Source organism: Anabrus simplex, chromosome 1 (assembly GCF_040414725.1).
Source record: "Anabrus simplex isolate iqAnaSimp1 chromosome 1, ASM4041472v1, whole genome shotgun sequence".
Taxonomy (NCBI): Eukaryota; Metazoa; Arthropoda; class Insecta; order Orthoptera; family Tettigoniidae; genus Anabrus; species Anabrus simplex.
In genome coordinates, this window is record NC_090265.1 from 792,518,753 (window position 1) to 792,931,298 (window position 412,546).

Below are 412,546 nucleotides of genomic sequence, written 5' to 3' on the forward strand. Positions count from 1 at the left end.
GTTTATTGGGGCTTCCCGAAAGTAGATATCTTGTTTGAGTAAAATGCATGTACCTCCAGAGATGGGTGCATCATGCCGTAGGACCTTAAAACCTTTCATACGAAAATGAAAATGAGATTTCAACCATGTTTCACTCAATAACATTACCGCAGGATCAAGAGAATTTAACAAACTCACTAATTCATGTTTCTTATTTAGTATGCTCCTACAATTCCATTGCAATAACAGCATGTTTTACTTGGAATTAGTGGAATGTCCCAATAAAAGAAGAACCTCATCATGTAATGACTTTAACAGATGCTTCCATTGGACGTTTTGTCCCATGTGTTCCATTAAGTCTTCAAATTTTTTAGAGACGTTTCGACATTTTTCATTAGAATTAACATTTGAATTACAATATAAAGCCATGACAGAGGGAGATGCTGATATTTGTGCGTGGGGATCCGAAGGTTGCCCTTGGTGACTTGACTTCCGTGATGTAGATGCAGGCTCGTTAGGAGTAGCAGGTATCAAACGCACTACTGGAGTGCCAGAATGTTCTGGAACCGTCTTCGGAATACTTATCAAATTCAGATATGATGCCCTGCCATAACCTGGTTTAACGGGTGGGTGGGGAGGGTTACTAACCACCATAGTAAATTTACGCTTTCGAGGAACGGTTTCTTCCGATTGGGAAGGTCTATTGGGTAAAGGAGGGAAATGTTGTGGCATCATAAGGGGGTTGGATATGGACTCTAATGGGGCAAAATAGTTGTTTTACTTCTAAATATTATTTGTTTTCAACACTCAAAATGCGTTTGATTTCTTTCTTTTGTTTGTGGATTTCACAACGTTCAGCCCCTGCGGGATTATTTTCTGCACAATTAGCGCATTTAACTAGTTGGTGAGTGCAATCTTCGGTAGAGTGATTAAGGGAACATTTGCCACATCTCGGCTCCCTGGAACGACAATTAGTAGCGGTATGTCCATACCGCTGACATCGTTTGCATAATAAAGGAGAGAATATAGGTAAAGGCCTGAACCTCTAAAATGACCTTAAAAATGGACACACTTTTCGGAAGTTGTTGACTTTCAAATACTACCTTCACAGTACCTGTAGGGATATATTAAGTTTTTCTCTCTTTGGATGATCGTCTATTTAGACGTTGTACTTTCACTACAGGATATGGCGATTCTAAATAGGTGAGAATGTCGGATTCGGAAATAGTAGTATTTACTCCCCGGACTACCCCTACTCGATGAATATTCGAAGACGGAATAAAAGCTTTCAATTTCTTTTCCTTAAGAATGGGATGAGAAAGAAAGGCGTTTGCAGCCTTACTAGACATAAAAGTAATTTGGATCCTATTTCTTCCCTTCCTATGGATGGCCTTGACTTCACCAATTTGCCTCTCATAGAAAATCCGACCCAGAGTCATAGGGTGAATATGTCCTATTTTATTTTTAGATTCGGTCGATTCTACATATACTATGTAAGGGCGAAGATTAGTGTTAGAATATGTAGATACAGGAACGTGCTGGCGCTGATCCATGTCACGTATTGTATCTTGAGAACTGTCTCGTTGGGTATCAGTATTACTAGCGTCCATGTGTAAGTCCTCACTCATGGCATCATTGCCAATATCAGGAGGTCTTCCTAAAGGGCCACCGCCACTATCTACAGACATAGTACTCCGAAAGGTGATTACACTATACTAGCACCTAAACAACTACAAGAGAAGAATTACTAGGATACAAACACAAACACAAAACACTCTACTTATCTACAGACGTAAAAAAGCCGCTGCACCAGTGACCGGAGAGAGACGTGTGCACTGCACAACAGCCGAACACCGAATGTGAACGCTGAAGCAGAGTAGCATAGCTCTACAAGAAGTAAGGTGGACCGAAATTGGAATTCTAGAAAAGCGAGAAGCTAGTATATTATATAGCTGTAGCGAGAAGAAGCACGAGTTCGGCACAGGATTTGTGGTATATCACCAGCTAAAGCACGTTGTAATTGGGTTTACACCTATTAGTCCAAGAATGTCAGTACTCAGGGTAAAGGGTGAGTTCTTTAATTACTCTATAATTAACGCCCATGCACCAACAGAAGAATCTGAGGAAGAAGAGAAAGAAATTTTCTATGAACTTTTGGAAAGAACATATGATGGTTGCCCAGGCCATGACATTAAAATAGTTGCTGGTGATCTAAATGCCCAGGTGGGAAGGGAACAGATATATAAGCCAACAATTGGTTCCCACAGCCATCGCCCTCTAGTATACATCAGTCTCCCTACTTTAAGAATACATGCGAACTTCAAGTACTCACTTTCTCTACCGGAGCGCTGCAAGCGTGGCCAGTCCCAGTCAGAACGAGCGACACGCAGTTTCCCACAGCTGTTAGGCCTACATTCTGATGATTTTCCTGTTGATCGGCTTACTGTTTAAGTATTTCACCCTCTCAAAACGTTCAGTCACTTCATGTCCAAAGTTTTTCTAAGATACTCGGGATAAGAGTTTCGCAGATTACCTGACCTTATTTCTCAGCATGATTAGAACTGTCATTTGAGTCGCACTTTAAAACCTCCGGACTCTACAAACCAGGCAGAACTACGGTAGTTATAGTCGTACAAGCTCCTGTATTAACAAATTTTGCAGCTTCACACACGAAATCATTAACAATGTTCATAATCCACACTAACCGTTCTGATGGATAGAGAAGACATTACACCGATCTTGCTTAAAAATTATGTCCATTAGTGGAGAACTGCATTTTTGTTGTTGAATTAGGCTACGGCGTGATTCACAAGTTACTTCTTTTCTTATCTTTCACAGCGAAACCACTAAGGAAAGCAAGCGATGCAAGTTTAATAGATACTACCTCCAGACTTGTAAAAGAAATAAGGGTACCGGTATTAAGTTTACTGCATAATAACAGCATGGTTACTATTTAGAATACTGTTATCTAATAACCAACTGTAAATAAATTTTGTAAAAGTGGGTATGCGTACAATGCGGCTTGTGAAGATTTTGCAGGATTTCTATCACTGTTCCTGGAATGTTAGGGATCACTTCCGATGGGACCGATTGAGATGATTTGACACAGCTAATAACATTCATCTCACGAGTATGGTGATTTCGCCGTTTCAAAGAAATTCCTATCTTCAAAATTTTGTTGAGGGCAAGTACTACAGCCCTTGAATCCAGCATGTCATCGTTGCCTGAAGTTCTCCTCAAAATGCTAAAGAACATTTCTAGGGAATCGCTGTTAAATATTCTAGTTAGCACAAAATGAAAGCCAGACGGCACTAAGTATCGGATACAGAGAACTGTAGAACACATAGTTAGCCGAATAGCCTCGTAAGTTTCATTGCTGAGAAAACTCGCTCCTTGCTCATGGCATGCTTCCTTCACATCCTCAAGATATACCATAAACTCACTCTCCAGCCAGTAAAACCTGTCATCATCTGTGTTGAAAAAAATGGACCTTGTCAGGGCAAAATTTAGCGTTGTTGTGACTGCTAACATCATGGATATTGAACCATTTCTGAATCATCTTCGTGAAGTATATAGTCGCTGTGCAGTCTTGGAACAAGCTTTTGGATGTCCAGAATGTTTTTGGAGATATTCCATAGCTGTTATTACTGGTGTAGAAAATATGTCCTTCGATCGATTCACATTCATTTTTTCTATGTTGTTTGGGCTTACATGTTTTCGGGTCAGAAAGCGAACAGGTTTTACCACTTGACTTGCTTGCAATTCATATAAATTCTTCACGTGAGAGCCACTTATTGTGTCTTCTCCATCAAACATGGTCTTCTCTAAAATTGTGTTTCTTACGTTCTTAAAAATGTGACATTGGTCAAATGCAAGAAATATATGGTCGGTTCGGGTCATTTGGGTGAGTAATTTGTGGCTTCAAAATCTTGCTATTGGAAAGTCGTCTCATCATATTAACATTGGTCTTATGATTATCGGAAACTAGACGTATTACAAGAAATCCATAAGCTTCAATCTCTCTGATAACAGACAGTGTCAAATTATACAGTTCCTTGCCTGAGGTTCATCTGGTAAAGAAGTACGAGGCTGGAAGTCCGTACTTAGTGCATAACCTCGCTATCATAAAACAAAGCAAATTATTGGCGAGAATTTCAGATTCCCTCACATTCTTGACGTTATTAATTTCGGATATAGTATTATCTGGAACAGATGTGGTTTTGTGACCAAAGAAAGTATCTAGCTTTTTGTCATATTGCAATTGTTGTTTTATTGCCATTTCATCCAAGGAACATACTCTATCAGCCTCATTTAAACGTTCAGATTCTAAGGTTAATATCTCTTTCACAAGGTTCGTAACTCCTGTGTCGCATGAAGTCTCACCCAAATACCTGGATAATGTGCTCTTAGAAGGCAACTTTAGTATATTTTTCCTAGCATACCTATAACCTTTGGGCGATATTCATTCCCAAACTATACTGTGTTTCACCGTGGATTCTGTCCATCTCGGAGAGCATTTCTCAAAATTCGCTATTTGATCAAGAAGGATTGAAAACTTGGCATTTGAGGGATCATGCCCGAATGTTTTAATTATTCGCGACAAGGCTTTATGATAATTATTGTTATAAATCTCCAACTCCTGATTAGTTTTATTCAGTTCGTTTTCAAGTCGTGAAAGTTTAGTCCGCGCTCTCCACAGTTTTAGTCGCAATTTATTTGTTTCTATTTCAAGTAGTTTCTCGTCTAAAATGTCGCGCTGGACATCAAATCAAATCAAATCAAATCAAATCAAATCAAATCAAATCAAATCAAATCAAATCAAATCAAATCAAATCAAATCAAATCAAATCAAATCAAATCAAATCAAATCAAATCAAATCAAATCAAATCAAATCAAATCAAATCAAATCAAATCAAATCAAATCAAATCAAATCAAATCAAATCAAATCAAATCAAATCAGATCAAATCAAATCAAATCAAATCAAATCAAATCAAATCAAATCAAATCAAATCAAATCAAATCAAATCAAATCAAATCAAAATCTCTTTGTTTGCAAATGAGATGTCTACCTCGGTGGCAAATGGTACACTAAAATACATTATTGTCAAGCACTAAATATTAAATATCAACGGAACGATGAAAGTCATGATTTGCGGGACACTCGTGCAGGTTAACACCTGAAGTATTACTTTCGTCACAACTTGGCTCAGTTGATTCATATTTTCGTTTCTTACCTTTGGCAATGACTGAATGTTTTATAATAGGTCTACGTTCTGCCTTGATCTGTTGGACTTTGTAAGATGGATAAGTTGGGAAAACAGAGGGAACAGCAGCATCCTGCAGTCTTTCTTAATTTTCAATCCAGGTCGATAGTCAGACTCACGAAAATGAAGGCTACATACCACAGGAGATCTAGAATTTAAATTGGGCCTGAAGTCTGCTCTGGATATATCTTTAAGCCATTGTTCTCTGAGGTCAGTTTGGTTGGGAAATTTGTGAAATGATACTCCTCTCACTTTACTACTCCGGCTTGTGCAGCAAGGCACGAAGAAATATACCATTGCTATTGATAGACAGAAACCTACAGTAGGACATTAATATGCCAAGTTAATGTAGACTATGGCAAGATCGTAAGCAATAACTAATTAAAGCAAATATGTTACGATAGCCTTCAGTGAAGTAAGAAATTAGATTAAAAGGGTATGAGAAACTCGAACGGTGCGCTAGATTTAAACATACCTTGTAATTACTTCTTTTAATAAATTACTACCATTACATACCTTCTTATGATGAAATAAATAGTCTGTACTTCCACTAATATTACAACTCGACACAATCTCAGTAAACTACATAAAGAAACGACACTCAACACACTGTTTACTCCCCCCTTCCTTGTTGCTCCTAACGTGCCTTTAGAGAGGGGGGCGCGTCCACGCTTCTAGCGCCACAGCGGCCAAAGTAGTCCCTACGTGATGTTCATAAAGAAGCACGCAAGCCGAGCGAAGTGGGAAGGCTGAGAGATATACTAGAGGGCGATGCCACAGCAAACACACTGTAAGTAATGATAATGGAACGAGACTTATATTATTTGCAGCATCTAGAAATACGGTTGTGGGCTCCTCATTGTTCCCACACAAAGACGTACATAAAGGAACGTGGACATTGCCGGATGGAAACATAGTTAACCAGATTGATCATGTGTTGATGATGCAAGGCACAAATCAGATCTCTTGGATGTGAGGAGTCTCAGTTAACCAAATGTAGACTCAGACCACTTCCTGGTACGTGCGAGAATTAGGGCTAGGATCTCTAGTGCATTCAAAGGAACCCGAACCAACATACCAAAATACAATATAACAGCTCCAGAATCATCTGAAGTTAAAAAGCAATACCAGGATAGGATAATACAGATCCTTGAAAATACTGAAGAATGCAACGACATTGAGTATCATCAGTGGTAAAGGATTAAAATTGCAGTGGAGACGTCAGCAAATGAAACACTGGGAATTGAAACAAGATATAAAAGATCTCCTTGGTTTGACACTGAGTGCGAAATAGCAACAGAAGGACATTACAATCATATTGTGCAGGTAGAATGAAGTCTATAAAGAAAAACGGAGGATTGAAAACAAGACCCATCAGAGGAAAAAGACAGAGTGGATGAATGCAAATACCAAAGAAATGGAGCTTCTGAGAAATCAGAATGAGGCGAGGAAATTTTACAGAGAGATAAATGCTTCACGGAAACCCTTCTGTGGCAAAACTAGCCTGATAAAGGATGAAACAGGAAAAAATGTTGGTGAGGGAAAAGAGATATGTGAAAGATGGCGGCGACATTGTGATAGACTCCTGAATTCCAGAATGATAACAAGACACTTAATTGATGCGCAAGGAGGAAATGACCCTGACGAAAATATAGGTCCGCTAACTTTAGAAGAGGTGATAACTGCCATGAAGAAATTGAAGAATAAGAAGGCAACAGGAACAGATTATATTCCAGCGGAACTGCTCAAGCAAGGTGGCAGTGAAATAGAATGGACTTTCCTAAAAGTAGCTACTTCAGTATGGGATGAAGAGAAAATGCCTCAGCAATTTATTTATTTATCGTATGATGTGCACAGATAGATTATATAAATAAGTATACAATATATACAAGCAGAAGCCTATAGTTCCAAATCAAGTCCATTGATCCATTTCAAGGCCTCCTCAGTTGCGTTATGAATGTCCTCCAAAGGACCTTGAAATGCTCTCCGTGGACACTCGGCAATTACGTGGTGGATGGTCTGTGAGGTAGCTCCACAATCACACCCAGAAGACTTCTGCCAGCCCCATTTATAAAGCGTATAGCCGCATCTTCCTTGATTGACTCTTATCCTGTTTAGAGTCCTCCATTGACGTCTGGGTAGATGGAATCCGGGAGGTTGAACATGAGGTAGAGTCACAAGATGTTGATTGGGAACAGAAGACTGCTGCCATTGGTGTAACCAGGCGTTCGTGATGGAGAACCCAGATTCTTCCAGTGTAAGTGCAGTGCGCCAGGGTGGAGATCTAGACTTAAGTCGAGGAGGGGCAGGTTGAGTAATATCCTGGTGAACGGGGAGGTTGGAGTCCTGGCTGGTCTTCTTCCACAGTTTTAGAAGAGCTTCAGACCTTCTTAAGCAAGGCGGAGGAATATTACTGAGTGTAGGCAGCCAGGCCACGTTTGTAGAACGAATAGAACCGGTTATGATGCGCATTGTTTGATTTAGTTGAGCATCAATCTTCGCAGTATGAGCACTGTTCAGCCAAATTGAAGCGCAGTATTCAGCAACTGAATAGCAAAGAGCTAGAGCAGTAGATCTCAACACTTGGTTGTTTGCGCCCCAAGATGTGCCGGCTAATTTTTGAAGAATATTATTCCGACTTTTAATCTTGGCGGCTGTGTTGTTAATATGATGTTTATATGTTAGGGATCTGTCTAATGTGACACCTAAATATTTTGGGAAGGGACAGTGTTGTAAGGATTGATTTCTGAATGTTATTGAAGGCTTGTAGTTGGCAAATTTATTTCTGAGATGAAACACAGATACAACAGTCTTTTGGAGATTTGGACGGAGACACCACTTTTGGAAGTATGTATCTAGCTTTTCTAGATCTGCTGTAAGAATTTGTTCAGCTTCTGGAAAACTTGGTGTTTGGCTAACCAGTAGTATATCATCTGCGTAAATAAATTTCCTGGACTTAGTTGCTGGTAAGAAGGAATTATATGTCCTATATATCAGAAAGGGGATCAGCTTGAGTGTGATAGTTATAGAGGAATTACGCTACTTAACTTGGGATATGAAGTATCTCCAACATTCTATTTGACCGTCTTCTCCCAATTGTACAGAGAGAGACTGGGATTTATCAGTGTGGATTTATCTCAGGAAAGTCCACCATAGATCAGATTTTCACCTTAAGGCAAATTTTAGAGCAGACAATCGAATTTGCGATTGGCACGCATCACCTCTTCATTGATTACAAAGGAGCGTATGACAATATAGACAGAGAGCTATTGTACCATGCTGTGACTGAACTGGGAATTCTTGGAAAATTGGTAAGGCTGGTGAGAATGACAATGTGTGGGATACGAAGTAGTATAAGAACGGGAGGAATGATGTCTGAGACATTAAATAGTCAAAATGGGGTACGGCAGGGAGACGCGCTGGCATGTCTCCTCTTTAATGTTGCCTTGGAAAAGGTGATGAGAGATGCAAACCTCCTGAATAGCGGAACGATTTTCTATAGATCAGTGCAGATACTTGCTTATGCCGATGATGCAGATATAGTGGAAAGAACTCGAAAGGCAATGGAAGAGATATTCATCGCCCTTGAACAGACCAGTGGGAAAATAGGACTGTACGTCCAGCAATAGAATACTAAATATATGGCTGCTGGGAAAGCACGTAAGGAGAGCATGCCACCCTCAATAACCGTGGGCAATTACACCTTTGAGAGAGTTGAGCATTTCTTGACCCGTACGACTAAATTAACCACCTATAAAACAAAGACCTGTGCTTACATATGCCTCGGAAACTAGGCCATTAACAGGAAAAGATACTGGAATGCTGGATGCCTTCGAAAGAAAGATACTTCGAAGAAACATCAACTTTTGCTTCACAGAGAAATGTTTCATGAGTCGTTGTTGTATGAAGGAAACATAATTAATGAAATTAAACAGAGATTAATAGCAGCCAACAGAGCCTATTTTGCTCTAACAAGGCTTCTCTCCTCAAGGCTCTTGACCCGTACGACTAAATTAACCACCTATAAAACAAAGACCTGTGCTTACATATGCCTCGGAAACTAGGCCGTTAACAGGAAAAGATACTGGAATGCTGGATGCCTTCGAAAGAAAGATACTTCGAAGAAACATCGGCCCAGTCTGTGAAACAGGAACATGGAGGAGGAGGTAAAATAATGAATTGTACATTTATAAAGCCCAGCTATTAGAATAGTGAAATCAGCCAGGTTGAGGTGGGCCGGGCATGTAGCACGGATGAGTGATACGGAAGTACCTAATAACATATTAAAAATAGAAATCCAGGGGAACAGAGAGGACGAGGTCGACCGAGAACCAGATGGATGAATGGAGTTACTGAAGATCTTCGGGAAATGGGCTATAGGAATTGGAAAGTTTTAGCGTTGGATCGCGATAAATGATGGAAGATTGTTGAAGAGGCCAAGGTTCACAATTAACTTTAGAGCCATAGAAGAAAAAGAAGAAGAAACTGGGAATCGAACCCGGGCCTCCACATATGGCAGCTAATCACACTAACCATTACACCACAGAAGCGGATTGCATTCATGGATACCAATGTTAATGTTTGGTTCCCTCTCCTTCACATATCATATTGCGAATTCTTACTTGAATTCGAACAGTTTCTTGTTGGGAATGATGCAAAGACAAAATTTTACAATTTCATGAAGGTGATGAAGACTCTGATCACCTTTTGCTTCACAGAGAAATGTTTCATGAGTCGTTGTTGTATGAAGGAAACATAATTTATAACTTGGAGGATATTACCAATTACTTCAAGTCCGGCTCCATGACTGAACATTTAGCGTGCTGGTCTTTCACTCAGAGAGTCCCGGGCTCGATTCCCGGTCGGATCGGGGATTTTAAACTTCATTGGTTAATTCACAGGGTTCGGGGGATGGGCGTGTGTGCAGTCTTCATAATTAGAAGTCATCACATGTAAGGCCCCTTCCTCATAGATGCCGCAGGTCGCTATACGGCATCAGGCCTCTTCGTAGCCCACACGCCATTATAGGCCTATTACTTCAAGAAAGTAAGCCTATTTCATCTTAAGGATATCCGGATATTTGGCTAAATGCGTACCGTTACGGCCTTTGGTCCAGAGAGTCACGGGTTCGATTTTCGGTCGGATCGGGTATATTAACCTTAATCTGTTAATTCGTCTTGCTCGGGGACTGGGTTGTATGCCGTCTTCATAATTTTATTTCCAGATCATTTCCAACCTTAGGTTGAGCCCCATCCTCACAGACATGCAGGTCGCTTATAGGACGTCTACTCGAAAAATTCATGCACCAGATCTCTCCGGAGGTGACACCCTATCATTATCTTAAGGAGTAACTGTTCATTAAAACAAATAGTAATGAAAATTCCCGTGATAACTTTAACAGCTGAGATGTTTTCACAGGCCCTAAAGGATTTTAGGTTTACTTCCTTACAACTAGAGGGCTGCATAGATTAAATTCATTTAGTCATCTGCATATAGGCCTACGTGAGGAAAGCAACGGGAAACTACCTCACTTCTCATTTCCCCAGTACGCCTCTTCAGTGATGCCTAGGCCATCTATGACAGCTGATGGCAGAGCTCTTGAGGATTCCATCAGCGTTATCGCTGACGGACTGAATATACATACATACATACATACATACATACATACATACATACATACATACATACATACATACATACATACATACATACATACATACATACATACATATAGGCCTATACAAGAAGACTGCTAAGTTTTAAATCTAGAGAAGGTGACAGATGATTGTATACCAAGAAATGAGATTAGAAAGCGGGCATTCCTTCAGAGAACTTCATTTCCCAATGGAGACTTTTCAGGAGTTAAATCTGATGGTAGAGCTTTTCACATTTCATATCATGAAATGAACAATATGCAGTAATGGGGCACTTATTCAGAAAATATATTTATGAAACAGGTTCTACTTGCTTTTTACGTGCGATCATGTTTGATAGCGTCGCGCACAAGACATTTATTCAAAATATTTATGAATCAAGTTCTATTTTTCTGTTTACTTGTGAATATTATTGAAATCTCCGTACATTATTATTATTATTATTATTATTATTATTATTATTATTATTATTATTATTATTATTATTATTATTATTATTATTATTATTATTGACATTTATTATATTTTCATGTAAGGATGCAATAGTTGCAATTAAACATTCTTGGTTTCATACAATGAGTGATAATTTTCCTGAAATATGTTGTAGAAACAGTGTGAGGTACCGGTATCATCATATCGACAAATTAATACACATATTTACTGTATATAATTTTCTTTGTTGTATTTTATGACGAAGAACGAACGTAGACGTTATTTTATTTTATACCTTAATGTCTTTACGATTTATCTTATGCTTAATCGTATAAAATTCAATTATTTCTTCATCTATTTCCTTGTCTCCAGTCAATGGAATGTTTTCGAGGAAGTCTGCTGTTAGTTCTTCATTCTCCTCTCCATCATCACTTCGTTTTACATCTGCTCTAAGATGTACTCCTGGAATATAATAATCATTTTTTGGATCACCTCTCTTCGGAGTTGATGCATTAAGGATGAACCCCTTTGATAGTTCAATTGACTCTTCATTGCTTTGATGTTCACTACAGTATTCATTGCATTTTTCACCAGAAGGTTCATAGACCCCTCTGGAACTACTGAGAAATCCTGTTGTCGTTGTTGTTATAGATATTGTTGTTGATGGTTTCTGTGTGTTTGCATACAGGTGTTCTGATCCGAGTTGAATACCGTTCATTTCCACATTATTTTTGGTTGAAAGAATTTCATCTGTTTTATTGAACGTTATATTACTTTCTTCTTTTGATAATTCTCGTGTGTCAGAGTAATAATAGCCTTCATTCACACGTTTGCCATTAGGTATATACACTTCATTCAGAGCATCATTTGTGAATTCCTTTCCTGGTTCAAATGAAAGTCCAATTTTGTTAAACTGTTTGTTATTTATATCATTAATACATACCGGAATGTACTGCTTCAGTGTTGTATCAGTTTCCTTATTAATTACTCCAAATCGATCGTTTAATTTCATACAGTCGTTGATAAATTTTACATCTTGTCTGTTTTTCGAAGTTTTCTCACCCACAGACAATTGTGTAATATCCGTTTGCGTTTCACATTGCGATTCATAGTTGCTGTCGCAGTTATTTATTTGGTAATTATCACTTTCTTTGTTCTTGAGTGAATTTAAGTCCTCTTGCTTGGTTTTGGAAGTCTCATTTATGTTGTATGATCTTTCTTTCGGCGACGTGAGGTCTTTTAACTTCCCAGAAGTCGTAATTGTTATCATTTGCTCCTTAGAACCTGGTGAGTCGTTGATCAGATTTTCAGGTTGGATATTATTCAAGGCTGTTGGAGCGATAAATATACTTCTGCCCGGTGAGTTATGTGGTATATTTAGTCCCGTCTCCTGTGATGGTGCACTTGTCATAGAAAGTGATGAACTTTCCGATTGCGAAATCGATAAGTCCGTTGAGCTGGTGTCAGATTGTTGATGTGTAGCTGATGCCCACCAGTCTCGGAAACGATTCACCATACGATTTTTTGCTTGTTCTAGACCATGTTTAAGATGATCGGTCTCTGATTTCAGATTCCTTAGCGTAAAGAGGTTGTTTCTGTATTCACGTTGCTCCAATTCTAATTGTTTTTTCAACTCAGGGGATTGGGATCTGTCCTGCTCTAATATTGTTCGCAAAGTGTCTATGTTCTGCTGACATTTTTTGATGTCATTCGCAATTCTCTTGGCCTCGTTAAATTTTTGGTGAAGTTGGGCTTGTAGGCGATCAACTTCAACCGTGCGTCGTGGCTCAATTGTATACATTTTGAATGCTTCCTTCTCTGCATTAGTTAGAAATGCCTCGTGTTTTATAAGGCTCTCTGGAGAAGATATACTGGACGATGTTCTGTTACAGGAGGAAATATCTGCCAGTTTCTTTCTTTCCCTCCGTAATAAACTTATAAGTATCCCTATCTCATTTTCGCGTTGACGCAGCAGGTTTTTGTCGCAGACTCTGCCCTCTTCAGCATCTTTACTTTGAGTACGTAACACAGCATCCCTTAGCAGTTGGTAGCTCAGGCGTATCTTGCGTAAATCTGGTGACAACTCCCCTGCCTGGAAACCATCCTTAAGAAAGTCCTCTACCCATTTTCGGCAGAGGTCTTTTTCCTCCTCTGATAGCTCTTCTGTGAGCTGATTAGCAGACAAGAGGGCTAGCTGTTCCTTCAGCTCTCTAATTTGTGACTTTAATAGCAGTACTTCCTTCAATGGATCTCTCTCTTCATTTACTGTAGCATTATTGGTGACGAGTGCCACTCGCTGAGCAAACCTGCAAGTGGAGATAGTTTCCTGTACATTTGTCTCCTCCAAGGAGAGGGTAGCTAGCATGACAGTAAGGCAATTACCACCTAGGGAATCTCTAAGTATACAGGTGAGTAACGAGTTGCGATAGGGAACATGAACCCTTCCCGTCTCCCCGAGAGCCGCGATTACCTGCTCAAGAAAATGTAGAGATAGGTTGATATGGCGCGCCTCGTTCAGGGTACGGCCTCCGACACCAGTTTTGTGCACTCGCTCCGACCCAGCGAGATCGACGAGGTGAAGTTTGACTCTTCGTACCGTAGCCGACTTCACGTCCTGCAAAGAGAGATGCAATGTAAATATACAATGAGATCGTGAAGAGGAAGGGTTCATGGGGGTTTCAGCGATAGTTCTATTTGTGTCTCCCAGGAATAGTAAATTTAGGGCCTCTTCCTCGCTGGATACAGGATGCATAGTCATGTTTCGCACGTGAATGTTGCCATTATTATCTTCCAACAGAGATATTCGAGGTAGGTCATCAAGTTTAGTAACTTCATGTTTGGGGTCCAAGAGGTCGAATCCGTTTTCGTTATAAATCTCTAGAAATGATATGAAGGCCGTGTAGATTATATCTGGAGATTTCTGAATACTTTTGAAGACGTATTGAATTGTTCGCGGAATAATTCCTCTATCTTCGTAACTATCAGGTCCTCCAGTAATACTAAAAGTTTTACCGCTGCCTGTTTGTCCATATGCGAATACTGTTCCATTATAACCCTGTAATACACTTTCTATCACTGGTTTGGCAACAACATCGAATATTTCAAGTTGTTTGGTATTTTGGTCAAATACTTTCCTGAATTTAAATGCGTATTTTTCTGGTTTGCTATTAAGATAGTTATCTTGGGTTCTAAGTGAGAGAAAAAGTGTCTGGTCCTCTATCTCGTCCTGTATATCACACGCTAATGCTCCTTTCTTAATCGATAAGGGTTTTAGGCGTCCATAAACCTTAACCTTAGCCATATTTCTCCATGTTTCACTAGAGTATTTTAGAGTCGGAACGATTCGTTTTGTTTAACGGCAGAGTTTTGGAATTTTTTAACCTTCTTCATTTATTCTCGGAAAGTAATCGATATATGTTGTTCTTTAAAGTCAACAAGTTAGTTTAGAAAGCAATGGCGTCGTGATTTGTGTGATAGTTTATGCATCCGTGAAGATCGGGAAGAAGTTCTTTTTTGTTGGTAAGTAAAGACGATTAACAATGTAGTTCTGTAAACGTCAGTAAATTCGAGCACTACTTGAGCTGATTGAAGGTAGGTGGACTTGATGTTTCCCATGTTCCAAAGTATTTGTATAGATATATAACTTATACACACGACGAGTGGATTAGTAATTAAGGTAAGTTAGATGATTAATAAACTGCAGGGATCGAGAAAAAAACCTTTTTATTATCCATTTACGATTTATTTTCGTATATTGACGTAACCGCTGGGCTTCGTTCCTCGGTTCATTATTTCGGGGCAAAATTGCTAAACGCGGGCTTGTGACAGTTGTCGTACATCGCTGGATGAAGAAACAAAACCCGGATTTATTTGTGGAACCCTTGAAAATCATCTTTTAACGATAATTTTTTTTTTTTTTCACAAGGACATGATTCTTGAACTACTCTGCGCATTTGATCGTAATAGTTACTTGGATCATTGGTAAATTAACGCGAAATGCGGGCTTCTCAGTTCCGGTAACCTTCAGACGGCAGGTAATATTTCTCTAGGAGTTTTATATCTCCCAAAGTATGAATTCTGTTTATTGAAAAATATAAGCTGCTAAATTTTTCGTTATGCTTACACCTGGGTGCCTCTTGGTAACGTGTAAGTGAGGGTTGTATAATCCTTAAAAACATCTTTTAACTTTAACTGTGACCCTCACACACCTTCACTTGTCCTCCCTTTACGTGAGGTAACAGGTTATTGGAAGTTCGGGTGGAGCTCCTGAAATAATCATTGGAAGTGAAGGTTGTGGCGATGGCCACTGTAAATAATGTGTGGCTAATGAATGGTCCAAGGAATAATACTGCTGTTATCTCAGAAACAAATACTTATATATTGTGTAAAATGTTTTTATTGATCAAGTATTATGCTAAAGTGCTCCTTTAATCTTGCACACTGGGTACCATTTAAACATGTTTCATTTATTTCTGAAATCTTTGTATGGAATTTATTTTGGTTTCCTCTGAGTGGGAATTAGTACATAGTCGAACAGGAGAGAAATATCCTTACCGAAGGTTCTTGAAGATAAGTGTTCATACATTATTTCCAGACTGAGAAGAGTTCTGCAGTAATACTTCTTTTTGTACATTGTATTGTCAGTAGAATAGGGTAGACATTTTTAGAGGATGAACAATTTTACCTTCTGTCACCTGATGGTTTTGGGTATCATGCATACCGGTACGATGTGTAAAGTAGGCTAATGTCTGCGAAATGATTTTGTCAGAAAGTCTAATTACAGTGTCTTCCTCTCATGTGAAATGAAATGGAATGGTCTGTACTGGATGGTATTCATTGTGTGTTGAAAGAGTGATTTGTACAACATGTGCATGTTTCTCACACACAGTTTCTTAGAGAATACCACTCTTATTTTTCATACATAGGCCCTGTTCATTCTTGATAACGATGCTTTTGTCATCCATCGTGCTGGAGTAAAACTTCTCTAATGGCGGAATCATTAGCCAGTTGATTGATCTGGGCCTATAGATTGTAAAAGTGGTAAGAATACTTCCTCTTAGCTTTGACTGTCATATATGTTCCCAGAAGTACCATATATATCAGTATTTTAGTGCTTAGTGTGTGAGTGATAATAATGTAGTGTTTTGAAGTTCATAATAATTTTAACTTCCATCCACTGATTCTTGGTGCTGTTACGGTCAGCAAGTGATTATTGAAGATATTATATAAATTATTTTAGGGTGATATTTGAGTTTTAACCAAGGAATATGGATGCATATTTTTTGTTGACTTTGTGGTTTGGTTATTTATGAAGTGGTAGCCCATTTATTAGTAGGCATACATTGGTTGCCAATTCTGTATCTCTTGATATTATGAGGAGTGTGTTTGAATTTTGTTAGACAACTTAATTCATAAGACTGATTAAATGTTCTTTTCTTTTAAAATTACTGATGTTTCTCCTGTCATTTTTCCTTTCAACCTTGAATCTCCTCTCCTACTTCCAAAGGGTAGGGTCATTGATACCATAATGGTGTCTTGTTAAGTTTGCATAGCAGTATACATTTATTGAAGAGTCTATCTCCACTTGTACACTATTCTGTTGGCAGTACTGTCATTCTGTCTGTCTTTGTCATTGATGAAAATGGTTGAGTAATCCGCACAGTAATGACAGTGATGTTACGCGTTCCCTCTTATGCAAAGTATGGCATGGAGCACTTTCTTTGCTGCCAACACGCTGCAATACTACCAGCCCAAGTGGAGAAGTGAGGACAGCACCACCTCCATCTCAACTCGCTTTACTGTTCTGTGCCGAATGACATCCATCGATTTTTTTAAAATTTTATTTATTTATTTATTTATTTATTTATTTTTAAGGAAAGGAAAGTCTTCAATAAATTAGGCTTGTAGACTGAATGCTGAAAGGAATACTATTCTGTAATGAAGATTTATCTCATTAGGGAAATCAGCAGAAACATAAGAAAAAAAGATAATCAAAGGAAGTACAACACAAGAATAATAAACTTTAGAAAGAACACCCAAAATTCTGTTCCTTCACAGAGGCCCATAAGGTAATGTCTGTCGGAAAAATAGGTCTTCAATATCATAAAATCCAACCAGTCAGGTGATAGAAAGAGACCAAGTCAATTAGGAAACTGTCTTAAGCACACCCATATTACCCGTAACAAGCCCCTCTAATGACCTTAGTAGGGGCAAATCTGCTTGTGTTGAAGAGGATAATATGTGATCAGCACAGCGACCTTGGACTTGATTCGTTCACTCCATAATTTTGTTAAAGGATTTATACGTTTTAATGCAAACAGAAACTTACGAGCCACTATCAGTAATTTTGTCACAAATACTAAATACAAATGCTAACCTAACCATCACTGCCAGTAATTTTGAAACTGACTGTATCGGTAAGAAATATTAAGGTCATTGCATGGCCAACCAAAGTCGGCCTAACCCTGTCGCTAATGGTGCTTTCCTGTTAGCCAGAATCTAACCAGTTGCTAGCAGTGCTTTCTGGTAAACCAGGACCTGTAATGAGTGTTAAGGTCACTGCACAATCTAACCGAACTTTAATCTACCCCTCTCTCGAGCAGTGCTTTCCAGGAAACTAGAACTCGACTAGTTACTAACAGTGACCGTGTTTGGTCATTAGATGGCTCCCGTGGAGGCATTATGACCAACATCATTTTCATTCACACTGCAGTTAGTACACTGTGCACCCTCTCGTTTGGTAGTCATGTAAAACCATCATTATGCCTAGCGGAAGTCAGTGGAGTAAGGATGGAACGAGTGGGAAGGTGATATGACAATGTTGTTAGTGACATTTACCCAATTTTACAGAGCAGCAGTTTTTAAGCTTGGCTGACTGGTTTCGTTATAGTATTTTTCCTGGTTGTAATTATATATCTGACTATTTGAACAATTTCTTGTTGAGAATGAGAGGTTTTATATGCATCTGAAATTCCCCCCCCCCCCCAGGCGTATGCCTGAAAATGAAACCCTAAGTAAAATTAAGAGATTTAAATTCTGCCCTGCTTTATGTAGTTACTATTGTTGTATACTGTTGAAACTACACTGGAATCGTCTGAAAATCACAGCAAGTACGAATTACAACTCCATCTAAATTGGATTGCTTGAATGTACATAATAGCTTGCTCTGATTTTCTTCTTTCCCAATTAAGCTGAGCGGTTTTCTGGACCCCTTGAGTGTTTTGAGATTTTTCATTTAACAGTCATTTTCTTTATTCATTGTATCCTGTACTGTAAATTATCTAAGTAATTTCATTGCATTTGTTGTAACCAGTGTACATTCCTGTTTGTTACTCTTCCTATAATGAGCTAGTTTTCAGACTGTTGGGAAAATTATACCCATGAAAACTACTTAGTAAATACTTATCGTGTCATTACATAATCACAGTATTAGGTTTATCTTCCAAAAGCTTGTTGCGTACCTAATATTTGATATGAATTGAAGACTAAGAAACAGTTGGCGTGCTGAGAAGAAGATTAAGAGGTAAGTTAGAATTTTAATACACAATGAGTAAAAGGAAAAAGTACCTAAATTCAGAAATGACTACATGTCACTGTTTTAAGGTACAGGTAAGCTTTTAGACATGATTCCCATTTTATAAAGTGTGGTCATACATATTATGAAGGTGATGGAGAACAGATTCACTTTGAGATTGTGCTATATTCAGTATCCCAAATTGTAATACTCTTAATATGAAAAACCCTCTGATGTTTGGATCAGTGATTTTCTTTTTAGAACTTCGTGTAGCCTATTAGTAGAAGACTATGTACATCACCGTTTTAAGGTACTGTAATAAAGCATACCTCTCAGTCATTTGTGAGCAAAATAGCGATTCATATTCAAATAATACATAGTGCTGCACCTATTTTAGGATTTATTCGTAGTGTTCATGGAAAGTGCGTGCTAGTGGAACGTTTAGCACTTCTACTTATGGATCCTGGAGTGGCTGGTTCAATCAAGGCCTCTACTTCATGAAAGTTTTGTCTCTGTAAATAAATGTTGATTGTCTTACTACTTGCGGATCCCGGGATGGCTGGTTCAGTCACAGCCTCTAGTTCATGAATGGTTTGTTTCATTAAAAGTAAATTCAGGCAGCTGTATACATCATTTTCACTTGCAAATAATCTAAGATGTAAAGTATCTTTATTTCATGAAGCTTTGTGTTTCAATACAGGACATGACTGAGGAAATGTTGAGATCTGAACATATACACATGTTGTAAGTTTACATCACACTTTATAATTATCAACAATGGTTAACTGGTTTGAGTCATTGGTTGAAAAAAATTCACCACCAGAATGTTACGGGGTAGGGTAGGGTAGGATAGGTGATGGTATAAAATTTCCAATAACTAGATTGCATGCCAAAAGTGTGGATTCAATTGCAAACCTCTTAGCAATGTTCATATGGAGTGAGGACATGACATTCATGGTGGTGATTCGTCTATTCGATGGGATGTTAAGTCTGGAGCAGGTAACATTCATTTCATCTCCTTTAATATTCTGATGGGATTGATGTCAGGAAGGGATTCTGGTTGTGAAAACTTCCTTGCTTACGAGACCGTGTCCCTGCAGAATCTGAATACCTCCAGCTAATGTTGTTTTGTCACATCTGTAGACTTCTGCATTTAAGTGACATTTTTTCTCTGCCATTTGCAAAATGATTAACTTTTTCTTTCAGTTACTATCAGAGACCTACAAGAATGGGCTTCGAGTGCAACTAGTGTGTAAGAGGTCATCTGAATCACTTTTTAAAGCATGGCCTTCTTGAGTTGAAAGATTCAAGTAGAAACATTTTTACCAGAGGAAAATCGCAAAATATGTTAGTAAGAGAGAAGTTGTATCCCGAGCACAGATTTTGGATGCAGCAGATAAATTTTGAACCCAAATAAAGGTTATTGCAAAAAAAATTTGAAAAAAAAAATTTTTTTTTTTGCTAGGGGCTTTACGTCGCACCGACACAGATAGGTCTTATGGCGACGATGGGATAGGAACGGCCTTGGAGTTGGAAGGAATCAGCCGTGGCCTTAATTAAGGTACAGCCTGGTGTGAAAATGGGAAACCATGGAAAACCATCTTCAGGGCTGCCGATAGTGGGATTCGAACCTACTATCTCCTGGATGCAGGCTCACAGCCGCGCGCCTCTACGCGCACGGCCAACTCGCCCGGTAAATTACAGTTTAACCTGTCCTCAGCGGAAACCCAACGGACAGGAACTTTTTTCCGCTGTATACAGGATTCTGATTCATAAAGGTGGTTAAAAATAACATAAAAATTATAAGTACATACCTCTGTCAGATAATCCAGCAGTATATTTACGATTTTGCGCAGTAGTAGATACAATAATAACTAATCGCACACTTATATATACTAGTTCGTCAACTCGAACAAAAAATCTGTTCTTGCTGAGAACTTCCTCAGTGCACAGTAGTACCGGTACAGTATATACACTTATTTAATACACGTTGCAAGTTTTATAGAAACAGTAGCGGCGATTAGAAGGGGTTGAGGGGGGGATCCCCCACTTTGTGAAAGAAACATTACATTTTAATTCCATTTTAGCCGGTTGAAACTATGAATTATAGAAATTATTTTAAAAAATGGTAGAAGTCCTGTTGTCTTATAAGCTAATTCTTTCCTTTATTTTTTAAATTATTAACAAAATGATTAGCAGAAATATGCATACAATGTCGTTTATTATGGCTAACCGATTTGTATAGCGTCACTGCAAATTGTGAGGAAGGGTAGCAGGATGTTTTTTTTTTTTTTCCAAAATCATGGGTGCTGAGGAACGATTCACCGGCTTGCTGCGCGCATTTGTCAGTCGGGCAGTCCCTTTAGTGTCTGTTAGCTTCTTAGTTTGTAGTCAAGTACGGTACTAGGTGATTTTTAATTTTATAATCACGCCGTACTTCTATTTAATTGTAATACCTGTATAATATTCTTCCTTTGGTGAAAATTTTATTGTAAAGTATTGAATCAACATTTAAAAAAAAACTATAATTACTGCTCTTAAATTGGTAAACTATTAACACTTACCTTTCTGTCGGAATACACTTTCTTCTTTTCATTTTTGATGTACACTTAAGAAAATGGAAATTGCAGCACCATGAAGGCATTGTTCGTTTGTGTTGATTTTCAAGATATGGAACGATGCCGTGTAGGTATATAAACGATCAAAGTTTCAGACCCATTGGATTGTTGCTACAGGTCTCCCCACTTAATTGGTCGTGGAGGAATCAACTCCAGTATATGGACTCTGGTGTAGCGTAGTTGACTTGCAGTCTGTGCAGTGAAGTGTTCCCCGTCAAACATGCCTCGATGACAGAGAAGAGCACGCTATCAACAACTGTCGCTGTTTGAGAGGGCTCGGATAATTGGGCTGTGTGAGGCTGGATTATCGCTAAGGACTGTCGCTGCACGTGTTGGCCGACAGACATCTACGGTACAACGTGTATGGCAGCAGTGGTTAAGTGAAGGTACCCACACTCGTAGACCTGGCACAGGCCCAGCGCGACAGACAGCTGTGAAAGAGGATCGACGCATCATTCGGATGGCCCGGATGAAACCCAACGCAACAGCAGCACAAATTCGAGCAGCTGTGGCACCCCACGTTATACAACAAACAGTTGGTAATCGCCTGCGTGCAGCTGGCTTGCGAGCCCGTGTCCCTGCAGAAGGTGTTCCATTGACCCCACAACAGCGACATGTAAGGCTGGCCTGGTGTCGAGAAAGATCGACGTGGGTCGACGAATGGCATCGGGTCGTCTTTGGTGATGAATTGCGCTTCTGTCTTGCCCGCAGTGTTCGCCGGAATCATGTGCGCTGACGTACCGGGCTGAGGGGCCGCCCAGATCTTATTGTCGAGAGGCACACAGGGCCAACACCAAGCATTATGGTCTGGGGAGCTATTGGCTTTAATGTGAAATCACAATTAGGGCTTGTTGAGGGCACTATGACTGCTCGACAGTACGTTGATAGGGTACTCAATCCACTGGTTGTCCCTATGATGGCGAACATTGCTAATGGGATGTTTCAGCAGGACAATGCCCGCGTTCACACTGCACGCATCTCCAGAGAAGCTCTCCACGACATCACAACCTTAGAATGGCCCGCCAGATCCCCGGACCTCAGTCCTATTGAGCATGTGTGGGACATGATGGGTCGACAACTGACCAACCGTCCTCAGCCACCCACAACTCTGGAACAACTGACCCGTGCAGTGCAGCAAGCATGTGCCACAATTCCTCAGGAAGCGATCCAGGGCCTTATTGACTCCATGCCTCGACGAATTCATCAATGTATTACAGCTCGTGGTGGGCACATCCTGTATTGTTGTCCAAACTTGCGGTCAGAGGGACCTGAAAGTTCAATCATCGAATCACAACCGAACACTCGTCCTGCCTGTTGAATTGCAACAATGTAGCACCACTCCTTCTGGGTGTCGCAATTTCCATTTTCTTCAGTGTATATACCTCCCCGCTCCCCCTCGCTTGCTATATCCCATAAAATTGGGTACCTTTTGTTGTCTGAACATTCTTTGCCCCCCCCCCCCCCTCCATTCCACTTCATATTCTCAATCTCTGCTACTGTATAGAAATAACACCTATAGCAATATTGTACTGTACTGTCATTTACTTTTTCCAGTAATCCAGAATTGTGTGCTGCACATAACTATCCATGGTAGCATTAGTTCTAAATTAAAATACAGGCATGGCAAATAATGTCAAACAATTCAGTGTCATTTTTCGTTAGGTAATAGCCTGAATGTTCTTTACGGCTGATAGGGCATGACGGTAGGACTTCACATTACATAAACCATCTTCTTCATTGTCTTTGTTCTCGTCTTAGTCGCCATCAGTTTCTGTTCTTTTTTCTTGGAGGTGATGGGTGGCGTTCGATGTTTTCTAACGCCACCTCTGTCTCAACTTCTAGATCGGTGGCCGTGTAATCTGCACTGACATTACCATAACTATACTGTTTGAGAATTTGTTGTAGCAATCCCTATCTCAGCCATCGTAGATCGATTTGGAATGCACGTGTACTGAAAAGGGTTTGGAAATGTACATATTTTTTCCATTATAGTTACAAAAGTTCCTTTGGTTTCTGTAACAGACTGATTCTGTTAAATACAAGTGAACTTCCATGAATATTAAACCATAATTAACGGGACTGGGAAAATTTTCTGATATCGACAGTTTTCCGCTTCGTAAAGGTTTCGCTAAAGGCAGGTAATACTGTATTAACAAGTTAGGATGAGAGCTCCAGGCTGTATAGAACAGGATACTTGCTGTAAGAGGATCAACAACTATATTCATACAGAAACTAGATGTTAATCGTTTCGCCTATTAATACAGTGTGTAGTTTCAAAAATGGCTTGCATTGCCACAGATCTTAAAATCGTTGAATAGAATCAGATTTTGACTGGTTAGGCTGTGTGCATTTGCAGAGTTTCGCCCAGACGTGCCATATGGGTTCATTAGTTGGATTGGGACGCTCCTCCAAGACTGGCAGTGGCAGACCAGCTGTGTAGTCCTGCCATGTTAGCAAATAGGGATTGCTAACCTGCTAAAGGAGAAGTGAATTCTCAGTTTTCAAAAATATGTACTCCCCATGGAGATACAATTTCAAAAATGGCTTTCATCTTAAAATCACGGGAGGAGCATGCCAATCGAACTGATGAGCCCAGAGGGTATGTCTGGGCGAAACTCTGCAAATGCACACAGCCTAACCACCCAAAAGCTGGTTATATTCCCATGATTTTAACACTGTATAGTATTCTGTAACGTCTGCAGAGTTACTGGAATAGATTCCTGGGAATGACAAACTAAGCCAGTTTTATGACAAAATCCTCCATAATAAAGAAAATGTTGCTACGTGTAGAGTAAAAAAAATATTTCACTGATGTGTATTGCTGTTTGCCAGCTTTGATATGAATTTCCTTTGACGAGTAAAAATATTTAATTAAGAAGATCCAGAACTTGCCGTACTTATTTGAAATGCCGTGTTGTGTGGCTCAGAAGGTTGAGGTGCTGGCCTTCTGACCCCAACGTGGCAGGTTCAGTCCTGGCTCAGTCCGGTGGTATTTGATGGTGCTCAAATACGTTAGCCTCGTGTCGGTAGATTTACTGGCATGTAAAAGAACTCCTGTGGGACTAAATACCAGCACTTCTGCATCTCCAAGAACTGTAAAAATAGTTAGTAGCACTTAAAGCAATTATTATTATTATTATTATTATTATTATTATTATTATTATTATTATTATTATTACTACTTATTTGAAATAAGTGCAGAATAGCACCTCGGCAAGATATAATAAAACTTCATTCCATTATAGAGTATCTTTTATCTGCACTTGATTTTTCTGATGACATGCTGAGGAATGCATGGTTTGCTTGCAAACTTTTGTATGAAAGTATTTCTTTTCTACTTAAATAAAACTTTGTTTTGCTGTGGAAAAGCTGAAGAAACCTTGCATAGTACTATGAGTGTTATAAACTGTAGCAAGTGTCAGTTAAATTTGTAAGTTTGATGACTACCACCCAGTTTCACGATCAGCTGAACATTATGGCGATTGTATATTTTTTATTTTATTCTCCATCATAGATGGGGTTCTTAGCCAAAGATTCTTAATTAGATTTATTTAAGAGGTTACTTTTGTAGCCTATACCTTGTGCAGAATGAAATTTTAAATTCGTACAAAAATGTTAGTTCATTAATCAAGTAGGTCTGTGTTTGAAGTTTCTTGAACTTTCAGTTAACTGTTAAACTCAGTGAACATGTACATACAAAGAAATGAAGGAATTGTAAACAAAAATTTCTTCCACGACTGGGACGCAAGCTCAGTCTAGAAAAACTCCAGGTCTGTAGGCAAGAATGCTGCCAGTAGACTTATGCTAACAAGTTTGCTGTGAGAGTTTATAATAAGAATACAATTGCCTCATACCATTTATTTGGCCAGTTTTAATAGTTATTGTCTTGCGAATGGTAAAGAGATATGCTTTTTGTTAATGCACAAAGAATCAATAAAAGCGGTGACCTGAAAACGTTTGTGGTCTCCCTTGTTGCAGTTAACTAGGCAATTCATGGTTGGTATTTTATTTTCCCCCATCAGTTTCTGTTGAAATACTTGGATAATTTCTGCTGTACAGTGCCTCACAATTAAGGAGGTATTGCAATCAACTGCCCTTTTCTCTCTTTACTCCTTTTATTGTTATACATACTATGATAATATCTGGGAACTTCAGTTAAATGGTAATGTATATAATCTCATTAAATCCAACTATTTTCGTTATTTCAAGATTAACCATGACTACATATTAATGATGCCCATGATGTACATAAATGTGATGATTCTTGGAACATGAAGAATGAAACCCTGTTAAATATATGAAGACTATATTTTCAATAAATGAACATGGGAAAACATTATTAAAAGATAATCAAATTAGATGTGTGTTTGCTGTACTGGAAAATTGCTGTAAAAATCACTGTACTTTGTTACCAGGAAGTCTAGTGTATGCGCAGAATACTTTCTACTCAAACAAGCTCTGAAAATGACTGGGGGTGAAATCTGAAGTTTCCGCTGCACCACCCACTAGCAAATCAAGCGGAAAGATGCACAGCAATTCAGCAGTGTAAAATACATCATGTTCGTAATAAAGCAACCACAATCTTCGGACACCCTGCATGAAGTAAACACGCAATAAAATAAAAAAAATACACTTCCTTTGATTCCTACAATAGCAAGGTGAACGTGAAGTGGTGAGGTGCAGTCAAGTACAAAGTGAGAATTAGGTAGTCATTAATAGAATAATTTGATAACTCACCGGAGGAAAACATTTTGGAGGGGAAGTATATATTGAAAAAGAGCTGAGATTCAATTTGTTGTTCATGCAGGTCTTTTTATTTTATCTTAATGTTTGTAAAAAATCTGGAAATGTGGAGTAAACTGGGCAAGAATTAAAAGTTTATTTGAAAGGATTTTGGTGAATCGTAGACTTTTGACATCTATGACCATCTGCATCCTACAAAATAGGGCAAACAGCCAGGGTAACATCCCAAAGATTCTCTTTGGTTCTTGAGGTTGGGAGAGGCCAGTTTTGTCACACCACCCATTTTGTTCCAAACCTCATCTTTCTGATAGTATTGAGGTCAAGGAAGGAAACAGGCTAGTCAGTAGGACTAATTTCAGTCTGATCTACAGAATATTTATAAACCTGTCTTGACTTTTGTATGGGAGACTGGTCCTGCTGGGTAAGGATTACATCCTCAGAATACTGTTGTTTCATTGATAAGTCCATTGTTTGTGATGGCTCTCCGAGCTAAAGCTAGTAATAATGGTATTGGTTTTCTGTCATGCTCACTATTTTTTGGAGATGTGGAATTGCTGGAGTTTTTACGTAATGGTAAATCTGCCAACACCAGCTGGTATAAGGGTAAATTGTGTCGTGCATATATCCTTTTGAGGCATTCTAATGTTATTAGCCAGCATTCAATCCCATATTGACTTAGGGTACGTTTATGCTGCAGCTTCGCTGCTGGCTCATGGATGCTCGCCCTAGCACCCCGCTGCTGGCTATAGCCTGGCTGCTCGCCATGGAGCTTGTATCCTGCAGCAGCCCCGCGCGCACGCTGCTGACTTGCTCTCAGCTGTAGTCGAAAATTCAAAACAGAGGAACTGATAGTTAAGGTGGTTTGTATTTTGCATAATTTGATTATATAGAGGGCATGAACACTTATACTACGAAGACGTACTTCCAAGAGCTACCCCGTCGAGGAGAAACAACACAGCTCCAGCTGAAGCTTCTGAAGTGCGAAATAAATTCAGATTTTTTTTTTTTAACGAGTCGCAGTTCTGTTGGCGAGTGTATCTTACAATAATTTGGTGTACTGAATGTGAAATAAAAAGTGTAAAATGCTTCGCCTGGATTTTTCAGTGCATTTCTACTGCGGGAGTTGATTGAAGAATGAAGCTAGAAATGCTTCATTTCGTAATTTAATAGTGTACTTTTGAATAATGTAAAATAGCGGGTTATGGAGTATCTCATTTTGACTTTAGTTAGGTCTCCTTAACAAAATGTGTTTACAGTTTGAAAAAATAACTGTCAAATTTTCCATAAAAAACGAGGTACTTCATATAAATCACCTGGTTGTAATGACAGGGACCCCCAAAATGGCAAGAATAAAAGAACAACGTTGACGTAATCGTTCCGCATTCTTTTGCCACATCATTCCATAATTTGATGATGATGATGATGCTTGTTATTTAAAGTGGGCTAACATGTAGGTCATCGGCCCCTGATGGTACGAGATGAGACGAAATGGATTAAAAGTTATAATTGACCCACTGACATGGATTAAAAAATGATGATAAGGAAAATTATTATAAATTTAAAATAAGTAGTGGATCTAATTTGCAATGCCTTATTTTCTGCTAAAGTTAAAACGAGTAAAACGTAATAAAATTGAATAAGGCAATCTCATAGAAGTAAAATAATATATTTAATTCCAATTAAAAATACACAAAGATAAACACATAGTCAATAGAAAAAAATTGTTTTTTTGCTATTTGTTTTACGTCGCACCGACAGAGATAGGTCGTATGGTGACGATGGGATAGGAGAGGCATCTGAATAGGAAGGAAGCGGCCGGGGTCTTAATTAAGGTACAGCCTCAGCATTTTCCTCGTGTGAAAATGGGAAACCACGGAAAAACATCTTCATGGCCGCCGACAGTGGGGTTCGAACCTGCTGTCTCCAGGATGTAAGCTCACAGCTGCACGCCCCAAATCGCACGTCCAACTCACCCAGTAGAGTAAAATAGTAGTTAACAATAAACCAATTAAAACACAAATAGAAACTTCACTCTTAAACACAATAAAACAAGCCACTCTCCCTCATAAAACGTAGGAAAATGACTACTGGCCGCTCGTCATCTCGTCACTCCTTTTATCTCACATGAAACTCTGCGTTGATTGGCATGCCGCTGATTCCGAATCGCATTGTGTTCGAAGACAGGTTCAGGTAGCAAGTGAGCAAGTGATCACTGAATGTGTGTATAGAGTGCGAAGAGAGGAAGAGTGGGAGAGCGAGTGACCTTGAAAGAACCAATCACAGTCCAAGTTACAGGATAGCCAGCGATGGGCCAGGCTCGAAAATCAAATGTGTTTGAGACCACGGATATGGCGAAGATAGCAGCCAGCAGCGCAGCTATGAGCCGGGCTCCAGGGTAAAAGCACTGATTGGGATTCATTGGTTTGTTTCATCATGGCCTAACATTGAGCAGCGAGGCTCGGCGATGTGCCAGCAGCCAGGCTGCAGCATAAACGTACCCTTAGAAACATGACCACTTCAAGAAGCTTCTTGGATATGTCCGTCCGTTGAAACAGTTGAAGGTGGCCCCGAAATCTGAATGGTGCTATTATTACTGAGCCAAATTGGAGAACATGAAATAAATTTCATTTGGGATCTGTATTGACAGTTATGTTATATAAATTGGAAAAAATTAGGATATTGGTTCCACCTAGTCAATACTTATACATTTATTTAAAATTCAAAGTTGTAAAAGCATCTTTGTAAAATTTTAATTATTTGTGATAGTTTTCTGAGCTAAAGCTAATAATAATGGTATTAGTTTTCTGTCTTGCTCAATTATAATTTTTTTGGAGATGTGGAGTTGCTGGAGTTTTTACGTAATGATAGATCTGCCAACACAAGGCTGGCGTAAGGGTAAATTTTCAGGCATTTTTATTTTAATAAGATGTTTTTACAACTTTTAATTGTAAATACACATAAGTATTGACTAGGTGGAACCAGTATACTAATTTTTCAATTTATATAAAATTGGAGAATGTAACATTTCACCAGATATTAGTATTATCCTTGTCAGTTGATAGCCTCCATGCATCATGCTCACGGCAACATGGAACCAGAGGCACGTTTGGTACCCGTGCACTCTCTTCCCTAATGACTGCTTCCAAAGTGTCCAAGTAACGCGGTTTTCTGGCATACACCTTCTCTTTCAAATACCCCCAGAGGAAAAAATCCATTGGGGTCAAGTCTGGACTTCTCGGTGGCCACTCAACATTTCTGCGACTTCCAATAACGCGGCCCAGAAAAGCATTGTCAAGCCATTCTCGCAAAATCAATGCAAAATGGGGAGGTGCCTCATCGTGCATAAAGTGCACATTGTCTACTCCATCCCAGGTTGAAACAATGGGATAAACTCAAGTTTGTAGCATGTTGCAATGGTCTTGTCAGGAACATTGGGCCCCAACTGCAGCGGTGTGCTGCTAATGCTGGTGCGTACGTTGAAATATGAAATGGCAAGGACCATAGTACATAATAGAATTGAAAGCAACCATGTAACATTGTTAATGACAGAATAATAGTGAAATAAAAATAGGGATATAATAGTGGATAACTCTGTATTGTATTGTTTTGACTGCTCTGTGTTTAATAATCTTCACCAGCTTATTATCCTTAGCTGATGTGGAAACACACTAACATTCAATTTGATAATTCATTTTCAGAGTACCATTCAAGCCACTGTCGAGAAATGCAATTGTGGACGTTATGGCATTCTCACGCCTCTGATGCTATTGTCTCTCCTTAGTGAGAATGTAAACAGAATAGAGTACAGGCGGGATGTAAGAGTTATCAGGGCTCCTGTGGCGGTGGCACGGGGATTTGACTTAAAGCATTTACTGTGATTTGTTAACATATTTTGTAGATTAGTCTACATATTCTTCATGGTTTGCCATTCTTAGCACTAGTACAGTCATATCACATATTGTGATACATAAACTTAAAAAAATACAAAAGCATCTTTAATTAAAATCATAATTTCCTGTATTCACTTCCAAATCTCAAATTTCTGTTAGCCAGCACACCCTACTCTTCATACTGTTACAGCATTGCATGGTACGATAGTGGAGTAGGACCTATAGCTTCCATTAAGTAATTCACAATTGGCCAAGTTAGACCATATTGATGAAGTGTTATCAAGTATAGGAATCTAATTGTGTTTGGTCCTGCTGGCCTCATTGATGTGAACATCCTGTGGCTGTGGGCGGTAGAATTTCACGATATCCTCTGCCTGTCGTAAGACGCGACTGAAAGGGTGATGAAATAATCTGAATTTCGGAATGTGGGTTGGCGACCACAGTTCCCCTAGCCGAGCCTGGCATTGCTTCCATTTGTGTCGGGCTCCTTGCTTTCAACTTTTGTATCGGACCTCTCTTGAGTCGACTCTTATTCTCTTCTGACACCAGCAGTCTTGGGTTTTTCATTTTTCAATGCGTCGGACCTCTCCCCGTTTGCCCTCTGATAAAGGGTGGTTGCCCTGTTGTACTTCTTAAAACAATCATCTTCACTACCACCAGTAAGTGATGCAATTTGTTAGTTGTTGGCCTTCTGTTCAAGACTAAGTTTGTCGGCATTTGTAGGTGACAACTGTTGTTGACTCGGAGGCCATTAAAGCTCTCTTACACTTGATGTTTCATAGCAATTGAATGTACAATAAATTTTTTAATTAAATTTATGGCAATTGAAAGGATGTTAAAACAGGTTGTCATTGTTATCATATTGGTCCGTAGTATCAGACAAAAACTGCAAGTCTCCACACAGCTGGATTAAGAGGAGGTTGTATCCAGGTCTGGTCAGAATTCCAACTTTAAATTTTTATTTTATTTTTCATAGTGTAAAGGTACTATACAGTTCTTTCCATAATTAGAATGATCTACATAACTAGAAACGTGATCATCAGCATTGCAGTCTAAAGTGTTTGGATGCCTATGCTGTTTATTGAAATTAAAGATCATATTCGTATGGTTCAGATTGTGTTTGCTATTAGGGGTATATTTGCTTTGAAATGCAAATGAAGTATGCTTTAATGTGAGATATTTACTGTATTGCTGAAGGGAAATGTGTAAGCTTTAAGAGAAAAGAAATAACCGCTAATTGTCTGGCTGCAATCAAGATGTCAACAGCTGCATTAAAGTAAAGATTGATTTAGATTAACTTTAATTACAATGTCAAACTATTTACTTAATAAAATTAAGTGCACACAAATCAGCATAAAGGTTTTCATTTTATGTGTACAAGTATGTATTTTGTTAATACAGTTTGAGCCCGATATAACGTGGTTGTTGGGGACATACATCGCCTCTGCGTTACTGCTGAACATGTTATATTGGAAGGTGGCCTGTACAGTGACAGATGACAGGGCAGGGATGACAAGAAAAAGTACTGCTACATAATACATGTAAATTACTACATCAAATGTAGAAATGAAAAATTTAGAAAACTTTATTTATTTTGACTTTTCCCAACTGGCAATTGCCCCTGAGGACAAGTATACAGAAAGGCAATATGAATATTAAAAGTAATTGTGAGTTGGTTCAGCACATTTGATATACTGTGTATTGTTTGTATGTTTGGGAGATATGGTTCTTCAGAATTTGAACAGAATATTTCAAGGCAGCCAGTGCAATTTCTTTTATTAATGCCTGATTGAGGTTAAATGATTTGCAGAACTGGATAATGCCAACCATTAATCCTATGAATTCCATATCATCCAACTGGTATTGCTGTTGATAGAATGGGATGGTTTTCTTTTTTTCATGTATCTCATTGGGTTGTGTTTCAGAGTTCTCGAATCTGATCATCAAATCTATTAAAAAGCCCTTTCGGTGGTCTTTGAAGGCTATGTCAATTTACGGGTGCTGGTAAAGTACTCTACGCTAGTTACACATTAATAACTTGAATTACCATAGTGCTATTTGACGATTGCCTTAAGAAAAGTCTAACTCTTTGGCAGATTAATGCAAAATGCGTAATATCCACATATTGTTTTATACTTGCGAGGTGCAGGGGGTGAACACGATTTGGTTCACTTCGCCTCTCCATATTTGAAATTACTTTGTGTGTGTTATCACTTCACTAACATTTGGATTATCTTATTTCACATCCACCCAATTCTCATTTCCGTCATTATCATAAACTCCTTTGCCATGTTCATTTTGGACTGCATCAAGGATATCGTAATGTTCTGTACATTCTGAAATAGACTCGCCATTGGCAGCTTCTGCCCGGTCATTCACTTTGAGATGATGTTGCAGTCCACAGCACTACACACTGTATGTCACTATTTATGAATTTGGTGACAGCAGTTTCTGTAATTGATGTTCTGTTCCAGCATTTCTAAATGATAGCTGGACTGATATTTCCCATGCAAGATCTGCTGAATTGGCATCTGTTTTGAGGTTTATTGACTTGATATGAATGTCCATTTCTTCACTCAGCACTGAGAAGTTCACGGCTGTAACATGCTTTAAATGCTTTTGATGTCTTGATCTATTGAGTAGATCAGTGCTATATGAACATGACTCCAATTTTTTTTCATATTTCAACTGTACCGTATCAGCAGGTGGATGTGCTCGACAATCTTCAAGAGTTGGTATGGCTTTTTCTTTGTGGTTAAGTGACCGCAGGTGGATTCTCATGGATGAACCAATGTCTTTGTGGAACTATTTACAGAAAATATCACTTGTCATCGAAGTATTCTTTGTATGATTATATCCGAAAGTTAATGATGTAATGTTAATATGTTTAAAGCACTATGGATTTTGGCTTTTCTCTGTACAGAGATGTTTATGGCTGCCTGACTTAATTGTAACAAAAAAGAGGATAACTTTGTCCTTATTCATTTTTAACCCACATTTATTTACTGAATTACACACATCCAAAGTTCTCATAGGAAGCAGTTAAAAATACTGAGCAGTTTCATCACAGTTATACACTTGATGGTTATTTAAATTACTGTTGATTATTTCTGTTTAATGATTCAGGAAAAAGTACTTCAGCTTCACTGTCACATGAACATCTTCCCCTTCAAGGCTTAGTTGGCTTATGACATCAGATTTCCGCTGTGAAAAACCATCCATCTTATGCATTAAAGTCTTGGTAGCCACGTAAATCATTATGGAATTTCACCGCTTGAGGTCTAGTAAAGTGTCCTTGCAGCAGGACACCTTTACTTCATTTTATTAACGTCAATGTCGAGGTGAACAATTGCTTTTTTATTGGTAAACTGCGGAAATGCAATATACGTACGTATTTCAGATTGTAATGGGCTAGGACTGTGCATATTTTCATTCCAAGATAATAACAGAAGATATAATCTTACCTTCAAATTTACCATTTGTGTTTTCCCCTAGTGGGGTAACATACGGTTATTAGGCTGTCAGTGGGACATGTTTTTAGTTTTTGTTGTGGCATAGTGTCATCTGTGTTGAGTGGTTTGTTTATGCCCCATTCAAAGTTTTTGTTGTAAGGTTGTGTGATAAGAATTGAATTCAAGTTATATGTATTCCTGTGCTGAATGAGCCATGGGCAGTGTAGAACCGTACCGTAGGTCTATTATAATACTTTCTGAAGTGATGTAACAATAGCATGTATCAATAAAGCAATTCACATTATTTTCCTTGTCACTAATAATTGAATTCTGATGGTTGCATAAACAGGGTAAAGTAAACTCATTCTCATCCGAGGTGGTGCAGATCTTTTCAGGCACACCCCTAATGTAAGTTAGTTCCATGTACCATTTTAACCACATACTAGCCCTCCTGCCATTCTTAACTCTCTGGCATTACGGGGAATTGAACCCAGGCCTCCGAGGACAGCAGCTAATAGTGCTAACTGTGAAGGACGGCGGCTAGTAATGCTAACCGTTACGCCCAACATTTACGCTACCGAGGCTGACATAAACGGGATGATAAATATCCGTGAAATTCCATCGCTGTTGTGCAGAGATGTGAATGGGCACCGCGCTGCACTCTATGGATGCGTTTAGAGAACACACAGTACAATGCAGATTCCCTCTTCACACAATCAATTATTTTGAGTTTCACAGAATAAGCTTTCCTTTTCTGCAGTGAAGATAAATTCCAATGCTGTGTGTGACAATACCATGTTATAGCCTACACTTGTTGACAGGAGGGGAAATGTAGTAGGAGCTTTCTTGGCTGGTTCCAAGAATACTGCTGTTTACTTCTTCAAAATGTAAATTCTGTGAATAGGTCAGGAATTGTTTGTTCCCGGTTGCTTCTGTAATAATCCCAGGAACCTACATCCCTAAAATCTAAGACCGTAATACGTACTATACTGTGTTGTATCCTGTTGGCTTGGGCCTTAAAGAATGAAAGAATTGCTGAGCTACAGCATTAGTTTGATTGCCATAGTGAAATTACAACACACCAGAAAGCAGAACACCAGGTGAGTTGGCCATGTGGTTAGGGGCGTGCAGCTGTGAGCTTGCATCCGTTAACGCAGACATTAGCCCTACACTTGGAAGCCATATGAAATATTACTAGTAACTTTGTTCGCCATTTGTAATTCTACTTGGAAATACTTGCCGTAAAAAGCATTATTAAAATACAAATTAAAAAAAAACTGAAATGTCTAATTCTACTTGGAAATACAGCCCTGCTAGCACTGAGAGAGACCAAGAAAGAGGAGGAGACTAGCCAGATGATGATCAAAACAAGATTCAAACCCACAAACAGGCCCTATAGTGCATTTGTAACATAAAGGAATTTGTCATTGCATCTAACTTTTCCATGCTTCTTGAACTAATGTTAATGTACTCAGCTCAGGAATGCATTCAGAAAGACAACGATTAGGAAAAAAAACAAGGAAAGTTTCTTTGTTGATACATGGAAGAAAGCTGGGTGTTGTGAAGTACTGTATAGTGTGTTGTAATAAAAGTAAGTTTCAGGAGCATATATCCAGTGTTGTGACAGTGTTAAAATGATACACTGTGTATCAATACTGTATGTAATAATACTCAACAAATCAGCATAGTACAGTACTACGTACATCAATCTGAATAGCCAAGTGTCGTGCATAGGCAATACAAGTAAGCTCTAAGTAATATTTAAAAATACTGTATCTGTATCATGTTTTATGTAGAGGTGGTGATTGGTATTTTAAGGCAAAAAAATACAATGTTTTGTGTAATGTGGAATCTTGTCTAATTTGGAAAAAAATTGTTGTCCCTTGAGATTCCACTTTGAGCAAGTTTTACTGTATTTGTCATGAAGTGGACATGTTGAACACATTCTTTACTGTGGTAGCCATGCACTTTCATCAAAGATTTTGAATGCTGCTAAACCTCTTTTTAAGGCTTTCTTCAATGTGGGTCATTTTCTGCATCACTCTGTATGTTTATAAAAGTTGTAATCTTTATCAGTTATCTCCGAAAGGACTTACCCCCACCCATAGCTGGTCTAATATAAATCTGTAAACTTCCGATGTGTCATGTTCGAATTTTATCTTGAATTGGTGCACTTTCTGCTTTTCTTCCTGGAATTGATAAAATCAGTTGATACTATAGTACGCGAACCTTTTCTTGAGCCCTAGTTCCCATTCAGCACTATAGAGTTCAGGGCTCAAGAAAAGGTTCGCGTACTGTACTTGTTCTGTCCAGCCATCTGCTGCCACCTGTTAAGTTATTGTCTGCAGGGTGTGGTAGGTTATATTTTCATGAGCTTGTCACCAAGGCAAGTGTGATCTGAATATAGGTTGTTCATTTTACCAGCATGTTCAAGAACTCCCTATCAGGGCTAAAGTCTGCCACGTTAGGGTCTAACAATTGATAATCCTCTGTTGCTGCTGTAAGAATCGATTGTGGAATGAGGTCTTGGTGCAGAAAAATACAAAGGTTAAGGTTAGGCTGAAAATATAGAAAGCTGTTTCTTATATCGATGACTTGAATTTTATGGCAGACTGTGTTGAAAACCTGTGATCTGATGTTTTGGACCTATGGAAGAAATACAAGCATGATGCGAAAATTAGCATTCCTAAGATATAGGTGTTGTCAGTTTGATAGAAATTCAAGATTGAATACTAGGTAAGAATGTATGTATGTTCAGTCCTCAGCCCTAAGGCATGTTGGATCCTCAACAGCTCCACCATCAGCTGTCATAGATGGCCTAGGCATTACTGAAGAGGCGTATAAGGAAACAACGAGTGAGGTAGTTTATTGTTCCTTATCTCACCAAGCTAGAAGTTGCTATTACATATCAGTCTGCCAAGCCCACTGAAATGCATTCATTAACCGACCCTATGAGCAACATTTTCACAATTCGTAACAAGGACTGGCTGCATAAGGAATGGCATTACTAGCATTGCTCATACCCTGGTCACTTTCATACTGTCAAGGCCAAGGATAAGACAGGTAACAAAATTGCTCTAGCCTATACCAGAAGACTTAGTGCACTGTAAACACTAGGTCCTGCTAGCAAAGGCATCCACAGGAGGTAGAGAGAGAGAATGAAAGAAAAAGAAGGGATCCATCACTTCAAAAAATGAAGTAAGGGATGAATAAAGTCAAAGGCCACGAAGAGCATGAAAATGAGACTCGTAGGCCTTGAATGCTCTTAATACCGTTAGGGTCAGAAAAGAACGAGTTGACCAAGCAATGTTGGACAGGATAGATGAAAGTGAGGAGCCTGGCACAAGTAAGTGGAAGCAAAGCCAGGACTCAGCTAAGGGCCCCACGGTTGCTAACCCATGCTCCCAAGTTGAGAGCCCCTGGGGCCCCTTTGTCTCTTACGACAGGCAGGGGATACCATGGGTGTATTCTTCATCTGCGTCCCCCACCCACAGGGGGTAGGTAAGGAATACAGAACTGAAATTAGTTGTCCATTTCAAGTTTCAAGTACCACCTGCTTGGTTTGCTAGGATTGTAGCATAGTAAGTGAAATCGAATGATGAGATAGCAAAACTAATGCAGTGAGCTCGCAGAGGTATTTTGTGATTTGGCTCTTAGTTACACTGCTCAGATACATGTTGACTCTTGTATGCAGAATTGAAAGCTGACTGGATTGTGGTTATTTTATTCATAAGCTTGAGGTGACAAACAGGAATGTGTATATTACTATTACAGGTTGTTCGTAATTATTACGGATTTCACCTCACGATTACGGTCAAAGGAAAAATTATGGAAAAGTGACATTATCACAAAAGTCAATCTTCTACGGAAAGAAAGGAATAAAGAAGGAAAGATGTTCAATCCTTTCCTGCATTTCTGATCAGTCCTTGTTTCATTGCTTGTGAGTTGGCAGTGGTACTTATTCGATCGTCCTTTTGCTACCTACCAGGTGTATGTATAACTATTTTCCGGTTTGACCAAGAGATGGCACCAGCAAACACTACGCAGCGTATGAATTTGACACATATGTCAGTTTGTTCATCTGACATTAACCTACCAACGTACACAAGTTGAGTCCGCCAAACACTAGCGCCTGTGTTGTATCGTTCAGTGATCATGTAGATGTTTGTGCCTGAAAAAGAACATCTGCAGCATGCATTGCTTTTCCTATTTAATCAAAAGGAAAAAGCTGTGGAAAGTTATAGTTTGCTGGTAGAAACATATGGTGAATACGCTTCATTGATTAGAACATTTGAGACAAGGTTTCAACAATTTAAACGTGGTGATTTCAATGTGAAAGGCAGTGCGTGCTCTAGTGGTGGTGTTGTGTATTATGAACTCTTGAAGCCCGGCACAATCAGTAATGCACAATTTAATCGCCAAGGAACGATTAATTTAAATCACGCATTGATCGAAAGACGACCGGAATGGACCAGAAGACATGGAAAAGTGATTTTTTTTTACACGACATTGCGCCGTCTCACACAGCAAAATCAAGGAAAGGCACCTTGAAATCACTTCGATGGGTCATCCTTCATCACCTGCCATACTGCTCCAACCTGGTGCCATCTATCAAATCAATCAATCACTACTGATCTGCATTTAGGACCGTCGCCCAGGTGGCAGATTCCCTATCTGTTGTTTTCGTAGCCTATGTATGGTTCACCTGAAGATGACCTTGTATATGAGGTCGAAACCGGTCCTGTAATTTAATATATGCAATAAACAAGTATTGATTGGTGGAAATCCTTTCCTATTTTTAATTGTGCAATTCGTCAATATGGAAATGAAGATTATAGATTACGATTTTCTTAAATGATTGCAAAGAATCTCTTTAACATGTGCCAAGCTACCCCATATGGGTACGTACATTTGTTCTAAATCGAGAAGTGTGCGAACCCATTTGGGTGCGCAGTAAGTATGTGTTTCGAAGCTGTATAAAGTCTGTTCATACAGTCTGCTGACCGAGCTCGATAGCTGCAGTCGCTTAATTGCGGCCAGTATCCAGTATTCGGGAGATAGTGGGTTCGAATCCCACTGTGGGCAGCCCGGAAGATGTTTTTCCGTGGTTTCCCATTTTCATACCAGACAAATGTTGGGGCTGTACCTTAATTCAGGCCACGGCCGCTTCCTTCTCAATCCTAGCCCTTTCCTGTCCATCGTCACCGTAAGACCTATCTGTGTCGGTGCGACGTAAAGCAACTTGAAAAAAAAAAAAAAAATACAGTCTGCTGGTTGTCTATTTAAGTACGTGCATAGTCCACCTTCCATTCCTCAATTCCTGTTTTGGCGCGACCCCATATGGGTACGTCAAGAGTGCTTTATAGCGTGACAAAGTCTTTGTCTATCTCGCGCACAGATTGTTTATGTAAGTATGCAGTGCTGTGAGTTTCCTTTCCTTTTTTTAAGACGTTACGAGTAAATCGAGCAGTAAAAGACTTAGTGCAGATAGTCTGGACGATATATTGAACAAGTCGGACAGTTGCAGTGATTTTGAACCCAGTACAGAGCAAATAGCAATCTCGCACGTTCATCCACATTGATGGATTACAGTCTTCAGTATACACTTCCCCACTGTACTTCGGGTTTCTAAGCCATTTGTTGCAACAAATATGACCGTCTTCAACGATATAGTCACTTGTTTCCCATGTTACACAATCATCGCTGCTAGGTTCTCTTACTCAACTTAAATGTTATACAAACAAAATTATATACTTATTCAGTATTCCGTAACTACTAATTCGTCTTATAATATTATTCTGTTACATCCTAATTTACCAATTTTACGTTTTGGCACCAGGGAGTAACTCGATGTTAGTAGCTCACGATACTAGATGGCAATCCTATGAAATTTGGTCTGGCACTCAACGTGTTAAATCGGTGGGGCACACGCTCGCAGAGCAGCACTTCAGAAATTTGAAGGAAGTTGGAAAATGTTTCCATGAATGGTTTGCTGCAAAAGACAAGCAGTTTTCTGGCATGGTATTCATAACTTACCTGAAAGATGGGCAAAAATGTTGAATAAACAAAAAAAATGAATTTCCCTTGATAATTACGTGTTTTTGTTACCACAAAAATTTATGCATGCACCTGGTAAAAGCGTTGTGAAAGTCAATGTGTGAACAAAGGAGTTACTCCAGTACAAATCCTTAAGTAATGTTGTATTTACAGAATTGAGGGCCACATTAAGCACATGTACACTGGAATTGTTTATGGTTCAGGAGACGAAAATGTAATCACAGGAGGAAGGATGTTTGAAGAATACCTACACCGAAAACCATCTGCTGGATGCAAAAAAATGTTACAAAGAGTGTTTTTGTCACTGAATTAATGGATAGTGTGCAAATGTTATTGTGTAATATGATGTACTTTAGAGTAGATTGCAGTCGGGAAGGGAAAAGGGGGTACCATTATCGAGAAGGGAGGACTTACTTCGGACTTGACTCGAAAATTTTCTTCAGGGCGGAGGGTGATTGCTGATAACCCACTTCAGAGGAGGTGGCACCTCTGTATATACATTCAGTTACGGCAAGTCACATCATTCGAGTGTTATGGTATTATCTCCAGTTAAGAATTATTGGTAAATCTAAGACACTGAATGCAGGTTAAACTTCAAAGCTTGAAATTTGTCACCAAACTCAAACTAAAAATAATTCATGCATTAGAGGTTAAAACTGCACTAGTTTCCTGAGCGCTTTGGTGAGCTAGAGAAAGTGTACTGCAGTAGCAACGGTATTTTGTAAATACTGAGAGAATGATTACTTGCACCTAGTCCTCGTCCTGAGGTGGTGCAGCTCTTATCAGGCACATCCCCAATGGAGGTGAGCTACGTGTACCATTTTAACCACATACCAGCCCTCCTGTCATTCTTAAATTTCTGGCAGTACAGTGAAGAGAGAAAGGCCAAGTTAAGAATATGTGCATATAAGCCGGTTTTGTTTGTGGGAATCTTGTGAGATGAATGGACTTGACTGGAGAGTAATGGACTCCAAGATGGGGGTTGTGGGTTAAGGGAACCAGTGGAGGATTTAGGAAGTTAGACTTGGTTTATTGGTTTCACGGCAAGAGTCGTGGAGACAAGAGATAGAAATCTAATTGCTGGTTACAGAGAGTTGTGGAGGTGCTTCAGAACCTAACAGACTGAACAAGGATTGTTTTGTTCACAGGATAGATTAAAACGAAAGACTTTCCCTGGGAGATGTCGTTCAGCTGCAGTAAATGGACTACCCTGAGAAAACTTCAGCCATAGTGTAGCCATGACAAGTGATATTTCTCATCAGGACTGCACCATGCCACAGGCTAAAAGAACAAACACTTCAGATCCATCTAAGCAAGGCACAAGCCTGCAAAATATTGTTTCAGTTTTCATTATTTTTTTAATCAACATTATTTAATGCAAATTGGTCTAATAATGGGAAAATGAAATACAGTGGACGCCGTTTATTGTAATCACGGATGTTATCAACCGTATTATACAATCACTTTTATGAAGTACCGTATGGATAAATACTGAAACATCGAAAATCTTCCGTTTATTATGATCGTGAATTCGGTTTGTTATCACATTAGTTTTCAAGTATCAATATGATTTTCTTACCGGCAAATGCGAGTTCATTAATTCATCCATGCGATCAAGGTATCATTCGCACCATGAAAGCATACACTGAACAAAATGGAAATTGCAACACCCAGGAGTGGTGCTACATTGCTGCAATTGAACATGCAGGACGAGTCTTTGGTTGTGATTCGATGATTAAACTTTCAGGTCCTTCTGACCGCAAGTTTGGACAACAATCAATACAGGATGTGCCAACCACGAGCTGCAATACATTGATGAATTCGTCGAGGCATGGAGTCAATAAGGCCCTGGATCGCTTCCTGAGGAATTGTGGTGCATGCTTGCTGCACTGCACGGGTCAGTTGTTCCAGAGTTGTGGGTGGCTGAGGACGGTTGACCAGTTGTCGACCCATCGTCCCACACATGCTCAATAGGACTGAGGTCCGGGGATCTGGCGGGCCATTCTAAGGTGATGTCGTGGAGAGCTTCTCTGGAGATGCGTGCAGTGTGAACCCGGGCATTGTCCTGCTGAAACATCCCATTAGAAATGTTCGCCATCATAGGGACAACCGCTGGATTGAGTACCCTATCAACGTACTGTCAAGCAGTCATAGTGCCCTCAACAAGCACTAATTGTGATTTCACATTAAAGCCAATAGCTCCTCAGACCATAATGCTTGGTGTTGGCCCTGTGTGCCTCTCGACAATAAGATCTGGGCGGCCCCTCTCCCCGGTACGTCGGCGCACATGATTGCGGCGATCACTGCGGGCAAGACAAAAGCGCGATTCATCACTAAAGATGACCCTATTCCATTCGTCGACCCACGTCGATCTTTCTCGTCACCAGGCCAGCCTTACACGTCGCTGTTGTGGGGTCAATGGAACACCTTCTGCAGGTACACGGGCTCGTAAGCCAGCTGCACGCAGGCGATTACCAACTGTTTGTTGTATAACGTGGGGTGCCACAGCTGCTTGAATTTGCGCTGCTGTTGCATGAGGTTCCATCCAGGTTATCCGAATATTGCGGCGATCCTCTGTCACAGTTGTCTGGCGTGCTGGGCCTGTGCCAGGTCTACGAGTGTGGGTACCTTCATTTGACCACTGTTGCCATACACGTTGTACCATAGATGCCTGTCGGCCAACACGTGCAGCGACAGTCCTTAGTGATAATCCAGCCTCACACAGTCCAATTATCCGAGCCCTCTCAAACGGCGACAGTTGTTGATAGCGTACTCTTCTCTGTCGTCGAGGCATGTTTGACGGGGAACACTTCACTGGACAGACTGCAAGTCAACTACGCTACACCAGAGTCCATATACTGGAGTTGATTCCTCCGCGACCAATCACGTGGGGAGACCTGTAGCAACAATCCAATGGGTCTGAAACTTTGATCGTTTACATACCTACATGGCATCGTTCCATATCTTGAAAATCAACACAAACGACCATTGCCTTCATGGTGTTGCAATTTCCATTTTCTTAAGTGTATTATTGCCATGAAATGTGCACAAGACTCTTAGAAAACATAGAGGACTCGCATAAAACTAGTGCCAATGCCCTTACCAAAACAACCAGCCTTCTTGATGCCTTGAATCTTCTAGCCATGTTGTGGGATAATGTCTCAAATACAATAAGGAACTGTTTCCGGCATGGGGGATTTTTAAGAGTTACCAGAAGTAGAGGAGAATGTTGAACTTTGTACAACAGACTTAATGGAAGATGAATATCAGGAATGGATGAACATTACTGATGCGAAACAGACAGAAGATGACATGTGAGGCAATTACTTCCGCAGAATTAGATATGAGAGGTGAAGAACACGGAGCAGAAGATAGCGATGCTGATGGTGACGATATTGCTGAATCTTCCCAAACACCAACGAATGCTGAAATGCGATGAGGTGTTCAGCGTAGGTCAGTGTATGTATGTGTATGTTTAGTCCTCAGCCCGAAGGCTGGTTGGATCCTCAACAGCTCCACCATCAGCTGTCATAGATGGCCTAGGCATCACTGAAGAGGCGTACTAGGAAAATGAGGAGTGAGGTAGTTTTCCGTTGCTTTCCTCATCCAGCCAGCTGTTGCTATTACATATGTCTGCCAAGCCCACTGAAATGCATGCACCAGCCAATCTTATGAGCAATATTTTCACACCATTCATAGCAGGGACTGGCTGCAGAAGGAATGGCATTACTAGTATCACTCATACCTCAGTCACTTTCATTTTGTCAAAGCCAAGGATAAAGCTGAGACAGATCAATGAAAGTAACAAAATTGTTCTAGCCCATACCAGAAGACATAGTGCACTGTAAACACTAGGTCCCGCCAGCAAAGGCACATACCTAGGTCAGTGGACTTCCAAAAATATTATGAATATGAGATTAATTAATGAACTTTTGAGAGACAACCAGTTGCAAACAACAATTAGAGACTATTTTACTTAGCTGAAAACAGTTAACTGTATTGCAGAGCTGTGTACCGATATGTTTCATTGTAGTGCATGTAGGTTATGAATAGATACAATAAGCTACCTGTAAATTTTTATTTTTTGGCTACTGTTATCAATCGGTTAATGTTATCAAATTATCTGCATCCCAGAGTGATCATAATAAGCGGTCTCCACTGTTTGGTTTATGCTGAACGCTAAACATAATCACCACCCCCATCTATGTGAACTTCTGGCAAGTGAGAATCCAATTTTTCAAGGGTTGTGTAAGAATATCAAAAGTTTGACACTGTAAATTAACTGTAACGCTTGAAACTTTAAATTAAGTGCAATTGCTTGAAACTTTCAAATCTCTGCTTTAATTGATCTACAAGTAGGCCCTAGGCCTAAATTGGCAATGATCGGCTGCTCTACTGATACCGGCTAACATTCAGCATAAAATACTGGACCAGTCTCAACAGACACATCCCCATTGAGTAAGAAATTTTGAAGATGAAAAACATCAGCACTCTCAATATTTAATATTTCTACAGGGAAGAAAAAAAAATAAGAAAGAAAAAAAAACTGGTAACATGACACCCTGAAGATGTCCTGCATCACTGCAGCTGTCAGAGCAGTTCTGGATAGAAGCATTAATGCAAAGCACTGTCACTGCAATGGATGTAGCGAGAATATAGCATTGCGTATTAAACCTATTCTTCTGCTTTCAAATTTTTTTTTCAGGTGAAAACTTTAAGTACAATTTTTGAGGCTTGCTTACTTTAAAATGTGCTCATTTTTGTTCATCTGTTCACAGTAGGTAGGTTTGAAAGCTTGTTGCACTATCAGATTTAACAAACTTTGTCGGATTTACTCAAATCATATTCCTATGTCTGCTCTAGTCTTCCTCCGAGAAGTCCAATATTCCCACCTTGAGTTTTTTTGAAACTTGCTGGCATTTCCTGGTATGGTGTCTATAATAACAAGCCACCATGGAACTGAATTACCGGTTTTCTGAATACCTGTCAGTACTGTATAGTAAGAATATGCCACAAAGTTGGAAGTTTGATTATGAAGAAGTTTGCTTTTGTATTGAAAAATCGGAATGATTTGGAGGTCGAGTCGTATTGAGGAAGGGGATTAATTCTACATTCCATTTTTTACTATTCTGGTGATGTAGTTCCTTTGAATTATTGGGCTGTGATATTGCGTATTAATTTGGGTTCTTCAGTATGCATGGTAAATTTCCATTTGATTCAAAGGAACCCGAGAGTGATTCTCTTCATTTTTAAAGAAGACTTTTATTCGAAAGACGCTAAATGTTTAAGATTCATAATCCATTCATAATTTATTTTCTAGATCAAGAGCGATTATATTTTGTGTTATGAAATAATGTTTCATTATGGTGTAAGTTATTGGATTGATTTGTTGGTTATTGAACGGCGATGTCTTTATCGTCTTGTATTGACACACAAAGTGCGGTAATATCTCTCCCATGGAACTTCTCTAATTTTGTGGACTTGGAAAGAATAACAGGTGTTACTGTGTATGGTAGGTAAGGTTATAGTTAACTTGGCAAATTATATAAAATTGTCTTTCATCGCACTGCGATGAAAGCGGAAGTGCAAAAGATCATACCAAGTACCAAGTTTTGGTATGATGGATATTGTAAATTTTGTTTTAATCGGTTTTAGATTTTAAAATCATCATTAATTGTTTGCAGTTTAAAGCTGAAGAGATCCCAGATTTGAGCAGCGAGTCTCTTGAATTATGGAAGGTTACTCTAACGTTGATAGTAGTCACGAAGATTTTGACGATTTAGATATTGAAGGAAGAAATGCAAGATCTGAGGAACATAGTGGTGAAGAAGATTCTTTGGAAAGAAAGGTATGGAATTAAAACAAAGGGAAGTATAATATTTGTGATATATAGTGAAATGGACTAATTTTGACATTGTTGCTGTGGTCAGAATAATACAGCTTGCTGTAGTTTGACTGCCACTTGATACATTTTGTCATTGAAGAACAGTTCATTTTTATCATTAGTTTTTGAATGATAAAATTACTGTTTTCTTATAGTTCATTTTCTGCTTTATATAAAGGTGTTTTATTATTGGATTACAGTTAATTTAAAGGTCGGAATTACTGGTATGAACTTCATCTAATTAGGCAGAATATGTAATGTTAGTGTTGGTTAACATAAGTGTACTGTTTTCAAACTACTATTAAAATAAAAACACCGAACAAAGATTGTTTGCTTGTTTTCGTTTTTCGTTAGGAATAGATACCTCATTTCCACTTCATTCAGATACATCATATTTTAGAAAAGTAATTTTTAATATAATATCATTGGTATCTCAAGTCAAGCTTGAACAAAATAATTTATAAAAATAATCCTTTTACAAAGTTAAATCATTTATGCTAGTCTTACGGGAGGCACTGGTGCATAGTAACGGAACACTTTTACTGCACTGAATTATTTGTTTCTCCTCTATGTGTAACATCAGGTTAGATGTAAGGAATGTAAAATATATTAAGTCTTACTGAATTTATGTACAGAATGTTGTTATATGCTTCATATATATGTGTTTTTAAGTCAGTCTAGTAATCTTAAATATTATGCTATATTTGGGAACTTCCTCGCTCCGACTCGTGCTGCAGATTCTGTCGCAAACAAATTATAGCCTGTCACGAAAGAGCAAAATGTTAATTGGATATATTTTAATGGATTTTTCTTTTCCACATGTGTATGTTGAGCAGTTCTAGTACAGAATTTGAAGAAAGAGTGAGAATACAGAATAATATAATTTTACTTGCCATAGCTTTATTTTTGCTTGGGCAGTTAGTATTTACAGCTGAACCACACAAGTAGAATAGGAACAAACATGCTAAAATTTTCTGTTGTATTGTGATAGACTAAGCATTCAACGGATTGCTTATGGTGATAAAAGATGCTCCTAAAGCAAGCAGTACTGCTCTCTCTCAAAATTTCTAAATGAAAATGTCTAATAAATTATTATACTTGATGAACAATCCGTTAATTGCATTTAATGACCACAAATGTAAGAGTAAAAGCTGATTTGACACTGTGCTGCTAAGGTGACATTTTCTTCTGATTATCATATTAAATGAAGGTTTTTGTTTTTGTAGGAAGAGGAAATGTTTTTTTGTTACTTTATATATCAGAATGTTCACTGAATATGAGGCTGTTACATTTTTCTGTAACTGCTGATTTTAGCTCTTTAAATGTGTGTATTTATGTCCCTAATTATGCCAAATATTTAAGTTCATTCCCGTTATCATGACGACCATTACTATAACTGTACATGTAAATGAGAGAATGAACAATTTTAGGTAGCAGTTGCGAAGAGATGGCTAATTGCTGTTAATAAATATACCTGTTGCTGTCTTTCATGACTATTGGCAGCGGATGATATTTTGATTTAATTCCATTTTATTACTACAGTCGTAACTTAGATGTTTGGGTGTGTGTTGTAGATGAAGCTATGATTGTAGGACGAAGGCTAAACACACAAAACTGAGGAAAAGGAATATATATATATTTTTTTTGGACTCATCATGATCACCCACGCAACCTGATTTTCAACAGCAGCAGTTACGCAAAAAGAACGCTTCCAGTCACTATGTATTACATTCGGAAGAACAACTCATAACATATGCTGATTGTTTGGCACGCGTTCTACCAGAGCACGGCTTTATTCGGAAGGAGTGGCTTCTGCTACACATACACCAACTGGAATATCAGAGACCATCTCCAGAAACCATTTCGGAATAGATTCTCACTGTTTGGACTCTATAGTCGGAAACAAAACCATTTTTTAAAGTTTCAAAAAAGACGGGACCTTGAATGCTCTCGATCCATGGCTGACAAGATGGCAACTTTGCAACTTCTCACAGACTTTCGTTTTAGGCATATTGAAAGCAGCTGAATGACTGAAGCTCCCTCAGAAACCAAGGTCATTCAGTGTGTTGAAGGAGGAAGAGGGAAGGAAAAAGAGATATGAATAGTGTCAAATTGCAGAATTGTCTCTGCTTCATTGTAAACAATAGCCTGGTTTTCAGGAATTGACCCAACCAGCAAACAATAGTCCTTATCTGCTAGAGACATTCTGTACTCTACTTTTCAATGGATCTTCATTAGAAGTGTATTCCAGTCTGTTGTGAAAAATAATTTCTATAGCTTACCCTGATGTTTATAAAACTAAATTCAAATGAAAATTACAAAAATAGGTCGTTATGAGATTTTGTTCAACATATGCCACAAAACTAAAATAGGTCTAAATATGCATTTATATGCCCAAACCTATTTTATTTGGATTACTATGCTTGGAAATGTGTTGAAAATCCAGGACTACATGATATAATGTAAAGGAAAATAATGACTTGTAGAAATCCATCTCCTAGAAATGACTGTCAAAAGAAAAATTATGTAAACTAGTACGGAACAAAGACTAAACAGACAGAGCATGTTGATAAAGGTGAATCAGTACAAAATATTTGTAATCTTCTTAATGTTGGGAAAAGCACGGTTAATAATCGGTGCTGTAGTAGAAAGTCAGTTGAGAGTTTCTGTGAAGTGGAGAGAGAAAATGTACTTTCAACATGCCACACCTTAAGAAAACCTAAAAATGAATTGGTAGATGAAGCGTTGTGGGTTTGGTTCAAGCAAGAACAACAAAAAGGTGCTCCTATAGGTGGTGCAATTCAAAATTAGAGGACTTTTTGGCTACCGGTACGCTAGAAGAAACGTCATGGTATTCATCTTCTTGGCATTCATGGTGAAAAGTTTTGAGCTGACAACACAGCAGCAAGTGATTTAAAAAAAATGTTTACTGACATTACCCAAGGGAACCTTAACTCCAGAGCAAGTGGATAATATTGATGAAAGGGGCAAAATTTCAAACTTTTTCTTAAAAAAAAAAAAATACTTTTGCTGGTACTAAGGAAATTTTAGCCCCGGGTTTTAAGGCCAGTGAAAAAATAATTACAGTTGCATTTTATTCATATACCTCAAGCACCCATAAGCTGCCCCTTTTTGTGATTGGTAAATCGTCAAAACCAAGGGCTGTTAAGAACTAGAACATGTCATCCCTTCCAGTGTACTATAGGTCACAAAAATTAGCTTGGACGGTCTCTTATCTGTTTAAGGAGTGGTTAATATGTGAATTTGTTTCTGAAGTGAAACACCACTTGATGAATTTGAAGTTGCCAGCAACAGCATTGCTATTGCTAGACAACATGCCCACCCATCCAGAGGAACTTGTATATGAATGTGAGAGTGGTATTAAACTCTTATTTCTGCCACCGAAAGTAACAAGCATTGCACAGTCAGTAGACCAAGGGGTCATGAAATGTTTTAAGAGGAAATGCCATTGAAAACTTCTTTCAGAGATTTTAGTAAAGCTGGATAATTACAATTCAAATTTGATTGAGGGCTTGAAGAAAATCAACATGAAAGATGTGATTTACATGGTGGCTGAGGCATATGATGAAATATGTGCATTCACACTTGTAAACTCTTGGAGAAAAGCCTAACCAAATGTACAAGACATTGTTGAAAAATGTAAAAAAGAAACCCTTAAAGCAGATGACTAGCCTAATCTTCACGTTTCTCATCATGATGGTGCTGCAACCGTCACATGACCTACAACTGCCTTACTTGTATGATCGTGTAGTATGACATTCTAGATTGGATTAATGGTGAACAAGAACTTGACAATGAAATATTAAGTTATATGATGAAGAAATTGTGCAAGATGTTATTTGGCAGGACTTAGAAAGAGAAGTAGAAATAGTCAATTAAAAGAAAATGAAGATGTAAAAAATAAGTCACACCGAGAGAAATGCAGCTTTACAATTGGCAGCGACCTACATCAAGCAGCAGACTGAAGCAACAACAGTTGATGTAATGTTTATAAAGAAGTGGCATGATTTTTTTCTATAGAAGCAGTTGATACAAAAAAACAGAGAAAGAGAATAATTTTTTTTTTTTTATTTCTGCTGAGTTTGTTACAGTACTACGCTGTAATTTGAGTTACTTTCGTTTACAACATTATGTGATTTTTAAGCAAAGTGTTCGGGTGGTTTTAGAAATTAAATCCTTTGTAATATATTTTTCTGCATTTAATTTTTCACTTATTGGGAGAGATACTTAAATAGTGTATGGAGACATAAAGACATCAACTCATTTGGGTGATACTCTTGGTAAAGACATGTTAGTACTACTTACCTTATAATTGATTTTTCATTTATGTACTTATTGGTATTTACAGCATATTGTCGGTTAGTCCAGCCTAGGGTCTGGTTCCAAAGTGGCTGAACTAGAGGGAGTCTACTGTTTCGAGGTATTGCAAAATACAAACTGCATGTGCCTTTCTTCACCTGTCCCAGGGAACAATCACGATGTGCTCTGTAACAGACAAAAGTAATCATTTTCCTGGCTCTTTCTTCAATTTATTGGGGTTGCCACTGCTTCATGGCCAGATGCCCTTCCTGACGCTAACCCTTTGTGGCTGGAAGTATTCACTATTGCGTGTTTCTGTGATGGTGGCAGTGTAGTGTGTTGTATGAAGAGAAGTGTATTAAGACAAATGCAAACACACAATCCCTGAGTGAGAGGAATTAACCATACATAGCTAAAAATCCCCAGCCCATCAGGAATCAAACCCGGGGCCCGCTGACCCGAAGGCTTGTATGCTGGCCATTCAGTTAAGGAGCTGGACCTGTAGCAGATACCAGTATTGTGCATGTGCAGTTAACGGTACTACCAGGTGACTTTATGGCAAAATTTCCGACCGTGTTGTATATAAAGAACAAAATGGTCTGAAAACTTTTTTTTTCAAATTCAAATAAAAATGATAATGCATTCTTTAAAATTGCTCACATTTTCCTGAAAATACAGTTCATCACTGTAATATCCAAACATTAATTCACAGTTATTTTTAATTTTGTGTGACTATTGTTAGCCGAGTGCAGCTCTTGTAAGGCAGACCCCCCGATGAGGATGGGCGGCATTTGACATGAGTAGGTAACTGCATGTTATTGTGGTGGAGGATAGTGTTATGTGTGGTGTGTGAGATGCAGGGATGTTGGGGACAGCACAAACACCCAACCCCCGGGCCACTGGAATTAACCAATGAAGGTGAAAATCTCCGACCCGGCCGGGAGTTGAACCCGGGACCCTCTGAACCGAAGGCCAGCACGCTGACCATTCAGCCAATGAGTCGGACAATTCACAGTAATGGAATTGCCATTGAAGGGTTTCAATCGTGACGGTCTGTGGAGAAAAGAGAAAGAAGGTGCAAAAATGATGCTTTTTACTTTCATTATGTTTATCTTTTTTGCGATGTTTTCATGCCTCTTCTTGTCAGACTCTGCAGTGGTGTGGTGAAGAGAGAAAATATAGAAGAATTTAAATTTGTGTACTGCATATGATACTAATGTTTTATTTATATGATGCCGTAACATGCACAACTGCTCCTTTATTTCTTATGGAGTTCCAGAGTTGGTTCTGAAGCCGAACTTTCAGAGCTCGAGTTGGATCTTGTTCATTTTATATCTTGAATTTAACATGACTCGATTTAGTTCCTGTAAGTTATGGGCCTTGAATTATACACTCTTGCTCATAAAAACTAGAACACCTTGCAAGACTAGAGATAAGAAGTTCATATTCACAGGACATGTGAATTAGTATGTTCTGAGGAAATGATTGGCATTTGAACCATGTCGGCCCTCAGGTTCAAGGGCCACATCGATATCTTGGCGAACCACTACCGACCGGTAAAATGTGCTTGCGGATCTCGTCACTATAAACTGAAGGTAATGGATCAGTTTGACTTGAGCAGACGTGCAGGATGCCTTGCAGACGTATGTGAGAACCATACCGTCAAATGAGTTAGTTTGAAAGAAGGCACGGTATTGGCATGAGAGAACGTGATGCATCCATCTGGGATATTGCTGCTCTTGTGGGACGAAGTGTGTCAGCAGTGCAGCGGGTGTTGTGCAGAATGGTTTACAGAAGGCCGTAGAGCACGAGATGGGTCTGGTCGCACCACCCAGACCCCCTCCCCCAAGAAGATAGATACCACATCCGAATGGCATTGTAGGACAGATCGGCGTTCTCCTCGGCTTGGGCGCAACAATGGAACAGTGTACCACATCATACACTATCAGGAGTGACAGTCCGTCGCCGTTTATTACAGTCTGGGTTATTGGCGTGTCATCTACTTCTCTGCCTACCTTTGACTAATGTGCATAAACATGCTAGACTGCAGTGGTGAATGGAACTACGTCACTGGGGACAGGAATGGCAGCAGAGCATTTTCAGACGAATCCAGATTCTGTTTGTTAGAAAATGATGGCCTCATTTTGGTTCGCCGCAGACGGGGGAGAGGCATCACATTGACTGCATTCACACAAGACATACATTGCCAACTCAAGGCTTTATGGTGTGGGGTGTTATTGGGTACAAATACAAATCACATTTTGTGGGTGTGTGTCCAAGGCACTGTGACCAGTTTGACCTACGTGATTGACATCCTGCGACCTGTAGCCATGCCCTTTCTGCACAACACCCTAGACGCTATATTTCAACAGGACAATGCACGACCACATGTTGCTGCACGAACACGTGCGTTCATTTCACAGGATGTCAGACTGTTGCCCTGCCTCGCCTGATCACTGAACTTGTCGCCAGTCGAAAACATGTGGGATATGGTGAAACGACAGGTGCAGCAATGTGACCCAATGCCAACCACCAAAGATGAACTATGGAACCAGGTGAATGCAGCATGGATGGTTATACCCCAGGACGCCATTCACGCCTTACACGTATCGATGCTATCATGCATGGAACAAATTATCAGTGCCCATTGAGGACCCAGTGCCTACTAGGCAACAGGACTAAAATGCTAATCGTTTCTGCAGAACATACTTACGAACATGTCCTGTGAATATGAAAGATGTTCTGTTTTTTATGAACATGGGTGTAGTTATATCAGTGACTGTTGATAATCATACAGCATGGTAGTGATATTTCCGTATATTTTTGAAAGATTCCAAAACAGAGCGAGTTCATATTTATACTATAACCAACTTATTGCGTGGTTTTCTAGATAGAAACTCAAGAAGGTGCACTGTTGCTGTTATATTAGATATTAGTGAAATGTGTCAGTAATTATAGTAAGATGGTAAACAAATGGAATTATCTCCTCTACATTTACACTGCTGCAGTCTGTCAATATCCACCCGTGATTTTGGCAGAATTTTCAATTTTGTCAGAACGTTCCGCTAGTTTTCTGGACAGTTGTACGGTCCAACAATATTCATTCTTTCAATACATCTATTCTAAAAGTTTAGCATCCACAGCGTAAACATAATTGTAGACTTTAGTTCATTTAATGTAAAATGTATTTAATTTACCTCGAAACTGATGATTTAATTTTGTAACTGTATAACGCTTTTAACTGTACCTTCTGAAGTGGCAGTAAACAGTCCTCAGTCTCCTAAAAATTGGAAAGGAAATGTTTAGTGGGGAATCAACTCCTGTGCTGACCCTTCAGTGTTTTAGAAGCCAACTCCAGGTGTCCTTGAAAGTGGTTTGGAAGCAACTAATAGATTTGGGAAGCAGTTCTAGTCCAGCCATTTCTTAAGAGTACAGTGAAACCTCGATTATCCTTTCTAATGCCCTGGAAGGGGTGAACGGGTAATAAAATAACCGGATAATCCATACTACTGATTTTAATGGACCGAGCTCGATAGCTGCAGTCGCTTAAGTGCGGCCAGTATCCAGTATTCGGGAGATAGTAGGTTCGAACCCCACTGTCGGCAGCCCTGAAAATGGTTTTCCATGGTTTCCCATTTTCACACGAGGCAAATGCTGGGGCTGTACCTTAATTAAGGCCACGGCCGCTTCCTTCCCACTCCTAGCCCTTCCCTGTCCCATCGTCGCCATAAGACCTATCTGTGTCGGTGCGACGTAAAAGCCACTAGCAAAAAGCAAAATGTAATCAAAGGTACAACAATACATACCAAATATTCACCTAAATTACCAGCAGATCATAAATAATTTACCTGTGTCATTTAAGCTGCTTTAAAAAAATCCGTTACTTTTTTTGCACTCTCCTACAACTTATTTTATGTCCATTCTGAGCTTTCTAGTTACAGGAATGTCTGAAAAATCTGTATCATCCTCTTGCTCCAAGATTTCATTAACGTTTCAGCCGACTCCAGAACGGTCTGAAGTGGTACGCGATTCTTTGTGACGCACTCTTCTTCCCCATCCCCGTCACTTTCACTCGTCACTTCGCAGCTGACTGCTGAGTTCCTGTTCACGCTTTTATTTACTATTTCGTCATCAGTTAAAATGTGTTGCCCAGGCATTACATCGTCAGTATGAAGCCACTCCTCAATGTTACTTTCATCTACTTCTCCAAACTGAATGTTATTTTCAATAGTTTTCAGGATATCTTTGATCATCAATCTCTCATTTTCATCTTCATCAGTGAACTCATGAAAATCGTCGGCGAGCTCTTTGAAATCAACATATAATTTTCTCCACGATTGAGTGATGTTCTGAGCTAGATCCCATGATTTTTGGGCAAGATAAAGCACTTCTTTAAGATTTTTTCCCAGAACGCAACCATCGATGTTTCTTCGGAAAGTAAGGGGCCTAGCAATTCCTGCTTATAATGCGCCTTAAAGGTTGCGATGATGCCTTAGTCCATCGGCTGAATTAAGTTTCATTAGGTGGTAGATAGGAAATAAAAATTATTCCATCCTCTGATTTCAACTCTGTATCAACAGGGTGAGAGGGTAGATTATCAAGAAAAAGGACGGCCTTTAATGCCAAGCCTGTGGATGCCAAGAAATCTTGAACCTGCGGAATGAACGTATTATGGAACCAAGTCCTGAAAATATCGCGTCATCCATGCAGATTTGTTATGACAATAATAATCTACTGGGAAATGTTTCATCACTGTTCCTTTGAGAGAACGCGGATTTTTTGCTGTACCAACAACAGCTGATTTTAATTTATGGTCGCTACTAGCGTTCGCACAGCACAGGATGGTAACGCACTCCTTACTAGATTTGTGATCAGGAGCTGATTTCTCTTCAGCAGCTGCTAGTGTTTTACTGGGTAAGCACTTCCACTAAAGTCCAGTTTCATTGGCATTGTACACTTGACTTGGAACGAAATTGTATGTCTCAATTATGCGCTTAAACTTGTATCTGTCCTTAAATCTCTGTAGCCAGCTATTGGACGCTGGTAAGGACCCTGAGAGCCCCATCTTTTCGTGAAAAATTTGTTTCTGCCTTATCATAGGACCACTAATAGGTACACCTTCGCCTCTCTCTTGCTGAAACCACGTAAATAATGCAGCATCCAATTCTTCTAAAGATGTTGCTTTCCTGTTTTTCTTTTAGCGAGTCCATGCAAACTGTCAGAACTTGCCGCAAACTGCAACACTTTGTCTTTATTCTTCATTAGGTCCCGCACTCCTGTCACACCCACACCGAACTCTGATGATAATTTGAGACTAGTTAACCTTTCTTTAACCGTTCGATTATATTAACTTTATTTTGTATGGTTAAAACTACACGTTTCCTTTTTTACTGCAGATTTTGATCTCAACATCTCTCGGCTGTTAGAACGGGAAATAAATGTTCAACTTTCAGTCACTCTCACATTTCCTTACTTAGCACTACAGTACAGAATGTAGCCTACCTGTCTACTAATCTTCTTCTTAATGTGCCATCTTCTAGCGAAGGTTGACGGTCAACATGGCGATCTTGAATTTGGATGCAGCGACACGGAAGAGAGCCTTTGTGTCCAACCCATACCAGTCTACGAGGTTCTTCATCCATAGATTTCGTCGTCTACCAGGACTCCTACGTCCTTCTATTCTTCCTTGTATAACAAGCTGCAGAATTCTGTACTTATCATTCCGCATTATATGGCCGAAGTATTCCAGCTTCCGCCTTTTAATGGTCAGCATGACTTCAGTCTTCTTTCCAAGTCGATCCAATACCTCGGAATTCCAGATTTTGTCTGTCCACGAAATGTGAAGCATCCGTCTGTACACCCACATTTCGAATGCTTCCACTCTTTTACAGTCTTTTCCAGTATTTCTTGGCTGCAGTCCCATTTCCGATTGAGGTAACATCCTAGATACTGGTATTGATGAACCCTAGTAATGGGTACATTGTCGAGATTGAGCTGCATGTGGACGTCTTGCTGTTTACTGATGATCATGAACTGGGTTTTCTTAATGTTTATTTTGTCCCCTGTTGTTGCAAGCAACATTTACTTTGTCTAATAATACTTGAAGGTCTTCTGCGTTGTCTGCTAACAATATCGTGTCGTCAGCATAACGGAGGTTGTTTAGACGTTCCCCGTTGATAACGATGCCTACGGTAGACGGTTCTTCCAGAGCTTCTGCAAGGATAGCCTCTGAGTAAATGTTGAAGAGTAGAGGCGATAATACGCAGCCTTGTCGAACGCCGCGGCGGATGTCTATTTCTTCTGACAGGTTTTCCTCAATCTTGACTGCTGCTTTCTGACCCCAGTACACGTTGGCAATAATCCGAATGTCTCGGTCGTCAAGTTCGATGTTCTGCAGAATTTCCATCAACTTCCCATGCTGCACTTTGTCAAATGCCTTTTCGTAGTCTAGGAAACATGCATAGACATCCTTGTTCATTTCCAAGCAACTCTGGACAAGTACTTGAATACAGAAAAGTGCATCTCTAGTCCCAAGACCATTCCTGAATCTGAACTGTGTTTCAGTTATCACTTTTTCACATTTAGCACGGATTCTGGCAATGAATGATCTTTAAGAATATCTTTAGGATATGGCTCATCAGACTGATGGTTCTGTGCTCTTTGCATCGTCTGGCATTTGCCTTTTTGGGGAGAGTGATAAAAGTGGACCTAAGCCAGTCTTCTGGGATTATTCCAGTTGAGTAGATTTTGTTCAATAGCTCTGTCAGAATACTGATACAATTGTCGTCCAGGAGTGTGAGGAGTTCTGCATGCACTTCATCAGGTCCAGGGGCTTTTCCATTCTTCGTTTGGCAGATGACGCCTCACATCATCCTTCAAAATGGCAGGACCTGTGTGTGTCTCGTTCATACCATGTTCATTAGGTCTATCATTGTTGAACAGTTCTTCTATATACGACTTCCAGACCCTGAGTTTGTCAGTGATGTTAGTCACAATGCAGTTGTTCTTATCCACCAGAACATGGTGCCCTCTATTACCATATAACCCAAGACACTCCTTTATTTTTATATGTAGATTAAAAGTGCCATTCTTTTGCTGCAGGATTTCTACCTCTTGACATCTTTCTGTCATCCACTGCTCTTTTGCAGCCACAATCTTCGTCTTAATTTCTTTGTGCTCTTGGTTGTATTTATTTATCTCTCGGTTTTTCCATTTCCGCGTCTCATCCATGAGTTCCAGTATCTCATTGGTCATCCACGGTTGATTCTTGATCTTTTTATCTCGTGTTAAATGTTGTTTCCCCGTGACTATGAAGGACCGCTAGGCTGGTTTGCGATTCCTGTGCATTGTGAAATATTTACGGTGCAGCAGCCTGTGAAGGAAATTTTTAACCTTGACGAGAATGATATGAAAGATCTGCGTACGGTACTCGGATATGTTACACGCTACCAAATAAGTTGTAGGTATCATTCTGAAGTAGAAATGACCAGCATACCGTACTCTACGCTCGGTGGGCTGGGAGAGGGTACATTACAGTACATTATTCGTCAATAATGGAATAGATAATAAAGCTTGTGACTGTTGAATTTTAATAGTGTCCCTCTTCTTTTCAAAAATTGATGCCTGCCTGGTTATCAGATCATCATCATCATCATTTCCCTTTATCCAGCTGTAGATGATAAAGATGTTAATTCCCGTAGGGAACCTGAAATATTTGTTCAGAATGTGTAAATTTATAATACCAATATAGTTGGTTCGTTATTGGACATAATAAATTTTCCAGCTAACTCATTCCTGGTTGCCAGTGTTTCGCCCCAGTGTGCCAAGTTGGGTTTATCAGCTGGCAAACAGCACACCCACCAAGTTAGTTAATCTTTTCAACTAAGCCACATTTTGGTTTTGTTTTGTTTTTTCTCCTGAATATATATCGTTCAGAATCTTTGTATTTGGCTACGGAATGTCTGGACATCTTAAAAAAATGAGTTTTTAAATTAAAAATGACTTCAATTTTGATGAGATACTTGCTTAATTGTTAAGAGAATAAACTGAATAATTAACTTAAGTTGCCAACAGAGTGATACACATTGTAATTTTGGATTTTAGATGTTTCAATGTTATTTTTATCTGAAGTCAATGCAAACGGGGAAAGAATTCTACAGTTGTATGCCTTGTTAAGTTTTTATCAGGGAGTGGGAGAGGGACTGAATTAAGGGACAGTCCTGTTTAAAAAAAATGGCATGTCTTGTCACTCTACTCTAGGAGTATCTGGTGACACTGCTGAACAGTATGTCCTCTGACACTTTTAATCTAATAAAAAAAAAAAAAAAAAGAAACATTGTGTGAAGATCATACTGACACTACAGTAGACACAGATAGCAAAAAATATGTTAGTCTTATCACTGCACAACTGAATGGAGGGTAGAGTTGAGTTTCTTCATAAGATAAGTAAATTTGCTAACCAATATGTGGCTTAAATGACCTTGTGTTGCACTGCATTCTGTAGCTCTGTTCCAATGATTAAAATTCCAACTCTCATACGTTTCTATTTCGTGTAATATTTGTTAATTTGTACAATAAGAGCTACAGATGTGCCACCGTGGAAATTACAGTTCCGTGGAGGTATACATTCTGGTGCCTCTATGCGTACATGTGGACATAGGCTAGTACAGGGTGTGTCCACACCAAGCTGTAAAACATTGATGAAAACTATACTGTATGGAGTGAAAGATTATCAAGTCTGCAGAATAGCAGTCTGCTGCACTACGAGGGTCAGTCGTCCACAGTTCGGGGTGGCTGAGGAAAGTCGTGCTGGCGTCTGCCCATCGTGTTTCATACATACTCGATAGGGCTTAGCTTCCTTAGACCTGGTAGACCACTGTAAAAACTTAATGTCTTGGAGAGCTTTTTTGGAGATGGCCTGCATTGTGAGGTTGGGCATTGTCCTGCTAAAATATCCAATTTGCAGTGGTAGCTGTCGGAGGGACAGCTGGATTGACAACCCTGTCTATATCCTGTGGAGCAGTCACTGTGCCCTCAACATTCGATAATGGGGATTTTACGTAAAAGTCAATAGCTCCCCAGAGTGTAAAACCTGGGGTTGGCCTCATGTGCCTCTCCACAGTAAGATCGACGCGGCCTCTCTGCCCAGTACGCCACCTATTGTTATGATCTTTGCAGCCGAGACAGCATGGCCATTGATGACACCAGGACTGCCTCTCACATTGCGTTATGGGGTCATTGGAATATTTGCAGATACAGGATCTTGAGCCAACAGCATACAAATAGTTTCCAATTGTTCGTTGCATAATGTAGCTCAAATTTCTGCTGCTGTTGCTTGGAGGTCTGTACTGTACTGTTGTCCAGCGAGTTGAACCTCTCTCGGGTCTCTGAGCTTGTCTCATCTGATCACTACAGCAATACACTTACTATGGATTCATTTTGGCCAACACCTTCAACTACAGCCTACACACATAATTCACTCCCACACAGACCAACTATTATCTGGGCCCTCTCAGCCTGTGGTGGTTGTTGATACACTGCTAGTACCTGTCAGTGAGGCCTGTTTCACAAGGGCCTTTAAAGCGATTGCATTTCTCAGACAATGCGTCCACCAAGCTCAGTTGGCATTGCATAGTGGAATAGGTTCTTCCGTGACAAATCAGGAGGGGTTGACAGTATGAACAATCACATTGGCCTGAAAGTAGTATTGTTTATGGACCATTCCATATTTCTAACACAAATGATCCATTCCTTCATGAGGTTGCAATTCTCATTTTCCTACTATATTATTAATCTAAATGATCTCTTAATGGAGATGTGTAATTTGCTATATCATTCTTGCTTTGTTGAAGAGTATGTGATAATGTGTGGTCAGTTGGATTGTTTCTAGTGATTTACAAGGCTTCATTGTTTCATAAAAGGAGGTATCATAGTTGTATTTGATAGTTCAGTACTGATTATTCTGTGAGGTGAAAAATATATTATCAAAATGATATTTCAAGAAAACTGATGATCACAGAAAACAGTGAGACAAATAAAGGTGGCTAGCAAGGCTGGGGATGGATTTAAAACGAAAGGTAACTGTGTTCGTAAGCCCAAAATGAGCCCGCGAATGACTAGAAAACTTATACACATAGCTAAAGCGAACAGAAGGGCATCCAGTAAGGACATTTCAGACAATCTGAAATCATATGGTGTGGAGATTTTACCGTCTATTGTTCGAAGACGACTTTGTGCTGCTGGTCTCTCAGCACACAGACCGTGTAAGAAGGCAAGAATCGCACATGCAGTGGCCACAAAAAGGCTGATGTGGGCCAAGGAAGTTCAATAGAAATTTGGTAGTGACTGGAGTAGGGTAGGTGAAATTATTTTTAAATACCAGTAGCAGGGAAAGAAGTTAGGAGTTAATGAAGTGAATTTAGTAACTCTCAACAGGATAAATTTTTGTCCTGTTATGGAAAGTTACTGAAGCATGACATTTATGGTTCCCTTTTAATTCTATTTAGGTTGTCTTCTCTGATGTATCAGTATTCTCTATAAGCTAAGAGTAGCCAGTATGTTCGCCGAGCAAAGTATGAGGAGTTCCATCCCCAGTGCATTGAAGAGGCAGTGAAGCATATATCCAGGGGTCGAAAAATACCGGGCGCCCAGTCACCATGGCGCCTGAAATTTTTTATCTGGCGCCCGAATTTTCAAATTCGGTTTTGAACATTTATTTTCCGAAATCTGGAGTTCCTTACATGTACGTCCCCACCACTTTGTAAAGTAACAAGTCGTAACTTACGGTGTTTCGTGTGTTTACTGTAGCTCATGTTCTAATATCTGCAATAAACATTTTCACTGCTTTTGGCAGTCTTGGAATTCTGTAATTGGCGCTTCATACTTTGGAACTTGATGTTTTAGTTCTGTGCAAGAGCTGCCTTGCAATCATGAGAGACATCGTTGTAAGCCGTCAAAAAAGTAGCCTTTCACGTGGACATACGGAGAAATGCAGAGAACTACTACGTTAAATAATTCCACGAACACCACATTACCGCCTTCATTCCCATGACTAGCCGACTTCCGTCTAGCGACTGACACTCGGGAGCCGTCATCGGCTATATTCATTGTTACTTGGCTCATAGAGCCAAACGCATCGTGTTGTCACAAGTTCCGCTCACCTCTGCCTGTCGTAAGAGGTGACTACAAGGGGCGACCAAGCGATGATTGAATTAGAACCATGAAACTACTCTTGATTCGTACCATCATGCGGGGAACACCATGGGTTTCATGTACCTGCGAGTGGTATCACTAAATTGGTACGAAATAGGTTTGTGATTAGTTGCAGTAAAAAGCCTGGCCTGGTGGATTCCAGTACCCGTGCGTTGTACCCATGTGGGCAACACCGCGGGTCTGGGCGTAGCCTGTAAGTTGTACCGCTATATGAGCGGCACCGTGGGTCAGCGTTGCCTGTGATTGGTACCCACTATGTGAGGAACACCACGGGAATACCGGCGCCCGTGACTAGTACACCTAGGTGAGGAACCTTACCGGTATGCGTTGGCTATGAGTGGCACCATTGTGTGAGAAACACCATAGGTCTGCGTTCCTTGTACGAATTGCAATATTTGTGAGTAGTACCATCTTGTGTGGACCACCGTGAGTCTTCGCTACTTTTGATCAGTACCCCAAAATGACACATACCATGGTTCTACTTGACTCGCGACACGTACCATTCTGTGGGGCCTTAGACGTGAATTTAGCACCCCTTCAGACATCAAGCATCATTGTGCTTTATAAATGGTCCTTTAGTCAGTAATACTCTAATCAACTACCTTCTTTTTGAGTCTGATCCACTGTTTTTGTTTGTTTTTATTTTTTTGTAGGGTTCATGTCCATCCATTCATTCTTCATGATATTTTTTATTTTATTTTGGTCAGTGGATGAATTTGAATTTTTTGTTATTTCATTTCGTACCATTGGGGGCCGATGACCTCGATGTTAGGCCCCTTTAAACAACAAACATCATCATCACCTTTCCTTTCTTGTAGTGTATGTTTTATCAAAGATTCCACGCAAAAATATGCTTTCTCTCAGTCTTTAGCTTGCGGTAGTCAGTTTGTTAAAACAAGGACTTCATTTTTGAGAATTCTTGAGTGAAATTATTAATGAAGCTTGTGTATTATTTAATTCTAAAGTAGTTGTAAATAACTTGGTGTGCTCAGCATGTGCTCTACATGCTTTAATCATAGAAAATTGAATCATCATTTTAAGATGAAACATTCAAGTGAAGCAGTGATATTTACAGGGTGGCGCACAAAATGTCATACATCGGAAATGTTTTATAAAATGTGTAAACCTGGGCTCACAACGAATGTTGCTGTTGTGAGAGGGGCTGGCTCGGAGCCCCAACAAATCCACCAGAACTGCATGTGTTCAGCTGCGCATCTCTTGTCGGTCAATTCAGAGAATACTGCAGTCTGACCTTGATGTGTTTCCATATAAAATGACAACAGGTCATAAACTAACGGCACTTGACAAGCATCGGCGAGTGCAGTTTGCTATGTGGGCTATTGCAGAAGGTGATCCCGTATTGCACAACACATGGTTCGGTGATGGGGCACACGTCTTATCTCATTGGTGCAGTGAACAAACGGAATGTCCGGTTTTGGGCGAAAGAGCGGCCTGCTATTGTGCACAAAGTTGAAAGTCATGGTGTGAATGTGTGTGTGTGGGCTGCAATTTCCAGTCATGGAATTATTGGGCCAATCTTTTTCAGTGACAGTCAATAGTGCGCATTACTTGGACATGTTGACAGACCGTTTCCTTCCAGAACTCTTTGCATCACGACTACCAATAGACACAATGGTTCATGCAAGATGGAGCTCGTCTGCACAGAGCAAATGTTATTCTGGACTTCCTGAATGAACATTTCGGGCCTCGTGTAATGTCCCATCGATATCCCGAGCGTTTTCAGAGCGACTCAATCTGACCACCGCATAGCCCCGTTCTCAATCCCTGCGACGTCTTTCTGTGGGGATGTTCGAAGGAGACAATCTACCACCATAAACCAGAAAATGTACAGCAATTGTGACTTTCTTTCGAGGATTGAGTGAGGACTTGTGTCGTAGAGTGATCACGAACATGCGGGTTCGCCTTGAAGCTGTTGTACACCGAGAAGGTGGACATGTTGAACATGTCCTGCACACGGACTAACCATGTGCATGTCAGTTAATGTTGTAATGCCATTTTGTATTCTTTAAGTTGTATATTACATTTTCTATAAACAATTTCCAGTGTATGACATTTTGTGCGCCACCCTGTACATTTAACTTCTGCATCTACAATATTATATGGGCTTCCATCATAACGATATGATAATGTGAATATTTGTAAATAGATGTATGCCTTTTATAATAATATTAGCCATTTATTTTCTGTTTAGGATGTTAGGAATAATGCGTGTGTACGAAGTAGCGTTAGAACTGATTATAAACTGGGCATGCAGTAATATTGTGAGCGTGAGCCTATAATTATGTTCACAATACTCCGCAATACTCTGAGCTTGAGGGAAGTGAAAATCCTTAGTTTCGAAAAGGTCAAGCAGAGCTAGGGTGTGTGTAAATATCCTGCCACGAAGATAATGCGCAATTTTAGTCGATGACGGCTCCTGAATGTCGGGCGCTAGAACAAAAGTGGCTAGAATAGCCAACCTAGCTGTTCCTAAACTATTGCCGTCAAAGCAGTGGTGGTAAATTCCTGTGGAATTCATTCTTTGCATTTAAAACATACGAGATGACGGTTTATCAATTTTTTTATTTTCACTGAACATTATTTGTACCTTTAATTTAGTTACAGCATCTTTGTATTGAATGGGTTGCACTTTAGAAATACCGTTGTTTCAATTCCTGTATGGTGGTGGAAAATTGGCAGCATTGCATCAGGCATCGAAGCCTGCGATCTCGTAAGCCATTTAACGCTGGTGATTTATTGTAGTCTGTTACGTATTTTACATTTCTCTGTTATACCTCAAAAAATTGGCAACAGTGTGAAATTTATGGCGTTCAAGACAATGATAAATCAAACATTAAAAATACGAAAATCCACGAACCTGCTACGCTTGCCGGCTTGCCAGCGGACTTGAGGGAAATAAAATACCTCCCGCGGACCAAAGACACACCTCCTGTGGGTGGGGGAGGCAGGCAAATAATACACCCACGGTATCCCCTGCCTGTCGTGAGAGGCGACTAAAAGGGGCGACAAAGGGATGATTGTATTAGAACCATGAAACTACTTGTGATTAGTACCACCATGCGGAGAACAGCAAGGGTCGCTTTTACTTGTGCGTAGTACCGCTATATTAGGTACGAAATAGGTTTGTGATTAGTAGCAAACAGGAGCATCGTGCGGTTGGCTTTTGCAGTACCTGTGATTAGTACCACCGTATGAGCAGGACCATGGGATGATAGCTACCACGGTTCTGCCTTGCCTATGATTAGTACCCACTATTTGAGGAACACCACGGGATAGGGGAAGGTCCCTGTGGTTAGTACTCTTATGTGATGAACACCATAGGTTTGCGTTGCCTGTAAATGGCGCCGCAAAGTGAGAAAAACATAGGTCTGTATTATGTGTCGAATTTCATAATCTCTGAATAGTACAATAATGTGTGGAATACCACAAGTCTCTGCTACTTTTGATTAGTACCGCAACAGGACAGATACCATGGTTCTACATTACTAGCGATTAGTATCATTCTGAGGGGCCTTTGACCTGTACTTTGGACCCATTTAGACACCAAGCATCCTCGATTCAGGATTGTGCTTTGGAAGTGGTCCCTTGGTCAGTAATACTATTATCTTTGAGTCGGATCCACTGATTGTTTTAAATTCATGTTCATTCATTCATTCATTCATTCATTCTTCATGTCATCTTTTTATTTTGGTCAGTGGATGATTTTGAACTTTTACTTTGTCATTTCATTTCGTACCATTAGGGGCCGATGACCTTGATGTTAGGCCCCTTTAAGCAACAAGCAAAAAAAAAAAAGCGTAAAAATTTCAATTGTCAGGCAAACAGAAATTTCAGCAATCGTGGCTTGAATTACTGCCGTGGCTGCGCTGTGAAGAAGGAATTGCGAAATGTGAATTGTGCAGTGTATTTCCAAGAATTGCCAACCAAAATTCTGAAGTATCTGGATTTTCAGGTCCGTTTACACTGCAAACTTTTAAAGAAAAATCCTATCCTCAGTCCGAAGTGTCAAGAGGCTGAAAGCTTCAAGAAAAATCCCGAATGTGCACCTTTGGCTAAGTGCATAAAGGAAATGGATGTTAATATGTTATAGCACATGAATGCGTTGTTCATGGCATCTTGTCATATAAATTGTTTTAATATGGCTGATGACCCCAAGTAGGGTTGAAACTAGTCCCAAGCAACCCATGTAATTGTACACGCAGTGTAAATAAAACTGTGTTTCGAATAGGTGGAACATTTTATAATTTATATGTAATCTCAGTTCAATACGGACCAATAACATGAAGTTTATAACCCTTTATCTTACCATATTGCAAAAAAAATAACAGATCCTACACTGATTTTTTAGGTTTGGTTGCATTGTTGAACAAGTTGAAGTATGTGAATGATAAACAATGCAGAGAATTTATTTCATACATTGCTGCAGATCTTTGTGAAGATCTGGTATGTGAAATTAATGCAAGTTCATACGTCAGTATCTTACTCGATGGATCATTAGATAAATCTGATGATGAGGAGCACATACTTTACATTTGTTTTTTAAAAGAAAGTAAGGTAAAGGAGACATTTCTTTCTATTGTGTCATTGGAGGATGCAACAAGTGATGGCTATATGGAAGCTCTAGAAACAAAATTGCTTCAGTTATGGCTTGGAGAACTCTTCACAGGCAGTGTTGCCAACTTAGCAGATTTTCCGCTAAATTTGGCAGAATTAGAAGACTGTCAGCGGAGAAATATATAATTTAGCAGACAGCGGATTTTTTGGCAGAATTCTAGATTTATTATAGCGGAATTTAGTGTTTTATCCATTTAACGTTTTTTAAAAAATTTGTACTCCAGTCTGTCTCCGAGCTATTCCGTATTTCTTGGCAGGAGCTAGCAGTCACATGAGGAAAACATGTTATTTGGATTTGATGTTATGAGATCATGGTATCATAAATCTGTAATGCATGGGGAAAGGTTACTTATCTCTTAGTTGACGAATGACGACAGATAATGAAACTGTGAGAGAGTAACATTTATATTATTATGCTATGAAGGAAGACCATTTAATGAACTGGCTACTTCTGTGTGTGAGCCCTTGAGGTAGGGGATTCGCCTAGTTTGCACCCGAAAGTAAAACGCCTACAAGTTTCAGCTCGCCGGCCCGCAGGCAGCGAAACTCGCATATCAGGTGAGGGCAGACATTTATTTTATTATTATTATTATTATTATTATTATTATTATTATTATTATTATTATTATTATTATTATTATTATTATTATTATTATTTCTTTCTTTCTTAATCTGCTTACCCTCCAGGGTTGGTTTTTTACCTCGAACTCAGCGAGGGATCCCACCTCTACTCCCTCAAGGGCAGTGTCGTGGGGCTTCAGACTCTGGGTCGGGGGATACAACAGGGGAGGATGACCACTACCTCGCCCAGGAGGCCTCACCAGCTATGCTGATTAGGGGCCGTGGTGGGGGATGGGAAGATTGGGAGGGATAGACAAGGAAGAGGGAAGAAAGCGGCCGTGGCCTTAAGTTAGGTACCATCCTGGCATTTGCCTGGAGGAGAAGTGGGAAACCACGGAAAAACACTTCCAGGATGGCTGAGGTGGGAATCGAACCCACCTCTACTCAGTTGACCTCCTGAGGCTGAGTGGGCCCCGTTCCAGCCCTCGTACCACTTTTCAAATTTCGTGGCAGAGCTGGGAATCAAACCTGGGCCTCCGGGGGTGGCAGCTAATCACACTAACCACCACACCACAGAGGCGGAGTATTATTATTACTAGTTTTTATTGCTCATTATTTGAGATCGGGTTTCTTGGCGGAATTTTAGCGGATTTTTAGTCATATTTAGCGGATCTTGAAAATATATGTTGGCAACACTGTTCACAGGTACAAACTAATAGGTACAGAGACTGATGGAACACCATTTATGATTCGTATATGTAATGGTTTGGTAACAAAAATATCTGAAAACTTGAGAACTTGGTAAACGTTCATTGTGTTGCACATCAACTCCAACTCGTCGTTCTTCACTCACTGAAAAATGTGAAACTTAAAATCATGGATGTAATTGATTCTATGCTCAGGAAACTATATATAAGTTTTATCGACATTCGCCAAAACGACTTTGCGAACTGAAAAAAATTTCAGAGTTGCCGGAATGTGAAATATGTAAATTGCAGTACTTGACACCAAGTTAGATGGGTAGCAAGCAAATTAAATGCTTTGCTTTCAGTTGTCAAAGACTGGGAATGCCTAGTGGTGCATTTAGAGAATATTTCTGAATTGAAATGGCGTATGGCTTTTAGTGCCGGGAGTGTCTGAGGACAAGTTTGGCTCGCCAGATGCAGGTCTTTTGAGTTGAAGCCCATTGGCGACCTGCGCATCATGATGATGATGATGATGATGATGAAGACGACACATACACCCAGCCCCTGTGCCAGCAAAGTTAACCCATTATGGTTAAAAGTCCCGACCCTGCCGGGAATCGAACCCGGGACCCCTTTGACCAAAGCCCAGCGCGCTAACCATTCAGCCATGGAGCCGGACAATATTTCTGAAAGGAAAGGTGAAGAAGGAATTACGGCTAAAGGTCTTCTAAAGAAGATCAAGGACTTTAAATTTGTCGTCACAATTCACTTCTTGTATATTCAAAAGACTTTCACTTATATTTGAGAGGCATGATCTGATTTTAAGTCAGATAAGAGTGCATGTAAATAATGCAGTTAATTCTTTACAGCAACTTCAGAACACCAAGGGCCCAATGGAAGAAAAGTTTGTTTCTCTACAACACTTTCAGGAGTTTTCAGTGGAATCAGTGGAATACAGTTGTCAGGTGTGTTGGATAAGAATTTCACGAGCGACAAGGAACATATTTTGTCAAGTGGGATTAACTTTCTTAATTTCTTCAAAATGAAGATATTCAAAGTGCCACTGGTGTTTTTGACACATATTCCTGGCCAACAGGAAAACAGTTGGAAAATTATGGCAACAGTGAAATACAGCTTCCTGCCATTCATTTTTCAAAACACCTTCAAATTGAAGAGAACAACATAGAAGACTTACTGAGTGAATGGTACAAGTTCAAAGTAGTGAGGAAAGGTCTTTCACGGGTGATCTACTTGAAAAATTGCGATTATGAAAGGACGATTTCCGATTTTCGGAAAGCTCCTCAGTATAGTGGCAACAATTCCTGTATCGACCTCATCATGTAAGCGAGGGTTCAGCACAATGAATATTATTAAACATAAACTGCGAACCAAGCTTGCTGTGAAGAACCTAAGTGATCTCATGATGATATCTTTGAATGGACCATCTATAAAGGACTTTGATGCAACAAAATGTTTTGATTGTTGGTATTTTGGTGGGAAATCAAACAGGCACATGTAGTATAATTTCAAAAGACGCTGCCCTGAAGGCGACTGGTAACTATTCGGGTTAGTATTTCTCAAAATATAAATTGTTTCTATTCCATTCTTATATGAATTGATAGACTAGACTACTTAGGGACACATTTCAAAAGCAATACGTAGCTTTATCCTAGTCTAACCTGTGGTTTTTATAATGTTTATTTGCTGGCCCCTGATAAAAAGGGGCTGGCTACTGAATTATTTCTACCCGTGTCCATCCTCTGAGATGGTATCGGGCTGCATGTCATACAAAGGAACTGGCAGAAAGTACTATGAGACAGGAACAGTATAAGAAAGTCCTAGAAACTAGGCTTTTTCCACAATTGAAGGAATGGTTTCCGGATGGAGATTTCATCTTCATGCAGGATGAAGCACCCTGTCGTAAAGCCAAATCAGTGCTCAAGTTCCTGAAAGAAAACAATGTAAATGTCCTTCCCTGGCCAATAACAGCCTGGGCGCAAACCCCATAGAGAACCTGTCGGCAATAGTTATAAAAAGGCTGAGGAAGAAGACTATTACTAATAAGATTCAGCTTTTATAGGAGCTTGTGAAGATATGGCACAGGGACCAAGATATCAAGGAAAATTATAAAACCCTTATGAACAGCATGCTAAACCATATAAAAATTATTATAAAGAACAAGGGATACCATTCTAAGTGTTAACTATTATGTAGTGTGTTTCACATAAGGGTTTTACAAAAGAAACTGGGTTGTATGTGGAATTGTTTGTTTGAGACTAATAATTTGCACACCTCTGTAGTAGGTTATGTAGATATGTGTAAAGCATTTAACCACCTTCCTGCTTTTAAAGTGAAGAAGAGGAAGCACATCGCCTCTCATGACTGGTAGCATGTGGAAGATATGAAATCTAGGCCTTTGATTTCAGTTGTTTACTGCAAATTGGGAAACTGCCATGGAACCCTACCACAGTAATAGCTGTCTGCTGCCTACTGTCGCTAACCTACTCGATAAATTTTCTGTTTAAAAGTTCAATAATGTTGTAGAACAGTGGTGTGTAATTCATTTTCAGCTGCTTTTCCTCCTACATTTTAAGTTCATATGTGCTGGAATCATGTACTCTTCAGTTTGCTGTGATTTGTTTTAGTGATATTCATGTCTTTCAGTTGAAAAATCCCTGAGTGCAAGCATCTTCGAAAGGAAGAAACACATTTCAATGGAGATTTCTTGGCTAGTAAATACACTGAGATTTAATCTACTCTGTACCAAAAAATGGGCGCACTTCTATGTTTTTAGAATAAGTTTTCATTACAATTTTAGCCTAAATTTTGTTTGCTTCTTTCTTACTAGAAGGAAACACACAAGTTTATCAAAGTATTTTTTGATTGCAAGGCATTTCCAGGAGCTGATGATCATACTCTATTTGTCACTAAAATGAGGCTCTAGTTGTAATCGTGCAAGCAAAGAGGAAGGTTGTTAAGTGAATGAGTGCTGACATGGGGATCTCGGTACCGGGTGACGATAGGTCGTTGGCACGGTAGAGGCAGGCCCACGAAGCGCAACATGGATTGCAGAGCCGGACAGCAGGTGAGTCTGACTTCAATTTTGATGGTTGCATCAGTGATGGCAGTCCTGTTGGTTATTGGAGGGTTGGAGATGAACCCTGGACCTGACCCTGCTAGTACGGTTGGATGGGAAGAGATGGAGAAAATAAGGGAAATCATTAAGGGTCAAGTAGAACAAACTAGAGAGTTACTACGAGAAAAAGCCAGTGAACTAAGAGAAATAATGAAAGAGGTGATAGTCAAGGTGTCAGAACTGGTGGTCCAAAATAATAATGAAATATCAAGGTTGAGGGATAAGGTGAGAAGAATGGAAGAAGAGACAAAAGAACTGAGGTGGCAGGAGAAAAAGCGCCAGCAGGAAACCGGGAAGAAAAATATTTTTATATATGGGTTACCCAAAGACAGTAAAGAAGATCTAGTATCTAAAGTCCTGGAGTTAATAAACGAGAGGTTGAAGATCAGCTGCAGAGAAGCCGACATAGACGAGATTCAGAGAATGGGGAAGGCAAAAGGCAAGAGACCAGTGAAAGTGTGGTTCGTATCAACCCTATTAGTGAAGAAGATTTTGTGTAATACAAGCTGATTGAAAGGTGAAAAACTATGGATCAAACAGGAGCTGGAGAAAGAAGCCTTTAGGAACCAGAAAATGTTACAGTTCCATCTGGGAAAAGCTAGGCATGCGGGATTAACTGTCTACATAAGGGGCAACAGATTAGTGGTAGGGAACAGCAAGTGGACTAGAACATGGGGGTGGAGCAGTTAAAGAATATATATAACACAGAGTACAATGGCCGATGAGAAATGTGAACGCACAAGGCAGCTGAGATCAGCAGAAGGCGGAGCAGCGAGCGGCGACTAGGAAGTGAATCGAAAAAGGCAGAGAGAGGAAGAAGCTGACGCAGAGACAACCAGTAGCGAGTGTAGTCCTGGTGACCTACGTGGTTGCCCCCGATAGGGAATGTGTTAATACACTAGATCAGTATCCAGTATTCGGGAGATAGTAGGTTCGAACCCCACTGTCGGCAGCCCTGAAAATGGTTTTCCGTGGTTTCCCATTTTCACACCAGGCAAATGCTGGGGCTGTACCTTAATTAAGGCCACGGCCGCTTCCTTCCCATTCCTAGCCCTTCCTTGTCCCATCGTCGCCATAAGACCTATCTGTGTCGGTGCGACGTAAAGCAACTAGCAAAAAAAAAAAAATACACTAGATGAGAACTCTGACGAACTGGGTTTTACTAGGATTAGGAGGTCCAAGATGGGCAGCCAAGGGTGAGGGGCAGGGGAGGAAGAAATAACTAGAGATAACAGTAGGGTGCATCAATATTGAAGGCCTTAGAAGTTACAGAATGAATCTTTTTAAGAGTTGTTACGTAGCTTGCATATCCTTGCGTGTGGAAACCTGGATTCCACCGAAAAGTAAGGTAGAAGTAGAAGAGTTTGCGGTTTACTACAAGGCAAAAGAAAGATGAACTGGCAGGGGCAGATACCTGGGTGGGATAATGGTTATGGTTAGGGAGGATCTGCAAGTTAGAATAGGCCATATTGAATCAGAAATGGATGAGATGATTTGGGTTAAAATAAAGATGTATGATGAGAGTGAGCAAGATTTATGTATTGGTTTTGTCTACAACCCTCCTGAAGCCTCTCCATTTGTGAAAAAGGATTTCTTTGATGAGTTGGCATTAGAAATGAATAGAATTCAAAACATTTTTGAGGATGTAGGTATCCTAATAATGGGGGACTTCAATGCGAGGGTTGCGGATCAGAAGCCGTTGTATGACAAAGAGGTAGAAGTTTATGTACAAAAGAGAGTGAGTCAGGATAAGGGCTGTAATAAAAATGGAGAAAAGTTGTTAGAGCTGCTTGGTACGGTAGAACTATATATTTTGAATGGATGGTGGCATGGCGACGAATTAGGGAACCTGACGTACATAACTGAGACGAGGTAGTATTATAGATTTGGTGCTATGCTCTAGAAATGCATTGCCTGTGATTGAAAGCATGAAGGTTAAGGAAGGGGGAGAGTCACATCACCTACCAATTATTGTCTGAGTAAATGATAGAGAGGGTATGGCATTAACAAGCAACACGATAAAATTCAAGGAAACGTTAGTTACTAAATACAGGTGGAGAGAGGAACTAAAGAAAGAGTTCATGAACTATTATGAGGGAGAAATGGGCCAGATAGTGAATGTTGGAATAGATTCAATGATCGAGAATAACCTTAGGAGTGCAGCAGTAAAACTAATAGAAAACACTGTAAAGATGGCAGGGGAGAAGATGAGGGTAAAGGAAGGGAAGAACATAATAGGAAAGGGTTGGTACAATGATGAATGCAGACATACGCATTGAAGGCGTATAGAAAGTACTGGGGAGTGATCAGCCCAATCTACAATAAGAAAGGAGGTAAATCTAACCCAAATAATTATAGGGGCATAATGTTGTTGGATACATTAAGTAAAATATACACAGGAGTGTTAGCACCAAGGATTATGAAGTGGGCAGAGGAGGGATTGGTTCTGGAGAGACTTCAGTCAGGCTTTAGAGAAAGGATGATAACTGATAATATTTTTGTAGTGAAAACCATAATGGATAAGTATGTAAAAAAGAAAGGTGGAAAATTGTACATTACAGCGATTGACCTGGAGAAGGCATTTGATTCTGTGAGCAGAGGTGCGGTTGTAGCTAAGATGAGAAGGATAGGGGAGTCTCATAAGATAAGAGTGGTCGAGAGCGTATACTCAGAAGTGAAGTGCTCAGTTAAAATTAAGAAGGGAGTAGTAAATGGGGAAATATTCTCTAAAGTAGGGTTGAAACAGGGTTGTAAGTTGTCACCTGTACTGTTTATAAATGATATCTTTCTATCGAAAGGTTTCGAGGCAGGGGTTTACCCAAGTCTTGAGAACCAGGATATTCCGGGTCCCATTTTTGCTGATGTCCTTCTGCTCACATTGACAACCAGTAGTATGCAGGGTAGTATAAATGTAGTGGTAAATTACTATAAAGAGTTGAATTTAAAAATTAATGAACAGAAAACCAAGGTAATGGTGCGTTAAAAAGTATATAAATTGTCAAAGAATGAAAAATGGTGTATGGGCAAGACGAGATTAGAAGTTGTCAAGAAAGTAGAATATTTGGATTTGATAAGTGGAAATGGAAAATGGGCAGAGCAAATAAAACTAGCTAAGCTAAAGGGTATGAGTGCACTGTCGGCCATTAACATACTGGAGAAGATTCCCAACACAGATTACAAAGTGTATAAGAATGTTTTTAATGCATTAGTCAAATCTTGTGTTGTACTGAGCGGAAATCTGGGGAGTTGAAGGGAGGGTTGATTCACTTGATACAATTACGAGCAGATTTGGTAAAATAATTGTATGCCTACCCAGTTGTACAGCTAACTGTGGAGTGAGAATGATGTGCAACGATGTAAGTCTGCAAGTGGATATTATTAAAAAGATAATAAAGTATTGGTTGAGACTGAAGCTGTGAGAAGGTGGCGAAGTTTTACAGATAGCATATCAATACCAAATGAAACATCAGAACCAAGGATACTGTGTGGATGGGGTACGGAACGTTCTGGAAACAGTAGGATTGGGATATTACTTGAAAAGAGACTGTATAGAGAAGACGAGGTTATGTAAACAAAATAGTCCTAAGAGTTACGGATATTGAAAAGCAACGTATTACTGCGCAGTGTAGAAGTAAGAGGTCATTAGAAGAATTTTGTAATGTAAGTGAGAGAATGAGGATAAATGTAGAGATTATAACTAATAAGGAAATGAGGAGTACAATATGGTGGTTAATGGGGATACATAAAAATAAAGCATACAGACAAAACAGATGAAAATAAATGTTTACTATGTTCTGAAGAAATGGGACGGGCACACCTTATGAAAGATTGTTCAGAGATAAAGCAAATACGAGATAAATTTATAGATGAGAATGTAAGAAAAATTAAGAACGAAAATCAGCTGTGTACAGTTGTAAAGTTATTGACCCGAGAATGGATGCACCCGGGAAGAACTGCAAAATTATTTAATACTATTAGGGGAATTTGGAGTAGGAAACTTGAGGGAAGGAAATGTGATACATGTCATCCAGGAACTGAATTGTGCCTAAGGTAATCCAGACAATGTAACTCTCTTGAAGTCTAGAGCCATTAGGTACGCAGATTTAAGGTATAGTATGGAACTACTTTGTCGTCGTACTTCTGTTAGTCTGACGTATTGCCAATAGTCGGAAAAGACAATGCTCATTTTCATTTTTGCGTTTTATATTAATATTCATTGATGTTTAAGTTCTTCTTTTAAAGTTCCATAAATCAACACAATTCCAACATTCAGTGCAGGTTATTCTTTCTCTGTTCAATCATCTGGGTTTATATTAATAATAAATTCATTGAAAGTTTTATTTATTAACACAGTTTCAGTAGTCATTTCAGGTTACTCCTTTTAATTTTTGTATACTGCATGTATCACAAATTATGAAACGATTACAATAAACAATACCCTCTCCCTAATCTATAGTTTTCAAGATTAGGGGAGACGGGTATCTTTGACTTAAAATGAGGATCAAACTGAAATCTGCTGCAGAAGTGGGAAGAAGGGAGCTGACATACTGATGAAAAATTCCTTCAAGAATTTGGCAATGACCCAGACTTACAGACTTCACATTAAATGCAGAAGAATCAGTATCCGAAATATGGAACAGGATCAATGAAATTGTCTCTAAATCATCACCTGCCCCATTTAAGAGACCACAAGGCACAAAATATCTCTGAATATAACCGACCACGCTACTGTTACTTGAAGAGAGTAATAGAGTGAAGAAATATACCAGGATGGAGATATACAATAGTCTCTGTAGGGAAATGCAGCAAAACGGATAGGTCATGGTTTATTAAATGTCTGAGAGAAGATTGAATAACATCTAAACCACACTCAGGCATAAGATCTCTCCAGAAAACTTCCCAGTCTTACATACAAATTTGATTAGTTTGATGGGTGACTAAAATGCTGACCTTGTTGGAGACAAGGAAGAATCAGTTTTGAGATGGAAGCAACACTTTTAAAAGTTGTACACAGCTGATAACACAGTAGAAGATCACAGTCCAATGCAGCAGTTAACATTAGACCCTCCCGGTTATATAAAGAGCAAAAACAAGAACACCATTAAGCATCTTAAAAGTCACAACATCGTCGCCATAAGACCTATCTGTGTCGGTGCGACGTAAAGCCCCTAGCAAAAAAAAAAAAAAAAAAAAAAAAAAGTCTCAACATCCCTGTGTTAATTAAATAACTGGAGAGTTGTTGAAAGGGATTTGTGAAGAAGGTACAGAAGTGCTCCATACCTTATGTTACAGAATGTGGCAGACTGGATTGTCCAGAGGGTTGAAGAATTTCCCCATCTAATTCCAGTGCACAATAAGGGCTCTGTCAGGAATTGTTCTACTGTACCAAATGCTCCTATCCCATGCAAGTAAAGTCTTGTTTTACATTGTGAGCCTGCATCCTAAATTAAGGGTTATAAATTTCATGTTGTTGGTCCGTATTGAACTGAGAATAACATATGAGTAAACAACACAGTAAAGGTTTCCACCTATTCAATACAATATCGAACAAGACATGGACATCCTCGTATTTGCAAACAAGGGCCCTTTACTCGACATAATGGAAAATTACTACATACACCTAGACCAATACTTTAACGCCAGTCACAATCTCAATGAAATCTCAGAGAAATCCAACATACTCTTCGATCTATTTATCACTTTCCTCAGAAACAATAATGCAGCCAACCAAAACTCAATCCTAAATTTAATCAAAGGTACTTTTCCGAGACAATTACCCTTTCTCCCACACCCTCCAACCCCACCTTAAGCCCTCTTCCCCTCCTAAACCACCTCCACTCTTCCTAAGCCATATATAATTTTATGTGTGTCATTTCACATTGCATTCAATATAAGGACGTACTGTTTTCCATGATTATATAATGTTTACAACACTAAGCCCCCTTTTATAATTTGTTCCAAACCTCTTATGTATATTCCTTGTATATTTATTAGCTATTACTCACCTGTCCCATACTAACATCTCTTTTCATTTACCACATTCACTTGTTATTCCATAATAATCTTACTGTTAAAATTAACATGTTGTCAGGATTTCGTCAAGAGTGATCTTTGTTTTGATGTGGCTGATGATGACCCCTAGATGGGTCGAAACTAGTTCCATGTAACTTTAAAATATTGTGAATATATTTTGTATCGAATAGGTGGAAACCTTTACTGTGTTGTTTACTCATATGCATCCTAAACCTTACATATTATTCCACGTATCCACAGAACAAGCAGGATTTGCGGAAGGCCAGGAAACTTAGAATGATTTTAGACATCAGACAAGTTATAGAAAAATCTGTTTGTGCCGAATGCTTCCTTGACTACACAAATGCCTTTAGCGTTGTTAGCTGGAGGTTGTTGTGGCAGGTAACTGCAAAATATGGTGTTGCACCACATTTATTGGAACTACTCGTGAAGCTATATAGATACCACGCTGCCCCTGTCTGGTGTTTCCAAATTTGTCAGTGTTTCTAAGGATGTATTCTGTTTCCTCGTCTGTTTGAATTTTTTGTGCCTTAATGTAATGGCGGCATCTTAATCGTTCATGAAATTGTGAATACCAGTAGTTTGAGATTTATGAATGACACTGCTGTCATTGCCAACAGCAAAGATGAACTTGCTGACTTACTAGCAAGAGTGAAAAATGTGAGCATAGTATATGGACTAATCATGAACCTTAGTCTAAAGTAATGATTACTAGTGGACCCATGCTGCTCCACAGTATTCATTATAAATAGGTCAGATATCTCGTCTTGATATGCCTGTCATAGTCATATTGTTTTGCCTGTCCTTTTCAATAGGTTTATGAACATTTAATACCGGAATGGTTTAGGACAGAGGAGTTCGACAAGGAAGTGTACTTTCACCAGTGCTCTTATAGTGATGGACAACATTGAGGAAAGTTTGCCAAGGGTCAACAGCAAATGATATGAAAGTCATAGCATATGCAGATGATCTAATGATATGGGAAGAAAATGAACAAAAATTGGAAAAACAACTAAATACCTGGCAGAGGGCAATTGAAGAAGCAGGCATGGAAATAAGCTTAACGAAAAGTGAGGTAATGAAAATCAGTAGAGGGGGGGGGGGGGGGAAGGATGTTAGGTGTAATGGAAATATTCTTAAAGAAGTAGATGCTGTTAAATACCTAGGAAGTAAGCTAACTGGGAAAGAAAACATCAGGAAGAAATTTCAGAGAGGATAGGAAATTGCTCAAAATTTTATTACTGTGTATCAGACATAATTAGAAATTGGAAGGTACCTACCAAAGCAAATATCATGGTGTATAAATAGTATTATTTGCCAATATTGACCTATAGAGCAGAATATTGGATTTGGACACAAAAAAATCTGAATAGATTACAAGTGACAAAGATGAGCTTCCTGCAAGGGACCTTGGGTAAAACAAGGAGGGACAAGATAAGAAATGAAACCATACGAAACACGCCACAGACCAACCCTCTAAAAGAAACTATGGAGAGAAATAGGCTGAAATGGTTTTGCCACGTCAAAAGAATGGGACAAAAAAGATTACCAGGAAGAGCTCTGGAATGGACAGAATCTGGAAGAAGACCAGTTGGAAGACGACGAGCAAGATGGGGGGATCAGGTTTAGGATGGCTTAAATCGGAGAGGGCTACAGTAGCAGACAGTGAGTGATGAATGATAGAATGAGAGGAAAAAAAGAGAATGACATGCATAATCAGAAACATATCACAAAGAAGAAGGTATAGTAACTGATTCATTTGTAATGTAGTTTATAACACTTCTTTCCATACAATATTCACTGTGCTTCGACCATTTGGGCGTATCTGGACCTTAACATTTTCAAACGATCTTTCCCGAGATAATGCAACATACAATTGGTAGTGACTGAGTACTGGTTCGGGTAAGTAGGCAGCCGCTTTTTCAAGAGTTTGATTTTCTCTATCTTCGTATACAGTTCTTGGTTCGCTCATCTTCTAAATTGACAGTCCTCTGTTCTTCGTGGTCCCAATCTTTTCCTGAGAATCTTATGTTCCACTATTTCTAATCTCTTAAGTACTCCTCTTCTTACTAGGTTAAGAGTTTCGACTGCGTATAAGGCTTTATGATGGATCATTGTCTGGTAATGACTCAGTTTTGCATTAATTGAAATATTATTCTTATTGCAGATGTTCATAGTTAGTTTGCTAAATTCATTATGTTTATACAAGCTCCCATTGCTTCTTTTTCTGTCAGCCCAGTTTCTATCCATTCTCCTAGGTATTTAAATTCATCCACCTTCTGAATTTTTCCTCCTATTGTCATCCATCTAGGAACTGCTTTGATGTTTGTCATATACTGTGTCTTTTCGATAGAGATCTGTAGGCCTGCTTTATTTGCTTGTCTCTGTGATTTTGTGGTTTGGTTAACCACCTCTGTTAATGAATCCAACAATATCGTCTGCGAATGCTAGACGATTACCCATATTCCTTTCTTCTTGCTCCCCAGTCGTAATTTGCCCACTCCTTTCATTTCTCTTCACCATTCCCATGTCACCTTATCAAGTAGGATATTGCATGATACACAGCACCCCTTACTTAAGAGTGATTAAATATGAGAGACTTATGTCAGATTTACTGACACATCAGTGTTCTGGGCGAGGAGGGTGATGTTTCGTAACAGTGTGTTATTGTAATTACAGTGGTTTTTCTCACCCATGCAGCCCCCACATTGTGAATCCTAGTCAGAGCATGTGTGATTTTTAAAATGTAAATTCATATCCATGTGGTTCAGATTCCACGTACAACTGTAGCAGTCACGTTAAATTTCTAACTTTGCTTTGCTTATTTTGATGAACTCCTTTCCAACTCAAAATTCTGGTATTCCAGTCTCTACCCCGTAAGTAACCATTGATAACAGATTCCATTTGGTACCAGAATGAAGTTCAGCTCAAGAGCAACTATTCACAAGTTGTGAAAAAAATCACTTCTCATAAATGTCACCTGATGTGAAGACATTAATAATTCTCTATAGTTGTCCTGTGTTTAAGTGATCTTCCAAGTTTTTATTCAAAAGTGTAGTTTAGAACTCTGTTAATGTTCTGAAAGAAGAAAAAAGAATCTTGGTAAATAAAACTTATGCAGAGTCAGAGAGGTCAAGAAGTATGGTTTTTGTTCCTGTGAAATTTCAGTACTAGTGTGACGTGGATTTTTATTTTTATAAGGAATGTACATTTCTGTTTATGTTACAGGCAGTAGGTACCAAGTTAATGGAAGACACGATGATACTAGAACTTTCTTAACACTAATGAAACAAGAAGGGACACTAGGCACATTAATAATAATGTTATTATTGTTGTTATTATTTACATTGATATGTGCATGGTGAACCTTTTCTTTATATGTTGAATTATTGTAAGAATTGTTCAATTGAAACATAGACAGTGTAGGTAGGTATTGGGGAACAATTTCTATATCACGACAACAACCTACAAATCACCGCTAGAGTATAGAGATGACCCACACCATTCAGGTATCTGTTACAATGCTGAACAAGTTTCTCTATTCCCTCCACAATGAAAGATGTTCGTTGCTGATTGAACCATTCTTCCACAGCATGATGAACTTCTTGATCGGTGATGGAATGCTTATGCTTCCAGGCTTTCTTCAGCAGATCACAGGAGAACAGATCCTCACTTTAAGATGGGGGATCCATAAGACCCCAGCAAAAAACAGTGCCTCCTGTCCATTGTTGTGTTGACAGTGTGTTGTTGTGCATTACTGTGTAACACAAGCACACTTTGTGACAGTTTTCTTAGTCACATTCTGCGCACTAGAATTTAATCATGCCACACTGTTTGTTCGGATCTAAACATTAAACACAAATGTTGCTACATTTTTCCCCCCCTTCTATTTTGTGGATGCATTTCTCAGACTGACTACATTCTGAGCTGTTACTGCAGCTACAAATGATGCAGTGCTGCCACCTCTTGTTCGTACTGCCACTTATTTGCAGTGTTGCCATTTTTGTCCATGTTTCATTTGAACAACCTTTGCAGAATGTTCTGATGTACTGTGTATTTGTTTAATGTAAAGTTACATGATAAATTTGTCATCTTAATGTATACAGTATTTACTGATGTTACCCTTTTTTAAAGAATGTTCCTGTATAAAATTCAGTCACTGATTATAGTGAGTGATCTTACGCTTTATCTTTTGCAGGATACATATTCATCAAATAAAATACCACTTGCTCTGGAGAATTTTGATTCAGCATTGTTTGCTTTGTTTTTAAAGGAAATGTAGTGAAGATGACTTCTCTAGAATTCTCTCCTCTTATTAAACCATACAAATGTTGGTACTTTTTTGTTTCCCCAGGATACTATAAGAAAACATTTGCAGTATTGTAATGTATTGCAATCTTAGTTCTTTAATTAGTTTTTAAGATAGTTTTATGTATTAAAAATTCAACTTACTTTTGTTATCTTTCCATATCTGGACAACATTATGTTCTAAGTATTAATTCACAATTGTCATTTGTCATCGCAAAATACAACAAATTTAAAAGGAAGTTCCTATCTTTGACTTGTGTCTTTTATAATACAATGTGTGCTTTGTAAGCAAAAAAGTGTAAGTTGATTATGTAATCCCCATTTCCAGTCACCAAATATTAATGTTTATAAAACTATAAAGTTAATATCTGAGAATAGCTGATTTTAAAACTGTGTTTTTGTTTGCTTTTTTTTCCCCCCCTGTCTAGAATGTGGAGCGCCGCTTGTTGTCTCTGAAGGTGAAAGTGGATGATAATACATATGGATATGTATTTTCCCTTAAGACTAGTAATGGTGTGTCGCGATGGAAGTGCCATTTATGCGATGTCCTCATTGTTGGCAAATGGCACGTGGACACTCATATTCAGTCCAAGAAACATCAGCTTAAGCTGGCATTGCCTTTACATCCACGATACATTTTCGGGCGGATAGAAAGCAGCCAACCCGAAAAACATGGAGGTTTGTTTATTTTATACTCGCTATGTCAATTTTGAATAGGAAACGTAAGTTATTTTCTGTTCTTAAAATCTTGAATGCTCATATTGCAGAAGAAATGCCCAAGTTAGCTCCAGGAGAACCTGTACCTCCAGGATTTGAAGATGTTGTGAAACGTGTGGCTCAGATACAGACCATTCTGGATAGTTACAAACGTACACCACTTATTGGTAAGTGATGTAGAAATGACTGTCATGACTCGTATTACTAAGAGAATTGCCATAACCTCTGATTCTTTTTTTTTTTGCAGATAGACTGTCATTCCAAAATGTTTTAACTGTATTTAATACCAAGTGGATATCGTGAGGTGTGATGGAACTGGCATCAAGTTGTGCACAGGGATGCCAGGTGGCGATTCACCTTTGAAATTGGGGCCACTACCCCATGGTGGTGTACGGGTAGTGAATTTTTCAGTCACTACTGACCTACATTTAGGGTTGTCACCCAAGTATCTAACTGAATCCTCTTAGATCTGTGAAATATAAGCATAACTCTATTCCTCTCGTATCATTTTTCAATTACCTGGCGCATACCGAAAATCAGTGAAGGCACTGGTGCATCATACTGTATAGTCGATCTTCACAACACATGCTGCTCTGTGTGTAGAGTTGGGCACCCTGCTTGGCAGTCGAGTGGCTGGGGCGCAGAGATGGATGCTGAGGGGTGCTGGGTTCCAGTTGTGCCAGAGTTATTGTAGATTTGTGTAGCATCATATCTTTAACACATTTAGAAACGGGGAACATCTGTTGTAACAAAAGACCTGTACTGTGATGAATGAGTGTTAGAATCATCATCATCATCGCCCCACTCCAGTCACCTGGGTGTGCTTAACAAGCCTTCTCCACTCCTTTCTGTCCTTCCACTTTTCCTGCTCCATTACTTCCGTCACATCCAATCCAGCTTCTCTACTGTCCTTCCAAATCTGATCCATCCACCTTCTCGGTTTTCCAACTGGTCTCTTTCCCTTAACTTCTCTTTCCAATTCCCTTCTTGCTACCCTTTTTTTTTTTTTTTTTTTTCTTTTTACATGTCCAAACCATCTTCGTCTTGCTTTCTGTATCTTCTCTACTAACGGTTCTATATTTAGCTCTTCTCTGATTTTAATATTGTGAATTCTATCTCTTCTTGTCTTTTTAACCGACATTCTAAGAGATTTCATTTCTACTGCTTGGATCTTACTATCTTGTCTCTTATTAGTTACCAGTGTTTCTAGTCCGTATGTTACAATTGATATGATATACTGTTTATATAATGTTAATTTTGTTCTCTTGGGTACTTTGTCATCCCATAAAAGCTCTCTCATTAGATGATAAAATGTTATTCATTTCAGGGTTGATTTCATTTCTTCCATTAATAATGCTACCCAGATATGTAAACTGTTCTACATTCTCTAACTGTTCTTCATCTGTGTTCACTTGGCTTCTCTTTTTCTCTTTTCCACAGTGCATGACAACAGTTTTCTTTTTACTAATTACCATTCCAAACTCCTTCAGATTTTCATTCCTAATGTCCAGTCTTCTTTGTGCTTCCTTTTCTCCCTTTCCCCAGATCACCACATCATCTGCAAATACCAAAGCATTCACTTCCTCACTACCGATACTCAGTTTTACATGTTTTATGATTTCATCCATCAATATAATAAACAATAATGGCGACAGTGCACTTCCTTGCTTGAGCATTTTTTTTGTTTACGTTATTTCACACAGTAACTGCCAATGATATACTATCTGTATCGAGTTTACAGTCATAGTTACTGGTACGTCGCACAGCTTGCACTACAGGAGGATCAGTCTCGAGATTCTCGCGAGAGTCTTAAGATCTGCGACGTCAGCCTTGAGCGAGAGCGTTGCCCATCACTAGTTGGTAGCCCTTACTTCGAAGGTGACACGTTGTTTGGTGCCATTGTCTGTTTGATGCTGTATTTGTTGAATGTCATGATAACTGTTTGGTGGCTTCCTCTTGTGAATGGAAATAATGTTGCAGTGAATACTGTATTGGTGTTTCCCAAAGTGTGTTTAATAACTTATTTCTTAAAGGAGAGTGTAACTTCGGGCCAGAAGAAGTAAAATTCATGAAGAGTTTATATATTAACGTCAATGATCAGTTTTAGGATCAGCTTCATGTAATTGTTGTGTAATTTGAGTATATAGAAATATGCAAGCAGTTGCTGATTATGTAGATGTCAAGACTGTATCACAAGCCTGCTGTAGAAGACTTAAGATGATAATGTTATTAATGTTACTGGTTTTACATTCCACTAACTACATTAGCAGTTTTCAAAGATACAAAGGTGTCAGAATTTGTCCTGCAGTGGTACTTTTATGTGCCAGTAAATTTACTGATATGAAGTTGTCATATTTGAGCCCCTTTTAATGTCACCAGACTGAACCGGAATTGAGCAGGCCATCTTAGACTCGTAAAGCCATCCCTCCACTGTCTCAGCTACATATCCCAGAAGAAAACATTAGGACATGATCAAAAATTTCATTCCCGGCCATATTTCCCTAAAATACTTTCTTCTTAGACCATTTTTTCCCTATTACATTTCTACCCCCAAGACTTTTCCTGAAATGTTATGTACATTTATTTATCTAATACAGAGCGAGTGGCTGCGTGGTTTGGGTCACTTGACTGACAGGTTGCATTCGAGAGATAGTGGGTTTGAATAAACCCTACTGTCGGCAGCCCTGAAGATGGTTTTCCTTGGTGTCCCAATTTCACACCAGGCAAATGCTGGGGCTGTACCTTAATCAAGGCCACAGTCTGTTTCTTCCTACTCCTAGCCCTTTCCTATCCGCTCATCACCTTAAGACCTATCTGCGTAGGTGCGACATAAAGCCATAGCTCTACTGTCTCAGCTACATAGCCCAGAAGAAAACATCAGGACATGATCGGAAATTTTGCTGTAAAGCAAACTGTAAAAAGAAAAGGTAGTTGTCGCCTGTTTTAGCGCCGAGTGTCCAGTATTGGTTTAGTGCAATATTTTCTACAAAGCTGTTGTCTGTTGTTCTGCTTCCTCAGTCATTGGACATCAATATCATCTGCCTTCATAGCCATTGTCCTTCCACCAGATCCCCATTACCACTTGTTTTTCAGGGTTCCTTTAGGGCCTTTCACAGATGCCATAGAGGTCTCAGGACACACAAAGTCCCTACTGTTCTTCACTTCTATAAGTAGTCCCTTCTTGCTGTTGCTTGCCCCTCTGCAGCGTGGGTGAAGGGTTGGATTTATGGGAGGCCGAAAATAATTTCATAATATGTTAAGATTCACCTTGGAGCACCTGTTTTAATTCAAGGTATATGCCCAAGCGAGACTAAAGAATAAGTAAAGAAAATCACACCAAACTATAAACATCTTGTAAGGGGCACACAGAAGTCCCACACTAGTCAGCCCAAATCTGTGGTCTGGTGGATGAGGAGGAGCCAAGGAAATCTCTGGAAAGCCTTGATTATTGATGATACCCATACTTGCATGTAGTACAAACATATGTTAATGGAACTGGATAAGTGCCTGTATTAGGTTCTGTTTTCCTATTTTCAGTCCATTGTGTTATTTCAGAAATCGTTTAAGAAACACCAACTGTGGAAGGGTAAGTTTATCATAGGATTGGATTTGATATCTTTATGCACTTTTCCATGTTCAGAAAGGTGTTAGCTGGTTATTGCTCGGTAGGCTGGTTGATTGGCTGAAATGCATCTTGTCCAGACATGGCTTGTCAGCATTCTACTAGAGTTGCCATTTCTTCTCTTTGCAAATACTCTTTCCATTTCCTGTACACCAGTAGTACTTCTCAGTTCCAGATTGGTTATGTTGGATCAGGCTTGTACAGTGCCTAACGTGAAAAGGTGTGAATGAATTCTTGAAACTCTTCAACATATGCATTCAATAATTTTCAACTGACAGAAGTTTTTTTTTTTTGTAAATGAGTGTTGAAATCCACACTTCATTTGTGGTATTCTGAGGAAAATAAATATACTGTGCATTCTCATTAATATCCCAAACATGATTTGTGATGTATAGAAAGCTTTTTTTAGAGTGTAAGAGCATATTTAATAGACAGTCGCCTATTGCATCGTGTTATGACGAAGTAAAATCAAGACTTGAATGTGAGGTATTAAGACCTGTCTATGTAAGTAATAATTTGTTTGCCATTCTTAACCTTAATTAACGTGTGCAAACTGTGTATGGATGGTAATGTTAGTTGTGTTTTGCTGAAGGGCAGAAAATCAAGTTCCTTCCAGAATAAAACTGGCCTGAGACAAGGGGATGCACTATCTCCTCTTCTTTTCAACATTGCACTGGAGAAGATTATCAGGAAATTAGCTCTTGTACCTGCTGGCATCATATTGGGGAGACAACATAAAGTCCTTGCATATGCGTATGATATTGTTCTTATTGGCTGCAATGAATTAGAAATTAGACAGTTATTTGTGGAATTAGATGAAATGGCAGCAAAAATTGGGTTACGGGTAAATGATAAAAAGACTTATTACATGGTTGTACAGAGACCGAATCATGAGGAGGTTGACATATTGACTTTGAAGATTGGGAAATATATATTTAAAAGTATAGAGGAGTTTAAATTCCTTGGTTTATTAATCAATGAGCAAAACCGAAGGCAACAGGAACACAAAGCTAGAATTAAGAATGCAAATAAGGCATTTTTTCCGAGTCCTATATTAGGCTCCAGGTTTTTAACAAGGAATGCAAAAATGATTATCTACAATACAATGATTCGACAAATACTTCTGTATGGTTTCGAGACTTGGAGTATAATTAAGAAAGAGCACCAGCAGTTGCAAATCTTTGAGAATTAAGTCTATGGAAAAATATTTGGCCCATGGTTCAGTCCTATTTCTCAAAGCTGGCATAAAAGATCTAATTATGAGATCTACACCCTCTCTCAACAATACACTATAATGGGTATGATAGAATCCAACAGACTGCACTGGGCTGGACATGTACTGAGGATGCAGGATAACAAGAGCACCAGTAGATCTATACAAGGGATCTCTTAATGGAAAAAGACCTTCAGGAAGACCCCAAAGCACCTGAAAGAAGGAGATCAACAAGGTATGCTGGACTCTCCAAATTGATAACTGGGAAGAGCAGGCTCAAGATAAAAAAGGATGGAAGAGGATTGTGAGATCGGCACAGGAACTTCACGTCCATCAGAAGCATGTGGAGTGAGTGTGTGTGTATTCTTAATCCAGTCCAAGAGTGCAAGTTACCAAATATTTCATTTTTCATTTCATAAATTATCTAAATTTCTTAGTAATATTCTTTGTGATTTGAGAATTACTTTAATACTCTACCTCCATCTCTTCATGATATCCATGTTGCCTACTACTTTTAATGGAAAATTGTAATTTTTTTTTCAGGGTCGAAATCTTGTATGTTTTCTAGCTTGCTAGGTAATATGTTTTTGTTAAGCATTTTTTTTTTTTTTGTGTGTGTGTGTTTATGTAGGGCTGGAGTATCTGGTGGAACTGACTCCTGATGAGAGAGGAAAGGAACCTCTCTATGTTTGTATGTTGTGTGATAAGAAAGGAGATCCACGTGTTGCAATGGCCCACATCACTAGCTTCAATCACTGTTCCAAGTATATTGTAAGAAGTTTTTATAGTTGTATATATTTAACTGGAGTTACTGCAAATTGAATTTATACATTTGATCCCTAATGTTTGCACATTATTTTTAACAGGGTATTCAATTCCCAACTGCCAGTAAAATAATAAATACTGAATATCCAAGAACAAAATATGGCAAGAAAATAATCCATATTGCTATGACTCATCTGTGCTCAAAAATCGAAGAACGATATGGTCGGCTCCAGCCTGTGGTTGTTGACAAGGATTTATTTGAACAAAACAAGGATGATATCAGAAAACAAATAGAAGCTGATAAACACTTCAGGTATATCTATAACTGTTAATTTTTTTCACAGCAAGCATGTGATAGTTAATATAGGCTTGTGTACTTAAAGCAATGGAAAATGGCAAAGTTAGCCCTTGAGATATGTTTCTTATTGTGCAGATGTTCTGTTTGACATGTAAAATTCATACATATGTTATTACACCCCTTTTACATTCCCTGTACATTCCAACATTTGTTGTTGGCCTTCCCCCTCCACATTTCTGATGTTCACAATGTATTAAAACCCTCAAATTTATGTTTGCGCCTTTTGCACTTCCTACCATTTGCACCCCATCAGGCTATTTAGTGAGGTGGGGTGGAATCAAAGTAAAGTGGCATCGCAGCTAACCTAAAATTCGAGTAACTTGAATTGATTTGATCATTGTGACAATCGTGTTCTAACTCTTCAGTGTGGAACTGCCTCTTTCCCTCACATTTAGGTGTGCCATGCCGCTTAACCAGCACATGTTCATTCTCTGAGAATCTACATTGGTCTTATAATCTATTGTCTTATTAATGTACAGGACTGGTTTTGACCTAATTTGAGGTCATCCTCAGCTGGCCATATAATCTAATGTTAACGTAACATATAATTATAAAACAACATTAAATTTAATGAAGAATGTCATGTGATATGAATAATGGTGGTGTAGTATTAACCCTTAGCCCTCTTTTTCTTCTGAACACTGCTGCCTCTCCATCTCCATTTAAGAATCTGCTTGCAGAGGGATAACAGAGAGCACAAACATATTGACAGCATATTTATAAAAATCAGCTAAAGCAAACACAAAATAAATATAATACAAGTACAAAACAGTATTCAGGTGCAATTTTCAAACCTAAAATTATCTCAGGCAGTCACTTTTTGTCTGTAATAGTGCATTGTGTGAAACTTCCCAAAACACTCGACGGGATGTAATCCAGGCTTTTTTCTGCAGGTATTGCTGAAGAAACCACTCTTGCATCATAATTTAGGCTTACTGTTCATTGCCATATTTAGGATTACGCCTAAAAATGCTTTGAATTTAGGAAAAGTAACATCTGTCCACGACCCCCTAATAGACTCACGTGTGAGGGGCGTAACCTTTTGAATGTTTACAATAGCATACCGGTTAATCTCGCGCACAATTTCCGACAATAACTTTTTTTCAAAATGGCGCCCGGTAATGGCGACGTAGTGTTTTATCCTCCGAGTAAATTAGCTGTAAAATGTGACAAAAAGTGCGGAAAATGTCGAAGATTAGTGAAAAATGGAATGTTGTGTGATTCGTGTGATTGATGGTGGCATTATAAGTGCATAAATTGCCCTAGAGACGTAAAAACTAATGAAAATGTTGACTGGATTTGTGAGCAGTGTGTTCGGAATGTTGTAGTTGGCGAAGGCGTTGACGATGAAGCACCGAAAACAATCGATGAGGAATACAAAAGTGCATTAGAAATTATAAACATTCTACAAAAGGAAGGGGCATTGCGGGAGTGATGAACGACGAGAATATAGCAGCAACCGGAGAAATATATCCAGGAGCTTCTATCAGCAGTGTCCTGGAAAATGTAGAAGAAGCAACTAGGAACTTCGGGAGCGGCGATGCAGTGCTTATCATCGGTGGGACGAACGACGTAGCTCACGACGACGCCAAGAATGTAAGATCACAACTTTTAAACATACACTAGGGAAGCTGACCCACACTAACATCTTTGTAGTGAACGTGCCCCACAGGCATGATTTGAGTAGAGACACGTGTGTGAACATTGAAGTGGACAAGGTCAATACAGATATTGTTAAAATTTGTAAACATTTTTGGAATACTCAAGTTATTGAATGCAGCAGTTTTGAGAGATACTGTTATGCAAAACATGGCCCCTATCTAAACAATTCAGGTAAACGAAAGATAGCAAATATTGTTCTGGATTTTATGAATCTTAAGATATGTACTGTAAAACAGGCAACTCCCTTGAGTTATAATACTGACCATGAAAACTAGTAGAAAGAGCCAGCTGTACTTCAAGCTGGCTCAGTCAACTAGAAAATGAAACTCAGGAAAGTAAGGAATTTCAAGTTACCCAATTGCAACAGTCAAGTTTTAGGGAGGGCGGGTGTCTGAGATTGCTCATGGTAAACTGTCAAAGTGTGGTAAATAAACAATTAAAATTCGGTACATTGATGGAATCTTATGAGACTTATGTGGTGATAGGAGTGGAATCGTGGTTGAGAGAAGGGGTGGGTAATAGAGAAGTATTTCCAGAAGGGTACACAGTCTATCGTACTATCGTAGAGACCGAGGAGATAAAAAGGGAGGGGGGGGGGTGTTTATTCTGGTGAAGGAAACTTATTGTTCAAATGAATGGTTTACCGATGAGAGGGATAAAATTAGTTTGTGATAATATGAAGGAGGTGGGAATTATAGGAACATACAGGTCTAGAAGAGAGGACAGAGACATGGAAATATTTGAGAAAATAATAGATTATACTCATAAAAACAATAATAATATGGTAATAATTGGGGGAGATGTAAATTTGCCTGAAGTTGAATGAAATGGAGCTGCAAGTGAAGCGCATGAACAGAAACTGGCAAATAAGTTAATTTGGGAGGGAGGATTTACACAAGTAGTACAAGAACTGACTCGTCTCAATAACTTGCTAGATGTATTCTTGGTTAAACCATGGGAAATTGTTGATAAAACTAAGGTAATTGAAGGAATAGGAGACCATAAGGCTGTAATAATGGATGTAGGACTCGTACCAAAAAGGCTTAATAAGAGGGTTACACAAGACAAGAAATTGTACAGAAAAACTGAAGTTGATGAATTTGGGACTTACCTTAAATCACAATTCAGTTGTTGGATAAGTGAAGGGCGTAATGTGGATACACTTTGGGGTAAATTTAAAGGAATCATTTGGGAAGGAGAGAAGAGATTTGTACCTGTTAAGAAGGGTAAAATGACCTCAGACCCTGTTTATTATACAAGGGAAATAAGAAAATTAAAAAGAAAATGTAGAATTGTAAACAGGAAAATCAAAGAGGGTAGGGAGAGTAGAGAAACTAGAAAACAGTGGCATACTTCAAGAGGGTAATGACCACAAAGGGAAATGGAAAAAAGCTGTATTCATATATCAGGAATCAAACAGGAAAAGGAATCCAAATTCCTACAATGGTGGGAGAAGGGGGTGAACACTATTTAACAGATACTGAAAAAGCAAACTTATTTAGTAGGGAATTCAGAGATTCGGTAGATGATTGTCAGAAGTTTGAAACCGAAACAGAAGATAGAGAGGAAGAGACACAGAGGGAAACAAGAAGCTTCTCATTCACAAATGAAGATATTTTCAGAGAAATCCAACTGCTTCAGCAAGGAAAAGCAGCAGGAAGTGATCAGATTACTGGGGAGGTATTAAAGACATTGGGGTGGTACATAGTGCCTTATTTAAAGTTTCTCTTTGACTATGTCATAAATAATAGTGTAATACCAAAGGAATGGAAGGAATCTATAATAATACCAATGTATAAAGGAAAGGGTGATAAAAGGAAACCAGGAACTACAGACCAATCAGCCTGACCAGTATAGTTTGTAAAATACTGGAGAGTTTAATATCAAAGTACATCAGAGGGATATGTGATGATAAAAATTGGTTCATGAGGAGCCAGTATGGATTTAGAAAGAAATTTTCTTGTGAGGCACAACTGGTGGGATTTCAGCAGGGCATATCAGATCAGTTGGATTCAGGAGGTCAGTTAGATTGCATAGCCATAGATCTTTCCAAAGCCTTTGATAGAGTGGATCATGGAATATTATTAAAGAAATTGGAGGGAATAGGATTGGACGTAAGGGTTACACGTTGGATAAAAACATTTCTAAATTCAATGGTTCAGAAAGTCAAAGTAATAAATAATAAATAATGTCAGTATTCGGGAGAGTAGGTTCGAACCCCACTGTCGGCAGCCCTGAAAATGGTTTTCCGTAGTTTCCCATTTTCACACCAGGCAAATGCTGGGGCTGTACCTTAATTAAGGCCATGGCCGCTTCCTTCCCTGTCCCATCGTCGCCATAAGACCTATCTGTGTCGTTGCGACGTAAAACAACTAGCAAAAAAAAAAATTAAAAAATAATCGGTCCGTTACTTTTCTTAATATACGCAAATGATTTAGGGAACAAAATAACCTCAAAAATACGATTGTATGCAGATGACATAATTGTTTACAGGGAAATAAGTAACATTGAGGATTGTTCAGAATTACAAAGGGACCTTGAAAGTATCCAACAATGGGTTGAAGAAAATAATATGAAGGTTAATGGAGGCAAATCAACTGTTACAACTTTTACAAACAGGAGCTTTAAAACTGAATTTGAATATACTTTGGATGAGGTAGTTATCCCAAAAGATGGCAAGTGCAAATACTTAGGTGTGAGATTTGAAAGTAATTTGCACTGGAAGGGTCATGTTGATGACATTGTTTGGAAAGCATACAGATCGTTACATGTCATAATGAGGCTACTTAAAGGATGCAATAAAGAATTAAAAGAAAAAAGTTACCTAAGTATGATTCACCCATTATTGGAATATTATGCAAACAGTGTTTGGGATCCTCACCAAGAATACCTAATAAAAGAAATAGATAGTGTGCAGAGGAAAGGAGCAAGATTTGTAACAGGGGATTTCAGGAGAAAGAGTAGTGTATCAGAAATGTTAAAGGAACTTGGGAGGGAAACTTTAAGAGAAGGGAAAAACTAGACTTATAGGTTTATATAGAGCCTATACAAGAGAAGCAGCATGGGGAGATATCCGTAAGAGGCTTCAGTTGGAAAATAATTATATCGGCAGGACAGACCACAAATATTAGAAGGAATTTTAGCAGAAGCGATTGGGGTAAATTTTCATTCATTGGGAAGGGTGTGAAGGAGTGGAACAGTTTACCAGGGGTAAATCCAAGTCAGTGTCACGGTATTTCCTCCATCAGAAGAGGTACCAGCATTGCCATTCAGCATAATTTTCTCATTATCGGGATTTTTATCACTCAACTCACCAACACAATCTCATTCTGCAATATCTTTCTCACCATTTAATTGAAAATCACTCCCACTATCGCTGAACAGATATTCAAGAAGAGAATAAACAGCAACAGAGAAAATAAATGAAGTGTTAGAGGGTTCGACCAGTGCAGGTTATTGTAAATTAAAAAAATGTGTGTGAATAAATTAATTCCATCCCCTGGTCTAAGGAGTTTGGGCAGCCAAAGTAGGGGACTACTTGTAGGGGTGAAGTACAGTGGGGACTTCGAGGGCCCTGGGACTGCTACGGTAGCTGTGAAGGCCCTTCAGGAACTCTGAAAAGTGGTGGCAAAAGGGGCCTTGGTTAAGACGCAGCAGGTCGTTATGCTACTTAGGTTCCAGAATGGGTAAAAAAAAAGTAAATAAATGCAATGTAAAGTTTAATCTTATACCAGTTGTATAGTATCATTTGAAGTAATTCCACATACTGTATATCAGTTGACTATATTTGTACGTAGTACAGGAGATATTATAAGTAGAATTTTGTAAACAATATAAATTTATTAAGGATGAGCTGTGTGTTTAATAGAAAAAAATTGTTAGCGTAAATTGTATAATATTGTATTATAGGAAAATTTTTTTCTCTTGTTAATTTAATATTTAGTGCTTGACAATAATGTATTTTAGTGTACCATTTGCCACCGAGGTAGACACCTCATTTGCAAATAAAGAGATTTTGATTTGATTTGATTTGATTTGATTTGATTTAATTTGATTTGAAAAGTAATAATTGGAAAAAGTCACGTTCATTCAACGATGCGGTTGTTTATAACCTGACGTACCTGTGAATGAGCTTTTGAAATCCAAGTCAGTGTCACGGTATTTCCTCCATCAGAAGAGGTACCAGCATTGCCATTCAGCATAATTTTCTCATTATCGGGATTTTTATCACTCAACTCACCAACACAATCTCATTCTGCAATATCTTTCTCACCATTTAATTGAAAATCACTCCCACTATCGCTGAAATCGTCACTTTCACCTAAAAGTCTGGTGGCTATTTCTTTCTCATGCTGCTCGAATGACGCCATGTTGCTAAACAATGTTTGTATACAAACTCGCATGGTCTGCAAAGAATCTGCACAAAGCCTGATTTCAAAGAGATTATAGCCATACATGGCTTCAAATTTTCGTCGAAGGTTTGCAGTACCGTACTGTACCTGTAATTCATGCACGCGTAACCCGACAAAGGAGTTATATAGGGAAGAATGTCATGTTGGGCATTGCCCGACGTAGTACCTACGCGGAATATTCTCATTTCCGGGCATGGCCCGCCGCGTGAGTGCTAAGGGTTAATGTGGTGTTTTTGTCATGGTTTTGAAACAATCGTCGAAGTTGACATGACCTGCATTTGAGATTTAAAACTTCACTATTCTACTCATAAATAACATATAATTTGTTAAAATACAATGTTCTTAAACTTGGAAATGTTCATAGCGTTCTTGCAGTCCACCACATTAATGCTTTTGATCTGAGTTGATAAAACGTTATGTAAATACTCACGCGAGTTTATGCTAATGTTCTAGTATTTTCATCAGTGTGGATTGTTGATCTTGAGACATGCAATCCTCAGTTTTTATGCTACTTAATTGCATTAAAATATCATGACGTATTGTCTTCTTCCATTTTATGGCTCACTGTGTGGCATCTAATAAGTGTGAATGCTCCCTCTTCATAGTTGTATTGTTGGACATGTCAATATCTGTGTGAACAGAAAGAAAAAATGAAATGTAAGAATTTTCAATACAGTTATCCCTCCCGTAAAAAACACCACTGGGCGAGTTGGTTGTGCGGTTAGATGCGCGCGGCTGTGAGGTTGCTTCCAGGAGATAGTGGGTTCGAATCCCACTGTCGGTAGCCCTGAAGATGGGTTTCCGTGGTTTCCCATTTTCACATTAGGCAAATGCTGGGGCTGTACCTTAGTTGAGGCCATGGCCGCTTCCTTCCAACTCCTAGGCCTTTCTTATCCCATCGTCGCCATAAGACTTACCTGTGTCGGTGCGACGTAAAGAAAAAAAAACAACACTTACCTAAATAGTCAACAAACAAAATGCAATACACATTAAGGAACCGCCAGAAGACACGCACCGCTCTACCCCACCTCCCGTAACAGCTGGTCCGCTTGCCCCTCCACTCCTCCCCTCCATAGCCACAGGCACTGGCCCCAGATGTACACAGAGCAGTGCACAACGTGCTTCCAAACAGCATACAGCGATAAGCTAACAGCGGCAGTAAGCGCGTGCGCACATTCCACACATTTAGTAGCCATTCTAAATTGGCAAGATGGAAAAATCTTGCACTTTGTTTTTTCTTTCTGTTCACACAGATATTGACATGTCCAGCAACAACTCTATGAAGAGGGAACATTCGCACTTATTAAATGCCACACAGTGAGCCATAAAATGGAACAAGACAATACGTCATGATTAGGGCCCGGATGTTGATGCCGTAAAAAAGTTAAAAATGTGCACTTTAAATTTTCAAAAATGACTTTAATAAATGATCTAAAAATTTTAAAAAAATCCACTGTAAAATGGAGAAAATGACCTTATAATAATAAACTCACCAATATTTCAAAAATGACATATTAAGCTCAAACTGAAAAGTCAATCAAAATAGATTTCTAGCACTTAACAAAAGGCTTATATTCACTTTAGTCTGAATTGCATTGCACTACGAATGTCATTCTGATGTTGTCAAATGTAAATGATCTGCGGTTATCAGCCAACAAGTTTTTATATCTCAAAAAGCTGCGTTCAACATCAACTGATGTGATCGGAGCTTACTTGAAGTGAGGAAGTTCGTTTGCTGCTAAACCCTCCTCAATTCTCGTGCAGTAGTTTTCACCAGAAAGAATGTCTGAGATTTTGCATAATGTTTCATACCCAGTGTTTTTGTCCAGCACTTTTTTCAGTTTTGATATAATACCCGCAGCAATTTCGCCACGATTGTTGCTAAGATTAGTTTCCACCTGGTTGATTAAGGAAATGGAATGAGCATTTCTTTGCCCGTTTTCTCCAATGGTGTGATTGTTGCTGTCAATAAGGCGAAATTTGATCTTATGAATGCCAAACTACTTTCAATGTCCTGGGCAATTTTTATTGCTGCAGCTTCTTCACTGTCAAAACTCTGCACTATTTCCTTCACTGACTTGAAGTTTTTGCAATAATACATACACGCGTTTAACCACATGCCCCAGCCAGTTATGATAGGTTGTGCATGTAATGCAATGTCTGGAGCTTCATCTCTGGAACGTGCATCTTGCGAGGGTGCTTTTAAGAAAACTTTCTTAACGTTCACTATAGGCCTGTCTACCCTTACTTCTTCACAAACTCTGTGCAGTCCATGGGCAAGACATGTAACATGGACCATTTTAGAATTGAGTCCCTTCAGTTAATTAGCTGCTCGTACCATATACGGTGCAGTGTCAGTTAAAAATAAAAGTACATTGTCATGTTTGATGCCCTCAGGCCACAGGAGAAACATAGCATTACCAAACAGTTTTGATATGGTAGAATAATTGGTCTTTTCTAACACTCGGTAGTCAATAAAAGTATTTCACCTGGTGTATGCACATCTAAAGTTCCCATCAAGACATTGATTATGTAACGCTCCATAGCATCTGAAGTTTCGTTGATTGACACTCATATTTTCTTCCCATGAGTTTCAGATATTATTTTGTTTAATGTGTGTTCATAACACTTCGGCAAATAATTCTTACGTAAAGTTGATTAGTCTGATATTTCTTGATTCATATGTTTTTCCTAAAATCCATGTAATTTCGAGCTGTTAAGTTTATACAACGGAATGTTTGCAGATACAAATACATCACACAATTCTTTAATGAACTGTGAGGACTTGCCAGAAGTCAAAGCAAATGAAGGCAGTAAGCGCTGAGTTGCAGGTTTATTTGATACACGCTGAAGAGCACGAATGTGTTAATCGCGACCGATATGTTATGTTACTGTAAATCTTCTTTCAGCAGCTACGTCTATAATAATTTTCTTGTTTAACAGGTGTTAGAACATTCTGTCAATTTAATTTAAATTTAAAGTAATAGGAAGTGTATGAATAATTATATAAATTTCAATTAAAATCAAAGTGATTGTGATACTAAGTTTTAATGAGGTTCATGTTTGCTTACTTATACATACATAATCATTATAGACTGTTATGCCTTTCAGCGTTCAGTCAGCAAGCCTCTGAGAATTTACTAAACGTCGCCACAATCCTCGATTTGCAACTAGTGTTGTGGCCTCATTTAGTTCCATACCTCTTATCTTTAAATCGTTAGAAACTGAGTCTAACCATCGTTGTCTTGGTCTACCTCTACTTCTCTTACCCTCAATGGCAGAGTCCATTATTCTCCTAGGTAACCTATCCTCCTCCATTCTCCTCACATGACCCCACCACCGAAGCCGGTATATGCGGACAGCTTCATCCATCGAATTCATTCCTAAATTAGCCTTTATCTCCTCATTCCGAGTACCATCCTGCCATTGTTCCCACCTGTTTGTACCAGCAATCATTCTTGCTACTTTCATGTCTGTTACTTCTAACTTATGAATAAGATATCCTGAGTCCACCCAGCTTTCACTCCCGTAAAGCAATGTTGGTCTGAAAACAGACCTATGTATAGTTAGTTTCGTCTGGGAGCTGACTTCCTTCTTACAGAATACTGCTGATCGCAACTGCGAGCTCACTGCATTAGCTTTACTACACCTTAATTCAATCTCACTTACTATATTACCATCCTGGGAGAACACACAACCTAAATACTTGAAATTATCGACCTGTTCTAGCTTTGTATCACCAATCTGACATTCGATTCTGTTGAATTTCTTACCTACTGAAATCAATTTAGTCTTCGAGAGGCTAATTTTCATACCATACTCATTGCACCTATTTTCAAGTTCCAAGATATTAGACTGCAGGCTTTCAGCACAGTCTGCCATTAAGACCAAGTCGTCAGCATAGGTCAAACTGCTTACTACATTTCCACCTAACTGAATCCCTCCCTGCCATTTTATACTTTTCAGCAGATGATCCATGTAAATTATGAACAGCAAAGGTGAAAGATTACAGCCTTGTCTAACCCCTGTAAGTACCCTGAACCAAGAACTCATTCTACCATCAATTCTCACAGAAGCCCAATTGTCAACATAAATGCCTTTGATTGATTTTAATGATCTACCTTTAATTTCATAGTCCCCCAGTATAGTGAACATCTTTTCCCTCGGTCCCCTGTCGTATGCTTTCTCTAGATCTACGAAACATAAACACAACTGCCTATTCCTCTCGTAGCATTTTTCAATTACCTGGATCATACTGAAAATCTGATCCTGACAGCCTCTCTGTGGTCTGAAACCACACTGGTTTTCATCCAACTTCCTCTCAACGATTGATCGCACCCTCCCTTCCAAGATGCCAGTGAATACTTTGCCTGGTATAGTAATCGAGATACCTCGATAATTGTTGCAATCCTTCCTGTTCCCTTGCTTATAGATGGGTGCAATTACTGCTTTTGTCCAATCTGAAGGTACCTTGCCAACACTCCATGCTAATTTTACTACTCTATGAAGCCATTTCATCCCCTCCTTCCCACTATACTTCACCATTTCAGGTCTAATTGCATCTATTCTTGCTGCCTTATGACAATGGAGTTTTCTTACCATGCTTTCCACTTCCTCAAGCATAATTTCACCAACATCATTTTCCTCCTCCCCATGAGCTTGGCTGTTTGCAACACCACCAGGATGATTTCCTTTTACATTGAGATGATGTTCAAAATATTTCCTCCACCTCTCCAGTAATTCCCTGGGATCTATTACGAGTTCACCTGAATTACTCAACACATTGTTCATTTCCTTTTTCCCTCCCTTCCTAAGATTCTTTATTACTGTCCAGAAAGGTTTCCCTGCTGCTTGACGTAGCCTTTCCAGGTTATTACTAAAATCTTCCCACGACTTCTTTTTGGATTCAACAACTATTTGTTTCGCTCTGTTTCGTTCATGTACGTACAAATCCCTGTCTGTCTCGGCCCTTGTTTGGAGCCATTTCTGATAAGCCTTCTTTTTACGTTTACAGGCCGCTCCCACTTCATCATTCCACTGAGATGTTCGCCTTTTCCCATCTTTACACACAGTTGTTCCTAGGCATTCCCTTGCTGTTTCTACTACAGCATCCCTGTATGCCATCCATTCACTTTCTATATCCTGAATCTGCTTACTGTCTACTGTTCGAAACTTCTCACTAATCATATCCATGTACTTCTGTCTAATTTCCTCGTCCTGGAGATTTTCTACCCTTATTCGTTTGCAGACAGATTTCACTTTCTCTACCCTAGGCCTAGAGATACTTAGTTCACTACAGATCAGATAGTGGTCTGTATCATCGAAAAATCCCCGGAAAACTCGTACATTCCTAACAGATTTCCTGAATTCAAAGTCTGTTAGGATATAGTCTATTATGGATCTGGTACCCCTAGCCTCCCATGTGTAGCGGTGAATAGCCTTATGCTTGAAGAATGTATTTGTAACAGCTGAACCCATACTAGCACAGAAGTCCAGCAAACGCTTCCCATTCCCATTAGCTTCCATATCTTCTCCACATTTACCAATCACCCTTTCGTATCCTTCAGTTCTATTCCCAACTCTCGCATTGAAATCGCCCATTAGCACTACTCTATCCTTGCTGTTGACCCTGACCACGATGTCACTCAATGCTTCATAAAACTTGTCAACTTCATCCTCATCTGCACCCTCACATGGTGAATACACTGACACAATTCTTGTCCTTATTCCTCCAACTGACAAATCTACCCACATCATTCGCTCATTTACGTGCCTAACAGAAACTATGTTGTGTGCAATGGTATTCCTGATGAGCCCTACCCCAGACTCTGCCCTTCCCTTTCTAAAACCCGTCAAGTACACTTTATAATCTCCTATCTCTTCCTCATTATCTCCCCTTACCCGAATATCACTTACTCCTAGCACATCCAGATGCATCCTCTTTGCTGACTCAGCCAGTTCTACCTTCTTTCTTCCATAAGCCCCATTAATATTGATAGCTCCCCATCGAATTCCATTTCGTTCGCCAAGTTGTTTCCAAGGAGTCCCTCGCCTGTCAAATGAGAGTGGGACTCCATTATTCCCATAGGTCCAAGGCTTGCTTAAAATGTTCTGAGCTCGGTAAATTCATGAAGCAGGATGCTACCCTACTTGCACATAGTCCAAGTGAGGATCTCTCCTCAAACGGGTTATGGACCACCGGTGAATTGTATATTCCTAGCCATGGTTCACGAACTAGGACGTGACTACAGTAACCCACAAACACGAACCACTTACGTATTTCAGTTTTAATTAAAATGATTTAATTTCTTTTCAGATTTTGAACAAGGGCATTTCACTAATTTAACCTAGATCATTTCCAGTAAAATTCATTGTAAATTAATTCAAAACTGATATTAATTGATTAACATTTGTTAGAATTGATGGTTTTATTTATTCCACTTCATTTTCATTCGTTTGTCATAATTTATATACAGTCGGAAATTTTAACGTAGTGGTCATATTCATAAACATAGTTCGTCAGGATGGCTATTGTTTGGTAAATAGCTACATTTTTAATTTTACTGTGCCTTTTATTTATTTTTGACTTGAGTCATGTTCTTCCTTGAATCCACATGATTTTAATTAACCTAGTTCAACTCCAAACTGAGCACCAGTGAGATGACTTGTTCAGTTGCTGTAGTGTAGTCATAACAGGTAGAGTATATCGCAATTAGACAGAAATTATGAAGTACTTTTGAGGAGAGTGTGGAGAACGTTGTTCACTACTTCCTTGTGGACATCAGAATTGTGTTTATTACTGGTGGCTGCTGCCATTTAATATGTCCCCCTTACAACTCGTCCAAAGTTAAAAATGTTCATATAATAATTGACTCTGATGAAAAATGATGTTGCCCAATCTTAGTGCTTTTTACATTTCATTCGTAATGTTTCCATTTTGTGAGTTAATTTCATACATTTGTTTGTAATTGTAATTCTTAGTGTAATATATTTTGCCAGCCATTGTTTCATGTGCAATTTGTTTTTTAGGGAAACTCCCTCTGCACTGTTTGTGGAGCATGTATCAAAGGAAGTCATTGAATCACTTCTTGCTTCTGATGGTAAGTACACTATAGAATTTTCACAACCGTAAGATTTAACACTAGTAGCATTTTATTATTGCTTTTGATCATTACAATAAAGGTAATGAAGATAATTGAAATTTCTCTGATTTGTTACTTAGATGCATTTTGAATTTATAGTGCATGATCTAAACTTGTCCTCAGTGCATGTTAGCCATCTTCCAAAGGTTGTGCTCATCTTATGATTTCTAGTTGATTATAAAACTTTTTCAGTAAATCTTCCTTTATTTCTACTCATATCCATTTCCCTCCTCTACCTTGTATCGAACATAGAACCCCTTAATGCCCTAATTTCAAATTTGATTTTGTGATTTTTATTTAAAGAAAATTGAGTTACTTCGCTGAAAGGGGAAGAGTTGGGCTGTATCTTAACACCACAGTCGCTTCCTTCTCATTTCTGGCCCTTTCCTATCCCATCTTCAACGTAAAATCTGAGTCGCAGTGTAAAGCAAATCGAAGAAGGAAAAAAAACTACCCTGAAGAAGTCTGGCAGAATTGTGTTGTAGTAGTACAGTAGTAGTCTTGGTAGTGGTAGTAACAATGATGCTAATTATTTATATCTGCTAGGTCGTGAGCCCAGAGACTGGTTAAACCTCAGATACTGCCACCATAGGTTTATCTGGTTATATGAAAACTGCTGAAACAAATGGCAACTCTATAATGAGGGATTCTAGGCTATGAGGTAGTTCGCCATTGCTTTCCTTGCTGAGCTGGACGTGCTCTTGTGGGTCAACCAACCCTACAAATAATGTCTTTCATAATGTCCAGAAGCTCTCTGTGTCATTACTCTGCAGCCTTCATACAGTAACTGCCTTAAATGTAACTGCAGCTACAATACACTGCCAAGAGATGGATGCATAGAAATAGCAACAGGCAGAATAGTAATACAGTAGAGTCTCGATTATCCGACTTAAACGGGACTTGGAGTACGTCAGATCACGGAAAATGGCGGATAATACAGAATCACTTTGAAAACGAACTAAAACAAACTGGAAGGCTATACTGTATTACGTACTATGTTTTACGGGACTCTATTTATTGACTTATTAATTCAATTGTACAGTAGATGCAGTACTCTTTTCTTACTACGCCTGTAGCCAGGTGCAGACGTCTTGGCTTGGGGTGCAAGAGTTTTGATGTCATCATCTTGAAATTCAGCCCAGTCTCATCACAATTAAAAATCTGATCAGCGGTTAATCCTTCAGCAAGAATTATTTCTTGAAATTGTCTTTTAAATTTCACAACCTCATCGGATTTAGCTGACAGTTTTTCTCTACAGATATTAAGCTGCCCAATACCGTACCGTTTTTTCCACCGATCAAGCCACCCAGCATTGGCAGTAAAATTAGGGACCCTTTATTAAACTCCTGCTGAATATACACCGCCATTTCTTGCAGAATGGGGCCAGATATTGACAAGCCCTTTTCCCGGTTTTTAGTGAACCAAGGAAATAGTGCTTCACTTACTTTTTCGTACTCACATTTTTTAATTTTATTTTATTTTTTTTTGTCTAATTTTTAGTTCATCACTTGTTGCTCTGGTAGAGCACCACCTTTCAATTCATTCCCTCGTATGTTTCCAGTCTCCCACTGTAACATGTCCAACACCATAATCTGAAGCCATTTTTTGGAAAGTTTCCCCTTTGTTCAGTCTCTTAACCCACTCTACTTGTCTTCCACAGAAACAATCACTTTCTTACGTTTACTCTCCATACTCACAGAGGATATGAAAACTATAACATCCGCACCCAACCAATACTACATTGAACAATCCTACCGCATGACTGCCAGTGCTTGTCCCACAGTCGCACCCTCCACACCCCGTGTCCCAGAATTGCATCCACCTAAAGTTCAAATTAAGCCTACCAGTGTCGGATAACACGGAGTGTCGGATAAGCAAAGGTCGGTTGAGCGAGACTCTACTGTAATTAGACATTGGATCTTTAGGTCTGTCGTCCTCCCCTCCCCCAAAATCAAGTTTTAGGCACCTGTGTAGGTGGGAAAAAAATTATAAAATAGTTTCTTGTTTTAAAATAAGCACAGTGAAACAAATGAAATACATCTGAAGGAATAATGCGCAAAATAATACAGTGTGTTTGTATTATTGAAAAGTGCTGAAAATAGAGCATTTGTGTACAATAGTCCTCAAGCTAGTTGTGGCAAACAGCTTAACACTACAAATTTATTTGCGCATTATTGTCATTCTCGCTGCTGTTTCTTCCATAATTTTGTGAACATTAAATTACTAACATCATTACCAGATGTTGTGGTGTGAGTGTACATTGAAACCTCGATTATCCCTTCCCGGAAGCTACGTTTTCCTGGATTATTCATTCAAATTATGTGTTTCCGCAAGCATCCTAATTGAATCCCATTTTAAAAACCCTGCATTATCCATTCCTTGAAGAAAAAAAAATTCCGCATCATCTGCCTAGAAATTTTGGTCCCGTCAACGCTAAATCCTCAATGAAGCTATTTCAAGACTGGCAGACTTGAATATAATGCATTTGAGAACTTTTGAGAGTCTATTCTCGTGCCTAATGATGGGCATTATTCTCGCTCGAGACTCTTGCGACTGAAGTCGCAGGACCCGAGACCAGTTCTCCTGTGTGCAACGCCCCAGTAATTACGAGCATAAGTTTAATCGCATATCATCAGCAATTATTGTGTGAAATGATGTTCTCTTATGAAAACGTCTGCTGATAAATTTTGTCAAAACCCTGGAAAAGTTCTGCATGTTCAACTATGAGCCCTTTGATACCATTAATGAAAGTGAAACAGAATGTCAGTATCTTAAAACGGCTCACGAGTTATTTGAGATGCACATCTTAGCTGTATAGTAAGTTAATAACTGTAGGTAAATGTACTCCTACCTGGATTCCTCACAATTGTTGTCGACACGGTACGGTAGCTTCTTGTGATGCAGACCGGGGCGGAGGTGTTCTCTGTGATGATTCCTCTTCAGTGATGTGTTTTTAAAATTTTTTTTATTGCAGGATCATCCCAGAATTATTTCTGCTTATGTATTTTTACTTCTTTTCAACAAACAACATAGTGGACTGTGCTATGTTGCATCTCTTCAAAATCCCACGTCCACGAAATGTCTTTCGGACATCGTCATAGACAACCCTGTACTGATCAGAAAAATGGAATGATACCAAAAATGATTATTACATACTTAATTTACCATTAAAACTCAAAACTATCGAAGTTTCACTCAACTTGTTTCTCATGTTTCGAATCACTAGTTAAATGTTATTTACTTAAGTGCGACCAGTATTCGGGAGATAGTAGGTTTGAACCCCACTGTCAGCAGCCCTGAAGATGGTTTTCCGTGGTTTCCCATTTTCACAGGCAAATGCTGGGGCTGTACCTTAATTAAGGCCACGGCCGCTTCCTTCCCACTCCCAGCCCTTTCCGGTCCCATCGTCGCCGTAAGACCTATCTCTGTCGGTGCGACGTAAAGCAACTAGCAAAACAAACAAAAAAGTTATTTATTTATTTGTTCACGAAGCACAAGATACAGCTACACTGAGCAAATTTTACTTGCACTGTCAACAGACTATTCAACAAACATAGACTTTCATAATAAAACATAACAAACATTACAAAATATAACATCAGGTACACAGCCTACTATTAACAAGTGTCCAAATCGAAAACCTTGAGAATGTCCATGTTCATAGTCAAATTGTCGAGGGTGAAGATGACGGTATAATCCCTTCACATCAACTTATCTTTAAGAGACTATTTACACCCCTCTAGAATATGCTTTTATTTGATGCTATATCAAGCTCTTGTCTCCTAAAAATATTGTTAAAGAGTGTTGGGAGGCGGATTAGGAAAGATCGTTGAAGTATTGAGTGCTGAGTGTGGGGAATGTGGAGAAGGTCTTTGGTTCTGGTGGAGCGGGAACGAACACGGAGAGAGAAGAGTGAGACAAGATATTCCAAGCGGTAATGCCCATTTAGGATCCCGTGGAGGAAACTCAGGTCAGCTACCTGTTGCCTGATGTGCAGCGGTGACATATTAATTGCCATTAATACCTGCTGCGTAGACAGATTTCTGAGCTTGGAGTTTCTGTTCCTTACAGTTGCAGCAAAGAAGGACAGTGCTCTGTGTAATTGTTGTCCAAATCGGAGAGCAGTAGTTTAAAGAGAGGTTGAATGATCGTGAGGAAGAAGTGACGAATAGCAATGGGGTCAGAAATTTCTGTGAAGCGATAGAGAATGCCTAGTAATTTCATAGCCTTTGTTGTATATGTTTCTATGTGGGTCTTAAATTGTAATTTTGTATCTAACATTACACCTAGGTCACGCTGTTGCGTAACTACGGTGATGGGCTTGTCGAGATTTACGTAGTGTTATGGTCATGTGGCTGCATTTTTGTGGATTGGGGATAAGTTTCCAAGTACGGCACCAGTTCGAGAGGGCATTAAGTAAGGACTGTAGCAGAGCTGCATCTGCTGGATTCCTGATCTCCCTAAATATCTTGCAGTCGTCAGCAAAGAGTAGGGTATTCGCTGTTTCGTTGAGTTTGGACGGCAGATCGGCCATAAACAAAGAAAACAGCAAGGGGCCAAGAGTACTGCCTTGTGGGACACCGGAGATGACAGGTAAGCATGAGGATAAAGTGCCTGATATTACCACTCTCTGCCAACGTTTATGTAGGAAGCCAGCAAGGAGGGTCAGAAGACTGCCAGTATATTAAATCGTTCAGAGAGTTTATGGTCTACAGAATCAAAAGCTTTTGATATGTCTACGTAGCAGATATCCAGCTGTGATTTAGCTGCAATGGCATGTGATGCAAAGCTATGCAGAGTGGCCAGGTTTGTTAGACAAGAGCCACCCGGTAGAAAACCATGCTGCTTGGTTGAAATATACGGCAAAGTGAATGCGAGGAGACAAAGATAAAGGATAGTGTGGGGAGAATAGAAATTGGTCAGTAAGATGAAACATTAAATTTGTTGCCTGATTTGAGAAGTGGAACAATATTTGCCTGTTTCCAGGTAATAGGAAAATAGCCTGTGGCAAAACATCTGTTAAAGAATTTAGAGAGAGGGATGCAAAGAGTGCTGGCAGTATTTTTTAGGAAAAGAGGACCAATAGTGTCGACACCGGTAGCTTTGTTGGTACGAAGAGTTTGAAGAAGGTTATGAACTTTACTTGGTGTGGTAGTTATACTTGATAGGGTTCTGTTTGAAGCTGTACCTACGGGAGGGAGTGGTATGCTTGATAGGGTTCTGTTTGAAGCTGTACCTACGGGAGGGAGCGACTGGTTTTGTAAGGGAGGGGAGAAGTTGGAAAAGAAATACCTCTTGAACAGTTCATTGAGATTGGCGCCGTCTTTCGTTGCACCGTTGTGGTTCACGTTGACAGGAATCTGCTCCGTCCTTCTCCGTGTGTTGATGAGACTCCAGTAGCGCTTGGGATTGCTGCGGACGTTTTCAGTGACAGTGTCTACGTGTCTTTTGTAGTCTCTTCTGACCATAAACCTCGCGTGGCGGCGGATTTTAACGAAGGTATTGTGAGTGTGTGGGTTAGGAAAGTCTTTCCACAGGCGCCAAGCTCTCTTCTTATTAAATAGTATCAGTCTGGTCTCTTGTGATATCCAGTGTTGATATTTGTTGGTAGTAGACCGTTGTGCAGGTACGAAGTCTTTAATTGCAGCTTGCAGCCAGTCGTACAGCAGGTCTCGAGCCGATTCGATATCAGCTGTTTCGAGCCGACTCCAGGGAAGGCATTCCAAGACACGACACATTGCAGGCCAGTCGGCACAGCGCCAGATGTAGGTAGGGCGGTAGGATGTCCTGCTGTGAGGCTTTGAGGAGGGGTGGGGAAGGAGGAATGTAGCATCAAGAGACTGGTGGTCGCACAGGAAAAGGTTTCTACCTGGGGTTATTGTTTTAAGTTCTAAGGAGGAGAGTATGAGGTCCAGGGTGTGGGTCCACGGGTTGGGTATATATTAAACATATTAATACAGTTACTTCAATTGAAGCAAAGTTTAGACCATGTAATGATGTTTATGGCGGTCTCAAAGCTTCACACATTTTTAAAGATTAAAATATCAAGTTTTCAACTGTAATCTTTTATGATCATTTAAGTTTAAATCAAAGACTTGTAATCCCTAAACTCTGAGAACATTCAAGTCTTTGAATATCCAGTCAATCAAGTCACTACTGATCTGCATTTAGGGCAGTCACCCAGGTGGCAGAGTCCCTCTCTGTTGTTTTCTTAGCCTTTTCTTAAATGATTGCAAAGAAATTGAAAATTTATTGAACATCTCCCTTGGTAAGTTATTCCAATCCCTAACTCCCCTTCCTATAAACGAATATTAGCCCCAATATGTCCTCTTGAATTCCAGCTTTATCTTCATATTGTGATCTTTCCCCTACTTTTAAAGACACCACTTAAACTTAATCGTCTACTGATGTCATTCCACACAATTTCTCCACTGACAGGTCGGAACACACCACTTAGTTGAGCGGCTCGTCTCCTTTCTCCCAAGTGTTCCTGGCCCAAACTTTGCAACATTTTTGTAACGCTGTCGTCGGAAATCACCCAGAACAAATTAAGCTGCTTTTCTTTAGATTTCTTCCCGTTCTTGAATCAGGTAATCCTGGTGAGGGTCCCATACACTGGAACCATACTCTATTAGGGGCCTTACCAGAGACTTATATTCCCTCTCCTTTACATCCTTACTACAACCTGTAAATACCCTCATAACCATGTGCAAGAAGATCTATACCCTTTATTTACAATCATATTTATGCGATTACCCCAATGAAGATCCTTTCTTATATTAACACCTAGGTACTTACAATGATCCACAAAATGAATTTCAACCCATCAACGTACTAATTAAAACTGAGAGGACTTTTCCTATTTGTGAAACTCACCTGATTTTTTAACCCCGTTTATCATACCATTGCCTACTGTCCATCTCAGAACATTATCGAGATCATTTTGCAGTTGCTCACAATCTTGTAACTTATCTATTACTCTGTACAGAATAATATCATTTGCAAATAAAGTCCATGGCTTGTAGAAAATTAATGGAGAGAAGTTAATTTCCTGCATCACTCAGTGTTATTAAATGTTGAACCAGCAGTTTTCTATAATGCACTTTGAAATTTGCAATGATGCTCAAATCAAGCGGTTGTAGAACGCAGGTACAGTTAGGAGGGAAAAATTACATTCTCCAGGACGATTTGAGGTAGATGTGCTGCACGACGATCCATACGAAGAAGGATCTTCTTCTGTTTCTTTTTCATTTTAATGTCGAATTTTTTCGACCACTATTCCATTAGATTCATATTCCGTAGGATTTTTTTTGCACCCTGAAAACACCTTGGATTCTTCGATTTTCCTACCACAAGTGGAGGAAGTTTGTCAGATCCATCTACATTGGTGGCGAGAAGTACTGTTACACGGATTTTACTTTTCTTCCCTCCATAGTATGAATCACCTTTTTCAGCTAATGTTTAATTAGGAAGGAGATTGTAGAATAGGCCGGTCTCATCACAGCTGTAGATGTTTGGAGGCTGATAATCGCTTATGATACCCGGCAGAACCTCTTCTTTCCAGTGTTGCACTGTGACGTCGTCTGCAGATTTTGAGTCACCGCAAATTGTTCTCCTTGTGATTCCATGACGATCTTTAAATCCTTGCAACCATCCTGATGAAGCCTTGAAAGCAGCAGTGATACTCATCATTTAGCTAAATTTATCGCCTTTGCCTTCAGCATGTCTCCACTAATTGGTAGAACTGCATCCTGCTTTTGCTGGAACCGTGTGAAAAGTGCTTTCTCCAAATCTACGTACGTACCTTCTTGCTGATGGCTGTGCTTTCCTGATTTTGAACCCAGTTTTAAGAACTCATCCAAAATAGCGTTTCTTTTACTGCTGACTTTACATAGCGTGGTATAAGCAATCCCTAAGTCTGAAGCGATTTCAGTTTTTGTTTTGTGTGGATTAGTGTCCACTTCTCGTATAAATTTTCCTTTTTCTATTCTCCATGGCTAATCAAAAGCAAGTGAATGACAAAACTACTGTTCGACAGCAAACACCAGATACCGGAATCGTGGACATTTTACTTCTCTGTTGTTCCCACGAAAGAAATTCTCATATTCAAACAAATTTACTGTATTTTCTTTTGTTTCCGCACCGAAACAGCCAACTTTGCTTATAATGTATCTTAATCTTTGGCGGCGTGTCATAAACGACGAAGGTAGAGGAGGAGCGAAGGGACTCGCCTTTGTTAAACCGCCAGTAAGTGTCAACAATGTCACTCTGTGTTCTGTTTCAGCACCGAAACCCGATCACTCTACTTCTGCCTATGCCAACAAAGAGGAAACTTCATAACTTCATAAATTCAGTAGTTTCTTTTTAAAAAGCATATTCTCAGCCCAATTACGCAAATGTTATATTTCACTGGCACTTTATACGTATAACAGCGAATTACGTATAAATGGATTACGTATAAATAAGGTTTAATTAACACGCTTTTAAATTAAATTCTGCCGGGACCTAAAGGAAATTGCGTACAAATACGAATTACGTAGAAAAGAGTTACGTATAAAGCAGGTTCAACTGTATATATAATGTACCATATTATTTTAGAGCCATGGGACCTCGATACCTGTCAAGCAAATGCCCCACGAAAATGCTGCACAAAACAACAAAATGGCCCCACGTAAGGGCAACAAATTATGTACTTTACTGTGTTGGTAACAAATAAATGAATAATTCAAAAGGTGGGTCAGTGAATGAGAAGGCACAAGTTACCAAAATTTCTTGTCCTCTTCTGACCTGGCTAGTTCAGCGGCTGAGCCCGCGGAACGTTCGTCGACTTGATCTCGAAATACACTAGATAAAATCTTGAAGATATAAGTAGGACAAGAGATGCATTTGTGTGAGTGAATGAGGATAAGTATTACATAAAACCAAACTTTAATGATCAGAAACATGAAAATTGGATGAGTAAGAATTAACCATCCCATAACTCTATAAATATATTACAAGTATATCATCAGTGGCCATGAAGTGGCAGCAAAACGAATTAATACTTCGGAGACTGTGGGGGCGTTGTACATGTTGATAAGTTTGAACAGATTCAACTATAATCGTAATTAAACGTCCTGATCCACAAGATAAGGAACAGAACACATCGCACATAAAGAAACTAAAATTTCTGTAATTCCCATAAACCTGGGATACAACATCAGACGAATCCCACTATCGGCAGCTCTGAAAATGGTTTTCCGTGGTTTCCCATTTTCACACCAGGCAAATGCTGGGGCTGTACCTTAATTGAGGCCACAGCCGCTTCCTTCCAACTCCTAAGCCTTTCCTATCCCATCGTCGCCATAAGACCTACCTGTGTCGGTGCGACGTAAAGCCACTAGCAATAAGGCAGTTCTTAGAATGATATCACTTGTTACTGTAGGTGCTGGCCCCACAGTGTAAGGATAGCATGCCTGCCTCTTACCTGGTAGCCCCGGGTACGATTCCCGGCCAGGTCAGGGATTTTTACCTAGTTCCGAGGGCTGGCTGGAGGTCCATTCAGCCTACGTCATTACAATTGAGGAGCTATCTGACGGTGAGTTAGTGGCCCTGGTCTAGAAAGCCAAGAATAACGGCTGAGAGGATTTGTTGTGCTGACCACACACCACCTCGTAATCTGTAGCCTTCGGGCTTACGAGCAGTCGCTTGGCTGGCCAAGGCCTTTCGCATCTGCAGAGCCGTGGGGTTGGTTTGGTTTTTTACTCTAGGTGGAAATCTGCTTCATCTCTCACTAGAACCATTTGATTCTCCAGAACATTCAAAAGAGCATCCCAGCAAGTTTGGCAACATAGCATGTCAGGCAAAAATATTCATCTTCATGTAACACAAGTCATTGTGCGATCAGATCTTTTTAATGTAAGAGCATGCCTGTTTACAGATAGTCGTGGGCTTTTCACTAATGCCTGATTCACACATTGAATGTTTTTAGAAGATCTGGCAATTGATTACCTTCCTAGTAGTTTTCTTTTTGATCAAAGAGGCTGTTCCTTGAAAGTTTACAACCCATAGCTCACAGTATTGTGACTCAGAAAACTGTTCTGTTGAAATTATAACTGCCTGCTGTGAATTATTTGTTGAGTTAGAATAACAGAATCATTGTTTTTGAAATAATTCTTCACAACTAATACTCAATGTGCCTCACTTTTTTCCATTGTCATTGAAAGGCTTTCAGCCTGGCAGTATGTCCAGTCAAGGTCATTCTCTTGCAGTAGTATTGCAAATCATCAGATATTTCAGCCAGCCCCTGTAGTAGTAGTAGTAGTAGTAGTAGTAGTAATAATAATCATATGGCCTCAGCTACAGTGTGCAAGCATTTTAATTTGACACTGTCTGGCTGCTTGCTCGTCAATTTCGACGTTCCGTTTTACTCGTAGGCTTACTAAATGGCAGAGTAAACCGAATCTGTCTTGGGCGTCTGTGGCTGAGTTTTAATTCATTTTGTGGGGTAAACAGCAAATGTGTTGCCAGAGATCATTTACGTGCTGACATTGTATGTTATGGAGTGCTGAATTGACTTTTTTCTGGCCTTGAAGAATCTGACTACAGTACCTCCGCTGGGTTTGAACATGGCTGTTTTGGGATCTGGAGGCCGACACTCCACCACTGATCCACAGAGGGAGCCGGCTGGACCGTGTGTTTGGCTTAGACGGAGAGGGGGAGGAGGATATATGAAACAATTTTGTAAATTAAAGGAGTATCTCACACACCAGGCAAATGCTGGGGCTGTACCTTAATTAAGGCCACGGCCGCTTCCTTCCCACTCCTAGCCCTTTCCTGTCCCATCGTCGCCGTAAGACCTATCTGTGTTGGTGCGACGTAAAACAACTAGCAAAAAAAAAAGGAGTATCTATACCAAGCATGTATCAAGCACAAACTGCTTGGTTGTTAACCCCTCAGCGCCGACCTCTATACGTGGTATAGACCCTCTTTTCTTCCGTAGCCGCCGACCTCTATACGTGGTATAGACTCATACATGGTTTCACATTTACGGCTTTAGCGCAAAGAGTTTTGGAGTTATTGATATGCAAATTGTTTTGTTTCCAAGAAGACATTTTCGGGTTTATCAGCGTTGTAAATAAGAATTGAAAAATCGTTATAATGTAGTTGTTTTTGCAAGGATAATTATTTGTCAAATAAGTCTGAGCACTAATCTCTTGCTTTTTTAAAAGTCTGTTTGCTTTCTTCTTTCCCACAGAATAAAATAAAGAAATGATGATCTGAGAAGTTTGTCTTTTCGTGTGATGTTCTTTGCTCTATTTGTACATTGGGAGTGCAGTTTATTTATTATATTTGTCTTTATTTCTCAGCTTGTAATATTTTTGTAACTCTCCACGAGCGCTCTGTGTAGGCATCAGTTAGTGCTGCTTTCTGTCATACGATATGAGAACCAGTTGTTCATGGTATATATCTCGTTTGAAAGACGTCTCAACCTTTTATCTGAAATATGTATCGAGTTGGTTTGTTTCGTCATAAATGTTATTCCCCTCATTCAGTTTCGTCCTGTTGCTTTCGGTCTCGCTGCAGCTTCATCAGTCCGTGTGACGCGCCGCGCTCAGCCGTGGTATGACTGACAGTAACGTGCTTGAAATATTGTATAATTCAGATGAAAGTTTAGTCGGAAGTAGTAGTGACAGTATAAGCAGCAGTGATAATGAAATAGATGATGTAGCAGTGGTAAATGATGAGTGACGATGAGGAGGAAACAGTACTTGGAAATTTCGTGTAAGAGACTATAGATAATTATACAGGTCAAAGAGAAGTTTTCAACGGTGAATTCTGATTGCTAAATTCTCTAATAATACTCACACAGGTCACAGAGACAAATATTGAGCAATTACCTTATTGGGTTCAGTTGGTGAAAGGTTTGTTTACAAAATACGCTCGGGAGGGGAACGAAATATTCAAGGCCGGCGCGCATCAGATAATACAGATCCAAGGTTGCAGGAAAGACATTTTCTCAGGAAATTAGCACCCAAGGGTTGGAAATCCAAACCTCAGAGACATTGTATCCTGTGTTCAAAACACTGCGAAAAGAAGACGTCAGTGTACTGCTTCCAGGAGTGTGACTTGAGTCCCTGTCTCAAAGAGAGCTTCGAACTCTATCACGCGGAACTAAATTACTAAGGAAATGTGAAACAATTATGTAATTATCTGCATGTACATAGTTCTGTCATAAGGAATTCCAAATTTCGTAAAAATCGGGCTACTCTTATACTTGTAGTAACGCTTTAAGTGAATCGTATTTCAGTCGTGCGTAGTTGAAATCTCATCTGGCCGCGGGGTAGGAAGCTATTTAAATGGCTGCGACGCTGAGGGGTTAAGGAGAGCAAACAATTTTCTCTGTAAGATCTGGGTGTTATGTATGTTTTTTTTTTTTTGTCTTCCTTGTTTTCTCTAGTCACCGACCATCATTTTAACTAGATATGAAATCCTAGTACCTTTGCACTTTTAATATTAATTTGAAATAGACTTATATTCATACGCCCTTTTGTTTCATTACTGTCCTAGATGTACCATTGCCTGCAGATGAAAAGCCCGCAGCAGAAGATCAAGAGAGGTGAGAATTAAGCCCATTTTAAATACGTTTGTACACATCTTACTCCTGTACACTGATCTAGGTTTCTACAAAACCCAGAGATCTTTATTTGTTCAGTTACTATGGCTGAAAAATTTTGTTGAATGTGTTTCTAGCACTAATTGTGGAGTTTCCTTCTTAAGCATGAATGTTTTGATATGAGGTGATATATTTTCATGCTTAGGCTAAATAGCTTTTTGATCCTTAAGCTGTGTTGCATACTGATGTTTTACAACAAAGTATGAAACTAAGGATCTCTTTCATTCGAGTGTTACTCAGTTCATTGAGCTTATATAATTGTGTGTGACTGTTCCTAGCGTGGTACAATCTTTTCTAAGGCCAACCCGTTGATGAAGGTGGGCAGCATCTAACACGTCCAGGGAACTGTATTGGTGTGGTGTAGATAGTAGTGTTGCCTGTGGTGTGTAAAGTGCAGGGATGTTAGTAACAGCACAAACACCCAATGCACAAGCCAAGAGATTTAACTGTTTAAGATTAGAATCCCTTGGCCCAGCCAGAAGTGAAACCCAGAACCAGTAGGACTGAAAGCCAAAGTGCTGATCACTCAGCCCTGAAGTTGTACATTGAGTTAATTTGCCACGCCGTTTTGCTTTATGGGTCCAGTACCTGTAATGGAGACAATTTTTTGTTGTTGTGGTCTTAAAATTGTTTGTTATTATTGAAAGTAAAATGATCACTCCACTTTCATAAAGTTTTGTCTGTTTCAAGAATGTTAAAGATGGAATTTTGTAGTGATGGGTTGTGACTAGAATTGCAAAGAATTGATTTCATATTCCTTGAGAAAGTAACAGATAGGAACTACTAGCACCATCTATGTTCCAGATGCTCAACCATGTGCAGCACAAATGTGTCCTGTAATATGTGTGTTGTTTCACATCCAGATAACTCTCCAGGCCATATCTGCTCTCATTGTGGTGTTCCGGGACAAACTCTTAATATGACTCTTGTTTCATCAGAATATATGAGGCGGTCCGTTCCAAAACTCGTCTTATCCATCATAAGTGATTTTTCAGGAAAAGCGAAAACCTGTAATTTTTGTAATATAATTCTCACTTGTTTAAATGTATTACGACGCGTTCAAGTCCAATGTCATAGGGTCGTCTTACTGAAGAATTATAAATATAATTAGTAGAACGTCAATAAATTACATTTGTATTTTGGATAAGACGAGTTTTGGAGCACCCAAAAAAATTCAAAATATATTACCTCACACAACTTATTTTTAAACAAGAAAAATGAAAGGATTGAGAATATGTTGTAATAAAACTCACCACTACACTCATGTACCTTTTTGCTATCAGTATAATGATATTCACAAATAAATTAAACGCAGCAGGGTGATTCATCATATTTACATCCTATCCATAGTATTTGGAGAGAATTCTTCCTTTATAGGCTACACTGCACTCGCAATAGAAGTAACTTGAACAATAAAACATCACTTTGTTGTTAATCAAACTCTCAAATCTATTCCCTCCTCTTGAGGTCCATCGAACTTCTGTTTCTTCAACAAGATTGTTTTCGTCTCCAGAAATTGAGGTGAACAGATTCTTATAAAACGAAAGCAACTCATTCCTATCCCAATCCATTCTAAAATGCTTTTCAAGCAAACTTTTTACGTCCTTTACTTTGGCGGGATTCAGGTTTACTCCTGGCAATAATTCAGGTGGCATTAGCATATCTCGTCAGGCGTTTTCCCTTTTTCATTACCGATTTTCCTAAACCGATGTCCTCTAAGGGTGGCATTTCCCAGCGAGTCTTTGCTAATAACAAATCGTTTCACTGAAGAAAATTCAAAGTGCCAAGATGCAGGCATTTTCATCATATTTTCAGAAACAATTTTCCAATTGTTCACCGAGCAGTCTCTGCCAAACTTGAAGACTTCAGCATGTTTGCTAAAGATGTCTTCATATTCTGCTGGATTACAGATTATAGAGCATTTCCATATCTCTCTCTCTCTCGACTTGAGCAAATACCATGTCAGAGGGCAGAAATGAGTGGCCTGTCATAGGAAAGACCAATTCAACACTTTCTATATTAGGCGGAGCTGTGTGTGTCAAGAAATATGAGCACATTGCAATCTCGCACGAATTCGTATAGTAGTGAAGTTTGACAAATCAGTTTGTGATAATCGATGGTAAACTGCAGATGTCGTATCATTAGACCCCTCGTTGAATTCATGCTCCATCCATGTGTATGTAAAAATATTCTCCTTTGTCAACTTGGCATGTGAGGTACCCCTCACAATGGTAAAATTATAGGTGTACAATTGGCGACTGTAATAGGCAATTTGATCTGGAACTTTTGGATTCACAAGATTCTTTTGGCAGTCAAATGAAAATATTGCCATGCTATCCCTTTATTCTTGGAGCATTCTGAAAAAAGCTGCAGCCCTTAGTTAGAAGTTCCAAGATCAAATCATTCTTCAGTGCTACGTTCGAACTTTCGAGTTTAATTTTCTCCTTGAACTCTATGCACTTTGAGCAAGCGTCGGTAACTGGTGTTCCGAATCCTATGTTGTAGCAACGCGTAAAAATTTCACGGAAGAACCACCGCTTCACCCTGAGTTCTTCAGGCGATTTGTTGTTATACATTTTGTAAAGCCTAGCGATGCTTAAATTTCCAGGTAGATACTGTCTGACCGGTGACTTTCTGCGGCAATAGTGACTTTCACAACACTGCAAACTTTCAATGAAATGTTTCACGGAGTGCTTCTTTTCAGTGTACTCTGGTTTGATCCTAGCTCCTCCCCTCTTTTCTGTTGGAAGTTTCCCTGTCGTGAAGGGATTTCTGGCTGAACCCAATTTTTCCTGACATGAAATACATTCAAGAATGTCTTTTGGCAGACCTGAATGTGAAACTGTTCTGTATTAGCAAGTTTTATATACCTTCCACAAGAAGAGCAATATTTTCAGTCATCTTAATACTCTCTATTCGCAGCACAAAACTGCATGAAAGACTACCACAGTTCAAGAACAACTCAAAGAGTGGAAGACTGGCATAAAACGCGGGTAAATTGTAGCGTGATTCACGTGCTGAAATTATCCATTCCTATTGGTTGATTGTATATGGCGAGTTTTGGAACGACAAGCGCTGTGGGTAAGGCGAGTTATGGAACAATAGCCTAAGTTTGGTGACAGATTTCTATGGGAAAAGGCGCGTTTTGGTGCTTAATTTTGTGTTAGGACTATCACAAACATCATCAAGAAGGCAATGCTACCTCTAACTCATTTTTTTTTTTTTTTTAAATGGATAAGACGAGTTTTGGAACGGACCGCCTCATACGATTCTCCATTTGCAGCTAAGAAAATTTTATGGTTTGTCGGTAAATCAAAACTTGTATAGGGATTATATAGAACTACTATTTTAGCAAAATACAGGTATACTAAAGTGACGACCTTAGCTATTGTTAAACGGTGATGGCAAAAATAGTAACTGTAACAGTTTCTCTTAACGTTTACTGTTACAATTAGGTTACTTCCAACATTTCTCAAGTACAGTATATCTATTTTTCTTCTAAAATTAAATGTAAAAGTATACTTTGTCGCAAGGTTGCCTCTGCATAAGAGGAAGTATTTCATAAAATAAAAATAAAATACGAAAAGTTCTGTGCAAATTAAATGTTACAAAAATAGGTATGCTACAAAACACATTGTGCACTTTTACAAATGTGGCTCAATTTCAGACTTTTTACATTGATACTACACATATTTGAAAACCATATTAGAAGCAGAATAGAGTGTAGCATAAAAAATAATCTCCATTGCTACATTGAGGGTGGTGTTCACCAACCAAGATTAAGTTCTACTTCCGTAGTAAAATACTCTTGACGTCAGCATTCGGCAACTTCCATACGAGATTAAATTACTTCCGAAGTATTTTAGTCCTTTCAGATACTCCTGGACTAAATTACTACAAGAGTAAAATGTTTAAGAGCACCATCTTGTATTATATTACTAAAGAAGTAAATAACGCACGAATATAGGTTAGAATTTACTCTTACCGGTATATCGTGCATGGAGTAAGCTACAGGTAGGTTTAGACTTGTTGACTAATGATAATATCGTGCCGTGTATGAGAGGAAAATGTTTCAAAAGTGTTTATGGATTACTTAGATTATATTGATGATCTCGATGCAGAAAACGATGGGAAATGTAATAGTGCGTACACCGCGTGAGAGGCGAGAGCCATGTGATGTGCACACGGAGCGTTTCAGGAACGTTTCGTCTTAGGAAGGAATACTTTACTTTCCTTCTAAATCTACATGGAGATCACTTCCAGCTGAATTTGTGTGTTAATTTTGTTGTATCTCCTAAATTACAGTTGTTGTTTGGCCTACAATTGTATTACAAACTATCCATTTCATTCCCGTATCGATAATGTAATCCAATCAATAAATGAAAAAAGGTTCCACCTAATCGATACTTTCTCTTTTTTATTTAGCCTTGGGCTATTTATAAAGACATTAATAATCACAGAACATGTTTCGATTGCTTAGCAGTCATCATCAGCTGTTTTACATGTAGCTTAGGTAAAAATAGCATAAAATCAATCTCATAATTTACATTAAAACATTAAAAACAGGTGTTAGTAGAAAGCGTATAGGTGGGAGAGCGGGGGGGAGTGCATTGAGGGCGGCTGTAAGTTGGACATCAATGTTAAACTGGAAGTTTATTCTTTCCCTATGCAGATGGTAGTTTTCATTTTCATCACTATCACTACTGCTAGACCACATATTTACCAAAATGTGTCTGAAATAAGTATATTTAAATAGCACTAGTAGGTTTATATATTATTGTTCACGGGTAGAGAATACTTACCAATTCACTAGTAAGTTACAAGTACTAGTACTTTCATGGAACACACCCATAAAAATTCACTGGTAATATGTACGTATGGGGTAGTGAAGTACAACTGTAGAAAATTACTTTGTGGAGCAGAAACTCTGGTATTTGTACTAGATACTACAGAATTTGTGTGTAGTGTACAAGACCATACTTTTGTGGAATAGGCCCCTGTTATCATGTGGTTGATATGGACATTGATACTACCACCATCCAGCAAAGTAAAATATATGCCAAGATACTATCGGTAACAAACTGTTGCCCCCGAGTACTGGGCTTTCAATTTGTCGATCACCTCCATCCCAGTCCAGTGAATGCTCGGAGAGGACATTCTTTCACTATGTGGCTGATGGTTTGCACTTCAGCACCACAGTTGTAGGAAGGAGACTCCAACCACCCCCATTGGTGTAGTGTAGAAGCAGTTCTTCCAACACCGCAGCGTATCCTGTTTAATCTAGTCCAGATGGTGCGTGGGAGGTTGAACCCAGGAGGTTTTGTTGTTGGGTCATCAATGTTGATTAGACCATGTGGGTATAATCTGGCCCATTCTTGCTTCCATGTTTCGTCAGGTCTAAAAGGTATGTCAGTTAGTTCCCTGTCCGTCTTCCAGACAGGTTTCCGGGATTGCAGTCTCGCAACGGCGTTTTCTTCTGCATCCTGGTGGATGGGAAGTGAGCTGTTCATCATCACCTTAGTCCATAATCTGACAAGAGCATTTTGTCGTCTGATGTGAGGAGGTTGAATGTGGCTCGGTACGGGTAACCACTGTACAGGAGTGGAGTGCAGGGTGCCAGATATGATTCTCATTGTATGGCGCAGCTGGACATCAACCAGACGAGTATGGGAACTATTCAGCCATACAGCAGAACAGTATTCAGCTGAAGAATATACTAGTGCTAAAGCAGTTGTTCGCAGTGCATTCGCATCTGCACCCCATGATGTTCCAGCTAGTCTACCCAAAAGGTTGTTACGACTTTTCAGTTTAGCTGCCAGTTTCTGAAGGTGATGGCGTTAGGTTAGGTATCTATCTAAAGTTACACCAGGCTTTTGGGGGTAGCATTACACTGCAGTGTGTGATTTCTGAACCTGATTGTCGGTTGGTAGTTTGCATTCCTGTTACTGGGGTGAAACGTAGCTACTTCTGTCTTGAGATGGCTAGGTGTCAATTGCCACTTTGTGAAATAACCGTCCATCTTCTCAAGGTCCTGGGATAGGTTTTCTTCAGCTTCACTGAAGTCTGCTCTTTGTATGGTGAGGTTGATGTCATCTGCATAGATGAACTTGCGAGATGTGGTTTCTGGAAGGTCGTTTGTGTATAAGTTGAAAAGAATTGGAGACAGCACTGAACCCTGTGGCAAACCATTGTTGAGTTTGTGGAAACGACTGCGGACATGTTCTGTATGAACCTGGAAAAGTGTATTTCCCAGCATATTTTTAATTAGAGTGAAGATCTTGAGGCATGGTATTGCTATGCTAAGTTTCAGGAGGAGGCCTTCTTTCCAGGCTGTCATAGGCGGCGGTAAGATTGAGGAACACAGAGACACTTTTCTTCTTGCTCTCAAATCCATCTTCTATAAAGGAAGTCGGAGCAAGCAACTGATCGCTGCAGTCATGGCCATGACGAAAACCAGCTTGTTCAATCGGAATGAGGCATTCAATCGTAGGAGCTATCCTGTTATGAATCAATCTTTCCAGAAGCTTGTAAGTTACGCTTAGTAGGGCTATTGGTCTGTAGCTTTAGGGTAATTTGGGATCCTTGCCTGGTTTCAAGATAGCGATAATTTTAGTTTTCTTAAACAGCGGAGGCTGTCGCCCAGACTGCATAACCTTACTAAAGAAAGAGGCAAGCCAGCGCTTGGTTGCAGGACCACAGTTCTTTAAAAGTTCTGGGAATATGCCATCAAGTCTGGCAGCTTTACCACTACGAAGGGAGTCGAGACCATTTTGTATCTTTTCTGAGGAAAACGGACTTGAATATTGATCATTTGGTTGGATTTCTTGTTTTCTCTGCCTTAGTTCCGACTTAACTTGCTTTGTGAATTTCTTATTCCCCTGAGCCCGTGATACAGAGACCAGGTGGTTTGCTATGGTTTCCACATTAATGGAGGTCTGCATCCTCAGTGGTGTGGAAGTTGGATCTAGTTTATGGATGAGTGACCACGCTTTTCTACTAGAGTGTGTGAAGTTGAGATCTTGTACTGCTGAGATTGTGTCGTATGTATGTAGTATGTTTCATATCTGGCAGTATCTGCGATGTTGCTACAACCAAGGTGTGCTTTCTCCAAGTTTTTAGAGGAGTCCCCACACTTTCCGCTAGAACGAGTTAGGTTGCTATTCTCTACCATTTCGATCCATCGTTCCCTCCGAGTAGCATCTGTACTGGACAAGAGTGCATCGCTCTGAGCATTCTGACCAGGAATGTATTCCTTTCTTTGGCCTTCCATTTTAACTGCATCTACAAAACACTTATTACAGTAGTGCTTCAGAGGAAGCCGCGCGAATGCATTTGTCCATTTCGACAGAGAATGTAGCCCCATTTGCTTTCCTGACGTTCTATTAAGCATGTGGTATTGACCGTAAAATGGGAATTTTTTTACCATTTTCCAATATTGGATCGATGTTGATTATCAGTAAATTCCCATTTCTCTGTAATTGGCATATATGGGTTCCCTCTCTCTTTGCTGGTAACAAAACGCGTCAGAATTAGAATCTTACTCTAGTTCCACGCAGCTGATCGAAAAGTACCACGATCTTTTGGGTCGAAAATCGGATGGAGATTGTTTATTTCAGCCCATTCCACAAGTTTTACTCCACATTCATTATTGTCCGAGTATTTCAGTAGTTCATGATGGCTGTTGAAGTCTCGTATGTATACTGCAGGTAGTTTAGCAACTGAGAAATAGTTCTGGGCCATGGCACATTTGGAGTTTTTGTTAAAAATAGCAACGGATGCCAATCATACAGCTTTGTGGTGGATGCCTTCTTGTGGATCTCTTGAATGTTACGGATGTACGTAGCCACACCGTGTGTATTGTATCTTGCATCAAGGACTGTATAACCATTTATACGGCTCCTTTCCCAGAATTTTTTTCATTCTGTGTATGCACTTCCTGTATGACTAAAACATCAGTGTTGTTATCCAGGAGAACTTTCAACAGATAATCACACTTCTCTCTGCATGTGCTTTGTGTGTTAAGATGGAAGATACATATTCATACCTGCTAACTTTCCCGATTTAGGCGGGAGACTCCCGATTTTCAACATTTTTTCCCACCTCCCGATTATTCTATTATTTCTCCCGATTTTAGCTTATTTTTTTGTGAACTTCAAACATTTGTTTTCATATCCCGCCATTTCAGCTTTTTTTTACACCAGTGGCCAGAAGTCCTTCGCTCATTAGCCGCTTTCAAACGAAATATCGACGTTTATTAATGCGAGAAATGTGTGCGATGTTTACTGAATCCTGTATATCGACTGTCAATCTCTCGTTCTCACGTGCTATGTTCCTTTTTCAGTTCACAACAGTCTAGTCGATTCCATTTGCTTTGGTCGCTTCTAGAGACTAGTCGCTACATTTTACGTCTTTCTTAGTAATTTAGTGACAGAATTTCAATGATAACGACTAGAGACTTTTCTAGAGTTTTTAGGTTGGAGTTATCTCAATATAAATAAAATAAGAGTTTTGTCTGCACATTGCTCAGAATTTGAAAATAATGATATTTCCGTACTGGTCGTGACCATAGTAACAAGGGGAAATCCGTTTTAATTTTACGTAATTTCTATCTTATCTATCGTATGTATATATGTACGTACGTATGTACGCATGCTCATCATGAGAAAACGGATGAAGAGAATTTAATGAAAATCGGTATATGACATCGGGGAATAAGTCGCTACAATCTAGGCCATAAATCATTTTATTCACGCTGAGTGAAATGGTAGTTATGGGGAAGACCTAAAATTTATTATTATTGGCCCCATCGGTAAATACTACATAACTAAAGCTATTTATTATTAAATTTCGTATCATTTACGAATATGTCTTATACATTTTTATCGAACCGGCTATGATAACAGATATTCATGAATTTGGATTTTTTTTTTTTTTAAGTCTGTATCAGCGCCGAGGTACGAGAAAATGGGTGAACAGAATTTTACGTAAAGTCGGGGAGTAAGGAACTACAGTCCATGCTATAAATAATTTTATTCACTCTGTTCGAAATGGTAGTTTAGGGGAAGGTGCGAAAAATTTAATTTTTAATTACCTGTCTTACTGGTCATATTGAAAAGTACTATGTAACAAAAGTTATAGAGAATACAATTTCCGATTATTTATGTCTTATTCAGTTTTACCTTGCCGACTATAATAATATTGGTGAAGCTGATTACAAGCATGAGAAAAAAGTCATGAAGGAACAATCGCTTTAATAGCACGAGGGAGTCATGAAAGACAAGACGACTCACTTTACATTAGATGCTCTAATATCACAGATTCGGAAGAAAACTAAATGTGAAGGCCTCCAATATAGAAAGCTCATAAAATTGATCAACAGTAACATTACATTGACCATTGTTTGTTATGATGTGCTTTGTGTATTCTGCTGCCATGTATCTCCGATATATGGAATTACTGCTGCGTATCGAGTATAACCAAATACTTTAATACACCCATACCGGACAGCTCTATCTCAACAGCATTGAGTGGAGTGCAAACAGCGACGGTGGTGACATCTAGCGTGCAGGTGTGACAAGCCCAGGAACTGCATACTTGTCTATGCTAAAGTTGAGAGGAATGCATTTACACTCATTGGAAATATTTTTGTTAAAACAATTGAACAATCTTAAGAATTAAATTTAAAATGCCTTCTTCATAAACCTCCAAACGAGCATTGTGTTAGCCGTGTCTTTTGCTATGTCTTAAAAATGAAAAGCAGAATTTGTTTGAGGATCCACCCAGCCTCTGGGAGTAATATTCACCTACTACTCTCTTCTCTTCTTTCTAGACTTTTCCCAGTCACCTCGGGCAGCACTTTGTGTAGACTTAGCCTAGTTTTCCAGCCGAATGCCTTTCCTAACACCAACCCTATGTGGAGGGATATATGTATTTACTATTGCGTGTTTCTGTTGTTATTTTTCGTGTGATATGTTGTATACATTTGAAGATGCGTATGAATATGAACACAAAACCATAGCCCCCAATCTACACGAATTAACAGACGGGACTTAAATCTCCGACTCAGCCGGGAATCTTACCAGGGCCCTCCGAACCGAAGGCCAGTGCGCTGACCATTCTGTGGTGGTGGTTATATTTTTTTAAGAGGAAGTATAACTGGCCAACCATCCTCTCAGAAGGGAAATGGAAGAGGACCAAAACTCAGAAGAATGAAGGTATCATCAAAAGGAAGAGAAGGGCCACGAAGCGCTAACCATTCAACCAAAGCGCCAGAGGGGGCAGATACCTTAACAATGTCCATAGTTTATTAAGATTTCGGGAAATAGAAGGTGTAATTAAGGAACCGGAGTTTTGGTCCATTATTTCTTCTTCCTCTTCTCCTTTTTCTTCTTCTCCTTCAGTACCCGGCCGATCTTCCCGAACTCTATAGAAGAACTCGCCACATATTGCTATCTCGCTTTTGCTGTACTTTGAATGTTCTGTTTTACCTCTGAAGACAGAAATACTAAACCGTATATATATAATACATATTGGGGTTACTTGAGTGAACTACGATGTGCCTGACATGGAAGAAGTGTTCGTAATTTCCTAAAGTCTCTTTCATGTATTTATGCATGAAGAGTTACCCTACATGTGTATTAAATTAGTTGGACTGGTGCTCAAGCCTATGCAAACAGTACAGTGGAATAATTTTCTTACGCCGGGCTAAGTGGCTCAGACAGTTGAGGCACTGGCCTTCTGATTCGAAAGGATAGGTAGAACGACAGTTCCAAAATGTTCGAGGTGTGGTGTCGGCCACTGTTTTGATGTTGGTTGAATGGGAGACAGAACTCCACTAAATCTTGTTTACCTGTCAGTAAAGGACCGTCACATTATATTTTTAACCCATACTACTATTTTAGTTATATGTTGGTTCCGTATGAATGTATCAGGATCCCGATGTCAATTTATTTTGAGGATGAGAGGTAGGCTGATGATGCCCACAACAAGGGCGAAACATGTCCCAATTTAAGTGTCATGCTTCAGTTATAAACTTTCACACGAATGTATTGTATTGAATAGGTTGATCACTTCAATAAACTTACTTGTTTCATATTTACCGTAGTACTTTTCACTAAAAGTGAGAAAATGTGCTGTTTTCATTTTATCGTATATTTCATATGACAGCATTGCTTTTAATCGCGACATTCACCCTGGCGTCATTGTAATAACGTATGTTGACTTCAGTTGGGAAAACTATAAGGAGAGTCTTTCTGAGAACTCCGTAGCGAAGCACGCGTTCATCAGCTAGTTGAAAAATGAAAACCTACAACCTTTTTCCCAGTCATTGACCGGGTCGGGGATGTAATGAATGAATGAAACATATATAGGCTGTTATTACAATGGGGTTGCCACTCCCAAGGTGATTTATTAATGAGTGGTAAATGCTATGAAATGATAATAGAGAGTGTTGCTGGAATGAAAGATGACAGGGAAAACCGGAGTACCCGGAGAAAAACCTCCGCCTTGTCCAGCACAAATCTCACATGGAGTGACCGGGAGTTGAACCACGGTATCTAGTGGTGAGAGGCTGACGCGCTGCCGTCTGAGGCACGGAGGCTCACATCAGCTAGTTATTTGATCCAAATAACATTGCATTGCATAATCGTGCGGGCGCTTGATGCAATATATTAATCTATGCATTTGCTAAGTAATGGCATTTAAGTGCATGACTGATTCACACATGTGGAGCATGAGTTCATACTATTTTCGGTAGGCTTATCAGAGACCGATCATCTCACTCGCATACTTCCTGTGAGGGGAAAAAAAGTGTAGTTTTTGGCCTTGTAGCCTCGTATATCAACAGTCGGGCTTTGAGACAATAAGTGTTATAGATATGTCCTAGTACTGAATTGGGCAAGACATGTAGAATAAGCAGTTTTGACCAGTTGTATCTCCTGATTTCTCCCAATTTTTCCTGATTTTCATATCAAAATCTCCTGATTTTTGGTTTTGTAAAGTTGGCAGGTATGCATATGGAAGGTCCAATGTATCTTGTAAGATAGCTCTGAGAAGAGCTCTCTTCTTGAGATATTGTCATTGCTGGTAGATGTTTCAAAAGATAGGTCCAGCAGCCAGAGTTGTTGCTTTCTTAGTACTACTCAGGGGCATGTGTAGGGTACTTTAAGGTTAAACCTACAGACATGAAGCAACACTGTACCCCTGGTAGTAGTAAGTTCTGTGTATGCTGTGGGTTGCATACCTATATGGATGATTTGAATGCAGGAGTTCTGATGCTCAGTGCTTCATGGTGACTAGGTGTCCCCTGAAACTTACCATCAATATGGGCTCCATAGGGGAGCCTGTGGTGACAAGGTTGGCTAAGGAGAGACAAACTGAGTCGTGAGGGAGAACCCAGCAGCCAAAGGTCACCAGCAGTGGGATAGCACTGAAGAGTGGGAGCCAAGTGTCAGCCCATGCTAGGCATCATTCAATATCGGACACCAGACAATACCTTCTATGCTAGGCAGGTATGCGGGTATTGCCTTGGCTGGATGGTCAGTTACAGAGGCCCCTGATCTGAGTGGGCAGCATTCAGGGACGATTGTTTGGGTAAGCCTAACACATGTCATAAGCCTATCCAGGGCAGTTCCCCACTGCAGCTTTAAGTTTGATTCCCTACGGGGTACAAACCCATGGGAACATGCGCAGCGTGAAATGATGCTAGGTTGCTAGTTGCTACCATAACTGATAGGCATGACTGCTGGTCATGTCTGTCGTGTTCAGTTGACACATCAGTGTCTACGACAAATTTGAAGACTTCAAGAAGATGTGTAGTGGTAGTTTGTTGCTTAATACGCGCACTGCAGTTTTGGCTGATCGGTTGCTGAAGTGCGACCACCTGTCTTACTATAAGAGCGCAAATCCTTGAATCTGGTTTGCTGAGTCATCTTCTACCATGACCTGATCATGAACATTGATGAGATGATGGAAGACGTGAAGAACCGTGGTGTGACACGCCCAGTGCATTACTTGCAAAGTCAGTGATGAAGTCATTGCCACCAGTGCTTTCATTATCTCCTTCAAGTTGTCAGTGTTACCAGAGAAAGTCAAGGTAACAAGCTATCATTGCGATATGAGACCGTACATCCTGCCTCCCGTGCAATGCTATAACTGCCAAAGGTTCAGACACATGATATCTGGTTATCAGTCTGTGTGGTACATGTGGAAAAGAAGCTCGTGGCACAGAACAGCGCACACCTCCAAACGCTGAGCTAACTACCCAGGTTTTCATTATCCTTGGAGACAGAATCTATCCTGTCTGTCTTAAGTCAGAAGATGATCCAGGAGATCAAACCACTGGATGGTCTTTCATACCAGGAAGCATACCGTATGTTTAATTCCTTGAATGCACCTGCCAAGCGACAGTCTTCCAGGATCATAATTTCTTCCAGCAACACCATTGAAGATAACTGCACACAAGGTCAAAGAGTAAAATCTCGATAGTGGGGGTCACCCGGAATTCAGGAAAAAAAGGAGAGCCCGTGTCATCGAAAGCAACTAAGCCGACACAGCAGGGGAGGAAGACCAGGTCTCTCTTCCGCGAGAGGTCAGTCAAAACCGCTTCAAAGCTGCCGGAGACAGCATCATTGACAAGTGCTGGAAATTCCCCTCCAGCCCATTTAAACGTGAATGAAAGATGGGGAAAAAGGGAACCCTTCTTAAGCACTATCTTACCCCTCCTGTGAAAGGCAAAACGTGCCCTCAGTATGTGGGTATGTGTCAGCACCAGCAGGAGCGCCTGCTGCAAAACATGCACGCTTCCCTCGTAGGAGGACTCGCCACCAAAAGACATCGAAGAAGCACACTAGACCCTCAACTTCACCAAAACTTTGTCCAGTGGTAAAGTTGTGGATGTTGAGGGTTTATCTCTGTTCTCAGATGGAGACATTAGTGTTTAGGTTAAAAAGCACCTCACCACTATTTAAAAAATGTGAAACACCAGACTATGGCACTTACAGTGGAATTGGTTATGACAAGCATGTTATTGAGGCTGCTCCAGCTAATCAGTCGGTTTGCAGTGAGGATAGTCTGTATTCATGAAACTAATCTCAGATCAGATCATTATTCAGTCTTGAAGATTTCGATTACACTCAAAAGAACAGGATTATGCTAACGGGGTTTCCCTTTGGTGTTGGTATCTTCACTTGTTCTGATACCTACAGTGAAGTGGTTCCACGAAGAGGGGAGGCAGTAGCAGTACGTGTTGCCTGTCATGGCTACAGTTCATAACATTTATTTCTCACCAGACCAAACTAAACCAAAACCAAACCCCATGGCACTTAACGCCCTTGAAAGGGCCTTGGCCTGCCCAGCGATTGCTGCGCAGCCTGAAGGCCTGCAGATTACGAGGGGCCGTGTGGTCAGCACGACCCATCCTCTCGGTCGTTATTCTGGGCTTTCGAGACCGGGGCCGCCACCTCACCGCATTCCATTTATTAACCTTTTTGATGCCAGGCTGTAATCTAGTTGTGCTAAGAATGCCAAGACAATTTTAATGAAAATGCACACACTAAGCAAAAACATTTTCCTACATTCTCCTACTTACATTTTTGAAGGTAAATCTTTTTTTTTTTCCCAGCACACAGGTGAATAGAGAACACACGAGTCACTATAATTGCAATAGAGTTCCATTTTCTTAATTTAAAAAGTTAGAATTTTAAATTTTTTGAAAAATTAAATTTCATATTTGATCTAATTTTTATTTATATAGTGTATTTTTTTTACAGGTATGCCTTTGTGAGAATATTCACTTTATTTTGAACAAAAAAATTAAGTTTAATGTAATTCTTGATAGTGGTTTTTGAGAATGACGAATTTTTACAAAATTATTCACACGCAGGTTAAATGCACAATGACCTGTGGTATTAGACGGATTATTTGTGTCACCTGTAACTTCCTCCCGATCAGTGTTCGAACTATGAACAGAATCTGAGGAAACATCTGTCAGTTTGCATTCACTATCAGAGTTACTTGGAATTATTCCTACCTTTGTTTGAAATACATTCGTCACATGGCATTGTCTAGGCAACGGACTTAACAGTAAAATCTCTGTTAGAAGATACAAAGTCGTCGCTGTCATCGGGTGATAAATCACTCTCTAATGAATCACTAAATGTTAAAATATTACGTATTTCATCCTCTTTCATATACTTAGCCATTTTTACACTATGGGAGGTAAATAAACAAACGTATAAACAAGCGAGAGAACAAGCGACACGAAGCGGCAGAGTGCAGGGCTACCACATGTGAAACTTGTAATGCGTTGAAGGAAAGCTCTTATAAAACTTCACTGGCGTGGATATCGCACATTATCGATATTTCCGGAGTGTAAAAACTTTAATCTTTTTGTTGGTATTACTTAAGCTACCATCGTGTAGCAGGGAATGAAGATACAGGCGAAAGAAAAACATGGCCGATAGCTCGACCCCTGGCACTTTTAGCAGCAGCTCGCACGGCCGATAGATTGGCTGCCTGGCACTATAAGAAAAGCAAAGGCCATGTACTTATTAATTGCACCAGCTTTCAATTTTACTACATGTGGAGATATTCATGATGGCATAATGGGGTGTAGGCAATTTGCTTATGAAATCTGTGTCAGCATCATCTAACAACAGAGTATCGACAATGTTGTATTCTTATTACATGATATAAACCTCATTATTGTTCCGTATTGAAAATTTACAATTCAAAAATAATAGAGGTGCTCATTAATCCACCTATTCAATACTTTATTTCCACTTAAAGTGGTTACATAAACACAATAACAGTTATTTGGGACATGTTTCGCCCTTAACTTAGGGCATCTTCAGCCTAAAATATAATCTTCATAAATACATATAATATTACAATAGAAGCTAAAAGATTAGCTAATTACTACAATTTGGTACATATAATGTGAATATCGATACATTCATAAAAACATGTTAATGGAACACTGTCAATGATCATACTAAAACTATCTTGTCAGAGACTAAAACTTCCTCCAATAAAATTACATAGTTCTAATTAAAATGGTTCAAATAAAATTGTTTGTGGTTTCACCTAATGTGACAATGTGTACATATATTACCAACAAAATGAAGGCGTTAACATAAGCACAAAAACGTTCATCATGTACACATGTTCAAGGCCGCTTTTAAAGTCATAAGTATGAAGGTATTAAAACATTCAAAGGCAGATATACGTAAATGCAAAACTGGAACATCGGTTGATTGTCGTAGAAAAAGTGGCTCTTTGTACAGGTAGGAAATATTGTCGGAGACCTTTGTCGAGAGATGCCAGTAGATTCAGGAATAATGTTCACTGTAAGAGAAGGGAAGGAAGTCTTAAGAAGGTAAACACAAGGAGATAATCCTTATTACTTTGCTTAGAACAGATGAGGACTTACGTGTTTGTAAGTTGTTACTTAATATCTACCATTGTGTTAGTAACCGTTCTTCTGTTAGCTCTGTCTCTTGTATTGTATCTGTGCTGCAGAGGCGGTAGTGAACTCAGAGGGGAAGGGAGGAGAGGATGGGTGGGTTTAACTGTGTCGAGGCTGACGAAGGGGCGGAGTTATATGTGCTGGAAGTAGGCCTATTATCCGTAGGTATGGGTGGAGTTTTAGAGTATGAAGAATTAAATATATTAGGTATCCTAAATTGATTTGAACTAACTGTATTTAATCATTTAGACGTTAATTCATGTAACATGCTTTTAATATCTGTGATGTCATTAAGATTCTGACCCTTGTCATACGTCTGGTCTAAATAGATATATAAACTTTCTAGTTTGTTCAACATTATTCCTTTTTCTATGTTTCTAAATATCGCTAGATTTTCCTCCATGGATTCAAATCGGTGACAAGTCTCCCTCATAAGCAAACTCATCGCTGAGTATTTTCTATGTTTTTCCGCGTTAATATGTTCCTTGTATCTTGTCATAAAGCTTCTCCCAGTTTGTCCAACATATGAAAAATAACACTGTGTACATTTAAGTCTGTATACTTCCAATCTCAATAACGATTTTTGTCATAATTAACTTTTTTATGTTTAAAGAAAATGGATTGATTAGTATTAGTAGTTCTGAAAGCTATAGTAAAATTATGTTTTATTAATACGTTAGAAATCTGGTGAATAGCTGGATTGTTATAAGTGAATGTAGCATACTTAGTCTTTGTGGTTTTGTCTGGTATCAGATTCATGGTTAACCTGTTCTTAATTTTATTGATCAGTCTACTGATTATTTCAATAGAGACAAGAAATCTCTAACTGGACTGACATGCATGGACTTAGATTAAGTAACGTAAAATCTCAAGCTATAATAATTTCACATCCTCGGGTTTGTTCAAAAACCATAAGCAACTTCACTTTACCAAAACTCTACGTACAAAATTCACCCATTGATTTCAGTGAATCTGTCAAAGATCTCGGCATTATGATAGACAAACATCTTTCTTGGAAGCAGCAGGTAACCAGCATCTCCAGGAAAGTATTTGCGACACTTAACTCAGAAGATTCCGCAACATATATTCTCAAGTATTAAAAGAACGCCTCATTTGCACTCTGGTATTACCTCATTTCGACTACTTTGATGCCGTGTATGACGACCTGACTGCTACACTTAACGACAAATTACAACGCGCGCAAAACGTCTGTGTTCGCTATATATTTGACCTACGTTACTTCGACCATGTTACACCTGCCTATGATGAACTCGGTTGGCTAAAACTCAAACAGCGCCGTAATCTTCATGCTTTATGCCTTCTTCTTCGAATACTCTCCTCATGCTCACCTCCCTGCTTGTACGGTCAATTTCATCACCTCTCATCCAATCACAGTTTTGGAACACAGTCAAAACCTGATACACTCTTATCTGTTCCACCTCACCACACTACACGATACACAAACTCATTTGTTATTTCTTCGGCACGACAATGAAATGCACTACCCGTCTCTGTCAGAGGAGCCTCACCTGCTAGTTTTAGGCAACTTTGTCACTGCTTCCTACTAAGTAATGCTATGGAAATGTTGTAGATTTAGCCTTGCTCAAACTATAGACTTTATATCCCACTGTTATCACCAAGGATAATAAAAATTAGCTAATCATGTCATAATAGTGTAAATAATCATCATCATCATTCTCCTATTTTTTCCTATTTTAAATTTTTTTCATAATATTGTATTGTTTCGTAGTTGCAAGATGTTTCAATTGTAAGTGTATTTATTTCAATTTTGCACATGCAGATACTGCATTTTCTGGTTAGATGGAAGAGAGGGCCTAATGGCCGTAATCTTGCCAGACAAAATAAATCCATTGTATTGTATTGTATTGTATTTAGTTTAGCTAGATTCCTAATATAATTCAACTCTGTCTTCAAATTCTTGGGAGATAGAGAAATTCTAAGTGCTCTGTATATTGGACTGTGAAAAGATACCTGTTTTTGTAAATTTGGGTGTAATGAGAAATTGTCTATAGTTGTAGATGATAGTATTGGCTTTCTAAAGATTTGGAAATCAAGAGCGTTATCGTTACGCATGACTGTACATCTAGAAAATTCAATGAGTTATAGACTTCGTCCTCTTTTGTGAATTTCAAATAACTGGGCTCGATTTCATTTAACTTATCTAGAACATCTTGACTATTAGTGACGTCTTTGTTTATAATTACAAATGTATCATCTACATGTCTGAACCATAAATCAATTCCTTTAATTTTTGCTATTATTTTGTTGTGCTCAATTGAATCCATGAATATGTCGGCAAGGATGCCCGATATTGGGTCACCCATTGCTAATCCATTTGTTTATAAATTCTATTGTTAAAAGAGATTTAATGAATTTTGTCGGGTAAACACCAAATGTGCCACCAGAGATCTTTTACATGCCGACATCGTACGACATGGAGTGTCGAATGGACTTTTCTCCGCCCTTCAAAAAGCCGACTACCTCTGCCGGGTTTGAACCCGCTATCTTGGGATCCGGAGGCCGACAGACAGCCAGATGGCGTCAAATTCAAATGTCTGCACACGGTAGCTGAGGCCATACGATGATTATTATTATTATTATTGTTAAAAGAGAAGTAATTATTGTCTAATACGAATCTTAATAATCTAATGAACGCGTCTACTTCCAGTTTACTAAGACTACTGTGTTTACAAATATTATCGTGTATAATTTTACCAGTTTGTTCTGTCGGAATATTCGGGAACATATTCACTACATCATACGAGCACATCGTCTGATTTGGACGCATACCAAACTTATTCAGAATGTCACACAAGTCAATGGAATTTCTTAAGGGTTGCTTATTATTAAAAGTGTAATGTTTTTTCAAAAAATTATGAATGTATTTGGAGACCTTATACATGGGAGAATTTCAGCAATTGATTATTGGGCGAATCGGAAGATCTTTTTTGTGTGTTTTGGGCAAAGCTCTAGTCACTCGGAGCCTAGGATTCATATTGACGAGTTTTCTTTGTTCTTGTTCAGTAAAAAGAAACGTGGATCTTTTAAGTAAGGCCTTAAAGTTGTATTGTACTTTTGTTAACGGATATTCAGTCACTGCTGTTTATTTATTATCAAAAAATAGTTTTTTGATATATGTATCCTTATCCATCAAAACGATTGCCCCCCCCGCCCGTTTGTCAGCCTTGGTCACTGTAATACTGTTATCTTCAGTTTTCGATTTTGTGTTTTTTATCTGTTGTTTAGGATCAAAATTGGTATAAATCCCTTTAGCTAATCTGGGCAATTTCTTCTTTAACTTCAATCTTACTTCATCTTGTACATTGTATAGGAGTCCGCTTCTGCTATAGTGTTAATGATATCTATTTCTCTATCTTTATTTTGCCAATTGTGTTTTGGACCCCTTTTAAGTAGCTCATTCTCTCCTTCCGTAAACTGTACCTTGGTCAAGTTAACTACCGTAGAATAGTGTCCGATGGGCCTGTATTTTGTTCTTTAATCTTTTGTTTACTGTGACGTATTTCTCTCTTTCAAATGATTCATTTTCTTATTCAATGTATAGTGTTTCTTACTAAGTGTGTACATTAGTTTGTGTTCCATGTGTTGAGAAAATGACTGCCATTCTAATGGAGCTAAGTGGACGTTATATAATTGCAAATTCAATCGGATTTCTTTCTGTAGTATGCCTCGATTTAATTTTTAAGCCATAATTCATTTACCTTACTTTGGATTATGCTATGGCTTGGGCTGCTTATGTTTTTTCATTGTGTTGATTTAAGAAATCTAGGTACCAGTTTTAGTCTCAGACATAGTTTAAGGAAAGCTATACCCCTTACTAATTTACAAATCTTCATATTCAGATTGAGCAACTTATTTAATCTACATCTTGCCTGGTTAACTATCATATTACATGTTATAAACCTCATTATTGGTCCGTATTGAAAATTTACAGTTCAAAATTAATGTAACTTATAGTGGTTACATAAATGCAATAACACTTATTTGGAACATGTTTCGCCCTTAATTTATGGCATCTTTAGCGTAAAATATAATCTTCATAAGTACACATATTACATTAGAAGCTAAAAGATGAGCTAATTACTACAATTTGGTATATGTAATGTGAATATTGATACATTAATAAAAACATGTTAATTGAACACTGTCAATGATCATACTAAAACTATCTTGTCAGAGACTAAAACTTCCTCCAAAAAATTACATAGTTCTAATTAAAATAGTTCAAATAAAATTGTTCGTGGTTTCACCTAATGTTATAAGGCGTATATTGCCAACAAAATGAAGGAGTTAACATAAGCACAAAAACGTATGTCATGTACACAACACGTTCAAGGCCGCTGTTAAAGTCACATGAAGGTATTAAAACATTCAAAGATGTACATAAAGGCGAAACTGAAACATCAGTTGATTGTCGTAGAAAAAGTGGCCCATTGAACATGCAGGAAATATTGTCAGAGACGTTTAATATTCACATTATATGTACCAAATTTCAGTAATTACCTAATCTTTTAGCTTCTCTTGTAATATTATGCGTACTTACGAAGATTATATTTTAGGCTGAAGATGCCCTAAATTAAGGGCAAAACATGTTTCAAATAAGTGTTATTGCATTTATGTAACCACTATAAGTGGAAATAAAGTATAGAATAGGTGGATTAATGAACACCTTTATTATTCTTGAACTGTTAATTTTCAATATGGCCAATAATGAGGTTTGTCACGTGTAATATGATAGCCAACCAGGCAAGATGTAGATTAAATAAGTTTCTCAATCTGAAAATGAAGATTTGTAAATTAGTAAAGGATATAGCTTTCCTTAAACAATGTCTGAGACTAAAACTGGTACCTAGATTTCTTAAATCAACACAACGAAAGAACATAAGCAGCCCAAGCCATAGCATAATCCAAAGTAGGTAAATGAATTATGGCTTAAAAATGAAATCAAGGCATACTACGGAAAGAAATCCAAATTGAATTTGCAATTATATAACGTTCACTTAGCGGTAACTCAGGATTTAGCTCCATTAGAATGGCAGTCATTTTATCAACACATGGAACACAAACTAATGTACACACTTAGTAAGAAACAGGTTACATTGAATTAGAAAATTAATCATTTGAAAGACACACAAATATGTCACAGTAAACAAAAGATTAAAGAACAAAATACAGGCCCAATACTTGACAAAGGTACAGTTTACAGAAGGAGAGAATGGGTTATTTAAAAGGGGTCCAAAACACAATTGGTCTAATAAAGATAGAGAAATAAATAACATTATCACTGTAGCAGAAGCGGAAGCGAACATCTCAAAACTCCCATACAATGTGCAAGACGAAGTAAGATTGGAGTTAAAGAAAAAATTGCCGAGATTAGCTAAAGAGATTTGTACCAATTTTGATCCTAAACAACAGATAACAATAAAAAAACTTGAAATTGAAAATTGAAGATAACAGTATCATAGTGACCAAGGCTGATAAGGGGGGGGGCAATCGTTTTGATGGATCAAATACACGATAGTGACTAAAGATCCGTTAACAAAAGCACAACGCAACTTTAAGGCCTTACTTAAAAGATCCAAGTTTCTTTTTACCGAACAAGAATTGCGAAAACTCGTCAATATAAATCCTAGGCTCCGAGTGACTAGAGCTTTGCCCAAAATACATATAAAAGATCTTCTGATTCGCCCGATAATCAATTGCCGAAATTTTCCCACGTATAAGGTCTCCAAATAGTCATAATTTTTTGAAAAAACATTACACTTTTAATAATAAGCAACCCTTAATAAGTTCCATTGACTTGTGTGACATTCTGAATAAGTTTGGTATGTGTCCAAATCAGACGATGTGCTCGTATCGTAGTGAATATGTTCCCGAATATTCCGACAGAACAAACTGTTAATATTATACACAATAATATTTGTAAACACAGTAGTTATAGTAAACTAGAAGTAGAAGAGTTCATTAGATTATTAACATTCGTATTAGACAATAATTACTTCTCTTTTAAATATAGAATTTATAAACAATGGATTAGCAATGGGTGACATATTCATGGATTCAAACAAGCACAACAAAATAATAGCAAAAATTAAAGGAATTGATTTACGGTTCAGATATGTAGATGATACGATTGTAATTATAAACAAAAATGTCACTAATAGTCAAGGAGTTCTAGATAAGTTAAATGAAATTGAACCCAATTTGAAATTCACAAAAGAGGACGAAGTCTATAACTCATTGAATTTTCTAGATGTAACAGTCACGTGTAAGGATAACACCCTTGATTTCCAAATCTTCAGAAAGCTGATACAATCATCTAAAACTATAAACAATTTCTCATTACACCCAAATTCACATAAACAGGTATCTTTTCACAGTCTTATATACAGAGCACTTAGAATTCCTCTATCTCCCAAGAATTTGAAGACAGAGTTGAGTTATATTAGGAATCTTGCTAAACTGAATGTTTTCAAAATAGGAATAATCAATAGACTGATCAATAAAATTAAGAACAGGTTATCCATGAATCTGATACCAGACAAAACCACAAAGACTGAGTATGCTACATTCACTTATAACAATCCAGCTATTCACCAGATTACTAACATATTCAAAAAACATAATTTTACTATAGCTTTCAGAACTACTAACACTAACCAATCCATTTTCTTTAATCATACAAAAATTGACAGAAATCGTTATTTGAGATCGGGAGTATACAGACTTAAATGTACACAGTGTTATTTTTCATATGTTGGACAAACTGGGAGAAGCTTTATGACATGATACATGGAACATGTTAACGCGGAAAAACATAGAAAATATTCAGCGATGAGTTTGCTTATGAGGGAGACTTGTCACCGATTTGAATCCATGGAGAAAAATCTAGCGATAATTAGAAACACAGAAAAAGGAATAATGTTGAACAAACTAGAAAGTTTATATATCTATTTAGACCAGACATATGACAAGGGTCAGAATCTTAATGACATCACAGATATTAAAAGCTTGTTACATGAATTAACGTCTAAATGATTAAATACAGTTGGTTCAAATCAATTTAGGATACCTAATATATTTAATTCTTCATACTCTAAAACTCCATCCATACCTACGGATAATAGGCCTACTTCCAGCAAATATGATATCTCCACCCCTTCGCCAGCTTCGACACAGTTAACTCCACCCATCCTCTCCTCCCTTTCCCTCTGAGTTCACTACCGCCTCTGCAGCACAGATACAATACGAGAGACAGAGCTAACAGAAGAACGGTTACTAACACAATGGTAGATATTAAGTAACAACTTACAGCAAACACGTAAGTCCTCATCTATTCTAAGCAAAGTAATAAGGTTTATCTCCTTGTGTTTACCTTTTTAATACTTCCTTCCCTTCTCTTACAGTGAACATTATTCCTGAATCTACCGGTGTCTCTCGACAAAGGTTTCTGACAATATTTCCTACCTGTACAAAGGGCCACTTTTTCTACGACAATCAACCGATGTTCCAGTTTCGCATTTACGTATATCTACCTTTGAATGTTTTAATACCTTCATACTTATGACTTTAAAAGCGGCCTTGAACATCTTGTGTACATGATGTACGTTTTTGTGCTTATGTTAATGCCTTCATTTTGTTGGTAATATATGTACACATTGTCACATTAGGTGAAACCACAAACAATTTTATTTGAACCATTTTAATTAGAACTACGTAATTTTATTGGAGGAAGTCTTAGTCTCTGACAAGATAGTTTTAGTATGATCATTGACAGTGTTCCATTAACATGTTTTTATGAATGTATCAATATTCACATTATATGTACCAAATTCTATTGTAATATTATGTGTACTTATGAAGATCATATTTTAGGCTGAAGATGCCCTAAATTAAGGGCGAAACATGTTATTGTGTTTATGTAACCACTATAAGCGGAAATAAAGTATTGAATAGGTGGATTAATGAACACCTTTATTATTTTTGAACTGTTGTATTCCTTAAAACTTTGTGGGATTAGGTGAAGAACGTCTTCATTTATAGTGTTACAATCGTCTACAGTGATCACTGAAGGGACTTGCAATTGCTTAGTTATAGTAAGCTGAAGGATTAGTCTATACAATTGCTGAAAATGTGACTTGCCAATAAATCGTTACTTATGAAGTAATTGGGAACCCTTATTATATTCCCATTCAACTTTTTATTTCATCATTTCCTAATTGTAGTAGCTGTGCTGCAAATTCCTTTTTGGAAGGTTTTCACACATATTTGTTTTCAAGTACAGTACTTTTTTTGGCCATATTTGAACATTCTGGGTACATGCCTCATACCTAAGCGCTTCCATCTTTGGATGCCAAAGGAAAAATTTGATGAAAATCTTCCCCCAAATATGACAATCTTACCACTTCTTTATTTTTCGTACCTCACAATGTCCTTTAGTAGGCAATCAATGCAACTTGCTGCTAATTCAGGAATTATCGAAGCTTCATCAATAATAACTGCTGATTTTCGCAAAACGTCTGCTTATGATGTCATAGGTACGACATCGTAACTGGTGTAAAACCTTGAATTATTATGTTTAATATATTTTAATTATATATTAGTCATATTTAACTTTAATAATATATGATTTAAATTTATATAACCGCAAATACGTATTGTGTATAGGTTTAACCTCAAAATCTATATAGTCGAAAGCGGTAGAAAACTGTTTAATGATCGTATATTGGACTTATTCTACTATAATTTGGTATATATGAATGGTTCTGGAAACTTACTGTAAGGTTTATTATCCAGATACATATAGAGATATTGGGAATGTTGGAGAGAGTTCTATGTGTATTGGTAAACAGTAACGACAGTTCCAGTAATCTTTTCGACTAGCTGGTCAATCAATGTTTCAAGTGTGTTCCATTAGTGTGTTGTAAGAATCCTTCCAGAAACCGATAATTCTAGATGGTTGATCAAATGGTATATGTATCGAGCTGTCAGTCAGTGAGTCAGGTTGGACTCGAAGGCAAGTGATGGCAGCGAGTGACTGTTCGGCTCCGAGGTGGAGTCGGTCAGTTTAGGAGAGTTTGTGATAGTGCGAGAGTCAGTGTTGTTGATATCTGTACTTATCAGAATCGACTTCAGGGTACTCCGCTATTAAGTGTTGTAGTGTCACTTGCTAGTGTGTATAATTGCGTGATGTGACTTAGAGTGATTATAAAGTAATTTATATAAGGAAGTGAACGTCTTCTTGTGTGGTATTCATTTCTGTCAAATAAAATCGCATTTGAGAACGATAAAATTGGTGACCAGGACAGGACACTTCGAAACTCTGAAATGAAGATCGACCAAATCACCGTGGCGATGTCACGGAAAGCGCTGACATCCCGAGGTTTTCCGACGGCTGGAAGCAAAGCGGACCTACAAGACAGGCTTCACCAGGATGTGATGGATAACGAGGAGGACCCAGGCAGTTTCGACTTCCAAGTCAACTCGGAGGAAGAAACCAACATCCGGGTAAGCATTATGTTCGCACAGCTAACTGCTTTGATTCAGGCCCAGTCTAAAAAAATTGAGGCCCGGTCTGGAAAAATCGAGGCCCAATCGGAAAAACTACTGGAAAATTGAGGCCCAGTTTCAAGAAATGAAGGACCAAATCAATTCTTCGGGCAATGAAGTGCGCTCTCTCAGAACCGAGGTGATTACAGACGTCATGCAGGACAACAACGAACCGGACGGGAAGCGGTTCATGCTTACAGTTGTGGAGTCCGTAGTTCAAGGCCCAGTGGAAAAAGCGAGTGCCCTGTGTGAAAGCACGACAGCTCTGGAGACACGGGTGAAGCCTGCAAGCAGTGATGGTGGCTCCAGCATCGTAATTATGGCTCTCTGCCTGATTACCCAAGTTTCTGCTGCATTGCGTAACACGTCCTTTTGCTTCTCTGAGGGACATCCTTGCTCTAAACCAGGCTTCTGACACTTCTCAGGAATGCTCCTGCTTGTCTTCTACGCTTGATTATTTCCTTATAATTTCTTCCACTTTCCTCTAATACTTCCCAGGTACTTGAAACTCTCTACCTTACTAAGCGGTTTTCCTCCAAGCATTATCCCTCCCGTAGGTCTCTCCTTTCTAGTTGCGATCACTTGTGTCTTAATCTACTTTTTGTCATTAAATTTCATTCCATATTATTTCACCTACTGTTTTGGATATCCTCTTCTTTTTCTCCCCAGGCTAACAAGTCTTCTGCACTGGGCGTAATCCTCTCCTTTTTCTCCCCAGACTAACGTGTGCGGTTAGGGGTGCGCTTCTGTAAACTTGCATCGGGGAGTTAGTGGGTTCGAATTCCACTGTCGGCAGCCCTGAAGACAGTTTTTCTGTGCTTTCCCATTTTCACACCAGCAAAAAAAAATGATAAAACAAGAATTCATCTGCAAACGTCATCATTTTCATTTTTTCTTCCCCAGTGTTTCTTGCCAGTTTTGTCATTAGCTTGTCCATTACTACAATGAAGAGCAAAGGTGACAGAGCACTTCCTTGCCTTAATCCACTTTCTTGCTCAAACCACTCCATTCTCTCTCCTACTTTCACACAACTGACACTTGACACACCCATGGTAAATCCCCATCACTCCTTCTGTAGTCTACTTCGATCATAAGTCCAAGAAGGCCATCAGTAGATCTTTACCCCCACTCATATTGATGCTCTTGTAATGAATATAAGGTCTACTGTGGACCTTCCTGATCTGAAGCCATACTGCTCTTCTCTTAACTACTCTTCCACCCTCCTCCTGATTCTATTCTCCAGAATTTTCCCAAACACCCTTGGTAAATTATTTCAATCCCTAACTCCAATTCCTATAAACAAATATTTGCCCCAGTTTGTCCCTGAATTTCAACCATATCTTCATATTGTGATCTTCTCATTTAAAATGCTACTCAACCTTATTCGTCTACTAATGTCCTTTCATGCCATGTCCCCCACTGACAGCTTGGAATATACTGCTCAGTCAAGCAGCTTGTCTCCTTGCTCCCAAGTCTTCCCAGCCTAAAGTTTACAACATTTTCATAGCTACTCTTGTTGTAAATCCCCCAGAACATTATTCAAAGAAAAGTTTTATATATATATATATATATATTGATGTTGTATATTGTGAAGCAGCTAATCTGGTTATATTTTTGCTAGTGGAAGGTCAAATTTATTTTAATGAACAGTTTTTAAAATCAGTTTTGAAAAAGTGCTTTTTTTATTAAAATCAGTATTTTTGCTTATTTTCTCTGCATCTCATATGATTCTTAACCAGTTTTGCTTTGAATAGGCAACATGACATGTCATGCTCAGCTATTGCCAATTTGGCTGAGTGGTTGATATATTTCTGTTGTGCTCTTCAATGCAAGTCATACAGGTCCTAGTGAACCAGTATTTTTGGCCTTTGTACAACTTGCCTTATGCACAGGGAATTACATCTTTGGATGTTACAGTGAGGAGACACCATCCTTGTTTGAGGCAAAGCCATACAGTTTTTTGTACAAGTGTTTCAGTAGTAGTACAAGGGAATGATTTTTAAATACTGTGATACTCATCATGCACAATTGAAAATGAGCTCCAGTGAAGAACTTTTCTCTACAAAAAGGGTTCCCTTATGATTCATAAGACACATAGATAGCAAATCTGGTAAAGAACTTCATTCAAGTAAGTTTGTATCTAATGAACACAGAATACTTAGTTTTGAGTACTGAAGAGTTCCCTTTTTCAACTGAAATTTGCTTGGAAATTTTCCAAATGTTTCTTTTAGCTGAATTTATATGTAGATTGAGTGTCCTTGGATCAAATGTGGACAAATGCTAACAACATACTTTTACTGTACATACACTTTTTGTTGTTGTTGTTGTTGTTTGTTTTTTTTTCTTTCTAAAGTGTAGAATGAGATATTTTGTAGAAGGATGGTTTTTACTTATGACAGGTTATGCACAGACCAAACATGCTGGTTCATTTCGACTCTCATCGAAGAATGTTATAGAAATATATCAACAACTGAGATAAATTGACAATACATGAGCATGCATGAGTTCCAAGATGTTCATGCTCTTGCCTGTGTAAATAATAACTGGTGGAGGATTGTATGAAATGCGGACGAAATAAGGAAAAAATCCTGATTTTTAATGGAACAGCAACTATCAGTTAACATTATCCGGTTTTTGAGCTTTTAAGAATTTGCTTAGGTAGTTATCTTTCCCATTGTCCATTGCTGCAGTTACCTTTTACAAAATTCACACTCTCCAGACAACATAAATATACTGTATGAAGCCATGGTTGGTGCAGTATTTCATGTATGGTTACTCACTTGCAAACAAAAGCAGAGAAGTTCTACTGTTGCTCATTAAGAAAATGCTTGTCACCAAGTAAAATTATCACCCCAACTATTTGCCGTATTTAAAAACTAGACAGTTGCTGTCCTTTCCTAATGGTGGTAGGTTTTGTTCTCTCCTCCGTCTAAGGACTTCTTATTCATATATACTGTATGTCTAGAACTGTGTTGTTCTTGCCTAATGAGATGAATTGAGGGTACTGTATAAAATGTTGCCTAGTGAAAATAATTAATGGTAATGTATAAACTGTAGTGATGCAGGAGTGCAAGAATTGACTTTGGAATGATGGTAAGATACATTACATTTACTTCATAATAGCCAGTATTTTTAAAAGGAAAGTAATCGTCATACAGTAGGTTTTATACCTTGAAAGGATGTTGTGTTCCAGATCCTTATGGTTTGTTTATTTATAAAGAAATGAGTAATGTGTATTAGAGTATTATTGATGTTTACTTAAGAAAGCTACGGGAGTGAGTATGTATATGAATATATATAAATCTCTAAAAACGGATAAAGAGCAGCGGCTTACTGTGTGAGAACATGAGTGGATAAAGTACAAGTTGGTCCAAAATTTTCTACTCCAGCCTTCCTCAGTGCAGGATAGAATCTATCCATGCCCACGCATTCGTCCACAATTAGAGTATTATTTAGTGTAATTTTTTTTTACCTGTATCAATTTGTCATGTACTATGCTGTAGACCAGTGAAAGAATTTGCCATTAAAAATTCTGAAAGAGACTAGACGTGTACGGTTTACAGTTAGGTTTCCAAGGAGAACTTCAGTCATTTTCAAGAAGCATTGATACAGAAATAGTTTAGTAATTAAAATTCTAGAACATCCAAATATCCAATGAAGAATCCCTTACTGGTGGATCACTGAAGTGATTAAGTTTTGAATTTGCTACGGGAAGTGTGTTAGAGAGATTCAGCTAGAACACCACTGTGAATCAGGAAGGTGTTCTATCATAACACACTGTTGTCAAGTAGAAAAGGCTGAAAAGATGGAAATTTTGATTCCCTACTCACAGTGAGCAAGTCTAAGGTCTTATTGTTGCAGTTTCAAAACAAAGTTAATGAGAAGGCAGTGGATAGATGTAGACTCTGCTCTGTTTTACAAGTCCAAGTTCACACTGTCATGAACATATTCTGGGATCAGCAAGATGTCTTCTTCAGGTACAAAATGTGTTGTCTTCACTGGCAGACCTGCCATAACCTGTTTACACAGTTATGTGGAGAAGTATTGAAAGTATTGCAGAATGCTGGAGACCCATAGGCCTACACGACTTGTTCAACATGTCATTCATACTGCGCATGCTGTGACAATGAGAAATGAAATTCTCTCTCATCCATCCTCTGTTCACTGGACTTGGCTCCTAGCAACTTCTTCCCCTTTGTACAATTTAGCCATTTTATAGTAAGGAGTTTGTAAACAATGATCTCATTTCTCTAGAGAAGGACTTCTTGTTTGTTTGTCCAACCCTTGTCCCGTTTCCCTACGGGGTCGGGTATGAGGTGAGATGAATTTGTCGTGGCGGTTTTTTTATGACCGGATGCCCTTCCTGACGTCAACCTCATCAGAGGAGTTAATGAGAGATGAAATGAATGACGTGATATATGATAGTAGGGAGAGGGTGAAACCCGGTGCCGGCACATAGCCTACTCCTGTCGAATAGCACCAAGGGGTCTGCTCAAGGCTTAACGTCCCCATCCGACGGACGAATCACCATCAACAGCGTCATATGCCCTCACTCCATATGAGCACTGCGGAGAGGTTTGGAATTTAATCCAGGCTTTTGGCACGCAATCTAGTGATTAGAAATTGTATACCACCACCTCCCCTACCCTGCCGACCAACGGGACTCGAACCGGCTAACCTCGGCGTTAGACCGTTTTTAGACTTCAGCGCCTTAACGATCATGGCCACCAGGCGGGCTCTAGAGAAGGACTTCTAATTTGTCAAAATGACACCAAATCTCAAGGTATCAAGTAGCTAGTGCTTCACTGGAAATTGTTGCCTGATGGGATGCAAATGGGAAAATTCATCCTTGTGTGTCTGTTTCTTCTGAGTGAATATTCAAATTTCTGACTATATATCTGCTAGCACATTAGTTCTGTTCTCAACTTACATCCCTACAAAAATATCTGTCTACTTTTAGTTTGTATTTGCCCTGTATTTTAATTTTCTAACTATTGCATTAAAATATTTAAATATTTATACTTAACTAAAACTATTGTATGAAAATAAATTCAGAACCTTTTATCTTGATTTCTGATCCTTTTCCAGCACTTTCATTAAGGGCAAAATCACTTGTGACCGGAGCAGGTTACGGACACGTAATAGTGAAGATGTGGAGGAAGAAGATGTCTTCAAGAAGCTGGCTGAATTGGAGAAGAAAGCTGCAGAATCCATGAAAGCTGAAGGAAAATCTTCTGTTGAATCAGGTTTATACTTCTTTCTATTACAATCCTGTTTTTATCGTACATGTTAAAGATCACTCTCCATAATATTGTGTATTGCTTTCAGGTATCAAAGAGAAGAAACCAGATAAAGTGGGCTTAGATAAAAAATCATTATCGTCGGTTTCGACTATCTCTAGCTCGTCACTTTCACCATCCCGATCTCGTTCCAGATCAAGGTCACGATCTAGATCACATTCAAGGCATGATTATAGAAAGTATGATAAATATAGACGGGCCAGGTACTCACGGAGGCCTAGGTCTCGTTCATGGTCAGGTTCAAGACGATCAAGATCAAGGAATAGAAGATCTCGTTCAAGAAGTAGAGATTCAAAAGGACGTCGTTGGCATCAGCGCTCTAGGTCACCACAGCATCGGAGGAGATCACCAAACAGAGAAGTAAGAAGTAAATATCAAGAGAAAAGAAAAGAAGAATCCATTGAAGATTCTCTTAGACATGAAAGAAGTAAATGGGCTAGATTTCGAGATGAAGCAGACAGAATTGAACGAGAAATGGCTAAAGAATTGAAATATCATGAAAAAAATCCTGAGAAACATCCTCTATATCCAGACGAATGGAAGAAGTTCTGGAATCGAAGATATAAGGAATTACAGGCTGAAAACAAAGATCCAAGTAAACACGATTTCAAACCAGAATGGATCGAGTTTTGGAATAAGAGGATGAAAGAACTTTATGAAGAAGAAATTAGAGTTAAAAAGGAGCAATGGAAAATAAAGCTTGAACTTCCCAGTGAAAGGCCTAAAATGCATCCTAAAAAAAATCCACCTGCTGCGGCTGATGATGATGTTATTATTATATCTCCATCATCAGGAACTGAAAAGAATGGTAAATTCAAGAAGGATGTCACAGTTGCTGACATTAAGAATACTTGGAAAGCTCTTACAGGGAGTGATATTAAAGATTCAGCCAAGCGTTCCCCAAGTCCATGGGAAGACCAAGAGCTGCCTCGAGATCCTAGTTCAGGTCGTCTTTCCCCACGTCCTGGAAGATGGTGGCAAGAAGATCCTAATAAATTGGGGCATGGAGGTGGGAGGGATCGTTTAGGACGCTCAAGGCATTTGTTTAATGAAGGTTTTAGAGGTGATAGTACAAACGTTGTTACTGTGTTGCGACTCTTAACTGCAATGGAAAACCAGCTTGGATCCTTGGGTCCTCGAATCAATACTCTTATGGCTAAAGCCTTGGCTTTAGAAAGAACCACTCCAGGTTTCTCCCAGAGTCTGTTGGATGATTCAGAGATTGTGGTGTTATTTGAAACTGTTCGTGAAAAATTGAAAGGTCAACTCTTTGCTGGAATTGTTCCTAGAGCAATGGTATTTGCTACCCGATCTTGTATTCATAATTTGTCCAATCTGCTAGCTAGTTTAGAAACTAGTACTCCCAAACTCAGACCAGCAGCTTCACTTAGTCGTGAAAGTAAAATGATTACAGAAGATGGTGTAGATGTAGGTCCAGTTTCCCTTGCAGGCATAGAACCTAATGCACCTGTTGTGCCAATGACTGAGCCTGTTGCTGTTCCTGGTGTGGGAGTTGTGGATAAGGTTGCAATTGCTCAGCAAATAGCAGCTGCTCTTGTTGCCCAGGGGAAAACGGATGTGTCTCAGGAGGAATTGCAACAACTCATTAATGCAGTGGTAGGAATGGCACAGGCTTCTGCTGGATCCCATGAGCCCATTTCAGCAGCTGAATTTTTAGCTCAGCAAAAGCAGAACGCAAAACAAGATGATTGCAAATTACCCCCAGGTGCTAAAGTTTCTGATACTCTTGAAAAACGTGAAGAAACACCATTCCAGATGTTAATGTCAACTGTTACTTCTAGATCATCCACTACAGGTCCATTGAATACTAAGAGTGACATGGTGAATGAGCCTAGAGTAAGTGGCCTCCAGTTATTGCAATCAGCATATGAAGATAAATATATCTCGCCTGGTCATTCTATGGTTAACAAACCACTTTTCCCTATTCATCAGTCACCTGGAGGTAGAGTTCAAGACAGACCAGGGAAGTCCAATGTTATTAGCCGTATCAAACAATCGGAAAATATGGATGACCTGTCAGAAGAGGAATTGAAGAGTTTGTTACAGAATTTTAAGGATTTGTCCCCTGACGAACAACAGTGTCTGATAACATATCTCAAAAACATGGAAGAAAGAGATCCTGATAGAGTGGAAAGGCTGCGAAAATATGTTGGTCTTGGACAGTGCGAAACAGGTACTGTTAAGTCTAGTGTTCATTCACCACCACATTCTTCAAGATCTGATGACGTGGGTTCTGGGCGTTTGTCCCCATTTTCACTGCGACTTGGAGGTATTAATCCTTCACAGGATGACCGTGGAAAGCGAGAGAAATTAGAGGAAACTGATGTTTCCATAGGTAAAGGTGCACCTGAAAATAGTACAAAAATGGATGATTCAGATGATGACTATTCTTTTGAAGACATATATGCTGCTGCGTCCAGGAAAGTTAAAGAAAGGGAAAAGGCTAAGGAGGCTGAAAAATTGGCAAAATTGCAAGTTAATGACACTAATAAGAAGGTAGAAGATTCTAAGACTATTCTTCGGGAAACCAAAGAAATTATTGCCAACCTTATGGGTCAGTTACCTGGAAAATTTATTCAAAAGCAGAGCCCTAGAATAGATAGCCCTGCTCATCCTAACTTGAAAATCAACCCTGTGCAGGATTCGCTAAACACTTCAAAGCAAATTAGTACAGTAGGAGGTGGAAATAATTCTAGTGAAAGTGGACAGCCTGTACCAACTTTGGACTCTTCTTCTCGGCAGAGACCAATGCAGACTCATCCGTACCAACAGCAGCAGTTTGGTAATTATGAGTCAAATTCATCTTACAGTAATCAGTATGGTGGCCAAGGTTCATATCCACCTGGACCTGGAGGGTATCAACAGGGAATTCAGAATTATTCTACTACTTCTACTTCTGGAAGTTATGGTGGAGGATTCAACAACTATTACAATAATCAGTCACATTATCCCCAGCAGATTCAAGTATATCCAAACTCATATAATGACCCATCCTATCCTGATCAGTATAACCAACAGTCATTCCAGCAGCATGGCGGTGGAATGAATAACCAGTTTCCCAACCAGCCTTCAGGCTATTACTGAGAGGATGTTCATGAAACAAATTCAACCTAGAGAACATCATAATAGATAGGTATTATACTTTCTCCTCTCATTCATTATCTTCCTTCTTTCACTTTTATGGCTGAATAAAGGAGTTTGATGAATATGAATTGTATAATTTTTTTTGTACATAAACTTTTATGATTACAGTATATATGATGTCAGAACTTTACATTATTATGAAGCAAGGCATTTATGTGGATAAATTTTAATTTTAGTACTTATAAACAGAATTTGCTGTTTATTTAATGGGGAAAATTCCTTGTCACTAGATGGATTTAGTGATTTTATGTTGGCCTTTTTTTGTAAGGCTGTGTAATGTAAGAGTTACAAAATATTGTATTATTAGAGTAAAATGGACAATTTCTTATTTTGAGAACTTATTATTATTCCCTTCCTTTCCTTCCTCTTTTCAGTTTAATTTTTTTTTTTTTTTTTTTTCCTCATACCTAAATCTGCAATAGAAACTCAAGTGCACGTTATTATAGCCCCTAATGAAATTAACTGCTTATAGTTCCATCTAGACATGTCCGTATTTCAAAACACACTTCTATTTTAAATGAACTGTTATACATTTAAAATCACTGTGTAAGGAGGGCTTGTGAAAACCAGATTCTGAAATGAAATGTATTGACTTTGAAATGTGCAGTACTCCATTTTTACTGATCGGAAGCTCATTTATCTTATTTCTTAACATAAAAAAGTGAACCGAGCGTGTTGGCCATGTTGTTGGTGGTGCCCACCTTCTCAGCTTGCATTTGGGAGATAGTGGTTTTGAACCCCACTGTCTGCAGCCCTGAAGATGGTTTTCCGTTTTTTCCCATTTTCAAACCAAGCATATGCTGGGGCTGAGGCTTAATTAAGGCTACGGCCGCCTCCTTCCCACTCATAGCCCTCACCTGTCCCGTCTTTGCCATAAGACCTATCTGTGTTGGTGTGACATAAAGCCATTTGTTTAACAGAAAAAAAGAATTGGCTGAAAATAAAGAAGTCCATGAACATGGCCACTGAAGAATGGAGCTCATTTTCATAGATTTCTTGGCTAGTTAATACATGGGAGGGTTTGTCTGCACTAGTGGTTCGTAAACCAGGAGTCATGCACCCCTGGGGTGGCGCAAGACATTTACATGGAGGACACTTATCTTCCTTGGAAGAAGAAGAAGTAGTTCGTGTTGTGGTAAATAGAGAAATAAATGTACATACATCCAATGGATCTTTTCCTCCGGTCATACTGCCCCTTTCATTCCCAGTCGGCTCAGCCAGAGACGAGAGTCCCAAGGGTGGACCGTTTGCTGACAGGCTTGCTTATTTTAAAAGGGCAGGTAAGATTTAAGGACTGACAACAATTGAAAAACAAATATTTAAAATGGTAGGTTTGACATTTATTACAACTAGCACTTCATATAACACAGAAATAACAAAAATTGAGTTAATATTGACGATATCGATTTGAATTCTTTTCCTAAAGTTGTTTGATATTTTACAACTTCCTTCTCCTTCCACAGTGGAGCCTGCATTTAACTGTAATGTAAATAAAATAACCATTATCCCACATATGTCTTGAATAAAAAATAAATTATTGAGGGTGAAAACTATCCTGGGCTTTCGCGATAGCATCTACCTTTCTTAACACAAAAAAGTGAACCGAGCGTGTTGGCCATGTTGTTGGTGGTGCCCACTTTCTCAGCTTGCATTTGGGAGATAGTGGTTTTGAAACCCCACTGTCTGCAGCTTTGTACTTTGTAAATATCATTAGAAATGTTACATTATTACCTTTCTCCTTCATGGAAAAATTCTATTAACGATATTTCAACTTTCTGGTGTGAGTTCCACTGGACTACATTCTCGTAATTTTAATTAATAATTAATTAATTTTAATTCACGTAATTTTAATTATGTCTCTTCAAGATTTTACAAAATTAATTATGTTCACAAGGATTATTATTTCCATGAAAATCCTTCCAAACTGCTTTGAATAATGCATAACATTAAATAACTTGTGTTACTCGATGCCTTAAAAATAGATTTTACAATATTTACAATTTAGGCACTTTGCTCATATGGTTTTTTAATAATACGCACCTATTCATTTTTTGTGGTACGTTAATGTCAACTTTACATAAGATATCAATAAAATTCACTGAAGGCATGAGTCCTAACAAATAATCACAAAGAACACTGAAATAACCTGGGGCCAACATGATGAACACGTGGCCAGGTCAAACCACATTTCAATAAATCACAGAAAAATATAAGTAACTTCTGCACACATCCTTCACTCACACAAATGATACACAATTATTATTAACATATTTTATAATCGGATTCTGAAGTTTAAGTTATGATTTTTATTTTCCTGTCCCTGGAATATTCATACGACCATATCTGATGATCGTTACACTCGACACCTATAGAAATGTGATTGAATCTGGGCTATCACTTGGAAATAAAATTAGCAGAGTTATCACAACGTTGATTATGTAGAAAATCAGCGATTCAAAATTCAGAAGTATTGGTCGACAAACACCACGCACGTGATATTGGTTAAACGTCAATATCATCGGACATGTGGTTCATGAGTCACGATAAATTATTACTTCTTCTAAATCTCGTCCACATTATTCAACACGTGCTCCCAATTCACAGAAGGCATAGTTCCCAAGACGCATGTTTCTCCAAATTACAACTACAAAATTAAACCCTCAGGATCCGGCGTATTCCAGGCTATCGTAAGATATGATCTTCATTTCCGTGTTGACGTTTAACTAATGTAGAGTTTGAGGGATGTTCCACCCTTCAACACATTGCAAAAATATATTAAATTATAAGAAGACCAGTTTTGACTCCCTTGGAGTCATCATCAGTTCTTGGTGAAAATTAAATTAAGGGGAATCTGATAACAATCATAACGAAAAACCATGTACCTATAGGTGATTGCATGGAAACCCATCATTGAGTTGATAGACATTACCTTGAAATGCAACATACACTTGGCAAGCAAAACTTGGAGCTTGTGTAAACATACAACGGCATTTTTACTCAGATCCAAGAACATTTAAAGTGCCAACTGTTTCGCATTGGTGTATAAACTTTCAATCAATTTCAACTGCGTTAATGCATTAGTTTCCAGTAGATAGAAGCAGGACCAGCAGTTCTATTCTGTGTTCCACGAACACATGACAATTTTTGAAACAAAAAACCAGAACTTTTAAATACCAGGTAGTTTATCTTCGACATTCAATGTATAAATATATTTCACTAGTTTAGTCAGGGGGAAGCAGAACGGTCAAACCCATAAATGTTCTTGTAACGCCAATATTTCGTATGGTTGTGTTTTCATTTGAACGCGTGTGTTTTCAAACAATACATGTGTTCCCAGTGTTCCGTGTACATGAACGCGCGACAGTATAGGCTAGAACTATGTCTTTATACATTTTGCTTCATTGTGTGTATTTCATCCAATCTTTTTCAGACAGAAACAGGACTGTCAAATCCAAGAATGCTCTTAGAGAGCCAAGTTTCCACACCTTATTGTCCTTATTGTGTTTTGTATATATTTTCAACCAGTACATGTAATTCCAGTGTTCTCTATTCTATGAACACAAGACTGATAGAGCCAGAACTGGGAATTTCTAAGCTCCAAGTTCTGCTTGCCAAGTATATGTTGCATTTCAAGGTAATGTCTATCAACTCAATGATGGGTTCCCATGCAATCACCTATAGGTACACAGTTTTTCGTTATGATGATTGTTATCAGATTCCCCTTAATTTAATTTTCACCAAGAACTGATGATGACTCCAAGGGAGTCGAAACTGGTCTTGTTATAATTTAATATATTTTTGCAATGTGTTGAATGGTGCAACATTCCTCATACTCTACATTATTAGTATTCCAGGCTCATAATCCACTAATGGAGTACACATCAAACATAACACAATATCATCAGATAACATTTACCACTCATGACCATTAAATTTTAGTTTAACCCGACCTTCAACTTTATCATTATTATTAGTGCTGATTATTAATTCTGCCCCAAAAATATGAATTTGTTACTGAATTCGATGATACTATCCTGCATAAATTCACTGAAATATGTAAGGTGAAAAATACTCTTAAATTCAACATATCACATTCGACGTAATTCTGTCCCACATTAGTTCACACATTTGAAATCACTTCTCACATAAATTTTGCCATTTGCCTTCGGAGGGACATTGGAACAATATTAGAAGACATTCACAGACTAACTACACTAATAGTGTCCAACAAATCGTTCACTCACAATGTAACAATACTACCATGACAACCTAGGAAAGAAGAATGGAAATATCGCCAAAAGGTTCTAATCTAACAGAAGTACTACCATCAATGAATAGGATCATAGTACTTCTACAAAGATGAACATAGAAAAACTTTATAAAAGGGTACTTAAATTTTTATGAAACTGGATCGTGCCATCAGTGAAAGAATCTGCTCACATGGTGATCTGTTTATGTGGCGATCTGCATCCTGTCGTTCTCCCCCATGTCAGATGGTGCCTACGTTTAGTACTGCATGGCCACTGTAAAGTCCATTTCCAGATTCACGTTGATTGCTTCTTCAGAAGATGGGCGAGACATCCTAGCGGAGATAATTGAGAATGTAAAGGTCCTCTTCTTTCTTGCTTTGATGAGAGCTGAAACTGACACAAAAGATTTAGAATGTGATTCCACACACGACCTCGTGGAAATTATCGTAGAATAATACGTAACTTGTCCTTGAAAATCTGCTTCACTTGGATAACGTTGCAATAGAAAGTCACTGCAAGTGACTAATCTCATATTTTAATCCGTATTGAAAGTCACATCGAAGTTAATAATACGTTGAAGTAGAAGCGAAGATAAGAGAGAGTTTATTCCTAAAGCACAGGTATTTATGTATTTACACTTGGAGGTGTGGCCTTACATTGCCTCGTAATTGGACATCATATTTTCACCTGATAGGTTCTCATAATTCGAGAAAGTACTACATCAAGTACATTCGTCACGTGCTATCAGTTGGTACGGCCTTAAGGTATTCCTGACTGCTCACATGACTACGGCGAGCCGGTCTATTGAACAATCGATACACGGTCCACCCTGCCGGTCCAAACCAGTTCTCTGCACGAAGACACGACTGGGTCAGAATAAACTTGTAACATATCACCCTTAATGTAGGAATGATAGCATCCATTTGCCACATACAATAAAATATTCATTATAGGGCAAATATGAAGGGGACGTTATCTCCCTTGGTTGGAAATGACTTTGGTGCCAGATTAAATCATAATTCACATTATTTCAACAAGAAAGTTCCCTGAAAATTTGGATTTATTGACTAGGATTGATAGTATTTCTTTCCTGTAGCAGGCGAGCTTGTTCTGCACCAATAAGTTGCCTATCGCAACAGCAGCACATAACAAACGAAGTTTCCCTAATAAAGTAGCCTGTAGATCTTGGCACTCCTTATATGTTTCTTCAGGTATGTGCACTTGGGTCACTACACGATGGTGAACTAGATCTTCAATTTTCTCCCGCGATTAATATTTTTCGTCAGAGATGACGTTAACTGGAACAGCTGTTGCCTGTGTCGGTTCATAAACTTTTAAGTTAGCTGCATTGTGAATTGCTTTGTAAGTCTTCTGCAAGCCCTGAATTTTGTAGGTGTTATTTCCTAAGACTTTAATAATTTTATATGGCCCAATGAAAAGTGGTGCAAAATTTGAATAGATCTTACTAGTGGGTTCAGATACAGCCAATTTCTGAAGCAAGACGTACTCATGTAATCTCAATGGTCGATGAAATTTCTTATACTTCACCCTTCTTTGACATCTCTCAGCGTGATCCTGGAGTGACTTTGTAGCCTGTTCGATGTTTTCTCTCACGGTGGGCTTAAATGTCCTTGGATATTGAATAATATCGTCCCATGGTCTTACAGGGTATTTGTCAAAGTGAAGCACTGAATTTAAATAAAGAATTACAACTAATTCATGAAATAGCTAAAAACAGTGGATGCAAGAAAGAAATGGTTAACAAAATCATTCACAAAATAAAATCCCAACCCAAAACCAAATGAACAAAAATAGACAAACCCAAGAAAGATTACGCACTTTTCACCTTCAATAATATACCCCATAACTAACGTTTTTAAAAAACATAACTTAAGAATAGCATTTAAAACTACACACAACAGTACCAATATCATACAAGTCAGGACAATCAACAGCAACAATAAATATAACCACTCAGGGGTATACCATATTAAATGCAATAACTGTGAGACAAGCCAGGTCGGACGCACCGGTAGGAACTTTCTAATCCGATATAATGAACACATAAACGCTGTAAAACACAATTGTTTTTCCTCAATAGGCCAACATATCGAAGACTATAAACACAGTTTCACGAACATTGAGAATGACATGCAAAATCTGTATGATTTAGAACAAGTTTAATTGATAATGTTTGTTACAAGTTGCCCTAAATGCTGTTTTTCATTTTCTTAACATTAGAACGTGGTAAGCTTAGTAGCAAAGTGTACATTAAACAAATGTAAATTAAAGAGCAAGAAAAGAAATACAGTAAAACCCTGTTATTATGCCCTTCAGTGGACTGTAGTTTAAATGAATAATGACCGGGACAGCGCTATAGACGAGAAATGACTTGTGAGGTGATAAACAATATCTCAGTAATTATTATTATTATTACTACTACTACTACACGTTATTGTTCATTACTGTAGTTCTAATGCAAAATGCAAATTTTATCTCACTTCCTATTAAAAAGTCTTTCATTTATGCTTGTCGAGTGTGTGTACTAAAGAACTGCTGTGAATGATTATAATTTTCTGTGTGGTTTAACTAGCTGTTCACATTACTTGATACACCGCTAGGAATAACAGTGGTCATGTACCTCATTTCGGAGGAGATTAATTGTTTCGAGGGCTTAATTTCATGTGGGGACGTTTTCGTCCGCAGATTCGATTTCCTCATCACTGCCTTCATCATGAACAGTAGCGACAGCATGATCCGCAACCAAGTCGTCAACATCGCACATTTCTGATGTCACTGGACCCTTGTAAACTGACCATTGTCAATCTTCCAAGTTATCTCCCAACTTCTCCCGTACATCAGCCAAATCCATGTCATCAGTTGTTATGGGCATTTGTTTCACCAGGCGTTGCAACCTATCCGAGAAAAGAAAGGCAAATCAACCCCATGGCGAAACGAACATTTTATACAGAAACTGAAAATCCACAGCCTGTTTCAAGTCTTCCGACCAGATCTGGAAAGGAACGAATGAAGCCCGTAACTAGTGCTTAGGAAAGGAATTGTTCCGGCGGGTGAGGCTTGATTCATTCCAGGGCAACGATTAACGAATTGCAAGTGAAATGAAATTATTGTGGAAAGTGTTGTTGGAATGAAAGATGACAGGGAAAACTGGAGTGCCCAGAGAAAACATGTCCCACCTCCACTTTGTCCAGCACAAACCTCTCATGAAGTGACTGGGGATTGAACCGTTGGAGCAGCGGTGAGAAGCTGATGTTCTACAGTCTCTGCCACGGCAGGGCTCGTTTTATACAGAAGACCGACAACATATAGTATCCTTATCGAACGTTTAGAATCTTACCTTAAAAATGCCTGGCGAATCCCACTATCGGCAGCCCTGAAAATGGTTTTCCGTGGTTTCCCATTTTCACACCAGGCAAATGCTGGGGCTGTACCTTAATTAAGGCCACGGCCGCTTCCTTCCAACTCCTAGGCCTTTCCTATCCCATCGTCGCCATAAGACCTATCTGTGTCGGTGCGACGTAAAGCCCATAGCAAAAAAAAAAAAAAAAAATGCTTGCCTTATTAAAGCAATTGGCAATGGTCTGCGTTTCGATCCCTTCCCATGCAGAGGAGTTGAAATTCATTGCATCCGATAAGGTGATGTGGTTTTCAGATGCACTGCAGATATCGTAGAATATGCTTTCAATAGAAATGCTTGAGCATTTTTATGGCCCGCTGGTCCATTGGTTGGAGGTTTACTGGTTGTGCTGGCTGGCAGGAATGCTAGTTCTACATATTGTAGGTTCACATTTTTCGGTTGAGCTGGACAGTTGACAAAAAGCAAAATTTTGCGATTGGCTTTTACCGTTTTCTGGTCTAATTCTTTGAGACAGTGAACAAGAAGTCACCGGTCATCCTGGCACGTGCTTCATTTTTATATTCACAAGGCAGATGTTCGCTGTCTTTAAAACATCTGGCTCTAGCTGACTTCCCCAACATTAACAGAGGTACCTTTTCTTATTCATCGGCATTTGCACCAACAAGCACAGTTACCCTTTCTTTGCTTAATATCCCACCGTGACATTTCTCCCCCTTTGAACACATGTGACTTATTGAGGATTAGCTTAAAGAGTAAGCCAAATTCCTCCGCATTAAACACATCGCACGGCCATTGCCAGTGCTTTACATCACTGTCTCTAACTGACCCTGATTCACCACTGACTTGATGATATACTATATCTTGCCTTTGTTTGAATCTATCAAGCTAACCAAACGAAGCACTAAAGTCTGTGTTTAACTCTTTCCGGTCTAAATGCGAGCATAGCTCGCAGCGGCCGAAATTACGTTCAGGACGCGCTGCGGGCATAGCCCGTAGTAAGGTTTGACAATTCGCTAAAAATCGAGAACAAGCTATGCACGCATTCTGGTGGTTACATCGTGTTTCTTCATGTATTAGTTATGAGAGTATTTAAGCAAATGGCAGAGAATTTACGATATTTTTGAACTGCATGCATCAGTAGATGTCACTCAGTGAGCTCTAAGACATGGTTTCTCGCGGCGAACATGTGCTTGACGAATGTGACATTTTCGATATTTTATGATATAAGTTTATGCGCAAATGAACATATTATTGACATATGAATTCGAAACAACTTCTTGCATTTCATTATGATTGGTGATCTTTTTACGGCCTAGTGCATGTTCCCGCGTATTTCATATTTGCGTGAATACGTAAGATTGTCTACATATTCGTAAAGTTGTCTGTTTACAAGACTTATTTTCTTTTTCTCAGAAGTATTTTGTGGTAAATGGAACAATAATTTTACATTTGAGTAAGTTTTAACAAAATTTATCAATTAAAATAAAAATTTTTAAGAGCTCCCATTTTCGTTATTGTAATTATTACTATTATTATTTTTCTTGAAAAATTATTGTTTTTATATCGTACTCATTATTGTTGTTTTGTAATTGCAATGCACATTTTATATTAGCGAAATAGGGTAAATATAACTGTATTTCAGAAAACTGTACTTGCTTAGTTATCCGTCAGACTTTTCTTCCATTCGCAAAACATGGTATAATATATTAACAATTTTAAAATCTCAAGTGATAATTGACATGATACAAAGAGCGCTTTTGAAAATTAGATTCTCAAACAAGCACAAAGAAAAAAGAATCGTGCCAATATCTACTACAGGTACAGAGATGTACTGTTTTAAAGATCCTTAAAAATGTCCAGTCCAGAACGTTTGTTAGGGATATTAAGGCCCAGACTGGAATGGGTTAATTTGCCTGCATTTTCTTGTATGATTGGGCCGCTTAATGGGCTTGAAGCCTTACGGGATTGGTGAATCCATTCAATAACAATTTCCTCAACGTCTTCATATTATCCAGGCCCTACTTTTTTATGCTTGCAGCCACCCTTCGCTGTGTCGGTAATAGCATCACTATTTTTTATTAATGTTCTTAAGCTGGATGAAGGGATACCCACAGATTCAGAAAAAATCTTTTGATTCAGTGTACAATTGTCGCCATACCTAGAATACGTAGTTTTTCACTTGCACTGTTCGCAACTGCACTGACAATTCAGAAAACGACTGAGAAGATAGTATAGAAATGAGCTGTCTTTACAAGTAGATTTGAGTATTTAATCCGTTTCTAGGAAAGGCAAGTACCTTAGGTAAAATTCCAACTTGTTGGCCGGAAGGTTTCTTCATTTAGCGTGTGGAATTCCTTTCAGCTACTCAAACTGTAATTATCTCCAGTTCAGGGAGACCAACAAGTTTTTCACCATACCATTTAAAACATCTGAAATACAACTTATACGGAATTTTCACTCTTTTTTCGGCATGGAATAAGCACTATAAGCGAAATTGAGAATCATGATAAGAGTAAAATTATGCAGTAATATCCATGAGCCATCCAAGAACTTTACAAATAGAGTGTAGTGTGTTATAAGCGGGGGCTAATGACAGGATTTTGCTGTATTAGGAAAGAACTTTTATCAGTAAGGTATACATTGCTGATTCTTTCTTACAAAATTGAGCTCAAGTCTTGTATCAGAAGGTGTACCTTTTCTGTTACCATGTATACCTACTTGATATGATGATTTTTTCAAGTCTGTGCCTCAACCCCTCACTCTTGAATACGTTACTTTGTGTTAGTCGTTTCCCCCCCCCAGAACTCAGCCTTTATTTTCATTCATTTATTTGTGGTTGTGTAAGTAGTAGTTAACCTGCTTGCTATTCAGCATTTGGTATGGACTTTCATTCATTTGTGGTTGTGTAAGTAGTAGTTCACCTGCTTGCTCTTGCCCTAGAAGTGAAAGAATAAGTCTATCTTACTGTCATTACCGGAGCATACGCTTTATTATGTGGATAGTTGATTGTTTCATACTTGTCATGGTGATGTGGTGTAAGTTTGTTTAGGAGTTGACTGGTATGATCATAATCACGGATAACAGGAGAGTGTGACAGGTAACAAATGACCAGAAACTTGTTTAAATTTGTGCTGATTATTCTGTACAAGGTAATGTGTGTTTTCTGTTATGTTTTCCGGTTTAACTGGAATATTTTCTGATTCATGAACATTGCTCCTTCCATGTTAAATACAATACTTGGCTACAGGAAAGAAATAGAATTTACCTGGAAAGGAGTAGTAAATAGTATGAGGCTCAGATTACAGAACTGTAATGTGGTACTGCAGTGAGTCAAAAAGCACATGCATCAAATATACTAATCAGGGGAACCTTGAGTTCTTCCAGGTCTCTTGCTGTTTTGCAAACTCTAGCAACAAGTTGTTGGATTTGGAGTCTTCTTAAAGTCAGTTAGTGAAAAAATCTCAGATAGTGACTTTTCTGGCTATTTTAGGAGCCATTTAGACATAATTCTGGGGGATTTTAATTTATGACTTGTTAAATTTTGTGAATAAGGTATTCAACACTAGCGTTACACTTAGCATAATTGCATTTGCTTAAGTAATGGCATTTGAGTGTGACTCATTCACTCGTGTGGAACACAAGTTCATATTATTTCTGGAAGGCTTATCAGAGAGGAGGGGTTGTGAAAACCAGATTCTTAAATGAAATGTATTGACTTTGCAGTGATCCATTTTTACACATCGGAAGCTCATTTTTCTTATTTCTTTACACAAAAAGCGAGCCGAGCGAGTTGGCCATGTGGTTGGTGGTGCTCAACTCTCAGCTTGCATTCAGGAGATAGTGGGTTCGAACTCCCCACTGTCTGCATCCCTGAAGATGGTTTTCCATGGTTTCCCATTTTCACACCAGGCAAATGCTGGGGCTGAGGCTTAAGGCCACGGCCACTTCCTTCCCACTCCTAGCCCTTTCTTATCCCCTCGTCGCCATTAGACCTATCTTTGTTGATGCAACGTAAAGCAACTCATTTAAAAAAATATGAAATTATTTTTAATTTTCAGTACAGTGAACACGAGTGCAAGAGAAAAAGACCAAAACTATGTTAATAAGGAAGGGGAAGTTGAGCCTTTCTTGCAGTGGAGGGCCAATTTGTAGCACTTCAGTTTCCATGCCAAAGATAGGTAACTTCGGACAGCTTTGTTGTTTTCTTCATTGTAGTAAATATGACATTCATTTTCCACCCGGAAGTGTAATTCATAAACTCAAGCTCAAAGAACTTTTGGCAACTCAACAACATATGCTAGCAAAATCAAGCTGTAAGTCTAACTGCAACCATTTCATCACTGGAAGTGCCATAAGACCTATCTGTGTCGGTGCGACGTAAAGCAAATGGCTCATCCCTGGAAGTGATCAGTTTGACAGTTAAAAATGTAACTACAGTATTCACAGAAGGGTAGTTAGTTCATTGAAGGGTGTCTTGAAGTTCTTGATAATCTTTCTGGAGTATTTAAAAATAGAACAAGGACCAAGCCTACTTTCCAAGATATTCAACTATACAGAAATACATTCATGCAGTGAATGGAAGAAAATAATTGAAAATATAAATGGACAGCTTCGGAAAGTTCTATTCGGTTGTGTTGCTTTCTCACTCTATTTGCAACTGTTGTCAGTGACAAGTCTCAGTTATTAGCTTTTTTTGCAAATTTTTGTTGTTGAAGTTTTTACTGTCAAACAAGAACTTCTTGGAATTATTTCATTGAAAGATAAAACATCAGGTAAGGAAATATTCTATTCTTTCTAATGTTTTGTCTGAAAGCTTAATCTTTCTCGCACATCTTCAGGTGTGCAATCTCACGAGCATGTCCGGTCAACATGTGTAACTACTAAGCTGTAAGATGAGTGGAGATACAAAGCAGTTATGCTGAGCTCTGCGGCAACCATTCCATTACTACATAGGAATTATTACAAGTCATTTTAATATTAGTGCTACTGGATATTTAATAATTAACCTTACAAAAGGGGCTAGGTTAGGGTATCCATAAACAAAATAGGAAAGAGTGACATTTGCATTTTTTTTGTTTGAAAAACTGGTGACATTTTGTAAGAAAGTGACACACATTAGAAATGAGAAAATTAGATCTGTACACAATCACAGTTATGATTATAGAACATAACTTCAAAATATGCTTCATTAAAGTTCATATTTACAATATGTTAGAATATCAGATTTATGAACGTGATCAATATCTTTTCTTTAGATATTTAGGCATGAAAGGCAGCACAAGACAAATCCTTAAAATGAGTCTTTACAATGATTAAAAATTTCACTGTTTCAATCTTAAGTCTGTTTTTCTCATCTGTCCACAATCCCATTATTCGTGAAAAACACGTTCGACAGCTGCATTGAATCCTGATTGAGCCAAACATAAACATACCAGGCATTTCAGGTTATTGATTATATTGTGTGTAGTAAAATGAGCAAATATTTCACACACACACACACACACACACACACACACACTAGATACACTTGGATCCCTCAGTTCACTCCACCCTTGAAACATATTCCCAATAAATATCTTCTCTCTCATTCACACACACACACACACGCTCAAACTGATCGAAAGAGTTCTGCTCATTCGCACTGAAAATTGGTGACATTGTTTTCATGAATATGTAACTTTCTGATGTGCCATTGCCTGAAAATGAAAAGCCCACAACAGAAGGTTGAGAGAGGTGAGAATTAAGCCCATTTTAAGTACTTTTGTATGCATCTCACTCCTGTACACTGTTCTTGGTTTCTACAAAACCCTCAGATCTTTATTAAGCTGTGTTGCATACTGTTGTCACAGCCAAGTATGAAACTAAGGATCTATTTCTTTTGAGTGTTACTCAGTTCATTGAGCTTATATAATTTTGTGTGGCTATTACTAGTGTGGTACAATCTTTTCTAAGGCTGACCCATTGATGAAGGTGGGCAGCATCTACCTTATGCAGGAAACTGTGTTGGTGTGGTGGGAGAGTAGTGTTGCCTGTGGTGTGTAAAGTGCAGGGATGTTAGTAACAGCACAAACACCCAATGCACAGGCCAAGAGAATTAACTGTTTTGATTAGAATCCCTTGGCCCAGCTGGAAGTGAAACCCGGAACCAGTAGGACTGAAAGCCAAAGTGCTGATCACTCAGCGCTGAAGTCGTACGTTGAGTTAATTTGCTACGCTGTTTTGCTTTATGGGTCCATTACATGTAATGGAGCCAGCTCTTTTTTGTTGTTGTTGTTGTTGTGGTCTTAAAATTGTTTATTGTTGAAAGGAAACTGATCACTCCAGTTTCATAAAGGTTTGTCTTGTTTAAGAATGTTAGATGCAATTTTGTAGTGATGGATTGTGACCTGGCAAAGAAGCGATTCCAAGGAACTACTAGCACCATCTGTGTTGCAGATGTGCAACCACATGCAGCACAAATGTGCCCTGTAATATGTGTGTTGTTTTACATCCAGATCGCTCTCCTGCCCTCATTGTGGTGTTCTGGGACAAACTCTTAATGACTCCTATTTCATCAGAATATATGGTTTTCCAGTTGCAGCTAAGAAAATTTTATGGATTGTCGGTAAATCAAAACTCGTTCGGAGATTCTCTCGTATTATATGTAACTACTATAACTGTTTTAACAAAATACATAATAATTTACCAAAGGAAATCATTGGTAAATTTTTAAAGCTTTGAAATCATTTAAAAAAGAATTCGCCACCTGGGCGGCGGCTCTAAGGCTCCTTTCACACGGTCCACTTGCTTTCCACGCCACGTCACTCCACTCCACTTCTCAGACACTTGCCGTCCACTTCCGTAAACTTACCGGCAACTTCTCGTCCCCACCTCATATTTGCGTCTCGGTTTGAATCTGGTCCATGGACGCGCACATTATCCTTGGGATTTTTATTCTTCCGAAAAGAAGGTTGAGGTGAAAGAACAGTACTGAGGTTCATTGGGTCCATCCATTTAATTCATATAGCCTAGAACGAGGAACTCATCGTTCTTCTAGATGAACGTACTAATGATCTAAAAATGTTCCTTAATTACTTTCGTATGAGTGGGAATTTGTTTGAATTGTTGTCAATCCTTGAAGCAAGTTTACAGCGTCAGGACACCAACATGAGAAAATGTATTCCGCCGATATTTTGAAACAAAAACTTCAAACTTGTGACGCACACAATGTTGACCGTTTGAACGACTGATTTGTGAGCTACCAGTATGGCCTTGCTATCTACACCTACCTTCTGTAAATAAGACTGGTAGTTCTCACGAATAAGATTGTGTTTTTTTACAAGTTGCTGTACGTCGCACCGACACAGATAGGTCTTATGGCGACGATGGGACAGGAAAGGGCTAGGAGTGGGAAGGAAGCGGCCGTGGCCTTAAGGTACATCCCCAGCATTTGCCTGGTTTGAAAATGGGAAACCACGGAAAACCATCTTCAGGGCTGCCGACAGTTGGGTTCGAACCCACTATCTCCCGAATACTGGATAATGGCGGCACATAAGCGACTGCGGCTATCGTGTTCAGTCCGAATAAGAAAATGTTATGTAATTTAATTGGAAGCAGTTCTTTTGAAATGAAGACTGCTAAAAAGCCTTGATTAATTATTTTTCATTGACCCATGTTATTGTAATATCGAAAATTGTTAACATACAACACATATAGCCTATTACTGTAGATATCAACTTCTCTCTCTTTGGAGTTGTCCAGTTCGGCAGAAAGTGGAATCACTTCATGGGAAACTTCATTCCACATTTGAAGCCTTTTATTTTATTTGAATAGTCTGTCGTTCGTTAATCCCACTGACAAGGCCGATTTTGTATTTCTATTATTAACTTTCAGTATCTATGAATGGAACCGACATTTTGAAACGAAATCTTGGAACTTGTAGCTCATATGTTGATTGTCTGAACGAGCTAATCTGATTCAGTGATGAGTGAGCTTCCGGTCGCCCAGTGTGGAAGACACTTCAGGCCGGTCGACAGCACGAGCGTCTAGTGGTAGTCCAGTCCTTGCACCAAACAGAGAGAGCGCATGCCCTAACACCCGCTTCCTCTTCCCGCGTGAAGAAATCTTATCTCAAGGACTGGACTATCTCTAGACGCTCGTTGACACATCTCCAATATTGCTAAATTAGCATTGCATTTCTAGAAAATATTTGCTAATTAATACACTTTTTTTTTTTTTTGTAAGATCTATTATAACTTCTAATTTTATTAAGTATGAAGTACGCTGTAGTAAGTTTACTGTTTGCGCGCGTGCATTTAGTTATATTTTTCCTCGCTTCCTATGTCAGTCGTTAGTTGGAATGACAAGTGAGAGCTAGTCGTTGATTACTTTCAGTGAGAAGTGACAATCGTTATATATATTGCTATTTGTTTTACGTCGCACCGACACAGATATGTCTTATTTCGACAATGGGATAGGAAAGGCATAGGAAGTGGAAGGAAGCAGCCGTGGCCTTAATTAAGGTACAGCCCCGGCATTTGCCTGGTGTGAAAATGGGAAACCACGGAAAACCATTTTCAGGGCTGCCGATAGTGGGGTTCGAACCTACTATCTCCCGAATACTGGATACTGGCCGCACTTAAGCGACTGTAGCTATCGAGCTCGGTGATGCTTTTTATAATGCTTGGTGTGCTGTTATGGACATACCTAAGAAGAGATTATTTTGTACCTGGCATATTGACAGAGCCTGGAGGAAGAACCTTTCAAAAGTGACAAAGAAGGAAAAACAAGTTGAAGTATAAAATCTACAAGTTGTTAAGAATAATAATGGAAGAAAGAGAATCGACTTAATTTGATGTTATGTTAGATGCTGGTTTGAAAATGTTGTGTGAAGATCCTGACACGTCAGAATTTGGCAACTATTTTCGAGATTTCTATGTTCCAAGCAAAGAGATGTGGGCCTACTGCTACAGAGTGCACTGTGGTTTAAATACCAATATGCATATAGAAGCAATGCACAAGACAATTAAGTATATAAATCTGCACGGCAAGAGCGTAAAACGCCTTGATAAATCGATATACGCCTTAATGACTTTTGTCAGGGACAAAGTTATTGATCGACTGGTCATCATACATAAAGGCAAAATAACTTCTAAGATCACAGACCTTCGGCAAAGACACAAAGCAAGTACCACAATGTCTGAAGAACTAGTCATGGAAAACTATATTGGCTCATGGGACGTGATCTCTTCTTCCTCGTCTACAAAGGAAATGTACAGGGTGCGGAAGATAGTGGAAACATGTGACTGCAAGATTGTGTGCAACAAATGCATTGCATGCATACACAAATACATATGCAGCTGTCCGGATTCCGCCGTCAAATGGAATATGTGTAAACATATTCATTTGATTTGCCGCGTGCAGAACAAACAACGAGAGCAAGTCGAGGAAGATGATGTGACGGATAATCTAGTGATGGACACAAATGACGCACATGAAAATGAGGCTCGCATACTTACGGAGACATTGAGTCAGCCTGAAAGTTCTGCTGTGTCTGTATCTCTGCAAATTAAGAAACAGCAACTGTTGCAGACACTAACAAAAATCATAAACGATACAGAGACATACGAGGAAGTTAAGGCTATAGAAAAGCAAATGGCACCAATAAGTGCCATACTGGCTGCTATTCGACAGAAGAAAAATAGAGAACAGCACAGAATAAGCACCAGTGCTGAGCCACCTAATAAAAACATACCCCGCCAAAGACTGTTTCAAATAAAAACAATCTAAGAAAAAATCAGGAAAGAACATATCGAGACGTACCACCCAAGAAGCACAAAACATTGCGGCAAATTTGGTTCTCCATGCTACTGCTGAAAATGATGATGATGTCCAGAATTAATGTTAAATGTTTAAGGACAGAAACTATTACATTCTCTTAGTGATATTATCGTATACTGTCTCCGGCATTAACTCCAATTTAATTTATTTGCGATGAACTATTTCTGGGGAACTTTATTGGTTTTGTGATCGTGAGTGACAATCAAAATTAACCCAATTGTATAATTGATAGTGCTTAGTGATTGTGTTAATCTTAGTGTGTTACTAATTTTAGCAGAAAGTTATGGAGGTGAGGATCATTCCTTCATAAGACGCACAGCTGTGAAAAAACGTGCAAATCGAACAAAATTATGGTTACAACTGCCATCTTTCCGGTACTTAGGCTACGTACTAAAATCTACTGGCAAATGACATATCAAAACCCAAGGAAGCTGTAAGGATGTCCGTTTTAAAATGGTGAGTGAAATTATTCAAATTAATTAATTAAATTTATATTTAAATTGCTTCTTATTTGTATGTATGTCTACCCCTCAGTTTCGTTTCCTGATACGAGGTCGGGGATGAGGTGATATGAAATGTTTGCATGTTTTACGGCCGCACGCCCTTCCTGACGCCTACCTCAGTTGAGGAGCTAATGAAGATGAAATGTTAATTTCGTGTGGCTATTGCTAGCCGAGTGCAGTCCTTGCAAAGCAGACCCTCCGATGAGGGTGGGCGACATCTGCCATGTGTAGGTAACTGCGTGTTATTGTGGTGAAGGATAGTGTTATGTATGGTGTATGAGTTGCAGGGATGTTGGGGACAGCACAAATATCCAGCCCCCGAGCCATTGGAATTAACCAATGAAGGTTAAAATCCCACACCCGGCCGGGAATCGAACCCGAGACCCTTCAGCCAACGAGTCGGACATGAAGATGAAATGAACGAGGGTGAATGAAGTTGGGTAAGGAGGTGGAAGGAATCGGCTGTGGTCTATGAATAGGAACTGTCCCGGCATTTGCCTGAAAGTAAAAATGGCAAACCATAGAAAACCATACTCAGGACATACCATTAATCGGCCACTCCGTTCGGTATCGCTTCTTACCTGTAGTATTTTTAAAAAAAAAAATCTGAATGCAAAATAGACGTAACATGTTTAAAATATGGAAGATAATTTCGTTTGGCTAAAATTCTTTACCGTACTTATTGTGATTAATTAATTATCACCTAATTTTGGGTTTTCATTATCCATTTCCTTGTGTATTTACGTTTAAATATCTGTCAGCCACTAAATCAGCTGATTATCTCTCGTAAGAAGGGACGAATGGAACATTACTGTCTTGTGGAAAGATAAGATTTCTTCACGCGGGAAGAGGAGGCGGGAGTTAGGGCATGCGCTCTCTCTGTTCGGTGCAAGGACTGGACTACCACTAGACGCTCGTGGTCGACAGCAGCCTGCTGTTGACGAGAGTGGACGGGGGTTGCGCCACACGAAGTGTCTCGTGTGAACGCTACCGGCCTTTTACCACACCTCTGGTGGAGTGGAGTGGCGTGGCAAGCAGTGGATCGTGTGAAAGGGCCCTAAATGCAGATCAATGATGAAGGATTGAATACATTTCTGCCTTTATGTAGGTCTATTTTTATTTAAAATATTGAGCATGTGTTTGTCCTACCCTTGTCCCATTGTGGTGAGATGAATCTGTCTTGGTAGGTTTTTATGACCGGATGCCGTTCCGACGTCAACCTCCTTAGAGAAGTTAATGAGATGAAACTCTGTGCCAGCACTTAGCCTACTCCTCTCGAATAGCACCAAGGGGTCTGCTCAAAGCTGAACGTCTCCATTCGATGGACGATTCATCAACAGCGTCGTATGCCCTCACTCCATATGAGCTTGTGGCATGCAATCTAGTGATTAGAAATTGTATACCACCTCCCCTACCCTGCCGGCCAACATACCGATCGTGAAAATTTTTTGACCAATGGGACTCGAACCGGCTAACCTCGGTGTCAGACCGTTTGGACTTCAACGCCTTAACGATCATGGCCACCGGGCGGGCTATGTAAAATATTGAGTGTATTATGTATAAAATTGTAGCCTCCCCTCATACAATAAACAAAGCCTGAGGTAATGCTCCTTCAGATATTGTTGCTTTTTATGTAATAAATACATACCTGCCAACTCGCCCGATTTTACACCTTTTCTCCAACCCCACTTAACATGTTCATTATCCTGATTTTTCACAAATATCGCGCGTTATTTCGGACTAAAAGTGCGAGATGATAAACCCCAGTCGTCCGTCAAACAGATCAATTAGAGATTGATTATACGTCATTTGAAGTGTGTTTTGATACTGCAGTTGCGCATTACATCAATAATTTATAGATAAAAATAAAATGGCGTATGGCTTTTAGTGCCGGGAGTGTCCGAGGACAAGTTCGGCTCACCAGGTGCATGTCTTTTGATTTGACTCCTGTAGGCGACCTGCGCGTCGTAATGAGGATTACATGATGATGAAGACACACACACACCCAGTCCCCGTGTCGGCGAAATTAACCAATGATGGTTACAATTCTCGACCCTGCCGGGAATCGAACCCGAGACCCCTGTGACCAAAGGCCAGTACGCCATCCCTTTAGCCATGGAGCCGGACAATTTATCGATAATTCTCTGTAACAGTATCGACTATCTTCCGCATCGCGTTCGACTGACGTCGAACATCTTCGAAATCTTTGATGGTTAATTTAGCACATATTGTTGGGGAAGCTTGGAAGTTTTGCATAATGGCCTATGGGTGAGAGGTAGTTGTAGGCTACAGAATATTGTATCACCTGTTTCATATGCAAAATTATAAGATTTGTGTAGAACTTGCATGTTCTTGGCATTAATAGGTCGGTAGGCTATTTTGATTTTTGACCTGAGTGATTTTGTTGATTCCTCGATAATGTTACCTACTTGTTGGCGGGGTAAATGAATAAGACAGAACCTAGTAGCGTACTAGTTCTAAAATTGATTAACTAAGCACTATAACTACACATTTACACATACACACACGATTGCCAAGCGTACAACTTACACAAGTGCAGTGATACACACTGACACGGTTCGCGCTCTCTCTTTAGTTTCTCATGTTCCATCTACAATGACACACAGAGTCTTCGATTACTTACACTACACTCACTCCGTCATACTCATTAGCGCTGTCACGGTCCACAGTCTACACGTCAGTCTCGCAGCTCCGTTGTTCACTCAATCCTTCGAACTACGTTCGCAGTCTGCACACGTCGGCACCCAGTATTCTCTTCGTTCTGTTCCAGAACACCCAAGGTTCTTCTACGTAATGATGGTTAAAATTCTCGACCCTGCCGGGAATCGAACCCGGGACGCCTGTGACTAAAGGCCAGCACGCTATCCATTTAGCCATGGAGCCGGACAATGTATCGATACTTCTCTGCAACAGTGAGTATCTACTATCTTCCGCATCGCGTTTGGTTGGCGTCGAACATCTTCGAATCTTTGATGGTTAATTTAGCTGGCTCCAAGAGGCTCACACACACGACGTCAGGAAAACAGGAACGAGTCCTCGGCTTCAGCGGACAGATACTCCATCAGACTGACACCTCAGCCCAGGCTGTCACACTCTGCACTCTTCACTAACTCACACGAGAACTCAATTCCGTTTTTTTATTGGGGGGGGGGGGAGCAAAGCCTGCTCCCCCGCGTGGCAATCCAACTCAATCTACATTGCCTCCCACGCTATTTATTTCTAAGGAGAAAGGAGATAGAAGGGAAGAGTGGGAAATGATACAAGGAGTATCTGCCTGTTTCCATGTCAAACATGCTACCAAGGCCAGAATTTGTGCTGGGTATGTGGTATTAGGGGTCGGAGAAAAACCACATAGGCAGAAAGAGCCTACATGTAAAACCTGGCATCTTTTGATAGCACATACAAGGATGTGGGCTGGAAAAGTCCAGAGGTTGTGTTAGTTAGGAATATGTGTCATGCATTCATAACCATTTCCTTGCCATTGTCAGTTATTATGGGGATCAGTCCTTGTCACTGCCGGATGCGGCTCGGGTCCACTGGCGTCTGGACTTTGGGCTGCAGGTTTGTCCAGCGGTCCCTGGTGCCAAGTCTCCGTTTGAAGACGGGGATTAAGAACCAAGCCTTACATGGTGTCAGGGGCTATCTTGCTCCTCCTGGCGATGTCCCTCTCGTGCGGTGTTGCTGGAACACACTTGTCACTGCAAATCTGGAACTATGATAAGGTTTCTACATACGGTATGTACAAATGTCGGTTAGAGTGCAGGCTTGCTTGCCTGCTCTCGTGTCCAGGATGCTACCTAAGTACAGACTAGTAAATAACACAGAGAAACATCTAAATTAGTACTATCTTCGTTATAGGGCGCGGGCTGGTTTTCCGCTCCCATGTCTCTGTTGGGGGCAGAGGTGGATTGGTTCGTCCTTGGCCATGTAGCTGTGCTGCCATTGTCGTGTTGTGTTTCTTATCAATCTTTCCTCGCCTGGGTCCCTTAGAATGAAGACAGCTGTAATCATATGGTCATATTTACACATTTACAGGGTGTCGGCAGTGTAGTGTGTGCTTATGTAATTTATAGGTGTCAGCTTAGGGAAGGGGCCGGCCATCGGCCTCCCGCCTCTTAACCGTGTGGCTGAACAGAATGTGTTTCGGTGTGGGGTACTTGGTGTAAAGATCAACGTCGTAGCATCCTATCTCACTAGTGGGTTGATCTTGCTACCCCATGACTTGCTGTACATTCGAAATGTTTGTTTACGAATATGGTGTCTTATCGTGCGGGCGTTCGCTATTTTGTAGAGATGCCATAAAGGTGTCTCGGTAGTTTAGCCGCTGCTCGAATGCATTTGCGTTGTATTTTTTCCAGCTTATCTAGGTTTGTCATCTCAGTGAACCTCCACGCAGGGGCTGCATACATGATTACTGGCCTAATTAAGGCCTTATACATATTTACAGCTACCTGTGTGTTTATACTGGACGTTTTGTTCACTATTGGATACAGTTCGCTGAGTCTTATGTGTACATTTCTCTGGATGGTTTTAATGTGGTATAGCATGGTAAGCTCTGTATCTAGGACTACTCCCAGGTATTTGGCTTTGTCATGCCATGCTGTATCCCGATTAAACAGCTTTAGTGGTTTAATGTTGGCTGGCATGCGTGTGCGTCTGTTCTTTCTTGTGAACAGCACAAATTGGCACTCTTCGATATTGACCTGGATGCGTCATTTAGTTAGCCAGGGCTCGAGAGTTAGTGCTACTTGTAACCTTTTCCGAGTGCACGCTAGTCGTGGGTGTCGAACTGTGGTAGCAGTGTCGTCAGCGTAGAAGTGTGTGGTAGTAAGTCCCGCTGTTGGCATGTCATTTGTGTATAGGACGAAGCGGATTGGGCCAATAAGGGACCCTTCGGCTACGCCCGCTCTAATCCTTCGCGTGCTTGGCAGTGTTGTTGTGTACGTCAACTTGGAGCTCTCGGCCCTCCAGATAAGATTTTATTAGTCTTATATAGCCTGGGTGGAATTCGAGGTCTATTAGTTTTGCTAGTAGGCCTTCGTACCAGACTTTGTCGAGTGCTTTCTGGATATCAAGGAAAACTGAACCCGTATCCCTTCGTTTATTGAAACCGATGGTGACTTGTTCTACAAATCGCGTGAGGAGTTGTGGGGCAGAGTGCCCGTTCCTGAAGTCCCAGCGTATTATTATTATTGTAATTATTATTTATTATTATCATCGCTGGCTTGTTCAGGCATCTTGGGTCAGGTGGTCGGATATCGCATTAGCCAGGGCAATGACAGGGCTGCGGCCAGCATGTTGACAATCATAACTCCAGAGGTTATGATTGCGGCGAGGTTCAAGTTCGGGAAGACGTTTTTCAGAATTTCATCTATCCTTTCCTTGAACGCCCTTCCTGCCATGTTCCCTGTGAGCTGCTGTACCTGGTTTTGTGTGTCAGGTGTAGATGATGTGATGGGTGAGACTGGTATGGTGCGGGGGGTGGACGGTGGGGACATTGTCGCGGATGCCATTTCACTAGTGGCAGGTTTCCTGCGGGGTTGGAGCTGACCTGGGGCTGCTTGCGTGGACTTCATCTGCTTTTTGTTTGTTATAGGGGGCTGGGCCTTCTTATTTCTATATTTTTGGAGGTCTTACTTTGGACGTGGTGGGGGGGTGTCCGAGCCTAGTGCCCTGGGGTGGGTTCGCCCTCCGTCCGTGGGGGTTGTAGATTGAGTTTGCCTCCGCCCGAAGGGCTTTGATTTTGTCTCCTTTTGTCTGAAGGGCCTGCGGGACCTGAGGGGTGCATTTGCCTGAGGGGCCTGATTACTTCTTGCCTGAAGGGCCTGTGACTGAGGGGCCTGCTTGGGCTTTTAGGGTCGCCACGCCTGTCACCCTGGCCCTTTGCCTTGAGAGGCGGCTTCGAATTGCCTGCGGCTAGAACATTCCTTATAGTTAGCCGCGTGTTTCCACCACGCAGTTAGGGCAGTCGCGAGACAAGTGGTGCATCTGCTGCATCTGGGATCCAGTCGGCAGGCCGCCTCTGACACCCTCCACATTGGGGGGCGTTACGGCTCGACCGACACCAGCATATTTGATGGCATCCGCATGCTGTACGCACCTGGGGTGTCCGCTACAGCAACCAGAAAGAGGCAGCCTTTGGCTGGCCTATTTCCTGTTCGCATTCACGATACTGATAAGAGCGTGGATACCCTGGGCTTGCATTGCAAACCCGATATCCTCCGACTTATATGTGTTGATGGGCATTCTCACTACAAATCGCTTCAGTGTGGACCGTGGCACAGAACAGTGCACACCTCCAAACTGGTGAACTAACCGCCCAGGTCTTCATTCTCCTCGGAGACAGAAACTGTCCTGTCCATCTCAGTCAGAAGATGGTCCACGAGATCAAAACCCTGGATGGGCTTTAATACCAGGAAGCATACGGTACCGTAAGTTTAATTCCTTGAAGGCACCTGCCAAGCCACAGAGTCTACCAGGATCATAATTTCTTCCGGGAACACCTGTGAGGTATCAGCGCACAAGGCGTCAGTTGCTCCTGCGAGCAACGCCGCAAAGAGTAAAAGCTCGATAGTGGGGACCGCCCAAACTTCGGGACAAAGGGGAGCCTGTGTCTTCGAAAGCAACTAAGCCGACACACCAGGGGAGGAAGACCAGGTCTCCCTTCTGCAAGAGGTCAGTGAAAGCCGCTCCAAAGCTGCCGGAGACAGCATCATTGACAACGGCTGGAAATTCCCTTCCAGCCCGTCTAAACATGAATGAAAGATGGGATAAACGGGAACGCTTCTTATGCACTACCTTACCCCTCCTGTGAAAAGGCAAACATGCCCTCGATCTGGTGGATATTTGTCAGCACCTGCTTCAAAACATGCACGCTTCCCTCGTACGAGGACTCTCTGCCACATAAAGGCATCGAAGAAGTACACCACACCCTCAACTTCTCCAAAACCTTGTCTGGTAGTAAGGTGACGTACTTCAGGGTTAATCTCCATCCTCAGATGGAGACATTAATGTTAAGGTTAGAAAGCACCCTGCCGCTTACAGCTTTTAAAAATGTGAAACTGCACTTACAGTAAAATTGCAACGGTTATGGCAAGTATCTTACTGAGCTGCTCCGGCTAATCAGTCGGTTTGCGGTGAGTATAGTCTGTATTCATGAAACTAATCTCAGATCAGATCGTCATACGGTCTTGAGACGATTTAGACTATACTCAGAAAAACGGCTTCAAGTGGCGTTGGTATCTGCACTTGTTCGGATACGTACAACGATGTGTTTCCACAGAGAACAGAGCTGGAGACAGCAACAGTACATGTTACCCGTCATGACTACAGATCATAACGTTTATTTCTCACCAGACCAGCCTCTGAATATCAAGATTGTGATTTACTTCATAGATAAGCTCCCACCTCCTTTCTTCCTGTTAGGTAATGTTAATGCCTAGCACACATTATGGGACTCCGAAATATTTTGCCCAGAGGAAGGGAACTGAAGAATTTGATAGATCTGGATCTATGCATTTTGAATACATGGGACTCAACACACTTCTGCGAAGTGCATGCAACCTTTTCCTACATTATGATTAGAAAATAATTATTCCTTTAAATGAAGGCTATTTCCTGTCTCTATTCAAAGAATGTTTCAGTTTCGTTAATGGTGAAAAACGTTCTCAGAATATGTTTCTATAACAACTCAACAATTTATTAAATAAACATTAGTTCATTAGCTGTAAGACGCCTCACTGACTGAAACATGTATTAACATTTTTATTTATATCTGTAAGTATTGAATGATGGAAATGGGAAGGAAATTTTGCGACTATAACGGTAAAAAAAAGTAAATTTCCTTCCTAACCCTTTTCAGTACATGTGTATTCCAAATGAATCTAAGATGGCCGAGATACTGATTGCTATAACAAACTCTCGAACATTGTAATTATGGTAATGGCATTGCAGAAGATTACATGGCTATTGATCTAGAATTTGAGACATACACGGTGTTAGAAAAACATCGACAAATTTTTTTAGTCTTCGCCTCCAGAAAGAGGAACAGAAATTAATGGTGATGAAGACGATGAATAAGATGATTTATGTAACGTGAAGTCCTACCTACATGCCCTATCAGTCGCAAAGAATAGACTGTTTCACTAATGAGAAATGACGTAGAATTGTTCAACAGTACTTGCCATGCCCATATTTTTGAGATCCGTGCTACCAGGAATGGTTGTGTCCAGCATACAATTCTGACTTATTGGAAGAAATAAATAACATTGGTGTTATTTCTGTAAAACATGCAATGTGTATTAAATATTTGTATATACTGTGTACTGCGAGGAGATTCTAAGCAAGAGCACATTTGTGTTGGAGCTGGTGAACTAGTGTATATAAGTGTGTAATTAGTATAGACGGATTTCCATGCAAATGCATGTTTTTAAATAAGCTGGTTACAGTTCTCAGACTTCGCATATATTCGTTTTGTGGCTTAACGATTCCAAAATAACCGTCCTTTTTCCCTGCATGTTTCGGCCTTTTAGGAGAAAATTCGTGCATATTGCATATTTTGAAGATTTTTTATTTATAGCGAATATTTGGACGTTTATATTGCATAATATGCCTTTTCTTCTGAATTTGGCGCATATGTAATGTTAATTTGCATGATAGTGCCTTTTATGAATGTTGGTTTCCAGAATTCGGGACCATTTTTTCGCGTTATAAGGTATGTGTATTACTGAGAGACAGCAATAATGTATTTCTGGCATCCTATGAGACAGCCTAAGTTTAGTACATCCGGTAGAGGTTCTATAATCCATTAACCAAGCACTGTTGCTTGAGTAAACATTGACGTAAGCCGGAAGGCACCGCGTCAATCTCTGTAATTCTTAGGAATAAGGTGTCCACGTTATACATTGCCATAAATTGAACCGTAAATTGTGCATTACTCATTGATGGCTCTTTTTTCTTCGCTTATATTAGACGAACAAAGCAAAACTTGTATAGCACGTCTGAGACGCCGCGTTAATGAGATAGCGACTTACAAACCTTGGTTTTGCACTGAACACACTTACATTGTTGTCCTGGAATTTCTTACCCGGAACTCTCACTCGTCACAGGTCGTTGATATCCCAGCAGGCAATCGTTAACAGTTATTGAGGAAATTGAAATGTGTCTGCAGTCATCACGGGTAGAAGTAACTGCGGCAGCTAGTGATCCGTTGAAATCCTTGTTTTGGCTTCATCAACCTTATAAAAGACGCATTGTGGTTATAATGCAAGAGACGTACAATTTGACCTCAATTTGTCCCAATTGTCTTCATTTAAGTATGCACCTGTCACTTCTTGTGACGTAGAAATATAATTTTCTGCGCTTCAGAATGTGCCGACAGATAAACGGATGAGCTTAAATCAAGATAGTTTGGAGAAATTACGGTAGCTGTTGTACAAGGTTTCAAAAGGAACTGAATTTTGATAGTGCATATTTTTCAGTTTATTATGCATGTTTTGCCATGTTATAGTGCATGAATGCATGCATATTTTGAGATTTGATAGTACATGGAAATCCGGGCTCTACTGCACAAAATCGTATAAATATACTGCTGGATTAACTAATGGAGGTATGCACTTACGATTTTTGTTGTTTTTAACCACCTTTATGAACCGGAAACCCCCCGCGAGTGGGGGCGGTAGAAGAACACACACTGTATCCCCTGCCTGTCGTAAGAAGCGACTAAGAGAGGCCCCAAGGGCTCTCAACTTGGAAGAGTTGGTTGGCGTCCACGGGGCCCTTAGCTCAGTCCTTGCATTGCTCCCACTTATGCCAGGCTCCTCACTTTCATCTATCCTATCTGATCTCACTTGGTCAGTTCTTGTTATTTTCACGCCCTATGTGGGCTTTGTCTTTCTTTGGTCGATACCTTCGTTTTTCGAAGTGTCGAATCCCTTCCATTTCTCTCTCTCTCTCTCTCTCTCTCTCTCTCTCTCTGATTAGTGTTATATACAGGATGGTTGCCTAGTTGTACTTCTTAAAACAATAATCACTACCTCTATGAACTGGAATCTTGTATACAGCGGAGAACATTTCCAGTCCCTTAGATTTCCATTTAGTTCATATGTTATTGTTATAAAACATTCCATTTTAAAGGAATAATCATTTTATTAGTTAGTCAATACGGAACAAACATGGTATTCATCATTGAGATTAGTCTCTGCACTCTGCAGCCGTGCGCACGTTTCCCTGCTTCAGTGGGATGTACACGACTCCTGTTACAGTGACCCTTTCCCCAATGTTCTTACTTTGTTGAGAGATAAATTCCTAGAGGAGCTCCTTCGCATTGGATTCTAAAACATTTGATTGGCCAATTTCACATCATTGGCTGTCTTTAACGACTTGAACAGATGGAGCATCGACAGAGACGTGACTTGGCGTCACACGAGTTATTCTTGTTGCCGCTGATGATTACGCTCCATCTTTTACTGGGTCTCCTCGATGAACATTCATTCCTTGGTGAAGGAAAGAAATTGCATCAGCCGTGAAAGAGTGACATTGTCGTCATAAACTCTGTCGAAGACAGCCAACTGTGGCCAACTTTGTAACATACAAGAAACTCGGCGCTAAAATGCTAGTTCCTAGTGATGGGCAGTCTGAGACGAGGTCTCGAGATTTCTCGTGATTTCTCGAGACTAGCGCAGGCATTATTTCTCGCGAGAAATCTCGAGAGCGTTGTCCCCACATTGTGCGGCGAGGAGCGTGTCGTAGGCCTACAGGTAGTCGGAGCTGAATGTTGTTTGTTCCGAATATGCGAATAGCCAACCACGGACCTTTTCATTTTCGTAAATACGTGTCAACAAGCGACTAGGGCGTTCATTTCTACCGAGGTCTATTTTGTCGTGGTAGAACATAATTATAAAGGATACGCATTCGGGCATTGTATGCACTGGTAGGTACACGAATGAGTGGTATAAGTACAGAGCCCGACGGCTACTGTAGATACACGTAACTGGATACTAGAGGCGTGCATTATTATAACTCGAGACGAGGCAAGGTGCGCCTTACTGTATATGCAACCACCATTACGCATGAGTGGTATGTGCAATTTAAATTGCTTCAGTTTGCTCCAATTCTTTCGACAGGCAGGTGTACATCGTTATCAGATCCCACATTCAACAACATATGACCACTGCTTGTGTTTAACGATATTTTTGGTGACGAAGGAAATAATTACTTACAATGCTATAGATTATTCGCGTCATAATTAGGTAGGTACGTCAATATATGACGGTGCAATGTGAACTGTGTCTAATTGTACGCGACAACTTGAAGACGATGTCCGAAACGCAACATAAGTCGTGGATGTCGGTTATTTTTAAGAGATGTCACACAGCACAGCCCACTGTGTTGCTTATTGAAAAGAAGTAAAATACATCGGCAGAAATATTTCTGGGATGATCCGGCACTTACAAACGCATAATATCAATGAAGAGGAATCGTCACAGAACACCTCCTGCCCGGTCTGAATCACAAGAAACTACCCTGCCAACAACGATTGTGAGGCATCCAGGTAGGTTTACATCTTAATAACAATTATTAACAAATTATACGGGTTATTCAACTAAGAAGTCCACCTGAAATAAATCGTGAACAGTTTAAGATACTGGCATTCTGTATTCACTTTCGTTAAGGGTAAGGAGCTCATAGTTCAACATGCAGTGCTTTCCTAGAATTTTGACAAAATTTATCGTCACGCGTTTCCATGTGAGAACTGCTGATGATAACTATCAAGCTTACACTTGTAGTTACTGGGAAGTCGCACAGCTCGCAGCACACGAGAATCGGTCTCGAGAGCGTTGACCATCACCCCTGCTGAAAGAATTGGAGCAAAGTCGGGCATTTTAGATCACACGTTCCACTCATGTGTAATGGAGGTTGCGTATGTAGCAAAGCACATATTCCCCGTCTCAGGTTCGAATAAAGCACGCCTCTAGTATCCAAGTAGGTGTACGTCCTATCTACAGTTATTCACAAATTGTGCATTGTTATTCACCTAAGATGTCCACCCCAAATAAGTCGTGAACAGTTTAAGATACTGGCATTCTGTTTCCGCTTTAGTTAATGATATTAAGGTGTTCATAGTTGAACATGCAGTACTTTTCCAGGCTTTTGACAAAATGTATTGGCTTACACGTTTTCGTATGAGGACGTTATTTTACGCAATAACTGCCAATGATATACTATCACGTTTACAGTCGTAGTTACTGGTACGTAGCACAGCTTGCTACAGGAGGATCGGTCTCGAGATTCTCGCGAGAGTCTCGAGCGAGAGCGTTGCCCATCGCTACTAGTTCCTGTTCAACAGGGTAGAAATCTTCATTCGTCATCTTAAGTGTGCACTAAATTCCGATGCATTTCGAGAATACAAGAGCAACTCTTTGTACGGGAAATTTCCGTCGCAGGCGGTATCGTCACTGATTCATGGTCGCAAATTATCTAGCAAGTCGCTTCGCAGATACGTGTGGTTGCAGGAATTACCATCCTTATTTCCTTTTTGTGGAGCAAGAGGCATAATGTCATCATCTATGTTTTGCTACTCATGCTTCAGATGATTATAATGTGTCCTTTACGGAGTGGGAACTCCGGAATGCCGTGGCGCTTTGCAAGGACACGGCTCTCAGACCAGATAACGTATATAACCAGATGTTAAAAGCATCTCAGTGATAATAGCTTATTCTATCTTCCAGGGATGTTAGACTGTGAATCGCCATCGCACGAGGGGAACTCTCCTAATGTAACAACTCGGTTTCCCAGAAATTTGAGCTCGGTGAAAGAGGGGTCGAGATAAGTGAACACGTTTCGGCTTATCCGTAGACACTCGACTGTGTCCGAGAAAATGACTGTCGAAGATTCCGATGAGCTTTATGTGCCTATTTGCGCATAGCAAGTTTGACGCAGTGGCTTTCGCCGCTGCCTCACGCTTTTGCGTCCCGTGTCCAAATCCTAATTTTATTTTTCTATTTAATTTATTTACTTTTCTCCTTTGATGATTGCTACACGAATGTTTTTGTTCAATGTCTTTTGAAATACGGTTGTCCTTTTTTTTGTCTATTACTGTTCTGTGTGGTAAATGAATTTTAAAACATCAATTGTACTATACATTGCTCAGCGGGATATCACGACTAGACGCGGTGCAGTAAAAATCCACGCATTGATTCATAATTAATTTGCAAGCTCCATTTTTAGTAAAGATCCATTGTGCATGGTTTGTCACAAACTTATTGCCAACACTTGAAATCTACACTCATGTTAACAATGTTTCTTTCCTGAGTGACATTCCCGCCCAGAAATGTAACTGTGGCATACCTGCTTTCGTGCTGTGCGACTGGTGTGCAAAATTTCTATGTTTTGAATGTTTCTACGATCAGTATCATACAAGGGAATGCATCGTATCTGCCTGAAGAGTAATCACTGAAAAATACCATATAAGTTATATATAATTTTGTGAAACCCATTCAAAATTTTACAATCAACCTAACATCCTTGTATCCACTAACTTGATAAAGAAACATTTGTGTAGTAATCGTCAATGAAAGATAAATGAAACCAACAAATATCAGGATTTCGCAAAAATACGAAGCCACAGCAGTAGCAGCTGCGCCTCCGCTTCATTTGAACTTGTTGCGCTCTAAAAGGCATGTAAAGCATGTCGGGAACTTCGACAGTCATTTTCCTGAAAACTGTCGAGTGTCTACAGATATTGAAAGATAAGAATTTCATTTTTAGTCCGCATTGAACTGAGATTACAATTAAATTAATAATATGTTCTGGTTCCACCTATTCAATACAATAACGCTTAGTAATACGTCACAAGTCGATCACAAATGGTATTGGTTTCGACCCCAGATGTGGGTTATCATCAGCCGGTCGTTCGAAAGGTACAAGAAATTTTTTTCAAGACGAACGTCCATGTGGAGCTATATAACACTTGAGTATAGTGATGGGTAACCCTCTCGCTCGAGACTCGGAGACTGACGTCTCAGATCTCGAGAGACTCGCGAGAATCTCGGGACCGATCCTCCTCTAGTACAAGTTGTGCGACGTACCAGTAACTACGACTGTAAACTTGATAGTATGTCATTGGCAGTTATTGCGTGAAATAACGTTCTCATATGAAAACGTGTGAACCAATAGATTTTGTCAAAAGCCTGGAAAAGTACTGCAAGGTCAACTATGAACGCCTTAATACCATTAACGAAAGTGAAAACCAATTGCCAATATCTTAAACTGTTCACGGCTTATTTGAGGTGAACATCTTAGCTGAATAACCCTGCATAATTAGTGAATAACTGTTGATAGGATGTACACCTATTTGGATAATAGAGGCATGCATTATTCGAACCTGAGACGGGGAAGATGTGCTTTGCTACATATGCAACCCCCATTACACATGAGTGGAACGTGTAATGTGTAATCTAAAATGCCCGACTTTGCTCTAATTCTTTCAGTAGTGGCGATGGGCAACGCTCTCGAGACCGATTCTCGTGTGCTGCGAGCTGTGCGACGCGACCCACAGTGGTCTAAACACCGATTCTAGTCGGCAAAAAGTCGATAAAATCGAAGACAAAAAATCGCTGGAAGAAGTTTGGGAACTCATTCTACACACTCCAGGTACTTCATATCTGCCTACATTATGTGCTCCACGAACCGACTACGCTGGCGGAACAGGAGGAGATGTGATACTTCCACGTGGCGCGTCCCAGGTGGCGGATAGGGGGTCCTAACCGGCTTGCCGGCGGACTTGATGGAAATAAAATACTTCTCGCGGACCAAATACACTACCCCCTGCGGGTGGGGTACGCACATGTAGAATACACCCGCGGTTTCCCCTGCCTGTCGTAAGAGGCGTCTAAAAGGGGCGGCCAAGGGATGTTTGGATTAGAACCATGAAACTACTTGTGATTAGTACCACCACGCGGGGAACACCATGGGTCGCTATTACTTCAGCGTAGTACCACTATGTTAGGTACCAAATAGGTTTGTGATTAGTAGCAATCAGGAGCACCGTGCGGTTAGGCTTTTACGGTACCTGTGATTAGTAGCACTATATGAGCGACACCAGGGTTCTGGCTTGCCTATGATTAGTACCCACTATATAAGAAACACCACGGGATAGTGCGAGTCCCTGTGGTTAGTGTGGTGTGTGATGAAAACCATAGGTTTGGGTTGCCTGTAAATGTTGCCGCTACGTGTGAAACACCATAGGTCTGTATTACCTGTGCGAATTTCATTACCTGTGAGTAGTACCATAATGTGTGGAATACCGCGAGTCTATGCTACTTTTGATTAGTACCGCACCATGTCAAATACCGTGGTTCTACTTTCCAAGCGATAAGTACCAGTATGGGAGGCCGATAACCTATATTTTGGACCCCTTTAGCTTGCAGTATTGAGCTCTAGAAGCAGTCCATTGGTCAGTATTACTATTGTTCTCCGTCAGTTTCTGAGACTGAGGCATTGCGGGTCGGCTCCACTAATTGTTTTAACTTCATATCCATCCGTTCATTTTTCGTTCTCACGCTCTGTATTCTGGTCAGTGGAGGATTTTGGATTTTCATTTTGCCATTGCATTTCGTACCATCAGGGTCCAATGACCTAGATGTTAGGCCCGTTAAAACAACAAGCATCATCATCATCACATAATGTGCTTGAAGTGGGTAAGCGGCAGGAAATGAAGCATAAACATGACAATTTTAAAAACTTGGAAAAAGATTAAACACTTATATCTTATTGCGACCAACCAGGATATTTAGAACACCTTCTTGGAGGGTATTTGTTGGGGAAATTCACAACGATAAATCCTTCTGCACGCGCTAAAAAGACCGTATCAACCAGTTAACTTCTCCATATTTTAGACTTCACTGTACTCCGATTGTACGGCGTTTTCAGGGTCGGAAACTGAAGTTACAGGTAGTTATGTGTTACTGATTGATTTAATCAATATTATACACTGTACTAAAGATTTTCCACCAAAAATCAACTGCCACTTCTTGCAACTTTTTGTTGCTGGCGGTATTTGCTTGTAAGGAACCCGAAAAATCTTCACCGCACTACTTTTTCTTATCAGTGTCATTTCCCCCTCCCAACCTATACCCGCAACGCAATACCCACTGTCTGTGACTCATGGCCTACCGCTTTTCGTGCATTCTTATACCATGAATCTGGCTGTATTTCTTGACACTGAAATTTGTTGTGTAAAGGTAGTTTACGAAATACTACGGATGAACAAAAGCAAGATGTCAAAGATTGAAAATCCATTATTCAGGAGGCTTTGTGGAAAGAGCTAGGCCTGAAAGTTGACAGGGTTTTTCTAGGGACTGGAACCTCGAACACCGGTAACATCTCAAGAAGGTTCTTTCGCAATCCGAAAAAGGCAGCGGAAGCAACCGGAGTCAGCGAAGAATTCATCATCAGATTTGCTGTTATATTACAGGTAGAACAAGAAAACCCTCTTCAAATATATTTGGACTTAGTTCCTTTGCTTGACGATATTTATACTCTTCTCTGGGTTTAAGGTTTTGTCCAGTGGTCATGAGGTGAACGATGAGGCTTTCAGTGCGTACGCTTGAGACACTGCAAAATTGTACGTGTCCTTATATAATTGGTATCCTATGCTCCCGACCGTCCGCAAAGTTTTAATTCCTGGTGCTCTGGCGATCAGATACGCCCTACTGCCAATCGGAAAGGTGTCCGAGGAGGCCCAAGAAATACAGGTTCTTCCGGGAGCACCAAACCCGGAAGACCTCCAGAAAGGACACAACAACTGATATTAATACACAGTCTTCTGTTTTCGTCGGACCCAGTTGTTACAAGGCATCCCATCAAAACCAAAATTCACCGGAATGAACTGCCCCCTGAATACACGCTTTGTTCGTGTTCGATGAGGAAACAGATGAAGAGGAGGCTTCGGATGAAGAGACTTCCGAAGAAGGGACTTCCAAAGCAGAAGACGACGACGTTGAAATGTCATACAGATAGTAAACCCAACGCATGACTCGTAAGTAGCCTTATTAATAACTTAATAAGTAACATGGCGCTAAAAAAAATCGAAACATTTCAAATATAACGTAATGTATTCTTATTCCTTTTCAGGTCACCTTCCTCGCAAACTGACCTAATTTTTACAATCAGTGATATGTTTAACATCATGGATTGTTCCCATCATGAATTGTTATGAAAATAAAATCATGACATTTGTTAAGGATTCCATTACCTTAAGTTTTGCGAGTTAGCAGACGCATAGTGGATGCGCTACTCCGTCAATCGAAAATTCGTTAACGGATTCGTAATCAGCGACCTCGAAAACCCCCGGTATGAATTTTCGTCGGCTTTTGTGAACCCGGAAGATGATACGATTTATTGCCGGCTAGAATCGGTGTTTAGACCACTGTGCGACGTCCCAGTAACTACGAGTGTAAGCTTGATATCATCATCAGTTCTCATATGGAAACGTGTGTGACGATAAATTTTAATTGTGATATTCTTCAATACGGAACAATGAAATTTTTAACTTTAAATGATAAATTTTTTCAAAAGCCTAGGAAAGCACTGCATGTTGAACTATGAGCTCCTCATTACCATTAACGAAAGTGAAGACAGATTGCCAGTATCTTAAACTGTTCACGATTTATTTCAGGTGGACTTCTTAGCTGAATAACCCGTGTAATTTGTTATTAACTGTTATTAGGATGTAAACCTACCTGGACGCCTCACAATCGTTGTTGGCTGGATAACTTCTTGTGATTCAGACCGGGCCGGAGGTGTTCTGTGACTATTCCTCTTCATTTATATTATGTGTTATTCAGTGTAGGATTATCCCAGAAGTATTTCTGCCGACGTATTTTACTTCTTTTGAATAAACAACACAGCGGGCTGTGCTATGCGGCATCTCTTCAAAATAACCGACATCCACGACTTTTCTGCATTTCGGACATAGTCTTCAAGTTGTCGCTTACAACTAGGCACAATTACACATTGCACTGTCATATACCGAAGTACGAAATTATCATTAACAAATACATACAACTAGACAAAATTACACATTGCACTGTCATATACCGAAGTACGTAATTATCATTAACAAATACATCGCAAATGGGACATATCCCGTTGGCAATGGTCACTTACAGTAGTGTAATAATAACCAGCATATTGATGTGGGCAAGTTTTCCTTCGTCAACAGGACCATAAGGGATTGGAATAAATAACCTGCCGCAGTCTTTGATAGATTATTTTCCGATATCAAATCGTTTAAGATGATGATTAGTGCTAGTGTAAAGTGAAAAGTAAAAGCTGTAAACGACGGACACTGAATTCGTGATTTTCTGCTGGATTTAGAATGTTAAAACTAGTAGTATTTCTTCTAATATTTTCCCTCCACGCATGTTGCCATTTCTTGATGGACGCACTATTTTTGTATCCGTCTGTTGGCACAGACCAGAGCAAAGTGTAGCTTCCACCGAAGTCCCAGTCTCATCCATGGCTGTGACAATATGGAAGCTGCTGGGGTATGGGTGGTGCTGAGTAATGACATTTGGAGCACAAGTAGTGTGTCTGAATGTTACGAAAGGTGTTACTCATAGGATCAGTCGTGCTGCAGTAGCACTCTCTGGCCCAGTGAGGAAAGCAATGGCAAACTACCTCACTCCTCATCTTGCCTAGTACGCCTCATTTGGGCTCTGCCATTGGTTTTTACGGTTTCCCTATAACTGCATAGTCTTTGGCGGTGCTATTTGAGGATCTAACGAGCCTCTGGGCAGATGACGTAACAGGCAGACAGACATTTTCCCTCCACGGAATTGCTTGTTGTACTCTTGTTGTTGCTGTTGTTGTGGTTGTGGTTGGGTAGTTATGTTTTAACTTTAGTTAACACTTGTAGTGTTAAGCTAGTACCGGTAGTAAGTTCAATCTGTCCTATAGTATTGTAAGCCATAGTGTTAAGTAATGGAAATACTTAAGTTGTGTGTGAATTTGTATATAAAGAAATTTAGAAATTTAAACTAGTAGTATCTCTTGTCATATTTGTTTTCGTTGTTGTCGTCGTTTTAGTTGTAGGGTACGGTAATGATGGTTTAACTTCACTTTATTATCACTTGTAATGTTAAGCTAGTAGAAAGATGCTCCAGCCGGTACCGTCCTTTGAGCTGGTACGAGTACAAGACAAAGTAAATTAATACAAAAGATGAAATTAACCACTGGGCACATACCCCACACAAACCAAATCACCAAAGTAAAGAAAACTTACCTTAGGATAACAAGAAGTCCCCGTGGATCTTAGGATAAAACTGGTACAGTATTAGCCGGTACAACTAATTGAAAGAAAGACCAACCAAATATGGAGTTTAAAAGGATTTAATTTTAAAATATTGAAGAATGTTAACAACTGGGGAAAACAATGCAATTAAATTAGGCTCAATGAGCTGCAACGTAGTGACGTTAATTAATTAATAAATTAATCTTAGACAACTAGGAAAAAAGAAGAAATTAACGGTTAACTCACAAATTCAAAAGACGGCCGTCAATTAAATTAAATTAAATTAAAAGAAAACAATCTGGTATCTTAAGTAGGCCTACGGCAGGAGTTAAGTTACCTATCTGCAATCTCAATGAATTTCCACCAAGATTTGCAATTACTTTTAAAGTTTCAGAAAACACTTTACCAGATTCAATTTTATTGCCATGAGCTTTCACAAGCGTCAAGATTTTAAAAGGTCTCAATTATGAACTCGAAATAGGGCCGCAAAACCACAACAGAAAATCGGACGAAAATAAACAGATTCCCCGAAAAGGTAATTAAAACATCAATCAAGAAACCAAGTACACCCGAAAAATAGCGCAGAATGCCGAAGGAAAAATACACCCTCATCATAAGTCAATCAATTATCAACAATCATTAAAGATTAGTGAATGTCGCCATGGTTACGGTGCAGGCAAAATTTACAAGGCACCAATCCCAAGTGTCCCACAATAATGGAACACGAGAAAGAACAAAAGAGAATCAAGGATAATGAATAATAAGAAAAAATAGAAAGAAAGCATGACACCAAAATGAACAGAATCAACAAGGGACCGAAAACTAGAAATAGACGCTTGTGGGAACTCTTTCAGGCATTACACAAATGAATTATACATTTCTTTAGGGCGAAACAAAACCACCCCGTAACTCCCGAGTACATTACTTTAAAAATTAAATAACAATAACCGAAATTTTAGGAGCAAGCTTTTAGAAAATTACAAATGAGAAACTCGTGTTTCAGTAGGACAATTACCAAAACTGACATGTTCTTTCCCTTTAAAAAAAGAGATTACATTAATTTCAAGAATGAGACGATTTCCAAAACACCGCTTAAAGTTCGGAAAATATTCGGAGAGGAAGATTTATATGAAGTCACAGGCCCTTTGATGAAGACTTGATGCATGAAAATGTAACTTACAGTTCCAATGTAGCTTCCATGTTCCAGTTACGCGTTGTTTACATACTCACAAATTTATTCGCCGTAGTCGTACTTAATCCTCTAGTAGGAAGGTATAACCAATTCTAAATATAAATGAAGTTCTTGAGGATGAACAACAACCTCGCACATCAACGCTTTTATCCGTAATCCATGGTTACACAGATTGCTCGCGTAGAGCCACAGTGAAGTTTGCTTCTGATCGCCATGGTAGCTTCCAACAGACAACGGGCCACTACATGCCGGTGAGAGAGGTTCATAACGTAACAATCCTCGCTAGCTCTGATTGGCCAGCGACATACGCACGGCTAAGAGTCGGGCTCGCTTGCGCAGAAGGCAGACACTAGTTTAGTGCTGTTTGGCACAGAATACGCGAAACACAAACAGGCAGTTCTTGAATAAAAATAGAACAGGGTTTTAGACAAGTCAAAATAATAAGTTAGGAGTATGGTCTCCAGTAACTTAGAAGTCGTAGAAAACAAGTTTGAAAGATCAGCATGATGTGACACAAATTTCTACTGCGATAGCCAGTCCAAAACATAAATGGGGAAGGCTACAAACGTTACCTCGGTAACAAAGCTCTGCCTATAGTACTGTAAGCAGCAGTGTTAAACACTGGAAATACTGAATTTGTTTATAATGATGCTGGATCTAGAATGTTAAATTAGTAGTACTTCTTATAATACTTACATTCCATGGAATTGCTTGTTGTACTCTTGTTGTTTTGGGGGTAATTATGCTAACTTTACATATGACGCGAATAGAGTGGGAATTATTTCCTTCGTCGCCAAAATATCGGTAAACACAAGAAGTAGTTCATAATATGATATTGAATGTGGGGTCTGATAACGATGTACACCTACCTGTCGAAAGAATTGGAGCAAACTCAAGCATTTTAGATTACACATTCCACTCATGCGTAATGGTTGTTGCATATGCAGCAGGGCGCATCCTGTCTCGTCTCGAGTTCGAATAATGCACGCCTCTAGTATCCAGGTAGGTGTACCTATAGTAGCCGTCAGTTTCTGTACTTAGCCTATTTATTCGTGTAATTACCACTACGTACAATACCAGAATGCGTATCCTTTACAATTATGTTATACTGCGTCAAAATAGGCCTCGCTAGAAATCATCATCATTCCGTGTCCAGTCAGCATTTCCAAAATGTAGCAACTCCGATGGCCTTGTTGTTATCCTTGACCAGGTCCTGTGTAGTTCAGGGTTGTTCTAGTAGAGGACAGATGAGCAGGTGGTTCGGATCTTGTGTTACACCACACTCGCAGGATGCGTCTCCATCTGGTGGAAGTATGCCCCATTTTTGCATGTTGGTCTTGCAAAGAGGGACGCCCACCCTAAGACGATTAAGTGATCTCCAAATAGGGTAGGGAAGGTCATTCCCTGGAGCTAGTTCTTCCTTTACAGGGGTATCAGATGGCAGCATGCTCTTCCATCTGGTGATGCAGTTAGACTCCGATGTTCCTTTCAGTGGTTGAGTCCTGGTGATTAAGCTCTTTCTTGACTTCAGTCGACACACACTACAGCCTGGTGATCATGCAGTGAATGGCGAAAATCATTAGTCTGCTTCGTCCTCTCTGCATCAGCAGCAACAGCCCTTCTGATTGTTGGGGAAGCTATTCCAACAATCGGGTAGAGTTTGTCAACTGGAGATGGCTTCAGACATCCCGACAAGATTCGTACGGTCTCGTTGATTGCAATGTCAACCTGCTTGGTGTGAGTGCATGCGCTCAACACAGGTGAAGCGTACTCTGCAGCGGACACACACAAAACAAGGGCAGAGGTTCTCAGGACGCGAGGGCTTGCTCCCCAGATGGTGGCTGTGAGCTTTCTCAAAATATTGTTCCGTGAACTGACTTTCAGCCTGGTTTTGTGGCAATGTTTCTTGAAGGACAGTGTTCGGTCAGGAGTAACACCTAGATGCACATGTGTTGGACAATGTTCAAGGCGTTTGCCTAGCCATGTAATGTCCAGTTCCCTTGATAGTCATTAGTGAGGTGGTAAATTTTCCTCAGCAACTTTCTGTGGTTGATGGTGCAGCTTTTAAATCAACAAAGGCAATTCCTGTTACCTTATGCTGTTCAAAATCATCCTCGATGTGTTGAGTAAGGTTCGATATCTGACTGCAGCATGACTTTCCAGGTCGAAAACCAGCTTGCTGAGGAATGAACTTTCCTTCGAGGATGCCACTAATTCGGTTAAGTGCTAGGCGCTCGAAGATCTTGAAACAATGATACTGGGCGGAAGTTTTTAGGATCGTTTGGCTCCTTACCAGGCTTAAGTAGTGCAACCACTCGAGCTTTCCTCCAGAGCTTGGGAATATAAATCTTGGATACACACTCATTAATCATTGTAAGCAGCCATTGCAGAGTGCTCCGGCCGAACTTCTTGATCTCTTCTACTCTTATATCATCGATCCCAGCAGCTTTATTTAATTTCAAGGTGGAGATGGCAGACTCTAGTTCATTCAAGGTGAAGGGTTCTCGGAGATTATGGTTCTCACTTCCTGGGGTTCGTTCCAGTTGCCCCCCTGTACTCCGACGTTTAGTCTTCCCGTTCATGAGTAATTGGGTTGCAATCTGGTCTGCTGTTATTGCGGTAAAGTCTCTAGGTTTTGTTGGGTCACCGCTGAGGTTTTTCAGAAGATTCCAGGCTCGCCTACTATTCAACTTCATGTCCAGATTCTCTACCAGTGAGTTCCACTTAACGTTGCGATTTTCTGAGATAGTTTGCAGCAATTCTTCACCAACCTGGATAGTGTCATCAGCAAATGGGTCAGCCTCAAAAAGAGCTTTGTAATGGTCCATCAGCTGTTTGCTGTCATAAGTCAGTCTTGGTATGTAACTTGTTCTACAACCTCTTGGAATGGTCCTTCTAGAGGCTGTCTGGACGCATTTGACAAATGCCTCGTACATCTCAGGTTGCGGTGGGATCTTGGCAACTTCTGTATCAAGCTCGTTGGTGAATCTTTCCCAATCGGCCTTCTGGAAATTAAACCTTCGCTTGAAAGGTACATTCTCTGGCACTACCATGGCATTCACTTTGCAGATTAAAGGTCTATGTTGGGTAGATGGGATTGGCTTACCCATCATCTTCACGCAACTCCTAGCATCTTTTGATGACACGAAAATATTGTCAGGGTTGTAGTCTCTCTACCATCGACCAATACTGAAGGATGCTGGTAGCTTTGGATCATGAATTAGATGAAGATCATGATTCCCTGCCCAGGTTTCCAGTTTATCTCCATTGGTATCTGAATCTGGGAATCCCAAAGATGGGCGTCGGCAATTGTAATCGCCAAGGTTTAAATTTACGTCCTGGTACTTAGAGTTATTAGGTTCTTCAAACGTGAAGTCAACATTAGGAGGCTTGTATATAGAAGTAACGCTAAAGTGTGGCGTACACACAGAAATAATCTCAATGTCATCCCTTTCAGTCAGCGAAGTTGATGTGATATTTAGGTTTGGTCTGGTGAAAATGGCACTACCGTATTTATCATGGGGCCTTTCCAGAACAAGCTCCATGCCTGCGATTTTCGGTTGATGGCTGTTGTAGCCCCGGTGAGTCTCTTGCACTAGAAGGATACCACTTTTATATTACTTATATAAATCAGCCAATAAGGTCTATTTGGCATACGAAAAACCCTCGATACATATCGAGACTATAACAAGTGGTCTTAAAAGAGACCCTTTAAGAGGATTACTACTTCTGTGTTAACCGGTAGTGGAAGAATACGCCGCTGCTAATTTGCAACGTTGCCGAGGGTACGCCTGATTGTACTGATTTTTCATAGCGTAATTTATACAATCTTCGGGGAGGCTTCTTCCGTGCACCCCTCGCTAGAAATGAGAGAAATGGACGCTCTAGTCGCTTGTAGACACGTATTTGCGGAATGGAGAAAGTGCATGGTTTGCTATTCGCATACTCGGCGAAAAAACACCCTCTCAAAATTTCTCGCGAGAAATAGTGTCTGCGCTAGTCTCGGGAAATCTAGATATCTCGTCCCAAACTGCCCATCACTAGTCGACAGGGTAGCTTCTTGTGATGCAAATCGGGCCGGAGGTGTTCTGTGACAATTACTCTTCATTGATATTATGCGTTTGTAAGTGCCTAATCATCCTAGAAGTATTTCTGCCGACGTATTTTACTTCTTTTGAACAAACAACACAGCAGTCTGAGCTTTGTGACATCTCTTCAAAATAACCGACTTGACGACTTACGTTGCGTTTCGGATATCGTCTTCAAGTTGTCACGTACAACAAGTACAATTTCACATTGCACCGTCATATATCGAAGTACCTAATTATGACGGGAATACTCTATAACATTGTAAGGAATTATTTCCTTCGTCACCAAAATATCGGTAAACACAAGCAGTGGTCATATGTTATTGTATGTGGGGTCTGATAATGATGTACACCTATCTGTCGAAAGAATTGGAGCAAACTGAAGCACTTTAAATTACACATTCCACTCATGCGTAATGGTGATTGCATATGCAGCAAGGCGCATCTCGGTAAAAATAAGCGCCCTAGTCGCTTGTTGACACGTAGTTACGAAATGGAGAAGGCCCGATTTTGGCTATTCGCATACTCGGCACAAACAATATTCAGCTCCGACTACCTGTAGGCCTACGACACGCTGCTCGCCGCACATTGCGGGGACGACGCTCTCGAGATCTCTCGAAATTTCTCGCGAGAAATATTGCCTGCGCTAGTCTCGAGTAAATCCCGTGAAATCTCGAGACCTAATCTCAGACTACCCATCACTATTTGAGTATAAAGCACTAGGTTTTATACTCAAGTGTTATATAGCTCCACACGAACTTTCGTCTTGAAAACAATCTTGATTTCTTCTACGTTATTTGTTATTCATCTGTGAATTACTTTTACCTTGTACCTTTTGAACGAGCGACTTGTGATGTAACCTCGCATTATTAAGTGTTATTGTATTGAATAGGTTGAACCGGAATATATTATTAATTTAATTGTCTACAGATAAGCCGAAAGGGGATCGTAACTTTTCTCCTCATGTATGACAAATGTGAAGGAAGTTACAGGCCTATTTGTTTCGCAGACTATAGGTGCAATCTGTTTGAGAGGATGGTGAATCAATGACCTGCGTAGTGTTTGGAGAAAAGAGAGCTTTTGTCCGAGTACCAATGCGGCCTTTATGCTGCTCGCTCCACCACTGACCACCTGGTAAGCCTGAAGAGTTCTATCCATGATGCTTTTCTCCGAAAACATCATTTTGGAGGCTCTTTTTCTAATTTGGACAAGGCCTGTGACACCACTTTCAGCACTGCATCGGTGTGAATTCCGAGGTAACTTGCTGGATTTTATTGCAAATTTCTTTTCTCTCTGTCTATTCATTGTCCAAGTAGGGAGAACATATTCGTACTACCACATTCAGAAGATGGAATCCCACTTAGTTTATGATTGCCATAAACGGTATATTTCTTTAATCTGAAGCCATCTCTTCAGTTTCGACTCATCTAGGTTCTTCAGTCTGCAGAATGGAAAGCAGTGAGGACTTTTAAGTTCCAAAATTCAAGTTTATATATTTCTAGTGGTCTGTCGCAGCAATAGCTGTGAACAAAGACTAAAAATGAAACCGATGATAAAGGAAGTGTGAGAAAATTAACGGAAAATATACTGAGCTCCGGAAGACCCTTTATTTGCCTAAGTTGTGACTTTATACGAAATTGTTGAACCTTGGCTACAGCCCAATCATCTTCTTAAGCATGCTTGTAACAGTTATGCTTTAATCACGTTAATAAAGTAGGCTACAGTTCACTGTAAATTATTGCATTTGACTGTCCTATTCACTGACTGATTTTAGAATTTCACTGTAAATTATGTTTATTTGTGAAATACCCTTCAGTTTTGGGGAACTGTTCCTGAGATGGTGGAGTTATAATTTTAATTTTGACATCCCTCTCAGCTTTAACTCTACTAAATGCCACATATCGCCATGCACTGAATGAAATCTTTTGTTTCAGTTTCCGGTGTAAAACCGGTGCATTTTCAGATAACACTGTTATACACTGACCCTCTTTTTAAAAAATACTCCAGTGTAAAGCAAATTTATTTTACTTCAAGGACCTGATGTTGTAAATTTAGCTGTTTTGCACTTTTATAGTGAAGATCACATTAAAATGCACCAACTGGTGTAAAAAATCGAAAAATTTGCAGTTGTGGTTTCGCACTGGCACGGCGATATAACTGAACATGGCTGAAAACGCACAGATGTAAGTAAATACCGCTTTTGTGAAAACTTTTACCCTGTGCTTTGTTAATGGGTATTGTGAAAGCAAAACGAAACAAAAACTGCCTTCTTTTAAATATGAAGGCAAATTACTGTCAGTAGACACCAAATCAATCTTAGGTAGATAAATTACCTGATTCTTGGAAGCACCTGTAATGACTTTTAATTTTATAATTCGTCATACATTTCTCTATCGTACCCACTCCATTTATTGAAGCAAAGGCCACATGCATATTTCTTAACCCTTAGAGCTTGTACATCACGATTTTCTGTTGAGATCATATGTCAGAAGTGTTCTGACACAGTTTATTCCAAGAATAATGTGTTATAACGGAAGAATTTAAGTATTTTGCGATTCTCGGGCAATACCTAGACTTAAGAGAATTCATGGCCTTCTGAATAGTAATCTCGGTGAGTTTAGGCAGGCATTCTGCGGAACATATATCTAGCGCTGTATTTACATTGGGAAAAAATGGTCTCGTCAAACTCAGATTGTATTTCTGAACTTGATTCGGGAATCGGTGACTGGGTACACCGCTATCACGCCAAGCCCATCAGATTATCAAGACAAGACAACTTGATTCGGGAAGTGAGTATCGTGGTGCAGCAGAAGTACCCAGTGAATCTGAAGTTGAAGAAGACTCCAGTTCATCAGAAGAAGACTGCAACAGGGTAACCTACAAGTATACACACAACGAGTTTACAAAGTTCCTGGAGAATTTGACTCCAGGTCTCCAACCACCACCTGGTAAGCCTCTTCCAGTACCGATAGATTTTTTCGCACTATTTTTAGAAGGTATAATGAAAGAGATATTGGATGAAACAAACATGAATGCTAAATAAAAAGTCCAGCAGAACACGCCACTACAGAAGAGAAGTTTCCACTTGAAAGGATGTAAGCATGGATGAGTTCAAAGCATTTCTGGGTGTAATTATGAATATGGGAATGAACTCAAAATCCAGAATGCAGTACTATTTTTCAGAGGATTGGCCTGAAAAATCCATTTTTACGGATGTATTTAGCAGATAACGATTTTTTCAAGTGTTTTGGATGTTCTACGTCAACCCCCCCCCCCCTGTAAGTGCAGGCCCCACCAGAACAAGAGGGGACAATCCGCAACTTAGTACCATACTTGGAAAGCAGGTTTCGACAGTTCTGTATTCTTAATAGGAATATATCAATTGATGAAAATACTGTTTGTTTTGAGGGTAGAGTCGTATTCAAATGCTGCAATCCTCAAAAGCCAAATAAGGAGGGGGGGGGGGCTTCGCATATATGTTGCTGCAGATACTGATCGAGGGTATCTGTGTACATTCATCCGATATTATGGCTCTACAACTACAAACTCTTTGATTCTTCCTGGCAAGTCCTTTACAACAAGAATTGTGATGCAGCTTTGCCAACTACTCACTCAGGATTTGACTGGGACTCATGGATTTCATAACTTTACTGACAGATTTTACACAAGTATGGATTCAGCAGAGCAACTGTACAATAATCGTTTCGATTCAACAGGAACGGTACTGATGAACAGAAATGGTCTACCTGCTGAACTGAAAGGAAGGAAACTAAAAAATTGGAGGAAGCCTGTAGTCCTTGCTTACAGAAAGGGAAACAAGGTGATGGTATTGGCATGGCGTGACAAGAGAACAGTATCAGTACTTAGTACATGGCACAACAATGAGCAACAGCCGTTCACGCCAAAGAGACACAAAAGTGTTGATCCCATCCTCAAGCCCGCTGTCATCTGTGACTACACGGAGCACATGGGAGACGTGATACTTCGGATCACTATACATCTTCCTACAATTTTGGGGGAAGGTCTGTGAAGTGGTGGCGCAAGGGGTTTTTTTTCTTTTTTTTTTTTTCTGGCTCTTCGATGCTGCAATTGTCAATAGCTTTCTGCTCTTCAATATGCAGAGACTGAAGGAACAGAAGAAGCCCTTGAGACAGAGAACATTTAGAAAAGATCTGGTAATAGAGTTAATTGGAGATGTTCGCAACACCAAATCTAGAAAGAGAGGACGACCTGGCTCCAGTAATGATGAAGCGCAACTTAACGGAAAGCCACATCATGTTATCTACCCACACTCTAAAAAGAATACGAAGAACTGTGCTGTGTGCAATAACAGGCAGAAGAAAGGAGGACGAAGAGAAACACATTTCTTCTGTAACACCTGTTCATAGCCTATAGAATAGAAAGTGGTGCGACTCCCGAGTTAGCCTTATCTTTAGTATGGGTAGTTGCTGCGCTTCCCGACAGGCTATGCAGCGGTTGACTGTTGCTGATTGCTTTCTAAACGCTAGTGAGTTTGAAACACAGAATTGTTGCTGTATTTTATAGTCCTTATTTCTTGGTGTTGAAGTGTGTATGCGATCAAAAATCTATAGTAAAATAATATGTAATCCGATAATCCATGGTGATGTTTTAAATACACTGACTGACAGAGCAAATGCAACACCAAGAAGGAGTGGTTCGAAAGGGATGAAAGTTGGGGAAAAAACAGAGACGGCACGGACGAATTATTGATGTTTACTTCAAACCGATATGCAGGTTACACAATGCGCACGGCATCGACTCAGTAGGATGTAGGACCACCGCGAGCGGCGATGCACGCAGAAACACGTCGAGGTACAGAGTCAATAAGAGTGCGGATGGTGTCCTGAGGGATGGTTCTCCATTCTCTGTCAACCATTTGCCACAGTTGGTCGTCCGTACGAGGCTGGGGAAGAGTTTGCAAACGGCGTCCAATGAGATCCCACACGTGTTCGATTGGTGAGAGATCCGGAGAGTACGCTGGCCACGGAAGCATCTGTACACCTCGTAGAGCCTGTTGGGAGATGCGAGCAGTGTGTGGGCGGGCATTATCCTGCTGAAACAGAGCATTTGGCAGCCCCTGAAGGTACGGGAGTGCCACCGGCCGCAGCACATGCTGCACGTAGCGGTGGGCATTTAACGTGCCTTGAATACGCACTAGAGGTGACGTGGAATCATACGCAATAGCGCCCCAAACCATGATGCCGCGTTATCTAGCGGTAGGGCGCTCCACAGTTACTGCCGGATTTGACCTTTCTCCACGCCGACGCCACACTCGTCTGCGGTGACTATCACTGACAGAACAGAAGCGTGACTCATCGGAGAACACGACGTTCCGCCATTCCCTCATCCAAGTCGCTCTAGCCCGGCACCATGCCAGGCGTGCACGTCTATGCTGTGGAGTCAATGGTAGTCTTCTGAGCGGACGCCGGGAGTGCAGGCCTCCTTCAACCAATCGACGGGAAATTGTTCTGGTCGATATTGGAACAGCCAGGGTGTCTTGCACATGCTGAAGAACGGCGGTTGACGTGGCGTGCGGGGCTGCCACCGCTTGGCGGCGGATGCGCCGATCCTCGCGTGCTGACGTCACTCGGGCTGCGCCTGGACCCCTCGCACGTGCCACATGTCCCTGCGCCAACCATCTTTGCCACAGGCGCTGCACCGTGGACACATCCCTATGGGTATCGGCTGCGATTTGACGAAGCGACCAACCTGCCCTTCTCAGCCCGATCACCATACCCCTCGTAAAGTCGTCTGTCTGCTGGAAATGCCTCCGTTGACGGCGGCCTGGCATTCTTAGCTATACATGTGTCCTGTGGCACACGACAACACGTTCTACAATGACTGTCGGCTGAGAAATCACGGTACGAAGTGGGCCATTCGCCAACGCTGTGTCCCATTTATCGTTCGCTACGTGCGCAGCACAGCGGCGCATTTCACATCATGAGCATACCTCAGTGACGTCAGTCTACCCTGCAATTGGCATAAAGTTCTGACCACTCCTTCTTGGTGTTGCATTTGCTCTGTCAGTCAGTGTATTTCTAAGCCTTTACAGAATTCCTTGCGTTTGTGCTGTGCTGTGAATTGTGATTTCTAACCTTGTAAGTTCCGTCAAACAAAAATGTGTAAGTGAATATGTGTGTTGTTTTGTTCCTGGATGTCGATCTCGATACGACAACTCATTTACAGCAGGTAGGCACTTTTTTAGACCTCCAAAAGCCGAGGATGATTTATTTAAATGGGCTAAAACCATTTCGAGAAAAGACACTAAACTAACAAATAAACCATATGTATGTGACAAACGCTTCTCCGATTATTTCCTTGTTAAAACGGACTCGTTCCTTATAGAAGGAAAGTCGAAATGGTGAGAATAAGATGCAGTTTGAAGCCTGGAGCAGTCCCACACATTTTTCCATACTTGCCTAGATATTTCACCACGCAACAGAAATCGCGCAAATCTCCTCCAAGGAGAATTGTGAAAATAAAAATAAAAGAGACACACCGAAATCGGGTATCAAAATGTAATTAGTTATTTCAGCAGTCATAGTACTTGGTGCTTCCTATTATGTAGATAGTGAGGTCAGTGCCAGCAAAGTTATTGCCAGTTTGTCATGCAAAGTGAAAAATCTTCATATAAATTCGGTGAGAACACACAATAAGCTACTGAAAGACAGGGGAAAAGGTAACATTGCTAGAAAAGAAAATTGCTACTGTTATCCCGTTGTATATGTAAGTCAAATTTACTGAATAAGAAGCAAAAGTTATACTTTTCTTATGAATTGCCAAACAAGTCCAACAGGTATGTGATGTAGTGATGGAATTTATTCTGGAAAGCTTGCTCTTCAAAATTAAATCTCCGAAGGGTTACATGCATTGCTTATGACCCGACATACTACCTCTACTTTCTGAATACCAGTTAAGAAACATTTACAAGGGCTTTAAATGTTCGTATGGCACAAACACACATGCTATGAATGCCATTGCAGAAGTATTGAAAAATAAACAGGACGAAAATCAACATGTAGGCAGAGTGATTTTCGATTAAGTTAAATTGACAGAAGAAATTCAGATTAATTCTTACTCCCTCAAATTGGACGGTTTTTTACTTAAGTGATTTAACTCCAGAGGACAAAAAGAATACCTTGACCAACCATGCTTTGGTATTCATGCTTATTCCCCTCCTCCATAACTGGATCCAGCCAGCAAAAATGCAACGCCTGATGATATCTTACCAAAAATCCTAATACAAATTATTATACAGTTAGAACAAGCTGGAGCGAGAGTGATGGGTTTCACAAGTGATGGAAGTCAGTCGAATAAAAAGGCTTGGCTAAACCTAAGATAAGCTGGAAAATCAGGAAATGTGAAGTGTAGCATCCAGAATCCAGTTAACCAAGAGAGGAATCTGTGGGCCTTTTCAGACTTTGTAAATATAATAAAATGTGTGGGAACTATTTCTACGACAAAAGTAGGTTGCTGTACAAAAATCAAAAAATATATTTTAATTACTACGGACAAGTTCATGCCATGGACATGTCCCCCGAATTTGAAGGCCTTAGAGCTTGTCCAAAATTGGCTTCCGCAGACATTAACCCTATGTCTTTCCAAAGAATTAACGCGGGACTGGCCTTCCAATTATTCAACAATGCGACCGCGAATGCCTTGAAGTTCTTCCCGAAAACTAACCCCAAAATGTTGTGCAGCAGTGAAAATACAGAACTATTCACGAGGGACATGAATAATCTAGCAGATGCGCTTAACTCCAGAATACCAACAAACGCACTCTACAAAAATGCCCCTTCGCACAAGACATTAATAGACTTATGAAAATATTAGTTCAGAAAATAACACATTTTCCTCAAATAGGACAATGGAATCTCTGTTAAGCTATAGAGTGCCTTAGACGTTTCTCAGTATTTATGGTCCAAAGGCTTTAAGTACGTGTTGACGGTCATATTTAATGAAGATCCCCTGGAACGTCATTTAGAAATGTTTAGGTCCATACATTTTGACGATTGCCCATCGACTGTAGATTTTCTGCATTTGTATATGTTAAAGTGTGTGTATGTTCCAATTAAGATAGCTACATCTTCGTCCGGAAACTGCAAACCTAAGTCAGAACCACCCCCCACGTCATTTGTTAATCAAATGCGAATATATGCGAAGGAAACCGAGAAGCGAAACAAATTCATCAAGTTGTCTGTGTAACGTGCTCCCTAAATTCGCAAGAAAAAATATTCTTTACCTGTTCAACACTCTCATACAACCGCCATCTTCGTCTCCCAGCTACCTACTAAGCATATTGAGCTTCCATCGGCTTCTATGACACGTGACTAGTGACGTCTTCGAACATTCTTGATGCTGCCATTCTTCCACTGTTCAAGGACATTCCATCTGTCCTATAAATATGCCAATTGTTACTCTCTCAAGTATTTGATAGTGGTTTGGTGTGGAAGGCCTTCGACAGACGTGCGTGTCTTGAGCACTTTACACTGGGTGAGCCAAGTGTTATGTTTACTTGAAGCATTGAACATTGGGGGCTTGTCTCCCGTTTGGCCCTTCACGCTTTAACTTGAACCCTTTTTAGTTTATTTATCTATATCACGTTCATTCTTCTATAATGAGAACTTAATCTTCAATCATTTAAAATTTATTTCTGTGGAAGTCATAGTGCGAAAACATGTGGACAAGGATTTGTTTTCTATATTACTACACCATGCCTTGCTGGCAGGACGTAGTGTTTCCAGTGCACTATGTCTTCTGGTATGGGCTAGAGCAATATTGTTACTTTCATTGATCTGTCTCAGCTTTACCCTTGGCTTTGACAAGATGAAAGTGACTGAGGTATGAGTGATGCTAGTAATGCCATTCCTTATGCAGCCAGTCCCTGCTATGAATGGTGTGAAAATGTTGCTCATAGGGTCAGTTGGTGCATGCATTTCAGTGAGCTTGGCAGACTGATATGTAACAGCAACTTCTGGCTCGGTGAGGAAAGCAACGAGAAACTACCTCACTCCTCATTTCCCTAGTACACCTCTTCAGTGATGCCTAGGCCATTTATGACAGCTGATGGCGGAGCTGTTGAGGATCCAACCAGCCTTCGGGCTGAGGACTAAACACACATTACTACACCAAATCCTAAACATTGAACTACCGGGCGAGTTGGCCGTGTGGTTAGGGGCGCGTGGCTGTGAGCTTGCATCCAGGAGATAGTGGGTTCGAATCCCACTGTCGGCAGCCCTGAAGATGGTTTCCCATTTTCACACCAGGCAAATGGTGGGGCTGTACCTTAATTAAGGCCACGGCTGCTTCCTTCCAACTCCTAGGCCTTTCCTATCCCATCTTCGCCATTAAGACCTATCTGTGTCGGTGCGACGTAAAGCCACTAGCAAAAAAATTGAACTGTGTTCCATTGCTTCTCTTTTGCTTTAATTTAATAAATACTGATGCAGGATTCGACGTCCCTCCCACCCCCCACACTTGCCTTCTCCCTGTTCCCTACTTGTTTTTAGGTCATTCTTTTTTGTGTGCATCTCCGCTGGTACGAAATGCTTTAATTAACACAATTACGGTTTATTTGATTATAATTTTCTGTGGCCGATTTGATCAATTATGTAACATCCTTTATCAGCATCTAATTTTCTCTTTGATACATGTTGTTCTTTCGATTTCAGTGCTATTGGTTTTGTTACTGCCTTGTTGTCTTTTAAATACATGTTATCTTTTGCTGTTCAGATTCGTGTATATTTTCATTTCCTTTATATTCATATATTTCTGTACCTACCACGCACCCTATGCATTTCTAGTTTTTTTCCTGATACTCTGCTATTGAATACCGGATCGACTCTTTGAATGACAAAGCATGGCATGGTCATGGGACTTTGACTTGTGTGTTTGAAAATTCAGTATCAGATGATCTTCTGAACTTAACTTTACTTCCTAAATTCCACCATACGTAAAATCTGCAGAGGACAAAATTAGAGATAAAGTTGTGGTAGTGGACTGGGAGAATGACCTCCCCTTTCCGTATGAAGACAACATTCCCAAACAATGTTTGGTTTACTATGTAGCAGGGTATATTTTCAAGCAATTAAAGAAAGGAACCAGCTGTCTGAAGTGTGCAACAACCTTTAAAGTGAAAGGCCGTCAGACACAACAGCTGCAACTTTCACTAACGTGAAGGACTTCGCCTCAGTAAATGCCTTTAGTTACCTAACTTGCCCGTCTGAAAGTGTCTTCAGCATTATTTTACAGGCAGAAGTAGTCGTTCAAAAAGAACTGTCTTCTCTCTCAAATGTGTGGGGTGATATATTTCATGAATGTTTGGACAGCATTGACGAGATTGTTTCATAACAGTGTGAATTAGGATGTTCTATGGAACATAACTGGATCTTATGGGAAAACTCGTTTTTCATTTCATCAAGTGCCGCTTTTTCTTCCGCACGAAAAAAATTAGGAAACAGCAGTCATCTGCGAAGTCTGAAAAATTGACGCGTAAGCTTTTTAAAGTTTCGGGCAACTGACAGCTCTAAGTTACATGTGTGAGTTTATATTATTATTTCATTTAATGTTTATTTACTGTATGCGCGCAGTAGTGAATGGTCTGTAGCATGGTGATTTTTACACATTGGATTGTATTTTGATTCTTGTCAGGATGTTTTATTTCCTTGTTATATGAACCTATGATGTAGCCTGATATTTCATTATGAACTCAACGGATGTCAGCATTTTATATACTCAGTGTAGAGAATTTTATATCTGGCTCATTTTGCTTAACACATCGTTGTGGAAGCTGATACGTAACATTCAGCTGCTGGTACTGACACGGTCCGCACTCAGCACCAGCTGACGCTAGAGCTTTCTAGCAGCTGGACCATACACGCTCTAGGATTCGCGCCACTTTCTACTCTATACGCTATGACCTGTTCAAGAAAACCAGGCCTTCATTCATGTGATTGCTTTGAAAAGTACAATACTAAAAAGTGTTGTTGTTGTTGTTTGAGTCATCAGTCCATAGACTGGTTTGATGCAGCTCTCCATGCCACACTATCCTGTGCTAACCTTTTCATTTCTACGTAACTATTGCATCCTACATCTGCTCTAATCTGCTTGTCATATTAATACCTTGGTCTACCCCTACCGTTCTTACCACCTACACTTCCTTCAAAAACCAACTGAACAAGTCCTGGGTGTCTTAAGATGTGTCCAATCATTCTATCTCTTCTTCTCGTCAAATTCAGCCAAATCGATCTCCTCTCACCAATTCGATTCAGTATCTCTTCATTCGTGATTCGATCTATCCATCTCCTTCAGCATTCTTCTGTAACACCACATTTCAAAAGCTTCTATTCTCTTTCTTTCTGAGCTAGTTATCGTCCATGTTTCACTTCCATACAATGCCACGCTCCACACGAAAGTCTTCAAAAACATCTTTCTAATTCCGATATCAGTGTTTGAAATGAGCAAATTTATTTTCTTAAGAAAGCTCTTCCTTGCTTGTGCTAGTCTGCATTTTATGTCCTCCTTACTTCTGCCATCGTTAGTTCTTTTACTACCCAAGTAACAATATTCATCTACTGCCTTTAAGACTTCATTTCCTAATCTAATATTTCCTGCATCACCTGCCTTCGTTCGACTGCACTCCATTACTTTTGTTTTGGACTTATTTATTTTCATCTTGTACTCCTTACCCAAGACTTCATCCATACCATTCACCAACTTCTCGAGATCTTCTTCAGTCTCAGATAAAATAATAATATCATCGGCAAATCTCAAGGTTTTGATTTCCTCTCCTTGGACTGTGATTCCCTTTCCAAATTTCTCTTTGATTTCCTTTACTGCCTGTTCTATGTAAACATTGAAAAGGAGAGGGGACAAACTGCAGGCTTGCCTCACTCCTTTCTGGATTGCTGCTTCTTTTTCAAAGCCCTCGATTCTTATCACTGCAGACTGATTTTTATACAGATTGTAGATAATTCTTCGTTCTCGGTATCTGATCCCTATCATCTTCAGAATCATAAATAGCTTGGTACAATCAACATTATTGAATGCCTTTTCTAGATCTACGAATGCCGTGTACGTGGGCTTGTCCTTCTTCATTCGATCCTCAACGATCAGATGTAAAGTCAGGATTGCTTCACATGTTCCTACATTTCTTCTGAAGCCAAATTGATCTTGTCCCAACTCAGCTTCAGCTTGTTTTTCCATTCTTCTGTAAATAATACGTGTTAAAATTTTGCAGGCACCAGATACTAAACTAATGGTGCGGTAGTTTTCACACCTGTCAGCACCGACTTTCTTGGGCATAGGTATAACAACATTCTTCCGAAAATCGGATGGGACTTCTGTCTCATACATCTTGCACACTAAATGAAATAACCTTGCCATGCTGGTTTCTCCTAAGGCAGTCAGTAATTCAGAGGGAATGTCATCAATTCCAGGTGTCTTGTTCCTATTGAGGTCACTCACAGCTCTGTCAAACTCTGACCTCAAAATTGGGTCTCCCATTTCATCTGCATTAACAGCCTCTTCATGTTCCAGAACCAAATTATCTACATCTTTACCTTGATACAACTGTTGGATATGCTCCTGCCATCTTTCTGCTTTGTCTTCTTTCCCTATAAGTGGCTTTCCATCTGAGCTCTTAATATTCATACACCTAGATTTCCTTTCTCCAAAGGTCTCCTTGATTTTCCTGTATGCAGCATCTACCTTTCCCAGGACCATACAGCCTTCGACATCCTTGCACTTCTCCTTCAGCCATTCTTCCTTAGCTACCTTGCACTTTCTATCCACTTCGTTCTTTAATCGCCTGTATTCTTTTCTGCCCTCTTCATTTCTAGCATTCTTGTATTTTCGTCCTTCATCAATCAGGTCTAGTATCTCCTGAGTTATCCACGGATTCTTAGTTGATCTTTTCTCCCTTCCTAACATTTCTTCAGCAGCCCTACTGACTTCATTTTTCATGACTCTCCACTCTTCCTCTATAGTGTTTCCTTCAGCCCTTTCATTTAGTCCTTGTGCAACATGTTCCTTGAAACAATCCCGCACACTATTTTCTTTCAACTTGTCTAGATCCCATCTTTTTTCATTCTTTCCTTTCTTCAATTTCTTCAACTTCAGATGGCATTTCATGACCAACAAGTTGTGGTCAGAGTCCACGTCTGCTCCTGGGAAAGTTTTGCAATCCAACACTTGGTTTCTGAATCTCTGCCTGATCATAATGAAGTCTATTTGATACCTTCCAGTGTCTTCAGGTCTCGTCCACGTATACAGCCGTCGTTTGTGGTGTTTGAACAAAGTATTGGCAAGGACTAAATTATGATCAGTGCAGAATTCAACCAGCCGACTTCCTCTTTCGTTCCTTTGTCCCAATCCAAATTCTCCTACTGTACTACCTTCTCTTCCTTGGCCTACCACTGCATTCCAGTCTCCCATCACAATTAGATTCTCGTCACCTTTTACATATTGTATTAAATCTTCTATCACCTCATATATTCTTTCGATTTCTTCATCATCCGCTGAAGTAGTAGGCATATGGACCTGCACTATTGTGGTGGGCATTGGTTTGGTGTCTATCTTGACGACAATAATTCTTTCACTATGCTGGTCGTAGTAGCTTACCCGCTGCCCTATTTTCTTATTCATTATTAAACCAACTCCTGCATTTCCCCTGTTTGATTTCGTGTTGATAATTCGGTAGTCGCCTGACCAAAAATCTTGTTCTTCCTGCCAACGTACTTCACTTATACCAACTACATCTCACTTTAGCCTATCCATCTCCCTTTTCAGATTCTCTAACCTACCACAACGATTTAAACTTCTAACATTCCTCGCTCCGACTCGCAGAATGTCAGTATCCATCTTCCTGATGATCGCCCCCTCTCGTGTAGTCCCCACCCGGAGATCCGAATGGGGGACTAGTTTACCTCCGGAATATTTTACCTGGGAGGAAGCCATCATCAGTGCATCATTCATACAGAGAGAGCTGCATGTCCTCGGGAGTTAGTTACGGCTGTAGTTTCCCGTTGCTTTCAGTCGTGTAGCAGTATCAACACAGCTAAGCCATGTTGAGTATTATTACAAGGCCGTATCTGTCAATCATCTAGACTGCCGCCCTTGCAACTATCGAAAGGCTGCTACCCCCATTTCGATGAACCATTCGTTAGTCTGGTCTCTCAATAGATACCCATCCGATATGGTTGCACCTGCGGCTCGGCTGTCTGCATCATTGGGACACGCAAGCCTCCCCACCGCGGCAAGGTCACATGGTTCGCAGAGGAGGACTAAAAAGTATACAAGTGAATAGACAGGTGGGCATTGGTAATACTGCGTATACAGTGTTTGTGTAAGCATGTAATGTATTTCATTCCAGCTTGAGTTTTGTAAATAAATTGTTTTAGCCCTAAGAAAAAATAGCAGTAGTATGACCATACATTTCCAAAAAATAAATACCAGTAGAGGTAGGTAACCAGCTGATCAAATTCGAGTGCGAAGGGTTTAGCATTACAATTCCACCAACTTTCAATTTTACCACATGCGGAGGTATTCCTGGTAGCATAATGGTATGCAGGTATTCTCTGCTTACGAAATCTGTATCAGCATCATCTAACAACAGAGTATCGACAGTGTTGTATTCCTTACAACTTCATGGGATTAAGTGAAGAACGTCTTCATTTATACTGTTACAGTCATCATTGAAGGGGCTTATAATCGCTCTGTTATAGTAAGCTGAAAAATGAAGTCTATACAATTGCTGAAAATGTGACTTACCAATAAATCGTTACTTGTGGAGTAATTGGAAACCCTTATTATATCATTTCCTATTTAACTTTTAATTTAATAATTTCCTAAGTGAAGTAGCCGTGCCACAAATTCCTTTTCAGAAGGCTTTCATACACATTTGTTTTCAAGTGCAATACTTACATTTTTGGCTATATTTGAGCATTCTGGATACATTCCTCATACCTAAGCTCTTCCACCTTTGGCTACAACAGGACCAAACGCAGGCGTTGGTATTCTGGTGTTAATGACAACCGATGCATGGGGCGGTAGGACCCCAATCCGGCTGATGCGAGTTGTCTAGACACTGCGCGGGAACTCGCAGGATGTTGTAGAGTCTCCAGTACATGTTCACGGATGGTGGGTCCCGCTATGCTTGGCGCACACTACGACAGTCCTCCCTCAAGGTCGTGTTTAATGGTTACATGTCTGGCAATTGCACGATGCGACCAAGCAGCCTCATGCAGTCCCACAATGCGGCCTCTGTCAAATGCTGTCAGTTGGTGGTTAGGCTGTCTAACGGTCTGCGAGGCATCGCGGGTGCTTCATACGGTACATAGTACTCTGCACGTGTAGCTTAACTGTCTGAGTCACAGCAGTTGACTGGTAACAACTTAACAACAGGACGGTGCCATCACGAATGCACCCTGGTGGGCATTCTACACATTACAGATCCTTGTAAACCTAATCATTTACTCACAAATCAATGGTATGCATGTATACCGAAATGGGATAATATTGGACCACTCCTGGGTGCTTAACTTTTTTGTCAAAGTCAAAGATACCCGTCTCTCTTAATCTCGAAAACCATAGATTAGGGAGAGGGTATTGTTTATTGTAACCGTTTCATAATTTGTGATAAATGCAGTATACAAAATTAGAAGGAGTAACCTGAGAAAACTATTGAGAATTGTGTTAATAAATGGTACATTCGATGAATATTAATATAAAACAGATGGTTAGAGATTGAACAGAGAAAGAATCATTTAAACTGAATGTTGGAGTTGCGTTGATAGATCGCATTTTGAAAGAAAAACCGAAACATCTATGGATATTGATATCTTTTCAGATTATAAACAAAACCTCAAAGAATCTCAATATTGTCTTTACGGACTACTGAGAAGAGGGAAAGAATAAAAATTAGTATTCGGCAATACGGCAGACTAATAGAACTACTGCGACAAGGTAGTTCCATACTATACCTTAAGCGTGCGTACCTAATGGCTCTAGACTTCAACGGAGTTATATTGTCTAGGTTACCTTAGGTACAATTCAGTTCGTGGCAGACATGTATCACATCCTTTCCTTCCCTCAGTTTCCTACTCCACATTTCCCTAATAATGTTAAATAATTTTGCGATTCTCCCCGGGTGCATCCATTCTCTGTTCAATAACCTTACAATTGTATACAACTGATTTTCGTTCTCAATTTTCTTTGCATCCTCTTCATTTATAAATTTCTCTCGTATTTGCTTTGTCATTGAACAATCTTTTATAAGGTGTGCCCATCCCATTTCTTCAGAACATAGTAAACATTTTTCATCTCTGTTTCGTCTGTATGCTTTATTTTTATGTATCCCCATTAACCACCATATTATACCCCTCATTCCCTTTTTTGATATAATCTCTACATTTATCCTCATTCTCCCACTTACATTAGAAAATTCTTCTAATAACCTCTCACTTCTACATTGTGCAACAATACATTGCTTTTCAATATCCTTAATTCTTAGAACTAATTTTTTTACATATTCTCTATACAGTCTCTTTTCCAGTAATATCCCACTCCTGTCGTTTCCAAAATGTTCCGTACCCCATCCACCCAGTATCCTTGGTTCTGATGTTTCATTTGGTGTTGATATGCTATCTGTAATACTTCGCCACCTTCTCGCAGCTTCATTCTCAGCCAATACTTTATTATTCTTTTAATAATATCCGCTTGTAGACTTATATCTTTGCACATCATTCTCACTCCACAGTTAGCTGTACAACTGGGTAGACCCATAATTATTTTACCAAATCTACTCGTGATTGTATCAAGTGAATCAACCCTCCCTTCAACTCCCCAAATTTCCGCTCCGTACAACACTCTAGATTCAACTAATGCATTAAAAACATTTTTTACACTCTGTAGTCTGTCAGGCAGTGTATATCAATTTGATAGAAACTGATTGTGTTCTTTCGAGAATGAAACATGTCGTTCTATTTTAATTAAGCTGTTCGATTTTCAGGTATAATTTTCTTACTACAAGTTTTCTCTTGTCAGATTTATAAATGTATGTATACAAAATTAGTTTCAGCAGACTGAACAACGTAACAGTTAATAAACGGTGTCATTGCTGCTGCAATTTCAGCAGTAATATCGCTATGTGTAGACTGTTTGGCTCTGTATTATAGCTCACAAAATATGATAGTTGCAGAGCGACAATAGAGCAAGCTGTTAGGGGAATGCAACAGTGGTCCTTAGAATATTGCTTTCAGTTTTCACCAACAGAACTCTGTTGTTCAGTTCTGGGGGAAGTATACTTTTAATCGGTATCCTGAGCTTTATTTAGGGTTGGTAGTTCTTCCTGTAGTAGACATGTACCGGTTTCTTGGGCTGGCTCCTTTTTGATAGTAAGTTATCGTGGACGTTGCACGTGCGTCAGTTAATAGTCAAATGCGCTAGGAAACTCAATATGTTGAGGTTTCTTAACGGCACTATGTTGGAGGGCTGATCACACGGTGCTCGAAGCTTTTATAGGGTACATATTTTATCCAGATTATACTCAGCAGGGCATCATCTGGATCAACAAGAAAAAATGTTCTTGGAAAACTGAATAGCATCAAGCATAGCAGATATAGGCTGGCAACGGAAGCATTTTGTACAAGTCCCATACCTAGTCTGCTCGCTGAATCTGGTGTACTTCTTTTTCACCTGAGACGCCAGCAAATGCTGCTGTCGTTTGCTGAAAATTTGCAGCACATGCCACTTCATCCAATCTATCCCTGCTATTCCATAACAAAAACCGCCGGCTGTATGCTGCTTATACACGAGCAGCGCAGTCCGTTCCTATACGCTTTGATAGCTATTTCAGGTTTTTTGATGAACCTTCAGTTCTTTGTCTTGATAGATGACCAAGTAAAGTACCTCCATTTCATGGGGGCTTTCTTACCTGTTCCCCTATCGGGCGCGTCCCACGTGGCGGCTAGGGGGCCCTCCGGACTTGCCTGGAGGGTCTGAGGGAAATAAACTACCCTGTCGCGGACCAAAAGCAGGTATTGCCAGAAGATGTCTTGAGGCATTGTGATTGTTCCTAGCCCAAGTCAAGGCTTGGAAGTGGAGGCCTCCATGGTTCCTCCACATGGGTGATACGGTGGTTCAGGTGAAGTGGGGCTGGTGATTGAGATGAAGGCTCTCTGTGGGGTGCTGGCACCAACACATCACTTTGCTCTATGTTTCTTGGACGAGCCTCAGGTTGGGAAAGGGGCGATCCAAACCTAGGGGGAAAGTCATGGCTGTAAACTCAGTCATGAAAATGCCAAGTGAAAACCACATGAGTAGGCCTACTGAAGGGGGAACAAACCTGGCTAGGTTCGGGCTAGGGGCGGACCGCTGGGTGGACGACTGAGGGGCGTGGTCTGCTACGGAGAGCCTGAGTTGCGGGAGGACAGTGCCTGGCTGTATGCCTCAACACGGATGGTGAGAACGACGCTCAGGATTCTAGAAGGGGCAGAACCATATGATTGATTGAAATATGGATGCTTGTAAAGAACCTATTCAGAAACTTCGACATGAAGGGAAGCCATGGAAGCTCCAGTTGAGCAGATCCGGGAGCAAGCCCAAGATGAAAAAATGCAGACAGAAGTCCCAATTGGACAGACTGTCGCCGACTCGAAACAATAAATGGCAACAGAAGCTCCACTAGAGCAGACTGCTACCCATGCACACCAGAAACGTCCGTAGCGACAGAACTGAAGATTTCTGCATCAAAAATCAACAGATTTCATATTGACAGACGACCTCACAACAGTGCATATTACAAGGAAAGGAAGAGAGCGAGGAAGGAAACCAAAATAGCGGCTGGAACTTGGACGGAGAAGAAGCCAAAGAACAGAGATCGGCGAGAAGCTATCCCTCCAACAACGCCCAAAAGGTCAAGATCGGGGAATAGTACGCCATCATGTTCGGCTACAAAACAGCCCGCCAAGAAACAGAAAGAAGAGATGGCCATGTCCTTTTCGGAAAGACTAACTTCAATCAAGGTAGCAACAATACCTAAAACCTTTCCAGACGGGAAACTGAAGGAGGGAGACGTGAAGGAACTGTCATCTGCTCTTATAGCGTCAATGAAACAGCTGTCGGACGAATGCCTTCCAGGCTTCCTGGAGTCTCCAAGGCTAGAAAGTGGGGCAATGGTACTGATCTGTGCAAATCCAGAAACTAAAAGCTGGCTGGAACAGTGGTCAATTGCAACCCTTGGAAAGGGGATAATTTGGAGGTGGCAGAAGCCAAAAAGGTGCTGAATACTGCAAAGGTCATTACCAAGTTTCCTCCTCCATTTGACAAGATGAAGGTTGATGATGTGCTTGTCAGGATACATCAGCATGATACCAAACTTCCGATCAAAAAGTGGAGAGTGCTGAATGCAACAACTACTGATCACAGGAAGGACAATTGTTTTGGCCCTTAATGAAAGAGATTTTGAAGAGCTCAAGAAGAGAGGCCATAAGGCCAAGCTTGGAGTTGGGCAGATCAAATTTCAAGTAATTAAAGGAAAAACAAAACCTAGCGTTGGCAAGGATGGTACTGAAAGTTCTACAGGCCAACCTACAACATAAAGAATCAGCTGTGGCCAATTTCGTCAGGAAGTTCAAGTCCGAGGCTATCGATGTGGCTCTTATACAAGAGCCATGGGTAGTTAAGGGCAGAGTAGCAGGGCTGCCGGAATCTGCAGGTAAGCTAATGTACGATACTACATCGAATATACCTAGAACATGTTTACTTTTGAGCAGAAAACTAAAATGCTTTCTGTTGCAGGAACATTGCTCAAAGGTCGTAGTGGTGGACAAGATAACACTTAGAAATTGGGAAGGTCCCAGAGAAATAATCATAGGCTCTGTATACCTCCAAAATAACTCAACTAATATGAACCCAGCAGAAGAAGTTGAGGACCTAATTTGCAACGCAAAGAGGAAAGACGGCCACCTAGTCCTTGAGCAGATGAAAATTCACGGCATGGGGCAGCATGAACTGCAATGCAAGAGGTGGGTCTTTACTATAGTTTATTATTGGAACTGAGTTGAGGATACTAAACATAGGAAACAAGCCTACATTTATAAAAAAAATTCGTAGGGCGGTAATAGACATTGCACTAAGCATATTGCAAACTTTACTAAAGACTGGAAGGTGCTGGAGGAACCATCATTGGCAGACCACCAGCACATCCAGTTTGCAATAGATGCGAGACTATGTGGGATTGAGATGTACAGAGACCCAAAAGGAACTGACTTGGATAGATACAGAGAAGTTCTAGGGAAGGCTGTACAAAAAACATTCCAACTAACGTGAGAGGACGGAAAGAATTGGATGAGGCAGTGAAAATATTATATGAGGCCAATATAGACTCATTCCATGACAACTATCCTCTCAAAGAAAAGAAAAACACAATAAATAGGGTGGTGGAACAACAAACTAGCCAAAATGAAAAAAGAGGTTAGGATGTTTTATAGAATGTCATCCAGAAATAGTATGTGGGACGTATATCATAGGAAACTGACTGAGTATAACCTAGAGATACAGAAAGAGAAAATAAAATCTTGGAGACTGTTCTGTGAGAAGATGGAATCACACACTGAAAGAACAAGGCTCCAGAAGGTTCTGAAAGCAACCCCATATAAATCAGGTAGGGACTTGAGAAAACAGATGGGTCGTTTACTCAGCCAATGAAGGACACGATGGAGATACTAACGGCGTGTCACTTTCCTGAGGCTGAGGAGATGACAAGAAGAAACGGTTGGAACAGTAACCGGAGCTCGAAGATCAGACTGGAACTGTACCAACAGAATAATAAAACACAACCATGTAAAATGGGCAATCGACACGTTTCACCCTATAATGGCTCCGGGACCAGATGAGATACTTCCGATCCTATAGGAAGGACGGGAGATACTCGTCCATGCTCTGACGGACCTCTTCAGAGCTAGTCTAGCTTTAGGGTACGTGCCGAAATCATGGTATGAAGTTAAGCAGTATTCATACCTAAACCTGGAAGGGTAAATTATGCCAAAGCATACAGACCTTTATGTTTAACCCCCTTCATGCTGAAAACAGTGGAGAAAATTCTGCATAAATATATCACACGAACGGTGCAACTGAACTCAACGTTACATGAAAAATCAGCTTACCTACACTGAAGAAAATGGAAATTGCAACACCCAGAAGGAGTGGTGCTACATTGCTGCAATTGAACATGCAGGACGAGTGTTCGGTTGTGCTTCGATGATTACACTTTCAGGTCCCTCTGACCGCAAGTTTGCACAACAATCAATGCAGGATGTGCCCACCACGTGCTGCAATACATTGATGAATTCGTCGAGCCATGGCACGGGTCAGTTGTTCCAGAGTTGTGGGTGGCTGAGGACGGTTGGCCAGTTGTCGACCCATCATGTCCCACACATGCTCAATAGGACTGAGGTCCGGGGATATGGCGGGCCATTCTAAGGTTGTGATGTGGAGAGCTTCTCTGGAGATGCGTGCAGTGTGAACCCGGGCATTGTCCTGCTGAAACATCCCATTAGCAATGTTCGCCATCATAGGAACAACCATTGGATTGAGTACCCTATCAACGTACTGTCGAGCAGTCATAGTGCCCTCAATAAGCACTAATTGTGATTCCACATTAAAGCCAATAGCTTCCCAGACCATAATGCTTGGTGTAGGCCCTGTGTGCCTCTCGACAATAAGATTAGGGCGGCCCCTCTCCCCGGTACGTCGGCGCACACGATTCCGGCGATCACTGCAGGCAAGACAGAAGCGCGATTTATCACTAAAGACGACCCTATACCATTCGTCGACCCACGTCGATCTTTCTCGACACCAGGCCAGCCTTACACGTCGCTGTTGTGGGGTGAATGGTCAATTGAACAGCTTCTGCAGGGACACGGGCTCGTAAGCCAGCTGCACGCAGGCGATTACGAACTGTTTGTTGTGTAACGTGGGTTGCCACAGCTGCTCGAATTTGTGCTGCTGTTGCGTGGGGTTCCATCCGGGCCATCCGAATGATGCGGCGATACTCTTTCACAGTTGTCTGTCGCGCTGGGTCTGTGCCAGGTTTACGAGTATGGATACCTTCATTTGACCACTGCTGCCATACAGGTTGTACCGTAGATACCTGTCGGCCAACACGTGCAGCGACAGTCCTTAGCGATAATCCAGCCTCACACAGCCCAATTATCCGAGCCCTCTCAAACGGCGACAGTTGTTGGTAGCGTGCTCTTCTCTGTCGTCGAGGGCATGTTTGACGGGGAGCACTTCACTACACAGACTGCAAGTCTACTACGCTACAACAGAGTCCGTATACTAGAGTTGATTCATCCGCGAGCAATCACGTGGAGAGACCTGTAGCAACAATCCAATGGGTCCGAAACTTTGATCGTTTACATACCAACATAGCATCGTTCCGTATCTTGAAAATCAACACCAAGGGGAATGGTTTCATTCCCCTTCCCGTAGGGAAGGGACGGGCCACCTAGAAAGTTACGCCTTCTCTTTGGCCAGGAGATTTGGCGGGGTTTGGGGATTTAATGGGTTGGAAGATGAAAAGAGGGTGCTTTTAATTTGGTGATGTGGGGGATTGGCCTCTTGGCTAAGGGTACAGTCTCTGTTCTTGTGCTGCTTATTAGATATACTTAGATACATACAAGTTATTAGGTTTACATTTATAAGATACATTGCATATTACAATTGGTGTGATGATTGAGTTACAGTTGGTGTTTGTTCAGCTGTTAGGGAGTAGTAGGTTGAGGATTTGTTGGTAGAAGAGGGTTATGTTGGCGAGGGATGTGAGTAGGAGGTGTAGGAGGTGGGATTTGTTAGTTGGATTCTGTAGGTGGTGTTGGGAGGGGTGACGGGGGCGGTTGCGAGGTGGGTGGGGGCGGGTGGTAGGTTGTTGAGGTGAACTGGATGATTCCACCCTGTAGTGCCTTCCAAACAGTTGTATTCCTTGTTGAATAAGAAGTTGAGCATCTTCTTGAGGTTGGAGTACGAGGCGCACCATGTATGTGGGCCCGGCGGAGTTGTATATTCTGGTTGCCTTCTTCAGTTGTGTTCCTGAACGTTGAATGTCGTGGAAGACGAGTTCTGCTGGGATGGCTGGGTTGACTCCCCGGACGACTACGCTGGCGGTGGACTCGGGTGCTGGTGGAGGTGTCCTGTTGAACTAGGGAGCTGGTGGAGGTGTTTGTCTTCCTGTGTCTGTTGTCATGGAGGCTTGATCTTCCTCTGGCGGCCGGTGAGGACTGGGGGAGGAGGGAGTAATGGAAGACATCATGTTAGGGGAGGGGGGAGACATCATGTTAGGGGAGGAGTGAGTCATCACTGTGGTGGTTACGGGAGTGTTGGTGGAGGAGTGGGCGGGAGTAGCAGCGATGGTGGTAGTGGTAGTAGTGTGTAGATGGGTCAGCGGGTGAGGTGGTGGGTATATGGAGGAGGTGGCCTTGCTGTTGGTTGCTGCAATTGACGTGGTGGCTTGGTTCCCGGGTCTAGTCCGAAGTCATTTGCCATATATGGTGGGCATGGCTCTGCGAAGTGCGGTTTTCCATATATGTAGATGCCAAATCTTATGGCTGTTTGGACGGCTCGTTCTGTCGCGAGTTGGATGAGGACTCGGTCGGTGGGTTCGTAGCTCACTTTGATCCAGCTCAGGTGCGTGAATAGGGCTGCATCTGTGAAGGAGAGATCTACGGCGGGTAGTATACAGTTGGGCATGGTGGAGGGAGGCCGACTTCCAATTTGGTGTCTAGGCCTGATTTTGCTTTATTGTCACGGCTAGGGCACGAAGTTGAAGCTGTAGTGTTCCCTAGTCGTAATAAAAGTGGCGTAGATCGAATTCCGAGTTTGGAAGAGCGATGAAAATCTACACGTGCGTGCGTGCGTGAAAAGTTTTCATTCCCCACCCGAAGGGCGGGGCGGGCCCCCTAGGTCGTTACGCGATCTCTCGGGCCAAGAGAGGTGAAGATAACTGAGTGATGTGGTAAATGAAGAAGGTGGGTGAAATATGTGACAAATTGAATGAGGGAATGACTGCAGTGACAGGAAGAAGAGAGGGTTTGCTTGGGAGTGAAGTTTTAGAGCGGGGTTCCAGGATGCAAATGGAGGGTTAGGAGATGCAGCGACGTTGTGATATTGAGGATGGAAATGTTAAGGATTGTAGGATTTCAATAATCGAAGGTGGATAGCGGATTTAACTAGGTGGGGGAAGGCGTGGACTGACGAATTGGTGAGGTTGAAAAGAAGTGGCTGGCCGGGTGCGACGATGAGAATTGTTGTTGGGATGGCGAAGAGGTTGGGGTGGAGAGATGGAGGGTTCCACTTTATGGCGATGACGATAGATGTAAACTCCGTTGTTAATTAGGTGCTGGGCATCGGCGGCGCTCGGGACGTGTAGACGAACCATATAGGTTGGGCCAGATGCGTTCTTAATTCGGAAGACGAGACGGACTGGGACGCCTTCAGCTTGGAGGTGACGGAGAATGGCCAGTTCTGAGAGGGCAGGATCCACACCGCGGATCACACAGCTGGACATAGTGTGAGTTAATGGAGGCTGCATCAGCGATGGTGGTGCGGAGGCTGCTAGTTCATCGGCAGGTGGAGATAATGAAGGCGGTGCTGCGGTTGTAGACCCTGATGATTCAGCTGGTAGGTATTGATGCGGGGGTTGTTCAGAAATAGGGGAGAGATGGAGGGAAGAACTCATGAGTGGGGAAGGATGGCAGGTGGCAACAGTTGTAATTGGAACAGAGGAAGAAAATGGGTGGTTGTTGTGGTGGTCGTAGTAACGGCAGTGGTGATGGTGGTGGTGGCGGTGGTGGGAGGAGGGGAGAACGGGAACAATAACGGTTGTTGGGATTGCTGTGGTGTGGTTGTTGCGTCGTCGACATCCGGAAGAATTGGTTCCACTCGGTGGTGCTGGCCGTTGAGGTAGACTCCTTTGGCGAGGATGTGTTGAAGAGTTGTAGAGTTGAACAAAAACACGACGTGTGGGAACGTTGTCTTGCAGTATTCGGGAGACGCTGTCAGCTGCGACGCATTTCCGTTGGAGTTGTGTTAGGATGGCGTGGTCGTGGAGAGCAGGGTCAACGTCAAGGATCACACAGTTATCCATGATGTTGGGGAGGCCGACTTCCCACTGGGTGTCTGGCCGATATGCTTTATTGGGTCGGCTGGGTGCGATGTTAGAGTTGCGGCGTCACCCGGCCGAATCAAAAATAATTTGGGATGAGGTAAGGAGTATACAGTCCACTGTACAGACGGTGAAAAAACCTTGTGTGGCTCGTATCCTGAGATGTGTGTCTTCCAATCGACACAACCGACCAATGCCTTCATGGTGTTGCAATTTCCATTTTCTTAAGTGTATATACGTGGCAGATCCACTGAAGTAGCACTCCACCAGTTGGTTTGTGAACTAGAGGAAACCCTAGAATATAAAGAAATTGCACTGGCGGCATTTCTAGATGTAGGAGGAGGCGTCAGCAATACAACATATGACTCTATGATCAAAGCATTGGAAAGACTAAGGTGAGTAAAACCAAAGACTTTAATATTACTTATCCAGACTCACAGAGCGCGCTGATGCTAAGCGGAATATTGAACACTTTCGCGTTTCGCCATGTTGCGGGCGCTTCAGCTTGGAATGCATGGCTAGCACGTGGTAATGTTTACAGACCCTTGCATGTTTTCGATTTGAATCATGCCTGTTAGTGGATCTGGTTTGGTATTATATGTGACGGAGTGATAATATATTGTCAAATATTTTCAAGGAATGTGAGAGCTGATACATTACGTTAGTTATATTGACCGGCTATATTAGGCCTAAAGTTAGGCATTACCTGTGGAATAGAAATATATTCACGAGGGTGAATTCGTGTGCAGCCTTCATTTGTACAGACTGCTATCAGAAGGGATCTGGTATTTCTTTTCACATGTGAATAGAAATTGAACTGTTAAAAAATAACTTTCATTTACCATAATCGAGAACTATACAGGTTATAGGGTGGTTGATTCAGAAAACGCATGGACATGAAATTTAGAATATTTAGGCTTCTTTTTCTTGTTTGCCTCTTTCCAATTCATCGGGGATAATTGTTTAGAACTAAAAAGCTGTTCTGAAAAAGACTACATATTTTTCATACAAAATGTGTAGCGGTATTACAAATTTGATAAACCTGGGCATAGAATCCGTAAGATATGATTGATACCAACTTGATAAAACCTTCTAATATTAGGGTAAGGTATTGCTTCAAATTATCAATTATTTGAAATTTTTTTATTAGTATCGTGTGTCTCATTTTCTCCAATTTTTCCCACTTGCTTTATAATAAAAGAATACAATTGTTAATACGGTATTCCAGAAAAATCTGACAACATAAAGTCTAAACAAAGCCCATTACAATCTTGTCACTCCTAGTCTGCATTAGAAAACGCTAATCAAATTAATTTTTCACTATGATATTAATCTCTTTTTTGTGCACCGAGCTCAATAGCTGCAGTCGCTTAAGTGCGGCCAGTATCCAGTATTCCGGAGATAGTAGGTTCGAACCCCATTGTCGGCAGCCCTAAAGATGGTTTTCCGTGGTTTCCCATTTTCACGCCAGGCAGACACTGGGGCTGTACCTTAATTAAGGCCACGGCCGCTTCCTTTCCACTCCTAGCCCTTTCCTATCCCATCGTCGCCATAAGACCTATCTGTGTCGGTGCGACGTAAAGCAACTAGCAAAAAAAAATCGTTTTTGTTTGCAAGTGTTTTACTTTCAATTCACTTTATTTTCTTTCTGGTGTAAATCATGGTGCTCATATTAGAGAAAAATTAGAACGCACTTTCAATTGTTATGTGCTCAGATAACGTTAATTCAGAATGAGTTTGTAAAAGCAGTAATATTTAAGAAGATAATATTATGAGGAGGGCTTTACGTCTTAAATGATAACATTCTTAATTAAGCCTAACCAGGCGAGTTGGCCGTGCGGTAAGGACCGCGCAGCTTTGAGCTTGCATCCGGGATATAGTGGGTTCGAACCCCCCCCCCCGTCGGCAGCCCTGAAGATGGTTTTCCGTGGTTTTCCATTTTCACACCCGGCAAATGCTGGGGCTGTACTTTTAATTAAGGTAACTGGCTCTTCCTTCCCATTCTTAGGCCATTACCATCCCATCGTCGCCTAAGACCTATCTGTGCCGGTGCGACGTAAAGCAAATTGTAAAAAATAAAACTTAAGCCTAAACCTCGCAGATAAACTCAAACTAACCCTAGATATTAATTTCATTTTAAGGAATACACAATAGAAGACTAGCACCAGTGTAACGAATGTCAGGCAGCATTTACCTAAATCCAAATCACACAAACATGATAATTTAACTACTCATCCAATTACGTTATTTCATATCCAAACCAAACCAAACCAAACCCCATGGCACAACAAGCCCGAAAGGCCATGGCCTACCAAGCGACCGCTGCTCAGCTTGAAGGCCTGCAGATTACGAAGTGTCATGTGGTCAGCACGGCGAATTCTCTCGGCCGTTATGTCACCGTCAGATAGCTCCGCAATTGTAATCACGTACGCTGAGTGGACCTCGAACCAGCACTCAGATCCAGGTATAAATCTCTGACATTTCGTATTCAGAAAATGATAAAACATGTATCTGATTGTTTTAGAAAGATTTCTGCAGTCATATACTTTCTATAAACAATCTGTTCAGATAATTGAGTAAAATTTGCTGTTTGGCCGAGCGGTTAGGGGCGCGCGGCTGTGAGCTTGCATCCGGGAGATAGTGGATTCGAATCCCACTGTCGGCAGTCCTGAAGATGGTTTTCCGTATTTTCCCATTTTCACACCAGGCATGGTGCCACGGCCGCTTCCTTCCAACTCCTAGGCCTTTCCTATCCCATCGTCGCCGTAAGACCTATCTGTGTCGGTGGGACGTAAAGCCACTGGCAAAAATAATATTGCTGTAATGACTTATCTGAGAGGAATCATAAGCTATTTACCTTTCATAGAAAGATTTTATTTCTCAGGTTTCCTTTTTTGTTGATATTGAAGATTATTGTTATCGGTACAGGAGTTTGTAGATATTTAATTTATGTGTTCTCCAGTCTGCTGAGAGATAGGTAATTTTTATCTCACGATATGTAATCATACTTAAGCTGTAGACCGCTTTTTGAACATGTCTTCATATTTTCAATAAAGCGAAATAATTGTTGATCCTAGGTTTCTCAAGAGACAGATTGCCACGTGATTCTCGTCCTTTGAGTCTGGCCTTCTTGCCATACGTACAATGTTCAAACACATCAGTTACAAACATGACCCTTATATTAAAGTGAGCGACATGATAATTTTCGAGGTACCTACCGCTAGTGTATTTTTGTAGTAGTGTATTTTTCAGTCTTCTTATTCAGTCTGCTAATCTTTTAGGTGCGCCACCTATAGGCTATCCAAATGATTTGTGTAGATTTTTCAGTTTTTATACAGAAGTATATTTTAATATTACCACAGTCTTGATATTATGTATATTTATTGCGTGTGTACACGGTAGTCGGTGTAGGCTGTCATTAATTTTATAAGGCGAATGTTTTCATGCGTGCGAAATGTAAGTTAAAGTATGAATTCCATACGATCTCTGCGTCAAGCTGATGAGCGCCCGCAACATGGCGGTACGCGCATGGACATGTCTTCCCCAGTCACAGGCTTCTGCGCAGCCAGCGGTGTGGGCCTTGAGTAAAACCGTCGTCAAATGGATTAAATCCATGTTAGACGGAATAAAAGCAACCCTGTTTGAAGAAATGCTGACGGTTAGGGCCACTGTGCTCAGGTAGGACTTCTTTCGCCTCTGCTGTGGAATCTCGTGGTGAACAAAATCATAGCTATGCTCAACGAACAGGGTTTGTATACACAAGGATACGCAGATGACCTAGTGAGTGTGGTACGAGGTAAGGTGATGAGTGTTATCCAGGACCTCATGCAAAGATCACTTAACCTTGTGGAGAACTGGTGTCGGGAAGAACAACTATCAGTAAACCCGAACAAGATAACTCTGGTCCCTTGTACAAGAAGGAGAAAATTAGAGGGAAAGAGATCACAGAAGCTCTTTGGGCAAGATATATATACGGAAGAACAGCGACTGTACCTAGGTGTTGTGTTCTAACCGGGAATCGACATATAGAAAGGAACATAACCCGGGTCAAGTATGTAAAAGCATGTAAAAGAGCCGCCGGGAAGACATGGGGCCTAAGACCATCAGTGGTAATGTGGATGTATACAATGACCATTAGACCGTTGATGGCCTATGCTGCAATCATCTGGTGGCAGAAAGTAAGTCAAGGAAAAGTCGGCAGTCGTTTGGATAACCTACAGAGAATAGCGTACATAGCCAAAACTGGGGCTATGAGAACTACGCCGACAGAAGCCTTGAATACTTTACTAGACCTCCCATCACTATGCAATTTCTCAAAAGGACAGGCTAGAATGTGTTCATATAGATTGGCACAATCAGAGTACTGGAATCCACAAAGATCTAATCTAGGACACTGTAAAAATTATGAGTAGTAACAGAGGAAGTCCTATACATGGCTTCTGATCACATGATACCAAAGTAGATAGATAAGATATGGTTTATTTTAACTGGCAAAGTTAGGGACACGTATCCCTGTCTTACACTTAACAAGTGAAATACATAAATAACATGAAAATATATAAAATACTGAATAAATGAAAAAAGAGACTGAAACAATTTACTATGGTACTATGCTATCCTGCTGTACATAAAAATAAGTATTATAATACACAATATAAATTAACATTTTGCTTCCTACGAAGAAATTAACATACAACGAATTACAATAATAATAATAATAATAATAATAATAATAATAATAATAATAATAATAATAATAATATAGATAAACCTACTAATATTTACAATTAATTTGTCCGCTTCCAGAAATATATCACATTGACGAATGTTACAGTTTTCGTGTGTTTACTGTGGGTGAAAAACATTACAAAATGGCGATAGGGATAAGGATAACTATGCATGAAACCACAGTTGAATACTTTCTAACACTATTGATGAATAATAACAGTAGTCTAATAATAATAAGAATAATGACCATAAAGAGAAGAAGAAGAAGAAGAAGACTGTTGCACTACGAGCTCGTTTCATAGAGATGTTTGAACACATACTTTTAAATCTTCCGTGGTTTGATATCCCTCTGACCTCCTGCGGAAGGAAGTTCCATTCACGGCTGGCCACAACAGCGAAGGAATTGTTGTAGGTTGAGGATTTATGCTTAGGAATAGCGAGCAATGTCGAGCTCAGCGCTCTGCTGTTTTTATCATGGTGTGCAGAAAGGCTATGAAATCGTTCATACAGGTAAGATGGGGATTGTAAGGTAAGGATTCGGTGCAATTAAGTCAGGGTATGCAGCTTGCGTCTGTCTTCAGGCGTAGCCATCCGAAGTCGACGTAAGACTGGGTAACATGATCTGAAAATTTCAGATTACATGTAAATCTTACACAGGCATTCTGTGCACGTTGTAGTTTATCTCGAAGCTCGGTTTTCACATCTTTGTAAACTACGTCACAATAATCTAATATTGGAAGAACGGGGGGTTTCAACTAGTTTCTTCTTTAAACTGAACGGAAAAGTAAATTTGAAATTGTTTAATGTGTGCAATGTGGGAAAAACTCGTCTACTCACAGATATTATCTGATCCGTCCACGAGAGGTGCTGGTCAATGGTTACTCCGAGATTTTTTACGCTCTTGCAAAAGGGCAAAGCTTGATTTTGAAGTTGTATGTCAGGGATGGACATGTGGTAATTACTGGAAATAAGTCTTGAGTAGGCAATTACTATGGTTTGGGACTTTTTTGGGTTCAAAGTAAGTCCGTGCTGGGAAGACTTTTACTTATGGCTTCTAGATCCATGTTCATTTGCTCGATTGCTTTCGAAACGTCTGTTGGTTTTGCATGGATGTACAATTGTACGTCGTCAGCATAGATATGACGTTTACAATGTGTCAGCTGTTTAGCTTGGTCGTTTATATAGACAGAAAATAGCAAAGGAGCAAGGGTTGACCCTAGTGGAACACCTCTTTTCACATATTGCCACGAATAAAATGTATTGATTGATTACACGTTGTTGACGTTCGTGTAAATAAGCTCCCAACCATCGCAGAGTACTGTAGGAGAACCCTACGTGATAAAGTGTGGATAGGAGCAACTCATGGTCTACAGAGTCAAATGCTTTGCTGAAGTCCAATAATACTAGGATAGTCAGTTTTTGCTCATCAATAGCCTGTCTTATATCGTCAGTCGCGCTTAGTAAGGCAGTACATGTACTGTGATTGCGTCGGAAACCTGACTGGTGTGGGTCTAATATGTCGTGATCCTTCAGATAGTTGGTGATTTGATTATGCACAATGTGTTCGAGTCCCTTGGCTACTATTGACAGTATATTTATAGGTCTGTAGTCACTGTATAGTCCAGGAGATTTTGTCTTCTGTAAAGGATGCACCAGGGTCATTTTCCAGACAGTTGGAAATACACTGTTTTGAAGGGAGAAATCGTATATGAATGCCAGTACTGGAATAATAGCGTCGATAATTTTCTTTAGCATTATAATACATATACTGTCCACCCCTGTGGTTTTAGTTTTAATTCGCATGATAGCCGCTTTCACTTGAAGGAGTGAGACATAACTAAAATAAAAATTTTCCTTGCCTGCGGGTGGTGTGTTGTAATTTGCACACAAAAGATTTTCTTTTGCTTCTTCGTTTAATTGTACATGGGAGGATACGAAGTGATTATTCAATTCATCAAGAGAAACTTCCAAATCGTCTACTTTGTCCAGTTTATTTAGTCCAAAATGGCGGATTGACTTCCATAAAGTAGCGTGTCTTACGTCAGGTTTTATAAGGTCATGGGCGTACCGTAGTTGAGCGTTTCTTACTGTCTGAGTCGTTTTATTGCGTAGTCGTTTGTAATAGAAAAAATTTTCCTCTGTCGGGTAATGTTTATTTTTCCTATGAGCTGCATTCCGCTTAGGCATCATTGCTCTAATATCATCATTTAGCCACGGGGAGAGTCTTTTACAGACGCGTGCTGTTCGTATAGGGGCAATTTTGTCAAAAATATGTAGTATCATGTTATTGAAAGTGGTGACCATGTCGTCAATGTTAGTTTTATGAGTTATCTCCTGCCACGGCATCGAAAAAGCCTCTTCCAATAATTTTTCGTTGTTAATACGGCTATAGTCTCGGTAAATAACGTATTTAGGTTTATGTTTGGGACATTGCAGTGCGTAAGACAAAGAGGATGTCATGGGCTGACAGTCCGGGAGCAGATGTCTGGCCGTGATGTAATACTCTGTCAGGGTTGTTCGTTGCTATTAGGTCCAGTAGTGTGTGTGAAGTTTTAGTGTGGCGAGTGTGAGAAAGTGGGAGGACCGCCATGCTCCATGCCTGAAACCTATTCAATAGATGGGTGGCTTCAGAAGAATCTGGATCTAGAAGGTTTGTATTGAAATCTCCCATCATTATAAAATGTTCGTACTGTGCCCTTTTTAAGGCAACAACTGCGGTGATCTCTTCTTTCTTCTGTGCGCCGGCTGCTCCTGTAATAAATGACATGTAAATAATACTCACCGCTGCATGTAGACTCTTCTTCCTCAGTCGTGCCCGTCCGTTATCCCCGGAGAGGCCACCCGCTGATCAAGGAGTGAGGAAATGAAAAGAGGGGGTAAACTAACTAAAAATGACGGTACCCAAGACTGAATTAAAATTTAAAATAAAGGACTGATTTATTAAATAAAATGCAAAATGCAAAAAAAGAACGTAAACTGAACTAGTGCAAAATGTAAACAAATGAAATAAAAGTGACTAATAAAATTGCAGATTGAAGATCTGCCTTACAAAACAATCATAAACTGCCTAAATAAACTGACTGAAGGTCAAACACCTTAATTAAAATATACCAGACTATCATGACACTGTCTTCAAGTTAAATAACATGACTCAGTTTAAAACTCTGGTCAGAAAGACCACCTTCTTGAAATACAGAATTACATTACGGAGAAACTATCTCTCAAAATAAATTTAAAATAGTTGACTCACAATAAAGTAAGTTAAATTTGTTATGCCATCAAACCACTGACTTATAGGAGTTATCAAACGTTTATCACATGTAGGTCATTTGGTAAAATACCCAAATTTAAATAATCATGGACTGCACTAAGCAAGTGTATCACTTAAGGAAATAATTCGAAGAAAACAGAACAGCCATGAACATCACACTTCATTTCCGACATAACCATTGTCTTATTCAAACACCTCATGGTTAAACAAAATTAATTATCGAAACGTCACTCTGAGTGTATCCAACCACTCATCTAAATTTTAAACTTCATTTGCATGTCTGTGATAGACTGGACTTCTTAAGAATAAACCAAAAATTAGGCCAAGTGCCTGATGTTAACATTATCGAATGATAGCCATCCTTGTACATTAAAATTTCTATTGACTTTGCCGCTAACTGCATTTCATTATCAATTCATAGATTTGTGGTACCACCACTAGATGGAGGCAGATGCCACCTTATTTACCATTCATTGCGGCAGTTTTATACAATTGGTTTATTTAAAGATCGCTTCATTTCTAAATAAAAATGTAGTGGATTTTAAAGGAAAGTTTGGTAATTACTTAAATGCCTGGTATGAGCATACCACTACTATTTCGACTGTGACATAATCGACGATCCATAAACCTAACATCTGAAATCTTATTTACAACATTACATTAATTAACGGAGAAACACCGCTCCGATAAAGAAAACACAGAAATCAAAACTAGCCTATCTACACCTATCTATTTACATCACAACAAATATAAATAATTCACATACGCTTACGTCCTACAAATACACGGTAAAAGGTACAAACAGAAAGAGAGACAAATAAGCAAAACTAGATCCCACCATCGCGGCCTACTGGAAATTAATAAGGATAGAATGCGCAAAACAAACTCGGAGTCTCCAGAAAAATATACCCCGCTGCGAGTAGCAAAAAAAATATATTGCGAATTTGACGGCAATCTCAAACCTCAGACGATAAATGTCTGGACATGGTAACTATTTAACCTTTACAGACAAATTACTGTTATTTCATGGCATCCATGACTCTACATAATTATTCAAAACACATTGACTCGTCGCTCTGTTCACCTTGTACACTGGCTAGCATTATTTGCCGAGCATCTACTTTCCCTGGAATTATTTAAACAAATACAGGCTCCTGCCTGTAGTACCATAACCCATGTCGTAACACATTTAACACCCGTGGCTAAATTCTTCATTTCACAATTCTATCTACTCATTAATTCTCGACGTCATTATTATTCATTATTCTCACAATACAGCCTCGCTCGTATCCGGCGGGCAAAAATATCTGTCGTGCACATTACGACTTCTTACGACAGTATCATGACATGGTCCAAATCATATTTCCATCATCAACGTAGATCATCAGGGATATTAATCATCTAGCTCGATCTCTCGATCATTCACTGCTATTAACACATCACAAAAATCACAGAGCTGACTCATCAATGGCGCTCACTGTTTCAAAAAAAAATAATGACGAGATTGCCTCTCAAAACACAGATGTTGAAACATGTGTAACCGCAACTACACAGAAATGCGTCTACCAAAAATCGTCGCAAAAATACGCGGGATTAGTACCATCAAAACCGGTCATCTGAAGGATGATTCCCCAACATAAAACAAACTGAAAGCGCAAAAATAACAAAATAAACATTGAAAACATCGCGACGGCGTCTATAAGATCAAACTCCAACAAAAGTGACTCAAAAACCAACGATCTAAAACATGATGAAAATGATAATAATAAAACTGGCATAACACTCGTAGATCAAATATCATAGCTGCCTAACTGTCACAGTGACATACTACAGAATAAACCATAAATACACGCAAACAAACATCTACTTAACAAAATGCACAAATAATCCTAACTGAAAGTGCAACATTAACATAATTATTATTATTATTATTATTATTATAGTTACAAATATCAACCGTGAATTATTTACAATCCTACCTAATCCTTTAAACTACATTGATCATCGATTAAGCACAGTCCTACATATTTATTTACATTATTTAATGATGCTCATACCTGTGATGGTGGAGGCAGATTGGCTCACCCTCCGGCCCCGGTCATGTTGGAAATTAGAATTCCATCTTCAAGCTGATGTGGTATTCCAAATTTTTACACACGCAAATTTGACACATTCTTGCCATGCCGTGACACACGTTTATATTAGCACAAAACACTCGCATTTCTCTCACTCCAGTGAAAGTTAGAAGATGCCACTGCAGACTCCTGTTGTGAAGCTGGACGGTCGCCTCGCTATCTACCTGGAAATCACCTGTTGGCCTGCTCGCCTCTCTCAGCTTTGTTTACCTTGCCAGCTTACAGAACATTAACCCCACTGGGACATAACTGTTTCCTCAAGGTTTACTATTGCGGCCTTCATTGAAGAAAGACATACTCCTCCCTATCTGTCTTTAGTAGTTTCTGTCCGTAAATATTTCGCTTGCCAAAACAGTTTATAGAATGGTAGCACCAAGCTAAAATACAGTTTATGTTGTGGAGAAAATTTTATACTGATCTCACATGTAACACTCCCCGCTGGTTAGAAATGTTTTTTTATGTAAATATGCTGAAAACATGGACTTGTTTCCCTCGACTAGTAATGTGAGTTCATTTAAGTTGAAAGTGTAGCTCTTGCCTACTCCCCCTGCATTTACAGTAAAAGTCTGTTAAAGTGTTCATTTTCTGAAATGCTATTCTCCCAAGTAAATAATACAAGGCTTTCTAAAGTGCCTACAAGTGTCTAATCGCTTTCTTACCAGCCAAAAGCAAATCTAACTGATAAAATTAGCTGACACACTCTGTCACTCTGTCAAACGTAGATACACTGAGATTATTACTGAATCACTGCGAAAACTCAAGAAACTCTGAGAATACTCAAAACACTGAGACTTACAGAATCACTGCCAAGACTCAACAAAACAACCGAGAAATCTGAAGAGAACTTGGAATGACTGAGAATTCGACCCTCTGGTCGCTGGTTTTTGTAAAGATTCCTCCCACCACCTGGAAAATAGTTCCGTGGAAGGGATGTGGCGTAATGATCTAGTCCTCGGGAGCGCTTTCTCGTACATCCGTAGGTTATGGTTTTCAAAATTCATATGCAAAACTTCCTAAATTTTGTCTGACTCACATGTGACATTGCGCCGCGGGAAATGATCACAGGATAATCCACACGACGGCGCGCGTCACTGGTGTTATTTTCTTCCGGTGGATGGCTTCATCCTGCCATGACAGCTCCTCCTTCCGGGTCCTATTACTCCTCCGTGTGAAGTTGAATTTTATTAATTAGGCACTAATTTACCACCGATTCGCACTGATAATTCACCAAATATTATAAAGAAATCAGGACACTGTTTTTCACCACCACATCGGGCTTCAGATCGCGAGATACTGACTGTAGATTTCCCGGTATGACAGCTCATTCAAATTTAGAATTTTCTGATTGGCTGAGACTTTCGCGCTCTTCCAAACGTGGCTGCATCCATTTCCTCCCAAGGATTGACGGTTATTGTCGTTGTCCCCTATTGTCCTAGCTAAGTAGGTCAGGCTTCAACGCGTGCTTTTCTCGTGAGAACGAACAGCAAGTCGCCCCTCCTAGGCGGTGTCATAAAATTTATTGGAAAGAACCCTAAGGATGGTTTACAAGTTGGTCGTGCTTAGAGAAGAGTTTCATGGATTCTCCTCGCCGTCAGGCTGGCGCCAGAAAGTTCCTTTGTGACTGCTAGATTCACAGCCTCACTGTGGTATCTCATGTGCGAAATATTCAATTTAATTGTGAATTAAATTAGGCAAATTCGCTTATGGGTGCAATGCCCCCTTACGCCGTTAGAAATCTTACGCGATAGTGGAAGATTTCTCAATTCAACCAATGATATTCTAGACATACTTGCAGCCATAAGCGAATGTATACTCCTGACTATGAAGTATACCTCTGCTTATGTCTGAGTTTTTCTCTGATTTCTCTCTCTAAAAGTTTGTTCTCTTTCTCGAGGTCATCTGCAATCTGTTTCATGACTGCTAGTATCTCGGCTGAGTTCTGTTCGCATTCCGGACAATTCTCTTCTGTCTGTTGACCTGTCTCAATCTCGAAATGACTGTCGTCTCCTGGGTTCGTTGATAGGGTTTCTTGGTCATCTTCTTCTTCTGCTTCGGTACACGGGTCATCATCATCATCTTCTCCTTCCGTGCCGGAACTTGCGTCTTCTCCTGCGTTTGAGCTCCTTGGTTTTTCCACGAGATTCACTTGTGCTGCGCCTGGTGCTATTCTGTATGTTTTAAGATTGGCTGCGTTCATAATCATTTCATTTTCTCCATCTAAACTTCTAATTTTATATGCATTGTTTTGCATATCTTGGACAATGCTGTAAGGACCGATGTACAATGGTGCGAATTTTGCGTAATACTTTCTTTCAGGATCGGAGATGGCTGGTCTACGGATCAATACCATTTCACCTACCCTTAATGGCTTGTGATATTTTTTTCTTCGAACTCTTCTCAGCCTGCGGTCAGCTTGCTCTCTTAAACGCTCCCGTACCTGTTGTGTACACAGTTCCGGAGATAATAGGGGTTCAGGCGGACAATTAACGACTGGACTCCACGGCCTGGCCGGTTGTAAGCCATTATGCACAATGGCCGGGATTTTCGCTGTTGCTTCATGGACAGTATTATTTATGCAGTCAGTGATCAATGGGAGAATATCGACCCATCGCCAATGCTGTTCTGGGATATAAATTCTGCTGAATTTTGCGATGACTTTCATTACTCTTTCTGCCGGGTTCGACTCTGGGTGACGTGTTGAACTCAGAACATGCTGTATTCCTAATTGCCGTAAACCTGTTTTGAACTCTGCGGAGGTGAACTGTGTTCCGTGATCTGTTAATAATTTCTCCGGTTTTCCCATGGCCGGAATTATTTCCCTATTAATGCATCTTAAAACTGACCTAGTATTGGCCTTTTGCATTGGAGAAAGGTTTGTAAATTTGGAAAATACATCCATGGTGACTAATATGAACTGATTGCCTCTCCGTGATTTCGGGATTTTTCCATAAATATCCATCGCGAATAACTCACGGGGCTTTGACGGTAGAATGGGAATTGGCTTCTGTTTTACAAGGTAGGAGTTCGCCTTGACACGCTGGCAAGTGTCGCATGTAACTATCGCATCCCTGACAGTTTTCCTTAGGTCTTTCCATGTGAAGGTTTCCTGAATTGTGGCGACGGTCTTATCAATACCTCCGTGCCCAATAACACGGTGTACATGCCATATTAGCTCTTCCTGTAATTCTTTAGGGACGACAATCTTTAATTTAGTATGATCCTTATCTGCATATTTTAACAACTGATTATTTAACAATCTGTATTCTTGTGCGGCCTTGTGAATTTCGTCATAACGAGGGTCCCCTTGTTGAATTGCTCCCTGGAAATACTGGATAATCGGCTGTAAGGTTGTATCAGCCTGTTGAAAGGTTGGTAACTGGCTCAGTCGGAGTAGTACATTTCGGTCTTCCTGGGTTAAGTCCACATAGTTTACCTGCTCTTCACGTTTATTTGGGTTCCTGCTTAAGGCGTCTGCTAGAATGTTTGCCTTGCCGGTGCAATGTTCAATGGTAAAATTAAATTGCTGCACGAACAGTGACCATCTAGTAATTCTGTCAGATGAAACAGCTGACTTTAACATGAAAGTTAAAGCTTTGTGGTCGGTTCTTATGACGATTGGAAATCCATAAATAACTTTCCGCCAGTGCTGTAGGGCTTGTGTAGTTCCGTTCGTGTGACCTCAGTTTTCTACTATAAAAGCCTAAATAGTCCTTGGTTTTACATTCATTGTCCTGTTCCTGGAATAAGACTGCACCTACGCCCACTTTAGATGCGTCTGTCTGGAGGATAAATGGTCTGTTAAAATCAGGATACGCTAATTGTATACTCCTGGCTAACAATTCTTTAGTATTTGAGAACGCTGTCTCTGCTTCCTGTGTACATTTCCATCTGTTATTCTTACGCAGCAGGTCTTGTAGTGGTGCTACGACTTCGGTGAAATTTTTACAGTGTTCTCGAAAGAATTGACACATACCAAGGAATTGTCGAACATGTTTCACTTTGGTAGGCCTAGGGAAGTTACTTATCGCCTCTAACTTTACCGGGTTTGGTCGGATTCCCTTGCCGTCTATCACGTGTCCTAGGAATAGGATTTCCGGCTGACAGAAGTGTGATTTCTTGATATTCACCTTGAATCCAGTTTCTATAAGGTTTTTGAACAGTTTGCCTAAATTTTGGAGGTTTTCTTCAAAGGTCTTAGTTGCGATTATCATGTCATCGATGTACAAAGTAGTAACTGCTTTGACTTCGTCTGTTAGGTTCCTGTCAAGTGCCCGTATGAGAGCGCTAGAAGAATTGCGGGTTCCGAACGGGAGTCTTTCAAAGACATAGGTCTGTTGATCAAACATAAACCCTGTTAGTAACTTCGACTTATCATGCAGAAGGATATGGTGAAAAGAACTGGTCAGGTCCACACCTGTAAAAACTTCCATGTCTCTAAATCGACGAATTGCGTCCTTAATAGGCATGGCTTGATCATTCTCCGGGATTAATTTGGAATTTAATTGACGAGCGTCTAGGCACAGCCTCAGGGAATTGTCGGCTTTCTTTACTATGACAAGGCTGTTCACGTACGGAGTGGGTCGCTTCGAGATAATCCCGTTTTCTTCCATTTGTTTGATTATTTGCTTGACCTCCTCGTGGTATTTCTCCGGCACTGGGTACGGCTTACGTTTGTATGGCTCCCAGTCCAAAACATTGAAAACGTATGTAAAATTAGGGATGAGGCCTACTTTGGAATCGAATACGGCCTGATGTTCAATTAAGAAGGCTCTTAATTGATCTTTCTGTTCTTTCGTTCCTTTAAACTCTGCAACCTTGTCATTGATTAATTTTTCAATATCTTCTGCAGTATCAACCATAAAAATGTCTGTAAAAATCCCCTCATGGTCCAAAATATTTAATTGTTCATCCGCATGCCCGGTTCCTAAGATATCGTGGAATTCTCCGTCAGTACTGTTATCGGCTTCGTCCTCTTCATCAGTTTCCGGATTTATTGCAACCTGGTCATGACCTCCATTCCTTCGGAATCTCACAACGCCCCCTGCAAGGTCAATGACGGCATGTGTTTCCCTTAGAAAATCAGCTCCAAGAATTACGTTGTAGTTAACTCTGGCCATTATGATAAATGTATGACTGTAGGTTGAGCTCCCTATTGTCATCTCCAGGTATGTCTGGGACTTGCAGGTAGTCACCTTGTCTGGCACGATCCCTTTTATTTTTACTGTCGAGACCGGGATCTCAGGTAGGCTCATTCTCTCTTTCAAATCATTAAACAGAGTCCTCGAAATAATGCTGATACTCGCACCAGTATCTAAAAGTCCTAAAATGCTTGTTCCATAAATTTTGATTTTAATCACAGGTAGAGGTAAAATTTGTGGGCTCTCCTGCTTGAATTCATCATTTAACAAGTCCTCAGGCTGCGCTATCCATGAATCTACTTTCGCTACTTCCCACTCTTCATTCTCAATGGTAAAATGTGTGGTTGAGTCAGTGTCTAATGGAGCTACTAATTCGAAATTGAAGTTTTTTTTGTCTAGCACCGGTCCCCTCGTACGTCGGTGCATTAGGATTGAGCGGCCTGCGTTCCTCGCTTCCTGTCCTTCTTGTCTGCTGGAACTCGAGGCTTTCGGCTCCCGTGATATCCGGGTTCATGTCTTGGGATTCGATCGCCTGTTTCCACGGATCGCGCTGCTGTTTATTGTTCAGGTCATTGATGTATCGGCGCCCCTCTTGATACCTCGGGTCCGAGTTCCTATCTCGCTGGTAATTCCTTCTCTCGTTCCACCTCCTTTCAGGATCGCGATAGTAAGGCCTATCTCTTCCTCTATCTCCCCATCGCCTTCTGTCTTGTGAGATGTACCTCCTTTGGTATGGCTGCCTGTCCTGGTATCGCGGTCGCCTGTCTGGATAGTTAGGTTTTCTAAACCACGGACGTTGGGTTTCTTCCTCCTGGCGTCTCGTGTTCGTCTCTCGCCGCGGTACAGCGCCTGAATTCGGGCCGTTTACCTGCGCATTGCCTCGTGCATTTTCACTTGTGGCATTAGCTAGGTAAGCCCTATGTTCCTGCGTTTGCCTGGTCACTCTCTGCGGTACATTATTAGTGGATGTAGCGTCTAGCTCCCTTAAAATAGCCTCAACTTGGGCTGGATCATCTACCCTCGCCGTAATGAGCATTCTCTGCACGTCCGACGGAAATTGCTTTATAATTGTCTGCACGATTTCTGCGTCAGACACAGGGGAGTCTAATTGTCTAAGTTTCACGAGCTGTGTTAAGAAGAAGTCTAGGTATCGTGTGGGCTGTGTCGACATGTACTTGCGAGTATACAAGTCCATCCTGAGTGCTTGTTGTGTGGACAAGGACCAGTACCTTTCGAGGAAAGCCTTCTCGAAATCTTCGAACGTCTTAAAAGTATCTACGAAACCATAGTACCAGGTCTTCGCCTGTCCTTCGAGATATTTTTCTACAATGCGTAGTTTCTTGTCTTCTGGGGCTTTAATATCTTGGAAATATTGTTTCAATTCCCTAAGATATACTTTTGGGGTTATTTGTGACGTTCCACTAAATTTCTTCGGTTGGTCGTCACTCGTACGCACAATGTTTATGATCTGGGTGGAAGCTTCCGCTCTTTGTGTACTTTCCGGCATCGTCCTTTCCACGTTAAATATTTGTGTTATCGGCTCGCTCTCTGTTTGCTCATGCTGCGGCTGTATCCTAATCTCTCTGGCTACCTGGGACTCGGCTTGCTTGTCTACTAGCATCTTGACTAAGGTCGACAGGTTTTCGCCCTGGGTCTTAATTGCCTGGATTTTTCCCTCTATGACCTCGTTAACTTCCTGTCTCACTGATTGCTCACTGAGTGTAATCGCACCCTCAGTCTCTGCTATCTTTTCTGACAGTTCGGTTAACCTCTTTGTAATATCCTGGGTTTCCGACTTTAAGGTCATGATTTCGTGGCTCGTTTCCTCCTGAGTCTCTCCAATCTGTACGCATACTTTATTCATTTCTTTCCTAGTCTCGTCCTCAATTTTATCTATTCGCTCTTCCAAGAGTATGATACCTCGAGCTAGATCCTTGCCTTGATCTTGCACCATCACCCTGGTTTCCCTCATACTTTCCTCAACAGTCGCGCTATGGCTGTCTAACTGCTCTTGTATTTGTGCTTGTGCATCGGCTAACTTCTTTATTTCTTCCATCGTCTCCTGCCTGTTTGCATTACACGCCTGCATGAGTTTATCCTGGTTTTCCCGTAACTCTTTCTTCAATTCAACCTGGCTCTTTATAAATTTCTCCTCGAGCTTTACTTCGCACTGCTTGAATTCTTCTAAAACCTGTCCTCGTACTGCCTCTACTTTATTTACAAGTTCGGCTTGGCTACTCTCAATCTTATTTGCAAGTTCTACCTGGCTGGATTTCAATTCACTTTGTGTGGCTTTTAACTCATTGGCTAACTCTACCTGGCTGGATTTTAATTCGCTTTGTGTGGTTTTTAATTCGTTAGCTAATTCGGCCTGGCTACTTTCTACCTTCTTTACAAGTTCAACCTGGCTGGATTTCAACTCATCCTGACTTACTTTAAGTTCAATAGCTAATTCTGCCTGGCTACTTTCTATTTTATTCGATAGTTCGGCCTGACTAGATTTTAGTTCATTAGCTAGTTCTGCCTGACTGGATTTCAGTTCATTTTGACTTGTTTTAAGTTCATTAGTCGCTACGCTTAAATCACTAATGGTTTTAATCAACATGTCCCACTGCTCCTGGCTAATCGACATTATATATGCTGAGAGAATACGACTGAGACCTCCAGGCTCCCCAACATACTTCCAACACATGCAAGACACAGTAATCACCAATACAAAACAATTTTATCCTAAATTTGGATAAAATTACACAAAACATGTCATTTATAATTAATACCACTACTTGTCAAACAGTACTATCACAGCATTTATACTTATCAACATTCAGTAAACTATGTTCATGGCTGTTAGTCTGGGTACAAAATAAATTAAATGTAAAGTGCAAAGTCCCGGGGATAAGCAAATCTGGCCCCAAAGGTGGGCGCCACGCTTTTCACTCCTCACTCCGGCCCCTGTGCCCTTTTTAAGGCAACAACTGCGGTGATCTCTTCTTTCTTCTGTGCGCCGGCTGCTCCTGTAATAAATGACATGTAAATAATACTCACCGCTGCATGTAGACTCTTCTTCCTCAGTCGTGCCCGTCCGTTATCCCCGGAGAGGCCACCCGCTGATCAAGGAGTGAGGAAATGAAAAGAGGGGGTAAACTAACTAAAAATGACGGTACCCAAGACTGAATTAAAATTTAAAATAAAGGACTGATTTATTAAATAAAATGCAAAATGCAAAAAAGAACGTAAACTGAACTAGTGCAAAATGTAAACAAATGAAATAAAAGTGACTAATAAAATTGCAGATTGAAGATCTGCCTTACAAAACAATCATAAACTGCCTAAATAAACTGACTGAAGGTCAAACACCTTAATTAAAATATACCAGACTATCATGACACTGTCTTCAAGTTAAATAACATGACTCAGTTTAAAACTCTGGTCAGAAAGACCACCTTCTTGAAATACAGAATTACATTACGGAGAAACTATCTCTCAAAATAAATTTAAAATAGTTGACTCACAATAAAGTAAGTTAAATTTGTTATGCCATCAAACCACTGACTTATAGGAGTTATCAAACGTTTATCACATGTAGGTCATTTGGTAAAATACCCAAATTTAAATAATCATGGACTGCACTAAGCAAGTGTATCACTTAAGGAAATAATTCGAAGAAAACAGAACAGCCATGAACATCACACTTCATTTCCGACATAACCATTGTCTTATTCAAACACCTCATGGCTAAACAAAATTAATTATCGAAACGTCACTCTGAGTGTATCCAACCACTCATCTAAATTTTAAACTTCATTTGCATGTCTGTGATAGACTGGACTTCTTAAGAATAAACCAAAAATTAGGCCAAGTGCCTGATGTTAACATTATCGAATGATAGCGATCCTTGTACATTAAAATTTCTATTGACTTTGTCGCTAACTGCATTTCATTATCAATTCATAGATTTGTGGTACCACCACTAGATGGAGGCAGATGCCACCTTATTTACCATTCATTGCGGCAGTTTTATACAATTGGTTTATTTAAAGATCGCTTCATTTCTAAATAAAAATGTAGTGGATTTTAAAGGAAAGTTTGGTAATTACTTAAATGCCTGGTATGAGCATACCACTACTATTTCGACTGTGACATAATCGACGATCCATAAACCTAACATCTGAAATCTTATTTACAACATTACATTAATTAACGGAGAAACACCGCTCCGATAAAGAAAACACAGAAATCAAAACTAGCCTATCTACACCTATCTATTTACATCACAACAAATATAAATAATTCACATACGCTTACGTCCTACAAATACACGGTAAAAGGTACAAACAGAAAGAGAGACAAATAAGCAAAACTAGATCCCACCATCGCGGCCTACTGGAAATTAATAAGGATAGAATGCGCAAAACAAACTCGGAGTCTCCAGAAAAATATACCCCGCTGCGAGTAGCAAAAAAAATATATTGCGAATTTGACGGCAATCTCAAACCTCAGACGATAAATGTCTGGACATGGTAACTATTTAACCTTTACAGACAAATTACTGTTATTTCATGGCATCCATGACTCTACATAATTATTCAAAACACATTGACTCGTCGCTCTGTTCACCTTGTACACTGGCTAGCATTATTTGCCGAGCATCTACTTTCCCTGGAATTATTTAAACAAATACAGGCTCCTGCCTGTAGTACCATAACCCATGTCGTAACACATTTAACACCCGTGGCTAAATTCTTCATTTCACAATTCTATCTACTCATTAATTCTCGACGTCATTATTATTCATTATTCTCACAATACAGCCTCGCTCGTATCCGGCGGGCAAAAATATCTGTCGTGCACATTACGACTTCTTACGACAGTATCATGACATGGTCCAAATCATATTTCCATCATCAACGTAGATCATCAGGGATATTAATCATCTAGCTCGATCTCTCGATCATTCACTGCTATTAACACATCACAAAAATCACAGAGCTGACTCATCAATGGCGCTCACTGTTTCAAAAAAAAAATAATGACGAGATTGCCTCTCAAAACACAGATGTTGAAACATGTGTAACCGCAACTACACAGAAATGCGTCTACCAAAAATCGTCGCAAAAATACGCGGGATTAGTACCATCAAAACCGGTCATCTGAAGGATGATTCCCCAACATAAAACAAACTGAAAGCGCAAAAATAACAAAATAAACATTGAAAACATCGCGACGGCGTCTATAAGATCAAACTCCAACAAAAGTGACTCAAAAACCAACGATCTAAAACATGATGAAAATGATAATAATAAAACTGGCATAACACTCGTAGATCAAATATCATAGCTGCCTAACTGTCACAGTGACATACTACAGAAATAAACCATAAATACACGCAAACAAACATCTACTTAACAAAATGCACAAATAATCCTAACTGAAAGTGCAACATTAACATAATTATTATTATTATTATTATTATAGTTACAAATATCAACCGTGAATTATTTACAATCCTACCTAATCCTTTAAACTACATTGATCATCGATTAAGCACAGTCCTACATATTTATTTACATTATTTAATGATGCTCATACCTGTGATGGTGGAGGCAGATTGGCTCACCCTCCGGCCCCGGTCATGTTGGAAATTAGAATTCCATCTTCAAGCTGATGTGGTATTCCAAATTTTTACACACGCAAATTTGACACATTCTTGCCATGCCGTGACACACGTTTATATTAGCACAAAACACTCGCATTTCTCTCACTCCAGTGAAAGTTAGAAGATGCCACTGCAGACTCCTGTTGTGAAGCTGGACGGTCGCCTCGCTATCTACCTGGAAATCACCTGTTGGCCTGCTCGCCTCTCTCAGCTTTGTTTACCTTGCCAGCTTACAGAACATTAACCCCACTGGGACATAACTGTTTCCTCAAGGTTTACTATTGCGGCCTTCATTGAAGAAAGACATACTCCTCCCTATCTGTCTTTAGTAGTTTCTGTCCGTAAATATTTCGCTTGCCAAAACAGTTTATAGAATGGTAGCACCAAGCTAAAATACAGTTTATGTTGTGGAGAAAATTTTATACTGATCTCACATGTAACACTCCCCGCTGGTTAGAAATGTTTTTTTATGTAAATATGCTGAAAACATGGACTTGTTTCCCTCGACTAGTAATGTGAGTTCATTTAAGTTGAAAGTGTAGCTCTTGCCTACTCCCCCTGCATTTACAGTAAAAGTCTGTTAAAGTGTTCATTTTCTGAAATGCTATTCTCCCAAGTAAATAATACAAGGCTTTCTAAAGTGCCTACAAGTGTCTAATCGCTTTCTTACCAGCCAAAAGCAAATCTAACTGATAAAATTAGCTGACACACTCTGTCACTCTGTCAAACGTAGATACACTGAGATTATTACTGAATCACTGCGAAAACTCAAGAAACTCTGAGAATACTCAAAACACTGAGACTTACAGAATCACTGCCAAGACTCAACAAAACAACCGAGAAATCTGAAGAGAACTTGGAATGACTGAGAATTCGACCCTCTGGTCGCTGGTTTTTGTAAAGATTCCTCCCACCACCTGGAAAATAGTTCCGTGGAAGGGATGTGGCGTAATGATCTAGTCCTCGGGAGCGCTTTCTCGTACATCCGTAGGTTATGGTTTTCAAAATTCATATGCAAAACTTCCTAAATTTTGTCTGACTCACATGTGACATTGCGCCGCGGGAAATGATCACAGGATAATCCACACGACGGCGCGCGTCACTGGTGTTATTTTCTTCCGGTGGATGGCTTCATCCTGCCATGACAGCTCCTCCTTCCGGGTCCTATTACTCCTCCGTGTGAAGTTGAATTTTATTAATTAGGCACTAATTTACCACCGATTCGCACTGATAATTCACCAAATATTATAAAGAAATCAGGACACTGTTTTTCACCACCACATCGGGCTTCAGATCGCGAGATACTGACTGTAGATTTCCCGGTATGACAGCTCATTCAAATTTAGAATTTTCTGATTGGCTGAGACTTTCGCGCTCTTCCAAACGTGGCTGCATCCATTTCCTCCCAAGGATTGACGGTTATTGTCGTTGTCCCCTATTGTCCTAGCTAAGTAGGTCAGGGTTCAACGCGTGCTTTTCTCGTGAGAACGAACAGCAAGTCGCCCCTCCTAGGCGGTGTCATAAAATTTATTGGAAAGAACCCTAAGGATGGTTTACAAGTTGGTCGTGCTTAGAGAAGAGTTTCATGGATTCTCCTCGCCGTCAGGCTGGCGCCAGAAAGTTCCTTTGTGACTGCTAGATTCACAGCCTCACTGTGGTATCTCATGTGCGAAATATTCAATTTAATTGTGAATTAAATTAGGCAAATTCGCTTATGGGTGCAGTACATAGGTAACAGTCTGTTAATGTCAGTCTCTAAGTCATTCAGGCGGCGAGCTTTAGGCAGTTTGTATACAATACCTACCAAGCATTTCACAGTAGCGACCTGTATCTCTATGAACATGTACTCAGGTTTACGCTCGTACTGTTGACGCGACCGACGGATAATTTGAGGTTTCAAGCGCGAAGAGACAAAAACACAGACCCCACCGCTACCTTTGCCAAGTCTGTAATTTCTCAGAAGGCAGTAGCCAGGTAATTCAAGATTCTTAGCCTGATATTCGACTTTCAACAAACTTTCACTGCATAAGATGATATCAAAGGACAGTGGAATGAAAATCGCTTTTAGTTCATCTATACGAGTTTGATAAACTAAACTCTGGGCATTAAGGTGACATACGTTAAGTGCGCTTTTATGTCTATTTAGAGCTGATTGGAGAATGTGTGTTGCAGGTTCAAGGGGGGGGGGTTCGGGTCAATGGACTAGCAGGTAGACAGATTGAAGGGATGGGTGGGGAAGGGGAAGTGGAAGTGTGACAAGGAAAAGTATTCCTATGGTCAGAGCGATTACTGCTGTTAGTGGTATGCATTGCCAGTTGCTAAAATGAAAACTAACTAGAAGCAGTAGCGTAGCCAGGATTTCAGTTTGGGGGTGGGCCCATTCATCCAGAATTTTTTTTGATAGGTGTGCAAACTTCCAGAGTTTAGGTGGTGTAGAATACCTAAAAGAAAATTAGTGTCCTTGGATCCAAGTAAAAGTGGTGGATTCGTGCGGATTCCGGAAGCTAATAGTAATCTTCTTTTTCTTCTTTTTCCACCCCCACCCCCGCTTTTCCCCACATATGTGGGGTCGCGGGTGCGAACTGTGCCGCACATGTGGATTTGGCCCTGTTTTACGGCCGGATGTCCTTCACGACGCCAACCCTGTATGGAGGGATGTAATCACTGTTGTGTGTTTCTTTGGTAGTTGGCAGTGTAGTATGTTGTCTGAATATGAAGAGGAAAGTGTTGGGACAAACGCATAGTCTCCGAGCCAGCAGAATTAATCAGACGCGATTAAAATCCCCGACCCGGCCGGGAATCGAACCCGGGACCCTCTGACCCGAATGCCTCAACACTGATCATTCAGCCAATGAGTCGGACTCCTGAAGCTAATATTAATATACGTTATATAAAATGCTTAATAAAAGTAGATTCGTTAAAACTCCTGGAGTGTCTGGACTCCTTGGACGACAAACCCCCCTCCCCCGCGGCTACCTATGTTACTCCCATCCCAACATAACTGCAGCATTACATATATTCCGAGTACAAGTGAAATGAATGCAAGAATAAACAGTGTGAGTAAAGATGCAATATTCTGGTTTAGAATAAATACAGTAATGTTATTATAATAATGATCATGTGATAAGCAATAAACAAGTGACATTTTATACAAATAATGCGGCAAAGAAATACACACACACACACGTCGAATACAGGTTTCTCGCCCTTCTTGTCCATGGCTAGATGATGAAGCCAAGAGAATGATGGCCCACCGTGACTCGTTATTTCGATATTATAAACAAACCCTAGATGACACAGACTTCGAACCTAACCGCATCTTAAAACATCGCACAAATCATTTAATCAGAAATAAGAAATGTATATATTTCTGGAATTTAGCCAAGAACTTAAATTCTAATTGCACATGGGACCAACTTAGTGCTCTGGGAATAGGAAAACACCGAGGCAGACGACTTCTGACATTCCACTTGATGAACTGAACGATTACTTTAGTAGAATAAATATTCAACCTACCCCAATTAACTGCACCGACTCACCGCCCTCCCCTCCAGCCAATCCACCATTCACATTTCACAGTGTCACAGAAAAACAAGTTAAAAAGGCTTTGCGTCCCATTAAATCAAAGGCTACAGGTGTAGATAATATTCCTATTACTTTTATACATAACATTATGGGTGCTGTCCTGCCTATAGTACTGACGCACATACTGAACTACTGTTTACTAACCGGAAATTTCCCTACTGTCTGGAAAAAGAAAATACTATACCGGTACCTAAGAGTTTAAACCCACAATCACCCTCTGACTATCGTCCTATGTCTATACTCCCTGCGCTTCCAAAGCCTTTGAACGTTTAGTAAACGAGCAAGTTCTCGAATACCTAAATCAAAATGCTCTTCTGAACCCTTTGCAATCTGGATTTAAGAAGGGTTACAGTACCGCGACAGCACTTTTGAAGGTTACTGAAGACGTTAGAAACGCTGTGGACAAAGACTGCTTACTATACTTATCCTTCTTGACTTCACTAGCGCCTTTGACACCATAGTAATTCCGACTGTGATAAAGAAAATGAAACTGCTAAATTTCGACCTGGCTGCGCTTAAGGTTTTTAGGTCTTTCTTGAGTAACCGTCAATGGCGTGAAATAGTAAACGACAAGGCCTCTAAATGAAAAATGAAATTTAGTGTTACCCCACAGGGCAGTATTCCATGGCCTCTAATTTTCTGTATTTATATCACTGTCATACCATCTGTGACAGGAAATAACACACACCACCTCTATGCTGACGATCTTCAAATATATTGACACTACAAGACAAGATATTAACAATGACCTCCGACGACTCACTATATATGCTCAACAAAGCTCTCTTATACTAAACTGCACAATATCTCAGGCAATCATAATTGGATCACGAAAATTACAGAGCTGCTCAAACAATGTCGCAATCCCGCCTATCCTACTGAATGGTAACATTATTCCCTACAGTAAAACGGTTAAAAATCTCGGTGTAATTATGAATGAAACAGTTGATTGGTCTGATCACACGAAAGAAATACGTAAAAAGATTTTTGGAGTGCTTCACCCTCTTAAACGGCAGAGGGATGTATTTCCATTTGAGCTACAGGCCAAACTTATACAGGCACTCATTCTCCCTATTCTTGATTGTTGTGACGTCGTTTTAGTTGGCACGACGAGTGAAGAAAAACTTCAACGAGCACTGAATTCCTTCCTGCGATTTATTTATAACATCGGGTAAGATGTTCATATCACCCCATACTATCAGGCTGTCTCATGGCTGATGTCTGATAAACGTCGGCAGCTACACACTTTAACGATGGTGTTTAGAATGGTAACTGAAAGTCAGACACTGTACTGTATATTTCTTCTAAATTCATCATTTCACAACTTAAATACACGTTCTAAATTCCTTCTTTCTATTCCACCGCACCCCACAAATAAAGTTAATAGATCATTTGTGGCGGCTGTCCCTAGATTATGGAATTCCCTGCCAGCTCAGGTCAAAGAAACTAGCTTTTTTTAAATCACGATTTAAGGTCACCTGCCAAGACTACCTGCAGAGGACAGCTCACTTAATGGTTGAATATGAATGTGTGCGTGCCTGAGGATTAGTCATTTTAAGAGTTTTTAATATTAATTAGTTTTAATATTAATTTAGTTAGTAATATATTTAAGTTAATTTTCAGTTCTATTTCTTTTCAATTCTATTAATTGATGTACTTTTAACTATTTTAAGTATCTCAGTATTTTATTTAATATTCTGATGAGTATGCGGTTTAGTATACGAGAGGGCCTAGTGCCCTAACTTCGCCACTGTACAGAAGGCACTAATAAATAAATAAATAAATAAATATAGAATGTAAAGCGTATGGGTATATATATTTTGTTAGTTGGTAACGAAATATTTCGCGCCACAACATATGCTATGTAGGGTTTACCTTGTCCTATTAGTTTCCTTCGAGGTTAGGGCCGCGCATCTGTGAGCTTGCATATGGAAGGTAGTGGATTCGAACCCCACTGTCGGCAGCCCTGAAAATGGCTCCCCGTGGTTTCCCATTTTCACACCAAACAAATGCTGGGTCTGTACCTTAATTAAGGCCATGGCCGCTTCCTTCCCGCTCCTAGGCCTTTCCTGTCCCACCGTCGCCATAAGACCGATCTGTGTCGGTGCGACGTAAAGCAAATTGTTAATCAGTTTCCCTCGCAAGCCTGGTATACGGAATATAGTAGTATAAAGTTACAGTTTTGTGACGCTAATATTCATATCCATAATTTTTATTAAAGCGCCATGATCAACGACACGGAGCTGTTGCCATTTCAACACCGTTTTAAGGGCCACAGACCCAAGCCGGGATTTGAACCTGCGAACTCGGACTCAGAAGGACAGCGACTCAACCAACTGAACCACATGTAAAGGAGGCGTTTGTGATTATTGTTATAAATAGATGCCGTTAGTATTTTTAGAAAGATTTTATGAGGAGCATTTATTACGGCGTACGTTTTCCAACTGTCCTAAATGCACGAGGCCGGACAGAAGAACTCGCTGGAAGCTAAAGAGCCTTGCAGGGGTTTCGCTTCCTTCTCTGTTCACTTTTCCAAACCAAACTCCATGGTGTAACAGCTCCGAAGGGCCATCGCCTACCAAGCGACCGCTGTCCAATCCGAAGGCCTGCAGATTACGAGTTGTCGTGTGGTCAGCACGACGAATCCTCTCCTCCGTTGTTCTTGGCTTTCTAGACCGGGGCCGCCATCACAACGTCAGATAGCTCCTCAGTTATAAACACGTGGGCTGAGTGTACCTCGAACCAGCCCTCAGATCCAGGTAAAAATCTTTGGCCTACGCGGGAATCGAACCCGGGGCCTCTGGTAAGAGGAAAGCACGCTACCCCTACCCGCGGGGCCGGCTGGTTACTTTTAGGTCTCCTTATTTTAGAATTTGACTTAAGGCATCCTGCGTTCGATTCCCGGTACTAACAGAGTTAAAGGCATGGGATGGAGAAGACACAACCTTGTTTGTGGGTGCAGTAGAGTTGGCCTTGAATCTCCCGTAATCGAAATATCAACGACCTGGAAGGTAGTCACCTTCATGGAGTGTAGTACCAATGTGGTTCTTTTTTTAAGAAGACAAATTAAATGAAAATTCTACTTCCTCACAGCGAGAAACGATATCATTTTACGAACAATTTCAGTAATGCAGCCGGTTTATGTTAAGAGTACAGAAGCTATGATTGTACATGCTAACAATCAAAACCATCAACATCTACTGAAGATGCGTCACCACACTCTGTAGGACCAGCTTTTTTCGTATCCACCGGGCGAGTTGGCCGTGCTGTTACGGGCGCACAGCTGTGTGCTTGTATCCGGGAGATGGTGGGCTCAAATCCCACTGTCGGCAGCCCTAAAGATGGTTTTCTGTGATTTCCCATTTTCACACCAGGCAAATACTGGGGCTGTACCTTAATTAAGGCCACGGCCCCTCCTCCCCACTCTTAGCCCTTTCCTTTCCCATCGTCGCCATAAGACCTAGGGTGCGACGTAAAGCAAATTCTAAATAAAAAATAAAAACATCTTTTGACAACCCCTTCCAAGGAAAAGTTGTATCCACGCTACTGGCCTCGTCTTAAACACCACCCACTGAAATTATTTTGTGGGTGCGCCACTGCATCCACTCTCCTTTTACGGTACAAAGTAAGCCCGAAGAATGGTTGGATACTCAAAATACACCACCATAAATGGCACTGTTATGGCTCAAAAGTATAAAGAAAGGTAAGGGGCGGGATCTAGTGTTTTAAGTAGAATCCATATCAATACAACGTGACTCCCCATTTAAAAAAATGTTCCATACATCGACTGCGATTCAACCCTGGGCCGTCCTGATGAGAAGATAGAACCATTGGAACTGAGTTATCACGCCCGCCAATTACGAAATATTTACCCGCACTTTTGATGGTGCAGTTTGAGGTTCCAATCAGTCGCCGGGCATTTGACAAAATATGTAGGCCTACATATCGAACTTAGGCACGCATCCGCGATTGTCTTGCTACTGTTAGAATTTAAAAAAAAAACTTTTTCATAACTTACCGGGGATGTACATAGTTTTGGCTTCTCAGTGACGAAACGGCCCTCTTAAAAAAAAATACTTATATGGCACAAAATTAGGAAATGACGTACAGTTCGAAATCCTATCATAGTCTTCCCAACGCTGCAACTTAAACACAGCTAATCTCTCAACCACGGTACAACCCGAAGATCCCTAGGACATTGTTGTTTCCTAGAACCGATGTGCAAAATCTGACACTATGTTGTAAGCTTGCAACTGTTTCTGGCCGTGGCCTCAGTTATCTCGGTGGTCACGTTCCGGCCCCCAAATGAGTCATCCCTTGGTAATTGCCCTTTTCCTGTCCGGCTCCATGGATAAATGGTTAACGTGCTGGCCTTTGGCCACAGGGGTCCCGGATTCGATTCCCGGCAGGGTCGGGAGTTTTAAATTTAATTGGTTAATTTCGCTGGCAGGGGGCTGGGTGTATGTGTCGTCTTCACCATCATTTCATCCTCATTACGACGCGCAGTTTTCCTACGGGAGTCAAATCAAAAGACCTGCATCTGGCGAACCGAACTTGCCCTCGGACCCTCCGGCACTAAAAGCCATACGCAATTTCATTTAATTTTTTTTCCCCCTTTTCCTCATGTCTTGACATTTGTCAACACAAGGTTACATTCCCAATATTGGGGCTTCTACAGGGAAATATTCCCGCGCATCACAATCCTAAGTGTTTTCCTTTCATTCAAGCAGTACAATTGTGGAGAATTATGATTAGATCTATTGAGCCTTGCTAGTAGATTCTTTGTGCTACGTTAATTTAACATTTCAGCGTAAGATTTTAAGTTGTTCGTACCGTACGAAAAGCAACGGCTGATCGTCGCTCTAGTTTCAGGAAATGTTTTGGGGGGGGGGCCCACGGGGGCCTGACTTAAATTAGAACCAGTTAGGAAAATGATTAAAGAGTAAGTCAATTGACAGATGGTAGGATAAGAATAAGATAAGCTAATAGATATTTCGATCAATTAATACGGTAAATGGATGGATAGGTAGATAGATAGACAGATAGACAGATAGATTAGATAGAGTTTCTTAAACTAAATAAAAAGATAGCTTCTCGGCTGTGACTTACGGTAGTAAAGGATGGGAGTGGACTCACATTGTCAAGTGATAAAGCAGCACTGCAACAGAACCTTATGCCATAGGAAGTTCCTTTAAATGGCAAACTCTTAATTTCATCCCGTCCGCCTTCTTGATTATGATGTCTCCTGAATCAGTCCAAGTGTTTGTAAGTCCAAAACGCTGGATCGCTGTCTTCAAGATGGACATTCTGATAGCCGTAAGATCTTCACGGATTGTTGTAGATGATCCTTTCAGTTTCCTTTTCTTCGTGAAGACGTCCTGCCGTGAGCGATAAGACACAAATTTCACTAGGATAGGTCGTGTTTTTCCTGGAGATCGAGGTCCTACTCTGTGACACCTATCGATGCCATTAAGTCTCACATCTGCATCTACTGCTTTGCACACGTTGAGCACTAGTTCATCGCAGTTTTCGTTCGAACTTTCAGGAATGCCGAAAATTCTTACTTTATTTCTCCTGCTATATTGCTCCAATGAATCACGCTTAGCGTCTATATCCTCCTTCAGTTTGCAGATTTCCGCCTCCTTCTTATCAAGTCATTCAGTTAACTCTGACAACGCTTCGATATTAAATTGTAAACTTTTTCAAGTTTGTTTATGACCACTTCTGTTATGCGGGTCGAAATGGCCTGCACAATTTTTTTCAAGGAATCTGTCCGAGTTAATGAAGTCGTCCAGCGCGCACTTCACGAGGCGGTCTACGTTGGCAGCATTGGTAATGGTTGGGCTTCCAACTCCGTTGTTTCGGCGACCCATTTTCTTTGCAACGCGAATTTGGAAGAAAAATAAGATAAATACCAACAAAACGTGTGTGTATATTGATTGGTAAATACAAATGTAACACTTCCGCAAATTTTTGTCACTTTCACTGCTGTATAACACCTTCAAATCACTTGATTACTGTGGAGCCTCACTCACTCACGTCCGTCACCAAGCATCTTTGAAAACCGTTGGAGACCCAGATAATAAAAAAAGGAAGACTGGAATATCAACAAATGGAATACTGATAAAGAAGATATAGTGTGGTGGACTGATGGTTCGAAGACTGTGGATGGCACAGGAGGAGGGATCAATGGGGGAAGACTTGTGAGATCAGTCCAGATGAGCCTGAGCAGACACACCACAGTCTTTCAAGCTGAAATGATAGCTATCACAACATGTCTGGAAGAAAATCTGAAAATGAACTATAGGAATAAGAACATTTTTATTTTTACGGATAGTCAAGCGGCCATTAAGGCACTAGAAGCATTCGGGATAATATCCAGAAGTGTCTGGCATTGCCACTCACTTCTCATGAAGCTCGCAAAGTAAAACATTGTCAAAATAACATAGGTACCGGGGCATGCAGATATAGAAGGAAATGAAAAGGCAGATAAACTGGCCAGGAAAGGGACAGAAACACACTTTTAGGCCCAGAACCTGTATGCGGGATTTCCTATGGACAAGCCCGATACTAAATAGGAAAAAAAGGTACAAAAGAGACAAATGGAAATCTGGAAAAATACTCCAGGATCCAGCCTTGCAAAGGAACTGATAAAATGACCAGACCCGAAGCATACTAAAGAACTGTTGAGACTCAGCAGAGAAAATATAAGATGGGTAGTAGGATTATTGACAGAACACTGGCATCTGAAGAAATACCTGCATAGAATTGGAGTAATAAGAGAGAACATATGTTGGAAATGCAATGAAGTAGAGGAATCAGCTGAACACATACTTTTCGAATGTGAGGCGCTGGCTAGAATCAGATTCTCCACTCTAGGACTGCCAGGTGAAAAGAGAAAAAATCCAAGAAGACCCAATAAGAACAACCTGCAGCTTTGTGAAGTGAGCAGGTATATCTAGGTCGGAATCAAGGAAAAGCATGGTAGCAAAAGATGTTAGAGGACGACGCTAATTATAAAATAGAGGCCGAATGAAGAAACCTAAAATAGTGTATCTGCACAACGGCTCAAAAATGAACACATACCCCTCCATTTATCAGAGGCTCTTTAATATCCGTTGTTAGCCGGTATCTATGGTCAGTGGTTATTTGAATGGTTCGAGGACAGAAGCGAAAGTAAGCTGCACATTCATTGTTAACTATAGGTTTCTTTTTTCCTCTCCACGAACCTACTATGCTAGCGTAGCAGGAGGAGAGGTGTTACTTACACGTTTCGCCTCGCAGGTGGCGGATAGGGGGTCCTAATCGGTTTGCCGGCGGACTTGAGGGAAATAAAATACCTCTCGCGGACCAAACACACAACCTACACCCATGGTATCTCCTGCCTCTCGTAAGAGGCGACCAAGGGATGGTTGTATTAGAACCAAGAAACTACTTGTGATTAGTACCACCACGCGGGGAACACCATGGGTCGCTTTTACTTGCGCATAGTACCACTATGTTAGGTACCAAATAGGTTTGTGATTAGTACCAACATAGTGCGTTGCCGACTTCTACAGTAACTGTGATTAGTACCCCTTTAGGAGCGACACCATGGTTCTGGCTTGCCTAGGATTAGTACCCCCTATATGAGGTACAGGGGATAGTGTGGGTCCCTGTTGTTAGTACACGTATGTGATGAACACCATAGGTTTCCGTTGCCTGTACATGGCGACGAAATGTGCGAAACACAGTAGGTCTGTGTTGCTTGTGCAAATTTCATTACCTGTGAGTAGTACCATACTGTGTGGAATGCCGCGAGTCTACGCTACTTTTGATTAGTACCGCAACATGACAAATACCATGGTTCTACTTTCCTAGCGATAAGTACCATTATGAAGGGCCGATGACTTGGATTTTGGACCCCTTTATGCTAAAATTATCATCGATTCAGTATTATGGTATAGACGCAGTCCCTTGGTCAGTAATACTATTGTTTCACGTCAGTTTCTGTGAATGCGAGACATTGCGGGTCGGATCCACTGATTGTTTTCAGTTCATATTCGTCCATTCATTCTTCGTCCTCACGGTTTGAATTCTTTTCAGTGGAGGATTTTGTACTTTTAATTTGTCATTCCATTTCGTCTCATTTCATACCATTAGGGGCCAATGACCTAAATGTTAGGCCCCTTTAAACAACAAGCATCATCATCTTTTTCCTCTACCTGAAACCTGTAGCGTGTACACGGCGGAGCTCTGCGCAATGCTTGAAGCTCTGTGGTGCTGTCCAGTGAATGTCGGCATTTTCAGCCGTAAACCTACTTCTTGAGCTCATTACAGTCTGTCGATACATATTTTATGGTGCAGTGGATCAAGGACCTGCTGGCTGGTTTGTGGAAGGTTAACACCAGAATTACGTTTCTGTGGCTGCCAAGGAGGCAGTCGCATTCTCCCCTTCGTTTTACAGGGTTACAACCACTGATATTCATTCTCATCTGAGACATTTGGTAATGTCCCATTGGGAGCAGGAATGGCAAGCCACTCCTCTCTCCAATAATCTGAGAGAGCGATTGGAAGGAACAACGAAGGTAGGGAAGACTTCCGCTCGGGGCTCTTGGAGAGAAGCAGTGGTATTTCGTCGTCTTCAGATCAGCCATTGTATAGCAACATACTCCTACGTACTGAAAGGAGAGGTCCCGTGGTCTGTGCTTGCAGCGGCCATCTGACTGTAGCCCACACCCTTACGGAACGCGTGGATCTGGCAGATGTGCACCGCATCTTCCGCATTCTACGAGATGACTAGAAGTCAGCACACCTCGTCATCGGTTTTATGAGGGAAAATTGCATTTTTTAATTGTTTTTAAAAGTGAAGTTTTTATTTGTTTTTCATTTTCCTTTTATTAAGTACGCTTTTATTCTGATGACTATGGTTATATCTGTTTTTGTGTATTTAACACGTTTTTAGATTTTAAGATAGTTTTACTCTAAGTCAGTGCCTTATTCGACACTTTTATCAATGAAGATGAATGCTTTTGGTACCTGTGTCATCAATGTGCAAGCATCAGCGATGCTTTAATAAAATAGGATATATTCACAGGTCTAGATATCACATTTCTTTCTAATGCTACTTTCGAAGAAATGTGTACAGCAGTATAATTGACATGGACAGCATTCCAGGATATAGTCGAAAGCTTTCTTGGCAACACAAAAGGATCCAGACTACAAACAAGTGGTGGAGAGAATGCTTGTTTCTTTCTAAGATTTAGTCTGCAATGTGAGCTTAAGGTGGACATGTTATATTTACATCTGGACTATTACCCTGAGAAAGGAATGCTGAGTGAAGAGCAAGGAGAAAGATTCCTCAACGATCTAAGGGAAATGGAACGTAGATATCAAGGGAACCAGAACAAGAATATGCTGCCAGATTACTGCTTGTTACTGAAGAGAGAAATTGCAAGTACAGTTCCCAAGAGAAAAGCAGTGTGAAGAAGTTTCTTGAGATAAGACAAGATATCATAAAATTGAAACCGTAGATTGCAATTCTAGAATATGTTGCCGGTAAAACAGTAAGTGCAAAACATTGATTACAGATGCTTTTTATTAGTGTTTTTCCTCAAACCTATTTACACAGTGCATTTCTTATTTTTATATCATTCTCATAAGTATAACTGTAATATAGGTGTACTATACCTAGGGTAGGAACCCTCTAGGACGATGCCTCCATTTCCATTCTAAACATCCGACTAATCTCATGTGGGTAGAGAGTGGGTTAGGTTGTCGCGGGTAGTCTAAAAGTCGAAGTATAAATTTATCTCTAAGTATCATGACAGGAATAATGGAGGTTTGCATCGAGTGAGAAATACTAATATAGGGTAAAATAGATTTATTACACAAAATGATCCGAACCATACTAATATCACCAATAATAAAAGCAAATTATAAGGCTTCAAAACGGCACCGAATTAAAATTAAATCCAACAAATTATAATTTTAAAATATAAATCAAACAGTGTCAACGAAAAACAAAATCAAAATGTATATTCAAATTACAAAATTACTTACTTGAAAGTTTCAATGCGAATCAACGTTATAGTCCAAAGTTCATGTTTACATGGAGTAGTCATCGCATAAACACAGTTTAACGGATTAATTTAATTTGAGAGGATTGCCTCGATAAGCTCATCTACACGTGTTCTAATTCCATTAGTAGTGGGACATGACTTTATGAAACACGGTTAAATACTAGTGACCATGACCTACCCTATATTTACAACAATCATAACGGGCTAAATAATGAAATATGTACACTGGATCAGATGGGTGAAAAGCCTACATGCTACACTCACTCGACATGTGAAACCCGGTTCACCAAAGATCTAGATGGAACTAGAATAACCTTAATCAAAATCAAATCAAAATCTCTTTATTTGCAAATGAGGTGTCTACCTCGGTGGCAAATGGTACACTAAAATATATTATTGTCAAGCACTAAATTTTAAATTAACAAGAGAAGAAATTTTTTTCTAGAATACAATAATATACAATTTATGCTAACAATTTTTTTCTATTAAACAAACAGATCATCCTTAATAAATTTATATTGTTTACAAAATTCTACTTATAATATGTCCTATACTTACAAACATAGACAACTCGTATACAGTATGTGTAATTACTTCAAATAATACTATGCAACTGGTATAAGATTAAAATTTACATTGCATTTATTTACCTTTTTTTTTAAACCCATTTTGGAACCTAAGTAGCCTAACGACCTGCTGCGTCTTAACCAGAGCCCCGTTTTGCCACCACTTTTCAGAGTTCCTGAAGGGCCTTCACAGCTACCGTAGCGGTCCCTGGGCCCTCGAAATCCCCACTGTACTTCACCCCTAAAGGCAGTCCCCTACTTTGGCTGTCCAAATTCCATGGACCAGGGGATGGAATTAATTTTTTTTAACACACATTTTTTATTTACAATAGCCTGCACTGGTCGAATGCCCTCTAACATTTCATTTATTTTCCCTGTTGCTGTTTAGTCTCTTTTTGAATACCTGTACAGATTTTGGAAAAGGATCAAGCACTACCCCTGGTAAACTGTTCCACTCCTTCACGCCCTTCCCAATGAATGAAAATTTACCCCAGTCGCTTCTGCTAAAATTCCTTCTAATTTTATACTTGTGGTCAGTTCTGCCAATATAATTATTTTCCAACTGAAGCCTCTCACGGATTTCTCCCCATGCTTCTTCTCCTGTATAGACTCTATATAATCCTATAAGTCTAGTTTTCTCCCTTCTCTTACTTAAAGTTTCCCACCCAAGTTCCTCTAACATTTCTGATACACTACTGTTTCTCCTGAAATCCCCTGTTACAAATCTTGCTGCTTTCCTCTGCACACTATCTATTTCTTTTATTAGGTATTCTTGGTGAGGATCCCAAACACTGTTTGCATATTCCAATAATGGACGAACCATATTTAAGTAACTTTTTTTCTTTTAATTCTTTGTTGCATCCTTTAAGTAGCCTCATTATGACATATAATGGTCTGTATGCTTTCCCAACAATGTCATCAACATGACCCTTCCAGTGCAAATTACTTTCAAATCTCACACCTAAGTATTTGCACTTGCCATCTTTTGGGATAACTACCTCATCCAAAGTATATTCAAATTCAGTTTCAAAGCTCCTGTTTGTAAATGTTGTAACAGTTGATTTGCCTCCATTAACCTTCATATTATTTTCTTCAACCCACTGTTGGATACTTTCAAGGTCCCTTTGTAATTCTGAACAATCCTCAATGTTATTTATTTCTCTATAAACAATTATATCATCTGCATACAATCTTATTTTTGATGTTATATTGTTCCCTAAATCATTTGTGTATATTAAGAAAAGTAACAGACTGATTATACTACCCTGTGTGATTCCCTTTCAAACTTTCTCTTCCTGTGATATATTATTTCCTACTTTGACTTTCTGAACCCTTGAATTTAGAAATGTTCTTATCCAATGTATAACCCTTACGTCCAATCCTATTCCCTCCAATTTCTTTAATAATATTCCATGTTCCACCGTATCAAAGGCTTTGGATAGATCTATGGCTATGCAATCCAACTGGCCTCCTGAATCCAACTGATCTGATATGTCCTGCTGAAATCCCACCAGTTGTGCCTCACAAGAAAATTTCTTTCTAAATTCATACTGGCTCCTCATGAACCAATTTTTATCATCACATATCCCTCTGATGTACTTTGCTATTAAACTCTCCAGTATTTTACAAACTATACTGGTCAGGCTGATTGGTCTGTAGTTCATTGGTTTCCTTTTATCACCCTTTCCTTTATAAATTGGTATTATTATAGATTTATTCCATTCTTTTGGTATTACACTATTATTTATGACATAGTCAATAAGAAATTTTAAATAAGGCACTATGTACCACCCCATTGTCTTTAATACCTCCCCAGTAATTTGATCACTTCCTGCTGCTTTTCCTTGCTGAAGCAGTTGGATTTCTCTGAAAATATCTTCATTTGTGAATGAGAAGCTTCTTGTTTCCCTATGTGTCTCTCCCTCTCTATCTTCTGTTACTGTTTCCAACTCCTAACAATCTTCTACTGAATCTCTGAATTCCCTACTAAATAGATTTGCTTTCTCAGTATCTGTTGAATAGTGTTCACCCCCTTCTCCCACCATTGTAGGAATTTGGATTCCTTTTCCTTTTTGATTCCTAATATATGAATACATCTTTTTCCATTTCCCTTTGTGGTCATTACCCTCTTGAAGTATGCCATTCATATATTTCTCTTTTGCTTCCTTTTTCACTCTATTCAGTTCCCTCATTAGCTGTTTTCTAGTTTCTCTATTCTCCCTACCCTCTTTGATTTTCCTGTTTACTATTCTACATTTTCTTTTTAATTTCCTTATTTCCCTTGTATAATAAACAGAGTCTGAGGTCATTTTACCCTTCTTAACAGGTACAAATCTCTTCTCTCCTTCCAAAATTATTCCTTTAAATTTAGCCCAAAATGTATCCACATTACTCCCTTCACTTATCCAACAACTGAATTGTGATTTAAGGTAAGTCCCAAATTCATCAACTTTAGTTTTTCTGTATAATTTCTTGTCTTGTGTGACCGTCTTATTGAGCATTTTTGGTACAAGTCCTACATCCATTATTACAGCCTTATGGTCACCTATTCCTTCATTTACCTCAGTTTTATCAACAATTTCCCATGGTTTAACCAAGAATACATCTAGCAAGTTGTTGAGACGAGTCGGTTCTTGTACTACTCGTGTAAATCCTCCCTCCCAAATTAACTTATTTTGCCAGTTTCTGTTCATGGGCTTCACTTGCAGCTCCATTCCTTTCAACTTCAGGCAAGTTTAGATCTCCCCGAATTATTGCCATACCGGTATCATTATTATTGTTTTTATGAGTATAATCTATTATTTTCTCAAATATTTCCATGTCTCTTTCCTCTCTTCCAGGCCTATATGTTCCTGTAATTCCCACCTCCTTCATATTATCACAAACTAATTTTATCCCTAATATTTCATCCCTTTCATCGGTAAACCATTCATGTGAGCAATAAGTTTCCTTCACCAGAATAAACACCCCCCCCCTTTTTATCTCCTCGGTCTCTACGATAGACTGTATACCCTTCTGGAAATACTTCTCTATTTCCCACCCCTTCTCTCAACCATGATTCTACTCCTATCACCACATCACTCATAAGATTCCATCAATGTACTGAATTTTATTTATTTACTACACTCTGACAGTTTACCAAGAGCAATCTCAGACCCCCTTCCTCCCTAAAACTTGACTGTTGTAATTGGGTAACATTTGACTCATGAGTTGAGAACGTCCCTGGAACCCAGATCTTTGTACATAGATCTTGATTTAGGGATCTGGGTTTTCTGGCAAGTTTCCCTGTATATGCCAATTTAGAGGTATGGGTTTTCTTAAGTGCATATTAGTTTGCAAATCTCTGTTGATAATTGTAGCAATTTGTCTACAGAGAGTTGCTTTTCCATTACCATTCAGATGTAACCCATGCCTAGTGAACATTTGCCTGCCAAGACCTAAAGTATCTACTACATAGACATTTCTAAAACTCTTAATCTCTTGATTTTTATATTTACATCATGTACAGCTTTGTTCACACACGAGTTTTATATAAGGTCATATCTGGGTAGCACTTAACTACAATTACTTTTTAGTCAGGTAGTTTCGAAATCTTACCTCTGAGGGTCGTAATTAGTTCCTCACCTTCATTTGCAGCAATGCCATTTGTACCACTCACAATCACCACGTAGTTGTCCTTCTCTAACACAGTATCACAACTTGAAAGGACGTCTTCAGTTTTGGCACCTGGTTTTATTAGTCTTAAAACCTCAATTTCTGGATTATGCAGCTCATCCTTGATGCCTTCTGCCATACCCCGCCCTTGACTGTCTGCGTAGAGATGAATTTTTGGCGATCTTGACTTCCGGTTGGTTTTCTTCTTCTGTAGGTTACCTCCAGTGGATTTAAAATTATTCGGAAAACTTGATGTGTTTTCTTCTGGAATTTGTTGCAATCACTGAAATCTCTTTTGGCACTGCAAAGAGTTGTTTCCCGGTTTTAAGTTGTACGTAGTTTCTCCCATATGTTTAACATTACCGTAGGCCTAAAATGGCTACGCGTCACTTCCGTCCACAGCGATCTTTCTTCTCCACTGTCTTCTTTATCTTCCAGTTTCTTTATTCTGTCCTTTAAGTTTTCATTTTCAAGTTTCAGAGCACATAAGTCTTCTTGTAGCACTCCTAAAATCTTAAGCATAGATTCAACTCAGCACTCGGGCTGTTCCTCATTAACAAGACATCAAACAAATTCACAGCAAATCACTCAAATACACAATACTGTAAAGAAACAAATCAACATAATTCAATGTACACAAAGAAAACAACGGGCAACACTGCCGTTCATTATACTACATCGAAGCTCAGGCTAGCGCTCTTCGTCAACTCCAGATTTCCTGCTTGGCAATCAGCTGTAAAATATTAAGACACAAGACTACTCTCAAGACTTAGTTCCTGTTTTGACAAGGTTAATGCACGGAAGCTACTCTTCACTTCACAACGGGCTATAATTCCGGCTGATAATCTGACCTTGATAGCAAGAAAATATTTCAACAACCGCTCGTAATATCACATTCAGACATACACATTGCAGGCATGCTACCTTCTTTCTCAACACATATATAATAATCTCTTAGCCTGCCACTTCATTCACGGCATCTTTAATTCTCAATAATATTTCTCCATAACAAAATCACAGGCCAATTCTCGCTTCATATATATCTATATATATATAAATAAGAGTTTTGTCTGTACATTATTCAGAATTTAAAAAGGGTGGTATTTCTGCATCAGTCGTGCCCACAGTAACAAGGAAATCCACTTTTTTACTTTTCCATAATTTCTGTCTGTATGTCTGTACACGCATCACGAGTAAACGGCTGAAGAGAATTTACTGAAAATCGGTATGCGAAGTCGGGGAATAAGTCGCTACAATCTAGGCTATAAGCAATTTTATTCACGCTGACTGAAATGGTAATTTAGGGGAAGGCCTAAATTTTTTCTCAAATATTTGTGTTATTAGTCGTCCCAACCTAATGAAAATCGGTATGCAAAGTCGGGGAATAAGTCGCTATAATCTGGGCATAAATAATTTTATTCCCGCTGAATGAAATGGTAGTTTAGGGGTAGGCCTAAAATGTAATTCCCAAATAATTATATTAGTGGTCATATCGATAAATACTACATAACTAAAGTTATATAGTATTATATTTCCGAGTCTTATACATTGTTACCATACCGGCTATGGTCAGAGATATTCATGAATTTGAATTTTTGTTACTGAGTCCTTATTAGCGCCGAGTCATGAGAAAATGGATAAACAGAATTTAATGAAAATCGGTATGTCAAGTCGGAGAATAAAGAACTACAGTCTACGCTATAAATAATTTTATAAGACCCCCTAATATCACAGAGTCGAAAGAAAACTAAATGTGAAGGCCTACAATATAGAAAGCTCATAAAATTGATCAACAATAACATTACATTGACCATTGTTTGTTGTGATGCGTTTTATCTTCTGATGTCACTGCTGCGTACCGAGTATTTTTTTAAATTTGCCTTACGTCGCACCGATACAGTTAGGTCTTATGGCGACAATGGGGCAGGAAAGGGCTATGAGGGTGAAGGAAGCGGCCTTGGCTTTAATTAAGGTATAGCCCCAGCATTTGCCTGGTGTGAAAATGGGAAACCACGGAATAACATCTTCAGGGCTGCCAACAGTGGGGTTCGAATCCACTATCTCCCGGATGCAAGCTCACAGCTGGGCGCCCCTAACCACATGGCCAACTCGCCCAGTCGTACCGAGTGTAACAGTCTGCCTAAATATTGGCGGGAAGTACCTGGGGAGTTAGGTAACTTTCTTCTTTAGCATACCATTCCTCTGTTTCATAAATTTTCCGATACAACTGGTACGTAATACACTGGTTCATCATAGCTTTCGAGCTATTCAATCCCTACTCTGAATCACTGCTTGGAATGAGTAATGTGCATATTTAACGGAATAATGGCAGAGGAGTGTTAACGGCCGTCTGCGGCCTGGTCATTCCAGCTCTTGAACTTTGGACTTTTAGATTGGCACCGTAGTACTGTTCGTTAAAAGTGAGAAAATGTGCAGTTTTAATTTGATCGAGTGTTTTATGTGATAACATTGCTTTTATTCCCTACATTCTCATTGACGTTTTTTAATGGCCAATGTTGTCTTCAGCTATGAAAAGCACAAAGTCTGTCTTTCTGAGAATCCCGTAGCGAAGCACGGGTACATCAGCTAGAATATATATATCACAGTATTACCAGGCAGGCACACTTGACTTCATTTTTATTACTGCATGCATTTCACTCACATATTTATCCTGCATTTGCATCACACCTTTCATTATAAATCAAGGTTGGATTCCCTGTTTGACCATTGTACAAAACAGTTTCCAATCCATTTTAAAAGATCCTATTATGACTCAATGGCGTGTATGCAGCTCCACACATCTTCAGCACCTGAAATTCATCCAAACCAAGCGGCCTATCTGAATCTAATTTCTGTATAAATTAAATACAAATTTAGTCTCGATGCTGCGAGTGTATGACTGTTGATATTGATGATTTCGACTATCTAATCCTTCTAACTATATCAAAAAACACAGCAATAACATTAAACTAGATAACATGCATGAATTCACACAAATAAAGATCAAAATAGAACCTATCTTCTCTCTCGGTTTCCCATACAACTAATTATAAAGCAATAAAAAGAAAAAGAAAACATGCAACCCAATCCTGTCCATATTTATAATTACAAACATATAAAATGAAATCATGCCATCTGACTGAAATTAATACTGTAAATCCCTAATCTAAACCTCACTGGTATTTAACGTGGTTCAAAAACATGCCACTTAAATATCACATGCGACTAATCTTGGCAACTCCCCTGGCGTCTTTAGCGAGTCACATTCTCCCTACCATGGATACTTTACTCCATTGCTAACACACTTTGCACACGTGGATCCATTCTTCTCTCTTCAATTGATGAAGCCATCTTCTTGAAGCTGGTCGCTGTATAACAGCAACACATAAATATATGGTCAGTCACTCTTCACCGCTCTCTGTGCACATTGCACCGTAATAAACCCCTCTAGGCTGTAAACAGAAAGCCAACGTGAATAACTTAGCACAAACAACTTATTCACAATCAAATGTAAATGTTAGGGGTTCAGTTACTGTCTATAGTAGCAGCCCGCGGATCGAATCGAACATGAAGTGTCTCTCACGAACGCGACGGGCCCGACGGTAATGTACGGACCGCCTCGCTCTATTTCCAGACTACGGGGAAAACTATAGTTTGTACAATTGCTGCACAAATGTGTGCCATACCGCACTTGTGTAGTTATTCTAATTAGTTTAAACAACACTGTTCACAAATAAATTGCACCGTTCTGGGTCTATACGACCGTACAAAGTCACACTTCTGCCTACGTGGCAGCAACTGCGCGTCTCGCGTACACTGAAGTAACACACTGAAGTTCACTACTCAACGACACGCAGCAAAAGGAGGGACGCTCCACTATGTTGTACGCTTAAGTGTCTTTGCAGACGCCGTTAGGGGTGGGGGATTCCCCGAAAGTTCAAACGCTCGGCCAATCAGAGGTATTGTCTTTGTAATCCACTGGAATTATAATCAAATGCACTCATATAAGACAGATAACAGCTCAGATAACTTTCATAATTTATTCTAGAATATTTCTAGTTCTTCGACTTGTGGAAAAGCCTCAAATAACAGAACTGCCTCTCAGTGCACACAGCACGCCCAAAACAATGTTGGTCAACCTGAAGTTCCACTTCGCGCTGTCCAATATTCAAAGTAGTCACGCCCCTTGATTTCTAATTGGCTCAACTAACCTCGTGGCCTAACGTTTCTTACACGTGCGAACAATGCTGACTAAAGCACATAAAATTGGAAGCTTCTCACGGTCACTGGAGAGTTTCTAGCAAGTGTGCCACGCCTCTCATTCTCCTGAACTTACGGTCTCAGCTATAACATGCAGCTCCTGTAATATCCAACTGCAGTCCACCTTCATAATATAATTTAATACACCAAATGAGCCGTCAGGATACGGCGCAATAGGCGTGTTCAGACGAGTAAAAGTAACAAGAAAATACATTCCTTACATGTGATAACAGTGTGTATTAATCTTGTATGTGCACGAGTCTCCTATATCCATTTTGATTCTGCGAAGGAACCTGGCGTGATGGAAAAACTGACTTCAAATCCAGTTTCAGTATGCCTGAAATATGAAAAATTACTATTAGAACATTATGCAAAGATAAGAATCTTGCACTGACTTTTGTCTAGACTTTTCCAAAGAGATCTGCATAGATGCCAGTATAATTAATTGTACAGTGTAAGATTTGGGCACTGATGGCAAAAAGTAAATATAACAGTGACTCATAATAATATTCACTTAGTACTGTACTAGTATGAAATATTCATTGTAAATTAAATTTTATGAAAGATAGGTACAAAACAAGGTGTGCAATTCTTACAGATATTACTTATTTACACAGGGACACAAGTGACACACGAAATCAGTCAATCGCCACTGATCTGCGTTTAGGGCAGTCTCCCAGATGGCAGCTTCCTAATCAGTTTTAATCAGTCTTTCTCCTACTCTTTTCTTGAATAATTTCAAAGAAGTTGGAATTTTCGAACGTCTCCCTTTATAAATGATTTCCCTTGATAAGTTATTTCAATGCCTAACTCCAATTCATGTAACAAATATTTGTCCCACCTTGTCCTCTTGAATTCCTACTGTATCTTCATACTGTGATCTCCTCTACTTTTGAAAATAACTACTCAGCGTTATTCGTCTACTAATGTCCTTGGACGCTATCTCTCCACTGACATCTTGGAATATACTGCGTATTTGAGAAGCTCGTCTTCTTACTCCCTGATCTTCCCAGCCTAAAATTTGCAACATTTTCGTAACATTACTCTTGTTGGAAATCCACCAGAACAAATTATTACTCGAAGAAAACTTAAAAAACCCACTATATTGATGTTCTATATTGTGAAGCAGCTACTCTGGTTATATTTTTGCTAGTGGAAGGTCAAATTTAATGAACAATTTTTAAAATCGGATTTGAAAAATGACCTAAGGCATGCTCAGCTATTGCCTATTTGAGTAGTTGATATATTTCTATTGTGCTCTTAAAACCCATTAGTGTATAAAGTTATTTTTGTGTTTTATTCCAATTTACTCTTAATAATTGTAGAAAGGAGCTCCAACTATCAGAATGTTCATACAAGTGATAATTTTATTTACCTAGGCCGTCCAATATATCGGACGCTATGCACTCAGGTCAGTACAACAACACTAGTTACTCAGCATTACATTGTAAAATAATGTTGCAAGCTTGGCAGTGGTAGAGAGTTGGATAACCACCTCCAGTTTACGCTGTATAGTGGACCTACAATTTCCACTACAGACGTATCACAATAATGTATACGCTATTTACGGTTATGTATCCACAAAAGCATTTTGATGTCAAACAGCGTCCTTCCGCTAAGCTGGTCGGTAGCAAACGCCTCTCAAACAAGCTCCGCACACACGGAGGCACAAGAAACCGGAAATCATGCAATCTCAGGTGACAAATCAGCTGGTCCGTAGCAAAATATTTTCAAAGAAGCTCCGCACACACGGAGGCCCAAGAAGCCGGAAATCATGCAATCTCACGGAATCTCCGCTCGATACCCACATTCATCTATTAAAAATATTGTTATTTCGATGATGATGATGATGATGATGATGATGATGATGATGATGATGATTAAGGTCTCCATTCTCCGTGTAACAGTTGGAATTTGGGACATAAAAACACAATTTATTTTAGAAACAATACATATCATGAAATTAAGAGGTAAAATATACAGCAACTAACAAGAGGAAGTGGAGGGCGGATCGAGCCCTACGAGGTCCATGGGAACGTATGGCATTATGGGGAAAAAGAGGTAAAGGACGGTTACCCTTGAGACTTTACTGAATTAAGTCGGAAATAATGTTACAACATAAAATGAACAAACAAAGCAACATGGTACGTGAAAATTAAAAAACACCGCAATGCCAGTGAACACTAGTTACATAGTAAAAATGTAGCAATTTTCATTGAATTCCAGAAGGCCTACGACTCGGTAGACAGACAGCTCCTCTTTGAGACGTTGACTGAAATGGGTCTGGATACTCTGACGAACACCATGTCTAAAGTCAAATTCAGAGGGGTATTATCAAAAAGCTTCCAGATCAAAACAGGTGTTAGACAAAGAGATGGCTTGGCCCCCATCCTATTTAACTGTCTGGTGGAGAAGATTATTCGGGAATGGACGAACACACTGGCTGACAACTCTGGATTAAAGATCGGCTACAAAAAAGACAAGTAAAGAGTCACTTGCTTGGCCTTCGCAGATGACCTCACACCCTTAGCTTCAAGTATGGAAGAAGCTACGTACCAGCTATCCTCCTTAGAACGCATAGCAGGTAAAGTAGGACTGAAGATCGCTGTCAATAAAACAGAATTTCTGACCAACATCAGAGAAGCACCCAACTTCATTTCTTTGGGGGACAAAATAATACACAAGGCCAACTCATTCGAATATCTTGAAGAATGAATAACCCCAAATGTTACTGAGGACCTTGCAATGAAAAGTAGATGCACTACATTAGAAAGAGCTTACCATCTTTATAAGAATTATTTATTTATTTAGCGTATGGCCCATACAATCAAGTTGAGTACAGAAATAAATTATATACATATTTGCATACAAGAAAACAATGAACAAGAAAAGACTCCTTACAGCTGAATGTCAAGATCATTGATCCACTGTATTGCTTCTGGAGTTGCCATCAGAAAATCCACTTTGCTGCCTGTATATGCCCGCATTTCACACTCTCGGACAATATGGTTTATGGTTGTCTGCAGTCACACGCGGGTGTCGGCAACTTGTTCCATTTAAACAACATGTCTCTGCATCTGCCATGGCCTGTCCCTATTCTGTTCAGAGCAGACCATGTTTTACGTGTTAGCTGGAATCCATTTGGAAGTTTGGCATTCGAGAACATACTGTGCAGGCGGATCTCCGTTGCTGCTTCCCACTGTCTTTTCCACTCTGTAGTTGGGTTGTAGCCTCTAGCAACCATGTCTAAGGCGTTACGTAAAGTTGGATGGCGTGAACGTAATCTGTTTTGGTTTATAGTTCGTAGATCTTCATGTACAGGTAGATTGGGGTTCCGTAAGATTTTATTAAATCCCTTGATAAGAGCAGTGGATCTGCATAAATCAGATGGCACTATTCCAGATAAAAGCGGGAACCAATGAGTTGGCGTAGATCGAATTGTGCCAGTTATTTTGCGCATGGTGGAATTCAATTCAGTATCAATAAGTCTTGTGTGATGACTGTTCATCCATACGTGAGCACAGTACTCAGCACTTGAATACACCAAGCCTAAATCTGAAGACCGTAAAACGCTTGCCACAGAGTCCCAGGTAGTTCCACAAAGCTTATGAATGATGTTACGTGTTTTCACTTTCTGTGCGATGTTCAGCAGATGTTGCTTGTAGGATGGTGTTCGATCCAAGGTTACTCCAAGATATTTTGGGTTCCAGTTGTGGTGAAGTATCCTGCCACAGAAACACACGTTCAATTTAGTATTTGCTAAGTGATTGTTTACATGGTAACAAGACAACTCCGTTTTATTTGTGCTGGCCTTGAGTCTCCAGTCCCTGAAGTAAGTTTCCAAAATGGACAAGTCCCTTATTAACATCTCTTCAGTTTTCTCCAGTTCTTTGTGTTGCACAGCTAATGCTGTGTCATCAGCGCAGCAGAATTTCCATGATGTAACTTCAGGAAGATCATATATATATATAGGCTGAACAAGAGTGTTGATAGGACTGGACCTTGAGGCAAACCATTTTTAAGCTTCCTCTCCTTGCTCACATTGTTCCCGATGATAACCTGCAGCCTCCTATCACTCAGCATATTGTTAATAAGTCTTGCTATCTTTCTGCATGTTTATAGACCATACCTTCCCTCCACACGCCATCAAATGCAGCAGTGAGATCGACAAAAGCAACAGATGTTTTCAATTTTCTTTGAAACCCCATTTCTATGAATGTTGTAAGTGCCAAAACTTGATCACATCAGCTGCGATCTGGTCTGAAGCCTGCCTGATCCATAGGAATGTGCTGTAAAGTGGCACTACTTATTCTGTTAAATATGAGTCTTTCAAAAAGTTTGTAGCAACAGCTAAGGAGAGCTACTGGGCGATAATTTTCTGGCTTGTTGGGTTTGCCAGGTTTTAATATTGCAATTATCTTAGACTTTTTGAACTACAATGGCAAGTGTCCAGTTAGTAAAATGTCTGTAAAAAATGTTGCCAGCCATTTCTTCGCAGTTTGTCCCAGATTGATCAAGAACTCGGGATGAATTCCATCGAAGCCAGGAGCTTTAAATGGGTTTAGATCTTTCAGTGCTGTATCAATCTCGGATACTGTGAAGGTATTTGCATATTCTGAAGACTGAAATGCTGTTGACTTCACGACTTGAAGTTGTCGTCTAATATATTTGGTGTGTTTCTTGTCACCTTGAACTCAAACGTTGCAGTGATGTGAGAGGCAATTTGATCTGATGTAACTTCAGCCTGTTCTCTGCATAATGATGGGCTTCCTCCTGATTTTCTGAGAAGACTCCAAGGTTTTCTACTAGAGCGACTAAAATCTATCCTCTCAACTGTTTCTATCCACTTATGCCTTCGAGATGAGTCCAGACTTGACAGAAGCTCGGTTGCTATGTTAGGATCTCCACATCGTTGAAAGTCTTGATATAGTGCTTCACTTGCTTCATTCCATCCAGGGATATATTCTTTGCGGTAACCGCTTGGAATGAACTTCTTATCTATTCCTACAACTGCACCAGCAAAACGCCAATAGTAGTTAGATTGTTAGATTAAGGAGGAATACATCGGATGCACTTATCAAGTTCTGCTGTGAAATTGGTCCAGTCAGCTTTACGAAAATTCCAAAGAGAACGTGGTGTTGATCTAATTACAGAGATTTTGATAGCAATTTCAATTGGGATAGACTTATGTTGGCTATGTGGAAATTCACCAATCACGTTTCTCGTGATGTTTTCAGGAAAACCACTTTCATTAGAGCTTACAAAACAGAGGTCTGGATTTGTATCTTTGTTCCATGCAGCTTATCTAAATGTGCCCTTGTCTTTAGCATCGAAAATTAAATGGAGGTCATTTTCCCCTGCCCATTTCAAGAGCATTCTACCATTTTCATCATTTCTAGTACTTCCAGAGTCCATGGTGACTGTTAAAATCCCCAACATAAATTGCAGGATGCTTTGCAATACGTAAGACATGTTCAGGCCAGGGAATGTTAGGTGGTTTATAGACATTTGTTACAGTTATGCCATTTAACTGTGTGACAACTGTATGTATATTTCCATCCGTATTTTCAGAAGAAAGCGAGGCTTCATTTATTTTGTTGCCGATGTAGGTGGCTATTCCATACACATCGTGATATGTCACTCCAAGAGCAGTATAACCAGGGATACGACCTCTGCTTCGAAATTGATCTGCATTAGAAACGTGCGTTTCCTGAACAGCGACAATATCAGTATTGTTGTCCAATAAAAGTTTAGATAGATAGTCACACTTTGCTTTGCTCGTACTTTCGATATTTAGTTGGAGGAGTCGAATGGTTGGTCCAATGTTTCTTGTTAGGGAGCTCTTTAAATAGCTGTTGTGACGCGTTTGATATGTAATTGTATGTAATTGCCAGGAAATCGCAGTGATTGACTGGCTGCCAAATATATTGTTGCTCGCTTAGCACCACCCAGGGGTCACGTGTAGGGTATTTTGACATATACAAGTCTAAATCCCTCTCCTTGAATCTTAAACTTAGACACTACAGCACCGTAGTAAGACCATCTTTACTGTACGCCTCAGAATGCCTAAACATGACCCGGAAAGGACAACTCAGAAAACTGGAACTGAAAGAGCGAAAGATCCTCAGAAGGATTATGGGTCTCATTAAAGAAGGAGATGGGTACAGAATAAGGCACAACAAGGAACTGTACAGTAAAATAGAGAGCATCACAACAGCTATGAGGAAGAGAAGATTGATGTTCTATGGTCACGTAGTCAGGATGGACAGCCAGAGACTCACTTCAAGGATCTTCAACACTGTATCTAACAACTAAATCACTGCGTCCAGGAGCTGCGTCCAGGAGTAGGAGTGAAATGGACTCCAGAAAGAAAACACATCCATAGTGCTAGAATGAAGGAATACTGGGCTAAAAGGAAGAAAAGAGCTCACCAGAGTTAAGAACCACGAGGTCCATCGTAGGCCTAAACGAAGAAGAAGAAAAGGAATTACAATGACAGAACAGTTAGACACTTAGGACGAAAGATCCTAGAACCTGAACACAGGAGCTGATGCAGAACTACGTGAGGCAAACTCAAAGGAAAACTATATTTTACATGTGACTGGCAATATCGTGAACCCAGAAAAGAAAAGTTAAATTTACATCTAGATACAATATACTGAGCAAGAAAAGAGAATTTCTTCCGAAAACAAATTTGAGGGACTAGCTGAAAAGCTAAGACATTTTGGTGTTTAAATTGGCAAATGTGGAATATCAAAGGTAAACTCCGGCGCACGAATTATAATTTACATTTTAACATTTAAATCAAACACATTAAAAGGCTAAAACACAAGAATGAATAGCGCTTACCATGGGGCTAGAGTCCCAAGATGGGACGGATGCGAAGCGCGTCCTTCCGCTAAGCTGGTCAGTAGCAAAAGACTCTCAAACAAGATTCGCACACACGGAGGCTCAAAAACCGTAAATCATGCAATCTCAGGTGACCAATCAGCTCACAGAATCTCCGCTCGATACCCACATTCACCAATTAAATTGTTATTTCGATGATGATGATGATGATGATGATGATGATGATGATGAACTCCAAATATTTGATGAGGTAAGCCCATTACAAGTTCGAGAACATATCTTTCTGATGAAACTGGAAATAACGAGGAATATCCTACTAACAACGGCACATGTAGTTACACCCTGCCACAAAAGTTAATACCTTGAAGAATACAAATGCTTATTACAATAACTTTCACACATAACGCAAAGAGGAAAGGCGAACACCTAGTCCTTGAGCAGATGAAAATTCACACCACTCGGCATGGGGCAGCACGAATTGCAATGCAAGAGGTGAGTCTTTACTAGAGTTTATTATTAGAAGTGAGTTGACGATGCTAAATCTAGGAAACAAGCCTACATTTATAAATAGAAATCGTAGGGAGGTGATAGACATTACTCTAAGCACTACGCATAATGCAAACTTTATTAAAGAGTGAAAGGTGCTGGAGGAACCATCATTGGCAGACCACCAGCACATCCAATTTGCAATATATGCAAGACTATGTGGAATTGAGATGTACAGAGACCCAAAAAGAACTGGGATAGATACGGAGAAGTGCTAGGGAAGGCTGTAAAAAAAATCCAACTAACGTGAGAGGACAGAAATAATTGGATGAGGCAGTGGAAGTATTAGAAGAGGCCTTTATAGATTCATTCCATGAAAACTATCCCCTCAAAGAATAAAAACACCAAAAAAGTAGGGTGGTGGAACAACAAGCTAGCCAAAATGAAAAAAGAGGTTAGGATGTTGTATAGAATATCATCTAGAAATGGTATGTGGGACGTATATCATAGGAAGCTCACAGGGTATAACCTAGAGATACGGAAAGCAAAAAGAAAATATTTGAGACTTTTCTGTGAGAAAGTGGAATCACACTGAAAGACCAAGGCTCCAGAAAGTTCTGAAAGCAACCCAATATATATCAGGTGGGGAACCTGGAGAAAAAAGATGTGTCTTTACTCAGGCGGGGAGGGACACGCTGGAAATACTAATGGCGTGCCACTTTCCTGAGGCTGAGGAGATGACAGAAGAAGAAACGGTTGGAACAGAGACCGGAGCTCGAAGAGCAGACTGGAACGTGCTAACAGAATAATAAAACATAACCATGTAAAATGGGCAATCGACACGTTTCATCCTATAAAGGCTCCGGGGCCAGATGAGATACTTCCGATACTCCTACAGGAAGCACGGGAGATACTCGTCCATGCCCTGACGGACCTCTTCAGAGCTAGTCTAGCTTTAGGGTACGTGCCGAAATCATGGTCTGAAGCTAAAGCAGTATTAATACCTAAACCTGGAAGGGTAAATTATGCCCAAGCCAAAGCATACAGACCATTATGTTCAACCTCCTTCATGCTGAAAGCAATGGAGAATATGCTTGATAAATATATCAGAAGAACGGTGCAACCGAACTCAGCGATACATGAAAATCAGTCTGCATATATACGTGGCAGATCCACTGAAGTAGCACTCCGCCAGTTGGTTTATGAACTAGAGGAAACCCTAGAATATAAAGAAATTGCACTGGCGGCATTTCTAGGTATATGAGGAACCTTCAGCAATACAACATATGATTCTATGATCAAAGCATTGGAAAAGAGCAAGGTGAGTAAAACCGTCGTCAAATGGATTAAATCCATGTTAGACGGAATAAAAGCAACCCTGTCTGAAAAAACGCTGACTGTTAGGGCCACTGTGCTTAGGTAAGACTTCTTTCGCCTCTGCTGTGGAATCTCGTGGTGAACAAAATCATAGCTCTGCACAACGAACAGGGTTTTTATACACACGGATACGCAGATGACCTAGTGATTGTGGTAGGAGGTAAGGTGATGAATGTTATCCGGGACCTCACGCAAAGATCACTTAACCTTGTGGAGAACTGGTGTCGGGAAGAACAACTATCAGTCAACCCGAACAAGATAACTCTGGTCCCTTTTACAAGAAGGAGAAAATTAGAGGGAAAGAGATCACGGAAGCTCTTTGGGCAAGATATATATACGGAAGAACAGGGACTGTACCTAGGTGTAGTCTTCTAACCGGGAATCCACATATAGAAAGGAACATAACCCGGGTCAAGTACTTGCTGTATGCATGTAAAAGAGCCGCCGGGAAGACATGGGGTCTATGACCATCAGTGGTAATGTGGATGTATACAATGACCATTAGACCTTTGATGGCCTATGCTGCAATCATCTTTTGGCAGAAAGGAAGTCAAGGAAAAGTCGGCAGTCGTTTGGATAGCCTACAGAGAATGGCGTACATAGCCATAACTGGGGCTAACTACGCCGACAGAAGTCTTGAATACGTTACTAGACCTCCCATCACTATGCAATTTCACAAAAGGACAGGCTAGAATGAGTTCATATAGATTGGCACAATCAGAGTGCTGGAATCCACAATGATCCACTCTAGGACACTGTAAAATTATGAGTAGTAACAGATGAAGTCCTACACATGGCTTCTGATCATATGATATTTTGAAAAACCGTTTGAGGCCCAGATAACAATGAAAGAAGACCGGGATATCAACAAAATGAATACTGAAAAAAAAGATATAGTGTGGTGGACTGATGGCTCAAAGACTGTGGATGGCACAGGAGTAAGGATAAATGGGGGAAGACCTGAGAGATCAATTCAGATGAGCTTGGGCAAGCGCACTACAGTCTTTCATGCGGCAGTTATAGCTATCACGACATGTCTGGAAGAAAATATGAAAATGAACTATAAGAAAATTTTCATATTTACTGACAGCCAAGCGGCCATTAAGGCACTAGAAGTAGTCCGGATAATATCCAGAATTGTCTGGTATTGCCTTCTCCTGAAGCTCTCAAAGTACAACATTGTCAAAATAATATGGGTACCAGCGCATGCAGGTATAGAAGGAAATGAAATGGCAGATAAACTGGTCAGGAAAGGGGCAAAAACATATTTCGTAGGCCGAGAACCTTCATGAGGGATTTCGTATGGACCAGCTCGATACTACATAGGAAAATGGGTACAAAAGATACAAATGGAGAACAGGAAAAATACTCCAGGATGCAGGCTTGCAAAGGAACTGATAAAATGACCAAACACGAAGCATACTAAAGAACTGTTGAAACTCAGCAGAAAAAATATAAGATAGGTCGTGGGACTGTTGACAGGACACTGCCATCTGATAGAACACCTACATAGAATTGGAGTAATAAGAGACAATATATGTAGGAAATGCAATGAAGCAGAGGAATTAGCTGAACACATATTTTTCGAATGTGAGGCGCTGGGTAGAACCAGACTCTCCACTTTACGACTACCAGGTGAAGAGAGAGAAAAATCCAAGCAGACCCAGTAGGAACAACCTGCAGCTTTGTGAAGGGAGCAGGTATATGTAGGTGGGAATGAAGGAAAAACATGGTAGTAAAAGATCTTAGAGGTCGACGCTAATTAGGTACTAATATTTAGAGGCCCCGTGAAGAAAGGAAGAAGAAGAAGAAGACCTGCATTGCAACAAAACAGACTCAACTGAAATAAATAGCTCTGGGTGATGATACCGAAACCGAACGTTTGAAAAAAATCTTCCTAGTGCATAAATTACCAAGAAATAATGGACCCTATTCTCCATCTAGCCGTCTAATATCAAGGAGAAGATTACTAAATAATCTCATATCAGACGAACGCCAGACTTCAAATATGTCACGAGCACAGGTGCAGATCCATAACCCGTGAATTTTTTTTGTTGTAACGGCCTCAGCATTACCTGGTCTAAAGATATGATGAGCATGTTTCACCCTATGAGACGATGCAAGTCCCCATAGAACCCTTCCTAGCAAATATAGGAATACAGAGATAAATAACAATAAGCGACAAGGAAATAGAAAATTGCACGATCGAGAGAAGCTCAACAGATGATTAGGAACATTTTTTATATATTTATAAGGAGCACTCGAATGAGTATTAAGTTCGTTGTGTTAATTTAAATTTTGCTGTATTCTGTTAGAGTTTTTAGTCTGTTCTTGCACTTTAGCAGATGGTAGCGGTCGCACAATTTTCCTTACGCAATGTACAAATACAGTCATCTGTGGGGTTGTGGAATTTTATCTTAGCGCATATTTTGTGGTGGAAGCCATGTATCACATATCTTGTTATGACATGTCTTTGTCCTTGAAGTTGTTTGGTCCAGTTACGTTCGATCATAGCGTCATTGCCGTAGAATTTGGGGTCTATTTCCGCGGGTTTCTTAAGAATTTTTCCTGAAGTTCTTGGAATGGGCCGGTAGGTGGCAGTGGTAAATCGAGTCGTAGATCTTTAATGAAGTAGGTACGTTTCCCGTGCCAGTACATAAACAAGTCTGGAGGGTGCCAGTTTACCTACTCCTAGGGCCTTCTTGAAGAATCTTGCTTTGACTCTTTCTATCCTCTCCGAGTCACCGACTGTCAGGTTGTCCCATATTATTTCGATTCCGTATGTGACAGTTGGGGTTATTGCGGTCTTGAATAAGATCATTGTTGTGTTAAGGGATAGCATAGATATATTCTTGATATTGTGAATGGCTCTGATTGCTGCTGTCGTTCTGTCTATAACATTGTTATTGAAGGATGTCATGCTCGTTTGGTACGTGATGCCCACGTATTTTAATTTCGTGACTATTTCTAGTGTTTTTTTAATGACATAGCGTCGTCTTTGGCCATCTTGCCACCTTTTCTGAGCACCATCTGTACTCTCTTTTCCTGGTTAATGTCAAATTTGTTATCTCAAGTCCAAGCTTCTAACTTCATCACTTCTAACGTCATCATGGTCGTCAGTAGTTCTGCCTTTGAGCTCGATCCCAGTGCCATGTCATCTTCTTTTCTAGCCTATTTCTATCCACTGCTGGATGTAGGCCTCTTCCATATGCTTCCATCGTCTTCGGTCTTGAGCCACTTGGAACCAGCGTGTTCCAGCCAACAGCTTTATGTCATCGAGCCATCTCTTCTGGGGTCTTCCAATGCCTCTCTCGTGCTCCCATAGTCGCCAGTGAACAATCCTAGAGGTCCACCTGTTGTCATCAGCGTACATAATTAGAGTAGTCTGAGGAGAGTCCATCTTTATTTGTGTGATGTCTGCCGTTGCTACGTTGAGTAGTAGTGGACTTAGGGGGTCTCCTTGTGGTACCCCTTTTGTTTGAATGACTTTCCCGAATGAGGATGCTCCATCTTCAATTTTAATTAGGTTGTAGTGTAGTATGATCTCAACGATTCTCTCGAGCGTGTTGTCACCAATTTGTTTTAATTTTCCTATCAGGATATACCTGTCGATAAAATCAAAAGCCTTCTTATAGCAGTGGCGGTGGGCTCTCAGGAGCACATGAGCACGTGAACACCCAGTTTTAATACATCTTTAAGCATTCATGGTATATTTAAAAACTTTCCTTTCTTTCGACCCGGTTTCGACAATTGATCGAAAGCATTCGACTTATATCGAAGCTCCGTTACACCGACAGTTATTCGTTTTGACTTCTTCTTCTTCTTGGTTAGTTGTTGGACATCGTCGCAAGACGCTACGTCCAGTCACTGGTTTGCGGGTTAATGATTGTCTAGGAGAGGTGCCAACTTAGAAGAAATGAATACACTATAAAAGAGTAGGGTTAGCTATTTAAGGAAGCTAATCACAGCAGGTAACGATGAAACTTAGGAAAATACAAATTTATTTAGGCTAACTTATCAGGGCATAACACAAAAACACTGGGTTCCAATTCTTCACGTCTGTGTGGTCTGCCACAACGTCTTACTACAAACAAACTAGACCGGACCACAAATAAGGGTTGGGATGTGAAAGTACATACTTAGAGAAAAGGAAAAGGTTACAACTGGATGTTACAGGTAACTAAAACATTGAGTATTAAGTCTACAACGCGAAAAGTCGGTTGGTACACTAAACACGAAACATTTAACGGCAGTTGGTAACCTGTGTTAAGAAGCTTAGCTATGAACTCGCGACGTTGATGTTCATATGTCTGACACTGAAAAAAGATGTGATTTACAGTACCGTGTGCAAGTCCACATGGACATAAGTTACTTTCGATAAGATTAAGGCGATAGAGAGGTGTGGGCGTACATACATTATTTAAACGGAGCCGTATGATTGTAGTAATATGACGCCGAGTGTAGTTACCAAAAGCGAACCACGGTTTATTAGGAATGTCAGGCATAAGCGTGTATAAATGCTTACCTTTAGTTTGTGATGTTCGGCGCCATACTGCACTCCACTGATCTCGGATAAAGAGACGACATTTTTCCCATAAGTCTGTGTGTGGAACTGCGATGTAGTATTCTAATCCGGTACCTTGTGCTGCATCTTTGGCTAGGGTATCTGCTGTGATGTTGCCTTGTATTCCAGAATAGCCCGGAATCCACGCGAATAGTACTTTAACATTACGGAGGGACAAGTCATAACTTAATATGCGTAAATTTTGAATGTACCAATTATTTGTATGTTCGGGATTGTCTATAGCCATCAAAGTGCTTAGGGAGTCAGTACAAATTAGAGCTTTTAATATTCCGGAATATTTGATGTACAATAAAGCCTGGCGGATTGCGAATATTTCGGCCGTGAAAGAAGAAGCTAGGTGTGGGAGAGTGTTTTTTTTTTCACATCCAGTTGTGGTGAGTAAAATGCAGCGCCTACACCAGTTGGAGATAGATTCTTTGAACCGTCCGTGTAAAAAGTGATATACTACTCGTGGTTACTTAACGCAAATTGAAATAGACTGTTCGTGACATGACTAGTTGTTCGTAGTATTGGAGGACGATTTTCGAAGATAGTGTGAAGAATGTCGGGTTTAAATGTACTAGCTCGAAAAGGTATAGAGTATTTCGGGTGATTTAATGTTTGTACCATACTAGTACGAAAGTGACCGAATTGGTTAAATGCCCATAATAGAGCCGGTTGATGTTCTTCATTAACATTCCGGGTTTGATAATATTCATGTAACAGCTGTAGTTTCGGGAGGATTGGGTGGCGATATATATTTAATTTTATTTAGAATACATTTGCTGGCGGGTAGTCGTCGTCGAAACTGTAATGGCGGTTCTGATGCTTCAGCTAAAAGTGCGTTCGTTGGGGAGGAAGACATAGCCCCCATGATTAATCGGAGTATTTTAAACTGAAGGGTATCAAGTTTGTTTAGGTGGCTAGTAGACGCTATATCAAGAAAGTGGCAGCCATATTCGAATACTGACCGGATGATATTTTTATATACCGTACGAAGGACATATGGATCCGATCCCCAGGTGCGTTTAGTGAGAGATTTAATGATATGATATTTTGTTTCTAATTTGTAAATAATAAATTCGATATGTTCTCTCCAGAGTAATTTGTTATCAATTTTATTCCTAAATATTTGATCGAAGTATGGATACTAATCTCATGGGAGCCAGAGGTTATTGATGTATGATCATAATTTCGTTTCCTCGTAAAAATCATTGCAGATGCTTTTTGGTATTCTATTTCTAAATTATGATGTAGAAGCCATCTATGGAGGATCGTTAGTGTACGTTCAATGGTAGTACGGGATTCGATTGCCGATTCTTGAATGGAATAGATAACTATATCGTCAGCATATTGTAGGATTCTAGCCTGTTGAGAAATCACCCGCTCTAAGTCAAAGGTATATAACAGATATAATATCGGGCTCAAAATGTCACCTTGTGGGAGACCTTTGGAAGTGTACTGAGAATCGAGAATCTGTCCATTGTTCTTTATAAAAATGTGACGATTAGTGAATAATTGCCGTATGATATTAATAAACGGAATAGGAAATTGCCACTTATGTAATTTGGAAAGAAGTACTCCAATGTCCACATTATCATATGCTCCTTTTATATCGAGAAACATACCCGTCAAAACTTCACCTCGACTTCGAGCGAGTAATAAGTCTATAAAAAATATGTTAAGAGCGTCTGTCGTACTTCTATCTTTCAAAAACCCGAACTGATAAACTGGTAGTATATTAGAGTATTCTAAGCACCATAGAAGACGGTGCAAGAGAATTCGTTGGAAAGTTTTACGAAGGCAGGATCCCAAAGCGATTCCTCTATACCCGTTTGCGTCTTGAGGATGTTTACCTTTTTTTAATATTGGTATAATTTGAAAATCATTCCATTTTATAAGTTATAGAATCTCTGCCCGGACTAGTATCTTTTCGATGTTCAAGTGCCATATCGAGTTCATGGAGGGAGATATTCTGTAATAATCTAGAAAATTTCGCGGAGGCATGTATAAAACTATAGTCGTAAGAAGGTTCCACGTAATCTGGTGTTAGGTGGTGATAAAATTGGGCAATTACGTTAGGGTCCGATTGAGAAACAAAATTTGTGTGAGCGTTACTTAGATGTTTGATGGCTGCCCATATATCTTTGATAGGAGTTTGTCTATTGAGATATGTGACAAAGACCTTCCATGCTGTTCGTCAGTTTTCATTAAAAATAGACTGGATAGAAGCGACTATATTTATGCTGAATATAGTGATCATAAGTGCATATGTTCTATAAGCTTTTAAGGCAGCTTGTCTTCGACAAACTAAAGAAGCGCATTCGGAGTCCCACCAACGAATAGAATTGTTCTGAGTTTTAAAATTCTGCTTGTGTTCAGTGGGGTGGTAGGTATCTAAATAAGAATGAATAAAGTGTAATAGTAGATCATAGTCAAGAATATGTGGATCCGGAAGTGTAGAGCGTATTTTATCTGCAAGAAAGGTCGTGAATAAGTCAGAATCGAACGAGCGGAGATTACGGAATGCAGTAAAGTGAGAGACTTTCTGTGAACTTGTGGGTCTATATCTATTAGTATGGGGAAATGGTCGCTTTGATGGGTATCATAAATTACACTCCAATTTGTTTTGTGTGCCAAATCAACTGTGCAAATAGTGAGGTCTACTGCTAATGTTAGGAGCTGTTAGACGAGTAGGAGAGCCGTCGTTGAGGATAACCAGTTCCTGTTTTACGGTTATTTTTTCAATATTTCTCCCTTTGGAACAGCCAGATATACTCCCCCAAAGAGGATTGTGGGAATTAAAATATCCAGCTATGAGGGTGTTGTTTTGTGAAAATTGCGAAAAAAAAAGATGTCCCATTGAGCGTAATTACCTTTTATCCACGGCGGGCAGTATATTGAAACCACGTACCAATCTTTAATTTTTACTGCTAGGGCTTGAGTTCCCGGTATAATATAGTTCAATGGGGCGTCCTGAAAGTAGATATCTTGTTTGAGTAAAATGCATGTACCTCCAGAGATGGGTGCATCATGCCGTAGTGCCGTAAAACCTTTCATACGAAAATGAAAATGAGATTTCAACCAAGTTTCGCTCAATAAAATTACCTCAGAATCAAAAGAATTTAACAAACTCACTAATTCATGTTTCTTATTTAGAATGCTCCTACAATTCCATTGCAATAAACGCATGTGTTACTTGGAAGTAGTGGAATGTCCCAATAAAAGAAGAACCTCATCATGTAATGACTTGGACGTTTTGGCCCATGTGTTCCATTAAATTCTCAAATTTCTTAGAAACGTTTCGACATTTTTCATTAGAATTAACATTTGAATTACAATGTAAAGCCGTGACAGAGGGAGATGCTGATATTTGTGCGTGGGGATCAGAAGGTTGCCTTTGGTGACTTGACTTTCATGAGGTAGATGCAGTCTCGTTAGGAGTAGCAGGTATCAATCTCAGTACTGGAGTGCCAGAATGGTCTGGAACCATCTTCGGATTACTTATCAAATTCAGATGTGCTGTCCTGTCATAACCTGGTTTAACGGGTTGGCGGGGAGGGTTACTAACCACCATAGTAAATTTACGCTTTCGAGGGAGAGTTTTTTCCGATTGGGAAGTTCTATTGGGTAAAGGAGGGAAATGTTGTGGCATCAGAAGGGGTTTGGATATGGACTCTAATGAGGCAAAATAGTTTTTTACTTCTAAATATGATTTATTTTCAACACTCATAATTCTTTTGATTTCTTTCTGTTGTTTGTGGATTTCACATCTTTCAGCCCCCGCAGGATGATTTTCTGCAAATTGGCGCATTAACTAGTTGGTGAGTGCAATCTTCGGTAGTGTGATTAAGGGAACATTTACCATATCTCGGCTCCCTTGAACGACAATTAGTAGTGGTATGTCCATACCGCTGGCAGCGTTTGCATAATAAGGGAGAGAATATGAAGGCCTGAACCTTTAAAATGACCTTAAAATGGAAACACTTTTCGGAAGTTGTTGACTTTCAAATACAACCTTCACATTACCTGTAGGGATATATTCAGTTTTTCCCTCTTTCGATGATCGTCTATTTAGACGTTGTACTTTCACTACAGGATATGGCGATTCTAAATAGGTGAGAATGTCGGATTAGGAAATAGTAGTGTCTACTCGCCGTACTATCCCTACTCGATGAATATTCGAGGACGGAATAAAAGCTTTCAATTTCTTTTCCTTAAGAATGGGATGTGAAAGAAAGGCGTTTGCAGGCGTTTACTAGACATGAAAGTAATTTGGATCCTATTTCTTCCCTTCCTATGGATGGCCTTGACTTCACCAATTTGCCTCTCATAGAAAATTCGACCCAGAGTCATAGGGTGAATATGTCCTATTTTATTTTGAGATTCGGTCGATTCTACATATACAATGTAGGGACCAAGATGAGTGTTAAAATATGTAGATACAGGAACGTGCTGGCGATGATCCATGTCACGTATGGTATCTTGAGAACTGTCTCTTTGGGTATCAGTATTACTAGCGTCCATATGTAAGTCCTCACTCATGGAATCATTGCCAATATCAGGAGGTCTTCCTAAAGGGCCACCTCCACTATCTACAGGCATAGTACACCGAAAGGTGATTACACTATACCAGGGCCTCTCAGGGTGCATGCGCGTGGTGCATGCACTGTGCACGGTGCAAAAGACGACTTCGCTTGGTTGACCAGAGTGCAGACCCCCCACTCCTCTCTCCCTACACCTGTCTCACCCGTTCGGCCTGTCTCCGCGTTCCTCACCTTCACTGCTGTTTCTCCCCCACTGCGAAATGTGTACGTGTGGTGAGCGGAGACGCACAGTTGTATGGGACAAGGTTACCAATGTTATTACCAAAATTAAAAAAGTGAATTAGAAATACACATACATGGTTGAGAGGAATGTAAACATAATTTTTTAAAAATGCAAAACCTGTAACCAAAATGAAAATGCTACAGTACTGGAACAAACCTCATTTGTGGATATAGAATGCTCTTCTTCAAGCTGTTTCAACTTCCTTAATTCTTTCTCTCTGACGTCTCCTATGATTTCACAATCATTTTCCGAATGTAGTCTGTTGTGTTTTTCAATAGACGATTTTCTTACGCACGTAATTATCGTCCCACAGATTAAGCATTTGGCGTTATCGTTACGACAAACAAACAAAAAAAAATACGAAAGTTCCCAGTTCGATTGAAATGGACTTTCGGAAGTCTTTGCTTTCTTCGAAACAGGTTGCTCCATTATTATGTTGTAGTGTGCGCTTATCTATTTCACTGATAAACACGTCGTCTACCATCAAACGCTTCGTCGCTCTCAGCACACTACACCATCCGAGTCAAGCCGAGTTGAGGCGAAGCGTACCGATGCACAGTGCACAGAGCCTATGCACCTCGCTCTGCACGCGTGAGAGTTTGGGCGTTTGAGAGGCCCTGCACTATACTATCATCGAAACAACTACAAGGGAAGAATTACTAGGATACATACACAAACACAAAATACTCTACGTATCTACAGACGTGGAAAAGCCGCTGCACCAGTGACCGGAGAGAGACGTGTGCACTGCACAACAGCCGAACACCGAATGGAAGCGCCGGATATATGTACGTTCGTTTTGACTGACAGTGCAGCGAGCACACTGGATAATGCGCTATTGTGCCGAAGACTATACGCATGCGCAAAGCAGATGACGTCATGGTTTGTGCACTGATATTCCCATTAGCGAGGAGCACGGTAAGGTACGTGTCTTGCAGTCTATGTAGAGCCACCCTTAAACCAGTGGCAGTATTACAGTTGACCAGTGGGGTCCGCCACCTCCCCTATTATGGTTAGACGCAACCTACCAGGAGCTACTATTGCATTACATTACAACAGATTTCGCGAATAATTCTGAATAGGCATTTTCTAGCTCGATGTGAATAGGTGTTCGTAATCGCGGAAAGAAGTTTGCTTTACCTTGAGATTGGAAAATCTTTTCAAGTGAAATTTATTTGAGTGTTGTGTTTTGCTTCTCTGTTTATATGGTTTGTAACCATGATATTCTTTGTGTATAAGAGGAAATAATTCAGTTCAGGTAATTTTTACCAGCGAAATATTAACCTATCAGGATAAGTTAGAAATTAAAAGGCTTGGACCGGACAGACCAGATATGATTATCGAAAAAGATACAAAAACTGACAAACGCGAGTACAGGCGTAAGTTCAAGAGAGAAGTGTACGAAATACGCAAATGGCTCTGTGGATGTAGATCTATGAATGCGCTTTTTTAGTTTGCCCTGTTTATTGTTCAACAAAGAAAGAAGTGTATGGAATTCAGCTGGATGTACAGGCCTTGCTCATTTGAGTGCCAAAATACATGAACATGAAAATTCTCATGCACACAACAACGCGAGTATTGAATTCCCTATGATAGTGTTGTCTATAATTTCCAAGACGAGAATAATTAACATGTGATACAGTAGAACCGTGATTAAATGAGAAAATGTGGAGACTATTGGGGTCAATTCGGAAACAATTATTTAAAAAAAATCGACCGGTAAATGCTGTACACGTCCGCCTCTGTGGTGTAGCGGTTAGTTTGATTACCTGCCACCCCCGGAGGCCCGGGTTCGATTGAAAAGTGGTACGAGGCCTGAAACGGTGTCCACTCAGCCTCGGGAGGTCAACTGAGTAGAGGTGGGTTCGATTCCTACCTCAGCCATCCTGGAAGTGGTTTTCCGTGGTTTTCCCACTTCTCCTCCGGGCAAATGCCGGGATAGTACGTAACTTAAGGCCACGGCCGCTTTCTTCCTTCTTCCTTGTCTATCCCTTCCAGTCTCCCATCCCCACCAAGACCTCTGTTCAGCATAGCAGGTGAGGCCGACTGGGCGAGGCACTAGTCATCCTCCCCAGTTGTATCCGCCCGACCCAATATCTCACGCTCCAGGACACTGCCCTTGAGGCGGTAGAGGTGGGATCCCTCGCTGAGTCCGAGGGAAAAGCCAGCCCTGGACGGTAAACAGATTAAGAAGAAGAAGAAATGCTGTACACATTATTTCTATACTTCTCGTCATACCCAGGTGAACTTCGTGCTATCTACAAACCGAGAATAGTACTATCACCCTTCAATGTTCGCAGTGCGGTAAAGTTATTATGAATTTTACTTTTGTTCTACACTAACACAGACGGTCCCGTGGTGTAGGAGTAGCGTGCCTGCCTCTTACCCGGATGCCCCGAGTTCGATTCCTGTCCAGGTCAGGGATTTTTACCTCGATTTGAGGGCTGGTTCGAGGTCCACTCAGCCTACGTTATTACAGTTCAGGAGCTGTCTGACGGTGAGATGGCGGCCCCGGTCTAGAAAGCCAACAACAACGGCCGAGATGATTCGTCGTACTGACCACACGACACCTCATAATCTGCAGGCCAACGGGCCGACCAGCGGTCGCTTGGTAGGCTATGCGGTTTGGTTTTGTTCTACACTAACAGCCAGGTGAACTTTGTGCTGTTTAAAAATCAAGAATAGTGCTCGCATCCTTCAATATTCGCAGTGTAGTAAAGTTATTATGAATTTTACTTTTGTTCTACACCAACAGATTAGTCTAGTATAAAATGTATCCTTGGTTACAGGGGTTCTACCATATTATTTGTGAAAAAGGAACCGTACAAGGAACTTTTAGTGAAGTGATTTATGTACCTATGTCCCTTGTTTGCTGATCTGAGACATGAACAAAAATGTTGTTGTGAACCCCCTAAAAATTTTGTCACGAGCCGTCACTGTCTTATAGTCAACAAAGACGATATAATACTTCCCTTTTGGGTGCCTCAGTGCCTGCCTCTTCTACTTTTCCATTCAGGTGTGCTACGGCGTGCTTTTTCCTTTGCGGAAGCCTAGTTGGCATTTTGGTATGAATGTGTCTATTTCGTTATTCAGGTGATGCGCTATAATAGTTGCAAATGCTTTGTATGCTTTCTAGAGCTATACCTCTATGTGAGTCGGGGTTGTCAGTTTCTCCTTTCCCTTTATAGAGTATCTTCAGCATTGCCGTTCTCCAAACTTCTGGCATTTTGCCTAAATTTAGACATTTATTGAATAGGTCTGTCCAAATCTGTAGTAAATAGTTTTGAGTACATTTTAAGCGTTCTATATATATGTTGTCCAGTCCTGCCGTCTTCCCCTTTTTTCCTTTACCGATTGGCGACTGTACTTCCCCCGTGGTAAGTCTAATTTCGTGTTCTGGATTGATAGAGTGGTTTGCGGTGTCACATGTTTCCCTGCTGTCTCTGTTTAGAAGCAGTGAGAAGTATTTTTGCCATGTTTCCATTGGTATTTCCCTAGCTCTGCACGCTTGCTTTTTCTTGAGGGCAGCGAATGGGTCTGTTTCTGCTTCGACTACAAGCTTCTTGGCTTCTGCGTCCAGATATTCAGCTCGCTTTTCTTTTTAAAGTTTTCTGTAATTCCTTCTTTTAATGCCGTGTGCTTCCAAGTAATCAGTTATCTCCATTTTTCTGACTGAATATAACGTACGTAAAGTGTCTTTTCGTGCTATATAGCACTGTCTGTCAAACCATTTTAGTGTTCTCTTTTCTTTCGCAGGCAAAGCGGCTTCCAGTAGCAGATTAGTAGTGATTTCTACTGCTTCACCTAGGTGTCCTCGAGCTACAAGTGCTCTTGCATTTTGTGTGTTCTGGTGGTCTTGCAGTTTCGTTCTATCAATATTTCTTGAAAGTGTGATGCCCTTATCATCGGGGATTAGCGATTTCCGTGTCTCCTTGCGTTCAGTTTCTGTGCAGATGGGTATATGTTTTCTGATTGTTGTTGGCCCTGAGGACCATAGACCTTCCTGCTTCTTTATTATAAATCTCCTCTGTAGGGCACAAGATCGATTGCGCTGGAGCCATTTGGAGCAAAGTATGTTTTAAGAACTTTTTTTTGTGTATCATTGTGAACCTTCGTCTCTCAGGATTTGGATAACTATCTCTGATTTTGCGTTCGGCTTTTCTATCCTGCAGTTGAGGTCACCCTTGATTATCACTTCTTCCGCAGTATTTACTTTCCCTATTGCATTAGGTACTGTTTGTATTAATGTTAGGTCAGTGTCTTAACTATGATTGTGTTTTCACTTCTCCGGATTTCATTTAATCTTCCTACAGGTGGTTTGAGGAAGCGTGAAACTCCTCCAGACGGTCTACCTCCTCTTGGTGTTGCAAATGTGTGGTATCCATAGAATTTTGGTAGGTTTGTTGGTTCTAAAAGAAAAGTTTCCGTAGCTATGATATCAAAATGTCCCATTGTCTCTGGAGGTATGAATAATAAGGCATTTTTTAGTCCTTCGATGTTCCAGAGAAGAATCTTGATTATTGTATTATTCGAGGGACACCCCAATGTTGCGTCTTTGGCCTCGAAAAGAAAAATCTGCAGGCCAGAAGTCTGGTTTTTCTGTTGTTTGTAGAAGTTCAAAAGGAATTCCCAATTTGCAATTTTTCATGGGTCCAGCTGTATTAAGCAGTACACATGCTTTTATCTGTGGAATGCCATTTCTTATTAAATAGTTTTTAATATTACCGTATCTTCCGTGGTTCCTACTTTTATCTTTCCCATTTATAGCCATGCGGTTTTGGCTGCCGGCTGTAGTTCTTCGTGTGGCGTCTTCGGTCACTGTTGGTGAGCTGGATTCATCTATATCACTCGTTTTTTCCTTGTCTCCGAAGTCAGCACATGAGCAAGCTGAAGATCTATAGTTCCGGGTTTCTGTTGTTCCGTCCAGGGAATTTTCTTTGGAATTTCCTTCCGGTCCAGTCAAGATGTCCGTAGGTGAGTTCTTTTTTGAATTTTTTCCGGGTCTAGTCGTTGAGTTCTTATTTTGGATCGGTATATCTGAAGCGGTTCGATCTTTAGAGGAGTCCGTTTTCTTTTCTTTTGTGAGAGTTTGTGGAATTTGGTTTGTTTCTATATCTGAGATGTCTTTGATGTCTGTTCTTTGTTGATTACATTGTCTTTCCAGGTGTGTTTTTTCCGAAGAATTTCCTTATTTCTTCTCTGACTCTGGCTAGGATTGTTTCCTGTAATACCGGGCGAGTTGGCCGTGCGATTAGGGGCGCGCGGCTGTGAGCTTGCACCCGGGAGATAGTTGGTTCGAATCCCACTGTCGGCAGCCCTGAAGATAGTTTACCGTTTTTCCCATTTTCACACCTTAATTAAGACCACGGCCTCTTTCTTCCAACTCCTATGCCTTTCCTATTTCATCGTCGCCATAAGACCTATCAGTATCGGTGTGATGTAAACCCACTAGCAAAAAAAAGTTTTCTGTAATGTTTGTATTTTTTTTTCTGATAACTTTGAGTCGCTTCTGCTTCAAGTTATGTATTCTAGCTCCCTTTTACAAGGTTTATAAAGCCATAACAATGTGCAGCTACGTTTCTGGAGAGTAGTATAGTCTCCGGCGCTGATACCAACACAATCTTTGTGATGCCATTTATTACAACTATTTTTACTTAAGAAAAGGCTAGGAAAGCAACAGATAGGGAATCTGCCACCTGGGCGACTGCCGTAAATGCAGATCAGGATTGATTGATTGATTGATTGATTGATTGATTGATTGATTGATTGATTGATTGATTGATTGATTGATTGATTGATTGATTGATTGATTGATTGATTGATTGATTGATTGATTGATTGATTGATTGATTGATTGATTGATTGATTGATTGATTGATTGATTGATTGATTGATTGATTGATTGATTGATTGATTGATTGATTGATTGATTGATTGATTGATTGATTGATTGATTGATTGATTGATTGATTGATTGATTGATTGATTGATTGATTGATTGATTGATTGATTGATTGATTGATTGATTGATTGATTGATTGATTGATTGATTGATTGATTGATTGATTGATTGATTGATTGATTGATTGATTGATTGATTGATTGATTGATTGATTGATTGATTGATTGATTGATTGATTGATTGATTGATTGATTGATTGATTGATTGATTGATTGATTGATTGATTGATTGATTGATTGATTGATTGATTGATTGATTGATTGATTGATTGATTGATTGATTGATTGATTGATTGATTGATTGATTGATTGATTGATTGATTGATTGATTGATTGATTGATTGATTGATTGATTGATTGATTGATTGATTGATTGATTGATTGATTGATTGATTGATTGATTGATTGATTGATTGATTGATTGATTGATTGATTGATTGATTGATTGATTGATTGATTGATTGATTGATTGATTGATTGATTGATTGATTGATTGATTGATTGATTGATTGATTGATTGATTGATTGATTGATTGATTGATTGATTGATTGATTGATTGATTGATTGATTGATTGATTGATTGATTGATTGATTGATTGATTGATTGATTGATTGATTGATTGATTGATTGATTGATTGATTGATTGATTGATTGATTGATTGATTGATTGATTGATTGATTGATTGATTGATTGATTGATTGATTGATTGATTGATTGATTGATTGATTGATTGATTGATTGATTGATTGATTGATTGATTGATTGATTGATTGATTGATTGATTGATTGATTGATTGATTGATTGATTGATTGATTGATTGATTGATTGATTGATTGATTGATTGATTGATTGATTGATTGATTGATTGATTGATTGATTGATTGATTGATTGATTGATTGATTGATTGATTGATTGATTGATTGATTGATTGATTGATTGATTGATTGATTGATTGATTGATTGATTGATTGATTGATTGATTGATTGATTGATTGATTGATTGATTGATTGATTGATTGATTGATTGATTGATTGATTGATTGATTGATTGATTGATTGATTGATTGATTGATTGATTGATTGATTGATTGATTGATTGATTGATTGATTGATTGATTGATTGATTGATTGATTGATTGATTGATTGATTGATTGATTGATTGATTGATTGATTGATTGATTGATTGATTGATTGATTGATTGATTGATTGATTGATTGATTGATTGATAAAGCAAACACCTGCATCGTTATCTGTTACCTGTTTGCCGCATGTGCCGCACAGGGCGTTGATGTTACCTTTCCAAGTCACGGAAACTGATTCTTGGATTTCCTCTCTCTTTCTGTATTATGTAAATAAACCCTTTTCTAGCACCAAACAAAATGACGTTGAGTTTACTCAACAGATCATTCCTGATTATATCTTATATAGATTACCTAATGCACCAAACAATTCAATAATTCATTCACAATATACTTGCTCACAGTTAGTGAAATAGTTATACAAATAGTTTTTATATCATTCTTTTCTAATGACGCACGTAAACTGACTTCATCGTGGAGTTACACTTCATCAATCAATCACCTTTTTGTTATCTGGTAAACCGTGATTTCAAACTATAACCATCACTATCGATTGTTCACCCTATTCACATCAACAATGGCTCACAACGGCACATGAACTGTGCAACACCACTGAGACGCTGTATGGCTGGTCACTAAACATTAAACCAATCTACACAAGTATTGTGAATAACTGATCGAACATTTTCATTTAGATAAACCTCGCGTGCGATAAACCTCGCGTGCGCAGCAGTGCTATACTGTACACTCACTAGGCACACTGATCATGGTTTCCATTTAATTTCAGCAAGTACTTCTGAATTAACGACAGAGAAAATAACTTTCACAGACATTTCACAATAAAACCCAAATTAAGAATGTTCGAAAATAATTTGTAATGCTTTACAGAATACGACACAATACGGCAATAACCAGACTTTTCGTCTATTGCTACCGGCAACAGATCGTTGTTCCATGTGCATTAATATCTCGTAACATTTTCAACCTCAACGTTGTTTTCATTTTCGTTATTTTCATTTCATTTCATTCAATCGATGGGAATTTTAAGGTCGAGTGTTCGATTGAAGGTCGGTCTCCACTGATTAAGATTTAACACCAACATGTTAAATTTAACATTTTACAATTGACATGTACAGTACGCGAACATTTTCTTGAGCTCTGAACTCCATAGTGCTGAATGGGAACTAGGGCTCAAGAAAAAGTTCGCGTACTATATATTGTGATTATGTCTTCCAATTGACTTTGCATGTTAACTCAAAGTGTTGAGATTAACACGTTTAACATGTTGGCGTGTTTTCCGCTCCAAGTGGAAAACATGTCAAGTGAATTCGTTGTTCGTGAGATTTCGGCACAGCTTTGGCAACTTCCGTGTTGTTTCTATGCCAACAGATGGCCTAAAAGACGCAAACGACATGCTTCTCGTGAAGTAGGATTATAGTTACAACACTCCGCAACACTCATTCTCTTTGTTATAAGCTACAAATACAGTACGCGCACGTGTGTCTTTCTCTCTGCACTATACTAAAATTTATAATCAGAAATAGTGTGGAGCAAGGAGATTACTCTGGACTGAATTAATTATATAACAGAAAGGCCTTGTTTGTGGAATGTCTCATCAAAGGAATACAGAGATAAAGAGAAGAAAGCCGGCAGTTTCCAGGAACTTGGAATGATTTATAATTGTTCCCGCGAATGCATCGAAAAACCTAGCGTCCCTCCGCTCCCAGTACAGTCGAGAATTGCAAAAAGTTCAGAAAAGTTGGAAGTCGGGGGCGGGAGCGGACGAAGTTTATACTTCAAAGTGGTTTGCTTTTAAAGCAATAAGCAGGATGAGGGGATGAAATGTGCCTAATAAAACTGCATTTCTAAATCATAACAAGAAGCAACAGTGGCAATAACGAAGGCCAAATCCTCTTCATCTGAGTCCATTGTCCTTGTTTGAAAATACTAGACACCACCTAAATATATTACCACAAATTGATATGATGAACTTTCTGTACCGTATATAAACAAAGGAATTCAAGTTTAACGTGTTTATTAAGTGTGGACACAATGTTAAATGAAACAGTATTTAACACTAAACATTGAATATGTTGATGGTGTCACCAGTTAACATTTAACACTTTTAACATTTAACATATTGTTAAATGTTAACCACTGGAGACCGGCCTTAAGATTAACAGTAACCTTCGACCGTGAATTTCCAGATGATATTTGCAGAAATCACGGGCAAAGGTCGAACATTTTCAAACAGATAAGAAGACCTCATAGTTTCCTATCTGTTTTAAGAATTTAGCAACTGAAAAGGAAATCACCGAACAATCCCATACTTATTCGGAAACGAACCAATGTACAGTAGGAGACCGAAACACAACACATGACCAGAAATTTAGATCTGAGCCAAAACACAACATTACAGAAAATTTTGAATAATCTTACACGAAAAATCATGCCAAATAAATCACAGCAGGCAACAAGAAATAAAATTTGAAAATAATTTGCCAAAATACCTTATTGCAGCACAGGAAAACACTAAAAAGTCGACGCTAAATCACGAAGTTAACCTAAAAATACGTTGCAGAAAATTTACCAAAACAGATGTTTGAAAAATCTAATGAGACTCCATGCCCAAAGACTTATCAACACGTACACGGTGACCAATGCGACAATTAACATTTTGAATTTAGGTACTCCGGAAGAAGAACAAAAAGAATACGATACGACTTACTTTCAAGATGGAATGACATTCGCGAACTGGAAGTAGGTCAAGTAAACAGCTGACTCCAATAGATACGTACACCAGCTGTTCGAAAGAATAGCGCGAAGTCACACGAGGAAGTACAACACTTAGCATAATTTAATGACATAGCTTAAAGTAGCAGGTGATTACACAGATGTTATGTTCGAAACACACGAATCGAGAAAACTTTAAATTAACAACCACACATTAAAATTTATCACAGAAGACTTAAACCAAAACATGGCAACCGCAAAGTGATGATATACCTTTAAAAACCACGTGGTTAGCGGAAGGATTACCACGAACAATACTTTTCATGAAGATTGACAATAAAACTGAAAGAAAATATTATAGACAGTGACTTACCATTTTCTCCAACAGTTCATGCAATTACAGGTTGAAAACAGCAAACACAGATTCGACATCACGGAAAGAATGCCCAACACATTCAGACGCCTAATACGGAGATAAATGACCGCTCCCTCGCAATGTGAATATTGAACTCGAGCAACATCATGTAAAAACCCACAAATAAACAAGGATTAGGATTGCACACACAGTAATTGCAACCTTTAAAAGAAAATGACATAGATTAATTTACACTTTTCAAATAGTGAATTTAAGTTGAATTTATAAAAGTTAGCTCGGGACAATCACCGTTGACCTCCCTTTCTTTCACAACCCACGGTCTGCTATCAATGTAACAGTTGGAATATGGACGAGGTAAAAACCTTACTTAATTTAGAAACATAAAACATATCATAAAATTAAGAGGTAAAATATACAGCAACTAACGATAGGAGAGGACTGCGGAAGGAGCCCTACGAAGTCCATGGGAACGTATGGCTTTGTGATGATAAAGAAATAAACGACAGTTAGCCTCGAGACTTTACTAAATTAAGACGAAAATAATGTTACAACATAAAATTAACAAACAAAGCAACATGGTAAATGAAAATTAAAAGCACCGAAGTGCCAGTGAACACTAGTTACATAATAAAAATGTTTAAATTAAATAAAAGGAATTACAATTAAATGAATAATTAGACACTTAGGACGCAAGAACCTAGAACCTGAACACAGGAGCTGATGAAGAACTACGTGAGGCAAACTCAAAGGAAAACCAAATTTTACATGTGACTGACAATATCGTGAATCCAGAAAGGAAACGTTAAATTTACATCTAGACTCAATATACTGACCAAGAAAAGAGAATTGCCTCCGAAAACAAATTTGAGGGACTAGCTGAAAATTTAAGTCCTTTTGATGTTTAAATTGGCAAATGTGGAATATCAGAGGTAAACTCTAACGCACGAATTATAATTTACATTTTAAGAGAAGTTACAAAAAACGCATTAAAAGGACGAAACACAAGAATGAATAGCACTTACCCTGGGGCCAGAGTTCCGAGACGGGACGGACGCGGAGCAAAAACTCTCAAACAAGCTCCGCACACACGGTACAAGAAACCGGAAATCATGCAATCACGGGTGACCAATCAGCTCGCGGAATCTCCGCTCGATACCCACATTCACCAATTAAAAAGATTGTTATTTCGACTAATAACATCTCCAAATATTTGATGAGGTAAGTCCATTACAGTTCGAGAACATTTCTTTCTGATGAAACAGGATGTAACAACTAACAACGGCACGTGTAGCTACACCCTGCCACAAAAGTTATCACCGAGGCCCACATTCTTTTACATAGTTTTCTGGTTTTCAGTTCCATCTGTAGAACTTCCAGTAATATTTTGATTACCACAGGACCCATCCTTCCCTTTTTCATTTTCTGTTGAAGCAATTTGCCCCTCACATTTACTCAGAAGTAGGTTTCTGCCAAGGCTATTTAGATTACCCTCATACTCCTCTGTCATTTTCATCAACCGTTCCACACCCGTCAACAAGGGGTTTGATGTGCTGCTCCGCTCCAAATATCGGTTCTTACTCTAAAACTTCCAATGTTTGAGACAATAGGACTCCCTGTGCATAGCGTCCGATTTTCAGGACAGCTATATTTACAAGCATCTGTCACGTCAGTTGTAAGACATACTTGATATCTTCGTATGTTGGTAGATTCATAGGAGTGTCAACAATATAATCCATCCCTAAGTGTACAATTATTGGAAATACTTGTTAATTCATAAATAAAAGCCTCGCCTGTTGCTTAAAACTGTGTACAATCTTTCCGCCATGCTTGCAGTAAGTGTGATTCAACAATGAATGGTAAGAATGTAGAATGATGTATTCTTGGTTCTTGTTAGCTATAGACTTTCTGAAGCACAAGGAAGTATCGCGGGCTTAAAACCATGCATGAATTTCACACATTTTGTATTTATGATGTCCGATTTTTCGGACGCTATACTTTAATAGGTTAAAAGTGGGTCCTAATGAACCAGTATTTTTGGCTTGTGTACAACTTGCCTTATGCACACGTAATTACACCTTTGGATGTTACGTTGGAGAGACACTATCCTTATTTGAGGCAGAGTCAAAAACCAGTTTTGTACAAATGTTTCAGTATTACCCTATGTACATTACAACTGTTTACAAGGGAATGATTTTGAAATACTATGATTCTCACCATGCACAATTGAAGAATCAGCTCTAGTGAAGAATTCTACTCTATGACAAGGGTTCTTTTATGATTCATAAGAGACACAGACAGGAAATCTAAAGGTCTGTCTTTCAACAGCCACAATTATCCAAAGAATGCTCTCAATCACTATGTATTACATTCACAAATACAACTCATAGCATTACTTCAGCCGCCCTAATCGATCAGTTGATGGGCTTGGCGCGCTCTCTACAGTACAGCCTGTACATCACGAAGGCAGTGATACAACCATTTCATCCTTCAGAGTGAGCATTTTAACAGTTTAAAAAATGTAAACTTTTCACAGAATGGAAGTTAGTACATTGAAGTGTATTTGCTTGAAGTTGTTGTTAATCTTTCTGGAGTACTTTAAAATAGAATTAGGACCAAGGCTACCTTCCGAGATATTCAACTATACAGAAATACAGTCATGCAGTGAATGGAAGTAAATAACTGAAAATATAAATGAACAGCTTCGGAAAGATTTATTCAGTTTTTGTTGCTTTTTCACTCTTTTATAAACTGTTGTGAATGACACGGCTTCATTGCTAACTTTTTGTTGTTGAATATTTTTTGTGTCAAACAAAGACTTCTTGGGGCGATTTCATTGAAAAATAAATCAGGTCAGGAAATATTTGATTCTTTCTAATATTTTGTCTGAAAGCTTAATCTTTTGCAGACATCTCCGGGTGTGCAATCTCACGAGCGTGTCCAGTCAAAGTTCGTAACAACTGAGCTGTAAGGTGAGTGGAGATACAAAGCAGTTATGCCGACCTGTGCGGTAACCATCCATTACTACGTAGGAATGTCATATTTTAACATTAGTGATAGTGGATATTTAATAATTAAGATTACAAAGGGGCTAAGTTAGGGTTCCCATTAAAAAATTGGTTAAAAAAGAGATTTGCATTTTTGTTTCAAAAACTGGTGACTTTTTGTAAAAAATAAAGTGAGTCACATTAGAAATGAACAAATTAGACCTGTCGTATCCTAAGGATGAGACAGGCTGGGGACTAGAAGGGATTCGGAACACAACTACATGATACAGTGATGACACCAGTCAGATGGCCTTCTACCGAGCTAAGTTCTATTCAATTTCCCAAGAAGTTTTACACAACGTATATATGTACAAAATATGTACAATTACATTCAAATGGACACTCTCCTCAATAAGGGAACTTCCTAGCCATACAACACTTCAAAGCTATATAAGAAGTCTTTGGTTCCCTTTGTTCCTAAAAATGTCTTGTTCAGTAAATACTTATCTTCCGAGAGGTACGTTTTTCTTGTGATGTCTTCGTTCTCTTTCCTCGTTCCCCTTGATCGCACTGGCACTCGAGCGTTTCAGCGCTTCACACCTCGCTGACCGTCAAGGGAATGCAGTTCCTTTATATTCTGAGTGTCTTTCGGATCACCTTCCTGTATTAGGTTACTCTTCCCTGTAGTAAGCTGCCTTCTCCTGCTCATGCAGAGCTCTAGGATTACTGTTGGACTAATCTCGTGATTACCAAGTCCTCTGTAGTTCTTCCCTATGAACAACTGTGATAACTTCCTTCAAGGGACTCTGAAAGATACTTTACTAGATCCACAATTCACTTGTCTTGTGAATAGACCGAATTTCCAATAACTTTTGACTCTTACTTTTGTACTTCTTCTGCTACTTGAATTGTTTGTCTCTACCCGTGGTTTCCCACAACCAACTTCCTGTACTATATCTGACAAGTCCCTTCACCTCTTGAGCCTATTCCCGTGAAGTTTTTGAGATTGACCTCTCTTGGTCTTCCCTCGAACAGTCTCCCGTAAATTCTCTAGACCATCCTCTCGGACTGACTGGCTGTCTGACTGCCGATTGACTGCCTTGATTTCGCCCTCTGCACTCCTTAAATAACCTCTTGTTTTCCGGAACGTACTATTTGGTGATCGACTTCACCCTGCTCGCGATTCTGAGTTGGCCCTTCCTCATTGGGAGACGTTTCCCTCACCAAGGAAGGATGTTACCACGGGCGTTTTCTAGAAACATAGAGAACATGGATATTTCCATTGCCTACGTGCGTCTTTGAAGTTCCCAGCTACTGATCTCAGAATATTTACATACCAGCTATAAGGCTGACACAAACATCCTATGATGTGTCCTAATATTTCGCCATGCCCTGGCCTGTTCCAAGCTTTCATGAACTGCATTGCCTTTAAGGTTTTTCATATATGTATTAAATTATTCTCATATACCAGATACTAGATACTTTCACTTTACTGATCACGCGTCTCACAATGACACTGTTGTAGGTCTTGTGATCGAGCTTCTTTTTCTTAAATCTATTACCCCTTTTCTTATATCTCTCTCATATTGAGAGGTCGCGGTTCGACCCTCGTTAGAACCGTTTGCCCTTCTGTACATGGACGGTGAACGCGCAATGTCTGAGACATGACACCACCCCACTCGGAAAATCAGTGTTTGCGTCCACTCGACGCAGGCACTTCGCATCACTCTCTCCCTCTCATAATGTTAACAACTTTCATTTTTGAGTGTCGACCACATTTTACTAGTGGGTCGAGGTTGCTCTACTAATTGATGTGGTATTCATATCCTAATTGAACTACATTTTAATATTCTGGTACGTGACTTTGTACCACGGGATATTTGCACTTGGTCTAAATTATCTTCATTTTCTACTTCATGGATGCTAGCGCTACCTGTCAGGTGTCGGGGTCTCTCAGTATGATTCACTAAATCGTCATCCGAGGTTTTAGTCTTAATTTTACTTTCACTAACAACCTTCTGTTTGAAACAAATGTTAGTGCAACATCCAGATTTATCATTCGAATACTTTTTGTATGTGGGGCGTAGGAAACGCGGGCGACACAACAAGTGAAGATTACTAGTAACGTGACTGTTGCTACAATTGCCCAGACAATTATTCCATATACATTGAAATGTGAGTATAACTAATTGAACTGCATCTCTTTTTCTATTATAAGATTTTTGTATCTTCCACTATTTTACTAGCATACCTGATATCATCAACATGCGTGAGAATATTGTACAAATGAGCCTCTTTGCAGTTTCAAATTTACATTTAAATGTTCGCAACATTCGTATGTCAGAGAAATTTCAGGAATAATGTCCTTCCTATTAGTAGAGTTTGATTTAGTCATTTGTTTTCAATTTCATGTTTGGCCCATAGGCCGTGCAAGGCTCATAGGAGGTGAGTATACCTGCACCTTTCAACATCACATCACTCGTTTCCTTACAAACTGTAGTTAATTTTGTTGGTTCTGGGGCTACATACAAGTATTTGTTTACATCAACTGTTAACCATGTTAGATATCAAATCTGTATTATATCTTTTAGACAGCTTTGTGGGATAGAACTAGTACCTGTTGGCAACATTAAAATACAGTCTTTTTCTCCATGAGTGAATTTCAAAGGAAATGCTTATTGACATACTCTGGTATAGTCTGTGATTATTTTACAGTTCTGTACCTAGACATCAGTTAAGTAAGCATATAAATGTTGTTCTTCATCTATTGGGATAAAATCGGTCACAGACCTTATGATTACAAACTGATTTTCTTAATTTTGAATGGGGGCAGGGAAAGGAAAAATTGTATATAACTTTAAATTATTTTCGTCACTGAGAGGCTTAGAGACAATATATTGCACCCGCTCACCTCCTGAGTCCCAGACTAGCCTTAATCTCAGGGGTGATCAGTTCGTAAAAGATAAAAAAATAATTAAAAAATCAAAATATATATCGGCGCACCAAATGAACACAGGTATGAACGGGGAATGCAAATTAAGGTAATGGGGGACGGCTCATTCATGGATATAAATTATAGACTCCACAATAGGACTGGGAAGTGACAACATAAATTTCATGGGCATACTGGACTAACTACAATAAAAAGGTATGGAGACTATTTCCTATTGAAATTGCAATGGGGAGCAATTTATTGACTTATTTTGCAAACTGCACATGATGACAATTATTACATTGGAAAAATTCCATCCTGAAAAATAAATGTCATAATATTTGGATTCACCGCACTACTCTGGTAGTGTAACATATTTGGTGAATTCGCCCCATTGGTTATTGGGGATCGAATCCACATCCTATGAGTGGACGTTTCACCGCTGGATATCTTCTTTCCGAGACGAAGGCATGAGAGTAACTATTTACTGCCATCTCCTCGTTCCGTTTGGACATGAGACACTTCCGGTATGTACATTTTGGTGAGCCGGACCCCCACCGTGGAAATGTTATCGTATCTAAAACGGGAATTTATAGTACGGACAACTCTAGCCTATATTTCCAGATTCACAAACATGCCAGATATAAGCTCATTAACTCAAAGCTTGTCTCCATACTTACATTTGTCAATACGACAAGACGTTCGGAAAGGTTCATTGCTATGCTCTGACACTGTAGACATGTGCCGTCAGTGGGTTATTTCGCATCTACCGCTAACAATCCCCCACGTGGAAACCCAACATCTGGTTCCGACCAGTTCGACACAGGACGACTGTCCCTATCATATCCTCCTATGATTCTTAAATAATATCATTATCATTCTTCATCTGATCATTATCATATTCTTTGATTACCATAAATTTTTATCATTATCATTAATTTCAATTATATTCCTATATTTGATTATTAACATTTGTCATCCGGGATGATTATATGCTAACCCTTGCCGACGTTTCAAACGAAGGGTCGTTCTTCCTCGTAATTTATCCGCACAATTTAATGATCAGTTTCCTAATAAATTATTATTATTATTATTATTATTATTATTATTATTATTATTATTATTATTATTATTAGTGGAGATTATCATTTTCGTATCACTTATTCATCATGGATTTAATAGTTTACATAGATCTCACCATAATTATTCTGAAATTAATCGAATAAATTCTTCCTATTATTCCTTTTCCTATTATTATTATTATTATTATTATTATTATTATTATTATTATTATTATTATTATTATGGTAACTTAATTTCACGTGTTACACTACCGTTAGCGATATTTATGGTTCATTCATAAGCTTTTACAATTTCGGTCTACTTTGGCAGTAAGCAATTGTTTTTAGACAAGATTCACTTGGATTATTATTATTATTATTATTAAAATGGAAAGTTTGATATTTAATTTCCACTCTTTAGAATTCAGTCACATATGTTAAATCCCGTTATGAACCACCAAGATCTGCTTATATCGGTCGGGCAACACGGTATTCGTGTTCGCACCTCCAGTTTCGTACTGCCGTTAATTTATATGGGGACACATGTCTTCCCAAGATACATCTCACAACCTATGGCACATCGCGGCTGGGCAAATACCTCCAATGCCGGCGATTGCTAAACTATTCCTTCCGATTCATTTGAAGTTTTTTTTTCATTGGAACTCTTCAAGCATTTAATTTGTAAATTATCCTCGGTGAGTGGATTCTGCCACTCATAACACCGGAATCGGCATTTTATATCATCTTAGGCCTTGCGATTCATCTAATTCATCATTACAAACAGTACGGCTCAATTTTATTTCATGCCGGATTTTTGTCCCTCATGACTTCCAACTCTAAATATGGGCTCAAACCACTCTGGGCTTTCAACATATCGTGACCATTCTAATTCACGTGCCTCTATTGATTTTAAACAAGTTTTAATGGTTAACATAACGTCCAAAAACGTGAAATCAACAATTTACGTAAAATCAAACTTACTGCCCGAATTAAATTCTTTAACGCTACATGTCATCTCCACATTGATTATTATATGCACTAGCCAACTCACGAAGCACTGTCATTATTATTATACTTTAACTTGCAAACGCACAAAATATTATTATTATACATACATTATCATTATAGACTGTTATGCCTTTCAGCGTTCAGTATTATTATTATTATTATTATTATTATTATTATTATTATTATTATTATTATTATTATTATTATTATTATTATGACCTTCCGTACGCAACACAAAATTTACTCTCAGGCACTTTCATAATCTGGGTCTCTGGTAACAAATATTCATACTAACATACAAATAATCACCGCAGTGATTGAAAATCAAACAAATGGGTTAGCACAAAAAGAAATCTAACACTTAAAATGAACTTAAATCAAAATATTCACAAACAGCATGCATTAATTGAAAGAAATATCCCATATTTACATTATATACAACAAACAAATACTCAATTAATTAATCTAACCCATTATTACGTTAATATAAATTAGTTCGTCCGTCTATCAAAAAATCATTGATTCGGGAGACGAACCATGTTAAGTAACCATGTTTAATCTACACTAAACCCCGTTTTGTCGCGATAACATATCCAAATATTAAATTGGTGTACTCATTCCTATGTAGAATTCCATTGTCTCGGAGCGGATGATAAGCCTCATGGCCCCATGGTAATTTTACTCGTACTTCATATAGCACTTTATAAATTTAACACAATAAAACACTTCTGGGCGACTACCCATGATTAATACCTTACTAGAGAATTTACACTAATTTATACAAGAATAAAAAAACACTTATAGGTGCCTCTAGACCCATTACATTTGCACAATTATTCTTCCCTGAGCCCGAATCGCACGTCGTGGCACATTACGACGAAGTGTCGTTTCATTCGAACCGGCGCGTATCGCGTTCTTTATCCGCACTTCCTGAAGTATACGATACCGTCTTGCGATCGCCTCGCTCCTTCAGTTCCCTGCTACAATAATTGTTACACCGTCTACCGTATCATGAAATATTTATTTCAGGCTCTGAACACTGCCTTCAAAAAATATTATCGGCGTTCCTGTCGATCCTTTAAATTCCAACACATGAAATGTTGAGAAATATATTATTTTCACATACAGTGATACTGATAATTTACACTCGATGTCCTGAATAATTATCACTGTTCGTCTTCACCTTCATGACTACTAACGTACTTTCAACTCTAACGGAATTTATAATGGGTTTTCTGGCACTGGGTTACAGAGTCACCGTGTCAGTGTATCAAATTATTTCAAACGACTGGTTGATGTGAAGCTCGACTCCCTAGTATATATGGTCGACCTGGTTTCGCGCGTGGGTCATCCCTACTGCTGTGACATTCCAGGATTGATGAAACAGCTAGGGAGGGATTACAATCCTGAAGAATAGAGATTGTTTGTGGAATCCTCTAAGAGGAGCTCTAAGGCTGTACTACTTCATAACGGAAACATTCTAGCTTCGATTCCTGTGGCACATTCCGTGTCACTAAAAGAAAATTATATCACAATGGGTACAGATCTCTGCACATGGTTATGAGGGTGTTTAGGGGTTGTAGTAAGGATGTAAAGGAGAGGGCGTATAAGTCTCTGGTAAGACCCCAATTAGAGTATGGTTCCAGTGTATGGGACCCTCGCCATGATTACCTGATTCAAGAACTGGAAAAAATTCCAAGAAAAGCAGCCCGATTTGTTCTGGATGATTTCCGACAAAAGAGTAGCGTTACAAAAATGTTTCTTTGAAATCATTTAGGAAAAGGCTAGGAAACCAACAGATAGGGAATCTGCCACTTGGGCGACTGCCCTAAATGCAGATCAGTATTGATTGATTGATTGATTGATTGAATGATTGATTGATTGATTGATTGATTGATTGATTGATTGATTGATTGATTGATTGATTGATTGATTGATTGATTGATTGATTGATTGATTGATTGATTGATTGATTGATTGATTGATTGATTGAAACTGTTTTAGATAAAATCAAATATCATGAGCACCGGTGGGATGTGTTTAGTGACATGAAGGTGTGGGGTATTCTATTAGGACAACAAGCAGGCCACACTAAATTCCCTTGTTATTTTTGTGAATGGGACAGCAGAGCTAGGGACAAACACTGGTCTACACGTTCTTGGCCCAAGAGACAAGTTTTGACACGTGGTGTGAAAAATATTACAAATGCTGCCTTAGTTGACCCACAAAAAGTTATTTTACCACCGCTACACATCAAACTGGGAATCATGAAACAGTTCGTTAAGGCTTTGGACAAAAGTAGTCCCTGTTTCAAGTACACTGCAAGCAAATTTCCACATTTGTCTGATGCAAACGTCAAGGAAGGCATTTTGATCGACCACAAATTAGAAAGCTTCTGAAAGACAGAAACTTTGAACAGACGATGAATGCCGTGCACATTCTGCATGGAATTCAATAAGAGACATCGTAACGAAGTTCCTAGGACATGTAAAGGATGAAAAGTACGAAACAATTGTGAAAATGATGTTGAATGATATGAAAGAGTTGGGGTGTAGAATGACTCTGAAACTGCACCTATCACACATCTTGCCGCAAAAAAAGTTTGAAAATGCTGTTTTGTGTTATTGATGTTTACGTAAGAAACCTATGGGGAGCGAATATCTGTATAGGTATACATACGTCTAGGGAAATGGATAAAGGGCAGTGTCTTACTGTATAAGAACATGAGGGCGTGGATAGCTTACACATTGGTCCAAAATTTTCTGCTACAGACTTCCTCAGTGCAGGATAGAATCTGTCCATGCCCACGTGCTCTTTCACGATTAGAGTATTCATCTCTCTTCTTCTCACTGATACATTTCTGCTTATGCAGGATGTTCTAATTGGAGTAATATAGAGTGTAATCATTTTTCTGAACTAATTTATTATGTACTGTACTATACTGCAGATCAGTAAAATAATTTGCAATTAAAAATTCTGAAAGAAACTAGATGTGTACAGATACGTTTAAAAGGAGAACTTCAGCCATTTTCAAGAAGCCGTGATACAGAAATAGTTTAGTAACTAACATTCTAGAACATCCAAATGTCCAGTAGGAAGAATCACTTACTGGTTTATCACTGAGGTGGTTAAGTTTGGAATTTGCTACGGGAAGTGTGTTAGAGAGATTCATCTAGAATACCACTGTGAATTAGGAAGGTGTTCCATCTTAACACACTGTTGTCAAGTGGAAAAGGCTGAAAAGATGGAATTTTCGATACCCGGATCACAATGGACAAGTCTAAGGTCTTATCGTTTCAGTCTCAAAACAAAGTTAATGAGAAGGCAGTTGACAGATGTAGACTCTGTTCTGATTTACAAGAGCAAGTTCACGCTGTCAGAAACATATTCTGGGATCAGCAGGATGTCTTCTTCACGGTACAAAAGTGTGTCGTCTTCACTGGCAGGTCTACCAGAACCTGTTTTCACAGTTATGTGAAGAAGTATTGAAAGTATGTGAAAGTATTGCAGATTGCTACAGAGATGTACACGACTTGCTCAACAACATGCCAGTTCATACTGCTCATGCTATGGCGACTCATCATTATGAGATATGAAATTCTCCCTCATCCACCCTCTGTTCACTAGACCTGGCTCCTAGCAACTTCTTCGCGTTTCTACAATTTCATTTTATGGTAAGGAGTTTGTAAACAATGATCTCATTTCTCTAGAGAAGGATGTCTAATTTGTAAAAATGACACCAAATCTAAAGGTAACCTGTAACTAATGCTTCAATGGAAATTGTTGTTTGATGAGATGCAAAAAGAAAATTTCATCCTTTTCTGTGTGTCCGTTCCTTATGAGTGATTATTCAAATTTCTGACCATATATCTGCTAGCACATTACTTCAGTTCTCAACTTACATCCCTATAAAGAAAACTGCCTACTTATAGTTCGTATTTTTCCTGTATATGAAATTTTTTAACATTTCATTGAAATATTAAAAATGATTTATCCTTAACTGAAACAAATGCATGAAATGAAATTCAGAAACTTTTATCGTGTTTTCTGATCCTTTTCCAGCACTTTCATTAAAGGAAAAATCACTTGTGACCGGAGCAGGTTACGAACACGTAACAGTGAAGATGTGGAGGAAGATGTCTTCAAGAAGCTGGCTGAATTGGAGAAGAAGGCTGCAGAATCCATGAAAGCTGAGGGAAAATCTTCTGTTGAATCAGGTTTATGCTTCTTTCTTTTACAATCCTGTTTTATCGTACATGTTAAAGATCACTATCCTTAATACTGTGTACTGCTTTCAGGTATCAAAGAGAAGAAACCAGATAAAGTGGGCTTGGATAAAAAATCATTATCATCAGTTTCGAGCATCTCTAGCTCTTCACTTTCATCATCCCGATCTCGTTCCAGATCAAGATCACGATCTAGACCACACTCAAGGCATGATTATAGAAAGTATGATAAATATAGACGGGCCGGGTACTCGCGGAGGCCTAGATTTCATTCATGGTCAGATTCAAGACGTTCAAGATCAAGGAATAGAAGATCTCGTTCAAGAAGTAGAGATTCGAAAGGACGTCGTTGGCATCAGCGCTCTAGGTCACCACAGCGTCGGAGGAGATCACCAAACAGAGAAGGAAGAAATAAATATGAAGAGAAAAGAAAAGAAGAATCCATCATAGATTCTCTTAGACATGAAAGAAGTAAATGGGCTATATACGGAAGTGAAGCAGACCGAATAGAACGAGAAATGGCTAAAGTATTGAAATATCATGAAAAAAATCCTGAGAAACATCCTCTGTATCCTGATGAATGGAAGAAGTTCTGGAATCGAAGATATAAGGAATTACAGGCTGAAAACAAAGATCCTAGTAAACATGATTTCAAACCAGAATGGATCGAGTTTTGGAATAAGAGGATGAAAGAACTTTGTGAAGAAGAAATTAGAGTTAAAAAGGAGCAATGGAAAATAAAACTCGAACTTCCTAGTGAATGGCCAAAATTCCATCCTAAAAATAATCCACCTGCTGTGCCTGATGATGACATTATTGTTATATCTCCATCATCAGGAACTGAAAAGAATGATAAATTCAAGAAGGATGTCACAGTTGCTGACATTAAGAATACTTTGAAAGCTCTTACAGGGAGTGATATTAAAGATTCAGCCAAGCGTTCCCCAAGTCCATGGGAAGACAAACAGCCATCTCGAGATTCAAGTTCATGTCGTCTCTCACCACGTCGTGGAATATGGTGGCAAGAACATCCTAATAAATTGGGGCATGGAGGTGGGAGGGATCATTTAGGACGCTCAAGGCATTTGTTTAATGAAGGTTTTAGAGATAATAGTACAAACGTTGTTATTGTGTTGCGACTCTTAACTGCAATGGAAAACCAGCTTGGATCCTTGGGTCCTCGTATCAATACCCTTTTGGCTAAAGCTTTGGCTTTAGAGAGAACAACTCCAGGTTCCTCCCAGAGTCTGTTGGATGATTCAGAGATTGTGGGGTTGTTTGAAACTGTTCGTGAGAAATTGAAAGGTCAACTCTTTGCTGGAATTGTTCCTAGAGCAATGGTATTTGCTACCCGATCTTGTATTCATAATTTGTCCAATCTGCTAGCTAGTTTAGAAACTAGTGATCCCAAAACCAGACCAGCAACATTGCTTGGCCGAGAAAGTAAAATGATTACAGAAGATAGTGCAGATGTAGGACCAGTTTCCCTTGCACCTGCTGTACCAATGACTGAGCCTGTTTCTGTTCCTGTTGAAGGAGTTGTGGATAAGGTTGCAATTGCTCAGCAAATAGCAGCTGCTCTTTTGGCCCAAGGGAAAACTGATGTGTCTCAGGAGGAATTGCAACAACTCATTAATGCAGTGGTAGGAATGGCACAGGCTTCTGCTGGACCTCATGAGCCCATTTCAGCAGTTGAATTTTTAGCTCAACAAAAGCAGAACACAAAACAAGATGATTGCAAATTACCCCCATCTGCTAAAGTTTCTGATACTCCTAAAAAGTGTGAAGAAATGCCATTCCAGATGTTAATGTCAACTGTTATTTCTAGATTATCCACTACAGTCCCATTGAATACTATGAGTGACATGGTGAATGAGCCTAGAGTAAGTGGCCTTCAGTTATTACAATCAGCATATGAAGATAAATATATATCGCCTGGTCATTCTATGGTTAACAAACCACTTTACGCTATTCATCCATCACCTGGAGGTCGAGTTCAAGACAGACCAGGTAAGTCCAATGTTCTTAGCCATATCAAACAATCAGAAAATATGGATGACCTTTCAGAAGAGGAATTGAAGTGTTTGTTACAGAATTTTAAGGATTTGTCCCCTGACGAACAACAGTGTCTGATAACATATCTCAAAAACATGGAAGAAAGAGATCCTGATAGAGTGGAAAGGCTGCGAAAATATGTCCGTCTCGGACAGTGTGAAACGGGTACTGTTAAATCTAATATTAATTCACCACCACATTCTTCAAGATCTGATGACATGGGTTCTGGGCGTTTGTCCCCTTTTTCACTGCGACTTGGAGGTATTAATCCTTCACAGGATGACCGTGGAAAGCAAGAGAAATTGGAGGAAACTGATGTTTCCGTAGGTAATAGTGCACCTGAGAGCAGTACAAAAATGGATGATTCAGATGACGACTATTCTTTTGCAGACATATACACTGCTGCGTCCATAAAACTTAAAGAAAAGGAAAAGGCTAAGGAGGCTGAAAGATTGGCAAAATTGCAAATTAATGGCACTAATAAGAAGGTAGAAGATTCTAAGACTATTCTTTGGGAAACCGAAGAAATTATTGCCAACCTTATGGGTCAGTTACCTGGAAAATTTATTCAAAAGCAGAGCCCTAGAATAGATAGCCCTGCTCATCCTAATTTGAAAATCAACCCTGTGCAGGATTCACTAAACACTTCAAAGCAAATTAGTACAGTAGGAGGTGAAAGCGGACAGCCTGTATCAACTTCGGATTCTTCTTCTCAGCAGAGACCATTGCAGACTCATCCATACCAGCAGCAGCAGTTTGGTAATTATGAGTCTAATTCTTCTTACAGTGATCAGTACGGTGGCCAAGGTTCATATCCACCTGGACCTGGAGGGTATCAACAGGGAATTCAGAATTATTCTACTTCTTCTACTTCTAGAAGTGACGGTGGAGGATTCAACAACTATTACAATAATCAGTCACATTATCCTCAGCAGATTCAAGTATATCCAAACTCATATAATGACCCATCCTATCCTGATCAGTATAACCAACAGTCATTCCAGCAGCATGGCGGTGGAATGAATAACCAGTTTCTCAACCAGCCTTCAGGCTATTACTGAGAGGATGTTCATGAAACAAATTCAACCTAGAGAACACCATAATAGATAGGTATTATACTTTCTCCTCTCATTCATTATCTTCCTTCTTGTACTTGTATGGCTAAATAAAGGAGTTTGATGAATATGAATTGTATATTTTTTTTTGTACATAAACTTTCATGATTACAGTATATATGATGTCAGAACTTTACATTATTATGAAGCAAGGCATTTATGTGGATAAATTTTAATTTTAGTACTTATAAACAGAATTTGCTGTTTATTTAATGGGGAAAATTCCTTGTCACTAGATGAATTTAGTGATTTTATGTTGGCCTTTTTTTGTAAGGCTGTGTAATGTAAGAGTTGTATTATTAGAGTAAAATGGACAATTTCCTATTTTGAGAACTTTTTATTATTCCCTTCCTTTCCTTCCTCTTTTCAGTTTAAATTTTCAGTATATTTTTTCTCCTTATACCCAAATCTGCATTAGAATCTCGGTGGTCTTCATTATATCCATAGTGAAATAAACTGCTTATAGTTCAGTCCAGACATCTCAGTATACAAAACACACACTTCTATTTTAAATGAACTGTTGTACATTTAAAACCACTGTGTAAGGAGGGGTTGTGAAAATGTGATTCTTAAATGAAATATATTGACTTTGAAACATGCAGTGCTTCATTTTTACACATTGGAACCTCATTTATTTTATTTCTTAACACAAAAAGTGAACCGATGGAGTTGGTCATGTGGTTGGTGGTGCTCAGCTCTCAGCTTGCATTCGGGAGATGTTGGGTTTGGACCCCGTTGTCTGCAGCCCTAAAGATGGTTTTCCATGGTTTCCCATTTTCACACCAGGCAAATGCTGTGTCTGAGGCTTAATTAAGGCCACGGCCACTTCTTTCTCACTCATAGCCCTCACCTATCTGTGTTGGTGCAACTTAAAGCCAATTGTTAAAAAAAGGACTAGTTGAAAATAAGGAAGTCCATGAGTACGGCCACTTCATAGATTTCTTGGCTAGTTAATACATAGGAGAGCTTTATGTCGCACCGACACATATAGGTCTTATGGCGATGATGGGATAGGAAAGGCTAAGAAATGGCCTTGGTCTGAATTAAGGTACAGCCCGTGCATTTGTCTGGTGTGAAATTGGGAAACCACGTAAAACCATCTTCAGGGATGTCGACAGTGGGGTTCGAACCCACGATCTCCTGGATGGAAGCTCACAGCTCCGCGCCCCTAACCACAAGGCTATCTCACCCGGTACATGGGAGAGTTTGTATGCACTAATTGTTCGCAAACCAGGAGGCACGCTCCCCTGGAGTGCCATGAGAAATTTACATGGAGGACACAGTTAACTTCCTTCGAAGAAAAAAAGTAGTATGTGACATGATAAATAGAGAAATAAATGTACATACATCCAATATATCTTTTCCCACTGGAGATACATTGTAGGATTGTCTTGGCATCCTGTTCATTCTCCAGACATGTCATTTCCAATAATCTATTTTGAGTGTCTATGGTGTGAAGCACAGGTTCAGTTCCTAAGGCAGGATGCTCTCTATGAGGATGATAATTAATTTAGTTACATGTTTGTTTAAACTTATTTTCAGGCCAACACTTCACCAGTTTTTAAGATGTATTTTATTTCAATCGACGTTAATGTTTCATCCATACATCCTTGGGTATTTTAATATACTTTTATTATTGTGAATTTTGAAATCCTTTCGTTTATGCTGACCTCTTCTCAGATATAAGTGTTTCTGTAAAAAAAAAAAAAAAAAAAAAAAAAAGTGGTGGTGGTGATAGTGGTGGTGGTAGTTATGGTGGTCACATGTAATTTACAGAGCTTACAAAGGGTCAGAATCAGCTATAGATTATAGAGGACATTTGCTGTACATTTGTCAATAAAAGGTTCATGTCTACATGATTTAGAACAAGTTTAATTGATCAAGTTTGTTACAAATTGCTCTAAATGCTGTTTTTCATTTTCCTAACAATATAACTTAGTAATCTTACTAGCGTCCGCCTCTGTGGTGTAGTGGTTAGCGTGGTTAGCTGCCACACCCGGAGGCCCGGGTTCGATTCCCGGCTCTGCCGCGAAATTTGAAAAGTAGTACGAGGGCTGGAACGGGGTCCACTCAGCCTCGGGAGGTCAACTAAGTAGAGGTGGGTTCTGATTCCCACCTCAGCCATCCTGGAAGTGTTTTTCCGTGGTTTCCCACTTCTCCTCCAGGCGAATGCCGGGATGGTACCTAACATAAGGCCACGGCCGCTTCCTTCCCTCTTCCTTGCCTATCCTTTCCAATCTTCCCAACCCTCCACAAGGCCCCTGTTCAGCATAGCAGGTGAGGCTGCCTGGGCGAGGTACTGGTCATTCTCCCCAGTTGTATCCCCCAACCAAGAGTCTGAAGCTCCAGGTCACTGCCCTTGATGCGGTAGAGGTGGGATCCCTCGCTGAGTCCGAGGGAAAAGCCGAACCTAGAGGGTAAACAGATGATGATGATGATGATGATGAATCTTACTAGCAAAGTGTGCATTGAACAAATGTAAATTACAGAGCAAGAAAAGAAATACACTAAAACTCTGTTAGTGCGCTCTTCAAGGGACTTTAGTTCAAATGCGTCATGACCGGGACAGCGATATAGACGAGGAATGATTTCTTCAATCAATCAATCATCAATACTGATCTGCATTTAGGGCAGTCGCCCAGGTGGCAGATTCCCTATCTGTTGCTTTCCTAGCCTTTTCCGAAATGATTTCAAAGAAATTGGAAATTTATTGAACATCTCCCTTGGTAAGTTATTCCAATCCCTAACTCCCCTTCCTATAAATGAATATTTGCCCCAGTTTGTCCTCTTGAATTCCAACTTTATCTTCATATTGTGATCTTTCCTACTTTTATAGACGCCATTCAAACCTATTCGTCTACTAATGTCATTCCACGCCATCTCTCCGCTGACAGCTCGGAACATACCACTTAGTCGAGCAGCTCTTCTTCTTTCTCTCAATTCTTCCCAACCCAAACATTGCAACATTTTTGTAACGCTACTCTTTTGTCGGAAATCACCCAGAACAAATCGAGCTGCTTTTCATTGGATTTTTTCCAGTTCTTGAATCAGGTAATCCTGGTGAGGGTCCCATACACTGGAACCATACTCTAGTTGGGGTCTTACCAGAGACTTATATGCACTCTCCTTTACATCCTTACTACAACCCCTAAACACCCTCATAACCATGTGCAGAGATCGGTACCCTTTATTTACAATCCCATTTATGTGATTACCCCAGTGAAGATCTTTCCTTATATTAACACCTAGATACTTACAATGATCCCCAAAAGGAACTTTCACCCCATCAACGCAGTAATTAAAACTGAGAGGACTTTTCCTATTTGTAAAACTCACAACCTGACTTTTAGCCCCGTTTATCAACATACCATTGCCTGCTGTCCATCTCACAATATTTTCGAGGTCACGTTGCAGTTGCTCACAATCATGTAACTTATTTATCACTCTATAGAGAATAACATCATCCGCAAAAAGCCTTACCTCTGATTCCACTCCTTTACTCATATCATTTATATATATAAGAAAACATAAAGGTCCGATAACACAGGAAAACAATTGGGAAACAATATTTCAGTAATGTATTTTATTATTACTGTATCATTACTTCAGATGAAAACCAGGGTGGTTTGATACTACAGAGGGGCTGTCATGATCAGATTCTTAGCATGCTCCAGGTTATTGAAAAATGCTGCGAGAGGAATAGACAGTCATGTTTTTTTCTTTTTATTTATTTCAAGAGAGGCACCTTAGCCAAGGCTCATAATGGTGCAGTACAAATAATTACATTTGTTAAAGATGAGATTTGAGAACATCAGCTTCTAGGACAAAAATATAATATACTGTACAATGAATAATTATAATATTAATTACATTTGGCAACAAAGATGAGATTTTAGAACATCAGCTTCTAGGACAAAAGTATAATATACTGTATAATAATAATAATAATAATAATAATAATAATAATAATAATAATAATAATAATAATAATAATAATAATAATGTATCCTAGTGATAGAAACCAAATATGAACAGCAGTGATATAATATACTAAATCAGTACTCTATAGGCTTGGCATTTTTACTTTTAGAAAATTAACAAGCTTGGTTTTAAAGATGGGTAAGTTAGCGGCTTCTCGAATATGCTCAGGAAGGCTCTTGAAAAACTTTACAGAGAAATGCCATAAAGAATTAGTGCCATACTTAGTAGACTTTGACGATTTACAGTGAATTTTAGTAGATCCTCTTGTACTGTATGAATGTACGTCAGAATTCAAGTTGCAAAGTGTGTTCGAATGAGTTTGTCCATTTTTCAATTTATACAACATAATAGCTGAAGCTTTTTTACAAAAATCATCTAGTGGCAGCACATTACAATACTGGTAGACCTGTATAGTTGATGTTAAGGTGGGTAAGTTGAAGAGTATTTACAGTGCTCTTTTCTGTAAGATACTGATCTTTTCAAATTGTTCTTTACTGCAACATGCCCAGATATGAATCATATAATTCAGGTGGCTTTCAATTAGTGCATGATAAATACTCTTCAACAGTCCACGAGAAACTTTGTCTTTTAATCGACTGAGTACACCAATAGCAGGAGTTATTCTATCACACAGCATTGTGATGTGATTCTCCCAAGTTAGCGACTCATCTATGCTAAGTCCTAGAAATTTGGTTGATTGAACACGAGGTACCACTTGGTCATAGAAACTTAAGTTGATGTCCAGAGGAAATGTACATAATGGTTTGTGAAATATGATATAGTTAGTTTTATTATGATTAATTCTTAGTCAGTTGATAGTAAGCCAGGTCTGAATTAAAGATACGTCATGTTGCATCTTTTCTTCAAGATTATGTATACAATTCCCTGTGTAGAAAATATTTGTGTCATCAGCAAATAATGACAATTTGCCAAACAGCGGCAAGTTGCCAATATCGTTGACAAATACAAGAAATAACATTGGTCCTAGAACAGAACCAGTTGTTATAGTCTGCAACGTGCTTTCTGATCCCATACAACTAACGAACTGTACCCTGTCTCTGAGATAATCTGTAAACCAGTTAAGTGCTAAACCTCTAACCCCTGCTGCTTCCAACTTCAGTAACAAAATGTTATGGTCAACTGAGTCAAATGCTTTCTGAAGATCTATAAAAAGGCCTGATGCTACCATACACGAGTCTAAAGACTCCTGTAACTTAATAATAATGTCTTCCACAGCATTGTAGGTACTAGAGTTAGGCAAAAATCCGTACTGGTATGGATAAAAATAGTCATTACATTGTAGGTATTTTAATAGCCTATCTTTGACCACTATCTCTAGGATTTTTGACACAATGGGAAGGGAACTGATATAGGTCTGTAGTTATTAAGATCAAATGTTTGTTTTATAGATCTAGAGAAAGCATATGACAGGGTACTGAGAGAAAAGATGTTCGCCATATTAGGGGACTATGGGATTAAGGGTAATTATTAAAATCAATCAAAGACATTTATGTTTACAATTAGGGTTGCGCACTATGTCCCTGTTTCGGCACAAGGTGCCGGTGCACAGTTATGTTCCGCTGTTCCAGAACACCGAGTGTCAATTGTTCCGAAACATTCTCAAGCGAGCCGGAGACACTGACTCGCTGTCCCATCAGAAGCGGCACTATGCACTGCCCTTCGCCTACTAGCTGAACTGTGCAGCGGGCGCACGGGACGCGGGACTGTAACTGCGCAGTGTAGAGCAAAGAGGATAGAATAGAATAGAGATGAAACTCAATGATAAATGTCGGTTCCAAGCCACTTGGCGCTAGTAGTTTTAGTCTCTTTTCCGAGATAGCGCCACAGTGTGCATTCTGGTGCAATACCTTAGTATTACTATCAACAGATAGCGCGGAGAATTAACATCCGGCGCAGTGACGCACATCCGGGTATGCTTACGGCTCCTCCCCCTCCTTTCCATGCCCCTCGCCACCCCCCAAACGGCGATAATAATGCAGTTCTACTACTTCCATGCCCAATACATTGTAATTCAAATATTTTTATTTCCAAGTACTTACTACGTTATAAATAATGATCTGATACCCCTAGTTCGTATGGCATACTATGTTACTGAGAACATAACCACACACCTCAAAGCAGCTTTAACTTCAAATGAATGATTGACACATTAACACAAAGCTCATATTATAACAAATAAGAAATCCCTTCGAAAGCAAGACAACAGAGCACACCATATGCAAGACAGTGGGGTATCACATCAATATCCAAGTACCACATGAAAATAAAAATAACAGAATTAAATGCACTGAGACAGGAAATATATAGAACTACATTAATAGAACCATTCAACTTTCAGCCCCTGATGTGTACTCAAACAGGAAATACAGAATTTCAGGAGGACTGGCGAAGATATATTTCAAATAAACAAGCACAAGGAACTAAGATTTATATCACAAGCACATGAGCACTTGGAATTCAAACAACACAAATACTTTAGCATCATGGGAACTATCGATTAAAATCGATATAATTTCGAACAATGTTAATCGATTGGGTAAAGTCGAATTCGATGCAATTCAGCAATATTATCTCCACAATGCTTGACGTTTTATGACTAATTAATTTGTTAGAAGTGCCCACTGATTGAGGTTAGACTTGAAATACTTTAAATACTTCACTTCGAGACAAACTGCCTTTAATTATTAACAACGCTCATTTCATGCTTACTTGCGTGCCATCTACAGAACGTGTATATAACTATTTACACGTTATGAATGACCTCCAGCGCCATCTAGAAAAAGAGACTGAAACTACCTGAAGCTAGCTACAGATTGGAACCAAAAGCCCTATTAGAGTTTCACTCCCCTGGTGTAGAGAGAACTTCGAGAGGCAACATTACATGCTCGGCGCCAGTGGGAACTGGGAGTGTGCCTGTACGGAACGTGCTGTGTGGTGTGTGCCTGTGTGTAGTTATAGCCATGTCCAGCATAAAGCTGCAGGGAACATGAACGAACAGTCGGAACACTGAAATTCGCGCCCAATAATCACGTTAAAGGCTGCTTTTAGGTTAAGATATTTCCGGTCAATATAAAATACACATAGCACGGTTACAATGGCAGTGCAGGTGTTTAAAAGTAACCAATTCAAGAATATTTTTACCAGTTGAATGTATTGGCCTGTATTGTGAGTAATTAGTGAGTAATTAATATCTCGAAAATATCCCTCAACACTTTCTCGGGGATTGACGTTAAACATTAATTTGGACTTTAAGGAAACTTTTAAGCCCAAGAAAAATATGGGTCGTCGCTTTGGAATTAAAAATATAACTGGATGAATACATTGTTGTACTTTCGTGCTGTTAGGCCGGGCGCACATTGAGAAGCAGTTGGCCGCAGAGCAGGGAAGAGCAGAGCAGAACAGCGCAAAGCTTACGAAATTGCGAAGTGGATGTGAGCGCACATTGCCACGCAGGGTCTCGTCGGTTTTCAGAAATAACATGTTTTCTTTAGACTCTGTGATACTGGGGCATCCAGTATAAAGAGGCTCTTTTTTTTCTTTTTCTTCAAGCATTCGCGATTTTTCTCATTTTGCTAGTCATCTTCACAATTTCCCTAGTGCTCATGGCAAGGCGGTTATTCAGCTTAAGACAATCGCAATAAAAACAACCACCTTCGCCAGTTTACAAGACTGAACAATATTTCTATGTTACCGATGTTCGGCGTTCATATGGACTAAGCAAAGAATTTAATTCATGATTATTTTTTATATTTTTTTACGTCGCACCGACACAGATAGGTCTTATGGCAACGATGGAATAGGAATGGGAAGGAAGCGACCGAGGCCTTAATTAAGGTACAGCCCCCCCCCCCCCAGCATTAGCCTGGTGTGAAAATGGGAAACTTCACGGTTTCCGACAGTACTGCCTTGGCACAGCACGTTCGGTTCAGGCACATTCCAGCTGAAGCGGAGCATGTCCTGTTGCCTCTCGAAGTTCTCTCTAGGACGCAGTTACAGTCCTGTGTCCTGTGTCCCGTGTCTCGGCACTCTGTACTGAAACACTCCGCCTCAAGTTCCTAATGTTGCGGAACAAGTGAATGTTACGGTCTGCCCAACCCTATTTACAATTGGGCTGCAGTGAGAATTGATGGTACAATGAGTTCTTGGTTCAGGTACTTGAAGGGGTTAGACAAAGCTGTAACGTTTCACCTTTGTTGTTTGCAGTTTACATATATCATCTGGTGAGAGGTACCGGTATATAGTGGCAGGGAGGGATTCAGTTAGATGGAAATATAGTAAACAGTCTGGCCTGTGCTGACGACTTGGTCTTAATGGCCTGCAGTCTAATATCCTGGAATTTGAAAATAGGTGTAATGAGTATGGCATGAAAATTAGCCTTTTGAAGACTAAATTGATGTCAGTAGGTAAGAAATCCGAGAGAATTGAATGTCGGATTGGTGATACAAAGCTAGAACGTAGATAATTTCAAGTATTTAGGATGTGTGCTCTCCCATGATGGTAATATAGTAAGCGAGATTGAATCAAGGTGCAGTAAAGCTAATGCAGTGAGCTCACAGTTGCGATCAACAGTATTCTGTAAGAAGGAAGTCGGCTCCCATACGAAACTATCTTTACTTCGGTCTGTTTTCACACCAACTTTGCTTTACGGGAGCGAAAGATGGGTGGACTGAGGATATCTTATTCATGAGTTAGAAGTAACAGACATGAATGTAGTGAGAATGATAGCTGGTACAAACAGGTGGGAACAATGGCAGGAGGGTATTCGGAATGTGGAGATAAAGGATAAGTTAAGAATGAACTCGATGGATGAAGCTGTGCGCATAACCGGCTTCGGTGGTGGGATCATATGAGGCGAATGGAGGAGGATAGGTTACCTAGAAGAATAATGGACTCTGTTATGGAGGATAAGAGAAGTAGAGGGAGACCAAGACGACAGTAGTTAGACTCAGATTCTGTCAATTTGAAGATAAAAGGTATATAACTAAAGGAGGCCACAGCACCGGCTGCAAATAGAGGATTGTGGCGACTTTTAGTAAATTGATAGAGGCTTGCAGACCGAACGCTGAAATGCATAACAGTTTTTTTTTGTTAGTTGCTTTACGTCGCACCGACACAGATAGGTCTTATGGCGACGATGGGACAGGGAAGGGCTGGCAGTGGGAAGGAAGCGGCCGTGGCCTTAATTAAGGTACAGCCACAGCATTTGCCTGGTGTGAAAATGGGAAACCACGGAAAACCATCTTCAGGGCTGCCGACAGTGGGGTACGAACCGCATAACAGTTTATAATAATGTATTTATTATTATTGTTACTATTATTATTGTACCTGGAGGTACACCCCTATCCCACGCATTCTAATTCTGCGCCTAATAGTACTCTCCTACTGATAAAAATGTGCAACTGATAATGTAATAAATTTGAACTTTTGTCTCAAGGTGTCACTACTAAAACCTAGGATCCTGCACCCTGGTGCGAAGTGAAAGAACTTTTCTGGAGAAGTTTTGTATCTCTAGGTTTCTGGTAACTAAGTGATGTTCATTTATTTCTGGGTTGGCAATATTTCCCTCCTTTTCGCCAGTTTTGAATTTAGCCAATCCCGAATTTTTGTAATTAATTTCTAACTTATCCTGTGTTTCTTCTCCATTTTTGTATCAGCCAATAAAATTTATGTGGGTGTGTCTTAATGATTCATGAAAGATCTCGAATCTTCCCTGAGGGTTTAAATACCGTGGCTTTTCACGCCTCTTGGCCACTTCATCGTCGTATTTCTGAGAGTGCGGGCGTAAAGCAGGAGGCGGGTAGGCGCCTCTTTCATCAGGCAGCAGTTCTCCGTCAAGGTAATGGCCACATAACATCTTTCTTTATTGCTTTCTTCGTTAATTTAGTCCGAGGGGAAGGTCCGAATCTTTAAACATGTAACTTTAGTAACCTTCTTCTGTCTAATGTAAAACCTTCAAAAGTCTTTAACTGAAAATCGGGGATAGAGAGTGCTTTACCCTCCCGAGTTCCCCATCATTTTTGATTGGAGGTGACTACGTTTTCATAACCGATTTTCTATTAAAATTTTCTTATACGAGTCACCTCCCTAGTGTGGGAATAGCCCCTGTTTAATCGGCCTAGTGCCCCTTAGGTTTTAACAAGTGTTCATGTAGGAGTGCAAGTACTCGCCTCCAGACATCTTATTTTTTTGGGCCATTTTATTAACCTGTTCCTTTTCATAAAGGCCCTTGTAGGTTGGGTACGAGATATCCCTGTTTCAAATTGTAAAATTGGGCCATAGAAGGCCAGATTGTTATAAATTTTTGATGTTGAGAATTTGAGAGCCTGATATCTCTTTCCCTAAAATTTTGTACTTACAAGGTGTGCCTCTTGCAGGCTAGGTATGTTGATTGTGGGAGCAAGTGCTCCGTGAACTTGGGGTTTTCTGCCCCTGAACTTTTGTACCTTTTTATAACTGGAAGCCGTGAGCTCAAGAAATGCTAAGCGAGGGGCTGGAAGCCCGGATTACTAAATTTTGAATGTACTGAGCTTGTAAAAACTTTGTCATGGTACCTGATATGTTATTGCAATCGCACTGAGTGAAAGATTGTTAATGTTTTGGTATTGTTAATTGTTAAATCTTGCTATGTTCGAAAATATAACCTTTATTGAAATTTTAATTCATCTTTCGGCTTTGTAGTTAGACCCATTCCAGCCCGCACCTTCTTTCACCTCTGCTGATCCACCAAACCATGGTAAGAATTATTATTATTATTATTATTACTATTATTATTATTATTATTATTATTATTATTATTATTATTATTATTATTATTATTATTATTATTATTATTATTATTATTATTCATTACTGTTCATGCAGTATTCATGTTATTGTTTATTACTGTAGTTCTGATGCAAAATGCAAATTTTATCTCGCTGTGTTACTGCTGTGAATGATTTTACTTTCTATATGGTTTAAGTTGCTTTTCTCATTACTTGATACACCACTAGGAATAACAGTGATCGTGTAATTTCGGAGCAGATCGATTGCTCCGAGAGCTTAATTTCGTGTGGGGATATTTTCATCCGCAGATTTGATTTCCTCATCGCTGCCTTCATCTTGAACATTAGCGACAGCATGATCTGCAACTATGTACAAACTTCACAGATTTCTGATGTCACTAGACCATTGTCAACTGATACAGAATCTTTCAAGTTAACATCTCCTAACTTTTCCCGAACATCAGGCTAATCCTTGTCATTATCAGCTGTCACAGGGGCATTTCTTTCACCGGGTGTTACACCAAGTTCCTAAAAAATATAATTAAAAAGCAAATGAACCCCGTGGTGAAACGAAAACATTTTAAACAGAAAATGAATATCCACAGCCTGTTTCAAGTCTTCCGACCAGATCTGCAGTGGAATGAATGAAGCCCGTAACTAGCGCTTAAGGAACGGAATTGTTCCGGCTGGTGAGGCTTCTCGCACTCTAGGGCAATTTTTAACGAATTACAAATGAAATGAAAAATTATTGTGGAGAGTGTTGCTAGAATGAAAGATGACAGAGAAACAGGAGTGCCCAGAGAAAATACGTCCCACCTCCACTTTGTCCTGCACAATCCTCTCGTGGCGTGACTGGGGATTGAACCATTGGAACAGCGGTGAGAAGGTAATGTTGCACTGTAGAAGACCGACAAAATACAGTATCCCAAATAAACAACATTTAGAATCTTACCTTAGAAACGCCTGCTTTATTAAAGCATTTGGCAATGGTCTGCGCTTCGATCCCTTCCCATGCAGAGGAGATGAAATTCATTGCATCCAATAAGGTGATGTGGTTTTCGGATGCACTGCAGATATTGTAGAACTACATGCTTTCGATAGAAATGCTTGAGCACTTTTATGACCCGCTGGTCCTTTGGTTGGAGGTTTACTGGTTGTGCTAGCTGGCAGGGATGCTAGTTCTACATTTTGCAGGTTCACTTGTTTCGGATGAGCTGGACAGTTGTCGAACAAAAGCAAGATTTTGCGATTGGCTTTTAGCATTTTCTGGTGTAATGCTTTGAGCCAATGAATAACAAGTCACCAGTCATCGAGGAACATGCATCATTTTCATATTCATAAGGCAGACGTTCAATGTTTTAAAAACATCCGGCTCTAGCTGACTTCCCCAACTTTAACAGATGTAACTTTTCTTATACATCGGCACTTGCGCCAGCAAACACAGTTACCCTTTCTTTGCTTAATTTCCCACCGTGCATTTCTCCCTTTTTGAACACATATGACTTGCCGGGCATTAGCTTAAAGAGAAAACCACATTCGTCCGCATTAAACACGTCGCGCGGCACATAATTTTTAATGAGTAGGTAGCACTTCACTTTGCCAGTCCTTACATCACCATCCCTAAATGACCCTGATTCACCACAGACTTGAAGATATACTACGCCATGCCGTTATTTGCATCTATCAAGCCAACCACTCGAAGCACTAAAGTCTGTGTGCCTACTATTTCTTGTATGATTGGGCCGCTTAATGAGCTGGAAGCCTCATGGGATTGGTGAATCCATACAATAAGAATTTCCTTAATGTCTTCATATTTTTCAGGTCCTACTGTTTTACGCTTGCAACCACCCTTCGCTGCGTCGGTAATAGCATCCCTATTTTTTATTAATGTTCTTAAGCTGGATGAAGGGATACCCACAGATTCGGTAAAATCCTTTTGATTCAGTAGATAACTTGTGTCATACTTAGGAGAATTTGTTGTTTTTTACGTATAGAAGTAGATTTACACTTTGCAATTTTGCTCTATTCACAAATGCACTGAGAGGAATTCATGAAACTACTAAGACAGTACAGAAATAATCTGTGTTGACAAGTCGACTTCAGTATTATTTAGTCCATTTCCAGTAAAGGCAAGTACTGTTAGGAAGAATTTTGACGCAGTTGGTTCCACTTATATGCTTCCTGTAAGCTGCAGGCATGTCCAGTGCAACAATTGCCATCGACTCGTCGATCACAGGACAATCAATAAATCAATACTGATCTGCATTTAGGGCAGTCGCCCAAGTGGCAGATTCCCTATCTGCTGTTTTCCTAGCCTTTTCTTAAATGATTTCAAAGAAATTGGAAATTTATTGAACATCTCCCTTGGTAAGTTATTCCAATCCCTAACTACCCTTCCTATAAATGAATATTTGCCCCAATTTGTCCTCTTGAATTCCAACTTTATCTTCATATTGTGATATTTGCTACTTTTAAAGACGCCACTCAAACGTATTCGTCTATTAATGACATTCCACGCCATCTCTCCGCTGACAGTTCGGGACATACCACTTACACGAGCAGCTCGTCTTCTTTCACCCAGTTCTTTCCAGCCCAAACTTTGCATAATTTTTGTAACGCTACTCTTTTGTCGGAAATCACCTAGAACAAATCGAGCTGCATTTCTTTGGATTTTAATAATAATAATAATAATAATAATAATAATAATAATAATAATAATAATAATAATAATAATAATAACAATAATAATGCTATTTGATTTACTTCCCACTAACTACGTTTCCGGTCTTCGGAGACGCCGAGGTGCCGGAATTTAGTCCCGCAGGAGTTCTTTTACGTGCCAATAAATCTGCCGACACAAGGCTGACGTATTTGAGCACCTTCAAATACCACTGGACTGAGCCAGGATCGAACCTGCCAAGTTGGGGTCAGAAGGCCAACGCCTCAACCGTCTGAGCCACTCAGCCCGGCTCTTTGGATTTTCTCCAGTTCTTGAATCAGGTAATCCTGGTGAGGGTCCCATACACTGGAACCATACTCTAGTTGGGGCCTTACCAGAGACTTATATTCCCTCTCCTTTACATCCTTACTACAACCCCTATACCCTTTATTTACAATCCCATTTATATGATTACCCCAATGAAGATCTTTCCTTATACTAACACCTTGATATTTACGATGATCCCCAAAAGGAACTTTCACCGCATCAACGCAGTAATTAAAACTGAGAGGACTTTTCCTATTTGTGAAACTCACAACCTGACTCACAACATTGTCGAGGTCACGTTGCAGTTGCTCACAATCTTGTAACTTATTTATTACTCTATACAGAATAACATCATCCGCAAAAAGCCTTACCTCTGATTCCACTTGTTTACTCATATCATTTATATATATAAGAAAGCATAAAGGTCCAATAATACTGCCTTGAGGAATTCCCCTCTTAATTATTATAAGGTCAGATAAAGCTTCGCCTACTCTAATTCTCTGAGATCTATTTTCTAAAAATATAGCAACCCATTCAGTCACTCTTTTGTCTAGTCCAATTGCACTCATTTTTGCCAGTAGTCTCCCATGATCCACCCTATCAATTGCTTTAGACAGGTCAATCGTGATACAGTCCATTTGACCTCCTGAATCCAAGATATATCTTGCTGGAATCCCACAAGTTGAGCTTCAGTTGAAAAACTCCTAAAACCGAACTGCCTTATTAATTTCGCAAACATGTCTAATATAATCACAAAGAATGCCTTCCCAAAGCTTACATGCAACGCATGTCAAACTTACTGGCCTGTAATTTTCAGCTTTATGACTATCACCCTTCCTTTTATACACAGAGGCTACTATAGCAACTCTCCATTCATTTGGTATAGCTCTTTCAACCAAACAATAATCAAATAAGTACTTCAGATATGCGGCTATATCCCAACCCATTGTCTTTAGTATATCCCCAGAAATCTTATCAATTCCAGCCGATTTTCTAGTTTTCAACTTTTGTATCTTATTGTAAATCTTATTGTTATCACATGTAAATTTTAATACTTCTTTAGCATTAGTCTCCTCCTCTATCTGGACATTATCTTTGTAACCAATAATCTTTACATACTACTGACTGAATACTTCTGCCTTTTGAAGATCCTCACATTCACACTCCCCTTGTTCATAAATTATTTGTTAGGCCCCTTTAAATAACAAGCATCATCATCAAGCATTAATTATTCCTGGAATGTCCTTCTTTAAACCTGTTTCTGTCTTAAAATACCTATACCTAATATTTGTATGACTACCAATTTTGCTTGCCATCATGTTATCCTTAGCTGCCTTCTTTGCTAGATTCAATTTCCTAGTAAGTTCCTTCAATTTCTCCTTACTTCCACAGCCATTTCTAACTCTATTTCTTTCCAGTGTGCACCTCCTTCTTAGTCTCTCTATTTCTCTGTTATAATAAGATGGGTCTTTTCCATTCCTTACCACCTTTAAAGGTACACATCTGTTTTCACATTCCTCAACAATTGCTTTAAACCCATCCCAGAGTCTGTTTACATTTTTGTTTACCGTTTTCTGCCGATCATAGTTACTTTTTAGAAACTACCTCATGCCTGCTTTATCAGCCACATGCTACTGCCTAATAGTCCTACTTTTAAGACCTTCCTTTCTATCACATTTATTTTTAACTACGACAAGGACAGCTTCATGATCACTAATGCCATCTATTACTTCGGTTTTTCTGTAGAGTTCATCTGGTTTTACCAGCAATACATCCAGGATAATTTCCCCTCTAGTTGGTTCCATCACTTTCTGAATCAGCTGTCCTTCCCATATTAGCTTATTTGCCATTTGTTGGTCATGCTTCCTGTCGTTCGTATTTCCTTCCCAATTGACATTTGGTAAATTCAGATCTCCCGCTATAATCACATTCCTTTCTGTGTCGCTTCCCACATAGCTGATTATCTTATCAAATAATTCTGAATCCGTGACAGCGCTACCCTTTTCCGGTCTGTACACTCCAGATATCAAGTTGCCTATTATCTATAGAAATGGGCTTTGCACCTAGAATTTCATGTTTTTAACTTTCTCGTAGCTTACAAATTCTTCTTTCACCACAATTGTTAGTCTACTGCGAATGCGAGGTAGGAGTTAGGAATAGACAGTATTTGATCAATGTATGGTTTCTCAAAAACAGAACAAAAGAAAAATTACAGCATGTCTTTGGATCTTCTCCAGTAGTGCTATGTATATGGCTATCCTAAGTGAGAGAATGTCGTATTTTGCTGTCTCATGCAGCAAGTAGCCTGTAGATAATCACAACAGTAAGCTAGTTTCTTTAGTGAGGCTCTGTTCGCAGTATTATATCCATTGATTTTAGTGTTTTGTAAGTGCTTGATTTGTAAGTTAATTAATAAATTATTTTTTACCGAGCGAATTGGCCGTGCAGTTAGCGGCATGCAGCTTTGAGCCTGCATTCGGGAGATAGTTGTTTCGAACCCTGAAGATGGTTTTCCGTGGTTTCCCAACACATCAGGCAAATGCTAATGCTGTACCTAAATAAAGACGACGGTCGCTTCCTTCCCACTCCTAGCCCTTTCTAATCCCATCATCGCCATAAACCTAGCTTTGACCCGGAAAGTTGGCCGTGCTGTTAGGGGTGCGTAGCCGTGAGCTTGCATCTGGGAGCTAATGAGTTCGAACTCCACTGTCGGCAGCCCTGGTTTCCCATTTTCACACCAGGAAAATGCTGAGGAAGCACCTTAATTAAGACCACAGCTGCTTCCTTCCCACACCTAGCCCTTTCCTATCCCATCGTCACCGTAAGACCTAGTTGTGTCGGTGTGACGTGAAACAAATTGTTAAAATAGTCTTATCTTTGTTGATGCGACGTAAAGCAACTTATTAAAAAACATGAAATTGTTTTTAATTTTCAGTACAGTGAACATGAGTGCAAGAAAAAGGACCAAAACTGACTATGTTAATGAGGAAGGGAAAGTTGAGTGTTTCTTTCTTGCAGCAAAAGCCAAGGTTTAATTTGTAGCACTTGCCAAATATAGGTAACTTGGGACGGCTTTGTTGTTTTCTTCATTGCAGTAAATATGACATTGTTTTGCCACCCGGAAGTGAAATTCATAAACTCAAGATCAAAGAAGTTAATTCGTAATTGGCAACTAAACAACACATGCTAGTCAAAGCAAGCTTTCATTCTAACAATACAACCACTGCCTTCGTTATGTACAGGCCGTACTGCAGCTCCGATGACGTCAGGCAAAAAGGCGAACAGTTTCCTCCGTCCGGCCCGCGCAATTCAAGCACATGATATGTCTGTGCCTTGTAGTTAACAAATATTCACAATGTTGTATTAATATAACATATGAGATCATTAACATCTGTAATCGTTTCATATCTCGTAACATAGATCTAGGTAATTTGAGGAGAATCAGGCTCAACATATGATGAAAGTGGTCAATGCATAACGATTGATCTACTCCACCATCTACTCAACAATTCACAATTATTGTGCGTTAATAAAAAATATAGACACAACGAACGTACAAAAATTAAAATGATAAGGCTTTGCCATCGTACCTCCACATGATGACAAATACAGTGCATCTTTCGTTTCTTTTCTTGGAACTTCCGGCACTATCCTTCAAGGAATTAAGTTGTATGCTTGTTAACCTAAATATTGTCTACTAGCAATAGTTTAATTTACATTTTTAAAGTGTATTTATAATAATATCAAAATCACTTAACACAAGGTTGGGTTTCATAAACCGCATTTAGTTCTACATTTTAAGACTGTGTTTTGCATTTACTTCGCGCGTTCTCAATATTACCTAATCCAAGAAATAACACAAATGTAGGTTCACTTGGTCACTAATTATCCGGGTTACTTTTAGATTTCTTATGTGTCATCAATAGAACACACTGCTATAAATGTATACCTATAAGAAGAAGAAAGTCAAAAGCAAAACTCACCATCAGCTCGAAAAAATTAATGAAACTCGTAATAGTTACATTTTCGGTTAGGAGTTTCGTCTTCCATATATGTCTCTTGCCCTCATTCGAAGGAAATGAAAATATTGGTGTATAGCCACTTGTACAGTTGGATTTTCGTCGTGGTGCACACAGCTTCTTGGCATTGTGACAATTTATTTAAATTTTCAACACATTATACTCCACAAAAAAACGTGCTATACAGTAACAATTCAACAGATCACTTCTACGAGAAGCATAACGTCCCTTGGATTTTCATTACTCACGGCGTGAAAACAACATACCTAATCTGAACTATGAGGCCTCATTATCTCAATAAGAGCTATTTTTGTAAACCCTGAAGTGAAAAATATAGAGAACAGGCATGTAATATACTTAAAACTAAAGGTATGTCTTTCAACAGCCACAATTATCCAAAGAATACTCTCAATCACTATGTATTACATTCGCAAATACAACTCATAGCATTACTTCAACCGCCCTAATCGATCAGTTGATGGGCTTGGCGCGCTCTCTACAGTACGGCCTGTACATCACGAAGGCAGTGATACAACCATTTCATCCTTCAGAGTGAGCATATTAACAGTTTAAAAATGTAATCTTTTCACAGAATGGAAGTTAGTTCACTGAAGGGTATTTGCTTGAAGTTGTTGTTAATCTTTCTGGAGTACTTTAAAGTAGAATTAGGACCACGGCTACCGTCCAAGATATTCAACTATACAGAAATACAGGCATGCAGTGAATGGAAGAAAATAACTGAAAATATAAATGAACAGCTTCGGAAAGATTTATTCAGTTTTTGTTGCTTTTTCACTCTTTTATAAACTGTTGTGAATGACACGGCTTCATTGTTAGCTTTTTGTTGTTGAATATTTTTTGTGTCAAACAAAGACTTCTTGGGGCGATTTCATTGAAAAATAAATCAGGTCAGGAAATATTTGATTCTTTCTAATATTTTGTCTGAAAGTTTAATCCTTTGCAGACATCTCCGGGTGTACAATCTCACGAGCGTGTCCAGTCAATGTTCGTAACAACTGAGCTGTAAGGTGAGTGGAGATACAAAGCAGTTATGCCGACCTGTGCGGTAACCATTCCATTACTACGTAGGAATGTCATATTTTAACATTAGTGATAGTGGATATTTAATAATTAAGCTTACAAAGGGGCTAAGTTAGGGTTCCCATTTAAAAATTGGTAAAAAAAAAGAGATTTGCATTTTTGTTTCAAAAACTGGTTACATTTTGTAAAAATAAAGTGAGACACATTAGAAATGAACAAATTAGACCTGTCGTATCCTAAGGATGAGACAGGCTGGGGACTAGAAGGGATTCGGAACACAACTACATGATACAGTGATGACACCAGTCAGATGGCCTTCTACCGAGCTAAGTTCTGTTCAATTTCCCAAGAAGTTTTACACAACGTATATATGTAAAAAATATGTACAAAATAAGGGAACTTCCTAACCATACAACACTTCAAAGCTATATAAGAAGTCTTTGGTTCCCTTTGTTCCTAAAAATGTCTTGTTCAGTAAATACTTATCTTCCGAGAGGGACGTTTTTCTTGTGGTGTCTTCTTTCTTCTCTTTCCTCGTTCCCCTTCATCGCACTGGCACTCGAGCGTTTCAGAGCTTCACACCTCGCTGTCCGTCAAGGGAATGCAGTTCCTTTAAATTCTGAGTCTGTCTTTCGGATCACTTTCCCGTATTACGTTTCTCTTTCCTGTAGTAGGCTCCCTTCTCCTGCTCATACAGAGCTCTAGGATTACTGTTGGACTAATCTCGTGATTACCAAGTCCTCTGTAGTTCTTCCGTATGAACAACTGTAATAACTTCCTTCAAGGGGCTCTGGGCCCTGGGACCGCTACGGTAGCTGTGAAGGCCCTTCAGGAACTCTGAAAAGTGGTGGCAAAAGGGGCTCTGGTTAAGACGCAGCAGGTCGTTATGCTACTTAGGTTCCAGAATGGGTAAAGGAAAAAAAAAGTAAATAAATGCAATGTAAATTTTAATCTTATACCAGTTGTACAGTATCATTTGAAGTAATTCCACATAAAGTATATCAGTTGACTATATTTGTAAGTAGTTCAGGAGATATTATTGGTAGAATTTTGTAAACAATATAAATTTACTAAGGATGAGCTGTGTGTTTAATAGAAAAAATTGTTAGCGTAAATTGTATAATGTTGTATTATAGGAAAATTTTGTTCTCTTGTTAATTTAATATTTAGTGCTTGACAATAATGTATTTTAGTGTACCATTTGCCACCGAGGTAGGCACCTCATTTGCAGATAAAGAGATTTTGATTTGATTTTGATTTGATTTTGATTTTGAAATATACTTTACTAGATCCACAATTCACTTGTCTTGTGAATAGACCGAATTCCCAATAATTTTTTGACTCTTACTTTTGTACTTCTTCTGCTACTTGAATTGTTTGTGGTTTCCCACAACCAACTTCCTGTACTATGTCTGACAAGTCCCTTCACCTCTTGATCCTATTCCCGTGAAGTTTTTGAGATTGACCTCTCTTGGTCTTCCCTCGAACAGTCTCCCGTAAATTCTCTAGACCATCCTTTCGGACTGACTGACTGTCTGACTGCCGATTGACTGCCTTGATTTCGCCCTCTGCACTCCTTAAATAACCTCTTATTTTCCGGAACGTACTATTTGGTGATCGACTTCGCCCTGCTCGCGATTCTGAGTTGGCCCTTCCTCATTGGGTGACGTTTCCCTCACCAAGGAAGGATGTTACCACGGGCGTTTTCTAGAAACATAGAGAACAGGGATATTTCGATTGCCTACGTGCGTCTTTGAAGTTCCCAGCTACTGATCTCAGAATATTTACATACCAGCTATAAGGCTGACACAAACATCCTATGATGTGTCCTAATATTTCGCCATGCCCTGGCCTGTTCCAAGCTTTCATGAACTGCATTGCCTTTAAGGTTTTTCATATATGTATTAAATTATTCTCATATACCTGTCTTTATCACAAGGAACACTAGATACTTTCACTTTACTGATCACGCGTCTCACAGTGATCGAGCTTCTTTTTTTAAAAATCTATTACCCCTTTTTCTTATATCTCTCTCATACTGAGAGGTCGCGGTTCGACCCTCGTTAGAACCGTTTGCCCTTCTGTACATGGACGGTGAACGCGCAATGTGGGAGACATGACACCACCCCACTCGGAAAATCAGTGTTTGCGTCCACTCGACGCAGGCACTTCGCATCACTCTCTCCCTCTCATAATGTTAACAACTTTCATTTTTGAGTGTCGACCACATTTTACTAGTGGGTCGAGGTTGCTCTACTAATTGATGTGGTATTCACATCCTAATTGAACTACATTTTTATATTCTGGTACGTGACTTTGTATCACAGGATATTTGCACTTGGTCTAAATTATCTTCATTTTCTACTTCATGGATGCTAGCGCTACCTGTCAGGTGTCGGGGTCTCTCAGAATGATTCACTAAATCGTCATCCGAGGTTTTAGTCTTAATTTTACTTTCACTAATAACCTTCTGTTTGAAACAAATGTTAGTGCAACATCCAGATTTATCACTCGAATACTTTTTGTATGTGGGGCGTAGGAAACGCGGGCAATACTTACAACAAGTGAAGATTACTAGTAACCTGGCTGTTGCTACCAATGCCCAGACAATTATTTTATATACATTGAAATGTGAGTATAACTGATTGAACTGCATCTCTTTTTCTATTATAATATTTTCTATATCTTCCACTATTTTACCAGCATACCTGAGATCATCAACATTTGTGAGAATATTGTGCAAACGAGCCTCTTTGCAGTTTCAAATTTACATTTAAATGTTCGCAACATTCGTATGTCAGAGAAATTTCAGGAATAATGTCCTTCCTATTAGTAGAGTTTGATTTAGTCATTTGTTTTCAATTTTATGTTTGGCCCATAGGCCGTGCAAGGCTCATAGGAGGTGAGTATACCTGCACCTTTCAACATCACATCACTCGTTTCCTTACAAACTGTAGTTAATTTTGTTGGTTCTGGGACTACATACAAGTATTTGTTTTCATCAACTGTTAACCATGTTAAATATCAAATCTGTATTATATCTTTAAGACAGCTTTGTGGGATAGAACTAGTACCTGTTGGCAACATTAAAATACAGCCTTTTTCTCCATGAGTGATTTTCAAAGGAAATTCTTATTGACATACTCTGGTATAGTCTGTGATTATTTTACAATTCTGTACCTAGACATCAATTAGATAAGCATATAAATGTTGTTCTTCATCTATTGGGATAAAATCTGTCACAGGCCTTATGATTACAAACTGATTTTCTTTATTTTGAATGAGGATAGGGAAAGGAAAAATTGTAATAACTTCAAATTCTTTTCGTCACTGAGAGGCTTAGAGACAATATATATCAGTACATTTTTTAATGAAAGCCTGTATTGTGGCTACCTTAATACTCTTGAGCAGTGACCAGTTCAAATGGTAGGGTCATTTTCTGAGGAAATTGTTTCTCAGCCCTCTTGTAGGCTTTGATTATTTCTACTGGACTTAGAATTTGCACATGCATTATTCCTATCTGAGCATATAAAATGGCTGAGGCTATGACTTGGTATTGTTCATGTATCTGAACTATTAAACCTTCGATTTCAATTAAAGGCTGGTTGATATCAATTTCGATGTTTAGCTGTGAAAACGTCTGGTCTAGTTGTCCCGTTTCATTTTTGATAAAATTGTGGATTTCGTTTGTGGTAACGTCATACAGCGTGCTGTTCATAGATTGTAAGGTTGATTTAACTACGAAGATTTGTTCTTTGGCAATTTTTAACATGGAAATCGGTTCTTTTTCCAGTTCTGATATTTTATTTTGATAAAAGTCTGCATCGCTCTGATCCAGACAGCCAAATAACGATTTCGATAGTGTACCGATTAATTTAAATATTCCTGGTTTTTACCTTTTACTGTGGTGAATTGTTTGATTATGTCTTTGAGTTCTTGTATCTTTTGTAGTCTGGTTAACTATAATTTATCTTGTGTTGGCATGTTTAATATAATGTTTGTGGTAATTGATAACACAATGTTTGCGTTTTCTGAATATTTACTCGGACAACTGTGAGCGCATTGTTAAGTTTGGTCAGATTTACATACGTGACCAATTTCCCTTCTGTGGTGGTTAATTGTATTGTTCCCTGATCCTTAAAATAAATATCCGGGGTGTTCTCATAAGGAGTGATCTGAAAATCTATTGCTCTGCGTATATGTTGTATGCTGTATGCTGCTATCAGTATAATCGCTGACATGAAGTGAGTGGCCCTCGATGTGGGACTTCTCATCTTGCGTCCCGAGAGAATGACCTGAAAAGAGAGAAAACTACTGCTGTGTCGGACTCTCTTATGTCTTAACATTTAAGGTTATTTAAATTTTTTTCTACATGAGATTGAAGTTTCCCACATCATCTAACATTATCTAATAAGGGGTTATTTAAGGTTCTCTTTTCAATGAAAAGAAGAAATGAACCGGTTTCCTCTAGGATTTCGTGTACACAATTCAATGTGTACTTCCAGAAGCGTTTCACATGATTGCACTATTATGGGGTTGAGGGGAATTGTTAACGCTCATAGATATTTTGTATTCTAACTTAACTGAAAGGATGGTACGTCGAATAAAGTGTATGTTGTACTTTGAGGGATGGGTATGTTACATCTCTCCCTTCTCATTAGAGCTACAGGTGAGGGATGCTTTTCTCTGAGGTTCTTCTCGTCCTTCTATAAGCTTATGACGAGGAACGCTGTGGCATTGACACTCTGGTCGTTTGCTGTGTGTCTTGTATGCTGTAGGCTGGTTGTGTATTTTACGGAATCGCACTGAATTACAGTGACGTATGGTGGGATCAAGACGTGGGCTATCACTGGACCTAGGTTAGCCCATTTCGATAGTTGGTTTAGTGAACGTGAAGCCTTAAGCATTTTGAGCTGCTGCCAATAGACAACGGAGAAACCTGCTGTGTTGTCTAGGCTGCTTCACAAGCTACTGCCCTGGCCACTGCCACTGCCAATACTTAACATCTGATCAGTGGAGGTGGTAGCCTAACGTTTTGCAAAATTAAATTCCGGCTTTGCGGCTAAATGGATAGAATGCTTGCCTCTGTTTCGATAGCCCCGGTTCAATTTTCAGAGTCAACCACCTCGCACTGTTAATTTCCCTGGCCTGGGGACTGGGTGTTTATGATGTCTTCGCCATTCATTTTGTCCTCATTATGTCACCACCAAGCCTATACAGATTCCATGCACCATCATCATCATTATTATTATTATTATTATTATTATTATTATTATTATTATTATTATTATTATTATTATTATTATTAAATAAACATGTTGAGTTTTACAGCGGTCGTACACATTGTTCACTGGTTAATTAGCTTCGTCGGGAGATCAGTGGTGGTGTCTGACCCTTGATCACGGGTTCGATTCCAACCAACACAAGAGGACACTTAACCTGAAAAAATGCATTTCATTTTAGCAGATCTACCTATAAAAATAGAACTATAGTACTCCTATAACAGCAGCCCTGCAGTGTCTTTCTACAAGGATGTAGAAGTAAACGGGAGTGAAATACCAGCGCTCCGTTATCTGTATAAGTCAGAATTATGAGCTGAGGAAGTATATACGATGAGTTACGCATGGTTGATGGTTAGCAGTGGCGATCGGACGAAACGAATCCTAGCACAGCTATAACCCCGGTCCCAGCACCTATCGGACATACGTCAACAAGCCGCGTGAATTGGGTCGATGGGAGAGGGACGAGAGTCTGGGCTACAATCTCAATCTCCGATGCCTTGCTCTCAGGAAAACGTGCGTTTTTTTTCTCACTGCTTTCAAGTTTTGTAAATGGAACAGTGTGTCAGATGCTTACATTATAATGTGATTTAGACTTCCATCATTCTCAATTGAGGTTTGGGCTTCATCGATAACCTTGGTAGCCCTCATTATACGCCACTACTGAATTATCTGCGCTGTTTGCGGGAGAACATAAATCCTAAACCTCAAGGGTTGGCAACAATATGCTCCACTGACTGTGATACTAATGATAGTATGCTCCACATTTTGGACCGGTATGGTAGTGGCGGAATTTTTTACTGGGTTTCGCCCTTTAGAGTGACAATGCTCTACTCATGTCATCAACTGAGACATGGAAAACGTGGGTTTCGCTATCTACTCGCTCTGGTACACTTATATAATGTGTTACCTCTCACTGTCTTATCTCATTCGGGCTTTGTTGACAAACACAGCTGTTTTCTCTCTTATCGTTCATTCATTGTTATCTGAGAAGGTCATTCATTCATTCATTCGGAGTATCTGTGCTCTCCCTTGTAAACATATCTTACGAGCTGTTAGAGAATTATAATGTATATTATGGGGTTGTTATGTCTTCTTCTACAGTGTGCCTGAGATTGCCTCTAAGCATGTATCGTAACATACGGTCTCGCTATATTAGTCATAATACGGAATTATTGGCTAGCGTTAGTGCTATCCTTCCTGCATTAGGGGTTTGCAAAAAAAAACTTGATTGTGAGAATACAACTAGGTCATGCTCTCGCCTCTCACGACCTTTATTGACGGGTACCGTCCAATCGCCCGCACTGCGCTCTGCGTACCCATTTCGCTAAGCACTTTTAGTGCTAGGTTAGAATTTCTATACGCCCCTGAATTTAGTACGTAGCTTGGCTGAGTATTTCAAAGTAACTCTACCAGCAGTCATCGCTACATCAAAAAAAAAAAACATTGAGGTAGATGGGGGTGTCGATCTACCGTGTTCGCAACAAGAGCTTCTCTTTCACAACCATGCGGACTAGCTTACGTACAGTTTAGCCGGTTCTTGTGTATCTTAATTATTTTACCCTTTTTATTAACTCTTAGCAGACAGTTTACGCTGTCAATTCGCTCTATCTCGTAAGGACCTCTGTAGGGTGTTTCAAGTTTCTTAGATCTTCCATATCTCAGGGTTGCATCCCTTAGTAGTACCTTGTCCCCAACTTGAAAGGTTACCTAATGTTGCGTCTTATCATAACTTTCTTTTTCCTTTTCCTTACTGCCTATGAGGGTTTTCCGAGCTATCTCGTGGTTCTCTTGTAGTCTTCGTGTTAAATAGTCGACTACACTCTGGTATTCGTTGTAGGTCGTCTCTGGTTATTCGCCTTACGTCCGAAAATTAGCTCGTAATGGGTAAATCCTGTGTTACTATGTTGGGTTGTGTTGTACACAAACGTGGCCGTAGGGAGATACGTATCCGAATCATTTTGGTCTGCAAATATTGTCCACCTTTTCGGGGTCGCTCAGCCGGCTGCACGAGAGTCCCACGAGTGGAACGTTCGCTGAGTCGATTTTAAATATATATATTCGTAGGGCAGAGGTGATTGGTTACGTAGCACTGACACTATAAAATACATAACAAAACAACAATGAACATTTATTAATAACAACTGTCTGGACATCAGAAAATAGTAATACAATATGAGTAGACCTCTGAACTCATTCCAATGAACGTAAGAAAAACTCTTTTACAAAATGTGCTTCTTGCTTTCCTTAAATTACATTTGAATATCTCTCCCATTTATTATTCTCAAATGATTTTTCTGGTATCATTGTTGAATCAATATAACTGTAAAATCAAGCAAATTAAACTGACATTAGTGAAAATGCGTAATACAATTAATAATAGGGTATCCAAATCACTGGCGTAGCCAAGGGGAGGCCCAGGGAGGCCGCCCCCCCCCCCCGCCAAAAAAATTTCCTGAAACTAGGGCGAAGATCAGCCGTTGTTTTACGTACGGTACGAACAACTTAAAAACGTACGTCGAAATGTTAATTTAACGTAGCGACAAGAATCTACTAGCAGGGCTCTATAGGGCCATACATAATTCTCCATATTTGTACTGCTTGAATGAAAGGAAGACACTTGTGATGCGCGGGGATATTACCCTATAGAGGTCTCACTATTAAGAATGTAACCGTGTGTTGAAAAATGTCAAGACATGAATAAAGGGGCAATTAGCAAGGGATTATTCATTAGGGGGCTGGAACGTGACCACCGAGATAACGGGGGCGACGGCCAGAAACAGTTGTAAGCTTACAACATCTTGTCAGCTTTTGAATATCGGTTCCAGGAAACAATCTCCTAGGGATCCTCAGGTTGTGCCGTGGTTGAGCGATGTGCTGTGTTTAAGTCGCAGCGTTGGGAAGACTGTGACAGGGTTGTGAGCTGCACGTTTGTTCCTCATTTTGTGCAATATAAGTAACTTTTTTGAAGAGGGGCCGTTTTGTCACTGAGAAGCCAACACTATGTGCATCCTCGGTAAGATACGAAAAAGTTATTTTATTCTTACAGTAGCAAGACAGTCGCGGATGCGTGCCTAAGTTCGATAGGTAGGCCTATATATTTTGTCAAAGGCCCGGGTAACTATTTTGTAATTGGCGGGCGTGATAACTCAGTTCCAATGGTTCTATCTTCTCATCAGGACGGCCCAGGCTTGAATCGCAGTCGATGCATGAAATATTTTTTTAAATGGGAAGTCGCGTTCTATTGATACGGATTCTACTTAAAACACTAGATCCCGTCCCTTACCTTTCCTTATATTTTTGATTTTGAGCCAGAACCGCATCATTTATAGTGGTGTATTTTGAGTATCCAACCATTATTCGGACTTACCTTGTACCTTAAGTGGTGAGTGAATGCAGTGGCGTACCCACAAAATAATTTCAGTGGCCAGTAGTGTGGATACAACTTTTCCTTGGAAGGGGCTGTGAAAAGATTTTTTACTTTTTATTTAGAATTTGCTTTACGACGCACCGTAGGTCTTATGGCGACGATGGGAATGGAAAGGGCTGAGAGTGGGAAGAAGCGGCCGTGGCCTTAATTAAGGTACAGCCCCAGCATTTGCCTGGTGTGAAAATGCGAAACCACAGAAAACCATCTTTAGGGCTGCCGACAGTGGTGTTTGAACCCACTATCTCCCGGATGCAAGCACACAGCTGTGCGCCCCTAACCGCACGGTCAACTCGCCCGGTGGATATGAAAAGAAAGCCGGTCCTGCCGAGTGCGGTGACGGATCTTCAATAGATTTTGTTGGTTTTGATTGTTACCATGTACAATCATAGCTTCTGTACTCTTAATATAAACCTGCTGCATTATTGAAACTGTTCGTAAAATTGATAATATCGTTCTTCGTTTGTGAGGAAGTAGAATCTTCATTTAATTTGTCTTCTTAAAAAAAGGAACCACTTTGGTACTACACCCCTACCTTCCAGGCCGTAGATATTTAGATTACGGGAGACTCAAGGAAAACTCTACTGCACCCAAAAACAAGCCTGTATCCTCCTCATCCCATGCCTTTCTTAACTCTGTCAGTGCCTGGAATCGAATGCAGGATGCCTTTAGTCAAATTCGAAAATAAGGATACCTAAAAGTAACCAGCCGGCCCCACGGTGTAGGGGTAGCGTGCCTGTCTCTTACCGGAGGCCTCGGGTTGGATTCCCGGCCAGGTCAGGGACTTTTACCTGAATCTCAGGGCTGGTTCGAGGTACACTCAGCCCACGTGTTTATAATTGAGGAGCTATCTGACGGTGAGATGGCGGCCCTGGTCTAGAAAGCCAGGAATAACGGCGGAGAGGATTCGTCGTGCTGACCACACGACACCTCGTAATCTGCAGGCCTTCGGATTGGACAGCGGTCGCTTGGTAGGCGATGGCCCGTCGAGACTCTTACGCCATGGAGTTTTGTTTGGAAAAGTGAACAGAGAAGAAAGCGACACCCCTGCAAGGCTCCTTAGCTTCCAGCTAGTTCTTCTGTCCGGCCTCGTGCATTTAGGACAGTAAGAAAACGCACGCTTTAATAAATGCTCCTCATAAAACCTTTGTAAAAATACTAACTGCATCTAAAAGAATCACAAGCGCCTCCTTTCATGTGGCTCAGTTTGTTGAGTCGCTGTCCTTCTGAGTGAGTTCGCAGGTTCAAATCCCGGCGTGAATCAGTAACCCCTTAAAACGGTGTTAAAATGGCAACAGCTCAGTTTCGTTGGTTTCTGGCACGTTAATAAAATTATACATACGACTATTAGCGTCACAAACTCTAACTTTATACTACTATATTCTGTATCCCAGGCTTGCGTGGAAAAGTAATTAACAATTTACTTTACGTCGCACCGACACATATAGGTCTTATGGCGACGGTGGGATAGGAAAGGCTTAGGAGTGGGAAGGAAGCAGCCGTGGCCTTAATTAAGGTACAGCCCCAGCGTTTACTTGGTGTGAAAATGGGAAACCACGGGAAACATTTTCAGGGCTACCAACAGTGGGGTTCGAATCCACTATCTCCCGGATGCAAGCTCACAGCTGCGTGGCTCTAACCGCGTTGGAAACTAATAGGACAATGTAAATCCTACATAGCATATGTTTTTAACGTGTACTTTTCTTTACCAACTAACAAAATATCTATACCCATACGCTTTACATTATTTATTTATTTATTTATTTATTTATTTATTTATTTATTTATTTATTTATTAGTGCCTTCAGTTCAGTGGCGAAGTTAGAGATCGAGGTCCTCTCGTACACTTTAACCACATACTAATCAGAATCTTAAATAAATTACTGAGATACTTAAAATAGTTAAAACTACATAAATTAAGAGAATTGAAAATAAATTTAAATAAATTACTAAATTAATATTAGAACTAATTAATATTAAAAACTCTTAACAATGGCTAATCCTCGGGAACGCACACATTCATACTTCAACCATTCAGTCAGCTGTCCTCAGCAAGTAGTCTCGGCAGGTGACCTTAAATCGTGATTTTAAAAAGCTAGTTTCTCTGACCTGAACTGGCAGGGAATTCCATAATCTGGCGACAGTCGCCACAAATGATCTATTAATTTTATTTGTGCGGTGCAGTGGAATAGAAAGAATGAATCTGGAACGGTGTATTTAAGTTGTAAAATTAGGATAAAATATGAATTTAGAAGAAATATACATTGGCTGACTTTCAGCTACCACTCTGATCACCATCGTTAAAGTGTGTAGCTGCCGACGTTTATCAGTCATCAGCCATGAGACAGCCTGATAATATGACGTGATATGAACATTGTACCCGATATTGTAAATAAATCGCAGACAGGAATTCAGTGCTCGTTGAAGTTTAAGTGTTTCTTCTCTCGTTATGTCAACTAAAACAACGTCACAATAATCAAGAATAGGGAGAATGAGTGCATGCGTTAGTTTGGCCTGTAACTCAAATGGAAATACATCCCTCTGCCGTTTAAGAGGGTGAAGAACTCCAAAAATCGTTTTACGTATTTCTTTCGTGTGATCAGACCAATCAACTGTTTCATTCATCATTACGCCGGGATTTTTTACCGTTTTACTGTAGGGAATAATGTTACCATTCATTAGGATAGGCGGGATTGCGACATTGTTTTAGCAGCTCAGTAATTTTCGTGATCCAATTATAATTGTCTGATATTTTTTGCAGTTTAGTATAAGAGAGCTTCGTTGTGCATATACACTGAGTCGTCGGAGGTCCCTGTTAATATCTTGTTTTGCAGTGTCTATATATTTGAAGATCGTCAGCACAGAGGTCATGTGTGTTATTTCCTGTCACAGATGGTATGTCATTGATATAAATACAGAAAATTAGGGGCTGTAGAATACTGCCCTGTGGGGCAACACTAAGTTTCATTTTCCATTTAGAGGCCTTGTCGTTTACTGTTACACGCTGTTGACGGTTACTCAAATAAGAACTAAAAACCTTAAGCGCAGCCAGGTCGAAATTTAGCAGTTCCATTTTCTTTATCATAGTCGGAATTACTATAGTGTCAGAGACCAGGGGCGGTGCGTGGTATTGTTGCAGGTTTGCACAACTCCCAATAATTTTACGCTTCATTTGTCGTCTTTTCTTCCTATTTTGCAGTTTAATAAACCTAACATGTACTCTAAAATGTGTTAAAACCAAGCACCTTTTGTCGTTCGATGTACTAATACTTCGTAACGAACCATTAAACTATGCCGTCTTCAAATCAAACTCAGGGGGTTGACTTACCTACGCCAAACTCCCTAGCGCACAGCGCGCCGCTATTTAGTTTCAGCAGGGTCAAGCCTAAGCCTGTATACGATGTATAGCATCAGGTAGCAAGCCCGCCAGTATCGGTCCTAGGGAGTTGCATGAGACCAGCAAGTCCCCTATCGAAAAACAACTCCAAATGTCCCCGTTAGATTGCACCACTCTGCAGAGATGACTTCATCCCTGCTTTCTCTCCACTCGCAACGGTAATTTCTTTTCCACGCCACTAGGGTAAGGGTAAACTGCACCGCACCATTCACAGTGTTACCAACATTGGTACTTCATGGGCAATCATAACCTTTTATTAAATCCCAAAATTTGTTTTGAGGATATACGTTTTCTCATCAGCATAACTTCATGTTATACATTTGCCAACCGTAAAACGAGCTTTGTGCCAACATTGTCACATGTTGGTAAACGGCTGGACTATTGCGACATGGAGTTGTTGGTGTTAATGTAGACGTAATGTTTACATTTATCACTTGCAGGTCTTGGTGTGTTTTCATGTGATTGAGTGTTTTGTTCTACATAATTTTTCTGTGCGTTATTATTAAAACCAATGGATTCCAAATTGTGAGTAAGAGTTCGTCACAAAGCTGCCGGTGTTTGTGTAGTTTAGTTTCAACAAATAGTGTATACGGTTTTGGACAAACTGAAACTACGCCATGAACTATCGTCCATTTAGCACAAGAAAGCAAAGCAAAGTCACCTACGTACAGGCCACGAAGGCCCTTGTAGGAGTGGAAGGTAAAGGCTTCCACCATTGTTAACCTCGGCACATGATGGGGTAGAGTGGTTAGCTCTACGCCTGGCCACCTTTGCCCCTAGAAATTAACCTGGTACTCATTTTTGGTGTAGGCTGAGTGAACTTCAGGGCCATATGCACCTCCGGAAGTGGAAATCTCGTTTCTTAAATTTTACGACTTCATGACGGGGATTCGAAACCATGTCCTTCCGGGCGAACCGAGCACGCCTTTACCGCCTCGGCCAGGCAGGCCCTATTTAGCACAAGAATTCAGATCATTGTCGGGTCCTGTTAGTTTAGCAGAGTTTATAATAACCAACAACCTAGAGAGGACGTTCACTGAACTGAGTGCTTGAAACTGCTGAAGTTTAATTCTTACAATCCCTATGACGTCTGTCGAAGCAGAAAGATGTTTTTCTACTTTGAATAAAATAAAAACTTCCTTAAGGAACTCTATGACCCAGGAAAGATTGTCGGCCTTGGCGATGCTTTCTATAGAAAGAGATCTGCTGATGGAAATCGCAGACTTCAATCAACGGGTGACTTTTTTTTTTCTTTGCTAGTTGCTTTACGTCGCACCGACACAGACAGGTCTTATGGCGACGATGGGACAGGGAAGGGCTAGGAGTGGGAAGGAAGAGGCCGTGGCCTTAATTAAGGTACAGCCCCAGCATTTGCCTGCTGTGAAAATGGGAAACCACGGAAAACCATTTTCAGGGCTGCCGACAGTGGGGTTCGAACCCACTATCTCCCGAATACTGGATACTGGCCGCACTTAAGCGACTGCAGCTATCGAGCTCGGTCAACGGGTGACTGACAAGTTTGCATCAATGAAAAACAGGAGGGCGAATTTTCAATTCAAGTGAGGTAAGAATAACTGTAGTTATACTCTTATTTCCTGTGTTTTAATTGCTGGATATATTTCAATTTTAATATGAATGCAGTTCATTACATACGGATACTAGGGATTCTTGTTATTTCTATTAGATTCTCATTTAAAATTGCAACATTGAAAATTTTGGTGCAACACCCAGCCTCAGATACGACCAGCCGCCACTGTTAGAGACGCTACTGAAGTCCAGAAGGATACGTATAGTGAGCAGTCCTTTGTCCATAGCGTTTCTAATGTCTTCGATAACCTTCAAAATTGCTGTCGCGGTACTGTGAACCTTCTCAAATCCAGATTGCAAAGGGTCCAAAAGAGCATTTTTATTTAGGTATTCCAGAACTTCCTCGTATACTAAACGTTCAAAGTCTTTAGAAAGCGCAGGGAGTACGGACATAGGATGATTGTCATATGGTATTGTGGGTCTAAACTCTTAGGTACCGATATAATATTGGCTGTTTTCCAGACGGTAGGGAAAGTTCCGTTTAGTAAACAGTAGTTCAATATGTGCGTCAGTATAGGCGAGATAGCACCCATAATGTTATGTATAAAAGTAATAGGAATATTATCTACACCTGTAGTCTTTGATTTAATCGAGTACAAAGCCTTTTAACCTGATTTTCTGTCACACTGTGAAATGTGAATGGTGGATTAGCTGGAGGGGAGGGCGGTGAGTCGGAGCAGTTTATTTGGGTAGGTTGAATATTTATTCTACTAATCGTTCAGTTCGTCAAGTGGAGTGTCAGGAGTTGTCTGTCTCTGTTGATGTTTTCCTATTCCCAGAGCTCTAAGTTGGTCCCATGCGCGATTAGAATTTAAGTTGTTAGGTAAATTCCGAAAATATATATATTTTTTAAAATTTCTGATTAACTGCTTTGTGCGATTTCTTAAGATGCGGTTAGATTCGAAGTCTGTGTCATCTAGGGTTTGTTTATAACGTCGAAATAACGAGGCACGGTGGGCCATCATTTTCTTGCCTTTATCATCTAGCTATTGACAAGAAGGACGAGAACCTGTATTCGACGCGTGTGTATATATCTTTGCCGCATTATTTGTATAAAATGTCACTTTATTGCTTATCACATGACCATTATTATAATAACATTACCGTATTTATTCTTTTTTTTTCTAGTTGCTTTACGTCGCACTGACACATATAGGTCTTATGGCGACGATAGGACAGGAAAGGGCTAGGAGTGGGAAGGAAGCGGCCGTGGCCTTAATTAAGGTACAGCCCCAGCATTTGCCTGGTGTGAAAATGGGAAACCACGGAAAACCATCTTCAGGGCTGCCGACAGTGGGATTCGAACCTACTATCTCCCGAATACTGGATACTGGCCGCACTTAAGCGACTGCAGCTATCGAGCTCGGTCGTATTTATTCTAAACAAGAATATTGCATCCTTACTCAAACTGTTTATTCTTGCATTCATTTCACTTGTACTCGGAATATATGAAATGCTGCAATTATGTTGGGATGGGAGTAACAGAGGTAGCCGGGGAACGGGGGAGTTGTCGTCGAAGGAGTCCAGACACCCCAGGAGTTTTAACGAATGTCCTTTTATTGAGCATTTTATACATAATGTGCTTTAATATTAGCTTCCGGAGTCCGACTCATTGGCTGAATGATCAGTGTTGAGGCCATCGGTTCAGACGGTCCCGGGTTCGATTTACGGCTGGGTCGGAGATTTTAATCGCATCTGATTAATTCTTCTGGATGGGGACTGGGTGTTTGTCCCAACATATTCAGACAATATACTACACTACCAACCACCAAAGGAACACACAACACTGATTACATCCCTCTATATAACGTTGGCGTCGGGAAGGTCTTCCGGTCGTAAAACAGGGCCAAATCCACATGTGCGACACAGTTCGCCACCGCGACCCCACAGATGTGGGAAAATCGGAGGAAGAAGAAGAAGAAAATTATTATTAGCTTCCGGAATCCGCACGAATCCACCACTCTTACTTGGATCCAAGGACACTCATTTCCATTATCGGTATTCTACACCACCTAAATATGGAAGTTTGGATTCCTACCAAAATAAAATTCTGGATGAATGCCCCCCAAATTGAAATCCTGGCTACGCTACTGATCCAAATCATATCCATTTGTCCACAACACATCATCTTGAAACTGAGCATTCTATCTTTCGAGTAGTTCACGTTACCAAGTATTATTTCCTTTCAATCACTTTACTGTTAATTTATTAATTTATTTATTTAATTGAATTTATCGAATTTCTATTCCAAATTATGCTGATACTATTACTGTACATTTTATAAAGTTTGTAAATCAGCAAGAATTTAATTGTTTAGAGGTTATCTAAGCTTCTTAATTATGATCATTTTATATACTAACTTAGCTTATCTTGTTCCTAGTTAATTATTGGTAAAATTTTACTCCTATGCTCACATTTATGTTACTGTTTAACTCTACTCTGTATTCTTTAAATGGTTTACGAAATTGTTGTTTTTGTTCATTCCAATAAATTAACTGAGATTATGATTTATTATCCTTATGGCTCAATTTCTACAGCATTTTACTCACAAATTAATACTTTATTATTTATTATTATTTTCCTCCAGATCTACAGTAATAAATACCCATTTGATCTGTTAAATGAGAAAAATAACAATGTCCAGCCTATAAGCCAGAATTCAGTCTTTTCTAACTCCGCATACTGTACAGAAGAAAAAGATAAATAATACTCGCAAATGAACAGAAAATGAACTAATCAAAATAATAATAATAATAATAATAATAATAATAATAATAATAATAATAATAATAATAATAATAATAATAATAATAATAATAATAATAGTCAAACGTACTCCTTGGACATCCCATGAGGTCCATCTGATACTCCGGAAACCTGACCCCCAAAGTGAGGGTCACCACAGTAGTCATCCCCGGCCCCTTCATGCCACGTCCAACGTCACCCCTGGATATTTCTATTGCCTTTCCAGAATATGCTATTTAAATAAAATATGATTGAAAGACATAATAAAGTTGAAATAAAAATAAGCGGCATAATGAATGTCAAATACCTTCTTGCCCCTCCTGACTAGACACCCAAACCTTTGCACATTCCATTCCTCCTTCTTTTCTTCTGCTTGACACACTCGGGGTTGCTGAGTCCAGACTTACGTTACATCACTAGCCGGGTATGTGTACTTCATTCTGCTCTCATTGCAACTTTATCCTTGTACTAGTTCTCTGATACTACTCATCATAATGTCTTCGCTACACTTACTCAATTTGCTGAGCTGTCCTCCTATTTTACCACACATGCACTGCACTACTTAGAGCTCTAACTCCCCACTCAATTGCTCAACAAGAAAACAAGCCAACCTTTCCAACTCTTCAACTAAATACTCTGCAAAACAAAATTACTCAAAATCAACCCCCACACTAGAAATTAAACTTACTATACAGACACATAGTTACTCACATTCATTTCAATACCATACCCTGCCCTCACCTTTAATTTCACTGTACTTCAATGTAAACATGATTAGCTCCCAATGTCATTCAGACACAACAACTATAATAAACGTATTACATACCTTACTCAAGGTACAGATGTTTCAATAACTTCCTCTCTCTCACTATTACCAGGTACTATTCCACAACACTTGCTCTACATTTCCATATTACAAGTGTGATTGATAGAAACACTGCATTCCATAAATCACACACCTTTACACCAATACAACTTGACCATAATTACACCAAATCCACTTCAATATCATCCTGTCTCTCACCATTACCAGGTACTCTTCCACCATTACACCACTCGCTAAACATTTCAATATAACAACTGGGATAGTTAGAGACACTGCATTTCATAAATCACACACTTTTACTCAACTAACATAAAGACACCACTATCACTTTCTATGATGCCACCTTGTCTTTGTCACTATTCCCTTATTTACTACTACCTTTTTTAAAGTTTTTGATTCTTGTTACGGTGCCCTCGTCAATCCTTTTCATTCCCCACATATCCCTTAAGCTCTTACTCCTCCCTTTTGACATAGTCTGCCCCAGCCTCTTCTAGGCTACCTTTTCCTCTTCCCTTTCCCTCTGAACCTCCATTTCCTTGCGTTCAATCCTCCCTCTTTCCTCTTCCCTGGTTTTCAAAATAGCTGTATCCCTGGGCCTTCCTATTCTCGCCCACTTATCCACTACTCCTTCCTTATCACTGCTTATGATCCCGCTTTCACTGTGCGCCTCACCCTGCCTTTCTTCATTCAACTACCTGCTTCCGTTGGACTTTTCCTTATCACCTTCTTCGTCTTCTCCAACAGTGCTGTCTTCAACTTGTCTTGCTTCTGAGCTATTCACCAAATTCCTCTCTGTTACTTCCTTTTGTTTCAGCTTCTCTTCTAGCTCCATCAATTTAGTCACAGTCCGAATTCTACTCCAATTGCCGTTTGTCACTACTAGCTCCTGTCCCCTAATGAATGCTCTCAATCCTTGGTGTCTAGCTCGTACCATATGTTTCTTGTGAATTTTAGCTTTCCTTATCCCCTCACTTGCCATATCTCTCTTTATCCATATTTTCTTCCTCTGAATGTTACCCGCATTTCCAAACACTAATCGCCTATCAGCCTGGAAAACAGTTGAACTTTAATAGGCCTACTGCCTTTTTGCCTATTCTCTCCACATCGTCTATGTCCACCTCGCTAAAATTAATTTTCATTTTCCCCTGAATTAAGTCCACCACTTTGTAAATTGTAAGCACTTTGTCCTCTCTCCTCTCCCCAGGCACACCACATATAAACAAAAATTTCTTTCTCCTATATTGAGTACTATCTTCCAATTCTGCTTTAAGTTTCAGCGTTTCCTCTTCTAATCGTCCTATTTTTCTTCAATTGTGCCACTTCTTCAGCATTGTTCCTCACTTGGGATGTTGTGTCTCCTGTCTCTTCTGGAAACCTCTTCTTAATTTGTCGAACTCCCTCGTTTGCTCCTGTATCATATTTTTAAGTTGCTCAAATGGGCAGACTTCTTCAACCACTTCTTTAACTACTCTCTTGATCACTTCCACGTCTGCCCTACTCATGTTTCCACTGGCAGTCGGGTCGGGATTCAGCAGAATTCCCCCGATCCATAGCATTACTATAATCACCGCCACTGTCAGCATCATCTCTCCCTTCGTTCCCATTTCAGTTCTACACCCTCCTACTTTCACTAATTCTTGCTTCCTTCTTCCCTGCCATGATTGCCCTGCATTGCTCCACTCCAATTATCTTCTAAACAATCTTCACTTTCCTGCACTCCATTCCTGCGCTCATCTCTCCTTATACCGGGACCCACCCCTCAACACGTCTGGTCTGATCGGTCGCTTAGGTTATACTCCTCAAATTAATAATTATCCAGTAGGTTAATCAATAGCTCACATCGATTCTTGCATTTACAGGTCGTTACATTTCCTTTAATTTTTAATAGCCATATCCTTACATAACAAGTTCCTATAATTTTTACTTCTACTCAAATTCCTACATATAAGGTTTCTATAATTTTTGGTTTCATTCAAATTGTGACGTGAAAATGGGAACTAATATTTATTTGGCATAATGGAATTACTACTTGAAAACACCTACGAATATTTATTTATGTTTCTGGCATGTGTAGTTGTGAAACGAGACGTTATCTATCGTGCGTTGTTTGAAACTGTCATCTAGTTGTGGAATTTTCCATGCACACTTAATTCAAACTGTATTTCCTATTGTTACGTATTTGCTGAATTAATCTGATTCGTCCGAGTTTGATCGATGGCCGTGCGGCCATGCGCAGTGTGTGCCTTTGAATGCTGGAAACTGTAAACTTCCGGCTTCTCTGTCGGAGAGCGTGTCAATCTGCCTGTTGTGTTGGAGCGTTCAACATGGCTGGTCTTAGCCGCGCTCGTAAAAAGACATCTTGGTGCAGTCGGAGAATGCTAGTAATGGTGAATTACTCGCCAGGATAAGTGTGAAGATGTTAGGGCTTCGCCCTTGATCTTTTGAATATGTATCAGTGTGCTCCAATCCGTATTTATGATACTTGTGTAAGAAGAAACCCTTGCGTGTTTTAACCGTTACCGAAATGGCCAGCTGTAAATGTGTTGTAAGTCTTGATATTGGATAACTCTACTCATGTAAGTACTGGAAAGTCTATATTACACAAGTGATCTCGTACAGCCAAGGACTACATACTCCGAAACTTCGTTGATTTAAAACTGTAAACATCTGGAAGCAAAATTCATTGCATCGTAATGCACTAAAATGATAATAGTATGTAACTAAATTATTATGTGGGAATTGGGTATCGCTAGTTATGCGTCTATGAGGTTGTATTTTGTGCGAGTTGTTTAACCTTACTGTGTTGTGGTTCGTACCTTTGTTTGCCCACCCATTCTTAGTGATGTTTTTATTATTATTATCACCGTCGTGCCCATTATTATTATTATTATTTTTATTATTATTATTATTATTTCGATGTATATTTTCCTCTCTATTTTTCTTCATTTTTTGGATTTGCCTTCTAACTGTGTGGCTATTGCGTTTGCTGGCTGACTATTTGTATGAAATCGTTGTTTGCATTGACGGGACGTTAATTAAATGACGCCTCATGTATGCAACTTAGCGTTATCCAAAGCCCCCTCTATTCTAAATTATCTAAGCTGTTGGCTTACTGTTTAAAAAAGGTAAATGTAATTTCGTACTATAACCCACGGGAGTAATTATTTATATTATTATTATTATTATTATTATTATTATTATTATTATTATTATTATTATTATTATTATTATTATTATTATTATTATTATTGTACCGGGCGGTACACCTCCACGCCTCTAACTCAAATATTGCGCCAATGAAACTCCTCTACAGGAGAAAGCCTGAACTTTAACAAACTGTATTAACTCACCAGTTTTTCCGAAGATGGCTCTGTGTGAATTTTGATGTGTTTGGTGGGTAACTGATCAAGAAGTGTGGACGTTCTCTACCAGATGTCTCTACTAAAAACTATGATTACGCACTCTGGTGCGAAGGAATGAACTTTCTTGAAGAAATTTCGAATTCATAAGTTTTGTTTTTACTATATTTTGTTCTTTGGTTTGTGGGTTGGCAATATGAATCATTTCTTTCCACCTGTTTTGAATTTAGCCAATCCCAAATTGCTTTAATTTATTTCCAACCATCATGTATGTCTTCTCCGACATAGATATGTTGCTCTAAGCTATCTAATAAAGGTGAGGGGGTGTGTCTACTCATTCTTGAAAGGTCTCGAATGTTCCACGAGGGTATATAAACTGCTGATTTTCTTGTCTCGGGGCCACTTCAGTAACATCTCTCTTAGCGTGTGAATATGTAGCAGGGGGCGGGAAGCGCCTCTTTCTTCAAGCAGCAGTTCATCCACAAGGTAATGTCCTGTTAACATCTTCAGTTCTTGCTAGCTCAGCAGTTTAACTCTCGGGGAAGGTTCAAAACCTTTAATATGTAACCTAACTTTTAAAATGTAAATTCTCTTCTGTCTATGTAAATCATATAAATTTCTTTTGCTGTAAAGCGGGGATAGAGAGTGCTTTACCCTCTCGAACTCCCCTTCATTTGGAAATTGAGGTGACTACGTTCTCATAACCGTTTTTTCTCTTCCTTAAAATATTAAAGTTTTCTCATACGTGTCACCTCCCTAGCTTGGGATTAGCCCCTGTATGATCGGCCTAGTGCCTCTTAGGTTTTAATAACTTTGTGTAGGAGTGCATGTTTTCGCCTCCTTTCAATTTGGTATTTTGGGGCCATTTAATTAACCCGGTGTTTTGTTTTCTTCATGTGAAGGCCCTGTAGGTTGGTTACAAGATACCCCTGTTTCACTGTATGTGTGCCTTGAGGGCAGTTAGGAGTGAAGTTTTTTGTGGCCTTTGATAGGCTTGTAAAATTGAGAGCGGGACTGCTCTTTCCTAATTTGATCTCTGCGTGCCTCTAGGAGGCTTAACATTGTAAGTAGGGGCAAGTGCTCCTTGGTATAAAGGGGTTTTCTGCCCTTTGGTAATTTGTGTTTGTGAGCTGAGGGCTCAAGGAATGTAAAACGGGGCTCGAAGCCCAAAACTTGTAACGACTGTAATCTATAATTTCTTAATTTGATGATTCGCTACTTGGTACCTTTTACACTTTTGTTATTTGTTGTCATTTGTTGATTTTGAAAAGAAAATATAACCTTTGTTAAAGTTTTAAATTAACTTTAATTTGGTAGTTGAGACCTATTCCAGCCCGCACCTTCTTTCACCTCTGCTGTTCCACAGATACCTCGGAACAATTATTATTATTATTATTATTATTATTATTATTATTATTATTATTATTATTAGTAAGGTTGAGTCTGTGAAAAATTGAAATTTGCTAGTTGACGTTTAATTTAATGTATGCCATTCTCTTAACGTTTACTTGTCACATACTACCCATTGTTTGAGTTCCTTGCCTTTGTGGATTATTACGTAATGGTCATCCCTTTCTTATCTAATCTGATGGGCACTTTTTTATTTTGGTGGCTTTGATGATTTAAAGGGGATGATGGCTTGGTGTCGGTAAATGTCACTCCTGTTGTGTGCTTCCGTGTTCTGTTATTATGTTGGAACGTATATAGTATCTTTTCCATTGATTATTTTTTAAATTTAGTTAGGATAGTTTTCCACCTTTGTTTTATTATAATTTTATCTGGCTTCGTTTATTAATGTAGATTTTATTCGCGGTTGGAGCCACTGATTTATTATTGTACGTGTGTTATTGTGAATACCTTTGCGTGTGTCCTTTTATTCGTTAGTAGTGTAGCAAATTTCAATATTAAACATTATTTATAGTCGCGGGCCCGCATACTGATAATACCCTGACTATTTTATATTTTAAATGAATTTCCATGAAATAATTTCCTAGAGTTGTCGTTCCGAAGTTTCTGGTTGTAACCAATTTTTAAAACAAAAATTTCAATCTTTCTGTACATTAAGATAATGTAATTGACTAATTTAATGTTATTAGTTATGAGTTTTCCAGCTTTAATTTTTTGTGGAAGACTATATTAATGTCAGCTTCATTTCATCTTAATTTAATTTTCAGTTTAAAATACTGTTTCTCCCTTTTATTTTAATTGCGTTTTAATTGTTTAAGAAAAAGGAATTTATATATATATATATATAAAATTGTTCCTATATTATACCGATTTTCAAATTTTATTTACTAAGTAAATATTCCTTATTTTAAATTTAATCTTGTGTGTTATTTAGGAGATAGTAATATTGATCTGGCAACCTGTCAAACGTTAGAGTAAGGTCCTGGCCTTTCTTCATTCATGCTTTTGCCCTCCACGCTTCATATTTTGTGCTACTGCCCTTACGGTAACTATTGTGTTTGTTTTCATTTTGATGTTTGTGCTTTTTCATTTGTCGTTTTGTGTACTGTTTGGTAAGGTTGCACAAATTCTTTGGCTTATTCTCTTTCTTCTAAGATTTCGCTTCATTGTATTCCTCGGTCACCAATAAACTTTCATTAACTGAATTCATCATTAACTGAGAAATAGAGCATAACCATAATCAACCAAAAGTCCTAAATTCGGCCATATCAGAATTATCACGATGCGAATATGCATAGAATTCACCAAAAAAGAAGTCATAAGAACATAGAGTACACTGGTGCAAAATATATCAACACCATACAATCCCCTTGTGTTCACGTAAATAGATCTATCACCGTATGGGTTTTTATTATTATTAAACTATATCGAACCCTCGGATTCTGTGGAAGACTCTACTGTAAGGACATACACGACTCAGAGCAATGAATAAAAATAGAATGCGAAGACAAATAATTACCATAAGGTGAACTTTGACCATCACAACCACGTACAGTCACGAATACTTCGGAGGACACATATTTTCAAACTCATGGAATCACTTCTAAATCATCATAACATATAACATTTGTTGTTTCGTTATCAGATTATTATTATTATTATTATTATTATTATTATTATTATTATTATTATTATTATTATTATTATTATTATTATTATTATTATTATTATTCCTAAAGACATTGACTATGGCTATAACTATCACCAAGACCAACGTGTACCCTAGCGGCCACTACGCGGTTAATACTCTCCTCATTATAATAAACCTCATGCACCATATTCGCCGGATGGATTCCATCTATAATCACCCCAGTCCAAATGGGTCGTACAACAATCACTCACACAAAATTTATGTCTCAACAACATTATTAATTCCTCCGTCCTAATCCATGATCATTGTTCTCAATTACAACATTCCGAAGAAGTAACCTTCGTGGCTAATAAACGAATGAGATCAATTTATGATCAGATTTTATATTCAGAATACATCTCAATCTTTATAACTCATCTGATTAGATCATTACTTTAAGGTCGGCTACTAAAATTATTATTACCATCTTGATTATTAACAAAATACTTCATTATTATTTTTATGATTATTATTATGGCATCATTATACCAGTGATAAATCTTCGAAGATATTAACTATTTACATACACCATCAATTAATCAAAGAAATGCTCTACTCTACCAACACCATAATAAAAGAAATTCAACTCAAACAAATAGTAGAAATTAACTACTCAAGAATACAATCTTACGAAGAATCTACAGAGAGATATAATATTGTTAAATGGGTACTCATGGTTTCGATGCAGACCAATCCGTCTGGAACGTAGACGTAAATACAGGTTCAGTCTAGCCTAAGCTCGCATAGTGTGCAGACGTGCTATGTCGACTGCGCCGATAGAGCGGGAGTTGAGTGTGAGCGGTAAGTGCAAGAGGGGTCAAGAGTGAAGAGGAAGATAATCGGTGTGGAACAGTATCGGGGAGTTATTGGAAGATGGCAGGGGAGAAGGAAGAAGGACACAGTCAAAAGAGGAGACGAAGTGGAAATAAGTATGAAGGGTGAGATGATATTGGTGGTAGCCCTGATTATGATACTGCTAGTTATAGGGGGCGTGGAGGTAAACCCCGGCCCGTCTCCCAGTGGCAACATGAGCTGGGAAGATGTGGAGGTCATAAGGTGGGTAGTAGATGATGTTGTGGAAGAGGTATGCCCATTTGAACAGATAAAAATATGAATCAGGAACAAGTGAAAGAGTTTGAAAATATGAAGAAATAGATTCATGGGAAAACAGACGAAATAACGACCAAAGTGGGAAACAACGAGAGAGAAATTGTGTCACTCACAGAGAAAATAAGGAATGTGGAAGAAGAGGTGATATGGCTGAAGACAGAAATAGAAGACAGTACCCAGGAACGCAGGAAGACATGCATATTTATGTATGGAGTGCTGAAAGAAAAAGGAGAGGACAAAGTGATGACAATTTACAAAGTTGTGGAAGTCATCCAAAACCGAATGAAAATTAACTTCAGTGAAGTGGACATAGACGATGTAGAAAGGATAGGTAAAGCACAGGGTAACAGGCCGATAAAAGTTGTAATCCTCCCTGATGGCGGAAATAGTGATAAGAAACGCGAGTAATCTACAGAGTACAAAAATTTGGATTAAGAAGGACATGGGAGGAGAAGGGATGAAGAATGTAAAAACCCTTAAGAAATATTTAGTAAGGGCCAGACTTCAAGGATTAAGAGCTCACATTAGGGTTCAGGAATTAGTGGTAACGAATGGCCAATGGACCATATTTTGGACAGTGACGAAATTACGGGAATTAGAAGAGAATTTGAAACAAGAAGAAGTAGTGGGGAAGAGATTGGAAGAAAGGCAAGTTTTAGAAAGCAAGGTCGGAGAAGACGGACATGGTGACAATGAAAGAGCTAAGGGAAACAGGAAGTCGAGTGAGGAAAGGTAGGGAGACGAACATAGTGAAAGAGTGGTCGTGTTTGTGATAATGAAAGAGCAGTGGACAACAGTGTGAGAATACAAATGTTTAGAGAAGCAGCTATGGACATAGCCAGGGAAGAGGAAAGGCAGAGAGGTGAACACAGTGAAGAAATGTTTAGGCAGAGTGAAAAGGAAAGGTCTGACATAGAGAGAATAGAACTGTTTATGAACAAAGGGAGGAGCAGGAGCTTAAGGAATCTGTGGGGAATGAAAAAATGATGAGGGCATAGTAACAAGAAGTAAAGGTCAGGTAAATGCAGTAAGTAGGTAAGTAAGTACGTAAGTAGGTAGGTAAGTAAGTAAGTAAGTAACAATGAATATTCTGGAGCAAAGATGGACGCTATGCCGCGAGAACGTTAGAATAACTCGCTAATAAAACCGTAAATGTCAAGAAGATCACCCTTTTACCAGATACCAGTAGAGAAATAAAATATAGAAGGTGGTGAAAAAGAAAGATGGAATATTGTTAAACATTTATTATTAGAAAAAATTGCATTCGAGAAGGAATGCTTAAGGAGTTCGCTACGGCGAATCGACAAGAAAAGAAGACTATAGTAAGAGAAGAAAGTTTCTAATTGAAGATAATAATAATCGTATGGCCTCGGCTACCGTGTGCAGACATTTCAATTTGACGCCATCTGACTGTCTGCTCGTCAATTTTGACGTTCCGTTTTACTCTAGGCCCACTAGATGGCAGACCGAGTAAACCGAAACTCTCTTGGGCGACTGTGGACGAGATTTAATGAATTTTGTCGGGTAAACACCAAATGTGCCACCAGAGATTTTTACATGCCGACATCATACGACATGGAGTATCGAATGGACTTTTTCCGCCCTTCAAAAACCCGACTGCCTCTGCTGGGTTTGAACCCGCTATCTGGGATCCGGAGGCTGACAATCTACCATTGATCCACAGAGGCAGCTAGTTGAAGATTAAATACGGATATTCAGCGGAGAAATCCTGCAAGATGACTAGAATACCGCAATTCTATAAGTTGATAAATTAAAATAGAACAGTTGGACTAGGTCGTTACATAGTCATTTAAGTCACGAGACACCAAGGAAAGAAGTACCCAGCATAATAACTTGACTTCAAGAAAATATAGAAGAACAAACGAGCTATAGGAAATTAAATTTCATTTTTATTGAAGCTTTAATAACCATGTTACTAATCTGGGAAGCCTTTAGCAAGATTCAAATACAAGAAGCATTAGTAGCAATACATTCTTAAATCATAGAAGGCTTTGTACTCTAAGATGACGAAATTGACCATCTTAATGTATATTTCTGTTTCAACTGCACAAGATATTGCATACGGCATGTGCTAAGAAGACTGAGGTGAAGGCTGCCTGGTGATGGGGACTTGAAACCGACAAATATCTATTCCCTGATGACCGAGACGGAGCAAAGACCTTCCCAGATGTTCCCGGAAGCTGATACGATGTCGCAATCGCATTGACAGCATGTCCTAACCGTTTGGACATACACAGAATCGAGGGAAACAGGAAGTAAAGATAAGTTCATAAAAATATAGATAATGTAAGTAATTTAAATATCATGTTTTTCAGAAGTTGCATTTTCTATTCTTGTAATATATATGCAGTGCTATCGTGAATTATTATTCAAAGAAAGTGATGTTATGCGGTAAGGCAATCAAATTAATAACATAAGATGTTATAAGGTAGTCATCTGACCAGAATGACGAGTTCTTTGAGTTGGGATATGTTTAGCCAGTGATAACCAAACCATGCGTTCGTAATGCAATCAATATTGAATGAAGAGGTTAATTTATCTCAGCTGTTGATATGATATGACATTGTGGTTAATGTTAGGATTATATTAGGACATTATAGTACGAAATGGAGTAAATGTGCTGCCATATGCAGGTTATATCGAGGCCATAAGAAGACATATGAAGAAAATAAGAGAAATCTGTAGAGAATTAAGAATAAAATGAAATATTTAAGTGGATGAATAGTAATTATGTAGTCATATGCGTCAAATTAAAATGAATTGTTGTGGTTATTGTAATGAAGATTGAAATATGAGATGTGAAATATTAAGTAGATGATATATATATGTGAAGAATAGTCGAGTATTAAGAAGGGCAAATGATGGTGATGATTATTGTTTCGTCGAGATTGAAGAGATGGATATTTTGTTGACACTTTAAGGTTGAGAATAATTATATTTGACTCCATAATGCATATTAATCCTTCAGTATTCCATGTATAACACAAAATACGATCTATATAACGTGCATATGTTAGTTAAATATCTGTAGATCATAAAAAACAAATCCACACAGGGAAGATAATGCGAACTTGGCTTATATTGTCCTGAATTTCTAACCACAAATATTATACTCAAATAAATGGAGTTAGGAGGCTTATTTTACCACATTAAATGGTATCACTGGAAAGGTCATCTGTGATTGAATGTTGTTAACATTGATTAATGGAGTCCTTATAAATGTCAGACTACAGGATATTCAGAGGAATAACAGTAAATAGATGTCAGATGTAACTGATAATATAATGGCAGATTATATATAATGAATATATTGGCACTTAATTTAATTTTTGCAATTATATTTATTTTTGATGAATAACTTAAGTAATTATCAGTAATGGTAATTTTGATTATTTTTAGAGCAACATGATGATTTAATGAATTATCTTATCTTTTCTTCCTGAAGTGTGATTGGTATGAACGTGAACTTTGAAATACTCGAACTTTACTCGAATTTTACTCGAGAATTTTACTTGAATGAGAAGATTGATTTAAATGAATGAGAAGATCAGTGTTTTTCTCTTATGATAGTTATCAAGCATGATGATTGTGATAATGAAATATACAGGTAGGTGCAGGCAAAGCTAACTTAAATACAGTGAATTCATTGGCAAATATAATATATGCAAATGAAGTGGAAAGTCTAAGAAACTAGGTTCGGTAAAGACATAAGCAAGAATGCAAAACGTGATTTTATATTTGGTTATCAATATCAAATGATGTGCATCTGAAACATTTTCTGTACCCCAAGGAAAACATGTATAAAACATGAATTTATTTTTATTAAGACAAGAGGCCTTTTCAAATGTTTTAATGAATTATAATTAGATTCAAAGTCAGCTGATGAAAAATTAGATTTTCTTTTCATGATATTAATGTTTCTCAAGTCATTTTTCAAACTTTTTAAAAATTCAATAATGAAAGATAAAATTTATCCATTCCTTTAATGATTTCTTAGGTTAAGCATGTAGTTTTAAGTGAACCTAGTTTAAGAGTCGTAAGAATTTTCCACGAAATAAACCGAATCGCGAGATAGAAGTAAAATAAATTCAGCCGTTTGTCTCGTTTGGCTACTCTCAATCAGGATTCACGACCCCGATACGACATTGGCTGAAAATCAACGATAATTACGAGCTAGTCTGGATGTTATTGCGACTCGATCTGGACGCGGGAACGGCGCAATATGTAGGGTGATTTGGATTTAAAAGTTATAGTGAATTCAGTTGTTAAGTGTCATTTTGTTAGGGGTGATTATAGCTAAGAGTTTGGCTTGTTATAAGATGGAAATTAAAGTAGTGGAGTATATTTTAATGGGGATTTTGGCGTGATACGTTTGTTTACAATTAGAATAGAAGATCTAGTATGAATAAGAGTGATGGTGATTACAATGGTTGGTAAATAATCTAATACTAGATTGTATTGGTGGATTTAGCTTGCAATTTTTTAAATGGCAAGTAGTTAGATAACGATGTCATAGTGAGTAATGGAAGTAGAACAGTGTACTAGAAAGATACATGAGAGAAATAGAGGACACGAACTCAGCTGATGTTTCTACGTTGGTCTGGCCCAGCAAGTTGCAATGGTTCGCGTGTTGACATGTAGGAGTTGATTGTGTAATGACTTGCTGTGTCAGTCAGGAAAGGAATGGGATAACGTTATACTTCCATATGGATGGCTAAGCGCCCTGTGTCGTTCTGCCGTGTATTTTTTTAATTTTACCTTATTTTATGCCATTTTCATTTGTGTTGACACAGTTGTCGTACTCCCGCGGATAACGGATCTCCGAAAAAGAGTTGAGCGTGGGTTTTTTTGACAGTGTCTGTCGATGGTTTCATGGAAATTTATTTTGGTATGTCTGTTGGTTTGTTTATTTTCAGCAAATGCAAATTGATTGATCATATCCTGATAAGGTTAGACATTGTTATTTTTCTCCGTTATAGATCATTAAGGTCATGTACTGTAGATCCAGAAAAAAATTATCTATCTGTGTAAATACAGGTCCCCTCTCGATTGCGGCGAATCGTACAGGTTTATTGTGCTGGCTCACACAATCTGGTCTTAGAAGACCATGATGTCGGCGCAGTCAGATGATATGGAGTTGCAGTGATAATCCCTTGAAGTTTTCGTGGAAATTCTTCCTCGTTGATCCATGACGAAAGATTGGGCTCTTGTAGTCGGGCTGAAACTAAAATTTAACTAGAAGTTTCCTCGACCTGTTTCTCTTCATTAATTTGTACACTATCATACTTAACTGGTGCAACGATGTACAACATTCGCTGTTCTTTTCTCGCGTAGTATTGAATAATGTACTGCATCTACTTGTCAGTCCTTAGCTTAGGTGTTCTACAGTGGCTCAACACTTCGCTAATTACTCGAACTGCCAGTCACTCCCGCCCTGTTGTAATCTCTATCATACGTCTTTACACATTCACTCGAAGAAATGATCTCTTCTCGACGGCTTTAACTGTTTCAAATATACTCCTGAGTGAAATAGTTCCCATGAAATCGTGGAATAATACTCCGATTCAAAGACTAAATACGAACTTGTTAGGAATATCCCAAGTAATGGTCACAAAATGAGGTAGAAGGTACTCGAAGTTTCTAGACGTATCACTTCGATCACGTTCGTATCTTGATATTTTCTGCAGAACATATTAGAATATGCAGCAGTAGGGATATCACAAGAATACAGTGTTCTTTCACTGTTCTAACTCGACTTCTCTTTCGTCCAGTGAATACTGTAATGTTCGTCTCAACTTATCTCTTCAGTGTTCTTTCGCTGACTGTCCTGTTAACGTAAGAATTCTACTCGACTTCTCCCTTCGATGTTCTCACACTGAATAAAAATCTCACACTGAATTCTAATGCTCGATCGCTTGACCAAGGTACAAGTAAAAGGACGACGTAAAATACAGATTAGGATTTCTATTGGATAGAAGAAATACTAGAATGTGATTCGTCCTCTCTTGTAAGGATACAGATTATTCCAAAATTATCTCGCCCCTTCTCCAACTTTCCGTTGCATTACGAGCTATCCGCTGTGACGTAACTCAGGTGTCCTTGACCGCTCGACCCATTTCCGGTGTTTGGCTCACAAAGGGGGACGGCCTGATAATCAGCTGATACCTGGTCCGTGCGTATGCATGTTAAATTTACGCGAAGTAAGACAAATCTTAATTTATACTTATAAAGAACCATTTGAACGGGTACAATATTTAGTGTGGGAGGTTCTCTACTAGTGTACGGTGTGCTCGTTCTATATTCCCATTAGACTGTGGGCAAAAAAGCTGTTTCTCTATTCTTAAAATTCTACACAGCTTCTTGAAAGTTTGACTCATAAAATTACTGCCCATATCGGTTAATATAGTACTGGGTATACCAAAAATACTGATTACGTTCATCATCAACGTCTTGGATATAGTGTCTGCCTCTTGATCAGGTTTTGGGATGGCTATCAGATACTTCGAAAGCTGATCCTGACACGTGAGTATGAAACGGCTGAAGTTTTCGGTTTTCGATAGGGGTCCTACCATGTCCACCGCTACTTTCCAGAGTACTGTACTCCGATTAAACTTAATGCCACTGTGGCTTTAACAGCTGGGCCTACTATTTTGTTTATTTGACAAGATGGGCAAGAACGGATAAATTCCTCAATATCCTTCATACCAGGACATTGGTAAGATTCCTTAATTCGTGCTACTGTCTGGGTCATGCCCTGATGTCCTCCAACAAGAGAACAATGCGCCTCCTGTAAAATGTTCAGTTTTCCTGACTCAGTGAGGTTCTGAACTACTGCATTAGGTGAACCTTCCTGTTACTCGCCCTTAGCTTTTCCTGACTCAGCATTTACGGAGCTGGGGTCCTGAGTTCGGTACGCACTTCCTAACATCTCTGCTTGCGCGTCCTCGAGGTCATTCTTGCTAGAGTTTTTTCCTGTTCACCTGCAGTTCAGGCCTCTTGCGCTTCAGAGTTTGCTACCCTTACTGCCTTCTCAGGTACAGCGGAGATTCTGTTCTACGCTTCTGCGTTCCTATTGGGCTTTCCCGTTTTATACACGATAATAAAATCGTATTCTCCCAATGTCAGTTTGAATCTTATTAATCTCGAAGATGGATCTTGGGCGTTAAATACCCACTTCAGTGGTTTGTAATATTTTACACCCAATACGATAGCTAAGAGCTCCTTTTCTGTTACAGAATAGTTTTGCTCCGCTTTATTTAACGCCCTACTTGGGTAAGCTATTGGCAAGTCTTTTCCTAACCCTCCTTGTGAGATTACTGCTCCAAGAGACTCGCCGCTTGCATCCTTGGTTAGGATGAACGGTTTCGTGAAATCTGGGTTTTGAAATAAAGGTTGTTTGCTTAATTTCTGCGTTAATGTACAGAAGGCCGTCTCTTGCTTATGTGTTCATACATGCCGAACATTACTTTTAAAACCTTATACAAGGGCTTCGCAATCTTACTATATTCAGGTATAAATGTACGGTAATACTCGTTTAATCCCGGGAATCCCTTTAGTTGTTTGGTAGTGGTAGGCCTTCGGAAATTCCTTATTGCCTCCACCTTTCGCTCGTCTCGCTTTACACCGTCCTTGGTCACAACATGACCTAGGAATGCTACTTCTGTGCGCAGAAATTCGCACTTATGCGGTTGTAATTTCAGATTGTGTTCTCTGAGTCTTTGAAACACCTCTCTGAGCTTTTCGTTGTGGCTTCCACCGAAATCGCGAAAATTAAAAGGTCGTCGAGATAGATGAGGCATTTCACGCCTATTAAGCCTGACATGGCTGTGTTCATTAATATCACAACAGTGCTGGGTGCATCCTTTAAACCCATAGTCGCCCTAACACTGAAAATGAGGTCTTCTCACGGTCTTCTGGTCTCACTAGAACCTGCTGATACGCTGACGCTAAATCCGTAGAGCAAAATTAGCGTACTTTCCCGAGGAAATCTACTAATTCTGATATTTCTAGGTATAGGATAGACTGACCATATCGTTACATCATTGAGCTTCCTATAGTTAATACAAATTCTATATTTCTGCTTTCCAGAAGCGTCCATTTTCTTCGGAATAATTAAAAAGGGGCGCTCCAAGCACTAGTACTAGGTGTGATTATCCCTTCTTCCAACATTTTATCTATCGATCTTGGTAAGCTCCTCTTTTAGTGCTTCAGCTATTCGGTACGTCCTTACGTTATTTGGTGGTTCATTCTCTCTCACTATAATTTTATTCTGTAGCAGATTAGCGTATGTTAGTTTGTCAACTTCTAAATTGAACATGTCATTATATTCCGCGCAGATAGCATACAACTGTTCCTTATCCCTAGGAGTTAAATGATCTACTCGTAGCTGTTCTGTTAGTCTTTGTTCTCGCGACTTTTTCGCACGTGGAATTATCTGTGACTCTTGGTGTACTGTCTTATTCCGGATCGTTCGGAGGGTTTACTCCATTGTACTATCTGAATATTTAAGAAGGGGATTTCAAACGTGACATCCGTTTCTCTAGCGTTCAGTACACTGAGTATGTCTTGGCGATTGGGCGCCCGCGTCACGCAACTTGCGATGTACACCCCTGGCAGGATTTCTCTCTTGTCTATCACGCCTTCTGCCAGCGCCTTATCCGTATTTACTGCTATGATCGTCTCTGTCCTCGGTTGGAGACTGATCGTACGGATCAGAGCGATTATTTTCGTTATATAGTATTGATCCCCTTTTAATGTAGTATGGCCCTCTTTGAAATTTAGTATACTGTCTTTTAGTGCATTTCGCCCTATTATGCCATCGCACATGAGTGGCAATCCCTCGTGCACTACATGAAAATCGGAATTTGATTTTTATATTCGAAGCTTTATCGTGCCCTTGGTTCGGATTTCCTCAGCACTTATGTCTCTGAACTCTGGGGCGGATTTTCGCACAATCATAGCATTAGGGGGTACTAACTGTTCCTTCAACGGGAGACACTTCCCGTGTCTAGCAGGAGTTTGAGTAGTTTCTCTGAGCCTCTCACTCTAATTTCTACAGTGCCTTCTACTTCACTTGGCCTTCCGCTGTTTAACACACGAATTTGACAGGTTTCATGTTTACTTAGTCCCAGGGGGAATCTATGCTCAAATATATCTACATACAGTACATTCCTTGAAATTGATTATACTATCCTGTAATAGGCCCCTCCCTATTAAACAGTCAACGCATAGGCTGAAAACGTCCCCCACTACGTGAAATTCGGTGCAGTAGTTACCTATCTGCAGGGTGGCACACCCTCTAGTGCGCGTGGTAGGTACTGTAACTCCCGCGAGCACAATTTCTGGCTTCCTGTGATAAATTTCCTTTCTTGGTACACTTCGTCCCCTTGGGAGGCTCACACCCGCTCCCGGGTCAATTAAAAGCTTGAACGGCCTTTTCCTCTCTCTCGCGTGAACCAGGATCGAACCTAAGTGATCATGTTCTACGCGATCTGGTTTCGTGCATGGTAACGCACGTTTTTTATATAACCATGGATGTGGTTTTCCTTTTTGTTTACTTTATCTATACTCTGTGGACTAGTTACACAACGGAACCGGTACGGCTGCCCAGGCTTGCGGTCCCTAGCTCGTTTAAAGTACTGGGTGACGAGCTCTTTCTCCTCTTCTGAAGAGCCTGTGCCGCTCGGGCCGTGGACGTTTCCTCTTCCTCTGATGGACAGGCCCAGAAGCACTAAACGATCTGTTCTTTCTAAACTGCGGGTCGGCCTTTAAGTGTTGGTTCGCAACAGACATGCCTTGTTTATCTCGAAACCAGCAGGTCCGCTGCCGGTTGCCCTTTCGACCACATATTAAACACTTTCGTTCTTCAATAAACTTGGACTCTTACATTGCTACTTCTTCTGCTACATGAATTGTTTGTCTCTATCCGTGGTTTCCTACATCCAACTTCCCGTGCTATGTCTGACAAGTCTTTTCTTCTCTTGAACCTATTCCCGTGAAGTTCTGAGATTGACGTCTCTTGGCACTTCCTCGAACATTATCCCATAAATTCTCTGGACCAATCTCTCCGACTGACTGACTCCCGACTGTCTGACTGCCGATTGACTGCCTGATCTTGGAATATTTACATGCAAGTGATAAGGCTGGCACAAACATCCTATGAATGGTCCTAATATTTCGCCATGCCCTGGCCTGTTCCAAGCCTTCAAGAACTGCATTGCCTTTAAGGTTTTTCATATATGTATTAAATTTTTCTCATATACTTTTCTTTATCACACGGAACACTAGATTATTTCACTTTACTGATCACGCGTGTCACTAGGACACTGTTGTAGGTCTTTTGATTGAGCTTCCATTTCTTAAATCTGTTATCACTTTTCTGATATCTTTCTCGTGCTGAGAGGCCGCGTTTCGCCCTTCTGTTCACGGACGGCGGAAGGCGCTGTCACAGACATGACAGACCTGTACACAATCACAGTTAACTTAAAAATATGCTTCATTAAAGTTAATGTTTACGATACATTAGAATATTTATCAAATTTATGAACGTGATCAAGAATTGTCTTTTCTATAGATATTTAGACATGAAAGTCGACACAAGACAAATCCTTAAAATGTATCTTTACAATGATAGAATATTATTTTCACTGTTTCAATCTTGATTATGTTTTCCTCATCTGTCCACAATCCAGTTGTTCGTGAAAAGCACCTTCGACAGCTGCATTGAATCCTGACAGAGCCAAACAAAAATATACCAGGCAGTTCAGGTTGTTATTGTTTATATCCTGTGTAGTAAAATTGGACGTAATTATGCATTCGTAACAATTTGCTCATTTCAGGCTTTTCCTGCATTCTGGTGGCCAAGATTTCAAACTTCAATATAAAATAAGAAATACCAACTTTCTCCAGTAAAATTTCCTGTAAATTAAAAAAACCTAAGCGCCACACAATTTAAGCCCATTACTGTGTTTTGCATTTGAAGACCAAGTATCTTTAAAGGCAATAGTACACCAACCGACTAAACATTCTGCAATAATTGTAGATTAAGGCTGTCACTTGGTCTATAAATGCTTTTGTTCTTAATGTCGATTCTTACTTCTGGCGGGCTTTAAGTTTAAGAATGAAGTTTCTTTTACTTAATACTGCATTCGGCATCTGCATTGTTTAGCAGCTGCAGTATATTCTGGTGGGTTTGTGTGCGTATTTCCTTCTTTATAATCCCACTTCTGTATTGTTTAGCAACTGCTGCAATATTTACGAATCTCCTAGTAAGCCCTGAACATGCATCCTTCAAGAGGAAAGAAGATGTTAGAAGCATTAGGAATAACTGTTATGAAAACGGTAAGATAGTTTTTCATATTCCTATTACAACGGATAAGGTTGATATTTAACATTTTTAATATCTATTTTAGGCATCTCCACAAAATCTGGCTTTTGACAAAGAGCATGTTGAACACCGCATTCAAGAAGTAACTAATCCCGCGCAACACTTTCAAACCAATTTTCGTATACCTACTGAACGTGGCGGAGGTGTTTCTGATCTACATGATAAATTTGATCGACTTAAAACGGACATAAATCACTGTGAAAGTAATACATTTTCACCTTCAGTCTACCAGGACCTTCTGCATTGTGATATTTCACTTCCAGTTGGAAGACAATGTGTAAATGGTTCGCCTGAAGTTGTCACATTTGGTGATGTAATGTTAAATTTGAATGTCTGTAATAGTTCCGACAGAACAGCTCAGGAATCTGTTGAAATCGAAGTGTCCGACTCTGAGTTGCTTGCATTAATAGAAACAAAATTAGGGAATGCTGGGGAAATAAACCACTCTTGCGAAGATATGCGTGTTTTAAACGAAGTGTTTTCTAATGAAAAGCCTCAGAAAGACTGTGATGATATTCCACGCTTGTACCACAAGTGTTCAGATAACAGTATTCTGTCAAACAACATTTCTATTATAAGTGAAATATTTCCTAGCATATCAGGAAATATTTTATGCCAAAATTGTGACGAAACGCTGGAACTGGCACCTGCAATAATTTCGCCCCACATGGAGATACTGGGACATCAAATGTGGAGATAGAATTGGACACTAGCGGTGCTATTTCAGGTGGCCGACCAAGAAAAGAAAGAAAGCGAAAATTTGAAGATCAAACGCGACAAATTAAGAAAAGGAAGGTAAATACCAATCAAGACTGCATCAATACCAGGGGAATAGTCACATTCAGTAAAGAATTTCGGAATTACGAATGTAATTGCAGGCTCAAATGCCACGAATTAGTTACAGTGGAGAAGAGACGAGTGATATTTACTAATTTTCATAAAGCTGGCTCTTATGAAGCTAGATGCCAAATAATAGCAGGAATGGTTAAAGAGGTCAGTATTAAGTGGAAGAGAGCAGTAGGATCTGAGAAGCGGAATACGTCCAGAGAGTATTTTCTGTGCAATAGGAAAGTGTGTAAAGCAATATTTTTACAAACAGTACGAATGTCGATTTGTGTTGTAGACAAAGCTTTAAAAAATGAAGCAATGTGAAATCGTGGATCGGAGAGGGAGTGCTGGAGGACATAATAAACTACCAGAAGCTAAAGTCCGTGAAGTATGTGAGTACGTTTCAAAATTTCCGAAGTATAAATTACATTATTTTCGTTCACAAACAAAGGCAGAGCATTTAAGTCCAGGTACTACTCTCAATGTGATGTACGGTCTCTACTGTAAAAACCTTGCGAATCCTGTTTCTTTAGCATTGTATAAAAATATTTTAAACCAAGTTCAACCTAAACACTAAAGAAAGACACATGCAATACATGTGATGCTCTTACCATGAGGATAAAGAATTAATCAGAATTGGATTCTTCACTAGCAAAAGAAGAACATGAAAGTCATTTATAGGAAGTAAACCTTGCAAGGAATCTCATGAAGCAAAATTTCATGCAGGCTAAAAACGACACGTCGAGAGAAACTGAATGCATTTCGTTCGATTTTGAAAAGACATTGCCACTTCCAAGAATACCAACAAATATAGCGTTCTATAAACGCCAACTTTGGTTGTATAACTGCGGTATTCATGATTCTAAGGACAAATGATTTTGTTACGTGTGGGTGGAAGGAGATGCTGGAAGAGGAGCCTAAGAAATTGGATCGTGGTTTAAAAAAACCACATACTGGCTCATGTATCACCAGGCACAACACATTTGATTCTCTGGTCAGATTCCCCCCTGTGGGTGGGGGCGGTAGAATATCACACACGGTATCCCCTGCCTGTCGTAAGAGGCGACTAAAAGGGGCCTCAGGGGCTCTGAACTTTGGAGCGTGGGTTGGCGACCACGGGGTCCTCAGCTGAGACCTGGCATTGCTTCCACTTACTTGTGCCAGGCTCCTCACTTTCATCTATCCTATCCGACCTCCCTTGGTCAACTCTTGTTCTTTTCCGACCCCGACGCTATTAGGTTTGCGAGGGCTAGGGAGTCTTTCATTTTCACGCCCTTCATGGCTCTTGTCTTTCTTTGACCGATATCTTCATATTTCGAAGTGTCGGATCCCTTCTAATTTTCCCTCTGATTAGTGTTTAATAGAGGATGGTTGCCTAGTTGTACTTCCTCTTAAAACAACAATCACCACCACCACCATCTGGTCAGATTCATGTGGGGGCCAGAATCGAAATATAACAATAGCTTTGTTGCTGAAAATTATTCTAGAAGAACATCCTAGGCTATCAACTATCACACAACGCTTTCTAGTTTCTGGGCACATTTTTTTTGAAAAATGACTCGGACTTTGGTGATATTGAATCTGCATTAAAGTTCCTGCAACGTCTCTATGTGCCAGAAGATTACATTAAAATCATAAAGTCTTGCAGAAAGAGAAATCCTTTACACGTCTTCCAAATGGTAAAGGATGACTTTGTAGGTATATCGGCAATAGAAGGCGCGATCAGCAGCAGGAAGGAAAGCATTGAGGGGAAAAGGTAAACTGGTTACTGTTCAAGGAAATCCAGCACAGGAAATAAGAGCCTCTGCTAGTTTTTGTGAAATGTGATCTAAGGCAGGAAACCTACACGGAAATAAACATTGGAAAAAGAACTGGTCGAAAACCTGTCGGTGACAGCGTTCATTTCTCAAGAAAACTGCTTAAACTGTGGACGGAAGGAAAACCAATAAGCTCAGAAAAATTACGTGATCTGAAGTCTATGTTTTACTTGATCCCTAAAGACTGTTTGGAGTTTTATCAAAAGTAAGTTAGTTCTCCTACCATACTTGATGATATCGAAGGTTTTTCAGGAAAACCTGATGTCGAAATAACTCGTGAGGTCGTTTGAGAAGGCGAACTTTACTCTTTTTCTTACATTGATTGTACTATTATTATTTGCATCATTTAGTTGTGAAGTTCATACACTATAATGAACATGGGAATGGGTAATAATAAAAGAGTTATTATTGATTATAGAATGAAAAATATTAACAGTGTTGTACTGCGATATTGTGCTTGGAAGTTCTTTCCTGTAGAAATGTTGTGCTAGTTTTGTATTAATCTGTTTCGCGTTTGTAGACTAAACGCCACCTGGCGCTTGGTCTCTGATTGTATTATAGAATTTCTGAAATCAGTTGTAGACTAAGACACTTTTCTATCAAAATAAAATACTCATAGAAGGTTTTTGCTTATATTATTTTAGAAAAACAAAATATGGTGCTACGTGAATATAATAAAATATGATTTATAGAAAAATGCACGAGATAGATAGTTTTTCTTTAAGCATTCGCAAAGATGCCTTTTTCTCGAAACATGAATTTTGTCGCTTGGTCTATCATTGCATAACACCATCCAATTAGCATTAGTGAGATTTCACACCAGATACACTTGGATCCCTTTGGTTCACTCCACACTTGAAACTTATTTTCACAATATTTTCTCGCACCCACACGCACAATCTCATCGACAAATTTCTCTTCCTTCGCACTGAAATTTGGTGGCACTCTTCATGAATATGTAGCTTTCTTATATTTTTCCCACATCAGAGGCTCCTTTCCCTTCAAGTTGATCCAGTTCATATTCTGAAGATGTGTGAGAAATTGCATACTACAACCTTGAATATATTTAATGCAGGTATCGTAGAAATATATTGCTTAATTTTGAAGCTTTTCAATTGTTGTGTTTCTTTCGCTTTTGAATTCTTGTGACTGATTTCCCACAGCAGTGGTATGGAACTTTCGTGACTTGCTCCAATTTAACTTCCCTATCAAAGAGTTTGCTTCATTCTTAACTTCAGTAACTGTCATATCTAGCTTTCCAACACATTCAATTGTATCAGAGAAAGGTTTTCAACTGGCTAGCAAGGAAATGCAGGATTTTAATTGAAAGAGGATTTTCAAAGAAAGTTATGAGAATGATAGGACGTTTGTCAGTGGTAGGAAAAATGTCATTAACTCTGTGGACTTCAGGGAGAAGAGACAGCCACCTTGTTTTTCTGTTACCCAAAACAGTTGAATACTGTGTTGGTATATTCACAAAAGGATTTATGTTCTTTATCTTTAAACACACTAAATATGAAAATAATTAGATCTTTCTGATTATGAACTGAACACTGATGTGTAAGCAGCCTGCACAGCATTAATAATCACAGGTGTGTTGGAAAACCAATGCCAATTAAATGATTCAGTTTTCCTTGCATTTTGGAATACAAATTATTCTTTCCTCCAAAGTTCGTATTTGTGTTGTCTGCTGATAAAACAGTCACATTCTCAAGGAGAGATTTTAAATTCTGTTACATCTCAAATTTTCAGTTTTTACATTTACCTAGTTCATTATGTAAGCTACTGTTGGAAGCTCAATTTTGAACAGCACTTGTGTGTTCTTTCGTTCCCATGTAGTTGACTACATCCGACCATTTCCATGTGAAATGGAAAATTTAGCAGTGCATAATGTACATTTCAAGTTGTCTTTTACTACTGCCAGGCTGATTTGCCGAGACGGTAGAGCGCTGGCCTTCTGAATGCAAGTTGGCAAGTTCGATCCTTGCTCAGGCCAGTCATATTTAAAGATGCTCAGATATGCCAGCCTATGCCAGCAGATTTACCGGCACGTAAATTAATTCCTGCGTGACAAAATTCCGGTACCTTGGCATCTCCGAAAACCGTAAAATTACTGTCTTTGTCTGACTAGAAGTCGTGGCAGCTTGTAGGAATGGCACAAGTAAAATATAGTACACTCTTAGGTACGAGACAATGCGAGCTCCTGCACCGGTATTTCTTATTATATTGTTCACTAGCTGATGTACCCGTGCTTCGCTACGGGATGGGATTCTCAGAGAGACTGACCTTGTGGTTTTCCTAACTGAAGTCGACATAGGTCATTACAAAAACGTCGGTAGGAAAGTAGCGATTAAAAGCAATGATATCATATAAATACTCAATCAAATGAAAAACCGCACGTTTTCTCACTTTTAACGAACAGGACTACGCTGCCGATCTAATAGTCCAAAGTTCCAGAGCTGGAATGATCAAAGCCGCAGATAGCCGTGATCTGAGAACACCCTTCGTCTTTTTTCGTCAGGGAGGGTGTCGAATAGTGGAGACTCCCACGGCATAAACTATGCCCTTCTACTAATTTTTTCCTAGGAGTGCCCGAATAGTGGGAAAATCTTAATTCACTACACTGGCGGCGGAAAAATCTATCTGACTTTGAGACACATTTTTCCTCCAAGCAAGAGGAGAAACTCACTCTTCACTGCTAATTTGGAACAAAATGAATGTAGAATTTAATAAAAGTGAAGAAGCTTTAATTAAGAAACGGCTATTTTCAGGGTCGAATTTTGAGTTATTTAGTGAATTGTGGTGCTATTATTTGGAATAAGCTTAAATTGTTATTCTATACCAGGCCATACTACTACTAGTACTAAGTGAGCCTCTGCCTTATGTATGCACGCTGCTCATTCAAAACAGCGCGTCAGATTGGGGATCACATAGCTGGAATACTATGATGAACATGTGTGTTACTTACCAGTTGTATCAGAAAGTGTATAAACCAGAGGAATGGCATGCTAAAGAAGAAAGTTTTACAACTCCCCAGGTATTTCCCTCCAATATTCAGTCAGGCTGATATACTCGGTACGCAGCAGTCATCCCACCTATTGGAGTTGAGAGGCAGTATAAGAGACAAAGAACATCACATCAAACAATTGTCAATGTAATGTCACAGTTGATCAATGCTATGCGCTTTTGATATTGTAGGTCTTCACATTTAGTTTTCTTCCGACTCTGAAATACCACTCTTACCATAGTCGGTACTGTAAAACTGATTAAAACATAAATGATCGGAAATTGTACTCAATATAACTTTTGTTATGTAATACTTTTCGATAGCACCAATAAACATAGGTATTTAAAAATTACATTTTAGGCGCCTTCCCCTAAACTGCAATTTCATCCAGGATAAATGAATTTGTTTATAGCTTAGACTGTTGTTTCTCATTCCCCGACTCTATATAACGATTTTCATTAAATTATGTTAACCCATTTTCTCGTGGCTGGGCGTTGATATGGGCTTAGCAACAAAATTACAATTTCATGAATATCTGTTTTATCACAGTCGGTACGGTAAAAATGTATGAAATGTAATTCTATATAACTTTGGTTATGTAGTATTTATCGATACGACCACTAATAATTTAAATATTTGAGAATTAAATTTTAGGCCTTCCCTTAAACTACCATTTCACTCAGTGTGAATAGAATGATTCATAACCTAGATTATAATGGTTCATTCTCGGACTGCGCATGCCAATTTTCGTTGAGATAGGACCACTCATGGCGTAAATATTCAAGAATTAAATTTTTTGACCTTCCCCTAAACTACCATTTCACTCAGCGTGAATAAAATTATTTATAGTCTAGATTATAGCGACTCATTTCTCGGCTTTGAATACCAATTTTCATTAGGATAGAACCACTAATAACATAAATATTTGAAAATTAAAGTTTAGGCCTTCCCCTAAACTACCATTTCTGTCAGCGTAAAGAAAATTATTTATGGGCTAGATTGTAGCGACTTATTTCCCAACTTTGCATACCGATTTTCATTCTCTTTAGCCGTTTTCTTGTGATGCGTGTACATACATACATACATACATACATACATACATACATACATACATACATTCATACATACATACATACATACAGACAGACAGACAGACAGACAGACAGACAGACAGACAGACAGACAGACAGACAGACAGACAGACAGACAGACAGACAGACAGACAGACAGACAGACAGACAGACAGAAATTACGGAAAAATAAAATGTGCATTTCCTTGTTACTGTGCACATGTCCGATATATAAATACTATTCTTTTCAAATTCTGAGCAATGTACAGACTCTCTTATTTTATACTTTGAAACTTCACGACACCAGCTCATTTCGCAAGAGTCACTGCGGACGGAACTGATATTTATTCTCAGGCCTTGAGACTTCAGATTAGGCGCATGCGCGCCAGCCATGCTTAACCCTTGTACCTCTTGCCCCGCACCCATGTGACTTCTAGGCAAAGCCATACGCCATTACAGTTTTTAAACCTAAAAATTGTTATACAGTGGGAAAAGCCAAGAATACTGCAGCCACTACGGGAGCCTGGATTGGGGTAGGAGTCGGAGTACTGAACGAAGCGACCTCGACAGACACTAATAACCAGCAGGTAAGAACATCCCGTAGGTCTAAGGATATTCTTTCAGCTGTTGTGAAGGCAATTGCGGAGTGTGTTACAAAAGCCGTGGCCGAACAGCTTAAGGCTACTGTGAACATCAACAATGAAGTTGTAAATGATTTAAAGGCGGAAGTACGGCAGCGCGTGATTGAACTGAGAATCCTAAGGCAAGATTACCATATTCTCCGCAGAGAAAACGGGCGCCTTACAAAAAATCTATAACTTTTACAAAGCGGTGAAATGAAATGGCGTATCGCTTTTAGTGCCGGGAGTGTCCGAGGACAAGTTCGGCTCGCCAAATGCAGTTCTTTTGAGTTGACTCCCGTAGGCGTCCTGCGCGTCGTGATGAGGATGAAATGATGAAGACACCACATACACCCAGCGGTTATATTACATATATCAAAATGTCATTTGTCTCTTCTCAAACGAGGCGAAATGAACCAATATTTTTAAATGATTTTGGACAGCTCTTTAATTGTGAAAGAAACTGTTCATATGCCATGTTTCTGAAGTTATACTGCACAGAATCGGGACCATTGTATTCCTTTCTTAGGGCCACTGGCTTTGCATGTTGTGCTAGATGTGAATAGCAAAACTGCACTAGCTTTATGAGCACAGGATTATATTCAGCATTATTGCCAACACTAAAATACCGGATCTATTTTTTCATGAGATTCCAATGAAAAAATTCGGAATTTGTTTCATTTTATTGTATACACTGCTTGACAAATTGAATCACCCTGTGGCGTACTAACAACCGAAGAAAAGGACAAGCAAACAACTGGCGGCACAACACCGCAGCCCAGGTCTTCGATTGCCAGTACTACCACCAAAGAGACTAGAGGCCATCCCAGCGCGAAATCACGCCAACTACTTAGGGTAGGCCTCGATAAAAATACAAAGGACAGGGAGGCGATGGAATCTGGGCAGAACCAAAGGTCAAAAAGGAACCTCAACAGAGGATGGATCTTGAACCAACAAGGGATAGAACAATTACCTGAAATAACGTAAACATCGTAAATAGTTTAAACAACCCAAGATATTTAATAGAAAGAAAATTCAAGGTAAAAACATGGGTAAAGGCTTTAAAATATTAGAAATTAAAATATTTAAAAATTAATGAGCTCACATTCAGATTAATAAAATCACCTAGAAATTCAGGATATCATTAACACTAGTAGAGTTGCATATCTTTCAGAAATAATCAATATATTTTTACTCCTTTTATAACAGGATTTTCAGATTACCACATTTACCTTTTTCATAACAAGAAAATTTTAGTTTACCTCGGTGTACCGTTTCAAACATAACTAATGCCTTGGCGGATTGAGAGAACCCTCAAAAATTAAGGTGTACAATACCTCAAGAACACGGAAGTGCTAATTTTTAAACTCAAAACTATTTACAATACCTTACCCCTTTGATCTTACCAAATAAACACATACACCTAACAATGACAGTGGTAAATTAAATCACCAGAATTATCTTCACCTTACATAATATTTGAAACATACGAGGGATAGATATAGGACAAACTTTCCCTTATGCCAACAGTATCTTCTTTGAATCGTGCAGTCGAGTAAGGAACTAAGTCAAAATCGGCCATTTACATTTTATTGCCTCATTTACCTCGCATAACCAAGCCCTATCGTTTGGTAAAGGAAAGAAATAAGTCAGCCTTCTCCTTGTGGGAGAAACAGTGGATGGACATCAGGCATATTCTAAAGAAACGCACTAAGTCATCGACTTAGTGCGTTTCTTCACCACTTGCAATTCATGACTTAGTTCCATTCTTGGCCGCACGTTGCATGCGATGTAGGTATAACAGGGGATATTTCAGTTTAATGCGTTGGTACAACACAAAGGATAACATACTGGAGGGAAACAGAAATCGTACGGTACATGGTGGGTTATAGTGTACAGTATTTCAGTTTGTATCTCGGTGGATGACAAAGTGATCTTCGTATTACGTTTGAGGATATGTCTCCGAAAACGAAGGCACAGCCTGAGGGCCATAAACATAGTGTTCTGAAACACGCAAGACTCAGAGGGCTGGCATATGTGAATAAACGTGGGAGGGTTGTGGTTCTGACTGCAGGTAAGTAAGGAGCTTGAGAAGTATTACTAGGGATTGTTTAGTAATAATATTCTAACATACAACCAAACTTTCTACTCTTGTTTTAGATAACAATAAATATAGTGCAGATTTATACTTAGTATTAATAATCTGTTATTCTTCTAGTTGCAGAAAGAAGTGCTTTGAGATTATCAACGAAGAGGGTCGCATGTCCATTCTTTCCAAGTTTCTTCAGCTTCCCAGTAAGGATGCACAAGATTTACACTTGCAGCGTCTCATCGAGAGGAATGAAATTAAGACCAAAAGACCGAGGAATGAAAATTCAAAGCAGCGAGCAGCAAGTTTCACTTACTTTGTTGTGGATGGCAACAATAGAAAGAAGGTATGTCGTTCAGCTTTTATGAGCATGCATGCCGTCACTCAGAAAAGAGTATTATCCGTATCACAATGCTTCTTCTTCGTAGAGAAATTCCCATGGACAAGAGTGTGGAGTCAAGTACAGCTTCTACAGAACTTATTTTGTTGAGAATTATAACTACCGATTCGGACGACCACAGATCGATGTCTGCAGCAAGTGTGAGGAGTTCACAACTAAACTTAGGAGTCCTCATATTTGTGAATCAGCAAAGCGTGCAGCTCAGGCTGAATATGATGTTCATAAAAGAAGAAGCAGGAAATTCTACAGGTCTTTGAAAGAAGTTGCAACACTATGCAGAACAAATGACAAAGTGACAGGCTTTGCCTTTGACTTTATGCATAATCTGCCCCTCCCACACATACCGGTGCAAGAAGTGTTTTACATGAGACAGTTGTGGGTGAATGTGTTTTGTATTCATGATCTTGCAACGGACAAGTGTGTTGTGTATATGTATCATGAAGGCCAAGGAAAGAAGGGTGCGAATGAAGTAGCTTCTTTCCTGAAAGATTATATAGACGAATTTGTGTCAGAAAATGTTGATCAGTTACACGTTTTTTCTGATGGTTCTCCAGGCAAAACTAAGAACCATACGGTCACAAGACTAATGCTAGGCCTGGCAGCTTCAAATCGATTTAAAGAGATTAGACAGTACTTTCCCGAGAGGGGTCGTTCATTCCTACCATGCGACAGGGACCTTGGTGTATTTAAGAAAAACATTTAAAAAGTAGACAGAGTTTGTACTATCGACGAGTATATGGCAATTATTGTAAACAGCAAAGCAAATATTACAGTTAAGTTAGTAGACTCAAGTGCAGTATTTAATTTTGACAGGTGGTGGTCTGAGTTTTTTTTTAAAAGTGACTATCAGCTGAAACATCGACAAAGAATACTCCTCGTGCTGGAAAGATTGCATTTTCTCCTTCTTCGTTTAAAGAATACAGATATAGGGCAGAGAAACCAGGAGTTCTTGTAGCACTTCCCTTCATAAACAGCATTGTGAAACATACGTTTCATGTTGGGAAAGGTAACTTTTGCAGATTTTCCTTGCAACCAGAGGGTGGGGTTCCAATAAAAGCTGAGAAGATTAAGGACCTGCGTAAACTGTTGAAATATGTTGCGAATGAGGGTGCTTTGGCATTTTATTTCGACATTATTTCGCAGCCAATGAATTCCCCTTAGGTTAGTATTCTCGGTTGTAATACTGCAGTTATTTGGCGCTTCAAGGTCATTTGTATTTGTTTTCCCTGTTTTTCTGTTGGATATACTGTAAACAGTGCTTATGTATTGCATTATGCTATGTCATGAACTGCTTGCCACAGTTACAGTAGTGTCAGGAAATAGATGATGCTAATTCCAGATAGATCTCCAGCCCAAAAACATACCTAAGTTAAGTGTGTCACTTCTCACACATCACGACATGATATATATCACATTATTTTTCCCATAACCAACAATTCCCTGTCTTCATCGGCTTTTGTTTAGAGCCATTTCTGATAAGCCTTCTTTTTATGTTTATGTTTACAAGCTGCTTCACTTCATCACTCCACCAACACGTTAGTTTTTCCCATTTTTACACACAGTTGTTCCTAGGCATTTCCTTGCTGTTTCTATTACAGCATCTCCGTATGCCAATCATTCTCTTTCTATATCCTCAACCTGCTCACTGTCCACTGTTCGAAACTTCTCACTAATCATATCCTTGTATTTCTGTCTAATTTCCTCGTCCTGGAAATAATATGCTCTTATTCATTTGTAGACAGATTTCACTTTCTCTGTCATAGGCCTAGAGATACTTGGATCACTACAGATCAGATAGTGGTCTGTATCCAGTGGCGACGCGTTCTATATGTTCAGTGATTCAGTGAACCCCCTAGAAATAGATAAGTCTAGGTAAAATGGTTTATCAGAGCCTATTCCTTAAATTTCCTCTGTGTATCAGCGCGCGTAGCGGTACTTTTGACATCAATACTCGGTTGCTCTGCGGAACCGGCAGAGGTTCATTTTCAGGACTCAAGGCACGGGGCCGTGAGACGTAAGGAGGGTGCGCAAGGCGAGGGGTAATGAGAAGCAGGGAAAGTATAGCCCAGGAATCGCTGGCAACTGGACCAGCGATAGACACGAGTTACATCGAGCAGTTCCGAAATTAGCCGAAGCATTGTCTGTCAGAGCGCGCGGTTAAAATTTGCCGTAAGTGGTAGGTTTTGAAGGGATCTTAATTTTGCGATTTTGCCATTCTGATATAATTAACCGCAATGAGCCTGAATATTTTGCTAACTACGGTTTGTGTAGCATCAATGGGCGTACGTAGCCTACGTGTATGTAATTAAATGGAACTTTTCATTAGTAATACGTGTTTTATGAAAAGTAAACAGCAAAATACGTCAACACATAAATAACAATAGTCTGCCTAACACGTTCTTGAAGAAGTTATTCCTGCGTAAGCAACGTCTTAAAAATGAGGGGAAATTGGATCAGCTTTAAGTACAGTAATTGCACCTCATATTCTCTGTCTTTCATTCTTCATTATTTTGGTAACTTCTTCGAGCTGTAGCCGTGTCTGCAGAGCAAAGTCGCACTTCTAATCAAGCAGTGTCAATATTTTACATCTATGTAAACATCTAACAATAATAATCTGAACAGGTTATTTTCCAAGCAGTGAACCCCCAGACGTTTTATCCACGCGCCGCCACTGTCTGTATCAAAAAATCCCTGAAAAACCCATACATTCCTAACCGATTTCCTGAAGAGGTCCTGATATAGTCTATTATGGACCTGGTGATGGTCCTGATATAGTCTATTATAGAAGACATTGTACCCCTACCCTTCCATATGTAGTGGTGAATAGCCTTATGCTTGCAGAATGTATTCGTAACTGCTAATCCCATACTAGTAAAGAAGTCCAGCAAACGCTTTCCATTGCTGTTAGCTTCCTTATCTTCACCACATTTACCAATCACCCTTTGGTATCCTTCAGTTCTATTTCCAGCTCTCGTATTGAAATCACCCACTAGCGCTATCTTATCCTTGCTGTTGTCCCTGACCATGATGTCACCCAAAGCTTCATAAAACTTGTTAACTTCCTCATCTGCATCCTCACATGGTGAATATACGGACACAATTCTAGTCCTAATTCCTCCAACTGCCGAATCTACCCACATCATTTGCTCATTTACGTGCCTGAGAGAAACTATGATGCGTACAATACTATTCCTGATAAACAGCCCTACCCCACACTCTGCTCTCCCCCTTTTTTTAACACCCCTCAAGAACATTTTATAATCACCTATCACTTCCTCGTTATCATTCATTACCCGAATATCACTTACTCCTAGCACATCCAGATGCATCCTCTTTGCTGACTCAGCCAGTTCTACTTTCCTTCTTCCATAAGCCCCATTAATATTGACAGCCCGTCGAATTCCATTTTGTTTGGCGAGTTGTTTCCAAGGAGTCCCTCGCCTGTCAAATGGGAGTGGGACTCCGTTACTCCCGTAGATCTGAGGCTTGCTTAAAATGTGAGATCGGTAAATTCGTGAAGCAGGATGCTGCCCTACTTACACATAGTCCAAGTGAGGATCTCTCTCTAACGGGTTAGGGACCACAGTGCATTGTATAGCCCTAGCCACCTGAGCACAACATGGGTCATGACTCAGATTATGTCCGAGATGCCCACTCCCATTATGTAGCAACGGGTATCCCGACTCTCAGGACCACTTAAAAGGCCACTCAGCCGTTGTCCATGCTTCACGAACTAGGGCGTGACTACAGTAAACCACACAATGGACCATCAACAAATTAAAAAAAATAAACAATACCTCTCAGTGGTGAAGCGTGCTAATATCCACTGTTACCACTGGTAACAGTTTGAAAATATAAAAATCGAATATTCTTTATTATTAATATTTAATGTTTTTGTTTATTCACCGGGACGTGTCTGTCGCGAGAACTCTATTGCAGCAATCTGCCACCGTCAAAGCTGAGTGAGAGGTTGTTACCACACCATGCGGTGGTTACGTTTGAATCTCTTCTAACAGCTGGGCGATTATTACTGCGCCTGTTCGCCTACGGGCGTCATATAGAAAGACCTGCATCTGGCGAGCCGAACTTGTCCTGGGACACTCCTGGCACTAAAAGCCATATGTCATTTCATTTTTAACTGCGCCTGTGCCAAGCACGGCCACTTTGCCCTCGACACTGGAATGTATCCTGCTACGTTCTCCGGTCGTGTTACCACAGTGGAAAGTAGAAACAAAAGTTTATAACGTCGGTGCTGAGCTGTTCCGTTCGTTCGTTCCGCCGCGCTCAACAGCGCATTGTTATATTATTGTGTTATTGTTTTCTATTATAATACGATGTGACTTCTCTTGTTAAAGTGTGAATTTATGTTAGGTAAGGATAGCTTATAGGACTGCACAACATATTAAACATTAATATGGGGCCGATGACCTTCGATGTTAGGCCCCTTAAAACAACAAACATTAATATAGAGTGCTGGCGCTTCCACCTCGAAAATAAGAGAGTTGGCAGGCCCAGAATGTTCGTGTTTAATAGAAAGCTTAATGAACACGCCATTTTAGTTAAGAACTTTTTAAGAAAATAAAAACATAATTGAAAAGGGTAGACCCACGCTTTTTCTTAAAAATTTATTCAAGGAATCGAAAAGATCAGTACGATAATCGATAATTTCATGACTCATGGTACATAAATGTGGACTGGTTATGTGGTTGTGCAAACATGAATAAACTGTACTGTTGGCCATGTGTTCTGTTTTCCTCAGGAAATAATGCTTGGAATAAAGACGGTGTGGACAATTCAGATAGTTTCAGAGTTTTAAAGAGACGCCATGAGGTGTCTCAAGTAGACAAAAACCACGCTGTTGCCGATATGATTCAGTTCTGAAGGTCCAGAATAGAGTTCTGTTTGAGTACAGCTTACAGAAATAAAATTGGGAAGAAAATTGTCCAGCTCTTAAATGTAAAGTCATTGAGTCATGTGTGTAAGGAATGTGCCGACATTTATTTGACAAGTATTTTAATATGATGGTGCAATTTTCCTTTTAACTTGAAGCCTACTAACAGAAAGAAAATCTATAAATTTAGCCTAAAAAACATTCAAACTTTCCCTTTAAACAATACTTGCCAAAATGCCATTACATTAGTGTAAAGCAAATTTGCATCATCATATTGTTTCAACAAAATATGTACATTTCTTAAATTACCCATATTTTCTTCAGTGCTTGACAACTCAGTACGGCATTCCAGATGCGGTAACTTGGAACACAACCAGCCACACTCATATGCATATGTATTTCCCTGAATTAAATCAAACCCACTGATCATGCCTACAACAACACATCGGTGTTGAAGGTTAGCTGCTGCACTATACAATAAAATATGCGTATTATATTTTAAGCCAGTTAAAATATGGGTCGAGCAGGTCAGAAGATTATGAAGTACCGGTACTACAAAAATCTCCTTGTCACTGGAAGAATATATATGCAAACACAATATTACTTACATTTTCTTGTCACAAGAGAAACAGAAGAAAGGCCGCGCATTCTTCTCTACTTCATAGTTACTGCAGCCAAACACAGCACATACCTTTCCCCTCATGTTGAGAGGAGATATAAGGGAATGACACACGCTACTATTTAATTATGTCAACTCACTGAAAACGCATAAATAACATCAAAAATTTCACACAGAAATACACGTGCTCTTATGACAGAATCAGTAGTTCTCAGGTAAATCCGCTAGAGAGAGCTCTAATAGCTGTCCCTCGATATCTCGCTGAGTGTCGCGTATTGTCTCTGCTGTATTTGTCTTTACCTACACGGTGTGCAGCGGGGAATCCAGCTGGCCGAGTGTTGGGCTCGTATTAGTATATAGCGTATACGAGTTTAGCATTCGGCCACCTGGATTCCTCGCTGCACACCCTCTTTTCTGCACAACTTGTAAGCAAAGAGAATGCTTGTAAGGAGCGCTAAAGAGTCTCGATTTCAGTAATAGCCGTGTGAACGTTAAAGGTGTGTTTTGTATGTGCCATCTGTGAGTATTTAACTAAACTATTAGAATGGCTGTAATAGCCGGAGACTCTGCATGGTTTTTGGTACATCGTCTTGGATTCAGGATAAAGTTTGCACGATTTACTGTTCTCTGGTCTTTTAATTAATAATAATCATAAAAAATGAATTTGCTCGGTATGTTTCACTTGATCCATTATTACGTTTAACACCGCTTGAATTTTGGTACACCCTCTTGGATTCTGTATGGATGGACTTTGTCAACTTATCAGATCTATTGCTGTCAGTGAAATATGAGTATTAATTCTAAAAATATTGGGGGACATATGCAATTAGTCCATGTAGAGAAGGAGGAAGTAATGAATCGCTGTTTGAAACCTCTGTGTACTGCAAGCTTCCATTTCAAAGTAGATTTAATAACACATCTTGAGGAACAACATCAAATTCATAGCTCTAAGCAAGAGTTGATACTTGATTCCTTCCAAGGTATTTCTTTCCCTACATACCCTATGTCACTTAAACATTCAATTACATATTTTGCTCTCTCAGATTCTGTTATTAATTTATGGTTTAAAAAAATTACTCTTCATTGGCAATTTAAACATGCACAGTGGTGCAATGCACTAGTTTATTTACATACATCTTCATTATAGACTGTTCAGCGTTCAGTCTGCAAACCTTTGTGAACTTACTATACACCTCCACAATCCTATATTTCTAACTAGCTCGGTTACAATGTTTTAGTTCCATACATCTTATCTTTCAATCATTTTCTTGGTGTCCCTGTACTTCTCTTATCCTCCATGACCAAGTCCTTTAAAAGGTACATTGTGAGTTCTGTGCTGAACACTGTAGTTTGTGATGTGAAGGAATCATTTTCTGCTGTAATCCATGGTGTGCTTTGTTTGTGTTTTACGCAAATTTAAATGTCAGATGTTGGCTTGTGATGTCATAATTTAATCGTGGTGGTCGTGGTGACCTTCATCAAGTTGACTGTGAACTATGACATCTTAAACATGGCTACCATGGCTAAATAGTCTTGCTTGGCAAATATTTTCATTTAATAATCACTTACTTCTTCTTTCTATTTTTCCTTTATGCCCTCGCAGGCGTCGGGTATAATCACTTACAAATTGTGAAAAATCATTAATTTTGCACCTAAGATCCTTCTTAGGACATGGTAAGATTCGCCCTTAGGTTAAAACATTTCTGAAACCCAAATTAGCGTTGGTCAGCTTCTTTACCGGACCCATCCATTATTCTCCTAGGTAACAAGTTCTCCTCCATTTGCCTCACATGGTCCACCACCAAAGCCGGTTTATGCATACAGCTTCATTAATAGAGTTCATTCATAACTTTGCCGTTGTCTCCTCATTCTGAGTGCCCTGTTGCCATTGTTCCCACCTGTTTTTTTCAGCAATCATTCACGCTACATTCATGTTTGTTACTTCTAACGTATGAATAATACATTCTGAGTCCACCCGACTTTCACTTCCATAAAGCAGATTTGGACTGAAAACAAACTAGTGTAACCCCTTGTGGGTGGGGGACGCAGATGAAGAATACACCCATGGTATCCCCTGCTTGCCATAAGAGGCGACTCAAAGGGGCAACCTAGGTGCGGAAATGGATTGTGGCTTTAGTACCATGTGTTGTACCGCCTGTGGATGGGAGGGGCTGAATTCATCCGCAGGTAATTCCTGCCTGTCGTAGAAGGCAACTAAAAGTGTCATGTGGGCATTAGTCCCCTCTTTATCATTTTATTTTTTCTTGAGGTTTAGTTGTAGACTGAATCATAATTCTTATGTGTGTGCAGCTTTGGGAGGAGCCTCTTACGTGTGTTATGATACTCAAAAGCCCAGATGGTATCCCAAGAGTCCAGTTGGGTGGGAGCACCATGTACTCAGCAATAGTATCCGCCTTACAATCAGGCCCAGATTTCAAGTAGTTAGCGCCCTGGGCAAACAATGTTTAGCTGCCCCCCCCCCACCAACTGCACGTTTTTCTGTTCCTCAAAAAGTTTACAAATTAAAGATTACAGTTTTCAAGATTATGAATTTTAAAACAGCACATGATGCTAATAAAGTTAATTCTCATAATTAAATTTATCAAGCCAAATAAAGGTAACAGCCAAATAAGAATCAGGCTGTTTTTATTTTTATTTAAACAGCCGATGGTTCAGTTTGATAGTTTGTGTGTAAGTAAATAATTTTAGAAATAAGACACATATAGATTATCATTTAATTGTGATTGTAATTTATTTCGATCACATTTAAAAATACAAGTTTTTATAGGCTACCTACTTGTATATAGTACTGCTTTACATAAAATATTTTTTCCTTGACTTTTTCCTAGCAAACTCTTGAACAATTTCATCAAAGTTGATTTTCAAAGTTAAATCTTTTTCAGTGCTCATAAGGACTACTGAGCTTAACTTTTTCAGTTAAGAAGAGTTGCCTTCTTAGCATTTTTTACTCTGCCTAAAACTGAAAAATCTCTTTCTGCAGTACAGTTGGTTATTGGTAAGGTCAAAACATCCTAATTGCAATTTCAATGTTAGGAAAAGTACTCGACAAATTGTTTAGTTTACTGTAAGAATACACTTTAGGCAAGTTTTAGAATCTCTCGAATTCAACATACATTTGAAGGTGTACACACTCATTTTCAAAATCTTGACTGATGTCCTCAGGCTCAGGATACAGAGAACTAAGTTTCAAAGCAGCGTTTTTCACTTCTGATGATTTGGATGAGCAAATCAGTAGTAGAGGTAACACTTGAAATCTGGAAACTGCGACTTCATATGCTTCTGTCCTTCTTGCTAAGTTTCCTATAAGTGTGTCCGTTATTTTAAGGAACACATTATTTTTGAAATTTGTTCTTGCATCTAGGTCTCCTTCAGTCCTACGTGTTTTATCTGCAAATATTTTCCGTTTTCTTACTCTTGAGTAGCTTGGAACATCACATCCACCTATTTTCAAAGCAGATTGCTCAAATATATGTCAAACTCATCCCTTTTCGCTTTTATGAATCCTTCCAGGGTTTTCAAATGTTTTACTCCTCCCTCAAGTTTAAGATTTTCATACTTCAAGTTTTTAGAATACTTTTCAACCATTTCCAAAATGTCATTCCACACAACTAACAGAAAAATGGTCTCGAAATTCTGAAATTTAGTTTCAAGGTTTTGTGCCTCAAGTCTACAAGCTGGTTTTACACAGGAATCTTCAGATAGCTGCCTCAACGATTATCGTATTTCTTCATAACCTTTTACCAAAGCTCTGACAGCGTCTGCTCTTGCAGACCATTTGGTTTCTGATAAATATTTTACCACTGGCGTACCAGTTTTTGCCAAGAATTGCTTCAAAATATTCCACCTGTACGTTGACGCAGAAAAGTAATTATACAACTCCTGACGAAGCCAATGAAAACTACTGCGGCAATGCAGCATTCTGCGGCAGACGAACTAACAATATTTAATGAATGTGCTGCACACGGTATGTATTCAGCAAGGGGACTTTGCTGCTTCATTCGGTCCTGAAGATCTGAGTAAGCTCCTGACATACTGGAAGCATTATCATAACGTTGGCCCTTACAATTCTTGATGTTGATTTCGGAAGTCTCAAGACCGTCAACTACAGCTCTTTCTAGTTCAGCAGATGTATCTGATATTCCAAGCAGAAGCTTAATGTGTCGTTCTACAGGCTTTGACTCTGTTTGAGGTACATATCGTAAAACACTAGCCAACTGGTCAGTGTGAGAGCAATCAGGCGTTGAATCTACAATGAAAGAGTTGTATCTAGCTTCTTTTACTTCATCAACTACAGTTTTAAGCACACGATTCCCCATAACTTCAATAAATTCATTACATATTTGAGAAGACGGGTACGAAGTGTTCCCTTGACCTTTGTTACCATTTTTTCCGATGTGCTGGTCATGGAAAAGGTAATAGTCACATATTAACTCCAGGCATCCAAGATATAAACCATTTGAAGTTGATCCAAAATCCTCATTGTCTCCTTGGAAAGGTAAAACCCTAACGGCGAAAAATCGTACAACAGAAACTATTCTTGAGATTATACTTCGCCAGTAGTTTACCTCTTCATCATACAATGTAAACAGAATTGTATCAACCTGAATTAATTGTTTTTGTCTGGTGATGTACGTAAGAACATTACCCCTGTGGTCATGATAATGTTCATGATATTTCAGTAGTTCGTAGCTGTGCTTCCAGTCATTAAAACCGGTAGGAAACGTTGTTTTTTCATTGTCTGGTTGAAATAAGCAGCATTGAATACAGAATACTTTCCCAGTTGACTGTGAATACAATAATAAATCTCTTAAAACAACTTCTCCATTAGAAAGAGTACTCTTAAACATGTTTTGAGACAATATTCTTTTACCATCATTGTAAGTTCGCAATGATTTCAAATAATCCACCATAACATTTTGTTTCGGACAATGTTTAATAACATTCTCAACTACTGAATTTAACTTTAAGTTCCAAGTAGCAGGACCATCTATAGAAAGCGAATTAGCTAAGGTTACCTCAGGTTGTGACTGTGAAATAGTTCCAAACGGTTGCTGGACAACTTCAGGCTCATCGTTCAATTTAATACTGCTACATGCTTTACGTCGCTCAATTTAATACTAACACATGGCTGATCAGTCTGTATATCTAGGCCTTGCAAGTCCTCTTGTGTAAAGTTAAATGGGACCGAAGACGAAGTTGAAGGTCTTGTTAAGTCATCTTGGCATTCCGATTCCGAGTTTGGAGCTGAACGAGTCAACGTAAAGAACTTTCCCACTTTAGGCACTTTCTTAAGTAGTTCAAATTCGCTACTCTGCTCTTTAGCTGCGCGTATTTTGTATTAAGCACCACTTAAATACTGAAAAACATGTAAGAATTTCACGAGACAATGAGTTGGCTAGGTGAGGTTATCAGGTTGATGATGAGCGGATGTAAACAATACGCACACGAACCATCACGAGCCAATGACAGACAGGGCATTAGCTGTCTAGACTAACGGGCTTGCCAAGCCACTAACTACAATTGTCCACCCAGCACCCGCTCGAGTTAAATAATACCTGTCTTATTGTTTGCAGTTATTCAATTTTCCTCATAAAATTTAAATATATAGACTAAATTCAGGTTTTAAAGTTAGAATAGTTTAAATTGTTTTATACGGGCTAATAAATAATATGAATAATGTGTGGAAAGTAAAAGTAATTTGAGTGTAATGAATTTAAGGCGTAATTCACGCAGGCCATTGTTACTCGATCCGCCGGCCGCCGCCCCTCAAAACTGGCGCCCTGGGCAAATGCCCAGTCCGCCCATTTGTAAATCGGGGCCTGCTTACAATGCAGGTCCCTGCACAGCCTAATGCCAGAAGGACTTATTATTTTTTTCTATACTTATCACTCTGTATACGCTACGGGGCACATGCTATTACAAGTGATTTGAAGAAGGGAGTCCTGTTGCTCATAGCCTCAGTCAGCCTGTTTGGCACTGTTCAACATTGGACCCCAGGCAATACCTGCTACAACCAGGTGGATTTTGCCTTGGCAGCTTGGTTCGGCTACAGAGGCCCCTAATCGGAGTCGGTGGCATTTGGGGAGGATGTTTCTTGGCATGGTTTCAAAACACCTCAGGTCTGCCCAGATTCGTCCGCCACCCAAGCCTTTAACTTGCGATTCACTCAGGAGGGCAACCCCTTGGGAACAGACGCTGCATGAAAGCATGAGATCCAGCTTCCCTAAGTTCCTGCGTGCAACCAGAACTGATGGGTAAGATTTCAAGGTGGTGAAGCTGTTTTGTTCTGTAGATACACTGAAGGTGTCTAAGGCAAACTGGAAGACATAAAGAAAATGAACAATGGCGGTTTGCTACTCAAGACTCACTCTCCACTTTAAGCTGATCAGTTGCTCAAGTGCGACCACTTTGGCAAAATCCCCATCAAAGTGAAAGAGCACAAAACCTCGAACCTGGTTTGTGGAGTCATCTACCACTGTCATCTTATCTTGAACGACAGTGAGTTGATGGAAGACATGAAGCACCGTGGCGTGACACACATCCTAACATCCATTTCTGATACACCTTTTTACGTTTACAAGCTGCTCTCACTTTATCATTCCACCAAGATGTTTGCTTTTCCCATCTTTACACACAGTTGTTCCTAGATATTCCGTTGCTGTTTCTACTACAGCATCCCTGTACACCACCCATTTTCTTTCTATACCCTGAATTTACTTACTGTCTTTTGTTTTGAACTCTTTTAGTAATCATATTCATGTACTTGTGTCTACAGTAATTGCATCATCCTGCAGATTTTCTACCCTTATTCGTCTGAAGACAAATTCCATTTTCTCTATCCTAGGACTAGAGATATTTAGTTTGCTACAGATCAGGTAATGGTCTGTATCATAAAAATTCCTTGGAATAGCTGAACATCCTAACAGATTTCCTGAATAGAAGGTCGGTTATGATAGTCTATTATGGATCTGGTGCTCCTACCCCCCATGTGTAGCAGAGAATATCCTTATGCTTGAATATTACCACTGAAGTCCAGTAAATGTTTCCCATTGCTATTAGCTTCCTGTTACATATCTTTCTCACATTTACCCATCACCTTGTGATATCCTTAAGTTTTATTTATATCTCTCGCAACAAAATCGCCTATTAGCACTATCTTATCCTTGTAGTTGATCCAGACCATGATGTCACTCACCGATTCATGAAAGTTGTCAACTTCATCATCATCTGCATCCTCACATGGTAAATATAGTGTGATAGTTCTCATACCTACTAATTCCTCCAACCGCTAAATCTACCCACATCATTTGTTCATTTACATACCTAACAGAAACTATGTTGCATGCAATACTATTCCTGAGGAAAAGTCTTAAACCCACATTTTGCCTGCCCAGCGACCGCTGCTCAGCCCGAAGGCCTGCAGATTACGAGGGGTCGTGTGGTCAGCACGGCGCATCCCTCGGCAGTTATTCTGGGCTTTTGAGACCGGGTTTAACACCTATTAAGAACACTTTATAATTTACTAACTATTTGTCATTATCTACCCTTACCGTAATATCATTAAATCATAACCCATACAGATTTGCTGAATCAGCAAGTTCTACTTTCTTCCATACGCCGTATTGAAATGGATAGCTCCTCATCAAATTCCGTTTCTTATGCAAAGTTGTTTCCAAGGAGTCCTTCACCTGTCAAATGGAAGTGGGACTCCGTTACTCCCATAGGTCTGATGCTTGCTTAAAATGTTCTGAGCGTTCTAGGTAAATATTCTGTGAAGCAGGATGCTACCCTACTTACACATATTCCCAGTGAGAATTTGTTCTCTAACGGATTAGGGACCACCGGTGGATTGTAGTCTAGCTAGAGACCACCGGTAGATTGTATAGTCCTAGCTACTTGAGCATAAGGGTGTCCATGACTCAAAATATGTCTGAGATGTCCACTCCTATTCTGTAGTAACTAGTATCCTGACTCACAGAACCACTTACTAGGACACTCAGCCATTGCCCATAGTTCAGGAACTAGGACGTGACTACTGTAACCCACACCATGAACCATTCCAGATGATTTTATAATGCAAAATTAATGAGCTTGCAGATATGTGATAGTTATTTAAACTCTATCTTTTTCAGACTTTGAAGAGTGGCTGAGACAGGAACAACGAGAAAACAACTCACAATATTATCGCAGGACAAGAAGAAGAACTGATGGTTCCTAAATTATTTACTATGACTGCAATCGCTCAGGAAAATCTCATGAATGTAGAGCACCAAGGCAGAGAGCTTCTAAAGCACAGGGGTCTGCAAAGATCAATGCAGGTTGCACCAGCCATTGCAAAGTGACAGTGGGGGAAAAACAAATGTAGTGTTTTGGGCTACTCACTATGGTCATGGGCAGGAAATAAAACATCTCCAACTTGCAAAGGCAGAGGGAGAGTGTTTATCGGGTCAGATGAGTTTAGGTCTGCCTGCCAAAACGGTGCTAAATTCTGTTAGGGAAAATGTTGGCTCTGAAGTGAAGAGATCTGACCTTGTAACAAGAATCGGCCTGCAGAATATAAGAAAAGAGTTCAGTTTAAATATTTTTTCAGGGCCGCGTAGTATAAACAATTTCTGTAGTGTTGACAATTTTATGCAGGAATCACTGAAACTTGGGGAACAAAATTCTGCGATTTTTTACAAAAAAAAAACACGGGGATGAATCACATGAACTGTCAAGGAATGACTTTTTCATTGTGCTTATGAACGAAGCACAGAAGCATATGACACATCGCTCGGCAGTGGTGCCCGCCAGTCCTGTTTTAACCTTTCGTCGATAGTGTGGTGCTTGAGGTCCGGTTGAATTAAGATCCTCTAAGGTTACGTTTGAACATTGAAAACATCGTGTTTCACAAAAAGTCAACCTTCGGCCTCAACCCACCTATATTTGAAGATATTACTGAAATTTTAGCCTCTATTATTATATGACTCATCAAGTTAAAACATATCAGTAAGATTCCAACAACAATTACACTAAGAACAAGCTGTCTACCTGCTCTAAACATCTGACCATGGCTATCTGAGTTTTACCAAGAGGAACTATTTTTATTTACATTGAATGTACAATGGTCTTCTCTATTTTATACTGTACAGTAATACTCAAAAATGTGATAATTATGTATATAGGATTGAACCTTACACGTTAGAACGCTCTCAAGGATTCTATATGGTGTTCAAGAGCAATAGAATAATCGTTATTTAACTATATAGATGGTAAAAAAGAAAAAATGAAGATCTTACATAACTTGTAGCTCTATACATAGAAAACATTACTCAAAATTATTGGGTGATAAGAACATACTGAATTGTACATACAAAAAACTCTTATCTTAAATCTAGAATTCCAGAATTTCAGAATTTTAATATGTTTTTAGAGATATTATGTGGTCAAATGTTTTATGATGTAACGCGACTACCATTGCCAGCTATCTATGTAAATATATATGTATTTTATTAAGTGTCCTTGCTTGCTTAAATCTTGGGGTGATGATGGCATTATATAATGCCGAAACCGGTACCCACCAAATGGAATAATAAAATGTGATATTTTAATGATAACACATTGTAAGTAGCATTGAAGAGGTGGATAACCTTACCTCTGTTTTTGAATGTAAATCATTTTTCAATACGGGCCATTATGAAGTTTTTGACGTTAAATCTAGAAGACGATAAGTTGACATTGTACCGGGAGGTACACCTCAACTCCGCTCATTCAAAATAAGCGCCTTAATAAACTCCTCTATCGATCAAAAGGTGAAACCGATACTACATGAACTTGGAACTTTAAACAGAAGATGTCACTACTGAAATATTAATTAATTGTGTTATCGTGATGTTTCCTAAACTGATTCAATTTCTCCTTGTTTTGTTTTGCTATACATAAAGAAGTTTGGACATTTTTCCACAGATGTTACTACCAAAAACTATGATCATGCATTCTGGTGTAAGGTGGAAGAACTTATAACGGAAATAAGTTTCGTATTTCTAGGTTTTTCCGTAACTGAATTTATGTTCATTAATTTTTGGGCTGGCAATACTTCTTTTTCTTTCCGCCAGTTTTGAATCTGGCCAATCATAAATTATTGTAATTAATTTTCAATCAATCCCGCATTTCCTGTTCACTTTGAATTTGCCAAAAAATATTGAGAGGGTGTGTCCGGATTAGTCCCGAATTCTCTCGAACCTTCCCTGAGGGTATATAAACTGCGGCTATTCATGTTTCCTTGTCAATTGATCGCCGTCTTTCTAAGTGTGTGTGTCGGCCAGCAGAACTCTTAGGCTTCGGCCACAGTGCAGGCGGCGAGCGGAGCGTTGCGTTGTGTGGCGGCAAAGATGAGACTCAAACCTGCGTTAGCAAATGCATGTGGCCATAGTGCCAGCGGCGCGTCATTTTGGAGGGGAAGTTGGCTCAAGGACAACGCTGCCTGCCGCCAGCCGCTCACTCCTGTTTGAGATTTCAGCTGCGCCGCTCGCAATGACTGTTCGTGAGTTAACAAGAGAGGAGATGTTAAGTGCTGATTTCTGAAGTTCAAACCTCAACTTTCCAATGGAACGGCAGAGAGAAGAACGTCGAAAACCTAATAGTGACAAGGTAAGCCTGGAAAGAAATTGGAACGATCTTAAATATACCAGATATATAGAGTTAAAAATCAATCACGGTTATGGACATAAACATTATTGTCTTTAATGCATCATATTATTATTATTATTATTATTATTATTATTATTATTATTATTATTATTATTATTATTATTATTATTATTATTATTATTATTATTATTATTATTCTACGCCTTATTATTATTGTTTAATTAATATTATTGTCCTTTATAATATATTGGCGATGTGAAAAGTTGTGTTCGTCATTACATCTGACTTTAATGGGTCTCTGGAAGTTGGTGACTTGCTTCTCCAGTCGCGCCTTAAGTTTCAGAAAAAAAGTCAAAAGTTTGAATGGACATAAAAGTATATTTTAAAAATCTTACCAGGAAATCAATTCAGTTCTCCATATAAATTGTGAAACTCCCCATGCATTTCACGTTATTTATTTACTGGATGATTACGAAATTCTTTTGTAGCCCTGCGTCGAATTCTTCAGTTTAGATAAAAAAATATTCTACAAGCAGAGACAAACGAGAAACCTTTGAAACTGCCATTATCTAATCACCTCGTTCAGGGGAGATGCCGCGCCGCTTACTGACTCTCGCTAGATGTCCACACAGGCGCTCTCTCCTCCCCACTCTTCAACTTTTCGATAGCGGCAACGCTCCGCTCGCCGCCTGCACTGTGGCCGAAGCCTTACAAGGTAATGACCACGTAAATTCTATCTTTCTTGCTGTCTCCGCAAATTTATCCGAGGGGAAGATCCGAATCTTTAACTATGTAATAACTTTTCTAAAATGTAAATCTTCTTTTGGCTAATGTAAAAATTTCATAAAGTCTTTAAGTGTAAATCGGGGATAGAGATTGAGTTAACCTCTCGAGCTCCCCTTCATCTTGGTTTGAGGTGACTTCGATTTAGTAACTGTTTTTGTAATGTATTTCCATGCGAGCCACCTCAGTAGTTTGGGACTAGCCCAAGTTTCATTGTCCGAGAGCCCTATAGGTTTTAATTTTTCCATTATCTGGGAGCGCTGTGTATGCCTCTATTCAGTTTGTGTTCGGGCCGTTTATTTAACCTGTTCTTTTTTCGCAAAGGCCCTGTAGGTTGGGTACTAGATACCCCTGTGTAAAACTATTTCAATTTGTAAGTTGTGCTTTGAGAGGCCAGAGATTGTCAGATTTTGATGTTACCTTGTGTAGGCTGGAAGAATCTGAGAGCCTGTTTACTCTTTTCAAAGTTTTGTAATAGTGAAGGGGCCTCTGGAAGGCTAGACATTGTAATTTAGGGAGCAGGTGCTCTTGAATTAGGGGATTTCTGCCCTTGACTAAATTATACCTCATTTTGAATTGTAAACTTGAGCTGGTAGCTCGGGAGTTGTAAAACTAGGGGCCTGAAGCCCAAAATGGTTAAAATTATGAATCTTGGTCTTTTCCAAGTCTCGTTTCAAGATTGGCATTGTACCTGATTTTTCATTGTGATTTCACCTAGTGGAAATTTATTAAGTTTTCTTAATATTGAAAGAAATATAACCTTTGTTAAAATTTTAATTCAATTCTTGATATTGTAGTTAGACCCATCCAAGCCCGCACCTTCTTTCACTTCTCTGCGTTCCACAGACACTCCGGAACAGACATAATTATTAAAGCACACATTATTCGAATCCGGCTTTCTTCTTAATTTCCGTTTTAAAAGTGAAGAATGGATATTCAACAGAGCAAAAGTAGCTGTATCCTTTAAGTGAAATTATGGTTGCTGCCTCTTGTTATGCTACTGGTCAAAAAGGGACACTCATTCTTGATATTAGTTGATGCATGAGTGTTGATTCTAATTCATTAGAAAGCGTGTTGATAATGTCCTCTCGGCTATTGTGAAGAAGACTAATTATTCTGACAGACCTGATTCGACTGACTTTTATCGTGGAGATAGGATACGAATGATAGAAAAGGGAGTATTCATTCTTGTGAAGGAAGAATTTGTAAGCTAAGAAAAAGTTGAAGATGACAAACATGAAATTTTAGGTGTAAGGCTCATCTCTATAAAGATAATAGGCAGCTTGATGTCTTTGGTGTGTACAGACCGGGAAAGGGTAGCGCTGACAGAAATCACCTATCTGGGAAACGATATGGAAAGGACATGATAATTGGGAAGGTAATGAAAACGACAGAAAGCATGACCAACAAAAGGCAAATTAATATGGGATGGGCATCTGATTCAGAAAGTGATGGAGCCAACTAGAGGGAAAAATATTCTATATATGGTGCTGGTAAAACCAGATGAGCTCTATAAAAAAACCAATGTAATAGATGGCATTAGTGATCACGAAGCCGTTCTTGTGTTAGTTAAAATAAATGTGAGAGAAATGAAGGTCCTAAAAGTAGGACTATTAGCAGTACCATATGTCTGATAAAACAGGCATGAGGGAGTTTGTAAAAAGTAACTATGGTCGGTGGAAAACGGTAAATCAAAATATACACAGGCTGTGAGATGGGTTTAAGGCAATTGTTGAGGAATGTGAAAATAGGTTTGTACCTTTAAATGTGGTAAGGAATGGTGTAGATCCAATATATTATAACAGGGAAGTAAAGAGACTAAGAAGGAGGTGCAGATTGGAAAGAAATAGAGTTAGAAATAACTGTGGAAGTAAGGTGAAATTGATTCACTTACTAGGAAATTGAATATAGCAAAGAAGTCATCTAAGGATAACATGACCGAGCGGCCAGTATCCAGTAACTTATTGGGGAGATAGTGGGTTCGAACCCCACTGTCGACAACCTTGAAGATAGTTTTCCGTGGTTTCCCATTTTCACACCAGGTAAATGCTGGAGCTGTACCTCAATTAAGGCCACGGCCGCTTCCTTCCCACTCTTAGCCCTTTCCTGCCCCATCGTCGCCATAAGACCTATCTGTGTCGGTGCGACGTAAAGCAACTTGCAAAAAAGGAAGGATAACATGATGGCAAACATAACTGGCGGTCATGAAAATTTTAGTGAAAAATGGATGTGCATGTATAGGTACCGGTTCTTTAAGGCAGAGATAGGTTCCAAGAAGGACATTCGAGGAATCATTAATGAACAAAGGGAGTGTGTATGCGCTGATCTTCAAAAGGCAGAAGTATTCATTCAGCAATATGTAAAGATTGCTGATTACAAGGATAATGTCCAGATACTGGAATTTACTAATACTAAAGAAGTATTAAAATTTACCTATGACAACAAAGACTTATACAGTATGACACAAAAGTTCAAAACTAGAAAAGCATCTGGAATTGATAAGGTCTCGGGGGATATATTGAAGACAATGGGTTGGGATATTGTACCATATCTGAAGTACTTATTTGATTATTGTTTGCATGAATGAGCTATATCAAATGAATGGAGAGTTGCTAGAGTAGCCCCTGTGTATAAAGGAAAGGGTGAACGAATTTAAGCTGAAAATTATTGGCCAGGCAGTTTGACATGCATTTCATGTAAGCTTTGGGAAAGCATTCTTTCTGATTATATTAGATCAAAGACTTTAATATTACTTATCTATACTCACAGAGTGCGTGGATGCTATGTGGAATATTGAACACTTTCACGCATCGCCATATTGTGGGCGTTTCAACTTCGAATGCATGGCTAGCACATGGTAATATTTACAGTCTCTTGGATGTTTTCGATTTGAATCATGACTGTTAGTGTATCTGTTGTAGTATTATATGTGACGGAGTGGTAATATATTGTCAAATATTTTCAAGGTGTGTGGAAGCTTATGCATTACGGTAGTTAAATTAATAGCAATATTAAAGGGAAGCAAGAAATCTTTTAAATCATTTAAGAAAAGGCTAAGAAAACAACAGATAGGGAATCTGCCACCTGGGCGACTGCCCTAAATGCAGATCCGTAGTGACTGATTGCAAAACCTTTAGGGGAGCATCCGTGGCTCAGGGGTTAGTGTTCCGGCCTCTTCTATTATGTAACCACTACTACCTCTTGATTAGGCATTATGTACTACACAGAAGGGAATAAAGGCATTCTTTGCTAGTGGCTTTAAGTCGCACCTATTCAGATAGGTCTTATGGTGACGACAAGAATAAAGGCATAGGTATAAAGGTCAGCACTCTATGGTTATAAACTTTAATAAAAAGTCACTCTACACTGCATTTGCGTATTTTTTTAGAACACGGGTATGGTTTGCTGCGGTGTAAGTTGTGCAACAAGAATTTCTTAAACTGGCCAGTTTGGGTGGAATAACATTGTCACCGAAGATTTTGAGGATAGTTTTGGAACTGCTGGAGCTCAATGCTTATCCAGTTACGGTGCACGAACTTCTACACAAGATATTCAGTCTTCAGAGGAGTAACTGAAGCAGAGGCTCCTCCCGTTCGGGCAACACTCGGAAATCTTTCCATTCTTCAGGCGTTTTACAGAAAATTGACAGGAAGGAAAGAAGAAGACTATGTAGCAGTCTTTGTTATTGTCATGGTTCAAAGTGTGGAACTAGTGTGTACTTGTGTCAGAAAATTGAAGTGGAGATTGGATTGTATTGGGTTTAATGTATTAATCATGCATAACAGAAGGATATCCAAAGATATGTCACTCCTGGAAAGTAGTGTCTTTATGTACTCATCTCGAATACCCAACAATCATTTAATTTCCTCCGTCATTCATTAATCATTTCCCCAGAAGAATGTGATAGGCTTCAGCAGCCGGCGCAGTTCCTATCCTCGCCGCTAGATGGGGCTTAATCCATTCCATTCCTGACCCGGTCGAATTCCTGGAAACAGGTGGGGTAATTTTTTCTTCCTAAACCTTTAAGCAAGGTGTTGAAATGTTTACTTCGATGCCAGAATATGTGAGGAGTAAGATTGTCAGTGGAGTGGGGAGCTTGCCTGCAGCAATTTCTGAAGGTCAATGACAGAAGGGAAGATTGAGGAATTTATCTGGACGTCAACTCCAACTAATGAATGTCCAAGTGATGGTAGAGATCTTTGAACAGATTGAGAGCTTCCAAAGTGAATCCATCTAAGGTTCACCGGGATAAGTGGAACCGCATATTTATTTAGTTGGCATTCTATTTGCAAGTGTACATTGATTTGCCATTCAATTTTATTAACATACTATATACTGGTTCAGAAAAAGGTGTTCTAGGTGCAGATGAATTAAAATGCAGACATATTTTAATGGTTTCCATTCTGGAACGCAGAACATCTTGGTGGGACCCAAAGCCTCTTAATGTATCATATATCACAGAAATATCATCGAAGTAAGTGGAAATAATTCAGTGTGACATACAGTACTAATAGAAATGTAATTTCTCCTTAATTTTCATAATTTCATAAATGTAACCAACATTATAAGAATCAAATGAGACATCATATTTGAATTTGCCTCGCTTCTCAAATGTTGGAGATGGTGCATATTGAAAAATTTCCTCAGGTTGAATTATACACTTGTCCTCAATGTTGGGCCAATGAAATGTTGATGTTTAGCGAATTATTCGAGCAAATTTCACTTCCAGACATGGCTTCTTTTCCGTCAGCTGTCCAACACACATTTTGATTTTTTCTTATGACAAAATTTTGTAAGAATCCAATCACCCATCTGCGCTGTTGATAAATTTCTCTGCATGTTCTTCATCCATTTCTTTGATCTCGTCTTCCAGTTCAAAATCGTCCAAGTCATTTGTGCATTCTTCAGCATTATCACTACTTTTCTCATGATTCACTGTTGTTCTTTTGGGTTTCTTCAATTCCTTTTCAAAATAATTTAATCCGTTCACTTTCTTTCAGCTTTAGAAATGCCTCCTCTGAGGTGATAACTTCTGCCCATCCACAGATTATTTTTCTTGCATGAGTGACTCTTGCTGCTTGTTTTACTTGCTCTAGAAGGAACTCTTCAATCAAGACTCTTTGTGTGCTTGATGTTGATACTGGGAAAGCAATATCATTTGAATCAGAAGTTGATAGCCGAGCTGGGGGAGTTTCTTCCTTAGATACTGATAATGGCAGAGCTTGGGAAATTTCTTCATATGATACTTCTGATGGCAAAGGTGGAAGAAATTCTGCAAGGGTCATTGTTGATGACTGATGAGTTACATTGCTTTGACCTTGTTGCAAACCTAACTATCTCCTATAGACTTGCGGTTCGTAACTTTCTACCGGGATTACTGCACACCAATATGGAAATAACCCAGCCTTATCAAATCCACTCCGTAGAATAGTAGGATCTAGTTCTCACCAAATTCTTGATATGATGGATGCAAACGTTGATTTTGTTAACTTATAACCATAATTTTTTCCTTGTCATTTTATGAGTTCTTAGTCCCACTTTAATATCAAGGGCCTGAATTCTCTATTTTGATACCATCATCAATTATCTTCTCTTCTTCATAAGGGATAGCAGTAGGCCTACCCATAGTTACACTTTTAACACCTCTTTGTCCTTTGACGTGTTTAAATAATGTTGGTTTAGGTATTTTGTATGTTTTTGCAGCCCTATATAATGTTATTTGTACAATTTTAACAAAGTGCACAGCAATCTTCAAATCGTCCTTGCAGTATAATAGAGGTTGAGTTTTACGAACATATGTACTATCCCCTACCACCCAACATCATCTCTTTAATCTGCTTCAAGAACGGGGTTAATTGCATAAATCACATATGGTGGTAGTAGGCATATTTTCCCGCCAGTTTCTCAGGATACAAATATCAACTTCGTCCATAAAAACTGTTAATATAATCGCAGGTTCCGTTGAAGAGTAAAAATATTCGCAAATCAATCATTTAACTCCCCATATTCAAGGGAGTAACCATGATATTGATCATATCATCTCATAGATTATTACTATTATCATTTATACTACACCTTATTGCTACATATCATTACCTATTTTCAGAAAGAAAACGCAGAAATAATCCTAAGACTAGTTTATTAGCATGCTAATATGGTATCAAATAAGATTAAATTGAATTGCAGGCTGTAGAGAAAAGAAAAAGAAAATATGTTACACATTCAACTTAAATACATAAATTATTTCAATTGACATATTTGAAACTGGGTTTACTACAATTTTTCATTCATAACTTGCCATTCGTTGAATTATTTCAGTTCATCATTTTGCATTCAAATAGTACATGGGGTTAAATCTTATGAGGTCTGATTCTTTATTTCTGGTGGATGTGGGGATGTTTCACATATAGTTTAGATTTTTGTATTAACTTTTCGAGATACGAGATAATCAATGTGTGAGTGTTAGGTCATCAGCCCAGGGGCTGGTTGGATTCTCAAATAGCACCACCAAAATTTATGCGGTTATAAGGAAACCGCAAAAACCAATGGCAGCACCAAAATGAGGCGTACTAGGCAAAACGAGCAGTGAGGTAGTTTGCCATTGCTTTCCGCACTGGGTCAGAAAGTGCTATTGCAGCACGACCGACCCTATGAGCAACACCTTTCATAACACTCAGATGCACTAGTCGTGCTCTGAATGTCATTACTCAGCACCACCCATACCCCAGCAGCTTCCATATTGCCACAGCCATGGATGAGACTGGGACTTCGGTGAAAGCTACACTTTACTGTAGCCTGTGCCAAGAGATGGATACAAAAGTACTGTATCCATCAAGAAATGGCAGCAGGCAACGAGATAATCAATAAGATTCCTGAATGTGGTATCAAACTGCCACAACACTTTAAATTACTATATCTATAGTAATTCTAAGTAAATATTGTCAAGTTCATTCGTACATGCCAGGTGAAATCAAATATATTATCAATAAGTGCCACTCATAGAATAGCCAATCAGTACGAACTATGGAAATCGTGCCGTACGATTATATATATGTGCTACTGCAACTGAAATAAACTCTTATATCAATTTACCGCTGTGCCAATACTACGTTATAATTCAATTCACCAATCTACATTCTCATTGGGAAACATTCGTTCTGTAAGGCGATGTTCCTTAATATCCCTACATCTACTCCATTGAGTATGTGAGATTCAATTAACCTTGCATAATCTCTCACGTTATACTACCAATCGACACTTAATCACCTGGACTGTATCTCTATATTCATATGAGCATGACCTAACCTCGCAGCCTGCGTCTTATTTATCATACAATATCCATAACTAACACATAAATCCGTAACATCATCTTCCTTCATCTATTCACACAACGAAACAAACAATATACTCCAATACTCTAATGACTTCATATTTCACATATATCTCTTCTTATAAATTCATCTGAATATATATATTCTCAATTCATTTCTTCTAAACAACATCTCTGTTACGGTTTTTCTAGTCCATCGACGACATATTCTTCTTATTAGCCGCGAATTCCCAATATTTAATCCATTTCTTCTTATAATACAGTCATAATAGCCATGTCTGCCGATTTGGTCTCTTCAGTATCCAGGCTATGCTCTACAATTCATAGATTATCTTTTTGATCTCGCCTAGTTCAAAGCTAAATAATCTTTCCAGGTAGATTGGTACATTACCATCGATATACACACTCCACATATGATTACAATAACCTAAAATCATATTACGAGTATAACTATTATTCAAATTGGCACACGCTCGCGGTTAACTTAAAATCTAGCACTGACATTCACAAACTGGCACATATAATTTATTTGTAGGTAATTCTTCACTCCTACTATTTTATTTCAACAACTACAATAACTTTGAACAGGTAATTTAATAATAATATTTTATTGCAGTCAATGACCAAAAGATATTTACATTAATACATAACATTAGTCATCACTGCAGAAGGCTATCATCGATTCGCGCCGACAAGTACAAATCATGGCATGATATCGTTCACAGCTCTTACCACAACGTTCAATTACACAGTCCGTGTCTGGTTGATGGAATTTGGAACGGGTAATTTGGATACTTATTACTAGAGCCCGGATTTCCGTGCAAATGCATGTTTTTAAATAAGCTAGCTACACTTCTCAAACTTTGCAGATATTCGTTTTATGGCTTAACAATTCCAAATAACCGTTCTTTTTCCGTGCATGTTTGCATGTTTTGGCATTTTTGGAGAAAATTCATGCATAATAAATATTTGGAAGATTTTGGATTTAATAGCGCATATTTGGACGTTTAATATTGCATAACATGACTTTTATTCTGACTTTGACGCATATATATTGTTAACTTGCATCATAGTGCATTTTCTGAATGTTAATTTGCAGAATTTGGGACAATTTTTCACGTTGTAGGCTACAATATGTCTATTACTGAGAGACGGAGAGAATGTATTCCTGGCATCCTATGTGACAACCATAGTTAGTAGCCTACATACGGTACAGGTCCTACAGTATAATGCAATTAACCAAACACTTTCTTATCTGTTGCTTGAGTAAACGATGACGTAAGTCGGAAGGCCCCCCTTCGAAATCTTATTCTTAGGAATAAGGTGTCCCAGTTTTACAGTTGTACATTGCTATAAATTGAACCGTAAATTGTACATTAAATCATTGACGGCTCTTTTTTCGTCTGTTAGACGAACAAAAGAAACCTTGTATCGCACTTCTGTGGCGCCGCGTTACTGGGATAGCAGCTTACAAATTCTGGTATTTCATTGAACCCTCTACCGTTGTTATCCTGGAATGTCGTACCCGAAACTCTCAATCGTCACACGTCTGTGTTATCGCAGCAAGCAATCGTTACCACTTATTGAGGACATTCAAATGTGTCTGCAATCATCGCATGGAGAAGCAGCTGCCGCAGATAGAGATAAGTTGAACAAATTAATTCGTTCAAATCCTGATTTTGAATTCGTCAAGCTTATAAAAGACGTATTGTGGTGAAAATGCAAAAGACGTACAATCTGACCTCACTTTATCCAAATGTCTTCATTGAGTTATGCATCTCTCACTTCTCGTGACGTAAAAAGATAATTTTCTGTGCTTAAGTATGTGCTGAATGATAAACGGATGAGCTTAAATCAAGACAATTTTGAGAAATTAGGGTAGTTTTTGTTCATGTTTCAAAAGGTACTGAATTTTGATAGTACATATTTTCCAGTTTATTGTGCATGTTTTGCCATATGATAGTGCATGAATGCATGCACATTTTGAGATTTGATAGTGCATGGAAATCCGGGCTCCACTTATTACTTATCTCGTCTCGATTAGTGATGGGTCGTTCATGAACGAACTGACTCTTTTGAACGACTCGTTGAAGAGAGCTAGCTCAGAGCTAGCTTTCTCTTTGAGAGTCGACTCTTGTAAGAGCTAGCTCCCTCCTCGCTCCTTGAGAGTTAGTCGTTCAATTACGAGTCGACTCTTGTAAGAGCTAGCTCCCTCCTCGCTCCTTGAGAGCTAGTCGTTCAATTACGAGTCGACTCTTGTATGAGCTAGCTCCCTCCTTACTCCTTAAGAGCTAGTACGAGCCGACTCTTTTATCAATTGCAACTGCAAGAAAGAGCTAGCTCGTCACATCGACTCTCGTTCATTTCTAGCCAATACCATGCTTCAGATAATCACGTGACATGCAGATGCCGCTTTCTTTTTTATAGACTACCCAGACTAGCTTCTTCCCGCACTCAGTGCGCCCTTGCAGTGCGCCAGTGGTTGTGGTCTGTCGGCCATGTATGTTATTTGTGCCATAGTTGTGGCAACCTGCTACCTAACGAAACAAGAAAATGAAGTAAACATGTGATTGAGCAATACTTACCAGTCACTCATAATCTATGAAGGATGTACTGTAGATCCAGTAGGTTAACAGCAAATAAACGACACCAAGTTTCTAGTTAACTATCTTAAACTAAGCACGAACAACAGTCACTATCCAGAATACTGAATATACCATCCGGCAAGTAGAAAGGGCGTAGTTTTATTCTGTCTAAATAATTAAGAAATACTCTGACAAACCCTCACCAATTTCTTAAATGCGGTCATAGCTATGAATCGACATATTGCCAACATCATTTGGCTTTACGGTGCAGTGGATAAAATGATATACCGTAGTTTTAAATCGAATTAAGGAAAATATAAAATTACGCTAGTTTTGACTTTAAAATGTAGGCTAAATAACTCATACCGAAGTATATACCGCAGTATATTTTGCATTAATTATTTATTAACGAGTAGTCGTGTAAGGAGTCCGACCCCTTAGCTGGATGGTCAGCGTTGAGGCCTTCAGTGCAGAGGGTCCCGGATTCGATTCCCGGCAAAGTCGGATAATTTAATCTCTTCTCATTATCCTTCTGGCTCGGGAAATGGGTGTTTGTGTTTTTCCCAACACTCTCCTCTTCATATTCAAACAACACACCATACTGCCAATCACCACAAAAACACGCAATAGTGATTACATCCCTCCACATAGGGTTAGCGTCAGGAAGGACATCCGGCTGTAAAATAGGGCCAACTCCACCCAACTCCACATGTGTGAAGCAGTTCACACCCACAACCCCACAAGTGTGGGAAAAACGGTAGACGAAGAAGTAGTATAATCGTGTAAGGAGTGTCAATACTGTATGTCAAACATATACGTCTCCTACGGTGTACTCGTTCTAGAAAAAATATTGGAAGAGTGTGTAACATATTGTACGCGAAAAAAGAAAATACAGAACGTAGTAATAGATGCTATACTTGGTTATATGTACTTGTGTGCTGATAGTATTTTCCATTATTTTCGTTAAAGATCGCATTTAATCAGTATGTTTCCTACACTGCACTCTTGAATGAAAGAATCTGTTGTTCCAACGTGGAGAGTGGAACGAAAAACTTTCTGTATCACCAGTCGAAACCAAGAATATTCGGATGACATCTGTTGAGTGAAATGTGAACTACGTGAACAGGAAATTCCAGTAGATAAATGCGAGCGAACGGCAGTAGTGCCACTACTCGAACATACGTCTCGTACGGTGCATGCAATCTTGAAAGACATCATTTTAAGAAGAATGGAACTTAGGTAAAGTAATATTATATGGTCATCCATTAATACTGTATGTTTGTGATACGTTTCTTCGTTATTGTATATAAAGCTTTATCATTGGATTATTAGCCAATGTTGCCAATAATGTTTATATTAATTATTCATTTGTTTTATTCCAAGAGTATACTCCGCACGGCCTTACTTCTAAATTGAAGTTTCGCAAAACAGATGAGCATCGCCTTCCCTCTGTTGCCAGCGCGCTACGCCTGCGAGAACAGCTGATGCAATAGGGATGTACTGAAACACTACCAATAGATGTCTCACGTGTAGTGCCCGGTATACGCTTGTCGATCGACATTTGTTTGTATGTGTTCTTAATGGAAGTTACCTAGTTAAATGTTAAAGATTTAATATATCGTTACGACAACAAAGACGACGAGAAAATTGTGATGCCTGACAATTGCTGTGTCCCAATGTCCCAAAATCAAGGTCGACCGTATTCATACCATCAATTTCCTAAGCAAGATGCTTTCCGTAAAAAGTGGTTGCATGCGATTCGTAGGCAAGACCTACGAAATAAAAATATGACTCCTAATATCAAAGTCTGCTCGAAACATTTTACAGTTGAAGATTATGTCATTACTGAAACTGGTAAGTAGGCTAATTAGTACTAATTGAGAAATAATTTTATAATAAGGTAGTACATTCTTAAAAGTTAATATGACCTATTTCAATAATTTTAGGCGAAAGACGAAGACTTAAGGAGAACGCTGTACCTTCGATATTTTCATGGTGTGGCACCGGTACCTTGGAAATAACTCCGAGAGCAAGAAGATATAGAAGTAGGAAAACAGCCATAACACCGTGTGCGGTACGGTACACTGAATCACACAGTGACCTATAATTTGACACTGGAGCACCATCAATTTCAGACTTCCTGAACAGAAAATAACTCATTACTTCCAAATTTGAAATTTTTATACCGGTATTTGTCTTATGGTCCGAAACAAGATACTGAAACTCGTGCGCTACACGGAAATGAAGTTAGTCGTACTGGATGTAGCCCCAGGCACTGCTGTCACACCAATGTCGTGCCTTATGTACGCCTATAACCGGCAAAGAAAGGAAAAAATACCGTATTAGGAATGTTTTCAAAATGCTATTTGTACTTTAAAAATTCAATCTAACAAACGCTCAAAGAAGGAGTTGCTGCATTTATTCCTTACTGGTACCTTTCAATCAACTCTTGCATTTTTCCGGATACTTTTTCGCCTCTTTTCTTTAATTCTGCTTCCAAATCTGCAATCGCCATTGCACCAGTACCATTTCCCGTCTTGTAGAAAACATTAGCAGAATATGGTAACTCCATTTTAGTGCATTTAAAGCAAAAGTTTCGTTTCGATGATCGCAAATGTAGGAATACTCCATATAAGTCTCATATAAAACAATCGAGCAGTGGAAAGCGCATACCGGGTATTACCATTACGCTGCCTAGCGGACAAGTTTTGCGTGATACATCCCTATATGACCGCGGTAAACAGCCCTTTTAAATTGTAATATAATACTCAGAAAAACGAATGAATATGGATTGAAAACAAATTCACAAGAACTACACTTTCTAACAATATCTGGCACTATAAGAGAATATATTATTAACAATAAAAGAGAGTGAGGAAATGACACATCATTAACGCCTAATGGCTGGCACAGAAAGGAGGTTATGGCCTACAAAGGGAACACTCTACTGATCTCAGAGTCACTGGAACCCTCCAACAATATGAAAAACACACTAAATATTGAAGGAAAATGCAAAAGATCGCGAACCGTACCGAATACCAAACACGCTGAGCGAGATAGGTTAACCACGTGGTGAATGTAAATATTAGAGTTGGCAACTAAGTTTCGAGATCGTGCTCTGCCGATATAAATCGATATGAATGGCAGCTTGGGATTGGTTGGATGTCTATGCTTCAGCGCATAACCACCAGAGAGAGCCAAAATCTGCTAAAACGTCAATTTAGAAGTAGAGCCGTACGGAGTATAGTGTGCCAAACTGGATATTGTGTTGCCAACTGTTGTGAGAAACGTGAACTGTCTCGCGCTTCCTGGTTCCTTCAAATAAAAACTGGAGTCATGAGTAGTCTATAAAATGTAAAATAACACTATTTTGGGCTCTAATTAATAAATGACCCATGCCCTAATATCTATCACAGTAACTTACATGGCATTACATTTAAATAATAATTTATTAACGTGTAAGTAGTGCCAATATCTCGAATATACTTCTCGTACGGCGCATTCAGCCTTGAAAGATATCATTTAAGAAGAATAGAACTTAGGCAAAGTATTATTAGATGTCATCAAGCACGGATGTCGTCCATTAATACTGTATACTTGTGATATATTTCTTCGTTACTATATATATAAAGCTTTATCATTGGATTAATTGTCAATGTTGCCAGCAGTGCATAGTTTAGTTGTTCATTCGTTTTATTCGAAAAGTAACGTGCCAAATTTGACATTGTGTTGCTATCTGTTGTGGGAAATGTAAACTATTTGCGCTATCTCGTTCGTTCCCGGAAGTCATAAAGAGCGGCCGGAAGTCATGAAGAGCGAAGGGTAGTCATACAGAGCCGTCTGCCCTAAACCGGAAGAACGAATGAACGAACGAACCTGGAGGCGGAGAGCGCTGACTTCCTCGGCTCGCTCCAGCCTTCCCGCTCCCAAGAGTCGACTCTTTTGAACGACTCTCAGCTGGGAGCGGGAGCGAATGAGCTAGCTCCCTCGAAAGAGCTAGTTCGACCCATCACTAGTCTCGATTGGGTCAGCTGCTGACTCCTGCTCTTCTTCTTCTTTTTCGTCTTCTTCTTAGGAGAAGCCAATACCCAGTCACAACACTTATTGTCACAAATCTTCAAGAGAAACACACTAATTTTTACTTATGATGGATAGAGTTGTTGAAGACTTGTAGAAACACCAGGGTTACAGGTCGAGAACGTGACGTCATCAAAGGGTACAGCAAGGAGATTGGGTTACAGTTATGTATAGGAGGATGCGAGTCAAGAAGCTCATAAGACTCACTAGTCAAAATAACTTAGAGTTTAATATTACAATTTTCCAAAAATTCTTGAATAGCAAGAACAAGTGAAGGTGTCGGCTGTTGAACGAGGCAAGCGACTGTTGTGGGTACCCTTATTTTTTGCGAGCGTAAAGTGTGGAACATGAACATATGGGTGTATCCGCTAACTTTAATTTGAATTTATAAGCCGGAGTCAGAGCGTGATTAAAGCGTAATCTGGTAATTGATATAATATGTCTGCGTGAATATTTTGTTGTTGAAAACCATGGGTGACTAGCAACACTTGGTTGCAACTGATAGTAATATTTTCCTTTGAGTTTCGCCGATTGTGTCCAGTTGTGCTGCCATATTTAATGAATAGCAAGTTTATTAATCGGCGTGAAATCTGTGTAGGGAAGGGCTATGGAAGCATTTATTCCGGTTCCGGATGCAGCTTGTTTTGCCATTTTATCAGCCTGATCATTACCTGCGTTGTTCGAATGACCTTTTATCCATGTTAAAGTTATATCAGCAACATTTTCATCGAGTTCAAATAAAAGGCGTCGATTATTGCAAATGTACCCATTTGTATAGGACTTATGTGGCATTAGACTTTGAAGCACACTTAAGGAATCTGTAAAAATGATCGCTTTGGAAACGTGGTTATTTTTTTAGGTATAGCAAAGCTTGTCGTATAGCGAAAGCCTCAGCAGTAAATATTGAGGCATAGTGTGGAAGTGTTTATTTCTCACAAACGTGTAATTGTGGAATGTAATATGCGGCCCCCGTGCCGACATTTTGTTTGGATCCATCTGTATATATTATGAGAGTAGGATTGAGATCATTTATCGCCATTTTAAGTGTTAGTTTAGGAATTTCAGAAAGTTGCATTGTGCTATTATTAAAGGAAATGTGCTGAGACACTACAATATTAGGTTTGTAGTGCATAATATTGTATGGCATTGTATTGTATGGAAGCGAAATATTTTGTTGAATGCTAATATGATATTGTCGCGTCAAGTTGAATGTATCTAACAAAGCAGGAGTTCGTGATTGCTGTTGAGAACGTTGCCGATATTTCTCCAGTAATTGTAGTTGGGTAGGATAGGATGTCTAGCTAGCGCCATTTGGGGCAATACAAATTTAGAAGCTAAATACAAACGGCGATATTGGAGAGGCATGTCACATGTTTCAACGAGTAACGCATTAGTTGGGGAAGAGGGTAAAGCGCCTATACATAATCGGAGTGCTCGATGTTGAATGACGTTGAGCTTGTGAATAAGAGTGGAGGAAGCAATATCAAAATAAAAGGATCCATAATATAAATGCGAGCGTATTGTATGCCGATAAAGTAATAAAGACGTTACGGGATCAGCACCCCAGTTTCGTCGAATTGTTAATTTCAGTATATTGGTACATTTTTGAGCCTTTTTCGAAAGGTATTCAAAATGGGGTTTCCAGGGCAGTTTATTATCTAAGTATATACCAAGATACTTGTGCACCCGGACTATCGGAGTTATAATATTTGCAATTCTGAAAGAGTCTCTATTATACTTGCTTTTATGCGTGAAAATCATGGCCACATTTTTAGTAGAGGAAAGTTCCAAACCATGCTCGTTTAACCATGCTTTAGCAGTAGTTAATGCTCGAGTGATATTAGTTCTGCAGATTTCCAGACTTTCATGAGAAGAATAAATGACTATATCATCCGCATAAAGTAATATTCTCGCATCGCGTATTACGATACCTTCTAAATCCTTTAAGTATAGAGCAAATAATAGGCCACTTAAAATGTCGCCCTGAGGCAACCCATTAGACGCGTATCGTACATTAGACGTAGAGGTTTGGCATGTGATTTCCATTCGCCGAAAATATAAAAGATGTTGGAGCATTTTAATAAAATTAGCAGGGAGGTGTAAGTTATGAAGTTTCGACAGTAACATGTGTATAGGCACGTTGTCATAGGCAGCTTTGATATCAAGGAAAGCAGCAATTGTTCCATGTTTGCGTTGTTTTGCTAGCAGCAAATCCGTTATTAATATATGAATGGGATCTGTGCTTCTCCCTTTTATAAAGGCATATTGATAGACCGGTAGCAAATTGTGATAAGCGAGACACCATAAAAGCCTTTCCAACAGAATACTGAGGAAGACCTTCCTTAAACAGAATACTGAGGAAGACCTTCCTTAAACAGGACCCTAAACAGATTCCTCTATATTCGACGAGATTGGTAGTCGAGAGTTTTGGTTTCGGTATGGGCACAAGCGTGAATGTATTCCACTCAGAAGGAGGAACATCTGAGTTTAGTATTTGATTGTAATATGCTATGATTATTGCATGTGCATGGTAAGGAAGATGGGAGAGCATTTTATAGGTAATATAGTCCGGTCCAGGAGCAGAAGTAGGTTTCTTTTGGAGTATGTTAAAAAATTCTGGGTAAGATATAGGTTGGGAGAGTGTGAGAAATTTATCTGGAAGAGGCACTGTAGTATACTGCTGAAATTCTTGAACAACAAAATCCGGAGTTAATGTGTCGTAAAATTGGGAGATGCTTTCGAAGTGTGGTTGGTCGAGTTTATTGCATCCCGTATGAGCTAGTTTTTTTATAGCAGTCCAAATATCCTTAATACAGGTGTTTCTATTGAGGGAGTTAATAAAACATTTCCAAGATTCTCTTCGTCTTTCGTTGAATACTTTTCTCAGGTGGGCAGTGTACTTTTTATATTGCAAATAATTTTCAGGTATGAAATTTTGATTTAAACTTCTCAGCAGGCTGCGTCTTTGTTTCACCATAGCGGCGCATTGCTTATTCCACCAGTGAATGTTAAGTCTTCTAGTAGTATTGCTATATTTGCGATAATGAAAAGGGTGCTATATATCTAGGTAGTTTTGAATATGCTGATATAAGGAAGTATAGGCAGAAGATGTTTGTGATGCGAATTCAATGCGATTTAAAATATAGTCATGAAAGAGGCCAAAATCAAAATCTTGCAGATTCCGTATTCTACGCTGGAGTTTTACAGCCATGTTCTGCGGATGAAGTTGTGTTATAATGCCAATAATTATAGGAAAGTGAACACTCAGATGAGTGTCTTTGTGCCTGTACCACATTGGTTTATGCACGATATTTTCGGAACTAATTGATAGATATACTGCACTATTAGGGTGCCCGGGTGGAGATAGCCGCGTAGGGGAGCCATCATTTAAAATAAAAAAATTGGTTATTTAAGACTGCATTAAGAATATGACGTCGTTTTGTTGTGATATCGACACATCCCCAGTCAGTGTGATGTCCGTTGAGATCATCCGCTATTATTAAACTGTCTTGGGCTGAAAACTGTGAAAAATAGTGATGCCATTCAAAGGCGTTGCCTTGTATGGAAGGTGGGCAGTAGATGTTCACGATAAGGAAATGTTGTACTCTCACAGCCAAGGAGTATGTGCTAGGAATCTTGTAAGGTAGTAAAACGTTAGTATATGGTATTTTCGATGCAATTAGAGTGAGTACCCCACCGTACCCACAATCATCGAGTCGTTCAACATTATAACCCTGGACGGAAAATGTGGAGTTAGGTTTTAACCATGACTCTTGTAATATAATAATGTGGGGATGATATTCTTGGATGAGAAGTATTAATTCATGCTTTTTGGAGTAATATTCCTACTGTTCCATTGCAGTATGCGCATCCTCCTCTACGAAAAACTGACTAACCTTGTTAAAGAGGATTTTTAATAAATGAGCCCATTGAGGTTGTTCACCCAGAACGTCTGTTAAGAGCTTGAAGTCTTGCAGTATTTCTGCTTGAACATTCTTTGTTAATCGCGGGAGTGTAGGGCGATCAGATGAAGTCTGAGGACATTCTGAAATGGAAGCTGTGCTAGTTGACTGTTCCACTTGCACCTTTGGCTGTTGAGTCTGTGAAATAGATACCAGCAGAGTATGCTCCAAGATAGGATTGCGTAAGATCGCGTGATAGCCTGCTCTATCAAAGCCTGGCAGGAGAGCTGGTCGAATTGGTCTTTGAATCACTTCAGTGAATTTCCGTTTAAGGGGAGTCTCACGTGGAGACGTCGAATTGCTTGTACTAAGCTGTGGAAATAGAAGTGGGACGCTAAGGGGAGAAAATCCTGTCGGATGGAGTTTTTCTTGTGCTTCCTGGAAGGAAATATTGTGCACACACATCATGCGCTTGATTGCGATTTGTTGCTGATGAACTTCACATCTATCGGATCCTACACTGTGATTCAGCCCACAATGTAGGCATTTACGCATTAAATCAGAACATACGTGAGTTTCATGAGTCTTAGAGCAGTTACCGCATCTTGGGTATTTTGTTCTGCAGTTTTTGGCTATATGCCCATATCGTTGACACTTCCCGCAGATAATAGGGCGAAAAATGAATGCCTGAACCTCCAGTATTACATGAAAAATATTAACAAATTCAGGTAAAGTTTGGCATGTACAGGTTAATTTTACCGTTCCCGTAGGAACAAAGTTAGCTTGCCCATCAACTGACACACGTCGGTTTAGCCGTTGGGCTTTAACTATAGGAACGGGGGATTCAATGTACTTGATAATGTCCTCATCAGTTAATTTTTTATCGACTCCCCGAATTAATCCAATGCGATACAAGCTGGATTCCGGAATGAAAGCTTTGAGTTTATGAGAAGTCAAAATGGGGTGTTTGAGAAAAATGTTGCCATTGTCAGCTGAGTCAAATAGAATTTTAATGCGCTTTGCACCTTTCGGTTTGATAGATATTATACCTACAATTTTACTATCGTAGAAGAGCCTACCAAGCGCCATGGGATGAATATTTCCAGTGTTTTTCTCATCAGTTGACTCAACATAGATTACGTACGGAACGCGGTGTCCTGAATAGTAGTAAATCGGATTTGTTATAACAATCCTGTCAGATTGTATAGTGGATGAAGAGTTTTCACCACCGAGAGCTGGTGCGATGTCACTATTATTGGTTGACCGCACTGTTTCTTCATGATCAATATTACTAGAAATGTCCATGTTCGGTGAACGGTTAGTACCGCCACCCCCACTATCGAAGAGAGCCATACATATACCGTAATGCTTGCACTATGGAATACTACACTTTTCGCACACGACACAATTAGGAAAGTAGAACCGCACACCACCACTGTTCGAAGCGAACTGGAATACACCCTCCTCTTTGGTCCTGTCAAAGCTGCACTGCAAGTGTCAATTGGCTCCTGCTCGTTTGTTATGCCATCTCTGAGTTTCGGTATCGGTCTCGGCAGCCTTGGTTTGAGTCATAGCATCTCGGGCAGTCCTTCTCCACCAGTTTAAGCGTGTTTCATCAAATCGCCGGTGTCCATGCAAGAAAACAACATCAGTTGGGCAGAATACATATCTATTTCTTCCATTATAAACCTTCTAGCAAATATAATAGCTGCTAGTATTTCCTAATACTTCGAAATTGTGCTCTCTCTCTCTCTCTCTCTCTCTCTCTCTATATATATATATATATATATATATGGCTGATTCTCATTAAACATATCGTCTTCTCAACGTTGACTAATGCTTCTAAGTAATATTTCTGCTGTTCTTGACGGTATTCAGCCACTTATTATACTGTAATTCGCACTTTTATCCTCAATCTTACGCTGGCCCCTAGCCCCTCTGAATCACATGTTAACAGACACGGTGAACATGTTCCCAGCCACCTGCAGCGCTTCTGTCGATAAAAGGGCCAAGTACGCGCGCTTTTTGTCGGCTTTATGTGGAAGTGTGTAAACAGTTTGTGGTCTTTTTCGGTAGTTTTATACGTTTTCCAGTTTAATACGTGCAAAATATCTGGTGTTAACTTTTCGTGAACTAAAAAGTTAAAAATATTTAGACATTTGAGAAGTATGACGTATACTTGGGCATATGCTTCAATTTACTTCCGCATCTGAATATGCCTACAACTTGTCATGTCCCGGGTTGCAAGTCGGGTTACGATAAAAAATAGAATGAGAAGCGGAATTTTTTTCACCCACAAAGGATCCCACTCTGTTCTCGAAGTGGTCGAAAGCTATCCCACATCAAGATCTGCCTTTAAGTGATAACCGTCGTATCTGTGATCTGCATTTTGCGGCCGAACTTATCCAAAAATGTGACACTTTCGTTATTAATGGTGAAAAAGTGGAAATTCCAAGACAGAGATGGAAATTGGATCCTACAGCAGTCCCAGATATTTTTCCTAATCTTCCGAAATATTTATCACGAAACATCACAGTAAGAAGATCTCCATATCAACGCCAGTCTACCAAATTAGATGTTCCTTCCACTGGTGATTATTCCATACAAGCCTCCCCTAGTATTAGCTCTGTATGCTCTAGTGCTGGTGATAAATCACAGGTTAGTGCTGATAACAAGAGGGTATTGATCTTAAAAAAGATAATTAAACATCCCCAGAGGAAAGTTACTTTTTTAGCAGAAGATTAAAAGAAGAAAAAAGAATGCTGAACTAGAAAGGGAGCTTGAAGAAATTAAATCACCCAAAAACAGGTAAATACTCATAATGAAAGACTAAGTAGGAAACAGAAGATAATAATTGATACCATACTGAAGAAGAGCAATAGAAGAAGTTCAAAAGGCATGCGTTATGATCATGAACTTCTACTGGAAGCACTTCTGTTGAAAATTGAGTCCCCAAAAGGTTACAGGCATTGTAGACAGCATGACCTTCTCCAACTGCCATCACCATCACATCTTCGCAGTCTGTTGAAAGGCCTGAAGTGTTCATATGGTATCAATCATCATTCTGTCAGTGCCATTTCTCAAGCCTTTAACACTTATGATGATGATGAGAACAACAACAGGTTAGGAATATTAATATTCGATGAAGTTAAACTAAAAGAAGAAATACAGTTTAATGGCACTTCTTTGAAAACAGATGGGTACGTAGACTTTGATGAACTCACACCAGAAGATAAACAAGCAAATATTGCAAATCATGCCCTAGTGTTTATGTTTGTACCACTCTTAAAGCACTGGGTGCAACCTATTGCAATATATGCAAGTCGTAATTGCACACCTGGTGACATACTGTCAAAAATAACAATCCAAGTTATTATTCACCTGGAAAAATACTGGGATTCATATTGTTGGATCTGTGTGCGATGGGAGTCAGACAAACAAGAAAGCTTGGCAAAATGTTAATATCAGTGGTAAACTAAATAACTTAAATGTAAGCATTCCCAATCCTGTGAGCTCCTCCAGAATGATTTGGGCATTTTCAGATGCAGTTCATATCCTGAAATGCATTAGAAACTATTTTCTTGCCAAAGAAAATTCTACCTATAAAGGTCACAATATCAGCTTCAACTATTATAGGCTAGTTTATGAAAATGACACCCTCCAGGATTCCGCAGGTTTGCGAGAATGTCAAAAAAAACCCCATCACATATCAACCCTAACGGTTTTCAGTTAACGAATGCTCGTTTGGCGTTCCAGTTATTCAGCGGGGCTATGGCAAACGCAATTCATTTTTAGAGACAGTCACACCAATGGTTTTGAAGGAAGTGAAGCCAAAGAAATTTTAACTAGGGACCTAAATGATGTTTTTGATGCATTGAATGTCAAAACTCCTGACGAAGCATTATTTCCTGACTGTGAGAAATTTTATCGTTTGTGTGAAATGAATGAGATTTTAAAAGCACCAAACAATATATTCGCCTCTGAAAGAACTCTTGAGTCCATGCGTGTGACACATAAAAGCATAATAGAACTTACACAGTATTTGTGGAGCCGCAGTTTTTCTTATGTCCTTACAGGCAAATTCAACCAAGACCGCTTGGAAATGCACTTTGGTATCCTACGATCCATAAGTTGTGATTATCACCCTTCTACAGTGAACTTTTTGCATCTGCACATGTTACAATCAGTGTATGTCCCACTAAGCAATGCTATACTTAAAGGAGGTAATTGCCAGTCTGAAGCTGAAGTACCCTTAACATCATTTTTGAGTCAGATTAGATTCATGGCAAAAGCTGTTGCCAAAGATAATGCCAAAATCAGCTCAGCAGAAAATTTACAGTAAGCTTACCTTTGATCAGCCATCCTTATCAAGTTGGGAAGATGAACAAATAGTTCCTTTCACTAGTTCAAAACTGAATGTTATTCATGACTTCTGTGGGTATATTGTTAAACATGCAAACAAAGTGACAGACTGTACAGCATGTATTGGGTCTCTGCAAAACAATACCGAGGAGGCAAATGGTAGCCCGTTTACAGGTTTAACAAGTCTACAGGAATATTGTAACTCATCCAACTATCTCACTTACCCATCAAGTGAATTATTATTAATGTTTTCTCATGTAGAGTAAGTTGTTGTGAGAAATATTAGTGTACAAGAAGCATTATGGTGCGAAACATTTCAAGAATGCCTGGATAGTTTACCTTCAATTACTGTTTCTCATAGACTTGGGTGCTGTACTGAACATGCTCAGGACTTGATACCAAAATTAATATTTCATTACATACGATGCCGATTTCATTTCCGAATAAAAGAAGTACGGAAAGAAATGCAAGCTTGTACGACCGCAAAACATACCCGGAAAATGTCCAAGGTGTTCAGTTAACTGACTGATGGGGTGAAGTGCTGGTAAGATTCATTAATCTGAGCATGTTAACATATAATTTAACGTAAGTAGTTATGTAGGAATTACATATGTATGACATAACGGTGCGTAACATCATGTGGGTGGCTGCAGAGTTTTAATATATTTATATTACGTAGCATGTACACTAACAGTTGAACATGTGTATTTTTAATGTTATAATTAATAATTGCAACTGAGTTTGATTTCGTGGTGAATTAATGAAATATGACTTAGCTCTATACACACATGCCCGTTTGAGATATTCTTTAAGACACTGACGAACCATTGTCAGAAGTAACGTCATTAAATCATAACTAAATGTAAAATATTTCCTAGGAATTTGTCACTTATTACTTTCAAAACAAGGAGCACTATATCTTAATTTGCACGAAACACAGATCGCACATAAACACAGTCATCGGTCAGTAAAGAGAGTGCACATTCCTGAAACATAATAATAAACACACGGTTTTAAATAATTTATTTAACGATAAATTAAGTCACATCAGATCTCTTTTAAAATCACATGTTCAGGGACAACTGATCCCTGTTTACCTACACCAGCGCCGCGTAGTGTAGGAACATATCAAACAGCAGAAGTCGTCGCACTACGTACTTCTATTCGTTCTGATCTTGGATACACTTCATATATGTTTGCGCTGTCCGAAGCTGCTCCGCGCAATTTTATCCGCTACATCTCCATGTTAATGACAAATACTTTAATATGACAATACCGGACAGCTTGCTGTTTTCAGTGAGAAAGTCGATAGATGGCTTGGTGTGACCAACTCTTTAGTAACATATTGTCATCTGTATGATTCTTGGCGCACTGCAGTGTTGTTTATAATGTGTCTGTGTTTGTCATTGTTTATAATGTGTCTGTGTTTGTCATTAAATAATCTTAGATTGCAGTTATTTTCCAAGAAAAGTGTACTGCGCTGAACAAATTACCCACATGATAATGGGCATGCGAACTGATAAGGACCGCAAGTATTAAAAAAAGTAATGACCTCGCATCTGTGTTAAGGTTACATTCTATGCCCCTTATATTAAGAAAATCAATCAAATACTGTATTGAAATGTTAGTGGGACAAAAAATCAATAATATTAACAAGTATGGAACTCAAACTTGAGGATCCACATTGTTAAACAGTGCCATAAATTTCATAATCGAAAACTTGTGGGCCTGTAGCGTAATGGTTATCGCGGTAGTCTTGGAATTGAAAATAGAAGGCCATGAGTTTCGAATCCAGTCATTTTTTACTATAATAATAATAATAACAATAATAATAATAATAATAATAATAATTTTCTTAACGTCCCATTAAGCACTTTTACGGTTTTCGGAGACACCGAGGTGCCGGAATATAGTCCCGCAGGAATTCTTTTAAATGCCAGTGAACCTACCAACACGAGGCTGACGAATCTGAGCACCTTCAAATACCACCGGACTGATCCAGGATCGAACCTGCCAAATTTGGATCAGAAGGCCATCACATCAAACGTCTGAGCCACTCAGCCCAGCGTAAGGAAATTCTTCTTCTTTATCTGTTTACCCTCCAGGGTCGGTTAATTCCTCGGACTCAAGTCCAAAGCCACTTCGTTCCCTCTTCCTTGTCTATCCCTTCCAATCTCCCTATCCCCCCGCAAGGCCCCTGTTCAGTATAGCAGGTGAGGCCGCCTGGATGAGGTACTGGTCATAATCCCCAGTTGTATCCCCCGACCCAGAGTCTGAAGCTCCAGGACACTGCCCTTGAGGCGGTAGAGGTGGGTACCATACCGACATTTGCCTGGAGAAGGATGGCCACTTCCAGCATGGCTGAGGTGGGAAGCGAACCCACCTCTACTCAGTTGACCTCCCGAGGCCGAGAGGACCCCATTCCAGCCCTCGTACCACTTTTAAATTTCATGGCAGATCCGGGAATCGAACCCGGGCCTTCGGGGGTGGCAGCTAATCGCATTAACCACTACACCACAGAAGCGGACAAGAAAATTATTTCAGTGTATTATTGGCATAGGCTTGAGCACCAGTCCAACTGATTTAATACGTGTGTATGGTAATTCTTCATGCATACATTTGTGAAATAGATGTTAGGAAATTCTGAACACTTCTTCCTCATCAGGAACATCGTAGTTCACTCACGTAACCCCAATGTATTTATATATAATTATTATATACTTCTGTCTTCAGAGGTAAAACAGAAAATTCAAAGTACAGCAAAAGAGAGATAGCAGCGTGAGCTGAGTTCTCCTGTAGAACTCGGGAAGATCGGCCGTACCGAAGAATAAGAAGAAGGAGGAGGAGAAGAGGAAGACAAAATAATGGATCAAAACTCCTGTCTCTTAATTAAAGCTTCTTTTTCCCAAAATCTTAACAAATCATGAATGTTGTTAAGTTATCTGTCCCTATCTGTCCCCTCTGGCGCTTTGGCTGAATGGTTAGCGCTTCGTGCCCTCCCCCCGTTTTTGTGATACCTTCATTCTTTGGAGTGTTGGACTTTCTGATTATTGTTAATAGAGGATGGCTGGCCAGTTTTACTTCCTCTTAAAAAGTAATCACCACCACGGAAAGGTCAGCGTACTGGCCTTCGGTTCAGAGAGTCCTGGTACGATTCCCAACTGAGTCGGAGAGCCACAGGGGCTCTGAACTTTGGAGCGTGGGTTGGCGACCACGGGGCCCTTAGCTGAGTCCTGGCATTGCTTCCGCTTAGTTGTGCTAGGCTCCTCGCTTTCATCTATCCTAACCGACCTCATTTGGTCAACTCTTGTTCTTTTCCTACCCCGACGCTTTTAGGTTTGCTTGGGCTAGGGAGTCTTTAATTTTCACGCCCTTCGTGGCCCATGTCTTTCTTTGGCCGATACCTTCATTTTTCGAAGTGTCGAACCCCTTCCATTTTTCTCTCTGATTAGTGTTATATAGAGGATGGTTGCCTAGTTGTACTGCCTCTGAAAACAATAATCACCACTACAACCACCTGAGTCGGAGATTTTTTCGCGTCTGTTAATTCCTGTAGAACGGAGTCTATGGGTTTGTGTTCGTATTCATACGCATCTTCAAATATATACAACATGTCACATGAGAAAAAACCACAGAAACACGAGGTATTGAATATATATCCCTCCACATACAATTGGTAGTAGGAAAGGCATCCGGCCGCAAAAACTAGGCTAAGTCCATGCATAGTCCTTCGCCAGGCTAGAAAGAAGAGGAGAGAGTAGGTAGTTGTTAAATGTTTCCCCCAGAGGCTGGGTGAATCCTCAAAGAAATTGTTCTTTTCATTTTTAAGACACAGCGAAAAGCACGGCTAACATACTGCTCGTTTGGAGGTTTATGAAGGAGACATTTCATATTTTAAAATTTCATTCTTAATTATTATGATTATTCAATTATTTTAACAAAAATATTTCCAATGAGTGTAGTGCATTCCTCTCACCTGTAGCATAGACAAGTATGCAGTTCACACCAACACGCTAGATGTCACCACCATCGCTGTTCGCACTCCACTCAATGCTGTTGGGATAGAGCTGTCCAGTACTGCTATATTAAAGTATTTGTTAATGATCTCCTCAACTGTAACATAATGGTACGGTACGCACCATTTCTGGAACAAATGGAACAAGTGGTTTGATTACTAACTTGATGGGTTCGCATTAGGTTCCACTTCCCCCAGTGACAATTTAATCTGGGGCAAGAGGAACCTATGTTGATTTCACTCATAGTGACCAAATTTCATCTACCACACTATTACAGCATGTTAAGATATTATTTAACACATACTTCCTGATTTAACCTTAATCAAATCTCTACACTTCTTGCCGTAGCAATCGTAAAACATTTTTCGCACTAGCTCACACTAGGCAAGACCGACTCCAATCCTCAGATCGTAATATAAGGAAAACATGGCGGCCGAAGTAGCCGGATTGCTGGTACCGGTACATATTATATAAACGACGGTAATTTAACATGATATATGTAACATCTTAGGGAAAATCACTTTTACACGTATGAAAACGCTTCGCCAACAAGTACGCACCACATATAATAAACTAGAATCACATATTCTATTAGAAAAGAGACCAACAAGCTGATTATTTAGACATTTCAATTCGTCAAATAACGTTTCTTCTTAGATTTCACTTCGTTGGATAGATGAAAATACACGATGAAACTGTTAAAATGATATTTCTAACATCATTTTGAATGTTTCAAAATAAATTAAGGTGCGAAATTCCTCGATTTATTCGCTCTCATGAGAACTATGAAACATAATTTGTTGCCTTAGTTTTGAAGTGGTGGATAATTTCTTAAATTCAGCAACCAATGAAAGGGAATTACACCCGAAATAATAATGTTATTGACTTTACGTTCAACTAACTACATTTTTTACGGTTTTTGGGGACGTCGAAATACCGGAATTTAGTCCTGCAATAGTTATTTTACGTGCTAGTAAATCTACCGACACGAGATTGACGTATTTGAGCACCTTCAAATACCTCCGGACTGAGCCAGCATCGAATCTGCCAACTTGGGGTCAGAAGGCCAGCTACTTAAACGTCTGAGCCACTCGGCCCAAGTACACCTGAAGTGATTATGTTAACCCAATGAACGGCCCTGGTAATGTTAACATAATGTTGACATATGGCATAGCAGCACTTCATACAATGATGATAACCTTAGTAATGAAATGTTATACCTAATAGGTTTTTACCCATTAAAGAACACGAGTGCAAACACTCTATTGACTAAACAATCACATGGGCGAGCTTCAGTTCGGCGCAGTCTGCTTGATAACAAATAACCACAACAGGAATCGGAAGGTGTTGGTAGTGTAAAACCCTACGTTAAAACCCAGCTCATCCCTCTGTCACTATTTATTCTGTATAACAGTATACAGATTGCTCCATCTGTCACACTTATAAGTTTTTGTTATACTCCAAGATCGAGCCAAACATTTCCGCAGGCAAAGCGCAGATTATTGTAAAATACACTTGCATCTAAATCACTCGACACTTTGAAGATCATAGACACTGACGGAATATCACAGTATCAATTACTTTCTATCTAAATTAATATTTTCGAGGAACAAGAATAGTTTGGAAATAGAGAAAAATCCTCCCTAACCTCAGACTTATTCTCAAAATGATGTAGGCACGCTACAGTTTCGTCATGGACTTCAAAATAATTACGATGTATATTCCTAATCCATTTCTCTCTTAATGTTGTATTCTGTAGGAAACCTAAGAATAGTTGTATGAGAGGCATTGCAATTGTTGGACTAAATCCTGGTCCATCTAATGCACTCATATTCTTTAATGGTTAAAATCACGCTCAAAACAAGCACATTCTCACATTACTGCGTATAATTACAGATCCTATGTGTCCACTGACTCATATAAATACACTCGCACACTTATATTCTACAAAGACACTAACATTTATCGTCAACTTTCATAAAATTACACCGACTACATAACAACTAACTAAAAGAAACCCACATTTCCAACAATTCCGCCTACTCGATTCGCCATCTTTGAATGATCGAGAGTAGCATTAAGGTCTGAGCAAGACCGACTGCAATATATCAGACCGTAATGCTACTATCGATTGAGAGGTAAATGGCGCCTTCGTGGGCGAACGTTTGAGACATGTAGTTGTTACATATCAGTGTTTACATTCTGTTAAAGAGTGTTATTTTGATCGAGTTTTTGGAGTATAAAGTATATGTTTGGTAAAATAGTAATCTATAACGGTTTATTAGTATGTTGTATTGTTAGGAGTGTATATGATCGTATTTTTAGTGTATAATAGTGTTAATACTGCCGTGCTATAGCATTTCTCAAAATGGGTCGTTCCTGCTGGGTTCGTGGTTGTAGATCGAATTATACCGCTGCTGAAGCTTTTAAATTCCCCGAAGATAGATCTTTGCGGGGGAAATGGATAAGGAATATGCATGGGAATATTCGGAAGTCAAAGACCAAACCATCGTATGCGTGTAACCAAAATTTGTGGTTAGGGAAATCTCTTTCCAAGCGAAAGTGATGAGCCTATTCATCTTCGTTTT

The 412,546-nt window shown here is 39.5% G+C and overlaps 1 protein-coding gene across 2 annotated transcripts; it reads left to right on the plus strand.

Annotated features, from left to right (window-relative positions):
* Positions 1-14,764: 14,764 nt before the first annotated feature.
* Positions 14,765-302,881, plus strand: LOC136857534 (uncharacterized protein CG7065). Of its 2 annotated transcripts, none has more exons than XM_067136264.2 (10): positions 14,765-14,851; positions 45,290-45,453; positions 80,808-81,057; positions 81,147-81,263; positions 86,563-86,702; positions 86,798-87,009; positions 100,158-100,228; positions 112,820-112,868; positions 298,533-298,687; positions 298,769-302,881. In XM_067136264.2, exons 2-10 carry the CDS (start codon positions 45,337-45,339, stop codon positions 301,810-301,812), a joined length of 4,155 nt encoding a protein of 1,384 aa, XP_066992365.2. In that variant the 5' UTR covers positions 14,765-14,851; positions 45,290-45,336; the 3' UTR covers positions 301,813-302,881. The 2 variants fall into 2 exon arrangements, with proteins under 2 accessions (XP_066992365.2, XP_066992364.2); XM_067136263.2 differs by lacking the exons at positions 298,533-298,687; positions 298,769-302,881 and adding exons at positions 144,067-144,224; positions 144,307-147,771.
* Positions 302,882-412,546: the final 109,665 nt, after the last annotated feature.

What these genes read in the sequence shown, in the direction of transcription:
- LOC136857534 (XM_067136263.2), top strand. Translation starts at nt 45,337, where the DNA reads ATGGAAGGTTACTCTAACGTTGATAGTAGTCACGAAGATTTTGACGAT. An exon ending in CCAACCCGAAAAACATGGAG is followed by an intron (nt 81,058 to 81,146) that starts GTTTGTTTATTT and finishes CTCATATTGCAG; the next exon opens with AAGAAATGCCCAAGTTAGCT. An exon ending in ATCACTGTTCCAAGTATATT is followed by an intron (nt 86,703 to 86,797) that starts GTAAGAAGTTTT and finishes TATTTTTAACAG; the next exon opens with GGTATTCAATTCCCAACTGC.